Raw genomic sequence first — 576716 nt, 5'->3', positions numbered from 1 at the left:
TAGGAATTCCAATCTGTATTGGGTCGACATCGGCTTAGGCGGACGCGCTGGCAGGCCTTCAACCGGGGATCTTGAGGAGACGTCCCTTGCCCCCACCTGGAGGACGGGGTCCTCATCTGTAAGGAGGATGAGGTCCTCATCTGTAAGGGGGACGGAGGTCCTCATCTGTAAGGAGGACGAGGTCCTCATCTGTAAGGGGGACGGGGTCCTCATCTGTACGGGGGACGGAGGTCCTCATCTGTAAGGAGGGCAGGGTCCTCATCTGTAAGGGGGACGAGGTCCTCATCTGTAAGGAGGGCAGGGTCCTCATCTGTAAGGGGGACGAGGTCCTCATCTGTAAGGAGGACGAGGTCCTCATCTGTAAGGAGGACGAGGTCCTCATCTGTAAGGGGGACGGGGTCCTCATCTGTATGGGGGACGGAGGTCCTCATCTGTAAGGAGGGCAGGGTCCTCATCTGTAAGGAGGACGAGGTCCTCATCTGTAAGGAGGGCGGGGTCCTCATCTGTAAGGGGGACGGAGGTCCTCATCTGTAAGGAGGACGGGGTCCTCATCTGTAAGGGGGACGGAGGTCCTCATCTGTAAGGAGGGCGGGGTCCTCATCTGTAAGGGGGACGGGGTCCTCATCTGTAAGGGGGACGAGGTCCTCATCTGTAAGGAGGGCGGGGTCCTCATCTGTAAGGGGGACGGAGGTCCTCATCTGTAAGGAGGGCAGGGTCCTCATCTGTAAGGAGGACGAGGTCCTCATCTGTAAGGAGGGCGGGGTCCTCATCTGTAAGGAGGGCGGGGTCCTCATCTGTAAGGGGGACGGAGGTCCTCATCTGTAAGGAGGACGGGGTCCTCATCTGTAAGGGGGACGGAGGTCCTCATCTGTAAGGAGGGCGGGGTCCTCATCTGTAAGGGGGACGGGGTCCTCATCTGTAAGGGGGACGAGGTCCTCATCTGTAAGGAGGGCGGGGTCCTCATCTGTAAGGGGGACGGAGGTCCTCATCTGTAAGGAGGGCGGGGTCCTCATCTGTAAGGAGGATGAGGTCCTCATCTGTAAGGAGGGCGGGGTCCTCATCTGTAAGGGGGACGAGGTCCTCATCTGTAAGGAGGACGAGGTCCTCATCTGTAAGGGGGACGGGGTCCTCATCTGTACGGGGGACGGAGGTCCTCATCTGTAAGGAGGGCGGGGTCCTCATCTGTAAGGGGGACAAGGTCCTCATCTGTAAGGGGGACGGAGGTCCTCATCTGTAAGGAGGACGGGGTCCTCATCTGTAAGGGGGATGGAGGTCCTCATCTGTAAGGGGGACGGAGGTCCTCATCTGTAGGGAGGACGGGGTCCTCATCTGTAGGGAGGACGGGGTCCTCATCTGTAGGGAGGACTGGTATACTTGGACCCAAGCTCGAGCTTGCTAATAAACCCTCGTGTGTTTGCATCAGTGTCGGCTCCTTGGTGGTTTCTCGCGATCTTGGGCACACTTCCAAGGCGGACCCGGCCCAGCCCGAACCCAGACCCCTTCCAGGCGGCCCCGGTCCTGGATCCCGCTGGGCAAGGGAGATGCTCCGGGAGAGCCCGGGGGCCCGACGAGAGGCGGAACGGGGCTCCCACGGGGGGACCAGGACCTCCGGCTGCGGCCAGAAGCGCGAGAAGCTGCGAGCCAGGGGCTGGGCAGGTGCTTCGTCCGGTCCCCCCCACCCCACCCCACCCTGCTCTTTGGGTTTCCTCTTGTGTCTCCAGAACCGTGGGAGGAGGCACTTGGGGCGCTCCGCAGTTCAAGGGGTTCGTTTGGACAAAATGGGGTCCAGTCGAGCCAGAGCCCCCCGGGCAGGTGGAACGGGGCGGAGAGCAGCTGCGCGGCGGGAAAGAGCGTCTCAGCCCGGGCGGGGAGCGGGAACAAAGGCGCAGGAGCAGGTGCGGGGGGGCGGGGCAGAGCAGGTCGCTCTGCTTTAGGGGAGGGCAGCGTCTCTCAGGCAGAGCCCCGGGCTCGGGCTGATCAGGGAGTCCTGAGATCAGGGAGTCCTGACTGGGCGGCTGAGGAGGCCATCTCCGGGAGAGCGGAACCCTAGGTCTTGGTTTGCTGCTCTGGGGTTTGCGTAAATGACCCTATTTTGGGTCTGTTGCCTTGCTTTTAACAGACCTATCAGAACGCATGTGGATTATTGTGTTCAGGTCTGGTGGTTGCATTTTATTTTTTTAAAAGATTTTATTTATTTATTCATGAAACAGAGGCGGGGAGGCAGAGGGAGAGGCAGGCTCCCTGCGGAGAAGGCAGCCTGATAGGGACTTCCAGGACCCTGGGATCAGGACCTGAGCTGAAGGCAGCCCCTCAACGGACTGAGCCATCCAGGCGTCCCTGGTGGTTACATTTTAAAAGACATATTTGCAAATGGAAGTATCTTTAGAAGACAGAGACTACCAGGATTAATAAGAATTTGAAATTTTGTCCTCCAATAAATGCTTGAAAGAAGTAGGAAAATTTGGTCTGAAGAAAGGAAAATCCTTAAGTATCTGGTAGGTCTTTTCACACCATTTAAGAGAGAGTTAACACCATAAAAACAGCAGAATCTTCCTTTTTCATTGTTGTATTATAAGCTGGAGGACCGTAACATCTAGGAGGTGCTCAATTAATATTCTTTTTGTTACATAAAAGAAAAGTTATAAACATGTTCTGGTTGCCCTAAAAGGAGAATTTAGACTAAATGAGGATTAAAGGAAGCTGATTTGGGCTCAGCAGGAAAGCATATAGTAGGATGGTTAAGATGGGATCCTTTGTTTTCTGGTGCTTGGGCTGGCATCCAGTTTTCCCACCATATAACCACATGCCCTAGGAGAAGCCAGAACATTCCCTCATCTCTAATATGGGATGAATAATAATAGTTTCCCAACAATTAGCACCATATCTGCCACACAGTAAGTGCTTAAGAATTATCAGCTGTTTATTATTGTTATTATTATTATTATTCATCTTGTGACCCTTTGAACTCACTAAAAAGGTCTCTTGGTGCATTAACATTTCCCTGATAGGAGGAATTTTGCTTCTTCGTGTAACAGTTCATTGCATTATTGAATTATCAGTGGTTTTATGGAAGAGATTCCTCTGCTGGGTACAAGATCGCACTAAAATCTCTCTGCTTTTAACTATAAAAAATTCTTAGAATTATAAATGACACCCCTCCAAATAGGAACATGACTGACAACAGGTTTTATGGATGGAGTTTTATGGATGGGTTTGTGGTCCCTGCTGTGAGATCTCCATCCCAGGATAAACCTAAGAACTGTGGCCCTCATTAAAAGCAGAAACACAACTACAGGTAAACTCTAAGAATGCATGGTCACAGGGCCAATAGATTTCTGAACAGTTTCCTTTACGGTGAAGCTAGCAGAAGGGAATAGTATATAAAAAATATTTTTGTCTCATTAGAGAAGTACACTTGAAATGAAACATTAAAAAAAATCGTATGAACCTCCTAAGAAAGAACCTCCTCCTTTCTTAGGAGGTTCATTCCAAGTTAAAATGGAAATTGTAACTTTATTTCCATTTCTTTGACCCAATTTATCCCCTATAAACCATACTTTAACCCAAAGAGGTAAAAATATAGTTGATTTGCATAATACAGGAGGGAATTACATAAAAAGATAAAGGCTCTTACTTTTCAATGCCTTAGCACTGCCAACAATTTCCTTTGTTTTTTTTTTTTTTCCCATTGTTTAAGCGGTAGCTAACTTTGAGCTCAAAATGTGGAATATATAGAAAATAAAATGATATTTAGGAAAAAGGAATAACATAAATCTGCTTTTCAACAAATCAGTATTTACTAAAAAGTCACAAATAACAAACAAATAAGGCTGGTTGGATATCAAAGCAAAAGACATTTAGTTGAGTGGCATGCTGTTTGCACTCTTGCCTTTTTCAGGCACCCGGGATCATGCCCTGAGTCAAAGGCAGATGCTCAACTGCTGATCCACCCAGGCATCCCATAAAATAAAATAAATACAATTTGGGGGGGGGGGGCTTTTCATTATTCCCGGCTGACAAGCAAAAGAAATAAGAGAAAGTTGGGGATTAGGAGTCACCAGGGGAAGACTTGTGTTAGAAACAGAAAAGTAAACACAAAAAGAAAACAGCAGGAAAAGTGAGAAAAACACATACCTGTGGAAGTTAGAGGGGAAAAAAGTAGCAAGAGCCATGCATACTATAAAAAAAATTTAGACATAAGCGCCTGCATAGAAAAAGAATGAGAAATAGAAGAATAGAGAAAATTTAGTAAGTGTATGTGTAATTTTGGGTTTTTTTTAATTGTTTTTTTAAAGATTTTATTTATTTATTCATGAGAGACATGGAGACAGAGAGAGAGGCAGAGACACAGGCAATAGGAGAAGCAGGCTCCATGTAGGCAGCCCCACGTGGGACTCGATCCTGGGTCTCCAGGATCACACCCCTGGCTGAAGGTGGCACTAAACCGCTAAGCCACAGGGGCTGCCCTGAATGTGTAATTTTGTAGTGAATGTGGATCTTGAAGGCCAGAGCCTTATTATATTTTGAACTGTTCATGTTGAATTTCAGCCTTTTGAAGCTCCTTTATTTACTGAAATGAATTATATGTGTTTTTCTTTAAAACTTACAGCTGTTTGAAATAAAAATTTGGGGGGGTCTGGAGACCTTTAAAACCTTCAAAAAATGACAATAGAAATTAACCCTCAAACCTTAAAGATGTTGCATCAAGAGAAAGTTAATAAAGAATAATAAAGATGGGACGCCTGGGTGGCTTAGCAGTTGGGCGTCTGCCTTCCAGCCCAGGGCGTGATCCTGGAGTCCCGGGATCGAGTCCCACATCGGGCTCGCTGCATGGAGCCTGCTCCTCCCTCTGCCTGTGTCTCTGCCTCTCTCTGTGTCTCTCATGAATAAATAAATAAAAATCTTTAAAAATAGTAATAAAGATAATAAGAGCTAGCCTGTATTGAGTAATTCTACATGCCAATGCCCACACAAAATGCTTCCCATGAATTCATTCTCCTGTTGAATCCTCACTATGAACTCTTAGATCCACATTTTAGGAGTGAGAAAAGGAAGATTCTCACTGACTCAGGGTAAGAATTACTCAAAATGCACAGCTTCTTGGCTTCTCTGTCAGGTGTACCTGTCTATCCATCTCTCACTACTTGCTGCCCACTGTGTCTTCTGTAACAGCAGCTATAGCTTTTCCTTCTTTAAAAATTACTACTCCAGGCTTTCTGAACCTGCCATTCTCTCTGGCCTCTGCATTACTTATCTGACAGAGTTGTTCTCATTGTTTTACCTCTCCGTGATTCACACACACACACACACACACACACACACACACACAAACCATTCCCACACTCCATTTGTCTAATTTTTTCAGGGCTTATCAGAATGCAAGTATCACCTCCTCTGAGGACTCGTTCTTAAATTCCTATAACTCCTATTTTGTGGCCTGGCTTTTTGCTCCTTTTATGTGCTTGCCAATTTCTGAAATGTCTAAGAACTCTTCTGCTGCAGAAGCCCTGGACTCCCCAGAGTTTTCTAACTTCTCCTTTTTTGGCTTCCTAGGCATCCCAAACACTCTTAGGTATTGAAGGGGGTCACTAAATATGTGTCAGAGCTAAACACTATTTCCCCTTCCCCAGTCCATGCTCACCAGAAAACCTCTGGTATCTAGCTGAGCTACAAAGTGAGGGCCAACAAAATTTTTCATGGAACTTGGACAATGGAATACCTCCTAAAGCACACTATCTCTCAAATCCAGCCTCTTAGGAATTGCCATCACCTGGCCCAGCATTACTTCTAATATGGTTTAATGTACTTGACTAGATGCTCTATCTATCCAGAGTTTTTCAGCCTGTCTCCCCTCCAACATGCCTTGCAGTCTGTCCACTATAAAATGCTAAGCCTTCTTGAACCAGTGATTGCCTCCAAACCACAAAAACAGTTACACTTCAATGAAAAAGCTGAAGTGGCTACACCTTGTCTACTAAAGAAAGTTCTGCTTTAGCTTAGTGGTTACAAGCCCTGGGAATATAAAACCACATGTGTTTTTGCCTTCATTCTAGACATTTTCCTCACTAAATTGCCTTTCTGCCCCCTTTTTTTTTAAACCTGTCACTTTTACCTGCTTAATAAACATCACACACAAATGCTATCACTTAAGCGAGTGGTTCTCAAACTTAAGATCCTTTCAAGTCTTCCTGGAGAACTTTTTTACAATTTCAGTGGCCAAGCCTCACTTTTCAGATATTTGATATCAGCTGACTTGGGATGGAGCCCCATGACTTGTCATCTAATTCAGTTGTTAAGTCTCAATTAAATGTTTCTCAAAGTGTTCTCTATTTTTTTGTAAGATGTTATTTTTAAAGTAATCTCTACACCCATCATGAAGCTCCAACTCACTACCTCGAGATCCAGAGTCACACACTTCACTGACTGAGCCAGCTAGACACTCCTCAAAATGTTCTCTTCTAAATTCCTATAATAATGTTTTGGCTCCTCTCTTACTGTAACTGCAGTTAACCTTGAAATATAAGAAAGTGTGTTCATGCTTTGTTTGTTTTTTAAAGATTTTATTTATTTATTCATGAAGGACACACACACAGAGAGACAGTGAGAGAGAGGGAGAGGCAGAGACACAGGCGGAGGGAGAAGCAGGCTCCATGCAGGGAGCCTGATGTGGGACTCCATCCCAGGTCTCCAGGATCATGCCCTGGGCTGAAGGCGGTGCTAAACCACTGAGCCACCCAGGCTACCCCTGTTTGCTTGTTTATTTGAGAAAAAGAGAGAGTATGCCCATGTGTGCACCCATGTGCATGCATGAGCAGGAAGAAGGGCAGAGGGAGGGGGAGAGAGAGAGAACCTTAAGTAGGCTCCATGCCCAGTGCACCCAACTGGTGGCTCAATCTCACAACCCTCAGGTCTCATGACCTGAGCTGAAAGCAAGAGGTTGACACTTAACCTACTAAGCCACCTAGGCACCCTTCCTTCTATTTTTATTGACTTTCAAATGCCTTCAACTGAAGATATTTATCATACCAACTCTGGAATTCCTAGTGGAATTCCCTAAAATCAAACCACATGTTTAAAGAATTTAATTAGGGACGCCTGGGTGGCTCAGCGGTTTGGTGCCGGCCTTCGGCCCAGGGCATGATCCTGGAGTCCTGGGATCGAGTCCCACATGGGGCTCCCTGCATGGAGCCTGCTTCTCCCTCTACTTGTGTCTCTGCCTCTCTCTCTTTCTCTCTCTCTCTCTCTGTGTGCTCTCACGAATAAATAAATAAAATCTTTAAAAAGTTTTAATTAAATGTTTGATTAAATGGGATTGTAATGAAATTTTGAATAGTAGAAACCTAAGAAGTAAGACATCCATAAAGGAAAAATAATGCCTATGTTAATTAGGTGGTTAACTTTTTATTTTCTACTTGATTGAATATTGTGTATTTATATATTTGTGACCTTCAAAACCCAATCTAGGTTTTGTTTTAAATTACATACACAATATCCAATATTGATTCTGCAGTTGCAACTATAGTTTTACTGTGCTACAATAATGAACTATTTTTTTTTTTTTGCTTCTGTTAAGGACCCTAAAAAAACCCCAGTATCCCTCCCCCCCCACCATGTTCATTGCTATATTATTTACAACAGCCAAGATATGGAAATAACAGGTGTCCACTGATGGGTGAATGGATAAAGAAAAGGTGGTACACATGCTAGAGTACTATGTAGCCATAAAAAATGACGTTTTGCCATTTGTGACAACATGGATGGAACTTGAGAGCATTATGCTGAGTGAAATAAGTCAGATAGAGAAAGACAAATACTATATGACCTCACTTATATGTGGAATCTAAAAAACAAAAGAAAATACAACAAAATACAAGCTCATAGATACAGAGACTAGACTGATGCTTTGCCCAGGATAGGGAGTTAAGGAGATGGGCTGAGTTTCCCAGGAATTATCTGTTCATGGAGTTGTTTCCTAGGTATTTCTAGGAGTTAAGACTAACTAGAAACTTTTTCTGATTAGTTACATGTGGAATAAAGGATATTCATCACTATAATGTGATTAGGCAAAGATGTAAAATTTTCTCCAGTCTACTTCCTTAAACTGAATGGGACTTTGGTATTGTCTTCCCAACACCTCTTACCTTCATAAGCCTCAGGTGAATAACGTATGTGCTTTTTGCCTCTGCTCTCAGCGAAGGAAAGACAAGAGAGGAAAAAGGCAAGGGCTGGGGATCCCTGGGTGGCTCAGTGGTTTGGTGCTTACCTTCAGCCCAGGTTGTGATCCTGGAGTCCCGGGATCGAGTCCCACATCGGGCTCCCTGCATGGAGCCTGCTTGTCCTCCTGCTTGTCTCTCTGCTTTTCTCTCATGAATAAATCTTAAAAAAAAAAAAAAAAAAAAGGCAAGGGGTAGTTAGTAGCTGAAGAGATACGAGTATTTTGTAGAAGGATCTTTCTTAACCTCCATAACACCAGGAAGTTGGTATTGATGAGAAAATGGGACTTATGGGCAGTCCGGGTGGCTCAGCAGTTTAGCGCTGCCTTCAGTCCAGGGCCTGATCCTGGAGGCCTGGGATTGAATCCCATGTCGGGCTCCCTGCATGGAGCCTGCTTCTCCCTCTGCCCCTTTCTCTCTCTCTCTCTCTCTCTCTCTCTCTCTGTGTGTGTGTCTCTCATGAATAAATAAATAAAATCTTAAAAAAAAAAAAAAAAGAAAATGGGACTTAAAATGGAGCCCATTTCTTTGCCTCATATTATGACATGTGACTGGTAATACCAATGAAACCTTCAACATTTTAATATATTGTCAAAATGCTCTGATTTTGTCAGTGTTTTGTTGTTGTTGTTGTTGATAAAGTATATGGTATTGACAGTAATGTTCGGGCACTATTTTTACATTGTCTTCCTTCATTCTTCCTCTTTTGGAACTTAGAAAATAGGCCTTCCTACTCATATCTCTACTCTTATTATGCTCTAACTTGCTAAGTAGATCAAATTCATTTTTGATCGGGAGTAGGTATTCACTGTCATCCCTAATAAGTGGCCCACTCTTCCCAACCCCTTGGGGTCCAGCCCATTCCTTTCATTCTCTTTCAGTGACTCAACCATCCCCTTGTCATCATCTTATAACCTGGGATTCACACTGCCTTGTCCTGTAGTAGTATGTCCCTCTTATAAGGACACTCTTTCTTCCGAATCTCTCCCTCCCCCTTATATCATTAGGTCATAGGTTATACCTACACCTTTAAAAATCTTACCTACGTAAGACCTTTTGGTCCATATTTCAGGTGAGGATAAATTTCCTAATGCCGAAGGATAGCAGAATGAGAATGCCTAACTATTTGACTCCCATGACACCATGCTTACTTCCTCCAAACATTAAATATTATCTCTTAATGTGCACTACGGTAAAAGAGATCAGTTAATCTCTACATGTACCATGCATTTTTGGTAGACAGGAAATAGCTCCCACATATTGGTAGCAAAAGTGTTCATATGTATTTATTTGAAGTTTAGATTCGTAAAAAAATAATTTGAAAGCACTATTAATTATTTTTATTTTAAAAACAAAGTTTTTGTCTCTGAGTTTTCTCAGTTAACGGACAATAAACATTCCAGTTTTGACATTAAAAAGAATTCCCTCTGAGCAGCCCCGGTGGCGCAGCGGTTTAGCGCCGCCTGCAGCCCAGGGTGTGATCCTGGAGACCCCGGATCGAGTCCCACGTTGGGCTCCCTGCATGGAGCCTGCTTCTCCCTCTGCCTGTGTCTCTGCCTCTCTCTCTCTCTCTGTGTGTGACTATCGTAGATAAATTTAAAAAAAAAATAAAAATAATAAAAAGAAAAAGAATTCCTTCAAATTCAAAGATGGTAGGAACCAGTGGCCTTCAGGACAAAATGAGAGCTTTTACTTTCTCATATACCTGCTGGGATTCAACCTTTGCCTAAGTGCTAATTTAAACTGCAGTAACCCTGCCCTTTCTCCCTCATACCTTAAATCTACTTCTATTTACTTGGAAAACGTTTTTCTTCTGCTCATTCACTACACCTCTTCCCTCCATCAGTACTTTATTATTGTATGGATGGAGGAAGTGGGTCAGTACCCTTTTGTTATACTCTGGTGGCCTTGTGTGCACACCACTTCTACAGCATGCCTCGTGTTTTAATTATCTGTTTGTATGATCTGTATCTCTCATTATATTAAAGTTCCTTAAGAACAGAGAACATGTCTTATCCATATCTTTGTCTTCAGGATGCTCAATAAATGCCTATTAACCTGAGCTTCCCTAAGTAACTCTTACTATTATAGTCTCCTCAGACCTACAAATCTGTAAATTGAAATGAAATCTTATTTTTTTAGACTGAAAACAAATTCCAGTTAAATGCAAGGGATAGACGGATTCTGTTATTCCAGATATATTGTGGTGATAAAATATGCACATAAAATTTATTAATTAAAAATCATGTTTTATATTTTCTTGGTTCCTTCCTAAAATGATGTGAACTTATTTTAAGTTGACAGTAACTCGGGATCCCTGGGTGGCGCAGCGGTTTGGCGCCTGCCTTTGGCCCAGGGCGCGATCCTGGAGACCCCGGATTGAATCCCACGTCGGGCTGCCGGTGCATGGAGCCCGCTTCTCCCTCTGCCTGTGTCTCTGCCTCTCTCTCTCTCTCTCTGTGACTATCATAAATTAAAAAAAAAAAAAAAAAAAAAAAAAAAAAAAAAAAAGTTGACAGTAACTCTGTAGTCAGGTTAAAGCTGCCTCTGGCTGTAGGAATGAAAATTACACCTTGGCTCAACATGGTGGATTTCACCAGGCATGATCTTGCTAACTCTACTGTTGAAAATCCACTCCCCTGTAGAAGTTGATGCTGAGTCCCTGTAATAACATTATTCCAGAGGGGAACAGTCTGCTACTTGGTGGCAAGTTGGTCTCATTTAACCCCTTCTCTAAGAGAAGGGGAAATGATTTGTCCTCATTAGAAGACGTAGATATTCTGAGACCAGATTTCTCATACCTGCATGAAGTGTGCCTCTATAGGTACCACTTTTAATGCTTTATTTGGCATCTTAATATTACACGTAACATTGCTGCTGTATTTGTTTCTTATTGTTGCTGTAATACATTACCACACACTAAAGGCTTAAAACAGCACACATGTATTCTCTTACCATTCTGGAGGTCTTGGTTGGATTGGTCCCTTCTGGAGTCTTCGAAAGGAGAATCTGTTAACTTTGCCTTTTTCAACATTTAGTGGCCCATTTGCATTATTTGCTTTATGACTACGTTTTCCATTTTTGAAGTATATCACTCCAATCTTTTCTTCCATCATTACATCACCTCTCCTCTCCTATACTAGTATGTCCCTTTTATAAGGATACCTGTGGTCACATCATTAGAACCACCCAGAAAACCTAGGATAAGCACCCTATTTTAAGATCTGTTACTTAATTACACGAGTAAAATTCCTTTTGCCATATAATGTAAGACATTAATAAGTTCCAGGGATTAGTATGTACACATCTTGGGGTACCATTATTTAGCCTACTACAGCTACCAATAAATTTATCCATGGGAAATAAAGTGTGTCATTGGGGCCACATTCATGAAATTCATGTATTCTTCTGACATATTTCATTACCTAGAAAACACTCAGTCCTGTAGATAATCACAGGACTTTCTGAGGACTTAGTTATGGTACTTCCTAATAGATAATTCCCTCCAAAGGTATGATGCTTTCCTTAAAGATATGATATATACTTTGAACCAGCAGTCAAAATATGTTGTTTCAATCATAACCAGAATAGTCACCTTTGGAAAGTAAGGGACAAAAGTATGTTAATGACCAACTTAGATAATTTTGGTTTTTCTCTCCCAATGAATTTAAACTGTGATTTTATTTTTTAAAGTTTTAATTTCCAAGGGACAGTATTTCTACCACATGACATAATGGTTTCACTGAACTGGAAGATTAGACTGTCACCTGGCCATTTGAGGATTGTCATGTCACCGAGACAACAAACAGGGTCATTGTTCTCTGTTATTAGGGGAAAGCAGGATGCTACTACGCATTGAGGACAGGGCGGATTATGTCTAGACCCCAAGGGATTCCCCAGGGTGCCTCTCATTTCTTCTAAGTTCAGTAACACAGTTAATGGAAAACTTCAGCAACCCAACAAAAAGGATGACCAAGAACTTCAAGAACTGAGGTTTGAATTATCCCACCGGGTAAAGAATCAGCCTCCCTAGGCTCCTTCATGAGACTGCTGCTGATCACAGGCATAATCCAACGAAATGTCCTGAGCCTGGAGGATTCCTGGATGAGCTACTCCTTCTGTTCAATAGATAAAATGCTGAACATCCTAGGACAGGAGAAAAGGCCACTGTCCACAGAAAAAGAAACCACAGCCATCAAAGAAAACAAGGTCTAGGGATGGAGGATTGATGCCAATAAACCCCCTGCCTTCTAGGTAGACAACAGTGAGGACAAGGCTTCTTAGACATCGGAGGAGAGAAAGCTATAAGGCATGAGGAAACATACCTAGGCCTCAGGGCAAGCTGTCTGCAAGGAAAAGATTGTCACTGTTCTCAAAGATATCCCTGTGCTAGATTTCTCACTTGTTTCATGCCCCTACTAACAAATCCTACCCCAATGTAACTGATGCCCTTCTCTCATTTCTACCTTCCTCTGATTGTGCCTTTGTTTTTACTATGTGTAGCTAGAGTTCTCTTGCAAGACAGTGAAGCAAATCATCCCTACCAATTGTATCTATGAGAATTGAAAGGGGTATTTTGCTCTCCTAGTGAGGAAGGAGGCTTATTAATTATTTCAGAAAGCTAGACAGAGTTTTCCTCTCAGACATTCAAATAGTCAATGGCCAGAGGTTATTTACCTGATATAAAATACTTTCACCCAAGCGTAACTGAGATGGTATCAGTGATATAAGTTTTAAAAGAGAGAAGAGGTACAATCTGGCCTATTTTGAGGAATTTGTGTGAAATACTCTGAGTGTCACTGAAGCAGGCAGAGACCAAGTCTGGGACAGAGAACAAGGTTCCCTAACACTCAGACAGCATCTGCTTTCTTAAGACAACACTGTCTGAAAGTCATTTTCAGGTGGTAGACAAGGAAGTAAGGAAAAATTTGACACTGTAACAGGGTCCTTTCAGCAAGGAGAAAGTCTGTGCTTTGGTCCTAGAAAAGGAAATTGTGAGCTTCCCTAGAATGGAAGGAAAGAGAAAGCAGGAGCAGATAACCCTACCCTCTCCACTCTGACCTGCACATCCTTGAGACTCTGGTATTGTCTGACATGAAGTCTCTCTTAAAACCCAGAAAACCCATGTGGGAAGACTTGGTGCTTTTTATGATGCCCACCATGGCCCTGATGCCAGGCATTGAGGTTACATATAATTATCCACCCATCCTTTCAGAATGAAGTATATTTCAGAGGTCACTTGTTTTTCATTCCCTGAAAAGGAAAACAAAGGGTTAGGCGACAGATAGAAATATTTGCCTGTATCTTCCTGGACTTCTGATTTCTCCTCTTTGAGAATCACCAAATCACCACCTGTCTAATTCCCCTTGGAAATGAAGGAGTAGAGAGGTGTGTATACTTTAGTTTCTCCCCCTGATGCCTCTACATTCCAGAAACCCGGTAAACATACTTCAAGATAATCATTTGAAATTAGCTTTGAGTGGGCAAAGTTTGCTAGGATGAGTTGTTCCTCCTGAATGGGGAAGGAACACTTCACATGTGAGAGAAGGAAAACCACAGGTGTAAGGGGTGTTGAGGACGAGACTGGCCATAGAGTGTAAGGTAAGGGACAGGCAAAACTAAGTCAAACATTAGGGTAAGATTTCTCAGGGCTCAGATCATATCAATATTATACCTATAAGACGGTCCATTTTAGTGTTCCCCTCCCTCCATTCCAACTAAACTCTCTAATTCTCTTTGCCAAGTCTCTGGTTAACCTTGGCACTCACCTGACCCAGCTTGTACATCTTATCTTACCTGTTTAACCTGCTGTTTTCTCAGCGTTTCTGGCTGGACATATCTTTTGCCCCAGGCAGGCTAGGTGTAGAGCAAGTTCATCTGTCTCCCCAGATCAGCTTAATTTAAATGGGTACATCCTCTTTGCTGCAAACAAGAGGATTTTTTATTGATGTTTCAGGAAAACAGGAATGGAGTCACTTCCCCTAAGGTAGACTGCTGCATTTCTTTACTCAAAGCCCCAGGTTTGCATTTCACCATATCTAATCAAAGGAATCTATATTCAATATGTGCTATGTCTCTCAGTATGGAGTCAATGGAAAATATTTTTTTTAGCTTTTTTATTTTGGAAATTATATTGCCTGAAATAAGAAAGAGCTATTTAACTGGCCTCTTTTATTTTCATATTAATACTAGCCTGCAAATGAATCAATTTTCAATATAAAAACTGGTATTTTAAAAAGTCATTAGATAGGAGTGCCTGGGTGACTCAATTGGTTGAGCATCTGCCTTTGGCTCCAGTCATAATCCCAGGGTCCTGGGATGGAGCTTCACACCAGGCTCTCTGCTCAGCTGGGAGCCTGCTTCTCTCTCTCTCTCTCTCTCTCTCTCTCCCTGTCAAATAACTAAAATATATATATATTTTTTTTTAAGTCATTAGGTAAATAAAAAATCACTAACTTTCAGCACTTACACCAAGAGTGATTCATATATTGAAGCATATGAGAAGTTTTAAAATCAGAAATACTGATTCTCAGGCCTAAAAGACTATTATAAATATGAGCAGGAGATTCTAACTAAAAGATTTCTTTCTAGGGGTGCCTGGGTGGCTCAGTCACTTACATGTCTGCCTTTAGTTCCGGTCATGATCCCAGGGTCCTGGAATGGAGCCCACATCAGGTTCCCTGCACAGCGAGGAACTTGCTTCTCCCTCTCCCTCTGATTCTCCCCGCAACTTATGTGCTTGCCCCCTCTCACTCTTTCTCTCTCTAATAAATAAATAAAATATTTTTTTAAAAAGACTTCTTTCTACACGTAAAAAACACAGCATGTTCTATATGATTATCTGGATCTTGCAGGAAACCTGCCCACATGGTTACCTTGTTTTTGCTATGTCTGCTTACCTTGACTTTCTGATTGGTCTTACTCTCACTGTCCTTTTTATGGAGGCTACTTTCCTAAATGCCTAATTTCAGGGAACTCTCTCCCATTCCAGAGAACGTACTCCTGATGCTCTTTACTATGCCATACCTGAGGTATTATTTCCTTTTAGCAAGGATGGGCAGCAATGCCCAAGCAGTGAGATTTGTGAAGGGAAGGATAGAAAAGGCCGAGTCTGGCTGTTTTTAAACTCCCCTACAAAAATAAAAATAAAAAATAAATAAATTCCCCTACATAAGCAATCTCTATAGGACATTCGAAATGTACTTCTTTGAAGAATAATTACCTCATAGAATTGATCAACAATGAAAATTGTTACTGGACCAGGTACAGCGCTAAGAAAATCACCCAGCCATTCAGCTCAATTGAGCCTTCATGTCCTGTAAGAACCATGGAGCAGGACCTCAGGAGTCCAACGGAGGAGACAGAAGATTGTATTTCATTTCCTACCTAATCTAGTTCCTGGTTTACTCCTTTCCTCTAAGCGAAGTGTGCATTTTCTTTATTCAGTCTTTTACTGACTGGCTGTATTTTGGGAGAGTCAACACATTAGAAGAAAGAAACTCTGAAGGAGAACAGACTTTTCATTAATATTTAGCGCTCTCTTTATTCCAGAGTCTTAGAAGGTAGACTAAAGAGATCTCTCCTGATGATACCAAAACCTGGGCTGATTTAAGCAAGATAAATAGTCAGATGTAAAGCTTTCAAGCACCAAAGTCCAGTCTTCGGACAGAGGAGGGGATAACAGATGCCTGTAAAGACAACTACTGATTAAACATTTTGGGATTTTAGTGTAGTTAGAGTATATCCCTGAGCACAACCAAGAAGTCTAATAGAAATTCTTGCAGAAATAGGAACTCAACTCAGGGAACAGAGTCAAATATAAATATTCCATTGGGGATTGAGATAGGAATAAGGTTTACAATGCATCTCAAAGCTTAAGAAAATATGAGCTAGAATACTAAGGGCCAGAGAAAAGGAGAGAAAGGATAAGGAATATATTGTCATGTCATGATAGAAATTAAGTTAATTATAAATATCTGGAAGAGACATATTGTGAAATGTTAGTTTTCTAAGAGGAAGAATAGAAAGAAATGAAGCTTAAACATGTTTTCAGTGTCAGTGTCTCAGGGCTTCTTAATGCAGCAAACCTATTCAGGGCAGCTCTACAGAGGGGATATTTGATTGATCCAGAAGGATGCTGGGAGGCAGGGGCCCAGAGGACTGTTATAAATCACCTAGGAGGAGAACCCTTAACTCCAGTCTCTAGTGCAAGTGATGCTTCAAGGAGTTTAGCTGTGAAGACTGAGAGGAAAAAAGAAAGCCAGTAATGGCAACCAATTCTAGGGATCCAGCTTCAATTTTAGGTGTATATTGATTGTTTTGTTTTACATCTCACTTACCGGACAAATAGTAAGCCCTTCCTAAGTTAATGAAGAAATAACTAGAAGGGGGAGCCTGACTAGGTCAGTCCATGGAGCATGCAACGCTTGATCTTGGGTTCATGAGTTCAAGCCCCATGGTGGGTGTAGAGCTTACAGGAAGGAAGGAAGGAAGGAAGGAAGGAAGGAAGGAAGGAAGGAAGGAAGGAAGAAGGAAGGAAGGAAAGGACAGACTAGAAGTTTCATTTCTTGACGAGGCACCAGGGACATAAGTGAGAGGGGGTGTAGAAATGATTGTCCCACTGGACTCAAAACCCACCCACCACTCTGGTTTCTCAGGTATGCTCTGGGTCTCACAGACAATACCCAGTAGTGCTAAGGAGCTCCTAAGTGGCCTTATGAGGATTCCTCTTTCCTTGTTCTCTTAGGCCGATCTATATCAGATCTCTACCACAAAGGCAGGGCAGAAATAACAGAGTAAAAGTAAAACAGAACCCAGCCTTCTGGGTGAATGCAGAATAGTTTAGGATATAGAGTAGGAGTCTTCATTTCTCTGACGTTCAGGTAATCTCTTCCCATCACTCTGACTGTTAAAGTATTTCGAAGGTTTTCATCAGAAAAGACTTGGGGTTCATTCTGAGGAGTTAAATTTAGCCCATCGGGAAGGAAGAGGTAGAATTAGATAATCTCTTAGGGTCCCTCTCTAACTTGGGAGACTCTGACTTGGCATGGCTACCCACAGCCCAAAGATGAAGCCTAAATGAAAACTTAGCAGATAACAGCAACCACAATGAGGGGGTATGAGGCTCAGATTCTGACAGGATAATCTGATGTCTTTTAATTGAGCGGCAGAAAACCTGGACATACATAATTTCTTAAAGTATTCTTCACAGACTGTCTCTCATGCTAAGAACTGGGTCTGAAGACCCCGCCTAGACAGATCTGATAGGCTTCGCAGGTAGCAAGAAGCAATCCCTTCCCCTGAGGTGTCCTGACTACACTTCTCTGCCATTAAGCATGACTGTAAAGTAGATGAAAATCTCAAAGAATAAGGACATTCCTTGAGGCACAGAATCCTGATCTTTCTTGCCAGTATTTTCTACAAGTCAGGGCTTGAGACAATGAGGAAAAATCCTTGGGGAATTAGGGAGAACAGTAGAAGATGCAATATGAAACTTTATTTCTCCCAATTCTGTATTGAATTTGCTCTCAAACTAGATCTATAAAAGCCAAACCACACAGTTTCTTGATTTTTTAAATACTTTATTTATTTATTTATGAGAGAGAGAGAGAGAGAGAGAGAGAGAATGAGAGGCAGAGACACAGGCAGAGGGAGAAGCAGGCTCCATGCAGGGAGCCTGATGCGAGATTCGATCCCGGGACTCCAGGATCATGCGCTGGGCCAAAGGCAGGTGTTAAACCGCTGAGCCACCTGGGCTGCCCCAGTTTGCTGATTTTTAACTTGATGATATTCTTCCAGAAGTCATCACCTATTTAAAATAGTGATAATAATAAATAAAAAACATCCCAGTCCTGAAGGTCAAATTTAGAGAGATTTGGTTATGCCATTGGGAGGGAGAGACACTCACTATGCAATGGAAGGATCTTACATTTAATAAATTCTGGAGGAAAGAGGTAGATGATTTCTAAACAGTCTTCCCTGGAGAAGGAGCTTGTAATACTTGATTCTCAAGTAAAGTCCCAACACCGGTGCTGTGAAAAACTTGCTGAGAATTTTATAGAAACTTCTCACTATGAGAATAAAGCATACAGCTCACTTCCTATGGATGAAAGTGTCCTTTTTAAGAAATGACACTAGGAATTCTGAGCGCTTAGAGATCAGAGTTCTGGATACTGAATAAGCAACATGAAACTCCCCCACCAAGGCTGAGTCTCTTATACTGGAGTATAAATCATGAAGACACCTCCCACAAAGCTCTGAGAGTTTAAGAGAATGGAAACACGTCTTTCACACCTTGTCTTCACCCTTCAATACTCTGATTTGTGATATTAGGGTTGGGACTATGCAAATCCCATTGCTGCTTGAGCAATCAGCCAACTCTGCCAATTGGGGAGTGTTAGAGGGAGACTAGGAGACTGTAGGAGGGAGAAGGGACTTGTTCTTTTCCATTTGTATCCTGTACTTGAGGTTCTGGTGAGCATCACTCCAACAACACTGGAAGAAGAGAAGGGGAAGGGGAGAAGAGTAGAAAGAATCAGAGGAAAAAGATGGGGAGGAAAAAGAGAAAACTTACAGAGTCAAATTCCAGACATCATGTTCTTTCTCCTAAATACTTCTGTGCATATTTTCTAAAAATAAGGACAATTTCTTTTCATAACAAGAGCTCAATTATCAAAATCAGGAAATTAACATTAATATAATTCTCTCTAATCTATATAGCTCATTCGGATACTGCCAGTTATTCCACTAATGTCCTTTATGGCAAATTGTTTTATTTTGTTTTGGTTCCCCAGGATCCAGTCCAAAATTCCACAGCATTTAATAATAATCATGTCTCTGGTCTTTAATCTATAAGGTTTTCTCAGTTCTCTTACCTTGTCTATTATTACCTTGACATTTTTGAAGAGTGTAAGTCAGTTATTTTGTAGACTGTCTCTCAGTTGGATTTGTCTACTGTTTTCTCATGGATTAGAATTGATATATATAATGCATCTGGGCAGAAATACCTTCAGAAGTGATGCTGAGTTCTTATTGGTGCGTCATGTTAAAGAGGCACGAGGTTTCTATTTGTCCTCTTCTTGGAGCTTTTAACTGTAATCACTTGATTAAAGAGATGTGAACCAGCTTAGCTTTCTTTATTGCAAAATTAGTATTTTGCCTTTTGTAATTAATAGGGACCTTGTGGGGAGATAGTTTGAGACTCTGTAAATAGCCTCTTCCTCTTCAAACTTGCACTTACTAGTTTTAGGATCCGTTGACAGTTCATACCTAAACATATTTGTTATGATATTTGCTAAATGACTATTTGCCAAATGATGGATCTATCGTTCTTTGTATAGTTACTAGTTGACATTCTACTGTAAGAAAGAGCTTTCCCTTCTCCCCTGTTTATTCTATGTTATTTATCTGTTTATAACAGTATGGACTCATGGATTCTAATTTTATTTTATGAATTGTGTTCCATTACTACCATTATTCATTTTTATGCTCCAACTTTCCCATATTTTGCTAATGGCAGTCCTTTCAAATTATCTCCTTTGACTTTTTTTTAAAGATTTTATTTATTTATTCATGAGAGACACACAGAGAGAGAAAGAGAGAGAGGCAGAGACACAGGCAGAGGGAGAAGCAGGCTCCACGCAGCAGGGAGCCTGATATGGGACTCGATCCCAGGACTCCAGGATCATGCCTGGGCTGAAGGCAGGCACTAAACCGCTGAGCCACCCAGAGATCTCCCTGTCTCCTTTGACTTTTAAAGTGCCCCATCATTCTTTGAGTACTTCCTTATTTTCTGGTATGGCAAGATATTCTAGCTCTTCTTGTACTTTACTGCCCCAGCCCCAGAATCAGCCATTTCCCCAGGGATCCTTGGCTTCTTTTCTTTTAATGAAGCATGGTATTTAGGAATCATGATTTGGATACTGGTGTGCCATTAATGCTAGGCCCTTTCAGTGGACAGAGCTAGTGTACCTCTCTCTCTCTCTCTCTCTCTCTCTTTCTCCCCCGCCCCTCCTCTGCATCTCATTATCCATTTGCATTCACACAACCAATCTATGAGAGTGTCTGTTTCACCACAATATCATCAACAGAAGTTGTTTTTATAATAATCTGTTTTTATAAGACAATTTCCAATGGTCTGTTCTAGTCATAAAGGCCAGACTCACATAGATCGAGGAAGGGGCAATGGTCATTATGCCACTTGAAAGTATGTGCTGTGGGGACCTGGGTGGCCATTTGGTGGATCATGTGCCTCTTGATCTTGGGGTTGTGAATTCAGGACCTATGTTGGGTGTAGAGATTACCTAAAAATAAAAATCTTTTTTAAAAGGGTGTATGCTCTGTCCTAATCTTGAGGCACAGGTGGTTGGTTAGATGTCTCCAAAGGACTCCCCTCATTGTGGCTGTGGGTGTGAAGTTCTGCCTTCAGCTTTCAGAGTAACCTCTGAAATAGGGAGTCTACCTACTCCCTTGTATATGGGAAACATAAGAAGGGCCAACCTAAATCAGCACAAATTAGAGGAGGTTTATGAAGCCCTGTCTGAAAGGCTTTTCTTGATAGTAGACTTAGGTTTTTAGGACTCCCACTGATTCTGGAGTCCTCAGGAGTAACTTGGTGGAAAAAAATCCTCTCTTTTGGCTTTAAAGACTACACATAAAAAAAGACAATTAAGTGTAAAAAGGAATATTGGGAAGATGAGTATATGATATAAAGCAAAGGATTATATTACTCCTCTCTGTCTGCCCTCAGTGCTAAGATTCTTGACCAGAGTACAAAGTGACTGAAAGGAGAAACAGAGTAAGACAGAGCTCTCTTTCACTTGATTCTGCTGTGGCACATTTGTTCACAAGAATGTATGTGTGAAAACCAACCCCAGATTGTTTAATGGCTTAAGATGCAGGATAGATGCACTGCCCCATTGTTCATATGAGGTCCTGCCAGAAGGCATGACTTAAAAGATCCTGTTTTTTTTTTGGGGGGGGGGGTGTTTAGATCCTGGTCTTTATGGTTAGACTGCACAAGTTCTGGGGATCCATCCTGGGGCAGGGTGAGATTCAGTATTTTATTGATAAATTTCTAATCAAGCCAAGACTGGAGGAAGAGTTAAGAAAGATGTGTTTCATTGAAGAAGGCTTTTCACTGAAGAAGGATAGGAACACTCTGGTTTCCAATTGCAGCAGCCATGCAAAGCTAAAAAGACTGAGGGTCTTACAGAAACCTTGATAACAGTTATGGAGTCACTTCTCTACTGAGCCGTCAAGGTAGAGAGGTGATGCACTTACTACCAGGACACTAGGAATGTGGGTGGCTCGTGGCTCCAATATGTCTTGGGGGGAAAAAAGGGAGAGAAATAGCATCAGGATTCCTCTCCAAGTTTAGTCTCCCAGACCAAGCTCTAGATTGAAAAATTGCCATCACATACTCGGAATTGTCGGTCTCAACCATTTTCTCATCCTCCAAATTATACATGAATCTGTCTGGCCTGAGAATAGGTCTCAGAATGAAGGATTGGAAGAGGATTGAGGACAATGGATGAAACAATTATTTGGTGCTATATTAGCTAAAACTGAGATTAAAGAAATCGGGCAGCCCGGGTGGCTGGCGGTTTGGCGCCGCCTTCAGCCCAGGGCCTGATCCTGGAGACCCGGGATCAGTCCCATGTCGGGCTTCCTACGTGGAGCCTGCTTCTCCCTGTGTCTGTGTCTCTGCCTCTCTCTCTGTCTGTGTCTCATGAATAAATAAATAAAATCTTAAAAAAAAAAAAAAAGAAATCTGGGGAGCCCAGGAAAGATGTTTATAGCCAAAGTATGAAGCTTTTTTTTTCTTGGTCTCATACCACTTGCTTCTAAAATCCTGATTATAGAGATGTAACCAGGTTAATCTGAGGAACTGAGGCTTAAAAATTAATATTCATTCCAGCCTTTGGTTCAAGAGATAACAAAGATTGTCATGATGACCTATAAAAGGCCAGGCCCTTGACTTAGTCTAGTTTAGGTCACAGGGGTCACAGTTAGGCATAAAATATCCTTCCTGGCATGATATCCCCTACTGAGGTCTGTAAAATGAAGATTCTTCAAGGAGAATATATGAAACAAACCTATACTGTTCTACAATATCTCCATACAGATCTTCTGTGTAAAGTCAGACCCAGGTTATTTTCCAGAAAATTCTGGGAAATTAGTATTATTGCATGACATAAAACACTTTTCTCTTCCTCTTTGACATCCTCATACTATTATATCTTAGGGCCAAGATAAAAATGGTTGGGAAAATGAAGAAAATATTAGGAGCCTCATCACCTCTGATTCACAGTAGGCATTTTAATTTGAAGTAATTAGGCACTAAAACCAGATTGTCATTAGTCATTCCACCATATCAGAGAAAGAAGATCTACTCTCAACTATAAAGCCTAATCTTAAGAGTCACAAGGGAATTTGTATGAAGCTCAGTATACCACAACTCCTTTTGCTCTTGTATTTAAAAAATTGTCCCATGTTTTAAAGGCAGATTACAGCTTGCTGGGAAGCTAGGGAAAAGAATCATGAAGCAATGTAATCTATTCCTCCTGTCTGGGTCTCCACTTACTCAGTGACTATGGATAAAATAAAGAAGGCTTGGAAACTGAGCTGTTTGGAGATGTAAAAAGAAGGGAAATTTTTCTCTCTCAGTGTTAATTTTTCTCCTTATGTAATGAGTTTTAAAGCCTCATCTTGGACCATACAGTAGCCTGAAAGGGGATGTTAATATCCACTATTCATGGCATTCTTATGCATAAGCCCTTACACAAGATAGGAGGATAGGCTAATAGTAGCACAGTCTTGAATTCTACCTCTGATTCTCTGCCCTCATATTGAAGGCCAAACACTCAAAACTTGGGAAAAGGATCTGGCCCTATTTTCCATAATATTAATGTAAAATCTAAATCTACCTGGAGTTCTGATGATGTGAGTGACCACCAAGGGGACCTCTGAGGTGTAAAAACCATGGACTGACTGCAGTGCCCACAAGCATAGCTTATAGAACTCTATAGGGAACTGTGGCTGTGTTGTGTTAGGCTAAGAGGAGCTTTCATTTGAAGGGGCGCTAGAGAAGTAGGGTCCATTGAATTTACAGTTCTACTGAATAGGAGAGGCATGATGTTGTTTCTCTAGACTTGGTTTCTCACCCTGACTTTGGGCTATGGAGGCTTCTGCTAGACCACACTAGACAAATCAACGGAAACTTGATTCTTCTCTTCTTCCTGGGCCTTCAAGAATTCTATTTTTATGGAGACAAACAGGGAAATTAACAGGCAGTTTGGGCATGAGCAGCAACGTCTACAAGTAAGAACCTGTATTCTTCTATCCCTGTCCTACTGCACTATAATGTGGAAATGAGGAATCATGAAAAAATCAGACAAATGATAAGGATGTAGCATGATGCTGCACTGCATGTCTGTAGCTCAGTCTCCATTTACTTGACTGCAAGGAAAATATGAGGTGTTGGGAGATGAAATCTAAAAATAACTACTTGTTGTATAACCAAGATATCCTGAACCCTGACTTGCCCAGGCGAATGAATGAGCCCTGACCTATTCACACTGAAAGGTCACATTCCTGCCAATATACTCCCTAAGCCCTCCACATCTTCTGTTTCAATATTTCTAAGTCATCAAGAAGATTATTATGTGAGCTCAAGAATCAGCACAGCAACCTCTGGTCTTGGCTGCTCACAACCAGGTCTTCATCGGTGTCATTAAACATACAGACTCTGCTGTTTCTGGATGCTTCTAACATGTGGTCCACTGTGCTTCCACCACTCTGCACAAGTCCAAATCTCCTCCTTGGTGCAGTGGTGGACCACTTCATCCTGTCCACCGATGCCCTCCCTCCTTATCAGGCAGACATGCTTAGCAGTCCCTTTCAAAGTAGGGAGAGTTCACTCACACTTCTGCTTTATGCTCTTTTAGAAAAGGAGAAAGCTCTTTTCTCTCCATGTAAAGTTCTTTCAGTGAGGTTAGAGCAATTTTCTCTGACTTCTTTTAGAAGAGTTGGCAAAGCAAGACTACTTGGGCCCCAGTGTGTGGAAGCAAAAAGGAGGATGAGTCTTTCAGTTTCTACACAAAATACAGAAGAGCTGACACCACCACCCCCAACCCTAATCCACTCCCAATGCGATGAGGTCCAGACTGATGTAAGGCCCAGGGCCACATTTCATCTGGAAACATTGTCTTCACACCTTCTCCTTTCTTATCATATACTTTTAGTTGTTTATCTCTCTGCCATAAATATAGTTGTAAAATGGGAGGATTTTGTGAAAGATGAAGACATTGCATAAAATGAGAACCCCCAAATTTAACTTTGCCAGGAGGAGGCAGTGGGCAGACACAAGCCATCTCAAAGATTTCCTTAAAAGGTTTTGTTGTCCTTGGCTTGTTGTGATCCAGAAAATGAGGTTAAAAAATAATCTGGCAAGACCTAGAAAGGTTAGAGGAAAGGGTATGAAATTCTATTTCTTTGACTTCAGTATCAGACCACTGTGCCCTTAACATCCTGTATGAGGTCTCTCCCAGGGACAAGAGAAGAGATTAATATTCATTTCATCTGTTGATTCAGGTGTTACAAGGGCTGGCTAGTATGACCTACAAAAGATCAACCAGAAGCATAGTTTATTCAGGGTCATAAAGATTAATCCTGTGCATAAATTTGTTATCCCAAGGCTTGAAGCTCATATGAGACTGCATAAGTAAAGCCACTCTTGTCCTCTCATTTCTATTTTACCTGTAAAAATCAGGCTTTTTAAATGCTCTTTGGGCATTTGTAGCATCTCATAGATCCTTTGATTAATTAATTAAAGTAAAATCATTGATTTGTACATTTTGCAATTGCCTGAGGATCCTGATTTTATCATTTTTGAAAGCTAGACTTCAAAAGAATTAAGAGACTTATAGATTTATTCGAGAGATGATTTGGGGTTTTGTTAAAGACAGAAATTTATTATAAGGAGAAACAGATGCTGAGGAAAGTGAAGGAATTTGGAATTAAGATAAAAGAAAAGAGGCTTAGAAGAGTTAAAAGGAAGAAAGTTTCTTTCTCAAAATTGAGCTCTCTCTCTCTCTGGGTTTAGCCAAATCTTTCCTCCATCATTCCCATTCTAGAATCAAGCCCACATGGTCCACAATGGGAGTCCCTGGTTCCTCAGCTTTGAAAGGCCCCTTAGCTTGTACCAGAGGCTAGAGCTAGGGACATGGTAAGCAAGAGTGCCAGGAGGAGGCAGTGGGCAGACACAGACATCTTGAAGATTTCCTCACAAGGTTTTGTTGTCCTTGGTGTGGGAGTGGGGGGAACCCACAGAACTCAAATTCCTTCACTGTACATTTTCTTAACATGATAGTGTTAGCAAGCTCCAGCTCCCAATTTCACACTTCAGATCAACTGTAAGAAAAAAATCGAATAGTAATAAAATGTAAATACAGGATGTAAATATTTAAAGAAATTTGACTCATAAATATGAGACAGACCAGGCAGCCAGTCTGTAAGTTCCACTTAGAGAAAACCCTTTTCCCCTTTCAGTCCCTCTGCACCTGGCATACCTGTCAGACAAAAATAAGTACTCAGCTGTTTGAGGTTATCTAAAAGAAAATTTGGTGGGTGAGGTGGGAGGAAACATTTTTTAAAATTTGGGAAGTGGGCAGCCTGGGTGGCTCAGCGGTTTAGTGCTGCCTTCAGCCCAGGGCCTGATCCTGGAGACCCAGGATTGAGTCCCACGTCGGGCTCCCTGTGTGGAGCCTGCTTCTCCCTCTGCCTGTGTCTCTGCCTCTCTCTCTCTCTCTCTCTCTCTCTCTCTCTCTATCTCATGAATAAATGAATAAAAACTTAAAAAAAATTGGGATGTGTAAGGAAATGTTTGGGTTTCATAAGAAAGGTTCAGATGTGGGGGGTGGGTATATCAGAAGAGCTAAAGCTCACAGAGACCTGTCTACATACAGGCGTGTGCTAAGCTTTTTATAAACATAATTTATTTAGATCTCTATTTGGTAGGCAAAGGCAATTTCTACCCTGGCCTCATAGAGGAGGACATTGAGGCTGAGGGATGATATGGTTACAGGACCTCACAGTTGGACTATAACCCAGTAAGAAGCCAAATTCGTTGTGGTTGAGAATATGGTTTAGATGTTCAGGAGGCTCAGAGTAAAGGAAGGCCATTTCTTTTTTTTCTTTTTTTTAAGATTTTATTTATTCATTCATGACAGACAGAGAGAGAGACAGAGACACAGGCGCAGGGATAAGCAGGCTCCATGCAGGGGAGCCCGACTTGGGACTCAATCCCAGGTCTCCAGGATCATGCCCTGGGTTGAAGGCCACACTAAACTGCTGGGCCACCGGGGCTGCCCAGGAAGGCCACTTCTTGATGGCATTCTACTCCAGATTTGGAGGATGATCTGAGTCATAATTATGACATTCTTCCAGGCCTCATCTACCCTACTCAGCCAAATTGCTTCATTGCCGTGAGCTCATTGGTGACTTATCCAGCACACCGGGTGGTCGTTAATGCCTAGTTCTCCAGCGTGCTGTGCCTGGGGAGGGAGGGAAAAAAGGCCTCTGAGAGTGAGATACTTAGAACCCCTTCAGGTTTCCCCACCCTTTCCCAGAGCCAGAGCCTGGCAGTCTTTCCTCCCTAAAGAAGGGACCAGTGTGACCTTAGAAATGGAAGAGTTGGCTATCAGCTTAGAAATGATCTTGGTGTCTCCCTCTGCTTCAGCCCCAGCATCCAATCCACCAGCAAGTCCTCACAGTGCCACCTTTAAAATGTATTCATTCAAAATAGTCCAGTTCTTTCTATATCCACTACTACCACCTCATTTAACCAATATCACCTCAAGCCTCGATGTCCATAGCACCCTAATGGCATCCACTTTTGCTCACTACCAATACCTTCCCCATAATACTTTAAACCAAATTTAAACTCTTCAATGGGCCTTCACTAGGTTTCCAACAAAACCCCCAATTGCCTGACAGTGGGTTGCAAGGCGCTGCATAATTTGGCTCCTGCCCATCTTCCCAACTTCTCTTCTTGCCACTTTCCACCATGCTCACCATTTCCAGCTCTACTGACCTTCAAAATTATTTCTTATTCCTGGCTTTCTGTGTCCTCAGGGCTCATCCTTCCATGTAAACCTCTCTTTTCTCAGCTCCTACATGACTGCCATAATCCATACTTCATTTCTCAGTTTAAATGCCGCCTCCATAGTGAGTCATTCCCATTCTCCCTACCCCTATTACTTATCTTCCTTTCTGGTTCATTGCTTCAGAGCACTTGTGAAATTTTGCCATCTTTTAAAAAAGATTTTATTTATTTATTTTGAGAGAGAGAGAGAGAAGGAGAGGGTGTGCTCATGAGAAGGGAAAGGGCAGAGGCAGAGGGAAAGAGACTCTCAAGCAGATACCATACTGAGGGAGGAACCTTGGGTGGGACTTGATTCCAGGACCATGAAATTATGACCTGAGCCAAAATCAAGAGTTGGATGCTTAACCACCTGAGTCACCCAGGTACCACATGAAAATTTGCTATATTTTAGTGGTTTGTTTTCTTGTTCTCTGATCTCCCCATTAGCCTCTAAACTCCTTAGTGACAGTTCACTCTGGGATGCATGTGCTTTTTGTATTACATGGCTCATGTTCTCTACTCTTAGTGCTATATGTAATAAGATGTTTGAGTTACGAGGCACTGTAAGAATTATGAAAATCATGGTACCTCCCATAGACAACTAAAAGTAAAACCTATACTAAAATTAAAATGAAACTTGTATATATTCTGAAATCAAACCAGCTCATTTATAGATTTTCTGGTTGCAAAATTTTGGAAAAGCTCACTGAAAGGAAATTTTCTCATTTCTTTGATGTCCCTGACTTGCTGGTAACCTAAGCCCATGTGCTGTCTGCCAGTGGGTAATATACAACTGCCCTAGACCTGAAAGGGAAAAAGTGTTTCACATTTTTATATCAGAGCAAAAGTTTATATTATCATGTAAATCTTACTTAATAAATCTGTAATGGAACAGTGGTCAGTGTTAGCATTATACCTCTTTTCCTCCTCTTTTCCTACTGTAAGAACAGTTAATCTTTCAGCCTCCCTTCATTCCTTCCAATCCCACACAGTCTGTCAGCTCCTTACCTATTGACAAACTCTAACTCCTCAAATAAATTAACAGAAAAAAAAACATGGAAGAAAGAAATTGTGTGCTTATGTGTGTGAGGGGTTGGGGGGAAGGAAGCAAATTCTTTCAATAAACATGTAAGTGCACATAATATGCATATATATATGGTGCTAGGTACCAGCCCTAAGTAAAATATGAGTAACATGCATATTCCTGCATATCTCAGCACCTGTACATATCCTTCCCTTTGTCAGAAACCAACTGCCCCTACCCTACCCTGTAATCCCTCCAGTAATATCTCCCTTGGGCTCCTAAACTCAGTTATATCCTCCCTTTATGTGCTATTAGAGCTTCCAATGGTTCTCTGTTGTAGCCCTCAAAATAATTTAATTATGTTTAATTATGTAGTCTTGTCTTTCCTTTTAGATTATAAACTCCATGAAGAGAGTTTTCATGTTTTCTTATTCATAGCTGTATCCCTAGCACCTAGAACAGCACTCAGTAGCAGCTAGCAGTAAATATTTGTTAGATTAGTATAGCAATAAATAAATGAATGAATAGTATATTCCTGACCTCAAAGTGCTTATAGTCAAATAGGAAAGAAAGACACAGAAAAAACTATTTGCCATTTAACATCATGAGGGCAGCAATAAAGATGTGACAGGGGACAATAGGAACAACACTTCTAATGCTAATTCTGGTAACCCTTGAAGACTCCTCAAAGGAGGTGATGGATAAATCATCAAGGTTGAAGAATTGGGGCAGGGAAGGCATTGCTAGAAAAAACAAGGTGAGCTAAGGCCAATGTGTCCACCTACTATGCATGCAGTCGTTCTCAAAATGGTTCACTGTAGGAGTATGGAGTTCATGGGAGAGTTCCAATATTTTGCTTACTGGTAGTATTTTTTTTTTTTTAAAGATTTTACTTTCTTTTAAGTAATCTCTACACCCCTTGTGAGGCTGGAATTTACAGCCCTGAGATCAAAAGTCACATACTCTACCAAATGAGCCAGCCGAAGGCCCCATTATTGATAGTGTTGATAAAGGATATGCAGTGAAGTCCGAATGATGCTTTCCTCTTAATGAACTCAGAAAGATTCTGACAGCTTACATTGAATGTTCTCTGTAAGTAAGTAATATATTAACAACCTCTTACAGAGTAGACAAAGAATAAACATTCACATCTGACTATCACTTCTTCCCTTTTTGACCCTTTTTTGGAGGAAATCAAGATATTGGACTATCTCTGAGATAAACATCTCCAGAAATCCTCATGGTCTGCTGAAAGCTGCAGTCTTAACAAGTTTTTAGAATACCCCTGAGTGATCTGAGTGTTTTGGAAACATCCAGAAAAAATATGCTATGTGTAACCATGGTTTTTAAAAATGATACTTACAGTGATATGAACTAAATATTATTTACTGCTTATTACAAACCAGGTACTTGTTAGTTTTTTGCAACAATAACTTTGATCTTTAAAACAAACTAATGAAATCGATACTGCTATCATGTCATACAATGAAGAAACTAAGGCACACAGAAATTAAGCAACTTGCCCAAGGTCACTAAGAAAACAAATGGTGAAGCATGAACTCAATCCAAAAAGTCTGTCTTCAGAGCCTATACTTTGCAGCTTCCTCCCATTATGCTGTGGCTTCTCCTGCAAATTTAATGCCGCTTTTGGAGCCAAGACCCACACCCTGTACTTTTTCAGACATCTCATAGCATCCAGAAGTCAAAATTGGAAAGGTCCCAGAGGAGGTAGACAGTCTGCCCCCTGTTAGTACTACTGAAGAAGACATTCTTAGAACAGAATCGGTATTTCTCAAACAAGACCATGCATACTACTAGCAGTATGCTAGATAATTTTGAATATGCATGAGCAAACATTTCCATTTTCATAACTATATTTAAAATATGTATCAGCTATTATGCTAATAAGATAATTTGTGTGATTATTTTAGTTTTTAATTTTGAGAAAAAATATATAACTGGACAGATAATATTATAAAGTAGCCTATAGAGCCATGATTCAATGCAGAAGTTGTTGATATTTTATTTATTTCCTGGTTTATTCATTCAACAGATATTTATGGAGCACCTAAAATAGTTCAGGGACTGTTCACAAACAGACAAGCAAACAAAAATCCCTGCCCTTTCGTAGCTTACATTCTAATGGAGAGAAACAGATAACAAAAATTATAGAAGCACAAGTAAATAATATAGTATATTAGAAGATGACAAATACCATGGGAAAATAGAGCATGATTAGAGAGGAGATGGCAATAGAGAGAAGGATTGAAATTTTAAAATTACAAAAAATTATTACAAATAAAGCTAGTGTCTGTGTTAGCCCCTCAAAATATATGACTTTGCTTTAAGTTCCTTTCTCTGAGGACGCTCTCTTTACCATGCTTGTTTTTATATATATTCTACTTAAGCCAGAGACAAATTTCATTTTTTTTTAAGATTTTATTTATTTATTCATGAGAAACACAGAGAGAGGCAGGGACATCAGTAGAGGGAGAAGCAGGCCCTGCAGTGAGCCTTATGTGGGACTCGGTCCCAGGACCCCGGGATCATGCCCTGAGCCAAATGTAGATGTTTAACTACTGAGCCACCCAGGTGTCCCTAGACAAATTCCATTTTAAGATAAATAAAAAAGTAGATAAAATAAATAGAAAATAATTAAAAGTGATTATTAAAGAAAGCTGTTATTAAATAATGATAATAATGCTACATGGATATGGCAAAAGGTGGGAGAGCATTTGAACGACTAAATTGTTCGAAGAGGGAGCACCAAAACACTTTTTTCTCCCCTAGTTGATTCTACCTATGTTGATAGGAGGAGAGAAAACTGTAATCACCCACCCCAACCAAGTCAGAAAGGCTTGAAAGATGAGATGCCCCCTCATGAGGCCAATGGGGAGGATTCTGTTACCCAAACATGTCTGAGCTTCTACAACCCATAGCTTTTCTTTCTGCTTACTTACATGACCAGCTTTGTGGAGACAGCAGAAGGTGAGATACAGAGAAGAATACAAAAAAAGAGCAAGACAACCCATTCCTTTCTGTTACACGAGTCCACTTCCATGATGCTGGTGTGGAAGTATGTGCAGACTACGTGGTTGCTCAGTCTCTAGTGGGAGGCAGGAGCCACCAGCCACACAGAGTGAAGACCAAGAGATAAGGCCAAGGATGGTAATGAGGATGAGGTGTAGCCCTTTCCTTAACCAGCTAATCATCTTCAAGTTAGTTTTGTTAGAACAGGGTACTGGCATCAAGAGGGACTCCATCTAGGGAAAAAAATCTTACATTTTAATATTAATTACTTAAGACCAGGTAATCATAACTAACATTCATTGAACAGTTACTTTGTGCTAGACATTATTAATGCTCTACATACATCATTCCATTCAGTTCTCACAATGACCCCAGGATAGTCATTTGCTATGATAATTGCCAAAATGATAGGTTCAGGGAAGTTAATTATTGTGTGTCAAGTCATATCTATAGTAAGTACTGGCACCAGAAATGGATCCCAGGCTGTCTGACTCTGAAACTTACACTAATCCTATTTGAATTTATAAATAAATGACCCTATGGGTTAAGAACAAAGGGTACCTGCATTCCATATAGGGGTGGCAAAAAACTACTGGTTAGGGGGAAGCAAATGTTAGTATTAGAAGGGTCAGAGATTTCATTGTTGGCCCTATTGTTAATTAGCTGTGCGAGTTTGGGAGATTTATCTAACTCCTTTAAGACTTAGAATATCCTTGACTGTTACATTTTAGAGAACTTTTATTCTTTCAGGCTCTCTCTGTCTTTGCCATCATCATCACCATCATATTGCTTTTGATGAAAAAACATCACCAGTACATCACCATGTATTGTTTTCTCACCTTAATTTTTTGCCTTGTGTGAACTTGCCATGCTATTCCCTTGATCCCTTGGATTAAGAGGCAGCTATAAATGTACTACTGCTACTACTACTATTAGTAAACATTTGCATTCTCACTACATTCCAAGTGCTATTAGTGCATTATTTCATTTAATCTTTACAACTGCTGCACGAGATAAATACTAGTATCATCTATAATTTATAGTTAGAAACAGAACTCACAAAGAACTCAGAACATTGCTGATTTTCACTTCCTTTTTTTCTACCCACCACCCTGACTATCAGCTGGCTTGGGAACTCCAAAAGAACATCCATGAAAATGGCATCCATGATAATGGTACAGAATTCTCTGCAGGAACATTTCCTACTCCAGTAGTTTGACGTTATATAAAGCTTTAGAACTGTCCACCAACTGGTTGGTGTTCCTGAGAACGGTGTGGTTGCTCAAGAAATCTCTGTTCCCTCTGTTCCAAAATCCTTTTTAACAGGGGAGTGCCAAATACCTCCAAGCCCCATTCTGAAAGAGAACTGGAAAAACAGTGAGACCAAGTGACTCACTTGGGAAGAACAAGCAGAAAGTAGTGCTAAGGAATCAGACTTGCATCTTATTGCAAAGTCCGGCCACTCAACTTTGCTTTTTAACAACCTTGAGTGACATTGAGTGAAAGATACTATTAAGGACAAACATTTGGGGTAATCATAATCTCCTATTACACGATATGATTTTCTCCATTTGTTATTATTTTTTCTGATAGCAAATTTCAATACATTTTGTTGGAAAACCATGGAAAGTGCAGAACATAGTTATGATGTATGTTTCAGCCTTGATTTCGATTACATTTAAGTTATTCTCTTCCTGTGCCTGTACACCCTTGCCCCATTTTTAAAGACCCAGAGTCCAGGTAGGAGAGACCAAGAGCATCCCAGAGGGCAGCAGCACCACCCCCCTCCCCTCCAGCCCCTGCAGTTCATTTCTCCCGTCTCCCCTCCCCCTTAGGCTGGTGGCTCGCCATTGGTCGTTGCCATGACAACCAGCAGCTGCCTGCACAGGCCGCCTCTACCGCAGCAGGGGTGGGGTCTGGGGGAGGGGGCAGGAGAGGCGGAGCCAGAGGAGGTGTCTGCTGCAAGTTCCTGGCTGCCTCTGAGCTCACCCCATCCTCGGCGCGGGAGGAGGCGAAGTGCCGATGCCGCTGCCGCCGCCGCCTCGGCTGCTGGTGCCCTAGCGGGGCTGGAAGGGTGGTTCCTCTCCGCACCGTCGCCAGCCGGAGAGCGAGGGAACAAAATCCCAGCAGCGGCTGCTGATGTTGGGTTCGGAGGCTGCATCCGACTCGGTCGCAAGGAAAATGGATTCAGTTTGCATCTTTCCCTCCTTTCGACAGCTTCTCCGAGTCTCAGCATGGTAAGCAGGAGACGATGGGGCTGTCTTCTGGGTTTAGCCGCCGGGTCAAGGACCTGTGGGTACATTTGTGGCCGGCACTTGAACAATGACTCCGTCGGAGTAGGAGAGGGAGATGTGCAGACAGAGCTGGGGATGGAGAGAGGAAGGGTGCCGGGAAGAGGGAAGTAAGAAAGCATCCGCTGTGTTTAAAAAAAAAAAAAATGGTGTTCTGATTTTATCTTGAACGGGCTCAGATTGCAGACTGAGCCACTTGGTTCCTTTCCTTCCCAGCTTAGCAGCAGAATCAGGGGGTGGAAGAAGAGCTAACAAGACATGGGTGTTATTGAAAGGATTCATTTAATTTGCAGCTCTCACATACAGGGTCGGGCCTTCCTAAAACCCGATTGGTGCCTCCTAAGCTTCCCGGCCTAATTATAAGGTGATTTTGCTTATTTCCTTCATCGCTAAGAAAAAGTAGCCCCAGAATTTAGCATTCTATTTCATATTCTAATGTACTCTTGTTGAGAAACCATTTGCTGGATAGAGTTTGATTTTTAGTGGGTAGATGTGATTATGAACATACAAATGTATATCCTATGGTTATGCGTATCATGCATACACATGTTTCCTAGCATAAGTAGTGCATTAATGAAACATATTTATATGCATACTGTGCTCTGCAATCATATTTATGGGTTATAAATGCCCTTGCACACTTGGAGGTAATTGCATATTTTTGAAACTGTGCTTCTGGTTTGTATTATTCATTGGCTTCATTTGGATTAATGTGAGATTTATTCTTGTTATTGTCCCTTAGTTTCATTGTGACCAATTAGGACAGATGCCTATCATTTAGTCTGTATCTTAGCCCTAGATGCGAATTCATAGCCTGCCTCTTTTCTTTATTTTTAATTGGTTTTGTGGGGGGTGACTTGAGAGCTCTGAATTTACAATGATGGGAAAGGGAGGTGGCTTGAGGTATTATTTTGTGTCCAGCATCTTGCTAAGTGAATGTTGAAACAAATCAGTTTTCTCGAAATTCTACTCCATCCTTTTCATGTTTGTGTCTTGTGTCCCAGGAAGCACAGACGAGCTGGAAGGTGAAATGCATTCATTTTATTTGATAGTGCTGCTTGCTCTTTGGTCTTCATTCCTTCACTATCCAGGCACCATTTTACAGTTCTCTCAAATGTTGTATTATGGGTCACTTCTTTAGGTGGTTAAGTAGGAAAGTGGGATTGTTTTGGAAATCTAGGTGTTCCCAAGTGCCCTAGCCATTTCCAAATTAGTCTGCTTATACAATGAAATGAAAGAAGAGAGAGGAAAGCTTAGCAAGAGAATGTAAAGCAGGTTGCCCGAAATGGGGGGCTGTTATAGTTTACAAATGCTTACTAGGCTCTGCTTGACCTTTTATTATGTCAAGGCTTTATGGCAGCTCAGGACACTGAAGATGCCTGAGATGAGTAGGATACAGGGCTCCATTAATAATGCAGGGGATTGGATTTCACTGAATTAAAGCCAGAAAAATCCTTGCAGGTAAAAGTGTATTACATTCATCATATGGACTAGTTTTATCCATCAGTCTCTTCCCAAACAGTATCATTGTCAGTGCTGACATTTTTTATAATGTAAAGTAACATTATTTTTTATGTTAATCTTGCATTTTATTTTATACTGCTCCTTCTTCATTTAAAAATTTTCCAGGTATTTGAATGAAGTTTATAGTTTAATTTCTCAGAGAGTAAATGTTCCATTTGGTTTCTATATAGGAAGACTTAATGGGAAGAATGGATTTAGTATGCTTATGGCATGTTGTATATTATATAGATCCACAACTCTGTAAAGTCATGGTATTGTGTGCCCAATTATAACTAAATAAAGTAGAGCAAGGAAAGAAGTACTTGGCTTATATGTCATATAAAATTTTTGTAACACACTGCATTCTAATCTTTTAATGATAACTTTTGACTTCCAAAAATTAAAATTTTAGATATATCTTAAAAGCTTACTAGCTTTAAAAAATGTAAGACACATTTAGTTGACCCTGTTTCATGCAATGAAAACAGCTATCTTGGGGCTTTGTTTTATTTCCTTTGTGTTGAATTTTCATTAGGCTGTGGTTTTATAGGTGAAGTTGGTACAGTTTAGGCAGAGGCCAGTGACCATAGGCCATGGGCACAGAACTGACTATCAATAGTAGCCTGTTTTATTTGTGTGGTCAGACCCTGATGGGAATCACAGACATAGTTTTTGATCCCACAGCTTGAGACAGTTATATGGCCTTTGCTGAGAGCCACACAAAAGTGAAGTGTGTTTAAAGGACTACAAGATGTGCTCTCAAACAAAAGATAAGTAAACTAGGATTATTTCATTTGGAGAAGAGAAAATTGAGACATGACAGTCATTTGCTTTAGAAGATCTGGGAGTTGTTTGGAACCTAAAATATAGTCAGTCAATGTGCTTCAACTTCATTAGGAAAAATGAAGATTAGAAATACAGAATGTAGAACTTGCTGATAGCAAAGTTGAATTGTCCACTGGACAACAGATAAGGTAGCACTTTCTTTCATCAAAACCTCTGAAAGTATGACTTAGACATGCATTTATTTGGGATGGCGTAGGCTAGATTCTCTCTCAAGAAGTTCTCTAGCTTTTTCTAGAGCAGAGTGTCCATTTTATAGTGTGCTTTAGCTGTTTAATATCTGGTACTTCTAGATTTGTAATAGTAAGACTCCATTTTGGAGTCTTTGGGCTTGTAAATTACAGAATTTGGATATTTTTAAAGAAGTCAATTGACCATCTGCTTGGAAAATATTATGTGTCATCCTGTCAGGATGCAGGGAACTGAATATTGGCCTCTTCATAAGAGTCCTTTCTCAGCAACTTTGTGGAATGTACTACCTAACAGCCATATTAAAATTTTTCTCTTTCGTATGGCTACTTTTGAAAACTAAAATGGGGTTGAGTGGGGTACGGATACAAAATAATTCAAGGGTCATCAAGGGATGTCAGAAAGAACAAAGTATGTGAGAGATACTTGCAAGTTATTGTTTAAATGTGCTGTTTAGCAGTATTCAAATTTAATTCTCTGTTTCTCAAACACTGTCTTGAAAATGCCACTCTTGTTGGAATAGTAAATATTTTGACAGGCATTTAAACTTTAGTAAAACTTGTTTTAATTGGAGTAAAACCATTAATTCCTCACTTTGTGGTAGGATATTCCTTGTTTCTTCAACATATATCAATTTTATGTACATGCTTCTAGTCTCCATCAGGATGACTTAGAAAATATCTGAAAAGTCAAAACCATTTTCTATATTTCTGATAGGTTTATTAAAGGATTAATGCTTTGTTTTCCATGATTGCAGCCTAAAAGGGAACTGAATTTATCATGGACGTTTCAACATAACTCAACAATCTGTTTTTTTCTGAAATAAATGAACCAGATTTATATACTTGGCTGTTACTTGAGAGGTCAGTTGCAACTCTTCCTATTTGTATATCCCAAGTATTATTCTATCAATTAAAAATGTTTTTACACAAGAGGAATAAATCATATAATCAAACTTTTTGTAGAGAGCTCTTATATGACTAGAACAATTGGCATATTGTAGCAATGTAGAATTTCCTTGGGATATATAAGATATACAGATGTGAAAATACAGTTGTAATAATTGCCATCACTACACCTTACATTATTAATATAATCTTTTGTTCTCAAAGTCATTTTACATTCTCTAGTTTTCATCTAATGTTCCCCCAAATTCTCCTGTGCCAGTAAAATTGTGTTATCATAAGTGGAAACAGGCTCAGAGAAGTTAGGCTTGTCCGAGTTTGGGTTTGGTAAATGGTCTAATTGGGCCTGGATTCCAAATTCCTCAAGCCCAAATCTACTGTGTCAGAACATTTAATATATTATCTTGCTAATTAAAATTTTAAAATAAAATTAATTTTAAATATCAAATACAGTAAATCTGCATTGAATGTGACTCATTTTATTTGAAATTTTATTTGAATATTTTGGGTGCCATTATTTGCTCTTTGATCATATCGAATTGCTAAGTAGACTAAATGTATGCTTAGGGTATCAGCCTCCCTCCACAAATAATGGTGCACACAAAATTTATTTTGGAGAAAACCTGAGATTCTTGATATCTTAGAAAAGCATAGAAGCATTTGTCTGGGAAAAATCAGAAGTTTGTTGGATTGATGTGCCCCTTTTTTATGGCTAAGTATTGTTTTTATGTTTAGTGACACCCAGGTTAGGAGGAAACAATTTTTATTTCTGTGCTTAGGACCAAATTAAGATTCCTATAGATCCTGGACCTTGAAAAAAAACCTGGCCATGCCTATGTTCTAAGCATTTTTTCACCTACATGTTCTTAAAATTAAAAATGATATTACATCCTTAAAAAAGTATACATCAGGGGTGCCTAAGATGGCTCAGTTGGTCGGGCATATGGTTTGGTTTCGGCTCATGATCTCAGTGTGGTGAGATCGAGCCATGCATTGGGGCATTGGGCACTGTGCTTTTCTCCTTCACCCTTTGCCCCTCCCCCTGCTCCCATGTCCTACTTGCTCTGTCTAAAATAAATAAATAAATAAATAAATAAATAAATAAATAAATAAATCTTTAAAAGCAAAAAAAAAAGTACATCAGTTCAGCAAGTTACTAATATTTTCCCTAGACAAATACTTTTATACTTTTCTGAAATTTCAAAAATTTAATACTTTTCTCCAAAAATATTCTATTTTGGCAGCGGGGGAGGGAGTCTTCCTTTCTCTGCTAATGCCCTAGGCACACTATTTGTGTCTATTTGGCAATTCAGCACTGGCCAAAGAACAACTTATGCCATCTGAACTATCATTCCACATTTGGGAAGCATCCTTTATAATTAATTAGCTTGCAGTACAAGTGAGATCTGTCACACTAAAGACATTCTGCTTTAAATCAATATTCACCGATACAATTAAATTTTATCTTTTAAAAGTTTTTTTTTACATTTAAAAAATACATCATTGTGAGAAATAAATAAAAGGTAATACAGAAATGTATAAAAAGGAAAAAAAAAAAAAAGGAAATCACCCAGAAACCTACCTCAAGAAATAATTACTGTTAGCATTTTGGGAAAATTTCCTTCTAGATTTTTTTTACATACTCTAGGTATTGTTTTGTAGTTCTTTTACTTTATATAAGGTGACTGTCTTTCCGTGTCAATGAAATATGTCTCTACTAAATTTTTAATCTCTGACGTTTTTCCTGATTCAAGATGCTTTTTCCATGAAAGTATAAAGACCTGCAAGTCTTTATACTTTGTTTTAAATACTTGTCATGATACAGGTAGATCCTGCTTGATTTACAGCAGCTGTGAGTCAAGCATTGTTTTCAGGAAATCTGAGATCTGTTACTCTGACCTGCCACTGCATCTCACAATGGGTATTAAATTAATCTTGGTTATCTCTTGTCTGCTCATAATGAGTGAATTTTAAGCCCAAGTCAATGAAATCTTTGTCTGAATCACTAGAAATGTCACCAGATGCATGCATAAGCAAACAAGCAAAAAAACAAAAATAAATTTCTTTCAGATTTTTGTCATTTTTCCTCAGTATGGTAGTGGCATCCTACAGTCTTAACCACTGTGTCCAAGTCAAATCCTCTATGTAAGCTTTTTTTTTTTTTTTTTTTTTTTTTTTAGAGAGAGAGAGAAAGTACGTAAGCACAGGATGCAGAGGGGCAGAAGAAAAAGGAGAGAATCCCAAGCAGACTCCACATTCGGTGCAGAGCCCAATGTGGGGCTCTCTCATAAACCTGAGATCATGATCTGAGCTGAAACTAAGAGTCAGATGTATAACCAACTGAGAACCTAGGTGCCCCAGCATATTTAAGCAACATACATTAGCTGTCACATGATTTCCTAGAGTAAACTAAGCTTTATGTTTGGCATCTGTCTATTCCTTAAACCTGTATGTAGTTTTAAAATGAAAGCCCAGGGGTGCCTGGGTGGCTCATTTGGTTAAGTGTCCAACTCTTGATTTCGGCTCAGGTCATGATCTCAGGGAGTTGAGATAGAGTCCTGTGTCAGCTCCCTGCCTGGTGTGGAGCCTGCTTGAGATTCTCTGTCTTTCCCTCTGCCCTTCCCCCTACCTCCTCTCCAGCTTACTCTCAAGTCCAATCTCTCTGGGGGGAGGGGGGAGGAATGAAATGCCAGTGATCTGACTCTTCTCTTTTATAATATGAATGGTTGCAATCTCCTTATACTTTAAGTTTGAGCTTTAAATATAACTCTTTAGAGAGAGGTTTCCTTAATTATATCTCCACTATTATCCTCTACACCCTGTGGATTTCCTTCATAGCATTTACCAAAGTCATAATTATAGAGCTATTTATTTGCATGCTTGATCTTCCCTACCCTTCAGTAGATTGTAAGCTCTTTGAGGGCAGAAAATGAAACATTAATGAAACCATTAATGACAAATGTCATGGCACAACGTATGTGCATGATAATTATTGGCTGGCTGGCTGGCTGTAGATGGATGGATGGATGGATGGATGGATGGATGGATGGATGGATGATCTCCTGCAGGCCCTCTGGTTTAAGATTGTGGAATATTTTTCCCACTAGTAGTTCTTTGGACTGTGATTATTCATCCTTTTATTTTGGCAGTAAAAACAAGTGGATTGTATTTGTATTTGTGACATTCTCTGTATTCTAAGATTTGGGTAAAGGGAAATCAAATTCTTAAAGGCAATAAATCTCAACGCTTTAAAAATCAATAATTGAAAGTTGTTCACTATGTACTATGACATAAATAAGAAAAGCTGTGAACATTTCTTGCTTCCTCTATTCCCTTTCAAAATTGAATTGTAAGTCAGAAATAGTGATGCCACCAGTAAGGCAATTTCTTTGGATTCATTGAATTTATTAAAATAAATTAGTAATTTAATTATTATTAGCATCAAATCACATATCCACACTTACAGTTCTTTTGCTATTCTGGAAATCCACTCTCGTAAATTCGCTAATAACCAAATCATCCCTTTGTATCTGTATCCAGAAAGTAAGACTAAACAGAAATGGCGGTAATAATCTCACTCAAAAGATAAATTAAGGCAGCATCTTGCTTTCACGGAAGTTGGGAAACCGAAGTATGAGGTAGAAGTCTTTGTTCCCTTTCTTTGACATCTGAATCAAGATCATTTACTGCAATGCTTGAAATTCTGGAGTCTAACTGCAGCAAAAATATACATAGAAAACCAAGTCTGACTAATTTTAGTTGACACTCTCTGGTCAGAAAACAATTCGCTGGTGTTATTTTCAAGAAGGAAATTTGCTGAGATCATTGGGACTCTAAAAAAGCTTTGTGAGCATGTGCTCAAGTAAAAAGGGTGATATTTTCTCATGACTTCTGTTCCAAACTGGAAACATTCCCTTGGAAAATGCTACCAGTACAACGACAATGAAAATGTAAACCAAGCAAATGTTTCTTACCCACATTCCTTATCTGGTTTTTCCCTGTGCAGCATTTCATAGAGAGAGGTATCTTCCAAAAATAAGCTGAGCTCATACTCTGTAGTCATTACTGATCCATATTATGTTCCCATAAACTCTTCTTAGGTCAGATATATCTACTTCGAACGTATTTTCCGGAACAAAAGCCATCTTTTTCTATGCAAGGATGCTGATGAAAACAACTAGACTAGAATACTTTAAAGGAGTACCATTCTGTAAAATCCATGATATGGTGCCATTCTACCAACAAGCCATTAAAAGAATAGCAAGACAGTTGGCAATTTTTTAAATGACAGTCACCAATCTGGAGGTGGCACAAAAAAAAATTAACACTCTGATTTCTTATGAGAATTCTCAAAATTCTGCTAATTGGCACTGATAGGACAGAGAGAAGGATTTTGGTGTTTTGAAGATATTATAGATCCCAAATTTGCTTTCTTATGAATTTCCTAGATAATTCCTATTATGAAGATGGGGGAACTCGAATTACTGGAGTTTCTCCATCATCTGCTCTGCTCTGGTTACCTAGACCCAGAGGAAAGAACTAACTCCCACTTTGCTGGTTCTGTCTCTGTCTCCTACATCTCTTAAGGAGGAATTTATTTTTTATTTTTATTTTTTTAAAGATTTATTTATTTATTTATTCAGAGAGAGCGAGAGAAAGGCAGAGACACAGGCAGAGGGAGAAGCAAGCTCCATGCAGAAAGCTTAAGGAGGAATTTAAATGGCAATTAGTTAACCATAAAATGAGTTTTGTATTTTAGAAAATATACGATTTTGATTTCTTAAGGAATACATTTGACTTATGATTTACTTTTATTTTTAAAACACTTCATTAAATAAAAGCACCTACAAAGTTTTGAGTGTTTTGAACTAGATACCTAAAACACCAGCAATCATTAAAAATAAACCCTAGCTTTTAAAAAATGAAGTAACGAGGAACGCCTTACCCTAGTTAGTTTTACACAGAAGGAACATTTTAGTCATCTTGCTCTCTTCTTGGCTAGATGGTCCACATTTTAGGATCTACAGGGTACAGTGCTATACTCTGAAACAAGAGAAAGGAAAATAGCCTGTATAAGGGAAATTTTTTTTCTTTCACTATTGTGTGACCATTAGGTTTTATCCCCCATGAATTTACTTATTTATTTTTTAGCTTTTATTTATTTATGATAGTCACACACACACACAGAGAGAGAGAGAGAGAGAGAGAGAGAGAGAGGCAGAGACATAGGCAGAGGGAGAAGCAGGCTCCACGCACCGGGAGCCCGACATGGGATTCGATCCGGGGTCTCCAGAATCGCGCCCTGGGCCAAAGGCAGGCGCCAAACCGCTGCGCCACCCAGGGATCCCTCCCCCATGGATTTAAATGAGCCCTATCTCTAAATGCATGCTTAAACATGTCTGATTCATACTAATACTCTTGTTTGGACAAGTTTGACTGCATATATTGTCCAGTCTCTTTTAACTATATGATTTTATATTTTTCTCTTTTCACTTTATTTACACTTTTTGAAATCAGACCTAAATGGCTCAGCCAGAGCTCCTGGAAGGTAGTAAAGAAGCAAGATTAATATTTCTAGTCAGTCACTGATCATTTGCATACTGAACTTTCACTAACATTCATGTAGTTGGAAAACATTAACTGTCTACATTTATTTAATGTAATCACCTTGCTTTGAAACATCCATCTTTGGCTGTATAGTTAACTGTAATCTAAGCAGAATTGATCCATTCATAGTTCATATGGTGCCATCACTTACACATTCTTGATGTCCTTAAATGCTGTTTGACTAACAAAAGGATCCTTATGACTGAGAGGACAAGACGAAATAGTGGAAAAGCATTCTGTTCAGGAGACCGTCATTTTGCAAAGAAGCACTCTCCCTTGAGTCAGTCTGAAAAAATGTTCAGACTTGATGCTGACCCATCTCTACTCTTTAGAATTGGGGACATCCATCATTTAAAATTTTCTTTATAATTCAAATAAAACAGTTTATTCCAACAATGAATGAGATAACCCTGACCTTCTTAATAACAAGGATATCTGAGGTTCTCTGAGTGTAACAAGTATGAAAAGGAGAAAACAACGTATTTTTTCTAAGTCATCCACAGAAAGAGAAAAGAACTATACTGAGTACCTATTCTGTATCTATTAGACTGTTTTCATCCATGTCTGTTTTTGCAATCCTCACAACAGAGGCATTGTTCTTCCCACTTTTCAAGAGGAAAATAAAGCTTAGATAGGTTAAATATCTTAGCTGAAATAATTCAGTTAGTGAGTTTAGAAATGAGATTGAAGTAAGATCCGTGCTGATTTTATGGCACAGTAGTTCAAAGCTGGAGCCTGTGGACTGGACCCAGCTCAGGAAGGAGTTTGTAAACATGTGTAAAGTGTTTGTAAACAACAGTCTGTGCTTCCAGCACAGCAAGAATGACCCAGCAGATAAGCATTTAATAAAAAAGAACTATCTCTGTGAACTTTAATAATGCTGTTGATCTGGTTTTTAGGGAATCATAATGACACAATGATAATTTGCAACTTCAAGTGTTTCCTTTTATGCTCCATCAGTTATTCATCTTTTTTTATAATTAGTAAGCTTAGTACTTAGTACTTAGTGTTTCCTTTTATGCTCCATCAGTTATTCATCTTTTTTTATAATTAGTAAGCTTAGTACTTTTTTTATAATTAGTAAGCTTAGTACTTCTTGGTAGTTTTTTTTTTTTAAGTTTAAAAGTAATGTTTTCACAGTATGTGTTTAAAACTTTATTTTACAAAGAATACAATTTAAGTTACAAAGAACTTTTGATACTTTAAATTCTCCCAAATATACAGGTAGAGAAGATGTTGTATATTATGTTATGTTATATTATCTATAATCATCCGCAGAGTAAATAAAGTTCAGTGTCTACTTGTGCTTAGCATTACCTAATGACTGAGAAGTATGGAACTCAAATCCAGATTTCTTCAGAAATTTTTTTTCTGTAGGATCCAGCCCCAAACAACCAAATGATACATCAGTGATGTGAATCAAGACCAAAGAATTATGACATGATCTGACCTGGCCTCTAAGCCCTAACTCAGGTGCTAAGGTAACTTAAGTTCTTTTGATTCTTCCTCCCAGGTCCTTCTTTTCACATATAATCTAGGTGTGTGTGTCTGTATCTAGAAACAACTAAATAAACCAAGAGCTGTGGATAAATAGTTCCTGCATGTGTATCATCATCATCATCACTAACACCACAAAAGCGTTGGTGAAGTTCCTCTAAATAGAGAGCATTCAGAGACTCCAATAATTGGCCCTGGTCCCTGTCCAAAAGGAACTTACATTTTTACAAGGAAAAGGGGTCAAATTTAGTAGCATGTTACTTACACATAATGTATAATTAGCCCAACCGTTGCCAGCAGACGTCTTCTCTGTTTTTGTGAAGTGACCACTATAGCATCTAGCTAATAAGCCTGAACTATTGATGCACATGCTAATGAGGGTGGTTTTGAATCAGTATTTTAATCCTACCTTTCTCCTTCTAAGGTGTATCTTTCATTTGATGAGCCAAATGTAATAATGTTCCCATTAACTCTTAAATAGAGATTATTGAGGCATATCAATCTACTTTTTAGACTAAATTTGGGTTTAAAAAGTCTTAAAAATTACTTTCAAAACATATTTTTTAATGTCAGTCGTCACTGTGTTGGTTTTTGTGTTTTACTACTTTGCCTAGATGCCAAGCATTGCACTTAAAGTCATTGCATACCCTGCACCAACATGCTTTGAAGAAAGTAATAGTATTCCCATTTTATACAGAATGAAATTAAGGTTTATTGAGGTAAATCAATGTAATACTTTCTCAAGATTATCTAACTAATGACTGATGGAAACAGACTCTGAACTCCAGTATGTCTGACTCCCATCCCCAGTGCCTCTTAACTAATATGCTAATTAGTTCCCTTTTGTAATGAAAATTTGATTGTGCTCCTGAAAATTAGAGTAAATGAAGAGAAAGGCAAATATATATTTTTAATGTTATTGTTGTTGTTAAATATTAATCAAGGCCTAATTTTTGCTAAGTAAAAGATAGCAACACTGCAGAAATGTACATTCAAGAACAAGGTCCATATAACCAGTTTCCTCAGTGAAGAAAGAAAACAAGGGAGAGATGAAATGAGCCCCAGTCTTATTATAAACCATGTGGATATTTTGTGTTTAAGTAACTATTTGATCATGCATGAGTTGTATTTGTACAATATAATCTGGGATTCTCTTTTTAAAGCAAAATTTTAAATAGGCATTAAATGTATTTTAATAAGAGAAAATTACCTGGTTTTCCTATCTACTTTTTTCAAGTAATTAAGGAGCTGTGTTTTGTGCTGTTTTCCACAGTTTTGTAAACTATGAACATTTTGTTTTTCTCTAAAGACATTCAGAAAGCAATTTTACAGGAATTTCATCTCTGGAAAAAAATCCCCAAGTGCAAAATAGACTGAGCAGCATAAATCCCAGAACTTAATGTTATGAACAGTACAGTTTCTGTGCTCTTATAATTTCTATGATGCTATATACATAAGACTTTTTTGTTTCAATTTTTGCTTATAGTGAATAGCAGGAGTTTTGACAACAGTAGATTTGGGTGAGAAAACACTGAAACCTTGATTTATCTGTCTCTCTATAGATCAGATATATGATAAAGTAACTGTGGCCTATCCCAACTATGGAATGCAGTGAGGCCCTTCAAACAGTATATTGTAGAAAAATGTAGTATAACATAGGACAATATGTAGAATATGTCTTTTAAGTTAAAAGCTCAAAAATCAAAAGAATTTGGTGCCAATTTTATGAAAAGAGAAAAAATATACAAACACAGACATATGTTTTTAAAGATCAAAATATTAACAAGAATTAATTCTGGATGATAGCTTTATGAAAAATTTCTTCATTGAGTTTTGTATGATTTCCAAATTTACCAAAATGTATTTTACTTATTTAATTAGCAAAATGCAAATATTTTTAAATGACAGACTTTGTCATCAAGATCAGTAAATCATCCATAAACCCAAATATTTTTACCTACCTGAAGTGACTCTGCAGGGCTCCTGAAGATGGAAAGTTTGCTCTCTCTGCTCAGAAGTTCCAAATTGGTGTCCACCTACAACCAGTGTTCCTGGTGAACCACAAAGGAAAGGGAGTGGCTAAGAGAAGAGGATATAGGCTCTCTCTACACAAAATACCCATTGGGGGTGTCCCCCTCCTAAAGTTTCGAGAACAAGATCCTGTCATGAAATAGCTTGAAAACCCGATAGAATTGATAAAATTAATATTCTATATACCAAATATCTAATTTCTAAAACTAAAATTTCCAATTTTCCCTTGAATATTCATCATCTTGTTGTCATAGTCTTGAGTGGTTTTAGTTCACAGTAGTTTAATTAGATTCAATATTAATAGGACAAAACTCCAAGCTAACTCCATGTGATTTGGTCATAATTCATTTTTATTGGAAACCTTAAACAAGGATTTTTATAGCTTTCTTTCTTTTTTTTTTTTTTAAAGATTTAGTTATTTATTTGAGAGAGAGAACATGTGAGCTTGGGGAGGGGGCAGAAGGAGAGAGAGAATCCTTAAACAGACTGCCCCCTGAGCTCAGAGCTGAAGTGGGGTGGGGGAAGCTGGGGCTGATCCCAGGACACTGAGATCATGACCTGAGCCAAAATCAAGACTCGGACTCTCAACCGACTGAGCCATCTAGTTGACCCTAGATTGTGTATTTTAACAAACCTATCTCAGTGATGAATCTTAAGTTACCTCAAATATCTTGTTTCCTATGTGAATTACTAACCAAATTAAAGTACCTATTATTCTTCATTTTGTGACTTGGTAAGCTGTTCATTTTAAAACTTGGGATATATTTAAATATTTTGAATTAAAATGGAACTTTAATATTTTTTAAACTGAACGCGAATGAATGTTCTTTAGATTTGTGGTCTGGATTTTAATACAAAGAAATATTTAAGTTTAAAAATAATTCTAACACCTACGAAGTATTCTCTAAGGTGTATGTGTGGAGGAGTAGAGAATGGGAAATACATAATGGGTAATACTCATTCTTAAAAGTATAGTAAAGCAGTAAGAGCTTAGACACTAAAATCATGCCAAGAAACACAGTGACCTTTATCGAAACACAAGAACATTTGCAAATTGGGAATCAAACGTGAACATCTTTATAAGAAAACTTGGTTAAGGATACCAATTAAGGGGATGCCTGGGTGGCTCACTGGTTTAGCGTCTGCCTTTGGCTCAGGTCCTGATCCCAGGGTCCTGTTAGTACCACATCGGGCTCCCCTGCCTATGTCTCTGCCTCTCTCTGTGTGTCTCTATGAAGGAACAAAAAAGTAATAATAATAAAAAAAAAATAAAAAGAATAAAAAAATAAAAAAAAGAATACCAGTTAAGGAGCACGAATAAAGAAAGACAATAAATTCGCAAAATTGGGTTTATGAACCCGGAAGTGCAGGAGGGGCATTGTTCTCTGCCTTTTCCTTGAAGTTAATAAAGAATGTTTCAGCTAATGGAATCAAGCCAATGCTGGCCTTCTTTATCAGAGAATAATGCAGAATACAGATTTTCAAAATGAAGCAGAACAAAATCACATAAACAAAGCACTTTGCAGCAAATATTTTCTTGCTGAACTCTGAATTCCAGAGTACCTGAAGCTTTATCACTTGAGATGTATTAGGAAAAAAAACAAAACTACAGGACAAGTATGGAATGACTGTTAAATCCTGAAAATTATGAATGGCTTTATAAAGTTGTTTTTTTTTTCCCTGTTTGAACCCTTCCTGGCATGTGAATCTAATGAGGCAATGTGCACAGGAAGTATTGGAAAACATGTTAGATACATTGATCCCAGTTACAGTCAAGGGACTCTTGCATTATTATTTTTTTCTGTATTTAATGAAAAAAATGCATCCCAGAAAATGAGGAAAAATATAAACCAGAGGGGAAAGGTCACTGAGTATTTGATGAGAGTATTGATCCTGATTTGCCTGCCATCACTTTGGTGTTTTCCCTTTTTGAGCTATGATTATTACTACTCCATCCTCCATACTAAATAATCTCTAAATTCTCTCCCTCTCTGGGTGTAGTCAAATGCCACTGAGACAGAAACCTATAAATCCCTGTCAATTCTCTTAAACTCCTTATTGTCATTCTCTTAAACTCCTTATTGTCATTCTCTTAAACTCCTTATTTCCCCTTAAGTAAAAGGAAAGTCTTGGGGTTTGGGGGTTATGTATAAGAAGGACTATTGTAGCCAGAAGTGTGATGGCCCATCATTTCTGTCAGTCCTATATTGCTTCTCAAGATAATATAGCCAATATTGGCTTTTGATCATTTTCCTCTTTTACTGTGTGTGTGTGTGTGTGTAAGAAGGAGAGAGATGACATTCAATTTAGCAAACAACTCATTAAATCCAAGCCATACAGCTTTAAAGACATGTAATTTGGTATGATGCCGGACTCACTAGTCAGTCCAGTGCATAAAGATATCGTGTTTACTGTTTCTTGATTTCAGCCCAGATCTTGGATCCATTAATTTCCAATGTTCAAGCACAAGGTGAATGATTGACAGAGATGTTATTGAGAAGGTTTCTAGTTTATTTAAAGGGTTATATTAGATTATATTTAAGGTCTCTTTCCACACAACATTATGAATGTGTGGTAAGTAGACCCTTAGGGCAGGAACATTCTCTGGTGCATAAAATATTTGCTCTTGCACATTCAGAAAGTCACTTTCTAAATTTTTCTTTTTTAGAGGCCATACTGGAAGCCAGTTTGTGTTTGTGTGATATTTCAATCAAGGTATGAATATAGCTCTACTTGAAAGAAAAAAATCTAGTAGAAGGATACAGGATTATCCTTTATATTCCTGCCCATTTCTCAGAACATGTTTTGCTGTTATAAAGAAAATTAGAGAATTCCTTGACTTGACAAGGATTCTTTTCCCACAGTCTTGGTATTGGAGTATTGTTTAGTTTTTTTTTTTAGGGTGCACCATTGCACCATTGTGAAAACACAAACCTGGGATTCAGAAATCCTGAGTCTAATCTCTGTTCAGCTACAAACTAGCTGGGTGACATGAACAGGCATCCCGTCCATTAGTGATTTTTGGTTTTCCGACTGTGAAAAAAGAGAGAAAGGGTATCAACTCCTTTTTTTATACTGTTGCTCCCCTTGAAAAGAGAAAAAATAAGTAAAGAACAGAAAGGTTTTCTTAATTCCTTTGCCATTGGGTGTATAAATCTGTTTTCAGACTGATTGAAGAAATTTTCCTCTGAAATTGGAAATCCTTCTATTTGCCCTTTTTTTGCCTCTGGTAGTGATTACAAGTATTTATGGACTTGAATTACTTCCCCCATTAGCCGACAATCTCCTTGAGGGAAGTAATATAGGAGAGAGAGGAAAAAAGAAGGGGGAAACATAATCCTAAGGAGTAAATCAGAATCCAGGAAGGGGTGAGGGAATTGCAGATGACACAAAAACACCTCTTCATTTCACCTTTATTTTTTTTTCATTTCACCTTTAAGTTTGTAATATCTAACTACAAAATGTAAAACTCTGTAAAAACTGCCTTGACTGGTTGGAATATAGTGAAGATCTGGGGAAAGAACATTGCAGGTGTGTGTCATCAGTTTTAAATAACTGCAGATTAAACAATTTTTTAAATGACATGGAAAATGTTCAGAGTACATTTAGTAAAAATGTAGACCTAACAGCCTATGTTTGTTAAAAATATGTTCATATATGCATGGAGAAAAAAGACCTGCAGGAAATACAAAAAGTATTCAGTAGTACAAATATTGGTGAATTTAATTTTTAATTTTTTTTTTTTAAACTGAGGCTGGTCTCAGATTTTTTTTTTTAATTTTTATTTACTTATGGTAGTCACACACAGAGAGACAGAGAGGCAGAGACACAGGCAGAGGGAGAAGCAGGCTCCATGCACCGGGAGCCCGACGTGGGACTCGATCCCGGGTCTCCAGGATCGAGCCCTGGGCCAAAGGCAGGCGCCAAACCGCTGCGCCACCCAGGGATCCCCTAATTTTTAATTTTTGTTGATCAAAGTCTCTAAGTTTTTCCCCAAAGAGCATTTATTACTTGGTTAATAAGAAAGGAAGCAAACTAAAAAAGAGCTTTTAAAGTTGCCATTGTCTGAATGTTTTTAGAAAGTTCCTGATGAATGGCAGCCCGGGTGGCTCAGCGGTTTAGCTCCACCTTCAGCCCAGGGTGTGATCCTGTAGACCTGGGATTGAGTCCCACGTCAGGCTCCCTGCATGGAGCCTGCTTCTGCCTCTGCCTGTATCTCTGCCTCTCTCTCCCTCTCTGTGTCTCTCATGAATAAATAAATAAAATCTTAAAAAAAAAAAGGGAAAATTCCTGATGGATATTAGGTAGGTGAAGGGCAGAGCTCATATTCTTTCATATTAAGGTGAATGATTTCATTGTTCCTTTTTTAAAAATGTGAGTTAAAATAATTATCAACCAGGGTTCCAGGTGGCTCATTCGGTTAAGTGACCAATTCTTGGTTTCTGCTGAGGTCATGATCTCCCATCCTGAGATTGAGCCCTGTTTTGGGCTGTATGCTTAGCTTAGAATCTGCTTGAGATTCTCTGCCTCTCCTTCTTCCTTTCACTGCCACCCCCCTCCCTCACACGTGTATGCTCTCTCCCCCTATAAAATAAATAAATAAAATTTAAAAAAAATAACTATCAACTATATGAAAATGCAAGGAATGAAAACCCTAGGAATTAGACAAGCCAAATGAAGACCAGCAGCACTGTCCTGTCAGTATTAAAGTGTAGTGATGCTGAAGGAAAATCCCCAAGATCACGTCAAGCAAAGCAAAGTGACTATGTCATCACCATCAATTAAAACAAACAAAAAAAGGCTTTCTTGATGTTCTATGTACTTACAGTTATGCAGATTAATATTGGGGTCATTTCTTTTTTTGAAAATATGACCAATTGATTTATATTCACAGATCTTTTTCTTAATTTCCAAAATGAATTCTGATAAACCATTATGTCATCCATTAATATTTATTCAGTACCTACTCAGACTGTAATTCTTCTTACTCATTCTAGCTATTTTTTAAATGTACCCACTATGAGCATTGCTCTTTCCATAAATTGTAGATCAGTTGCATAGTTTCATTGGTCACTTTTGCTTAATTTTATTCAGTTTCCCTACCATTTATTTGTGTCCTTGCTTCTGCATCCCTCATCCCTCCCACCACTTTCTGTGGTAGGTCACTTATTATAATTTTATTTAATTTTCTGCCTTTCCATACTTTTGCTTTGTTTGACATACATGAGGTAAAATGTAATGGTAGAAACATTAAATATAGTCAACTTCCGGCTTCAATGTCCTGTTTCCTCCATTTGCTTCTCTTACTTATTCCAGTCACCCAGTATGTAAGACCCAATAATTAGGCAAATCTTTCAGTGAGAGAGTAGTCTGGTGCACTCAGATCTCCCCTTGTCTGAATTCCTATCATACTTGTGATCACTACCACAGTGTTTAGCACATAATTGTTCTCCTTGTTTCAAACGTTCACATTTCATCTCCACATCTAGATTGAAAGGCTGCTGAAGGATTTATAGTCCTCCTCCTTCTGTCAGAAGCGGAGGGAAACCTCTGTTTAATGAGTGAATCCTGTATGGCATGTACCATACCATCCTAGGTATTTTGCATGTTTTATCATTAATGCCTGATAACTACTCTGTTAAGTTGGTGTTATCCTCTTATGTCATGGGATGAGAATGAAACTGAGAGAGCTTTACTTTACTGAGGCCACACAGCTGGTTACAGCTGTCTGCCTCTGCAACTCTAAATATTTTACATTCCACCATATTGTCTGACTGATAACAAGTCACTTTCTGTGGTAGGTCACTTATTATAATTTTATTTAATTTTCTGCCTTTCCATACTTTTGCTTTGTTTGACATACATGAGGTAAAATGTAATGGTAGAAACATTAAATATAGTCAACTTCCGGCTATTTGCTTTTAAATGACTTTTCCTTCTTACTGCCAAATTTTTCTTACCCACTTCCGTGATATTTTTTCCACTCACCAAGATGACCTTCAACCTCAAAGTGCCCAATTCATTAACTGCTCCTCTAGCCCAGGAACCATGTTAAAGACATGGATACATGGATAAGCTCTCTCTATTCCCTGTATGCAAGAATGTACCTTCTCTATTTCATTTTGAGATTCCTTTCTGCCTCTAAATTAAAATATTCCCTCAGTTGTCGAGGCTACAGACTCCCAGAGACAAAAGGCAAGGAAGAGGAAGCAGTGATACCAAACTCAATTCCCTGCAGTGGCTCTCCTATAGTCAGAATCCTGTTGTAACCTGACCCTGGCAGGAGACAGCAAGCAGAATGGAGTACTTGCAGAGAGAATGCTGAGTAGGAAAAGGCTCCCCTTCAACGGTGTTAGCTTAGCAGGAGGCTAGACCAGACGGCCTCCAAGCCCATCCCAAATTAACCAGCACATTCCCACACTTCTTCTGCCCCGCTGTGTTCCTCTTTGTCAGCGAGATAAACTGGGTTTCCTCTTCCCATTAATGCAATGTGAACAACAGAAAGGGGTAATTTAAAACAAGCAACAAAGATACTAAAGGAAGCTGTCCGAATGCATCAGTCCAGGCCATTCTGTTTCTTTGTCTTCACGAAGTTCTCCTTCACTCCCCAGAATTCAGATGAGACTACAGGACGAACAAATGGCTGTGGGTAGCAGTCTGGGGTCACTTGCCTCTCGTCACAGATAATGAAGAGATGATGGATAGAGCTAAGATTTAGTTCAGGGTGAGAGATTTTCACACATGCATATTATTCTTCAAAATGATTGTGTTATCATCCTGATAGTGTACTGGCAAGAGTTCACAGGGAACACATTTCCAGAAGACAACTTGCAATTAATATCAAAAGCCTTAAATGACATACCCTCTGACGAAGCAGTTAGGCTGTTAAGACCACTTTGTCGTTTGTCATCAGCATGACTTATACTACCAAAAAATTGGAAACAACCTGTTATGGGCTGGCTTGTGTTCGCCTTATATCCATATGTTGAAGCCTTAACCCCTAATATGACGTATAATGTGACATATATGGAGTTAAGGCTGTTAGGGAGGTAATTAGGGTTATAAAGTCATAAGAGTGGGACCTTAATCCAATATGAGTGGTGTCTTAAAAGAAGAAGGGACAAAGAAGAAAGGCCATGTGAGGATACAGGGAGAAGACAAAGATTCTGGCATCAGAGTGCCTTGGTTTGAGTCTTAGCTCTCTGACTTAGCTGTGTGGCTCTAGATAAGTTACTTAACCTCCTGTGTCTCAGTCCTTATATGTGAAATGGGAATAATGATGTTACCTATATAATCTGTCTCATTTTTGGAGTTAAATGTGTTAATATTTATAAAATTATAATATATTATTATATATTTATATTATAAATCATATAATACTATAATATATAATAATACTTGATGTATTATTATATTGTTATATAATATATTATATAATATAATTAAAATTATAATACAACTGACACATAACAAGACCAAATAGGCATTTATTAACTCTACAGAGAATTAATACAGTGGCTGGTATATAGTGTTTATCATCAAGAGCACCACGCTGTCAAAATATTGCAGTCCAGGTGTTCTGTATATATTGGAAACAACTGTATATTTGTCAGCTCTTGCTGCATAACTGACAAGAACACCTTGATTTAGGAGCTTTTTTGAGAACCTCTTACATTATTACTTTTAAGGTTTTATTTATTTATTTGAGAGGAGAACAAGAGCAGGGGGAGGGGCAGAGGGAGAGGGAGAAGCAGACTCCTCGCTGAACGGGGAGCCCAACGCAGGGCTCCATCCCAGGACCCTGGGATCTGAAGGCAGACACTTAACCAACTGAGCCACCCAGATACCTACCCTGAGAACATCTTACTTTAAAAATTCTATTTATTATAAAGACAGATACTGAGGGACACTAGAGGAAGATTCCCCCCAGTACCCTTACTTAATTCTTCAATTACTATTTCCTTCCAGCCTGCCTAATAAACACCAGAGGTCATAGTTGTATCATGTGTGTGGGCCTCATACCTTTCACAGGGGGGCGTGCTTGTGCCTGTTGAGCCAGAGCAGGAGCTCCTCTCCCTTTCTCAAGGTCTTGACTTCTGCAGATATGTTCTCTTTCTCCTGAATCATCCATTTCCTGCTCTCAACTATATTACTCACGTCAGCATATAATTGCATTTACTCTTTTGACCTCAACATCCCCTTTAATCACTGCCTCATTTGTATCCTATTGAGAAAGTTTCTCAAAGCTGCCTACACCTACTCACTCCACACCTTCTCCTTAACCAATTCTAGAAGGGCTTCCAATCCCATCATTCCTCTGGGACTGTGTTTGTCAAATTCCAGTGACCACTGAGTTGCCAAATTCTAGTCCTTTTTTCACTTGACTGTTTTGTATTTTGATGTCTCAGATAAGGCCGTTGACCTCTCAGATGAGACTGACCACTCCCTTATGAATTTTCCCTTTTCGGTTTCTATTACTATACACTTGTTGGTTATTTCTCCTGTTCCCTGGCTCCCTCTTTGTTCTTGTGGCTGGTCCCTTTTCTACTTCACACCTCTGAGTATTTGAGTTCAGGTTCCGTCCCAGATCTCCTCAAGTTGTCTAGCTACATTCCTCCAGGTTGGTTCACCAATTCTCATCTGGAGGATCCAATCCTATTTCCTACAAGTCTAGTATCATTCATCTATTCACGTCTTCAACTAATGTGTTTACTAGCTTTTGTACTTAGCAGGGATAAAGGAGAACTCTTGACTTACGTGCCTGTCACACTGAGCATAAACTCCTCCTTCCCTGGTCTCCGTTGTAGTAAATGACAGTTAATATCCTCTAGATTTTTCAAGCCAGTTTATGGAGCTGCTTTTTATATCTTTCTCTCTCTGACACTGCACATGCAACCTATTAACAAGTCTATTATTTTACCTCAACGCATTCTCTAAGTTGGCCTACTTCTCCATCTCTCTTCCTGGTTGAAGCTACTGCCTTCCTCTGGAGCCACCTCACTAACCAGCTAGTAGGACTGCTTCTTTCTCTCCCCACCTCACAGAAAATAGAGCAATCCTTTTAAACATAAATCAGATCACAACTCTCACTTTAGAATCATCGAATAAAGACAGCCTCCTTGTCAAAGTTTATATAGTCCTACAAATTGACCTCGCACATCTCTCCAATGTCACATTCTATTTGTTTCTTCCTCATGTGCTCCCCTTTCTGTTGCTCAGACACACATTTGGAATACTCTTCTTTCTTCCTTTAAGGAGGGGCTCAGGGAGGCCTGGGAGGTTCAGTGGTTGAGTGTCTGCCTTTGGCTCAGGGCATGATCCCAGATCCGGGGATCGGGTCCCCCACTTGGCTCCTTGTGGGGAGCCTGCTTCTTCCTCTGCCTGTGTCTCTGCCTCTCTCTGTGTGTCTCTCATGAATAAATAAATAAAATCTTGTTTTAAAAATAAGAAGGGACTCAAATATATGCTAGATGAATGCCCTAGACTGGGGTTCACAGGAACGTTTCTCCATATGACTGTATGGTCCACAAAACTGTCTTTAAAACTAATCATTAATTTCTTTGATATACTATCTTACGATTTTTGGACATTCAGATCATTTCCTTTTTTTCTCCTTTCCTCCTCCCTTGATATCCTTCTTCTTTTGCTCCCTATCTTTCTTTCCTTTTTATATTCCCTTGCACCTCCCTTTCTTCATTTTCCTTTGTTTTGTTTTCATTATTAGATAACACTGATGTGAACATCCTTATTTTATTTAGTTTTTATTTTAATTCTGGTATAGTTAACCTAAAGTGTTATGTTAGTTTCAGGAGTACAATATAGTGATTCATCAATTCTATGCACTACTCAGTGCTCATCAAGACAAATGCACTCCTTAATCCCCATCTTCTATTTCACCCATTCCCCTCAACCACCTCCACTCTGGCAACCATCAGTTTGTTCTCCAAAGATAAGAGTTTTGGGTTTTTTTTTCTTTGTTCATTTGTTTTGTTTCTTAAATTCCCATATAAGTGAAATCATATGGTGTTTGTCTTTCTTGGACTAACTTCTCTTGGCATTTTTTTTCTTTTTCTTTTTTTCCTTTTTTTTTTCTTGCTTTCTTTCTTTTTTTTTTCCTTTTTCTTTTTCTTTTCTTTTTTTTTTTCTTCTTTTTTCTCTCGGCATTAAACCTGTAGGCCTATCCATGTATGGCAAAAGGCAAGATTTCGTTCTTTTTAATTGCTGAGTAATATATTCCTGTGTGTGTGTGTGTGTGTGTGTGTGTGTGTGTGTATCATACCTTCTTTATCCATTCACCTATGGATGGACACTTGAGTTGCTTCCATATCTTAGCTATTGCAAATAATGCTGCAATAAACAGAAGGATGCATGTCTTTTCGAATTAGTGTTTTTGTATCCTTTGGGTGAAATACCCAGGAGCAGAATTACTAGATCATAGGGAAATTCTACTTTTAATTTTTTGGGGAACCTCCATATTGTTTTCCACATTGGCTCTGCCAGTTTGCATTCCCACTAACAGTATACAAGAATTCCTTTTCTCCATGTCTTTGCTAATATTTGTTGTTTTATATACTTTTGATTTTAGCAATTCTGAACATCTTTATACATGCACTTTTCCTCTTTTTTTAAAAAAGATTTTATTTATTTATTTAAGATTTATTTTATTTATTTATTCATGAGAGACACAGAGACAAAGAGGAGGCAGAGACACAGGCAAAGGGAAAAGTAGGCTCCATGCAGGGAACCTGACGGGGGACTTGATCCGAGGTCTCCAGGATCACGCCCTGAGCTAAAAGTGGTGCTAAACCACTGAGCCACCCGGGCTGCTCTACCCTTCCTCTTAATTATTTTGGGTGTAATTTACCTAGTAATAAAAATCAGACCCAAAGTTGTTGCCTTTCTCTTTATCCCTTGAGTCTTTTATTACAAAAACGGGGAGAAGGCACAAAAGTATGATCAGATACAAAGATTTCCAAGAGTAATAAAGTGGATGGTAAACACTTCCCAATAAGTGGCATTAGTCAATATGTGTGAAATACTTTACTGATGCACCTGGACTACACGGGGCCTTATAAATTGCAGTTAGGACCTTTGTTTTTCTTTTTTCCTATCTGTGTGTTCCACTGGGATTTATACATTATATAAAATTCTAAAGCTTTTATAATAGATTCTGTTGAACCTTTTCCTTGTGGACTTTTTCTTTGTAATTTATAGTTCCTATTTTTTCAAATTTTAAAAAGTTATTGCACCTTGAACATCTGATAGTCCATTTTTACCTAATTTTTCTATGATTTGAAAGTCCTAGTTAACCCATTAAACAAGCTGATTTTGATATATAGTATAAGTTATAGGATACCTAAGATTTTTCAAAATAATTTTCTTTGTTCTGCTTAATATTAAATCCTATTTTCAAGAAAGTTACTTTTACCTTTCCTAAAATTAGCTTTCATTTGCATTTTAGTAATTACTGTCTTTCCGTTCCTGACAGCAATTCTTTAAATTATTTAATTGTTGCATTGCCATGTACTTTTCTATAACTGTTTCGATAATAGTTGTAGGTTTGAGAAAAAGTGGACACTATTTTGATTACCCCAGTACTTCTGTATTTTCATAATTGGTTTAGTAGCATTTTAATTGGAGGAATCAAACTTCACAGGCTCATTTTCTGAATCTTTACTAAACTGTTCATTACTCCCTCTATTTTACCTAAAATAAAGTCTATGATGAATAACATTTAAAAAAATTTTTTTTCAGAGAGAGAGAGTGCATGAGCAAGGGGAAAGGGAGAAGAGAGAATCTTAACTAGGCTCCATGCTCAGTGCAGAGCCTGATTCAGGGCTCCATCTCATCACCCTGAGATCATAACCCAAGCTAAAACCAAAGAGTCAGATGTTTAACTGACTGAGGCACCTAGGAACTCCTGAATAACATTTTAATAGATAAATTTGTCTTTAAAAGTTAAGTAAACATGATATAGCTTATGCATGAGTTAAAAATAATTCATGGCTTGTATTTTGAAATGAAAAACCAGTTAATCACTATTAGTATTTGATACATTCCAGAAAAGAAAAAGAAGGAGTAGATCCTGTGGGTTATAGGTCAATATGTGTACATAAACTTTTATATTGGTTGATATATATAAATCAAGTATGTGTGTGTATATATATATATATATATATATATATATATATATAAAAATCATATCTACATTTATCTAAAGTCTTAGGAATGTTTCAAAATGGTGTGGATGGATACTAAGCCTCACAGTAAGTGCATTATCATCCCAGGATTTTTAGAAATTGCTACCAGCATAAACTATGTTGAATTCTTACTGCTTGATAGACACTTTGCTAAATGTCCACATGCCTTATCTCATTTCATTATGACACCTGGGGGTAGATATTATAGATATTATTATTACTCATGTCTTAAAAAAGGAAACTGAGTCTAGAGAATACATAATAGATTACATTCAGAGATTACAGGACTAGGCCCAGGTTAAGTGTCAAGGGCTGGATTCATACCCAGGCCCATCTGACAACGGAGCCACTGGGATACTATATCTGACTTTGTTGATTTCAATAGTTCTCTTGTCTTGTGAAAGGAATAATTTATCAAAAGTCTTCTTCAGATTTTTATAAAGATCTAAGAACAAGTTTAATCTTGTGGGTAGAGAGAATAAGATGTCTCCCTAATGCCACATAACAGTCTCTGCTCTGCTATCAAAATCAAGAACTAGGGTAATGACTTCATTTATAAGAGTTTTCCTACCCTGAATAGTCCACTCCACTAGAGAAGAGATTTGTGGATAATTGGTATTTTTTGTCTCAGTGGCTACTTCTGTTCCTTATCCTTTAAGTTCTTCGTTTTTGATAGTGATATCTTCTGTACATGGAATGGGTCTTTCCTGTAATCACTGTACACAGCTAGACCCAGCATATAAGCCGACCTTGACTCCACACTGTGCCTCCCTCTTTTCTTCATGCCTCCAAGTACTGATAAACAAATTAGCTTCTTTGGTGATCAGCAGTTGTAATTCACAGGGACTCTCTTCTTTTTCTCTGCAAAAACCAGTTTCCTTAATCAAAAAGAATAAATTATAACATTTATGTCAAATCTGCCAGTTTCTTCCTTATGTTCATTGAACATAGCATAAATTAGGGATGAGAGTAAGTATTTACTGAGTACCTACTATAAAGATGACAGCATTTTGCACAGTTTCCTGAACACAGGAAGCTCTCTGTCATTGTTCCATTTTCTTGTCTTCCTTGTTCTACTCCCCTACCTTTGCATTTCTGGTGTTTTGTTCACTGTTGCTCACCTGTGTTAACAGATGGCAAAATGGGAAGGGTAGAGCACTGATTGTTTATATTGACAAGTCCTATTGCAGGGACAAATGTGTGCAGCCCTGGGCTGCTTTGGTGACTTTAGATAACAGTGGATGCCTGTCCACCCTCCTTGTCTTCTCTCCATCTCTGTTTTCCCTTTACCTGTCCCCAGCCTCTATTCAGGGGCGAAGAGTTCCCACAAACAACTGCCTTAAAGAGATTTATTAGGTCTTGTTTGTAAAGCTTTTTCAAATCCTCAAACAAAAAGAAATATAAATACAACATATCATGTTGGACAAGTTTTTTTTGTTTCATGTTTTATAACCATGAGAACTTTTCATGAACAGAGCCTTTCTGAATAGCTCAGAAGGTAAAGTATGCAGTAATTCTAAAGCTAAGTGGTTAGAATGTTTAATCTCTGCACGTACCAGGGTAAGGAGTGAGGACAAGAGCCTCCCTGTTGTTTTTTATTGACCTTTACTGACAAATGATTTCTCCTGTAAAGACAACACAAATGCAGATGGTCTTCAATAGAATTCTTCTGTAACATGCTTTAAAAAGTAATTCTTTCAAAGCATTGTACTTCCATTTAAGTCACTGTAGTTGAAATACTAGTAATCACAGTTCCTTTTTCCAAAGACATTTAAATATTCATAATGGACCCTTCCCTTTGCAGTGATATACTCACCCGCTTATGATACTTTCATATGGACATTTGTAGGTAATATGTGTTCTCTTCTGTTAAAGTAATATAGATATATACACATACGTAGATTAATTAAATGATCTATATTCTCACTGTAGGTCCCCAATTGAAATATGTTCAATATACTGATTACACTGATATTGGGGTATCAGTGATGCTCAGATCTGCCAGCCATTAAGTACTTATACAAGGACTAGTTGTAAAACAAAAGTTACTCAGCCTTGATTAATTTCAGACAATTAACAAAGGCAGATTACAGAGGCACTGAGAAGAATCATGTTTATTGTCAGGTTAAACCTAACTGTGAACATTCATGTATGAGTATAACTGCTGATGTTGCTACTGTGTCTTACATCCTAATTTTCCTCTCACTGTCACACTTTGCCTGAGTGTAGGCGATCTCCCCCTTTTTTATGTCTCCTAAATCTATGTTTTCAAGAAAAGTTTTCATATTACCAATTATTTCTTTGACTTACCAACTTGAATGTCCACGGATCTGCCCCTTATGTCCCAAATTTCACGTCAACACCTGTCCAGTTATCAAACCAGAATCCCTAGTGTCACCTATAGTAGCTCTCCTTCATCCCTCCACCTAGCCACTCTGAAATCATGTTGATTCTCTCTCCACAACATCTTAATGTGCCCTTGTCATCTTCTTTGTCCTCACTGCCAGTACCTGAGTTTAGACCGTCATCATCTTTTGTCTGGACTATTTCAATAAACTTTTAATAGATTTTCTGGTATTTGGCTTCTCCAAAACTGCTCCAAGAGCTCCTGGATTTATCCAATGAGCTTATTCTTGATCACATTATTCTGATTCTTTCAAGCATACAGAGTCCTTGCTTGCCTATAGAGTAAAGCTTCAACTCTGTAGTCTTAAAGTCTGGACTCAGTTTATAAAGTCTTAAATCGAAATTTTCCCAGGTGCTCCTTACCTGCACCTTCCACTCCAACACACATGAAAGCAAACTATCTTCTTTTTTTTAAATAATAAATTTATTTTTTATTGGTGTTCAATTTGCCAACATACAGAATAACACCCAGTGCTCATCCTGTCAAGTGCCCCCCTCAGTGCCTGTCACCCATTCACCTCCACCCCCCGCCCTTCTCCCCAGTGAGCTATCTTCTATTAAAATGGACTAATTGCTAATCCTCAAACAATTTTGTTTTTTGTCTACAGGCTACTTATCCGAACTGGTGATAGATTTTAATATTTAGAGGCCCAGGATTTCAGGCCATACAGACAAGAAACAGAGTACAAGTTTTGTTGATAACTAGCTATGAGGCTACATTATTTTACCTTTCTGGGCCTCAGTGTTTTAGCCTGAAAAATGGGAATGTAAAACAAGTTTAACTGTTGGGTAGTTGTGAAGAATGAGGTTTAAGTACTCAGTATGGTACTTTACTTATGGTAAATCTTTGATAGATATTTCTTGTATTACCCAGACTGCATCAGTGAACTGCCAGCCATCAAAGTTAGAGTTCAGTTGTAACCTTTCTGATGCGTAGCTTCCCTTGACCTAGACTTCTCTCAGCTCTGCCCCAGTGAGGTCATTATTAATCATCCTTTTATTTAAGTTCCCAGAGCATTTTGTAATCCTGTTACAGCATGTGGCTCGATCTATTATTATTTATGAATCTGTTTCCCCCAGTGGAACATGAGTGCTCATGGGCAGGGGCAATGGCTTGTTCATTTTGTATCCTGGTCCCTGCACAGATTCTGGCATATAATTGGCATTCAGTAACTGTTCACCAAACTGAATTTATTTGATGTTTTAAACATCCTGTTTCCCTCCTTGTTACATTATGTAGAGGTAGTTGTGCTAAAATTGAAGTGATAAGCCAGTGATGGTATTTTTTAATCTCCCACTTTTATGAAATTAAATTAAGTCTGAACCATCAATATGATATCCAGTCTCCAAAAACCAGACTTAGTAACAAGAAATGAATCTAAGAAGAAGAAGAAGAAGAAGAAGAAGAAGAAGAAGAAGAAGAAAGCATTTGATATCTTCAGTTCTAAGATTTCAGGGCTTGTTGGCAAGTGAGGTCAGCATTGTTACATCATCACATCAGGAAGGCTGCATGAATTCATTAGCCACTTGCACAATATGATTTGGGCTTTCACTCTAGTCATCAGTCAGATGTTCAAACACCAGAGAATGGCTACAGTGTTCCAGACACAAAAAGCAAGTGCCTAGTGCAACCCTCTGCTATCATAAGAAACATCTTCAACAAAAAATACATTTGGCTGAGCACAAGGGACAGTGTGTTACACCAGATTCCCCAGTAATACTTACTAAAGAGTAGCTTAGCTTTTTCTCCCCACTAGAGAGACAGTGCATAAAGGAAAGTGTAAAGGTGCCTGCTAGGACTGATTTTTTAATGCTTGCTCTAAGACTGTTTTTTTTTTTCTTTAACTGAGAGATTTTATATTTATAAAATAAGCCAGATTTCCAGCTTCTCTTGGGATATCAGACCTAGCAATATTGGGTGGCTGTTTTTTCAAAGAGCAGGTCATAGTGGAAGCTAATAAGCAGTGGGACAGATGACATAAGGAAGGATGTCATTATACTAGCTCCCAGTAGTCAATTTATGGTTCCTTGCACCCATTTTTATCTCCTAACTCAACTCTGTAGGACAGGTCTTTTTGTTTGTGATCCCTTGCTTTAAGCCTTAGATTCTAATTCTGTAGAATTGGTGTATCAGCAACAAGCTTGTGGGATTTTTTTTTTTAAGATTTTATTCATTGATTAGAGAGAAAGAGAAAAAATACGAGTGGGGAAAGGGGCAGAGGGACAAACAGACTCCCTGCTGAACAGGGAGCCTGACATGAGGCTTGATCACAGGACCCTGAGATGATGACCTGAGCTGAAGACCAGGCATCCTTAGCTTGTAAGATTTTTGTAAATATCACATAATGCAATTTTTGTGAAATACTTCATCAAGTTGCTGATGTTATAGTAAGTTCTCAGTAAATGGTTGCTAATTATTTCTTCAGTTCACTTTCAAAACCTGTATTTAGCGAACTCCTACTATGCGGCAGGTACTGAGCTAGGCATGGAGATGCAGGGGTGAGCAATACAGGCATGGTCCCTGCCTGCAGAATGGTTATAGTTTAGAATTCAAGAAAGTGTCAGTTATCATTGTTCTGGCCATGTGGCTTTTGTTTGTGTTATGGAACATGGAAGGAGAAGAAGACACTGGGTTATTTTTAGAATCACTGCACTGGACTGAAAAAAAAAAAGTAACAGACAGGCCTTATAAAAAAGCATTTCAAACTGAGCGTTCCCCAGTAGCTCCTTATTCGCACTTGCCGCACGAAGCTACTCCCTGTCCAGAACTCCCCAACACAGCATATGACCTTCTTATCCACTTGGTTGCTCATGCCAAAAGCTAAGAATGTTTTGATTCCCCTCTATCCTCTGCCTCACACTATGTTTAATCCTTTAACAAATTTTGATAGCTCTTCTTGCAAAAGCATGCCCTGGGTTTACCTCCCTAACTAACCCTGCACTGCTACCAACCAGTCTGGTCCAAGCCACCATTACTTCTCCAGTGGATGACACACAGGCTCTAGACTGCTCCCCCTGCTTCCACTAGGCCAAACTTTTTTTCTGTAAGGGGTAGATAGTAAGTGTATTTTAGGTGTTATGGGCCATACAGTCTCTATCACAACCACTGAGTTCTGTTCTTTGTGCACAAAAGCAGCCGTAGACAATACTTAAGCCACTGGGCTTGGCTCTGCCCCAGACAAACTTGATTTACCGAAACAGGCTGGAGGTTCCTTTTGGCCTATGGGCCATTGTTTGTAGTTAGACTCACTTAACTTAATCCCTGCTGTGGTTTCTCAAAGCAGTAAGAATACCTCCTCAACTTTCTTGATCAGGGACTGCCTGGCCCTTTTGATCTAGCGCCCCTTTGTACTCCAGCCCAGCCGTGTCATCCTTGCCTTTGATTTCTAAACACACCAAGCTGATTCCTTCCCCAGGGCCTCGGTACCATTTGCCCTGGATTTTCCTCCCCTATCTTTGTGTGACCATAATTCAAACTCATTCAAATGACAACTTAAAATCACTCTTTACTATTTTTTATGATCTTTTCAGCACTGAACCATCATCGGAGAATACCTTATTTATTCATTTGGTTAATTTCATATGGTAGTCTGTGTTTATTTATTTTTTATTTTATCTATCTATCTATCTATCTATCTATCTATCTATCTATCTGTCTGTGTTTACATAGTAGTTTGTAAGCTGGTGGCAGACCAAGACTGTATGTATCCCCAGAGCCTTGCCCAGTACCACAGAGGAGGCTTCAAAAGGTACTTTTCAGAAGAATGAATGAATGAATGAATGAATGCTCTCAGTCAGTATAAACCGTAGTGCCTCTTTAAGCTTGCAATCCTAGGTCAGCAGGGCCCCATCAGGCTGTGCAGGCCCTGGCTTTATTCTGGCTTTATTCCAAAATTGCCAAGTGTAGCTAGCTTAAAAAGACAAAATTGCAAAATTTCTTCCAAAGAGAAAGAATTTGAATTTCAAAAGAACAAAGGGTAAACCCATGTAACAAAGAGCCTGTATCATTGCTAAGTTTATGCTTATTTCTGCTGTGTGACTGCTCTTTGTCTCCCCGTGGAACTTTGCCCACGCTTAATGTCTGGAGGGAGGTACTTAGGGAAGAGATTCCTAATAAAGAGATACTTTATAAAACAAGTGTTATGTGTGGGGGTGTTAATATTTTTTTCTTTTTGTCTGAAGTGTGAAAGCTAGAAGATCCAAGCTACAGTTCCCAAATGGACTCCTTGACTTGAAAAAGGCACAAAAGTCCTTTATCTAGGACGCCATCCTGACTCTTCATTGGAAAAAATATAACCATTATTTCTATAGGAGGACAGGAAATTGTTTAATGCTAATATTAGTATATGAGTCTGCTTGTGCTATCATAACGGAATACTACAGACTGGGTGGCTTTAACAACAGAAAATTCACTTTCTCATGCTTCTGGAGGCCTGAGATCAAGGTGCCAGCACTGTTGGTCGCTGTGAGACCTTTCTTCCTGATTTATAAAAGGCTGCCTCTCACTTTGTCCCACGTGTTCTTCCCCCTATGCACGTGGAGAAAGATCTCTGGTATCTTCCTCTCCATGTAAGGACACCAGCCCTATCAGATTAAGGTCCCATCCTTATGACCTCATTTAACCTTAATTACCTCTTCAAAGGCCCTATCTCTAAGTACAGTCACACTGGGGAGTAGGACTTTAACATGCGAATTTGGGGAAAACACAATTCAGTTCATAACAGTTAGGAATCTTTAAAAACTGTAACTTCATGTAGTACAGACTTCTATGTTGCTTAAAGGAATATATCTATATATGTATTTGTATTTGCTGGCAGTATGAGTGATATCTTCCTTAGGAAATCTGTGTTTACTTTTTTTTCTGATTGGCTCTAATACTTTTCACCCAGTCTCAAATTTAAAACTCTTAGTAGGGCAGCCCGGGTGGCTCAGCGGTTTAGCACCGCCTTCAGCCCAGGGCGTGATCCTGGGGACCCAGGGTCAAGTCCCACGTCGGGCTCCCTGCATGGAGCCTGCTTCTCCCTCTGCCTGTGTCTCTCATGAATAAATAAATAAATAAAATCTTTTTTAAGAATAATAAAAAAATAAAAAATAAAAAAATAATAATAAAAAAGTAAAACTCTTAGTCAATTAGTGATCAGAGTTTACAAATAAATGAGTACTACAGTGCCATTCACTCTCTCAGTCAGACTGGAGAACAAAGGGAAGCCCTTACCGTGGGGCCTTCAGTGACACATCTTAACAACACAAAGGTACCCTCTAGAGATTGTGTCTCTTGGGTTAAGAATGAAGCTGTTTACCACAAAATGGTCTGCTTTCCTGCCATTTCTCACATGTTTGGCCCTTTTAGGGCACCTTTTCCTGGAGAGTTATTTATTTTCTCTTCTTACACCTTCACTTAAGTTTATTTCATAATATTTGTGATCTTCCTTCAGGAAGATTTTAGATCTGAACAAGAGCAATTGCTGGGATGATCAAGGAGCTATTCTTTAGTTATTTGACTTTTAAAATATAGTTTTATTTATCATGCAAACTTGGCTGAGTGCTTATCATATATGAGTCAAAATGCTAAGTAGCTTTCATGACTATTTTCATTTTATCATATCAAAAACCCCAAGAGGGAGATATTATCCTTCTATTCAAAGATTAGGAAACTGATGCTTGGAATGGATAAGTAAAAGCAAAATGTTAATAATCTTGGGTCTTGAGTCCAGTGCAATCCAATTTCAAGGCTGAGCCTCTTAACTAATGTGAAAGTTGTATCTCATTCATTCGTCATTCTTAGAGGAGCTGGATTCAAGCCCTTTGTCATTATAATCTAAAGTGTCAGCATATATGCAAAATATTTTCTATGCAACATTTGATTCTTTATGATCCAAGTTCCAACATGAAGTTCAATTCAGTCCAAGATTTCTTAGGCTTCTACTACTTGGAAGACACTGTTAGGCAGGCAATGTGAATGGGACAGGGTCCAGCTTTTCAGGTGATTGACAGCTGGGCAGTGGTGTCAGACATAAGCACAACTAACAAAGTGCCCAGTGACAGAGAAATAGTTTCTGCCAAGAGAACTGGAACAGAGAAGTAAGGGAATAGTTTCCTTACTTTCCTTACTTCCCTAAAAGGAAGGCAGAGTATCATTTCACTAAGAGTCTAAGTTTGAGTCCTAGCTCTGTCACTTACAGGCTATGTGACTGAACAAGTTTCTCTAAAGCACAGTTTCATCGTGTCTAAAATAAGGATAAGGATGGTCTCCAGTTAAGTCTGCTGTGAGAGTTAATGACCTCATGTAAGAAGCGTTGAGTACTGTACCTGACACATACTCCATAGTGAGTACTCAGTAAATGTCAGCAAACATGGTTGTTGTTTAGCTTCCAGTCAGGAAAATCACTGGATTGAAAACAAAGACAGCTCGTCTACCTGCATCACAGAAAAGATCAAGCTTTACCATAGCCAGATCTGTGTGTATGTTCTGGATCTGTCACCTGTTACACTTATGTAACTTTGAGCAGGTTTTCAACATTAGTGAACCTCAGTTTCTTCATCTCATAAATGGGAATAATGACAACACCTACTTCGTAGCATATTGTAAGGTATAATAATAGCAGGCTCAGATACTTATATTGTAATTACAGTCTGCTAGGAATTGTTCTAAGGGCTTCATATGTATCATTTCACATAATCCTATAATAACTTTATTTGGATTGGCTCTATTATAATTATCTCCATTTGATACATTAAGGGGACACAGAAAGTAAAGCAATTCCCAAGTTCATCAGCAAATAAGATGTAGAGCTAAGATTTGAACCCTGGCATTCTCCACTCTTGAACACTACGTTATACTTGTCTCGTTTGTTACCTAAGTCTGTCTATAAAACCTTTAGTAGAGTGCCTAGTGCAATGAAAACACTCAGTAAATTTTCCCAGTTTTTGTTATAAATGATAATGTATGGGAAGATGGCTCCTCAGAAAAGGTAGTATATATAAGAATATATGTCAGCAAGTAAACAGTTAAGCAAACCCAGGCTTTGAGGGGCTCTTCGCATTTAGACATTCTAGACAGAGTAAATAGCTCACGCAAAGTACAAGGGTGGGAAGACACAGGGCATATATGGAGAATAGCGAGAGCCCAATTTGGATGGAACAAAGAATGAGGGAGGAATCTGGGACAATAAGCCTGAAAAAGATCATCTGAGGTTGAACTTTAGAATAGTTTAAATAAAATGAAGAGATCGGATAAGGGGCAGTCACTTATTGCGAGCAGAAAGAGACACTGTCAGGCAATAACTTCCATGGCCCTTTGAAGAGGAGCTGCAGGAAGCAGATGCTAGAAAAGGGGAGACAAGGGGAAGTGCACTGAATTAGTTCACATGACATATGATAGGGTAGACCAAGTGGCTGTGGAACCACATCAGAGCAGAAAGTCAGCCTCTGTCTATTTACATTTTTGGTAATGACTAGTTTTTATTGCTAGTGTCATCATATTTTCAGACTGGCTTTGTTCATTGTTACATTTTTTGTTTTTCAACTTGTTTTATCTACTCCCAGAACAGAACCTCTTGGTGGCTGGGTAGAAGTGATATTTACAGTAGCTTTTCTGACTGTGATGTTTATATATGCCATGATTTTAATGCTTTATCCCCAACCAAGAAATAGGGAGTGGTTCGTTTTCCTGTGCTTGATTACACAGTTTTCTCTGGTTGCACCATGGCACCACCAAAATTGATACGGACCTTATTTTTTAAAAAATAACTCCTAATGACTCTACTGGGTAAAAAAAAAAATGCCAGCTTTATGGCATGTGGGCAAGTAGGAGGGCATTTGTACTTAGATGGAATCTTTTTCACATCCTTGGAATCCTAACGCTGCCTCATTGTTAATGAACATTGAACACGTAAGACAGCTTTTTCTGCATGGAGTGCTGGTCCTGGGAAAAGCTATTATGAGAAAAATTCAGTCTTCTGCCTTAAAGCACGAATTTATGGGCACTGGCCTATTCAATGACTTCATTTTTTTATTAGCCGAATAATTGGCTTATGAATGTTTAAAGACATAGAAATCAGGAAACGAGCTATGTTGAAGCAGACCAACAGAATGCTGGGTTACCCATTATAAAGTCGAATATGTGAACAGCAGTAATGCCTCAAATGTATGTGAGTGAGAATTTCTGAGTAATAATCATTTGTACAAAAACAAAAGTGTATATCTTTATACTAATGAATGAATGAATAAAGATGCATGTATAAAAATGGAGGAAAATACAGAGTTGTATAATTGGTTGATATTTTGGCAGATTTCTGCAACAATGGGACTCGCTAATTTTTTATCAGTTATTTTACATGTTTCAGGCTCTATGATAAATGGTTTGCATATATGTATACACATATATAATATAAATTTATAAATAATGTATTTTGATTTTATATATTTATTATTTATTTTCTATATGTTATATTTACATATACCTATATGTGAATAATAGTTTATAAAGCATAGGAGCCTCTAAAGTTTCAGATGAGCAGTTGGCTTCATAAAATGGTTCTTCTGACAGATTAGAGGTCTACCTCCCGATTTATTCTTATTTTTAATCCATGTATAGAACTTAGGTCATCAAGCTTTTTCTAGGGAAAATTAGATGAGAAAATGCCTCTACCCGACGCCTTTGAATGAAAGGCCATTAAGCAGGGTTTGAAGTTTGTTGAAGCCCTGTTATGCTAGGGTAGCTTGGGTGCTCCGAAGAATCCTGAGAAGGTACACCTATTTCCTCTGACTGAGTCTGATAAATGCAAATGTCCACTTCTTTCTAACCATATATCGACTTTGGATTTTCTCAACTGAATTGTATACCCTCAGAGTTTCAATATCCAGTATCACCTCCCCAAAATTCAGCTCTCTGGAAACCTCATCTGTCTTTAACACAACTACTGATCAGAAACATTAATACCTATAAATGCTGTCTGTACTACTATAAGGACATGCCATCATCTATCTCTATTACACTGCACAACTGTATTAATATTTATCTAAATTGTGTGGACAATTTTATGGGTAATGAATCTGAGGCTCACAGAGCTTCTGAATAGGTAAAAGAACAAAAATAGGGCAGCCTGGGTGGCTCAGTGGTTTAGCGCCACCTTCAGCCCAGGGTGTGATCCTGGAGACCTGGGATTGAGTCCCAGGTAGGGCTTCCTGCATGGAGCCTGGTTCTCCCTCTGCCTGTGTCTCTGCCCCTCTCTTTCTCTGTGTCTCTCATGAGTAAATAAATAAAATCTTTAAAAAAGAACAAAAATAAATTCACAAAAGTTCAGGTAGTAAGGTTAATGTCCTGTATTTGGAATTCATAAGATCATCACCCCAGACTGTGTTTTTGTTGTTTTTAAAACACAGACTTCAAAGTTGGTTCTTTAGTCTTAAGCTCTTAGGGACAAAAAACAAAAGGACAGGTCAGAGGAGAGTCTGTTATTTGCAGGTTAAATAGCAAATGTGAGAAATACAGTTGTTAACAGTAAAGGAGGGAGTACAGAATCAAATATAAGAGCTGTAACCTCCATGTGGGTCTGTAGTAATAGGGGAAAAGTGAACATTTTTATCCTCCTGGTGTGGATTCTAAGGCCACACACAGCAAAGATAGTCACTAGTCATTATAGAGATGCACAGAGACTGCAAGCCAAGATTGCTGCTCTTGGTAATTTCTGTTTAATAAAGCAAAGAATGGTCAATCAAGCAGAATATTAACAAATACAAAAGTTTGGGGATCTAAAAGAAGAGGTCTTGAGTGATACAAATCAATGCTATAAAGCTCAAATTAGTTAGGAATGACTTATACATTTTTTTGTTTTGAACACCTAAGAGATGCTTTTCAGATATTTATATTGCCATATTCTTAATTGAATGCTTTGAATGACGACATCCAATTCTGCACCTATACCCTCTGGTATTGCTTTTTAACCTTCCTGGAATCCATTTTCTAAAAAATAAAGACATTTTCAGATCTGAAAAACAACAACAACAACAACAACAACAAAAAACAAATCATTTCAAGATAGTTTTAGTGTTCATTTTCCTGCACTGGCAAACATTTTTGCTAATGTGCTATCCTCAGGTCATTGGTGTTTGTTAGTATACATCAAAGTTATACCCCCCCAAGGTTTGTCTGTCTGTGTTTTCCCAATGGACCTGTTGTTTAGGGAGTGGTCCGTGGGCCTCTAGTGGGCCTCTAATAGGGGCTGAAGGCAGACCTTATTTCCAAAGAGAGTCTCCCATTTAAATTTTGATACTGTGTCCAAGTAAGGATCCATGTATAGTGAGAAAGATACCTTGACAGGATGGAAATACATCCATCATGAAATCTAAAAGTTTTGTCCCATTGCAAGATCTTAAGGTCTTCAGTGAACTATGATTCATTTTATAAAATAAATACTGTAATTATTTTTGTAAGTAGCACAGTTATTTTGCTTTGCATCTTTTACTTTTAAACGGTATTGATGAGTTTAATAGTTTTAAAACATATAACAAATTTTGGACAGCTGTTTTGGACTTTTATTTCTTTTTTTAAAACAACTGGTCTTTCAATGTCTTTGGCAGTTTATTTATAAATGTTACAGAATGTTTCTTCAGTAAATGTTTAAGAATCTGAGCAGATTTATAATAATGTCATACAGAGGGTCAAGTTGGAAATTGGTGATTCCTTATCATAGGCATAGTGTCCCCTGTCATCATGATATAGGACATGACAGGGCTGGGGATGACTTGGTTTACTTTGCCCAGCGTGGCTAGGAATAAATTTCAATAGCTGTCCTGAGTTGTGATATCTCCAGCCTCCCTTTGGAGACAGGACAACTCTCTGTGTTGGCTCTTTTGTTTGTCTGTTTCCTTTGAGAAACAAATGAGGCAACTTGCTTGGAAGGAAGGGAGGAGGGGGAGAGAGAAAGAGAGAGAAACAGCTGGGTGCTGCAGGAAAGGGCTGTTGAATTCAGGCTTTAATTAACTTTGGAAAAAGCCTTCAGAGAAGAGCATGATTTTCAGTGCTGTTTTTCAAGACTGAACCTTTTGGAGAAGAACATTACTACACGGTTAAGCACGTTAGGCACCTTCTGGTAGCTCTGGAGAGTTTACAAGGAAACCAGAGCCAACTAGAATGTAATACCAAAAACAAGAAAAGGTAGACCAATCCCCAAGACAGATTGTTTGCATCCATGAGGATATTTGGTGCTTTGTAATATTCTCAAATAAAAACTGAATAGCACTAGACTGTTCAATCAGGTAGTTCATTCATGAATTATTTTCTAGGATAGTGAAGAGACAATAAGAGTAGTGTCCTAATTTGGGTTTCTGTCTTGCCCAACTTCAACTTTATTTTATTAGTGAACAGAAGAGATTTTTAAAATATCTGGACTCTTAGTTTCCTTTGAGATCAAAGTCTAACGTTTGCATTTTATTTATTTTTTTAACATTTGCATTTTATTATGAGGAATACACAGATTCCAGGTAGAAGAGAGCATTTCCCCTCCACATACATACCCACTGAAGTACTACTATTTAAGTACCATGAGCAATTTTTGTGCCTTTGAGAGGTTAAACAGCCTTCTTTCTACAAAAAAGCTGTTTTAAACTGAATGGATAACATAAAGTTTAGTTAGACCATGTGTGACAGTGATGATGAACACTAGCTCAGCTCAAGTCAGATAGCTTTGGGTCCAAAACTTTCATACTTCATACAAGCTGTGTGATACACCTAACCTCTCTGAGCGTGTTTTCTTATCCATAGAAAAAAATGAGTGCTTTCTTCATAGTATTAGTATGAGGATTCATAAGATGATGATCGAAAGAGTTAACATGGCAAGTCATTTATTTATCACAGAAGAAACTCAATAAGGTCAATTATGGTAACAATTATTATGTGAAAGGTTTTTCAGAGAGAGAAAGAATTGGGATTGTGTGTGGAATTCTAGAAGGAGAGTCAAAATTCAGTCCCATTTCAGAATTTTCAGTGCTGTAAGTCAACCAGCCTTGTAATATATCTACTATATGCCAAGCATTGTGCTAGATATTTTTCTAAGCCATTAATATTTATATTTCAATAATTAATTTGTCCCTAGTGTAAAAGTAGTATAGGGATGATAACTGAAAAAGTTAAGATGGAAACATGTGGGAGAGAGGATAATAGAGTTAGTTAAGCACCAGACCTCATTTCTTGAAGGACTGATGAACTGAACAAATGTAAGACAGTGTATAGTTGCAGTCACTCTCTTATGCAGCAGGCACATATTGAGCACCAGGAACACACATTCTTCCCCGTGCTGCATAAAGTCCCATCTCTCCCTCCCTCACCCTGCTTTACTTTTTCTACTTAGCACTTATCACCACCTGCCATACTGCATACATATTTTCGTTTTGTTACTGTGTCTGCCCTTACAAGACTGGAAGTTCCATGCAAGCCCTGCTTCATTTGTTGTCCACCCTCACGCTCTGCCGCCTCTTCCCCCAGCCCCCATACCCAGTAAATACTTAATAGGTACTTTTTTTTTTTCTTGTTGGAGTGCAGTTGACATATAACAGTATATTAGTTTCTGGTGTACAACATAATGATTCAACATTTGTATACATTACTAAGTGAATACCATAATAAGTCTAGCTGCCATCTGTCTCCATACAGTTGTTAGAATATTATGGACAGCATTCCCTTTGCTGTACTTTACATTTCCATGATTTATTTATTTTGTAACTGGAAGTTTGTTCCATTTAATCCCTTTCACCTATTTCACCCATTCTCCTCTCCCCTCTGGCAACCATCAGATTGTTCTCTGTAACTATGCGTCTGTTTCTGTTTTATTTTGTTTGTTCATTTGTTTTGTTTTTCAGATTCCACATATAAGTGAAATCATATGGTGTTTGTCTTTCTCTGACTTATTTTACTTAGCATTTTACTTAGCTTTACTTATTTTACTTCCATCCATTTGGTTGCAAATGGCAAGATCTCATTTTTTATGACTGAGTAATATTCCATTTTATATATATATATATATATATATATATATATATATATATATATGCCATCTTCTTTATCCATTCATCTATTGATGGAACACTTAGGTTCCTTCCATATCTTGGCTGTTGTAAACAATGCTGCAGTGACTACAGGGCTGCATTATAGTTTTTCAAATTAGTGTTTTTATTTCTTTGAATAGATATCCAGAAGTATAATTGGTGGATTGTATGGTAGTTCTATTTTTAATTTTTTGAGGAAACTGCACTCTGTTTTCCATAGTGGTTGCACCAGTTTTCATTCCCACCAACAGTACACACAGGTTCACGCTTCTCTACTTCCTTTCCAACACTTGCTATTTCTTATCTTTTTTGGTAATACCCATTCTGACACGTGTGAGGTGATATCTCATTGTAGTTTTGATTTGCATTTCCCTGGTGATTGTATTAGTGAGCCTTTTTCCATGTGTCTGTTGGGCCATCTGTATTTCTTCTTTGGAGAAATGTGTATTCAGATCCTCTGCCATTTTTTAATTGAATGTGTTTTTTTTTTTTATTGAGTTATGTGTGTTCCTTATGTATTTTGGATATTAACCCCTTATCAGATATATAATTTGCAAATATATTCTCCTGTTTGGTCTCTTGCTTTTTCATTTTTTTGATGGTTTCCTTCACTGTGCAAAAGCTTTTTAGTTTGATGTAGTCTCATCTTTTCTTTTTGCTTTTATTGCCCTTGTCTGAAGAGGCAGATCCAAAAAATAATGTTGCTGAGACTGATATCAAAGATTTTACTGCCTGTGTTTTCTTCTAGGGCTTTTACGGTTTCCGTTCTTGCATTTAAACCTTTAATCCATTTTGAGTTTATTTTTGTGTGTGGTATAAGATAGTGAGTGGTCTAGTTTCATTCTTTTGCTATATAGCTGGCCAGTTTTCCCAAAACCATTTATTGAGGAGACTGTCTTTTTCCCTTTGTGTATTCTATATTTTTGCCTCCTTTGCTATAGATCAATTGGCCATAGATGTGTGGTTTTATTTCTGTGCTCTCTATTCTGTCTCATTGATCTATGCTGTTTTTGTGCCAGTACCATACTGTTTTGATTACTACAGTTTTATGGTGTATTTGAAATGAGAGAGTATGGTACCTCCATCTTTGTTCCTTTTTTCTCCAGATTGCTTTGGCCATTTGGGGTCTTTTGTGATTCCATATGGATTTTGGGATTTCAATAAATATTCCTTGAATAATAAATGAAGGAATGAAGGAATGAAAATAAACTTGCTTCTTGCCACAGAAGAGCTCAAGAATGAGTTAAGAAGAGGGCAGGATCTCAGAGGCCATGATCCTGAGAGGCCAGGGTTGAGAGGGAGCTGCTCTGCATCTTGATTGCATTATATAAACAAGCATCAGGGTAAAATATGCACATTGAGCTGCAGCTGCTTTTGTGACAGCTCAGAGTGTCTTTATTTATCTTAATAAACCTGCTATAATCCCACTAAAGTTCCACAAAATATTACCAAAAAATACAACACAGTAAAATATATATGATCCGCGTGGCTTGGGGTAGAGACAAGGTTACAGATAATGCAATATCAAAGTAACAATATGCTGTTTGGCAGTATGGTTTGATAATGATAATTAACTGTTTTTTAATATTGTGTGTGTGTACGTGTGCATGCACATATGTGTTCAAATGAAATCTTGAGCTGAATCTTTTTAAATTGGCCAACATTAATACTGTCATCACCTCAATTGCTAAGGTTAGGTAACCTGGAACAGCAAATAGAAGTTATCTTGAGTGCTATTTCTTTTCAGTAGTTTTGCTGCTGCCCATACTCACATTTCATTCAGGCTCAGGTACTGATTGTACTATTAATTCTAAACTAATAGTGTTAATTTCAGTACTTAATTATAGCTCACAAGCTTTCCCTGAAGAAAGCTAAAAAGCTAAAAAGAAAACACTTTCTTGTGTATTGTGGAAGATTATTTTCCTTTAAGTTAAAATCTAAAATGGATATTGCCCATTTCTATCAGTTTTCTTTATAAGTACTTTCTTTCACCAAATGACAAATATATTATGAATAGTTACAAAATAAAACAGAATTCTTAATTTTCTGGTGAATAAATTAAGAAAGTGAGCAAAATTCTTTGCTTCTAGGAAAAAGTATATACTTAGAACTCTGACCTTTTTATATATTAAACAAGTTATATGGGTTCATTTTAGAAACCAAAGTAAAGTAATAAAATTTAAAGAAGAGATACATAATAAATGCTACCAAAATTCTATTCTCTAAGAGATAGCATTTTGACATTTGCATTCAAAAGCTTGAAAAGGTATATATTTCTGGGAAATTATATATCGAAGCTTTTTGCAATGTAGTTATCAGAAGTACTTAAAATATAGTTTGTTTAATTTAATTTTAAATGTTTTTAATTTACATTTGGAGAGGAACTATGATTTTAGTATTTAGGTATAGTAAAAAAAAAAAATCATGTAGTCATATCCCTACACCTAATTTAGTTTAACATGTTTGTATTTTAGTTAATTGGGTTTTCTTTTTTTTGCAACAGGATGTATCTGTAATGTACTTCCAGGCCTGAATGGACAAAGCACTGTGTGCTGATCAACACCATCCTAAGAAGTGCGGCCCATAGTTGTGTAGGATACCATGAGGTGCTGCAGCAGAACACCTCATTAGGCCTTCCAGCTCTAGAGATTTATGATTGTATTACAATAAAAGGAACCCACATAAAAGGAACCCAAGCTCATTTTGGCTACAGTGTTCTTCACCAACCCTGTAGGTGAGGCTTACTCTTTGAGATGGGTTGCAATAATGTTAATGACACACTTTTTTCCCCCAACTGTCATTTATCAAGCAGGTGCACCGTGCTAATCCCTGTGCTGAGTTCTGGTAGTAGAGGTGATACCTGATATTGGAGCTGCAGCTGCTTTTAGTAGTAGTAGTAGTAGAGGTGATACCTGATATTGGAGCTTTACTTTAGCCTGTTTATTATGCCAGGGGTTCCTGAAAGAGGAGAGAAGAACCTGCAAAACAATGATTTCAGAATTATTGTGACCATCCCATACTACTTCTAAGATGTCCAGATGTTTTTGCAAACGCAGGCATGCTGAGCATCAGTGGAGAAAGACTTGGCATTGCAGAGAAGGTTTACTGAGACAACTACCAGGTTCCAGCATGGGAAAAGCTCAAAGTCAACCGCAGAAAAAAAGGAATTTCATGGAAGTGACTTATTGCTTAGAAACAAGTGTGTGATGAAACCTGTTCGAGCTGCCATGGTTCCCAGCTCCCTAACCTTTCCCCTCCTCCAGCAATATTCAGTCAGGCTTCAGGATACACTGACAATAAATGGGTATTTTTTATGTGTGTAATGCCAATCAGTCCCTAATTTTTTCTTTATATCTAAGAGATTCATGTGTTTCTTGCATTCTGAATCTATAATTAGGCATTAGATCTTCGTGCTACCTACATTCCCACTTTACCCTTACACATAAATTTGTGCTTCACTGTGTATATAAGCACACCTTATCCATAGTGGCATCTAGAGCGCAACTTATGAAAAACAACCATATAATTGTATGGATAAGAGTCTAGTGTGCAATAAATAATCCACTTTTTCAGTGGATTAAAAGAAGAGCGCTATTTATACCTATAATCAGTTGTACTTTGAATAAATATAATTCATAGAACAATAATCAAAATGCTTTATTTTTTATTCCTTTGAAATTTACCTACTAAACATAGTTTTTCTATGAATCCATCAGAAAATGGACAGAGGTGTTACCTTTCTGGTCAGTTTCAGTTTATAGAAAGCCCTGCAGTCTTTTGAAATCACAGATCATCTCATTTTAGGAATTAGGCTAAATCAAGTCCCGGAGGATGATCACGACTCTGAAGTTGATTTAATGTTTGGCTTTTCTCCCACCAATAGTGAATGCTAGCCTCTTGGTGTGTGTGTGTGTGTGTGTGTGTGTGTGTGTGTGTGTTAGGGGTATTCTTGTCTTCTGCTCACCCACCACCTCTTTTGTGCTTGGAGCTTTGGAAAAGAGAAGGGCAAAGGAGGATATGGAAATTGATTTCACTTAAACTGATACTGTTTCAAAATGGTCTCATGCTCTCTTTTCTTGACCTCTTCTCTTTTTTCCACAAAAGAGTTCAAAGCTGACTCTTTTGCCTTGTGGACATTTTTAAGTCTTCTTCAGAGGCTCTTATTTGGGCCCCTAGAGCTGTTACTTTATGAACCAAGCAATTTCACTCCTTTGGCTGGCCACTCCATCAGCTCCACTAGTGGTTATCTGGGAGGACTCTCCATGGGGACTCTCACAGTTGGAGTTCCATTGCTCCTTCCAGATGGTCCTTCTGTGTATAAGTAAAAACAACCCTTGGCCAACTTTTCCTCTTATGTGACTTAAACTTGGGTATAAACTCACATCTTCTTTGATCTGCTATTAGAGGGGTAGTCTAGTATAGCAGGAACTCTTTCCCTTGTTCTAGAAAAGCAGCTCACCAGCCTTTGCTTCCCTCCAGATTTCTTTGGTGGGAGTTAGACTCAAGTCCATTGCCTCTAAAGTTCTGGGAGACCCATATCAAGCTCTCTCAGTGGTTATGTAAAGGCCCCGATGGGCTTCAGTGGAGAAGAAAGGCACTCCCGAACCCCTTCTCCTTGGGGAGGGTTAAGAAGCAGGTGTGACGTACCATCCTCCAAAGCCTGTTTTCCAAAATCAACTAAACAAAACCCTCCTTTTCTCTACCTTCAGACATTTTCTATCCTACCTCTTGTTTTAACATCCTTGGATGAAGACCCAAGGGTCATAAAACTGGTTCTTAGGACACGCTGAACACTTATGTTTTGATTTGGAATCTCTTTTTGGTTTATAGCATCTATTCTATCTTTGAAATTAGGTAAAAGATTAACATTAACATTCTTCTACTTAAAATCACCTCATGGTCTTATTCACTCCTAATAACAGTTATGGAAGGTAGCTGGCACTCTTTTTCTGATGTGAAGAATTAAAACTTAGAAAAGTAACTGGCTCAAGTTCACACATCTATAAGTGGCAGAGCCAGTGTTTGATCCTAAGTCTTTCTTACTCCAGTACCCAAGTTCTTAGTCATCAACTTCACATTTACTAACACACTTATCATTATTAGCCTAACAGTTCTAACACTTCTAGAAAGGAAATTCAACACTAGCATTCAGTACTAAGGAATTGCCTAACCTATCCATTGAATTTCCATACCTTAAATTTTCTTACAAACTGCACAGCTTAAATTTCTCTTGTCTTTAAGGCATTGCTTCTTAAACCCATTATATTAACGTTTTGGGAGGGAAAAATATATGCATGTGCTCAGTAAGACACTTGTATTAACTGAGACATGTAAGTCACTCACAATTAATCCAGGTTCTGGCTCCTTTTAATGTGAATGTTATTTTCCAAAAGAAGAATGAACATGTTTTATGAACAAAATCTTAAAATCAGTCAGTTGCTGTTGGAACCAATCCCTGTATAATACTTTAGATAGAAAAATCTAAAGTCCATCACAGGTTAAATGTATTCTTGGTCACAATGCACCTTAAAGATTACAAAAGTAAGAGAATTGTGGGAATATTCTGCTCTGTGTAACATTTCCCACCTTTGAGGACTTCAATTCTAAATTTATATCATTACCATCTCAGTTAAGGGAAATTAACTCTCAGTGCTATTTGTTAGTGAGCTCTTTCTTCTTAATCTTTCCCTGTCTCTAGAAAAAGTACTTGGATATCTTGGTCTAAAAATGACAAAATAAAAAGTTGTATCCTTCTTTATTTATAGTTCTGATTTATAACCCTGCAAGAGCAGAGTTACAGCAAGGCTAGAATAGGGCACAAAGAAAAAACTTAGTGATAATCATATGCTTCAGCTCCGTACTTAATTTCATTAGGAGATGTTTTGACAGTAAAGTGGGAAGTATTTTCACTCAGAAATGTCAGGCAATACTTAAACATAAGAAATTAAAATTAAATACAGCATCCAAAATTTCTATTACAATAAATATTTCCAGAAATATTCTGGCTTTTTTTTCTCTAAATTTATGTTCTTTAGTGCAGATTACTGAGCTTAACATCAGGTAGATAGTCAGCAAATACCCTACCTAAAAAGACAGATGCTTATCCCTGTAGGAAGAGAGGTAAGTGAACCCTTAGCCAGTCTTACAAATCACTTATCTCATGCAATAATAGTGACTAGGGACACCACAAATCTCCTATCAGGTGCAGTGTCTCTTCTAGTAAACTTTTCTCTTCCTTTGGGAACTCAGCTGGGCAGCAGTAATACTCAGTATCGAGTACATGTGAAGTATTGACCTTAAGTTTCTTAAATTAATAGTAGTAACCTGAGTATTTCCAGTATTTTAACATTGAAACAATATAAGAATTACATAAAATATATGTAGAAGATACCTATAAATATTGGTGTTCAAAATCCAGAGTTTTGATAAATGAACTCTAAGATACCCTTTCATAGCTAATGCTTTATAAAACAAGTGGGTTAATATTCCTAGAATGTTCTTGGCAATGATTGAAACAAAATTTACTTTTAATTAATCAGGAAATTTTTTTTTAAGATTTTATTTCTTTATTCATGAGAGACACACAGAGAGAGGCAGAGACATAGGCAGAGGGAGACGCAGGCTCCCTGCAGGGAGCCCGACATGGGACTCAATCCCAGGCCCCTGGGATCATGCCCTGAGCCAAAGGCAGATTCAACTACTAAACCACCCAGGCATCCCTAATCAGGAAATTAAATGAACTAGAAAACCCAATTCTTTTTTCCCCCTCAGATTATTTTATTATTTAATTTTTTATTTCTAATTGAGTATAGTTGACACACAATGTTACATTAGTTTCAGGTATACAATTTAGAGATTTGACAAGTTTGTACATTATGCTGAGTTCACCAGAAGCATAGCTACTATCTGTCCCATGACATGTATATTATAACATCATTGACTGTATTCCTTATGCTCTGCTTTTTATTCCCATAAATTACTCATTCTGTAACTGGAGGCCTGTATTTCTCTTTCCCTTTCTCCCATTTTGCCCAAACCCCGTGGCCTACCCTCTGGCAACCATCAGTGTGCTCTCTATATTTACAGTTCCAATTCTGCTTTTTGCTTGTTTATTTATTTTTTTAGATCCCATTTATGAGTGGGATTCCATGTTTGTCTCTCTCCATCTGACTTATTTCCCTTAGCAAAATACCCTCTTGATCCACCTGTGTTGTCCCACATAGCACAATCTCATGCTTTTTTTATGGCTATGTAATATTTCATTATCTCTTCCTCTCTGTCTCTCTCTGTCTCTCTCTCTCCCTCTCTCTCTCTCTCTATATATATATATATATGCCTACATCTTTGTTATTCATCTATCTGTTGATGGACAATTACATCATTCACATATCTTAGCTATTGTAAATAATGCTACAGTAAACATGGGGGCACATATATCTTTTTGAGTTAGTGTTTTCATTTTTCCTGGGTATATATCCAATAGTGGAATTATTAGGTCTTATGGTATTTCTATTTTTTTAATTTTTGAGGAACTGCTATACTCTTTTCCACAATGGAGGTGTTTTCCACAATTTTTTTCTACCTTCTCATTAACAGTGCACAAGGGTTCCTTTTTCTCCACATCCTCACCAACATTTATTGTTTCTTGTCTTCTTGATTTTAGCCAATCAGAGAGCTGTGAGATGATATCTCATTGTGGTTTTGGTTTGCATTTTCCTGATGATAAGTGATGCTAAGCATCTTCATGTGTCCATTGGCCATCTGTATGACTTCTTTGGAAAAATATCTGTTTAGGTCCTCTGCTCATTTTTTAATTGGATTGTTTGGGTTTTTTGGTGTTGAGTTGTATAAGTTCTTTATATGTTTTGAATATTAACCCCTTATCAGATATATCATTTGCAGATTTCTTCTCCCATTAAGCAGGTTATCTTTTGTTTTTTTGTGATGGTTTCCTTCACTGCGCAAAAGCTATTTATTTTGATGTTGTAGTTTATTTTTGTTTTTGTTTCCCTTGCCTTAAGAGATGTATCTAGAAAAACGTTACTATGACTGATGTTAGAGAAATTACTGCATGTGTTCTTTTCTGGGATTTTTATGGTTTCAGGACTCATGTTTAAGATCTTTTATCCACTTGGAGCTTACTTTTGCATATGGGTTAAAAAGCAATCAAGTTTCATTCTTTGACATGTAGCTGTCCAATTTTCCCAACACCATTTATTGTAAAGACTGTCTTTACCCTATTGTATATTCTTGCCTCCTTTTCACAGATTAATTGACCATATACATGCGGGTATATATCTTGGGTCTTTGTTCTGTCCATTGATCTATGTGTCTTGAAAATTGTAGGTGAAAAACTGTTACTATGTTCCTTTCTTAACCTCAGTTACAGAATGAGGGATGGGAAAGGACCTTTGTTTATAGGCATTGCCTCATTTAATCTGCCCACAGGTTTAGAAAGGAAAATAACTTGCCTAGAGCATAGTAAGTTGGACTCCAAACTGAGACCAGAACTATCAACTTCCAGTTTCTAAACCAGTGCTCATTCTAGTCCACTGTGCTGACTGTATGATTTCATGGAAGTGATACTTAACTGAATTACCAATAGCAATGTTTGCTAGAAAGTACAACTAAAAACATTTAGTCCATAACAAACAGTTTCGAGCTGGCCACTTATTAACTAAGGCTGATCATTAGCAAATACGAGAATTAAGTTGGTGGAAACATTTAGAAGATGATGCCTGTAATAACAAGCAACATTTGAAGTGGGCTTTATCATTTTAAAGACAAATTCGTATTCTGAAAGTTGTTGATTTGAGTTTTGCACCATGCATTTTTTTTGGACAAGGGAACTAAGGCAGTTACAGTAATTTGGCTGAGATAACATTGTTGACAGAAGCTGTACTTAAACAAGTCTGGCCGGAGAGAGACACAATGAAATAGGGACACCTAAATACCAAGGATCTTCTGGGTGCTGACTCTAGCATATGCAGACTCACAAGAATCTATTTTCAGGGGGCTCCCACTCTTACCCTCTGCATGGAACCTTGCAAAACTAGTAGAAAATCTGCCTGGGGGCAGCCCCGGTGGCTCAGTGGTTTAGTGCCGCTTTCGGCCCCGCGAGTGATTCTGGAGACCCCGGATCCAGTCCCACGTCAGGCTCCCTGCATGGAGCCTGCTTCTCCCTCTGCCTGTGTCTCTGCCTCTCTTTTTGTCTCTGTGTCTCTCATGAATAAATAAATAAAATCTTAAAAAAAAGAAAAAGAAAAAGAAAATCTGCCTGGAAGGAGGCAGTTAGCTCTTTCTTGTAGTAGAGCATTTCCTTCTCCTATAAGATGTCTGCAAGGCCTCGGGGTGCCTCCCTACACCTCCTCCCTTTATACAGTGGATAAATCATGCTCTGTGTTTGCACTCATTATATAGAGAAAGCAGTTTATTAGCAGTTTGTTATGATCTGCATGTAGTTTGTAAATCTTGCCTCCAAATCAATTTCTGTTGTTCTTCTTGGAAAGCAATCTGTTTTGTCAATAACCTTACCTACAAAGATGCTGAAACAGCAGCGGCAAATGCAAGGATGGAAAGTTCTATCAAGAACAAGCAGGAAAACAAAGGGCATGGGGAGCAACATGGAAAATAACAGCACAAACAGATAATAATTTAAAAAGGCAAAAATGAGTTAGTGCAGTAACAGCACAAGTGTCAAAACACACATTCTCCTCTGTTCCTTCCTCCGCAAACACAGAGCCCGGTTTGGGCTGACAGTGCCCTTTCAGATTTTCTGTGTCTGTCTGAACTGCTCTCACAACTAAAGTGAATGATGTTATCATGAATAAAGTTTTTTTTTCCTTTTTATACGCATGTATTCAATAAACATTTCTTAGTGACAACTCCCTGTTGACTGTTGTGTTCATCAAGGGGAATAAAATGATTGATACTATCTCTCCCCTTAAGAGCCTCAGAGTTTAACGGATTAAAAATATCCTCACCTAGACCATGATTTAATTATGAGTAACAGTTTTGTACAGGTATTCTCTGTCAATTTTAAATTCTTAAGCATCATAAAGATTTTAATTTTAGATATTTCCTTGAGGGTGCAGGGGAAATAGAAGATTTCTAATGGAGCACTGTAAGATCATATGGCAGGATGGTGTTAGGTAGTTAGAACTTTATGCTGAGAAAAAGAAGTATCATAGCATGAGATTAAGAGCAAATTCGAAGGTCAGACAGATCTGAGCTAAAATCCCAATCTCATGAAAAAGTACTAGTTATGTGACACTGGGCAAGCTGTTAAACCTCTGTAAGCCTATTTCCTGACTCACACAATAGAAATGACAGTACTTACTGCATCAGGTTTATAAGAATTAGTGACATGATGCAGGTAAGGACTTTAGCACCTAAAAAAGTGCTCCATATAAACTTATCATTATTGTAGTAGTATCCCTTATTATTATCATCTGAAGGACCACAATAAGCCCTCTTTTTTTCTAATATCCACTATCAAGGCAGATGGGGAGAAATTGCCATGTTTAAATTCTAGCACACTCTACTTCTTCCAGGAGATGGAGCCTTCTCTTTTTTTCTGTTTTGATAATAGCAGCTGTGAATAGAACACTGGAGACCCCCCAAACACAGGCAAAAGAGAAGAACATTGAGAAATGTTCCAACAGGGTGGGGGAAGGGCCCCCTAAACAGCAGCAATTCCAAATGAATCTACTAATCTTTTTTATAGTTATGCTGAGTGTTATGGGAGATACATAGAGTCACATGACCTGCTTTCTTAGATGCCGTTTAATCAAAGCTTTATATAGAGTCAATTATGGGCTGAGAATAATTCACTAAACATGGACTAGAAATCTAAGGTGGTAGGAATTTGGAGATGGAAATCAGGAGTTTATATTACCATCTTTCTCAGAATGACTACTCTGGGACAGAGGAAGAGATCACCCCTGCGGAATATAATTTCACTTACAAAGCTCAGCAATATTTAGTTTTAAGAACCCATGTATTACATGTTCCGAGATTTTTCTATGGCGATGCTTTGTATGCACAACACACTGATCCTAATTGAAATGCTGAGTAGTTTGTTTCTCCAAGGTTCAAATTCTTGATACATCTTCTGAATATCAAACACCCAGAACAATGCTGCAGCACTGGCAGATGTGCAAATAAATGTGTTATGTCGGATTTCTGCCCTGCTACCAGGAACAGTTCATCTCAAAATCTTCCTCAGTCCCAGATGGCTTGAAACAAAATAGTTTTCAAATCTAGGTGACCTATTTTCCTGAACTATTGTTGCGATTATCTTGAAGGAAAATAATCTAGATGAAAGGAAGAGGTGAGCACTGCTGTGTTCTGTGGGACTCTCAATCTGAGGCTTTTTCCTGGTAAACATAGCCATGAATTTAAGAGACAGTGCGGAACCTCTGAGGCATTCAGCACATGATTTGAGGATCTGCTGCTTCCGCTTCTGTGAAAACCTCACCCAGAATCCCTCCAAGGAGTCCCTCTTTGTTGTCAGCCCTCATAAGTAGTGGACTATGTATAATTGTCTGGTCTTGACACTTTAAGAGCACTGTTAATGGTCACACTAGGAGAACAGGTTTAATGAAATCTGTCCTGAGCAAAATGGAATATTACCTATTACCATTGCTTGACTCAGAAACTTAAGTTGTCTTACATCCCCAAAAGGATCTCCTTCATCTTAATGATTTCTTTTTCCTAAAAATTGCAAGCAGTGTGTTTTATTGTCAAACTAGATCCTCATTGTCCTCTTTGACCTCTCTCCCCTAGTCCATTCAAAATGGAATAAATGATTTGTGTTTCTACATCACATGGCCTCTGTGCTTCTGGCCTGGGACACTCACCCTCATTCCCTGCTCATTCACTCTGTTCCAGTCTAACAAACTTGCCATGGTTCCTCTAGCCTCTCTGTCTGCTTGCCTTCTTGATTAAGCTAAAACAGCCTGAAGTTACTCAGTTAAAAAAAACCAACCAAACAAAAAACAGTATGAATGTATTGGTAAGAAATCATCCAATGTATCACTCTGCCAAGACCCATTTATTGAGTATTTTCTTTTTGTTTGTTCATTCATTCATTCATTCATTCATTCATGAGAGACACAGAGAATGAGAGGCAGAGACACAGGCGGAGGGAGAAGCAGGCTCCATGCAGGGAGCCTGACGTGGGGCTCGATTCTGGATCCCAGGATCACGCCCTGAGCCGAAGGCAGATGCTCAACCGCTGAGCCACCCGGGCGTCCCATATTGAGCATTTTCTGTGTGCCAGACCTAGTGCCCAACACAGTACCAAGCCCTTGCATACATTACTTTTATTTAGTTTTTGCAACCTTATTTTCAGGTACTTACAGTTCCTGTTTTATAGATATAATAGAGAGGCTTAAAGAACTTTTACAACCTCTGCAGTCTTGCAGATAATGAAACGGCCAAACCCATTTCAAGCCAGACACAGCTGACCTAACCACCACACTGCATTGCTTCCTCTTTAGAGACAAAATCTTGCATTTACTCGGCTGGGAAAAGTTTTCAGGGAATAAATATTTCACAGAACAAAGCTTTTTATTTGACAGCATCTAACCTTGCCTTAGCCTTTTGAAATTATAACACTTCGGAGATATCAGGCATGACAATTTTTCTGTCCTTCATTTTCCTCACTCTACCCAGATTTTATTGACGATACTTGAGCATCTTCTTCCAGTCTCCAGAGTGCTGGCTCAAGCAGCTTCATTTAATTCTCTTGAAAGTGAGTGGGTAAACTAGGCAAGGATGGAATTAAGACTTTATAGATGGGAAAACTAACATGGAGGGGTCAAATGTGTTGGACAAGGTCCTGCATCTGTGACTAAAATTGACATTGGCCAATTCTTAATTCAGGGACATCCTGACTTAGTGTGTGGGAGTGCAGCATATATCTATCTGTCTGTCATCTATCGGTCATCTATCTAATCTGTCTCTACTTTATCTATTATCTATCCATCAATCCATCTGGATAGTGATTAAAAAGGAAAAGAGAACTACTGATCCAACTCTTTAAAAAATCAATTCAAAGTCCCCTGACTTGGGAAGACTTCATATAGAAAGTGTGGATATGGAAAGATCTTCCCGTTGTATCGCTATCCCATGTAACAGATCTGAGTTTGAGTTTGGGTTGAACCCCTTATTAGCCTGGTTAACTCAAGGGATTTAATAAATTGAACCTCAATTTCTTCTCATTACATTAAAATGATAATAGTTCTTACCTGATAGAGTTTTTAGATGAAAATCAAGATGCAAAGCCTATAAAGCACTTAGCCCAATGCATGGCACACAATAAGCACACAGGACATTAGATGTTTCTCTTTTCCTTTTTTTTAATTATTATTGAAGAGCAAGGAAGATATAAAAACATACTGCCGTAGAACACCTTGTCTCATTATATGAACCTGCAGGTGTGATAACAAGTAAAAGAAAGGTAACAAAAAATGTTGTTAGAAAATGTATGTTTGGCATATTTACCTGGGCCTTCACTTATAAGCATGTGCCACATCAGCTGGTAAAAGAAAACTGCTATGTGTTTTGTTGTGTGTTTTTTTTTTTAAAGATTTTTATTTATTTATTCGTGAGAGACACAGAGAAAGAGAGAGGCAGAGACACAGGCAGAGGGAGAAGGAGGCTCCATGCAGGTAGCCTGATGTGGGACCATACCCTCGGTCCCAGACAGGGATGTGAGACCAGGACTCCAGGACCATACCCTGGGCCGAAGGCAGACGCTAAACTGCTGAGCTGCCCAGGGATCCCCTGCTATGTGTTTTAAGTACTCTAGAATAAAATACTGAGTTGAGGTCAGGTGTCATGGATTGAGCTATTGACATAGCTCAATGCGTGGTAATAATAAGGGTTAAAAAAAAAGTTTAAAATTTGCATAATGGAATAGTTTATTTAATTGACTTTTTATTTGTTTTTGTAACCCTGTTACCTTACAGTGTGCCTGCCACAAAATAAGTCCTCAATTAGGTATCTGGCGATGTGAATTGTTCTTCTTTATAACAGATAGCATTTTCTAGACATTGAATTACGTTTGATTAAAACTGCTTTGGAGGCATGAAAAGGCCTTCCCACAGGTAGTGGGAAATTATAAAATCATTTTACCACTGTATCTCCCAGATATGTTATGTTTCTCTTTTCTTGGGCTTTGGTCCATTCGTTGTATTTTTTTCAAAGAGTTACTGTGTTTGGGATTATTATCCCCAGGCTACTATCAAGAGACAACTAAGTAGTGATAACTAATAGATAAAATAGAATGAGTACTTTTTAAGCCGCCTACTGTTCTTTCCTGTAATGTGTAATGATGCCTTATACAGACTGCATGATGAATGAGACACAGGCAGAGCTATAATTACTAAAAATAACTGTCAAAGGCACAGAAGAGTAGAGAGAATCATCTTGTGAATATTAAGGAGAGATATTAGTTTTTTACTATATTTGGATCAGTGATTACTTGTTTTTAAAAATTGTCTGTGACAGAACAGCCAGCAGTGAGAGAAGAGTTCTTTTTTTGAAAGAAAGTGGCCAAACCTCATCCCATGACATTGCCCACAATTAATGCTAATAACCCAAGTGGGGAACTGTAATAGAATGTACCACATAGAATGTACTGTGTCATTGTATTAAACTTTTTTCCTACCCTGTTTGAATAATAATTTTTTAATCACACAAAAGTTTCTTATTTTTTTATTCTACATGGTCTCCATATTTTATTTTATTTTAAGATTTTATTTATTTATTCATTAGAGACACACAGAGGGAGAGAGAGAGAGAGACAGAGACACAGGCAGAGGGAGAAGCAGGCTCCATGCAGGGAGCCTGACATGGGACTCGATCCCGGGTCTCCAAGATCAAGGCCCTGGGCTGAAGGCAGCACTAAACCACTAAGCCACCCGGGCTGCCCTGGTCCCCATATTTTAGTTAACATATGTGGGAGGCTGTGAATTTGTTGACTTCAATTCATTTCATTCTCTAAACATGAAATCTTCTCTCATAGTGCCAAAATGGAACCTCTTTGTTTTCTAAAGATTTATGTGAGCCAAAGAATGTGTATTAAAATCACAGTATTTGGGGATCCCTGGGTGGTTCAGCAGTTTAGCGCCTGCCTTTGGCCCAGGGTGTGATCCTGGAGTCCCGGGATGGAGTCCCACGTCGGGCTCCCGGCATGGAGTCTGCTTCTCCCTCCTCCTGTGTCTCTGCCTCTCTCTCTCTCTCTCTCTCTCTCTCTCTCTCTCTCTCTCTCCCTCTCTATGTCTATCATGAATAAATAAATCTTAAAAAAAAAATAAAATAAAATCACAGTCTTTTATGCTGGTTTTTAAAATGTTTAGCTAGGATACTAAATACCATGTAAATCAGCATGTTTACAAAAGACACATGTATCTGCGTTTTGTGTGTCTGATTACATGGGATGTATGATACTGCTTTTTCTGGGTCTGATATTAAAATGAAAATAACAAGGCCTAAAAGGCCAACTAGCTTAGAAAGACCAACCCTACTGAAATGCAGAAGATAGAGTGGCTCAGCAGTTTAGCGCCGCCTTCAGCTCGGGGCGTGATCCTGGAGACCCCGATCAAGTCCCACATCAGGCTCCCTGCATGGAGCCTGCTTCTCCCTCTGCCTCTGTCTCTGACTCTCTCTCTGTGTCTCTCATGAATAAATAAATAAAGTCTTTTTTTTTTTGAACACATTTTATTTTATTTTATTTATTTTTTTTAATTAATTTTTATTGGTGTTCAATTTACCAACATACAGAATAACACCCAGTGCTCATCCTGTCAAGTGTCCACCTCAGTGCCCGTCACCCATTCCCCTCCAACACCCGCCCTCCTCCCCTTCCACCACCCCTAGTTCGTTTCCCCGAGTTAGGAGTCTTTATGTTCTGTCTCCCTTCCTGGTATTTCCCAACATTTCTTTTCCCTTCCCTTATAATCCCTTTCACTATTATTTATATTCCCCAAATGAATGAGAACATACACTGTTTGTCCTTCTCGGATTAACTTATTTCACTCAGCATAATACCCTCCAGTTCCATCCACGTTGAAGCAAATGGTGGGTATTTGTCGTTTCTAATGGCTGAGTAATATTCCATTGTATACATAAACCACATCTTCTTTATCCATTCATCTTTCGATGGACACCGAGGCTCCTTCCACAGTTTGGCTATTGTGGCCATTGCTGATAGAAACATCGGGGTGCAGGTGTCCCGACGTTTCATTGCATCTGTATCTTTGGGGTAAATCCCCAACAGTGCAATTGCTGGGTCGTAGGGCAGGTCTATTTTTAACTCTTTGAGGAACCTCCACACAGTTTTCCAGAGTGGCTGCACCAGTTCACATTCCCACCAACAGTGTAAGAGGCTTCCCTTTTCTCCGCATCCTCTCCAACATTTGTTGTTTCCTGCCTTGTTAATTTTCCCCATTCTCACTGGTGTGAGGTGGTATCTCATTGTGGTTTTGATTTGTATTTCCCTGATGGCCAGTGATGCGGAGCATTTTCTCATGTGCATGTTGGCCATGTCCATGTCTTCCTCTGTGAGATTTCTCTTCATGTCTTTTGCCCATTTCATGATTGGATTGTTTGTTTCTTTGGTGTTGAGTTTAATAAATTCTTTATAGATTTTGGAAACTAGCCCTTTATCTGATATGTCGTTTGCAAATATCTTCTCCCATTCTGTAGGTTGTCTTTTAGTTTTGCTGACTGTATCCTTTGCTGTGCAAAAGCTTCTTATCTTGATGAAGTCCCAATAGTTCATTTTTGCTTTTGTTTCTTTTGCCTTTGTGGATGTATCTTGCAAGAAGTTACTGTGGCCGAGTTCAAAAAGGGTGTTGCCTGTGTTCTCCTCTAGGATTTTGATGGACTCTTGTCTCACATTTAGATCTCTCATCCATTTTGAGTTTATCTTTGTGTATGGTGAAAGAGAGTGGTCCAGTTTCATTCTTCTGCATGTGGATGTCCAATTTTCCCAACACCATTTATTGAAGAGACTGTTTTTCTTCCAATGGATAGTCTTTCCTCCTTTATCGAATATTAGATGACCATACATTTCAGGGTCCACTTCTGGGTTCTCTATTCTGTTCCATTGATCTATGTGTCTGTTTTTGTGCCAGTACCACACTGTCTTGATGACCACAGCTTTGTAGTACAACCTGAAATCTGGCATTGTGATGCCCCCAGCTATGGTTTTCTTTTTTAAAATTCCCCTGGCTATTCGGGGTCTTTTCTGAAATAAATAAAATCTTAAAAAAAAAAAGATATGGATTACCTTGTGGGATTTTCACTGCTAAATAAAATGGAATTCCCACTATTTCCTTTATATTCAATACCGTACTGATAATTTGTGGTTAAAATTCCCCAAATCAAAATGTAATTAATCACATACTGTTTTTCCTGTCCTAGAAGTGCTTTGCTCATGCTGTGTAACTGTAAGCACTGTAAAAGTCATGCAGTCTCTCCTGCAGTACAACATGAGAGGGGCTGCAAGGGGAAAGAGAATGGATGGGTGGGAATGAAAAGGAACTGTAGCTATTTTCCCTTTTAATTTTTTAAAAGCAGACAATTCTTTGAGAATATTAGGTATTGTGGTATAAAGAGGACAGCGAATTAGTTTTGTTTTTATCAATCAGAACACCAGACTTGACATCTTTAACATCAGATGGGTTAGTTTCTTCATTTTGTTGTCAAAAATAGACCTCTGTGCCCCGGAGCCGAAATATGTAAGGCAAAGACTGAGTTTGGGTATAAAGAGGAACCGTAGCTCTTTACTTGCTTGGTGGAGCAGAGGAGGCTCAGGCTTTTAAAATCTGCAAGTCTCTCCGCTCCCCCTGGAAAGGGTTGGGGCGGGGGGCTTTAGAGGGAAATACAGGATCCAGCCGGTTTTGACAGGAATTGTATATGTGCTGTCAGCCTGGTTTGTCATGTGTTGGGGGGAGGTACTGGGTTCCCGGAACAAAAGGCTAAGAAGGGAGGAGGGGAGGTTTGCAGAAGAGAGGAAAAAGGTTACTTCAAGCTTGGCTGAAGCATTAGTGCAGGTCATTTTGATTCTGTTCAACTTTATGCTTTTAAGAGGTTTTAGTTGCATATCTGATGTAACTCAAATATTGTCACCATCTTTCCATGAATAACATTGCCCCGTGTTATGCTTCGATTGACTGTACTTTGCTGGAGCTGGTCTTGTACTTTAAGAGTCTCAAGTCAAATGCCCTTTATTCTATAAGAAAAAAAAGAAATAAGAGATTTCAGTTGATAATATTCTGGGGCCTGCTTGTGCAAATTCTCAAAGATCTAGAAAGTTGGGGAAATCATAAAGAGGAATTTTTAGGAAACAGCAACTCCTTACACAAGGAACCTTCCGTGAGCAAAAGGCATAATCAAAAACAAAGAAAAAATTAAAGAGGTGGAGGTAGGGGGGAGAGGTGAAGGGAAGGGTAAGAAAGACTAGGGAAAGGAAGAGGGGAGTCACTAAAAAGAGCAAGGAGACAAACCTGAAATCTGTGATAGCAAGTTATAACAGCATCCCTGAAAAAGCACACAGGTATTTATAAAACAGCCAGGGTGAGAATTGCAACCAGAAGCAAAATCCTTAGATTAGTCATTTGCAGCAAAGTTGCATAGCGAGCGCAAAGAACAGTGAGTTGATTTTTAAAATGTTATAGATTTGGAGGACCCTTTAGAAATCATTCAGTTCACTGGCTTTAAAAGGTACCTTCAAATACTTTCTGTATTATAAACTATTTGTGAATACCCATGATAACAAAGACTAATACCTGTTGACAGGTAGTAGAGAGTTCAATACTTAACCTTCAATACTTATCATTTTTTTTAAAGATTTTATTTATTTATTCATGAGAGACACAGAGAGAGAGGCAGAGACATAGGCAGAGACATAGGCAGAGGGAGAAGCCAACTCCACATGGGGAGCCGGATGTGGGACTTGATCCCAGGACCCTAGGATCACGCCCTGGGCCAAAGGCAGACACTCCACCACTGAGCCACCCAGGTGCCCCAATACTTATCATTTCTAAGGGGAAACCTTCCTAAGAGGTCATAGCCCTGGGAAAAATAAAGAAGGTTACACCCATTCCCTCCTCACCTGAGTATGGAAGAAATAGGATTGAAAAGCAATGACATCATTAGATGATCAGGGCCATCTTTTCCTTTTTTCTTTTTTTAAGGATTTTATTTTTAAAAATAATTACTGTACCAGCGTGGGGCTTAAACTTACAACTCTGAGATAAAGGGTTGCAATATCCACCAACTAAGCCAGCCAGGTACCCCTTGAAGGTGCCATTTTTCACTCAGAGAGGAGTGTTTAAAAAAATAAATAAAAAGTCCCCCTATGGTTATGGATTATAATTTAGTCAACTTTGCTTTATGTTCTTTGAGGCTGTGTTATTAGATACACATTTAGAATTTTTATATCTTTCTGGGGAAATTGAATTTTATCATTATGAATTTAATCTACTTCTAGTAAATTTTTTTTGTTATTAATGCAGGCAACGCTTTCTTCAGTTTTGTTTTATTTGTAACTATTTTCTGTCTTTGTAATATAGATAGAGCTCTTTAAAAAGCACGTAATTTTGTGTTTTTTGCTTGCTTTTTCCCAGTGGGCTAATTTTATCTTTTAACTGATGTATTTAATTTAATTTAATTTAATTTAATTTGATGTAACATAATGTCATTACTGATATTTGAATTTATATCTACTACCTCATCATATAGTTTTATGTTTGCCTCAAGAGTTCCATATTAGTTTTTTTCTTCTCCTTCCTTAATTTCTTTTGGATTAATAGGAAAATTTTTAATTATTTAAATTTTTTTTTATTTTTTTAAAAGATTATATTTATTTATTCATCAGAGACACAGAGGGAGAGAGAGAGGCAGAGACACAGGCAGAGGAAGAAACAGGCTCCACACAGGGAGCTGGACATGGGACTTGATCCCCGGTCTCCAGGATCACGCCCTGAGCTGAAGGCAGGCGCCAAACCGCCAAGCCACCCAGGGATCCCCTAAAAATTTATTTATTTATTTTAGAGAGAGAGCACTTGAGTGGGGAGAAGGAGAGGGAGCGGGGGGTAGACCAGGAGACTCCTTACCAGGCGGGGACCCAGACATGGGGCTTGATCCCAGGACCCTGAGATCATGACGTAAGCCAAAATCAAGAGTTGGATTCAACCAAATGAGCCACCCAGGCACCTCAATAGGAAATTTTAAAATCATTTAGTTTCTTTTCTCTGTTAACTTAGCAGTTACAAGCTCTTTATTCTTTTAGTGCTAACCTAGTTGTAACATAGTCTTGAGTTATCAAAGTCTGATTTTACTACATCTATCTTCCTCCTAGTTCTTAAAATCATATTTATCCCTCTGAAATTCTCGAAAGATGTGCTATTATTTTTGTGAATAATTATGCGAAAAATTTTTTGGACCATTATATTTTAAAAGAGTTACTGGGGATCCCTGGGTGGCGCAGCGGTTTGGCGCCTGCCTTTGGCCCAGGGCGCGATCCTGGAGACCTGGGATCGAATCCCACATCGGGCTCCTGGTGCATGGAGCCTGCTTCTCCCTCTGCCTGTGTCTCTGCCTCTCTCTCTCTCTGTGACTATCATAAGTAAATAAAAATTTAAAAAAATAAATAAATAAAAGAGTTACTGGGTTTGAGATTATTAATCCCAGACTACTTTGATAGCTAATAGATAGAACAGAATGAGTATGTTTGACGCCATGTGCTGTTCTTTCCTATAATGTGTAATGATGGCTCACATAGTCTGCATATTCAAATTTTAAAATAGTCTGTGTTCATTTAGATTTGCCTAGATTTTTATCACTTTCCTGTTCCTTATTTCTCCCCACATACCATTTTCTTTCTGCCTGAAGAATATTCTTCAGAATTTTCTTTAGCATCCATCTGAAAGGTCTTTATTTTACCTTCATTTTTTAAAAGATTTTATTTATTTATTAATTCATGAGAGACAGAGAGAGAGAGAGAGGCAGAATCATAGGCAGAGGAAGAAGCAGGCTCCCTGCAGGGAACCTGATGCAGGACTCAATCCCAGCACCCTGGGATCACAACCTGAGCTGAAGGCAGACCCTCAACCACTGAGTCACCCCACTGTCCTTTTACCTTCATTCTTAAAGGATACTTTCAGTAGATACAGGACTCTCATTTGACCGTTACTCTCTTTTAATGTACTGCAAGTATCATTCCCCTGTCTTCTGCTTCTCAAGTTGCTGTTGAGAGTCAAGCTATCAGTATAATTGCTGTTCTTCTGTAGCCTGGCCATCTATTCTGCTCTTTAAGATTTTCTCTTTATTTTTGATTCTTGCTGGTACTTATTGGACTTCTTGAATCTATGGGTTGGTGGGCTTTGTCAATTCTGGAAAAATTTAGCCATTATCTCTTTAAACCCTGCCTCTGCCCCATTCTGTCTCTTGGATTCTTCTGTGGCTCCACTAAACATACACCAGACTTCCATGCAGAATCCTCGATGTCTTCTGCATTTTGCATCATTTTCCATCTCTTAATCTCTCCATGATTTTGACCTTTCACTCTCTGATTCTCTTTGTTGTACCTAGACTACAGGTGAGCTCATCTATTGATTTCATAATTTTACTTGCTATTCCTTCTCAGTTCTACAATTTATATGTCACTTTTTATATTTTTAAGGTTGCCTTTCAAAACTTTCCAGTTCAGTTTTTATCTCCTGGAGTTAGGTAACCGTAGTTGCTTTATAGGACCTTTCTGGTGATTATAATACTTGAAGTCTTTGTTTCTGTTGTCTCTTGGTTCTGCTGGTTTTTCAGAAATGCTGTCTTGTCTCCTCATATCATCATTGATTGGTGCCGAGCATGGTAGTTCAGTAATTGTTAGTAGAAATTGAGCGTCCTACATCAATTTTCTTTTGCCTTTCCCACTGTTCTGTGAGTAATAGCAATCTGGGATTACCTTAATCTAAATTTGGAGTTTGAGATTTTCTGGGTCATGTAGATGACTCACTGCCAGGCTGGAGTCTTTATAAATATTCATGTACTTGTGCTTCATCTTTTCTTTAAGTATGCAGCACTCTGAGGTCCTAGCCCAGAGCAAGGACAGTTACCCAGATCCCAGCTTTGTCCCCTCTAGCCTCATTAGTCTATCAAAAACTCACTTCAGCCTCTTGGCCAACTCTCCTGGATTAGTGAATATCATCAGACCAAAAGCCCCTGACTGCTACGTGTTCTTGGCTCTGGGTTCCTATTTTTCCCCAAATCTCAGCCTAGGAATTCTTTAGAGATCATTTTTATTCTTTAGTGCCTTTTAAACCTTGGGATTTTTTTCCCGGCCTTTTAAGTTGCCTTTATTGGTTGAAGGTTGGTCAGAATTATCTGGTCTGCTGTTAATTAATGAGAATCCCCAATGTACTTAAACATTTACTATTTTTTCCTCCTATTAGTTTCTTTATAACTAAAAAAGGGATTACTTGCTTCTTTAGACTGTTTCAAGTGAATTGATGCATCCAGAGCCCCGAGGATAGTATCTGGTACTTAGTGAATGTTCAATATAAATATATTGTTTTTCCTAATATTATTGCTGTTTGTTAAAAATATCTCCCAAAAAATGGGGTTGCCTGGGTGGCTCAGTCAGTTAAGTGTCCAACTCTTGATTTTGCCTCAGGTCATGAATCTTTAAAATGTGAAAAAAATACCTCCTAAAAAATGGATCTTTGACATTAATGAAGGTTCACAATTGCAAAGAGGCGTAGTTCTTAAAATATCAAGAAGTTAAATGTTAAACAATTTTGTAGTAGTATAATAAAGATATGCTAATTCTACAGTCCTTAAATTGAAAACAAAGCTGAACCAGCTGCATTAAATCACTCCTGACTAGAAATATTTTAAATATAAAATGTCATAAATTTACCTAATATATTATCAATATTCAGGATGGTGTGGTTTATTTTTGGAGACAGCCAGTTTTTATAGTTCCCTATATTCTCACTTTGTTTTTTTTGTTTGTTTGTTTGTTTGTTTGTTTGTTTTTTATATATTCTCACTTTGTACACATATTCTCAAGTTGCTGTTGAGAGTCAACTATCAGTATAATTGCTGTTCTTCTGTAGGCTGGCCATCTTTGTACACATATTTCTGAATTGTTATCCATATTACTTAAGAAGCCCTGTCTAGGGATCCCTGGGTGGCGCAGCGGTTTGGCGCCTGCCTTTGGCCCAGGGCGCGATCCTGGAGACCCGGGATCGAATCCCACATCGGGTTCCCAGTGCATGGAGCCTGCTTCTCCCTCTGCCTGTGTCTCTGCCTCTCTCTCTCTCTCTCTCTCTCTCTCTGTGACTATCATAAATAAATAAAAATTAAAAAAAAAAAAAAGAAGCCCTGTCTAACTAGAACTACTTGGGTTTATGATTTCAGCATAAGAAAGAGTATTTATTTCAACATTTAGAATTTTCAAAAGGGTTACTGCTTAAGCTTTTTACTTGAGAAAGAAAATTGGAAGTGCCTACATTTGAAGCTGAAATGTGTGCCCTTCCATTTTTGCTTTTAAACATTCATAGACATGGCCATTATTTCCATCAGAGTAGGAGGAGTGGGTGCTAGGTGCTGTGTGGTTAAGGTGTCTAAATTAAGATGGATGAAGGAGCAACCGAGTGAAACATCCAATTCCCAGTTTTAAAATATCTCCTCTCCCCTCCACTAACTGATATTGGCAAAGCAATTTTATAATGTGAGAAAGCCACACAAATAAATGTATGTGAAGCTTTGCGTAAGTATTATTATCAGGACTTTCAAATTTTTTTCTCTTCTTGCATGTTCCTACTGTTTCAGCAGATTCATCTGATTTTACAAGGGATGATACATAAAATATGATCTTTTTCATACCAAAATTAAAAAGAAAGAGAAACAGGACTTTATGAAATGATGGATAAAAGGGCACTATCTAATCAAATCTAGTCATTTAACAGATGCAGGAACTGAGACCTAGGGAACATAAATTGCTTTAACACAAATAAATTTGACCAAATCCCTTCCCTGGGCTGAGGCAAACCCAGTGGGAAGCTTGATCCTATGGGCCTTCCAGTTATTTCCTGGATAACTGCAAAGCATGACTTCTGCAGGTAAGTGTGGAGTATAGCCAAAAAGGTCAGCCCAGAAAATGAGGAGAGTTTCAGAACAGGGCTGATGGTATGTGTGCAGTAGAAGAGCTGAGACAAGCCAGAGGTTCTTAGAACAGAGAGGATTTGGACCAGAAAACAAAGTTCAGAGTGAAAACATGGCATACATTTTTGAAATCTAAATAAAGCAAGGTTCCTTATAGAATGTTCTAAATGATGTAAAGTCTGTGCAACTAGTTTAAAGTTGTATAGCTGGTAAAGGCCTCTTTATCAACATCTTAAAATCTACCATTTCATAAAAATTTACAGTGTGTTTATACTGTAATTTACATTCATTGTTGTGTTTAATCTTCTAAAATACTCATGAGGTTAGTGATAGTACTATTCAACTTTTATTCACAAGGAAACTGAATCTTAATAAAATTAGGTTGTCCCCAATTCCCATAGCATCTGTCTCTAAGCTGTCTGCATTGTCACTAATGTTGTCACCTTGTTTCCATGTTCCTTAACATTTGTTTCTCCTGCCTAATTGAAAAGTCCAGGAAGAAAGAAACCCTTACCTTTTATTCACTACTGAGTCTCCACTTCCAAGCATAGTACCCAATGCCAAATAAATACTTGTTGAATAAACTAATAAATGTAAATGTATAGAATCCACTATTTTGTCATCACTCCTATGGACCAGCAACCACCTCATCCTGGCCCTAGAAAACCCTAGGCTCTGGGTTTGATGGCATGTTTCCCCTCCTATTAGACACAGGCATCTATTTCTTGGCAGTCATGGTTCTATTGTCTTTTCCATGGAGCCCATGTTCTCAAAGTCCCTATGAACATGAAAATAAGGACAATTGTTTTTTTTTAAGGTGGATCCATTCATGTCTCTATCATTATAAAATGCTGTCATTTAGCATTTTACCTTTTCAACAAAGTGAATAATTTTCAGAAAGATCAGCCTAAGACTTTGGCTTTATGAAATACTGTGAATATTTTTATTCCTCTCTTTTCAGAAACAGTCATTTCTTACCTAGACATTTCATTCCTTGGAATGTGTCCTTACAACTGATTCAGAAATCTGCACCAAGATAAAAAAATAATAGTAGTACCTTGCATTTGCATAATGTAATTAAGTTTTCAGAGCTGTATCCCATCACATCTATCATTTTATTTTATGTTTCTCTTCAGCAGAACCTTGGTGCATTTTGAGTTCATTGTGCCATAACAATATATAGTTGAATACCATTAAACCATTGGTATTGAAGGATAGAACTACAACCTTCATTTGTATAGCACTATATAAACTGCTTTCACATATATTATTTTAATGGACCTCACAACAACTCTGAAAAGGAGATAAAGCAAGTATTATCATCTTTATTTTACAGACCAGGAAATGGCATCTCAAAACGTAATTGACTTGTTTCTGAAGGTCACCCACCTAGTAGGTGGCAAAGCTCAGACTGGATTCTACAATTTCTGACTTTTAAGTGAAATAAGCCCATTGCAAAAGATCCTATATTGTGTTTTTCACTTCTTGACACTTTGCTGTACATATAATACATACCTGTTGGTTTTAGATATCTTATTTGACTTTTCTTTTTTGATAGCTAATATATTTGATAGAAGAGATATAAAATTGTGTCACTGCAGAATATATGTATCTCTTTAATATTATAAAGCACTGGCAATATATTTTGAAAAAATTTTGGAGGGGTGCCTGGGTGGCTCAGTCAGTTAAGCATCTAACTCTTGATTTGGGCCCAGGCTATGATTTTAGGATTGTGGGTTGGAGCCCCATATTGCATTGGAGTCTCTGCTCAGTGGGGTATCTACTGCTCCCTCTCCCTCTGCCCCTCCCCTACCTTCCGCTTGTGCTTTCTTTCTTTTTTTCTCTCTCTAAACATAAATAAATAAGTCTTTAAAAAAAAAACAAAGCAGGAGAACAAGAAGACAAAGAGTAGAATATTTTCCTCTCATTTACTTTATATTGATTTCGGCATAAGTCATTAATATGTGACTTTGTTAGTAGGATACACCACAGAAGCCATTTAGTTGCATTTTTTAAATAACTTAAAGGGCATACTTGTACACATCAATACATGTGTACATATTTAAATAGAGATGCTTATATAAATCCATGTACGTGTGCATAAAAATAATTACATGTGTGTAATTTTAGGCATGGGTGCATATATAAGTAATTACAGATATGTACATAAACATTTTAAGGGGATGTGTGCATGTATATTTACTTTTTTCTTATACAACTAATTTTTTTTCACTTTTGTTGAAATATAGTTGGCATATTACATTGTATTTATTGTATTAGTTTTACATGTACAGCCTAACAATTCCGTATATGTATTCATAGCAAAATAATTACCATGAGTTTAGTTAACATTTATTACTATACATAGTGACAGATTTTTTTATTTTGATGGGAATTTTTAAGCTCTACTCTCTTAGCAACTATCAAATATGCAGTACAGTATAGTCATCTTGTTGTGCATTATAGCGCTAGAACTTAATTATCCTATACCTGGAAATTTGTACCTTTTGACCACCTTCACCCATTTCCCTTATACTCCAATCCACACCTCTGTCAACCACAAATCTGATCTCTATTTCTATGAATTTGGCTTTTTAAGATTCCACATATAAATGAGATCATTCAGTATTTGTCCTCCTCTGACTTATTTTACGTCTGTGTGTATGTCTTTATACACAAGTACATTCAAGTGTATGTGATAGTTGCATAATGTAGATCCTTAACATTCTCAGCAGATGTGTAAGATCTTCTCAATTCCCCTAATGTAATGAAGTTTTCATAACACAATTACAAAATATCATTTAGGGCACGTGGGTGACTCAGTGGTTGAGCATCTCTGCCTTTGGCTCAGGTCATGGTCCCAGGATCCAGGGATCAAGTCCTGTATTGGGATCCCTGCAGGGAGCCTGCTTCTCCCTCTACCTATGTCTCTGCCTCTCTCTCTTTTTATTTAAAGATAAATAAAATCTTTAAAAAATATATCTTTTAAACATAAGACAGCTCCACAGATCTAAAATATGTATATGAATCATTTGATAGACTTTACTTGCTGCCACAGCTCTCAACTTCTTAATTTTTTCAAGACCTCTTTTTATTTATTTATTTATTTGTTTGTTTGTTTGTTTATTTATCACTGTCAGGTTTTTTCACACCCACACCAGGACCAACTATTGGCTGTATCGGGAGGATGATTTTCACCAGGAGACAAATTGTGCTATTGGTGAGGTGATAATGTTGCTTCACTTTTAGGAAAGTCATAGTGCTTACTTCAACAGCACATACACTTAGAAAAGTCACTGCATTTCTAAAGAGCAAGCCTGCTTTGGATATTGGCAGTTGCCTAGGATCACTCACTAGCAGTAACCTAGGCTGCCCACTAGTTTTAGAGTACCCATAGTTCGAACCTGGGAAACCACAATATTAACAATGGCCTCATGCCATGGACCTTCGAGGTCACTCACAAATGCTGTATTTCTTTGGTTAAGACATAATTCATTGTATTTTATTACAGTGATTTACTAACATGTTTTCAGGAAAAGAAAATATGTCAGTTGTAAGCAGTGTCTCAATTTCTGGAATATTGAAGTATGTGGGGGGATCATATTAGAAGGGAAGGAACAGAAGTTAAAATTGTGGATGAAAAATAAGTTTAAAGAGTTGTTTACTCTTAAATTAATGATTAAACTAATCATAATTAAACTATAAGTGTTGGTAGTTCTAATTCCAATTTATTCCTCCTCCCACCAGACTAGCTGTCAGTTAAGTCTTTAAGTATTTTGCACATCAGAATCACCTGGGAACTTCTAAAAATGAAGATTCCGTGTCCTCACCTTAGAGTTAATTCAGAATGTGTAGAGATAGTTTTAACTAACTCCTCCTTAAATCTCTTCAAAGCTTGAGAATCAATATCTGAAACCCATGGCTGAGAGAAATATGGATCTTTCTTTGGCCTGCTTTCCTTTTTAAATTTTATTTTGATTTTCATTTGTCTTTTATTTTTTTTTTAAATTGATATTATGCTTCCATTGTCACTTGGACCCTAGTTAGAATTTCATCTTATGTATCTAAATGTGTAGAATATCTTCATACTCAATAACACTTCCAAGAATATCTCCTAAGAAAATCTTTTAGAAAGTAAATATTTGTTGGTAGTATATAATATAAATTCAAATCTCTCTTCTCTCTGACTTGTACTCTTAGGAGAAAGTGCTCAGAAATCATCCCCAGCTGGGGTGCCTGGGTGTCTCAGTCAGTTAAGCACCTGCCTGTTTCAGCTCTGGTCATGACCGGGGTCCTGGGATCTAGTCCAGCATTGGGCTCCCTGCTCAGTTGAGAGCCTGCTTCTCCCTCTCTCTTTCCGTCTGCCTTCCGTTCTCCTTCTGCCCCTGCCTGTGCTCTGTCAAATAAATAAATAAAATCTTTTTTTAAAAAAATCACCCCCAACTTAAGCTTTTTCATAGCTGACCTTTCTCAGACTGGTCAATGTTTAACCTTCTTCAAAACAGCCACAAGTTCTGTCCTGTGGAAACATCAATTCAGATCATGGCTCTTTTCCCACCTCTTATTTCAATTCCTTTTTGCTAGGAAGACTCTTTACTTGCTATTTTGGACCTGATTTATGTAGCAGACATTGACTCACCAAATTCGGTGTCACAAACCCGCTGTTACATATCACATCGACAGTCTTACTCAAATATTTGGAAGGAGAATGCATGGCGGAAAATATGTATATCTGTCAAATTCGGAGTGGGATATGTCACCAGGGAGGATGTACCAATGCTAGCAAAATTGGTGGCTACACATTGAATTTCTGTGAGCAATAGCATCATAAAAGTTGAATAAGAGAATCTCATGGGTCATGGGAGGGGACGCTATCACTCTACCACAATTTAGCAGTAATCCAGTATTTCCTAAAGTGTGATGTTAAATGGGACACGGATGGATTTTTTTCCCTATAGTTATATATTTATTGTAGCATTTAATTGAAAAATATTACATACCAGAACTTTGGTCTTATAGATATGTCTGCTTAGATGAAGGCCAAAATAGACTTTAACGAAAAAATGAGTTGAATGAAAGAAAAATTATTAGATAATATTATAGGTAACATGTAACTGGAGTGAAAATTGTGTGGGTTGTATGAAAATGTCTGATGTTTGGGAAACAGTGTATTTATCAGTATTGGCTGTACATCTATCATGGGCATCCAGCACCCTTGGGAGCACATGTTCATTTCTGTCCTTTCTGGGATTCTACAGCTTGGCTGCACATGCCAGGTACTCTGCACAATGCCTGACACATAGAATTAATTACTATGTATTAAATTACAATGTCTGTTTAAACTGTTCAACTTCCTGTATAAAAAAAAATGTTCACGTGTCCTCAAAAAAGGCCTTGGAGGACAACACAAAGATAAAAACACATATGCTCTGACAACAGAAAGAACCCTTTACTGACTGTCATTTGCTGAGTAGATTATTAAGCTTCTCAGAGTCTCTGTTTTCCCATCTGATGATGGAGGTGATATTTAGGTAGATTGTCACTTTAAGGATAAATGGCAGAATTTTCATCAACTTCTAGTCATACTGCATGGCGCATTGTAGGTTTTCAGTACTATAACTGTTCTTTTTGTTTTTTTAGTTTTTTAGAGAGATGTCCATTATATTAGGTGGCCATTAAAGGTGTTAAGAAAAAGAATTTTGAATATTTATGACAGAAGACATTAATTCACAGGCATCATTGGGAAGAGGGACAAGACAGAGGAAGAGATCATGAATAGAGTACCTCAGCCAGAGTCTCCCTCCCCATCCTTACCAGTGCTGACTGCAAAGGGTTTCTGGTCAATTCTCTGTTAGAACCCACTTACTGACCTTGAACCTATTCCTGATACTCAAGACTTGGGGAAGATGAAAACAGCCAGCATCCCTTTTAAGCCTTTCTTTAATCAGGTAGCTAAAGTGATCCGTTTCTCCAAGAGTGTTTCCTTATTAACAACATTTTAAAACTCTTCTGTCCATTCTACTCTTTGTCTCAGCTGCATGATATTCCACTGTAGAACTATTCCATTGTAGAGGGTGATATTTAAATTGTTTCCAGTGTCTTGCTACTACAAACAATGCTATAGTGACTAGCCTTACACATTTATTTCACACATGTGCAACTATACCTATGGTAGAAATTCCTAGAAGTAGAATGTCTAAGTCAAAGGGTGTGTGCATTTTCAATTGTCAAAGATGTTGCCACATACCTCTGCAGGAAGATTGTGCAACTTTACTTTTCCACTACAGTACAGGACAGTTTCCCCACATCCATGCCAAAAAAGCACTTTAAAAAATGTTTTTCCTGATACATAAAAAACAGAATTATAGCTTTAAATTGCAAGTCTTTAGTTGTGCATGAGATTGAACTACTGTCTTTCACTGCACTGTATTAAACTGAGAGACCAACTCCCCACCCACACACTTTATCCTTAGGATAGATGGTCAGAGCATTTCTGCCCTGAAATTGACCTTAGATTTCACTTAGCCCAACTCTCACTTTGCAGGTCTGGAAGCTGAAGCCCAAAGTGTAGAGAGTTTTGCCAAGAGTCACATAGCACCTCAAACATATCTTTTACTTAACAAGTGACCATTCACTGTCTCTGAATTAAGTGCTCTTCCAATTCCCTTCTGATGCCAATAATCTACCACTTAAGATGCAGAAAAGATAAATGATTGTACTAGAATTCTGGGGTTCAAACCCAGTTTGAGCAAGACAGGTTTTTCTGCACATTCACAATGGGCTTGGCTTGTCTGATTCAAAAGGCATTCCAAGGAATCAAGTAATCAGAGGATAATTATCCTTAAGAGCAAGGAATATTCTCCCTTGTAGCACCAATAAGCAGATTCCAAAGTGATTTCGCTCATGCATCCTGGGTATAACAGATGATGAGATAAAATTATCCCGGCTGATTTGTGTTCAGATGTTTGCTTGTACCTTGTTATTCACACTCTGCTATGCTGTGAGTGCTATTTTCTCTCTCCGGCTTCACCCAGTAAATGCTGCATCCATCAGAAAAGTGAACAAACACAGCTCCATTGGGCCTCTGACCGTCTTTACACACAGCCACACTGTAATGATTCTGCTTCTGAGAAGCTTCCTAACTCCACCTCAGATCCTTTCTTCAAAGTCAGAATAATCAGTCTTACCAACTACAAAAAATTACTGACAGTCAAAAATCTGTAAGAAGTTAAAGAATCCAAACCTGTCAGACTTCACCATAATGGTCGTGCTGATTGATTATCAAAGAGGATCCATTTGATATTCTATGGAGAAACTGAATGATTTTTAATAGATAATTTAGCCGTGCAGGAGAGTGCATCATCCCTCCCTGGTTGGCTTTCCTCTTTGTACTGATGTTAGTACCAAAGACCTCAGTGGGGGAAGGCAGGGGGACAAAGGGAGAGCACAAAACCATCTCTTGACAAAAGAAAGTATGAGAGATCTGGATTTTATCACTAGATCTACCATTAACTAGCTCTAAGACTCGAAACAAGTCAAAACATACTCTTTACCTGAAGTTCTTTACTGCTTTGAAATTCTAGATTGGCTTTTTTATGCCTTGGGAAATTCCCATTCTGTTGCAAGCAAATAACATCCATTTCAAATTTTTTCAAGTGTATTTGTCAGGAGTTGTTTTACAAGTGACATCAAACTGATGTAAACAGGAAGGGTAACTTACGCCATGTAAATGGAAAGTCTAGAGATAGAGCTGTCCTCAAGCATATTTGGATCATCAATGTACTCTCAGTCTTTCTTTGTTTTGGGTTCTACTGCCCTCTGTATTAGCTCTACTTTAATGTTGGCAAGGTAGCCACTACCAGATGTAGACCAATATTCCATCAACTTGAGCAAAATAGTTCCATAAAAAGTCCTGGAATTGAGTTTCACCAGACAAAATCACATCCATCCTAGAACCAGCTGCTAGGACCATCTATGGATCGTTTATCAATCCTTTGCCACGCAAGTAGGAGAGAGGTAGAGGAAGAAGCAGTTAGCTCTACTGAAATCATATGGAGTGAGGATGGAAGAGGGGTGGTTCCCTGAAGGAGGTTCTATATGTAGAGATGATGGGAATGTAAGATTAGGGGGCAATCATTTTTGGTATCATTGAAGCTTAACTTTTGCCAACAAGATTCTCAAGGTTCCTACGTCTCTCTCTACTTATCATCTTACTTGTACCAATTGTGAGGGGAAGGAGAAGGGATTTGCATTCATCTTTAAAATATCCTGCCTCTACCACCCAACTACAAACCAGTATCTGGTGGCAGCATGATTCACTTATTATCTTTGGATCGAAGCTTCCTTCGTGTAATCCCAAGATACTCACTACCCTTTAACCAGAATCTGTATTACTTCTCTATATCTTATGTCTCTCCTTAGAGACTTTTTTATTCATGGCATTGGTCCTGATGATATTTTGATGGTACAGGTCTGGGTAAACAAAATCCTTACTATATCCTACAAGGTTCTATATATTCTTACTCCTAGCTACCACTATTTCCCTCTGTCACTTTCCCCTCTTCACAAATGGTGCAACCAATTGAATATGCTCAAATATCAAAACATCCTTAAATTTCTTCTTGCTAGAATGAAGCAATTCATGATAGGTCCATGTTCCCACTGCAAATACCTAGAAAAGCCATAATATGTTACACAAGTTGTATTTTAAAGGCATTTAGAAAGCTGAGGAAGCAAGGAAGACCAGAGGGACTAAAATTTTAGAAAGGAAAGAAACTTTGGGAAGTGATCTGAAGATCTGCAGTTGCTTTTTTTTCCTTGGTGATTTGCTAGTTCTTAGTTCTGGCTGCAGGCTGAGAATCGGGCTTGGTCCTGATTCAGAACATTTAGTAGTGACACAATGAAGGAAATTCAAACATACAGCTGGATTTCCCTCATAAGACACTTGCTAAACTCTGAAACTGTCATTATCTCGTCAAATATTACTTCTCCCCAAGTTTGCCTATTTTCTCCTCCTGGAGATACCATAAGATATATATTAGACTTTCTTGCTCTCATTTACATTTGTGTCAACCTCGTATGCCTTTTTTTCAATCTCATTTTGTTTGTACTATTGAATCATTTCTTCAGCTCTGTCTTCCAGCTCATTAAGTGTTTCTTCATTTGTATCTAAGTTGATAGTCACCATTCATTTAATTTTCAACTATGATTATTTTTTTCCTTCATAAACTTTCAGTTATTGTTATAAAGATTCAATTTTGGTTATTTTAGAAATTCTATTTGTGTGATTACTTTCATAATTTTTATTAAAATTGTCTATTTTATAATTAGTGCTTGTATTCAAAATCTCTTTATGTTTTAATATTTTTAGCATACATGACTTACATTCTGTGCCTGATAATTTCAATATTTGAATCTCTGTAAGTCTGATTTTATTGTCTGCTCCTCTCTCCCAGTAAAATTTTCTACCTTGGAACTTTATCTAGGAGAATTTCTTGAGATCTATTTTGACAGTATGCTTCTCCAAATAGGTTTTCAGTTTGCTTCCTTCTATTCACTTAGATCACTGGTTTTTCATCCAACATGTTTTCAAATAACATAGGTAGTATACTTTCAGATCACACACCAACATAAAGGATGGATGACTTGTGGCAATTTGCCTTGGTATTCTTCTGGTAGAGTTGGCTGATATTTAATTCTCTTTGGAAACCCAATTATATGCAGGCTCCTTCATAAAATAAAAGGTCATATTCTTGATAGGTACTAGGGTTTATTTCCTATCCCTAATGTCCAAGAATCATCACATTTTGGCTGATCCCCCTAGGATCGAATCACCTGTGATTTTTTTTTTTTTTTTACATTCCTGGAATCTTGTTGTTGGTCTATTACTGGTTGTTGCTATTCTTGTTAACCTGTAAATTCAGGTGTTTAAGTGGGCAAAATGTTTAAGAAAACTAGATCAGTGTATGGCTGAAAAAGAAATTCTTTTTTTTTTTTTGAAAAGAAATTCTTTTTAATTAATCTCAATGTCCTATGCCACTCAGCCTAACCACCTCACTTTCCTGTCTTCCTACCTTCTTTCTTCATAGTCTTATCCTTATTTACTCTTATAAAAGACTCCTTTAATTATTTTCTCACCAATGTAGATAACTTTCAGATCTGTTTGTCAATTCCCTTTTCTTACCCTGGAAATCTTTCTACATCTGTCTTCTGTATATCCAACCAGGTTAAAGCCAAATTCTGTCTTGTTTAACAATTGCAGTAATTTTTTTTACTGTAACCTATTTTGACTCACTAATGCACAACTTTATTCATATCACACACCTATTCAAACCATCAGTAATCCATTTGACCTACTAAACAAGGCTTTTAGCTGGCCTAAATTACCTTTCCAGCTCTATTTCTCTCAATTTCCTTTACAGCACATAATTGGTGTGTGTTAGTGTTTTCCTACCATATATTATATGTTTTATATACATATATTTGTATATATTTATTTATTTATTAAATTGGGGTTACAACATGAGCAAAGACAAGAAGGGGTAGAAGAGTATAGACCAATTACGGGAAAAGGTGGGTAGCAAATAGATTCTTTATAGACAAATGTTAGACTACATATTGTGATAAATGAGATTTGGGCCAGATTGTAAAGAGCTTTCAATGCCAGAAAGGTTGTCTTCATTCTATGGGCCAGAGGGCACAAATGAAAGACTATATTGTATTTATTTTTGTATAACCACTTTGCACAATTCTAGAGAGCATACATGAATGACATCACTCAAAATTGTGCAGTCATTGGTCTCAGTAAACCTCATACCATATAAAACAAAATCTTAAGCATGACTGGCATTTGATATCTGCTTACAAAATTTCATCCAGCCTCCACTGGGATATGTCTTAACATTATTTTTGTAGTTACCCAACCTTGTTGGATTGGAGAGAGTTGAGACAGGTGACACTCTGTAATACTGAAAAGATCTCATAGAATATAGTTTTGTTTTTTTTTTCTCCTTTACAACAGAAGCAATATTCTAATATTATATTCAGATTTTAATTTTTTTAAATTTATTTATGATAGTCACAGAGAGAGAGAGAGGCAGAGACACAGGCAGAGGGAGAAGCAGGCTCCATGCACCGGGAGCCCGACGTGGGATTCGATCCCGGATCTCCAGGATCGTGCCCTGGGCCAAAGGCAGGCGCTAAACCACTGCGCCACCCAGGGATCCCTATATTCAGATTTTAGATACTGGATGTGTTGTGGCTTTAAAGTATAATAGAAATATGTATTATTCCGTATAACCTTACCAGAAGAAAATGTTTTGATTTATTTAACTTCTATCTTTGATTTATTTAACTTATGATATATCAAGAAGATATGTGAAACATTTATTCTCAACTACTATAAATCACTGTGTAATAAATGAGTATAAATGAGGGAGAAAATTTTCTGAGCTAGCTAGCTTTCTGATTTTCTCTGTTTCTCTGTCTCTGTCACACACACACACACACACACACACACACACACACACACACACGGATACACCTTTGTTTCCATAACTATAGGAGAAGAAAAGAGAAGCTTTTTTTTGCTGGCCAGAAGCTAAGGAAGAACAAAAATGTCTGGGCCAAGGGCACAAACTAGGCTTGCTTCAATTGGAGCGCTGCTATCACTGTTAGATAATGCCATAAGAAGGAATCCTACTCATCTGGCTCTCCTTAGAGAGGAAATACAGGAACTGGTTTAGCCAAGCTGCAGATTAAGAGAAGCCATCATAAATTTTACCTGTTTTGAGTCTTAGGGAAAGAAAGCCTGGATCCTTGAGGGTTTTATACCTTATAAAGTGGATATGGGAAGAAACCCGGCAAATGGTGCCATTTTGCTTTTCATTTTTATCCTTGACTGTCAACCAATGAATAGGCTTTTGTTTAAGCTTGTGCTAAAGAGCCCTTAATTCAGTTGGATTGGTAACTATCTATTAACTGCCAGATTTGGAATAAAAATCACTCCATAGGAGTCCTGAGTGTTAATACTTACCATATTTTTAATTTGTTTTGATTCTAACTTGATCGTGAATACTCATCTATAATCTGATTTTGAGAATGAGGGGGTTCTTCTAGTCCTATGTCCAAAAATGATCACAAACAAAACAAATTGACTTGCTTGCATGTGCTTCTACTATTCTGTCCCTTCAGTTTATTCAGCCTCCAATTTAGAACATCAAACACAGAATTTGTCCCAATTTTATAAGCTTTGAGCCACATATATTCATTACTTTGGTCAAAAGGACGAGACATAAGGGGCACCTGGGTGATGCGTCTGACTCCTGGTTTTGGCACAGGTCATGATCTCAGAGATTGTGGGATCGAGCCCCATGTTGGGATCTGAGTGCAAAGTTTACTTAAGATTTTCTCTCCTCCTCCATCTGCCCCTCCCACACCCCCACTCATTCTCTCTCTCTCTCTTTCTATCTTTCAAATAAATTTTTTAAAAAGGACAAGAGATATAAAATTTGATTTCTGTGCCTATAAAAACAACTTTGTTTTCTGTGTTTCATTTTCTTCACTTGACATCTTTACTGTATTATTTGCAAAGATGAACTCTAACTTTTCTAACAGCAAAGAATGAATCTGAATAGTGGTAAGAGATCAGAAAAGTTTGCGAAATACACAGGCTCAAAAGGATAAGTAACACACAGGCAAAATTCAGAGAAGCAGAAGAGGCCAAATTATATACCAGACTGTAAAAGCTGCAGATGGAAATTGCCAGCCACAAACACGGAGGGAGTCCGGGAGAATGACAAATAGCAGCTTTGACAAGCATAGCCTATCAATTTCACTAGACAATTACAGGACCTGTAGGAATCTTGTTGGAGTAGCTCATTTTCCTGCATGGCCTCTCTGTCAGGAAGTTCTGGCCTGGGGTAATGACTGTTTGTGGTGTAGACAGCCCACTGAGGAGTCCTGTTTCTATTTTCGCTGCCCGTAATAGCATTATGATCCTCAAATTAGCCATAAAGACAAGATAGGAAACACCCAAAAAGATAACGAGCTGGTGGCATCCCCTTGGCAAATGAACTTTATCTTCTCTAGCTGAAACAGAACCTTAAAGGGATTTTTTAAACCTCAGCAGTTTTCCAGTGTAGGCAGTAGCACCTGCCAACTAACCAGTCAACATTAAATCTCAGATTGAATGAAAGTGACTCTATTTGACACCAAGAGAAGAGCTAAGTTTAAATATATTAAATGATTGTCCATAAAATTCATTAACAAGTAATTGAAAATGTTAGTAGAAGAAAGTATTTCTTTGGGAAGGAAGAAACATCATAGATATGCTTAAAAGATTTGACTTTATACTGAAATGTGGCATGTCTAATCAGAAGTTCAACCACAAAATTAATTGGGATTCTGAGTCTTTAAACCGCTTAAGCCATTAAACCTGAGTTTTTAACAGTCCTTTGAAATTGTGGCTTGACAAGACTGAGACTAAAGACAAAAACTTGAACTTAAAAAATTACCATAAAAATAAGTTAATTCTTCCACTGGAATGGAAATAAGGTCTTATAATTTCATGTTTTGGATGTGTTGTCTTATGCCCTCCACTCCCTGTTGCCCCTCGAAAGATTAATTTTCAGCATTTTTTTATTACAAAGAAAGGTGTTTTAAAATCCCTTTGCCATTCCTAACCCCACGCACCACTCACCAGTCTATTTATCATCACTCATCACTTTTTAATTCTGAAAGATGAAAAAAGAAAATGATTTGTAATTTATAGTTATGACATAAATGGATGAGATTATCTCAATGACTACTCACCATGGTCTCATCAAATGTCAGATGTCTAATAGTAATAATAATGCTAAAATGTACTGAGTTTTACTGTGTACCATTACTCTTGTATATATTTGCATATATTAGGTTATTTCATCCACACCACAACTCTATAAGGCAGAAATTAAAAGGTGGGCAAAGACAAGTTAAGTACTGTGTCCAAGTCCAACATAACTACTATACTATAGGTGGTTAAAGCTGGTCTTTGCATCTAGGGTCTGACTCCAGAGCTCTTGCCCTTAACCATTGTGCAACATCATTTCTCTGTAATTTTTAAGATAGATGAGTATGTGACTATATTTATAAATAGCTAACTCTAAAGATAGAAAAATAGGTATGATTTTTACTGTTTTTGTCAAATAAGAATTGTCTGCTGTTTTAGATTGTATACAAAATTAATGGTACAGATAATTACTGTTGTGCTGTTCAATAAGAGAAAAAAATGATAGAGTATCCCCTTTCTCTAACTTCTAGAAAGAAATCATTTGTTTTCATTTTCCACAGTTTTACAGTGTTTATCATCAGTGTTGGAGTTGACAGTTCTCCCTGATAATATTAACTGTCTTGTCAATCTTATCATTCCGCACAGATTTTTAAAAAGACAAATGTTCTGAATCTAACTTGGCAAAAGCAAGAGAGACAGAGAATGAGAGAAGAAGAGACAGTTCTGAGACAGAGAGAGATGGAGAGATTTTTTTGTTTTGCTTTCAGGTGAACGCTTTTCCCACACTCTCAGGCCAAAATTGTAAGTGCTCTGCTCTCTTCTTGCATTTGCATCAAGCTAATTATTCATTCATTCTTTGTTTTATTTAAAAATATTTATTGCATACTGTATTGTTTTTACAATAGTCACTATAGAGAACAAAGCCCGACATCATCTGTTTTCACAGGGCATCCATTTTAGTTGGGCGATAAATATTGATAAAAAAAAAAATCAATGCTGTGACACACGCTATTTAGAAAAAAATAGCCAATGCTGTGAAAATGTGCAGTAGGAGAACCTGGCCTGATCTGGGAAAAACAGGAAGACTTCCTAGGGCTGCCATGGGAAATTACCAAAAAGTGGGTGGCACAAACAACAGAGATGTATTCTCTCTCAGTTCTGGAGGCCAGAAATCTAAACCCAGGTGTCAGCAGAGTTGTTTCTTTCTGGAAGCTCCGAGATCTCTTGTGTGCGTTTCTCCAAGCTTCTGGTGGTTGCTGCCACAGCAAGGAACACACATCCCTGGTGTTCCTTGACTTGTCGGTGTATGACTCCAGTCTCTGCCTCCTTCATCCAGGCGTTGTTCCCTGTGTGTATTTGTATGTGTGTTTGCGTGCAAATTTTCCTTTTCTTAAAAGCACAGTATTCACTGGATTAAGACCCACCCTATGGTGGAAGGGGAGGAGGGCGGGGGGTGGGGGTGAGTGGGTGACGGGCACTGAGGGGGGGCACTTGACGGGATGAGCACTGGGTGTTATTCTGTATGTTGGCAAATTGAACACCAATAAAAAATAAATTTATTATTAAAAAAAGGAAGTATAGACAACTGGAAAAAAAAAAGACCCACCCTAATCCAGGAAGACCTCCTTTTAATTGATGACATTTTCAAAGACCCTATTTTCAAATAAGGTCACATTCAATGGTACTGGGACTTTGAACTTGACCATAATTTTTTAGGGAACATGACTCAACCTACAACAGTTTCCTTGAGTCAATTACATTCAAGCTGAGATCATTAGAATTTAAGGAAGAGAGGACCGTGCAAGGGAGATGCAATGTGTGAAGGAACGTTCTATTTGATGACTTGAAGGAGGATCAAGAAACAGATACCGATGCAGGGAAACACAGGAGCCAAGAAATTCAAGAGCCTCCACCTGCAGGTGCAGCCCATGAGCTTCCATCCCGACATCCTTTCATGAGGTGTGGACAATCACAAACCATGTAGTCTTCACTCTAGATCCAGGGCACCTTCTTCTGTATCCTCCTAATCAACCTCAGGTGTTCTTGAGTAGAAAGAGGGGAAACACTCCCCTATTCTGGACAAGGCTATAGGAGAAAAAGTCTATGTGGCAAAACTTCCTTTGGGGTCAAAGCTTGGGTTATGATATGTGAACCTGACATTTAGAAGAAGGCAAGTTAGAAGAAGGCAAGTTTTCTCATCTACAAAATGGGAACGCTAGAGTCTGCCTCAGTCTCACTGTGAATATGGATGAGATAAAGCATGTTCTAATACCTTGTAAGCTTCTAAAGAGAAAGACTATTAGGCAACACTAGGAATAGGGAAGATTAAAATCCTTGGCCTTTAAACCTAGCACAATTTCTGTGAGTGCTTTCCCAGGGACAGAAGGAGCAGGGCTGGAGGAGGGGTTTAGCAATAGCATTTCCCAACGTGTATACCGCGGAGGAGGTGAGAAGGTTAATAATAATCATAACATTTAATGTGTGTACCGTGGAGAGGGTGGGAGAGTTAATAATCATTTTAATAACTCAATTTAAGTACAGTGGTTTATGGGTAACAGCTAGTTTCCTCATACACAATCTCATGCAACGCTTGTGCCTCCTAAATCCCTTTTTAAAATAAAACTCATATATGGGGGGATGGGAGAGTTTGTGAACACAAACCTTACCTGTTAGCACATTGGCGGGAGTGGTTTGTCACACTTAGTGATCCAGGTTGGAGTGATCTGAGATGAATTGAGGCACTGCTCAAGGAGACGATGGCAGAGGAGAAAGGAGGCCAGGAGGGGCTCTTGTCACCTCCTGAGTCCCAGAGAAGGCCTTGGGAGACAGGAGGAAAACTGAAGAAATCCTGTTCTCACCTGGGACCAACTCTGCCCTCTTTAAGGTTCTCAGCTTTTTCAGAGTAAATCAAAGTACCTAATTGTCGGAGCTGTCATCAAGGTGGGGCAGAGGACTATCCAGTGTATTGTGCAGGGCCACAAAGCCACACAGCTGTGGAGGATTGCCTGTGGACTGGCCCACAGCTGAGAAGGGAAGGGTTGCAGCTACGTTCCCCATAGGGTTGGAAGCTCATGAGGTGAAGCATCTAGGAAACCTTTTTGATCCCTACATGAAATTCACCTTGTCATCTGTCGTTCCAGAGTATATGGTGGCATTCCATACATATACGTGCACATAGAGGTGTGTGTGTATAACATCAGGACTTTTCCTTCACTCGTTATCTTGCTTTTTGTTGTCTGTCTGGAAGTAAGGTGAGTCTCATCGATCCATTAGATTTACTTACGTGTTTGTAAACTGCTGCATACTGATTTGTAGACTGGACATATCACCTTATTAAGCCAGTTACTTTTACACGGACATTACATTGTTGATCATTTTTCAGCATTAAGAGTGTTGCACAGGTATGGGTTGGAGCTTTTTGAAGTCCCTCATTACTCCCTTTTAATATGCTATGTAATTTCTATTTCTTGCTAATTTTTTTTTGTCTCACTCCACTAGAATATAAACCCCATGAGAGCAAGGACCTTTTGTCCATCTATCTCCAACACCTCAAACTGCACCCAACATATCTATTGGAGGAATGCATATGGCCACAAAATGCTCTGCTTATAGTTAAGGTGGACTGTCCTCTTAATAGAGTTAAGTTTTTAAAGGGGCAGGGACAGTCACCCTCATCTCTTGCATCTGCAGTGCTTGGCATGATGCCTTTCTTAGACTGGGAGCTTAATACATTTCAGAGACAAAGAGCGTAACACATTGTATAAAACCTCAGTCAGGCCTATGTGGCTTTGCATCTCAGCTCAACAATTGACTGGTCATAATTTTGGCCAGGTGCCAATATAAGAAGGATTAACGGCAGCTTATATCTGATCCTTCTTAACTGCCTCCATAGCTCCCATCCCTGCCTCAGCCACCACCATCTCTAAGCTAGATTTTTGCAACAGCCTCCAGAACTCTCTCTCAAGCAAATTCTTCTACTCTTAATCTTATGTTGGCAGTCACTGAAATGCTAAAGCCTAATAAGTCACATCAGGGCATCCTCCTGTCAGACCCTCCTGTGGGCCATCACTTCGAGTAAAAACCCAAGCTGATATAAAGTAGCCTAAAAAGCACAGCATGGTCTGCACACACTGCCCTTCCATTAATGTGTGCCCTCAACTTGGCTGCTGTCCTAGCTTGCTCATTCCCTCCAGCCTCCCTGGCTGCCTGCAGTTCCTGGAACTTGGATGTCCGTACCAACTGTGGAGCTCTTGTGCTTGTCCTGCGTTCCACCTGGAAAACTACCCCCACCCCACCCCACCCCACCCTCCGCTACCCAGGCATCTGCATGGCTCATTCCCTTTCAGCCTTTATCCAAATAGCACCTATTTGGTTAGACTTTTCCTTATCTAAAATTACAATCCCATCTGGACACTTCCTATCACTTCTGTGCTTTGTTATTTTTTTTCCCAGAGCACTTTATCATAATCTAGCATAGTACTTATTTATTTGTCATGCTTATTGTGTGCCTTTCCCATCTAACATATTAGCTCCATGAGCCAGAAGTGTATGTTCTATATTTTATTTTATTTATTCATGGCCAAGAAATAGTGATTAGCAGCGATTGATTAAGTTTTCACATGTATTTGTCAAACTGATGTTAAAGAGAGTGCTTATTTGACACCTACTCTGCTAAACCCTTTACCTGCATTATTCCATGTAATTTTCTCCAGCTCCCTGTGAAGGAGGTACTATAGTGATAGAGCGAAGACAAGAGGCTCTCCGGTCAAACAGCTTGGATGACAACCTCACCCCATTGCTTACCAGCTCTGGGCCGCAAGCCAATCATGTGTCTTCACTAAGTTTCCGTTACCCCATCTGAATGAATACAAGGGAAATATTAATGATTCCCATTTACCACTTTCGGTTGTATTTTGTCAGTCTCTGTATGAAGCCCTAGATTTTCCACCACAGCCCTAGACTTAGGCTTCAAATCTCATCTTATCTAATTATTTCTCTCATGTGATCATTTAAGACTTAATAGCTATTTTGTGTATATTATTTTGCCAGAGTAAAGTACTCCCTTGTCTTACCCTGTTTCACGCAGGAAAATGTTAACTGCTAGATTATAAGTGCCCTGAAAAATGGGATGTATCAGCGAAACAGCCTAAGTGATGAACTTAGTCGGCACTCAGCATCAGTAAAGTAATGATACACAACTTTGTGTTAAATCTCTGTGTCATGCTCTGGACAAAAAAATGTGTTTAGTAGCCTCACACTTTGACTTCTATTGAATATGACTTGTTTTTTAGTCATCTGAGAGTTTTAAAGATAATAATAAATGTGAGGGGGACCCAGGTGGCTTAGCCAGTTGAGAGTCTGCGTTGGGCTCAGGTCATGATCTCACTGTCCTAGGATCCAGCCCCACATTGGCTCCCTGCTCACTGGGGAGCCTGCTTCTCCCTCTCCCTCTGCCCCTCCTCCTGCTCATGCTCTGTCTCTCCCTCTCAAATAAAATTTTTTTAAGTCTTTTAAAAAATAATGTGAAAAAGAAAAAATATAGATTCTCTTTCTGATACTAAATGAGGGACTGGTGGTATGTAGTGGTTAAAACAAGCATTTTTGAATCAGGCTGACTGACTTTTAAATTTTGACAGACACATCAGAGGCTCTCAAGAAACAATTGAACGAATGAGTGGCTCATAAGACATATGGGCTGTGTAATTTGGGCAAATCTTAAATTTTCATTTCTTCTCTTGTATAATGGGAAAATGATATCTATCTCATGAATTTGATTTTGTGAAATAATATGTATGCAATGGTAAGTACTGTGCTGGACATACAGCCAGATTTTAATAGTTATTATTAAACTATTTTTCACTGTCCAGTTCAGAATGTGGAACCCTTCACCTCAAATTGAAACTATTACCTGAAGAGTAAGAATTCAGATGAGCTTAGTATCAGATGCAAAAATGGGCTTTTTCCACATTCCTCCTCCTCCCCCATCCTCACAACTCTGGTTAATCAATCGTCTTGGTACATCTGTGGTTCTTACCAAATCTTATATTTATTCAATTCTTCCTTATTCCTTCAACCATATGACAAGTACTCTCTCATCTTTCAAGACTCAGCTCAACCATGCCTTCTGTTAGAAGCAGCCTGAGTCCTCCCCAGGGAATTGGATCTCCTCTGTGCTCTAGTAGTGTCTGCTTTGCTTCTCTGTTCCAACACTCATCACATCTTCAGGCCTGCAGTTCATTATTTGAGTGTCGGATGTCTCCCAGTGGGGAGTTGTAGAGAGGATTCATAAATCATACATTCAGGGTTGGACTAGATGACTTTTAACACCCACCTCAGAGCACTGAAAAGATAATGCTTTAAATAGCTTAGCACAGCGGCCAGCTTTAGTAAATAGCCAATAATAATAATGATGATGATGATGATGATGATTAGCAGTAGCAGTAGCATTCATCTGTCACAGTATGAGGTGAGTAAGCAGATGAAGTTTAATAATTGTCTATACAAATGCTATTATGAATGTCATAGGCCAGGGCCCCAGAGTTTTGGAAATATCAAAGAATACTTACAGTACAAAGAGGAAATTTGGCTCTCAGAATCTTCCTGTAAGGGTCCATGTGGGGAAAAATTTTGAGCCTTTGAGACTGCTTTTCCTAATAAGACTGTCTTTAGAAATAGTTTCAAACCTTAAATGAGAAACTGTAATTCCTACTTTTTATTTGGGAAGTAATAAGCCAAGGAAAGTACTGGCGGGAAATGTGTTTCTCAGATGTAAGTTGCTTACATTTGAAAGTATATTGCTTAAATTTCTGAATAATTAGATACTATTATTATACTCCAGAATTTAATGGGATAAAATAACACTATGATTAAGTCAATCGTGAATTACACTTCCCTCTATAATCGTCCTTATTCGGGAGAACAGCATTAATATTTTGTGGGTTGAAGGAGTTCTTCACTCCTGCCATTGAAAATTCTGTTTTGGCCTAATTTATTTAACTCAATAAACATTTTTATATCTGAGTACGTACTGCTGGGTTCTGTGCTAAGCAGTGAGGTTAAAAGTGGTAAACAGACCCAGGAAAATCTCTGCCTCTGTGAAACAAAAGCAGATAGAGATATTGAAGGAAGAAAAGTTAATTTCATAGGTTTATGAAATTAGGTCATATAGTTTATTTCCCTGAGTGATTTGTACTCTCGAGTCTGTGAGATATACACAGGAGAGCCTGGCAGGCAGTGAATAAAGAAAAGAGTAGGTTTGATTTAAAAAAAAAAAAAAAAAAAAAAACAAAAAAACTGTGTTCCTAGTGATTTCCAAAAATTGATTTATTCAAGGTCCAATCTAATTGACTGTATAGTCCTTTCCTGAGAAGGGGCCCAGCATCCATTTAGAAGGAGTTTATTCTGATTTTGTTGATTTCAGCCGTCCATCTTATGGTGTGAACACTGTGCTGTGACTAATGGCTGGTTCACTCTATAGCAGAGAGAAGGGGCATTTTAGAGTCCAAAGCATTTCAGATTTAGGAATGAATTTCTAGGGGCGCCTGGGTGGCTCAGCGGTTGAGCTTCTGCCTTTGGCTCAGGGTGTGATCCCAGAGTCCCGGGATCGAGTCCCACATCAGGCTCCCTGCATGGAGCTTCTCTCACTGCCTGTGTCTCTGCCTCTCTCTCTGTGTCTTTCATGAATAAATAAATACAATCTTTTTTAAAAGCCTTACTCCTGGCTTTAGCTAGCTATCTAGTCTCACTTTTTGTCCTCTTTCCTCACAGAATGCTTCTTCATTTTCCCCCTAGAAAAACTATTTCATTCCGATTGTAGAAGTTATATAACAATTATTATAGAAGTCTTGGAAGGGGAGAAGAAAAGCCTTAAGACATTTAAATTAAGATGTCCTGTCATTTACTACTCAAAACTATTGCGATTTAAACACCTATCTTTATATGTGTGTGTACACATTACTGCCTACTTCATGCTAAATGTCTTAAATCTTATTATGTTGAAGTGCATTAATTTGATTGAGGCCCTGGAAATTGTTTTTGAATAGATATGGAGAGTGGGATGCCTGGGTGGCTCGGGGGTTGAGTGTTTTTGCCTTTGGTCCAGGATGTCCTGGAGTCCCGGGATTGAGTCCCACATTGGGCTCCCTGCATGGAGCCTGCTCTCTTTCTCTGCCTGTGTCTCTGCCTCTCTCTCTGTGTCTCTCATGAATTAAAAAAAAAATGAGATATGGAGAAAAAAATTTTAAGTGAGTAAATAATTAAAAGATGCTACTGTGCACCCTGAAACGTGATTTCTCTGTGAACAAACTGGAGTATTTCTGGTATAGCATAGTCATTGGGCAAACAGGCTCTGAAGTGAGACCGTCCATGTTATGTCTTGACTTTAATATTTACCACCAACATGCTTTTGCACAATCCATATTTCTTTTTGGGGCTTTTACCCTCTCATCCATAATATTTATAATGTTATGGATTAAATGAGAAAATGAATATATGGTATGTAGTATACTGCCTGGCTTATATTAAGCACCCTGAAAATATTAGGTCTTGTTATTTCTAAGCACATATGTGACTCCTTTCATCTTTGCAAATTTGTGGATGTGCATAAGTGCTGCATTGTGCAGTGCTCAGCACATACAAAGTGCTCAGTAAAGAGAAGACGTGTTGAGTGATGATGAAGAAAATGATGAAGAAAGTGGTAAGTGGAATAAGAGTTCTTTTAGCTTAGAGAAGAAAAAGTCCTTCTACCCTCCATCCTAATCCAAATGACCTCTCTTTCTGTCTGAACACTGGCAGTGGATTCCTATCTGGACCTCTAACCTCTAGTTCTTTTCTGTTCCATTCTGTCCTGCACACAATTTCAAGATTAATCTTCCTTTAAAAAATTGGATCGTTCCTCTCCTCTTAAAAATGTTTATCAGATTCTTAGTAATTCTTAAACAAGACATAAATTCAGTATCTAGGCAGTGAACACACACAAAATTTACTCTATTTTTCCAGTTGTCCATCCCCATTGGTTCCCCACAATGAACTTTGTGCACCAGACACTGTGATTTATAATTTATTTCTCACACTTATCTTATACTTGTCCTAGCTTCCAGTCTTTTTTTGCTTCTTCCTGTTTGTCCTTCATGTCCCAGCCTTAACCATGAGGGACCTCCCTTTTGGTGAAGTCATTTAATTATTCAGAAATTTTTATTCAGAATCAACTTTGTGCCTGGCACTGTGCTAGGCACTGAAATTCAGCAAGGAGTCAGACAGGGCTGTTTCTTGCCTTCCTGCTGCGCTTCCCCTTGTTTGTGCGTGTGTGTTTTCCCCACTCCTTTGGCATATAGTATATGCAGCTTTGTTTGGTACATACAGAGTGCATCATCTTCAATTCTAACATTGTAACTGTGGTTCAAGACAGAGTTGTTGATCTGTTTTTTAAATTATTTTCCTACAGAATATAACGTACGTTAAGGTTAGGTTGACTACTTTCCACTAGTCCTCCTTATGGTCTTGCTTTCAAGATCCCATCAAACGAAAAAAAAATGTAGTTATACATTGGCCTCTGGGATAAAACTCAAAACGGAATCCTAAATGTCAAAAAAGGAATTATTTATATAGTTCTGTAATATACTACCTCATACCGTATTATAACGTAGGGGAAATAGTGATAGCCAGAGTCTCGTCATTAGAATGTAGAAAATTAAATAAATTCTAATCAAACCATACAGCATATGTGGAAGTTATTTTATTCAAACTTGGTGTCCTCCTAAGTCATACTAATCAGTGTAAGTTTTTAAAGAATACGTTATTTATTTGAAAGAGAGAGTGAGAGAGCACAGCAGGGGTGGGGTTGGGGGGCATGTCTGCTCAGCAGACCCCCTGCTGAGCAAGGAGGCCAAGGCAGGGCTCAATCGCAGGACCCTGGGATCATGACCTGAGTCAAAGGCAGACACTTAACTAACTGAGCCACCTAGGTGGCCCCAGTGTGAATCTTAATACAGATACTGTCCTGCCTTTTTTTTTTTTAATAGCGGGTACACCTTATTCTCCTCCTATATATAGAAATTTCTACTTATGTGTGACATTTTGCAAAAGTGCCTTAATGATAGTTTTTTTTTTAATTCAAAGTCTTTGAAAACAAGGAAACAACAGAATAGGTTACGCATGTTTCACTTATACCTAAAATAGGAAAACTTGCTGTCACTTATAAATATAATTATCTGAAGACCACTTCCTTCAGTGATTTGGGTATTTTTCTTTAATTTAATGTATCACTTTGTTTTTAATAAGAGTGTACATACAGAGAGAATGCCTGCCTTGGGTAGGGGCTCTGAGGCATTTTTCTTTCTGTCTGACCTTGAATACATAGTAATTTCCTACTGTGTTTTAGATTTCTCCCCCATGTCCAGGGAAGTTGGTACTTCTCATTCTAACAGCTGTGGAATACTTTGAATCCAGGACAAAAGGACAATACAAATAAGACAACATACACTGAGAGAGTTACTTTGCTAAACTAGTCCTTATGAAAGCCTTCTAAACCCAGACAAAAGAGCGCAGTGCAAGATGACTTATTGTTGAGTGAAATTGAGCTTAGGAGTATGGTAGATGGCAGCAAGGATTATGAAATCTCAGCATATGACTTAAATAAAAATTCTTTTAATTTTTATTGTTTATTTAACTGTTACGCCAGCTTTAACTTTTGCCTGAAATCAAAACAGTCATTCAAGGGCCCTTGCAAAGTAAAAGAAATTTCCCATAATAAATCTTGTTATAAATGATCTTTGGGCAGCCCAGGTGGCTCAGCGGTTTAGCACTGCCTTCTGCCCAGGGCCTGATCCTGGAGACCCGGGATCAAGTCCCACGTTGGACTCTCTGCATGGAGCCTGCTTCTCCCTCTGCCTGTGTCTCTGCCCCTCTCTCTTTCTCTCTCTGTGTCTCTCATGAATAGATAAATAAAATATATTTTTAATGATCTTTGTAGAAATTGTGAAAGATCCTCAATCTCAGTATTTTCCGTGAATTCCAATCAATATTAATTCAATTGAACTTCGTGGTGGTCACTGTGACAGGTACTATGAGTACAAAGATGAATTAGAAAATACAGTTTTACCCTTAAGTGGAACTCAGCCATCTAAAAAATACCTACAATGTAAATGAATTATGGTCACAGCTTCCAAACTTTTCTTTCTGCATTTCTGTTTACCCATTTAGTCTGTTCCATCTTCAGTTGCCAGAGGATTGTTGCTAAATTCAAAATGTGATCAAGTCACTCCCCTGTATGAACGTTTGGTGACTACCCATTGCTGTGGGCGTGAAGTCCGAAGCTGAGACTGTTCTCCATCAGCCACTCTCTGCCTGCCTCTCTGAGCTCATGCCTCTCTGCTTCTAACAGATCATAACCTTAACACAACTCTGAGCTCTTGCCTGTATGTTTCTCCATAGCATCATTCAAATCCTCTTTTACCTGTAGATCTTCATACTCAGTGCTCTGTCCACCCTGAACATTCTTCTTTCCCCCTCCAACCTTTGCTGGCTGATTCCTTCTCATGTTACATGTCTTTTTTTTTTTTTTTTTTTTTTTTGTAGCACTTTCCCTAAACAGTCCTTTCTGGCCCACCAAGACTCTTATGATTCCTATCTCCTATCATATATGCAACTACTACACTGTATAAAACTGCTGATTCCTCCTCTGCAAAGGCCAAGGACCCTGTGTCTCCTGTTTAGCACAGACATCCCCAGCTCATGATGCTTCATCAATTTATGTGAATTGAAGAATAAATAAGTTGAGGAATGAATGACAAATACTATAAGAAATATCTTCAAAGTGAAAATGAAATCCAGATGAGGGGAAAAAGTTATTCCATCGGACCTAGGCCCTAAAGGATGTGTGGGAAGGGGGCATCTGGGTGGCACAGTTAAGTGACCGACTCTTGGTTTCCACTTGGGTTGTGATCTTTGGGTCATGAGATCGAGCCCTGTGTTAGGCTCTGTGCTCAATGCAGTCTGCTTGAGACTCTCCTTCCCTCTCTCTCTGCCCCCCCCCAATAAATCTTTTTTAAAAAAGGATGCATGGAAAGGAGTTCAACAGGATATTAAGAAAGGAAAAGGCATGCATGAGCAAAGCCAAGGGTTTGCAGAATAGAGCAGTACAGGCTGAATCCTACCTGCTTCAGAACCCAAATTCGACATCACTTCTACCAACCCTTCCTAAGAAGCCTCCCTAAAGAGGTTAGATGTTTCTGGTATGTGTGCTAAGAGCTCTCTCTTGTTTTACACTTTATGAAGTATATTTTTTTTGAAGTATATTTCTGATGTAGTCTTAAATCTGAGGTCAAAAAAACATATCTATTAGGAATAATAAGTTTTGGATTTTTTTTTTCCAGAGAGAGAGCATGAGCCAGGGTGGAGGTGGGGGAGAGGAGAGAGAGAAGCAGAGGGAGAGGGAGAAGCGGATTCTCCACTGAACAGGGAGCCCAGTTCGGGGCTCGATCCCAGGACTCTGGGATCCTACCTAAGCCAAAGGCAGACACTTAACCGACTAAGCCACCAAGGTGGCCCAGGTTTGGAGTTTTATTTAGCATTCTTTCATATGAAAAACTTAACATGTTAACTTTAAATAATTAATAATAAAAATAAAAATAATAATTGCTATTATAATCAGGTGATAAAGAAGGCATTACAGTGGAAGATGAGGAAAGAAAAACAAACATAAAAAGACATACATGCCAGGCACCCTACAATCCTGAAGATACATAATCTCTACCATAATGAATGTCAGCCTTTCAGATTCGTTTTCTTCTAACAGATGTTTAATGGATAAAAAATCTTTTGACCCCATAGCCACACCACCACATTCCCTTTACATAGGGAAACTAGGACTCTAGTACTGCAGTGGCTTAAACAGCAGCCCCCTGTCCTTTATATCAATTTGCTGTGTCAGATTCATGAATGCACAGTGAGACTGTTATTGTATACAGAGAAAGGTTTAAGAAGTGATAATATGTCTTTGCCAGATCACCAGGAATCAGGTAAGCAGTTCAATTCATTCATTTTAAACACTAACAATATTTAACTTAAAGCATCATCTTTAAAAAAAAAAAAAAAGCAGGGGAGATGGCTGAAACAAACTCCCAGGGCTTCGGTAGAGTAGAACACCCAAATATTAATCACAGAGAAGTGGTGAAGCGTTTAGCTTCACACATATGAACTTTAGCCCTTTGGTATTATAGTTGCCTTGCAAATCATGACTCAGAGGCAACAGCCTTATTGGAACCTCCAAGATTAATAATGACTTTATTCAGCTTATAGCTTAGGGCAGAACCAGCTGCAAAGCCAAGACTCCTGGGCATTCTGATCCTGTCAATGCAGGTCCCATTTCCCCAAAAGCATAAATACGAATTCCATTAGTCTTTCCAGGGATCTCTGTGCTTTTCCTAGCCTCTTTTTTTTTTTTTAACATGAACAGGTGATAAATGTGTTTCTTCTTCTCTTAAAATCTAAGCTAGCTTTTAGTAGTTAGAAAAATAATAGAAAAATAATAACCATGGTAATGATGATGATAACTTACTAATCATTTAACACTTTAGCTCATTTATTCCTTATAAAAGCTCACTGCAGTAAATATATCTCTTTCTGCCTGCCTCTCCCCCTTCTTGTGTGAGTACTCTGTCAAATAAATAAATAAAATCTGTTTTTAAAAAGCCAGTTCTTCTGATTTCAGAGTCCAGTCTCTTAACCACTACATTCTACCATTCTATCTTCTAAGCCCCCAGCTGGCATTTGCACACCTTTGCCATCTCTTTAGCCTACTTACACCTAGAGCTGGCCTGTCCATCTTGTAAGAAATTGTTAATGTAAGTGTTAAGCTTTAGAAAGGGGCATCCTACTTGACCTTGTCTTGGGTCATAATCTCAGGTGGTGAGATCGAGCCCACCATTGGACTCATGTTGGGTTTGGAGACTGCCTGGGATTCTCTTTCTCTCTTTCCCTCTATCTCTCCCCTTTCACCACGCCCATGCTAGCTCTCTCTCTCTCTCTTTCTCTCTTTTTCTGTCTTTAAAAAAAAAAGAAGCAGCAGCTCTGAAGACTGACAGATGTGTATTTGAATTGCAGCCCTGCCATTTCTTAGCTGTGTAATTTTTTCAATCTCTGATCCTCAATTCCCTAAGAAATTATAGGAGTCAATATCTGAAAGGGTGAATTGGAACAGTTCAGTGAGTTAATGTACCTAACATTAATCTACCTTAGCATCATGCCTGGCACAGAGTAAGAGCCCAGTAAGGTACACAGCCTCATTCAGGCTCAGCTCACATGACACCTTCTCTAACAAGCCTTCATCTTCCTCAGTTCAAACTAAGCCACTGACTGCTCCAGCATTTACCAACTCCATCATTTATTGCTTTCTAGAATTTGTTTTCTCTTTACACATATCTCTCTTCTTTTATAGGCTTTTTTTAGCCAATAAAGGGTAGGAATGATGCTTAGGTTTTTTAACATCTATGAAAAGGTAAGAACAGTGCTCAGTAAAGTGACCACATTCTTGACCAAATACGTGACCATACTTCTGACAAAGAATTGTGTGGTATTCTAGGATGTGAGAGCCAGTAGTCCATGTAGTTGGACATCAGTATATTAGAATATCTAGGATGTTTTTACTTTCTTGGACAGACTATACAACCAGGATTATATCCTATGATCAATAGCATATTCATCATATTTAAATATTTATAAATTAATTTAATGTTTCCAATTTCTTTTTTTTTATGTTTCCAATTTCTTGATTTAAAAAAATTCCGGTATAGTCAATATACAGTGTTATATTAGTTTCAGGTATACAATATAGTGATTCAACAATTCTATATATTACTCAGTGGTCCTCATGATAAGTGTGCCCTTAATCTTCTTCACCTATTTCACTCATGCCCTCACCCATCTCCCTTCTGGCAACCATCAGTTTTGTTCTCTATAGTTAAGAGTTGTTTTTTTCGTTAGTCTCTTTTATTCCTTGTTTGTTTTGTTTCGTAAATTCTACATATGAGTGAAATCATATAGTATTTGTCTTTCTCTGACTAACTTCATTTGCCATTATACCCTCTAGATCCATCCACGTTGCAAATGACAAGATTTTAGTCTGTTTTAAGGCCAAGTAATATTCTATTGCATATATATGTGTGTGTATATATGTATATACATATATACACATATACATATACACACACACACACACATATATATACACACATGTCAATCTTTTTTTTTTATTTTAATTAATTTTTATTGGTGTTCAATTTACCAACATACAGAAAAACACCCAGTGCTCATCCCATCAAGTGTCCACCTCAGTGCCCGTCACCCATTCCCCTCCAACACCCGCCCTCCTCACCTTCCACCACCCTTAGTTCGTTTCCCCGAGTTAGGAGTCTTTATGTTCTGTCTCCCTTCCTGATATTTCCCAACATTTCTTTTCCCTTCATTTATATTCCCTTTCACTATTATTTATATTCCCCAAATGAATGAGAACATACACTGTTTGTCCTTCTCCGATTGACTTATTTCACTCAGCATAATACCCTCCAGTTCCATCCACGTAGAAGCAAATGGTGGGTATTTGTCGTTTCTAATTGCTGAGTAATATTCCATTGTATACATAAACCACATCTTCTTTATCCATTCATCTTTCGATGGACACCGAGGCTCCTTCCACAGTTTGGCTATTGCGGCCATTGCTGACAGAAACATCGGGGTGCAGGTGTCCCGACGTTTCATTGCATCTGAATCTTTGGGGTAAATCCCCAACAGTGCAATTGCTGGGTCGTAGGGCAGGTCTACTTTTAACTCTTTGAGGAACCTCCACACAGTTTTCCAGAGTGGCTGCACCAGTTCACATTCCCACCAACAGTGTAAGAGGGTTCCCTTTTCTCCGCATCCTCTCCAACATTTGTGGTTTCCTGCCTTGTTAATTTTCCCCATTCTCACTGGTGTGAGGTGGTATCTCATTGTGGTTTTGATTTGTATTTCCCTGAGGGCAAGTGATGCAGAGCATTTTCTCATGTGCATGTTGGCCATGTCCATGTCTTCCTCTGTGAGATTTCTCTTCATGTCTTTTGCCCATTTCATGATTGGATTGTTTGCTTCTTTGGTGTTGAGTTTAATAAGTTCTTTATAGATTTTGGAAACTAGCCCTTTATCTGATATGTCATTTGCAAATATCTTCTCCCATTCTGTAGGTTGTCTTTGAGTTTTGTTGACTGTATCCTTTGCTGTGCAAAAGCTTCTTATCTTGATGAAGTCCCAATAGTTCATTTTTGCTTTTGTTTCTTTTGCCTTTGTGGATGTATCTTGCAAGAAGTTACTGTGGCCGAGCTCAAAAAGGGTGTTGCCTGTGTTCTCTTCTATGATTTTGATGGACTCTTGTCTCACATTTAGATCTTTCATCCATTTTGAGTTTATCTTTGTGTATGGTGAAAGAGAGTGGTCCAGTTTCATTCTTCTGCATGTGGATGTCCAATTTTCCCAGCACCATTTATTGAAGAGACTGTCTTTCTTCCAATGGATAGTCTTTCCTCCTTTATCAAATATTAGTTGACCATACATTTCAGGGTCCACTTCTGGGTTCTCTATTCTGTTCCATTGATCTATGTGTCTGTTTTTGTGCCAGTACCACACTGTCTTGATGACCACAGCTTTGTAGTACAACCTGAAATCTGGCATTGTGATGCCCCCAGATACGGTTTTCTTTTTTAAAATTCCCCTGGCTATTCGGGGTCTTTTCTGATTCCACACAAATCTTAAAATAATTTGTTCTAGCTCTCTGAAGAAAGTCCATGGTATTTTGATAGGGATTGCATTAAATGTGTAAATTGCCCTGGGTAACATTGACATTTTTACAATATTAATTCTGCCAATCCATGAGCATGGAATATTTTTCCATCTCTTTGTGTCTTCCTCAATTTCTTTCAGAAGTGTTCTATAGTTTTTAGGGTATAGATCTTTTACCTCTTTGATTAGGTTTATTCCTAGGTATCTTATGCTTTTGGGTGCAATTGTAAATGGGATTGACTCCTTAATTTCTCTTTCTTCAGTCTCATTGTTAGTGTATAGAAATGCCATTGATTTCTGGGCATTGATTTTGTATCCTGCCACGCTACCAATTGCTGTATGAGTTCTAGCAATCTTGGGGTGGAGGCTTTTGGGTTTTCTATGTAGAGTATCATGTCATCGGCGAAGAGGGAGAGTTTGATTTCTTCTTTGCCAATTTGAATGCCTTTAATGTCTTTTTGTTGTCTGATTGCTGAGGCGAGGACTTCCAGACTATGTTGAACAGCAGTGGTGAGAGTGGACATCCCTGTCTTGTTCCTGATCTTAGGGGAAAGGCTCCCAGTGCTTCCCCATTGAGAATGATATTTGCTGTGGGCTTTTCGTAAATGGCTTTTAAGATGTCGAGGAAAGTTCCCTCTATCCCAGCACTCTGAAGGGTTTTGATCAGGAATGGATGCTGTATTTTGTCAAATGCTTTCTCTGCATCTAATGAGAGTATCATATCGTTCTTGGTTTTTCTCTTGCTGATATGATGAATCACATTGATGGTTTTACGAGTGTTGAACCAGCCTTGTGTCCCAGGGATAAATCCTACTTGGTCATGGTGAATAATTTTCTTAATGTGTTGTTGGATCCTATTAGCTAGTATCTTGTTGAGAATTTTTGCATCCATGTTCATCAGGGATATTGGTCTGTAATTCTCCTTTTTGGTGGGGTCTTTGTCTGGTTTCGGAATTAAGGTGATGCTGGCCTCATAGAACGAATTTGGAAGTACTCCATCTCTTTCTATCTTTCCAAACAGCTTTAGTAGAATAGGTATGATTTCTTCTTTAAACGTTTGATAGAATTCCCCTGGGAAGCCATCTGGCCCTGGACTCTTGTGTCTTGGGAGGTTTCTGATGACTGCTTCAATTTCCTCCCTGGTTATTGGCCTGTTCAGGTTTTCTATTTCTTTCTGCTTCAGTTTTGGTAGTTTGTGGCTTTCCAGGAATGCATCCATTTCTTCTAGATTTCCTAATTTATTGGCGTACAGCTGTTCATAATATGTTTTTAAAATCGTTTGTATTTCCTTGGTGTTGGTAGTGATCTCTCCTTTCTCATTCATGATTTTATTAATTTGAGTCTTCTCTCTCTTCTTTTTAATAAGGTTGGCTAATGGTTTATCTATCTTATTAATTCTTTCAAAGAACCAACTCCTGGTTCTGTTGATCTGTTCCACAGTTCTTTTGGTCTCGATATCATTTAGTTCTGCTCGAATTTTAATTAACTGTCTTCTTCTGCTGGGGGTGGGGTCTATTTGTTGCTTTTTCTCTAGTTCCTTTATGTGTAAGGTGAGCTTTTGAATTTGAGATCTTTCCAGTTTTTGAATGGATGCTTGTATTGCGATGTATTTCCCCCTCAGGACTGCTTTTGCTGCATCCCAAAGATTTGAACGGTTGTATCTTCATTCTCATTAGTTTCCATGAATCTTTTTAATTCTTCCTTAATTTCCTGGTTGACCTTTTCATCTTTTAGCAGGATGGTCCTTAACCTCCACATGTTTGTGGTCCTTCCAAACTTCTTGTTGTGATTGAGTTCTAATTTCAAGGCATTATGGTCGGAGAATATACAGGGGACTATCCCGATCTTTTGGTATCGGTTCGGACCCGATTTGTGACCCAGTATGTGGTCTATTCTGGAGAAAGTTCCATGTGCACTTGAGAAGAATGTGTATTCAGTTGAGTTTGGATGTAAAGTTCTGGAGATATCTGTGAAATCCATCTGGTCCAGTGTATCATTTAAAGCTCTCGTTTCTTTGGATATGTTGTGCTTGGAAGACCTATCTAGTATAGAGAGAGTTAGATTGAAGTCACCAAGTATAAGTGTATTATTATCAAAGTATTTCTTCAGTTTGGTTATTAATTGGTTTAAATATTTGGCAGCTCCCACATTTGGGGCATATATATTGAGGATTGTTAAGTCCTCTTGCTGGATAGATCCTTTGAGTATGAGATAGTGTCCCTCTTCATCTCTCACTATAGTCTTCGGGGTAAATTTTAATTTATCTGATATAAGGATGGCAACCCCTGCTTTCTTTTGAGGACCATTTGAATGGTAAATGGTTCTCCAACCTTTTGTTTTCAGGTTGTAGGTGTCCTTCTGTCTAAAATGAGTCTCTTGTAGACAGCAAATAGATGGGTCCTGCTTTTTTATCCAGTCTGAAACCCTGCGCCTTTTGATGGGGTCATTAAGCCCGTTCACATTCAGAGTTACTATTGATAGATATGAGTTTAGTGTCATCATATCTATTCAGTCCTTGTTTTTGTGGATTGTTCCACTGAACTTCTTCTTAAAGGGGAATTTTAAGAGTCCCCCTTAAAATTTCTTGCAGAGCTGGTTTGGAGGTCACATATTCTTTCAGTTCCTGCCTGTCTTGGAAGCTCTTTATCTCTCCTTCCATTTTGAATGAAAGCCTTGCTGGATAAAGTATTCTTGGTTGCATGTTTTTTTCATTTAGGACCCTGAATATATCCTGCCAGCCCTTTCTGGCCTGCCAGGTCTCTGTGGAGAGGTCTGCTGTTACCCTAATATTCCTCCCCATAAAAGTCAGGGACTTTTTTTCTCTTGCTGCTTTAAGGATCTTCTCCTTATCTTTGGAATTTGCAAGCTTCACTATTAAGTGTCGAGGTGTTGAACGGTTTTTGTTGATTTTAGGGGGGGATCTCTCTATTTCCTGGATCTGAATGCCTGTTTCCCTTCCCAGATTCGGAAAGTTTTCGGCTAGGATTTGTTCAAATACGTATTCTGGCCCTCTGTCCCTTTCGGCGCCCTCGGGAACCCCAATTAAACGTAGGTTTTTCTTCCTCAGGCTGTCATTTATTTCCCTTAATCTATCCTCATGGTCTTTTAATTGGCTGTCTCTTTTTTCCTCAGTTTCCCTCTTTGCCATCAACTTGTCTTCTATGTCACTCACTCGTTCTTCCACCTCGTTAACCCTCGTCGTTAGGACTTCTAGCTTGGATTGCATCTCATTTAATTGATTTTTAATTTCTGCCTGATTGGATCTAAATTCTGCAGTCATGAAGTCTCTTGAGTCCTTTATGCTTTTTTCTAGAGCCACCAGTAGCTGTATAATAGTGCTTCTGAATTGGCTTTCTGACATTGAATTGTAATCCAGATTTTGTAACCCTGTGGGAGAGAGGGCTGTTCCTGATTCTTTTTCTTGAGGTGAGGTTTTCCTTCTAGTCATTTTGCTCAGTGCAGAGTGGCCAAAAACAAGTTGTATTGGGAAAAGGAGAAAAAGAGAGAGAAGGAAAGAAAAGAGAAAAAGAAAAAAGAGAAATAAGAAAAAAAGGGGGGGGAAAGAGAAGAAAAAAAGAAAGAGAAAGAAAGGAGAAAAAGAAAAAAAAAGGGGGGTGGGGTGGGGGAAGCAATCAGAAATCAAGAAGAAAGAAAGAAAAAAAAGCACAAAACAAAACAAAAGAAAACAAAACAAAACAAAAAAAAACCACGGGGGAGTATCTTCCGATTCTGTATACTTTAAGTCCCTTGACTTCCCTTGGAACTGGTCCGTCTCTCTGGTCTTCTGGGGGAGGGGCCTGCTGTGCTGATTCTCAGGTGTTAGCACTTGGGGGAGCTGCTCTGCCCCTGCCTGGTGCAGGGCTCGGTGGGGGTTGTTCACCCCGTGAGGCCCCGGGAGGAAGCCACAGTGGCGGGGGCAGCTCTGGGACCCTGGAGTCAGCTCCCGCAGTAGCTCCGGGGCTCTCCGTCTGCAGGGCCTGGGGGCTCCCGGGCGGGGCCGCTGATTTGCTCAGCTCCAGGCAGGAGCGTCCTTGATGTCCTGGGCCCTCCCGGCCTCTGCCTGTCCCCGGGGGAGGCCGGATCCTGGGCTGTGTCCCGGCGCCCTGTGCTCCGGGGCCTGCGCTGTTGGATTCGCGCTCCCGCCCCGCAGCCCCCTCCGCGGAGCCGCCGCCCGAGCCCCTCCGAGCTGTTCCCGGGGCCGCGCCGCCCCCTCCGCGGAGCTTCTTCCTCCGCCCGAGCCGCCGCCGCTGAGCTGTTCCCGGAGCCGCGCAGCCCCCTCCGTGGAGCCGCCGCCCGAGCCCCTCCGAGCTGCTCCGGGTCCAGCCGAGCGCTGCAGCCCTTAGGGAGCTCGGCGCACTCTCCGGGGCGCAGTTCCTGTTACTGTCCCAGGGAGCCCGAGGGCATCCCCGCCTTTCTGGGGATCCTGCTCCAATTCCCCGGGAGGCCTTTCCCCCGGGAAGGTTGGTGCAGCTCCTGCTCCTCCGGGACGGGGCTCTCCTGTCCTGGGGACACTCGCCCCGGCCTCAGCCCGGCTCCTCGCGGGGCCCCTCCCCCTTGGAGGCCTTTTGTGTCTTTATTTCTTTTTCCCCGTCTTCCTACCTTGATAGAAGCGCGAACTCTTCTCTCCGTAGCCTTCCAGCTGGTCTCTCTTTGAATCTCAGGCCGAATTCGTAGATTTTCAGGATGATTGAATGGTTTTGTAGGTAATTTGTTGAGGACAGGTGACTTGGAGACCCTACTCTTCCGCCGTCTTGCCCCTCCCCCTCACACGTCAATCTTTTTTTAAGATTTATTCATTTATTTGAGAGAGTGCACAGGCAGGGGGAGGGGCAGAGGGAAAGAGAGAGGGGAAGCAGGCTCCCTGCTAAGCATGGAATCCTGACTCAGGGCTCCATCCTAGGACCCTGTCATCACAACCTGAGCCAAAACCAAGAGTTGCATGCTTAAACAACTGAAGCTACCCAGGCACCCCCTACATATTCTTGTATCCCTGCATTTCCCTGCACCTATCATTGGGCATTTGGGCAGCTTCCATAATTTGGCTAGCATAAATAATGCTACAATAAACATAAGGGTGCATATATCTTTTCAAATTAGTGTTTTCAAATTCTTCAGGTAAATATCCAGTGGAATTACTGGATCATATGGTAATTCTATTTTTAATTTTTTGAGGAAACTCCATAATATTTTCCACAGTAGCTGTACCCAGTTTGCATTCCCACCAATTGTGCACAAGTGTTCCTTTTTTAATTTCTTGATTTTTTAATCTTGAAGTGTGTATGTCTTAAATAGAGAATAATGCTGAATGGGAATTTTAAAACCTGGACATTTTGTTATAAAAAATAGCTGCTTGATGTTCCTAAACACTAAAACACATAAAAGGGCTAAAGCTGAGAGTAGATGATCTCAAGATTATTCCGAAGTCAGCATTTTACTTACAGTCTCCAGAAGTGATATGCAAGGAGAAACCATGGGGAAGAAGCAAAGAGGCCTTATCTGCTCATGTTAATGTCACCCACCTCTCTCTTTGGTTTCCCTGTCTCAATTTTGTGTCAGTGTTTAAATGAGTCTATAGAGAACCACAAATAAGAATAGCTTTGTTCTTATTTGAGGCCTTCCATAACTGTGGCACTTGAATTATTATTTTTTGCATATCTTCTATCATTCTTATTCATTTTTTTAAAGATTTTATTTATTTATTCATGACAGACACAGAGAGAGACTGAGACAGAGGTGGAGGGAGAAGCAGGCTCCAAGCAGGGAGCCGTCATGGGACTCGATCCCGGGTCTCCAGGATCACGCCCTGGGCTGAAGGCTGCACTAAACTGCTGAGCCACCCAGTTGCCCTTTCTTATTCAATTTAAATATCTTAGGGACAGCACTTATAGGCTGTATCCCAGGACCCTGGGATCATGAACTGAGCCAAAGGCAGACGCTTAAGTGACTGAGCCACCTAGGCACCACTAATTACCTGATATCTTTAAGGGGATTGACCCTTAGTTGAACAATGCTTCTGTTCCTCCTCCAAATCATCTGCTGTGTCAGACATTGTCATTGACACAGGCTCTTAGGGTGGTCCAGACATTCCACCTGCTTGCAGTGATAACTTCATGCCTTCCTTTATACTCTCCAGCATACTTCAGGGGTGGTGTCCCTCTTCATGGCTGGCAACCTCTTCTCTGGAAGGCTAACCTCAGGCCATTTAAGCAAAGGTAGCATAAGTATCTGTCAGCTGATGACTGGATAAATAAGATGCAGTTTTAGGGCAGCCCGGGAGGCTTAGCGGTTTAGTGCCGCCTTCGGCCCAGGGCCTGATCCTGGAGACCCGCATTGGGCTCCCTGCATGGAGCCTGCTTCTCCATCTGCTTGTGTCTCTGCCTCTCTCTCTCTCTCTCTCTCTCTCTGTGTGTGTGTGTGTCTCTCATGAATAAATAAATAAAAACCTTTTAAAAAAAGAAATGCAGTTTTAACCATGCAACAGAATATTATTCAGCCACGAAAAGATATGAAATGTCTGTACAACATTATAATATGAATGAACCTTGAGAATATGCTACAGTGGAAGAAGCCAGTCACATATTGTATGATTCCATCTGATACAAAATGTTCAGAATAGGAAAATCTACAGAAACAAGAAATAGATTAGTGATTGCCTAGGGCTGGGAGAGTTTGGTGAGGGATAAGAAACAACCGCTAACAGGTATAGGGTTTCTTTTTAAGAGTGATAAAAAGTTCTGAAATTCATTGTGGTGATGATAATACAATATTGTGAATATGCTAAAACCACTGAATTAATACACTTTCAAAGTGTAAATTTTATATGTGAATTATATCAGTAAAGCTGTCCAAAGAGGGATGGAGGGGAAGTAGCACAGCATGACAGACAATCATGAGATTACCAGACACCCATCACAACTGGAAAAGACTTCACAAAATTTCCCATCACCAGGAGGATGTATGGAATCATCCTTGTGAAAGGATGCTTATTTATGGTATCCATAACAGTAACTTTCTGTGATGCTTTGTTTGTCTTGAACATGTTTCTAGCTTTTTAACCCTCTTCTTTTCCCTAGCCTTTATGGGACTAAGCTCAAAATAATTCCCAGACAAAAAAAAAAAAAATGAAGTCAGGTACATAGTATTAATAATTTTTGGGAAAGGATTATGAATTAAAATATAAAATATGACTATGGCATTGCACATTTTTGCTGCAAACAGTACAAGAAAGCTGGTATTCATTATTTACCATGGCAGAGAAGAATGTTCAAACCAGTAATAATGTTTAAAAGGAAGACACGATTCCATCAAAGTCTCCATGTGTCAGAGTTGCCACATCCTTTTTCATTCTCATGGCCATGGTAGGTTCAGGGCTGTATTCTGTCTTGCCCCAACCAGTGAAGCATCCTGATTTCCTACCTCCAGTCTAACCCTCCCTGGGAATTCACCGTCCATCACACTGCCTGAGCTACCTGTCTAAAATGCAAAAATGGGGCAATGTGTAACCCAGGGCATTACAGTCTAGATCCCAGTCTTGCATGAAGGCCTCACCGCCTATGAACTCAGTCATTTTAAGCAAGTTACTTCATCTCTCTGTGAATCATTTTTCCCTATATTTAGGGAGGATGAAATGAGAGCAGTATGTTAAGTGCTTGGTCCAATGTCGAGCTCATAGCAGCCAGCCAGTCACTATGAGTTTTTATGATTACACTTATATTCAAATGCTTCATTTCTACCTCATGAAATCTAACCATTATCAATGAAATCTAACCATCGGTCATGCGGGAACCTGTGCAGTCTAACCCAGATTATCTGCTCCCTGTTCACAACCTTCTCTAATGCATCTGGCATATTTGTGACTCCCAGTACTTCTCAAGCAGTTTCTCTGCCATTCCTGTGTCTCTAATCCGAAAAGCCCTTTCTTCATCCAGGAAAACTGTAAGGCTAAATGCATCTGGCATATTTGTGACTCCCAGTACTTCTCAAGCAGTTTCTCTGCCATTCCTGTATCTCTAATCCGAAAAGCCCTTTCTTCATCCAGGAAAACTGTAAGGCTATGAAGTGACTGTGAAGCTTTTTTTTTTTTAAGATTTTATTTATTTATTCATGAGAGACACACAGAGAGAGGCAGAGACATAGGCAGAGGGAGAAGCAGGCTCCATGCAGGGAGCCCTATGTGGGACTCGATCATGCCCTGAGCCAAAGGCAGATGCTCAACCACTGAGCCACCCAGGTGTTCCGACTGTGAAGTTTTTCTCAAATTCTTTCTTTCTCTGTTGTGAGAGCACTATAGGGGTTTGAGAGAGAGTTGGGAGTTATATTTTATAGGAAAAACAAACAGGACCCCCAATGGACTACAGGAAAGGAATGATGGATACCAGAAGAAAGGATGGCTTCTGAGCTTAGATCTGGAATGACTGGACCCATGGTGGTGCATTTATTAATATGGGAAAGCCTGGAGAGAATGAGACTGTGAAGGACTAGTAGTAAAGATATCCATGTTAGTTAGGTTAGGTTTGATACACCAGTGGATTTGGTAAGTAAGATTTTGAATATGTGACTCGGGGTTTGGGGAATGGTTAGGGTTATGGGGAGTCAGTCATAACCCTATAAGTGGGGCCAGTGGAGATAACTTTGGGGAACCCAGAGGACCGGCAACATCTAAAGATCAGCTAGAGGAAGAGAAACCTGCTAAACAAAAACAGGTGATTTCACTCCCCTAACACTAGCTTTAAATTAAACACTGTCTCATTTATCTTTGTGCCTAATAGTGTTCATCATAAAAATCCAATAAATTCTTGTTAATTCATTTCAGTTTTATTTTTTTTAAAGATTTTACTTATTTATTCATGAGAGAGAGAGAGAGAGAGACAGGCAGAGGGAGAAGCAGACTCCATGTTCAGGAGCCTGACGTGGGACTCGATCCCGGGACTCTAGGATCGCGCCCTGGGCCGAAGGCAGGCGCTAAACCGCTGAGCCACCCAGGGATCCCTCATTTCAGTTTTAAAGGCAAAGAATGGTAGTCCCTTCATCTCCCAGCTATACACTTCAATGGTCTAACAACATTTGCAAAATAATCATGAAGAATGACTCTAGAATCCAGCTTAGGGAAGAGTGTGGTGGACATTTCCATTACTTTTGGAGACAGAATGGCCCTCCCTACCTCCTAACGTCTTCCTATCCCTTTCCTTAGGGTCACACTTCAGAGGGCATGGCCCTGCTCATGTGGTGATGGCAGAAAGCCCAGGATCTCAGCATGGTCCTGCAGGCTAAATACCAGGGGGCTTGAGAGAACAGCAGCTGCTGAAACATATGGGTGACCAGTAGGAATTCCCTTTAGTTTTGGACTGAAGTACCTCCATGTACACAATACCCCGTTTTCTGAAAGATTGTGTGAGAAACTTCCTCTAGTATCTTGTTTATGTTTTTCCCATTGACTAACAATTAGTATCCAAATTTTTCTGATCTCCTTATTCCTGTGAAGCACTTAAGAATTTGTAAATCAAGACACGTCCCTCGTTTTGTCTCTTTTCTTGCTACTGTTCTGTTTAGGACTGCATCAGCTTTCACCTTGGTAAGATCAGTAGCCTTCTTTTTTTTTTTTTTTTTTTATCAGTAGCCTTCTTTCTCTGTAGTCTCCCCACCTCCAGTTTCTCCCAACTCCACTACCAGAATAACTACACCAAAGCATTTCCCTGTTAAGGTATCCACCTGCCAGGAACTTCAACAGCGTACCCACTGCTTACTGGAAGAAAAAAAAAAAGATTACAAAATTTTAAGGTTGGCATTCCAGGTCCTCTGCAGTCTATCATTTCCAGGCAACCTCTCAGCAGTAGTGCCCATCAACCATACTCGTGGGTTAATTGATTGGGCTCCCATTTTCCCTACAAAATACTTGCTGTGCCTTTTCTTTCCTGTATCTTAGCACCTACCATTTCGTTCACCCAGGATGCCTCAACTGTTTCTACATCCGTTGACCAATGCTGCCTTCTTCAAGAAGACTCCTTACTCACCTCATTGGGAGGAGTCATTGTCTATACTTCTGAAACAACTAGTGTTTATTTTTTAAAGGCAGTAATCAGATAGGTGATAATGATGATGATGATGATGATGATGATGATAATGATGAAGAAAGATAGATCGAGATAAAAGGTTTTTTGTTTGGTTTTTGTCTTGAGACTCATTTTCAATTTCAACGTAGTGTACCTACCACACTATAAAGAAGGAACGCAAACAATATTGACTGAATAAATGAGTTGCTCAATTCACCCAGTATAATTAATCCTCACCTCTCACAGTTTATCCTTGTATGATTTGAGGTCTTTGTATATAGGATTTTCTTAAACTGTAAACTCTCTATGGGACATGAAGTCATCACATAGGTGAGTTCTGTTCACAAATACCAATTAAGGACCTGGTACATCCCAGATCTTATGATGGATTCTGAGAAGCAAGTTGTGAATAAGAAAATGCATTCCTGCCCTCACAAAGTTTACAGATTCGTGGAGGTGTAACCACCATTAAATAATGAGGGCATATAATAATCTAGAGGTACTTCCAGGAGGAACTGATGTGGAAGCTGAGATTCGGAGGAAGCCATGAAAGCTAGCCAAACTAAACTCTAAGTGTGTGAGGCTGTGAGGATGAGGACCCAAGGGAGGACTTGTGAGGAGGCTGGGCAAAGCATGGAGAAAAACGAACAGGGTAGGGAAAGCCTTTATGGAAAGAGAGCAAGAATCAGAAAATTAAAGGGCATCTCTTGGACACCTGGGTGGCTTAGTCAGTTAAGCCACTGACTTTTTTTTTTTTAATTTCCTTTATTTATTCATGAGAGACACAGATAGAGAGAGGTAGAGACACAGGCAGAGGGAGAAACAGGCTCCATGCAGGGCAGGGCACCTGATATAGGACTCAATCCCTGGTCTCCAGGACCATGACCTGGGCCGAAGGCAGTGCTAAACCACTGAGCCACCCGGGTTGCTCAAGTCACTGACTCTTGATCTCAGCTCTGGTCTTCATCTCGGGGTTGTGAGTTCAAGCCGCACATCGGGCTCCAAATTGGGCATGGAGCTTACTTAAAATAAAGGCATTCCTTTTTTTTTCTTTTCGTTTCTTTTTTTTTTTTTTTTTAAGAGAGAGAGTTGATGGGGAGGAGAAGAGGTGGATGAAGAAATAGAATCTTAAACAAGCTCCATGCTCAGCACAGAGTCCAGTTCAGGGTGGCTCAATCTCACGACCCTGAGATCATGACCTGTGTGGAAATCCAGAATCGGCTGCTTAACTGACTGAGCCACCCAGGCACTCCATAAAGGGGATTTCTTATGGCTGAGGAGTAATTGGGTAAATTGGAAGAGATAAGTCTAGGGCAGGTTTAGGCATAAAAAGCACTCCGAGATGTGAAAGTTTATTCTAATACTCATAGATCTTTGGAGGATTTCGAGCAGGGCATTGACATGACCAGACCGTATCTTCGGAAAGATGGCTCTAAATTCACATGCCAAGTGGATGGGGGGATCTGGGGCCAGGAGCTGTCAGGTGCAGGGTCATACAGGCAGTTGGGGCTGAGGGACACAGCCTGGCCCTTGGCCCAGGTCCCTGCCACAGCAGTAACCACCATCTCTGCCTCTCCCCAGGGCTTCCAGGGCAGCGGCTGAGGACACCTTACCACGGAGCACCACGCAGTAGACGCTGAAACATCACACCCATGATAAGAAGCAGTAACATGGCAGCACCTGTTTGAAAGGCACTACAACACAAGATTCCCTTTAGAAAGGAACAATGTCCAAGAAAGGGCGAAATAAGGGCGAGAAGCCCGAAGCGCTCATCGTCGCCCTTCAAGCTGCCAATGAAGACCTCAGGACCAAGCTCACAGACATCCAGATCGAGCTGCATCAAGAGAAGTCCAAGGTGAGTGAGACCACATCCTTGAGAACGGCTCCAGCCCCCCTCTGCCCACTGGCCCACCCAGGGGCTCCTCTCCCCAGGTGCCGGAGAGAACAACCCCTGTCCTTACGGAAATTCTCTTGTGTGTGGCAGAGGGACTCAGGCACAGGATCACAGAAGGTGAGGATAACATGCTTGTGAGACACGCCCGCCTCCTCTGGAAGCCTGGTTCAGGAAGCCAGGTCGAAACCCAGATGACCCGCACCCCCACTGCCTCCCAGCGCTTCATAGCAGTATGACCCTGAGCAAGTTCCACTCTGCCCTCTGTGCGAGCTCCCCACTATGGTACAGAGCAGTCTTTCTTAAGTATATCACATCAGGTCACCCTCCTGCTCAAACCCTTCAGTGGCTTCCTACCTTTCTCAAAGTCCAAGGATTTGGGCAGCCTGGGTGGCTCAGCGGTTTAGCGTCCCCTTCGGCCCAGGACGTGATCTTGGAGTCCCAGGATCGAGTCCCACGTTGGGCTCCCTGCATGGAGCCTGCTTCTCCCTCACCTCTCTCTCTCTCTCTCTCTCTCTCATGAATAAATAAGTAAAAATCTTAAAAAATAAAAAATAAAGAAAACAAAGTGGTCTCTACCACTACAGGATGTTTCTTTCACCTCTCCTTGACTCATCTCCCACAGCTTTCCCCCTCCATCCAGGTGACTCTGTTCCACCCTCTTTGCTGGATCAAGAGATACGCTGATCACTTTTCGGGGCCTTGCCTGACTTCTCCCAGGCAGCTCTATGCCTCTTTTCAGGCATCTGCTCCACTACCTTTCACCTACCACAGTGACTAAGACACAAGACTTGCTCTATCCAGTTACTCCCACAGTCTGATTATTTTGATTCATTTCATAGCGATTTATGTATTTATTCATTTATTCATTTAGTGCTTATTTCTGCTGTCCAGTGTAATCTCCATGAAAGCAGAGTCTTACCTGACCTCTCTATCCCTAGAGCTTATATAAATGTCTAGAACTAAAAAGCATAGTTAGCATGGGTTAGCTGAATGAGTAGAGGAATGAATGATAGGTGATTCATTTCTCCTTCATCAGTAACATGTTACTGTCTCATAGTATATAGAGCAGTTATGATGATTAAATGAGAAAATTCATATCAAATGCTCTGAGAGATGCCTGACACACAGTAAACTGAACAGTCATTCATAGTAATATTCTTTCTAATATGCTCTACACATGAATCAGTTACTAACTAGACTTAGGAAATCCATCTTTACTTCTCTGAATCTTATCTCATAGTTGGATATGCTAACACTTATCTCTCACTGAAAGCATTTTCAAATACTCAACACACATAAGATATTTTTGCTCCCTCCAAACCAGAAACAGCCATGTCAGCATAAAGTTGCCCTATTTAGATAACTCTGTATTAACAAAAATAAATGTTCCTGGTCAAGCTATTGATCAAAAACCAAACCAATAAACATCCTTATTACTTTTTTTATCTATCTCTTCTTCCTTGGCATAACCATTAGATTTTAATCATTTATTTTCCCAAAAATCTGTTTCTCCTGATTTCAGCAATAATAAAGCTTGGCTCTGCTATAAAGTCCCTTGCCTCCTGTCGCAGCTAAGCCTTATAAAGGCTTGGAAGACCAGACCCCAGTGTAAAATTTGTAAATGAAGTCTTTTTCCATGAAGCTAAAAGGAATCTGATATCATAAAAACAAGCCAAAAGAACAAAACAAAAACATTTGTGTGAGAGTCAGAAGACCAGGGCATTGTGTTTATCCCTCCTCAGGGACAAGTTTAAGTGTCTCAGTATCTTGATCTGTAATTCAGATGACTGAGTCTGTTTCTCCATATCTGTATCTCTCCAGCATCACTGTGCATTAGAATAACCTGGGGGAACTTATTAAAAATTGAGACCTTTGGACCCACAATCCAAGAATTTTGATAAAGCAGGTGTGGTGAAGGCTAGGACTTGCAATACTAGCAGATGGTTCAGGCAATCCCAATGGAGTTTCAGGCAATCCCTCTGCCTTTGTGTTGGCAAACACACCACTCTAAGATTCCTTCCAGGTCTGACGGTCTAAGAACATTCCATTGCTTTTAACTTTCCCAGGAGCAACGTAACATTTCAAGGGAGGCAGACTCCTTTAATTGTAGTAATGACAGGATGACAAACTACGTTCATAGGGAGAAGCCTGGTAACCATAAACTGACACTGATTTAGAGAGCAGACTCATGAGGTTTCAGAAAGGCAGAGGTCCTGCAGACCCTACCACTGCCCATTTCCCACACATTCAAGCCTTTTAAAAGGAGTAAGTAACTCTTGAGCGTGGACAGGGCTGCCTGTTTATCCAGGGCCCGGCACTGGTATCTAAGCCAGCAGGTAAAGCGTCATCTCCTCTTCCTCTGACAAGAGCCTGAAAGTCAGCCTTGTGTCCTTAACCTTCTCTCTGCTGGCTGCCCCTTGTCCCCCTCTCCGTGGCAGTTAATTACAGTCCCAGCACAGGGACTAAAAGGCCCACTGCCTGTCAGCCGACTTCCCCAGAGAGCAAAGGGAATTTAGAGGGCAAGCAAGTCAGAAAGCAATTTTATTAAAATAAATATGATTGTGTTTCCAAAGGCCCAGGCTTCAAGAGAGAGAATATAAACAATGCCAAGATGTGAATTCATATTCTCAGTCTGGCTTCTAGGCTATAATGATAAAATAACAATTCGACTACTGGGAAATGGGCTAGTTAAAGAATGGAAACCTTTGAAGCGATGGAGCATTACTCATTTTTCCAGAAAGACACATCACCCCTTGACATTTACAGAACACACTGCAGACAGAGCAGTCATAAATGCTTTAACCTGACTATATAAATAGCCACACTGTATTGAATGTTTACTATCTGTCACACACTGTAATAAGCACATTTCATCCTGACATAATCACACCTCTTTCACAGAGCACCTGAGTGACCCTGAGCAGGTTATAAAAATCCCTCCATATTTTCCTTTTCTCATCCATCAAATGGGACAATAGCATCGTCTGCTTCATACGGATATATGTGTGCATGTTGGTCTTGAGCGATTACTTTGTGTCAAGCATGTTAAGTGTAATCATGTTAAGTGATTCAAGGGGCGCCTGGGTGGCTCATTTGGTTTAGTGTCCAATTCTTGGTTTCGGCTCAGGTCCTGATCTCAGGGTCCTGGGATCGAGCCTTGTGGTGGAATCTGTGCTCACAGCAGAGACTGCTTGTCCCCATACTTCCCCCTTTGCCCCTCCTTCCACTCGTGCTCTCTCTCTCAAATAAATAAATAAAATCTTTTTTTTTTTGTAAGTATTATGATTTAGGGCAGCCCGGGTGGCTCAGCGGTTTAGTGCCGCCTTCAGCCCGGGGTGTGATCCTGGAGACCCGGGATCGAGTCCCATGTTGGGCTCCCTGCATGGGGCCTGCTTCTCCCTCTGCCTGTGTCTCTGCCTCTCTCTCTCTCTCTCTCTCTCTGTGTCTCTCATGAATGAATAAATAAAATCTTTAAAAAAAAGTATTATGATTTCATTATAAGTGGATGTTGTTTTCCCCATTTTACAGATGAGGAAACTGAGATTCAATGAAGTAAAGTAACTCACCCAGTGTCGCCTGTTAGGAGGTGGGAGAGCTAGTTCTTCAACTCCCTTTGCCTCTCTTCCAGAGTCTCTGCTCATGTTTTCTTTTTTGATATATTTTCCCTAATTATATTGAGATTTAATCAATATATAATATTGTATTCATTTTAGGTGTACAATGTAGTGATTTGACCTATGTATACATTATAAAATGATGACAAGTCTACTCAACATCCATCATCTCATAGTTGTAATTCTTTTTTCTTGTGATAAGAACTCGTAAGATCTCTCTTCACAACTTCCAGATATACAATAAAGTATTGTTGACGATGGTCACTATGGTGACCATTACTCTCCAGAACAAATTTATCTTGTAACTAGAAGTTTTTCCCTTTTGGCCCCCTTCCCCCATTTTCCCCACACCTAGCCCCCTGCCTCTGACAGCCATCCTCATCTCTGTATTTGTAGGTTCAAATTTTTTAGATTCCACATATAAGTGAGATCACACAGTATTTGTTTTTCTGTCTCTGACTTATTTCACTTAGCAAAATACTCTCAAGGCTCATCTATGTTGTTGCTACTGGCAGGATTTCTTCCTTTTTAATGGCTTAATGACGTTCCATTGTGCATGTGTGTATATATTATATACATATATGTATTATATGTATATAGTATGCATGCATTTTCTTTATCCATTCATCCATTGATGGACTTCGGTTGTTTCCATGTCTTGCAGAACCTATCCTCTTAAAAAAATGTGAAGGTCTGGAAAAAACTGGAAACCTTAGCAAAGGAAGAGAGAATATCAGAAGTTTACTCTCCACTATTAAGCAAATTTCAAATGAAGAAACAAAGTGCTGGGGGTGGGGGTAGGAACATACTTGAATCCTTCTCTCATAGACCTCTGCATTTCCACTGCAGGGAAATGAAACAAAAATAGGAGACATAATAAACATCTACTGAATAGAAATTTGTCTAAAAGATTTACTAAGCACTGATAGGAATAAACAGGTAAATAGGTCATTTTGACTGAACTCCAAGCATAATGCCTGAGAAGGTGGAACTATGGGGCCCCGTGGTGAAGAGAGAACACACAGTGGGGCCACTGTGCCGTGTCTCCTTGCATTTCTGAGCCTGCATTTTCCCATCTATGAAATGAGTGGATTGTGGAGAGCATAGAGGTGCTATAGTCCTTCCAAAATGGTAGGGATTATATATATGTATATATATATATATATATATATATATATATATATATATATATATATATTCTTCTTTATTTATATATTATATATATATAATCTTCTTTATCCATTCATCTGTCAAGGTTACACCTGAGACCATGCATCTTCTTAAGCTATCCCCTAAGTAAAGTGTGCTTAGTGCTTTGAATGCTGCCTGGCATATAGGAGACGTTCAATACTATTTGTTGAATATATTTTCATGTTCCCTTTTTAAAACTTTCCCAACAACCCATGGCATAAATACTATGGCAGTATTTATTTAGATTGAAAACCCAGGGCTTGGGCAAGGAAAGAATTTCCACCCAGTTCTGGTTTGGGTTTTTTTTTGTTTTTGTTTTTGGGGATTTTTTTTTTTTTTTGGACCAGCACCCTGAGCCAGGAGCCTTTGGTGTTTTCTTCTGTTTGTCTCTCCTATGGACAGCATGAGGCCATGATCTGCTTCCCAGGGGTATGTGCTCACTAGGATTGCTGAGAAACGTGGAATCCACCCACCAATTCCCTAGAGCTTCCTACTTTCCCTCAGAGTCAGGCTGCAGCTTCCCTGAACCCCATGGGCACAGTGCCAGAGGGCTTGGAGGCCCAGGAGCAGCAAAGCAACAGGCCTGGGTTGCAAGTCTGGAGGAATGTGCTCCAGACAGGAGTTTGCGCTTCTAGAACAGCCCTCAGACTGCAGAGCACTTTTAGTCCTCCCAGCAAGCCTGAGAGAAAGGCACCGTGTGATTACTATTCTAATTTCACTGAGAAAGAAAATGAGTTCTGTTTAACTGATGTGCTCCCAATGACACAGCAAGTAGAGGAGCCAAAATGGGAGTTCCCAAATGACTTGGGTAAAGCTGAATATCTTGTTGCCTCTAGAACTCCCAGAAAATCAGCCAACCTTTGTCCTCAAGGGGTCTGCTCCAGAGCCTCCATGTTCAGGGCCCCAGTTTGGGATGCAGTATTTCTTTATGCACTTTTAGTTGTGTGTTCAGGAAGCGTTGTGCCTATAAGTAAGAAATGAAATAAATAAATAAATAAATAAATAAATAAATAAATAAATAAATGCCATTGTACCTCTGCAGGTTGTATAAAATTTCTACAAATGACCTTTGTATGGTGGCAGCTTTTCCCTCCTTCACATCTCCTGGCTGCGAGTTACTTAGTGCCCGTGAGACTCCCTGCTGGCCTACTGTGAGTTTAGATGTCTTGGAACTTCCAACGCAGATAATCCACACCAAAGCTTATGTTAGCTTGTCTTGCCTAGATAACCTCTCAACTTCCTCACCTTGGACAAGGCCATCCAATTTTTTAATCCTAGATTTCTAAGGTCACATTCAAGCTCAAACATCACCATCTTTATTTTGGCAGAATTTACACTGGCTTTCGAAGGCCAGACTAGAAAGCAAAATACAATGTGAGGCCAGAATGGGGTAGGCGTGAATGTTCTCCTTCTGACACAGTGTAAGCTCTCCCTAGTAGGATTACATTTTCCTAGTGATTTTTTTTCTTCCATAAAACTTCCAGGGCAGAAGGGATTCTTCTGTATCATTCAAAGCCCTGTTTGATGCTCACCCCCTTGCCCTGTCCCACCCCACATCGCACTCCTGTGCACACATCATTTGAATTTCTTCCTAGTTAAGATTAGATGCCACCAATGCCAGGGAACTCAAAATATCCTCAGGAAACCCAATTTTGCCTTTGTTTTCAAGGTTTCTGTTAGGGAAATAGTTATTATGGTCTTAAAATATAGTAATAGTCACGTTAGTCTTATCATGATAATATGGATTCTTGTTATTTCTGTTGTTAGTATTAATATAGCATTGCATGATATAATAGTATCGGTATGCACAATGTATTCATCAAAATTTATATTGTACTATTTAACCATGTATTAATAATTACTCATCTCTCAGGTATTCCAGCCTCTCCAAAGTACTTTTGATAGGGCAGCCCGGGTGGCTCAGTGGTTTAGCGCCGCCTTCAGCCCAGGGCGTAATCCTGGAGACCCAGGATCAAGTCCCATGTCGGGCTCCCTGCATGGAGCCTGCTGCTCCCTCTGCCTGTGTCTCTGCCTCTCTTTCTCTGTGTATCTCATGAATAAATATATAAAATCTTTATAAAAGGAAAAAGAAAAAACAAAATACTTTTGATATATTATCTAAGTCAGCCTTCATCATGACCATATTGGGAATGAGACCCCAAAACCCACTTTACACATAAGAAAACAGAGGCCTGGGGGAGGTAAACAGCTTGCTAGACGTTTCAGAGTGAACAAGGAGCTGGTGCCTATGTGGCTCAGTCTGTTGAGCCGGACTCTTGGTTTCGGCTCTGGTCACGATCTCAGGGTCATGAGATTGATCTTTGTAAGAACCCTGCATTGGGCTCCGGGCTCATCCTAGAGTTTGCTTCTCCCTCCCCTTCTGCCCCTCCCCCAGCTGATGCGTGCACATGCACTCTCTTAATAGGTACGTACATACATGCATACATACATACATACATAATTTTTTTAAGAGAGCGCACAGGGAGTCTTGGACCTGACCCAGACCTGGCTCCTGGCCCACGCTGGGCACTAAGCAGCCTTCTTCATGCTCTGCTTGTGCAGAGACTTGTCCTCATCTTTCTCCTCTGACATTCGGATGACACAGATACTACCTACATCACAAAGCTGTCAAGGTTAATGTGGTGATGTGTGTGAAGCCTTTAGAAAGGTGCCTAACTCACAGTAAGCCCTCAATAAATGCTATTATGTGATCCAGTGGAAATGTTTCAGAGAAAATGTTTCAGAGAAACATTTCCACTTATCAAAATTGATTCTTTCTTCTACTATGTATTTTTTTTCCACCTCAAGCATTATCTTCAAATTTTTCATTGTCAGGAGCAGTTCTTTGTCTTTTTGTGTATGATTTATGTTAAGATAGTAAAGTCTATTATCTTACTGATACAATCTAAGCTGCAAATAATTTTCAGAAAACAATTTTACTACCAAAATTTTAATTGGGTTTTTTTCCTTCCCAAATGTCAGTCACATCCTTTGTGTCTCCCTCGTAGTAAAACACTTCTCCCAAGCTTAAAAAACAAGTCATACCTAGAAATCCTGCAAAAATGCCAGTTTCCATGGCAACCAAAATAAGCAGACATGAAAAATGCCAAATGTAATCAATCAATGCCTTTGAATTTTCTTTGGGTTCTCTAGATTCCTTTAAGTGATGGACAAGAAGGCCAGTGTTTGTTTGTGTTTGTTTCTATCTTCAGACTGAAATATATTTTCCATACACCTGTATTTTCATTTTTTTTATTCATCTCCAGTCTACACACAAAATATCAGTGTTTATAACTTGAGAGAAATGACAGGATTACAGAGTGAAGCAATCTAATGCACCTGCCAAGAATTTGACAAAAATAACTTTATGTCATGAATATCTCCTCTTACATCTAGTAATGATATTACCTTACATTTCATAATACTTTACAGTTCAAGGTACTTTCCCATGCATTATCTAATTTAAACCTAAAAATAATCCTATTATGGCTAATTTTTAAGCATAATGAGAGATCCTCAAAAATTAGATAAAGCAATATTCTTAGATACAGCAGACTGTGAAATCAGAATGCAAACCTAGACTTCCGTATCCTTTGTCCATTTTTACTAGTTTTTTATTGTTCTCTGAAGAACTGCTAAAACTTCTCTTAGTAAGTTGCTACCTGACAGCCCTCTAGTCATGATACTGTTCCAAATACCTAATGTAAATAGATCCTGCTGAAACTGAGGATGACTAATATCCTATTACTGGAGCTAAAGTTAACTTTCCCAAGGTCCCAGATGCAAGGTAAATTATCAGAGTTCCAAAATCAGTGAAAAAGAAGGTCTCTTTTTTCACAAAAACTGCATTATTAGAAGAGAAATCAGCACATTTTTTCTTTAGAGGGCAAAATAGTACATATTTTTGGCTTTGTGGGCCGGGCCCTCTGAGACTGCTTAATTATATTGTTGCATAAAAGCAGCTGTAGGCAATATGTAAATAGAAGAGCATTGGTATGTTTCAATAAAGCTTTATTCACAAAAATGGAGGCAGGAAATTATCTGTTCCATGGGCTATAGTTTGCCCACCCATGCTAGAAGATACTCACTTGACTTTATTCTAGAAAAATGGGGAGTAAGATTTATGTTGTCCTTACTGAGGCACTTAGAGAAATATCAAGCAGAGGACAGGCATTCTTAGATGTGAGGGGTATTTTTGTTTTATTGTTGTTTTACACAAGGAAGGGATGGATGCTCTATAAAACAGGGTTGCTCCAGGAAACCCTACAAGTCTGTGTTCTCTAAACTATACGACAGGACATATTATTCTTGCCTCTGATTAGAGGGCTAGATATGGAAACACATACCTTCTTTAACTGCACACACACTCTCAGGCTCCTTATTATGTATTGTGCTAGCAACTACTGAGTAGACAAAGATGAACAAGGTTCATTGGCAGCCTTCTAGCAGTTTGTAGTGTGGAATAGGAGCAGGAGAAGAGATAGTGAAGACAGACAAGCATGCAAAAAAAGCCAAACCATAGCATAAAGAAAAATGTGATAAGGGGCAGTAAGGCAGTATTAACAACGTACACAGAAAAGACATAGGCAGGAGAAACAAGGTTTGTCCTGGGTGCTCAGGGGTGGTATGACTGAAGAGGGTGACATCCAGCTGGCCATGAGGAATGAGAGAATCCCAAAGGAAGCTAAGGGAAGGAAGGTCAGGAAGAAGAAAACAGCCATATAGATACAGAGATTCAGGGCATGTACAGGGTAAAACATAATCCCCAGTGCCAGCTGTGTGAGACAGATGAGAAGTACAGTGAGAAGCAGAAATGGGAGCTGTAAGTCCATCCAAATCTGAGAGCCTGAAAGGTGGAGCTGAGGTGTTGGGACTTCATTCCACAACCTAAAGGAGGCCTGGGTGGTTTTTTAGCAAGGTGCATAAATCAGATCAGAACTAGGCTTTACTGGGGTGCCTTGCTGGTGCCCTTGGTTAAGCACCCAACTATTGGTTTCAGCTCAGGTAGTGATCTTGGCATGGTGAGATCCAGCCTAGAGTTGGGCTCAACAGTCTGTGTGGAAATGCTTGGGACTCTCTCTCTTTGCCCCTCCCCACCATGCTTGTGCTCTCTCTCTCTCTCTCTCTCTCTCTCTCAAATAACTACATAAATCTTTAAAAAAAAATAGAACTGTGTTTTACTAAGAGAAATATCACTATCAATGTAGGGAAAGCCTGCTTCATTCAACACACCAACAACCCTAGAGGAAAGCTGTCCATGTTATATTTATAATATTATATTTATAATATTTATAATATGATCCACAAATGCAAGCCATGTGTGTGATTTTTAAATTTCTTGTAACCACAATTATAAAATGTGAAGAAGTCATTGGTTTTAATAATATACTTTATTTAATCTAATTTATCTAAAGTATTATAATTTCCACATGTAATCAATATAAAAATCATTAATGAGATTTCTTACATTCTTTATCTTATACTAAGACTTCAAAATCTGGTGTGTATTTTCATTTAGAGCAAGTCTCAATTCAGGCTTGGGATATTCCAAATGCTCAGTGTAGCTAGTGATCATTGTATTGGGCCACACAGCTCTAGAGCATATGTAATAATAAGCATCCAGGAAGGGACCTTGGCCTGCACTATAGGCAAGATTAAAAGACAGTCATTTAAGGATGCTTGGCTATTTATTTTGCCAAGTTTCCTTGTGCCCTGAGTTCTTTTAGGATAACCAACGTGGTGCTAATTGTTGTGCCTTTAAGATAAAATTCATAAATTGCCATGTGGACTTAGAAAATCCTGTTCTAGCCAAAGGTAGGTACTGTTAAGGTAAGTAAAACCTCATATGCTTTACATTTTAATTATAATAGTCTCAATAAGGAGTTTGAATCTTAATAATTTACAGCTGGAGAGGCTCTTCACCATTATTTCATGAAACCTTCCAATTTTACAAATGGCAGAGACCCAATTTCACTGAACCAGATATAACTCACAGGGCTGCCTAATTCTTCCCTTTTTCCAGGTTATTGTGTGTGTGTGTGTGTGAGAGAGAGAGAGAGAGAGAGAGAGAGGAGAGAGAGAGAGAGCCAGAGTGAGTGTGTGATTCTCTGGGTACAGGACAGGATCCGAGAAACAAAGACAGGCAGCAGAGACAAGGAGAGGGGTGGGAGACAGTAGTAAAGAACATTTGCTAAGAGGCTTTTCCAAGCTACAGATGCCAGGACCCCACCCTGATCTACTGAATCAGAGCCAGACTCACAACCAGATTAAGGTAGTGCCATGACTAAGCTATAAGGAGACCTGCATTATCATTGGGAATGAAACAAAACAGAGATTTTGTTTAACCAAAATATCTAAAACGTTTAAGAGTTAGAAGGAATACTTTATTAAACTGCTTGGAGGGTTAGTTGCAGGGGTGGGGGAACAGGAGAGGGAGCTGAGTGGGACAGGGAAGGGACATTGTGGAGCATGCAGAACTTAACAGCCACCAGACCCCTTTAATAGAAAGATGGCCCAGTGAACTGCGGTGTTTTGGGCTGATACGTGTGTACGCATCATGTCTGGGAGTACAACTAAGTTGCCATAGAAAGAAAGGTGAGGTTGAAGATGTATCAACCGGCTTCATTTCCCCCATTATAGCAGCCAAAAAAGAAGGGGGGAAAGGAGGGCAATATTTTATAATATCTCTTTGGGCCCCATTTATCAGCTTGCACCTAGCCAGGGATGTGTAGTCTAAAAAGCTCTGCAGGTGATCTGTTTGAACTTCTCCCCACCAAGGTGAAAACCGTTATAGCACTGTGTCCTCATTTTAATGTGCGTACGATCACCTGGGGACTTGTTAAAATGCGCGTCCTGATTGTAGGCCTGGGAAGGAGCCCCGGATTGTGCATTGCTGACAAGCTTCCGGGCCATGCCTGTGATGGTTGTCTGCAGACCGCAAATGGAATAGTAAGGCCCCAGACATCAGATCCCGTGTGCACCAAGCAGTAGGAGCACCCCCACGTATGTCCTCCTTTCCCACACTGCCAGCTGAGAGGCTCGTGGCTCTCTTCCCTCCGAGCACACAGTGCTGAGTTGGAAGACGTGAGGAAGTGGGGGAGCCCAGGGCTCTGAGCTAGACACCCTGCTTAGGAGCACACCTGGCCTTGGAGGCTCATCGCGTTCATGCTTTTGCCTCTCTGCCTTTAGGTGTCTAAGCTTGAAAGAGAGAAGACTCAAGAAGCCAAGAGGATCCGGGAGCTGGAGCAGCGCAAGCACACGGTCCTGGTGACAGAACTCAAAGCCAAGCTCCATGAGGAGAAGATGAAGGAGCTGCAGGCCGTGAGGGAGAATCTCATCAAGCAGCATGAGCAAGAAATGTCCAGGACGGTGAAGCTGCGGGATGGAGAGATCCAGAGGCTCAAGTCGGCTCTGTGTGCCCTCCGGGACGGCAGCAGTGACAAAGTAAGGACAGCGCTCACCATTGAGGCCCGGGAGGAGGCCCGGAAACTGTTTGACGCCGAGCGCCTTAAGCTCCTACAGGAGATCGCGGACCTGAAAACTGCCAAGAAGCAGGTGGACGAGGCTCTAAGCAATATGATCCAAGCGGACAAAATCAAGGCTGGGGACCTTAGGAGCGAGCATCAGTCCCACCAGGAAGCCATCTCGAAGATCAAGTGGGAGTCCGAGCGGGATATTCGGAGGCTGGTTAGTAACCCAGGGCGGCCGGCGGCCTACAGCCATTCTCTTTCCAGGTTTCAGGGCGCCACGGGTGTGCCTCTTCTGGGGTCTCTCACGAGTGGATTATAAACGGTGCCCACCTCCTGGCTAGCCCTCCGTCCAAAATACACGGTCGGTCCACAGGTAGACGGGTAGATGGGTAAGCAGGTAGATACGCTCCAGCCAAAATCGAAATTGTTAAGCGTAGAAGACATTGGAATCACCTTTCTTCTTAAAAACGGTTTATTCCAGCCTCACATTTATATGGAGAGTATCTATTCAGTGACTCCTGTTTACTTGAATGTCTATAAGAATATTCTAAATTATGAACTCTTCTAAAATCAACATGTTTTGTGGGCTTTCCAATTATAAAATGTTCCTGGCATTTCACAGGGATGGGGAAGCTTCTGTGGCTTTCAAGGTATCTGGAAGTGGCGGCCGCTGAGAGCATCCTGAATGATTCACCTGTCTGCTTTCCAGGAACTGTGTCTGAAAGCAAGAAATAGAGCTATAAGATCCCTAGTCATTTTAAAAATAGATTGGCTTTCTCAAAATAAACAAGGGCCATTCAAAACAGTGGCCGTTATAAATTTTAAACTAAACGTCATTCCTAAGTAGTTTATTTGCTATTGCCAATTTCCAAGACTTAACTTCAGTCCTGTAGAGTTGGATCTCTCTTTTTAATACGTATGACCAAAAGCCACATTGGTCTCTAACCATACCTACCAGTGAAACAAATACAATTATTGTGTGAAAGCCATATTGTCCTAGATTGACCATTTAAGAAGAAACATTTACGTGCATTTATACTCATTTGTTATATTTTATCAAATCGTTATGTCTTATCAAATTACTCTTCACCTGTTAGAAAGCACTTTATGCTTCTCTAACAATAATATTTTCTGGGCACCTGGCTGGCTCAGTTGGTGGAGCATGTGACTCTCAATCTCAGGGTTGTGAGTTCAAGCCCCACATCGGGGGCAGAGAATACTTCAAAATAAAATATTTAAAAATAATAAGAATAGTAACAATATTTTCTTAGGAAAACTACTTTCCTTTTGCGTCTGCCTATCCTAAGCAATTATTTTTTAAGAACTCCAATTATATTCCTTGAACCATATCTCTGAGATTTTGATTTTAAGTAAAAGTGGTTACCATAGAACATTTTAAAAAGCTAAACGTGTCGTTTTCTTTGTACTGCAATACAGTGTGACCGTAAAATGTTGCCTTTTCCACACTTTCCAAAATCTTTGTCTGCAATTCATTCTATTGCCCTGGTTGACAATAAAAACCAAACACAGTGCAGAAATATTGGTCTCTGCCCTGCCTTTGGTTTTTGAAATGACAACAGCTGATGAAGAAAGAACCAGGACCACCAACTCTGGAGTCAGCAGGTGGGTAAATGAAAAGGATGTTGTATGTCAAATATTTGTGTTTGTTGATGGTTTTCGATACAAAATCTGCAAGTATATCCCCTTCTTGATCTGTAGTTTCTTTCTGTGACTTGCTTTTACCAGCATACTGCTGAAGGAGACATGCAGTCTCTCTTAGTAACAATGTAAAATCTGAGCTACACTAAGAGTGGTTAAAAAACTAGGTGCAAACAGAATGACATAGGAAGTTTTTTCAGTAGTACAGATGCACTTGTCTTCAGTTTTTTTCTTCTCGTCCTGTCACTACCCCCACACCCAAGCTCCATTTTTGAAACTGGAAGGGAGAGAAGTGAAAGCCATTCTGTTTAGAAAATTTCCCCAGGGAATTCTAGTAAGGCACCCCTTCCCATCTAAGGATTAGAACTTTGGAAGATTTTCAGTATTCTGAAACCAGAGTCCATGCTTACAACCACTACACAACAGAAAATCGTCAATACTGATTACTGGATATTCTACAGAAAACTAGTTTGGAAGATGCTGGAGATATAAGTATAATGTTGGGAACAGTATTGCGGAGTCTATTAGAATGGGCTCTGGAGTCAAAAGATTGAATTTAAAATCTGGCTTCATCACCTATTTGCCATAAGATTATGACAAAGTTTTCAACCCCTTAGGTCCTCGGTTATGGTCTGTAAAGTGGTGATAACAGAACTTGTGTAATAGGATTGTTATCAAAGGAGATAAAGATGTAAAGCTCTGAGGATAGTGCCTTGACTGTAAAAAAAAAATTAATAACTTTTAGTTATGATGATGGTGATGATGAAGATGATTATATGGACAGTAACAGAGTAATTTCCAACCAGTTCATTTAGGTGGGGTACGTCAGAACCCCTAGGAGCATGGAGGTAACCCACTAGGAGCCACGGTAAACTGTGAATGACATCGTAGATGACAGCTCTAACATATGAATGTACTACCTGGTTAGGAATAACACTGGGTTCAAATCTTCTACAAGGAGGTAAAAAGTAAAGACAGTGCTTTCATTCCTAAATTGACAGGACAGTGTTTGACTACTCACCATGTTATCAGATGATATCTCAGAACCATGCAGAATTTAGCCCCACATCCTTCCAAAATTGATGTAATCCTGTGTAATGTAATCCTGTAATCAAGAAGCAGTAGCTCGCAGATACTTACCTGGGGAAAAATGGGACTATGCGGCAATTTTTGTTATAAATATATACATAGGTATATTTATATAAGGAACACAGCAAAGAAAGATTTACACAAAGTAAATTTGTTATAAATAACGAGACATTTTTGTTAAAAGAACTCTAGAATATCATTTGTATTAAATGTCTCTGTCCTGTCGCCATTTTGAATATTCTTATGAACTATAATGAAATGAGAAGAAAGATTTTGCCTCATCGTTATGCTCTCCTCAGAAATTGTTTACAGACATTAAGTTCACTAGCCTTCACCAGGGATGGCAAAATTTTTTCAGCCCCAGTGAAACTGATCAGTTGGTATTCAATGCTTATGGCCTTTAGTTAACAGATAATTCTGAGACCATGCCAAGGTTTAACAGAGGTGAATGTTGAGACCAAGAAATATGTCCCACAGATGAAGGCAGGAAACAGTGGCTAATAATACCAGGTGTTTCACATTCCTCTTCTTGTTCCATCCAACCAGTTTTCTGACAATGATGATAAAATGGTTGCCTTAGCTTTTTGCTCTGAAATATGGAAAGGAATGGGAAGATCCACATAACATGAACCATGTTCCAAGTTCACTCCTGAATTCACTCCACATTCACACCTGAATGCAAACATATTGGCCTTAATAACTGACAAGGCTTCTGAAAAGTCTGCAGCTTTGTCAGTAAAAAGTGACCAATTCATAGTGGCTTCTGCTGTTTAAAGTGATCTTAAAGGCTACTCCTCCAAACAGGAGGAAACATGAAAAATTGTCCCAGGAAACACTGTCATGGAATATCAAGTATGTCTTTATTAACTCGAATGATCCATTTTATTTTATTTTTAAAATGACCCATTTTAAAGTTAAATTTACCTTTCTAAATCCAACCAACCTAGACCACTTCAAACAATATATTGAACTAAAGTTTCTACCCAAGGTGTACCAGAGAGAAAAGGTTATTCTCCTTGATACCTGATGATCCTAGGATAGCCTTTCATTGCACAATGTTGCCTTGTCATAAATTCAGCATACCTGTCATGGTCATAATTTTTTTCCATAACAGTCAGCGGAAAGAAATTAAACTCATACCATTGTAAAAATGCGTTTTTTTACAGCATTGTTAAATAAAATGTCCTGGGTGTCATTTAATTCAGATGGATGAGATTAAAGCCAAGGACAGGATCATCTTTTCCCTGGAAAAGGAACTGGAGACTCAAACTGGCTATGTACAGAAACTCCAGCTGCAGAAGGAAGCTTTGGATGAACAGCTCTTTCTGGTCAAGGAGGCCGAGTGTAACATGAGCAGCCCGAAACGAGAAATTCCAGGAAGAGCAGGAGACGGCTCTGAGCACTGCGGCAGTCCTGTAAGTCTGTCCGAGCTGAAGTGAAGAACTCAAGAGTCATCTTTTATTTAGCTCCCAAGTTTTACTTTTCACTTAAGCTCTTTTCCTGTTTACTGCAGAGAAATCAATTGTACCTCCTACTATAAAACCAGCTAGTATCTTGGGAACAGGGTTTTCTAAACTCATAGACAACAAAGTGGTCTGCACTGCATTAGCTGATCACAAGAGAATTACAGGTCTTTTTAAATCTTTCATAGAATTTTTCTACCCATGTGATACCTATCCAAACTTCAGCCTATTATAAGAGTCATAAATTAGATGAAACTACTTTGCCTCTTGCCAAGACTAGCGATTTTCCCTTGTGTGAACCATTGGTTTTGAAACTGGCAAAGACAGTTGTCATCTACAGGGGTCAAAATGTATAACTATATAAAAAACCAAACCACTTAAATCATCATCTGAAAGCTTCTAGTCTGATTGAACTTGCCACTTATTACCTTGGATTTTCATTATTTTATATGAGAAATTATTTTCAGAACTGCAACCATAGAAATCAGCTTGTATGTAGTTGACTTTCATAACATACCTTTCAAATTATGTAGCTGCTAAAAAGATGAAAATGTATTATTTAGCAACAGAGATAGGTTCCAAAGTAGTACTTAGAACCGAGTAATGAATAATTTATGAATTGGTATTCAGGATATATATATCCCCGTAGGTGGCAGAACCAGGATTTAGCAGATGTATGTTTTAGTTCTATCACTGACATTTACCTGCAATGCAGCAAAATTATCAAGAGAATGAGCTCTAGGGTCAGACTACTTAGTTCAAATTCTGGACTGCCACTTACTGTATGACCTTAAGCAAATCCTTTTACTGCTCAGAGTTTCCTCATCTGTAAAAGAGAGGCAGTATAGATACTCTGTAAGGCTGTTCGAGGTCTACAAGAGATGGTCTGTAAAATATTGAGCACAGTGTCTGGTTCATAGTTACCATTCAATAGATATTAATTAAGGATCTATTGAAAGTAGCCACAAGACCTTGAACGAGTTATGACCTCCCTGAATCTTCCCCTGAATCCTGCCTCTAGGATTTTATGAATCGGGAGATAAAATGTGTGGGGAACTGCTTTGTCAACAGTACAGCACTATAAATAAATAAATAAATAAATAAATAAATAAATAAATAAATAAATAAATATTTTAAAAAACAGTACAGCACTATCAAAATGTAAGATGATAATGGAATGCAAGTGTATAATGGTCCTGTGGACTCTAGAGCATAGAATTAATCCATGAGTCCCAAGTGTAAAGTGACCCATGGTAATTATGCCAGTGGGGAAGCCAGTAGCTCTGGGCAAAATGTACCAGCAATGGCTATCTTATAAGCTACTGCCTTTTATGCATGAAGGTAATGCACCAACCTTCTCACACTGACTTTTTTCTCCAGGAGTATGCAGGAATTTTCAAAACCCAGCCCTACCTTCTACTCTTTGGCTAAGCGTGATAGGACATCTGTCTTAGCTGTGGAAAGCAATGTGCAGCCTTGACTTAAGAGATGCTCCCCGAACCTATTGTAATCATGACATGCATGACCTTGATCTCATAGCTCACAGATCTGATAGGCCCATCCAGCCATCTACCACTCTACCTGCCAAGAGTCAGGGCTCCAGAGAGTATCTGCCACATGGAATTCATTTGCATTTTCAACCAGGCCTGGTCTTCAACCCAAGTAGCGAATATTAAGGGTTAGAAGAGGGTTAATATTTACTTTCATCTGAATATGGAACATTTTACTCTCACCTTATAAGTCAGATGAAAGGAACCAAGTCTCTTACTTTTATGAGTGGAATTCCAAAACTTTGTAAGAAGTGTTAATTGAAGAAATACCCATTTTACTTTTCATGTGTAGGATTTGAGAAGAAATCAAAAGAGAATAGCTGAATTGAATGCCACTATAAGAAAATTAGAAGACAGGAACACCCTGCTTGGAGATGAACGAAACGAACTGGTGAGTTTGGACCAGAATTATTTATTTTTTTGTTTTGTTAAGGGTTTTCTTTTAAAAAGTAGATATGATGTTGTAGAAGTATAATAAAGAAAAGTGCTTTTACAAATAATAAAAGTCCAGTTTAATAAATACACCCAAAGTGATACACCCAATAACCACCACCCAGATGAGTACCTGGAAGATTACCAGCACCTCAGAGCCTCCCATTCTTGTGATGACTGCCAGTCACATACTTCTAGTTTTAATCACTGTACTGAATTCTATCACTATAGATGTCTGTCACCATTTTTAAAATGTTTTATAAATGGCATCATACACTAATTACTCTTCTGTGTCTGGCTTTTTTGCCCAGCATTACATTTTGTGAAAGTCATTCATTGTATTATAATTATCATTCATTCATTTCCTTACTCTGTTTGTATTCACTTAATACACCTCAGTATTCTTCGGTTATTAATGGACATTTATATTGTTTTTTAATGGTTTTGTTTGTTTGTTTTTTAATGGTTTTAATGTTAGTGGTACTGACACTGTCATTCTGCTGAGAACCTACCATGGAGCAGAATGATTGAGTTGTGGTGTATGTGTGTGGTCAGCTTCAGTAGTGGTTGCCGGGTTTCCAGTTGTTAGAATTGTTACATTCCCACCACCAGCATGTGAGACTTGCTGTTTCTCCACATCTTTGCCAACATGCACTGATCGTTGATCATATTAGTTATTATGGTGGGTGTGAGTGATATTCTTATTGTAGGATTTAATTTTTACTTTCCTTAATAATGAGGTTGAGTGGCTTTTCAAATATCTTTTGACTTTTTGGGTGTCCTTATATGATTTGCTCTTTGTCTTTGTAAAATTTTCCTTTGTGCTGCCTTTATTATTTTTATTAATATTAGGAATTCTTTATATCATTTTTGGGCATTTGTATTTAAAATATTCTGTTCTGGGGATCCCTGGGTGGCTCAGCGGTTTAACGCCTGTCTTTGGCCTAAGGCGTGATCCTGGAGTCCTGGGATCAAGTCCCGCATCGGGCTCCCTGCATGGAGCCTACTTCTCCCTCTGCCTGTGTCTCTGCCTCTCTCTCTGTCTCTCATGAATAAATAAAGTTTAAAAAATAAAATTAATTAATTAAAATAAAATAAAATAAAATAAAAAATATTCTGTTCTGGGGGCCGCCTGAGTGGTGCAGTTATGAAACTGACTCTTGGTTTCCACTCAGGTCATGATCTCAGGGTCCTGGGATGGAGCCCCCCTGTTGGACTCCATGCTCAATGAGGAATCTGCTTAAGTTTCACTCTCCCTCTCCCATTGCTCTTCCTCCCTCCTTGTTTGCACATGCTCTCTCTCTCTCTCTCACTAAAATAAACAAATCTTTAAAAAAAAATCCTGCTCTGTGCCTTACATTTTACCTTCTTACTGGTGGCTCTTGGTACAAAAAAGTTATTTTCAGCCTTTCCTGTTTTCCAAATATATGCATTTTAGATCATGAATGTCTCTAAACATGACTAGTTTCATCCCATATGTTTTTTTAAGTCATAATGTATTGTTCTTTAGTTCAAAATCTTTTATAATGTATGATTTCTTGTTTAACCGTTGGGTACCTTAGCACTGTAAGGCTTAACTTCCAAACATTTGAAGATTTTTGAGTTAACTTTCTGTTACTGATTTCTACCTTAATTCCACTATATTCAGGGAATATACTTTGTATTATTTTTTTTTAAGTTGAAGTGCCCTTGACACACAATGTTACATTACTCAGGCATACTTTATATCATTTTATTCTTTAAAATATGTTGAGATTTGCTTTATGATGGTAGCATATTGTCAATTTTAGAAATGGTCCATGTTCCCATGAAAAGGAGGTATACTCTGTAATCATAGCGTGTATTTTGAGTCAATTTCATTAATAGTCTTGTTTATTTTTTTTTAATAGTCTTGTTTAAAATCTCCTATATCTTTATAATGTTTTTGTGTGCTTCTCCTAACAGATTTGTCCATATCTATTCTTAGTTCAGTCGAGTTTGCTTTATATATATTTGAAGTTATGTTACTAGGTACATCTAAATTAAGATTTGTTAAGTGTTTGCATCATTAGTTTTTTTTAATCTTTAGTAATACTTCTTGACTTAAAATCTTGGTCTGATGTTAGTTGCACCATATTTTTTTCTTTTGGTGGTTCCATGAATGTCTATATTGACCTTCACACTTTCTCAATAGTATTTAAGCTATATCTTTTAAAAGGAACAGTTTTTTTGTACTTTGGATCTATGGCTACTAATGTATAATAGAATTACCGATATTTGCTTTTAGTTGTGTTTTCCTGTGTCTTTCATAAATAGCATCTACTAAGTAAATTTAACTGTTTAAAACTCTTGTCATTGACCTTCAGAAAAGAGACAAAGTTTAGGGGCGCCTGGGTGGCTCAGTCAGTTAAGTGTCTGCCTTCAGCTCAGGTCATGATCCCAGGATCTTAGGATAGAGCCCTGTGTGTGTCGGGCTCCCTGCTCAGCAGAGACTCTGCTTCTCCATTTCCCTCTTCCCCAACTTGTGCTCTCTCTTCTCTCTCAAATAAATGAATAAATAAAATCTTTAAAAAGGAGAGAGACAAAGTTTAAAATAATGAACCTAGTGGAATAATTTGTCCTTGTATGTGCTTAATATCTAATATGATTTCTTCAGATACTGAAACTCAAATCTGAGGATTAAATGAGGTTATGAAAAATTTTGGCCTTTGATATAAAATGAGTTTTCAAACGACAGTTAAGATACAGTTGGGGAGGGACGCCTGGGTGGCTCAGAGCACCTGCCTTTGTCTCAGGTCGTGATCCTGGGATCCGGGATCAGTCCTGCATCGGCCTCTGTGCAGGTCTGCTTCTCCCTCTGCCTGTGTCTCTGCCTCTCTCTCTTAGTCTGTGTCTCTCATGAATAAATAAATAAATCTTTTTTTAAAAAAAGAGTATATTTTTAAAAAAAAGATACAGTTGGGGAGTACTGTTTTAGAATCTCACAAGCAGCTGTTTCAAATATTTATAGGTAGCTAAGTCTCCTACCCCAGCACTTCCTAAAACATTAGATTCTCAAAAATAGGAATGAGTACTTTAAACAGTCTTGTCAGATGGTTCTGTAACACCCCACCACTTCCCTTGCTTCAGTACCCCTCCCCCAATACATACTCATTCAGAAATATTAGTATAAAATCACTGAAATAAGCATGGGAACTTTAACATGGAAATCCATTGTGTATAGAGGGACCATAAGATACGTCATCCAAATGAGAGTTTTGAGAGTAAAAGAGGGGATTATTAACGATTACCCGGCATTCTTATGAAGACGGCATTCATAAAATTAGACCAATGGTTCTCAGGTAGAGGCAATTTTGGCAGTGATTGTCACAACTACGAGAATGTTACCAGCATCTAGTGGGTAGAGACCAGGGATGCTGCTAAACATTCTATAATACCCAGGACATCTTCTTTTTTTTTTAAATAATAAATTTATTTTTTATTGGTGTTCAATTTGCCAACATACAGAATAACACCCAGTGCTCATCCCATCAAGTGCCCCCCTCAGTGCCCATCACCCATTCACCCCCACCCCCCGCCCTCCTCCCCTTCCACCACCCCTAGTTCATTTCCCAGAGTCAGGAGTCTTTATGTTCTGTCTCCCTTCCTGATATTTCCTACCCATTTCTTCTCCCTTCCCTTCTAATCCTTTTCACTATTATTTATATTCCCCAAATGAATGAGAACATATAATGTTTGTCCTTCTCCGATTGACTTATTTCACTCAGCATAATACCCTCCAGTTCCATCCACGTTGAAGCAAATGGTGGTTATTTGTCGTTTCTAATGGCTGAGTAATATTCCATTGTATACATAAACCACATCTTCTTTATCCATTCATCTTTCGATGGACACCGAGACTCCTTCCACAGTTTGGCTATTGTGGACATTGCTGCTAGAAACATCGGGGTGCAGGTGTCCCGGCGTTTCATTGCATCTGTATCTTTGGGGTAAATCCCCAACAATGCAACTCAAAGAGTTAAAAATAGACCTGCCCTATGACCCAGGACATCTTCTCATGACAAAAAATATGTAGTCCAAGGGCACCTAGGTGGCTCAGTGGTTGAGTGTCTGCTTTTGGCTCAGATTGTGATCCAGGGTCCTGGAATCAAGTCTCACATACAACCCCCCACAGGGAGCCTGCTGCTCCCTCTGCCTGTGTTTTTGCCTCTCTGTCTGTGTCTCTCATGAATAAATGAATAAAATCTTTAAGAAAAAAACAATCTAGCCCAAAATGCCTAGAGTGTAGAGGTTGAGAACCCTGCCTTAATCTAACTGGCAAACCAGAGTATGGTCATTCTTAATTATGGGTGGATAAGAATGTAATCATACTTTTCCTAGGCTCAGTGAGAATTAAGTGTTCTTAAACACAAATGTCAGTAGAGTTTTGAGAGTATATTAATTTTCTCAATCACATTTTCTTAAAAATAAACATCCTTGGGACCCTTGGCTGGCTTAGTCAGAAGAGGATGGGACTCTTGCTCTCAGAGTTGTGGGTTTGAGCCCCATGTTAGATGTAGAGATTACCAAAAAACAAAAAAAATCTTAAATAAATAAAAATAAGCAGGCTTAGTATGGTATCAGGAGTCTTAGCAACATCTCTCACAAGAAGAACAGGCTTTGATGACAACCAGGCTTGGCTTTCGGTCCTGGTCATACTCTCTAGTGACTTGTGATTCTTATGAGTTACTTTATCTCTCTGAGCCAGTGAGGGGTCATTGCAGGCCTGGGGAGAGGGATGAGCAGCATGAGATTGGGACTGAGCATAGCAGGGTACCTGAGCCGGGGGAATAATGAGCAAGCAAGGCATATGATTGCTCTTCCCCAGCATTTCCAAATGCAGAACCTTAGCAGCACCTCCTTGAATGTAATACTTGATACAGAGTTGTGAATGCTATGATGAAAAACAATTAGGGGAAACCGAAAACAAAGCAGTCAGGTTGTTAAATGAAGAGTGGAAATGGTCAGTTCTGAGGTACCTGGGTGGCTCAGCGGTTGAGTGTCTGCCTTTGGCTCAGGTCATGATCCCAAGGTCCTGGGATGGAGTCACGCATCAGGCTCCCTGCATGGAGCCTGCTTCTCCCTCTGCCTGTGTCTCTGCCTCTCTCTCTCTCTCTCTCTCTCTCTCTCTCACTCACTCTCTCTCTGTCTTCCATGAATAAATAAAATCTTAAAAAAAAAAAAAGAAAAGAAAAAGAGTCAGTTCTGAGACACATAGTGAAGCAGACCACGGTGACTTCCAATGGGCTTTCACCCCTTCTGCCCCCACATCCACTCCAGCACAAGAGACAAATTATAACTTGTGTCTTCCCAGTTAAAACGTGTGCGGGAAACCGAGAAACAATGTAAGCCTCTTCTGGAAAGGAACAAGTGCCTCGCCAAGAGAAACGATGAACTGATGGTGTCTTTGCAGCGCATGGAAGAGAAGCTAAAAGCCGTTACCAAGGAAAATTCAGAAATGGTGTGTATCACAGACTCTGCAAAGCTGCAGCTTCCTTCTTTATATTACTCCAATAACCTGATTTGTTGTTCTTTCTCAGTTTGTTTTTAAAATACAATGCTATTCTTGAAAGTTTGGTTTTTTTCCTGTGTAAGCAAGGAATCTTAAAGGAAAAAAAGCAAGAGAAGGTTGCTGCCTCTGAATTTTAAGGGGTTTCTAAATTTGCAGAATGGTAGGAGTGCTTCCAGGAATCTGCACACTTTCTAAAATCTCCCCAGTAGAGAAGGCAAACTTTCAACATAGCTCCTGAGCCACAGAAACTTCCTTCCAAGAATGTCACTAACATGCTCTTTATAGAACTGTACAATGGGCATCTCTCATCTTCTGAAACATTGCATAACAGTCGAGAAATAGATGCCATCATATGTATGGTACAAGCAATAAGGTCATATGCTCCTTAACAGAGATCTTCAGACATCCCCAATGAATTTGACTTATAGCAAATAAAATATATTTGAGGGTTTTGGTTGGTGTGTATGTGAAGCTGAGCAATTTTCAAATTTAGCTGGAGCCTTATAAAGTTTCTATAAGTATTTTATGTTAACTGCTCAAGTTTGGGATTTTTAAATTCTGTACCTATACTTTCTTCTTTTCCAATCCAGAGAGAAAAAATAACATCCCACCCACCCCTAAAGAAATTAAAATCTCTGAATGACCTCGATCAAGCTAATGAAGAACAAGAGACAGAGTTTTTAAAACTTCAAGTCATTGAGCAGCAGAACATTATTGATGAGCTCACAAGGGTAGGTCTTGATCAATCTATAAACTCTAAGCCGTTCCCAAGCACAAGTAGCCAAGAAATCAACATACACTGGAAGCACTTAATAATTTCAATTTGGCCTCAAAGGCCCAAGTTTATATATTCAATATATAAGTTGAAGAGTCTCTGTTTTATACATTTTCAATTATAATCCTTTGTTAACTAATTTAATAACAAATAGTGGCTATACAGTACCCTACAAGAACTTTCAAATGCATCATTAGGTGAATAGGTAGGTAATATGGGTATACCTTATAATTGCCTTCCAGTATCAAGATTCTGAGGCTCAGAAATTAAATATTTGGCCAATAAAAACAGGACCATATGCCTCTTATTTCCCACCATTTATTTAAGTTTTTTATTTCCCACCATTTAATTTAGTGTCTAGCACATTGGTTCAGTTTAATGAACAGTATCATCATAATTATATGACAGAGTGGAAATTTCAGGCTCAATCTTCTGACCATGACTTCAGTACCTGTAGAGCAGTTATTACTCACATTTGCATCAGTTAAGGCCTGTTTTATCAACTGCAGTGGCCTAAGATCTTCAGATGCTTTTGGGTTTCTTCTTTGCCTCTGTCTTTTTTCCATGACTATTATCTCTGGTTGTTTTCACTTTAGGACCAAACCAAATGCTGGAGAGTTGAGGAGCTAGCAATGGGGGTAGGGGGTTGGGTTGGTTAGACAATGTCTCCAGAGTAGAGTAATAAGCAAGATGATTTACTGCTATTGAGGAGAGAAAAGATGATAACTTCTGTTTATAACTATTTGTGGTTTATCCTTTTAAAATCGTTTATGTTGAGTATATGTTATAATGCATATACTGTATTAGGAGAGCAATCTAAGTATCGATTTTTCAAGTTTCAGCTATATTGAGGTTATATGATCAAAATATTTTTACAAGGTGAGACATCCTAAAGGTTAACATCATTGGCTTAAAACAGACATCTTATTAAACATGGCCTTCTGAAGCAATGTGCCTCTTACTTCACATCCACATCCTTAATAACTAGTAAATCCCAGATTCACTTGGCCAAGACTTTTCTTGACTTTGAGTATTTGAGCTTAAGCTCAAAAGTTCCTTTTATGAATTTGACATATTGAGGCATGTCATCCATACTTACAGGGAAACTAAATGTCACTTACTTAATCTACCTTTGAATTTGTACAGTCAGTACATGGAGTACTTAGTGGATGAACACCAAATTCCCAGGATATCTCCATCCATAACAAGAATGAATCAAGAAATCACTTGTGATTTCTAGATTTTTTTTTATTTTTCCCAGAACATTCCAACAAGAACACCCCTCTCCCCTGCAAAAAAACACCCACTAGATGATTCCAACCCAGTAGACACACGTTTCCCATTTTCAGAGGCTGCAGGTGAGAACAAGGGTCTGAGAATAGTCAAAGACAGTTTGCTATGCCTTTCAAGTGATTAAATGAAAAGAATAAGGTTTGGGGGAGTAGTATTTTTTAATACTTAAATATAAAGTAATTTGGAGTTTGGGAAAACAAAAAAGTGTGTTTTGGGAGAATATGAGTATTTTCAGAGCCACTTAATCTTCAAGTGTAAAAAAAGGATTCTAATGAGGAAGACAATATATTTCCTGATTGGAAAGCTCTCTGATCCACATAGATTATCAGGAAAAGTTGTAGGATATTTTTACTTTAAAAACATGTTAAGTAGCAGGGTGCCTGGGTGGCTCAATTGGTTAAGCGGCCAACTCTTGGTTTCCATTCAGTTCATGATCTCAGGCTCGTGAAATCGAGTCCCGCACCCAGTGCAAAGTCTGTTTGAGATTCTTTCCTCTCCCTCTTTCTCCCCCTCTGCGGCTCCCCCTGCCCTGTCTTTCTCTCTCTCTCTGTCTCTCTCTCTCTCTCCCCCTCTCAAATAAATAAAATCTTTTTTAAAATATGTAAGTAGCAAACCTAAAAATTACCAATATTACAAAACACAAACTTATTTTAAATAAAAATGTGTAATGTTCAGGGGAAAGTCAACTCTGTCATTGAGAGGGAAAAAAATAACTATAAAGAAACATGTACCTATTCAACATCTGAAAAGTTCTTCATTTGTTTTCCAGGACCGAGAAAAGCTCATCCGAAGGAGAAAACATAGAAGAAGTTCTAAGCCAATTAAGGTAATGGGAAAACTAGGTTATCAGGCTTTTGCCACAAATTCAGCCAGAGAGGTGAGGCTTGCCAAGGAATCTTCCTGCAAAGATGTGATAAATCAGATGTTCCCAAAGTGCAGCAAACCATGGGATTTATTTGCTAGAAGAAAATCTCTTCTCTTGACAGTTCTTAGAAGTCCAAAAATGATTGTGTTATGGATTTTAACCTTTAATATTTGCTTTAATATGACCTTATCTGAGTGAATAAGGCACTAGGCTTGATGTAGAGGCATTATCTGACAAGCTGGAGAGTCACACTCTAAGAACATTCAGGAGATACACATTATTTAATGCCTCCCAGTGAACAATGTTAGTGTCTTATATCCACCCTATAATTATTAGTATATTTTTATTATTCACTTTGACAGTATTATTGATAGTGGTTTGATTTTATTATTCCATTATTCACTTTGATACTACTACTGATAATGATTGTTAATAGTCCTCTTATAATCCAATTAATTTGCCAGTTTGGGTTTTTTTTTTCAAGTACATTTTTTAATTTGGATATGGGATTGGATGATGAGACTTAGAATTTGATAATCCCAGATAGGTGACTGGACTTTAAGTATTTTGATTATATTTTAAATAGTGGAAAGAGCAAATAACATAAACTCATCATGGCATAAAATGTAATATAAAAGAGGCTTCAGGGATGCCTGGGTGGCTCAGCGGTTGAGCATCTGCCTTTGGCTCAGGGCATGATCCTGGGGTCCTAGAATCGAGTCCCACATGGGGCTCCCCAGCAGGGAGCCTACTTCTCCCTCTGCCTATGTCTCTGCCTCTGTGTGTGTATATCTCTCATGAATGAATGAATGAATGAATGAATGAATAAATAAATAAATAAATAAATAAATAAATAAATAAATAAATCTTTTAAAAAGATAAATAAATAAAAATAAAAGAGGCTCCAGTGTTTTCTATGATGAGACTCAAATGTTAATGAATATTCCTAAAAACATCAGAGGTGAAATAATGTGGGACACACTTTTATTGGAATTATTGTTTCATGCCCAGGGTTTTTATTTCATCCAAGAAACACTAAAGGATCCCTCTCTTCTGTGTCCATTTGTACATGTGCCAGTTGATGGTGCCTTGATGGTATGTTGACTTTCGTCACTTATGGTTGTGTCAGTAAATATGTGCTTTCTCTCCCCTAGAGGCCTGTTCTGGACCCATTTATCGGCTATGATGAGGACTCCATGGACTCAGAGACATCATCCATGGCCTCATTTAGAACAGACCGAACACCAGCTACTCCTGATGATGACTTGGATGAAGTAAGCTTTTCCACTTCACTAGTCTTTTGTGATATCATCACCAAGCCTTTTCTTTAAGGTGGAGGAAAAGCATTGCACTTCTTATATCCTTTGTGAACTACACAAAATGATCACATCATTGTGATCCATTTTGACTTTGGAAAACAGCTTCACTTGCATCACATAACCCTTTTAGTAACTTATCTAAAGTGCTGTTCTGTAACTTAAAAACTTTTTTCAGCCTAAAAAGTCGCTCTCCCAAATTCTTCATCTAGGGAAGGTGTGAACCAGGGAATAAGCTTAAAAAAACAAGCTTCTAGATACAGTTGAGGACAGGGTTTGGCGAAGTGTGCTCTGTAGACTGCCGTTATCAGAATCAGCTACAGAGTGGTTCAATCACCATAGGAATTCCTTGCTCTACCACACAACTCTTGAATAAGGATCTTAAGGGTAGATCTGCATTTTTCACAAAACTCCCTCTGAAGTTTGAGACCTAAAGCTGTAAAACTATGTTTTTACAGTTTATCTCTGGAAGAGATTGTTGGATATGGATGTATTGAAATAATTGAGACTAAAACTATCATTTCCTCCTATTTGAATCCAAAAGCTGGTTCTAAGTTCTTCTCATGTGGATCCAAAATAGACTGTAATCCAAGCCCAAAAGAGCAATCATCAGAAATGTATAAATAAGCAAATGCTTCTTCTTAAGAAATATTAAGTATTCCTGCAATGTTTGTCTTGAAGGTACAACAGTATTTGTGTCTATATACATACTTCAAAATTAAGAATAAAATCAGGGGGCACCTGGGTGGCTCAGTTGGTTAGGCCTCCGCCTCTTGATTTCGGCTCAGGTCCCAATTTCAGTGTCTTGAGATTAAGCTCTATCTCAGGCCCTGGGCTGGGCCTGAAGCCTTTTCTCTCCCTCCCTCTCCTTTTGCCCTTCCCCCCACACTAAAGGAATAAAATCACACCGAATCCAAAATCAAACAGACATTTACTTCTCTTTATAAAGTGGGCAAATGTTAGTATTTCATGATGAACACAGGGCCTGAACATAATTATTTTTTGGCTTTTTTTGTAACCTCAAGAGTTTAGCAGCTGAAGAATCTGAGCTACGATTTCGACAATTAACAAAAGAATACCAGGCCCTCCAAAGAGCATATGCCCTCCTGCAGGAGCAGACTGGAGGTATCATCGATGCTGAAAGAGAAGCCAAGGTCAGTATACATCTGGGGAGAGTGCTCTGAATTGGCTTGCAGCAGTCACAACATAAAAGTATCATGGACATGAAAATATCAACAGGATAGCTTTCCCTGCATCCTTCTCTCCGCTGTGGCTTTTGAACTGTTTTATCTTTTATGTCAACAAACCTTGGATCTAGAGACATTAGAACCAACTTAGATTGATGCTTTTGTTCCTTTAAAGATAGTAGTTCTTGTTCTTGTTATTTGAAAACTTATATTTTCAAAGCTAGACAATATTGAATTTTGATAATCCTTTTTTTTAGATTCTTGTTTAAAAAAAATACTTTCGTGGTTAGCCACTTTCTTTTCTTAGTTAATAAGTGCACAGCATCACACTGACAACTTCCAAAGAATTTTCATTGACAATATCTCATTTAATTTTTATGGCAGTACCTAAGGCAAGTGTTTTATCAAAGAGGAATTTGAGGCTCTGAAAGGCTAATTGAGTTGCCCAAGATCACACAGCTAATAAATGGAAAACTTGGATTCCATCTAAAATCTTAGTGGATCACATATGCTTTTCCATTACATCAAAATTGCCTCTCATAAGCTTATTTAAAAAAAAAATGCATACACAAACAATAGTAATACTTGAAATTTATTGACTACTTGATGTGTTGCAGGCATGTTGTAAGCACTTTATATACATCATCTCTTGCAATCCTAAACAACTCTATGAGTTAGATGCTATTATTAGCTATGTCCTTTTTATAGGAGAGGAGATAATAGCTTAGTAGGAGTTAAATGTAGATGAGCTAAGTTGAAACCAGGATATGTAGCTCAGTTAAATAAAAGCAAGAATATGAACCTAGTGTTTCTGAATTCTCAGTCATAACCACCATACCATAGCTGCCTCATAGATTAATTTATGTAAAGCAGGAAGGGGTGTGCCCACCCAGTGATTTTATCCTACTTCGAGTTGAGAGGGTTTGTGGCATGCTGAGGAATGTTGTAGGGACTATTGTTAGTTGTTTAGTGGGACAGGATAGATATTATAGTTATGTATTTTAAAATGGTAACATATACATACATACACATGTTTATACATAAATGAATAAACGTTTCTTAAAAAACACTGTGATTTAGAATAGATAGGCAGGCAATCATTAGAAAGGGATGCATGTATGTTCCTTCGTGGTTATGCCCTAATATGTAATAGTTGTGGTTTTCATGATCAGTGTGTCCTAAGCATTCTCACGAAGATAGGATTGGCTAATTAAGATAATGGCATGCATCTTGTTTTTTGAAGAGGTGATGATGTAGAAACCAGTTTTTTTTTTTAATTTTTATTTATTTATTATAGTCACAGAGAGAGAGAGAGGCAGAGACATAGGCAGAGGGAGAGAAGCAGGCTCCATGCACCGGGAGCCCGACGTGGGATTCGATCCCGGGTCTCCAGGATCGCGCCCTGGGCCAAAGGCAGGCGCCAAACCGCTGCGCCACCCAGGGATCCCCAGTTTTTTTTTTAAACCAGTTCTTTCTCTCATCTCATCCTCTCTAAATAAAGGTTTAGCATAATTTCTAGCCATGAAAGTAAAAAAAAAGAAATAAAACACCTTATCGATTCTCAGCAAAATAGGCTAAAATAAATCAAGATGTTAGAAAAAGAACAATAGAGTAAATTCAGAGGAAGTAGAATACAAAAATAAGTGTGCCTGGGTGGCTTTTGAACTGTTTTATCTTTTATGTCAACATAAAAGATAAGCATCTGACTCTTGATTTCACCTTAGGTCTTGATCTCAGGGGTACGAGATCGAGCCCTGCATTGGGCTCTGCACTCAGTACAGAGTCTGCTTAAGATTCTCTCTCTCCCTCTCCTTCTGACCCCATCCTCACTCACTTGAGCTCTCTAAATAAATAAATAAAATATTTTTTTAAAAAAGAAATGTAAACCTAGGTAATATAGATGAAAGAGCATCAATGAATACAAAAGATATAATCATTTTGACACGAGAAAAATAGATTATACTTAATGCTCATTTAAGGTTAAAATAATTCTTAGCAAAATTAAGCTTGGAATTTTTTTTGACCTGATAAAGGTAAATATAATCTTCAATAGTCCAAAGATATATTCTCCTCCTGGTGAAGAATAAGAAAAGGAGGGACACCTGGCTGGCTCAGTCAGAGCATGCAACTCTTGATCTCGGGGTCGTGAATTCAAGCCCCACATTGGGTATAGAGATTACTTTTAAGAAAGGAAGAAACAGGGGGCAGGGGGCACCTCGGTGACTCAGCTGTTTAAGCATCCAACTCTTGATTTCAGCTCAGATCATGTTGGCAGGATTCTGAGATCAAGCTCCACGTCGGGCTTCTCAGAAGGGAGTCTGCTTGAGGTCCAATCTCTCCCTCTCCCTCCGCCCCCCCCTCCAAAAGGGGGGGGGAAGGAAAGAATGCCAGCCATTGCTGACTTTATTTCACATTATACTAAAGAACCTGTCCAGATCATACAACAAGAAAAAAAGTATGTGTTTGGGCAAAAAACAAACAAACAAAAACCAGTAATTTTTCACAGAAAATAAGGTCTTATGTAGGGAGAATACAAGAGAATCTGAGAACAAACAAAGTAAGGTCGCTCCACAGAAGATCAGCATCCAAAAATGCTGATATACAGACGCACACGCACACATCATATACATACATACATAGGTACATACGTACATCTAGATCTAGATTTAGATTTAGGGCACCAAGTTGGGTCTGAAAGAATGGCGGGTTTGGGGAGAGGCAAAATGAGAGAAGGCTTTCCAGAAGAGGAATTTGTTCAAATAAAGCAAGAAGTGAAGGGTTACAAAGCATATTTAGGAAATAAGGAGATCACCAGCAGATCAGGGGTGAACTTTGTTGATAAGTAATGGGGTAAAGTTTGCAAATATAATGGGAGTTCTCATATCTTACTTAAAGAGTTTGAATTTTAACCTGATGGTAAAGGAAACCACTGAAAGTTTTAAGCAAGAATTCAAATGCAAACAATAGTTTTAAAAGCTTCTTCGATCATAGAAAAAAGGTTTTTTTCTCACTTGTTGAGTTCTAATCAAGGTACATGAGGGGAGGAAAAATACTGAGTTACCTTTTACTTACTGAGTTCTGGAATTTTGATTTCACTAGGCTCAAGAACAGCTCCAAGCCGAGGTGCTAAGGTATAAAGCCAAAATTGAAGATCTGGAAGCGACTCTGGCTCAGAAAGGGCAGGTAGGCATTTGGTTGCTAGCACTTCTGCAGATGCAGATGATTCAATCTATCCTTCCTCTAGACCACCCTGTGCATGGGCCGCACCCAGGACACGGCTTGGCTCTCCACAGTGACCTTTCTCAAACTGTGTCAGAGTGTTCAACTGTGTGTTTCTGTCCCTGGTGTTTTTCTGGCCAGAGTGTGAACCCAGCTATAGCACGAATGAGGTTGGCAAGAGAGACAATGCCAGAGGAAGAGGAGCCCTGTACAAATAGCTAGAGTGGTCATAAGCTGCTGAGACAAAGGCCCACCCCTCAAGCTGCGTTCTTTGCCTCTATGCTACATTTATGGTTCTGCATTTTAATGTTTTCCATCCATATGTATCTAGCCTGTGTGCATTCTGACCCTTTTCACTTTTTGCCTGTGTGGTCACTTCTGAGTCCCCGGAAGGCTGGTCCTGGATTATTCAGACTGAAAAAGTTAGGGATAGCGAGTGTCAATGAAAAGGGGGTGAAATTTTCCTGGCAACTTTGGCCCCGATGTCTCTGAATAAAGGAGCTGACGGGTGGGTGTCATTTACCAGCCATTGGCAGGCCAACAAACTGGGTGAGAGAAGACAGCTCTGGCCAAGCGGTTTGAGGACACATGCTCTTTCGTGCCACTCTGAAATGCTGACTGCGCGATATTCTTTGTCAAACAGGACTCACACTGGGTAGAAGATAAACAACTTTTCATTAAGAGAAACCAGGAGCTTTTAGAAAAGGTATGTTGGGCGCAACACCCTAGTGGGGCAGAGGAGAAAATGATGAGAGATCCAGGAGCAGCAGGGGGGCCTCTCAGGAGTGGCACAGGGGCTCGGGGAAGGGGAGGCTTTTCCGGCACCGCGCTGTCCTCTGCTGCGTGCTCAACCGCATCCCTGTCACCCCCATCACCATCAGTGGCACGTGTGCATGGCTCTGCGCTGGCGTTGTGCCGACTTGAGAGGATGTGATCCCTGAAGCCTATTGATACGTTAACCATATATATATATACTGTGTATGTACTGTACATATATATATATATACACACCCACACGTGCACACATCCTATGTGGTTGTCCATCTACAAAAAGCACACTATGAATAGGACTTGTTATTTTGTGTAAGTCAGTGACAGTACGATTCCAAGACCACGCTGCAAACTAGCATAGACTGTGTTCTCACTTTTAATCATTTTGCTAATCGTGGTTATTTATATACATACATATACATATATATATATATTCTTTTTTAATGGGAGGACTTTTTAAAAAATTCATCCAGGGCACAAAGCAGCATGTCCACGAGGTCGTTCACCAACTCAGGAGGTAAAAGCATGGTTTAGGCCCAATAGATATAATTATTTTGGTTATCTGAACATAGGCTTTTGAAATACAACAGAGATCATTTTAAGTTTAAAGGTGGTTCTCCAAAAAAATACAAATAAATAAAATAAATAAAGGTGGCTTTCCCTTTAGTATTTACCTTCCATAAATGTAGTGAAAAGATTACAAAATAAATTATTCTTGAATAAAAGACTTTGAAGGCCCATTAGAATAAGGGAAACAAGTTTGTAAGTTCATCCAGAGCTTGTGTTGAAATTATTTTAGGATTATTTCTACCAATATTCACTAGCCTTGGCAAATCAGAAATTAACCACAACCCTCCTGTAAGCACGAGAAGGGAAAGAAGATGCTGGTCTTCTTTCCCCTCTGGTCTAACAAAGTCCTTTTCCTACCTCACTTCTGAATGACCAGAGACAGAGCAGATGTATGGAAGGTGTGTGGGTTTTCCAGGATTGAGGACTGGTCCTCTCAGAGAGGTGAGGGGTCCCTATAAGGAAACTTCATCACACACTGGTCCTGGTCAGTGAATTGCAACCTTTGAGCCACTGGTCTAAATACCAGTGTTAACTGCCAGAACCGAAATCTCCCCAAATATCTCATCTCTGATCCGAATTCAGAGGGTAGGTAGTAGAACCTCTTTTGTGATCGAAGTCAACTTCTAAAAACTTATGAAAGTTTGCTTGACCACAAATAATCTAAATCTAAGTGTAAAAAAAGCTTGACTACATTCATTAATGCTATTGATATTTCACTATTTCCCCATTTTTATTTTCCTATAATTTTTCTATATCATAAGGCTATGAGAAAAAGAGGTTTTTAGTAGTCTTAGAGATGACCAGCAATAATTATTACTACCTTTCTTTATCACCTAAAAACTAATTCCCATTACTTCGTCTGTCTGATTTCATTTGGTCTTGATTTCTAAAGGGGAATTTAGGGTCTCAGGCTTTTATGAGTTAAAGAAAACCGCAGCAACAATAAGGCTTAACATCCTACTTCAAGTGGATATTCAAGTATACCCAGACTTGGGAAAGTAAGATTCATCCTATGATGAAAAGTCCCTGGGTTTGTTTCTAAATTCAAGATTTTAAATAGTTCCTGCGCATATGGCCCACCCACACAGCTAATATCCCAAGGCAACCCCAAACCTATTACAGATCATGAAAATTTTCTGATCTCTTGTAGACATGGGCCTGTCTTATAGGGTGAGGCATGCTTTACATGTTATTCTATGTTTCATCAGGGTATAGGAAAAATTTTATAGGAAAATAAAGGGAAAAGGTGTCATTTCTCAATGGATAGACAAAGAAAGCCTCTTCTGGTAGGGGTTATAAGAGTTCTGTGTTCAAGGAAAAGTAGGAGTTCCTCACATAGAAAAGGAAATAAGGGAGCCCCTTTTAGGCAGAGAGATGAACAAAGACACAGCTCCTGGCAGTAAGTTCACAGGATAGATGTGGGGTTCTAGATTCTTGTGTGCATATTATCACATGTGAGTGTGTGTATGTGTGTGTGTGTAGAGATGACCATGAGAATATTTTAGGCTGGAAAACTAGGTACTGACCAGAGTATTAAGGTTTTTGAATTCTATATTGATGAGCTTGGCTTTATTCTGTGGGTAACTGAAACTCAGGGAAGTCTTGTATATGATCAGAATTGTTTATTTAAAATTTTTCTGACCATTTTTAACTCCAGAAACAAGAGGTGCTATCTCCTCTATGTACACCATTAAATGTAGTTGCCAGGACACTGTCTCTGATCCCCAGCAAGGGCCTAATGAGTACTCTCAGATTCACTACTCAGAGGGTCCCAGACGTTATCTCAATGAATGCAAGTGTCTTGTAGAATTTTCCTCTATGACACAAAAAAGTCAACCAAAGAAAAACTAGAAGGAAAGCCTAGGATTTACTTTATTCACATCTACTTGGGATTTTTTTCATGGTCTAGATGATTTATTCACCAGCTAAATGAGTGTTCTCCGTGCTTGCTTTGCTAAATTTTAGATGGTTTTTGCAATGTTCACCTAACTTGAGGATTTACTTTATTAGATAGAAAAACAGGAGGCAGAAAATCACCGGTTACAACAGGAACTGCAAGATGCCCGAGACCAGAATGAGCTGCTGGAGTTTCGAAACCTAGAGCTAGAAGTAAGGAGATGATGATAATAATGACAATAAAAATAATCATAACAATTAACGTGCACTGAACACATCCTATGTGTGAGTTGCTGAGTTAAGCATTTCAGATGCATACTCTCATTCAACCTCACAACCATAATCAAGATATTATAGATAAGGCAACTGAGATTGAATAAATTGTCCAAGACCTGGGACCATAAGTGGTAAAGCACTGATGAAAGTCAGAATTGTCTACTCATATACTATATTTTTCAACACTATTGCCTTTAAGAACAAGACTAATGAGTAATTTTTAAATAATTTTAATTATAGATTTTTTTTTAATTATAGATTTTAAACTTCAGTATTTCATAGCTTTTAAATAATCATTTCCATCCTTCATTGAATTCTGACTCATAAAAATGTTACCTGAAGGATTACATGCAAAAATGTTTTGTTAGACACTTGAATTTGTGAGTAAACTTTTTAACCTATAATGCATTTATGCCAAAAAAATAGGAAGCAGGGTAATTTGTTTTAGGAAATACCTTGGCTAACCTGGCCAAATTTCAGTCTTTTTTTTTTTTTTTTAAGTAAAACATATCAATCAAATCAGATTTTGATTATGATACAGAATCTGGCTTGGGGGGGGCTCCTGGCTGGCTCAGTCAATAGACCATGTGACTCTTGATCTCAGGATCATGAGTCCAAGCCCCATGCTGGGTGTAGAGATTACTTAAAAGAATTTTTTTTTTTTAAAGGGTGCCTAGGTGGCTCAGTTCATTAAGCATTGACTTGATTTAAACTCAGGTCATGATCTCAGGTTTGTAAAATCAAGCCCCATGTTCAGCTCTGTGCTAGAGGTGGAGCCTGCTTAAGATGCTCTCTCTGCCCACCCCCTACACTTCCCTCTCTAAGAAAATTAAAATTAAAAAGCCTGACTTCTTTGTGGCACCTGGCAGGCTCGGTCAGAAGAGTGTGTGATTCTTGATATGTGGGTCGTGAGTTCTAGCCCCACTTCGGGGGTAGAGATTACTTAAATAAATACATTTTTAAAAAGAATCTGGCTTAGGGTCTGCTTGAAAGTATGTTGATAAGTAAAGACAAGAAAATTTCCTATTTGAGAGCTCTGTTATTTTGCCAGGAGTTTCTTTTTGAGGGTTTTTTCAAATTAGATATGGATAGAGTTAGCAGTTGGTATTCCTCAATGAGGAAGAGTGAAGTCTTTTTTAGTGGTCCACATATCTTCATCATAAAGCTTAAGTAGATTGAATATGCAAAAGGCTGTTAGCTGTCATGAAACTTCATGGCCAAAAGACCATTCTCTATGACACCTGAAAGCTCTAAATATTCATATAGTTTAAATGGGAACTTCACTTCCTCCATTTCTCTGATCAAAAAATTTACACGACTGAATGACACCATCTATAAATTCTTCTACTAAACCTCTTAATCAGTCAGTTGTTTTCCATTAAATTTAAGCATGAACATCTTGAGTTTGATTTTTTTTTTTTTTTGCCACATGACATTGATAAACTACTGCAATAGTATAAAGAGAGAATGCAGACAACTGGTTTAGTGTTTAGTCAGTTGTTGCTTTTTTTTTTTAATTCCCATATATTCTTCACTGTATTTCAAGGAAAGAGAGAGACGATCCCCTCCATTTAATCTACAAATTCACCCATTCTCAGATGGTGTGAGTGCTCTACAGATCTACTGTATGAAAGAAGGTGTAAAGGTAGGCAGATATTCAATTTTTTATGTTTGTACAAAGTACAAAAACTGGGAAATGGAAAAGGGGAGGTTGTTCATCACTTTTGTCTTTCAATCACCAGATGTCATTTTGATGCATCTATGTAGAAACTGAAAATAGTCAAATCTGGAGGCCTGGGTGGCTCAGTCAGTAGAATGTGCCACTCTTGATCTCAGGGTCATGAGTTTGAGCCCCATGTTGGGCGTTGGGGACTAGTTAAAGATTTTTATTTTTTAATTTATAAAAAAAAGATGTGTGACAGATGTATGAATGGTAACAGCAGAGAACACAGGAAATCATGATTATTTAGAATAGAATAGGGTAAAGAATGAGACAGATTCAAAATACTAAAATAATTACCCTAATTATCTAAGGGAAATATTAAATAAATTCAGTACTTTGAGAAACACATTTCAAGTATACTAGATAAAAAAGTATTTGTCGAGTCCCTTTGTTTGGGTGTCCTAAGTGCTCTGGGATTCATAATCTTGGAATTTTGGTGTTAGAAGAGACCTTGAAATCATCTGATCCACCATCTCTTTTGATATGTTTAATTTAGAGATTTCTCTTTTGGAAGGACTGATGATTTATAACATGTTCATTTAGATAAAACTGTAACTATCTTTAGGGATATTAGGATACATTTTAAACATTAAGGTAAAAAAAAAATAAACATTAAGGTCAAATGGAGGTGGCTCCATCTCCTGGAAAATACACTGTCCTTCCATGTAATGAAATCAGGTGGTGAATATCTATCCCAGAGGGAAAGCTGGGAAGCCTCCTGCTATTCCTGGTCTCTCCTTGACCTTGTGCATGGCCCTTCCTGCTCCCACTCTGAGCTGCCAGATGATACCTGCTTTCGTTGCCTTCTCTCTACCTATGAAACTGAGCTAGACCTCCCCCTTCCTGATGGCAGGGGTACCATGTACTGCTATCTGGATGTAAGTAAGAGGAGAGAGTCATACTAATGAAGTAAAATGGGAGGAGAGGTAGTAAAATTGTGCTTCCTTGTTTTCCATCCTAAACCTCTTTCATGGTATTCAAACTTCTGTCCTTCCTAAGCTGCACAAAAATTTGTAAACCAGAGCAGTTTGTTGGGGCTTTTTATTCAGCTCTAATTAAATGAAAAGAACTGTACTTTGTCTTTTCCTTTTTCTTAGATCACAAACAACCTACTCTGGTGGATGAAATTTATCTGCAGGGGAACTTTTTCAAATGGAGTTCAGTTGCTTCAGACTGACTCAAGAAATATAGTTAAAATGAGCTGTTTTCCCATAGCATGAAATAAATGCAAAAAAAAAAAAAAAGGAATACATTAAAGTTTTCTGTGTGGCAGTCAAAATCTCAACCAGGTCAAAATTCCATTAATTAGAATGAAATTGGTTGATTATATTTATTACCTGTTACTTTTCTTTATACCTAAAATTTATCCTAATTTAAAAAAAAGCAATTATAAGAAACAAATTTAATGAAAGAATTCCAGGTCCTTACTATATCCTAGACTCTTTTACATACAATCTCCTTATCCTCAAGATAAGCCTATGAAGGAGGTATTTTTAAATAATTTTTTATTTAAATTCAATTTGCCAACATATAGTATAACATCCAGTGCTCATCCCATCATGAAGGAGGTATTTTGCAACTAGTGAAATTGAGAATGAACTGGTAAGTAGTTTTCCCAAATTCATGCCACTTGGAAGAAGCAGAGTGAAAACATAAAACCACATGTGCCTGATTGAAAAGTAAAGCTCTTAAAATCTCTTCTCAAAGTTAAGGTCAAGCTCTGACAGCAATGGTAAGGCACATTTGTGTCTTTGACTTGAGTATATCTCCTTGATATTGCAGGATGTGAACATCCCGGATCTCATAAAGCAGCTTGATATCTTGGGTGATAATGGGGTAAGTAATGAATTGATTAAGGGCAATAAGTATATGAATTTGCCCAAAGAGAAGCAAGAAATACTTGCCAAGTCTCGTGTGTAAAATAATAGCAAGTGAGATGCCATATTCACTTAAGGATGTAACTCCTTGAAGAGAATCAGTCATTCATCAAACAAGTTGGTTGAGGGATTATAAGGATCTCTGGAAGGCAGTGACAGAAATAGGAACTGATGAAGTGCTTCTTGTAGGCTGGTTTCACGTTTGAATGCCGACCACATCTGCAGTGATTAAAGCTAATTACCTTCTCACTGTTGCTTGGAGCCATCCAGCGTGAAATTAATCAGTCATGCAGTTGCAAATGCTGCTAAATAGTAGGGTTGGAGGCAGCCCCATAAAAATGGATCAGGAAGCCATAATCTCTTTTCTTTCTAAAAACACCTTCTAGGCAGGGTCAAGGCATATTAATTCAGTGGGAGGACCGTTCATTGAAATACTATATGAATGATGCATATAGGTTGAAGGAGTCACACCATTTTTTTGCCTTGAAAAATTATCAGAGGAGAGAACAGAATCAATTAAATCGCATCAAACCACTATGAAAAGATTACTTGTTATTTCATTTTGGTTTCTGCTTTTTTAATAACATGATTATTAACAAAGTATGCTTAGAGAAACACAAAATCAAATCAGTATTAGAGATTTAGAAATCACATTTAATGTACTTTTTACACATTTTGAACAAACTTTTTGTTAAGAATTGTTACTAAGTAGAATTAGAATGTTATGTTTTATACACATATATGCAGTAGTATCCTATGGCGAGCAATGAGGCAGTATTTTCTGATAGTGAAAATATCAGAAGTCTCTTCAACTTATTTTCTTTCTTCTCTCTCTCTCTCTCCTTTTTTCTTTTTTTTTTTTTTTTTTTTTTTTTTTTTGCAGAACTTAAGAAATGAAGAACAAGTGGCCATAATTCAGGCCAGCACTGTGCTGTCCCTGGCAGAAAAGGTAATACATCAAACTAACGTTCAGATCCTCTCAATACCTGGCTTAACACCTAAAGAGCAGAGTAAGGTTGAAGGACATTCTCTTTGCATGTGACTTTGTGTTACTGAAAACCCAATTTTTTTTCAAGGTAATACAACCCCAATAGAATGAGAACACAAAAAAGAAAAGTCTACACACTGATCTGGGGTGGGTGGAGAATTCTTACTTTATAGTCTCTTAAAAAAATGGAAAACTTTCTGGACTACATTATCCAAATAATCCCTGCAAAGCTGGGACAGCAATAAAAAAAAAAGGGTTTTTTTTTTTTGAGAGGTGGTAAACTAGCGCCTGGCTCTTTATGGGCTCTTACCTGGGTATGTACATACCAGTTGTTCCCAACTGATTCTGTAATTTGGTGGTGGCTCACTGCAGTCTCATTCAGAAAGCCCAACGGGGAGACTGTCAGAAGAGCAACACTGAATGTGCTCTGGCCCCCTTGTGTCTAAACCTGGTAAATGGTAGGAAGAGAGACAAAGAAAAGAGCCAAGTGGAGAAGCTTGATAAGTGGCTATGTTCAGGGTGCCTTTGAGAATCAGCACATACTTGAGAGCCTTGTATACATGGTTGGATAAATGACAGCTATAAATTCCTTAAGATGCTTTCTTAATTCCTAATGCAAAAAGAGTTTGTTATAAATTAAATGAAACCATAAGCAAGCAAGTGATTTGGTTTCTCCAGTCTGAAATGAGGGAATCCTGTAGGTCAAATGACCTTCTGAGTTACTCAAACAATAAATACCATGACATAAAGGGGAAAAAATGAAGGAAGAGAGAAAGACTGCTATAAAATAAGAAGTTGCTTAAGAAATAATAAAATGGGGCAGCCTGGGTGGCTCAGTGGTTTAGTGGCTGCCTTCAACCCAGGCTGTGATCCTGGAGACCTGATATTGAGTCCCACATTGGGCTCCCTGCACGAAGCCTGCTTCTCCCTCTGCCTGTGTCTCTCCTCTCTGTGTGTGTCTCTTATGAATAAATAAATAAAATATTTTAAAAAAAGAAATATTAAAATGGGAGCACCTGGGTGGCTCAGTGGTTGAGTGTCTGCCTTTGGCTCAGGTAGTGATCCCAGGGTCCTGGGATCACATCCCACATCAAGCTCCCTGTAGGGAGCCTGCTTCTCCCTCCACCTATGCCTCTGCCACTCTCTGTCTGTCTCTCATGAATAAATAAAGAAAATGTTTTTAATAAATAAAATTTTTTATAAATATTAAAATGATCCCCTTTTGGATCCTGATTCAAGGAAACCAAGTGAGGGAAAAAGGACATTTTGCTCACAGCTGGGGAGATTTTAATATGGACCAGGTATGAGATAACAAAAGGCATTCATGTTAATTTTGCAAGATCTAAAAATGGTCTTTGGGTTATGGATTTTTTTAAAAAGGCCTTATCTGTTAGGGATACATATTAGGTATTTACATGTGAAATGATATCTGACATATGCTTTTTAAAAAAACTTACTTCCTTTATGATTTAATCACAACCTATCACTTTCCATGTCCACAACAAATTAATAGCCCCACATTATTCCACATTATTTAATAAGATCCAGAATCCAGAGCTTGTCATGGGGGTCTCTAGTGTCTGGCCCTTACCTGCTTCTCTGGGATCCCCCTTATTTCTTTGGTCCATAGCTAAGATCTAGCCATATACAAATCCTTCTGGGGCCCCAATCTTCTGTCTCTATCTCTGTCTCTTCCCATATCTATTACTGTTTCCATTCCTTGGTCCTTTACACTATTCTCTTTGCCTAGAAGATATTCCCGTCTTCCTTTTCTACCTTTGTCTGGCTAACTCAGAACCATTAGACATTCCCCTACATAGGGAAACCTCCTTATTCACCCAAGCCCAGTTAGGTATTTTTCCTCTGTGTTTCCACAGTGATCTATGCATCTGCTACTATGGCTTTTAACAAATATAATGTGGCTGCTCATTTTTTGCTGTTGTTATATGCCCCCCAACCACCTGCCACTAGACTAAGCTCCATGAGAGCAAATAGGTATCTGTTTACTCCACTTTGTTTCCCTAATTTTTCACAACAGTCCAGTACATTTAACAGGTAGTCAACAAAAATTTACTGAAGGAGCAAACAAATAACTCTGTGAATGTCCACAGGACAGTGTTCCAGTGACACACAGTTGGACAAAGAACACAGTCTGTATTCGCAGGTCTGCTACATTTATTTGGCAGTGATAGCCAGAATGTCTCATTCAACTGGACTCGTAAAGGGCTACAATTCTTCATTGCAAGAAAAGTCACCTTAGTTTAGGAATACCCAGAAAACTTGCTTTTCTGTGAAAGGCAAGGACTCAGGACATAAGGAAAGGAAAATACAAATAGGAAAAACAGGTCTATGTGCCTCGCATTTACTTAGATTGATGAAAGGAAATCTTCCATTCCCTTCCCTGAGTGATATGTGATACAACTTGAACTTAGCCATAATTAACACTTGCATAGTGCTTCTTATGCACTTGACACTGTTCTAATTGCCAAAGTCTTGGTACTACTATTACACGTGAGGAATTTCACATATGCGGAATCCATAGCACAGAGAAGGTATGTAACTTCCCAAGTCATACAGCTAGAAAATGATGGGAGTCAGGATTCACACTCAAGTAGTCTGTTTCCAGAGTCCATTGTCTTCTTAACCATGGCACCCAAATTCCCCACAAGCATCCTATTAAAAGCAGGAAGAATCCTATGTGGAGCCCATAGGACCTGATCTTTTACAGCTTTGGTGAATTAATTCATGCCTCCACTTACATCCTTTGCAAAACAGGTATGAAGGGTTTCAGTTGAACATTTACAGAGTGATGAAAGTGTGCTTAGCACTGAAGATACAAGTGCACAGATGCATAAGACACAAGTCTTTCCTTAAAGTGCTCAGAGTTGTACAATTAGGTTTTGTGCAGATCTTTACAATTCACAAGTTTTAAAGTCACCTCCTGCCTTTGGGATTTACAGATGAACATTTCCATCTCCGAGTAATTCTAAATGTCAACCGTGGTTTTTCTGAACCTACAACTTTGAGTAACATTCTGCTGTCTAGGGTGGCCCTGGTGGCTTAGCGGTTTAGCGCCACCTTTGGCCCAGGGTGTGATCCTGGAGATCTGGGATCGAGTCCCATGTCGGACTCCCTGCATGGAGCCTGCTTCTCCCTCTGCCGTTGTCTCTCTCTATGTTTCTCATGCATAAATAAATAAAATCTTAAAAAAAAAAACATTCTGCTGTCTAGGAGTATAATCTATAGCTAGAGATTGAACTTAGACAAATTTCCAACAAGTAAATCCTCTTGTGACTTTGTCTTAAAAATAGTAAGGGGCACCCTGGTGGCTCAGCTGGTTGAGGGTCTGACTCTTGATTTAGGCTCAAGTTGTGATCTCAGGTTTGTGGAATTGAGCCCCTTGTCACACTCCACACGCAGCAGGGAGTCGACTTGAAATCTTTCTCTCCCTCTCCCTCTGTCCCTTCCCTCCCCCTGCTTATGCTTTCTGTCTTTCTGTCTGTCTTTGTCTTTAAAAAACAAAAAAACAAAAAAACAGTAAGAGCAGTGACCCTAAAAAAGAACATATTGTGGACCAGGTACTGCACAAATTTCATTGTTCTTTACAACCGTCCTATATTCATCCACTATTTACATTCCACACATGAGGAAACTGAGATGTGGGCTGCAGTAACTTGTCCTGCATCACACAAGTAATAAGGCCTTCGAGTCAACACACAAATCTGTATCAGAAGCCCATGACTGAACTGTACTCTTAAAATTACTGTACTCAATTTACTGTACTCTTCAAAACACTGTTTACAAGAGAATTTGTCAATGATGAATGTGCAGCAGTGAAAGGAAGCATTTTAATAAAGCTTGATGGTATGCAGTTGCATTATGAGGTTACTTACCAATGACTTTTTTTTTAAGATTTTATTTATTTATTCATGATAGACATAGAGAGAGAGAGAGAGGCAGAGACACAGGCAGAGGGAGAAGCAGGCTCCATGCCGGGAGCCTGACGTAGGACTCGATCCTGGGACTCCAGGATCGGGCCCTGGGCCAAAGGCAGGCGCTAAACGGCTGAGCCACCCAGGGATCCCTACCGATGACTTTTTTTTTTTTTAAGATTTTATTTATTTATTCATAGAGACACACAGAGAGAGGCAGAGACACAGGCAGAGGGAGAAGCAGGCTCCACGCAGGGAGCCCGACGTGGGACCCGATCCAGGGTCCCCAGGATCACGCCCTGGGCTGCAGGCGGCGCCAAACCGCTGCGCCACCGGGGCTGCCCCCTACCGGTGACTTTTGATGGAGATTTGCTTCAAGGAGAAGCACGTGTATGCGCAAGAACTGAGAGAATCGCCCCTCTGATGTCCCCGTGCATTTCTTCTTTACCCTAAGAGGCTGTTGGACATGGCGTCACCTTGTGAATGTCAGGGCCTTAGTATAGAGAAAAAATGCTCAGCACAATGCATAATTTATCACAGATAAACTAAAAAAGAAATCTTTAGTAGTGAGGCAAATTTCTAACAATGTAGAAATAGAAAAATAAATGTTAACCAAAAGCTAGAATTTATTGGGTACCCAGGACATGCAATAAATACACTGTGAATAGGGCCTTACATTAAATCCATCCTTTAATCTTCAAATTATTGACCCTGTTTCATAGAAAAGAAAGTTGAGGCTTAGAAAAATCAGATTACCTTTCAAGGCCACACAACCATGAAAAGGTAGAATTGGGATTAGACCCAAGGTAGCGAGCCTTTAAAACCCCCACAATTGGGATGCCTGGGTGGCTCAGCAGTTAACACCTGCCTTCAGCCCAGGGAGTGATCCCAGAGTCCTGGGATCAAGTTGCACATCAGGCTCCCTGCATGGAGCCTGCTTCTCTCTCTGCCTATGTCTCTGCCTCTCTCTCTGTGTCTCTCATGAATTCAAAAAAAAAAAAAATCTTAAAAAAACAAAAACAAAACACAGTTGTTACGCCAAGCTCCCTCCCTAAGGGATAAGCTGATGTTTAATCTGGGAGAGACCCATTATAATAATTTGTGCTATTAAACCATATATGTAGTAAGCTTATGCCATATTATTCAAAATCTAATTTTACTCAGGGTGTTGAACAACGTTAACAGCAGTGCCATGTCACAAGATGATATATTCTAAGTGTTAGGAAAGGTAGGGGTTGGGTTGTTTTTTTTTTTATGTGATTTAAAATGTCTCCACTCAACAAAAATGATTCTTTAACATTTAACATTAGCCGTAGCCAATTTCATACACGGAAAAACTACCATTTCTCCAGTCTCACCTGGCCTTCTTTCTTTTATCATGTTTCCCCCAACTCTGGAAAACTAGATGTCTCTTCAGCTTGGAACCTTCCCATCATTTTTGCCTCATCATCTCTGACTCAAATTCATCAGACTCAGTTGCAGTTGTCACTTCCGAGAAAGCCTCCTGTGGTGTTCTCTAACGAGGGCAACAAAGCATGTTGGTCTTATTCACCATCAAAGCCCTAGTATCTAGTGCAGTGCCTGGCACATGGTAGACCTAAATGAATGTGTTTGTTGAATGAATGAATGAATGAATATATTTCCTGAACTAAGATAAAATACACCAAGTTTTCACTTCACTTCTCATCTGTTTCCTGAGATATGAGGAAGAAACAAAGCAACTCAGTAGACTGCACCATATACACCATATCACACAATCATGTCAGACTTTTTTGTCTTGTTTACTCCTTAGTGGATCCAGCAAATTGAAGGAGCAGAGGCTGCCCTGCACCAGAAAATGATGGAATTAGAAAGTGACATGGTGAGTACAAAGAGGAGGTATCATAGACATGAAGAAAAATTGGCAAGGCAAGTGGAAAACAACTATTTTCTAGCTGTTTTATCTGGCACTGATGAAAATTTGCAGCTTCCCATTATTTTGTATACAGACTGTGGATCAAAATTCCTGGAAGTATCCCACAATTGCAAGTTATATTCTTCAAAAATATGTTGTATTTTTATAGTATTTCTAAAACTAATGCTAAAGAAAATTCCACTATGTGTTTTTTTCCTTAGGCTAAATAATTTTTCCACCATATATAGTCATAGTAAAAATTACAGAAGTGATGAGTGTAACTCTGATTTTAAAAATCTCCAAGCCACCTCATGCCCATTAGGATGGCCACTATCAAAAAACCAGAAAATAGCAAATGTTGGTGGGGATGTGGAAAAATTGGAGCCTGTGCACTGCTGATGGGAATATCAAATAGTGTGTAGCTGCTAAGGAAAATAGTATAGTGGTTGCTAAAAAAATTCAAAATAGAATTACCATCCAATCCAGCAATACCACGTTTGGGTATATGCCCATAATAATTGAAGGTAGGTTCTCAAAAAGATAATTTGTACATCTGTGTTCAAAGCAGCATTATTCCCAATAGCTTAAATGTGGAAGCAACCCCAATGTCTATCAGTGGATGAATGGATAGCAAAATGTGGTCTGTACATACAATGAATATTATTCAAGCTTTAAAAAGGAAGGAAATTCTAATGTATGATATAACATGGTTGAACCTCAAGGGCATTATGCTAAGTGAAATAAGTCAGTCATAAAAAGACAAATACTGGGTGATTCCACTTACATAAGTATCTAGAGTAATCAAACTGCTAGAAAGTAGGAACAATGGCTGTCAAGGCCTAAGAGGAAGAGAAGATGGGCTGTTGTTGTTCCATGGGCATAGTTTCAGTTTTGCAAGATGAAAAGCATTCCGAAGATTAGCTGCCTAACCATGTAAATATCTTTAATACTACTGAACTGTAAAATTGGTTAAGAGAGTAAAATTGGTTAAGAAAGTAAATTTTATGTTATATGTATTTTACCACACTTAAGATTTTCTTAAAATCCCCAAGCGTAGGAATTGTTGATTGTAACTTACAGGAATATATAGAACTTTAAAATTGGTTAAGAGAGTAAATTTTATGTTATATGTATTTTACCACACTTAAGATTTTCTTAAAATCCCCAAGCGTAGGAATTGTTGATTGTAACTTACAGGAATATATAGAACTTTAAAATTGGTTAAGAGAGTAAATTTTATGTTATATGTATTTTACCACACTTAAGATTTTCTTAAAATCCCCAAGTGTAGGAATTGTTGATTGTAACTTACAGGAATATATAGAACTTTATAACTGTAATGTCATTAGTGTTATTGCTACTAAAAAAGGTAGTGATTCCTATCAGGTTAAGGAATCTTATAATAAGAACTTGCATTTATACAGTATGTGACAGCTTACATCATTTGGTTATATTTTACACAGTTTCTATTTTACAAAAAGGTTAGACTCTAAAGTCAAAGCATGTGAAAACTCTTCAAATGTACAACTATTAATTATACAATCAGCTTGTCCCAGGCACTGTTCTAGGCACCAGAGCTGAGAGGCAATCAGGAAAAATCACTAGCACAATTACTGCATACAGACAGTCTCTCAAAAGTAGATGAAGTCAAGTGTTCCTCCAGAGTTGGAAGAGGTCCTTATTCCTTCAGTTAAGCATACAAAGAAATCATTGACACAGCTACATTGTACACAAAGATATATTTTTAAATGCTAATGGCAAGATGCTTGCAACGTGAGAGCATGCATGCAGAGACTGGGAACAAGCAGGGGAACTTGAGATCGAAGTCCCAGCTCGTACCAGTTTTGTGGCAGGAGCAGAAGCTCTTTCAGTAAGTGTCGTTGTGGGTGGAATGGCCCCATTCTCTAAAAGAATGATTGTTTTATTATACAACTGTGCAAATTGCATTTCTAAATATTCTTTCAAAAAATAGATTATCATAATATGTTTGCACAGATATACTTACTAGTTACTAACTTACCTTGTCAAAATCAAATCTGTCCTTAACCACATACTCTTGGACTGGCATAAAAATCCTTTAAAGTATTCCATGTGGACTGATCATTATATCTTTTATACTTCTTTCCATTGATTTTCACATTCCCTGTGTGAGCCTATGAAAGTTGAATTTCTTTCCCTCACAGACAAAATCTGACGCTGCAAATGCTAGTGACTTGGCTTGTGGTGGAATTAGAGAAAACATTAATCAGTATGATATATATATATCACTTCCTAATAAGCTAAATTGACTCTATTTATCATTATGGCCTCCTTTTTATAGGAACAGTTCTGCAAAATAAAAGGCTATCTAGAGGAAGAACTAGACTACAGAAAACAAGCTCTTGACCAAGCATATATGGTAGGTACAGCAAGCACTAAAGATACCCAGAGTGTTCACAATTCTCTCTTGTGGAGTAAAGCATCCTGGTTCATTTGTCATGCCATATGCTTGAAAAGACCACAACATGCAGCTCCTTTTTCAGTGGTTTCCAGTTCTGGTTTTAAAACAAATACATCCCTACCTCTTTCCTGTTATAATAACCTTATAATACTTCGTAACTAATTATACTTCAGTTAACAAAAATTAAGTGTATGTTATAAAATACTTCAATGAAAGTCAGATCAGCTGGTACTGCGGATTAAAGAAAAATTTTATTAAATCAAATCTAATTGTTTGGGAGCCTAATGTAGTGATAGAATGATGGAAGTTTTAATGTCTGTTTTGTACATTTTTACTTCACATATTTCTTCCAACAACCCTGTGGGGTATAGGTAATATGATTATTCCTGTATTACGTATGAGGGAGTGAAGGCTTGAAGAGTGAAAGCACTTTCCCTGACAAAGCAAGCAGGTAGTGCTCTGGTCTGACTCCAGACCTTGTGGCCTTAACTACCATAATCCAGCCATGGTAAGGACTCTTCGGTAAATGGGTGTGCCTTTTTCTCTCCCATGGAATGTTATGCTGAATTTGATTCATTCCCTTTACCAAATTCATAATACACAATTCCTAATACTGGACTACAACCTGTGTTTCTTCTCTCTATATGCTGCAGCCCCCCAAGAGAAAAAGACCAAAGAGGAACATTTCAAGGAGTTGCTAGTAGAGGTTTTTATAATGCTTTCCTGGAAGCAGCCTGAGTCACTTCAGGGATAAGACTGAAGCACTTAGCCCCTGCTTGTAACAAAGATGAATTAGTCTTCCCTTCCAAAATGAGTAAGAGTTTCTGAGTACCACTTGATGGGGAAAGGAGAAAATGAGAGTTTGGTCCCCAGAGAATCAAGAAAGAAGCACTTTCCCCCTTCCCTCCTACCCTTTTATCCTTGCCTCCTCCACCTATACATGATAGGGCTGAGCTGTGCATTCACATGTCCCATGACTGCGTACTCAGACAGCCACATTTAATGTTAAAAAGATGAGATCTGCTTAGTCCAGCACAAGAACTAGAAAAACATCCCTTACCAAGGCATGACTATCCACCTCTGTCAAAGTCACAGGAGGTAAAATTGCAGGTTTGGGCTGCTATATCTGAAGTATGTTAAAAAAAAAAAAAAACAAGGGACGCCTGGGTGGCTCAGCAGTTGAGCATCTTCTGCCTGTGTCTCTGCCTCTCTCTCTGTGTCTCGCACAAATAAATAAAATTTAAAACAAACAAACAAAAAAACAAAAACAAAAAACAAAACAAGGGACGGCTGGGTGGCTCAGCGGTTGAGCATCTGCCTTCAGCTCAGGGCATGATCCCGGGGTCCTGGGATCGAGTCCCACATCAGGCTCTCTGCATGGAGCCTGCTTCTCCTTCTGTCGATGTCTTTGCCTCTCTCTGTGTGTCTCTCATGAATAAATAAATAGCATCTTAAAAAAACACACACACACAACTGGGATATAAGGAGCAGTAGCATCTTCATCTAAAACAGAGAAGTCTCAAGGAGGCATTTTATAGCTAAAGCAGCTGTAAATCTCAGAGTTTTAAAAACAGACCAATTCTGAAGACTGAGGCCATTTTTAGATCATATCTCCCAATTTGTATTTTAAGATGTGGAGACCATAAAGTTCATAGTTGTGTCATGTGGAAGAGAGGTGGCATTTTGTGCGTGAAATATATCTTCACCTTCAAGTATTCCAACTTAGACCCCTTTTCAATGCTTATTTCTAAAAGTATGGCCACCATGATAGATGTATAAATATCTGAAGGGCTGTCAAATGAAAGAGAACACATTTGGAAATAGAAGGATATATAGTTCTTATAACAAAGTAAGGACTTCCTAAAAATGAAATGTATAGGAAACCAAGAAAAAGAACATAATCTCCATCACCAGAGAAATTCATATATTGTTAGCTGGATGACTCATAGGGAATCTTGCAAAGGGGATTATCAAAATGGTAATTAGGCTGGATAAGCTTTGAAATTTATTGTATTGCCATGATCCTGTACGACTACAATAATACATGACTCCCCCCATACACATAAATGCTTCCTTTCACATACAACACATAAATGATAAGTTCCAAAGTTAGACTTGTCTAATTCTGTTTGCCAGAGAATCCAGGAACTAGAAGCTACTTTGTACAATGCTCTGCAGCAAGAAACTGTTATCAAGTTTGGTGAATTATTAAGTGAAAAACAGCAAGAGGAGCTGAGGACAGCAGTAGAAAAGTTACGGCGGCAGATGCTGAGGAAGAGCAGAGAGTATGACTGTCAGATTCTTCAGGAGAGAATGGAGCTCTTACAGCAAGCCCATCAGGTGAGGACTGAGTCATACATCTGTGTAGGTTTGGTACTAGCAAATGGGACTTAGTACTAAGTTCATGGTACTAAGTATGGGTGTGGAGGATCCCAGGAGCTATAAACTATTTTCAGAAACTAAAATAACTGTTGCTTTCCACCTAGACTCAGAGACAGGACAGTTTTGTAATGATTCAGTCTTAAGAAAATTGGCAGTTCGGGAGCATTTCATACTGCTACTATTTTGGGAACTACTTTTGTCATGAAATAGCCTTTGAATCTCCTGGAGCATGATTAGCTCCCTTATGCAGAGAAGCAAGACTCTCCCCCCAGGACAGAAACAATGCCTCCGTCCTGTTACTCATCCCAGTCCATAACCTAGCCTGATCCAATAATCGGAATAGGGTGAAAGAGAAGAGGAGCCTCCTTTTTTATTCCCAGAACAAACAGCAATACCAATAAAGCCTGGAAGCTGCTGCTTAAGCTGACATTTGCTATGTCAGGAACTAAACTTACATCATTGCATTTAATCTGCACAATAGTCCACTGAGGTAAGTACTCTTATGATCGAAATTAAGGAGATAATGATACTGAAGATAAGAGTGCTTAAATTTGTCCAAGGGACACAAATAGCTTGCTCCAGAGCCAGCATGCCAGCTCAGGTGGGCATGACTCTACGCCAGTGCATATAACCACTGCACTACACTGTTATATGCAGCTTGACATATCCATGGTTTATGGGACTCATCGATCAGCAAGGCTTAAGAGACCCTCAATTTATAGCCAAAATTCTTAATTCCAACTCTTAGTTCATGTCTTAGCTTGACAGGTGAGGACTAGGGTCCTGGTCAAAAAGCAGATTTCAAAAGAATTCCAAAATTGATAGTGCCAGGCTGTAGTATTTGGTACTCAGAAGCTGAGACAGGTAACTGCTATGAAATCGAGATGGACTGTAGAAGTAAGAATCCTGTGGTTTTCGCAGATCAAGGTGAGTAGAAAAGGAACAGGTTATTTTATGACACCAATCAGAACAGTTTATGGGGAACATGATACTCAGCATGCTTCCTGTGTAGCCAGGAGTTTTGTGAATCTTTACAGTTAGATTATCCAAGCTAACAGGGGACCCGAAGCCATGAGTCCTGGAGATGGTGAAGACATGCGTGTTTGTTTCAGTGCCCCCTTCACATTCTGTCATAAAATTCAGGATTTTGACCCTGGAAAGCGTTTTTAAATCCTTTAATCATAGATTCACTGGCACCATTAGCTGGGGAATCAAAGTGTTCTCTGCATAAATTTCTTCTGCTACAACAGCATTTAATTAATATCAACAAATCAGGAGTTGTGCTATGGAAATGCAGCAGTATTTATTTTTAAGATGTACAAATAAGTACCTAAATTTATTTATGATGAAAACCTTGTCATCCCTTTTGAGTCTTTAACCAGCTAAGGGGATTCACCCCTAAGAGACATGGTTTTGTTTGCTTTGTTCTAACTTACGAGTCTGAACTGATAGGTACATTACATATTTTTAAGCCTCAGAGATTCACATTGAAAGTCTGTATCTCCCAAACAAATGGTCACTAGAAAATGCCTTTTCTAGTTATTTCTTACTCTTTTTCTGCTGTTATTGTCAAATAGTAATTGATCAGTAGTTTTGATTTAAGTGGTTTATTCCAGAAGGTGTTGGCAAGAAGTTGTCATATATCAGCATTAAATCCAGTTAAATCCTAGAGCATATCACTAACTATTCATTGGACATTTTTGTTTGAATGTTTCACAGTGAACCCATATGAAACAGATCTAAATATGCGTTCTTATCCTAATTACTTCACCCTTCTTCCCATCTGCCTGCCTTGGTCAGTAGAATTACCATACCCCAAAGCATTCAGGCTGGAAACCCTGGAGTCCTCTTTGTCCTTTATCTCCAATAGTTAAGAGAGCACTACATCCAACTAGCATTTCTCCTGAAATGTTTTTGAAGCTGTTACATTTTGTCCACACTTGTAACCACAGGCATATGCAGGGCCCTTCAGTGCTGCAGCAGGCCCAGGTCCTGCCAGGTGTCCTCTGATGTAACCCACCTCTATCATCTCTGCATTTAGCCAGTCCGATGCTTAAGTGCACTTCCTAGACTTTGAATACCATGCCAGACATAGAGAATTCACATGGACTCTGCCTTTACAAAGTTTAGGATCCACTCATGAAGTCACAGGAGACTAATAGAAAGAAAAATCATTAAAATTGGTATCTTTTGACAAGTGGCATAAAAAATCATAGGCAGTATACCACAGGGACGCAGTTGTGAGGAAGAGTCCCAGCTCTCCTCTCTTTAGTTCATTGTGTGTATCACTGCACATTCTTTCCCCTTTTGTGATGGTACATTCTTCCTCAGAAACCTCCATGATCCCAATTTCCAGTGGAGTCTGGTGCTATGCAAGTCTCTCCAGGTCCTTCATTATCTGGCTACCCCTTCCCTAAAAACCTGATCTGATGGGACACCTGGGTGGCTCAGTGGTTGAGCATCTGCCTTTGGCTCAGGGTGTGATCCTGGGGTCTAATGCTCGAGTCCCACGTTGGGTTTCCTGCGGAGAGCCTACTTCTCCCTCTGCCTGTGTCTCTGCATCTCTCTCTGTGTGTGCCTCATGAATAAATAAATTAAATATTTTTAAAAATTTTAAAAAGGGCAGCCCTGGTGGCTCAGCGGGTTTGGCGCTGCCTCCAGTCCAGGGCGTGATCCCAGAGACCCGGGATCGAGTCCCACATCGGACTCCCTGCATGGAGCCTGCTTCTCCCTCTGCCTGTGTCTCTGCCTCTCTCTCTGTATCTATGAATAAATAAATAAAATGTTTTAAAAATAATAAAATAATAAAAATTTAAAAAAACCACCCTGATCTGAGATGATCTCCAGAGCATACATTACTCTACTCACGCAGAACTCTTCCTGGTACCACTTGAGCCATGACTCCCACCTCCAAGCCTTCACCTTAAAATCCCCTTCAGTGTCTGTTTCATTTATCCAAATGTTTTCATTTTTCCAGTCCCAGTTTAAGATCTACTTCAAGATCTTCTCCCTGCTAATAATGGACTGCATATGACTAAAAATAAAAAATCTGTACTCCATACCCTGTTACACAGTCTTTCAACACCATATTGAGGGTCTGCTTGGGCCAGATACTAGAAATGTGATGGTGGACAAAGACATAAAGGTAGTCACTGCTCTCATCTATCCTATAGATGAAAAGAGTCAAAGCAACAACACAAAAAACAATGACCAAGGCAATTAAGAGAGTATCAATAAGTGCTGTGAAGAAAAGTATACAAAGTTTGTGTGATTTGGGGATTGGGATTCACCACTTTAGACTGTCTCCTCAAATTAGGCCTCTCTGAAGCTGTCTAAAATCAGAGAGACCAGCCACACAAAGATTTTGGCAAAGTGTCCCAGAAGATAGGGACAAGAGTCTAAGTCTCTATTGTGGGAACATTTGGAATTTTTAAGGAACAGAGAGAAGGCCATAAAAATGGAGTATATAGGGACACCTGGGTGGCTCAGTGGTTTAGCTTCTGCCTTTGGCTCAGGGCATGATCCTGGAGTCCAGGGATCAAGTCCTGCATCTGGCTCCGTGCGGGAAGCCTGCTTCTCCCACTTCCTGTGTCTCTGCCTTCCTCTCTGTATCTCTCATGAATAAATAAATAAATAAAACCTTAAAAAAATGGAGCATATAAAGCCAAGAGGAAGTGGATGTGAGGTGAAGTTGGAGTGGTAAGACAAGGCTAAATCATGTTGGCCTTGAAGGAATTTGGTGAGTACAGCTTAGCTACATCCCATTTATTCTTATTCCTCTTCCTCTCCCCCATAAATTCAGGGACTGCCCTGATTATTTCACGTCAGGAGTGCACAAAGCTGCTGTAGATGGATGTGCTAAAATAGAAACAAGAAGAGCTGGCAGGAAGCTGTCACACCAGGGCTGATGCAGACAACAGTGACTTGGTGCACTTTATAGCAATACAGATAAGATAGGTAGAAAAGGGATCTGTTTTGGACCTGACAGGGTTCCCTCTTGGGTTGGATGGCAAGTGGATGGGAAGGGGAAAAAAAAATAAAGCATGCAGCACACTATGCTCTATAGCATAAATAACTCATGCAATCAACACATATAGGCAGCTTCTTTATGCTCAACACTGTACTAGTCACTAGAGATTGGTGGTAAAGTTAAACCAGGTTGTGCCACTGTTTACCTTTTCTACTTGAAAAGGTAATTATAGGGCAGCTCCGGTGGCACAGCGGTTTAGCGCCGCCTGCAGCCCGGGGTGTGATCCTGCGGACCTGGGATTGAGTCCCACGTCGGGCTCCCTGTGTGGAGCCTGCTTCTTCCTCTGCCTGTGTCTCTGCCTCTCTCTCTCTCTCTCTGAGTAAATAAATAAAAAATATTTTTTTAAAAAAAGGTAATTATATTATATCCCCTGGTTTTCCTTGTGTTTTAAACTTTGTCTCCCCATCTGATGGAATGACTCTTCAAGGTCAAGAACTATCGTCCGTACTCTCCATTACATCCAGCAAAGTCCTGTCCTCTGTAGGAGGCTGCCCAAAAAGCACACACTTAACGGCAGAATAGACACTGCAGTAATCTCACAGGTCCATGAATTTATTGATATAATACTTGCCTCCACATCCAGTAGACGTAGCAAGGAATTACATGCATACTCAAGATGGAAATGTCTAAAAAATTATTCTCTTATTGTGTATCTTTAATGCCTGGAAATATACACAAGCATACACATCACTCCCAAGCACACACACCATTAGCTTCTAGGCCCATTCTCTTACCAAGCATTCATTGTCCAATTTCAAGGTCAGCCTTGATAATCTGTCTGATGGAAACTCCCCATCTTCTCCTACACAAACCTCAGCCCTTCCCTTCATTTTATTTATTTATTTTTTTAAGCCCCTTCCCTTTAAAGCAGACTACTCAGTCTCTTCATTCCCTGCATTTGGTCAGATGATTCTTCATGGTAGAGAGCTGTCCTATGTATCCTCCTGGGCTCTACCCATTCGATGCTAGTTGCAACCTCCATCCCAGTGTGATTAGTGACCACATGTGATTCAAAAATGTCTAGACAGTCAGATAGTGAAGATGGTTGCACCACTTTATGAATATTCTAAAACCACTGAATTATATACTTCCTATTAAATTGACTAACTTTAAAAGATGGCCAGACATAGCCAAATGGCCCCTGAAGGCAGAGTCAGCCTCAATTGAGAACTACTGTGTCAGAGAAAAGGGAGATAAGATTTCCAAGTTCAAGTATTCTTTGTACTAGCTTCCCCTTTTTCTCCCCACATTGCATTATAAAAACCTCTCTTTATATATTACCACCTCATTTAGCTTCTACTGCTTTCTTCTCAGACTCCAATTTCCCATTTTCTGATTATTCCCAAAAGAGGCATTCAATAACAAGCCTACACTCTATACCCATGTGCCTTGAATATAAAAAGCCTTTAGATTGCTGGATCGAAATTTGAAGACTGCTTTTCACTTGCAAATAATTGTCTATGTAATGTTGACTTCAAATCTGTGCTATTTAAATCACTGCAATTTTGTTAAATAGTTGACAAGTAAGTTCAGAAACAGTTCTGGAACTAACATTTTTGTCTTTAGGATTACTTGTACTATTTTTGCTATTTGGCTTTCCCCTAATTTAATCAATTCCCTCCTTGGAATTTTTGGTGAGTGTAAGCTGTTCTGTTTTCTGAGAACTGGCAAATCCTGTTTTGTGATGAAATTCCACCCTGAGGCAGAGTTGAAATGAGGTTGGAAAGAAAGAGTAGCAAAAAGCAACAGGATTGTCTGCATTTGTGTGCAGCACCTTCAGCCCTGTTCACTGTGGTAATAAACAACCAAAAATCCCAGTCCAAATGGCTAATGACAAAGTTAGCTTTTGCTTATTAGTTCTGGAACGTACTGCTGTCTCTACGAGGAAATGGCATTCCCACTTCTTTCTCCTACTTATATTCCACTGGGCAAACAGGTCTTCTGGCCAAGCCCAAAAGCAGTGGGGTGAGAACTACCCTACCTCACAGGGATGGAATCTGCAGGGATGGGCACAATAGACAGGGGCAGCAAATTAAAAAATATATGTATAATCAATGCAGTGCTTTTGCACCACAAGTGTGGATCATTTTTGAAACAACAATCTCCTGGATATGGAAAAACGTATTTGTGATGTTCCCAGCTATGAGTACTAGTGTTAATTTTTTCATAGCAAGTTCTGTGTTTTAGGTTGGTGAATAGTCCTCTTGTTAATCCCCACTAACTCTTTGGTTTGTTTTATTTTTTTCCTTCTTCAGCGAATTCGTGACTTAGAAGATAAAACAGATATTCAGAAACGACAGATAAAGGACTTAGAAGAAAAGGTATGTGTTAAATTCAATATGAATTTCAGTCTTTAAGTTTTAGGTCTGAAAATACTATGAGTCTCACTCACTTTGTTCTGTTTCTTCTCAGTTAGCGTGTATCGTGCACAGGCAGGTGTAGTCACGGTCAGTATGACCTTCACGACCAGGCAGGCACCCACATTCTAGCAAAGCTTCTGCTTTCAGCAGCCTCACCTGGACATGTTTGCCTTTTGTGTTAATTCCTATTCTTTTCTGAAATGTTTTCTTTCCTGTTTCCTCTTTCTTACTTCGTTTTCTTTCCAAAACTTTCTTTTGAGTTTTGTGACTATACTTTGGTTTTTCTTTTAAAAGCCTTTGAAAGCCCTTTTGAAAAAAAAAAAAATCACTCTTATCATTCTTCATAAAAAGCCCTTTCTTCTTCCTTATGCTGCTGTGTCCCCTTGACAGTAAGCCCAGAAACTTAGGTTGGTGGGTGATAATTATGCCTTCATGTCACTTCCCCCAGTGGCCTGAAAGAGCCCTCCAAGTCAACCAACAGTTTCAGGGGTAAAGTATAGTAGTTCTGAAAGAGGACATTTGTGGATGTGCAGGACAGGAGAAGGGAGAGGACTCCCACAGGGCTGCTAAACAAGCTGCAGTGAGGTAAACAGTCCTACACAACAGAGTTCTCCTACCGGTGATGCCAGGAGCACTGTGTTAGGAACACAGCAGCGATGGCGACAGGCTTTCTCCAGAGTTCCAGTCTGAATTCCTGTGTTGCAAAAGATCGTGGCTATTTTGTAGCATATCCCGTGGGTACCCAAGAAGAAAACAGCAAACCATCTGCCATTTTTGAGACAATGAGCAGGATTTTATTCATCCCGGTTGCTTCTGTCGTTCTCCGTATGTATGAAATCACAGGGAGTCGGTAGGGGCCAGTAGTAGCCAGACCATCAGCAGCTGGATTATTACATAGGCTGGGTCTTCCCATATCTACTTGACCTTGGGTATGTGACTTAGACTTGTATCTAAGCCTTACCGATAAAATAGGGATGATAAAGCTTGCCCTCACCTCCTTTCATGGGTTTCACGGAGAGCCACTGAAGTCACTTAAGTGAAAATGATGAAACTGAGGGTGTTCCACTAAAAAGTGTGATCTTTTTAAATTTCCAAACAAAGTACACATCCTCTGCAATTTTAAATTTGAATGGTCCTCATTTCCAGACTGTGCTGTGCAGCCCTGTGGAACTGAATGAGGCAAAGGTAAAGTGCCATCAGCCAAGGTCTGAGTCTCACTTCCCAGCATTTGGCAGGAAGACCCATAGGAGGCAGAGATTGTTCCCAGCTTCCCTGGTTCTCAAAGCACATGACTCAGGTCTTCCATTTTCCACATTTTTGATTGGCTAGCTCTTGGTCCTAGTCATTTTCCGTGCCGACAGAAGGAGGAAGTCAGAGTTCAAACCAGAAAACTTTAGTTTGGTTCAGTCCTCTTGGTCCTAGTCATTTTCCGTGCCGACAGAAGGAGGAAGTCAGAGTTCAAACCAGAAAACTTTAGTTTGGTTCAGTCCCTATTCGTCTAAGGAAAAAGAAACTAAAAGGGGGGGGGGGGGATTTTTTAAATATCTGTTAATGTCATTACCCTAGGCATTTTCTTAATAAACCTCCTGGAAATTTTAGGAGGAGGGATATTATGTTCCCTGTCAGAATTCCCTGACCTTGTCACGTCACAGATCTGAACTTAAACATTTATAAAAATGAGGTTATGTACCTACTAGTAAACAGGATTCTTTAGCTATCAAAACAGTATAATCCACATATAGTAGTAAATTAAGCCACTTCAAAACAATCCAGTTGGTTTCTGACTGGAGATTTGATTGAGAAATGAGGTGTGTGACACAATTCTACTCCCTTGACCCCCATTCTCACACACAAGCCTGGACAAAATGCTAAAGATCACTTACATCAAAAATACTCTTCTTTCTTTTCCCTGTGGTGTTTGAACACCTACTGAGAGTACCTTGAATACCATTCTTCATTCCTAATTTCCATGTACACAGTATAGGTATCTGTCACATGATAGCCACAGACAGCAGGACTGCCTCAGGCTTGCAGCTTTCCCTCATCCCAAGCACCTCCATGTTCATCGGCTTCACTGACTCCCATGCAGAGTCACTCTGTGAGACAGGCACAGTGGATGTCAGGATCTCCTTTCATGCAGATAATATAACAACAGCTTCAAAGAGATTAAACAACTTGACTGGGACCGCATAACCATTCTGTGGCCAATCAAGCGCAGAGGTCTAGGTGCTGCATTGGGCTCATCACATTGCCTGGACAAAGAATCTCATTGCCAGTGACACAGTGATGAGCATTTCCTGATACTCAGAAAGGTAGCACTGACATCTGACCTCCTCAGAGGAGCAGTGGAAGCCTCCCATCCCCTTCATCTTCTTTTGCTACGGGCCTCATTTTACCACTCTCCATCTTCAAGGAGTGAAAACAAGGGACAAAGTTTCTGCTTTCCTGACTAAAGAACAGTCACCAATACATGGCTCCTAGCACCATGTTTATAACTTGTCCATACAATTTTGCTACAGTAAAACAAGGGTCCTATAAATAGTGGCACTACAGGACACATGCAAATAACACGCTCAACATGAGAACGCCATAGATAACTCTTATTCAAAAATGTTATGTCCAACAGAATGCCCCTGAAGTGTGGTAAAAAGGTTAAAGAGTGACTCTGATTCACCAAGGAAATTGATATTTGAAATAAAAGCTGATTTGACTTGTGACTTTTAATAATTAGTTGGTTATGTAGGGCTGCCCTGATGTAATTACTAATAGCGTCCCCGTTTCTCTACCTCAGAAGTCTCCCACTGTGGATGATTTAGTATATGGTTACCTTACATATTAATATTTTTCCTGCTATGCCTTACTCCTAAAACCTGTCACATTAACCGAGCAGTGATAGCATTAAGTGATTAAATGTATGCTTTGATCATATTTTTGTATTTTTAGCAGATCCTGCCACACATTAACAAACTGACAATAATATGGAACGAAGTAGGACTTGGCAGGGCTAAATTCCAGGCTTTATTATGCCGTAAAATTACAAGCAGTTAGACTCTTGACTAACTGGTGCTTATTTTTTTCATTGATAGAATTAGGGGCTTATATCTACTATCTATTAGACCCCCTCCGAATTCCAAAATGTATGAGCTGATGTTAGTCGACACCAATTATTCATTTCATTACTTTGCCAATGGATAAGTAAAACATACAGTTTTTTTAAACAAGAGGTTCTTGGGGTATATGTGACAATGGTCAGACTTGAACAAAGTGGAAAAGCTTGAGGTTTTGTACGACATGAATGACACTACAGAAATTCAGATTTACATAATCTTCTTCTTTTTCTTCTGCAGTTTCTGTTTCTATTCTTGTTCTTCTCTCTTGCCTTTATTCTATGGCCTTGATGTCAAGGTGCCTCTTACAGGTAAGATTTCATTTAATTCTCAAAATGTGGTTCTAAAAGGTATGTGATCAGAAGGATGCTGCATATGGTTACTATGCCCATTTTTGTTTGTTTTTTTAAAAAAGTAAATCCATGAGGTTTGGTTAGCTCAAATGCCATAAAATGAGGAAAAGGTCACCTGAAACTAATGTAACATTGTGTGTTGACTGTGCTTCAATTAAAAAAATTAAAATTAAAAAAGTGAGAAACAGATCCAGTCCACTTGGGTGATTATTAAGGAAATAAAGGAACCATCAAGTATTGTGGAAATCGAGAATTTTGTTCTAGGTAACTGTATTGCTTTGGGAGGTCATGATGTCTGTGGAGGTCAGTGTTCTTATCAGTCTTTCATTGTGTGGAAAAAGTTGCTTCCCTATCTGCAAATGAAGAAATATGCGTATGTGTTTAGTATCCCTTCCAGCTTGAAAATTCTGATTCTTTAAGTCTAACAAGCTAAAAATGACTGATTACTTTTAACCCCTTCTCCCAGTCTGACTTGATTAGAACTCTGAAAAGCAGATTATTCAGTGAAATTCGATCTTCTTTTCATATAAGACCACTTTCAGTGCCAATTTAGAAAAATAAGAGTTTTATTATTACTAAGTGATCAAGTCTGTGTCTCACGAATACATGCATAAGTAATCTTGACACTGATTCCCAATGTTATGAAAAATACAGATTCCAAGTCCTTACCTCTAACTTAACGGACCAGGTTACTGGAGATGGAGGTGAGTAGGAAGGTGGGAGAGGTGGAGAGCAAGGAATAATCTGTTTTGTTTTGTTTTGTTTTGTTTTGTTCATAATCTGTGTTTTGAATAACCATAGCAGGTGTCTCTGACATCTACAGAAACCATAACTCATGTTATCATCATTTAAAAACAAGGAAAGGCCATGTGTTCTTCCAAATCTGTGTATCATGGTCTGCGTCAACTTTGGTGTTTCTATAGTATCACACGGGGATCTTTCCTGGACCTCATGTTATTCAGCATTTTCTATAGCAAGTTGAAAAATAGAGAAGAGATACTTTCTCTCTCCATGAGTATCATCTCTTGCCTAGATGGGGAACTGACAAGCAAAAGTGTTTTAGAATGACCTGATACAAGGAAGGAGTTGAGCAAATATGCCGAGGAAGTTTACATCCATATATAACCAACACTCTGGCTTTATTCCATCTTCCAAAAGAGTTTCTATTCCAACTGACAGCCATCCTTTGTCTGGCAATTAGGATAGTAGCCTTGCAGAACATTAGGAGGAGGACTGAGTCTCTTAAATTGAATGAGAATAAGGACACCCAGGTGGCTCAGTTGGTTAAGTGTCCAACTCTTGATTTCGGCCCAGGTCATGATCTCAGAGGCCTGAGATCGAGCCCCATGTGGATCCTGCTTAAGAGTCTCTCTCCTCTCTCCCTCTACTCCTCCCCCTTCCTGCTCGCTCACTCCCTTAAAAAAAATTTTTTTTTGATTGAAAATATATAAACAAAATGGGTAAGATTTTCTAGGAAAGTTTAGGAATGGCTAGAATGTCAGAAAATGAATAGCCCTCCCCAAACAAGAATAATAAAGAAATAAACAGGACAAAGTTTAGTGAAACACAAGTACTATGTGATAGTTGAGGGAAGAATCAAAACTCATAAATACTAGTTAGAAAATGAGTAGGTTTGAATATTCTCATCAGTGATGGCTAACACTTACATGCCAGGGGCTATCCTAACAATCAATAAAATAGTCCTCACATGACCTCCTCTAAAGCCGGCGCTGATTTTATTCCTTTCTTTACAGTTGGAGAAACACCAACACAGGACTTACCCAAGGCTGTAGAGCTACAATTGGCAGGACTGGCATTTGTACCCAGACAGCCTCGCTGTAGAGGCTTTTAGCCACTTACAAACCACCATCCTGCCTCACAAAGGAAAGGTGGCATTTCTCTCACATTGTGAGCACCATTTACATTCATATGTATCAGCAGTCAGGGGTGTCTTTTGCAGTGTGGGTAGTACTGCTTGGCTATGAGGTTTTGAAATTACAATGCGCTCATCTCTATACCTTTTTCCTTTTTTTTGTGACTCTTTGAGGGTTGTACGAGATTTACTTTGCTTTTCTTCCAGAGTAGCACATAACTGACACTTAGTAATTGTTGAGTGAAGTCATGATTATAATTAATAATAATATAGCAAATTAAGGTAACAATCTGGGGAATCTAAAATATGTATAGGAAGATGGCTGAGTAGTTTAGAGTTACAACTTTGAAGTTAGATACCCTGTTAAGTTTGGATCCTTTCATTTACAAGCTATGTCATGGTAAATTAATCCACCTTAGATGAGGTTTCCTATTCTGTAAAATAGTTATATTACCTCAACGTGGTATATTACATTGAGAGAACTAAATGAGATCATACATATAAAGGACTTACCACAACGCTTGAAACATAGTTCAATAATCAGCAACTCTTAGCTATTATTATTTTTAAAAGTTAGCTTTCACATTTTCTGAATTTGTCTATATAAAAAATTCAAAATTATAACTTCTAGAAGTGCCTGGGTGGCTTAGTCAGTTAAGCTTCCAATTTAGCATTCTGGGATCAGGCTCCGCCTTGGGTTCTACACTCAGCAGGGAATCTGCTTCTCTGCCTCTGTCTCTCTCTCTCCCTGTCTCTCTCTCTGCCTGCAAGTACTCTCTCTCTAAAACAAAGAAATAAATCTTAAAAAAAAAGAAAAAGAAATTATAATCTCTAGCATTACCAAGTGGTTTACCGCCTAAACCAGAACAAGTATTTGCCTTTTCGTCTCCTCTTTTCAGGGAGTAATCTCTATTTAAAGAAGACATGACTGGAAATAGATCAATGCCACTTTTATCTCCAAAGCAGATAAGAGAGAGATAGGAAGAAGTAAGGGAGATAAACATTTGGCTTGTCGGCACCGAGTAAGGCTTACTACACATAACCATAAAAATCTTTTTCCTACTAAATTAAGGATTTATGTTCTGCTCTTAAACCCAAGACTAACTTAAATTATCTGTAAAATGGCTCCTTAAAGTGGAGCCACTCATGCTTTTTTTTCTTTTAGCAATTATAACACCTAAGTCATTTTTATCAGTGATCTAGAAGATACTGAAGGCTCCCAAGGCACCCTTACTGCTCTCAGTGGTTGCTAAATGGTGCAGCTCCACAGATTACACTGGGACTTTTATCTTAAGCAAGGGAACCCCAGTTAGGAGGGTTTTTAGGAGATATCATCTGCCTATGCATTCTGTATATTTATTCTAAATAAATAGTGTACCACAAATTCTTTCATGTCAGTTATACAGGGAGACAAAGGAAAGAAGAAAATGAGAGGAATACAGAAATAGCTATCACCAGGTTATTGTTATATCCATCATAATGACCCATTGAAAATCCTCTTCTTCTGAAGAGGGACGTGTTAATGAAGAACATAATGGAACCAGCTCTGTTCATTATGAAGTTTGGAAGACCAGACAGAGAACAGGTGATCATGATTCTTCATCTATATACTCAAGTTCACTGTGGTTTTTTAAAGGTTTTATTTATTTATTTGAGACAGAGAGAGAGAGAGAGAGCGCACAAGCATGAGGGCGAGGAAGAAGCAGACTCCTTGTGAAACAGGGAGCCCAATGTGGGGCTCGATCCCAGGATCCTGGGATCATGACTAGAGCCAAAGGCAGACACTTAACTGACTGAGCCACCCAGGTACCCCTCTAGTTCATTTTTCTTCATCCTTATTGTTTTTTTGAGATTTTATTTGTTAATTCATGAGAGACACAGACAGAGAGAGAGAGAGAGAGGCAGAGACAGAGGCAGGCTCCACACAGGGAGCCCGATGTGGGACTCGATCCCAGGGCTCCAGGATCACACCTGAGCCGAAGGCAAAGGCTCAACCACTGAGCCACCCAGTCGTCCCCCCTAGCTTATTTTTAATGATTCTAGTGTCAACCATGGACGCTTGAACTATCTTGATAGCTCAGTATTTTCACTTCCTGTCTAATAACATAAAACATGTTAAAAGACACATAATACTGTATTATTGTTCTGATTTTTAAAAGCTAAAAAAATATATACTGTACTATAAAAACAGCCAGTCAATTATTTACAAATTCTCCGTTAAAATATGCAAATAGGGCAACCCAGGTGGCTCAGTGGTTTAGCGCTGCCTTCAGCCCAGGGCGTGATCCTGGAGACCCGGAATCGAGTCCCACATCAGGCTCCCTGCATGGGGCCTGTTTCTCCCTCTGCCTGTGTCTCTGCCTCTCTGTGTGTGTGTCTTTCATGAATAAATAAATAAAATTTTAAAAAATAATAATAAAATAAAGTAAAATATGCAAATATTTACTTCTTATTACATTTATATTTTTTCAATCCCTCCTCCTGCCAAGGCCTATAGGCGGCCTATGGAAAACAAATGGCAATATGACTCTACTATATTTATTGTTTAAAATGAAGAATTTTGTCCCTTATTCTTTTATATTGGTAAGAGAAAGAGATAAGATGAATCATTTATATGCCAGTTAATCAGTCTTTCTTTATGTAGATTATCTACTAGTCTTCATCTAGTCATATTAAGACTGTTTCCCTTTCTGTCTTATACATTAGACTATTAAGAAAGCATAGAATAGGGCTTGTGCTTTATCTTTGTATTTTCAAGTCCACAACAGTGTCTTATATATACTAGGCACTGAATACATTTTGACAGATGGACTGATGGGAAGACAGATGAATGAGTAAATGGTTGGGTAAATGAATGGGAAAGGTTAGATCAGAGCCTTGGATAGCATGGTAGTGTTATCTGATGATTATCCATTTTGTTCTTTATGTGCCATTGGAGAATAACTTTAAGAACAAGTGAACAAAGGAAAGAATACATGAACAAATATATTCTCCCCCAACTCCCTGTGGGGATGCCCTACTCACCTGGCTCAGTGCTTCTCCACTGTACACTCTTATAACTCACTCTCCACACCCAAATCTAATCATGCCCCCTTCCTGAGAAAACATCATCATTAGAGTGAAAATCCCATTCCCTTAACATGGCCAACAGAGCCTGGTGTGGTCTAACTGCAGACAATCCCTTGGGCTTTCTCTTGATCTAAGAGCTTCCTTAACGAGCCTTAGTCCCTTCTACTTACCACAGGGGTTTGCCCATGCAGTCCTTGTGTGCACAGTACTTTCAGCACTGCTTTGTCTAGAAAACACCTACTCACTTCTTCAGATCTCAGCTCACTTGTGATTCCTGCAGGGAGGTCTTCCTTGATTTCACTCCCAGCCAAATTTTACATGCATTTGGGTTGTTTTGGTTTTTGTTGTTAATTGATGCCTCTGTTCCTCATTGTATATAGGTTCATGAGGGCCAGGATCATCATGTAGTCTTCATATGATAACCCCAATACCCAGATAGTGCCTAGCTTGTAGTTGTAGCTTGTAGACAATCCATAAATATTTCTTAATGATAGTGATGATATTACGGTAAAGAAGGGGAAGAAGACATCTGTTCTGTGGTTGAACGAATGCATTTCATATCTATTATTTAATAGTTAGAGAGATCCTACAAAATAGATACTATTATACCTCTCTAATATATATTTCTAATATTAATTTCTTAATTAATAGGCACCTAGGTGGCTCTGTCAGTTAAGCATCTGCCTTCAGCTCAAGTCATGATCCCAGGGTCCTGGGATCAAGCCCCATTTTGGACTCCCTGCTCAGCCGGGAGCCTGCTGCATCTCCCTCTCTCTGCCTGCCAGTCCCCCTGGTTATGTTCTCTCTCTGTCAAATAAATAAATAAAATCTTAAAAAATAAATATCAATTTCTTAATATAAAAAATTATCAAGTAATAGCATCTACTGCTTTTGGAAGGATTAAGTGACCTTATATAAGTGAAGCAACCACTATAGTACTTGGCACATAGAAAGACTCATAAAAAGCCAAGTTGCTAAGACATACTAAGCATTCTGTCTTGGATCCTGCATTATGAGATGTGCTTCTGTCTACTTTGACCACATTTCCCACACAATCATCAATTAGTGAATATCCATTTGTCCTACCCATCTCAATGTAAAATCAGGGACTCAGGGAAGCCTTCTCTGATCCTCTGACTTCACTTACATTTCATTCAGTGTTATCTGTCCTTCTCACTAAGACTCTTATAGGCCACCTACCTAACAGGGTCAGTTTCCGCATCTGTAAGCTGGAGATAATAGTAAGAGCTACCCTTTACTGAATATTTTGCTGTATGATAAATTGTATATGAGGGCTGATAGAATGAAAGGTTCAGGAGGCCCTTGAGGGTCTGGCTGGTACAGTCGGTTGGGTGGTGGCACCCTTGACAGAGACCTCCGAAGCAGGAAGAGGGAGTGACTACTGTCCCGGATTTGGGGTTATTTATAACTTGAGATCAGGAGGTAGCTACAGTTTGTATTTAGAGGCAATCAATATGCCTCTAAATATGTGTTCTATAAAGGATCTAAACTAGCTTCCAGCAGGTAGAAAACCCTAAAGAATGGTGAACATAAGTAGCCTGTCAACTGAACCCCACTAATATTTGCTGTCATCTGTGAACCAGGCAGTGTGGTGGATACTTGGATACTGGAGTCACAAGTCAGAAATGACATAATTGTTCTCATTCACTTATAGTCTGGTGGCATGTAGTAAACTCTCAGAAATGAAAGCTGCAATCCCTGTTTTACAGAAGAGGAAGCTAAAGCTCAATGATGTTAAGCAACCCATTATTAGGAATCCCCGAGGCTCTGTCATATCTGAAGGGCCTTCTCAGTCAAAGGTGAATTCATATTCTGTACAGCTTTAGTTACAGTGTACTGACCTTTGGTTTACTGAGAATGGGTCATCAGTGGTGGGCCCACTGGGTACCCCTTCAGTTATTTGGAATGCTCATTTGAATAAATGTGGCTCTGCTCCGAGTTCCTTTACTGATACTCAATGTACAGAAATGTAATATTCTAGGAGGCTGCCTATACGTCCATTTATTTTTTTAAAGAAACCAATGTGGTTTTACTCAAAGGATGGGCTTTACTTCAGTTGTGACAGGCAGAAATGATGCCTATGTACTTGGAAACAATTGAACTCTGAGAATGTATAAATTGAAAGTTTGTAAGTAAAAGACTTTCTATGTTCACATATTTAATTTATACATACAAACATACATATACTGTATATATTTTATATATGTATTATATACACACACACCTTAAAGTATCTGGCTATTACTGACCAGTTCTTGACATCCTGTCTATGAGAGGTGATGAAAGACTGACCATTAGGGGAACATATATGTGAGTTCTCCAGAAGCTGTGCAGGGCATGCCCACAGCAGTATTCCCTGACCGGCTGAGACCCAGCTCTTCCTCAGCCATTCTGAGTCTCAACATTGGTGCTGCCAGCCACAGCATCTTGCTAGAAAGAAAGCTACTGCCCCTGTCTCTGCCCTGTCATCCCTCTCAAGTTCTTTGCCCAGCTAGACAAAGGAAGATGTGCAATAGATGAGCATTGCTCTGTGTTTGAGCAGCAGAACTTGAGTCCTATTTGTACAAGCACCACCAATCTCTGTTTATGCCATTCGCTACCCATCCCTCCCTCCTGCATCTCAACCACTGCACTTCCTTCCTACTAGTTCCCCCTCTGTGACTCTGTCACTCCTTCTTTCATGTCTAGTCTTTAGGAGCAAAGTGGGCCTGCAAATAGGAACTCCAAATATTTCTGACTTGCTCTGATTGCAGGAATTCTTTTGAATCTTTAGTTTGTCTCTGGTTGTTGGACTAGAAGCCTTCCTGGTACTAAGTGCCTCCCACCACTTTGGATCTTGATTACTATTTCTGGGCACCAGTAAAATCCTGCTACAGAATTAGTATTTTTGTTTTATAAGTGGAGAAATTAAGGCTTAGAGAATTTAAATAACTTATCCTTGGATGTGCAGTGAAAAAATGGAAATCCTATTTTTTTCCATCCATGTTTTTCAGGCTCTGAAGGCCATGTCTTTAGCAGCACATGATAGAATGTTCTGTATACCAACTCTGGCTTTTTGGGGGAAGAGAGTAGTAAAGCCTTAACTTATAACCAAGCGAACACCCAGACACTAAAAGAGAAATAGGGCGAGGAGTCCTAACTGGTATAGTCCAGGGAAGTACCTTGTCAGGAATATCTGGAGCCAATTAAGAAACCTGTATGGCATAACTCCCAGGGAATCCCCAGGTCAGGACCTCAGGGTGGAGACCACCTGCCACTGGATACAATTGTTGAGGAGGAAATATGACATAAAAGTAAGTCACTGAAGGGCATAGACAGACATGCTTTTTTCAATATTATATTTATATTTGGGAGTATGATAATTCATTTGAGTTTCTTAAGGTATTGTCTTGGAAGGCCTCAGAAGAAAAGGCCACAGTGATCATTGCTGATACATCAGGCCGTTTATTATGAACCAAGACCTGTCCATCACTTTATGTATATATATAACCCTTGAAATCAATCATTCTCTTTTCTCATTTAAGATTAATTAAGCTTAGAGCCATCATTTACGTAACTTGCATTAAATCCTAGAGCTCCAAGAGGTGGTAAAGAATAATTTTTTGTGTGGGAAAAAAAAAAAGAATTTTTTTTTCCTGTTTCAGCTAATGACAGAAATGATGATTTAAGAATTTTCCCTCTATTTTACAGAGTAACCGAAAACACGGATAAGACCCCAGAAAGGCAGATGCTTCTAGACCTTCCAAGATGGCAGAAATGTTTACAGCAGTGAGAGGGAGATCAAAAAAGCTAAGAACTACCCTGTAGCCAGGACTACAACTGTGTATTTTAAAGCCATTATCCAAGGTTTCTTACTTGACAGTTCCCACATGACCCTGTTGAAAATCTACAATATATGCTGCATTTAATGAAACATGTATATGTCAAACCAGAAGAAAAGACCAATAGACGTAAAATGTGTGAAGGAAAAAAAAAATTCAGCAATGGCAACAGTTTCAGCAGATCAAGGAAAGATGTGTCTTGGGCATGGAACCAAAGTTACAAAGAAACACTGTACCCCTGCCATGCAGGGGGATCCATCCTTTTAATGTAACCACACCCCTTGGAAACACTAGTCCTGAAATCAACATTTTAAAAAAAATCAAAACAAACAAACAAACAAGGGTGGGCGGGGAACGAAGCCCGAGGAATACCTATGAGGAGCTATTTACAATAAAATGTTTCATTTGAAAAGTCTGGTTTCTTACTACAGGGATTTGCTTTTTGTCTTTATTAGTCTCAAACTCAGGAACAGCGAATGCGAATGGGAAGGAACCTGGTCTCCCCGTTTGTTTTTCTGCAAGAGGTGCAGCTTGTGGGGGGCATCCCTCCACGGTGATGAGAAGCGGACCCCGGGGGCCAGCCCTTCCAACACTGGCAGCAAGGCCAGGGAGTGCAGGAGTGGAGCTGAGATCAAAGAAGATTCCGTGCGGCCTTGGCCTGGTCACATGTGCCCCCTGGACAGACAGACGTCGTTCCCACCGACACCCTGAGCCACAGGCTCCCTGACTCCTGTTGAGGACGCCGATGCCAGAGAGCAGCTCTCGATCAGCCTCCAAAACACTGGTCTTCGTATGGCCTGCAGACAAATATGTTCTGTGATTCAAGTAAGAACATGCTAGAGGTGAAAAGTAAACTCTGAGTTTGCTACAGAGATGTGACTATAAAACAGGATTAGGATTTTTTTTTTAAGTCACCTGATATGCCTAGAGCATTCTGACCTCTTGTCCTTTAGACTGATGACATTTTTTTTTTTCCCAGAGAGCTGACAGCAACAAGATAGCTCTACCTTTTTTATACAGAAGTAACATATGTTACGGATAAGGTCGTTTTGTACCAGAGACGAGTAGAAGACCAGTACTTCTTCCTAAGTTACGTAATACTGAGTCTTGGATTCAGCTCTGAGAGCCAATAAGTGTTCCTGAAAAGCGAATTTTACACCTCATTTACTGTAGATAACAAAACAGCCTCAATTTTTCAAGTTGTCAAGGTTTTATTTACAGGGCTAGATTTCCCATGCATAAGGAGTGTGTGTAGGGAGCCAGAAACCCTGTCTATGAAACACTACACAAATCCTTCCACACGCCAGTTCCGTATTTTATTCTTTGGTTTTCAGCCCTGGCGTTTTCCAAGCCAGACCAGTAACTGAAGAATACGCAAGAAAGGCTACAATGCTGGGGTCCCACGATTTATCCTTCTATTTACTGCTGACCCAGGTGTCTTCAGCCCAGTCACTTAACCTCTCTGTGCCTCAGTCTCCTCATCTGCAAAATGAGGTTAAATGCTTTTTCATAAAGTTTTGGTTTTTTTGCAATTCTGGAACAAGAGGTGCTTAAAGTAGCACAAAGTGCTTTGTAAAAATATGACTGCTATCTTATTCGACTTTCTTGTATTGTTGAGAAAGAGTCCCCCATGTAATAAAATAGTGCTTCAGTTTGGTTAAATCTAAGCACTGCAGCACTGAAGCTTTCCCATCAAATAACCTGGGATATTGCTAGCAATAAAGGTTGGGAGATCTAGAGCCGAGATCTCTAATAACCCATAGTAAATAGATCACCTCATGCTTTTGAACAAGATAGAAGAACGTCATTTCACTGATAAGCATCTCCTAGCTCTCCTTATTGCATATGCATGCCATGATACCAAAACTCCACTTTTAACGTAGGAAAGCCAACTATGAAATCAAGGCGTGGAGTAAAGTGATGGTATCACATAATTAGTCTGATCATCCCTTTCATTTTGGGGGAGATCTACAGAAATAGGTCCTACTGGGAATATACAAAATAATTATCCTGCTGGATTCTTTATTCAACGGGATAGTTTCTTCACTAATTAGGAACAGCACATTCGTTGTGCAGACAATGTGAAAGAAGGTGCCACTACAGTGTGTGACTCAACCCTTTCAAATCTCCGCATATAGGGAACAGGATAAATTACTCTTCCTTTGACTTTTTCTCTTCTGCTCTTTATTGGTCATTCTAGGATCCATCTGAGCAAATTCATACTCCATCTGCTATATCAAACCTACTTTCCTTCTCCTCATCTTGCTTTTTTTCACCAAAACTTGTATGTTAAATTTTATATACAAATGCTGACTTTGATTTAAATGATTAGAAACATTTGCAAAAATAGTACAGCTTGATCATGGGCCTTATCTGCTATAAATCTGATTGTATCACACACAAAAAATCATACAAGACCAATACAGGTAGGATGACCATCTAAGCAGCTTTACAAGTGTTTAGGGCAAATGGAGATAGGAGGGATTCTTACTTTTTAACATTCAGGACATAAGCAATGTTCTCTAGATTTAGGCTAAAAGGTGATATTTTTGCCAAGTCTTACTCCTGACACACCATTGGATGAGGCCAAATATTTTGATAAGTACATCTCTGTTATTCATTTCAAAAATTATAAAAACATTAACAAAATTGTAAAGCTGTGCTTCACTCATGGACCCATAGGAGTAAATCATATTTCAATTAATACTTCCCTTGCATATGATGTTCAGCAATAGTACAAAGTGTCTCATTAGTAATGGAAAGGCTGAATGTGGCTCCACTTCTTACAGAGAGTACATAATCCCCACTCTGATTTTTAATTGCTGCATCTGAGCTATTCTGACACATTTGGCCAATGAATTAATAGAACAGCATTCTTCAGGGTTCATTTACTTACTTTTTCTTAACCAAGTATTCATCTCTTGGAAAATAAACATAACTGACGATATTAAAGAATCGTTTGACGTAAACGAAAGCCCCGATTGGACAGTTATTCAGGACAGGAAAATTTCTATGAGGAAATAAAAAATTGAAAACTATATTTGGCTATCATACTAAAAAGCCTCTATTATTAAATTGACTGTCTAGCCATTTTACTCTAATGCCACTCAAATTTTGTTTTAGGAAACACTAGAATGTGCTGAAAATAAGAGTCAGATCCCCTTTTTAAAGAATTTTATTTAAATTCAATTTGCCGGGCAGCCCCGGTGGCGCAGCAGTTTGGCGCCGCCTGCAGCCTGGGGTGTGATCCTGGAGACCTTGGATCGAGTCCGACGTCGGGCTCCCTGCATGGAGCCTGCTTCTCCCTCTGCCTGTGTCTCTGCCTCTCTCTCTCTGTGTCTATGAATAAATAAATAAAATCTTTTTTAAAAAAAATAAATTCAATTTGCCAAATTATAGCCCTTTTAACCTATGTCATATAAAGGAAATTATTGCCAGTGGTGAAGTTTTAGGTGTGTAAAAATAAATTTTGCTTTGACTTTTCTTCCATTCACAAGTAACTATCACATAGGTGGCCTGGTTCTTCAGTAGGATAGAGATGATGTAGAGGGCTCATGGGTCATCACTGGAGGTAGAAAGGGGACATTTGTTTCTCTGCTAGTATGGAAGAAATAAAGTTTTGCCAAATAATTTTTGCTACAGTATTTTATTTCAATTAAATTTTTGTTTAAAATAAATCTTTGATAAACTTGTTCCTTTTTTGCCTATTTATTGTCAACTTTTTCTGTAAATCCATTGTGTAATTCACATGTTTAATGTCTTCAATGTAACCCGTAAATTCATTGTTTCAAAATGAAGTGTTTTTGAAAAACTGCCTAGGTTTTCATGGGAACTGTAAAAACGATATTTATCAGTTTTGTGTTAATGTTTAAAATAATTGGATTGTGTGTGTTATGTTACATCAAAATGAATGGGCAGCATAGGCATTTTATTTTCTAAATATTTAATTGCATTTTTTGATCTGTCAAAGAGTGGCACTATATATGTATGTATATATGCATATGTATACAAATATATGTGTATATACATATATATATACACACATTTATCTACTATATTGAAAAAGTTCAATATAACTTCTGAGAGATTAATCAAAGCAAATCTTTGATGACTTTATGTCATGAGCTAATACTCCCAGGATGGACCCAAGCTTCTCCTTAAGTGGACTTCTTACTTTTGAAAGGGAAAAAAGTAGGTCACAAGGTCTTAAAGAACAAAAGCTTCCATTCTGCTCAATTGCCTTGTCATTTCTGTACAATATATTACCTTGAGACTGAATTTCAGGTGTATTGGTGAGAGGATTCAGACATAATAGAAGGTTGGAGTTGATCCTCTAATTCCATTTCAGTACTGGGCAGGGCAGGTTTCACATTCCTTTGCTGCCTTTAATTTGGTAGTTCAGTTCTTCCTATATAAACCTTCTGTTGTTGAAAGTCCAAGTCCTGTGTTTAATCAAGTTACTAAAGATATACTTTGATGAATAATGTGGCAGAAATAGAATGATTATAATTTGCTATATTCATCCTAGTGTAGCATGCGCAGAGGTGGCAGTGATTGACTGGGTGAAGTTCCCTGTTTTTGCATTTGTGTTTTTGCTTTGAGGTCTTTGCACCCATGCTTGTATTTCCATCCTTGTTATATCTAAGCTCTGTAGGATGGAAGTGGTGTAGACAAACAATTTTGAGTCCAACTTTGCCTACAACCCAGACTCTACAAACTTGCTTAAGTGTGGGTAATGCAATTTCCCAAAAGCACATCCCCAGCATCCATTAATATCATCAATCACTTAGATTTGACTGACATCTCACAAAATGTGCCTATTTTCCCCCACTCACTATAGTAACTTCCTACAACGAGACAGATCAAAATCCAAACACTTTTATAAATATGTGATGTACATATATACACATATATATTCTGTACATAGATGATGATGTGAGCGCTTAATGTGTACTTCCGTCCTAGGATTAAGGACTTGAGGAAGGGGTTTTTCTATGCTGCTAGGTAACTCATATTTTCAGTTAACATCTGGTGTCTGTGCTTTTCTCCTTCCCTGCCTCTTCTCCCTCCTCCTCCTCCACCTTCTGTTCACTACCACGATTCCCTGATGTTGACTGAGGCGAAGAACTACTCATTGGCTTTCCAGTCACCTAGACCCATAAACCAGCCTGGTAGTGATGCCAGTGGTTTTCTAGGAAGAGCAACAGAAAGTCTGGTACAATCTACAGTATTAATATCACCCAAATGTCCCATAATTTTATCAGCTAGAAATCTCATTCCAACAAGGGTTCATGCATGTTTTAACCTTCAAGATCCAATTCTATGGGGACTCCAGAAGAGAGCCAATGTATTTGAATACATAATTCCCCAGATGCCTACTGCGTTCATGTAGCCAGGGGACCAGTTTCTCAGAGCTGTCATCCAATCAACTGCCTCATTTGGGGCTCTTTATCTCCATCTCATTAGCATGACTCCATATATCGGTTCAGTGCTTGTTTATTAATGGGAGAAAAATATAAATGGACTGAATTTCACCAGGATGATCCCCTGAAGTACACTGAACATGTACATGTACTGTATGTATTACCGTAGAGATTGGAATCAATTTATTGTATGTAAAGTTTTATGAATGGTTATTTTATAATTTATGTATTTAATATAGGAATCAATGAGCTCTGGTGTTTTAGTTTATATAAAAATAAAACAAGCTGCATTTTTTAAAACTTTATCTTGCATTGTTCACAGGTTCTTGGTTTTGCTTGGTTTAACAGTACTCTTACCTACTTTTGGAAAACAAGGTAAAGCAAATCAGAGCTATCGGTATAATATCAGTGATCAGATTCTACATCAAGGATAGTAAATAGGATTTTCCTCATCTATTTACTCTGAATTTTTTATTGTACCTGCCAGGGGGCACTGTGGTGAAGAGTCCAAGGCAGAATTTACATTTTTGAGGAAAGAACTATGATCATTTAGCCTGCCTGCTCTGAGTATAATTTGGGAAAGAATCTTGCCAGGTATTTGCCATCCTTAATCTAGATACTATTTCTTTTCCTTTATTCACCTACCTTTTTTGCCCTACCATATAGAGCCACTAGACGGAGCTAGTTAACAAAGATTATTTTGTGAGCATCCATTATGTACCAGTCCTTATGGCCTGGCATGCATGGGTCTACCCTCAAAGAGCTTCCGGATTAATGTGGGAAACAATCCACGTATGCATGAAACAAAGAACCGAGATGGCACACTATGAGGTAAAGTTTTGTGGGTCATTGTTCAGAACTACTATAAATAATATTGCTGTTTGGGGGTGGGATTAAAAACCCCATGCTGAGACAGTCTCTTCTTTGAGTTGCACCCATTTATCTTTAATGTCAGCAAATTTTAGTTGCCTTAAGTGCTTTAGCAACAAGTATTGCTCATCAGTTGATTACAACCTTCTGTTACTCATTTATAGGAGCCATCTGTGTGCCATGTCAGACCCTTAAACAGAGAAGAATAAAACATAACCCCAGTCCTCAAGACATCACAATCTACGTTATCTGATGAAGACTTACAACTGACTGAGCCTCCTTGAAAAAGGTGCCAAGTATATCAACATGCCAAGCAATAGCCAGTTACTATTATGGATTTTATCTAATATTTTTAATGAAAAGCTCTGTTTTGATGAACTCTAGTTCTGATACATAAATATGCCACCATGTCAACAACTTAACTGGCTTATCCTAGCTCAAGAAGGTACGCTTGTGTCTCCTGGAGACACAGAAGGGGATGGGAGACACTTCCTACCACAATGGCAGGGAGATGAGTAAACATCCACTGGGCCCAAGTGAAGGGACTCCTCCTACCTCTCAGGATACAGTTCTTCGTCTTCCCTCCAGGTGAGCAAGTCCAACTACAGAAGTGCAGATATGGGGCACCTGGGTGGCTCAGTCGGTTAAGCATCTGCCTTCAGCTCAGCTCATGGTCCCAGGGTCCCGTGAATAGAGCCCATTGTCTGGCTCCCTGCTCAGCAAGGAGTCTGCTTCTCCCACTCTCTTCCCTCCTCATGCTTGCATGCTTCTCACTCTCTCTCAAATAAATAAATCAAAATCTTTTTTTTTTTTTTAAGATTTTATTTATTTATGAGCGACACAGAGAGAGAGAGATGCAGAGACACAGGCAGAGGGAGAACCAGGCTCCATGCAGGGAGCCCGACATGGGACTCGATCCCCAGTCTCCAGGATCATGCCCTGGGCTGAAGGCGGTGCTAAACCGCTGAGCCACCCGGGCTGCCCAATAAATCAACATCTTAAAAAAAAAAAAAAAAAAAAAGTTCAGATATGCAGTCAAATGAATACCTACCACATGGCTAAAGATTTGTGTCAAGTGGCTGATGAATCATGCTTATTTTATTTAAGCAACTCAGTAGTTGCATATGGAACATGAGGTTGAATTGTTGTTTTCTTCTCACTGAAAATGCTCCAGATAAAAATCCGTTTTGAACAAATACATTTCTTTTGCATGCAGACACACTTATACGTATAAAGTCGTTGGTTTTGATCAAAAGCATCTATAACAAATTATCACTGAAAAAAAAAAACAAAAAAAATTATCACTGGTAACCTGTGCCTGTAATTACTATAAAACTTTGAGAACATAGGCCACTACATCTATGTCATTTATGTGAAGTTCCGTATGACACTTCTTTTTTAGAATTTCAGAAGATGGGGGCACGTGGGTGGGCTCAGTGGTTGAGCATCTGCCTTTGGCTCAGGGCGTGATCCCGGGGTCCTGGGATCGAGTCCCACATCAGGCTCCTCGCAGGGAGCCTGCTTCTCCCTCTGCCTGTATCTGACTCTCTCCATGTATCTCATGATTAAATAAATAAAATCTTAAAAAAAAAAATTTTTTTTGGAGGAGGAAGAAACACAGAACTACTTAAAACCATCTCAGGAACAGGATTTTTATTCCATTATGAGACAATGTACTCTGTAAATTATTTTGTCCTAACTAGAAATGCACAAACAAATCTAAAATTTAATTATGGCATCTGATCAATTCTGTCTACTTTCTCTTTACTTCACTGATTTTATTGTCTTGCTTTTAATTTAATTTTGCCTTTAATTTATACCACCATCTACTTTCATACAGCACAGGATATAAACTGAAAATTGTCAAAATGCACATTAAGGATTTTTAGTGCTACTACAGGAAAGTGCGTAGAAAAAGACCCTAAATAAAAATAAGATAAAACTATGAGTGTGTATCTTGACAATTTCACTTCTGAAGGGGTTTCTCACATGCCAGCTGGAAAGTTATTGACCCAGGGCAAAGGCAACAGTCAATGAGAGCCCCAATGTTTCACAGCCCTGGACAGTTAAAGACCAACTTACAGAGTTTGTAAGGTGTGACTTGTCTTTTTTTTTTTTTTTTTTTTTTTTTCTGCTTGATAGTAAAAGAAAAACCCAAAGATTGGGACTTTGTCCTGCATACAAATGAACCCATCTGATTTCTAACCTACAAACTTCAGTCCATTCTACCTTGTCCCAACCTTTCTTGAATCAGCTTAGTTGTTCTTCTCCTGTTTTAATTAATGAGGTATGGAACACTTTGACATATGTTCATTTATTTGTGTGACATTTTTAACAATTTGATAAGAGTACTTTTTCAAAAGTCCTTTTAAGGGACATTGAGACAAGACAGGGTCCTTGCTCTCAATGAACTTACAGTAAAGTAAGACAGATCAGTCCTGGGAACAATGAAATAGAAATCAATCCAGGCAGGCGACTGAGCAGCTCAGTGATTAAGTGGCTGACTTTGGCTCAGGTCATGATCTCAGGGTCCTGGGATGGAGCTGCGCAATGGGCTCCCCTCTCAGCAGGCAGTTTGCTTTTCCCTTTCTCTCTGTCCCTCCCCCATTTATTCTCTCTCAAATAAATAAAATCATAAAAAAAAAAGAAATCAATCCAGGATGACTAAAAGCCATGAGGATGCCACAAACCATAAATATCTTGAGTTAATGTCTCATTCCAGACCTGCTCCTTCTCTGGTTCCCCTCAGTGAGAGATGCTAGATGAAATTATCATCTAGATAATTTCTGGATTCATAGCCTTCATTCTCTCCTGCTCTTCCCTTCCCCTCCCCATCCAATCCTTCACAAGTTCCAGGGACTTCAGGAGTCCCACCTGTCGGTCTTCTATTGTTCCTCACGTCTACTAAGAGCTTCTCACCTGAATTCTTGCAGCAGCTTCCTGGTAAAATGAATTGCTTCCAGTTGTGCCCTCTTTGAATATGCTCTACAGGGGCACCTGGCTGGATTAGTCAGGGAAGCTTTCACTCTTGATCTTGGGGTCATGGGTTCAAACCCCATGTTGGGCGTAGAGCTAAAAAAAAATTCTAATAGAAAGATAATGAAAATACCTTACTTGTTTCCCTCTTGATTTAATGTGCAGATCAGACCAGGTTGTTCTGATTGTTAAAATCCCTTCCTGGTTTCCCATGACTACCTGGGGTTAACTCTCAAATGCTTATTGAGCTTAACATGCTTATTGAGCTTAAACATGGGAGTGGGAACTGAGGTAAGACACTGCCGCCAATACAAGGCTGCTATTTTATCTAACTGAACTCTAGAAAACAAGGCTTACGTTTTCTCCTTAACATGGCCACTTATGTCCAGGATAAATCTTATGTTTACAGATTCAACTTAGGCATCATCTTCAAGAGTTGAGCAAAATACCCATTTTGTTCTCCCAAAGCATGTATGTGTACCTAGCTTGTCATTTACCATGTGTATTAAAATCACTTGCTCTGTTCAACCCCACCATACCCCCAGTGAAATCAGAGTTTTTTTGAGGGCACAGAAGAGGCCTTTTTCAGCTTGTCACATAGTTCCGACTACTAGCCCAGTCTTACTATATTATTCTAATTCTGTGGGAATTATGTATGGGACTGTGGACGGAGAAATCCCTTCTTGTTTAGATGATGAAAGAAGACTCCCTGAAGGTGGAAATAGGTAAATTGGGCCATTTTGGGGAAAGTTATTTTGTTGTTGTTTCTGGGTTTTTGTTTTCTTATTTCCTTGTGTTTCCCCCCCCCTTTTTTTTCCTTTTCCCTCTTTTCTTTTTATTTATTTATGATAGTCACACAGAGAGAGAGAGAGAGGCAGAGACATAGGCAGAGGGAGAAGCAGGCTCCATGCACCGGGAGCCTGACGTGGGACTCGATCCCGGGTCTCCAGGATCGCGCCCTGGGCCAAAGGCAGGCGCTAAACCACTGCGCCACCCAGGGATCCCCCTCTTTTCCTTTTGGAAGGAGAGTTTTATTCCGTAAACCAAAAGCTCTTCAGAAAACAAATGCAAAAAATACCTTCCTTGCTTGCCTCAGCTTATCCTCCTGGCTGAAGCTCTCTATCCTCCTGCATTTTACTGGCTGACCACAGGAGGGGAGCATTGTCCAAAAGTCCAGGAAAAAGTGTTAACTCCAGGAAAATCCGAAGCTGATGTTAGGCGGTATTTTGTGTCCCTTGGTTTCGTGTTGCTCTTCTGCACACCCATGTGAAAGCAATAATCTAAAGAGAAGCACCGCCTCTTCTACTCTCCTACTATGGTTTCTCACTGTCCTGAGTTTTGCAGCCTTCCCTTTACTTCTGGGAGGCTGAGTTGTCCTTACCCAGGCAGCAAATTCATTTGCAAACACAAAGGCTCAGAGAAACTTAGGGACCAATTACACAGCCTCCAAATATTCCAAACTCGCTCAGACGCCAGACAGAAGGGGTCAAGGCAGTTCATCAGATTCACTCCCTAATTCTCCACCTCTGAAGCAAGCTCTCCCCAGGGAACAGACAAGAGAAGGTATGTTATTGTGTCTAGAGTTTCTCTATGTGAGTGCACTTGAAATTTTTTTTAATAACAATATTATGTTTTAAATATCTTAGCCAAAACATATTATGTTTCTTAAAGGAATTTTTGGAGGGAAAAAAGAGGGATTTTGTCCTTAAAAAACATTTACCTCCCAAGAAGCATGAAAAACGGCAACAATTTCTTGTTGTTTGCACAAAACATTGGCTAATTGAGCTTTTATTCCACTAGTGGGCCATTCTTAACCATAAAGAGCATTTTGTAAGTCACTGTGTAATCGACCAAGAATCCCTGCTGCTTAGCACTAGGGTCTCCATAGTTGTGTAGGGGCTGCTAAGGGAAAGCGCGGCCTAAAGTAAGCCGGGTGCTCTGATTTTCTTTTATTTATTTATTTATTTATTTATTTATTTATTTATTTATTTAGATTTTATTTATTTATTCATGAGAGACAGAGAGAAACAGAGATACAGGCAGAGAAGCAGGCTCCATGCAGGGAGCCCGATGCGGGACTTGATCCAGGACTCCAGGATCACACCCTGGGCCAAAGGCAGGCGCTAAACCCCTGAGCCACCCAGGAATTCCCCTGATTTTCTTTTAATTACCGATGAAAGTAAAGCAGAGTCACAATCATGTTGGTCTTTTCTCTTTATGACCTATTTATCTTTTTTTCTTGCTGCAAAAGGCATTATGTGTCTGGAAGCCCAACAGACTGGGACCCAGTCCGGTCTCTGCCGCCGGGTATGTGGTATTCAGTAAGTAACGGAACCATTCCAAGCCTCCCTTTTTTATAAAATGGGATAATCAAATCATTTGTCCTGTTGGGCTGTTGTCAGAATTACATGACACCTGTAGCAAGATTAACACAACAAGTTTTAATGCACGACTGCTATGTAAGGGCTCAGTCATTGGCAAGCTCCATAAATCACATTTTTATTATTTGTTACGTTTGAAGTTCATTTGTGAGTGTGGAAGGAAAAAGTACAAGGGATAATACAAGTGCATAAAATATGAAAGAACGGTAGTAGTATGACATGCCAGCCTTCACAGTACTCTGACTCCCGCCAAGGTGACAAAAAAAGGAAAACATATGCAGCCAGAATATTGCAATGTTCAGTCAATAAGTAGTGATTTATGTATAGGATCAAGCAGAAGTCTTCCTGCCTGACAAGAGTTAATAGGCTGTGGAGGGGGAGCAAGCAAGTAGCTGGGCAAATCCCTGGCAACATACCAAGAATCAGGCCCTGTGGGGAAGCCTGTGCGATGCTCGTGCAGTACCTCCTTGGCACCACAGGGAGGCACTGAAAGGACCCTCAGGGGCCTGATGCATCTCTAGCTCTGCTATCCCTGACCATTTTTCTTTGTGTACATCACAAAAAGAGTTTTTTTTAAGATCTAGAAGACATCTTAAACATTTATTCATCTATTTATTCTTTTATTTTTCAACATTTATTGAATAGCTACCATGTAGCAGGCATGCCTGTGTGTAAATGAGAATACTTGCATGACTTGACTATTGGCAGAAGTAATGCATAGCAGGGCCAAGACACGGCTCAGATCATCTGATTCCAAGTTTAGTGAACTTTCCCCCTCAAATATTTATATAATTAATTCATGTAATTAAGGCATTGTATTATACATTATTTAATCCTATATAGTATGTACTTAAATTAATACAGTTATCAATATAGCTAACATGTAATTATCAATTAAATGAATAGTAATATACAATGGCTGAGCCCCTGCTATGTGTCAGGAATTTTTATGCACTTTTTCATATGTTATATGGCCTCTAGAGTGATCTTATGAATCCCAACACTGTTCCCCATTAGCTCTATGACCTTAACCAAGTTAATGAATGTTTCTAAAGCTCAATTTTCTCATTCATAAAATGGAAATAATGCAACTTACCTGGCAAGGTTATGATTAGGATTAAAGTGAAATAAAATAAAACATTATTAAGCTACATAAAACACCCCATACACAGAGTGCCTGGCAGGCTCAGTAGCTAGAGCATGCTACTCTTGATCTCAGGATTTTAAGTTTGAGCCCCACACTGCGTGTAGAGATTATGTGAAAAAAAATTAAATCTTAAAAAAAAAAAAAAGAGAGAGAGAGAGGACAGCCCTGGTGGCTCAGTGGTTTAGTGCCGCCTTCAGTCCTGGGCCTGATCCTGGAGACCTGAGATCGAGTCCCATGTCGGGCTCCCTGCATGGAGCCTGCTTCTCCCTCTGCCTGTGTCTCTGCCCCTCTCTCTCTCTCTCTCTCTCTGTCTCTCATGAATAAATAAATAAAATATTTTTTAAAAAGAGAGAGAGAGAAAAAAAAAAAGAGAGAGAGAGAGAGAGAGACACCTGGGTGGCTCAGCGGTTGAGCCTTGAGCTCAGGGCGTGATCCCGCAGTCCTGGGATCAAGTCCCACAACAGGTTCCCTGAGTGGAGCCTGCTTCTCCCTCTGCCTGTGTCTCTGCCCCTCTCCCTGTGTGTCTCTCATGAATAAATAAATAAAATCTTTAAAAAAAAATTAGTGAGAGGGGCATCATAAGAATAGGAAGCCCCATAGGCATTCGACTAATTGGGGTTTATACGCCCTCCAGAACTAAGAAGAGGATGGAGGTCTGGGACTTCAAAAGCAAGGAAGACAATTCACAGAAAGATGGAAAAGAGTAAAGGTTCAGTAAACAAATGTTTGCTAGGCCATATAAAAACAGTGGGACATAGAAATAAATGTTAACAAATGTACTTTGTCAAGTCCTCCTCAGTCTACCACTCCTAGTTCATATTGTACTGAACTTATCTGTGATGATTGTTCCCTTTTGGAAAGAGGAAACTATCTAAACTCTTGTAGGCAGTTAGAAGGAAAGTCAAGGTTTCTTCCTGAGTCTTCTGTTTCTTAAAAATAATTAGTCCCGGGATCCCTGGGTGGCGCAGCGGTTTGGCGCCTGCCTTTGGCCCAGGGCGCGATCCTGGAGACCCGGGATCGAATCCCACGTCGGGCTCCCGGTGCATGGAGCCTGCTTCTCCCTCTGCCTGTGTCTCTGCCTCTCTCTCTCTGTGACTATCATAAAAAATAATAATAATAATAATAATAATAATAATAATAATAATTAGTCCCAGGGGGATCCCTGGGTGGCTCAGCGGTTTAGCGCCTGCCTTTGGCCCAGGGCGTAATCCTGGAATCCCGGGATCGAGTCCCACATCGAGTCCCACAACGAGTCCCACATCGAGTCCCACATCGAGTCCCACATCGAGCTCCCTGCACGGAGCCTGCTTCTCTCTCTGCCTCTCTCTCTCTTTCTCTCTGTGTGTGTGTGTGTGTGTCTCTCATGAATAAATAAATAAAATATTAAAAAAAATAATTAGTCCCAAATAATCCACATGCTGAAGAGACACATTTGAGGTGGGAAATTTTGCTCCCCTCTAACAGTGAGTCTGCAAATGTCTGTTATATGAGTGACATATATAGACAAGGGGAGAATAAGAATAGAAAGTTAAATTCTTGTTTTTACTCTCTTTTTTTGCCTACAATTAATATACTATTAAAAAAAAAAAAAAAAAACGCAGACCCAAGATGGAGTCACTTATGCTAGTCCAGATCACCAAACAGGGGCTTACTACCTACCTAACTACAGTTTCAACCTCTCCCCAGAAGTATAGTCTTAATGCATCAGTCAGGAATTTCCTGGTCAGCAGCACCAATGAGGCAATCTGCCATGTGGGCCTTCTCCATCCCCACCTCCACCCAACAAAGAAAGATGAGGTAATCTGCATGATAAGACTCCCTGCTCTTCCCCCTAAGAGAAAGTGACCTTGCCTGAAACAACCCTTCCTTTCTTTTTGCCAACAACTTCCTTGCCCCACCCTCTTCCCTATTAAAAAAAAAAAAAAAAAAAAAAAACCTTCCTTTTAAAAAAAAAAAGATTTTATTTATTTATTCATGAAAGACAGAGAGAGAGAGAGAGAGAGAGAGAGAGAGAGGCAGAGACATAGGCAGAGGGAGAAGCAGGCTCCATGCAGGGAGCCCGATGTGGGACTCCAGGCATCTCAAACCTTCCTTTTTTTTTTTTTTTAAATAAAGATTTTATTTATTCATGAGACACACAGAGAGAGGCAGAGACATAGGCAGAGGGAGAAGCAGGCTCCGTGCAGGGAGCCTGACGTGGGACTCGATCCCGGGTCTCCAGGATCACGCCCTGGGCTGAAGGCAGGTGCTCAACCACTGAGCCACCCAGGCATCCCCAAACCTTCCATTTTATACAACTTTTCAGTACTGCCTGCTACTGGCATGGTGGGATGGTGCCCCATTCATGATTTGCCTTATAAAGCCAATTAGATCTTCAAATTTTCTCACTCGAATTGTTCTTCTTTAGCAATACTAAGAATTAAGAGGAAACAGACCTAACATATTAATTAAAGGTGATAGGATATGGCCCTTCACTATATAAAAGCTTGTATATTCACATTGTTACCTGCAAAGAATCTGGCTTTCTGCTTCTTTTGAAATATAAAACAAGGTTCTCTTCCCCATTCCCATGATCTCCCTTAACAGAGAGGGCCCAATGACTCCCGGCAGCTCTAGAGATAGAAGGATGGGACTGGGGGAGCGAAGACAGTGCTGGCTGGCCCTGTGTGTGGGTAAAACCCACAGCTGCCTGCCCTATTTTTTTTTTTTAAGATTTTATTTATTTATTCATAAGAGACACAGAGGCAGAGACAGAGGCAGAGGGAGAAGCAGGCTCCATGCAGGGAATCTGACATGGGACTCGATCCCGGGACTCCAGGATCAGGCCCTGGACTGCAGGCCGCGCTAAACCGCTGAGCCACCAGGGCTGCCCAGCTGCCTGCCCTATTACTCCTTCAAACCTCAAACACCTTTTCTGCTGCTTATTTTTCACATGACCTCAAATATTCTCCTGGAGTTAAAAATAAATATTTATTCAAGAAAGTCTCTGGGCATAATGGAAGTGAGTTATCCAGAAAGGCCATATGTTAAAGTATTAGAATCCATTAACAAAAAACCTTTTCATTGGATTATCTAGCTGCCCTGTTTTACAACCCTGAGAGGAAAAAAAAAACCATCATGAATAATAAAGGAATGTCTCACGAGGGAATAAAGTTTTACAGAGAGATGCAGATGAGAAGAGGTATATGGGGAACTAGGATTAGCCAAGACAACTGCACATGACATAAATGCCACGTGAACAATGGTATGCTGGTAAGCAGGCTCTCGGAAGAGAGGTGAAGCCCTCTTTTATACTCTTTACAGATTTCTCAAAGATCAACATTTCTACCATGGCTGATTTCAAGCTACCAATGATAAAATTCCTGAATATTTAACAGTTGGCCTTCAGAGTTGGTACAAGCCAACTCAAGCACATCATTACCAGTAATTTTGCAGGTAACCTCTTGCCAATTTGTTTCCATATGACTGATAAGTGATGTGATTTTTCTTTTTTTTTTTTTTTAAGATTTTATTTATTTATTCATGAGAGACACAGAGAGAGACAGGCAGAGACAGGCAGAGGGAGAAGCAGGCCCCATGCAGGGAGCCCGATGTGAGACTCGATCCTGGGGCTCCAGGATCACACCATGGGCCTAAGGCAGCGCTAAACCACTGAGCCACCTAGGCTGCCCTGATATGATTTTTCAAAGTAGGTATGTGTTTATTCCTATAAAGTACAATGTGCTCTGTACTCTACCCAAGTAGCAGTGCTTGATGAGGAATTAACAGAGTTATGATAGACAGTTACCACAAAACAGTACATGTAAAAACTGGTGACCTTGGAATCATCAAGTCTGTAGTTTGTACTATACCAATGGTAATTTCCTGGTTTCGCCATGGTATTGTAGTTTTAGAAGTTGTTACCATAGGGGTGACTAGGTGGCTCAGTCGGTTGGGTGGCTGGCTCCTGGTTTTGGCTCAGGTCATGATCTCTGGGTCCTGGGATCGAACCCTGCATTGCGCTCCATGCTCAGTGGAGCTTAAGGATTCTCTGCTTAAGGATTCTCTCTCACCCTCTCCCATATCCCCTCTCACTGCTCATGTACTCTCATTCTCTCTCTCTCTCAAATAAATAAATAAGTCTTTTAAAAAAAAAAAGTGTTTACCATAGGAAGAAGCTGCATGGGACTCTGAACAATTTTCAAACTTCAAATTTATAATTTTTTTAAAGATGTTTATTTATTTATTCATAGAGACAGAGAGAGAGAGAGACAGAGACACAGGCAGAGGGAGAAGCAGGCTCCATGCAGGAAGCCTGACGTGGGACTCGATCCAGGGTCTCCAGGATCACACCCCAGGCTTCAGGTGGCACTAAACCGCTGTGCCATCGGGGCTGCCCAAATTTATAATTTTTTTAAGTTGGGGGAAAAAACCCTCAAACAATATAGGAAAATAGAAAAATGACAGTAAAAAAAAAAAAAAAAAAAAGAAAAATGACAGTAAAATTTAACCCCAAATTGTACCACATAGAAATTATCATCATTATCAGTAGGTAGACATCATGTTAGACATCTTTCTGTGTAGATATATAGGTGTATGGGTAAAGGTTGAGTTTATTTTTAGGGAAATCGAGTTCTATCATAGATCCTATTTTTAGATACCTGTAAATAATTATATTTGAATTTAACAAAAAAACCTGATGTTAAACAGTAAGAATTAGTGAACTTGACTTAACATGATGAACACTTAGTAATGTATCAAATTGTTGAATCACTGTATTGTACACTTAAAACTAATGTAACACTGTATATTAAATATACTGAAATGTTATTTATTTATTTTTTAAAGATTTTACCTATTCGTTTGAGAGTTAGAGAGAGCACAAGCAGGGGGAGGGGCAGAGGGAGAGGGAGACAAAGACTCCCCACTGAGCAGGGAGCCCAATATGGGGCTTGATTCCAAGACTCTGGGATCATGACCTGAGCCAAAGGCAGACACTTAACTAAGCCACCCAGGTGCCCCAAGTGTACTGAAATTTTAAAAACAAATTTTTAAAAATCAGTAAACTTGAAATAAGTTTGCTGTTCATACACACACACACACACACACACACACACACAGAATGTAGTATCATATTTCTTAAATGACCAAAGCCTGCGGGACCATTTCTTAGGCCTTAAAATTAAGGCCCCTAAAATTACAAGTTAAGTTCTATTTCCTGTTCTCAAAGATAATACCACTAAGAAAGGAAGCATCAGGAGAGCCAGCCCACTAAGGTTTCAGAAAAGAATGCAAAAAAACACTGAGCGTTAATTCATCCTTTAAAACATCTTAGAATCTTGACTGACAACTTTTTTTTTTCTGTATTTAACTCTTTGCTTTCTTTCATAGCTAAAGGTTTTTGTTTGTTTGCTTACTTATTTGTGAGAGAGAGCACAAGGGAGGAGAGCAGAGAGAGGGAGAAGCAGACACCCCACTGAGCAGGGAGCCTCAGCTCTATCCCAGGACCCTGAGATCATGACCTGAACTAAAGGTAGACACTTACACTGAGCCACCCAGGCACCCCTCATAGTTAAAGCTTTTAACTGTACTATCCACTATATAGCTCCTAAGGCTACCAGTGCTGTAATACAATATTAATGAAAAATAACGAAAAATATTTAGTATTCGTGGTTTGTCACAGAATTCACTTTGCTTCATATTTCAATGAAATAATAAAATCAGGGACGCCCGAGTGGCTCAGTGGTTAAACGCCTGCCTTTGGCCCAGGGTGTGATCCTGGAGTCCTGGGATCAAGTCCCACGTCAGGCTCCCTGCATCGAGCCTGCTTCTCCCTCTGCCTGTGTCTCTGCTTCTCTCTGTGTGTCTCTCATAAATAAAATAAAATCTTAAAATAAATAAATAAATAAAATAAAATAATAAAAAAATAAAATCATCTTACAGATGGAGCAACCTTTATCATTTTAAAAGCTCTGTACACTTTTTTTCTTTAAAGTAGACTCCATGCCCAGCATGGAGCCCAACACAGGGCTTGAACTCATGACCCTGAGATTGAGACCTGAACTGAGATTAAGAATTGAATGTTTAACCAACTGAGCCACCCAGGTACCCCAGTTCTGCATACTGTTTACCTCCTCAGAATGTCATAGCTACACCATACAGGAGTCCAGCCTGATATTTCACCACCATTTTACAAGTAGTAAGAATGAAGCTCACAGAAGGTGAGCAACTTGCCTATAATCATAGGAGTAAGTGGAAGGGCCATAGAGTTTTACAGATTTTTGGACTTTCGCCCTTTCTATCACATGTTAATAGAGGCTTAGTATGGGGGTACCTGGGTGGCACAGTTGGTTTAAGCTGCTGACCCTTGGTTTTGGCCCAGGTTGTGATCCCAGGGTCATAAGATTGAGTCTTGGGTTGGGCTCTGCACTCAGTGAGTAGTCTGCTTAGAAGTCTTTCTCTCTCTCCCTCTGCCCCCTACTAAAATAAATAAATTTTTACAATAAAAGAGAGACTTAATATGACTTTAGGACCTTTTAAGACCCCAAAATGGGTTTAATACAGCTTGTAATATATCAAGAAATTAAACAACAACAAAAAAGAAATTAAACATAAACCGAATTGAAATCTTTTAACTCCCCCAAAAGAAAAATATTTCAAATTTACTAAAAGGCAGTAGAGGGCAGCCCTGGTGGCCCAGCAGTTTAGTGCCACCTTCAGCCCAGGGCATGATCCTGGAGACCCAGGCTCGAGTCCCATGTCAGGCTCCCTACATGAAGCCTGTTTCTCTCTCTGCCTGTGTCTCTGCCTCTCTCTCTGTGTCTCTCATGAATAAATAAATAAAATCTTTTTAAAAAGGCAGTAGGGGGGGATCCCTGGGTGGCGCAGTGGTTTCGCGCCTGCCTTTGGCCCAGGGCGCGATCCTGGAGACCAGGGATCAAATCTCACGTAGGGCTCCGAGTGCATGGAGCCTGCTTCTCCCTCTGCCTATGTCTCTGCCTCTCTCTCTCTCTCTCTCTCTCTCTCTCTGTGACTATCATAAATAAATAAAAATTTTTAAAAAGGCAGTAGGATAAAAAATCATATTAGTATATAAAAATCATATCAGTATATAAGAAATCATATAAGATCCTGTCTTATAGAGCAGGATCCAAGGAAATGGAACAGGGGACAAATAGGTTTTTTAAATTTTGCATAAGGAAAATAATAATAATGGATAATATTTTAGAGATATCATGGCACTGTGCTAAGTATTTATTTGTACTCTCTAGTACTTACTGATCCACTGATGTAGATATGATTATTATCCCAGTTTTGCTAACAAATAAACTAAGGTTTGAAGAGATCAAACAAGTAGGCAGTAACAAAAGAGAAGCAAAATAAAGGATCTGGGATTTGAGCCCATGTTTGTCTGATGCAAAATCCTGCATTTTTAACCAGAATGGGACTATATTATACTCTGTGGAGAATAGAGGGAGACTAAACAAACAATCAAAACCCAAGACTAATTAGAGTACAAGTGAAAAAGAAGGAAAGTTGACCTCTGAGATTGTCTTATATTCTCTGCCTCTTTCTCCTATTCCTTCCCCTCTCCAGTGACCCAAAGCCACTGGACTCTATTTTTTCTCATCCCTATCTAAAGTTGCCATCTAAAAAGTGTCTGGATCTCGTTTAAGAGAAAGGATGAGTGACTCTTGACAGCTTTGAAAATTGTTGCTTCTGGAGCTTTAGGTCAAACATTTAGTTCATTCTTTGGAGGCTTAAATTGCTTAGATTTGGGACCTAGAGATTTGGGATAGAAAAGAACAATTCTAAAAAATATAGTATCTAGTCAGTTTATTTTTTATGAATCCCAGGACAATTAAATGGAGGAGCAACAGTCTTTTAAACAACGGTGCTAGGACAACTGGGTATGTATATATAAAAGAATTAATGGGGGAGCACCTGGATGACTCAGTCAGTTAAATGTCTAACTCTTGCTTTTGGCTCAGGTCATGATCTCAGGGTTGTGAGACTGAGCACCGTGCTGGGCTCTGTGCTGGGCATGGAGTTTGCTTCAGATTCTCTCTCTCCATCCCCCTCTACCTGCCCTTTCTCTCACTCTCTCTCTCTCTACATCTCCCCTGGCCCCCCAAAAAAGAATGAATGCTCTTACTTCACACCATAAATAAAAATTAATTCAGAATGTATCATTGACCTAAAATTAATTCAGAATATATCATTGACCTAATTCAGAATGTATCACTGTAAGAACTAAAACTATGAAACTCTAAGCAGAAAGGTTTAAATCTTCATACTTTTGGGTTAGGCACTGAAATATGGCACCAATATGGGTATGGCACCAAAAGCATAAGCAACAACAGCAAAAAATAGTTAAACTGGAGATGATCAAAATTTTAAAATTTTGTGCCTCAAAAGACACTCACAAGAAAGTGAAGAGACAACCCATAGAATAAAAGGAAATTTGGAAACTCATATATCTGATAAGGGACATGTATCTAAAATACATAAAGAAATTGTCCAACTCAGTAATAAAAAGCAATAACTCAATTAAAAAGTTCGCAAAAGATCTAAATAGTTCACTAACGAAGATATATACATAGCCAATAAGAACACAAAAAGATGCTCATCATCATTAGACGTCTGGGAAATGTAAATCAAAATGAGATGCCACTTTTTACCTAGTATGATAATTTTGATCAAAAAGAAAGATAACAAGAACTATTGGCAAGAATGTGAAGAAATTGGAGCTTTTATATACTCCTGGTGGAAATGTAAATTGGTATAGCCATTTTGGAAAACAGTGTGCAGTTCCTCAAATGGTTAAACATACAGTTACCATATTACCTAATGATTGGCATATACCCAAGAGAATAGATAACTGGCTCACACAAATATATGCATATGAATATTTATAGTAGGATTATTAATAATAGCCAAAAGTAGATCTACCCAAATATCTAGCAACTGATGAATAGATAAATAAAATGTGGTATAACTATACACGGGAGTACTATTTGGCAATAATGAAGTAGTAAATACATGCTAAAATGTGGATGGACCTTGTGAACATTAAGCTAAGTGAAAGAAGCCCATCATAAAGGGCTAAATATTTTATAATTCCATTTTATAAGAAGTCCAGAATAGGCAAATCTATAGAGATGATAAATAGATTAGTGGTCGGTCACCTAGGACTGGGTGGGATGGAAGTTTGGAGGATGAATGGCTAAGAGACAATGAGTTCTTTCTTTTTTTTTTTTAAGATTTTATTTATTTGTTCATGGGAGACACACACACACACACACACACACACACACAGAAATGCAGAGACACAGGCAGAGGGACAAGCAGGCTCCATGCAGGGAGCCTGATGTGGGACTCGATCCAGGGTCTCCAGGATCACACCCTGGGCTGCAGGCAGTGCTAAACCGCTGCACCACCGGGGCTGCCCTGAGTTCTTTCTTTTTTCTTATAATTTATTTACTTATTTGAGAGAGAGAGAGAGAAAACAAGTAGAGGAGGGGCAAAGAGAAAGGGAGAGAGAGAGAGAGAGCATCCCAAGCACCTGAGATCACAACCTGAGCTGAAATCAAGAGTCAGACTTTTTTTTTTTAAGATTTTATTTATTTATTCATGAAAGACAGAGAGAGAGGCACAGACATAGGCAGAGGGAGAAGCAGGCTCCATGTAGGGTGCAGGGAGCCTGACATGGGACTCGATCGGGGTCTCCAGGATCACGACCTGGACTGAAGGCAGCACTAAACCGCTGAGCCACCCGAGCTACCCAAGAGTCAGACTCTTAACTAACTGAGACACCCAGGCACCCTGAGGCAAAGAGTTTCTTTTGGGGTAATAAAAATACTCTAAAATTGTTATGGTAATGGATGCAGTACTCTGTGAATAAACTAAGAACCATTGAGTTGTACATTTCAAAAGTGTGAATTATATCTCAATAAGGCTATGTAAATATGGCAATGCAGCTGGTAGAAATATAAATTAAGACCATGATAAGATGTCATTATGTACCTATTAGGTCAGTTAAAGTGAAAAATAGTGATAATACCAAATACCATAAGGATATGAAGAAATGGGATCTTCATCTGATGCTAATAAGTATGTAAAGTGCATAGCCACTCTGGAAAAGAGTTTGGCACTTTCTTAAAAATGTACATGCACTTACCATACAACCAACAGCCACCTTCCTGGGCATTTACCCCAGAGAAAGGAAAACTTATATCCACATGAATTTTGTACCTTATTGTTCATAGCAGCTTTATCTATAATTTCCCAAAACTGAAAGTCCTTTCAAAAGGACAATTTGCGTACACAAACTGTGGTACAACTATACTATAGCATATTGCTCAACCATGAAGAGGGGATCTCAAGGGCATTGAGCTGACTGAAAATGGCCAATCTCAAAAGGCACCTACGATATGAGTCTTTTTAAAGATTTTATTTATTCATGAGAGACACAGAGAGGCAGAGACATAGGCAGAGGGAGAAGCAGGCTCCCTGCGGGGAGCCCAATGTGGGACTTAATCCCAGGACCCCGGTTTCACAACCTGAGCCAAAGGCAAATGCTCAACCACTGAGCCACCCAGGTGTTACTATATGAATCTATTCTCAAAATGTCAAAATTACAGAGATGGGGAACAGATTAATAGTTGCCAGGGATTAGAAATGGTGGATCGAGAAGGATGAATGTGAAAATGAAAGAATAGCATGAGGAAAACCTTTGTGGTGATGGGATGGTTCTGTATCTTGAGTTGGGGAGTCATTACACCAACCCATATAGGTAACAAATTACATAGAGCTGTACTTTGTGCTTATGTCATTTTTGTGATTTTGATATTATGCTATAGTTAGACAAGATAAAAATCACTGGAGAGGGGATCCCTGGGTGGTTCAGCGGTTTAGCACCTGCCTTGGGCCCAGGGCATGATCCTGGAGTCCCAGGATCAAGTCCCACATCGGGCTCCCTGCATGGAGCCTGCTTCTCCCTCTGCCTCTGTCTCTGCCTCTCTCTCTCCCTCTTCCTCTCTCTCTCTCTCTCTGTCTCTCTCTCTCTCTGTGTCCTCATGAATAAATTTTTTACAAAAATCATTGGAGAAAACTGGATAAGGTATACACAGGAACCTGTCTATACTATCTTTGCAACTTACTGTGGATCTCTAATTATTACAGAATAAGAAGTTAAATATAGGATTCCCTGGGTGGCTCAACAGTTGAGCTTCTGCCTTCGGCTCAGGGCATGATCCCGGAGTCCTGGGATCAAGTCCCACATCGGGCTCCCTGCATGGAGCCTGCTTCTCCCTTTGCCTATGTCTCTGCCTCTCTCTCTGTGTCTCTCATAAATAAATGAATAAAATCTTTAAAAAAAAAAAGAAGTTAAATATATACATGTATGTATGCCTGTGTGTGCATATATCTTGCAATATACATAAATGCATTGCCATAGATACATATATTTATATATGATGATGGTGGACACTCAAAACTCATAACCAATTTATTTAGGGTGTATGTATAAATGTATAAAAATACAAGAAAATTCATTAAAATTAAACATATTGCTCCTCACTCCTCTCAGATAACACTCAAGATAAGAACCAAGAGGAATGAGTTATCCTCTGAAGAAGTTTTAGGATCTAACATGCCTGGTCTGCACTGAAGATGTGTGCAAATAAATAGTAAACATGACTATGCTTCCTAAATTTTGCCAGCTTCTAAATACTCATCATAGTCTACGGCCATACCACCCTGAACGCGCCCGATCTCATCTAAATATTCATCATAATTGTGGATTTTAGTTTCAAAGGATATCTAAATCATAGCTCCAGTCTCCTAGTCTAGAGGAAATGCTATGTTGCTGGAGCCATGACCTCATTTCCTTCCATAGCAGTTTCTGCCTTACGGCTCTTGTCCATGTGAAATCCCCTCCTCATACACACTATCGAGTAGCTGGTTCCCAGCCTTGGAGTAAATTCAAAACTTGTGGTTCAGAACATGCCAGCAACTGCCAGAAGGGTCCTAATCTTTCAGTTCTTGGACCATTGTGAGAAAGGGTTTGTAGCCAAGATAATCAGAGACTGACTGCACTTCTCAACACAAATCAGACAGCCAGGATGAAGGGCGTCCCCTTGGGCCTGGCTCGGGTTTTCCTCCATACAGACTGCTTTCACTAGGTCTCAGCTGCATGAACCTCATCCCTCATTGGTCATTTCCCTCCCCAGCAGGAGTGGGACAAAACCGTGCAAACATGGTGGTCAGAGACAAACCAGTACTGTCTCTCAGGCCCTGGGGCCCACCAGTCCAGGATGGACTCAAGAGGGAAGCCCTCACTGGACTGGAACCCACCTACCCACACTTTGAACCCACCACCCAGACTTCCTGTTTCACTTCACACTGTCTAGGTATTTTCTCGTTTCCCGGAAGGACTCAGACAATGCACAGCACAATCCAGTTACTAATGTTAGCATTACTACTGACATCACCTTTTCACAAAACCTTACTATGTTCCACAAATTTATATACAGCATTAAATTTAATCATGACAACCATAAATCAATCATTGTCCCCATTTTCCAAACAAACTAAAACATCAGCAACAACAACAGAGATCTATATATTTCCGAAGCCCTTGTTTTTAACGTTGCCACCATATGATCTCCCCACTGTATTGAAGAGCTTGCTTTTCCCTGGTCCATGTTGTGACCACAAGACACCTGGGCTTGAACCCAGCTAAGTGACTCTCTTGCTAAATAGCGCTTGCATGGCACATAGCCATCTGAGCTTCATTTGCTGATTTGTGAAAATGGAGAATGAAAATAAGGCCTGTTTCACTAAACTGTTGTGCGAATTAAAGAAGATAATGAAGCATTCAAAATATTCAGCATGATACCTGACAAACAATGGACCCCAATGAATGTCTGTTAAATGAATTAAGAAATAAGCCTGTAGAAATTACCGCATGAATAGGGGACAGAAGAGACTCAGAAAATGCCAAGGACTAACAGGAGATCAGGAGTATTTGGCTGTGTGGTGCAGCTGGAGACATTTGGAAAAGAAAGCCCCATGGCTGTCTCCCAATTCGGCTGGCTGTTCTGTCTGTAGGAGTTCAGTGCTAATGAGGCCACACCTTGTGAGCAGTTCACTTGATTTGATTCCATAGGCCCCAATAACATCTTTAAGGCAGCCATTCAAAACATTGTTTTTGAGAGGGACTAATCCAAAATACTCAGATCTGAAAAGCTCTCTCTCTACTGTAGGAAAGGGATAATTTCCTACAGAAAGCAAAAATTATAGGAGCACTCTGAGCTCCTATGGCCAGTGCTGGGCCCAGTGTTTCCTTAGCAGGTCTGGGACTTTGAGATTTCACCTACTAATAAAGATTTTTTTTTTTTAATTTTTAAGGAATCTCTACACTCTCCATAAGGCTTGATCTCACAGCCCCAAGATCAAGTCATATGGTCCACTAACTGAGCCAGCCAAGCACCCTGAGATTTTAACTACTAATACAAGAGGGGTGAAAATAGGGAGAAACTTCACAAGAGCATTTTATAAAGTAAAGGATATTTTAAGCCAAAGAATAGAAAGAACTTATCTCCATTTTTTAAGTCATACAAAATTTGATTAACATGCATCACACTGATCTTATTTTTCTTATTTCACCTGTTATGGAACTAACCCCAATATATGGTCTGGTGTTTGGGAATGTCTGCAGTATATTATTTTGTTTCATAAAAACCCAGAAACAAAGTTATTATTTTCAGTTTATAGATGAAGAAACCAAGGTATACATAAAAAATTTCCCAAGACCTAATACGTTAGACTGAGTGGGTGGGCTCAGACCCAAAACATTCAGAAATAAGAAGTTCTCATGACGTAGTGCCAGCAACCTATGAGGTGCTAAATAATTTGTAAAAACCTGGGTGCCTGGGGGACTCAGTGGTTGAGCTTCTGCTTTTGGCTTGGGTTGAGGTCCCAGGGTCCTGGGATGGGGTCCTGCATTCCCACAGGAAGTCTGCTTCTCTCTCTGTCTATGTCTCTACCTCTCTATGTATCTCTCATAAATAAAATCTTTTTAAAAATTTTTAAAATGTGTAAAAGCTTAGTCATAGCAAATTTTAATCTCCAGTGATATAACTATAGATACATTTTAAAAATTGAAATTTTCATCCGTTATATTTAGGGTTTTCCACTCCCCCAAAACCCAAATTACATATCTAGATACACCTGAAAGTATGGCTACTGATTTGTTATAAGGATAATATTTTATTTTATTTTATTTTATTTTATTTTATTTTATTTTATTTTATTTATTTTATTTTAAGATTTTATTTATTCATGATAGACAGAGAGAGAGAGGCAGAGACACAGGCAGAGGGAGAAGCAGGCTCCATGCAGGGAGCCTGATGTGGAACTCGATCCCGGGTCCCCAGGATCACACCTCAAGCCAAAGGTGGCGCTAAACCGCTGAGCCACTAGGGCTGCCCAAGGATAATATTTTAATCTATATATATGGTACATGTGTATATCTATTCTCTCAAATTCTCTTGAATATATAAATACATATATATATATATATTCTCTAAAATTAAGAGACCACAGTTTACCATTCTTTCTCTGGTTTCCTTCATTGCTCCTCCTTCTTTTCTCATGTCTAATACATACTCCACGACATTTCTTAGTTCTACCCAATGCCCTGAACTTCCACACACTCTGTATACTACAGGAGAAAGAGCTGGAGGAGGTGAAGTTTCTGTATGTTTTTAGAAGCAAGTTGATAATGAAAATATCTTGGAGACTCAGCTAATTGAAAGTCATACTTTACTGTAAGGTCCCAATATCATGATGAGAGTACTTCCTCCTGCTGGCTCTACCCACTCAGACTTCTTAGCTCCTGAGCCTTCAGAATTATTGCCCTTTGGAGCCACCACTTTATTTTTTTTTAAGATTTTATTTATTTATTTATTTATTTATTTATTTATTTATTTAAGACAAAGAGAGAGAGAGAAGCAGAGACACAGGCAGAGGGAGAAACAGGCTCCATGCAGGGAGCCTGATGCAGGACTCGATCCTGGGACTCCAGGTCACACCCTGGGCTAAATAAACCAATGAGCACTAAACCAATGAGCCACTCAGGGATCCCCTGGAGCCACCACTTTAGAGCAATGCCTGATGTTACCATAATTACTGCAAAGAATTTTTTTTTTTTTTGAGAGACAGAGCACCAGTGGGTGAGAGGAGGAGCAGAGACAGGGAGAGAGAATCCCAAGCAGGCTCTGAGCTCACTGTGGAGCACAATGTGGGGGTCGAGTTCACAAACTCAAGACCATGACCCCAGCCAAAATCAAGAGTTGGACGCTTAACCAACTGAGCCACCCAGAAGCCCTGTAGAGATTATTTTTTGATGGATTAGATGCCCTGCATGCAAACCCTTGTTCTCACAGCACACATCTGGGTGAACCAGCTTACAGTCAACCCCACTCTTGGGAATAACCAGGGGTAGAATTTGCAAATGCAAGTCCCACAGAACTCTGTTCTTCAGGGTGTCAGTATGATATGGGAAACAAAGGCAAAGGAAAGAATTAAATTCCCTTACTATTTACAGCCCACTGACAAGTCTTTGAAATAGGCAGTGACTTTCCCCTGGGCATTCAGCTGCCTCAATGTTAACACGTTGTTAAGGGCAAAAGGCTATCTTAGCCTGACCACCCAGGATCCTGTAAGTCTACTTTAACATGTAAATCCCTGGGCAGCCCCAGTGGCTCAGTGGTTGGTACCACCTTCAGCCCAGGGTGTGATCCTGGAGACCGGGGATCGAGTCCCACGAGCTCCCTGCATGGAGCCTGCTTCTCCCTCTGCCTGTGTCTCCGCCTCTCTCTCTATGTGTCTCTCATGAATAAATAAATAAAATCTTTAAAAAAAATAATAACATATAAATTTCTTTGGAAACTTCCTTTATCTCTACCCTGCCCACCCCAAGATCCATGTTAGCAATCATCCTCCAAACAAATGGCCCAGTGATAAACATCTGAGGGGGCTCCTGACTGAGGGTTTACTAAACAATAATAAATGACCTGGGATCCCTGGGTGGCGCAGCGGTTTGGCGCCTGCCTTTGGCCCAGGGCGCGATCCTGGAGACCCAGGATCGAATCCCACGTCAGGCTCCCGGTGCATGGAGCCTGCTTCTCCCTCTGCCTGTGTCTCTGCCTCTCTCTCTCTCTCTCTGTGACTATCATAAATAAATAAAAATTTAAAAAAAAATAAATGACCTTTTTCTAACAATAGCTAGACTCCTCAGGATCCTGAAAGCCTTGTTTCCAAAATACCTTGGGAGGCTTGTTCTCTCCCTAAACCCCTCCCAACTTGAGTGTAAATAATGGGCCACTCCTCAGGACTCCAGTGCAGCTCTTTCTGCCCACAGATCCTGTCCACACGCTTTAATAAACCCACCTTTTTGCACTGAAGACATCTCAAGAATTCTTTCTTGGCTGTCAGCTCCAAACCCCAACATCTTTCCTACAACAAGTATGTGCACCCTTCTGCTTCCTGACACCAAACAACAGTTACAGCAGTAGAAGCAGCAGCAAACACTTTATATTCCAATTCATTAGATGTTTCTTTTTTTTTTTTTAAGATTTTATTTATTTATTCATGAGAGACCCACAGAGAGAGGCAGAGACACAGGGAGAGGGAGAAGCAGGCTCCCTGCAGGGAGACCAATGTGGGACTCAAGGACCATGCCCCAGGCCAAAGGCAGGCACTAAACCGTGGAGCCACCCAGGGAGCCCCCCAACTTAATAGGTTACTGCGGATTATGTTTTCATATAGGCATGTTCTGAACCTTTATCTTACTGTTGATTAGGAATATGCCAGATATACTGAATATATTCAGTGAAAGAACCCCCCCCCCCTTTTTTTATAGGGCTCAGGGAGGGAACTAAATAAAAAATATTCTATACTCTTCTGGGAGAATGTGGCTTGGGCAATCATGCTCAAGGATCGATGTGCTAAACCATTATAGTTTATTTTTCAATGAGTAAAATTCTTACTAACTTTGTACCTAGAGTAAAAAAGATAAATTGCAGATGTCTTTATTCTCCCAAGCTTATGATTTCAGGACTTGGGCCTGAAATATTGTATAATTTTTCTCCTTTCCAGGACCCAAAGCCACCTCCCTCCATAAATCTATCCTCAGCTTGTTGTGCCCAAGATTGTGAATCCGAGAAACCACCAAGGAGCCGACACCGATGCAAGCACACGAGGGTTTATTATTAGCAAGCTGGAGCTTGGGTCCAAGTGTACCCGACACAGCAGAGCAAGGACTCGGACCCCAAGGGGGGCTTCAGCTGGGTTTTATGGGCTGGTCTAGGGGACCTCCAGAAGGGGGGATGGAATTTCTCAAGCTCTGTTTACATTCTGATATGGGGCTTTCAAGGGCGTTGAGCTCTGTTCTCATTCTAATATGGGGCAGGTTTTTTTTCCTGTAACTGAAGTGAGGTAAAGTTCAGCTCTTATTCACAGGGGCCTGGGATGGCTGTACTTGTGCTAACGCTGAACTTAAGGTGGAATGGCCTTAATTTTCTCGGCCTCCACAAGCTCTAATTATAAAAGTAAGAGGTTTTGGTTTGTTTGTTTGTTTTTTAGGACTTTATTATTCACAAGAGACAGAGTGAGAGAGCCATCGACACAGGTAGAGGAAGAAGCAGGCTCCATGCAGGGAGCCGGAGGTGGGACTTGATCCCAGGACTCCGGGATCATGACCTGAGCCACCCAGGCGTCCCAAAAGTGAGAGTGTAATAAAAGCTAAAAATGTGCCAATAAGCAAGCTACATACGATATTTCATTTAATCCTCTAGTCAAACAAATAAATATAATTATTGTCCCCATTCACAGACAAAGGATCTAAATCCTACTAGGTTAACGCATTTTTCAAGATCACTTGGATAATTATTGGAAGCAAGGTACACTGTCTACAGAGCCAGTGTCTTTTGGCAGCTGCTGCTTCTCTGTTGTGTCAGTCTGAGCACCTCCACGGATGTACCTCCTGATACCTTATCAAACCTGACCTTGTAAAAAACCTGCACATTAAAAAAAATAATAAAATAAAATAAAATAAAATATATATATATAAAAAAAAAAAACCTGCACATTACTCTCCATTTCTGCAGCCCCCAGTGCCTGAAAATTGTGTTGGATGTTTCATTCACTTTTTTTTTTTTTTGAAGAGACAGAAAATTGTCAGAAGGATCAAGACCTCCACAAAGAGGCAAAGGGGACTGACTGGACGTCCCACTCCAGACAAAAGCTGTGTCCATCTCATTCCTTTGTGAACTGCTCCACACTTGAGGGATCTTCAGGGAACACAAAAGACTTGTGAAAAGAGAAGAGAAGTCCAGCTGACTGATAAAAAAGCCTTCTCTGTGTCCCTTCCCTTGCACTTGGACCCTAGTGAATACCATTTGTTTAAATAATGATCAGAACATAATAGATATGATGAGGTTGCCAAGAGCCTGTCCATTCAACTCTGCTTGACTAAGGGGTAAAAAAAGAAAGAAAAAGAAAGAATGAAAAAAACCCACTCTGACGTGGCCATGACATGCTTCATTGGGCTCACATTTCTCCAAAATGAAGTTTAAACTGGAATCCCAAGAGCTATCAGTTCTAAGGAATAAAGAAGCTGGCAGACAGACAGGACCTCCTCCCCCTCTCCAAACAAAACAAAACAACCCGAGTGGGTTGGAGAGGACTGGTGACTACTTAGGAGCAATTACCGGAGCAGTAGACCTTTGTGACATTCCCTTCCCATTACTCCCTGCAGCTGGGAGTCTGGTAGTAATGGGTGATGGGTTCTGCACTGGAAGAAGGTACCTTAACCTTCCAAGGGTAAGGAATAGGACCTTTGCTGTCCTTGAACTGAAGTTTAAAGCCTAGCTCTTGTTTGCTAAATTATGTGCTCTTGATCAAGTTAATACTGTTTCTTTGAGACCTGGTTTCTGTAGTTGATTAAGTGGAAGAGAAATGCAGCCACTAAGTTCTATGAAAATTAAATGATTGGGCCGCCTGGGTGCCTCAGTGGTTGAGCACCTGCCTTTGGCTCAGGGCGTGATCCTGGAGTCCTGGGATCGAGTCCTACATTGCATGGAGCCTGCTTCTCCCTCTGCCTGTGTCTCTGCGCCTCTCTCTCTCTCTCTCTCTCTCTCATGAATAAATAAATTAAATCTTTTAAAAAAATTTTTTTAAAAGAAAATTAAATGACCTGCTATACCTAAGGACTGTGGAATGGACAAATTTTGTTTGTTAAAGGAAGCAGAATAGCTACCATCAAAATCATGGATGGGGGCAGCCCCGGTGGCGCAGCGGTTTAGCGTCGCCTGCAGCCTGGGGTGTGATCCTGGAGACCCAGGATCGAGTCCCATATTGGGCTCCTGGCATGGAACCTGCTTCTCCCTCTGCCTGTGTCTCTGCCTCTCTCTGTGTGTGTCTCTTACGAATAAATAAATAAAATATTAAAAAAAAAAAAACATGGATGGTGGGGCAGCCCGGCTGGCTCAGCGGTCTCACACTGCCTTCAGTCCAGGGCGTGATCCTGGAGACCCAAGATCAAGTCCTACCTACATCAGGCTCCCTGCATGGAGCCTGCTTCTCCCTCTTCCTGTCTCTCTCTCTTTCTCTCTCTCTCTTTCTCTGTCTCATGAGTAAATAAATAAATCTTAAAAAAAGAAAAGAAAAAAGCCATGGATGATGCATGATTTTCTTCCAATCCCACTCTAACCCAAGAGTCCCAAACTCTCCTCCTTGGTTTTACCATAGGCCACCTACAAATTTTTAAAAGGAGCAGATAGTGCTTAGATAGTAAATTAAGATGCTGGTTGAGTCATTATATCTTGAGCTATTCGTGACAATTACAATCATTTCCAGGGAAGAGAAGGGGGGGCGGGGATTGTTGCAACTCATTATATACCAAAATTTACAAGTGTCCTGGCACACCCTGAAGTCTGACCTTTTAACTTATGGAGGCATAAATGGAGCTCCCTGGCTTCCAGGAGAGGGAACTCAGAACTGCCCATTAAAGATTGGCCACGGACTACTATTCCTGCAGGTGGACTTTGTTGAGGTCCACATTTCCCTGGGCAGGAATGCCAGTAGCCCAACTAGCAAAACCTGTGTCTCATAGTGTTACCAGTTGTACTTCCCTCACCCAATTCTGTGTAACCACAGGTAGGTACCAGATGGTGGTAATAAACTTACCCTGCACACCTAAGAAAGGAAACATTACTATCTGCGTAGCAAGTATGCAATAAATAGAAGCCACTTTATCAATATTAGATGTGGCCAGTGGGGTGAGAAGCTTCTTTCCAAGATGGGAACAACTTATAACAATATGCAGAGTATCATCAAGGTGAGTCCAAGATATTATCTTACATTCCCAAAAATGTCATGTAACCTTTATCCGTTTTGCTCAGACTTTCATTTTCTTTAAATTCAATCTCCTTGATCTGGTTCCTAATTAACTTGTTATTCTCTGGGTGGCTCAGGGGTTTAGTGCCGCCTTTGGCCCGGGGTGTGATCCTGGAGTCCCAGGATCGAGTCCCATGTCAGGTTCCCTACATGGAGCCTGCTTCTCCCTCTGCCTGTGTCTCTGCCTCTCTCTCTCGCTCTCTGTGTCTCTTGTGAATCAATAAATAAAATCTTAAAAAAAAAACTTGTTATTCTCCAAAATATATAAAAATATCTTCATGGTCAGCTTCCCCCTATTGTTCCTGCTTCAGGGAGGGGAAATTTTTTCCCTCTACCATTCTAGGTTTTTGGCTGAGATCTCACCCCTACTCCCTCTCATAATAAAAGACAGATTAACAGATGAAAAACACTTTAGTTACATGTGTACCTTATATATATATGAGAGATACCAACAAAACTGAGTAACTCACTAGAATTAAATACCACCAGCTAAACATAAAAGAAAGATGTTTTGCACTGGGGCTGGGTGGGTGGGGAGACCAGTTATGGGAGGTTTTCAACTAAAGCCCAGCAAACTAGGGTACGGTTATTATGCAGATTTAAGTCCATGCTTTCGCCACTAATGAGAGTTTCTAGAGATTTGGTCATCCCCCTCTTCCAGGTATAGAGCGGGAAATACCCTTACAAGTAGATTTTTCCTTATAAAGGTAAATGTCTCAAAGATAACTTCTATGTGGTTTTCATATTCTTCTGCATCTGTAGCCTATCAAATATAATCAGCTCAAAATAATATGCCAGAAAGACATGTTTTGAGGTGGTATATTTTGCTTCCCTTCATTCTCTTTTCACTCTTACATTACTTCCCTTCTATAAAACTGGACTCTATATCAGCAATATATCCAATATTCTAAAAAGGATTTGAGGAATCTCATGTATTTAAATTAGCCCTAACTGCCCCCACCTCTCACCACCACCACAACACACACTTAACATATAAGCACAAAATGTAGAATCAAGAATCTGTAAAAAAATAAAATAAAAAATGACCAGGTCACACCAAAGAAGGTGTCCTTCCTCTGCCCTGCCCCATCCTGCTCTGGGTTTGCAGACCCTCCTGCTAAGAAGCCTGAGAGTATGTTAAGCTCCATGGGAATAAACAAGGAAATTGCAACAGAGCAAATTAGATGCAGCTACTTAAATTCAACCAAAGGACAGCATTTGCTTATTAAGAGCTGGACATGTAAGCCTCAGAAATTTTATCTTGGCCTGATTTGGCCAATTAATAAAACTATTTTAGTTCACTCTTTCTCTTCATCTGGCTCTATCCACAAACTGAGCCCACCCAGGGTGGAATTTTCAAGAGAACCTAACTCCCCAATTTTCATCTCAGTGGGAGGCCTTCAGAATTTCATCATAAGAGTCCAGAAGCAAACAGCACCTAAGAATTAGCTCTTTCAGTTTTCATAAAAAGAAATTCCTGGGATACAGACAGAAACCAGACCTACTCAGCCTGGTATCAACTCCCCCTCACAAAGCTAGATGACTCCATGGATGACCCTTCAAGTGGCTCCCCTCGCAGTTTGAACAAATCCCTTCTCTCAGGACAGACCTGGCTCCCTCTGTTCCTATTTTTGTGTGGGAGGCCACGGTCTGTCCTTGTGTTTAAAAAAAGGGGGGGGGGGGTCAGGAATTAGAAAATGATACAGCTGGAAAATTCCATAGTTGAAAAGACATAGAATCTAATTCTATATTCTTCTATTTTTAAAGAGTGAAAAAAAAATCAAATACAATGATTATGACAAGAAAAACATAGGTCCCACTGGACTCATGGAGAGGCACCATTTATTGAGCAGAGAAATGCATATGAAGATAAAAAATGAGAGGAGCCAAGAACTTCATAAAGAAAAGGATATGGAGGGTCCAGAGGGGAAGATCTTGGAGGGAAAAGAAGTTGAAGTCAGCAAGATGGGGAGGGCCATGGAAAAGGAGACTTGGGGAAGAGGAAGAGCATGGCTGGCACCTGAACAGAAAACATAGACAAAGAATAAATAGGAAAAGTGGATTTTATGCAGTTTGCACATTTACTTGTGATGTTAGTGTGTTTGTAAGAGAAACGAATGAACCTGCAAGCTGCTGATGGGTGAGCAGAGGTTGTGCTGGGGCATCTGGTCATGTTGGATTATAGATCGAGTTTTTATTGAGCGCTTTAAAAAGGTCAAAGGGGATCAATTCCTCCCTCTAAATTTGGTGTCTTGGACATTCTGTAAGCACAAGAAGCCCATTTAATGAGCACTCTTTTTTATTTTGATAGCAGATTTTGCTCTTTGGGTGCAGTGGGAGGCAGGGCACAGGGGATAGGAGGAAGAGTTGGGTTTCTCCTTCAAGTAGCTTTTCTTTGATGACCTGAGTCTGATTCAACTCTACTTTCGTTTAACTATACACACATATAACTAATCTGTACAACTAAATCCATATTTTGTGCTAAGCATTTTCAGATTGTTGTGAAATGAGAACTTTATAGGAGAACTGAAGTTAAGAGGTTTAGAAACTTATCCAAAATTCCTGACCAACATTTGGACACATGTTTTTGATTCCTAGATTGGAGTATTTTCCAGCACACCTGTGTGTTTCTCAAAGTACAGACCACAGACAACTACATCATGTGTCACCAGGGAGCCTATTAGAAATGCAGAACCTCAAGTCCTACCCAGAATCAGAATATGCATTTGAACAGGATCCCCAGGTGAGTTATACACATACTTCAGTGTGAAAAGCTGGCATTTCACCCTATCACTTACTCCCAACTAGAGCAAATTCGTTTCTAGCTATAGCATTCTCTGGTTATAGCTGAGAAAAGTTCTGTATGAAATTTGAAAATTTTATGTCTTTAAGACACCATATGGGATTAAAAAGTAAGCTGCAAAGCAGTGTGTATAGAATAATTCCATTTTAAAATAAATTGTATATAAATAGGCATGTATATCCACACAGAAAATAAAGACTAGAAGGATTTAGATGAAAAATGTTCTCTCTGGTGATGGGATTATAAAGTTTTGCCTTTTGTTTTTTGAGTTTTCTTGAAGAAACACCTATTAATTTTTAGAAGTTAAGTTTTTTTGGTAATTTTCACTGAATCTGGCTAGCCATGGAGTAAGAAAAGTAATGCACAGGAAAACCATGAATTGGTATCAAAGAGAATAGAATGTCACTACAGAAGTTTTCTGGGGTACCAACCAAACACATGGGGCTCGCGGTTATCTTAGCCCATCAGGTGCTCTGCTCCCTGCAGGGAAGGGGCTCCTTCTTCCAGCCCTCCAGGGGGCAGCCCTGTGGACGGTTACAAGCACCAGCTCTTCTCGGCGTGAATAATCAGGCATCCTGTTAGCCATAACTCATCCACACAGAGGGTCTGAAAGATTCTGGGCACTTTAACAACAACAAATACTATAAACAGAGAGGTAATATTTTATAAATAGAGGCAAAATCCCCAAATAGGAACAACACAAACTACTCACAATGTTCAACCACAGCACCAAAGAATTTCTAGATTCATTGATATCTTGTGTTTGTGGAAAGTGGGAAGGTGGGAAACATGAATATCAAAGACACCAAAGTTCAGATCCTTAAGCAAAGGGCTAGCTCTACTTCTTACAAGCTGTGCAAGTTTGGGCCAAAGATTTAAGTGCTCTGTTCCTGTTTCATCCCATTGTCAGCTTCTCAGTTCTTGGCTTTGTGATTTTTGTCTTTTTTTTTTTTTTTTTTTTTTTATTTATGATAGGCACACAGTGAGAGAGAGAGAGGCAGAGACATAGGCAGAGGGAGAAGCAGGCTCCATGCACTGGGAGCCCGACGTGGGATTCGATCCCGGGTCTCCAGGATCGTGCCCTGGGCCAAAGGCAGGCGCCAAACTGCTGCGCCACCCAGGGATCCCTTTTGTCTTGTTTTTTAAAGATTTTATTTATTTATTCATGAGAGCCAGAGAGAGAGAGAGGCAGAGACATAGGTAGAGAGAGAAGCAGGCTCCGTACAGGGAGCCCAATGAGGGACTCGATCCTATGACTCCAGGATCACACCCTGGGCCAAAGGCAGGCGCTCAACTACTGAGCCACAAGCGAGGCATTGTCCCTTGGCTTTGTGGATTTAATGAGTGTTTTGAAAGCCATGGAGTATACAAATGCACCCATTTCCTGGTTGGTTGGGCTAGTCCAAGGAAAAACACTTCTAGGTGTCTTCTCTACTCTCAATTCTCTACTGTAACACTATTTTGCTTCTGACATCAGATGTGTGAATTTTTCACACATCAGACCATTCTGCAATATCAGCTAGGTGTGCCATGATTTGATTCAGTTCTGGTACTATCTACCTAGATGAAAATCAGATCATACAGGTTAAGGGCCCAACCCAGAGAGGCAGTCTGACTGGCCTGCTATAAATTGGAGGTTCCTACTACTGCGTCCTCAAGTTCTATTAATTTGCTAGAGAGGCTCACAGAACTCAGGAAACATTAACTTACTAGATTACTAGTTTAGTATAAAAGGATATAACTCAGGAATTGTAACCATATAAGTATAATAGAATATAATTCTCTTGGCCAGAGGGCCAAGTCTGCAGAAGAGGTATGGAGCTTCTCCATGTGCACTGGGCAAGCCACTCTTCAGTGCCTCTGTGTGTTCCTCTACTCAAAAGCACATCAAAACTTGCTGTTGAAGAGTTTTTCTGGAACATTAATATCCTTTAATCTTCTTCTAATTTACTTGGTCTTTTTTTTTTTTTTTTTAAGATTTTATTTGTTTATTCATGAGAGACACAGAGAGAGAGGCAGAGACACAGGCAGAGGGAGAAGTAGGCTCCATGCAGGCAACCTGACATGGGACTCAATCCCAGGGCTCCAGAATCACACCCTGGGCCGAAGGCAGAGCATAAACCACTGAGTCACCTGGGCTGCCCTTACTTGGTATTTCTGAGCCCATCCTGAGCCTATCTGGGGCCCTATTCTGAGTCACATAGGCACAAAATCAGGTATAATTGAAAGGGCTTGTTACAAATCACAAAAGATACTCTCACTTTGGAAATTACCAGGGTTTGAAGAGCTTTGTGCCAGGAAACCAGGACAAAAACCAAATGTATTTCTTGTTTTACCACAGCTGGTTATCCCACATTTGACCCCTTAAATCCAATCTAGGTCTCCTTCTCCAAGCCAGACTGTGCCTTGAGATGCTGTGTCTGTCTTCCTCTCTCTTGCTGTTCTCTTTTGCTGTTCTATCTTTGGGTGTTCACAAGCTGTTCAGTTGGCCCTCAGTTCTTCTTCAGGAGGAATTGTTCTAAAAATAGGTATAATTTGGTGTGTTTTGTGGAGGCAGTGAGTTCAAGATCTTCCTACATCACCATCTTGGATGAGAACCCCTGAGATGCTGATGTCTTTAGACTGTATTTTCCAGACCCCCTTGCCCATTGGGGTTGGCCAACAGGAAGCAACAACAAAAAACTAGAGGACAGGAAGAGACAGAGGTAGAGGTGAGGGTATTTCCTCCCTCACTCCTGCTTCCTTTTTTTTCTTTTTCCTTTTTTAAATTTTTATTATTAAAGATTTTTATTTATTTATTCATAGAGACACAGAGAGAGAATGAGAGGCAGAGACACAGGCAGAGGGAGAAGCAGCCTCCATGCAGGGAGCCTGATGGGACTCGATCCAGGGTCTCCAGGATCACGCCTTCGGCTACAGGCGGCGCTAAACCACTGTGCCACCGGGGCTGCCGTTTTTCCTTCTTTAAAAAAGATTTTAATTATTTATTTGAGACAGACAGAGAGAGAGAGTGAGCACAAGCAGGGGGTAGGAGCAGAGGGAGAAGGAGAAGCAGGTTCCCCACTGAGCAGGGAGCCCCATGCAGGACTTGATCCCAGGGTCCCGAGGTCATGACCTGAGCTGAAGGCAGATGCCCAACCAACTGAATACCCAGGCGCCCCTTCTGCTTCCTTCTTAACAGATACCTGTGTTACTGAAAAGAAATCTCAGAAGTGTACATGCCATCATCTTTACTGTGCAACACTGAAGGCTGGAAAGACATTCTTGAGATTTTGAAGGGCTAATTTTTAAGGATGAGATCTCCTTGTTCACTTTATTGCCAAACACCGAGCTTACAAACCTCAGACTTTTACAATTTGGGGGTATGATTCAGCAGCCTAGTGAATCTCAGATTGTGGGTGACACTTCCCTGGTTTTCAAGGAGCTGTGGAAAAAACACCAAATGTGTACGCTTGACTGTAGTGTTCTCTGCAGATGGAATGAATCAAGTGTCACATACAAAAACTCTCTATTATTTTCCAAGTGTATGTAGATAGAATCACAACAAAATACAAAACCTTATAAAGGCATGACTGAATCCACAAGGGCTTGTATATCATTACATACTTTCTCAATATAATTAAAAGTAGGGATCCCTGGGTGGCACAGCGGTTTGGCGCCTGCCTTTGGCCTGGGGCGCGATCCTGGAGACCCGGGATCGAATCCCACGTCGGGCTCCAGGTGCATGGAGCCTGCTTCTCCCTCTGCCCATTTCTCTGCCTCTCTCTCTCTCTCTGTGTGTGTGACTATCATAAATAAATAAAAATTTAAAAAAGTTTTTTTTCAATATAATTAAAAGTACAAGCCCTGTTATGCTGGACCAGTCTTTTAATATCAAAATTTTGGAATGAACTCATCTTAGCTCATTTTCATTGAATTCACTTTTTTTTTAAATGTGTGTCAAACTGAGGGGTTTTTCCTCCTGTTTATTGCCTGAATTCACTCTTTTTATTATTTTGATTTATCATTTTGAGAAAACTTTTCCCTTTGATTCATTCAACAAAATGAATCAAACTCCTATAAATTAATCAATATAAATTCAATATTGAAATAAACATTTGGATTCCTTCAAAAAGTGGTAGGACAAACACCATCTAATGGACTTTATGTTTTAATGAGGAAGGCATTCATTATTACCCAAATATTTGTTTAAATTGCATTTTTGACAAATACTATTGACGAAAGTCATAGGGTCAGAGTAGGAATATACCAAGGAATGTGTTCTGGACTAAAGTATCAGGGAAATCCTCCCCAAAGAAGACAGATTTAATATTGTTAATCTTTTGTTAATATTCTTGAAGTCTGCTCTCGGGTATGTCAGTGAACAACACTCAGGACTTTGTCATCAAGTCCTTTTTACATCTGGTGTGATGGAAATTTTGCAAACACTCTCCAGTGTCTTGTACTTAGGGAGAAAAGAACTATAAAATGAACATTTGAAAATGTTCAGCATATTACTTTACACTCTTGTTATAAATGAGGATTCTCCTTCTTGCCTTGCATATATTTTTGAAGATGTTCATTTTAAGGCTCCTCATGCTAGATTGTAAGGGAGGGCAGTCGAGTAGTTCTTTTAATTGTGATTTGCAACATTCTTCTTTACTATTGGAAAATTAACCTGGAGCGGGTAGTGTGAATATATTTGTTTATTTTAAAAAATATTCTGTGTTAGGGGCCCTTGGGTGGCTCAGTCAGTTGATTGTTTGCCTTCGGCTCAGGTCATATTCCAGAGGTCCTGGGATTGAGCTCTGCATCGGGCTCCCTGCTCCGCTTTTCCCTCTCTTCTCTGCTGCTCCCCCTGCTTGTGCTCTCTGTCTCTGTCAAATAAATAAATAAAATCTTAAAAAAACATTCTGTGTTATATTGAAGTTTATTAGTCTTTGCTCATCAGAGTAGTTTCTTTGGATTTTAAATGTATATACATCATGTTGATTTAGAATCTGGTTCTAGCATGTGCTAGATATAATAGATATTGTGATTTTATGAGATCATCACAGACCAGGAGCAAGGGAGCTCTTATTCTGTTAAATACAAAGTTATCAAGGCTATGAGGTTTGAACTTAACCTACTTTGTACTGAACTTGGAATAATTCTCGAAATCCTCTAATGTTATGGGAAAAGAACACTTTATGCATATCAAATAAAATAAATCAATATTAGCAAGGAGCTTGACAATACCATAATGAGCCTGAGTGAATGCAATCACAAAAGAAAGAGTAAGGCATTGAAACAAGACTCAGCCAGGGCAAAACCTGGCAGTTGTTGAAATTGTGAGATAAATATAAAGTTTTAGGGATCCCTTGGTGGCGCAGCGGTTTAGCACCTGCCTTGGGCCCATGGTGCAATCCTGGAGACCCGGGATCGAATCCCACGTCAGGCTCCTGGTGCATGGAGCCTGCTTCTCCCTCTGCCTATGTCTCTGCCTCTCTCTCTCTCTCTGTGTGTGACTATCATAATTTTTTTTAAAAAATTAAAGGTTTAAAAATTTTATTTAAGGGGCAGCCCAGGTGGCTCAGTGGTTTAGTGCCACCTTCAGTCCAGGACATGATCCTGGTGACCCAGGATGGAGTCCCACGTCCGGCTCCCTGCATGGAGCCTGCTTCTCCCTCTGCCTGTGTCTCTCTGCCTCTCTCTTTTTCTGTGTCTCTCAGGAATAAACAAATAAAATCTTTAAAAAAATAAAATAAAAATAAAATTTTACTTAAGTAATCTCTATACCCCTTATGGGGCTCAAACTCATGACCCTGAGATCAAGAGTCGTGCACTTCTCTGACTAAAGCAGCCAGGTGCCCCAAGACAGGGTTGTTGTTGTTGTTTTTTTAATAAAACAAAGAATGAGGATAGACTGTCCAGGTGAGAGATTGAAGGGGACCTGTGAGGGAAAGAAAAACTCTTCCTCTCCCCTCAAGTTCTTCCAGTTGGATGAAGAATTAAATTCACAGGAGACAGATTAATAGGGAAAAAAATTCAACTTTTTATTACCAGTACCTGGAGGCCCAACAATGACATGAAGACCTAAAGAAATGCTCAAGGCAGGCAGTTCTTTTTACACAAGGAGACAATAAATTTGTGAGGAATTGACAGGGCAAAGAGAATTTAACTTTGGGAGCTTCAGTTAATAAAGAATTCTCAACAGACATTGGCCTGGGCTAGTAAATTAGTCAAAGTAACAAAGGTTTTTGTTTTTTTTATATTTTTTGTCTTTTTGTTTTAGAGAGAGTGGGGAGAGGGAGGGGGAGAGAGCATCTGAAGCAGACTCCAGGCTCAGCGTGGAGCCCAAGGTAGGGCTCCATCCCAACACATTGAGATCATGACTCAAGCCGAAATCAAGAAATTAAGAATCAGGCACTTAACCCAGGTATCCCACAAAGGTTGTTTACATAGACTTCTCTGCTCTAAATTTCCCATCTCCTGCGATAAGGTTGCCTCTTTACCTCCCATCATAAGGTGAGCACCTTTCACGTGGGGGATCTGTTTCCTGCTTTCCAGGAGACAGAGGAGGGTCTGAGTGTTTTTCTTGCACAGGCTGTCTCATATAGAACTTTTATTTAAAATAATATACCCCCCATTTAAAATAAAATAATATCCAAAGTGTCCCTTCTTGGGCCCACCTGCCTTTGGCCCTTATTCTTGTTCCATTCTCAGAAGGAATGGTTCTCAGCTTCCTGCCCTGCTGATATAGGGCTTCTGGTACTAATTCCAATGTGGGGACAGGGTTACCCACACCATGTACAACACCCTGGATACCAGCTTGGTGTCCCAACAATTGAACTCAATTCTGACACTGTCTATCTGGAGATAGCTTCTGACCCTCCTGATTAAGGGTCCAGTCCTATAAAACACCCTCACACATATACTCGAGATGCCAGTCACAAGCCCCAGGCTGACAACTCTGCTTTTGACTGGTCAGAGGTCACACACCCTCTCCTCGGGCTTGGTTGATTTGCTATAGCAGCTCACAGAATTCAAAAAATGCTCTTACCCACTAAATCGCTGGCTTATTATGAAAGGAAATTAATTCAAGAACAGGCAGATGGAAGAGAGACATAGGGAATGCATGGGAGAGTGGGGAGCTTCCATGCTCTTGAAAGCGTGGCTTGCTCTCAATGTGCCACTCTCCATGTATTTCCACTTGTTCATCAACCCAGAAACTCTCCACAGCCATCCTTTTGGGTTTTCATGGAGGCCTCATTACACAGGGATGATTGATTATATCATTGGCCATTGTCAGTTGAGCTCAACATCCATCTCCTCATCCCCCTCCCAGAGGTCAGAGAGTTGGACTGAAATTTCCAACCCTAATCAGAAGCATGGCTCCACCAGCAACCAGCCCCCATTCTTAGGCTCTTTCCAAGAGTTGCCTCATTAACATAACAAGACGCATTGATTCTCTCAGCACTTAGGAAATTCCAAGGGTGTGGGGAGCTGTGAGCTAGGAACCCTGGAGCAAAACCAAATATATATTTTTCTTATAAATCACAACATCCCAGCTGGGAAGGATTTTAGAGAGCTATTTGGTTGAAGGTATAAAGGATTAAAAATGTTCATCACACCTTTAACCCTATGGAACACGGTGTCTAGCCTCTTTCAGAGCGCTCACGGCCCTTCTTTCAACTTAAATCACACCACACATCACACCATGATAATCGGTGCGTTTCCATGCCAAGCAATGAAGCTGCAGCTTCTTCACTTATGCAATTAGGATAATACTAATACTTACTTTGCACATTGCTGGGAGGTTTAAGGGAGGCAGTGCATGTAACAGACTGACCACGATGGCATGAGTGTGGCAAAGATGAAAAAGTACTGACAAGGGCCTCTGGGTTGCTCAGTGGTTGAGCATCTGCCTTTGGCTCAGGGTCCTGGGATCAAGTTCCGCATCAAGCTCCTGGCGGGGATCCTGCTTCTCCCTCTGCCTATGTCTCTGCCTCTCTCTCTGTGTCTCTCATGAATAAATAAAATCTTAAAAAAGAAAGAAAGAAAGAAAGAAAGAAAGAAAGAAAGAAAGAAAGAAAGAAAGAAAAAGTACTGACCGTCTTTATCAGCACCACTATGATGGCAGTTAGAAGAGGGGCCCTGTACTCATTACTGTATTCTGAGCGCCTCCTACACTGTCAGGCATGTGAAAACTGCTCGAAAGTTGTGAAATGAGTAAAAATCTTATCAAAAATCTAGAATGCAAAAAAAAAAAAAATCTAGAATGTGCAGGGTTTAGAATTCAGAATGACAAGAGGTCTCCTTTAGGTGTTTTGTTTTGAGTTTTGGTTTTGACTGCCCACATCAAAAAATCCAGTTATAGAAACCTAACTTTCACTTTACAGTGACACCAAAGAAAGTGAAAAATTCTTGGTCTTATCTTAAACAACAGAAAGAATGTGTTTCTAATTAGGGAAAAAAAAATACCTTGACCACCAGCTTCCAAACACTGACTTCCTGAAAGAAAGTGGAAACATGCAAATCTAAAGAGTAATCTGCAGCTTCTGCAAGAATCCCCCCCCATTTCCTTGGGGTTTTTATTTCACTTTGTGGGCTGCTTGCAAAGTTCTGGTTTGAGAGAGCAATGGAGAGAGGGGGGTCAGAATGCAGGATGAGTTCCTCCAAATGTCAGGCTGGGTAGTGCCAGGACAGCTGGGCCTGAAACCCGGCACCCAAGGAGGGGTACTGGTGTGGCCTGGCAGGAGGTTTGCTCAGCCTCATCTGGTTTCTCTTACTGCTCGCTGCAAAGGGCCTGAGTTATTGCATTCTTTCTCGATGTCTTACATAAAATCAGATTATTAAGTGCAGAGACAGTCGACTGTTCTGTGTCCTTCTGGCTAGCATTTTACATCACCATAGCAACATCAATAAACAGAGAAGTAAATTAACCTCCAAAGAAGTCTACTGGCTTCATACTGTCCAAATTGCTCTCACCTTCTCTGCTTTAACAGACACACTTGCGCACACACACATGCACACACACACACACAGTTGTGGTGATTGTTATCTCTGTGCATTATTTGACCCAACAATGACAAGGCCTAAGAGCACAGCGTGGTTCTTGTTACCCTTTCCTTTATAAAAACCCTTTAATTCCTTCCTGTTGCCTATAGAATGAAGGCTGATTTCCATGCCTGGAGTTCAGAGTCCTTGATCTTTTCCAAAGCCACATCTACACCATTATTTACAATACCCCTTATAAGCCATTCAAGGAGAAAGAGGTCTAAATTCTTTATCAGACTTTTTCTTGCCTGACCTTGTTATTTCTGTCTGCTGTCCCCATTGTCATCTGAGCACAACCAAGGCAACCTTTAAGTCCACCCCCAACACTGAATCCCAGACCTAGCTTTCTCTCTGTTTCTCCTGCTACCACCTAGGACTGAGCAGTCCCCAAGTCCATCCTGGATGACCCAATAAGAGTCTCTGAACTGGGTGTGGTGCTTCTACTCTTGTCCTGCATGATCTGTTTTTGACATAGCAGTCAGAATGATCTTCGAAAAATATAAATCAAGGGACACCTAGGTGGCTTAATGGTTAAGTGTCTGCCTTTGGCTCAGGTTGTGATCCCAGGGTCCTGGGATCGAGGCCCGCATTGGGCTCCCTGAAGGGAGTCTGCTTCTCCCTCTCCCTGTGCCTCTGCCTCTCTTTCTGTGTCTCTCATGAATAAATAAATAAAATCTTAAAAAAGAAAGAAATATAAATGAGGGACCCCTGGGTGGCTCAGTGGTTGAGCGTCTGCCTTTGACTCAAGGCATGATCCCGGCATCTGGGGATCGAGTCCCACATCAGGCTCTCAGCGAGGAGCCTGCCTCTCTCTCTGCCTGTGTCTCTGCCTCTCTCTCTCTCTTATGAATAAATAAATAAATCTTAAAATATATATATATATAAATGAAATTAGTGCATTCTCTGGCTTAATATTCTCCTGTGATTTTTCTAGCACATAGATTTGGTCCAAAGGTCTTATGCTGTCTGCTGGGTCCTGCGTGACCTGGCTGTTGCTCATCCATCTGACTTCATTTTATCCCCTTCTATACCTTGGCTCTTACTCTCTTGAATCACTGACATTTCCATTCTGAAACATGCTGAGTTATTCCCTGTTTCTGGCCTTTGCCATTTTCTCTTATTCTGGAATAGTTACCTCTAATTGTTTGGGAGCTGACACCTCCCCAACATCATTTAAGTCTCAGTTTAGATGTTTTCTCCATAGAGAATGTCTTGACCACCCCTGTCTGCGGTTAACCCCATCCTATCTCAACACCCTATCCAATTGTCCTGTTTTGTTTTTTTGATTGCACTTAACACTCTCCGACAATATCTCACCTATTGAATTGATAAATTAATCCATAACTCACCATCCTTGTCTCTCTGCTAGAGTGCAAGTGGAGGAGGGACTATTTCAGTTTGCTTGCCACAGAAGCCCTAGCACCTAGTAAAATGCCTGGCACACAGAAGACTATCAAAAAATATATTTTGAATGAATAAATGAACATCACTTTTCAGGATCCATTTATATGCAATATTCTCATGAAGCCTTTATTACCCATTACTAGAAACTTCCTTTCCCTCCTAGACCCATCTCCTACACAGCACCGACACCGATCATTTCCTCCTTTCTTTTAGATGAGTGATTTGTATAGCTGCTATATCTATTAAATCTTACTTTCTTAAGGATCATCGTGTTCATTTTCATAACTTCCTTGAACATAGCCTTATGTATCAGAGGTGCTTGATAAAAGAATGTAAATGTTTTCTTCTTACCCTGCAGTCACCCGCAGACATAGACCTAGGCTCCGGTAGATGTTGAGGCAGACATTGTTTATTTCTTGGTTACTAACTATAACCGACACTTTTGGTGGCTCAGATCCCATTCCTTGGCCCACATCTGATGTGTGAGCTGTTGTGCACAGGTCTTTGCAAGCTGAAGCTTACTAGCCAATATCTCCCAGAGGGTACTACACATAAGAGCTTCTTCAAAGTCCAGCAAGCCATGCCACCCACATGGCATATAGGAGCCTTTGGAGCTGCGAGAAGACAGTCTCCCGTCTACCCAGAGGTGACCCTCAGACAGTAGAGACAAAAACCAGGGGTACATGTCTCATTTTCCTGTTTCTTTTTTAGAGGGATCGTGTTTTGGAAGACATTCCAGACAGCTTTCAGATGTCCTGATAAAAATGAGCCTCTGGCAATAATGGCAGCAATCTCCACGATATGCTTTTTTTTTTTAAGATTTAAAAAATTTATTTAATCATGAGAGACACACAGAGAGAGACAGAGACATAGGCAGAGTGAGAGGCAGGCTCTCTGCGGGGGCCTGATGCAGGACTCAGTCCCAGGACCCAGGGATCATGGCCTGAGGACCTGGGCTGAAGGCCAGATGCTCAACCACTGAGCCACCCAGGTGCTCTACAATATACCTTTTTACTAAATTTTATGCTTTTCTGTGTCATTTGCCCTTTCCCTCATTCCTACTTCCTGAAATCACCTTTTTTTTTTTTTAAAAAAAAGATTTTATTTATTTATTCATGAGAGACAAAGAGAGAAAGAGGCAGAGACATAGGCAGAGGGAGGAGTAGGCTCCATGCAGGGAGCTCTATGTGGGACTTGATCCAGGAACTCCAGGATCACACCCTGAGCCAAAGGCAGGTGCTAAACCACTGAGCCACCCAGATATCTGCTGAAATCACCTTCTAAATAAGTTGTCAATAAGTTATTGTCACAGGCTCTGCTTCAGAGGAATCCAAAATAAAACATTAACTTTTCCTTTAAGAAATTCCTTTGCTTTCAACAAATGGTGTTAATAAAACTGGATCTCCCCTTTTATTTTTTTATTTTTAAAGATTTTATTTATTTATTCATAGAGACAGAGAGAGGCAGAGACACAGGCAGAGGGAGAAGCAGGCATCATACAGAGAGCCTGACGTGGGACTTGATCCAGGGTCTCCAGGATCACACCCCAGGCTGCAGGCGGCGCCAAACCACTGCGCCACCGGGGCTGCCCCTGGATCTCCCCTTTTAAAAAATGAAGTTGGATCCCTATTGTACACTATATATAACAATCAACTGAAAATGGATCAAAGACCTAATCATAAGAGCTACAACTATAACACTCTTGAAGAAAACACGGAGGAAAATCTTCATGACATTGTATCCAGTAATGATTTCTCAGATGTGACACCAAAGCACCAGAAATGAAAGAAAAAATAGATAGAAGTCTGTAAATAGACTATATTATAATTTAAAACATTTAAATTATTTTTTAAAGATTTTATTCATTAGGCACCTGGCTGGCTCAGTCAATTAAGCATCTGCCTTCTGCTCAGGTCATGACCCCAGGGTCCTGGGATCAGCCCCAGTTGTTGGCTACCTGTTTCTTTCTCTCCATCTGCCCCTCCCCCACCCTGCTTTTGCTCACTTCCTCTCTCTCTCAAATAAGTGAATAAAAAAATTGAGAGAGAGAATGAGAGAACATGAACAAGGGGAGTAGTAGGGGGAGAGGGACGAGACTCCCCCCCGAGCAAAGAACCCAATCTGGGGCTTGATGCTAGGACCCTGAGATTATGACCTGAACCATAGCCAGATGCTTAATGGACTGAGCCACCCAGGTGCCCCTAAAACACATTTATTATTTTAATTTGAGTATAGTTAACATACTGTATTATATTAGTTTCAGGTGTACAATATAGTGATTTGACAATTCTATGTGAGTCGGGGCTCATCATGATAAATGTACTCTTTATCCGCATCACTTATTTCACCCATCCCCCCACCATCCACTTCTTCTCTGGTGACCATCAGCTTCTTCTCTAAAGTTAAGAATCTGTTTCTTGGTTTGTCTCTTTTTCTTGTTGTTCATTTGTTTTGTTTCTTAAATTCCACATATGAGTGAAATCATATGGTATTTGCCTTTATCTGACTGACTCATTTTACTTAGCATTATACTCTCTAGGTCCAACCATGTTGTTGCAAATGGTAAGATCTCATTCATTTTTATGACTGAGTAAGATAGATAGATAGATAGATAGATAGATAGATAGATAGATAGATAGATCTCACATCTTCTTATCTCTTCATCTATGATGGACACTTGGGCTGCTTCCATAATTTAGCTATTGTAAATAGTACTGCAATAAACGTAGGGGTTCATGTGTCTTTTTGAATTAGTGGTTTCATATTCTTTGGGTAAATACCAGTAGTAGAATTACTGGATCATGTGGCAATTCTATGTTTGATTTCAAAATTTAGAACTTTAATGCATTAAACAACTCTATGAGCAGAATAAAAAGGCAACCTATGAAATGGGAGAAAATATTTGCAAATCATATGTCTATTAAGGTGTTAATATCTACAATATATAAAGAATTCCTACCCAACAACAGCAAAAAACAGTATCATTCAAATATGGGTAAAAGAGCTTTGCACAGTGGCAGTATCATAGTCAATGAGGTTTATCCAAGGTACAATTATTGCTTATCAAATATGGGTAAAGGAAAAAAACAAAAACCAAATATGGGTAAAAGGACCTTAATAGCCATTTCTCCAGAGAAGATATACAGATGGCTAATAAGCCCATGGAAATATCACTAATCATTATGGAGATGCAAATCAAAACCATAATGAGATACTATTCTACAACTGTTAGGATGGCTAATAAAAAAAGAAACAAAATGTAACAACTGCTAGCAAAGGTATAGAGAAATTGAAACCCTTTTGCATTATTGGTAGGAATGTAAGATAGTACAACCACTGTGAAAAACAATATGGCAGTTCCTAAAAAAAACTAAACATAGAATTATCATATTCTCCAGCAATTCCATTTCTGGGTACCTGCACCAAAGAATTGAAAGTAGGATCTCAGGGGGGCCTGGGTGACTTAAGTCAATTAAGCATCTGCCTTTGGCTCAGGTCATGATCTCAGGTTCCTAGGTTCAAATCCCGTATCAGGCTCCCTGCTCAGCAAGGGGTCTGCTGCTCCCACTGCCTCTGCCCCTTCCCCAGCTTGTGCTGTCTCACACTCTCTCAAATATTAAATAAAATCTTTTAAAAAATAACAAAAAATTTAAAGAAAGCGGGATCTCAAATAGATATTTGAACACCCCTGTTCTTAGCAGCACTATTCATAGTAGCCAAAAGATGGAAGCAATCCAAATGTCTATTGACAGATGAATGGATAAACAAAATGTGGTCTATATATACAATGGAATATTATCCAACCTTAAAAAGGAGAAAAATTCTGATACATGCCATAACATACTGAAGACAGTATGCTAAGTGAAATAAGCCAGTTACAGGAGAACAAACACTGTATGATTCCACTTATATGATGTACCTAGAATAGTCAAATTCTTAGAGAAAAAGTAGAATAATAGTCACAGGGGTTAGGGGGGCAGGGGAATAGGGAATTATTGTTTAATGGGTACAGAATATCAGTTTTGCAAGATAAGGTTCTGAAGATGAATGGCGATGATGGTTGTAAAACCACATTAGTGAATGTGCTAATGCTACTCAACTGTACACTTAGAATTGGCGAAAGTGGTAAAAACGTAACAAAAAACACCTTCCTTTGCTACAAATCTATAGCATTAGAAAGTCAGTGATTGTCTAAGGCTGGAGGGGGTTGGGGGAAATGGGGAGTAAATGCTATTAGGTAAAATGTTGCTAGAAGGGGTTGATGAAAATGTTCTCAAATTTATTGTGGTGATAGTTGTACAACTCTGAGTTAGAAATACTAAAAACCTTAGGCCTGTATACTTTAAATAGGTGATTTATAAGGTATATAAATTATATCTCAATTGTTGGTTATATTTAAAAAAAGGAAAACAAAAGCAAAAAAGAAATTTCTCTTGCCATTTGACAATCCCTTTACTTAGGCAATTAATCAATGATTTGACTCTGCAGGACATTCCTTCTCAGATCCCCAAATTCAAATTCCTTCCTTCTTCTCCATCAAAAATTATCTTCTGCCCCATTTTTTTCTCAACCTTGTACCTAAAAGTTAATATGATATACATCTATGTTCTTAAAAAGGCCTTGGGACACCTGGGTGGCTCAGTTGGTTAAGTGTCCAACTTTTGATCTTGGTTCAGGTCTTCATCTCAGGGTCAAGACATATGCTGGGGTCCAGTGGAATCTACTTTAAAAAAAATCACAATGAAAAGGCCTAATGATTACCTATGAATAAAGACATTTGGTAAAGAGCTGCTGATTAAGAAGTTCCAAAGATTAAACTGTTGTGGAAAGTCCAGGAAACCTGGCCGACCAAGGAGGATAGATTTAGATGGGTGTCACAGTGAGCACACTAAAGGCTGCCCATAATCTTTTCTTTTTATGCTGCCAAGAGGAAGAGAAACCGTCAGTCACAGGGTTAAACTTTCACTTTCCAGAAGGAAAAAAAGAGAAAATGGAGCAGAACTTCCCAGCAGACTGAGCCACTGGACTCAGCAACACAGCCGTGTTCCAGATTGCTTTCGGTACACCCCCCACACCACACACCCTGAAAAAATATCCTGGGATTAGTTGAATAGCTCAAGATTAGAAAGGGCTATCTGGATTCAAGAGGAGCCCTGTTTTGTGTCAAAGAGAAAGAAAACCAGACACTCGTGAAAGTGGTAAGAGATTCTAATCATAATACCCTATTGCAGTAGGAGTCCAGAATGAAGTGAACTCAATCTTGGTTTGTACAGGAGTGACTGGGTGTTTTAAAGGGAGAATGAGAGAGTAGGGACAGAGGTGAGCAAGGGGCTCAGCAGAGTTGGTCCATGTGAAATCTATTTGGTTTGTTAGCCAGCACTTAGGGAAGTTGTGCTCCTGCCCACCCGCAGAGGCTGGGTGGCAGGGGCCCTATCTTCAGGTACCAGCTGGAACCAATTAAATTCTTTTGGCAACCTTGAGTTTTCTCAGACAGCCACTTTAAGGGGTTGGGGGTCATCCGAGGGATGTCACCTTGAGCTGCTAGAAGCTATGTTAGTGCTTTGTTCAAGTGTTTGTAAAGTTGAGGTCTAGTCCTGATGAAAACTCAGAGGACCCTGGCTAGGGTTTAGTCAGGGAGAGGGTGTCATCTGTCACCAGCTGTGAGGTCCTGGGTGACTCATTTATTATGAACAACCCCTAGTTTCTGAGACCAAAATCAAATTCTTCCAACCCAGTACTTTTACCAATACTTCACCTCTACCAAAGATACTACTGAAAGTCAGAGGATTTGGGTTTGAATCTCATTTCAGTATTTACTAGGTATATGACCTTGAACAAGTCATGTTGTGGCAAAGCCTTTTAAAATAACAACACATGATCTTCACAGAGCTTGGAATCTATGACTCCTGCTTCATTACATTTCCTTGAATATTTCAAAGGTGGACTTAATCTTAATTGGGACTTTTACTATTCTGTCTGACTGGTAAAGTAAAAATTTTATTTTATTTATTTATTTTTTATTTTAAAGTGAAAATTTTATTTTTTTAATTTTTTTTAATGATAGTCACACACACACAGAGAGAGAGAGAGAGAGAGGCAGAGACATAGGCAGAGGGAGAAGCAGGCTCCATGCAGCGGGAGCCGACGTGGGATTCCATCCCGGGTCTCCAGGATCGTGCCGTGGGCCAAAGGCAGGCGCCAAACCGCTATGCCACCCAGGGAACCCTAAAGTGAAAATTTTAAAAGAATCCAAATGTCCTTCAGTAGAAGACTAGTTAAGTAAACAGCACATTCATACAGTGGAATCCTAAACCTAAATAAATAAATAAATAAATAATCTGAAAGGTCATTTATTATTATTAATTACTATTATTTCTTTTTCTTTTAAAGATTTTATTTATTTATTCATGAGAGACAGAGAGAGAGAGACAGAGACACAGGCAGAGGGAGAAGCAGGCTCCATGCAGGGAGCCTGATGTGGGACTTGATCCCAGGTCTCCAGGATCATGCCCTGGGCCGAAGGCAGAGCTAAGCCGCTGAGCCACCTATGCTGCCCCTCTTATTTCTTTTTAAAGATGAGAAAAGTAAGGCACAGAAAGGTCAAGTAACTTGCTTGATGTCACACTACCATAAAGTGTCAGAACCAAGGTTCTCTTTAACCAATCTTTAGTTTCTTAGCTAATTGCTTTTAATATAAAAATAAAAAATAAATATCTATCAAAAATAAGTACTTATCAGCAGAGTAATCTCTAACTCTAAGATGGTTGTCCTTTCTTCATCACAAAGATACCACGCACAGATTTCCCACTGTTATTTAATATGTAGAAATAGGGATCCCTGGGTGGCACAGTGGTTTGGCGCTTGCCTTTGGCCCAGGGTGCGATCCTGGAGACCCGGGATCGAATCCCACATCAGGCTCCCGGTGCATGGAGCCTGTTTCTCCCTCTGCCTATGTCTCTGCCTCTCTCTCTGTCTCTCTGTGACTATCATAAATAAATAAAAATTAAAAAAAATAATATGTAGAAATATTTCCCACTTAAGAATGTATGTAGGAAAGAAATACCTGTCTATATTGTATTGATATTATTAATAATATTTGTTCTTATTAACATGTCGTTAAAAATCTTCAAACTATCCCTTTGTGTAGTCCCTGGCTGGCTTAGTTGGTAGAGCATGAAATTCTTTCTTTTTTTTTTTTTTAAGATTTTATTTATTTACTCATCAGAGAGAGAGAGGGAGAGAGAGAGAGAGGCAGAGACACAGGCAGAGGAAGAAGCAGGCTCCATGCAGGGAGCCTGACGTGGGACTTGACCTTGGGTCCCCAGGATCACACCCTGGGCTGAATGTGGCACTAAACCGCTGAGCCACCTGGGGCTGCCCTAGAGCATGCAATTCTTGAACTTGGAATTGTGAGTTCACCTAAAAAGAAAGAAATCTTCAAACTATCCCTTTTGGTAGGAAAAACTACCTTTTTATAAATAGTCAAAAAATTGAATGTGGGGAAAATCTCAGCATCCAAAAGTCAAAAACCTATCAATCCCCATTTGTGTCTGCTTCTTGCTCCTGCCTCTAAGAATCTGAGGAAGAGTGAACACCTATAAATTCCTGCAGATACATCCATAAACCAGAGAACTCACTTCCTGAGAGTAGAAATTGGAATGAGAAAGACCAAAAGGTTCTCAACCATTTGAAGACAGAAAGAATAATTTAATTGGAACACAATTTGCTAGTTTTTCACCATCTTCCAAACGAAAATGGTTTTGGAAGATGATGGGAAAATGTCGGTTCTGGACCAGAGCAACCAGATTTCTTGACAAAGAGCATGGAGGTGAGGTTAAGTGATGGAGAGGAAAGAGAGAGGTAGGGGATCAAGCATAACACCCCCCTACACACACACACACACACACACACAGAGAGAGAGAGAGAGAGAGAGAGAGAGACATGGTGTTTAGCAATTACATGAATTGAACAAGGAAGTCCACATTCTTGCCCATAATTCCATATTGGGTGACTTTGGCCTCTGAAATTCTCATTTCCCCCATCTACAAAATCATATCCTTCCTATTTTATCTCTCACAGGAAACAATCTCCAAGTACCCATTTATTGTTGAGTGCTTTGAACATGGAGGCTTTATAAATGAAAGACATGATCAAGGCAAAGAAATACCCTGGGACTGGTTTCTCTTTTCCTTCTTTTCCTGTCTCTGATCCATATGAAACTTGACTTCTTGCTTCTCCTTTCCTGGTCCCACTGCATCTGAAGCTACTCAAAACCCATTTCATAAGCACATTCCCTGTTCTGTGTTTAAATGGACACATTTACAAACATGTCAAGATAACAGAAACTATTTTTGTTGTGATCATTACGGTGTAGGAGGGGTGGGAGAGATGGCACAATCATAACAGAAGAGAACAGAGTTCCATACTGGTCAGGTACAGAGACTATACCAGCCTGTCACCAGACCCATTGACTCTTCTTCTGGGCCCCACAGCCACAACATGTGTCTCAGATTTCCTAGTGGTTAGAGGAGGTTCATACTCAGCTCCCAACTTTGGTCCTCCATGCTCATTCTCCTTCCCGACTTGATATGAAAGAAGGAAAGAAATCTGAGAAGCTGTGAGTTGAAGGAAGCAGAGCCACGGAATGGAAGGAACCGAGACACCTGCATCACCCTGTGGAGGAGAAAAGCTCACTGATCCAGAACACCTAGTATGGGTTTTATATGAACAAGAAAGAAACTTCTCTTGTATGTGAGCCATGATGCATTTTGACATGGGTTTGTTATAGCACCTATTTTCACCTAACAGATACAAGTTCTTTTTTTACCAAAAGAGACTGGGATGAAAAGGCCATAGCTAAGAATTTGATCGGGTTGGTAGAAAAGGCTACAGGGCAAAATACCACATCATCCTTTTTTTTGAGAAAACAGAGACCCCAGGAGAGTAACTGAAAGGCCAAAAAATCAGATCAGAAGAACTCGAGAGTTCTACATAACAGAGCCAGAAAGTTCAAAAGTTTTCCAGAGCAATCCAAGAGGCTCTAAAAAGCACATTTTGGGGTTGAATTTATACTTTGGAGAGATGAAAAGAAATATCAAAGAGAGAACAAAGTGGAACAACAAAATGGTATCAGTGAGAGGACCTGCAGAGATACTGGCTGGTGGCAAATTGTTCAGTAGGCTGGCTGGCAGGAGGATTTTAAGAACATGAAAACCTTACATGAAATTTTATATCATTTGCTTTGTTATGATGTGACACAACAGTCTTCAACTAATGTCATGCATTTCCTTGTATTGAGAAATTTTAAGGAAATTGAGGAAGATATATTGCATGTCACACCCAGCCTTCAGGAGATTAGGACAGATAAATAAGAGTCACAGTAATTTCTTATCAAAAGCTAGCAATATGGGGAAAAAAGGAATAAGACGAAAATGGAAGCTTCCCAGAGCCTAGGGGATAATGGTAGGATGCTGGATGAATACATAATGACATAAACTGTTTTTACACACTGGCTCTGAGGTTGGACTGCTTATGACCTAAACCAATTGTCCCTAGTTACTAAGTGTGTGACTTTGGACAGGTCAGTGTATTTCAGATCCTTTAAAAAGAAGATAGTACTAGAACCTATCTCCTAGTGGTGTTATAAAGGGATGAATTAATTTTTTATAAGATTTTATTTATTTATTCATGAGAGTCAGAGAGAGAGAGAGAGAGAGAGAAAAGGAGGGAGCAGAGACACAGGCAGAGGGAGAAGCAGGCTGCATTCAAGGAGCCCAACGTGGGACTCAATCCTGGAACTCCAGGATAATGACCTGAGCCAAAGGCAGACACTCAACCGCTGAGCCACCCAGGCATCCTGAAGGGATGAATTAATTAAATGATATTAACATAAATAAATATATCATCTGGAATATCATAAGCCTTTAACAGATTTTATCTATTATTTTATCATTATTATTATTCCATGTGGAAGTTAATGTATTCAACTCAAAAACTAGTAAAGACTAAAGCTTTTCAAGTATGTAGTTTTACGAGATGATTTATGATGAAGTGACATTTATATACAGCTATAAGTGAATGTGAAATTAGCTGACAGAGCAAAAATGTCTGCCTGAAGAAACATTATTAAAATTAGGTTATTTCCTGCCAACATGGCTAAAATTAAAAAGATTGATAATTCTCAAATTCAAACTGGAATTCTTTTTTTTTTTTTTTTAAGATTCTATTTATTTATTCATGAGAGAGAGAAAGAGAGGCAGAGGAAGAAGCAGGCTCCCTGTAGGGAGCGACACGGGACTCAATCCCAGGACTCCAGGATCACACCCTGGGCCAAAGGCAGGTGCTAAACCGCTGAGCCACCCAGGGATCCTCAAACTGGAATTCTTATATTTTGTCAGTAGGATTAAAAATGGGAATAGTCACTTTGGAGAAATGTTTCACATTATCCGTTAATAGCCCAGCAATTTCACTCCTAGATGTATACTCAATAGAAATACATATATTTGCTCACTAAAAATCTTTAGAAGGATGTTTATTCCAGTAATATTCTTGATATCTTCAAATTGGATACAACCCCAATGTCTATCAAGAGAAGAACAGATGAATAAATTCATACCATGGAATATCACATAACAATAATAATAAAAAATAAACTGCTACATACAAAAGCATGGACAAATCTTATCAAAATAAGACTGATATAAATAAAGCCAGACACAATAGATTATATACCAATGGATTTATTTATATACAATGAATACATAAAATTATGGATATCTAATGAAAATACTGAGTTGAGTACTATATAGTGAGGTGAAAGTATGGTGTTATAGGTCAGGGTAGTAATGATCTTGGAGAGGCAGGAATAATGATTTGGATGGGACATGAGCAAGATTTGTGGCAATGTTCTAGTTCTTTCCCTGGGAAGTGGTTGCACAGGTATACTTACTTTGCCCTGTTATACTTCAGGAAGAAGTTTTGTAAAGAGGATCCTTTATAAGGGTTAAATTTAGTGTTAGCCCTAACTGGATCCAAGATGATGCTTTTTCTTTGCTCCCGGATCACAAACTTTCAGTCTCCATCATTTGCTCAGACAGGGAACTAAAACCATGCAAGCCCCACAGACCCCACAGACCCCACAGTTGAGATGCACGGCTCCTAGCTGCCCCTGGCCAGTTATGTGGTCTTTAGTTAATGTTAAAGAAATATGCCAAATTGTCTCAGGAAATAACAGAATTGCTGCCTCAGAAGTCTATGGGATGGTCTTCTTTTGAGATAACAAACACAATGTGTTGTTTGCAAGAGAAAATGATAATAATTTGCAGCTTGTAATATTCACAGGATGTAGAACTTCTGCCTTTGTGTGCTAGACATGGCACCAGTCTTGGCAGTCTGCCCAGAATGTTTTACATTCCAGGGTCCTGTAGAGAATGACCACCTTATTACCAACACCAAAAGCAGACAAGGAAGTTGCCAGAAGGGACAAGATGACTGAGAAAGGAAACATTATATCTGACCTAATTCATAATCAATCAGCATGAGTTTTCACCATTTAAAAACCCCTGCTTTTAAGCCATCGGGGAGTTGGGGACTTTTACCATCAGCTCCTCTTTCTCCTGGAAGGTGCACACCAATAAACAGCCTGTTTTCCCTCACTGTAAAAGCTTGATATTAGTTTTTACTGGCATGCTGCACATTGTGTGGATGAACTCATTTGATTTAATTACAGAACCATAGAAAAGACTCCATCCTTACCACAAAATCACCTAAAATCCAGGAACTCAGGAAGTGAGCAACCAAACCACACATTCCAGTCAGTTTCACACAAGCTAATAATTCCGTTCAAAAGTGCTCTCAAGCTTAAAAAAATGAAGAAAGACCTATTTCTTTTTTTTTTTAATTATTTATGATAGAGAGAGAGAGAGAGAGAGAGAGAGGCAGAGACACAGGCAGAGGGAGAAGCAGGCTCCATGCACCGGGAGCCCGACGTGGGATTCAATCCCGGGTCTCCAGGATCGCGCCCCGGGCCAAAGGCAGGCGCCAAACCGCTGCACCACCCAGGGATCCCGAAAGACCTATTTCCACAGACCTATTTGTCTTACCATTTCCATTGCTCTACACAGCAGGAATTTTTAAATATATATATATATATATTATTAATTAGCTATTTTAGATTCAATGTTGAAATGCATTTTAGTAAGATGCTTGCAAAAAAACAGTCATCTGTGAGTCTTTCAGTAGAAAAGATTCAAGTTCACTTACCCTGCCCTGTCATTTCTATATCTGGTGATGCCATTTTGCACCCCTCCCAATACTTCATCATAAATTCAATAATCAGAAATCCCAACAATAAAAAACCTTATCTTCATCACTCCTTATACTTGCAGTTACTTATTGTGCATTGTTTTCTTTCATTTGTGTCTTACCCTCGTGGCTATAAACTTCATGAGGGCTGGGATTAAATCTTTGCTGATTCCTTTGTTAGGTATTTGGTGCCTAGAAGATAGATTAATAAATAAATGACAGAATAGGTTTTTTTTTCAGAATAGTTTTATACTCTACCAAAGTCAGTATGTTGTCAACATTTTTAGGGAAGCAGCAATCAGTTAAATCTTGTGCAGATCCTTGATACATCAAGTATATAAAAGCAAAGCCATGGTGCAGGATTGTCTTCAGGCATCTCTATATAGTCCGAAGGGGACTCATAAAAGAATATGAAAACCACGTGACCACCTAGATAAACAATTGTATAATTTCTGTGAACTGGGTAGAACTAGTCATCTGTTTAGCTGCAGAAAAGTCTCTGGATTCTTCAGCAGACCTGCAAATAAGCAAAAGCAAGGCAGAGCAGAATTGGACCACTTGGAAACCACCATCATCACCCTTGGTACTTCTTCCAACTCTCTTATTTTGTATGGGCTCTCCCTTCACATCCTTCAGTACTTTGTTTAGACCTGTGAAGCTGTCGAGAAGAATAGTAAAAAAAAAAGATCCTATTTATTGAGAACTCTGTACTTGTGCCATTGTAAGCACTTTATGCACATTATTTTATGTGATGCTACTTACTACCATTTTGTAACTGAAGGAAGTAGAGAGTGGAAGAGATTAAAAATTGTGCACAAATCAAACATCTGCTAAATTGGGAGTTGAATACAAATCATTGATTTGCTCATTGATTCAGCAAATCTGAGTTGTTTTTCTTATCTATTTCTATTATTTATTTTATTTTATTTTATTTTATTTTATTTTATTTTATTTTATTTTATTTTAATTATTCTGGTTTATTCATTTAGTTATTTATGATTTTTCAGTGCCTACCTAGTTAGATCTAACTCCTATTTATACCTAAACAACTTTACTATTATCACTATGCCTTGTGTTGGTCTGTCTTGGCAACGTATTTCATTGTATTTCCATATCCATTCGTTCTTTTTTCTGCTTATCACTAGGGAGAAGTCTTTTAGGTTACTATTTTTAAAAATATTTTATTTATTTATTCATGAGAGGCAGAGACACAGGCAGAGGGAAAAGCAGGCCCCATGCAGGGAGACTGATGGGGGACTTGATCTGGGACTCCAGGATCATGACCTGAGCCAAAAGTAGACACTCAACCACTGAGCCACCCAGGCATCCCTTAGCTTACTATTTTATTTTTATTTTTATTTTTTTAAAATTTTTTAAAATTTTTATTTATTTATGATAGTCACACACACACAGAGAGAGAGGCAGAGATACAGGCAGAGGGAGAAGCAGGCTCCATGCACCGGGAGCCTGACGTGGGATTCGATCCCGGGTCTCCAGGATCGCGCCCTGGGCCAAAGGCAGGCACTAAACCACTGTGCCACCCAGGGATCCCTTAGCTTACTATTTTAAAAATTATTACTAATATTTTTGAGAGACACTCAGTATAAGTCATAGTCATGTTTGCCTTATATGCCATGCATCCTGATTCTTTTCTCAAGAAGGTCTATAAAGAAACTAGCATCATTCCCCCAGGATAGAACAAGAATGATGGTCACCCTATGGCCTTGACCATGAAACTTGATGGAACAGAGATTAAGCACTGGATAGAACCATATAAGAGAAGTGAAACACATTGGGCTTCCAGGCATCCATCTGTAGTTCACTCTTTGGTTCCCATAGATGTTTTCCAACCATCTAGATGTTTTTTTTTTTTCTGATCTCAGATTGTACTTACATTCCTATTTAGGATTCCATTTAATCTGAAAATCTCTAAGGCCTTTTCCCCAGAATCAAGTGTTTTCAAATGGACCAAAAAAAAAAAAAAAAAGACAATATAAAAAGTAGAGGTCATATCATTCAACTCTGCAAGAAATAATTTAGAACCGTCCTCCAAACCATGGTTTCTTTCTTTGCTGGGCCGTATGTTAATTAGGAAGCATGATGTTTCTGTTATTTTATTTGTTGACTTGGAGAATTCATAGACATACACAGAGTTGACTTGGGATTGAGTTTGGGACATACACTATATTGCAGGGTAAAATTAACCTGGGGAGATATTTCATGGCTACTGAAGACTATGTCAGAATGGAGATGTAGCTAGGGGGATTGGCTTCTCCAGGAAATACAGCTCCAATCTCAAAGGAACTAGGTGACTTCTGAGAATTGAGACCATATAGGAGACCCAGGTTAGCTCCCAATAAACTCTAATTCCACACAAAGACATCATTGGTTGTGTGCAACTTTGTTCTCCTTGTGGTTCAAATAAAATGTGTAATGTAAAATGCACACATTTTTTTGTATGTGATATTTTATTTGCAAGAAACTATTCAACAGCTATTCAACATTGTGAAATATCTACTGAGAATCAGTACAAGTGAAAAGTACCATGTAAAACATCAATATGAAAGGCAGGCAGGGTGACTTCACTGTAAAAGTAGTTAATTCTATCTATGCTCCCTTGTGTAAATTCATTCATTCATCACATGATAAATTCAACAAACATTTTATTGGGTCACCACACATGTGTCTGGCACTTTTTAAGGCACCAGGGTTATATAAGTAAAAAAAAAAAAATAGTCAAGACCTTTATGTCCTGAGGAAGACAGATAAAAAATGAGTAAATATGTTAAAATTATGAGAAAAACTCTTAGTACTACAGAGTAAAATAAATACAGGAATAGAGAGTGAAGTGGAAAGGGTATAATTTTTTTAAAAGATTTTATTTATTTATTCATGAGAGACATAAAGAGAGAGGCGGAGACACAGGCAGAGGGAGAAGCAGGCTCCATGCAGAGAGCTCGACGTGGAACTCAATCCCGGGTCTCCAGGATCACACCCTGGGCTGAAGGCTGTGCTAAACCGTTGAGCTACCTGGGCTGCCTGGAAAGGGTATAATTTTATTTTATTTTATTATTTTTTTTATTTAAAGATTTTATTTATTTATTCATGAGAATACACAGAGAGGAGAGAGAGAGAGGCAGAGACACAGGCAGAGGGAGAAGCAGGCTCCATCAGGCTCCCTGCATGGAGCGTGATGCAGGACTCGATCCCAGATCTCCAGGATCAGGACCTGGGCTGAAGGCAGCACTAAACCACTGAGCCACCCGGGCTGCCCAAAAAGGGTATAATTTTAAATGGGAAGGTCAGAGAAGGCCTCACTAAGAAAGTGGCTGGAAAAAAAAAAAAGAGAAAGAAAGAAGAAAAGAAAGAAAGAAAGAAAGAAAGAAAGAAAGAAAGAAGAAAGAAAGAAAGAAAGAAAGAAAGAAAGAAAGAAAGAAAGAGGCTGTAAGGATTTACCAGGGAAACAGAACAAAGAAAAGATGATAGATGATAGATAGATGATACATAGATAGATAATACATACATACATATATACATATAGATTATATATATATATATACATATATATATATGTATACATATATACATATAGAGGTTGATTAACATCATTATGGAAGTGAAGAAGTCCTACAATCTGCTGTCTGCAAGCTGGAGGTCCAGGAAAGCTGGTGATGTAGTTCCCATCTGAGCTTGAAAGCCTTAAACCAGGGAAATCAGTGCTGTGAGTCTTGAGAGCCATAAATTGTCAATGTCCAAGGGCAAGAGAAGATAGATGTTCCAGCTCAAGCATCAGATTTAGTCTTTCTCTGCCTTTTTGTTGTATCCAGGCCCTTAATAGATTGGATTTTGCCCACTCACATTTATTTGGTATACTGATTCAAACACTAATCTCTTTCAGAAATATGCCCACAGACAGCCAGAAATAAAATGTATTAGCAACTGTCTAGGCATCCCTGAGTCAAGTTGACATGTAAAATTAACCATTACAATTACATTTGCAAAGACTTGAGTTCAAAAGAAGTTGAATGAGAAACCAGGAATACAAATATAAAAAGAGTTCTTCAGGCTCAATATCCAGTTCAAAGGTCCTGAGATAGCAGAGTGCTTGTGCTTTGGAGGAACAGGAAGGAGGCCAGCATGGATAGAACAGAGGGAGCGAAAGGGAGAGTTGTAAGAAATAAAGAAAGAAAAGTAATAAGGGGCCACATTATTTATTGATACTTGGAGCAGAAATAGATTCAAATAATCAGAACTCAGCAGTGGACACATCCAAGGCTTTTTACTAGGATCAATTATCAGAACATAGGAAGAGATATTATTATATGAATAAATAAATAGTAAAACAATGAAAAGATCTACTCTTTGCAAAAACATTCATGATCCAAGAAAAGTTGATGGACAGAATATGTTTGAGTCAGTTTATGACAACAGAGAACATTATGAACTCAGAAAACGAAATGTTAAAACTTTTGAAAAGATCATCTTAGATAACCCTAGAGGTATCTCTGTACTGTAGAACCAAGATCTTGCTGAAAGGATGTCTCAGAGAATATTCTATATAGTAGGTTATCAAAACACAATTCAAATTGCCTGCCATAACTAGAAGATTCAGAGTTAGCAAAGGCTTCAGGATTGGTTTGATTCAGCAACTCAGCAGTGTCACCAAAGAGCCGTCTTTCCATCACTCTACTCTGGCCCCACACTGACATCTTATTCTGAAGAAAGCTACCCCCATGACAGGGTGGTTACAGCAGCTCCACATTTCATATCCTCATACTACGTCATCCAGAAGGTGAGAAAAGATGGGTTATTTATTTATTTATTTATTTATTTATTTATTTTTAAAGATTTTATTTATTTATTCATGAGTGACAGAGAGAGAGAGAGAGAGAGAGAGAGAGAGAGAGGCAGAGACACAGGCAGAGGGAGAAGCGGGCTCCATGCAGGGAGCCTGATGCGGGACTCGATCCCAGGACTCCAGGATCACGCTCTGGGCCAAAGGCTAAACCGCTGAGCCACCCAGGGATCCCCGAGAAGATGTTTTTTAGAAGCTGTCTCAGAAAAGTGAGCACCTTCCAAAATTACTTAGCAAAGATTTTCTTCCCATTGACCTTAACTTAGTAACAGGTACTTTCATGATCTAAACTCTCAGCTGGGTGAAGTCCATGTGCTGATGGCAAAGGACTATTCTATGATGATTCGTTCATTCATTCATTCAATAAATATTTGAGTGTCTCAGATGTGTCAAGCATTGTTCTAAGCATTTGGAACACAGCAGTAAACAAAATAAAGATCCATATCATAGTTGGGGCAGGGGAGAGACAGACATTGACACAATATGTAAGTGAATTATATAATGTAGAAGGTAATAAATGCTGTGGAACAAAAAAAAAGGGAAAGAGGGAATTGAAGTGTTATAAGTTGATATAGACAGTTTCAATTTTAAATTAGATGTTTAATATAGGACTCATTAGGAAGACAACATTTGAACAAAACCTTCAAGTAAAGAATGGAGTTATCCTTTAGACTATCTTCACAAAAAGTACTCCAAGCAGAGCACATGGCCAATGCAATGGTTCTAAGGTATGAGCAAGCATGGCACATTCAAAGAGCAGGGGTGAAGCCAAAGTGCTGTGAGGGAAGGAACAAAAAACAAGATAAGGTCAGAGACATAATGGAACCAGATTTTATAAGTCTTATGAGTACTTGAAACGGCTTGACTATTGCATGGAATGAGAGGGGGAGCCACTACTGTTTTTTTAGCTGAGAAATTTTATGATCTTACTTGTTTTAAAAGGAACTACCTAGAGGCACCTGGGTAGCTCAGTGGGTTGAGCTTCTGACTCTTGATTTTGCCTGGGGTCATGATCTTTCTTTCCTCTCTGTAGAGAAATCTTTTCCCTCATCTTAAAAGGGGAGCCTAACACTCCTCAGTTTGAATTTTTGTTTGGCTTTTCATCTTTTGTCACCTGTGTCATCAAGTTCCTGAATTAAATTCCCTCTGTTCAAATACAAAGATGAGTTTCTGTTTTCCTGATTAAATCCTGATTGATTAGGTCCTAGAAGCTAAGTGAAGAAAGTGTATCAAGGAGGAAAGAGTAAATTAACTATGCTAGCTGCTGTTGAGAGATCAAGAAGGTGAGGGCAGAGGGCAGCCCGGGTGGCTCAGCAGTTTAGCGCCACCTCAATCCTGGAGACCTGGAATCAAGTCCCATGTCAGGCTCCCTGCATGGAGCCTGCTTCTCCCTCTAACTGTGTCTCTGCCTCTCTGTCTCTGTGTTTCTCATGAATGAATAATAAAATCTTAAAAAAAAAAGAAGGTGAGGGCAGAGAATTGATTAGTGAATTTTAAAAAATGAAGGTGACATGATCAGAGCAGTTTCATTGGAGCAGTGGGCAAGTGAAAGATCAATCATGTGAAATCAGGGACCACGGCTGCAGCTGTGGTCGGGTCAGTTTCCCAAAGTATTGACACACAGAACACCTAGAATGGGTGTGGGAAAGTAACCACAGTATCCAGCCTCACTAGCAGAAAGGAGGAAGACTGAGGTCACAAGAGGGAATTCATCTAGTTGGGAAGAGCCAGTGGTCAAAGGCAAAGTCTTCCAGTGAATAAACTCTAAGACTTGGGGTTCATGGAAGAAACACAATGCTGTAGCAGGAAAGCAAAGTCACATACAGAAAATTTAGAAACTTTGTGTACAGGATCTCCCTTTAGGGAACAGTGACTTTTTGCTTTCCAAACTTCATTTTTGAAATGGGACAAACTTATTTCAAGAAGTTAGTAAAAGCCGCTAAAATATGTCTATTTGCAATAAACTTCAGAATACAACATTATAAGTAGTTATTCCACTTGAGGAATGCTAACCCAAAGAAATAATCCTAAAAAGGAAAGTGTCTGGGCATGAAGATGAATATCAAATTATTATTTATTAGAATAGAAAAATTGGAAACATATTAGTTGTTCATGAACCTAGAAAAATGTAGTTAACTACAGAGCATCCACACAGAAGATTGTTATGAAAGCTAGTAAAACTCATGGTTCCTTAAAGAAAATACACCAAGAAAATACAGACAGTTTTATGTTCAGCTTTTATTTTTTTTTTCTATTATAAAGATTTTATTTATTTATGAGAGACACAGAGAGGCAGAGACACAGGCAGAGGGAGAAGCAGGCTCCATGCAAGGAGCCCGATGTGGGACTTGATCCCAGGTCTCCAGGATCAAGCCCTGGGCTGAAGGCAGGCGCTAAACTGCTGAGCCACCTGGGCTGCCCTTTGTTCAGCTTTTAAAATCAAGGATCGAATCCCAGGTCGGGCTCCTGGTGCATGGAGCCTGCTTCTCCCTCTGCCTATGTCTCTGCCTCTCTCTCTCTCTCTCTCTCTCTCTCTCTGTGTGTGTGACTATAATGAATAAATAAAAATTAAAAAGAATAAATAAAATCAAGGATGTAGCATTTCTATGCAAAGCATAGTTATAACTAAATAGATGTGTGCCAACATTTAAGCAGCAGAATGATTTGTAAGATAGAGAGCCTTGGTAATCTTTCTACTTTTCTATCCTTTATTCATTGATAATGTATATTTTTTAATAGTAGAAAAAAATAAACTCCTTAAAAGGAAAAAAAAAATTTAAGTGAAAGGAAACAGATTCCCTGTTGGAGAAATTATGTTTAGTAAGAGGCAGTCGAGATGGTTTCTTTTATTATTAGGACAGACGATATCTTAGCTAATCAAAGTCTTAATTGGAGTTTTAATTTTTTCCATTGCTGGTGATCAGCACAATATTTATACTTGTGTCAAAGCTGCCTCCTTTTCTTAACCCATTACTAAAGCTCTTAATTCACATGTCATATCACAATGCTTGAACTCATAAAATTGCATATATGCAGATGTCACAGCCAACTGCTGCAAGTTTCTAGGATCCTAATTATATAAATGAAAGCTTGTGTTGCATGCAAATGGACTGAAAATCTTCACAGAGAGAGGAATGAAAAAATATGCGGTATTAAAAATATCTTTAACACAATCCTTAGAAGAAAAAAAAAGAGGGTTGAGTCTGAGATAAAATTATGCCACTCAAATATATTATGTGTTCTCAGTCTCAGATTTAAAAAGATTTGTCCACAATCTCCCCATACAGAACCAACCCCTTTTTCAAACCACTCTGTTATTTCAAAATCTAAGTGGATAGCATAAATGTTATGCTTTCTTTATATTGTTGGAGAATATTTGCTGACAAAATATAAAGGAGCTCTCAGACCTGAAGTTAAGCTTAGAAGAATGTCAATGTCAACCAGTATAGTAATTCTAACAAACCCCAACAACAAAGAAATATTTGGGATTCCATTGTGAATGAGGAGAATTCAACAGTTCTTATTGCTTCTTCTTAAGGTTAACCAAGAAGCATCAACCAACATTATCTGCTTGGCTTTGATCAGAGCAACAAAACATTCCAGATATTTTATGCAGACAAGGAGGAGATATCTAAATTTCAGTTCCTGTTACATTCCTCAACTTATTTTAAAAGATGAATAAACAGTAGATATGTTGTTTTGGTAACCCAAGAGATTTTTAATCAGGTGTATGAATGTTTTCTCCAAAATTTAGCATTCTTTTTTCCTTTAAATCAGGTACTATGTTTTTTCTACTCATGGAATTTCAAATTCCTATTTACTTGTTGATAGATTAGAGATGAGCCTAGTATGTTCAAGTTTTAACAACACATTTGGTCAAAACCAGAATTAATTATATAGGGCAATGAGTATAGCATACTTTTAAAAGCATAGGCACAGGGGACAAAGTTCTTGGATTCAAATCCTGCCCTTACCATTTCCTAGAGAGTGACCTCAGGTGAGCCACCTCACTTCTTCAAGACCCATGATTTCATTTATGAAATAAGGAAAACAATAGTACTTTCCTCTAAAGAGTGGTGTGTGACCATATGAATTATCCATGTGAAGGCCCTTAGAGTGGCGCCTGTATATTGTGTGTATTTAATAAAGTATTAGCTGTGATTACAATTGGCAACTTTTGTGTCCGGCTCCAGGAAATTCTTTGGAAATGATTATACCCACCCTCCCAGATAATATGGTAGGTCTGATAATGAATCTCTCTAGTTCATTTAAGTGAACATCTGGTCAAGTTTTCATTCCAAACAATATCAGTTGGAATGACTCGGCCAGACCATGACTATATAAGGCAAGCATTCTCTCATTCTACTGTACTGCTGACCAAGAATGTCTTTCCTCTCTGTGTAGAGCCAGAGACAATGTTAAAGTAGAGTGGTTACAGACAAGGGAATGTTGAAGCTAAATACATGGATTCCAACTACAGATATCTGGATAAAATATTTTTTTAAAAGCAGACACTTACCACACCATGCATATTTTCTAAGAATGTCTCCACCAACTCTTGGTTGTTTTGTGTGATAATTTCTCTCCCATAGGGAGAAAAGATGGAGCCAGGATAACAGATTTACAAATGGCAGTCTTCACCAAAGCTGCATGCTGTAAAACATAACACCTTCTTGTCCACCAAACCCTGATGCCCTGTGGATTCTAAAATTAGCACATACTTCTTTATTCCATAAGGATAGAATAAGAGAAAGAGAGATCTTTAAGGTTGTCTCTTTTTCAACTACTCCATTTTAAACAGGAGGGAGATCATTTAAGAGAGAAGCAGAAAAGTGGCTTATTCAAGGTCACAAGGCAAGGTTAGGACACAACTAGGACAGGAGATGGATCCCCTAACTCCTAAGGCAATGCTTTCTCCTATTGTCATGAATTTCCAAACGCCACACCTGTGATGACAAAAAAGAGGGCGTTAGCTCTGAAGCAAATAATACACTATATGTTAATAATTGATTTTATTTTAATCTTTTAAAGATTTTATTTATTTATTTGAGAGACAGAGAGAGAGAGAGCATGAGCCGGGTGAGGGGCAGAGGGAGAAGCTGACTCCCACTGAGCAGAGAGCCTGATGTGGGGCTCGATCCTGGAACTACAGGATCATGACCTGAGCAGAAGGCAGACCCTCAACTGACTGAGCCCACCCATGGGCCCTAACTAATTGATTTTAAATAAAATTAAATTAAATTTAAAAATAAAAAAAAGAGGGTGTTAGCACATTAATTTCCAAAGAGATATGGTGTGGATTTCCTTCCTCTGCTGTCTCTTTGCAAACAGAAATCAAAGTTCTTTTCCATCCTGACCATCTGGACACCTTATGTAGCATATTTGGTAGTTTAGAAAATAAAGCAAGTTGCAGGGGTGCCAAAAAGTTGCAGTAAGTGATCAACCATACAGTGTACCTGGGATGATTCTAGCTATTTAGTATTGAAGACTCGGGATGGGCCACATCCTGGGCTAAATACTCTAGAGGGATTACTTCATGTACTGCTCATGAGAACCTTGTAATTTAGTTAGTGTTACCACCGCTCTTTGCCAGATGAGAAAATCAAGATGTAGGGAAGTTAAGTCAATTGCCTAAAGTCATACAGATATGCAGTATGAATCTAGGATTTGGAAATCTAACCCCCAGGCCTATGGGCAAGGCTTTTTCCAAGTTGGGGCCAGTGCTGCCATTCACAGATCTAACACTGTCTGATTATTCTATTTCTTTGTTTAAAGTTCACAAGAATGTGTTCTAGGTTTGTTGCTCTGATACAGTTTTTTCCTAGTTTTTTATTTTACTTACTTAACAAACATTTGTACAGCACTTAGGTGCCAGCCATTGTTCTACACAATCTGTATATATCACATGTATATTTATTTAATCTTTACCACGATCAAATGAGTTAGATAAACTTAACATCCTCAAAAAAAAAAAAGATTTTATTTTTATTTTGAGAGATAGAAAGAGAGCATGCATGGACGGAGAAGGAGAGAGTGAAGCAGACTCCCCACTGAGTAGGGAGCCTGATGGGGGGCTTGATCCCAGGATCCTGAGATCATGACCTGAGCAAAGGACAGACACTAAATCCCCTGAACCATCCAGGTGCCCCATGACAATTCTATATGTCATGGTATGCTCACTGCAAGTGTAGCTGCTATCTATCACCGTACAATCCCATTATAATACAATTGACTATATCCCCTATACTGTACCTTTCTCTTGTGTAACTTACTCATTCCATAACTGGAAATTACTACTCTGATTTCATAGATAAGGAAACTCAGGCATTGGTGTAATTTGCCCAAAGTGATAAAGCTAGTAAATTATGGAATCTACCACAATGTTGCATCATTTAATGTTATAGTTTTCTTTCTTTCTTTCTTTCTTTCTTTCTTTCTTTCTTTCTTTCTTTCTTTCTTTCTTTCTTCCTTCCTTCCTTCCTTTCTTTCTTTCTTTCTTTCTTTCTTTTTTTTAGGATTTTATTTATTTATTCATGAGAGACACAGAGAGAGAGGCAAAGACACAGGCAGAAGGAGAAGCAGGCTCCATGCAGGGAGCCTGAGGCAGGACTCTATCCCAGTATTCCAGGGCCATGCTCTGGGCCAAAGGCAGGCACTAAGCCACCTAGGCATCCCTTATTTGAGGATTCTAAGAGCAGCAGAAGTTGTTCAGAGTTCCATTTCCCATCTCTCCCTCTGTGGGACATGGGAGACCGAAGGGAATGGAAAATCCTCCAGTGAATATCCTCTGATCTAATGGTAGTGTCCAGATTTTTCAAAACCACATGATAGTTTTTGCTTTAATCCCTGGGATTTTGGACAAAGTCAAGTTTCAAAAAAGTATGCACCTTGTGGAATTATAAAATTGCAGCAAGATCTGGGCATCTGTATGGCTCAGTTGGGTTAAGTGCCTGACTCTTGATTTCGGCTCAGGCCATGATCTCATGGTCCTGGGATGGGACCCCACACGGAGCTCCATGCTCAGCATGGAATCTGCTTGTCCCTCTCTCTGCTTCTCCACCCAAGTTCTCTCTCTCTCTCTCTCTTCTCTTTCTCTCAAATAAACAGTAAAATCTTAAAAACAATAAAATTATAGCAGGCTCTCTTCTCAAAGAAGCTGTTTGTTTTGTTTTAAACAGTTCAACTTCAAAGATATTTAAAAATTAGAAAAAAAGAAAGTAGTGTATCCGTTGCATTTTCCATTTGACAGCAATAGAAACAATTCCATTTAGGAACTACCTACACCACCTCAGGAACTGCCAAACCTGGCTGGTTATCAGAACAATATGGGAAGGTTTTAAAAATAATAGGTGCCAGGGTATGCAGGATATTAGGCCTCCGCACGCAGGCAATGAGGGTCCTTCTAGTTTTTTTAAACAAAGATCTGTAACTTGGCCAAAAAATACCATCCTACAGTGACCAATTGTTCAGATTTTCCCAGGCCTGTTTTGATTTTAGCATTTAGCTCTGAACGTCCTGCATCTCAGGAAACTCCTGAGTCCTGGGCATACAGGGATAGCTGGTCACCCTCCATTACCTTTCCAGACACCTCACGAATATGCTTGAATCACTTTTAGTCCTGATGTAAACACAGAGAAATGCAAACCAGAAAGAATGGGTGAGATCTTGGAAATGCATAAGTCATCTCTTTGTGGAGCACTGAGACCATGAAAAGGATCATATTTGAAAAAGGAAAAACCACTTAGATTTTTAATCTTCTAACTTCCTGAGTGTTTTTCTTTCCCAAGGAGATTTTAAGAGAACATGATACAGATTTCTAGCTGTTATGACTGCATTATAAAAATGCCTCTTAGGAAAAGGCCCAAGAATGACCCTTCAATCCAAAATGTGGGTCCAGTCCTCAGCCATCATGGATAAACATGCCTCTGTTTTTGTTTTTTCATTTGACTTTCCAATGGTAAGATAAACTCAAACATTAACAAGAGGGCTTTCTTTCAAAGTTTGGACTGGAATTAGAGTGTTTGGCTCCCCTGTTTCATCTGTTGAAGCTGGCGTGGGCTTGGGGAGAACTCTGGCATCATCTTCCCTTCACCCTTTATTCAGTAGCAAGACAGTTGGACGTATGGAATATGAACTCCTGCGTGTTAACAATGGGGGAGTGATGTTTGTTATTACTAGACATTTCTTCTCTCAGGAGGAGCACACACTGAATCCTGAGAAGTTACACAGAGTTAAGCGAGCCTCTTATAAATGTAGCTAAGAGAGACTTTCTGTCCTTTCTGCATCAAATCCTAGTGTGGGGGAGAAAACTGACCAAACAGTGGATTTTTCGGTCACTGTCCCAAATAAAGCTATACTATTTTCCCAGTAAAAATAAACCAGTGTTATTTTTACCTTTCTCAACTCCCTGTTAAAGAGAAAGAAATTATATGGAAGTTTTAAAAGATGTGATTTCATAACAAGTCCTTTTGACATTTATCCACAGTGCAGGATCTCGGGTAAAGTTGACTTATAAAATTTTCATAGCTTTGGCTAGGCTTTCAAGTGTCTTATTTATGTTAACAACCGGCTTCCTGACCAGGATCACAGAGCAAGTAATCTATGGCTAAATCCTCCTGTCATCCTGGCTGTGGCCAAGCAAAATCGAGGGATGGCAAAGCTCCAAGAAGCAGAGGTGGCTAGTGGGCAGTCAGCAGCCAGTCTGGTGTCGTGGTCAGCATACTGGCTCCAGAGGCCAACAGTTGTGTTCAAATCCAGGCTTTCCCTCTTACTAGCTCTGAAAGCACAGGCGAAGCCCCAGTGGAGTGAGAGTACCCCCCCCCCCAGCCTTCCTGTGGCTTAAATGAGAAAAGCAAATCACCTAGCATAGTGTGGGAAGGGAGGTGTGTGCTTGGTAAGCATCGGTGTCTTATGCAAGTCTCTCTTCTTCATTCTCTGTGTTTCAACCACATGGGATATATGAGTTTGTAAAATAAGCTACATGTTCGATTTTAACCCTAGGCCTTCACAGCTGCTGTTTCACCTGCAGGAAGCCCGCCGGGCCCTTACCTGACTAACCCTGGACACCCACCCCCTTCTCAGTTCTCCAGGGAGGCCTGCCCCCATCACCTAAACCATTGGCTGCCATGCGTGGCCTACAATAAGCACTTAACAGATGGTAATCATTTACTAGCATCATTCTCATTTAGAAACTTAATGTCATAAATCCAATACATGGGGGAAGATAGCTTTATGAAATAATCGTGCTCATAGCCAGTAGCTTCTGTCCCCAATCTTGCTGCAAGTAATCAGATTATAGCTGAACCTATCATGTAGCATTTGCCGGATTTCAATAATTCTTATTTTAACATCACGGTTTTTGCCATATCTATGCCACATCTGTACCATATGGCATATGCCATATTGTTTGCCCAGGATTTTCTTTATATCACTTCCCTTTTTCTGTTAGGTTAATTCATTTTGAGGAAATATTAAATCACAACCCTTAATGAGAAACTCATGTTTGCTCCACTGATCTGCTTCATCACTATCCTTTTCCTCTTTTTTTTTTTTACATTTTCTTTTTTTAATACTTTATTTAAATTCAATTTGCCAACATAGAGTATAACACCCAGTGCTCATCCCATCAAGTGCCCTCCTCACCCAGTTACCCAAGCCTCCCTTCCTCCTCCCCTTCTGCAACCCTTTGTTTGTTTCCCAGAGTTAGGAGTCTCTCATGGTTTGTCTCCCTCTCTAATTTTTCCCCACTCAGTTTCCCCCCTTCCCTTATGGTCCCTTTCTCTATTTCTTATATTCCACATATGAGTGAATCCATATGAGGCCTAGAGAAAGGAAGAAACTTGTCTACAGTCTTATATCAGGTATATATACATCAATGGCAATAATCCACATCTCCCCTCAGCCTGTCCCTTACAGTAGTCTGCACTGTCTCGTGTAACTCTCATTCCAGACAGGACCTGTTTGGATTTGGTTGACACACGTGGAACAGACTGACAGAATAATACATACTGATTTTGAATAACTTATAAAGCTAACTAAAGATCCACACTGCTGGTAGCCTGTTTCTACCAGAAAGTTATGCCTTAATCCAAGGGCATAATTCACACTTCCAAAAACCATGACAGACCAGTGATCTTCCTTCTGTCTCTTAAGGTCCACTGCAGTAGCTTCTACTTCATTTACCAACAAGTAAACATAATAAAGTTAATTAGAACGAATTTCATCCTTGCAGTGATGGTATTGCAATGGAAAAGCTGCCTCTTCTTTCTAAAAAGCTTTATTAAGATGAATTCTCATATTGTACAATTACGGTAAATTCTCCAATGTTTTTAGTATATTCACGGGGTTGTGCAACCATCACCACGATATAATTTTAAAACCGTTCTTCCCCCTCGAAGAAACCAGTATTCATTACCAGACAATCCCCTTCTCTCCTCCTTCCTACTCCCCTGTTCCCTCAGCACTAAGTAATCACTAATCTATTTAATCCACTTTCTGCCTCCACGGCTTGGCCTCTCCTGGACATTCCATGTAAGTGGAATCATACAATATGTGGTCTTTTGTGTTGTATGAGGTCTTTTGTGACTACTTCGTTCACTTAACATCATGTTCTCAAGGTTAATCGTGTTGGAACATGTATCAGTACTTTATCCCTTTTTTTTTTAAAGATTTATTTATTTATTTATGATAGACAGAGAGAGAGAGAGAGAGAGAGAAAGAGGCAGAGACACAGGAGGAGGGAGAAGCAGGCTCCATGCCAGAAGCCTGACGTGGGACTCGATCGCGGGACTCCAGGATCGCGCCCTGGACCAAAGGCAGGTGCTAAACCGCTGAGCCACCCAGGGTTCCCCTAGTACTTTATCCCTTTTTATAGCTGGATGATATGGCACCGTATGAATATACACTCATGAGTTGATGGACATTTGGGTTGTTTTCATGTTTTGTGTATTATAAATAATGCCATTAGAAATATTCAGGTACAGGGATCCCTGGGTGGCTCAGTGGTGGACGTATGCATATATATATATACATATATATATGAGTGGAACAACCGGTACATGTGGTAATTCTACATAGAGCTCCTGTTTTTGCCTGCCTAAAATCCTTGGCTCCCCCTTCTAGTAGCAGTCCTTCCTTCCTCCTTTCCAATTTGCTGTACAATTTCTCCCTGCAGCTCCCAAGGCTTCAGTCTTGGCAAAACTGTCAATCAGCTCATCAGGACCTCCTCTGCTCAGGAGTAAGCATATGATCCAAGTCCTACCAATCACCTGCCCTCTCCCTGAAATTCAGTTCTCTGGCAGAGAGTGAGGCTGAAGGGAGCAGGAACTCATCCATCACTGCCCATTCATTTTCTAACATCTGCATCTCAGAGTTGCACATACATGTCAACTTTTCCAAGTATTGGGTTGTACCACATCCTTCCAATAAATTCTTTGATTTTGTTTTTCCTTGAGCAGGTCAAAGGTGGCTTTGCCGCTTGCACCTGCCTTTAGCCTCATGTGCAATACTTTCTTTGGATCAATAAAAATGCATGCACATTTATCATCACAAAGTGGTCTTTCTGTTGATAGTATCTGTAATGTAGTCAGCTCAAATCTTCTCTCCCATCCGGGTCTATCACCCAAGAGGGACAGGAGAAACAAGCTCCACTATATGCCCTGATCCCGAAAATGTGGAATGGAAACAAGCCCCTGAGTTCACCCTGTGTCCCAAAGACAAAGATGCAGATGACCCAGGAGATGGTTCTCCATCCTTGGTCAAGTTGTAATCTGAGGCTTTCAATGAGCATGAACCCTGCTTCATGTATATAAAAAGGGTACAGTTAAAACAAATGAAAAGTTTGCATGCCTTCATCCTGTATTAACCTACAGACCCATAGAAGTGTTCTTTAAATCCAGAGATTAGGTCCTGAACCCTCTTCTTTCCAACTGTGAAGGATACAGTATACAGGACAATTAAAGAGCTGATCTGATTCAGGCTAATGCAGCAAGGAAAATGTTCATTAATGAAGAGCATCTCAAAGAAAAGGATGGGGACCTGTGGTTTTATAGAGGGAAGTAAACAAGGGAATCATGAGGCAGAGTGGAAGTGGGTCTTAACTGAGTCATATGGAAAGAATGGTCCTTTGTGGTTAGCTCTTTCCTGAAACAGTAAAGCCAGGGGAGTTCCTTTTTTGGTAGAAGAACTACTTTTTTTTGGAGCGGAGTGCTTAGGTAAAGTTCAATGTCCTTCCCTTCCTTCTTTCTTCCTCATACTTTTTTTGTTCATTCTGGAAATACATATTAAGTATCTCTTTTAATGCTGGCACCAGGGCTGTGGCCTTAGGAGAGGAGTCTGCTGTCAGGGTCCCTACGAAAGGAAACAGAGCTTAGGAGATGTTAGACCCGCACAGGCTGAGGGAACACTGGGTTTTGAGGCAGACTCTTAACAGCCTCTTTCCTATCATTCCCATTCTCCTCCCTTAGTATCTGTACCTTGGATCAAGATGCCCCTCTCCATAGCACTTCTACGTTTTCCTACTTCCTCCCTAGTCAATCCAAGTACTTTTTCCCGAAATCAATTTTTCTAGATTTCCAAGGAAGTACATGAGATGGCTTTGGGAGGCTTCCATAGTCTAATAGGCCCCATGACATTCTTTTTTTCATTTTTAAAAGATTTATTTATCTATTTCAGAGAGAAAAAAACCTCGTATGAGTGGAGTGGGAGGAGGGGCAGGGGAGAAGCAGACTCCCCTCTGAGCACCAAGCCAGAGGCAGGACTTGATCTCAGGACCCTGAGATCATGACCTGAGTGGCAACTAAGAGCCAGATGCTCACCTAGACGGCTCGCCCCATGGCATCCTTAATAGAGATGGCCTGGTTTTTCTTAGTTTTATGTAAAGTGGCTTCTAAAAGCTGCTTCATGATAGCTTCCAGTCCTCTCCTCCGACTCGACTGTCTCCTGTAAAGGCCTCATATAGAAATTATGATAGGCTCCCAGGGCTGCATACGTCTCTCCTTGCCTTATTTATATTCTTTAATAATCTGCCATATTAAAATAATTTATAAATGTCTGTCCTGATAGTTTGTACAAACACTTTGTATTCATTGACTATCTCCCAGAATACCTTCTACACCTCTCAGGTGTTAAGTCTGAGTCTGAGGAGAAAGGTGAATCATAAGTATTACACAGAAAAACTAGTCCTTTAGCAGAAAACTGCATTGTCTGGAGCACATCCTTCTGGTGTTATCTTACTCTGATTACATGGAGCTACAATTCTATAAACTGTAAATGACTGATAGCAATGTAAAATAATTCTTGATTCCAGATGTGCAAACTCTGTTCCGTGGACTTCTGTCTCCCACTATGGAGAAGTTCAGTTTTGCCTCCACTTTATATTCACTTCAGTATTCCTGATCTATAAATGTGTCTCTTTTGCATATGTGTGATTTTAATTTTAACACATCTCTAGTTTCCTCATTAATGAGTTAATAACAACTTTGACACATGGTCATATTTATAGCTATACAGGAGTTAGGATTTTACTTATTTTTGGAAATCAAAAAAAAAAAACCCCACAAGATTGAAAGCATTAGGGCAGCCCCAGTGGCTCAGCAGTTTAGCGCTGCCTTCAGCCCAGGGCATGATCTTGGGGACCCAGGATCCAGTCCTGCGTCAGGCTCCCTGCATGGAGCCTGCTTCTCCCTCTGCCTATGTCTCTGCCTCTCTCTCTCTCTCTCTCTCTCTCTCTGTGTGTGTCTCTCATGAATAAATAAATAAAATCTTAAAAAAAAAAGATTGAATGCATTAAATTGCTTGGATCATCAAGATAGAGGTGAGGATATGCCCAGTAGGCATGAGCTCAGGGGTAATAGAGTGTAGTATTTGTCAGTACAGGATTTGCAGTTAGGCTCCTTAGGTCAAGACCTACCCAGATCTACCAGTTTCATTTTGTTGTTGTTGTTGTTGTTGTTTTCCCCTAAGCTCTCTGACCTTGCTCATACTGCTCTTTCAGTGCTTCCGGTAGAGGTAACACTACTTATTTAATAGGGCTGTTGTAAGGATTACATGAGGTCATCAAACAATGTGTGACATATAATAAGAGCTCAATAAATATAGTAATAGCTCAACACCAGCTCTTAATATTATTTAATAAGGGGACATGTAGGTAAATCCTGGCCCCATTGAATTTAGCGGGTTAAAGACAAAAAGAACAATTTTGCCAATCATATGTCTTAAGTATTCACAGCCATGGTTCCATTTATATTTTTATTTTTTAGATTTAAGTTTATTTATTTATTTATTTATTTATTTATTTATTTATTTATTTGAGAGACAGAGACAAAGCATGAGTCCGGGAGGAGGAGGCGGCAGAAGGAAAGGGAGAAACAGGCTCCCTGCTGAGCAGGGAGCCAGACAATGTGAGGCTCTATCCCAGCACCCTGGGATCATGACCTGAGCAGAAGGCAGATGTTTGAGCCACACAGGCGCCCCCCATGGTTCCATTTATAGAAGGACAAGTTGAGATAATAGGAAGAGGTAGACCAAGCCCGCTTGAGATACTATCCCACAGTCTTGTTCCATTTTACAAACAAAGCACTAAAATGTTAGCCCTGGAATTTTTAAAACAAGGCCACTTAATTGACAGACAACAGACCTTTTCTGTTTCTCTGTCTCACTTTGAGACACAGTCTCCTGCAGCCTCCCTCTCCCAGGATTTCTTACACATCTCCCCTCTGGTTCAAAATGGAAAATGGGGCTGAGGCACAGTTATCAGGGTTATGTGTGTCTCAGGAGACTCATTTTCATGGTACCCATTTAGAATCCTTTTCCAGCCAATTCCCGTTAAAGTATTTTCTGGGGCATTATTATGCCCTTTGTGACCTCACATTTTATCATCTCCCTTTTTGGTGAGATGATAGCAAAGCTCCTTCATGGGGGTCTCTGACTGGGTGTCTGGAAGATAAAGATAAAAAAGAGGATGAAGAACCCAGAAATGGTAGAAGTAGGGAAAGGGAGTGACTGACCTGAGAAGCCAGACTTATCTGCATGCGTGCGTACACATGTGCACACACACACACACACACACAGAGCAGTTTGTGCAGTACACTCAGAAGGAGGAAATTATATCCCAGGGAAACAATCACAGTGCTTGGGTTTTGTGTGTGTGTGTGTGTGTGTGTGTGTGTGTATTTGTTTTATTTTGTGTTTTTTTTTTCTATAGAGAAGGTGTGGTTTTTATAGCTGCTTTTGTTTTGTCTGTATCAGAACAAATTTTTAAAAGATTTTGATGCATAGCTTTGCTTTGCATTGTCTTGTTTTCAAAGCTGTGCCTATCTCCCTGGCTAATAGATGAAGACCATATTTGTTTTTTTTCCCATAATATTGAGTTTCTTAATTATGAATGTAGAAATTAGACCCTTAAGAGGTCAAGACAGGTAAACATTTTGAAGCATATATATCATAATAAATTCTCCCAGGGACCTTAGGTTTGTTAGCTACTTAAAAGGGCTCCGGATTGACCCAAATTGAAGACTCACTGCTTTAGAGGATTTTTAAAAAATGGAATAATTTTTAAAATTTCTTCTAGTTATTAGGCAATAGGGACATGCAAGTGAAGAAGGGATTTTGACTCAGCCTTTGTTCCATTTCTCCTCCAAGGCCAGCACTTGACGTGAGTGTAATTCAGAGAGGGAGAGAGTGATTGCCAGGAGCCAGAGAGTATGTGATCATTGCAATTTCACAAAATAACAAGAGACCACTTTTCAAAATTCTTGTCTATTCAGTATCATAAAAAAACAAAAAAAGAAAAATGGGTTCATCTTTCTTTTGGGGAAGTAAGCCTTCAAGTTCGACTGGTTAAAGGATGTGGACCAAGTTCATTCAACTGTTAGATAATGTTCTGATTATTTAGAATGTTTGGAGAGATTTGTTCTCTGATGAGGCTGAAAAGGCACCACATTAAGGCTATCAATGACTCATCAAAAAGGTCAGGAGGGAAAAATACTATTCCCTCCCCCACCTCCCTCCAACTACAGCATAAATGTTTGAATTCATTCTCCCAGCTTTCAACCTGCTTCTGAAATGCTCTGAACTGGGTAAAACAGAGGGGGATAAGCAGAGGGGGCAGTCCATGTACTGTCTAGTTGGATTCCTCAGTAGACAGCACAGACGTATTCAACATTTTTTTTTAAATCGTGTATTTAGCAAACCTAAAAAAGGAGGTTGCTTTTGACCAAGGAATTTATATTTAAGAATTGCTTGCCCTTGAACCACTCAATAGAATCTCTAGGGGTGGGCCCTGGTCATCATTAGTTTTAAAAAGTCCTCCAAATGATTTAAAGTCCAGCAATTGTTAGAGTCAGAAAAGTCTGGATTTTTAATTTAAACTCCATCTCACTTTGAAACTCAAAGCCTATTTCCTTATCTGTAAAGTGGAGACATGCAACAAATATTATCCTAAGCTTTAATAAATATGGAAAAAGAAAAAAAGAAGGGCACACTCTTAAAATTATATGTTAATCCTTTCCCATCCTACAATAGACACTCTCCCCCACAAAGAGTTATAAAAGTGACAAATGTCTCATTACCATATTCAAATGTAATGAATCTAAAATAACTGGGTTTTTAGAGATGATTAATTCTGACCAAGCATCTTTTCCTCTTTGCTGAGTGCATAATAATAATTAATTTACAGTAAGCAGGTGATTCACATTCTACTCACACTTAGACATTTCTTGGCTAGAACCAATGCAGAGGATCAAGCCATCTTGGCTGACTGCCTATTCATCCGTGGGATTATTCTTTGCAAATAGACCCAGCCACAGCAAGACGAATTCATGCCCAGCTGAGACAATTGTCCTTATCGCCATGCATCTTCTGGGAATGTTCCCCAATCCCTGCCACATGTCCTATGTCTCCTTTTGTAACGAGACAAGCAGCCATTTTTTAGTGCTTTCTCTGTGCCAGTCAATTTGTGCTAATTATTTTCCCTATATTATTGCATTTAACCCTCACAACAGCTTGTGAATGAAGCACATTATCTCCATTTTACAGATGATGAAATAGGAGTAGAAAGGTTAAAAATTTGCCCATGGGCACAAAGCTAGTATGTAATATCTGGATTTGAATTCAAATCTGTCTGGCTCTTAACCATGACACTAAATTCCTTCTCGACCCACCAAGATTCTGCCCTTTGTTCTGGCTCCAAACAGAGAGCAAATAAAGTATCCATCTCAGAAGACCTAAACTTAGCATTTCTATTACTATAATAGCTAACATTTGTGGAGAGCTTACCAGGCACCAGATCTGTTATATGTCTTTTTCTTTCCTTTGAACCACATCCTCTAGAGTTTCCACATGTATTTTTAATTTTTGTTTATTTTTAAAAATTGTTTATACATGTTTTGTTATTTAAAAAAAATTAAAAATAGGCTCCATGCCCAGTGTGGAGCCCAAAGCAAAGCTTAAATTCACAACTCTGAGATCAAGCAAGAGTAGGAAGCTTAATTGACTGAGCCACCCAGGCGCCTCTATATTTTTTATTTTTAAACTAATGAAATGGGCAGCCCTGGTGGCTCAGCAGTTTAGCGCTGCCTTCAGCCCAGGGCCTGATCCTGGAGACCTGGGATTGAGTCCCATTTCGGGCTCCCTGCATGGAGCCTACTTCTCCCTCTGCTTCTCTCTCTCTCTCTGTGTCTCTCATGAATAAATAAATAAAATCTTTAAAAAAATAATAAGCTAATGAAATAGTTTACATATTCAAAATTATGTGCATGTACTTACAAACATATATCACATCTGGCCACTTTACTTTTCCCTCTCTGCCCCTAAAAAGCTTGCCAAGAACCAGCCAAGCTCTCTCCTACCTGTGATCCTTTGCATATACTGTTGGCCCTTGAACAACACTGGCTTGAAATGCACAGGTCCATTTACACATGGGTTTCTTTTTTGATAAATACAGCACTGTCAATGTAACTTCTCTTCCTTCTGATTTTCTTAACATCTTTTCTCTAGCTACTTTTTCAAAAATATAGTATATAATATTTATAAAAAACATGTTAATGGACCGTTACTGGTAAGGCTTCCAGTTAACAGGAAGCTATTAGTAGTTATGTTTTGAGGAAGTCAAAAGTTATACACAGATTTTTGACTGTGTAGGGGAGGAGAGGGTCAGTGTCCTTAAACCCCTGCTTTAAAAAAAAACAAAACAAAAAAAAACCCTGCTTTGTTCAAGGGTCACCTGTAATCTTTTGTAGCATGCTCTGTCAACACCACTTTCCTTCTCCCTGTTCATTGTTTAGAACTAACCTGGATTCCCTTACCTTCCAAAGATGGCTGGGGATCCCTGGGTGGCTCAGCGGTGTAGCGCCACCTTCACCCCAGGGCGTGATCCTGGAGTCCCTGGATCGAGTCCCACATCGGGCTCCCTGCATGGAGCCTGCTTCTCCCTCTGCCTGTGTCTCTGCCTCTCGCTCTCTGTCTCTCTCTCTTGGTGTCTCTCATGAATAAATAAATAAAATCTTAAAAAAAAAAACAAAGATGGCTGTATGTGCCCATAACTGAGCTGATCCTTTTGATAGCACTTATGTTTTATTTTCAGTTGCAATTTACTTTTCATCTCCCCTGTGATGTTGGTTGTCCTATACCACAATAACTGATGAATCACTTTGGAGAACAAAGTGTCTGCAGATAGTAGATTCAGGTAATTTTTTTTAGGAAAGGAATTACATAATTCCAATTTTTGTGATCCACACTAAACCACCTTGGCTGCTCCTGCACCTCATGTCATATTTCAAATCTCTGTATTACCAGTCTTCTTAAAGTGGAACCAAGAGCTATTTGGTACAAAATAGCAGAAATGTTTAGAACTGCTTTACATGATCACTGACTTCCTCTTTCTTCTTTTTTTTGGGGGGGAGGTTCAATTATTGGCTTTTTCTGGGCCATTCTCAAATTTTGCTTTTTGACAGACATAAAAACATTAGCTAGAATGTCAATTAGTTTCAGATGTAAAAATGGGAATAGGGAATAGCTGTATTAATTACATTGCTAACCTCAGTCCAGATTTTTTTCTTCTTGATATGCAGCACACAACTTCAACTCTTTGAAATGGATGTCAAAATTTAAAGTAGAGTGTTTCAGCTTAAACAGGGTGTCATGTTGTGGGGACTATGAGCAGAACATATTTCCTGACTATAAGACTGTTAATGTTTGCTTCCCAAAAGAGAGGCAAAGTACACTCTTCAAAGAAAAAAAACCAGTCAGAGCATTCCAGTGTGTTAAGGAAGAACACAAATTGTGTGACTTGCAGGCAGTATGAGGCTGTTACCATTTAGCATGGAGAATTCTGAGATTTGTGAGAGTTGCTCTTTGAATAGGGACCCCTCAGGTCCCCATCTGCATTCAGGTGAGTGAAGGGCACTTAAAAGGACCTGTGGGGCGTGGTGCTGAAAGAACAGTTCCCACAGAAGCATTTTCACCTACACCAGCAGCACATTCAAGGAAGTGAGACCTGGGGATCTTCCCCAGGTTAGGAAGCATCCACACCATGTAACAGGAAAAGAGTTTCAATAGAAGTGGTCTCAGATGGGGCAGCCCGGGTGGCTCAGTGGTTTAGCGCCACCTTCAGCTCAGGGTGTGATTCTGGGGACCTGGGATCGAGTCCCACATCGGGCTCCCTGTATGGAGCCTGCTTCTCCCTCTGCCTGTGTCTCTGCCACTCTCTCTGTGTCTCTCATGAATAAATACATAAAATCTTTAAAAAAAAGAAGTGGTCTCAGAGACACAAGAGAACACTATTTAGAACCACTTGCAACAGAAATACCCAGCAGATGCACCTTAACATGCAGATTTCTTGAATATGTTCAGACTCTTGATATCCGTTGTCAAACTGTCCTTTAAAATCACTGCACTTAAAAAAATCACTGCACTTTAGGGGCACCTAGGTGGCTCAGTTGGTTAAACATCTGCCTTTGGCTCAGGCTGTGAACTCAGAGTTCCCAGTCCCTGTCCCTGTCCCTCGTCAGTGGGGAGTCTGCTTCTCCCTTTCCCTCTGCCCCTCCCTCTGTTCATGCACACATTGAAAATCATGTCCTATGATTGTCACAAGTCATGAAATATTTTGATTTTTCTCAACTACTTAAGAGTATAAAAAAACACACACACTCTCTCTCTCTCTCACTCAAATAAATAAAATCTTTAAAAAAAAATCACTGCACTGGGGATCCCTGGGTGGCGCAGCAGTTTGGCGCCTGCCTTTGGCCCAGGGCGCAATCCTGGAGACCCGGGATTGAATCCCACATCGGGTTCCCGGTGCATGGAGCCTGCTTCTCCCTCTGCCTGTGTCTCTGCCTCTCTCTCTCTCTGTGACTATCATAAATAATAAAAAATAAAAAAAAAATTAAAAAAAATCACTGCACTTTATAAACATTCCTGGAAGTGATGGGAGCCTATTTTGCAACACATTTGCCAACCTCAACATGGTACAGATCAAGGGTTGGCAAACTTTTCCTATAAAGGGCCAGATAGCAAATATTTTCAATTTTGTGGGCAGTGCAGTCCTTGTTGCCTTTATTCTTCCCTGTCATTGCAGTGCAAAAGCAGCCACAGGCAGTATATAAACGAAAAAGTATCACTGGTCTCCTGTGACACTTTATGGACATTGAAAATCATGTCCTATGATTGTCACAAGTCATGAAATATTTTGATTTTTCTCAACTACTTAAGAGTATAAAAACATTCTTAGGTTGTATGTCACAGAAAAACAGGCATTGGGCTGGATACGGACCATGGGCTGTCATTTGCTGACCCCTGGGATAGATGCCATTCAATCAGTTGTAGTAGGAATTACAGAAATTACTTTTGGACTAGCACTTAACTTTCACAACATGTATAAAGGATAAAACTGGGATGCCTGGATGGCTCAGCAGTTGGACTCCTGCCCTAGGCTCAGGTGGTGATCCCAGATCCTGACTGAGTCCCACATTGGTTTCCCTGCGGGGAGCCTGCTTCTCCCTCTGCCTCTGTCTCTGCCTCTCTCTCTGTCTGTGTCTCTCATGAATAAATAAACAAAATCTTAAAAAAAAAAAGGTTAAAACTCCTTCATCTTCCCCAATGCAATGTTATCATTCCCTTTTAACAAGATGAAGAGAAAATGCTTCTCTTTCAATTCAAAGGAAAATGCCTTGCAAAGGTAGCTCCTACAGAAGCGCCTGGAGACTTACCCACATGCACTGAAATTATGTTCTCAAGGCTCCAACTAGAGACCACTTCCGAGCCTTACCGTGAAAACATCTGAGGCCACCTCAACTGAGGCTGCATATGAAGGTTGCATTGCTGCCAGAACTATTTTATGATGTAGGAGCCTGCCTCTGTTCTGGCTCACAATATTTACTTCTCTAGCTTAAATATTTGGGAGGGCCTTGCCCAAGTAATAACTCATTAAGATTTTGCCTAGGGGCTTCTCCCTAAATTTTATATGAATTTCTACATTATATGCATTTCTACAACTGTTACCACTTCATCCTTACAACAATCTTGCTCAATCCTTATAGCAACATGGCAAAATAGGTAAGTCTGTTAGGTTTATTGTCCCACTGTACAAATTAATTTTTTAAAAAAATTTTATTCATTTATTTATGAGACAGACAGAGAGAGAGAGAGAGGCAGAGACACAGGCAGAGGGAGAAGCAGGCTCCATGCAGGGAGCCCAACGTGGGACTCGGTCCCGGGACTCCAGGATCATGCCCAGGCCAAAGGCAGGTGCTGAACCGTGGAGCCACCCAGGGATCCCCCCACTGTACAAATTATAAAGATTCAGAGGACTGGAATGGGCTGCCTAAGAGCTCTCTGCTAGTAATTGTTGCTGCCTAAACCGAGATCTAGATCCTGTAATGTGCTCTTCCACTGTTCCACAAGGACTCTCAAAAAAAGACAAAGCATTTACTTTAATTCGATATATGTATTATTACACATTACTAGGCACTGTAACATCGATATAATATCGTGCATTTGTATTGGTACTCTGAATAGCTTATAGTAAAATTCTCCTATTAAAATATAATTTTGAATCCTATGACCATAACCATATCCACATAGCCATTCTCAAATATTACAATGTAGTTATTTTAATACTTTAATACTTTTAATACTTAAATTTTAAGCCTTAAGTGCTGAACAGTAGAGGGAGCGGTATAGACATATAAGAAATGGCTGGGCTGGCTCTCTTTTCCACAACATTCCCCATGGAATAAGAGCATCAATAGAGGATTGTCACCTGTCTAAGATCTGGCATGACACTGTGACAAACAGAGTTCTGAGATGGCCTCCAACAGTCCTGCAACCCTGGTTATATCTACCTCCTCCTAATTACTCAATCAAACATGAGTCTGGGTGCTGCCATGATGCTGCAGGTATAATTAAGGTCCTTAATCCACTGATTTTAAGATAAGGAGGTAATCCTGAGTGAGCCTAAAATCAGATTAGACTTGAAGATGCAAACATCCATGTGGTGAAGTACCTATGAAGAGGGTCTCATGGCAAGGACAGGAGGGTACCTCCTAGAAGCTGGGAGTCACCCTGGGCTGACAGTCCGCAAGACAATGCCTGGCAATCTTGTAACTGCAAAGAACTGAATGCTGCCGCCAACCAATGAGTCTGGAAGAGGACCCCAAAGTGGAGATCAGACACCTTCATTTCAGCTTGGCGAGACCTGAACAGATGACCCCAGTTAGCCTGTACCCAGATTCCTGATCCATGGAAACTGTGAGATAACAAATCTGTGTTGTTTTAAACTATGGAATTTGTTATACAACAATGGAGAACTAGTACATTCTCCTACAGGGAGAATGAAAAACTTTCTTCAGTGTCTCTTATTTAATCTTACATTTCATACCTCAGTCCCAGTCAAGCAGACATCTGCTCGTCTCATCAGTCACGTCTCTGAACTTTCTGCACTGCTGTTCAATCTTTGGTTTCCTGCAACTGCTCTCCACCTGCAGCCCTGGACAAAAAGAGATCAACTCTCATCCTGAACACACTGCAGACTCATGTAGAAACTTGTCCCTTTTGCGGCGCATGGGTGGCTCAGTTGGTTAAGCACTGGATTTTTGGCTTTGGCTCAGGTCTGATCTCTGGATTTTGAGATGGAGCCCACGTTGGGCTCTACACTCAGTACAGAGTGTTTAAAAGTCTCTCTCCTCTCCCTCTGCCCCTCCTGCTTATGCACTCTCTCTCTAAAATAAATAAATAAATCTTTAAAAAACCCCAACAAAACAAACAAACAAACAAAAAACCTAGGGACACCTGGTGGCTCAGTCAGTTGAGCATCTGCCTTTGGCTCAGGTCTTGATCTCAGGGTCCTGGGATGGAGCCCTGAATTGGGCTCCCTGCTCATGGGGAATCTGCTTCTCCCCTCCCTTTGCCCCTCCTCCTGCTCCCATGTGCTCTCTCTCTTGCTCTCTATCTCAAATAAATAAAATGTTAAAAACAACCAAAAAAACTCGTCTCTTTCCATGGTGAAAATTTACCTCTCGATTCTAACCCTTTCTCCAAATACTCCTTGCACTGCACATCAAGATTTCACCGTCTGCCATTTTCTGTATCTCCTGAACCCACTTGGGAAGGGACCGGAAATGTCACAGCTGCAGAAGGCCTCACTGTCAGGAGAATTTATATCTACAAAAGGGCATTAAAGGGGCACTTGGGTGGCTCAGTGGTTGAGAATCTGCCTTTGGCTCAGATTGTGATCCTGGGGTCCTGGGATCAAGTCCTGCATCAGGCTCCCCACCTGATGCTCTCCCTGCCTATGTCTCTGCCTTTCTCTCTCTCTGTCTCTCATGAATAGATAAATAAAATCTTTTTTTAAGAAGGTGTTAAGGGCAGCCTGGGTGGCTCAGCAGCTTAGCACCACCTTTGGCCCAGGGCCTGATCCTGGGGACCTGGGATTGAGTCCCATATCGGGGTCCCTGTGTGGAGCCTGCTTCTCCCTCTGCCTATGTCTCTGCCTCTGTGTGTGTATGTGTGTGTGTCTCTCATGAATAAATAAATAAAATCTTAAAAAAATTTTTTTTTTAAATTAAAAGGCGTTAAAGTTTTTAGTAGTAGGACAGAGGGCCTACAGATGATTTCAGAGAACCGAGAAGGCAGAGAAATTTGGGCAGAGGGCAGATGCTGACATGACTGCTGCATCTGAAATCAAAGCCATGGACTTGTGGTTGTGGGTGAGAAAAGTACTGCAAAGCAGGGATGGCCCCGCATAGAACTACTTTCCTAATCGAAACGTTCCTCGCTTTTCCTTCAGGGTACCCCTACATTTGAGCCCTCTCCAGTCTTCCTGGACTTATCCCTTCCTCCCCTGCAAGCACTGTGCTGTCCAGCCAAGCAGGCCCGCTCACTGTTTCCCATTTCCAACTCTGCCAGCAATGACCTCACCCATCTTCCTCTGTCAAAGCCCAACTCCCCCTTTGTGACTTGTGGTTTGCTTTTCAGAAGGCCTTTGCTGATCTGGGGTTCCTTTATCCTCTTGCAATACTTAGTACAGGCTAAGCAGCATGAAAATTCCCTAGGTGTCTTATCACCTATATTGCAAACTCCCGCAACACCTTGACTATTTCTTGGCAGGAAAATCAGTACTCAATAAATATATAATGAATTGAATTGATGAGGCAGGTCGTTTCCCTTTTGTTACTCCAGCGGAATTCTGCTCTCCCCTTGGCTGAGGGACAATGGACTTGGCTCCGATTTTGTCTCTTCTGCATTTGGATTATTTTAGGACAACAAACAGAACTGATCTTTGCATTAGAAAAACAAAATGAATAAGGCAATTTCAAAAATTCATAGCTTTTTTTTTTTTTTTTTACAAAGACAAATTACAAAGTGGTTTCTGAGACATTATTCACTGTCTTCAAAGGTAAACAAAACCAAACCAGTAAACTTGATTTCTGTATCATAATATCCTAGAGCTTTGGGAAGAGTGCTTAACGATCTACAGGAATAGTTATATTTCTAATAAGATTGGATCTGCCTTCCCCACGGGGAGTTTTTATTTATGCCTTGTCCTGAATTAAAGACTTCTCAGGATCCAGAAGTAAAAAGTACTGGTAAGTATCTAAATGGTAAAAGTAATCATCATGATCTGATTTAAGATTATATTTCAATTACTGATTATTGAATTTTTAAATAATTATGGCCTTGCCAGCCAATGTCAAATATTATACCCATAACAATGAATAATATTACAGCTAGCTAACAATATTACATCTGTACTGTGTTTTGTTAAAGGGGTAATTCCCAAGCTCTACACCTACCAGACTTACCATGGTACTGTAGACATTTTATAAATCCTATTCATGTCTTAAGTCACTCAAACTTTTTAGTTTCATAATTAATTTTTGGCTAAAAATAAGCCATAAAAATAAATCAGTATATTAAAAATAAAGTACTTCAGGGCACCTGGGTGGCTCGGTTGGTTAAGTGTCTGCCTTTGGCTGAGGTCATGATCCCAGGGTCCTGGGATGGAACCCCACATCGAGCTCCCTGCTCAGTGGAGGGTCTGCTTCTCCCCTTTCTTCTGCCCTTTAACCTGCCCTCTCTCTCGCTCACTCTCTTTCTCAAATAAATAAATAAAATCTTAAAAAAATAAAAATGAAGTACTTCATCAGATAATTAATCTATAATTTTTGCATAGTATTTAACCTTAGATTTTCTTTTGAAAATCTTCCTAACTTATGTGTTTGATAAACTTATGGTTTTGAGAAGTTTAGGTTAGTTCACCCTGATACACTCCAGTTATTCCTAGAACTGCTCAGTTCATTTAATTGCAGATCAGCAATATACATTTTTGCAGGTATAAATTTTATAGCCAAAAAATCCATTTTGGTACAGCTAATAATTTTGTAGTATATTATTTTTGTATAAATATTTTTTTATTTTTGGTAAGAAATACTTCAGCAAGTTAACATTGAACTTTAAATGCTATACTTCCTAGTGACTAGCTGACATTAAGAATTATTGTTGGACATCATATAGTCAAAACTGAATAAATTTTCATGTGGGCTCAGCTTTAAATCATCAGTCATGGGAGACACCTGGGTGGCTCAGTGGTTGAGGGTCTGCCTTCAGCTCAGGTCATGATCCTGGGGTCCTGGGATCGAGTGCTACATCAGACTTCCAGTGGGGAGCCTATTTCTCCCTCTGCCTATGTCTCTGCCTCTCTCTCTGTGTCTCTCATGAATAAATAAATAAAAATATTTTATAAAATAAAACACAATCTTTAAAAATATTTACATCTTATTATGTTTAGTGTATTTTTATTTTTTATTTTATTTTATTTTTTTGTTTAGTGTATTTTTATACAGTAAGTTTCACATATCTGTCTGACTCTATCTTTGGTCTAGGACGTTTTTAGGGGACAAATGTCTAAAACTTTTATGTCCAAATTAGAAGGTAATCTGGCTTGGTTTCCCAAAATATATTTTTCTCTTTGGTCACACTTAAGTTTGATTAGTAATCATAAGCTACATCTATATACAGTTTTATCTGTCATTGACAAACCAAAATTCCTGATAGCGTTAATTCAAGACCTGTTTATGGTTTACATACAGAGTCAAAGAAATCGCAGCCAAGCACTGAAGGGAAGGAAGGTTAACATTTGTAGAAAGCATTTATAAGTTGGTATGCAGCAACTCACTTTTTTTTTCTCTCAACACCACCGCTTTTTATCTGCATTTTATGGATGAGGGAACAGAAAAGAAAGAATGTATGTAATCCTCAAAAAGTCACTCAGCTAGGGATGGACCCCTAATTGTAGTCCAGATTTTGTGACTTCAAAACCCAGACGTTTCTCAAACTTATCACACAGCTTGTAAATATCCTGATATTTTGTAACAAGGAAAGGAAATCAAGCCTTATATGCTTGAACTAATTGTCTCCTTATTTTCTTCTTCATGTTTCCAATATAAATCACTATAAAAGCTTGAAACATTGACAGGATCCTATTTCCTATCCATTCATCTTAATTTTGAAGGATCTGGAGGAAAAAGACGTTCCAAGGAGCTGCTTGGACAAGGAGTTATTTATTAACAGAAAAATGGACTCAGACAAAAGCGCTGGGGTAAGAAGGCATTACCAATGCATTTCTGTGTCTGAATCTATACCCAGCCATAACATTCTCAATGAAAGAGTTATTCACCACCATTTCCATTTTTCATTTTGTATCTCTTAATATCTGTCATTTATACTCTGGCCTGTTAGCTATTTAGTTGGAGCTGGGAAGTGGCCTAGTATTGTGCAACGAGCAAATTTGTGTCTGGAATGAAAGGAGCTTCTCTTTTCAGATTGTCATTTTGTTTGACTACCTTTCTTTGTCCATTATTTAGTTTATGCTCAAGAGAATTCTAAAATAAAAGTTATCTTTTTAAATGTTAAGTGCAAGTTTTATGTTCAGTTTCCTGGAGCCACTTGAATCATGATGATAATAAAAAATATCCCCTTCAAGAGGAAATGGTTGGGGACACCTGGGTGGCTCAGCAGTTGAGCATCTGCCTTCCCCTCAGGGCATGATCCCCCATGATCCCCCCCCCCCCCCCCCCCCCCCCCCCCCCCCCCCCCCCGTACTGGGTACTGGTATCAAGTCCCGCATCAGGCTTCCTGCATGGAGCCTGCTTCTCCCTCTGCCTAGGTCTCTGCCTCTTTCTCTGTGTCCTTCATGAATAAATAAATAAAGTCTTTAAAAAAAGAACAAAAAGAAAAGAAACAGCCCATCTCTAACAGAGCTAGCTAGTATTGGTTGATTCAGAAATCCAGTGATCTAAAGACAATCCACTTACTCTTAGAGTGTGAGTGCCCTGATAAGTGAGTTAGATGATTACCTTTATTTAACAGCAGAAATCCTACTGGTATTGCTTCGAGCCTTACCTTTCTAGAAGTGAGGGGCTTCTGTATATCAACCACGTCATGGTTATTCTTAAAAAGCAAATAATTAAACAAGGACAGCAGTTTATTTGGCAGGGGAAAAAAAAGGTTTAAAAATCTCAAAGGATCAAAAAAAATAAAAAAAAATTAAAAATCTCAAAGGATCAAATTAGGATAGATAGCAATCTCTATGAGAATTTGAGAGATTTATACAGGTTGGTGGTTCTTTTTCAAAGGGAAAAAGAGTAGAACAGGTAGGGGGCACTTGAACTCTATTTCTTTGCTTGAAAATATATGAAGAATATGATGAAAAGTTAACATTTTCCAATTCTAAAGAGTGCGAACATGGGAGTTTGTTAAATTACCATCTGCTTTTCTGTAGTTTTGAAATTTTCACTGAAAACAAAGGAAGAGAAGGAGAAACAGACAAAGGATTCATTACTACTTTTTTTTTTTTAAGATTTTATTCATTTATTCATGAGAGATACAGAGAGAGGCAGAGGCACAGGCAGAGGGACGAGAAGCAGGCTCCATGTAGGAGCCGGATATGGGACTCAATTCCGGGACTCTGGGATCACCTCCCAAGCCAAAGGCAGATGCTCAACCACTGAGCCACCCAGGCGTTCCCCATTACTGCTTTTTTTTTTAAATCTTTAGATGGCAAAAGGTAAGAAAATCATTTTAATTTTCAGTAATAAGAATGAGATTATTATAACAATAATGGAAAACCAATGAGAGTTTTTTTAAGTGGACAAGAATTAGAGAAAATAGCTGGAAAAATAACAAAATAAGCACATTTTTTAAAACCTTGCAAACAGGGGTGCCTGGGTGGCTCAGTCGGTTAGGTATCTGTCTTCAGGTCTGGCCATGATCTCAAGGTCCTGGGATCAAGCCTCTTGTCCAGCTCCATGCTCAGCTGGGAATGTGCTTCTCCCTCTGCCCCGCCCCCTGCTCATGCTCTAAATAAAAAATAAATAAAACAAACAAACAAACCTTGGAAACAGATTGTGAACCATTGTGGCTAAGAGGTTGGACAGATTATAGCTATGTCTTTTGTTGTTGTTATTATTTTGTTATAGCCTATAGTTACATTTATTGTCTGGCCCTTCCTTAGAGATTTTTCACTTAGGAGATTAGGTTGCACCTGTGAACCTGCACCAACGAAAATAGAGCAGCATTAGAGCGTTTGAAGTCAGTATCTGTTTTATCACATGGGTCAGCAACTACCTAAGGATTGTCTCCTTCCCACTTAAGGCAAAAGGAAATTCTGTGATTGGAGTTGGCTTTTGAACATTTGAGAATAGTAACATCCAAGAGAGATGGTCAGCGTATAAAAATTGGGAAGGAAATGCCAACAACTCCTCAGTAGGAAGGTGATCATGTTGAGTCTTATTAACTAATCCTTTGGTGGAAAGGATTTGCCTGAGGACATTTATTAAGCTCTCATTTCATGTTCTTGTCATAATCATCATCTTCTTATTCAGTTGTCCAACTGCTGATATGCATTCCATGACATGACAACTTGACTCTGATGAGGAGTCTAATTTTTTTTTTCATTTTAGATAATTGATCTTCATAACAGAGTAGGGAACTAACAGCTTGGCTCAATAATTCTCAATCAGCAATTTTCAATATGTTCAATAAATGTGTTTCTATCTAAAATAATATCCTGGACACATATTTAAAAATAAAATTCTGGGGGCACCTGGGTGGCTCAGTCAATTAAGCAGCCAACTCTTGATTTCAACTCAGGTCATAATCTCAGGATGTGAGATCAAACCTCGTTTCTAGTACACCTAGCACAGAGCTGGCCCAAGATTCTCTCTCTCTCTCTCCCTCTCTCTCTGTTCTTCCCCCAACTTGCACAACCCATACACTGTCTCTCTCTCAAATAAATAATTAAATTAAAAAAAAAAACCATTCTGGGCGCCTGGGTGGTGCAGTCAGTTGAACATTCAGCTGGCGTCATGATCTTGGGGTCAAGGAATCAAGCCCTGTATGGGGCTCTGAGCTCAGACGGGTGTCTGCTGGAGATTCTCTCTCCCTCTCCCTCTGTCATCCAGCTCATGCTGTCTCTCTCTCCCAAATAAATAAATAAATATTTATGTTTATAAAAGCAACACATTTATAAAGAATTTGGAAAACTTAGAAATGCATGGAAGAAGATACCAGAAGATACTCATAATCCTACAACTCACCATTTATGAATATTTTGATGTATACTCTTGTTGATTTTTCTTCCTACATATATATATTTATGAAGCAGCAGGAATTTTGCTGCATGCACAACTATGATTAATCAAGATATGTTAACAAACTGGTTTTGGCATTGTGTATGTATTTGAAAAATGACCTGTTGTTTTGTCTCTAATGAACAATTTGGTCACCAAATACTGAGCTGAAATTCACTAGTAGCCTGTCAGAGTTCTTTTAAAAAAATATTTTTAAAAGATTTTATTTATTTGAGACAGAGGAAGAGAGAGAGAGAGAGAGAGAACAAGCAGGGGGAGTGGCAGGCAAAGGGAGAAGGAGAAGCAGCCTCCCTGCAGAGCAAGGAGCCGGATGATGCAGGGTTGGGTTCCAGGACCCTTGAGATCATGACCAGAACTGAAGGCAGGCGTCCTGGCCTGTCAGAATTCTTAAAATGTGATGAAGGAATATTGAAAATAGTAGTCACTTTTTAACATGTATACCAAACATTAAGGTCAAGCTCATTACAAACTCTGTGATATTAATTATATATCTAAATATACTCTGAGGAAATGTGGGGCTAAACTTTATTGAGCATCTACTATGTGTCAGGCAGAGTGCTGGATAGTTTGCAAAATTGCCTCATCCATATATGATATATGTAGGATGAAAAATGACCTTTCCAATCTCTGTACCCATAAAGTGGGGTTCAAATTCCTGCAATTCAAGGATGGAAAAGACAGGGTGGACACTGAGCTGTGAGGTGCTGCAAGGGTGTCTTGAGAGTCAGCACCATGGTGGAAGACATCAAGACCAAAATCAAGAACTACCAGGCTGCCCCTTTTGACAGCTGCTTCCTCAACCAGAACCAGACCAGGAACTGCTGGTGGAACTACCTGGACTTCCACCACTGTGAAAAGGCAATGTCTGATGCTAAAGGGGGTGATGTCTCCGTGCGTAAAGGACACCGGCATGTGTACAATTCCCTCTGCCCCATAACCTGGTTGTCAGCCTGGAATGACCACCAAGCAGAAGGCATGTTTCTTGGGAACATCTGAACTGGTTCCACCACCTCTCCTCTGTCCTCCATCCTTCCCCTAGGGTGGTGAAGGGGGATCTGGGTACATGGTGATCCCCACCTTGGGATCCTGAATCATGGCTTAACTCATAATAAATACTTGTTGGAAAAGTGTAAAAAAAAAAGAAAGAAAGAAAAGACAGGGTGAATTTTGATCAGAAATATTTAAATTCACTGTTGAATCAAGGAAAAGTGCATGACTCCTTTATTCTCTCCTTATTTTGTGTATGGAGGCCCAGCCACAGTGAGTATTAAAATTGTATCTTCTGTTGGGTAGATTTTTGCTTTATAAGAATTCAGTGCAATTTATTTTGCATAAAAGATATTCCGTGTGCTGCTGTATCAGGATTGCTCAAGGATGCATTGCTTACTATAGAGGAGACTCTGCCTTCCGCTGATCTATAGGTAATAGAATATGCCTCCGGAATACATTTTCCTGAAGTTAAAATCAGATATGCCGTGGGCTCACGTAACAAGCCATGTCAATGCAAAGTTGCAAGTCATTTACTGCAGAGTTACAGGAAATGCAAATTTGATCCGGTGTTAGACAAGTTGAAAGCTCTATTTTGCTGCCTGCCTTATAGAAATAGCTTGCTTGTTTACATGTTGTTTTAGATAAACCCCACACTGGGAAGCGTGACTTAGGTGACCATAGGCATGATGCTGCCCTCATGCTCATGGTTGTCGTCAGTAATGTATCCTCTACCTTACGAGGGACAGACATGGTAAAATTGGCACGTGTTCAGGCGACCAAAGCCTTTGTTAGGAGAATTGGGTAGGATATTTCTTTATGTGAGTGTTTGTCTTAAAGTTTACCTTTGCCTCCAAACAGGTGGGGCCCTTAGCATTTTTTAATGTGTTAGCACCTTGCTTCTGGTCTTCCCATGATCATTTCTCTGAATCCTTACAACAGAACTCTGTCTTGGGGTGGTTTTTAGGAGCACAGGCTCTAGACTAGCTAGTAGGGTTTGAATCCTAGCTTGAAGTGCTAGTGTGATACTTTGCACTACAGAAAATTTAACTTGCCTAGGCTTCATTTTCTCCCCTGGTAAAATGAGGCTAGTAATCTCACCACACTTATGGGGTGGTTGTGAAGGAGAAGGCAATGTGCAGCGCAATGTCTTAGTCAAGGAATGAAATCCTTCTAATCCTGTTAGATGGGTGAGGCAAATATAAAGCAGAAAGACATCAAGAAGTTAAGTAAGACCCTTGGCCTAGGGCCACATAATTGCAGAATTGGAGTCAGATCAGCCGTTCCCATCTCAGCCTTCTTCTAATGGCTGCTTTGCTTTCTTAATTGAACACATATGTGTATATGCAGCTGTTGACTTTTAGATGTGATGTTTCTGGTGTTGCGTCAACAAATGTAATTATGGAGCTTATACATTGCAACAGACACAGTGGTGAGGCAATGTAGCTCTAACACTGGGACTTATCTACACCCAAATGCCCACACGCACAAGCACATGCAAGCGCATCTACAGTCAGAATGCTCCCCTCTCAAAGGAAACCTCAGACTCTGCACATATTTTACTTCTAGTTATGGTCCTGCCACAACTTGGGCATTTACTCAGAGCCTCAGCCTTCCCGCTTGAAAAAAGAAATAATAGTACATGACTTGTATTGTTAATTATTACTAATCAAAATTAATCAAGATAATGTATGAAGAGTCCTTAGCATTAAATTAAGCCCAGCACAGAATAAATTCCTTATAGGGACGCCTGGGTGGCTCAGTGGTTCAGCGTCTATCTTCAGCCCAGGGTGTGATCCCGGGATCCGGGATCGAGTCCCACATCGGGCTCCTTGCAGGGAGCCTGCTTCTCCCTCTGCCTGTGTCTCTGCCTCTCTCTCATGAATAAATGACAACCGATTGGAAAGTTGAATATTTCGTTTGCTCCTCTCTCTTTTTTGATTTTATTTATTTGAGAGAGAGAGAGCAAACAAGTGATGGAGTGTGGGGGAGAGAGAGAGAGGAGAGAGAGAGAGAGAGATAGCAATAGAGATCCCAATAGCAGGGAGCCCAATATGGGACTCGATCCTAGGACCTGGAGATCATGACCTGAGCTGAAGGTGGGTGCTTAATCAACTGAGCCACCCAGGTGCCCCAGGTGTCTTGTTTTCTTTTTCTTTTTAAAAATATTTTATTTATTTATTTGAGAGAGAGAGAGAGAGAGAGAGAGAGAGCACAAACCAAGGATAGAGGCAGAGAGAGAAGCAGGTTCCACGCTGAACAGGGAGCCCAATGTGGGACTTGATCCCAGAAAAATGAGATCGTGACCCAAGCCAAAGGCAGATGCTCAACCAACTGAGCCACCCAGGCACCAATCTTATTTATCATCTCTTTCCTCCCATTAGAATTATGTTCTACAGAAGAGGGACTCCAGGACAGTGCTGGACACATAGCAAGTGTCCCCCTAAAAGTCTGTATATAAATTAATGAGTGGAGAAGAGTTTGAGAGCAATGGGAAAGAGGAAGGGAATCACCTGTGTGAGCAAAGAGGGAGGGACCAGCCTGTAATTACTAATTTCTCACGTGAACTTCTGGGTCTATCACAACCAGCATTTGTTAAAAAGGAGCAATGTCCCAAAGGAAGTTCACTTAAGAAATCATGAATAGAAAAAAAAAAAAAAAAAAAGAAATCATGAATAGGGCAGCCCGGGTGGCTCAGTGGGTTAGCGCCTGCCTTCAGCCCAGGGCGTGATCCTGGAGACCTGGGATCGAGTCCTACATCAGGCTCCCTGCATGGAGCCTGCTTCTCCCTCTGCCTGTGTCTCTGCCTCTCGCTCTCTCTCTCTGTTTCTCATGAATAAACAAATAAAATCTTAAAAAAAAATCATGAGTAATCTGATAGAGCACGGGCGGTTCAGCAAGTATCTTTCTCCTCATGGGGACAGTGGTGGGGTGGGCAAGTACAACTTGTGTAAACATACTTGTCTTTGATTCGAGTTCACATCAACTTCCATCCCCAACCTTTCACGGCTGTCACAATCCTGCTATCGAAATTCTGTTTTCCAATATCCTGGTTCCTCTCCAAAATTGGACTTGTGAGTTTCAGTTGATCAGACTGCAGATGCCTTCAAAGATGGTGCGTGCACAAAGAAGCCTGCCATATGCTTATTAGCACTGATTCCCTGCATGTGACACAATTATAGTAGTGACTGGCACACAGCAACAGCTCCACGAATGCTCCCTGTTGTTGCTGTATTCCAAAAGGATTCCTGGAGTTCTTCTTATGTGCCTGCAGATGTTCTGGGTTTAAGATATTTTTTTAAATAAAGTTCTCTTTTATTTTAAAGATTTTATTTATTTATTCACGAGGCACACAGAGAGAGAGGCAGAGACCCAGGCAGAGGGAAAAGCAGGCTCCCTATGGGGAGCCGGATGTGGGACTCCATCCCAGGACCCCAGGGTCACCACCTGAGCTAAAGGCAGATGCTCAACCACTGAGCTACCCAGGTGTCCCTGGGCTCAAGATATTTAGTGGCAAACTAAGCAGACCCAGAGCTCTGATATCATGAAGCTTATGATGTAGTGGGGAGGTTCACAAGAGAAAGTCTAGTATGTCACGTGGAACAGTGAATGATTGTGCTACTTGGGTGGGTGGCTGCAGACTACACTCTAGCTGAGGGTGGGCCCCCATCCGCCTTGTTTTAACACTGTCACTCCAGTATCTTGTGAAGAGCATAGCAGGCATTCAGTTCACCTTGGATGAATAAACTAAGGAGTCGCCTGGGTGCCTGAGTGTTTGAGCACCAACCTTTGGCCCAGGGGTGATCTTGGGGTCCTGGGATCGAGTCCCACATCGGGCTCCCTGCATGGAGCCTGCTCCTCCCTCTGCCTGGGTCTCTGCCTCTCTCTGTGTCTCTCATGAATAAATACATAAAAATCTATAGAAAGAATAAATTAAGGAATTTAATGAGTGAATTCCCGAAAGGAGGCCTGGTCTAACGTGGGCACCGAGAGTTCCGGACGTCGGCTGTGTGCGCGGAGGCCGTGCCGGCTCTGCCGATCGCCAGCTCTGTGTTGACTGGCTAAGTGTGGGTTAGGGGGTGTGTGGGTGGACACCGGGAGGAGAGCGAGCGGTGAGGGCAGGCATCCGCGTAGGTAACTTCTGTGTGGAACTGAGGCAGCACGGCGGGCCGCAGGGTGTGTATTTCTGAGGTAAATCCGAGCTTACGTGTGAGCCCCGTGGAGGGTTCTGACTGAGGCAAAGCTGAGCTCGAGTGCGTGTGTGAGGGATTCGCCTCGGGTTTGTTGTGTGATGGGGAATCGCACACAATCTAGGGACGTGCGTGCGTGTCTGTGACAGGCAAACGAATTGTGAGGCGAATTCTGGGGCAGAAAGCATGGTCCTAAAGGTGAGGTGGGAATAGTTGAAGCGTCGATTTGCCTGTGAGGCGATGACGGGCTTCTGTCACTGTCAGCGAAGCAAGAGGGTCTCTTTCAACAGCCCGGGAGGGAGTTCGCCGTTTGAGGGTGCGGGTGTGAGGCACGCGCCGCAACTGGGGACCACCGTGAGACCGTCCTAAGAGGAGGATGAGGCAAATCTGGGGTTGCGGGTAAGCAAAGTGTAGGACTGAGTCGGCTAAGCCCGTGTGCGTGTGCGTGCGCGTGTGCGTGCGAGGGGTGTTGCTGCACCGCAGAGTGCGGCTCTGAGGCGCGCCCGCCCAGGCCTCCGGGAGTGGCGGGTCCCGGGAGCCGACAGGCCTGCGCGGGGGAGGCGACCCCGCAAGCCCGCGAGGGGGCGAGGGTCAGGGCGCGTGGGCCGGGGCCGCGGGGTCCTCGGCGAGCCGGGGCTAGCGTGGCGCTGGGGCAGGGCGGCCGGGCGCGACCCGGAGGCGGCGCTGGGGCCGGGGGCGCGCCGGGGGCGGCGGGGGCGGCGGGGGCGGCGCGGGCGGCGGGGCGGGCGGCGGCAGGTCCCCGGCGGAGCGCGCGGCTGGCTGGCGGCGGCCCGGCAGGAACCGGAGCTGCACTGCCGCCTCTGGCGCGAACGCTCAGGCGCCTCCCCCCGCCCCAGTCACTGTGGCTCGGCGCACGCTGCCGCCGGCTGCCCTTTCCGCCTGCGGGGGAGCCGAGCCGCGGGGCCGCCGCGCGCCGAGCCATGGCCTCGGGCCGCAGGGGCTGGGACAGCGCCCACGAGGACGACCTGCCCGTGTACCTGGCCCGGCCCGGCACCACGGACCAGGTCCCGCGGCAGAAGTACGGCGGCATGTTCTGCAGCGTGGAGGGCGCCTTCGAGAGCAAGACGCTGGATTTCGATGCGCTGAGCGTGGGGCAGCGGGGCGCGAAGACCCCCCGGAGCAGCCAGGGCGGCGGCCGGGGCGCGGGGAGCCGGCCGGGGCTCGAGGCCGACAGCCCGCGCCGGGGCCAGGGCCAGGGCCAGGGCCAGGGCCAGGGCCAGGGCCAGGGCCGCGAGGACGCCAGGGAGCCCGCGCCCGCCGCGCCCGCCGCGCCCGCCGGGGTGGAGATCCGGAGCGCCACGGGCAAGGAGGTGCTGCAGAACCTCGGCCCCAAGGACCAGGTAGGGGGGCCCGGGGCCGGCCGCCCCTGCCCGCGTCCCCGGACCCCGGCACAACTTTTCTCCCGCTCACTTCGCCCGGGGGGCGGGGGCCCGGCGGGAGGAGGAGGAGGAGGAGGAGGAGGAGGAGGAGGAGGAGGAGGAGAGCATCCTCTCGGAGCGTACCGCGCGACCTGCGAGCGGGGACCCGGAGTCGCGCGGGTCCCCGGGAGCAGCATCCTCGTGCGCGCGGGACCGGGGCGCGCCCCCCCCGCCCCCCGCGCCTCCCCCCCCCCCCCCCCGGCCCGCGCCTCCCTGCCGCACCCCTGGGCCTGCGGGTCTGGGTGGGTGTGTCGGCCCGCACGGCCCGGAAGGCTCGCTGATGCCCAGCCCTCCTCTCCGCCCGGGTAGCCGCCAGCACAATGGGCTTCGCCCCACGCTGGCCCTAGGTTAATCTCAACCCGGGTCACCAGGGCAGAGGGCAAACTCCATAGGCCCCGGATGAACACACGGGACGGGCGGTCTCCCCTCTCACTCTTCCAACATCCTCTGTGTCCCTGAAACTTTCGGGTGTGGAGCCACTAGACTAAACAGCCCGGTCTGAATGCCTCCCTCCTGTCCTGGATGGACATTTCACATCTGTGTTGGTAACGTGTGCATTTGTGTACGTAGCTGGCTGCTGCAAGACTGGGTGCTGCACAGGGATCCAGCTGTCTCTGGGAGACTATCGCTTATTTTTGAAAACGGGCCAGAGTACTAAGGGTGCACTTTAAACTTAGCACAAGCCGCAGAGTCTCTGCCGCTCCTACATGTGCCAAAGCCAGTTTCTTCTGTATGTGTATTTTTGAGAAACTCATGCCACTTTGAACCGACTGGAGACACGGCCTTGAGATCCAGCTTGCTCTCATCTATTTGTTTATTTCGTAGAAAATCAGAACCACCGTTCAGAAAATTCAGGCTCTGGGCAGGGCTGGAGTATTCAAAGTTCAAACTGAGGCTTTTGAGTTGGGGAACAATAGTAATCAGATACGTCACTCTTGTGTAGATAACGGCAGCAAAATCCATCCACGGATAGTATTCTGTGCAAATACTGATATGAATAATAACCCAAAATGGAAATGTCTGCCCCAGAGCAATTACAGTTAATGCTTAACCGAGATTTGCAAGGTTTTCCATTCAAATGCAGCGAGCCCCTCAAAGGAAAGCATATCTCTGCACTGCTGGGTTTTCGAAAGTTTGAAAAAACAAACAAAGCTTTAATACCACTAGGGGAAAAAGAGTGCCCTTGGGAAACAATGTCCATGTCCCTTGGAATCACTCTCTAAGTGTGTGATTTTCATATCATCCTTAGAATGTGGGATTCCTCTAGGCTCTGCTCAAATAACCCTTTCACGAGAAACTTCTGATATTTTGGAAAAGCTGTGGCTGATTTCTAAACTTAAGAATGGTGTTACAGGAAGATTATTGCCTCTCTTCAGGTCTTAGCTGATGGGGATTGAAATGTTCCTTCCCTTCCTGACCCTAAGGGGTGGGAGAAGTGATGGAAAAGGTCGGTAACAATTGCTGTGAGTCAGTGCTATTCCCTTTGCTGGAACACCCCTGATGTAAGCCAGATAATATGCCTGGTTTGCAGGATTTAAGAATGGTAACTAGAGAAAGGGAAAATGTTCCTCCTGTAAACCCAGAAATTCTCTCGTTTTCCTTCCTTTTGCAAACCCTGTACTTTTGGCTGCTAATTGAAAAATAATGCTACAACTTAAGCATCAGCAGGATTTCTTGTGCTACGTGGTTATTTGTAAGTTCGGGCTTACTGTCAGCTTCATACAGGCCATGTTATTATCTCTAATTTGGTTGAATCACGTTGCTAGAAGAGTCAGCAGACCTTATCTACTTCTGTACTTAATGGCTATTTCCTTGAGGGTAGGGATTGGGTGTTTGGGTTTATCGCTGTAGCAGAAATGCCTGGCACATTGGAGGTGTTCCATAAATGTTTGGTACATTAAACCTCCTTCATTAAGCCATATATTTTTTTGCTACGTAGATCCACAATAACTAGCCTTTATTTATTTATTTCTTGTATATTAAAAAATATATTTTTAAAGTAAACTCTAGGCCCATTGTGAGGCTTGAACTCATGACCCTGAGATCAAGAGAAACAAGAGAAACTGAGCCAGACAGATGTCCCTTCTGGCCACTCTTTTAAATACCACATTTTCGGGCAGCCAGGGTGGCTCAGCGGTTTATAACGCCGCCTTTGGCCCAAGGTGTCATCCTGGAGACCTGGGATCGAGTCTCACGTCGGGCTCCCTGCATGGAGCCTGCTTCTCCCTCTGCCTGTGTCTCTGCCTCTCTCTCTCTCTCTCTCTCTCTCTCTCTGTGTGTGTCTCATGAATGAATAAAATAAAATATTTAAAAATAAATAAATAAATACCACATTTTCAGGGAGCATGCTACCTCATGAAGCAACTTTGGAAAACTTCACTTTAAAAAAATTTGAATTAAGCCCAAATCTGCCTACTTTTAGTTTCTATAAACTATTCTTAGTTCTGACCTTTTAAAATATAAGAATAAAGTTTTTTAAAAAAACTCTGAGATATTTTAATGACTTAAGCGTGTGGGTTTGTTTATCTGTCAGAAAAGGGTGGGTATTGCCACAGTAACAAGCACTCCCCACATCTCAGTGGCTTCATCAAACAACAATTTATTTCTTGCTCCTGCTACTGTCCAGTAAGGGTCACCAGGGCGGCTGTGTTCATCATTTCCCCTCCGGGACCTAGGCTGATAGACTGATGGAAGTTTCATGTCGATGCACTCATGCTGGGAAGAACATGTGGTGAGTTGCTCACAGACTCTTGAACTCCCACGCTGAAGTCGCAAACATGACTTATATGCACATTTCACTGGCCAGAGCAGATCATTAATCCGTGTCCAACTTCAAAAGAACGAGGAGGGCGCAGTCTTAAAGTGATCCTGTTAGATGAGATTAGAAATATTTGGAATATAGCTTTAATATCTCTTCTTCATTTGGGGCGGGACCGCGGGGATGGGACCTGACTCCATCCATCCAAATTATGTGACTGTAAGCATCTCACTCTGCCCCTGTGCCCCTACTTTCTCATCTGCAAGTGTGGGTAACAGTGACTACTTTGCCAGACGCCTGGGTGGCTCAGTGGTTGAGCATCTGCCTTTGGCTCAGGGCGTGATGCCGGAGACCCGGGATCAAGTCCCACATCGGGCTTCCTGTAGGGGGCTTGCTTCTCTCCCTCTGCCCGTGTCTCTGCCTGTCTTGTGTGTCTCTCATGAATAAATAAATAAAATCTTAAAAAACAAAACAGTGACTACTTTGTACATAAGAAGTACTCAATACATATTAATTACTATTCCTCTTTGATTTTTACTGCCCTTTGTATGTTTGAGGGCAATCTCCCTAAAATTCTCTTTATTAGCCTTATCGTTGCTAGTTTCTTTAGCCTTCCCATATGTAATAAGTCTTTTATCCTTCTGATTTTTTTTTCAGGTGATGCTATATTTTATAAGTATTCTTTCAAAAATACAGTGCCTAGAACTGAACACAGTGCTCCAGATGGGACATGGCTTTGGCAAAATGTATTGTATTATAGATAATAATTAGGTTGTCTATAAATCAAATTCATTGTTTTGTCTATAGATCAAATCAATGATTTATAGACAACATATGCTTCCGTAGTACGAGATTACACCTAATAATTCAGTATCCATGTCCTGCTGTTGTCTGCATAGTACATTCTCTGTCATTTAAGCATTCAGAAAGTTTTTCACATAAGCTGCTAACTAATAAGCCAGTATGTCTCCATTCTATACTGGTACAACTGACCTTAAAACTAACCAACAAACAAAGAAACCCAAAACCTTTAACTAGGGAATTTTATTTTTATTCTTTCTATAATATTTATCATCACCTTTGCCCATCTTTCTGTCATCATAATTTTGAACCTTAATTCTGTGATATAGCATCCCTATCCCCAGCTTTGAATATCTGCAGATTTGATAATAAGTACCCTTTCTGAACACTTTCTATGTACCTGATATATCACAGAACATGATTTTACAGATAAGGAAATTGAAACTGGAAGACTCTTAAGTGTTTAGCCCCAAATCACATGGGTAACACATAGGGAGCCAGAGTTCAAACTGATTTTCTGAGTCCAGAGTCCATTTTTCTGAGTTCTGAGTCACTCTTTCCAGACAAGGAGGCTACTGGCTTACTTTAATTCAGTGAACCTGACCATTGTGTCTGCTCCTGACATGTTACTGTCATGCAGGGCAAGGACAGAGCTTTCCGCCACACCTCTAGAGCCTTCCTCCTTCTTTGCCGCTAGCCCATTATTCAGGACACCTGGAGAACAGTTGCTCAGCCTATGAAAAACAGTTGCTGCAAAATCCTTATTTTTCCAAGCTAAATGCAAGGTTATCAAAAGAGATTTTTATAGAACGTCTCGATAAACTCACAATATGCTTTGTCTATGGCATCCCTACTGGCTAATCCCCCCCCCCCTTAAGGGAATGAGTTTAGTTAATTAAATGAATAAATTACGAAGAAATTTCACAACAAAAGTTTGTGGCAGAATAAAAGTAAAAAAAAAAATGCAACTCTGAATTTTACTTTGAGTGCCAAGTGCCAAGTTTGAAGTGTGATTGGGTATTTATATTGTGGTTCTGGACCTACCTCTAAACACCTTGTTAAATTATGCAGCTCGATTTTCCTTATGATAGGCACTTATACTGCCAAAATCCTCCATGGCTGGCTCACACAACGTTTTGTTTATCACTTTTGACAGTAAGTGCATAAAAAAAAAAAAGCAATTTTAAAAGAAAAGGAACTATTTTTCACCATTTCTTAAGATGGTTTCCAGAGTTTTTCTTGCAGTGAAGAAATTACTAACGGGAGAAGAATGATGATGGTATATGATATATGGTCTGCCAAGAGCAAATGATACTGCAAAGACTCTGTCATCCAGTGAAAACAGAGTAATGGCATTATGATTATATGGTCTATCGATAACTCCCTTTTGGGAGCCATGGGGCATTTCTAGTTCCCTGCTTCCCACGTGGGCCACTTTTGTGCAAGATGTTTCCTTTGTGCAGTCAGTAGAGGTTCTGGGTGGAGGAGGAGAGTATTTGAAACAAGTGACATGTGGTGCTTACCTTTTTATCATTTGTCATGTGCTTTTTTTTTTTTTTTTTTTGGTCCTGGGTGAAAAGTTTACAGAACCAATCCAGCAAAATTGAAGTTTTCCCTATCCTGCATCAGGGAAGAAATAGAATTCTCTAAATCGTCAGAGTTCCTGGAGAGTACGTGAGTTCTACAAAGCTGCTCTGGCAAAGAAAGTTGGGCTTAGGCTGGGGAAAAAGGTCCTTGCTTACCTGGCCCCCAGGCCACACTCAAATCCGGGACTATGTTTACTTACCCAAACTTGGAAATGTCTGAAGCCTTTCAGAACTTTGGTTTAGTTTGAGGGTAGGCATTTGAGGAACATAAAAAAAAAAAAAAAAAAAAAAAAAAAGGTGCCTTCCAAGTAATGCTGCGATTGGCAGTGTTCCCTCAAAGTAATGGTCCACGGAGACAGGGTTTTGCTGACTGCTCTTGTAAGTAATCACTCACGGCCAGGGGACTGTCCGGGATGCTTTTCTGTCAGTGATGTCTATAGCTGATTCTCTTTACGATTAATTTCCGCTGGGCATTATTCCTGCAGATAATGGTCCTGGGAGGCAGCGGATAAAGCTTGCTAGCAATAGGCAGTCTGGCTGCGGAGCACGCAGGCTGTGACTGGCTGCTCAGCCCTCCGTTTTTGAGAAGACGCCGAAGTCCGTTTAGGCGAGTAAGCACTTTGTAAGAACTGAGACTTCTAGGAAAATAGAATGTTAAAATTGATCTGTACTCTTAACCTGGCCTTATGTGGCATTCAGAAAACAGTTCTCTATCCAAAAAGCAAGGAGATGAGGCAAACAGTAAACAAAGCCACAAACAAAAACTTAACCAACAGGATAAAGCACTAGCAGGCTCAGCTTGGAAACCCAACCTTTTTAACCAGCTGTACAACTTTGGCAAGTTACCCCCCCTTCTCTCTCAGCCTGAGCTTTTCTCTTTTTTCTTTTTCTTTTCTCTTCTTTTCTCTTCTTTTCTTTTCTTTTCTTTTCTTTTCTTTCTTTTCTTTTTCTTTTCTTTTCTTTTTCTTTTTTTTTCTTTTCTTTTCTTTTCATTTTCCTTTCTTCTTTCTTTCTTTCTTTCGATTTCATTTATTCATTAGAGATAGAGAGAGCATGAGCAAGGGGAAGGGGAGAGGTAGAGGGAGAAGCAGGCTCCCCGATGAGCAGGGTGTGTGACATGGGGCTTGATCCTAGGACTCTGAGATCATGACCTCAGCTGCAAAGGCAGATGCTCAACTGACTGAGCCACCCAGGTGCCCCAAGCTTCCTCCTTTCTAAAATGAAGGGGAGGGGGGATCCCTGGGTGGCTCAGCGGTTTGGCGCCTGCCTTTGGCCCAGGGCGCGATCCTGGAGTCCCGGGATCGAGTCCCACGTCGGGCTCCCGGCATGGAGCCTGCTTCTCCCTCTGCCTGTGTCTCTGCCTCTCTCTGTCTCTCTCTGATTGAATAAATAAATAAAAATTAAAAAAAAATAAAATGAAGGGGATAGGGGATCCCTGGGTGGCTCAGTGGTTTAGCCCAGGGTATGATCCCGGAGTCCTGGGATTGAGACCCGCATTAGGCTTCTGGCATGGAGCCTGCTTCTCTCTCTCTGCCTGTGTCTCTGTCTCTCTCTCTCTCTCATGAATAAATAAATAAAATCTTAAAGGAAAATAAAATGAAGGGGATGGACCAGTGGTCACCACAACCACGGTCTATAAGCTTTTTTGATTGTGCACCTCTATGCAAAAGTTCTTTGAGCCTTATCTCTCTGTGTGTATGTACACACATGTGCATATATATAAATTAAATGCACAACTTATGTACAGTTGACCCTTGAAAAACACAAGGGTTACAGTGCCAACTCCGTGCAGTCAAAACACCATGTATAAATCTTGACCCCCGCCGAACCTTTTTTTTAAATTTTTAAAAAATTTTTAATTATTTATTCATGAGAGACACACACACAGAGAGAGAGAGAGGCAGAGACACAGGCAGAGGGGGAAGCAGACTCTATGCAGGGAGCCTGACGTGGGACTCGATTCCGGGTCTCCAGGATCACACCCCTGGCTGAAGGTGACACTAAACCGCTGGGCCACTGGGGCTGCCTGACTCCCCTGAACCTTAACTACTCATAGCCTACTGTTGATCAGAAGCCTTACTGGTAATGTAAAGTCACTGAACACATATTTTGTTGTGTTATATGTATTATGTACTGTATTCTTTTTTTTTTAAATTTTATTTATTTATGATAGTCACACAGAGAGAAAGAGAGAGAGGCAGAGACACAGGCAGAGGGAGAAGCAGGCTCCATGCACCGGGAGCCCGACGTGGGATTCGATCCCGGGTCTCCAGGATCGCATCCTGGGCCAAAGGCAGGCGCCAAACCGCTGCGCCACCCAGGGATCCCTATGTACTGTATTCTTATGATAAAGTAAGCTAGAGAAAGAAAATGTTATTAATAAAAGTGTAAGGGAGAGAAGTGAAAAGTGTAAGGGATAGAGTACTGCACTGCTATTTATTAAAGAAATCCACATAAATGGACCAGTAAAGTTCAAACCCGTGTTGTTCAACAGTCAACTATATTAATATCTTATGAAACATTTTACAATATGAAAGAAGTACAAAGTAAAATATTATGTATACAATTATGAATCCTTGTACCTTAGTGGCTTTTCTTGCCTACCCAATGGAGTAAGTGCTGGTTAGTCCATAATCTTTAGATCCAACCATTAAGAGTCAGTAATTCTGATATTATAGTCATTAATGAATTCACTGTTTGAGTTCTTCAGCAATATATGCTCTTTTCTTAAAAAAGATTTTATATATTTATTTATTTATGAATGAATGAAACAGAGAGACAGAGACACAGGCAGAGGGAAGCTCCTCCATGCAGGGAGCCAGATGCGGGACTCAATCCTGGGACTCCAGGTTCATGCCCTGGGCTGAAGGCAGGCACTAAACTGCTGAGCCACCCAGGGATCCCCAATAAATAAAATCTTATAAAAAAAGGGGAGAGAATTGCAAGCAGACTCCCCATTGAGTGTGGAACCTGATCTAGGTCTAATCTCATGACCCTGAGATAATGACCTGAGCCAGAATTGAAAGTCAAATGCTTAACCAACTGAGCCTGATATATACTCTTTCATGGTCCAGTTTCTAAGAGAAAGTTCAAAACTGTCGAAGACTTGCTCTAAGGCTATAGACCAAGTGCTGGGTAGTGCTCAGTATATCCTCTTATATATGTGGGTTTGGGCCAGTGTGTGGATAATGAAGGTCACCATAAATATGATTCGTCCCTACATTTCCCTTTAACCTCTATTTTTTTCTCTCATTTATTCAAAAAATACTTAATAAGCACTATGTAGGCACACAATCAAAAACTAATTTTCAAGAAACAGAGATGAAGCACAGATAACAGGAAAACATAAACTACATTTCCCTATAGTCTTCCACAGAAAATCACCATTAGTGCAATGGTGTATTCTTCCCATTTCTGTGGATATGACAATGTATTTTTCATTCCAAAATAAAAGTGGAAATATACGGTGTTATTAAAACTTTTTACCACTTTAATACATTTTCATCGACTTTATTTCTGAAAGCAGTTTTGGGTTCAGAGCAAAAATGAGTGGAAAGTACAGAGATTTCCCTTATTTCTCCTGCCCCACACTTTTGTAGTTTCCTCTCCTATCCACGTCTTCCACCTGAGTGGTCATTTGTTATACTTGAGAAACCCTCACTGACATACCTTTATCACCCACAGGTCATACCTTAGGGCTTACTCTTGGTGTTACACATTCTGTGGATTTTTTAAAAAAGATTTTATTTACTTATTCATGAGAGACAGAGAGAGAGGCAGAGACACAGGCAGAGGGAGGAAGCAGCTCCCTGCAGGGAGCCTGATGCGGACTGGATTCGGTCTTCCAGGATCACGCCCTGAGCTAAAGGCAGGCTTTCAACCACTGAGCCACCCAGGTGCCCCACATTCTGTGAATTTTGACAAATGCAAATGATATACATCCACATTCATATGCTGCTTGCCATCTGTGTATCTTCTTCGGTGAGGTGTGTCTGTTCAGGTCTCTGGCTCATTTTTTAATAGGGTTATTCATTTTCTTATTGTTGAGTTTTAAGAGTTCTTTGTACATTTTGGATAGCAATTCTGTATCAGGTGTGTCTCTTGCAAATATTTTCTTTTGGTCTGTGGTTTGTCCTCTCATTCTGTTGACTTTTTTTTTTTTTTTTTTTTGTAAAACAAAGTTTTTAGTTTTTTTTTTTTTTGAAAGTTTTTAGTTTTAATAAAGTTCAGCTTATCCATTATTTCTTTCATGAGTTATGCCACTGGTGTTGTAAGTCATTGCTATACCCAAGGTCATCTGGTTTTTCTCTGTCTTATCTTCTAGGAGTTTTATGGTTTTGCATTTTACATTTAGATCTGTGATCCATTTTGAGTTAATTTTTGTGAAGGGTTTAAAGTCTGTATCTACATTCTTTTATTGTATATGGATGTTGAATTGTTCCAGCACTATTTGTTGAAAAAGACTACTACATCTGCCCCATTCTATTGCTTTTGCTCTTTTGTCAAAGATCAATTGTCTGTATTTATATGGATCTATTTCTATGCTCTCTTTTCTGATCATTAATCTGCTTGTCTTTTCTTTTGCCATTACCACATTGTCTTATTTTTTATTTATTTGTTATTTGGTAGTCTCCATGTCCAATGTGAGGCTCAAACTCATAACCCCAAGATTGAGAGTCACATGCTCTTCTTTAAAATTTTTTTTTAAATTGATTGATTGATTGATTGATTTAGAGAGCACCTGAGTGGGGAGAGGGCAAAGGGAGAGGGAGCAAGAGAATCTCACATCGAATCCATGCTTATCATGGAGCTAGACGTGGGTCTTGCTTTCATGACCCCGAGATCATGACCTGAACCAAAATCAAGAGTCAAATGCTTAACTGAGTAAGCCACCCAGGTGCCCTGAGTTGCATGCTCTTCTGACTGATCCAGCCAGGCACCCGTAATACCATATTGTCTTGATTACTGTAAGTTCATAGTAAGTCTTGAAGTTGAGTGGTGTTCTTTTGAGTTTCTAATCGTTACGTATGATGTTAGCTGTAGGGTGGTTTTTTTTTTTTTTTTTTAAGATTTATTTATGGGATGCCTGGGTGGCTCAGCGGTTGAGCGACTGCCTTTGGCTCAGGGCATGATTCCGGAGTTTCAGGATCGAGTCCCACATCGGGCTCCCTGCATGGAGCCTGCTTCTCCCTCTGCCTGTGTCTCTGCCTCTCTCTATCATGAATAAATAAACAAAATCTTTTTAAAAAAAAGATTTATTTATTTATTTTAAGAGAGAGCATGCATGAGCAGGGGTAGGAGAGGCAGAAGGAGAGGGAGAGAGTGTCAAGCTGACTCCCTGCTGAATGCGGAGCCTTCCATGGGGCTTGATACCATGATCTGGAGATCACGACCTGAGCTGAAACCAAGAGTCTGAGGCTTCACCGACTCTACTACCCAAGTGGTGATATGATAGATTACATTAATTTTCCAGTATTGTATCAGCTTTGCATACCTTGGGTAAATCCCACCTGGTCATGAATATAATTCTTTCTATACATTGTTGTATTTCATCTGCTGATATTTTGTTAAGAAATTTTACAACTATGTTCATGAGAGATGTTCGTGTCTCATTTTCTTTTCTTATAATGTCTATCTGGTTTTGGTATTAGAGTAGTGGTGTCCTCCTAGAATTGGTTAAGTATTCCCTTTGCTTCCTTTTGCTGGAAGAGATTATGGAGAATTGGCTTAATTTCTTCTTCAAATGTTTGGCAGAGTTCAATAGCGAACCCATCTGAGCCTACCGCTGTTTAGGAAGTTAATTAATTATTGATTCAATTTCTTTAATAGATATAGACCTATACAGACTGTCTATTTCTTCTTGTGTGAGTTATACTAGATTGTGTCTTTCAAGGAAATAGTCCATTTTGTCTAGATTATCAAATTTGTGGGTGTTGATATTTTTTCATAATATTCTTTGTTATCCTTTTAATGTCAATGGGATCTGTAGTAATGTCCCCACTTTCGTTTCTAATATAGTTTGGGTTTTCTCTCTTTTTTCTTAGTTATCCTGGCTAGATGCTTATCAGTTTTACTGATCTTGTCAAAGAAATAGCTTTTGATTTAGTTAATTTCCTTTATTGATTTCTTTTTTCAATGTTATTGATTTATGTTCTTTTATTCTTTCTCTTCTTCTATTAGCTTTGGATCTAATTTTTTTTCTAGTTTCCTAAGATGGAAGCTTAGATTATTGATGTTAAGTCTTTTTTTTCTTTTTTATTATATGCATTCAATGTTATAAATTTCCTCTTAAGTTCTGCTTTAATTGCATCCCACAAATTTTGTTATGCTGTATTTCACTTTTATTTAGCCCAGAATTTCTTTTGAGATTTCTTCAATGACCCATGTATTATTTGAAAGGTGTTGTTTAATCAAATATTTTGTGATTTTCCTGCTATATTTTTGTTACTGACTTGTGGTTTAATTCTATTGTGTGAGAGTAGACATTATATGATTTCTTTTAAATTTGTTAAGATGTGTTTTATAGTTCAGAATGTGTCTGTCTTGGTGGATGTTCTACATGAGCTTAAGAAGAATGTGTGTTCGCCTGTTGTTAGTTGAAGTAGTCTGTGGATATAAGTTATATCTAGCTAATTTATAGTGATATTGAGTTCAACTATGCCCTTATTGATTTTGTCTGCTGGATCTGTCCATTTTCCATAAAGGTAAAAGTCTCCAAATATACTAGTGGATTCATCTGTTTCTCCTTGTAGTTCTATTAGTTTTTCCTCACATACTTTGATGCTCTTTTTGTAGGTGCATATGTGTTAGGAATTATTATGACTTCTTGGAGAACTTACCTTTTATAATTATAGTAATGTCCATTTGATACCTGATAACTTCTCTACTTTGTTTTTGTTGTTGTTGTTGTTGTTGTTTTCATCTTTTTAAAAGATTTTATATATTCATGAGAGACACAGAGAGAGAGAGAGAGAGGCAGAGACATAGGCAGAGGCAGAAGCAGGCTCCATGCAGGGACCCCAATGTGGGATTTGATGCCGGGACTCCAGAATCACGTCCTGAGCTGAAGGCAGACGCTCAACCAATGAACCACCGTCCCGTAACTTTCCTACTTTGAAGTCTACTCTGGGTGAAATTAATGTAGCTATTCCTGTTTTCTTTTGACTAATGTTAGCACAGTATGTTTTTTTTCTACCCATTTACTTTTGGTTCATATATATTTTTATATTTTCTTTCTTTCTTTTTAAAGTATCTTATTTATTTATTTGAGAGAGAGAGCATGAGTGGTGTGAGGAGGGGCAGAAGGAGAGGGAGAAGCCAACTCCCCACTGAGCAGGGAGCCCGATGGAGGGCTCAATCCCAGGACCCTGAAATCATGACCTGAATCAAAGGCAGATTGAGCCACCCAGGTACCTCATGTGTGTTCTTATATTTAAAGTTGGTTTCTTGTAGACAGTGTATAGTGGGGTTGTATGTGTGTGTGTTTTGAAAATACTTATTTATTATTTTAGAGAGAGAGAGACAGAGAGACAGAGGAAAGAGGCAGAGGGAGAGGGAGAGTGAGAATCTCAAGCTGACTCCCTGCTGAGATGGACCCCAAGGTGGGGCTTGATCCCAGGACCCTGAGATCATGACCTGAGCTGAAACCAAGAGTCTGACACTTCACTGATGGAGCCACCCATGGGCCTGTGTTTTTGATTCACTCTGACCATCTCTGTCTTCTAATTTGTGCATATAGACTGTTGACATTCAAAGTGATTATTAATACAGTTGGACTCATTTTGACTGTATTTGCTTATGTTTTCTATCTGTTCCTTTCTCTTCTTATTTTGTCCTCCTTTCTTTTCTACCTTTTGTGGTTTTTTAATTTTTAATTTTTTTAAGATTTTATTTTATTTATTCATGAGAGACACAGAGAGAGAAAGGGAGAGAGAGAGGCCGAGACACAGGCTAAGGGAGAAGTAGGCTCCATGCAGGGAGCCCAATTTGGGACTCCATCCTGGGACTCCGGGATCACGCCCTGGGCTGAAGGTGGCACCATACCGCTGAGCCACCCAGGGATCCCCGTTTTGGGTTTAAATGAGCATTTTATATGATTCCATTTTTTCTCCTTTCTTAGCATATTAGTTATACTTCTTTATTTTTTCTAGTGGTTGTCCTAGAGTTTGCAATATGCATTTATATTTATTACTAATCCGAGGCGCCTTCAAATAACACTATACTACTTTTGAGTAGTCAAGTACCATATAATAACAAAATAGTCCCAATTCTTCCCTGCCTTGTCCCTTGTATTATTGCTGTTTTTCATTTTGTTTATACCTAAGCATATATAAACATATATAATTGAATGCCTTGTAGCTATTATTATTTTGAACAAACTGTTATCTGGTAGATCAATTAAAAATAAGAAAAATTTAAGTTTTTATATTCACTTGTTCCTTCTCCAGTGCTTTCTTTTTTAATGTACATTCAAGTTTCTGACTCATATCATTTTTCTTCTCTCTGAAGAACTTCTTTTAACATTTTTTGCAAGGCAGATGTACTGCCAACAAATTCCCTCAAGTTTTATTTGTCTGAGAAAGTTTTTATAGTTGACATACAATATTATATCAGTTTCAAGGGTACAACAAAGTGATTCCACAAGACTATGTGTTACGCTATGCTCACCAAAAGTATAGCTACCATCTGTCACTATCTAGCACTATTACAGTACCACTGACTGTATTCCCTATACTGTACCTTTTATCTGCATGATTTATTCATTCCATAACTGGAAGCCTATGTCTCTCACTCCTCCTCACTCATTTTGCCCCATCTCTGATGCCTTTCCTCTCTGGCAGCCTCATTTTTTTCTGTATTTATGGATCTGTTTCTGCTTTCTGTTTGTTTCTTTGTTTACTTGCTTTTTTTAGATTCCACATGTAAGCAAAATCATATGGCATTTATTTTTCTCTGACATATTTTACTAGTATTACATCCCCTAGGTCCCTCCATGCTGATGCAAATGGCAAGATCTCATTCTTTTTTGTGGCTGGATAATATTCTGTATATATATCACATCTTCCTTATTCATTCATCTATAGATGAACATGGGTTGCATCCATATCTTGGCTATTGTAAGTAGTGTTGCAATTAACATAGGGGTGCATATATCTTTTCAAATTAGTGTTTTGTTTTCTTTGGGTAAATAAGCATTAGTGGAATTCCTGGATCATCTGGTATTTCTATTTTTAATTTTTTGAGTAACTTCCATGTTGTCTTCCAGTATGTTTTCCACCGGTGTTGGTTGGCTGCACCAATTTACATTCTGCCAACAGCGCATAAAGATTCCCTTTTCTCCACATCTTCACCAATGCTTGTTCTTTCTTTTTGATTCTAGCCATTCTAACAGGTATAAGTGATATCTCACTGTAGTTTGGATTTGCATTTCCTTGATGATTAGTAATATTGAGTGTCTTTTCATGATTCTCTTTCACTTTTGAAGGATATTTTGCAAGGTCAGAATTGTACATTGTTTTTTTTTTCTCTCAGCACTTTAAATATTTCAGTCTATTCTCTTCTTGCTTCTATGGTTTCTGAGAAGAAATCAGATGTAACGTTTATCTTTGCCTCTCTATAGGTAAGGTGTTTGTTTTTCTTCCTTTGTCATCTTTCAAGATTCTGTCTTTATCTCTGATTATCTGAAATATGAATATGGTAGATAAGTCTAGGTGTAGTTTTTTGGGGGGAGTGCTTGATGTTCCTTGACCTTGACCTTCCTTGAACTTCTGTGATGTATGGTATGTGACATTAATTTAGGGGAAACTCAGTTATTATTGCTTTAAATATTGCTTTTATTGCCTTTTCTCCTTCTGGTAGTCCAATTACATGTGCGTTAGACTTTTTGTAGTTGTCTTGCAGTTCTTTGAGATTGTGTTCTATTTTTTTCCATTCTTTTTTTTTTTTTGCTCAGTTTTGAAAGTTTCCATTATTATATTCCAATTCAGAAATTCCTTCTTCATCTGTGTCTAGACTACTAATGAGCCCATCCAAGGCGTTATTTCTATTACAATGTTTTTGATTTCTAGTATTTTTAACAATTCTTTGCTAAAATTTCCATCTCTCTTCTTACATTATTGATTTGGTCTTGTGTGTCATCTCCTTTTTTCATTGAAGCAATTTAAAAAAAAAGATTTTATTTATTTATTTGAGAGAGAAAGAGCAAGGATGAGCTGGGGTAGAGGCAGAGGGAGAAGCAGATTCCTTGCTAAGCAGGGAGCCTGGCATGGGACTAGATCTCAGGACTGGAGATCATGACCTGAGCTGAAGGTAGATGCTTAACCCACCGAGCTACTCAGGTACCCCTCATTGAAGCAAATCAATAATTTTTTTTTTTCTAAATCTCTCATCTGATCATTCCAGCATTTCTGCTATATCTGACTCTGGTCTTGATGTTTGTTAAGTCTCTTAAAACTGTCTTTTTTGCCTTTTAGTATACCTTCTCATATTTTCTTGAAAGGTGGATGTAATGTACTTGGTAATAGAAACTCCAATAAATAGACTTTTACTACTGTAGTAATAAAGTTGTAGGGTAGCCCCGGTGGCTCAGCGGTTTAGCGCCGCCTGCAGCCCAGGGCATGATCTTGGAGACCCTGGTTTGAGTCCCACGTCAGGCTCTCTGTATGGTGCCTGCTTCTCCCTCTGCCTGTGTCTCTGCCTCTCTCTCTCTCTGTCTCTATGAATAAATAAAAAAAATAAAATCTTAAAAAAAATTAAGTTGTAGGTGAAGGGGAAGCACTCTGTAGCCCTATGGTTAGGTCTCAGTCTTTTGGCAAGCCTGTGCTCTTGGACTGTGAGCTTCACCATGCTTCTCATTCTTTCTCTGCAACCCCTTAGATGGGAATAGTTATCTGGATGGGGATGAAGATGTGTGTTTCCCTTCTCCTATGTGGAAAGCTTGATGGACCTGTAGCTAGCAAATCCATCATTTTTTCCCTAAATATCTCTTCTGATATTTAGAAATATCAGATCTGACAGCATGCATGTAGTTAGGTATTTTCCTTCACTTGTGTGGAAGGCCAGCTGTGCAGCATTGAGTATTTCCCCCTTTCCCTCAGGTCGGTTAGGCTCTGATAGCAGATTAGGCTCTGGTAAAATAGTTTTTCCGGGAGTCAGGCCCTGTTAAGAAGAATGGAGCGTTCTGGTGTATCTCAAAAATGGTTCCTTCTCTCCTCTCTAATCCATAACCAGGAGGGGATCTTTTTCTGATAGTCACTGTGAAGACCTAGGAGAGCTCCTGGAGGTAACAGTCATAAAACTGGGAGGGCCTCCAATAACTGGATCCTCTTGGAGTTTTGAACTCTTGGGGTTGTCCACACTGAGTCTCCATCAATTCCTCCATCACCGTTTGGGTTTTTCTATCCTGGCAGTGGCTCCTATGGAATTGTTTGCTGTGGGGTAATGTTCACATGAGTCATAACCCACTGTATCTGCCTCTCTGTCTCTTTGATTCTGAGGACAACAGTTTTCCCTGTGACTTTACCTTTCTGCTGAGTCTAAGGGGAATTGTTGATTTGTCAGTTTGCTCAGCTTTTTTCTTGTTTTTAGAGTGGAGTGGCAACTTCTTAGCTCTTTACATGCTGACCTGGAAACACTAAACTTGTTTTTTAAACTTAAGTTATTAGGGCATCTTTACAGAGCATCAAAGATTTTCCAAAATGTAATTTACAATTCCTATGTGGTACTCCGTTGTGATTACATATTTAATTACTAATTTCCTTTTTTTTTTAATTTTATTTTTTAAAGTAATTTCTGTACCCCACCTAGGGCTTGAACTCACAACCCCCAGGTCAAGAGTTGCATGCTCTATCACCTGAGCCAGCCAGGCACCCCAAATTACTAATTTCTTTTAATTGGACATTTATATTTTAGCTTTCAGTTTTGGTTTCACTTTTACTTCTCTTCTTTTGCCATTGTAAATAAGGAGGTGATAAACCTCCTTCTAGCCAAATCTTCATGTATTTTCATTTCTTTATCATTTGTCAGTGGAAACTTCCTAGAAATGGTGGATGTGGTGTAGTCATTTTCATGCTACAGGATTGCTGAGCCTGAGATGGTTGCTTGCCATGTGGGACTTCAGGGGCAGGACTCTGGGTAAACCATGGAACACTTTTGTGTGAATTCTGTAAGAAGGAGGCGCACAGCCTGGACTGTTGCTCAACAGCAGATGAGATTACGGGGGCCATGGGAGTCAGGTACGTGGGGACAAAGTAAGAGACATGGGAAGAAGAAGATTTTAAATCTTAGCTGGAGATAAAAATGTAGAAAGAGAAGAGTGTCTTCTCTTTCTTTACTGAAGTTCTCACCACAATTTATTGGAATTTTACTTTTCCTTGGCTTTAGGGGCACAGATGATGAGGTTCACAGTGCATTCTAATGCAAAGCTCCTTTTATGGAAGTAGCTTACTTCTGCAAGTAACATTCCAATCCTTACCATAATTCTACAAAATAGCTAATAATATCTACACTGTCTGGAAAAGAAACTGAGTCCCGGAGAGGTGTCTTGACCTCCTGCCATCATACAACGGGGAAATGGACAAAGTCCAGATTTCAGCATAAGGACTGTCTGATTTATTTTTATATACCATTTTGCTGTTTTTTTTTTTTTAATAGGGTGGGAGCTAAGCATTGGTACTGAATGGGGTCTAGGCTACAACTGACCTGGTTAAGAGGATTAGCCAAAATAAAACGTCTACTAGGAAACTTTCTGGAGATTGAGTGGATGGGGTTCACAGAATCAAAATAAGGAACCTGAATTTGATCAAGTCCAAAAAGACTTAGACATAGAGCAGAAGCAGAAGACGTTAGAAGCTAGGAGGCCTAGAAGGAGTCCAGGTGATGGAGCAAAGCAAGGAACAGGAGAGGTTCAGACAGTTTTCATGATATGCCCTGAGTACCTAGTGATCATTTTTCTTTGATGCTGTGGCTTGCTGGTAGGCTGACTTAATTTAAAGGCACCTTTAGTATCTGCTAAGGGCAGATCATATTCAAAGGTTGGTGGCAGGTCGAGCTCAAATTGAGGTCTGCAAGAGGCCTGGAGCTCACACACTACTTTTCTAGTCAGACTCCACTGAGGGCTGAACAATTTGGTTTATTTCCAAGAAGCTAACCTATGTCCAAAGAGAAAAGATGTAGTGTTTATGTTGAGTTGGAAGTGAGCTAGAGAGGGGCTGTTTTCTTACAAATAACTTAACATCCCGTCACTTGGATAGAAAAAATAAAACCACCGAAATGAGAAGTTGTGGACTAAATACACACTAAGTGATAAGGAATAAAATGACAATTGATCAATAATAATATCTCACAATTGGAAAACCTTTTCAGAGATACAGTTTTCTTCTACATACAGAGCAAGAGTCAGGAAGCCAGCCAGTGGTACCCTTAGGGAATATTTTAGTGAGACTATAGAGTGGGGAGCAGGGAGTTTGAAATGGGTTTGGGGGATTTGAAATGCAGTATCTGGCAACGCATGCTGTCAGCTAAGAGTTTGTAAATAAAGGATGAAATATCTCAGTTGTCTACAACAGGAATCTATAAAGGTCCAAATAATAAATGTCTCAGGCTTTATGGGGTATAAGGTGTCCATTGCAGCTACCAAAGTCTGTACAATAAAGTCATCCATAGACAATATGTGAATGAATGGGTGTGACAATATAACTTTATTTACAGAAATCAGGTGGTGGTCTGGATTTGCCTTGAGGGCAATTGTTTGCCACCTCCTGGTCTTGAATATAAGAGGGACACAGGGGAGTGTGGGATGTGTGTGTTGTATGTGCAAATACATATGAGTGTGTGATTGTGTGTGTGTACGTGGACTGGAGTGGCAGAGAGGGTCCCAGCAACTTTTCTTTTCTTTTTTTTTAAGAGAGTGAGGAGAGGGGTGGGGGCAGAGGGAGATGGAGAGAGAGAATCTCAAGCAGACTCCACACTGAGTGTGGAGCCCATTGTGGGGTTCGATCTCACAATCCTGAGATCATGACCTGAGTGGAAATCAAGAGTCAGAGCCATAGCCTTCTGAGCCACTCAAGCACACCCCTCCTCGCCCTCCCAGCAACTTCACAATATGAAAAGATTTGGGAATTTGAAGTGGATCTGATAACCAGGCAAGGCAGGTTGAAAGGCCTAGAACCAACCGTCCTCCTTTCAGGATGTCTGAGGTTGGAGGAGGAAATTAAAAATAAATACACACCTGACAATGAAAAGGAGAAAGAACACTGCAAGATATTTTAGAGGATGCAGATTTATGAAGTGGAGGCAAGGTTTTATAAAAAGAACAAAGACAGGGCCAAAGTGGGAGGTTGTCGGGGGTCACCTGGAAATGACAGTGAGAAAGAAGCAAGTACTGGAAATCCGAACGATTAGAAGGACGAGGTCAGGCTGGAAAGACAGCTTCGGGGCCGTGGGAGGAAAGGGAGAGGTGTGAAGCAGCCGAGAGCTGGGAGCTGCCAAGCGGAGGGGAAGTGGTGCAGAACAGGGTCTTTTGCAGTTCACTGGCGTGACTTTGTTAAGTGAAGGGCTGAATGCGAGGCTTGCTTGCCTGCAAGACACGTCAACTGATTAAAAATGGGGAGTTTTAGAGAGCTGCAAGAATGGATTTGTAAGTGCTTGGGAGTTTTGAGAGCAAGGGTGTGCCTGGGAGGGTGTGCACTGCCTTTCTGGAAGGTGTGCGCTCACTGCTCAGGAATTCCGGGGCCTGCGGTGAGGGCTGGCGCGTGTCCACTTGAGCGGCCCCTCATGTCTGTATTGCTGCACCCCATCCTGGGTGTGGCATTGCTCGCCTCTTCAGGGTCACTGGCAGGCAGAGATCTGTCAGTTTTTTTAAGGATTTTATTTATTTATTCATGAGAGACAAAGAGAGACAGGCAGAGGCACAGGCAGAGGGAGGAGCAGGCTCCATGCAGGGAGATGTGGGACTCGATCCCAGGACCCCAGGATCACACCCTGGGCTGAAGGGAGGCGCTCAACCACTGAGCCACCCGGGTGTTCAGGTGTTTGAAGGGGTTTGCAGAAGAGGTGAGGGCAACTTCAGAATGAGCCTGCAGAAGAAGGGCACCCGGCCTCCCTCCCACCGGAGGAGGGCGAAGCAAGGAGATGGATGGTTATGCACCAAAGAGAGATCTCCTTCACGAGGCAGATTCATCTAGACTAGACGGTAGAATCTTGAAGCTAGGGTCAATTTCAGAGATCATCGTTCCCTTTCACTTTAGAAATAAGAAAACTAAAAAAAAAAAAAAAAAAAAAAGAAATAGGAAAACTGAGACCCCCCCCATAATGAGAATGAGGATGAAAAATAAAAATTTTTGAGTGCTTTTAAATATCATTTTTTAAAAGATTTTATTTATTGATTCAAAGATTTTATTTATTTATTCAGGCTCCACTCAGGACTCGATCTCGGGACTCCAGGATCACGCCCTGGGCCGGAGGCAGACGCTTAACCTCTGAGCCACCCAGATGTCCCTTTGTGTGCTTTTTATGTTCCAGGTGCCATTTTTTTTAACTGTGGTAAAATATACATAACATAAAATTGACCATTTTAACCATTTTTAATTTAATTTTTTAAATTGAAGTAATTTGATTAAATTAAAAATTGTTTTATTTATTTATTTATTTATTTATTTTTTAAATTTTTTAAAAAATTGTTTTAAAATTAACTTTCTTTTATTGGAGTATAGTTGATATTAACCATTTTAAAATACAATTCCATTTACAGTATTATACAGACATTACCACTATCATGTTCCAGAACTTTTCCATGATCCCAAATGGAAACTGTACTTGTTAGCAGTCACTCCCCATTTCTGCCTCCCTCCAGTCCCTGGCCACCACTAATCTGCTTTCTATCTCTATAGATTTGCCTCTTCTGGACATTCCATATAAATGGGATCATACAGTATGTGGCCTTTTTTTGTCTGGCTTCTTTCACTGAGTGTAATGTTTGCAAGGTTCATCATGTTGTAGCATGTGTTGGTATTTTATTCTTTTCTATGACTGGATAATGTTCCATTGTATGGCTCTGCCGCTTTTTTCCCAAGTCCCTTCTGAACAGTTTTTTTTTTTTTTTAATTAATAGACTTTATTTTTATGTGCAGTTTTAGTTTCCAGAGGAAATGAACAGAAGGCACAGATTTCCAACATACCGTCCTTAGCCTCACCCTCCAATTTCCTGTATTATTACCATCTTGCCTTAGTGTGAAATGTTGTCACAGTTTTGGGGCTGGTATTGATGCTTTGTTACTAAGTCCACAGCTTATATTAGGGTTCAGTCTTGGTTTTGAATATTCTGTGGTTGTTTTTTTTTAAAGATTTTATTTATTTACTCATAAGAGACACACAGAGAGAGGCACAGACATAGGTAGAGGAAAAGCAGGCTCCCTATGAGGAGCCTAATGTAGGACTCAATCCCAGGACCCTGAGTTCATGACCCAAGCCAAAGGCAGAGGCTCAACCACTGAGCCACCCAGGCGTCCCTACTCTGTGGATTTTGACAAAAGTATGGTAACACATATCCACTACTACAGTGTCATATAGAATAGTTTCACTGCCATAGTTGAGTAATATTTAAAAAAATTTTTATTATGGAAGTATAGTTGACATACAATGTTATTTTAGTTTGAGGCCTGGGATATACCTCATTTGTATTTCCATTCATCAGCTAATGGACATTTCAGTTGTTTCTACTTTTTGGCTGTTGTGAATACTGCTGTGGCAGGCATTTTTTAAAGCAATTTACATTTATTAATTTAGTTTGTTCATAAAAACCCTTGGAGGGGGCTTCTAAAATTATACTCATTTTATTATAAGAAAAGAGAGATTAGGTCATTTGCCCAAGTGCCACAGTTCCTAGGAGGGAGCTGTGATCCAGATACCCTGTTCCCCAGCCCAGCACCCCTCGTGTGCTCCCCACCAGCTCAGCTCTAAGGGTAGGACACGCCACTCGCTCTGTCTCTTTTTCCTCATTGTCCACCACAGTCCGTGTGCTCAGTGTGTTTGGTGTGAATTAGATGAATGAAACTCTCCTCTGAATAATACATAGGAAACAAAAGGAAAACCAGAAGTTATTTATAAGAAGTCACTCTCTAGGGATCCCTGGGTGGCGCAGCGGTTTGGCGCCTTCCTTTGGCCCAGGGCGCTATCCTGGAGACCCGGGATCGAATCCCACGTCGGGCTCCCAGTGCATGGAGCCTGCTTCTCCCTCTGCCTGTGTCTCTGCCTCTCTCTCTCTCTCTCTCTCTCTCTCTCTGTGACTATCATAAATAAATTTAAATAAAATAAAATTCTTAAAAAAAAAAAGAAGTCACTCTCTAGTAGTAGTAGATGTATAAAACAACCGACCCAGTCACAGGATTTGTCAAATAATTTAGGAAATAGTCACGTAACATAATGTTATAGAGCCATTAAAAATGATGCTGTAGAAAAATAGTGTGAGGAACATGTTCCTGGTTTATTTATTTTATTTCTTTAAATATTTTACTTTTTTTCATGAGAGACACCTAGAGAGAGGCAGAGACACAGGCAGAGGGAGAAGTAGGTTCCCTACAAGGAGCCCGATGTGGAACTGGACACCAGTACCCTGGGATCATGCCCTGAGCCAAAGGCAGAGACGCTCAACTGCTGAGCCACCCAGGTGCTCCCCCATATTCCTGGTTGATTTAGTCCTTCAGCCTCAGCAAGTCCCTGGGCAGAAAAAGGAAGCTTAGGGGCTCCCCTATACTCCTGGTTTATTTACTCCTTCAGCCTCAGCAAGTCCCTGGGCAGGAAAAATGAGGCTTAGGGAGCTTAAGTAATCTGCACAAGCTCAGACAGCTTGCAGAGCCAGAATTCTGTCTAAACCTCCAAACCACGCTCTCGGCTGCAGTAAAAACCACACAGAAATTTAACAAAATCTTAGCAGTGGTATATTCCTGAGCAGAGAGATAATACTTTAGGTTTTTTTCTATTCCTTCAACAACATTTTCCATACTTTCTGCAGTGACCTCGCATTGCTTTGGAAGTTGGGTAAAAGCATTACATTTTCCTTTATGAAGAAGAGAAGCCTGTTCAAATTAACCTCAAAATGTGGTTTCCTTAAAAAAAGAGACAGAGAGGGACGCCTAGGCGGTTGAGCGGCTGCCTTCAGCTCAGGGCGTGATGATCCCCGGGTCCCAGGATCGAGTCCCGCATCAGGCTCTTTACAGGGAGCCTGCATTGCCCTCTGCCTGTGTCTCTGCCTCTCTCTCTCTCTGTTTCTCATGAATAAATAAAGTCTTTAAAAAAGAAAGAAAGAAAGAAACTTAAACAAAAAAATAAATAAATAAACGAGACAGAAAGAGAGAGCTTTTAAACCTGTTGTGGAAGAAAATAGGAGCCACAGCAAAATCAGGAGCCGTGCTGGCCAGAGATCCTACGTGGAAGTAGAGTTCTGAGGCTACTTTCTTCTTTGCTGTCTCCACATTTGGGAACTGTTAATGGCTGCTGACCCCTCCTTTTCCCTAAATAAGCATTGCTATTTCCCAATTTTGGACAAAATTCTCATGATAGTTTAAGAGAGTGGTCACGGAACCACGTGGAATCCTGGGCTGTGGCAGCCTGGCTGCTGGAGGCTTGGTGGTAGAGATGTGCAGCCTGCAGGTGCTGCAGTTAGGCCCCTCCGTCTCTAACCCCGCCTGAAGGTTTCCCTCACTCTCAGGGCTGACTCCTGCCAGGGAGCCTTTGCTTGGGGCCCAACTTTTATCTTCTGGGTAGTCTCCAGGAGAAATAAGCCTTCCTCATATTGTTCGTACAAGGACGATATTCGTGTGTTATTGTTTGTTACTGTTGATAGGAACATTACCAAAGCTGGTCATTGTCCCCGAGGACTTAAGTTGTTGATATTTAATTCCAAATTTCCCCTTTCAGTTCCCGTCCCCTCATTCAATCAGCACCGGAGTCCTTCCACAATAGCCGTAATATTGTCATCATTTCCATAGAAACCGTGCGCCGAGCTGCCAACACAGGATTACACCCTCCCTGCAGGCCGAGGCAGGAAGGCCAGATGGGCTACGGAGGGGAAAAGGCGCTCTTCGAGGCTTCAGTCACTTGGCGTGGGGGCTGGGGGAGGGGGAGTGGTTTGGGGGACTGGGGGAGGCGGCAGGAGGAAACCACTCTAGGAGGAAATCTGTGTTTGGTACAGTCTTTGCCACAGGGTGAAATTCCCAAACGCAGTGGCCTGCAGAGCAGGCTCCTTTCCAGGGCCCATATCTGGGCCTGGTTACTTGCTTGGACTCTGACACTAATGAGGCGGGAGACCAAGATTTCTTCCTGCGTGGGCTCTCAACGTATTGAACGTTAACCACAGACAGATACTTGGTCCCGATCAGCACTTGTGCACCTGAAGAGACAGAATGTGAACATTTCTTTGGCCGTTCACAGCACCCAGAGAGCCGGGGGGATGCTATTATTCCCATTTTACAGATGAGGCAACTGGCTTACTCTCACTTGCTTTCTGCCCTATGTCAGCTTCACCTTGAGTGTTTTCAGGGACTTTTCCCTGGGTCCTTGAAGTCAGGTGAGGTGCTCTTGTGTGCTACCTAACGTACTTGTATCTGATACTTAGTCTGTTTTATAAATTCTCCTTTGCCTCTTTCCCACTAGCCTGGGAGCTTTTTGAAGGCAATGCCCTTAGTTGCTAACACTGGGGTTGACTCACATTAGTGCTCAATACATATTTTTGAAGGAATAAATGGATGAATAGGAAAGTTTCATTATTTATTCAAACTCTGTTTTTCTCACAATTAGATCCTGGCACTTAGCACATTCCCTGGCATATAATAGACCCTCAATAAATATTTGAATGAAAGAATTAATGGAATGAACATCAATTAGCTCATCTCATAGGATATCAGGGAGTCATGCCAAGCTTTTCTGACTCCCGACACTGTGTTGAATTAGCTGGTAAGAGATATCATTCTCGTGTCTGGCCAGGCAATTTAAAGTGTGGCTTCCTGATACTGGCATGGCACTGTCTGCTTTTAGAAATACATCTTATTGTATAAGAGCTTTTATACTTATCTGAGGCCACTTCCGCCCTGCTGGACAGAACATGTGTCTGAAAGCCATGAGAGCAAGGGAGAGACATGGTTCTGTTACTCACAATAAATCTGGCCAGATCCCTTCACCTTCTGGGCCTTAGCTTCTCCATCTTAAAACAAAATTTCATAATTGTTGAAGTTGCGTCATTAACACATGGGGTTTGTTATGCTTTCCTTTGTATGTTTATGTAAGTTTGGAATTTTTTGTCGAATAAAGTTTTTAAAATGTTGAATTCTAAAAAGCAAACAAACAAAAAAACCCTGAATCCCTGAAGTTTTATTTAAATTTGAGGTTTTCTAGGAACATACCTCACCTCCACCTTTTTTTAATGGAAATATAGCTGACACCCAGTGTTACATTAGTTTTGGGGGTACAGTATAGTGATTCAACAAGTCTGTACTATGCTATGCTATGTTATGTTACACAGTGCTCACTACAAGTGTAGCCACTACCCGTTACTATATAATGGGGCTACAGTATCACTGACCATATTCCCTATGTTGTGCCTTTATCCCTGTGATTTATTCATTCCATAACTAGAAGCCTATATCTCCCACTTCCCTTCACCCATTTTGCCCACTCTCCTCCTGCCTGGCAACCACTAGTTTCTTCTCTGGTATACTTTCTCATTAAAAGAAAATCTTATGCATAACCCCAATAAAAGTAGATCTTCTTGGATAGAGGTCTTTCCCCATCTTCCCTTCAAGTGCCTTCTCCCCTTCCCCACTCTTGATAGCCTCTGAGAAAGCTCAGTGGACAACTGGCTCCTTGGTAAATACAGTTCAGAACCTACTAGAATAGGGATCCCTGGGTGGTGCAGCGGTTTAGCACCTGCCTTTGGCCCAGGGCACGATCCTGGAGACCCGGGATCGAGTCCCACATCGGGCTCCTGGTGCATGGAGCCTGCTTCTCCCTCTGCCTGTGTCTCTGCCTCTCTCTCTCTCTGTGTGTGTGACTATCATAAAAAAACAAACAAACAAAAAGACCCTACTAGAATAGATTACATTTGGGCCCCTCTCATTTTAAAGTTTAAGAATTTTAGAAATATGGGTACTGAACCCTGCAAACTATATGGCCACTTTCGGACTAGTGGTATGTGTGACCTATCTTTACAAACAGGCATCTTGATGGAAATGATTGGGCAGGGGATTTGGGGTCATGGTTTCTGATTGTTGAATCCAGAACCACCACTTCCCCAAAGGTTATTACCATTGAGCAAGTCATTTCACTTCTCTGCGCCAGTTTCCTCCTCTATAAATTGAGGTAAGTATTCTTTTGTGGTTGGGTTTTATGAGACTCATAGTGATAACTAACCACTTATTGTGTCATTACTCAGTATTTAGTAAATTTTTTGGGAGAGGCCACCTACCATGAGCTTTGAGTTTCCCTGCATTTTCCCATGGTCATCCCCAAAATGCAAGGCCCTGACTACTCTTTACCTGGATCATTTCTCGTGGTTATGTTTTCACTGAGGAAGCTTGAAAAATGAGGTAATGTTTCCCCCAGACAAAGAGTAGTCTTTGTCTTATTTCAGCTTCCCCCAAAATGAGTGAGTCCCCCACGCACAGTGTTCTCCTGTAACACAATGCACCGTATGTGCAGGTGGCCACGGCAGGCCCTTTGTGTCACCCGTGAGACTCAAGTGGCATGAACAATCACAGAAAACCAACAAGCAGCTGTGGCTAGTAGTTTTGTCATGAGTAACGGAGTTGTTGGTCTCTGAGCCAGGAGTTTCCTGTCTTCTGCCACCAGCCATGAAATAGCAATAAGCTAACGTGTTAGGTCGTAAGTACGATGAAATTCAGGCTCTGCGCAGTTCTTGACATGCTACATACATTACATTACAGGCAGGTAATAGTTCTAGTAACTAGATTCCACAGGTAACGAAAGAAAGTTTCAACACGGTTTGACAACTTGCCAAAGGTCACACAGATGTTATGAAGATAATCTTTTTTTTAAAAAAAGATTTTATTTATTTATTTGAGAGAGAGAGATAGTGAGAGAGAGCACAAGCAGGGTGGGTGGGGGAGAAGGAGAGGGAGAGCCCGACATGAGGCTGGATCGCAGGACCCTGATCCCTAGCTGATGCGTAACCAGCTGAGCTACCCAGGTGCCCCGAAGTTAATCTTTAACCAAGAATTAAACTAATGTCTGTCTTACTCTAAAGTTTATACCCTTAACTATAATAGATTTCTTTTCTGAATCATATGAAGTAATGGCTATGAAATCCCTTCCAAATTCTAAAGCATTACACATACATATTATTATTAACAAAACTGTAATTGTCATGTGTGCACTACGAAATCAGTTCAGTTCAACACATCCGTATTGAAGATCCGTGGTGATCCCAGCTCCTCACAGCAGATAAAGCTGCCCATTACAACTTTTGTGGAAAATCTGAAGTTAGTAATGGCCATGCTGCTTACTAACTGTGTGACACTGGATAAGATACTGTATCAGTTAAGGCTGAGTCATTAAAACAGACCTGGTACTAGGTATTTCAGAGTGAAGGGGATTTAGTACAGAGACCGGAGTATACACGTGTTAGAAACTGAAAGAACATAAAGGAACATAGATGTAAATCCAGAGAGAGCAGCTAGCAGATGCACCATCCACCCAAGGCTGAGTGAATAGAGAGATAAGGTGGCCAGAAGGGAGGTGTTTGGAGGGGCTGCCCTGCAGGGGTGTGCTCAGGTTTCGGAGAGACTCCAGCTGGCTGCTCCTGGTGCTGTTGACAGAGTGTGGCAAAACTGGGGGTAGCAGGGCTCAAAGAAGCTGGGGATTACTGTCCTCCAGGAGGGATGTTGCAGGAGCAGGGAAACAGGAAGGAAGGTCTCTTTCCCTTTCTTTTCTTTTTTTTTTTCTCTTTCCCTTTCTTTGGACTTTCTCAGCAAGTCCATTTGCTGCCTTTTATTTACCAAATTTAATGGGAAACTAGCTGGTTAGGGGTTCTGGGTCATGTAGTGTGCAGAGTCCCAGCCAAGTAGAGATTAGAGAGTAGGGATGTGGTGGGATGGATTTGGAGGTGAGGAACAGCAAGCAAGTAACAGGCACAATTGCTATCCCCTGGTTCCATGTCTGTAAAATGGGGATAATCTCCTATCTCAATATACCCTTTCTGGAGGATTAATGAAATAACCACTCAGTTGCTTGAGACTGACTGCAAGTGCCCCATAAATGTAAGCTTTTATCATTCTTATTATGCTAAGCTTGCTTTCTATATAATCTGCTGCCTTTGCCTGTTTTCCAGTGGGGCTTGGGTATTATGCTTGCTTCAGGGATTATCAGGCCATCTGGGAAGCTGGCTTTGCTAAGCCCCATGTGGAGAACAGGCTTCAGAACTCAGCACTTGCCCTTATGAGTCAAGTTGGGAACCCTCTCCCCAGGGATATTTAATTAGCTGGTTGTCAGGATGGTGTTGATGAAATGCTTGTCTTAGATTGGATCTGTGGCTGCTCTGATGTGGGATTCTCGGTTTACTTCATTTGTCATCCTGCTTCCTCTCTTTCCTAAAATAAAGCGCCCCCCCCCCCCCCACCATGGCCTTTCACTTCTCTCTCTCTCTTCATTCTCTTGTCAGACAAGATAAAATGGCCTTCAGTGAGTCAGCAAGATTTGTACTACCAAACAGCTGTTCAGTGCTCTGGAGCTTTGTGCTACAGTGCCTTCTCAGAATGTACTGCTAGCTTGAGTTTCAGCAATGTAGCCTGGTAATTATAAGGATGTAGATTGTGGAGTAGAAATAGTCAGGGTTCGGATCCCGGCTCAGCATTTTATTAGCTGTATGACAGGCAAATAACCTCCCTTAGTCTCAATTTCCTCATCTGTAAAATGAGCCTGGCAGTTGTATGTGTATCATAGGGTTGTTGGGAAAATGAAAGAGGATAATTTATGTAAAGCCCTAAATCCAGCATGCCTCAGATTTTATAAACCCTTAATACATGATAACTATTATTACTGCTCATCTGCACTATTTTTTAAATGAACTCCTGAAATACTCAAAGTTGAATTTATTAATTACTTTTTTGGGGTCACCTATTAGGTGCCAGATACTGTGAAAATAATTGGTGAACCAAAAATGAGCAAAATGCAAACCGAACCAGTACAATTATTGTTATTTTTTAAAGATTTTATTTATTCATGAGAGACACACAGAGAGAGGCAGAGACATAGGCAGAGGGAGAAGCAGGCTCTCTGCAGGGAACCTGATGTGGGACTCAATCCCAGGACCCCGGGATCATGACCTGAGCCAAAGGCAGATGCTCAACCACTGAGCCACCCAGGTGCCCCCCAATCAGGGCAACTAGAATAGAGTTGCTGCCTTTGAGGTGCTAACAATTTGGGAAATGTAGGGAAGGTAGGTTGGCCATGATTGCAAACACACTTATCATCATGCAGTGTGATGGGTAGTACGATAGGGGTATGGACAAAGGGCCAGAGGAGCTAAGAGACAGATGGGGAACTGAACCAAGACTCAGGGGACAGGGGAAGCATCCCATGGCCTCAACGCACATTTGAATTACTCTGGCAAAATATGCATGTATGGTATGCTGTTAGAAATGTATGCTTGTGTGTGGGGGTGGGGGTGGCACTAGCTGTGGTGTGGGGTGGGATAGATGTGTTCCAAGTAAAGTATCTATAAAAGAGAAAGCATGGCATGCTTAAGAACCTGAAATCCTATAGACAGTGATGGCATAAGTCGGGTAAAAGTCAAAGTCAGAGAGGTCAGCCAGGGCCAAATTATGCAGAACCTTACAGAGCATGTGCAGGACCCTGGGAGCCACTGTGGGCTGTCTTGCTCTCTTGGCTGCCTCCTCCTTTCCAGAGGTCCCTTCTGGATCTCAGACCATTCCTCCTGAATATTACAATGTTTGTCTAACCAATAATTATTTGTCTCCTTTTTTACTAAGACAGTGCTCATTTTGTTGAGGGAAGCAGTGTGCTTAGCTTCCCATTTTCCAGCTTCCCTTACAAACAGAGTTGTGCATGCCTGAATGCCAGTCCTAACTGACACTGATGTGTACAGACTGGAAGTGCAATGAAAATTAAAAAGTCAGAGTGTATATTAAGATCTGTAAGCCTCCTCTAACAGACCAGTAAATACAAAGGGAATGTTTGAAGCTTTGGGAAATGTGTCATCCTACACAGTGGATAACCCAGGATAAAATCCTTTATCAAATAACATTTTTATAAGAGCCATAATTGAAGAGAGAGCTCAAAATGTTAGGACACAGGAGGTAGGAATTCTGATCCTAGGTATTTTTTTTCTTTAAAGATTTTATTCATTTATTCATGAGAGACACAGAGAGAGAGGCAGAGACACAGGCAGAGAAGAATCAGGCTCCCTGAAGGGAGCCTGATGTGAGACTGGATCACAGGACCCTGGGATCACGACCTGAGCCAGAGGCAGACGCTCAATCCCTGAGCCACCCAGGTATCCTCTGATCCTAGTTCTAAGCAGCATAATTGTGATCTTAAGTGAGCCATTAACTATCAAATAATAGAATTCCCCAGGAAGATGGAAACAAATAACCTCTACTGCAGTGCTATTTTGAAATAAAATGAAATATGGTAATAATAGTAACAGTAGCTAATGCTCATTGAGTGTTGCCTATACCCCAGGCACTGTTTTGAGCATTTTATATCATTTCACTTAAAGCACAAGGTATTCAGATCATCTATGAGTGCTACCGTTCTATAGATACCTATAGATACATGAAATGAGACGGATGAAATCACTGGCAGAAAGCTTCTAGTGGATGTCAGAGTTAGGATCTTTGCTATCTGCTCTAGAGCCAGAGATCACATTCTTTTTTTTTTTTTTTTTTAAAGATTTATTTATTTGTTTGAGAGATAGCATGAGTGCACAAGAGCAGAGAGAGGGGCAGAGGAGGAGGGAGAGAGAATCCTGGAGCAGATTCCCTGCTAAGCTTGGAGCCCAACACAGGGTGTGATGCGAGGACCCGGAGATCATGACCTGAGCTGCAATCAAGAGTCAGGCACTTGACTGACTGAGCCACCCAGGTCCCCATCACTTTCTTAAGATCAAAGTCATCATGTAGTAGAGATTTTGAAAAACTATACTACATACAAAGGGAAGATTCTTATCATGGCCACATGTGACTTGATAGATTACCAAGAATTAAATAAAATATGCTAAATGCTAACCTTTATTTGGTATTTGATAATTCTTTAAAGAGGCCAAGGGTCTCTCAAAAACTGATAAGATTTCAGAATCAAAATTCCTTTCTCTCTGATTGCCTTTAGCGTCTTTTCTTTGTCTCTGAGTTCTGTAATTTTAGTAGACTTAGATGTTTTTCTTTTCCCTGTTCTGAACTCAAAATACTTTCTGAATCTGAGGATTCATATCATTCTGGAACTATCTTAGCCATGAGTATTGTCTTTCTCCATGTCCTGTGCTTTCCTGTCTACAATTCCTATTAACTTAGGGTGAACTATCTCACTGATGTTTGGGTTTCTCAACCTCTCTATCCTATTTTCCATTTCTGTTCATTCTTTGCCACGATTAAAGTTATTTCATTATACTTACATTCTAGTTCGCAAATTCTCTTTTCAGATGTATTTAATCTCACCTTACCTGGTCATTGTTTGTTTTCATTGAATATTTTTTGTTTTTGATTTCCAGAAAATAAAAATTTATTTTCAATTCAATGATTATTTAAATCTGCATGTTCTGGTTTGATTGTGTCTTATTCTATTCCTGTACTTAAGTTTTATCTGTACTGGGAACTTCATTAACTTAAACATAACTGGTTTTATCTATCTGATTGTTTTATTCTGTGAAGCTTTGAGAGGTCTTTTTTTTTTTAAGATTATTTATTTATTTATTTATTTGAGAGAGAGAGAGAGAGTGAGTGAGCACAGAGGGAGAGAGAAGGAGAAGCAGGCTCTCCGCTGAACAGGGAGCCTGATATGGGGCTCAGTCCCAGGACTCTGAGATCATGACCTGAGCCAAAGGCAGACACTTAACCAAATGAGCCATCCAGGTGCCCCAGAGAGTTCTCAGTATACTTTTTATGTCAACTAAATCTTGTTCATAGTAGATTATTATCTTATGTGTTTTATACTTTTTGATTTGAACTCATGTTAGGTGGTGCGTTTTTGAAAGAATCTCATAAACTTGGGTCTAAGGTATCTTTTGAGTGGTTTTGCTTTTGCCAGGTACCCTAGAGGTATCCTTGCCATAGCCATGTTTTCTTTTTTCTTTTTTTTTTTTTTTAAGATTTATTTATTTATTTGAGAAAGAGGGAGTATGCACAGGGAAGGACAGAGGGAGAGGGAGAGAGATCATCTCAAGCAGATGCCATGCTGAGTGCAGAGTCCGACATAGGGCTCAATCTCAAAACCCAGAGATCAGGGCAGCCTGGTGGCTCAGCGGTTTAGTGCTGCCTTCAGCCCAGGGCGTGATCCTGGAGACCTGGGATGGAGTCCCACGGCGGGCTCCCTGCATGCAACCTGTTTCTCCCTCTGCCTGTGTCTCTGCCTGTCTCCTCTCTCTCGGGTGTCTCTCGTGAATAAATAAATAAAATCTTAAAAAAAAAAAAAAGAACCCAGAGATCATGACCTGAGCCAAAATCAAGAGTTGATCACTCAAACAACTGAGCCACCCGGGTACCCCAGCTATGACTGTTTTTTAAGGTCTTTAAAAAATATATTTTATTTATTCACTTATCCATGAGAGAGAGAGAGAGAGAGAGAGAGAGAGAGGCAGAAACACAGGCAGAGGGAGAAGTAAGCAGGGAGCCCGATGTGGGACTTGATCCTGGGACTCCAGGATCCCACCTTGGGGCAAAGGCAGGCGCCCAACCGCTGAGCCACCCAGGGATACCCTGTTTTTTAATGTTAATATCTCACTTTAGGAATTTCTAGTGGTTTAAAATGAAATCCAAACCTACCTTTAAGAGTGTTTTCAAGAGTTTGAGTCGTCTTCGTCATTATGATGATGTGTTAAGACAATCCTTTTCGTGGGATTACTTGTATAGTTTCTGATTACTTTCCTCTTTCCACCTTTACTACAGTGTCTTTTACTTCTTTAATGTAGTTTGTGTTTATAAAGTACTCTTGAAGCTCTGCTTTTATTGTTCTCTCCAGATGTTCCATTCTCTTGAATAATTTTCCATTTTGAGTGATCTGTGTTGTGATTTTGATCTTTCCATCAGATTTCTAGCAGTGAGGATCACGTAATGTCAATTATAAGAACATTCTGAAAAGTCATATACATGTCGGCTTTTGGGTCCGGGTAACTTCAAAATTCATCTTGGCTTGCTTTTTCAAATGCTACCATTTTAACTTTTTTATTCTGAAATGATTACAGGTTCCCACGAAGTTGCAAAAATAATACATGAATTTCTTTGAATACTTCCCTCAGCTTTTGCCAGTGGTCACACATATATAAGATATATCAGCAATATAATATCAAAACCAGGAAATTAACATTGGTACAATGATGTTAATTGGGCGCCAGGGCCTAATTCAGGTTTCACTGGTTTTTGCTTGCATATTATGTGCATGTGTGTAGTTCTATGCAGTTTTATTCCACGCATATCCATATAACCACTATTGTGATCAAAATAACAGAATTGCTCCATCACTACAAAGGAACTCTCTCACGCTATCACTTTGTCACACCTACTCCATTTCTGTCCCCTGGCAAACACTAATCTGTTTTCCATCTCTATAGTTTTGTCACTTTGAGGATGTTGTATATATGAAATCACACAGTGTATCAGTTTGGGAATTGGTTGTTGTTCATTAAGCATAATGCCCTTAAGATCCAGTCTAATTTTTCACCTATCCATGGTTTGACCCTTCTTGCTGAGTAGTTATTGCCCTGTGTGGCCGGCCGTACACGGACTTTATTTACCCATTCACCTATTAAAAGACATTTGGGTTGTTTCCACTTTTTGTTTATTAGGAATGGAACTGCTATGAACAGGTGTGTACAAGTATTTGAAAGAATACAAGTTTTCATTTTTTTGGGATAAATGCCCAAGGGGTGCTTAGGTGGTTCATTTGGTTAAGTGTCCGACTCTTGATTTTGGCCCAGGTAGTGATCTCAGCATTGTGAGATCAAACCCTGCATCCAGCTCCTTGCTCAGTGAGGAATCTGCTTGTCCCTCAACTTCTCCTCTGCCCCCTGACCAAATGAGTAGATAGATAGATAGATAGATAAATAAATAAATAAATAAATAAATAAAATCTTTAAAAAAAAAAAGTGCCCAGAAGTGCAAATGCTAAGTTGAATACTTATTGCATGTTTAGTCTTACAGGAAACTGCCAAATTATTTTTTGGAGAGGCTGTGCCATTTTATATTCTAACCAACAGTATCGGGGAAGTACCACTTTTGGCACAGTAGTATTTTCTCCTTTAAGAAAGCTATGAAAACCCAGATTTTAAAAAATAAAGGACTAAAAAAATAAATAAAGGACTTTTCTAGTGACAAAAAATTGTTCTGGGGCACCTGGCTGGCTCAGTGGTTGAGCATCTGCCTTTGGCTCAGAATGTGATCTTAGGTTCTTGGGATCGAGTCTTGTGTTGGGCTCCCCGTTGGGAGCCTGTTTCTCCCTCTGCCTATGTCTCTGCCTCTTTCTCTCTGTCTCTCATGAATAATAAAATATTTAAAAGAAAATTGTTCTATACTTTAGGTTGTGGTGATGGTTGTACAACCCTGTGAATATACTAAACAACATTGAATTGGACACTTTAAATGGTGAATTTTATATAAGTTATATCAATAAATATGTAGAAAGAAAAGTATTACAAAGGGGGTTCTAATTATATTACAAAAGATCATATTCTTTCACCAAATTTCTGATATTTATTAAGAATTTATTGTGTGGCAGGCGGGGATCCCTGGGTGGCTCAGCGGTTTGGCACCTGCCTTTGGCCCAGGGCACGATCCTGGAGACCCGGGATCGAATCCCACGTCGAGCTGCCGGTGCATGGAGCCTGCTTCTCCCTCTGCCTATGTCTCTGCCTCTCTCTCTCTCTCTCTGTGTGTGACTATCATAAATAAATTAAAAAAAAATTAAAAAAAAATACTGTGTGGCAGGCATTACATGTGATTATTTTGTACACATTGAATCCTTCCCCATTTACTGACTAAGATGTCATTTAACCATTCTGAACTTCCGCGTCCTTTTCTGTAAATGGGAAAAGGAATATTATCTCTCTTTGTGAGGCTTAAATGAAATAATGCATATAAAAGCATTTAGAGTGCTGCCTGCATAGTATCATTATCCTTGTTATTAAATTCGGGAAAGGACATTTTCCTTTTAGCAGTTCATAACTGCCTGGTAATAGTGTTATGAGAAAGTGAGCCATGTGTATTAATAAAAGATGACAGAGTCTGCCATTGTGTATATGGGGGTACAAGGGAAGCAGCTGACATTTACCGATCACCTACTATGCGCCAGATGCCGTATTTATGAGCCACCATTTTGCACATTTCTTCCAAACATTGCTTCACAAAAGAAAGTAGTATTATCCCCATTTGGCAGAAAAGCAAGCAAACTCAGAAAGGTTAATAAAATTGCCCACTTTCATAAAGCAAGTATTTGATGTAGCCAGGATGGAAATCCATGTCTGTGTCCCAGGTTCATGCTTTTCCACTTTCTTTTTTTTGTTTGTTTGTTTGTTTGTTTGTTTGTTTTCTTTTCCACTTTCACACATAAATTGATGTCAGTGAGACTATTCTTCATACACTGCAGTTAACTTCTGGTATTTAGATACTTGCAGCTTTTCATTTTATTTTCTCTCTTTATTTGGAAACTGAAACTTAGCATTTCCATGGTTGTGGTATTAAAAATATTTTAAATGTATTTTTAAAAGAAATTTGGACATCTTCAGGATAGTTGAGAAAGAACACCACAGTTTTATCCAACCTGAATGTCCACCTGTTGAAAACTTGAATGAAAATTGACCTGTAAAAAGCAAAACTGCTGCCAGGAAAGCCCATGGCCACAAGTGCTCAGGAAGAAGCAGAGATGTGTTTTAGAAATTGGGAGACCAAGCTTCTCCCCAACCCCACCCCGCCACATCCGTGCTGAACTCAATTAAAAAACAGAACAAGATATGCTTGAGTGGCTCAGTCGGTTAAGTGTCCGACTCTTGATTTCAGCCTAGATCAGGATTGTGAGATTGAGCCCCACATTAGGCTCTGCACTCAGCGAGGAGTCTGCTTGAGATTCTCTCCTCCCTTTGCCCCTCCCCGCCATTTGCACTTTTTCTCTCACTCTCTCTAAAATAAATAAATAAATCTTAAAAAGAACAAAAAACATAAAACCAAAAGAAAACCAAAGGAAAACCAAAAACTAAATCCAAGCTCAGAAGAAAAGAAAATTGTTTGCAATAATGTCATCAAAACCATTTCTCAAGTTTATTCACCCATAGATTAGTCTTTGTGTTCTTTCTCTTTCTTCAGGCTCCATTCTCTTTAGTAACTGCCAAGTGTTGTAATGGAAGCAAAGACAGGACTCTAATGTCAGCCAATTTACTGAGAAAAACAACAAAGAGAAGTCATTTCCTTTGTAGAGAGCCTCAAAGATTATGCATCCCATTCCTCAGGTTTATGGAGGAACTTGGCTACAGGTTTCTACTGGAAAGAAACACAAGGATTTGGAATTCCACTCGGAAAACTTAGGTCTTCTTGATTTCTGGATCAACACACAGAGAGAATCCCAGTGAGCATTCTCATATTGATGTGAGACAGGGGATCTTTGGCGAGGAACCCACTAATTTATTCTCTGGTCTTTAAGCTCCCTGCTTCATGTGTTGGCATGTTATAATTTATTTTATTGTACTTTGTTTATTTTCTTATGGGCAGGAGAAATAAGATCTGGTTCCCATATGATTAACAAAACAAAACAAGTTTTGGGTTGGGTTAGGAGTTCTCTGAACCATGTGAAATGACCTCGAAACTGGCTGAAAACCCCACCGAGAATGAAAAATGGCATGCAACAAGTTCCAGGAGGATGCTGCAGAGCTCAGCTTCAGGCACATCTCATCTTGCGTTGTTATGAATGGCTTGGAAGGAAGTTGTAAACCTATTCTGATAATTAGATCTGCAGATGAGGGTAGATATGGTGGTGTCACAGACACTAGTGAGGAAGAGACATAGTACAGAGCAACCTAGAGAGTAGAAAGATGGACAGGAAATGAACAAATGAGATCAGCCTGGAAAAGTGAAAATGTGCATCTGGAGAAATACATAATTTGAAAAACAGAGATACTTAAAGGAAGGTCAGGCTTGGAAAGCAACAGTGGTAAATAGGGCTTTGCGTGGATCTCAGTCCCGGATACGTTTGTAACCTGGCGGAAACATAATGCTAAAGCTTGGTGTTCATATAGCCTTTGGAGTGCATTTTCTTTCAAACAGGGGCATTTCCATGATCTCATTTGATCATCAGCCCAAAGAAGTTGGAAGCAAGTAATATATTATCTATTAAACAGATGAAGTGAGGGTAAATGAATTGTGTGAGGTCAAGCAGTTTGTTAATAAAGTAGACACGGCTAAAACTTGGGTCTCACGACTCCTGATTTCTTTTTTCTTTTCACGATACCTTGTCGTTATGTCTTGGATCTCAGGATAGTAATTGTGTGTGGCTCAGCACTTAGCTGTTTCTAATACTGTGCACTGTCTTATTTCATTTGACACTCAGTTTGGTGTTGCTAAAGCTTTGGCCAGGGCATGAGCCCCGCCCAGCCCACCCCTGTATAACTAGGATGAAGCCAGGTAGCTTGTGACAACGGATGGCGCATCTCTGGATGAAGGATCAGAGCCCTACACTGATGGTCTCATTAACTATGGGCTCAGGGGTGCGCAAACCATAGGCCTTTTCCAGTATCATGTACTTCAGCTGTAGGACTGAGCTGATAGCTCCGGTCTCATGGAGTGATCGCTTTGAAGATCTAAAAGAAGAATGAAGCTACTGCCATAACAGAGAGATGGAGACTGAGAAGCTTGAGAAAGAGGTGGAAGGGGAGGAGAGATATGGATACACATAGACACTAAATGTGTCTCCAAATGTTAGGAGAAAACATGTAGCTAATGTCAAGAGAATGGTGTGCAGGACCCTGAGGCCTCAGAAGGTAAGCGACTGTGGTCAACAGATCTTGATTCCCACCAGCCCGGATACTGGTACTTGAACCCTATTAATCCATTCCCTGTTTATTTAAAAAATCGTTTTCCTGCAGTTGTTATCTTTAACATTTTAACAAGGTGTTTTTACTAAGAGTCAATCTAAGTGATAGGTCCTTAACATGCAAATGAGTCTACCCAGAATGTTCGGCTACCCTCAGCAGTCCAATCCTTCAGGATTCCGCTCTCACTTGGGGTTTATAGTTGGTGTGAGTTTGTTTATGCAGCCATGGGTGTATGTGTGCTTCGTGCATAGAGGTATATATGCATGTTAGCATGTATTCATCCAAGGCAATCTTTTTCGTTTTTTTTTTTTTTCGTTTTTTTTTTTTTAAATATCCTTTTATTTTAGAGAGAGAGTGTGCCTGGGTTGCTCCATTGACTAAGCATCTGCCTTTGGCTCATGTCATGATCCCAGAGTGCTCCTAGGATCGAGCCCCACATTGGGCTCCCTGCTCTGTGGGGAGCCTACTTCTCCCTATCTCTCCGCCTTCCACTCCTCCTTCTCATGCTGGCTCTTTTTCTGTGTCAAATAAGCAAATAAATAAATAAAATCTTTAAAAAGTGGGAGGGACAACTGCTTCTGGCAAAAGGTCTGACATGGTCAAGTGCTTGGAGACAAGGAACAGCATGGTGGATGTGAGAGAGTTGCTCCTGGTTCCTAGGGTTACTGGGACCGAACATTGCAAGTCAGGAGTGAAGAAAGGTGAAGCCACAGAGGTGGGAAGAGGCCACGTGGTGGTGGTGGAGGGATTGGGTGGGGAGGTTGTGCATGACATTTAGAATCTTAGACATCAGCCGGAGAGTACTGGGGAATGATTGGAAACCTGCAGGTATGTGAGGAGGTGACATTCAATATGACACTTGAATGATAAGGACTCAGACTGGTTGAGTTTGATCCAGGCAGAGGGAGCAGACAGGACAAAAGCACCCAAGATGGAGGCCTAGGCTTCTGGGTAAGATGACCAGGTAAGGTGAGGTATCATCAGCTGAGCTACAAAGCACTGGAGAAGGTACAGAAGGTTCTGGAACCTATCTGGGACATGCTGAATATTCCAGTTTCCCTAGAAAACAGATCATAAGGCATAAATGAACATTCCAAAAGTTTATTAGGGGATGGTCTTGAGATCAACACCAGTGTAAGGGACGGAAGCAGAATTGGGTCAAAGAGGTTACAGCCTTAGTTGAAACCTCAGTCAGCCCTGCAGGGAGTTCTGAAGAGAGGATGAACCCTTAGTTCTAATCCAAGCTGGGATAAGAGGGTCAAGCCTTAACTCTCCATTGGTACCCGTGCTCCCCACCCCACCCCCGTGCCAGGGGCAGTGTCACCGTGGGCAAGGTGGATCTGCTTAGCTGAAGGAGTGTTTAAAGGTGGTTGACAACTGAGAGCATCTGCCAAAGGCATTTTGCAGCATCTGGGATCATAGGCACTTTTTCCCAAATGGGATGTGGGCAGGGCACCGCAGGGAGTGAGGGGGAGCGAGGTGCCCGTGGATCACTCGGACTAAGGCTTGCCACGTGCAGTGAGATGTCTGAACCCGAAGCTGAGGGCCAAGGGCTGGCTAAGAGGTAAGGTTTGGGAGGCAGTAGTTAATCTATGGTGTGAATGCATGAATTTGGGGGGTCGTGCACACTTGAGAACCTGAAGGAAACTAGAGACAGCCTCCCCCAAAAAATATTTGTTTGGCTCTCTTTGGACTGGGTTCAACTTAATGATTTAAATCACTTAACAACACTCTATACCCTGAGCAACAATGTTTTAAATACACTGATTAATCAGTTTCTGGAGCATTCACAGACTATCATGTATTCACCATTATCTCACCAGATGCTCCTACCATATAAGTTAACCGTGTTATCCCCATTTTGCAGAGGGGGAAACAGAGTTTGTTGAGGGCCACAGTCAGTATTGGCAGAACTAGAATCGAAATACTTGTCGGTGTGACTAGCAGAGTTGAATTCCAGAATTCCATTCCTGAGCTCTGTGGTGGGCTCTCTATGCTCCTTCCTTGGCAGGGTAACAGTGAATTCTTGCCAGGTAGGGAGGAGAGCAAGCCACCCAGGGACTGGTCAAGCAGGTTGATTGGTATCACCTCTGACAGCCATCAGTGCTGTGGAGACGGGCATTGCTGGGGAAGGAGGATACTGCTGCACCCTCCAGCCCTGGGGTGGCTCTGGCCAAGCCTCCCCGGTGCTGTGTTAGCTTGAGGGTGCCCCAGTGGTCATGGGAGATTTGTCAGGGGAAGAGGAGCAGCCAATCCCCCACTCTGTTCTTAACTGTGGATGATTGGCTGTCTCAGGTATGTTTCTCAAGTGTGGATGTCATCATGGAAAATAGGTGGCCTACCTTGTGTTCTTAAGTTAATTAGCTTGTTATTGTCTATTTTACTTGGGAAAAATGTCATAGAAGTATCATTAGCTCTCTCTGTACATCAAGAATTTTTTTTTAATTTCCTGATCCCCTTCAACCGTTTTGCCCATCTCTCCCACTCCTCTCTCCTCTGGCAACGATCAGTTTGTTCCCTGTATTTATGAATCTTATTTCTGCTTTTTGTCTGTTTATTCATTTGTTTTGTTTTTTTAGATTCCACTTATAAGTGAAATCAAGCGTTATTTGTCTTTCTCTGTCTGACTCATTTCACTTAGTATAATACCCTCTAGGTCCATCCATGTTGTCCAAATAGTGAAATCCCATTCTTTTTTTATGGCTGAGTAATATTTCATTGTATATGTATGCCATATCTTCTTTATTCATTCATTTATAGATAGACAAGTGGGTTGCTTTCATATCCTGGCTTTTGTAAATAGTGCTGCAGTAAAGATAGAGGAGCATATATTTTTTCAAATTAGTGTTTTTGTTTTCTTTGCAAAAATAACCAATAATGGAATCAATTCTTTATTAAATTTCTTCTTTTATTTATTTATTTTTAAAGATTTTATTTATTCATGAGAGAGACAGTGTTCCAGCTGTATGCTGGGTCTTATTTATTTTTTATTTATTTAAATTTTTAAAGACTTTATTTATTTATTCATGAGAGACACGGAGAGGCAGAGACATAGGCAGAGGGAGAAGCAGGCTTCCTATGGGGAGCCTGATGTAGGACTCGACCCCAGGACCCTGGACCGTGACCTGAACCAAAGGCAACTGGCCTTCCACAGTGGCTTCACCAATTTACATTTCCACCAATAGGGCACAAGCATTCTTTTTTATCCATATTCTTGCAACACTTGTTATTTCTTTTCTTTTTGAGTCTAGCAATTGTGACAGGTATAAGGTGACATCTCATTGTGGTTTTGATTTGCATTTCCCTGATGATTAGTGACTGATGTTGAGCATATATCTGTTGGCCATCTGTATGTCTTCTTTGGAAAAATGTCTATTCAGGTCCTTTGCCCATTTTTTAATCAGGTAATTTGTTTTTTTTTTTTTTTTTTGGTGTTGAGTTGTATACATTCTTTATATATTTTAGGTATTAATCCCTTATTGATATATCATTGCAAATATCTCCTGCCATTTATTAGGTTGTCTTTTTATTTTATCAATGATTTCCTTTGTTGTGCAAGAGCTTTTTTTTTTGTATAGTCCCAGGAGTTTATTTTTGCTTTTTTATTCTGTTCTTGAGGAGACATATCTAGAAAAATGTTGCTAAGGCTGGTGTCAGAAGTTACTGCCTATGTTTTCTTTTAGTTTTATGGGGTCAGGTCTCACCTTTAGGTCTTTAATCCATTTTGAGTTTATTTTTGTTATGGTGTAAGAAAGTGGTCCAGTTTCGTTCTTTGCATGTTGCTGTCAAGTTTTCCCAACACCATTTATTGAAGAGAGTGTCTTCCCATTGCATATTCTCGCCTCTTTTGTCATAGATTAATTGACCATATCCGGGTCTCAAGGATCACACCCCGGGCTGCAGGCGGCGCCAAACCGCTGCGCCACCAGGGCTGCCCTATGTCTCTGCTTCTCTCTCTGTCTCTGGGTCTCTCATGAATAAATAAATAAAATCTTTAAAAAACATGGTGAGAGTGAATGTCTTGTCTTGTTTCTGATCTTAGAGGAAAAGTTCGTATTTTTTTTTTAAAGATTTATTTATTTATTTATGATAGACATGGAGAGAGAGAGATAGAGAGAGAGAGAGAGGCAGAGACACAGGAGGAGGGAGAAGCAGGCTCCATGCAGGGAGCCCGACGTGGGACTCGATCCCGGGACTCCAGGATTGCACCCTGGGCCAAAGGCAGGCGCTAAACCGCTGAGCCACCCAGGGATCTCCCGTATTTTTTCATCATTGAATGTGATGTGAGGTTTTGTTCTTGTTTTTAAGATTTTATTTATTTTATTCATGAGAGACACACAGAGAGGCAGAGACACAGGCAGAGGGAGAAGCAGGCTCCTTATGGGGAGCCCAATGTGGGACTCTGTCCCAGAACGCAGGGATCATGACCTGAGCCAAAGGCAAGATGCTTAACCACTGAGCCACCCAGGTGCCTTATGAGGTTTTCATATATAGCCTTTTTTATATTGAGCTTTGTTCCCTCTAAACCCGCTTTGTTGAGAAAGTTTATATGAATAGAGGTTGAATTTTGTCAAATGTTTTTTTTTGCTTTTTGTTGAAAGATCATATGATTTTTGTCTTTTGTTTTGTTAATGTGGTGGATCACATTGATTGATTTACAGTTATTCAATATACTTCCAAGAGTCTTTACCATCTTTTTATACTAGTTAATGAAAAGTCAATTAGCAAGATTACAAATTTGTCATCACAATGTTAATGAGTCAAATCAGACTTCTGTGACAAAAACAGTTTCTACCTTTATCTGAATAGAAATTTTTACAAGAAGCTTTGTGATAAAGTAGTTTTCTGTGAGAACCTTTCACAGTCCCTCCTTTTAAATGAGAGACCTTGGATCCTATTAAAACAATCTTTCAATATGACAAAAACTTAGGAGACTTAAGGAAAAACTAAATGTTAGGGTGACAAAATAGTTGATAAACAAATTCTTAGATGTACTTTAAATTCTATGGTAAATACATGAATTCACTTTAAATTCTATAGTAAATATATGAAATTTCAGTAACCATTTCCCTTAAAACTAACTACCCCTACAAGTGATTTCTGGAGCTCCTGCTTGGAAACAAGATGACTCCTTATTTTAACTTTAATTTTAATTAAGGTTGTGTCAGAGATATGTGGATTGTTATGATAATTATTTGCCACCAGTGGCATTAAGCGTTAAGCCCTCATTATAACAGAACCATTGTTCTACTAACATGTCTTAGACATTACTTTGATTCATGCTGTAGAGGATCAGGAAATATATAAATTTGGTTAGTGTCAATAACAAACTGTGTTCATCTCTGTTGTCAGCAGTGCGTTGGGATTTTTAAAATGGAAGTCATTGTAAATTATTTGTGGCTATGAAATAGTGAAAATAGGACTTAGTTACTATATATGCATTAGTTAATTATGCATACCTTTTAGGAAGATGCCCAATACACTGTGCTGTAAGTCCAGGAAGTCCTTATCTAATTTGGTACATGATTTCAGCAAGGAGGCAAGATTAGGAACATGCATGGGCTGGCTTGGGCAAGGGTTCTCCATTTTCCATCCTCTCACTTTTACATGAACTCCAGAACCTATTCTTTTAATCAGTCCATGGCATAATGATATGCCAGCAACTCCTTTTATTTTTTATTATTTAAAAAAAGATTTATTACTTATTTATGTCACAGAGAGAGAGAGCACAAGCAAGAGGAGTGGGAAAGGGAGAAGCAGGACCCCCATGGGGCAGGGAGTCCAATGTGAGGCTCCATCCTAGGACCCTGGGATCATGACCTCAGCTGAAGTCAGATGCTTACCAACTGAGCCACCCTGGTGCCCCAACTGCCCCAACTGCAACTCCTTTTATTTTATTTATTTTATTTTTTTGCTTTTTTTTGCTTTTTTTTTGCAACTCCTTTTAAATGAATCATTCATCTTTCTGTTTCATAAGATCTATTCTTTCATGTTTGCATTAGTAGATCCACTTAATTATCCTACTGACCCATTTTATAGATGAGGCAAGTAAAGCTCAGAAGGCTTTTCAGGCTGTTAATTCTTTTATTTTTTTTAAAGATTTTATTTATTTATTTGACGAGAGAGAGAGAGAGAGAGAGAGAGAACACACAAGCAGGGAGAGTGGCAGGCAGAGGAAGAGGGAGGATCAGGCTCCCCGCTGAGCAGGGAGCCCAGTGCTTACCTGACACAGCTGCCTAGGTACCCCAAGCTGTTAATTTTAAAGTCAGCCCATCTGAAAAAAATGCATAAATAAAATAAAGTCAACCAATCTGAAATGAATTTGAAAAATCTAACAGTATTTCTCTATTTCAGTCTCTGGTTCTTGCTGTTTATGTTCACTGTGTTCAGTGAAAAATTGAGTACTTGGACCCTCAGAACCGACCAAACGCAAGGCCCAGGACACCAACTGGTACCGAGTTGTCCTGAGGTCAGAAATCCAGGGTTTCACTTGGGATCAGAGTGTCGTGGTGACTGGTCAAACAAAGAGGTACACCTTGTTGACATACCAGTGATATGGAAGAAGAACCTCTTTTTCCTTCCACAGCTCCTTGGGGAATTTGCTCAGAGAAACCTGTGACTAGACCCTCAAGCTTATGTTTCTGCTGTGCCTCCTTCTCTGCAAAGATGGGGACCCAGAGGCTCCTGAGTCCCCGTATTCCTGGGACATTTGCTATGACTAAATACAGGAAACCAGAGGAAAAAAACCCCACAAGACAAGCAGCCAAAGTCCCTTCCTGGAGAGATTGGGGAAACCTGGAACATATAAACTGGGGTGGCCTCTTGCGTTTGGGGGCTGGCCTGCTCTTGTGAGCCTCCATCCAAGAATGAATCTCAAATCCCTGTTCTGGGAGGGAGCTTTGGTGCTCCTCAGGAAGAGGTCTGAATCCAATCACGTGTGTTTCCGCTCAGCCCAAGGGTGGAACTGACTGCACTTAGCCGGAGACTCTGCAGCTCCAGTCATGTTCTCACACAGGCTTTTAACACACAGGCGGATAGTTCCGGGATGCAATCTTGTGGTTTAGGGCACAGTGGGGGTGGGGTAGGGGTGGGCTGGGGAAGGAGGCGGTTTCCTGGAGATAACTCTCTGCTCCCTCAATTCTGAACAGGCACCAAAGACTACTTTGGAAAAAACAAAAAACAAAAAACAACCCTTGCCTTTGAGACACAGAGCCCCCTACTCTCTAATGCCTAGATAACTCAAGACTCTCCAGATGATCTCATGGCAGAAATTCACATGACTCTACACCAGGCAGGTAGCATAAATAAATGGAAGCCAACCCTCCTTCAAGGAAAAGGAAGCAGCAGACGTTAATGGGAGAGTACATGTTCTATCCAAAAGGCAGGCAGTATTTAACTCTAGCTGATGGGCACCAATCTGTATCTGGGAGCCCAGAATTCCCACATTTTATAATTTAAAAAAAAAGATTTATTTATTTATTTGAGAGAGAAAGAGCATGAGAGGGAGAGAAGGGGCAGAGGGAGAAGGAGAGAATCCTCAAGTAGACTCCCTACCCAGGGTGGAGCCCCATATGGGGCTCAATCCCAGGACTCTGAGGTCATGACCTGAGCTGAAACCAAGAGTCAGACAGTCGACTGACTGAGCCATCCAGGCACCCTCCAAGTTTTCCAATTTTTAAAGATATCTAAATTTGAGTGTGAAATCTGTACCTTTAAAAATAGTGGCTAAGTAAAAAAAAAAAAAAAATCATTCCATATATATATTCCATATAACCATATATTCATTTAATACCAGCCTCACTTTTCATATTGGGTTTCCTGGGACTCAGATTGTGGAAAAATAACATGCAGGAAGTTTATTAGTGATCAAAATCTGTGCAAGGGGAGGGGAGGGGACAGTTGGGCAGAGTGGGAAGTTGAGCTGTGATGTGGTCTAAAAGGCTTTGGCTGACCTGACAGCCTTTGGAGTTGTTACCCTCTCACCTTATATGCTCACTTTAAGCACTTACTGGATCAGGCTGCCTTGGGGGGCGGAGGGGGGGTTACCTGAGACAAGGTCAGTTTCCAGAAGGGCTGATGGCTGAAGGTTGAGAGCACTTGGAGGACAGAGTCCTTCCATCCTGAACCGGGAGGCGGCTGGGGGGCGGCTGGGTAGAGCTTCATAGCGTCTGCTACAGACCTCTCCTTACACTCTTCACATTCACTTCTTTATGTAAGTCCTGGGATCACCAGCTCTAAAATCTGTACGTGTCTCTTCTTTTGGGGGTGTCAGGGCCTCTTTCCCCAAAGTTGGTCTTAGGGCCACAATAATACCATTATGGTCTTCTACTAATTAGTCTAGATTCTCCTCATTCTTAGCTAACTTCTTCACTGGTCCTGATGGTTTACTTGGCATTGGGACATGGACCCCGGTCACCATGCCCTTGTCAGGTTGTGGCTAATGTGTTTGTCTATTTACTATCAAGACTGGGCAAGGTAGTACCTAAAAGAACTGTGTAGATTGCATGGGTGTCATACATACTTCTCCCTTCCCCCATTGTGTAACAGCAGCCCTGCCACCTCTCAATAATCTGGGTCCTATAAGGTTGCCAATTCTCTTCCTTGCTTGTTTGGTCCCTGGGCCCAGAAGCCTGAGTGCCCCAGAGCAGCAGGAACTTAAGAGTTCAGTAGGACTCTTGCTATGCCCCCTGGTGGAAAGCACGTTCCCTTTGGTGAAAAGACAGGAAACAACCTGGAGGTGCAGGGATGTGAAATATGTATTTCCCACTTGGTGCCTGGGAGTGATGGTCAAAGGGGTCACTCTTGCTTCTTTCCCTTGGTTCTTGGATTCATATATTCTTCTCTTTGGGACAGTACATACTTTATAAAGGACACTGATTTAAAATGTACAGTGCATCCTGGAGGATGGGGCCCGATCCTTGCAAGGAATCATCTCTGAATTAGTGCTTCATTTGTGCCTTCCATAGATCATTCCTCTACATTTAGGATGGCAGCTTCTAGGCGGGGCAGTATGTGATGGAACTACTGGATCCTGTATCCACATGACCTTTCATGTATCTTACTTGATATTAAGTAGACCTCTTAGTCTGATGTGATGTTATGGGACCCAGGCCAGTGCATTAAACACTCCTTATGTTGAACTGAGGCTCTAGCAGCAGCAAAGGCAAATCCATACCTAGAATATGTGTTCATCCCTTTTCTTCTTTGAAAGATTGATTTATTTATTTTGGTAGGGGTGGCCTTTTCCTCCCCCGTCTCCGAAGTTCATGTGTCCTTCACAAAACACTCTGTAGCTCATGTGTCTTACCACTTCTTGCTCATCTGTCAGTTTTGCATGATGTCATCCAGAGAGTGTACCAGTAGGATGTTCTTCAAGATGTCCAGACTAGATCTTTTCGGACTGTATTATAATGGAGGAAGGACAGTTGTAGCCCTGGTCAAGACACTTCATGGGTACTGTCGTCTGTTTCAAGTACATGCAAACTGCTTTGCTTTGCTTTTCTGGCAGGGATGGAAAAGAACTCCTTTGGTAGTTCAGTGGTGGTGTACCATGTACTTGAGACTGTGACAATATGCTCTAGGAAAATATCACCACACTTTTGATTTGGGCTCTTAAATGATTGAGTTACGCATTGGGATTGGTCTGGCTTTTGTACTATCCAGAGTAATGAACTAAATGACCATATAATGGGGATTACTAGCCGCATAACTTTTGGTCTTTAAGGCCATTCTCTTAGGATGCAAATTTTAAATTTGCTCTCTTGATTTTATGTTTGGGGTAAAGGTAGGGGACAGTTTTAGAGCTTTCTACTTGATCTTCCCACCTTAATTGCTGTTACCCTACAGGCCAAGAAACCAACATTGAAGTGTGCTAATTGCCATATTTATCCACTCCAATTAATCAATACAGGTTTGTGCAAATGACCAGTAGGTATATCTGTAAAGCTAGTGGGCCAAAGGTAAGCCAGAGAGCCAGAGCTAGACCAGGAGCCTGCTTATCAATTGGCCTTAGCATGCTTTCACACTAACAGAGGAGCTCTGCTGATGCCTCAAGTTTCTGGGTATCTGTGTCAACTGGAAACTTATATCCATCTGCCCCCTGGTGTTTAGGTAGCCCTCTTTTTCAGTTTCCAGTGGCATTAGTTGTTGGCCCTAGGACCCCCTTGAGGAAAGACTAGAGGAATCATGACCTCTAGTCTTGGTGTTGGAGGATCTTTCCTCATGATGACCCGGCTTCTCCTTTAGTTACTGTTTTGCAAGCTTTAAAACTAGATCAGATCGAGAAATTGGGCACAGGATTATGACTTTCTTTGTCTTAAAGATTTATTTATTTGTTTGAGACAGAGTGGGTGTACAAGCTGGGGGGGGGGGACCAGAGGGAGAGGGAGAGAGAATCCTCAAGCAGGCTCCTTGCTGAGCATGAAGCATGACGTGGGGCTCTATCGCAGGACCCTGAGGTCACATGCTGAGCCAAAATCAAGAGTCAGCCACTTAACCAACTGAGCCACTCAGATGCCCCATGAGATTATGACTTTTTAGTGGAGTACTACCTTCAGCCTTCTAATCATCAATCCTTGATTTATTTTGATTACTATCTATTTTAGTTTCCAACTGCTGTTTTAACAAATATAACCTCACCTGTGTGTCTAACATGTGTTGACCCAGAGATGGAGATGCACACACAGTAATTTATCTCTCCCTCCCAACCTTATCCTATAATTCTAGACAGTGTGCCTGCCTATGGCTTTGAAATGAATTACCATCAAATCTGAAGGCCAGAGGCCTTCAGAACCATCCTCTATTAAAGAAATGAATGAGAAAATCTATCCAGGGAGAAGTAGGTCTGTACACCTTGCTCAGGCTGGTATAAGTATGATTTGGGAATCAGCCCATGGGAATATTTTGTGTCTATAATATTTTTATTTTCTTTTTTGCCTTATGTGTATCAAAGATAAAATTGATTGTGTATTTAATGTATAAACATCTAATAATAACAGGTTAATCACCACCTTGATTTTCATTCTGTGATACTGGAAGTATATGACTAAGATTTCCCCTGTTTGAACTGTGGATAAAATTTACAGATCCAAGTGACTTAATGGGCGATTCTGCGATTAAATGCATATTTGCTAACATTAGAATAGCCTATATGTTTCACAAAGGCCTGGTATGTGTTTTTTGCCTCTTCAGAATTCTTTCTGCATTTATTTTGAAACCGTTTCCCCCCCCCCCCCCATCTTAAACATCAGGACCAAGGGAAATGTTTCTGTGTGTTCATATAGCAAAATATAAATTGGTTTTTGAAAAAGTAGAAAATATTTTCGATGATTGAAACCATGGAAATGGCTAGTCACTTATTATAGATATTTTGGATATTAAAAAGGAAGGCAGAGGATATTCTTGATTTTTCCCCTCTATTCAGTTTATATCATAGTGTATTAATTCCACTCTATTTCAAGCATTGTGAAAGAGCTGGGGACTGAAAAGATAAATAAGACATAGTCCCGGATGTAAACGAGTTTGAAAAATCAGAACAGTAAAAGTAATGGCAGGAATAGTTGCTAATTAACTTGCTTTGGGCTAAGAGTTTTGCATGAATAATCTTATTTAATCTTTAATATGTTCACTGTCCTTTATCTCCCTGTACGCCTGAACCGTCTCTTCTTGTTTAAGGAGCCAAGATCCCATGCTCCATCCTCACTTCCCTGTGGATGAACCTTCTTTGCTCTTTGCTATGGGCAAGCCCTCTATCTGAACACTAGATGTCACCTGTGTTGCCCATTCAAGAATGTTAGGCCTCTTGTCCCCGGTCTCTTACAGAGAGAGCGCCCATGACCATGCTCTTATTTCTCTCATATGAGATTCCACTTTCTCTGGCTGTTACGGCACCATTTCCTTGTCTTCATTTACAGTAAAATCCCTTGAAAGAGATGTCTACATCAGATGTCTCCAATTCACTTTGATTGTATCTTGGAAACACTCCAATCAGTTTTCATCCCCATGACTTCATTAGGACCAGTACACACACACACACACACACACACACACACACACACACACACACGGTAGGTACTCAGGAAATATGACTTGAATAATTTAATATACGCTCCCCAGAAGACCATTATGAGGTGGCTATTAAGATACTCATAGGTGCTCAGGGGAAGGCCCTCAGTGATTCTGATGGTGTTTTCATGCACTAATTATTATTATTGTTTTATTTTTTATTTTTCAAAAGATTTTATTTATTTATTTATGAGAATCACACAGGGAGAGGCAGAGACACAGGCAGAGGGAGAAGCAGGCTCCATGCAAGGAGCCTGATGTGGGACTCCATCCGGGACCCTGGGATCACGCCCTGAGCCAAAGGCAGACGCTCATCCACTGAACCACCCAGGTGTCTCTATTATTATTATTTTAAAGATTTTATTTGTTTATTAGAGAGAAAGAGAGAGCGAGCGCACAGGCAGGGGGAGCAGCAGAGGGAGGAGCAGGCTCCCCGCTGAGCAGGGAGCCCTAGGTGGGGCTCAATCCCAGGACCCCAGGATCATGGCCTTAGCTGAAGGCAGACGCTTCACCAACAGCCACAGAGGCACCCTTCATGCACTAATTAATTCTCACTTCTCATCTTCCTTGAACTTTCAGCAGCATTTAACAAAGTGAACATGTTCTCCTCTGAAATATTGTGGTTTCTTGACCTTCAGAACACCATGCTCCCATGGTGTACCCTCTGTCTCACTGACCACTGTCTCCAGTCGTTTTCCTGGGTGCTCATTTCCCCGCAGGACGCTTACATACCTCAGACCTTTCTGCCCTCTATCTCCACTCACTTCCTTGTTCCTCTCCTCCAGCATTGTTAAATAATACCTAGAGGCTGCCGAATCCCAAGTTTTGTGTCTCTGGCCCAGGTCATCCCTTAGATTTCTAATCTCAGACATCTGCCTGCCTGCTTAACATTTCACTTCAACATATTTTTTTTAAAGGATCATTATTTGAGAGAGAGGGAGAGCGTGAGAGCATGAGTGGGGAGGAAGAGCAGAGGAAGAGGGAGAAGCAGATTCCCTGCTGAGCAGGGAGCCAGATGCTTACACGGGGGCTCCATCCCAGGACCCTGAGATCCTGACCCGAGCTGAAGGCAGATGCTTAACTGACTGAGCCACCCAGACACTCTTTCACTTGAACATTTATTATTATTTTAATTTTTAAAAAAGATTTTATTTATTCATGAGAGACAGAGAGAGAGAGAGAGAGAGAGAGAGAGAGAAGCAGAGACACAGGCAGGGGGAGAAGCAGGCTCCATTGAGGGAGCCCAACGTGGGACTCGATTTCGGGTCTCCAGGATCACTCCCTGGGCTGAAGGCAGGCACTAAACTACTGCACCACCCAGGGATCCCTCAGTTCAGCATTTAATAGGAATGTCCACAGATGTATTCCTGATCTTTCCCTCAATACCATTCCTCCCACATTTTTCCCCCGTGGCCGTGAGGCACACCATTACCTTTTGAGTTGCTCTGGCCAACAGATTTAATGTAATTCTCAGTTCCTCTTTTTCTCACACCCTGGTCGAGTCCATCAGCAAATACTGTTGGTTTAACCTTGAAACATATCTAATATGTGACCATTTCTCACTGCTTGTACTGTTACCGTTTGGTCTAAGCTACCATTATCTCACCTGACCTTCTGTGACTCTGTATGTAAAATTCCAGCCCAATCTCAAGACACTGGAGTGACTTTCACCTTCCCAACTCCTGGTTTATTTGTCCTCAGTGCACCTCCTACCATTATAAACACCATATATTTTCATTTTTAACCCTAGACTTGTCCCTTTCCTAAAACATAAGCTTTAAGAGGGCATGCATTTTGTCTATTTGATTCACCTATTTTATTCCTACTGTCTAGGTGCCTATACTACGTACTCAATAAATAAAAGTAAGTCAATAAATAAATATGCACCAAGGTTCCCCCTATTTCTAAATCCAGATCCTTAAACAACACACCATTCTTGATTCCTACTTTTTTCTTGAAACCCAATTATCAATTGTTTTTTAATTCTTTAAATTAAGACAAGGCTCTTGATGTTCTCGTACACTTTGATGACAATTCCTTTCAAAGTTTACAGCTCTCTAATCAGTGCTCAGGTAACAAATCTATTCTACTGAGCTGTTCTTTGGCCCATGTGTTGCCCTAGAATTTTGTGACCGTATCCTATTAGCTAAGGAATATCCTCACCAGCCTGAATTCACCTGTTGTGAATTCTAGAATCAGGAAACTCTAAGAAGCCTTAGAGAAGCAAAAATAAATATTCTTTTTCTTTTTTAAAAGATTTTATTTATTTGATAGAGAGACTGCAAGTGAGCACTAGCAAGGTGAAGGGTAGAGGGAAAAGGAGAAACAGACTCCCTGCTGAGTAGGGAGCCCTGATCCCTAGATTCCAGGATTATGACCTGAGCAGAGGCTTAACTGACTGAGCCATCCAGGTGCCCTCAAAATAGATATTCTTAAATCTAGCTTCTAATCACATGCCCTTAGTTACAGGAACATTCTTTTTTTTTTTTTTACAGGAACATTCTTATTCCATCTATTTACTCTTTCTTCAGACACAATTTTAAAACTCATACAGTTACTCACCTAATAATTATTGAGCAATTTCTATGGGCAGAGTCCTGTTTCACACACTAAGGATACAGCCGTAAATAAAACCAACAGATTCCCTGCCCTCAAGAAGCTTATATTCCAATGATGGAGAGAAGGATAATACTCAGTGACAAATTACTATCATATATACATATGGTGAAGAGTACCATGAAGATAAAGTAGGCGTGGAAGGGCACCAACTTGGGGCACCTGGGTGGTTCAGCCGTTGAGCGTCTGCCCTCGGCTCAGGAAGTGATCCTGGAGTTCTGGGATCGAATCCCACATAGGGCTCCTGTGTGGAGCCTGCTTCTCCCTCTGCCTGTGTCTCTGCCTCTCTCTCTGTGTCTCTCATGAATAAATAAAATCTTAAAAAAAAAAAAAGGAAGGGCACCAATAAGTGCCTTATTTTTGAGTAAGGCTATAAGGTAAGCTTCCTGAGATCTGGGACATTGTCATTGTTATTCACCTCTATAACAGTAGCATCTGGAAAAGTAGTGCGTAGCAAGCATGAGATAAATTTTGTGTGAGTACTGTTAAGAATGAATGAATGATGGAAGAGACCCCATGCAGAGGTTCGTGCAGCAGTCCATGTGACACGTGGTGGCCGCGAGCCACAGGGAGAAGCCCTGCAGATTAAGAGAGTCCTATTACTTTTTTAAAAAAGAAAAAGTCACATTGTGAAATGACACGCAGAGTAAAACCTTGTAACTAGTTCGATGTCCTTTATTCAAAGGAAAACAATGCACAGTTTGGGGGAGTACAGTGCCTCATGAGTAGTGGAGCACACTTTCTGGGGGATTTGGGGCAAGAGCAAGTTTTACAGAGAGTTAGAAGAAGCAACGTGGAAACAGCGTGGTTGGCTGGGGATTTCCTTATAATACTAGCAGGTCCTATTTTTCAGGGTAAAGGAAGCTACTAGCTAAGTTGAGTTGGAGGATCGTGATGTTTGTCAATGTTTGTTAGGTTTCGGGTAAGTGGAGGCTGACTGTGTGTGCTGTCACACACTAGATGTGTGACAAGGTCCCAGCGACTGGAGCAGCCTCCACTTTTTGGGTCTCAGTATATGAATTAATGTCCTCAGTCTGAATGTAGTTAAGGGACAGAACCAATAGCATTTCCTGAAAGATTGGCTATGGAGTGCAAAGTGGATGGACTGAAGGAGTCAAGGTTGATGCCACGCCTTTGGCCTGAGCAACTAGAATAAAGTAGCTTTGATGGAGGAGTGGAAGTCTACCAACGTGGTAGGTTTGGTGGCCAAAATTAAGTTTCTTTGGGACGATAAATTAAGTCTCTCTATGTCTTCTTTTCCCTCTCTCATAGTTTCCTGAGATACCTAAAGCCAAGCACTGCTGTGTATCCAAGGAAAACCATTCAGAGTCATTCTACTGTGGAAAACATCCATGCTGGTTTCACTCCTCATTCTCTTGGCCAGACACAGAGGCTTCCTGTGTTGATGGCTGTCTTTCTTACTCAAAGAGAGGCCCAGCCAAGGAAGGCCTTTTCCTTCAAACTCATCTTGGACACTTTCTTTTGATTTAAGAAAGAAAAAAGATGATTGGGGGGACAAAAGAGGGAAAAAATAGTGTTTGTTGTACATTTCTGATTGTGGCAACAGCTTGAACCGATTAGCTGGTTATTATGCATTCCTTTGCATGGCTTGTCGCTGGAGTCCGATCCGGAGAAACACATCACAAGTCCTATAACATGTCAACCTGACCTCAGAGAGATTAACCCTAAGTCTTCTAATTTGAAATAAGACACACACACACACACACATACACACGCACACAATCAAGTGATCAAAAACATGGTATAAGTCTATTTAGTAGAGAGTGTTCTGGGTTATAATGACAGGAACAGGGGACATAAATAGGATGCAAGAAAGGGAAAGAAACCCATAATATTAAAAAAAGAAAAAGAGGCAGTGGTATTTCTTGAGGATTGTAAATATCCTTTACATATTTTTACTTTTCTTAAGAACTTGCAAGATCCCTTCCAGCAAGTTTGGGATACATCTTGGGGAAAGATACTGAGAGAGCTCTTCAGGGTTTCATAGTATGTAGTTAATTCTCTTTTTACCCTGTTCTAAATATAATCCTGCTCATTTGCATGCCAATCCCCAGAATGCTTTGTAATTTCACAACTCTTGGCTAGTGGTCTCAGTATAAGAACAAAGCAAAATGTTTTGGGTGTGACTTTGGCCTTAAACCTTGCTCAGGCTTTGCAAAAGACTACAGGGAGGTGACTTTGCCTGGCATTCATCCTTCTAGCCAGAGTATCACAGAAATAAAGTGGAGAGGGCTGTAGACTTTTCTACAGTGAAGACTGCATTCAGTCCAGTTACCCATGAATGACCAGCAGCTTGGATTAACTCACTTGAGAGGAGGGAGCGTTTCAGGGAGTTTAGTCTCCCCTTCGATTATATGACCAGGCTGATTCACTTTAGGATTTTGGAAAGCCCAAGCTGGAGGATTCTGTTCCTATTCTGGTGGATGCTTTATATAGCTCCTCCACTGCAGAAAAGGCCTGCAATTTAATGAAAAGATGGCCAGAAGCGTGGTCAGTGAGTGGCCTGCCTTATAGAAATGTGAGTTTAAGATTCCTAAGACAGACCTAGTTGTGCTTAGTGACCTCTGCAGAATATTTAGTGGGCCATTAGCAATGACAACTGAGTGGGGATGGTAGAGACTTCTCCTGAAAGGGTTTTTACAGTTTTTGCATAGCAAGCCATTTTTGTTATTTACATGATACGTCTGGCTTCATTTTCCAGGAGAGTTGAGGGAGCTCCTGCTGCCGGATCACCCCTTAGCTCCCACCCATAAGGGTCCCTCCAAATACTGGGCCATTTAATTGTAGCAAGTAGCTGAAGGACAATATAGTCCAGCGCTCAAAGGCCGTGTTTTTGCTCCCAGGGACATACCGACTCTGGTCCACCGGCTCTGCCTACCGCACACTCGGGATGCTCAGCCGTGCACACGGCTCTCTGTCCGGGGGAAGCAACAGTCGCGCCCCGCACCCCCACAGGGCTGCACCCCAGTAACGGGACGGGGCCTCTCAACCACAGGTGTTTTCTCCTCTCTACCCACGGAGCCGCCTTACCGCGCTTCCACCCGTTCCGAGAGCCGGGCAGCAGAGTTCCTTGCAGCGTGTTATTTTGAGAATGTTTTTTAAAATACGGAGAACAGTTGCTGCTAACTGACAGCGCAGCGCCCCGCCGCCCAGCGAGGTTGGTGGTTGCTTTACACGCGCCCCGATGCGATGCGATGCGATGCGATGCGCAGCGCCGGGGCCGGGAAGGCAGGGGCGGGCCGGGGCGGGCAGGGGCCGGCGGGCGCACAGGTGCGGGCCCGCTACACCGCAGCGGAGGCGGCGCGCGGCCCTCGGCCCGAACAAAGGCGCCGTCGCCGCCTGCAGCCCGCGGCCCGCGCGGAGCGGACCACAGCGGCCCCGGCGGGCGGCCGGGAGCCCTCCCGGGCCCGGGAGGAGGGTGGGGAGGGTGCGACACCGGCCAGGGGCTCGGCCCGCGGGGCCGGGCGGGGGCGGGGGGCGGGGGGGCGGCCCCCGGGACTGCAGCATCCCCGCCCCGAAAAGTCCCTCGCGCCCCCTGGTGGCCGTGAGCGGGCTGGCGCCGCCGCACTCCTCTAAGTCACACACACGCACACACACACACAAAAAGGAAGAAAAAGAAAAAGTGGGTGAGGCAGATGCAAAGAGGAAAATCAATAGGGATAAGAGAGAAGAGGGAGGAGTCGCGGAGCAGCCATTCTGGTCTTACGGGGTCCCAGCTGGCGCGGCCAGAGAGGGAAAGAAAAAAAAAAAAAAAGCCCGGGCGTGAACGCGAGCGGAGGAGGGTGTGTGTGGCGGGGGGGTCGGGGTGAAGGGGGGCCGGGGAGATTTACTATTGTCTCCGGCAGCCGCCGCGGGAGCCGCGAGGGGGGCGGAGGCGCGGGGGGCGGCGGCCGCGGCCAGCGCACCACTCGCTCCACCTGATCTCGGGCGCTGCGCGCTGCCGACGGGCGCGGGCGCGGGCGCGGGCGCCGGAGCCGAGCGGGAGCCGCAGCCGAGCGGGAGCCGCCGCCGCAGCCGCAGCCGGAGCCGGAGCGGGCGCCCAGCAGCCAGGGAGGCCGCCGCCGCCGCCGCCGCCACCATGTCCTACCAAGGCAAGAAGAACATCCCGCGGATCACGGTGAGTGGGGCGCCCCGCACGCGGGACCCCGGCCTTCGGGGGAAGCGAGACAAAGAGGAAACCCAAGAGCGGCGCCGGGAACCCCGGGTTAGGTGTCCCCCCGCCCCCGCCCCCGCCGGTAGTTTCCAAATAGCCCCGGGCCCTGCCCGGACCCCGCGCCGCCGGGGGAGCCCCCGTGCGCCGCCCCAGGCGGCCTCGGCTTTTTGTTTCAGGCTCGCTGGCCGAGGCGGCGTGTGCGGGGGTGACAGCTTCCCCGGGGCCCGGTGGCCCGGCCGCGCCCCTCTCCCAGCTGCACCCGGACCCTCGCGCTGCATTCGCCCCCGTGCATGTTTCGGGACGTCAGGTTGCGGACCGGACCACTAACGTGGCTGTGGCGGGAATGAGCAACTTTTTTTTTTTGTTTTGCCCTCGGTGCATTTTACATCTTTCATGTCATCCCCCCCCCCCCCCATCTCCTCCCAAGAAAAGGCTGAGTTGTAAGAGCAGATCTTGGTTCGGGGTCGCAGGCGCACGCTGTGTGCAGGACACGTCCTAATGCCATTGTGTGCAAGAGCGAGCGCCCGCCGGCGGCCGGCGTCCAATGCCCGGGATCCCGGACAGAAGCCGCACCTTCACCCCGGCAGCTCGCGGCTGCAAAACACCGCGCCCCCGCTCGGGGTGTCTCCGGGATGCGCAGAAACCATGCCCCTGAGTGGAAGGGCACGCGGCAGGCTGGGATGGGCATGCCCCCCAGAAAGGGGTGGCGGTGGTAGGGGGCAAAACAGCAGTGACGATAAACCTTGACATTTGGTAGTTTGGCATGAAGCAGTATGGTTGTGCTTTGTCTGTAGTGAATGGGGGTGTGTGTGTAGTGTGTGTGTGTAGTGTGTGTGTCTGTGTGCGCGTGTGTAGCGGGGGGAATGGGTGGCTACTCCATCTTTGCAAGGCGAACAAAGGAAGTGATCAGCTGGCCCCTGGGAGGCTCTGCAGCTGCCCTAGGGCAGAGCTGTACCTGCTCCTATAGTTAATTTACCAGGGATCCACCAGGTTTTGCTGTGGGCGTGCGTGTGTTTGCACTTGCTCCGCTATGTGTGGAACGCCCTGTGTGCTCCAGATCACCAATGCAGGACCTTACCCCTGTAGGCAGGACCAAGCTGTTTTTGCCTCTACTGCACTTTATTCTCAAGTGGTTTATTTCTATTGACGCACGCTGTGTTTTCATGCACCTGACCTTCACCCCACACAAGGGCACCCCACCCCTTCCTGCTGTCCACCTGGTCTTAGGGAATGAATACTGGGAGAAAGGGTAGTGGGGATGGGTAGGGATCCTTTTGCCAGGTAAAGGTGTCAGGTGTAAACATATCCTCCTTTATCACTTTGTGATATCATCGACTTCACGTTATTGAAGATACATAGTGGATCTTTTACAATGCACAGTAGTCTCGGAGCACCAGCTGTCTTTGCAGAGAGCTGTGGAAGGTATTGTTAAAAAAAAAAAAAAGACTGAGACAAAAGCTCAATTTTTATACTATTTCTCTAACGGGGGAGGGATGAACCCCGCGCTCATGCTATTACATGTGTGAAGTATGCTGCACTTATGCCACTTGCCTTACCTCGAGGATACATTTGCCAGTGCCCCTGTTTGGGATAAGCAGAGAAAAGCTTGTTTTTTTTTTCTTTCTAGTCTGAGCACTGCAAGGTTCTTCTTATGGACTCAGGCTGTGATATGGCACTGAGGGCCACGCCCATTCTTATAGGTATCACTTAGGCCACCTTTCAGGAAAGCCAGAGAAATCTGGCCCTGATTGATCACTTGCCTTCGAAGCCCCCATAAATGTGGCTGTGCCCTGATCCTAGAGCCAGGTTTGCCAGGGGTTCCCTTTTGTTCCTGTTTGGATGCTCTTCCCTGGGGTGCCTCCTTCATGCTCCGTGCTGCTTGCATCCTTTCTCTCTGTGCATGGGGCGTGGTGCTGCATAGCCGCCTCTGCCTTGAAGCCGGGGCTGTGTGTCTCCAGCAACTGTGACAAGAATGGACAGTGGTTGTGAATTTCTTCCTCGTATTCACCTTGTTGAAAGGGGTCTGGGGTAGCGGGGAGCAGAGGAGCATGGCAGGAGGGTGGGTATTGGTCTTTGGGGGCAAGGACTCCATTTGTAGATTTTCCTCAGGCTTTGTGTTTGTATTTCTGTGAACGAGAGTTCTATTCTTGGTTCAATTAGTTTTGCATGTTTGCATGTCTATAGATGATTGTAGTTACCTACATACTATAAGGGTTCAAATACTCTTCCTCGATACAATTAAAAACATTAAAATATGGACACAGATATACCTACATAGAAAATGTCATTAAAGATTTAAATGGAACAGATATGCCCTACTCTTAGTTCTAGCATATTCTTTTAAATGATAAGATTATGGAATTTGAATTAAGTTTTCTAGCCTCTCTGTATTCCTTTCTGTGAAGGCTGCCCCACCCAGTAGCTAAAATGTCACTAGAATCTGAGGATCGATGGGGGCAGTCTTTCTTGCTGGATACCTTTTGCCTCCCCAGACACCACCCTCTGCCACAATTTGGGGACCCCAGTGAGGCTTTCTTTGTTTTTGTTTTTCTTGCCACCTCGTTTTGCCTCCCTCCTGAGATCAAAGCCTTCTTACTAACCTATGTTTATTGGTTTCTTGGAGAAAGGGATTTCTCTGTCATGGGTAGAATTGGCCAGGGCTTTCTCTGTGAGTGTCTCGGGCCTCACATCTTATTGTTCTTTCTCAGGTGCATGGCCGGTCTGGTCCACCTCCATACCTGCCCTTGCTTCTAAACGTCGGGCTGGCAGTTCAGGGTGGTTCAGCAGATCAGAGCAGGGACCCTGTGCTGCCGTTCACCTCTGTCTCCACTGTCTAGCATAGCTTCTAGAATGCAGATGTCTCATGATTGTCGGTTAAATCAATACATGAATAAAAAATTGTTCCAAATAAGAATAGCTCACACCTACTGAGTGTTTATTTTGTATCAGGTATTGTGCTATGTGCGTTACACGTATTGTCTCGTTTTGACCCTTGATTCAATGCTCTCTGAAAGGTACTATAGTTATCCCCAGTTTATAGATCCAGAAAAAAAAATAACCCAAGCCCTCCCACCCGAAATCCATAGAAAATCAAATGCATTTGCCCAGGATCAGAGGTTGAGTAAGTGTTGGAGGCAGGACCCAAACCTACACACCTGATTGAAATTAAAATGGATGTCCCTCGCCACCACACTCTTTTTTTGGTGTTTCTGCTTCTGCCATCACTCTAAGGTGGTGTTAGTAAGGCAGACGGTGTAGAGGAAAGACTGCACTCTCCAAGCAGTTCTGGTAGGATCTGGGAAGCCTGTTTTTCCCGCCACTGTCAACAGATCCCTTAACATGGTGTCTCGTACTTTTTTTATTAAATAGATATAAATAGCATTTTGGGGGATGGCAGCTAGCATATCAGTTCTGCAGGCAGAAAGTTAGGGGAGTTACAGTCCTTGTGGTCCTCTGGCATGCTACCACCTGAAGCTGAGTGGTGGGGAGCTAACAGTTAGGTTGCAGTGCTTTATGTGTATTCTCTTGTCAGAGTCTCTGCAAAAAACCATTGTAAGGAAACCGAAGCACAGATAGGTGAGGTTAGTTATCCAGCATTACCCAGCGAGAATTTTGGGGCAAAGCTGGAAATAAACCCAGACTTCTCTGGCTTCCCAGCTTCAGCTGTCCTGGTACAGCTGCTGCCTCCCAGAGGCGCATGCAGCAGAGATTTGGAAGGTGTGGATAAAGAGTTCCAGAATTCCCTCTGGGAGATACATCACAAAAAAATTGGCTTTATGCAAACGGTAATTGGATTTCCGTAAATATTATCTTGCAGATGGTGCATCTCGGCTGCATTGGAGGTTGGGCTATACATGTGTGATGTTTGGGAATTCCCAGAATACACATCCTCAGGCAGGAACCCAACCTGGGGAGTTCTTTTCTAGGGCGCATCATCAGGGTGCCGTGGTCCCATTTGAAGGGTGTGAGCGTTGTGGGTGCCATGGGAAGTTTTTATTCCCGAGGGGAAGGGATGGGGCCTTATGAAGTGCAGTGGCTGGGCAGGGGGCCTAGAGGTGGCCAAGAAGCAGGAGAGGGCGTGAGTGTAATCCTACCCCAGCCTCTGTGTCTTCTCGCTTCCAGAGGTGTCACTTTAGTCCAGGAGCTAGCATTAGGGGTTGGAGGACTAGTGTTTAGGAGACCAAAAGAGATGGAGTTGTCCACAGTCACTTCTATCCGTGTAAGGCATCTTGGTAGGGAAATTCCAGAGTAAAAGTTAGGAATGGGAAGCATCTTAGATATCTGATCATGGAAATCTCAGCCCAGGCACTGCCCAGGGTGTTCATTTTTTACTTGTATTTTGAGCAGCTATGTGGTGATCCTCAGCCAGGTTATTCCTTTCTTTCTTTTTTGCTTTCTTTCTTTCTTTCTTTCTTTTTTTTTAATTAGATTTATTTTTTATTTTTTTAAGGATTTTATTTATTTATTCATGAGAGACACCCACAGAGAGAGAGAAAGAGAGGCAGAGACACAGGAGGAGGGAGAAGCAGGCTCCATGCAGGAAGCCCGGTGGGACTCGATCTTGGGGCTCTAGGATCATGCCCTGGGCCGAAAGCAGGTGCTAAACCGCTGAGCCACCCAGGGATCCCCCTTTGCTTTCTTTCTTTCTTTCTTTCTTTCTTTCTTTCTTTCTTTCTTTCTTGATTTATTTATTTATTTATTTATTTATTTATTTATTTATTTTGGGGGGGGCGTGTGCAGAGGGAGAGAGAGAATCCCAAGCAGATTTGAGCTGCCCATGGAGCCCCACACAAGGCTCAATCTCATGACGCTGAGATCATGAGCTGAGCCAAATGAAGAGTCATGGGCTTAACCCACCCTGGCACCCCTGGCTTGTTACTCTTCTTTCTGAAGCATAAGCAAAGTGCCTCAGGTGTCTAGACAGCTCTGCCTGTTAGTAGCTATGATGGAGCTGGCTGGACATTTGGGGGAATTCTAGAGGAATAGATTTCCTCAGAGAATTCCAATTTATGGGGTAGAACTGTCAGCTTATAGATGAAAATCTCCCTGCTTATCTCATTGTGGGAGGGCTGTTGAAAGGCCTCCATGAAGATAGTGACCCTGTAGTGGTGTGTGAGCCCTGATCTCTTCAAAATGGTAAACACTCATTTTTTTTTTTTGGTAAGATTTTACGTATTTATTCATGAGAGAGAGAGAGACAGAGACAGAGACATAGGCAGAGGGAGAAGCAGGCTCTCTACTGAGCAAAGGACCCAGATGTGGGGCTCGATCCTAGGACCCCGGAATCACACTCTGAGCCAAAGGCAGATGCTCAACCACTGAGCACCCCCAGGTGCTGCAACACTAATTTATTTATAAAATACCAACCACTCTGGAATGTGGAAATTAATGAGGAGGAAGACATGATAAGGGTCTGGGGTAGGAAAAAGCTACTTAGGAAGCTATTTTTTGAACACAAGTTCTCAAAAACAAAAATTAATGCAATGTTATATAAGAGCTCTTCTTATTTTTTTTTTTCTTGCTTCAGTTATATTGCAGTGTTCTTCAAAAGTAGGCTTCTCATTCATTTCTCACAATCTAATAGGACTTTGGACTTTGATGTAGAGATTTTCTTTTAACTTAAATAAAGGGCATTTTTCTTACACTGGGTCATTTTTTCAATCCTTATTAGCTTGAAGGCTAAAGTGACCCAGGTTAGGATTACCCTTTCTAGCAATTTCTTCATGACTCCCTGTTTAGTAGCTTTTTCTCTGCCCTTTCTCCTCAGGAAAAAAAAATAGCATTGAATTTGAAAAAGAACAAAAAAACCCTTCATATCCTAATGGGCCCTCTGTTCTTTACCTGTTGACATATTTTATAGAACTATTTGCTTTTGCTTATTACATTTGAAAAGTCACAAATTGTTTATGCCAGTAGGAATGTCTCCCTAGGATATAAATCTGTGTCTTTTTGATTAAATCAGTGCTCCTAATCATAAGGGAACTGGAAATTTGAATATGTCATCACCTCCTGTGATGAATGTTAATAGGAAGCCTGACCGGCTCCCCAGTTACTCCCTTCTCAAATCAGTGTTCCATTTTACCTTTGCTTCCATTTTCTATGGGCCCTTCGGAAACAAATGTGAAAGACCCTGGACAACCCAGAGAAATCAGCTATTTTCTATTTGCACACTCTTTTGTTGTGAAATTTCTTTCATCAAACTGAGTATACGTGTGTATTTCAATATATGAGATAGACCAAAAAAACTGTGTGGTGGGATAGGATGGGCTCCTCAGTTTGGCCTCTTTGGTCCTAGTCTCCATGTGGAGTCTACTTATAAAAACAACTTCTCTTGGGGCACCTGGATGGCTCAGTGGTTGAGGGTCTGTCTTTGGCTCAGGTCGTGATGCCAGGGTCCCGAGATCGAGTCCTGCCTCAGGCTCCCTGAACAGAGCCTGTTTCTCCCTCTGCCTATGTCTCTGCCTCTCTCTCTCTGTCTTTAATGAATAAATAAATAAAATCTTAAAACAAAACAAAACATTCTCTGGGGCTCCAACTGGCTTCATCCGTTCAGTGTCTGACCCTTGATTTCTGGCTCAGGTCATGATCTCAGGGCCTCAGTGAGATCGAGCCCTACTTCTGGTTCCATTCTCAGCATGGAGTCTGCTTGTCCTTCTCCCTCTGCTCCTTTTCCTGCTCATGTGTGCGCTCTCTCTCTTTCTCTCTCTCAAATAAATAAATGAAATCTTTGAAAAAAATCCAACTTCTCTTGAGGAACTCTCTTCTGTTAATTAGATTGTAGGGATCTCAGTGGTTAGAAAGATGGAACGAAGCATAGTGGAGCTGTTAATAGCTACCACGTATTGAGTGGCTTAGCACAAACTACATGGATTGCCTCACTTGACTTGTAGCATCTCCTGGAGCTGCAACGATTAACTACCATTTTGGTGCTCTGGATAGAGGCTGCAAGAGTTTTACTAACTTGACTTAAAGGTACACAGTTGAGAAAGCAAGATCCTGGGACTGAATCCTCCAGAGGAGAGTTAGTTTTGAAGGCAGGAAGGCAGCCTGTCCTTCCATACCCACCGGTGGTTTTCCCCACCCCCATCACCTCCAGCCGCCCACACCTGTTAGCGCACAAATGCGGGCTTCTCAGGGTGGAAGGCGTGGGGATGATCTGGCCAAAATGATCACGTCATCACTGCAGCAACAACTGAGTGCCTCCCCTCCTCACAGTGGTTCATGCATTGCTTTGCCAGCTGTCTGACTTAGCTTCTGGCTTTTGCCCAGATGCATGTATGAGTGCAGTGTGGAAACACAGATGCTGTTTTCCTGCCCTGTGTAAGTACAGATCTGGGCCCAAGGCCCCTTCACGCTCGCTGTCCCTGTCCGCTTCCCAGACCTAGAAGGAGCCAAGCTCTCTGTTCCCGTTGGGCCCCAGAAGCACAGGACACACCCAGCACTCTAAGCCAGATGGGGGAGCTCCGCTTTAGAAATGGTTGAGGAGGAGCCTACTGGGGACATCTGGATTTCAAGGACACATTTTTCCTGGCTTAATGAGTCTCTCTCTCTCTCTCTCTCTCTTTTTTTCCTGGGAAGCACTGAACAATGAGATATGCAGGTTAAAGTGAGATTCGACTTTTTAAGAGAGGAGTTCTGCTGGTTCCTAGAGCAAAGGAGCCCTCTTGTTCTTTGACACAGGGGAAGACAGACCTGCACGGAGTGTCAGCATGCTGTGGTTCAGGCCTGCCCTTGCCTCTAAATTATGGGTGACTTTGGGCAAACCCTTATTTTCCTTCTCCATTCTGCATCAGTCAAATGAGGGCATCAAAGGAAGAGAACTCCATGTGAAGAAAGTCGGAGCAGAGCGGTTCCTTGTTGGCTTAAACTCAGTGGAACCAGCCCACATCTGTGTTGGGTCTAAGGGTCTTTGGCTGCCTTTTACACTTGAAATCCCAGCCTTTTTTTCTCATTCAGAGGGTAGACTTGGCTAATAGACTCCGTACAGGAGAGAAATGTAATAATGTCCTTTCCTCAGCAGCACGTTGGTATTAATTCAAATGAGTTTATTAAAATAAGACCATGATTTCTTTGCTTGGCACATATAGCCCCTCTTTTGGACAAGGCTATCAACGATAAGGGCACAAAGGGAACAAATGGCCCCAAGTCTATACTGGTCAGGTAAACAGGCACCCAGCAGAAAACAGCCCCTAGTCTGTATATGCTCCACCAAACTCTTTTCAGGTGCTCATGCCAATATTTTAGGTGTGGCAGCTTCCATCCCATGGAAATAACCCTTCCCCCGAGGCCAGATAATGCCATGGATACCCCATGAGGTAGGTATGGTTTGGATTTTGTTACCACTGAATCTCCAGTACTTTGTCTTTGGCTGGCATATATTAAGCCTTCTGTAAATATTTGTTGAATGAATGGGTGCAAGACTTACTTTGCAGGAATAGTTTCAAGGCAGAAGACGATCAGAACATGTGCGTGCATTTGTGCTTGTACATTGTCCTTTCACTGACAGCTGTCTTGAATATTAAATTTCCTTTTTTTAAAAAAAGATTTTATCTATTCATGAGAGACGCAGAGAGAGAGAGAGAGGGTGTCAGAGACACAGGCAGGGGAGAAGCAGGTTTCCCACAGGGAGCTTGATGTGAGACTCACTCCCAAGACCCCAGGATCATACCTTGAGCTGAAGGCAGATGCTCAACCACTGAGCCACCCAGGTGCCCTAGCTGTCTTGAATATTAACTTTTAAGAAAGAAGGCCTGGCTCTAAGAAGCCAGCACAGGATCCCTGAGCCAAGAGAAAAAGGACAGCACATTAGCAGAACAAGCAGGGTCAGCTGTACTCTAGGACCTGACTGGGGCAAAGGGAGCCTGGCCCTCACTTGCACTTCTCTCGTCTTAGACCTCCCCTCCACCCCCTTTTCCAAATCCTGCATCTGACCCCATTCTCAGCCTTTCTCAGGGCTTGCCTGGGTACTTCTTGCTTGCAAACAGACCCGTTGTTTCTCTTCCAGCAAATGATTTACAGGAAAGAGATCTTTATGCTTCCTTTCAAATAGAGAAAATTGTCACCATGACTTTTTGAACCAGGATCCAACATAGATGTGAATTGAGGCCTTTCTGCCTTTGCATAGAAACCACAAGCCATTGGAGTTAATAGCAGCAGCTAGATAGGACAGTCTGCATTTGTACAGAAAACCCTACTTTTTAGAAAGCTTGGTGAAGGAGCAACCCATAGGTCTTTCTTGCTTCCCTATTAGGGTCGGTCATTTAGATGGAATCTTTTTATGCTTGTGTGTGTGTTTACTCAAATATTTCTAGTCTCTCACTCCACTGCATCTGTCAGCTTTCTCTGGGCATATATTTGGAGCTCTTCCTGTTATTAGCATTTATTCTGAAGTTCATTTTTTTGCTTTGATGGGTGAGGGCAGTTAAACTTCAAGCACATTTTGCCAAGTTTCATCCCTGGCTGTAAACCATATGGTTTATGGTCTCAATAATCTTTGGGTAATAATAGTCACTAGGTCCTTTGAAGAGAACATTTATAAGGGCAGGCAAAATGAAGAACTAAAATATATTCATGGAACCTAAAACCTCAGATCAGAAAGCACTTGAAATAAAGTATTATTAGAAAATGTCATGTATAACATAATCAAGTATAATAACAGCATTTGGCTCTTTTTTGATTGTATGGCAAGTATTGACCATTGGCTCTGGATCGAGCAATGCTTGTCCCTGGAGCATCTTGTCTGGAACACAGCAGGGAGATTAGTTTATAATGAAACTACTACTTATTAGTAGTAGTAACTAGTAATAGTAATTACTAATTAGTAGTAATTAGTAATTAGTAATACTAATACTATTAGTAGCTACTACTACAACTAATAACAATAACAGATATTTATCATATCTTGTGATAAGTGCTTTTTATTTGTTATCTCATGTAATCCTCAAAACTGTTTAGTAGGTAGATGGATTCCCGACTCGGTCCTGCCGTTTTATTGTGGAGAGAACCTAGATCAAAATACTTGCCTAGGATCACACAAGCCTTCTGAGGTGGGACCAAAATTCGGACCGACTCCCCTCACTTGCTTAACTGCTATGGGAGCTACCTTAAATTCTGTCTTCTTTTATCTTCTTCCACTTCCAGGGTCATGAGACACTCTTTCAGATTGGAGTTCACTTAGCTCAGGTCCAGGGTTAAGGCCTTCCCTGCGCCTGTTTCCTATGAAGCATGAGTAGTTGGGGTTATGAGAGGTGCAGAAAACAGCCATTTGGTGCTCTCCTCTGCATGAGCTGTGACTGTGGTCCCGGAGGCTCTCCAGCCTTCCCATTACAGGCAGCCTCACTTCCCAGCAGGGCCAGAGCAGCTCCACACAATTGTACTTGCAGGTCCAACTTGCTAGGGAGGAAGCCACCACTCTTAGCCACGGAGGCTATTTTGCATCAATAAATAGAAATACCAATGAGGGCTTTTTCTTCTGCTTCTTCCTTTTTTTTATTTTTAAGGTTTTTTATTTATTGACAGAGAGAGGGAGAGAACAAGCAGGGGGAGCAGGAGGCAAAGAGGGAGAAGCAGGCTCTCTACTGAGCAAAGACCCCAGCGCTGGGATTGTGACCTGAGCAGAAGGCAGACACTTAACCAACTGAGCCACTCAGGCACCCCCAGGGTTTCTTCTTAACATGGATTTGATGCGTCCTTCTCATTGCATACCCCACAGGACCCTCCCTGGCTTCTCAATAAATCCAAAGCAAGATTCTGCTGAGGTTTTGTTTAACTGTAGCTCTGTGAGATTGATAGAGATAGAATCCCCTTACAGAGTGCTTTAGTCTAGACAGGCAAGGAAAGAGAGATGCAAGTGGGGCTGAATGAATTAGGGCTTCTTCTATCTGGTTTATTGTAGGGCACTGAGAATTTAAAATTAAGTAGGAATTTTTCCTCCCAAATACAAAAAACAGCATGAGGGTTGTAGAAAAATTTACCAAAATAAAATGAGGACAATACAAATAAGCTATGCTGAAATTAACCAGAGACAGCCGTTTGAAATTTTATGAATATACCCATTTAGAACTTTTTCTTAAGACGGTATATGCCATTTATTAAAATGGTACCACATAGCGTTCGTGTTGTTTTATGTCCTACTCTCTGTTCCACAATATATTATGACATCTTTCCATGTTTCAAATATCCTTCCCTAACGCAATTTGAAAAACCTACATATTTCAGTGCTTGGGGATCTGGTTAAATGAATCCCATTTTGTTTGAGTTTTTGTTTGTTTCTGAGGTCTTGGTATTAATGACAAAAATGAAATGATGTATTTGTTTTCAGTTGCTGTTCTCTAAGTGAAGTTATATTAAAAGCTATCACAGGGTGAGAGGCTAACTTGCCCCAAGTTGCTCAGCTCAAGATTGCCAGACTATAGATTTGAAACCCACTGTTTTTCATCTTCATCCTATATTCTTATCATCGCTTTGGCACTTGTGCCATTTTCCGTGGAGATCTTTGCTTTTCCTCTCTCTTCTTTTGCTCTTGAGTGAGCATGTTGGTTTTCTCAGGTCCACCCTTGCTTGCCTGTCTGACTCGCTGAGGCTGTTGACATTTGCAGAGGTACACAGTGTCCTGGGACCTGAGCTACACAGCTGGAGAGGAAACATGCCCAGCTCTTTCTCCCATCTCCTTAATGGCTTAACCTATGAGCTTGGAAGCTGGTTTTAATTTTACGTTCTCTCTGTGTATGTATGTTTGTTTTTAAAACTTTTTCCCCTTAATTCTTTCAAGGAGACCTTTATTTGAAATCATACACTCTTTCCCTCAAAGCCAATTTGTGTCCCAAATCTTGATGAGATTACTTTGTTTGGGGATATTGATAAATTCAGCTTGGGGTTTCTGGTTTATCCAACTAAATTGGTTTAAATTATGGCCTTACAGAGAGAGAGGGCATAAACAACTTAGAAGGTCTTAGAGCAATTGGATGTAATCTTCTGCTTCTAGAGACTTCATCCTGGGTTGATTCCACAAAGAAGGTATGTTTCATTTTGTTTTTATTTCAGTTCCTTCATGGCGTGGTCCATCTCAGACCCTTTCTGATGTGAGAAATTCTGGGAAATACTTCACTTTGCTCAGTTGAGGGCAGGAAGAGAAATAAGGGATCCATTATTCCAACCCCCTCAATTTTAATGATTAAGAAAACGTGGGCCAAAGAGGGAAAATAATTTGCCAAAGGTCACACAGCAAAATAATTAAGGAAAAAAAGAAGCATAGAACTTGTTTTCCTTGCTCTAGTTCGATGTTTTTCTTACCCCCACATCCCCCTTTTTTTTTTTGAGGTGGGGGAGCTTGAGGGTCTCTTATTGGCTGAATTTGTCCCCTCAGAGTTCACGTGCTGAGGTTCTAACCCCTAATACTTCTGAATGTGTCTGGATTTGGCAATAGGGCCTTTACAGACCTGATTGAGGTAAATGAGGTAATTGGAATGGGCCCTAATCCATTATGATTGGCTCTATAAGAAGAGATTAGGATGGAGTCACGGAACAAGCCCATCTGCGGACACAGGGAGGAGTAGGCCATCTGCAAGTCAAGGAGAGAGGCCCCAGGGATCCCTGGGTGGCTTGGCCGTTTGGCGCCCGCCTTCAGCCCAGGGCGTGATCCTGAAGTCCCGGGATTGAGTCCCACGTCGGGCTCCCTGCATGGAGCCTGCTTCTCCCTCTGCCTGTGTCTCTGCCTCTCTCTCCCTCTCTCTGTGTCTCTCATGAATAAATAAATAAAATGTAAAAAAAAAAAAAAAAAAAAAAAAAGGAGAGAGGCCCCAGGGGAAACCAACCCTGCCAACACCTTGATCTAGAACTTCCAGTTTCCCCGACTATGAGAAAACAAATATCTGCTGTTTAAGATACTCAGTCTATGGTACTTTGTTTATGGTTGCCCTAGTACACCAGTCCAGGGAGAAGTTAAGGACAAAGGCATTTAAAAATTCAAATCTTCAAATTTGGGAAGTTCTCAGTGAACAGAAAAGGGAAACCCAAATAAATAATATAAGACATAAGGCCATGTCAGAGCTCATACTGGCTGATTTTTAGTCGTAATTTTATATATGACATCTCAATCCACCCTTACATCCAGATTATAATTATTTATAGCTCCACTTTACAGATGAAGAAACAGAGTCACGAGGTTAGCTTATCTAAAGTTCCGTAGTAACTAGCTGGTGGAGTGAGCTCCCAGTTCTCCTTGTCTGACAAGAAGTTAATCAGATCTGTGTCACCACCAGTGTGATTGTGTGACACTGAAACAATCTTTAGTTGTTTAAAGTTAGAAAGAAGAAAACATGTTCTCCAGAGTCAATGACTTGACATTAAGAATCCACTTAATGGATTGAACAGAAAATATTTGGCCCCTGATTTTAGGAAAAATACAGAGATCAGGGAAATTTTATTTTATTTTATTTATTTTATTTTATTTTATTTTATTTTATTTTATTTTATTTTATTTTATTTTATTTTATTTTTAAATAATAAATTTATTTTTTATTGGTGTTCAATTTGCCAACATACAGAATAACACCCAGTGCTCATCCCATCAGGTGCCCACCTCAGTGCCCACCCCCCAGTTCAGGGAAATTTTAAAAGATAATCAAGCTATTTGAATGTCACTACAAAGTCTTCCCAGTGACTTAGACCTTCATGTGTTGAAATGAACAGCTATCCATAGTGAAGAATTACGGTTTGGAATGATGGACTTACCCACACTGGGTGACATTTGCTAGAACAGGAATCCAGACGTATACATCTGTAACATGAGCAGATTTGGAAACTACCTATGCCAGGGTTTTATAAGGACATATTTTTGAAGTGTTTGCAATAGGAAGCCTTTCTGTTTGGTGCAATCTATCAGTGCCTAGATGTAGAGGTTAAAGTTGCTTGGGCTTTATTACTAAGAAGGCTCAATCAAGTTAAGCTGTGGTTAGGGTTTGTTTTCAGTGGATATTGGAGTTAAGGCTCAGCTCAGCCACAGACTAGCTGTGCACCTTTGTTGGTTCTGCCTTTAGAGTCAAATCTCAATCCAACCACTTGTCACTCTTTCTCATCACTCTCCCCCGCCCTAGCTCAAGCCTCCCTTGTCTTATTGCAACCCCCTAATTAATATTTGTGCTTCCACTTTGCCTACACATAGGTCATCCTCTTTGTACACGGCCCGGGGGATCCTTTAAAAATGTAAATCAGATCAAGCTGCTCCCCTGCTCAAACATCTGTTGCACTTGGAATGAAATGGACGATGGCTCTCAAGAGTCCACGTGGCCTGGCCCCGACTGTCCTTTTCTCTGGACTCCCAGCCCTGCCACTGCTCCTCAGTGATTTGCATCAGCCATCCTCTTTTCCCGTGTGCCCTTGGATGTGCCTGTCTCCAGCTCAGAGCTGCAGTGCTTACTGCTTGCTGCTAGCTGCTCCCTGGGAGTGGGGAGCAATCTTTCCTAAGAGCCGTTCTTTATTTGGCTTGCCCCCTCAGATCATCCAGAGTTCTGTCCAGCTGAAAGCTTCTTAGACATGCCTTCTTTAGAAACCTCATCAGAAGCAGTTTCAGGCTCTTCTAAGCCTCTGCTATCCCCTTGCCCTCTATCTGAATTCCACTCATCACTGTTGCCATTACCCTACTAATTTAGTTAGCTTACTTAGTCTTTGTTTTGCCAACCACTACAGTACAATGGCAGGGAATGTATTTTGTTCATGTTGTATGCCTAGTGCTGTGAACAGGAGGCATTTATAAACATTAAATGACAGAATGAATGGGTAAATGAATCTGTGAATGAAAAGGCTCACTGCTCCTTTACTCGATGTGCTTTCCTTGGGGTCAGTGGCTTGGAGAGAACAGGTGTCAAGGAAACCGGGTTCTCAGAAAGCTCCTGAACTGTCTGCTTCATGGCGATAGGGACCATGTCTGTGTCCTTCCCCACTGCATCACCCAGGCCTGGCTCAGTCTAACTATGGATGAATGGAGCAGTGAATGAAAGTGAAAAGATTTGAGAACAGGGACAAAAGTGGTAACATAGGGATGGACATTTGCTCCCTCTGAGCCCACTGGGAGGGGCTTGCAAAGGTTGTAACTTGTTTGCTGGGTTTTTAGACACAATTGAATACATGTCACAAAGCACATCTTGCTTGGGTATGCATCAAACACCTGCAACTCTAAACGTCAGTCCTCATAGCACTTTTTGAAACATTTCTGAGCAGAGAAAGGCCATAAAAGAAAGGGCTGCTTGGGGATTATTTCAAAATATTGTTCTGCTGGTGTTACAATCATAGGATGTGAAGCAGTGCGTAGGAGTATGAAGCAGAGAAGGGATGTCAAGGCTTTGCAGGTAGGGATGGAGTCTGCAGGCCTTCAGGCATGAGGAGGGAATCCAGTCCTGTGATTTCAGTGTGATACTTGCAAATTGAAGATAGTCTTAAATATATTCTGGGAGGTATCTATTGTGTGAAGAGACCTTTTGTTATAGAATTAACAGCCTGCTGATCTCATTTTTGAGTTCTGATAATTTTTAAATGGAGGCCCAGCTGCATTTATTTATTAAAGATTTTATTTATTTATTCATGAGAGACACAGAGAGAGGCAGAGACCTAGGCAGAGAGAGAAGTAGGCTCCATGCAGGGAGCCCGATGCAGGACTCGATCCCAGGACCCAAGGATCACACCCTGAGCTGAAGGCAAACGCTCAACCATTGAGCCATCCAGGCATTCTGGCTCACTTGTATTTATTTCAAGGGATCATTTCATTCAACATCCACCTGACCTCTCAAAGTCCTTGTTCTCAGAGCATCTGCACTTTTCCCTGTCAGTATAACTTAGAGAAGTTTGAGGTCCAAGAGTAAAAAAAATGGCCACTTCTTTCATAACCACTTGTCTGTCAAATGAAAACAGAGCTGTGGGTTTGCAGGTTTCTAGGCAGATAGAAGACTGAGCAAGAGATTCAGTTATTACCACTCTATGCTAAATTGTGTCTAGAAAGAGCCAGAAAAAAAAGAGTGAACTGGTCCGTCGTCTCAGCTCGCCATATTCTTTGAAAAGTGTTTGGGTAGGAAGGTAGTTTGTATACACACACACACACACACACACACACACACATACACACTAAAAAGAAATGCAGTGTCAAGCTACTTTTCAGGGATAGAGGAGAGTGGGCCTGCATCCAAGTGAGAAATACTGACCTGAGACCTGTGTCCTAGTCTGTAAAGAAACCTGCATTTATTGAGCACCTACTATGTACCAGAATTTGGGCTCACTCCTCACTTTAGTCCTTTGGGGTGGATGTCATTTTCTTCATCTTGCCCTTCCCCTTCCCACCATTCCTCTGGCACTCATTCACCGTCTGAGTTCTTGAGCTACAGAACAAATGATGAGGCCCCTCTTTGTGCTACCATACAGACCTAGTCTCTGATGTCTGGGCTCCAAGGCGAGACAAACGGGGGGGTGTCTGTGGTCTTGGAGATGGTCCCTCCCTCCTCCGATCTCTCTCCAGGGGCCCTTTCTGCAGCGATTTGGTGTGAGCTGGAACATCACAGCTGTACGCTCTCCTAATGCATCCACCACAGAACCGGTTTGGGGAAGTTGCATAAGCCAGTGGTTATGTGCCTAGAACCACAATCCCCAGGCAGCCCCGCCCATCTTAAAAGTATAAGGTCAGATTTGGAGAAAAATCCTTGTGGCCTCCACAAATAGATGGGGACCAGTTGCCTGTCATTTGAAGGTGCCGCTCACACATTTTGAGGCCTGAGCCCGCACTCCTCCCCTGGGAATTGCATTTGGCTGCCTTTCATATTCGGTGAAAGAGTTTCTTGTTCCTGACAGGCAGTAGGCTGGGAATTCACTAGGCTTCCCTGTCACTCTAAAGGCCCCGTCAAAGCCACCTGCCAGTCAGAAATGATCAAAGAGGAGTCTACTTCTAAAAGAGGAAGTGAGTACGACTTATTGGATGGCGGCTCAGAGAGGCCAAGGGCTTTGCTCAGGGTCACAGGGCTAAGACCAGAATCCAGGGCTCCTGACCCCCGTTCCAGGAGTCTCTCTGTTATCCATTGTTGCCTTTTAGGTTGGCATTAACTCAAGTCCGATCGTTGATCCCTGCCTATCCTCCTAAATCACAGGCCCACATATCCAGCTGTTTGCCTCAGGGCTGTGCGGTTGACCAGCATCTCAAAATTATTATTTTTAAAAATTTTTATTTAAATTCAATTTGCCAACATAGAGTATAACACCCGGTGCTCATCCCAAGTGCCCTCCTCAGTGCCCGTCACCCAGTTACCCCACCCCCCACCCACGTTCACTTCTGCAACTCTTTGTTTCCCAGAGTTAGGAGTCTCTCATGGTTTGTCTTCCTCCCTAATTTTCCCCCACTCAGTTTCCCTCCTTTCCCTTTTGGTCCCTTTCACTATTTCTTATATTCTGCATATGAGTGAAATCATATGACGATTGTCTTTCTTCGATTGACGTGTTTCACTCAGCATAATACCTTCCAGTTCCATCCATGTTGAAGTAAATGGTGGGTATTCGTCTTTTCTGATGGCTGAGTAATATTCCGTTGTCTATACAGCCCACATCTTTATCCATTCATCTATCGAAGGACATCGTGGCTCCTCCCACAGTTTGGCTACTGGGGACATTGCTGCTGTGAACATTGGGGTGCAGGTGTCCTGTCGTTTCACTACATCTGTATCTTTGGGGTAAATACCCAGTAGTGCGATTGCTGGGTCATTGGGTCAGAATTATTATTTATACTCTGTGCCTCAACTTTGTTACTCTCTTTTCTGTTCTCCATTTTTATTCACAAGTCTTTCCTGGCCACCTTGCCCTGAAACTTTAGTCTGCTTAGACACATCATTTTCCCTTCACCTTTCATTGCTGAGTTGATTCTAACTTTCTTCCACAGCATGCCCTGCAGTTTCTGCCGCATATTCTTGCTGTCACCTGGACCACATCTGTCACCTTATTCTTTTTCCACTATAATTTTCTTTATTAAACTCCTAGTAGAAGTTATAAAATGTCATATACTTTGTGCAACTAGTGGAGTGATATAAATAAATAGTAGAGAAAGAGAAAGGGAGAAGTTACCAAGTTTTCCATACCTCTTCAATCTGCATCCTTTCCCCCTGCCATTTCCAATGTGAATAATTTGGTGTATACCCTTCTAGACCTTTCTCTTGCTCACACAAGAACATAATAATAAATGTATTACATATAGTATTCTTTTTTTGCTTTTGCAACAATAGAATCGTTTTGCACTTGGACCTGTGAATTATTTTAAAGTCAAGGTACAGATTTAACTTGTTTTAAAAAAAAACAAAACTGAATGACAACCCATTGTACTGCTGTATTGCAGTGTATTACATCATGTCCCATGGTTGGATATTCAGGGACTGGGTGGGATATTTTCAGCTTGCCTCTCCAGTTACCCTCTCCACTTTTTCTGCCCTCCTTCATGCTGTGAGGCAATCTGGGCCTGCATCTGGAGGCCCTTTGCCCTTAGGCTCCGACTTGGATTCAGTTCCTTCAGCACACCTAGGAGATTGGAAGGAAGGTACACAAGTGAGGTCAGGGTATCTTGCCCTCCTGATTCCTTCCTTCTGGATCACTGAGGAGTGGCTTGCATGCCTGTCCTGAAGGTCACAGCTCCTGTCAGGCAGAGCTGTCCATACAGCTGCCCCCCCCCCAACTATTCCCTCCTCTTGTCTTCAGGCCTGGGGATGATGTGGCTCCCTGCTCCCTGGGGATGGTGTGACTCCCTGTTGGTTGGCCCTGGAGTCTACACATCCGATTAATTTCCCAAACCCTGCCCATACTTTGTTAGAGAATCACTTTGCTAAACTCTCTTTAATAATCCATTTTGAATATTTTCTCTCTCCTTGTACCCTGAATGGTATAGGCTTCTTCCCTTTCCCTTTCCCTTTCCCTTTCCCTTTCCCTTTCCCTTTCCCTTTCCCTTTCCCTTTCCCTTTCCCTTTCCCTTTCCCTTTCCCTTTCCCTTCCCCTTCCCCTTCCCCTTTCCCTTTCCCTTTCCCTTCCCCTTCCCCTTCCCCTTTCCTTCTTTCTCCTGTCACTTGCTATTCATTCCTTTATCTCCAGCATGGTTATTTTGTCAGCTTAATTTTCTTTTCTTTTTTTAAGATTTTATTTATTTATTTATGAGAGACACAGAGAGAGGCAGAGACATAAGCAGAAGGAGAAGCAGGCTCCCTGTGGGAGCCGATGTGGGACTCGATCCCAGGACACTGGGATCACGACCTGAGCCGAAGGCAGATGCTCAACCCCTGAGCCACCCAGGTGCCCCTTATTTTTTTTCTTTTCTACTCTGAGATTGTATTTCATTCATTTTCTCAAAATCCTTCTAGAGCTCCCCAGCATCCACAGAATGAAGGCCAAATCATTAGCCAGCTATCTCTTGAGCCCCCCATTCTGGGATTCTAGGCATCAGGGACTCTGCCCAACACCATCGTTGCCCACTGAAATGCATTCCTTGCATTGATACAGTTGGTTTTCCTACTGAATGGTTATGTGATGTTGGACCACGAGCCAACCTCTGTAAGCTTTCATGTCTTCATCAGTGCAATGAGGAGAATATCAGCATTTCACTGATGGTTCATTGAACTCTTTGAAGACTTTCTAGCGCATAAGAAGGTTTCAGTAAATGCTAGTGATAAATTATCATTCCTCAGGGCACGTGGGTGACTCAGTCAGTTGAGCATCTGACTCTTGGTTTTGGCTTAGGTTGTTACTTTAGGGTCGTGAGATCGAGCCCCCTGTCAGGCTCCGTGCTCAGCAGGGAGGGGAGTCTGCCCAAGATGGTCTCTCTCCCTCTGCCCGTCCCCCATTCTCTCTCTCTCTCGAATAAAATAAATAAATCTTAAAAAAAATTAAATCTTAAAAAAAATATTATTCTCTCACTCTGGTCAGAATTATCTCTTTGGCTGTACCCTGGTGTCCAGATGAGTCATTTTCCCAAGACCTACTTCTATAAGGTCTCTGTGGACTCTTACTTGATTTCTACTGGACAGAAGATTTTTCTCTTTATCTTTCTCTCTCTTAGTTGACAGACTTTGCTTTTTGGTTTATGGAAAAACTGAGCAGAAAGCATGGAGCACGCTCATAAACTCCCTCTGTTCCCTCTACCCCAAAGTTTTCCATTATTAGCATATTGCTTTGGTGTGGTATATCTGTTACAATTGATGGACTGGTGTTGATATGTTATTAACAAAAGTCGATAGTTTTACATGAAGGTTCACTCTTGTGCAGTTCTGTGGTTTTGACAAATGTGAAACATCCCGTATCCACAATTAAAGTATCTTATGGCATAGTTTCAGTGCCCCTCAAATCTTCAGGGCACCCCCTTCACTTCCTATCTCCCTAAACTACTGGCATCCACTGATCATTTTATGTAGATAGTTTGACTCTTTCTCTTGACGTCGTATTGCTCTTTGTGCTCATAGCTTACTTCTACATGCTCCTAACCTACAACTTCACAGGCAGTAGTCACAGAAGTGTGTGTTTCAGTAATGAATTATTAAGCCCATTTATCCCTAGAATCAAGGCCTGGGTTGAAATTTCATGCACTCCTTCCTGATGAAGTAGGCATTTGGCTTTTGCACAGGCTGTTGAGCTCAAGGGACATGGGATACTGTTTGAACAAAGCTGGATCCCAGTTATCCAGTCTGCCTATGTACAGAGCACTTTTACTGTAGCTGCATAGATTTGAGGACTAAAAAGGAACAAACAAAAGCAAACAAGTAATAAAGCACAAAACCATCACCTAAATTCACACCAAAGATGGTCATCAATTAGCTCTTAAAAGTACTGACTTTTCTTTAGTCTGTATCCTACTTTACATTCTGGTCCTGAGCAACATAGTTTATATATAATAGTGATACCTACTTTACACTTTTCCTGTGATTTGGATTTGCCTTTAAGTTGTATATCTGTATGGGCAGAGCAGTAAACTTGAGATGGTGGCACAGTGGTTGTAGTGGCAGCAGTAGCATTATGCCTACCACTTATGGAGAGTTTTCCAAGTGTCTGACCCTGCGTGATAGTTAATTCTCATGTTAGGGATCTGTACTTTATAGATACGTAAGCAGACCTTTTTAGAGAACTAAAGCTAAGGAAGCTGAGGATTAATTGAACTCCACTAAGACAAAGAAACTGGGGTTCAGAATTAGATCAGGTCACCTGCCAATACCACACCGTACTTAGTAGCAGAGATGCAAATACAGGTCAGTTCCACACTGTCTTAGTCTCTCCCTAAACTCTTGAATGGCTGTGCAAACTGTTGTTGCTTTCCATCCCAGACAGCAGCCTTTCTATTTTTCTCTCTCAGCATCCAGCTAAAGATGTGCTAGTTTCTTTTTTTCTCCAGATCTGGTGCTTCCTATTTTCTGATAAGGCATGTGTGTTCCCATACCACATCTACCCTACTCTGCCTCTTTCTCTCATCCCCCCCAACCCCCCCTAACCTTCTGGTACAGTGATCCTTTATGATCCCCAGTAATCTCCTTCCTCCGATGTGCTGCCTGGAATTTGAGACGTCCTTGTGACTGCGTGTGGACTCACATTGGCCCACGTCGGCCCACGGTGGTCCATGTTTAAAGAGCAGGGGTGGAATTCCTGCTGTTTCGTGAGATCATTTTAGGTTGTTCCATAAGAGGGCATTAAATAACGTTGAATCCCACATTGGGACATCTTGTCCCCTTTCTTTTTCTAACCTGCTGAGCGGTTCAAGGAAGAAGTCTCAGTGTCTTGCTCATCTGAATTGGACACCTCGCTGACACTTGATAACTTTGTTTTTTAAAGAAGGCAGCAGATCTGAGTTCCTCCTTCAAAACCCTTTCGAAGGCAGCAGTGTCGCCAAAATATAGTGATGTTTTTATAGTACTCATTCCTAGGTTTGCTGTCTATTTTTGGTAAGTGATACTGGCTTAGAATTTATAGGAGTAAGACAGTGTTTACTTTGAAAATATACTTATTAAGAATACATTACATTTATTAAGATGGAGTAAATGACAGTGCAGTTTCTACCAGGTTAGGCCAAATATCATGAAAATGGTGCACAAGTGTCTGAGATTTGGGCTTCATAGGCCCAGCTGACCTTCCTGCTTGTGACCAGAATGGCTCTGTGGCTTCTGTCCACCTCCCCTCCCCAACGTCTCGTTCCTAACCTGGTTATCCACTTGTGCTGATGGGTGGCTGGAACCCTGCTGAAGATTGGGAGACTGTTATCAGGGGGCTGGGATTAATATGCCATCCACAGTTCATCCCCCACTCCATTCTGACCCAGGGCAGGCTACATAACTTGTCTGGCCCTCTGATAATCACATCTCTGAAGTGGTTAACATGGTCCTGGGGCGGGAAGAATGCACATAGCTGGCTTTGTTCTAGTTCAGAGGAGCGAGTGTCCACCCTGCCCTGGTTCATACTGCTCGTGGCTACTGATTCCTCTGGGTTAGCGTCTCTCCTGCCTCTCTTGCCTCTCCTGCCTTGGGTTCCACCCCTCCAGGGCCAAAATAAACCTAATAAAGTGAACATGGTACTTCCCGTTGTTAGGAACTCTGCTTTGAAGGCAGTGCCCCTGGTGATCCTCCGTCTAGCACACCTGGGATTACGTATATTTTGATGACGAGAGAAAGAATGTCTTTGAGACTCATCTGTGGCATCTGCTGTGAAACTGCTCAGTTTCAATACAGACTCAGAGCCAAGAAACTGCATTTCTCTTCCAGGTGTCTCTTTTCTCCCAGGTCTTTCTCTTTCTGTCTCAATGGTAAATTCGTTGTGAGGGTCTTAGAGACAGATCCATACATTGCCCAGGGAGAGTGGGTTTGGGGACAGGTTTAAGAATGCCACCCACTCTCCATTCCTGCTGTAAGAGAGCAAGTGGATTGTTACCTCCTCGTGGAGGCTTATTTCCAGAGGAAGAATGACCTGGAGGGACCAGGAGAACTTGCCCTCTGGGGGTGGGTTTGAGAGGAGAAGTCTTGGCTGAGCTTGGCTGCTGGTGGCAGGAGCTGAGAACAGTTGCCGAGGGTTGAGTGGGGACTGGCGTCTCTGGCATTCCCTTTATGGCCAGGTCTGTTCTGTTTTGATTAATAAAGTGCTAGTTCACTTCCTCCTGAGTATTTGTGAGCGGGCAGTTTTACAGTGGCCAGTTCTAAAAAAGATGTAGCTCCCACGTATTAAGCATTTATACAGTGCTACACAGAGCTCAGCCCTTTCCATCTAGCATCCCCATAATCCTGAGCAGCACCCTCAGAGAAAGATGTCATTGTCCCCTTTGAGGTAGCTGAAGCCTGGAGAAGCGAAGTCACTTGTCCAAGCACAGGTAGCGGCAGCGTGGGGATGTTTTCTAGGGAGTTCCGTGTAATTACTCAGATGGGGATTTGTTTTAAATAACCACCTGCGCCTTCATCTGGACTTTAAAAGGATCTTGAGTCCCCACTGAGGGTCAGAGTCTGGGTGTTGTGATTTGAACGCAGGTAACAAAATATTTGATTTTGGGAGATGTTCTTCATTTTATATCCTCCTTTTCTGTTGCTAGGATTATAGTTTTTATTCTGAGCTGCTGGAATGTCGGCAGAGTATAGAACAGATGTGTCTTAAGTACTGTTCTCAGACTGACTTTATTCACTGGGAAGGAGTCCACAGAGGGCTCTGGTTTCTCTGGGAGGCATATTCTCATTACCTCAGACAGACAGAAGTGGTGATTTAAGTTCTTTTAAGTTCAAGACTTGACGAGGAAAACTAAAATGGGAACCCACATCTCCAGTAGGCTTGAGTTCAAGATTCTGTTTTTTCATTCTCTGTTCTGGTTTGAATCCAGCCTTTCTTCTTTCTTTCTTTCTTTCTTCTTTCTTTTTCTTTCTTTCTTTCTTTCTTTCTTTCTTTCTTTCTTTCTTTCTTTCTTTCTTTCTTCTTTCTTTCTTTCTTCTTCTTCTTCTTCTTCTTCTTCTTCTTCTTCTTCTTCTTCTTCTTCTTCTTCTTCTCTCTCTCTCTCTCTCTCTTTCTCTTTCTCTCTCTCTCTCCACCCAGCATGAAGCACAACACAGGGCTCAAACTCATGACCCTGAGATCAAGACCTGAGCTGAGATCAAGAGTTGGACTCTAAACTGACTGAGCCACCCAGAATGCAGCTGTTTTTAACCACACACCTCCTTACAGAGTTTATTTTCTCCTTCCTCTCTCCCCCTTCCTCTCCTTCCCTCCCTCTCACTCTCTCCTCTCTTCTTTTTCTGTCTCTCTTCTCTCCCTTTTTCTAACAAACTCCACAAATTTTTTATGTTTTTTTTTCTGATCATTACCATACATTAGTGAGGAAAAAAGATTGGACTCTGTCAGACTTGAAGGGCTGGTGCTACCCTGGATTGTATGTTACATCCTTTTATAAGCTGCATGAACCCACTCTGGCCATAAGGGGCAGGTTTAATGCAGTGCTTTTATAAGTCGTGGCTTCAGAGTTGTTGGATTCCTAAAGTTACCTGCTATAACCAACTGGTCATCAGTTTGAGCCCTGGAACAGTCAGATTTAATAGCAAACAGTAAGGAGAGCCCTGTCAGAAAGAGCCCCTTGTCATAAGGTTTAAGGATAAGTGGTTCAGTGGCCTCAGGTGGAAATCTGTCCAGTGCCCAGAAGTAGAGACCTGGATTTGCTTCCCAGTGGAACTAATCAACTCTGTTGCTTAGAGAAAGTCGCTCGCCTTTGTGCCTATCTCTCCATTTGGAAAATGGGGACCATCTCTCTCTAATATACTTTGTAATTTAAATCTTTTAAAAAATATTTTCAAGTGCTGTAAATAATATGAATGGAATCAATATAACTAATATATAAAAGTGTTTACTATGTGCTAGTTATTTGACATGTGCATGTGCGTGTGAGCTCACACACACTCTCCCTCCCTCGTTTATTCCTGGCCGCCCCATTGTGAGGTGAGCTAGGTATTATTATCCACTCTGAGCTAATAAAAACTGAAGCTCTGAGGGGTTAAGTCCTAATTCAAGATGACACAGTTCGTTAAGTGGTCGACCTGATTCTCCCATCCAGGGAAGAAGCCAGCTAGACCCAACCTGGCCTGCTGGTATGCCTGGGCACCCCACTAGCCTTCCAGACCTCCCATCCTCAACCCTGGGCAACAGGGCAGGGCCCAAGGCAGTCAGAGTCCTTGGTTATTTTAGGCTCTCTATATCTTTATTTTGGGTTCTAGATAATCCCAGTGTGCTCTAGAAATATCATCATTCTTTGTCTATATCATCCCATGAGAAGCCTTGGTAGATGTCCAAACTAGACCATTTCACCTCTTTGGGCATCAGCTCATAGATGCTCGACACCATCAGCTGCTGGGAACAGAAAGTGAAGAGCCCTGCTGGGCCACCACATTCACCGGTCCTTTGTAACATCATGCAGGATAACTTTTAATCATAGATGGCAGATTTGTTTGTCTTGCTGGTTTTCAACCCTCGCATGTGTTCATCTGGTCTGTGAACTCACAGACAAGCATGTTTGGTAACCATTAAGGTTTGGTTTTATGTAACCTGAGGGTGGTCAGTGGTTCTGCTGTTTGTCAAGGCCAAATTCAAGGCTTGCCTTTCAGACTTTCCTGTGTCCAATGACAGTTTGCCTAGGCTACCCTTTGTTAGTGGATCCCACATCCATGAAAAGAGTTAAAATTAACGAAGTCATTTGATGAATCGCTTTAACAGAAGGTAGGGAATAGGCTGGGGAGCTCCAGGGGCAGCATGTGTTTGAGCTCTGTGAATTGAGGTTTGGATATCTCTGGTCTGCATGATGAAAAGAAATAATATTGATACCATAGCAGTCCAAAGAGCAGGAGTCTTGTTGCTCCCATCTCTGAAACTTCCACCGGCCTGTATTTCATCGCTGTGCTCTATCTATTTTGATTCCTGATTATTGAGCCAGAGAAGATATATCGAATTAGCATTTGAAGAGTTTCCAATGATGCCATCACAATGGTGTTAATTCCACTTGGATCACTCGTTAGTATTCCCTGAGGCACCATGGGCCTGAGATAGCTTTTGCCCCTCTGCTGATATTTGATGCTTGTTGAAGGAAGTAATGATCATGTCAGTTGGTTCCCTAGGCTAGATGTTCCCTAGACAGGAGGGTGGTCATATTTCATACCAGGGCTCACTACAGGTGCTAGCTGGCCCCTTTCCAAAAAGTTTACTTCAGTTCTTTGCTAGGAAGATAAAGAATGTCAGAAGAGCACTGAGCTATTAGAGGCAAACCTTAGAGTTACCAAGACTATTACTACAAAGCTTCTTTTAGAGATGCTTCTGCTATCTCTCTAGACACACAGAACTGTGCCTTTGACACACAGCACCATGAGTTCCAATGCTGGTCTCTGACTTGGTGCTGGGCTGGCTGATGATCTGCATGAGAACCATTTGTGGGGTTTATAAAATTCAGATTTAGTGGCCTAGAGCAGGGCCTGGGACTCTATATTCTTTTAATGTGCACACCCTAGTTTGGGAAGCACAGTCCTGGGACTGCCTTATATAATTTTGCAATTACTCATAAAACAGTAGTCCAACTTTCTGGCCACATCACATAATTTTGTGACTCAAATGGCCTTTCCGTCATAATGACATGATGCAACCTATGTCCCACCCTTCACCCATTCGGCTTACCAGTATTCAGTAGCTGTCTAGGATGAGCTCCAGGAACAAAGGTGCAAAGGTCAAAGAGATGTATAGTCCCAAGACCGAAGGAGTCTTTGGTCTAGTCAGGAGACAGTGGAACAGTGGAACCCCTGAAGCACCAGGTTCTGGTGAACAGCAGTTATTGTAGACAATGGGGTTGTTTGAGCAAAATTGCAAGCAAACTTGCTGGCAAGTCAGGTAATGCGTCCTGCAGGAGAAACACTTTGATTCGAGGCTTGACAGAGGAGAGGGTGGTTGTCAGAAGCCACGTGAACATGGCAAGAAGGCAGAGGGAACTTTTTTGCAAAGGCTTAGTGGTCAGAGAGCCTGCTGCATGTTTCTGAATTTGCCATGGAATGACACACGAGGCTATATGTGATGGAAATGAGGGTGGACATAGAGACGAGCGCCAGATCAGGGAGGCCTTGTGGATCATGCGTGGTGGGAATTTACATTTGATCTCATTTGTACATTTTCCTTGTGGCAGAGGTGGGTGTTTTCCTGGGTGCCTCCTTGATCTGTGTGTCTTTCAGGTCCTCTCCCCCGATAGTATGACACGATGCAATTTCCTGCTCTCCTGTAGTACCTTGAACGTGGGAGCAGCCAAGTGGCACTAAGCCATATCCCATGTGGATGCCTAGCCTCAAATCTCATTTTCTGGCCTGGTTCACACCCTTTTATTTCCGAGGCCAGAAGTCAGCCTATTTATTCATAGACTTCCTTCCCCATTAAACTGATGTTCTTTGTGAAAGCCAGTTCAACTGCCTTGCCAGCTTCATCTCTGCCACTTTCCTCCTTGATCCCTAAGCTCCCCATCTCGACACTGATCTTTTTCCGGTTTTCAAAGAAACAAAACTTTCTACCACAGGGCCTCTGCACATGCTATCCCCTCTTCCTGCAGCTCTCCATTCCCACCCCATCTCTTTGATCATCCCTGCAAAGGCCTCTTTTCACCTCGGTTTAAACAAGCCCACTCACTTATGTTTTGTGACACTTGATACAATTTTACGTTGTTTTATTTATTTTTGTTGATTTTCTTTATTGCCAGATATCCCCTTAGGTTTCATAAAAGCAGTGACATGGTATGACTCATTAACTACTGGATCCTCTCTATGTATTTAGTCATACATATTAAATAATTACTTGCTGGATGAGTGGATAGATGAACAATGGATGGATGGGGGGGGGGGTGGGTGGATAGAATTGAAGTCTGTAAGTTGAATTCATAACAAAATGTAACGTACCATTCTCTCTTCAAGCTTTTCCATTCAGCCAGGCTCCTGAGATTTCTCTTCGCCGTCAGGACCCCAGCAAAGCTACCTATCTGTCTCTATCTATCTATCTATCTATCTATCTATCTATCTATCTATCTGAAAGAGAGGAAGTGAGAGAGAGAGTTCACAAGCAGGGAGGAGGGGTAGAGGGAGAAGCACGCTCCCCATTGAGCAGGGAGCCTGATGCGGGGCTTGATCCCAGGACTCTGAGATCATGACCTGAGCTGAAGGCAGAAGCTTAACCGACTGAGCCAGCCAAGGGCCCTCCATTCATTCTTTTAATGAAATCTGTGATATTGAAAGCTGACACTGGTTGGTTCGTCTACTGACATATAGGAGCTATATGTCTATATTTCCTTAATTACCTTGGACTGTATGTGCATTGTTTCCAGTTGGCTCACTTATCCAAATTTCTTCTAAGTTATAACTTTTAAAAAAGACTTTAATTATAAAAAAACATTTTTTCATAATAGGCAACAGACACATCTCAGAAAATGTGAGAGTTTAATGAAGCAAATGTGAATCTTGCATAATTTCTCCACCTGGGTTAAAGACTAGAGATCTATAGAATACTATAGCTATTTTGTCTTTTTTCCATTCAGCGCTTTTCCTGTACATTCTATAAACTTGTGTGCAATGTTTGCATACCTGTGTAAGAATCCTGAATTTTAAATATAGCATGATCCTCATGTCATTATAAAGACTTTCAGAGGCTATTTCATTGTATGTCTGATCCCAGGTTCTATTTTTGAGAATCACTGTTGAGTGCCAACAGGATACAAGACACTGAGGTATAAGTTATATACTACTTTCAATATTTACTGCTTAGTGAGCCAGAAAAGATAACACAAGAGTGTCTTCCCTCAAGTAGCTATATTTCTGAGTGGCTAGGTAGGTTGCAGATGCAAGAGGTGAAGCTCTAATTTGAATCTGGGGCAAATGTCAAAGACTGGATCCCTGACAAATATACCCAATTCAAACACTGAGTGCGTTGAGCACACAGATGTCTTAAGTCACTGTGTTCCTACTAGACCTCTAGACCGGTGAACTGGGAAAACTTTTGCAGACCCCCTCTTCTCTGAATTCCTAGCTCTGAGAATGACTTATGTTTGCCTTCTTTTCTAGAGTGACCGTCTCCTTATCAAGGGCGGTAGAATCGTCAATGATGATCAATCCTTTTATGCTGATATTTACATGGAAGATGGTTTAATAAAGTAAGTATATAGAACCGTATCTTTATTTTTTTGTACTTCCTTTCTTCCTGAGAGGCTCAGAAAGAAGCTTGCCTAGACCTTTGGTTCCCTGTGTTTTATTTCTTCTCCTCACTAAAAAAATGAGTCTTTTTAAAAAAAGATTTATAATTATTTTAGAGAGAGTGAGTGAGTGAGGAAAGGGGCAGAGGAAGGGGGAGAGAATCTTCAGACAAACATCTTGCAGAGTGTGGAGACTGATGTGGGGCTCCATCTCAGGCCCCTGAGATCATGACCTGAGCTGAAACCAAGAGTTGGATGCTCAACCGCCTGAGCCACCCAGGAGCCCCAAAGTGAATCTTTATTTTAACCCTTCGTTCTGGTTGCACATAATCCCTTAAAATGGGAGCTAGCCTTAATTTATTCTCATCTTGTGAATGAAGTGAAAAATCTAAATTCAGTCAACCAAATGATGCCGCAGGCCTCTTTGTGCAAAGGACACTGATGGGGCACCCTATGCATCTTAGAGAAGTGGAAGATGTGACTATTGTCCTTAAGTTTATTGAAAAGGTGTGCACACAGTTACAGCTCCATATAAACATAAGGCTCGTGCATTTGGTATCACAGGAGTTCAAGTGAGGATAAGTGATGTAGAAGTGCACAGAAAGGAGAAATCCCATCAGAGGATGGTTTGGGGCTGGAGAGGCCATTTGAACTGATCCTTAACTTACGTGGAGTTTAGTTGGGCAGAACACAGAGAAGCATACATCTCAGATCACATTTTCAAACAGGTACTTTAGAGATGTATACCTGCCTTTTAAAATGATTTGCTTTTGGGGATCCCTGGGTGGCGCAGCGGTTTGGCCCAGGGCGCGATCCTGGAGACCCGGGATCGAATCCCACGTCAGGCTCCCGGTGCATGGAGCCTGCTTCTCCCTCTGCCTGTGTCTCTGCCTCTCTCTCTCTCTCTGTGTGACTATCATAAATAAATAAAAATTTTAAAAAAAAATTAAAATGATTTGCTTTTGGGAGCCTGGAAACTGTGCAATCAGGTTACGTTTTTGTGCAGGTTCCCTACATAGTGACCTGTAAAAGAGGATTTGGTCTACACATAACTTTTCATCACATAGAATGAGTTATGTCTCTGCACTGAACAGATATTGTAGAAGATTGATGTATCCAGTTCATCCTGTTAGCCATCCCTGGCCTTGTTCAATTTTATTATTACATTATTTAAGCTCACTGGATATAGTGGATCTCTTCCTTATCTTTGAAGACTTGGCTTAGATATAACTCTGTAGGTGGGTGTTCCTTGTCAGTCCCCAAATCTAGGCTGGTTTCCCTTCTATGAGCCTCCAAACCCCTTGTGCTTTTATGAGTCAACAGCCATTCTGACCCTGTTAGGCTCTCTGAAGGCAAGGACCCTACCTTGTTCATCTCCATATCCAAGTACTTAACCCAGTACTTAGCATGGAGAGACTTTTAAGAAGAACTACCTTTCATTGACTGTGCAGTATGTGCCAGGCCCTGTTAAATGTTTTACATGCGTAATTTTATTTACTTCATGGGCAATTCCATGAAGTAAGTACTATTACTACCCTTTTCTCAGATGAGGTCAAAAAGGAACACAGAGAGGAAGTAACTTGATAATGATCAACACATAAATCAAATACATTGAATGAATGAACAAATAAACATGCATGAATGAACATCTTCTAGTTTAGTTGTCTTACCTACATAAACACCTTTTCATATTAGAAATAGGCAAAATGGAAATAGTGGCAAACTAACCAATAATTAACAATTAATTAATTAGAAACAATAATTTCTTCAAATATAAGCCCCAAGTAATCTTATATTTTTCTTGTACTAAAAAAATTATTGTATATAGTCAGCTCTCTTTGGAGATGGCAAGTTCCCTCATTTAGAGATTTTCAGAGATGGTGGAAGAGAGTAGTACCTAATGCTTCTTCCTCATTTCAGAACTCATGATGGGCATCACTAATTGATCACAGCCCTTTTCACAATTGAGTCTTAAATACAGGCTCAGAATCCATCCTCACATAGTGAGTCAGGCATCTACTACCAGAGTTAACTGTGTAAATCCTTTTTGCCATCTCTATTAGAATAGACGAGAAGGCCGCTTGCCAAGGATGCTATAGAAGGGATGTAACCATCAGTTGTGTGCATTGGTGGTGGAGAAAAGGGTATATTAAAATGATCTTCATCTAATCCTGACATTTTATATATCTTCAAAAACATCCTGAATTAACAGAGCATAAACACAGAAATAATTTCCCCTGATTGTCAGATTGCTGTTTGAATATCTGTGAATATTTATGGAGTGCCTGCTGTGTGCAAGGTGATTGTTTAAGGCATGGGACCCATGCTATGCCACATGCTATGGTGGCTATCACTGGGACCCACATCTTCCCCCAGGGACCTTACAGTCTTGGTTTAAAGATTTATTTATTTATTCATGAGAGACACAGAGAGAGGCAGAGACATAAGCTGAGGGAGAAGCAGGCTCCCTGTGGGGAGCCTGATGTGGGACTCGATCCCAGGACCCCGGGGTCACGACCTGAACCGAAGGCAGACACTCAACCACTGAGCCACCCAGATGTCTGGGACCTTACAGTTTTTTAGGGGAACTGAGATATCTGTGTTTATCAAAGGGTATAACATTACCAGATAATATCAGTATCTAGTATTAAAGTAGGAGAATAGATGAGATTCATAGGGAAGGCGGGTGCCATGTGGGGTTAGTATGGTTATTAATTATCATAGCTGATGCTTTTCGGATTCTCCTGTGCTGTGCCTAACAGCCTTCTGTGGGCCTGACATACTAAAACTTAATCTATATGACAAACCTATGGAGGAAACATTTTTATTACATTCTACAGTTGAAGGAATTAAGACATGATGAGGTAAAGTAACTTGGCCAAGGTCATGAAGCTAATAACTAGCAGAGACTGTGAACTCAGTCTGCCTCCAGGGTAGATCTGTACTCTTAATTATTAGACCTGGCTGTCAGTAGGGATTTCACCAAGGAAGGGAGGTGGGAACCAAACCTTTAAGGATTAATGTGATCTTGAGTGGCTCAGTGGAGAAAAATTAGGAAGGCATTTCTGTTTAAGACATGGTATTCCACTAGTTTTCAAAACTGGTGGAAACACACAGCATATACACATGCGTGGGGAGGGCTACTAACTCTTCTTACCCTTGGTTCTCAATTTGCCTCAGATGAAGAGGAGGGAGGGAGAAAAATGAGAACATAGTGGCCAGTATCTGGACTATAATGGAGGTATCGTCAGAGGCTACATTTTTTTCCACAGCGTGTTTTGAATTGTGGTGACTCTGGAATGGCCCAGTGGGGATGTGGTGAGGTTGAATTCTTAGAGATGTCAAGAATACTTTATTTGAGTTGCAAGACTTAAGATTTTGGAGGACCAGTGGTAGACTTATTGTCCCCAGAGGGTGTCTGTCTTGGCTGGCTGTGAACAAAAGGGGAACGTGTTCACGCCCCTGGTCGTGGGGTACATGTCTCCCCAACCAGGACATGATGCTTGTGCATCTTGTCTATCCAGAATTAACTGGCCATTTAGATCGAGGGTGTGAAGTCACATAGAAGCCAAGCAACATCAGACAGTCTCGAAGGTAACATTTTGCCAGGAGTAGTTGTCTTCGTCACTTGACTTGTGTAGGTAGTGTGTCTCTGGAGTACTCGTCAGCTTCCTCCTCACCTGAGTCCCCCTTTCTTCCTTCTGGGGATGCGCTGAAGCTTCTTGGGCGCAGGTGTGTCTGGTAGAGGTTGTCACCATCCTCTTCCTTGGCTTGATACTTCTGCTGAGGTGCCTGCCAGCTGGGCATCTGCCTCTTTGGCTTCCTCCTTCGAATCTGCCTTTGGCTGTGATTGACAGATCAATTATCAGGGAAGGGTGCAACTGGGAGTGAAGACTGAGGTGCAAAGTGACCCATGCAGATGCCTCTTGTTAGGAACACAGATGGACTCACTTAGGGGATAGCTAAGTTCCCATACGTGTTCTTTAAAGGATTCATTACCTCCTTCGGTCTCTTCTGATGGTTCATTATTTTACACTCTCTGAATCCTTTCCCAAATGTTACTCTTCAGCCTTTACTAAGATAAAGAACAAAATAAAGCCATAACTAGAGCACCTATTTTTGAAAAAGTATTTCTTACACACCCTATATTGTAGACCCTGTCCGACCCCGGAGGTTGTAGTACCAAGCCAGGACACACGGTTCCGCCAAACAGCAGACCAGCACGTTTTGTGTCTATATAAGTTGTTTTCTGGATGTATACCTGTCTGTATTTGCTTCTAGATTGTTAAGCTTGTGAATCACTTGCAAAGACCACGCTGATAAATATGAGTTGCAATGTCTGAAACTATGTCTTCAAAGTTGTTCTCTGTCTCACCAGGCAAATTGGAGACAATCTGATTGTCCCTGGAGGAGTGAAGACCATCGAAGCCAACGGGAAGATGGTGATCCCGGGAGGCATTGATGTCCACACCCATTTCCAGATGCCACACAAGGGGATGACCACAGTGGATGACTTCTTCCAAGGGACGAAGGCCGCCTTAGCGGGAGGCACCACCATGATCCGTGAGTCGCCTGCCCTTCCACACTCCTGGCCCCAACAAGTGACTTTCTCGCTCACATGTCAACCCCTGTGCTCTCTGGTGACAGCTTGTACACATCTCTCTCTTGAGTGTACAGACGTGCTGCCTGCCAGGACCTGAGGAGAGCAGGTGTGGTGAGCACCCTGGCAGCTCGCTGCAAGTGCCTAGGGAAGATTCATGAGGCTCGGGCCAGGAAAACAGCTGGCCTCGCTTGTCCTATGATAGCTGGGGCTGGGGGTGCAGTGGGTGGGGAATCTCTGGGCCAGAACCTGGGATATGTGTGGACATGGGCCGGACGTTATTTCAGAAATTCTAACTGGGGCTCGAGGCAGGAGCAGGAAGAGAGTGAGGCAGAGCAGTGGGAATGGGGCCCAGCATCCCCGAGAGGGAGAGATAATGGGACCTGCAGTTCTTGAGAAACTCGTGGGCTTCAGTGGTATTTACTGTTAGCTGGTCTGTGCTGCATCTTGACCAAGTCCTATCTTAAGATGAGGCAAGCTGTGGGGGTGGTTTCCTTTGTTTGTTGGTCTCTGTTTTCTTTCTGTCTTTCTTTTTCTTTTTTTTTTTCCCTTTTATTCTGGGAACTATTGTGATTCCAGAGAAACCTAGGGAGTTGCATGCCATTGGATTACTGAACAGATAGCATTCCAAGGCAGTCCTTCCTGTCCCAAAGGAATCCCAGGGAATTGGGTCCCATCCCAGCACTGGGCCTAAACTTGGTCGGCCAGGGCACTGTTTATTTTACCACCATATACACCCATCCACAGAACAGCCTGAGCTGTGGAGTTGCTCATTGTCTTTTGCCTCCTTTTGACGGGAGCACCAGCAGGGCTGAGCTTCTGCAAGTTGGGTGTGGAAGCCCAGGAAAATTGCATCAGGGCCATAAAAGGCACAATTCAGGGAGACCAAAGCTTTTCTAACCTCAGGGAGGAAGCCAGCTGACTTCTCAGTAGCTGCTTGTCCACAGAGGCCCTGGTGTAGGCCCATGCATCAGTGATGCAGTTCCTTGCGTTTTGCTTTATGATAAGCACACGTGGGCTGCTTGTGGTAGGAAGCTGAGAAAGTGAGTGATCTTGGTTTGCCTCTTGCCTTCGGGCAGGGAGATGGACCTGTTCAGTGTCCTGGGAGTGTGTACCATGCTTGGTCTTCTAGGCTGGGAAGGAGCCGGAGGAAAGTCAGAGTTGCAGGTGATGAGAGAAAACCATACAAAGAAACACAAAGCTGTACATGTCCTTTGTAGATAATTTGAAACCCTGGAAATGCAGCGAGAAAAGAAAACCCATAAAGCCTGCGTGACTGTTAACAGTGTGGCTGTCGCTTCCCTCCAGTTAAACAGAAATAGGGTCATAACAGATGGACTGTGGGTCAGTGGTGTTCTAGTGTACTATTTCACTAAATAATAATGTCATGGATGTCTTTCCATTTGTTTATTTTTATTCCATCACAGCATTAAAAATGGGTGCCTAAATGTCCATTTTATGAAGGTATTATATTTATTATTTAGCCAAACGTCTCTATTGTTCAGGATTTTGATGGTTTCCAGTTTTCACTTAACACATTATAAATAATGTTTTCAGGGGCACACATCTTTGGCACCCACATTTTGCAAACAGCCATGTGTATTGTCTTAGGAATAATTCTTAGGCACAGGAATAATCATTGAGCTAAGGTATGAAAACAATCAAGAAATTTGATGTGTATTTCAAAATTGTTCTTAGGAAAGGTGTACCGAATTGTGCTTTCCCTCAACTGCCCAAGGGGAGATATGGGAGTGGCACTTTTGCCTTATTTTCACTAACTGTAAATGTCTTTATTTTAAACAGTGCTGTCCATGGTTGCGGGTACTGCAGGAGTAGAGTTGGGCTTGAAGAGAAAATATGTTCTTTTTTTTTAAGATCTTATTTATTTATTCTAGAGAGAAAGCGAGAGAGAGAGCATAGGGGGTAAAGCAGAGGCGGAGGGACAAGCAGACTCCATGCTAAGCCCACTGTAGGGCTCCATCTCAGGATCCTAAGATCATGACCTGAGCCAAAACCAAGAGTTGGACAGTTAACCAACTGAGTCACCCAGGTGCCCCCAAAAAACATATTCTTGACAAAAAGTTTATGTGGATATAAGATCTGTGGGCTGAGTGTCAGGTTCATTCCACTGGCTCTTTCCAATGGTAGTAAGCACATGGATGCCATTGTCCTGTTACCTGACATAACTTTAAAACCCCTCTTTCACACCCTTAGGAGGGAGTCTGACTTTTTCCATTAGCAGTGACTTCCCATGATACTGGTAATAATGGCACATAGGAGGTGCTCATTGACATTTACCAAGTACTCGCTGTGTGCCAGGCATCAGGTGAGATCCTTTTCATGCATTTAATCATATAACAGAATTAGAAGGAAGGTACCATGACATTCCACCCTCTACCTCACTGAGCACAGATTTCAAGGATAAGAAAACTGGGCTTTAGAGAAGCTAGTGATTTGTCCAAGAGCAACATGGGTATGTGACAGTTAAATGATGAGCAATCTGGAAACTGCCAGGGAGCACTTTCTAAGGTTTATTCCATGCTCAGGAAACAGACTTTGCAGCCCTGGCTAAGCAAGTAGGGGCAGGCTTATTCAAAGGGGAGCAGAGACTGGGTCAGTGACTTACCCATGTGGGGCCTGTGTCGTTCAGTTGACCACGTGGTACCTGAGCCGGAGGCCAGCCTGACGGAGGCCTATGAGAAGTGGAGAGAGTGGGCAGATGGGAAGAGCTGCTGCGACTATGCCTTGCACGTGGACATCACCCACTGGAATGACAGCGTCAAGCAGGAGGTGCAAAACCTCATCAAGGACAAAGGTGAGAAAAAAAAAAAAAAGACAAAGGTGTGCCCTCCTCCCCTCTCCTGGCTTGGAGCCTGGAACCTTGAGCATGAATGGTCGGTGCAGGGGGACCACTGCATTCCAGGCACATTGTCTTCGTGTATGCCATCTTACTCTTTACAGGATCCCCATGATAGGGATAGTCATGCATGGTTCATGCATGGAGAGCCTGAGGCTCAGAGTAAGTGTGGCCTGGGATCACAGAGCTAGTAAGCAGTAGTTGTTTGCAAAGTCTGTGCTCTTCACCTCCATGTGACCCTGCCCATTTGATAGAGGAAGAAACTGAGGCCAGGAGAGGTTAACATCTTATAGAAGGTCACACAGCTCCTAAAAACGAGATTAGGAATTTTTCACCTTCATTACTTGAAGATCAAATCATGACTGCTTTCAAACAGTGGCGTCCTCAGAAAAGGCTACGACAGTTGTGGGAGCAAAGAGGGGTTCATATTCAGACTAGGAGCTTAGGACATGGAAATGGGCATGGGTCCCCTCTGAGTACATAATTTAGGTTTCCCTTGTCATCTTGGATCCTTCTGTTCTCCGCTTCCTTCTACCTTTTGATGGTCAGATATTTTATGAACACACACTACCTCCCTCTATACACGCACACACAGACACGCTGTGTGCTCGGGGTTTTAGGGAAATATAAGGAATGGTCTCTGCTGAGCGTGCAAGGCAACAGGAAGCAGGCCAGTGAAGAGCAATGGGGTAAATGCCACGAGGTGCAGAATATTGTAATAGTAATAGCATTATACTCATTACAATCCCAGTACTAATACGAACATAAGTAACCTGCACTGTTATAACAGTAACTTAATAATAGATGCAGATGCCAGAGTGCAGTGGAAGAGCGTGTGCTCTGGGTTGCAGGGGAGAGGGTGGCCTCTCAGAGGATGAGCTTTCCTTTCCATGTTCCTCCTCATCCCACCAGCTCTGCCCAGACCTTCCTGATGTCAGATATGAGATTAACCCCCTCCTTTCTTGTGACACTTTTCACGCCGGGCATCTCATGGACCGGCTTTAACACCCACTTCCCTTACAAAGGGCCTGGGTCATTCCGCAGATGACGCACAGGCTTATGGGAAGGGTAGTGTTGGGAAAAGCTGCCCCGAGCTGAACCACTCTGGGTAGGCAAGTTCTCAAGTTACAACCGGCTTTTGGCCTGAAACACTGTGGGCTGAGATGGCCCTAATGGTTGGAGACCAAAATTGTCCTCTTTTCCCCAAAATGACTCTCTGTTCCCCAGCCCCACCTATTTATATAAATACTACATTAATAGTCTATTTTGGGGTGAAAAAATAAATAGCTCTTTCCTCATAGCCTGGAAGGGCTAGCTTAGATATGTAAGCACAGGGTACACCTTGACTTCTGCCCATTAGCTCTCGGTTCCTTGAGGATCTGGTCTCCACCTTAGATGCACCCCCCACCCCCCACCACCCAGGCCCCGGGTAGAACCAGCATTCCTTACGGAGTGAAATAAACCATTCCCAGCAGCCCCATCAATGGAGCTCAGATACGTGCCAGGTCTGGTGCAGAGACCTCCGTGTGTGTTGTCTTCTTTAACGTTTCCAGCTGCCTAATGAAACGGGCTCTTGTCATTTTTCCATTTTACAGGTGAGGAAACCAAGAGGTGTGAGGTATGGCAAGCTCACTGAACTAGTACGCGGTGCCACCCCCAGTACGTGAACATGACTCGGGTGCTGCAGTGATTCTCCAGGATGTATACTGCCTGGAGCAATATCAAAGCTTACCCCTCTGGGCTGGGGAATGGGGGGGGGCAGGCAAGACAGGTGCAGCAGAGCCCGTTCTGCAGTGACACCACGTCGGCGTTGCTGCTTTAGCACGTGAAGAGAGGACGAGAATGGGGAGCATCTGATTTATTTCAGACAGGTCCCCATAATGCACTCAGGCCCCATGGCGATGGGAGCAGGGGAAGGAGAGCAGTCGTGCTAATGTTGTCTTCCTCCTCTTTTCCCTCCCTTCCCTCTCTTGCAGGGGTTAACTCCTTCATGGTTTACATGGCCTATAAGGATTTGTATCAAGTGTCCAACACAGAGGTAACAAGCCATTGCTGTGTGGTTTGAGGTATCTGGATGGGTTTCCTATTGTTGTTGGTGACCTTGGCTCTTTGAGCATGAGTCACTGTGGTCACTGTGGGTGACTGCTGGGCCAGAGTGCTTCGTAAAGCCCTTGCGGTCCATGCTGCATTTTAAATAAGGTAACAGGCAGGGTGCCCACGCAAGGCAGACCAGGAGCTAGAATTTCCACTGGCAGCAGCTTTCTCAGAAGGACAAGAGGAAGGGCATGCCGAAGTCTCCATCTACCAAACGAGCCCTAAACCCTGCATGAGCTCATTGGAAGTACGAGCTGCTCTGGTTTTGCAGGTTTAGGGAGGGCCTTCTGCTGTTTGGGGTTGTAGCTATCTCTGACTCTCCCGGACATATGCTCAGGGCATGCGTTGGTTTTACATGAATCTCATGTTTTCAGAGGAAATACAAGGAATGAATTCCCATCGCTCCTGGTTACGAGGTGACAGGAGGTCTACCTTGAAGGGTTAGGGAATAGGGATGTTAGCTGTCCCTCAAGCTTCTGGCCCTGCTGTAGCAGCCCTCAGGGGCACTTGCTGAGAAGGATTGTGAAGGTCTGTCCCAGCAAAACAGGAAATAATACCATTAAACGTGTGCTGGAGGCAGAGTAGAAGGTTCAATGGCACTATGTGTACATTTGCTCTGTCCGCCAAGGAGACATGATCTGTTCTTTACAGAGACGGTTTCCTAGAGTTCCTTTGGATTTGGAACTCTTTGGTCGTGCATGATTTAGTCTGTGTTTCTTGCCCTAATCACCGGTTTCCTCTGGTTTTCCTCATTTGTTTTATCTACGGCCCTACTAATCGACCCCTGTGTGATGTTGCGGAAAGCCTCAGTGGCTTGTGAAGGTGACAGCCACCCTTTCTCTTTCAGCTCTACGAGATCTTCACCTGTCTAGGCGAGCTGGGAGCCATCGCGCAAGTTCACGCTGAGAATGGGGATATCATTGCTCAGGTAATGCCGCGCAGCTCCCCAGAATGTGCTCCCTGCACGGGCTCGGGTCTCCAGCCCTCCTCTTTCCTTCTTCAGTATTGCATGAGCTCTTCATGTGCATGAGGCACGGTCCTAAACACTGTACTGAAAACAGAACCTGCCCTAAAGCACATGCCAGGCTAGGAGGAGGGAATGAAGATAAGCGAGGGAGAAAGGTGAGAACACTGAAATAAAGAGCCATCCTGGGGGATGAGAACAGGCGTCCCAGAAGAGGTTTTCGAATTGGGCCATGTAGTGGGACTGCATTGCTGATTCTCTTTGAAAAGGGAGTCTAAGCTCCATGACGTTCTCTGTCCTAGAGAAAAACCCTAAGACAGCACTTCTCAGAAATCCGATCCAGGACTATAGAACTCATGGCTTTAGATGATAAAGAATGTAGGTCTTGGGGTGATCAGATACCCGCTGGTTTCCTAGAAGTTATACTGAGAAACTGAAGGCAGGAGTGAAGAAATCAGGCCCCAAGGCCCAAAGTGATCGTTAATAAGGAAGCAGAAGGCACTCTCCATCTCCTGAGTCGCTTAATGGGCTCGTTGCACAGATGTGTCGTAGCCAGGGTCTTGTTTATCTCAGAAGCATTCAAGATTGGCCTCCACTAGGAGGAGGCAGCTAGAGGAGTGAGAGCTCTCTTGGTCCATTTAATAACGTCCATAGCAAAATCCATTATTCATTCTTTTCAAAGAGTATGTCCCGAGCATTTTGTGCCAGGCACGAGGCTATTGAGGTGAGCCCAAACAGACGCATTCCACAGCTCACTCGTCCTTGGGCTGTGCCTTCATTTTAGAGGTTGTCCGGGATTTGGTGAATGTGGTCCACAGGGATGTGGGAACCGTGGGGCCCACCCTGTCTCAGACCCGTTAGCTTCTAACGGCAGGGACCATATGGCGAACGCTTGTTTCTGTGTACCTGGCACTGGTAAGCGCTCCAGTGTATTCTCAGTCAATCTTCACCTGGTCCTTCAAGGATGGCTACTGTCTGCTCTGTTCAGTAGAGGAGCATGCTGGGCTCAGAAGGATTAGGCCACCGGCCCGAGGAGCACAGCCAGTAACTGGGAGAAGAAAATCTTAGCCCTAAGGCCTTGTGGCTGAGTGGGCATCTTCTCTGAGTTGGTGTGTCCTGGGCCTGTTGCTCCATGAGCCCAGGTGTAGGTCCCCCAGGGAGACAGTGCCTCCCAGCAGGACACGTCTCTAGCTGTTAGGGTTTCACACTCTGGATGTTCACACTCTCACCAGCGGAGGAAGTGAGCTAAACGTGTAGTTTCCTCTTGCTGACCAAGGAGCTTAATGAGTCAGACCCCTGACAGCCCTTCCCCTCGTCCCCCACACACCCAGAGATAATGGAATCATTTTCCAGAGAGGGTCCAGTGCTTACGGGAGGCGTATCCTGGTGGCATTAGGGCCACATTCCTCCACTTGCTTGGCATTTTCAGGGCAGCAGCCAGAGGATCCAGCCCTCCCTCCAAGATGCCCTAGGAACCAAACTCCCTGCTGTTTCCTTCTAGACCCTGTAGAGGCAAACAGGCTCCATTACGAAGCCCCCTTTCCAGCTTGCTCTAGTGGCTCCTTAGCCCAGAACTGTTTCTGCTTCCGCCCTGCCCCATCCTCTCTCTTCCCTACCTTGTGAAGGATTTGTTTGTTCTCAGGGAAAGAAAGAACGTTTTTCCATTTGGATGAGTTTCTTGTGTGTGTTTATTATATTCAGACTGAGCCGAAAGATTTTATCACAGTGTCTAAATGAAGGCAGCTGGTGTACTCAGAGCTGAAAAAGAAGTCACCAAAGAGCAAGAAGAAATCTCTTTCGCGCGAATGTATTCCCAAGGTTTTAAGTGGGCAGGGCAATCTGAGAGTGTAGCACCTTTAGCCATTTGTCTGTTGGTATTTATTGAGCACCTACTGTGTGCTGAGCCTTGGAGGGGGAAGATGAAAAAGACAGGGTTTCTTTCCTCATGGTGCAAACCAGAATCATGTCATGGCCCACACTGTGGTGTGATCACAGCAACGGGCAATGCCTCAAAGTGCTCATGTGCTCACTGCTCCCCCACCCAGGTACGGCTTCCGTAGGCCTTTGCACACCCTCCTTAATCTTCCAGCTATAGGGACACCATGGCTTTTAATGGGACTTCCCAGCAGGAGCAGTGCATTGAAATCACCTGTGGAGCTTAGGGATTCCTGGGATTCTCCTAGTCCTGGAGATTCTAATTTAGGAGGTTGATAGTGAACTTGAGGCAAGTGTCGTTTGAAAACGTTCCCTCTGTGATTTGAACGGGCTGGGCCGGGCCAGTGTCACTTGAGCGAGCTTCCTCCTATGCCCCCTGCCAGTGCTGTTTGAATAAGATCAAAGTGAATGTGTCAGGCGACACAGAAGAGGCTGGGGCTGGACACTTCTGCCTTGGTGTGACTTCAGGAGGCAGCGCGGAGCGGAGACTTACCGAGGTTGAGAAGTCAGTGTGTTCGGCCCAAGTTTTGACAAATGAACCCGTGAGAATGAAAAGTGAAGAAGAAACAGTAAGAATGAAAAGTGGGGGTAGTGAGAATGAAACAGTAAGAATGAAGTGAAAAGAATGAAAAGTGAAAAAATATTTTGCTGCAAAAATCCGCCTTGGCCCCTTTCTCTAATCCCATAGAGTGGGAGACAGTGATCATTTCTCACAACTGCTTAGAGTGTTTGCATCTTTCTTTTTGCCCCTGAAAAAAAAAAACTGATATGATTCAAAACAAAACAAAAGACAACAAAAAATATTTCTTTGTTGGCAGGGAGAAGGGCTCCCTTCCTTTCTAGACCTCTCCTAGTTCCAAAGGGCTCTGTTCGGGTTCCTCCTTCTCCCTCGTTTCACCCACCGCAGTGCAGAGGTTCATGGGATCTGGCCCTTAGGACTTGGAGAGCAGAGCCCAGCAGAACTGCCGAGACGGTGGCTTAGGGTTTGTGCCAGTTCCAATTAGCCCACGGGTGTGTTCGCCGCCCAGCCACCTGCTTCTTCCAGAAAGCTGGCCAGAAGTCTGAGGAATGTAGCCCTCAGCCCTGAGGGGTAGGCCGTCTGTCACCAAACAGCCTAACTGAATAGAATCTGACCAAAAGACGAACTCAGGTAATGCTGTTCAGAGGCATTATTTCACCTGGCTAAATTCTGAGGCCATTTATTTCAGCCAGAAATTTAAGCCACAGGAAAGCCTGAGGGGTTTGTTAGAGCGCAGATTCCTAGAATTTCAACTCTGTGTTCTGATTTAAGAGAGGGCCAGACAGCCGCATGGCCACAGAAGCAAGCCAGGTGATTCTGGTGGAGGTGGTAGGTGTCCAGACCTTGGGAAACACAGCACAAGAGGCATAAGCGAGCTGGTCTGACTTTTGATGCGTAATGGCAAAAACATTTTTGATTTTCTAACAGACAGCTGTCCTTTTAATTAAGAAAAGCCACCCTGAACTTTTTTTTTCTTCTCTTAGTTAAGACTTGACCCGATTTGACAATTCCAGATGGAGCATTAACAAATGTATTAAACACACACATTTTATTCCTTTAGTTCCCTTGAACACTTCTTCAGATTAAAATACACCAGCACCGGATTTCCACACCTCACTTGAGCTTATCTCAGAACTGGTCTGTGTTCTTTTCTCATTGTAGGAGCAAACCCGGATGTTGGAAATGGGGATCACTGGCCCAGAAGGCCACGTGCTGAGCAGACCAGAGGAGGTGAGTTGCTGGGGGCTGGGGAATGGAGGAGAGGACAGGACAGCAGTGGAGGTGCTCTGTCTTCCCAGCATCTTCTGGGAGACTCCCCAGCAGCCTGGCTGATGGCCCTGCTGGACACTGGACACCTAGAGAGTTTGTGTTCAGCCTGCCTTCACCAGACACGTGCACACAAGGTGTAGGAGCAACATTCAGGAACGGTGGGGAGAGTCTGTGAGTACCAGACAGCAACATTGGAACATTTCTTCCAAAGGCCACATGTCCGTGTGACCAACTCAAGGGACTCAGAGAAAAGTAGAAAAGAATGTAAGGGAAATGCTAATCTCTCCAAAGAGAGCATGAGGTGGAGGGCACTCCACACCTGTTCAGTTGGAGAGGTAAATACCTAAACCCTTTCTTCGTCGGCGTGCATCTCAAAGACATTTGCGCTTCCTTCCTTATTCCATATTATATTCTCAGCCCTGCAAAAGGAAGTATCAGCCACATGTGTAGTAGGTGGAGTGGGTGTTTCGTAGACATTATGTCTATCGATTTGTGTAAGGTGATGACTAAGTCTGGGTCGGGGAGTTTCCCATGTGTAAAATGAATGATGAACAGGGACTGCTTAGCAGCTGACGAGTGAATAAAAACTAACTAGTGGCCGATTGCATGTGTTTGGGACGTCGGCAGCTTCAGCTGCTGGCACAGGGTACAGAGCTGGGCCTTGGCTGCCCCAGGGCTGTGAGCATATTGGCTTTGGGAGGCCAGCCCAGGAGTAGCGCCCAGAGTACATTCAGGACCTGGTGCATGAGCGAGGTGACCCCGGATCCTGCTCTGTCACCCCCCGCTCTACACCCCCCCCCCAGGAGGTAGAAGGACGAGTCAGAGCCAGAAACCAGTGGTATTCCTTTGGTCCATCGCTTTTAGAGCTTTTAAAAAACTAAACGGTAACACGCACTCCGAAGAGTGTTCCTGGCCTAAAGATCAAGGAATTCTCACGAGCTGAGGACACTTGTGTCACTAGTGCCCCACTGGAGAAGCAGAGCACTGTCAGCACTCCAGAAACTCCTCTGCGTCTAATGAAGTTGTTCCCAGTTGAAATGATTCATAAATATTTCACAGCATTCCAGAAAGGTCTGTCTCCTAACAGACCTAGTCTAGTGTCCTTTCTGTGGGACACTAGCCCATACCTGGAGCTGTGCTGATTGCCTTAGTTGTCCTTGCCACTGTTCTTCTGGGTGGTTGGCATTACTGTTGCATGAAGGAGCCCAAGCTTGAGAGGTTAACAGGCTCCTGGCTACTACTGCGTGAAGGCTAGGAAAGCTGTTGATGGCGTGTGAGGGGGCCAGGGTGATCAGCACTGTTTGTGAAACTTTTCCTAAATGCTGGTCACTGTAGAGATTTGCTGGCAAGATTGATTTCTGTAGCAGCAGCCAGGGGATTTCTGAGCAAAGTCTATTTTTGTTCCTTGGTTTGTTTTTCCAGCCCCCCCGCCCCACTCCTCCTGTTCCCGTCTCCTTTTTAGTAAAAAGCTTCTAGCAGTAGATCTGGACAACCCTGGAAGCCCTTTTGGGTGAAGCTGGAGGGTGATGTAACCTTCCAAAGATAGTCATGTTGTCAAGGTGCTGAGAAACCTGCAGGGCTGGGAGGGAGTGGTATCAGAGGGGCCAGGGCCGAGGCCATGGGGAGCAGAGTGGGGAGCACAGGTGTGATGGAGGAGGGATGGGTGGAGGAGGAGCCAGCCACTCTTCAGCTCAGAGCACGCCCAGCTACTGTCCCCGGGGATGCTGGGCAGAGAGCTGAACCTGAGCTTTGCTCCAGAAGTCGGGTGCTTCGGGAAGGTGGCTGTATTCACCTGTGGTTGGGGGCTCCGGGGGCTTGTCCCCTGGGACCAAGAACAGGGTGGGGGGGCACCAGGACCCACGTCCTAGAGTCTCTCTGTTGAGCCACATCCACTGAGGGCAGTGGCTGGTTTGTGTTATGCAAACACTGGGCATCTGCAAGCTATTTTTGGTACTTTTTAAAGTGTTGGGCTGCATAGGCTGACCAGAATGTCCTATCCATCCAAAACGGAACTGTTGCCGATTGGCTGAGGGAATGGTAGCAGCAGCTGCTTCAGGCTGAACCGTACTGCCATGGGCCTGGGGCAGTGGCACGGGCTCCCCCACGCTGGTCAGAAGCTGCCATCAGCGATGAGACCAATAGCCAGCGTGCCAGGCACGCTTGCCTTGTCCCAGGAATGGGCCAGTTGCCTTAAAGGATGAACTCAGAATCCTCACAACAGCCCTATGGGCCGGGTCCTATTACTGTTCCCATCTTACAGACAGGAAACTGAGGCTCTGGGAGGTGGTGTACAGTACATGAGGTCACCCATCTTCTCTGTGGCAGAACCAGAACTCAGACCCAGGCCATTTGAAAGAGCCTGAGCTCTAAATACCCTGCTTTGTTAATACAGTAAGGGAAACTCATTATTTCTTACTAAATAAATTCAACACAGTTGGTTAGCGTATTTGAACACGTAGATTCTACTTTTGAGTGGGATGGAAGAAATTGAGAAGAGGAGAAGTCTCTGCTGAGAAGCCTGGGAATTTTTTTTTTGGAAAGACTTTATGTATTTATTTTAGGGAGGGAGAGAAAGAGCACAAGTAGGGGGAGGGACAGAGGGAGAGGAGAAGGAGAATTTCAAGCAGACTCCCTGCTGAGGTGCAGAGCCTGATGCAGGGCTTGATCCCACAACCCTGAGATCATGGCCTGAGCTGAAATCAGGAGTCACCTGCTTAACTGACTGAGCCACCCAGGGGCCCCAGAAGTCTGGGAATGATTAGTGTAAGAAATGCCTGCTGGAACTGCCACCACTAACCATCCATTGCTGCAGGGAAGGATTGGATGTTTAATTACCTTTACTGGTTATTGTTTCCCTGTTGGTGCTGGGATGCTGTTTTGCCAGAGAATCTGTCTGGGAAGACTGGGGAGCAAAGGCTTCCATTGCATGCAGCCTTTGGGATAATCATGGGGAGAGGAGGGAAGCAACCAAGGAAGGCGAGGGCAAGACTGTGAGAAGCCAAGTGAAGTGCCACAGTGGGGACCTGGTGGATTGGGGGCGTCTAACTGCAGATCCTGTAGGCTTTTAAGCTCCGCGCTGTGCTACATTCTCAGTTTGCAGAGGCAGGGGAGTGGCACTCTGAGAGGCTCATGCTTCTCTTGACTCCTGTGACTTCTTTTTGCAGCTGGAAGCTGAGGCTGTGTTCCGTGCCATCACCATTGCAAGCCAAACCAACTGTCCGCTCTACGTCACGAAGGTCATGAGCAAGAGCGCGGCCGACCTGATCTCGCAAGCCAGGAAAAAAGGTGATTGGTGCTTCCAAGAGCTCAGTCCCAGCCATGTGGCTCCTCCCCTGCTCTGGCTGTCCTGTAGAAACGGTGCCAATTTTGCCTTGCTCTCTGGGAAGCCCTTCCTCCATGTTAGCCCAGGGGATCCTCTCAGTGTCCTGTGTGGATGGCAGGACCCTGGCATTTCTCCCACTTGGCAGGTTGATTAACTAGGCTCAGGAGGGTGAGTGGTTTGTCCAAGATGGCTCAGCTTCAGTCAGCTCTTAGAGGCATCTTTCTTCCTCCCTTTGATCCTTCATGGTCAGCTCACGTTATCTGAGCTTTATAAATGGACATACTAGTCAAAATGAAACTGGATGTAGAAGTCCAAGATCCAAGTCAAATGGATTTAAACAAACAAAAGTAAATTATTGCTTGAAGGTTTTTCAGGCAGAGCCAGATCAAGGGGTTCCAACAGTGATGTTGGGGCTCTATCATTCTTCATCCTTTCTTGTCTCTGCTTTCCTCTCTGTTGGCTTTATTTTCAGTGTGAACAATGATAAGAATGAATGCTGAGAGGCACCTGTTGTCCTCAGTAGTTGTTGAGGGGACTTGGTGAGGAAGTAGAGTACGTTGTTTCCAATGGCTCAAGCAGAAGTGCCCGGGAGGGCTCTGATTGCCTTGGCTTTGGGTCTTGGGCCTAACCCTGATCCAGTGTCTGCTCTGGGGTTTGTGTAATCGATCGGCCAGGGTTGAGGGCAGAGTGCAGGGGCAGGGTCTCCCTACCTGAGCCACACAAATTAGCCCAGGTAATTTTGAGAAGGGGGTTGAATGGGTCTCTGAAGCTTGTCTGGTGGCATGGCCTTCATGCCCTGGGGCTCTGTCACCACCGCCTTGTGACTTGTGCTACTTTCCTCCATTGCTGTTAACTTGGCCTTGTTTGCTCATCTGGTGTTGAGCGCAAGTTTACTCTCACTTCAGAGCTTTCTTTTCTGCTTTTAGTTCTTGTCTCCAGTGGCACACAAATGGGCTCACTTGTGATCAGAGTGTGGTTGAGAGCCTGGAGGTGTGGGGCCCTGTGTTTGGTTGGGAGAGAGGATTTATTAGCTCCCCCCCCCCCCCCCCCGCCCCACCGTGTGTCATGTTAGCACTAGGTGCCAGTAGCCATTCTGGTCATGGGGAGCCAAGATAAGGGACTCACCTACCAAACTCTGAGCTGGTCTGTAAAGCCCCACATGTGAATGGCTCAGGTGGCTAAAAATAGGCCCCCTGACTCTGATGGCTGAGTATTCAGCTGCCTGCCCTTCTGGCAAAGGGTACTCTTTTCTTCTGGGAGGGAGATCTTCCTAATTGTCTAGACAGACTTTGTAGCTCCCACATTCTCAGGGCATCTCCTGCCTTATGCTGCTCACAGTAAGCCTGCTGTTTTCTTTCTCTGCTTTTAAATGTCTCAACATGACATGGTGTGGTTGCTCTACTGGATGTGAGTCATCGGGCAAGAACCAGGAAAGCAGCCCAATCTTCCTTACCCATTCTTGGAGAAAAGCAAAAAGAAAAAAAAAAAAAAAAAAGGAAATGTATAGGGAACCCTCTCCCCCTCTCCCCAAGACCACCTGCCATACTTGCTCTCAGGCCTTTTGCTCATGGCTACAGCCTCCCTCAGAACCATTCTCAGGATAACTTGAGGGTCTCAAGGACACAGTGTTCCAGCTACATGCTGGGCCTTATTTTATTTTATTTATTTTAAAATCTTATTTATTCATGAGAGAGAGACACAGAGAGGCAGAGACATAGGGAGAGGGAGAAGCAGGCTCCCCACAGGGAGTCCTATGTGGGACTCTATCCCATGACCCTGGGATCACAACCTAAGCCAAAGGCACACGTTCAACCACTGAGCCACCCAGGGGCCTTGCTGGGTCTTATTTTAAACTCATGGAGAAAGATCCCCATCCTTCACCTTCTGGCTCATGATCGTTTGGCCAAAAGAGCTAGGATAGCTGTGTCTCCAAGGTGGCAGGGAGGCAGGGAGGGCTTGTTTCAGGGCCGAAGCACTGATTCCTGATATGGAGGACAGGAAACATCTCGGGACCTGTCATTCTCAGGGCAGGAGCGGGGAGTACTCAGAGCAGGGAGGCAATGTAGCAGGGCTCATTCTTCCCTCCTGAGCCGATGTCCAGTGTGTGCGCCACCAAGTGTCCTTGAGCAGCTCTGCATGACTGCTCAGAATTAATATTAGGGATCCACAGTTTAATGAGGACCAGCTGTATGCCCCACACTGGGATAAATACTTCAGACTTATTATTATGTAGAATTGGCAAAGAACCCCGAGAAATAGCCATTCTTATTCCCATTTTTCAGATGAGGAAATTGAAGCACAGTGTGTCAGGATCTCCCAGCTGGGACAGCTGGTATTCAAACCCAACTGTAATTACAATATTTATTATACTCTTCCCATCTAAAGACAGTCCAAAGGGAGAGTTATTCTACTTTTTTTAAAGAAAAATATTACTTATTTATTTGAGAGAGAGAGAGAGAGAGAGAGAGCATAAGCAGGGGGAAGAGGCAGAGGGAGAGGGAGAAGCAGACTCCCTGCTGAGTAGGGAGCCTGATGCAGGGGCTCCATCCCAGGACCCTGGGATCATGACCTGAGCTGAAGGCAGACGCTTAACCAACTGAGCCACCCTGGCGCCCCAGAGTTCTTCCACTTTTAAGATCATATTTCTCTTAATAGTGCCTGAGGGCTTGTCTTGACCTCCATTTCTCTTTGTGGTCCTACATGATTTAGTTGGGTAAATTGTTTTAGAGAGCCCTTGAAATTCTCATTAGGCTTGTGTGGATCCTTTTTCCTGTTATCCCAAAGAGCAGGGCTGTCCTGTAGGAATCATTGCCATTGATTCCTTCTTCAGCCCATGGCAGACATCACAAATCAATCTTGACTCTTGAAGTGAAACCGGAAACATATTTAGAGTTCTTTTGACAAAGAATTCCAGGCAACCAAAACCAATAGATTGGAGTTGAAGGAAGTCAAGACCTATTTATAATTTTGTCCATAGAGCTTTCCTCCTAATCTTTGACATTACGGGGAACTTGAATGTAGAAGATAGAGGACTGAAGCTGAGAAGTCCAGGACTTTATGAGGCATCCTTTGCCCAAGATTCTAGTGTAGAGAAACTTGGTACCAATCAACCTTCTGTGAGACAGCCTTCTTTTACTCTGTCCCTTCTTCTTTAAGAAATTCAGCTTAGATCAGTTTATTTCCTAGCATCCCTCCTCCCCACTGCTTGGTGTAAGTGTATAAACCCTAAATTCCAGACATGGGATCCAAGAAGTGAGCCTCATCTTTGATTTTTGGGTGCCTTTGAGCAGATCACTCCCTGCTTTAGGTTACTGAGTAACAAGCATGGTGGAAAGACCATGATGAGAGCCTTTTATCCAAGGGAAAGGACTTACTTAGTGGAACCAAAGCATGTCCTTGCAACAAGCAGGATCTAGTAGTTTCCAGTGATGGAACACAGGGGGCTTTGGGCCCCTACCCTGGGAAGGAGTGGCAGTAGCCTAGGAAATCACATTCACTGAGCATCTCCTGTGTGCCAGACACTTGGTGCCTATTCTTTTCATTTTCAGAATTCTGAGAAGCAGACGTGATTGTGTTTCATCTACTCCAGGACAGACCTAATCCACATTTTAATATTTAGTATTTCTGAAATGTCCATGAATCTTAGAATCCGTATACATTTTTTGGTTTTGCCTCAAATATCAATTTGTCGCAAAATTTAAGACTTAAAGCTGCATCTTATAACCAATGGCTTCTTGAGGACTAGGGGTACAACATTGTTGACATTTAGTAGATAGAAAGACAGAGGCTTAGAAAAGGCGGACACGTAGACGTGACCCCAGGCTTGCATGACTTCAGATCCACAGCCCTGGCGAGGGCTGGGGGCCATGATTATCTGAGCCAGGTCTGGAGCAGCACAGACATTATACAAATCTATTGTCTACTTCCTACCCTTGCAGGAAATGTGGTTTTTGGTGAGCCCATCACTGCCAGCCTCGGCACAGATGGAACCCATTACTGGAGCAAGAACTGGGCTAAGGCAGCTGCGTTTGTGACATCCCCACCTCTGAGCCCTGACCCGACCACTCCTGACTACATCAACTCCTTGCTGGCCAGGTTGGTGCAGGATGACGAGCAGCATGTGTCCCGTGGAAACATCGTGGGACCAGGGGGATGAGGACTAGAGCAGCCCACTCATCAGCTAGATTAGAGTCTGCAGTGAGGAGAACACATGGAAAACAATGGGCTCTTCCCCATTATATTTTACAAATCACTAACAGTAATGATATTAATAATGAGAGGAGCAGTTAATGCATATCATGTGCTAAGACTGGCGAGACTACACAGATGATCTCATTGATCCTCATGACAACTGGCAACTTTACAGGTTAAGCTACTGAGGGTCAGATCATTTGCCTAATTTTAAACAGGACCTAACTGAACTTAAAGGGAGACTCATTTGTGCCCTCCCCCTGAGGACATGTAGGGTCATCCCTATCCTTCATTTGGGTCCCTTTTATTTTGTTACACAGAGATGAGCTAACCCCCTCATTTTCCAGATGGGCTAACTGTAAGGCCCAGGGAGGGGAAGAGCTCACTTATGCTCAAGTATCTGGTAAGAAGTACAGAAAGGATCCTAAACTCAAGTCTTGGCATTCCGAATGCTGATGGTAGACACTCAGTGCTTGTCCCCGGCGGTGCCTCTAAGCCACCTCTCCAGTTTACATGGAGCTTTTTTTCTTTGCTAGTGGAGACCTGCAGCTCTCTGGGAGTGCCCACTGTACCTTCAGTACTGCTCAGAAGGCAATTGGGAAGGACAATTTCACAGCCATCCCCGAGGGCACCAACGGTGTGGAAGAGCGGATGTCTGTCATCTGGGACAAGGCTGTGGTAAGCATCAAGGTCATGGGACAGGGGCCAGGGCCAGATCAGAGCCTCCTGCCACTGCTTTTTGGTAGGTGAGCCCTCATACCTGCTGAGATGTTTCTGGAACCATGTGATTTAGGAATGTTACCTACAGAGGGATGAATCTTGACATTTTGAGGAGACTTCCTCCTCTAGACTGTTAAAACAACTAGGAGCCACACATACGGACCCTACATCTATCTGATGGCATGAATGATCTGTATTTAAGAGTGAATTAAATTATTTTTGGGGGGAGTATTATCACTTCTTTTGAAGGGGCTGGATATAACCCATTGAAATGGTAAGCAAGGGGTATATGCCTAAGAGACTGAAGTCAGCTTGCTCATCAAGGATGCCCTTCATTGAGTGTGTAGTCATCCAGGCTGTACAAAGGACTGTTGACCAGAGGTCTTCTGACAGTAAGCCTGGTTGTATTTTCCTTAATAACATGACCGAGGCTGACAAAAGAAATAGCCATGCCAATGAAGGCTGTCCCAAAGGTTTTAGTAAAAATAATAATTAACTCATTATTAAGTTGATCACTTCCTTTTATTTTTTTATTTTCTTATTTTTTTAAAAGATTTTATTTTTAAGTAATCTCTATACCCAACATGGGGCTCGAACTCACATCCTCAAGATCAGGAGTTGCATGCTCCACCGATTGAGCCAGCCAGGCACCCTCCTTCTCTTTTTATTTTAAAAACTCTAAAGACATTTATTTCTGAGCCGTATATATATATATATATATATATATATATATATATATATAGCATATGAATTAATGCCTCATTCATCTGCACAGAGTAAGCCACCAAATTTCCCTTCTCATCATGGTTCCCAGGAAGCCCAAAGTTAGATTTGAAACTAAATTCTTTTTTCCTTATCCAGCCTTTTTGTTTTGTAAAGAAGGAAAGTATAAATATTTTTCTCTTCTCTTACATACTTAGGTTTTGTTCTTTCCTAAACACTGTTGTGCATTTATGAATATATAAATATATATAGTTAACTTGGCACAATCTAGAATTGTTAAAAATAATATATATATATTTTAATTACCCACATGATACATTCTCATTAAAAGAGCACTTGGAAAGCATAGAAAAGCACACACAAGAAAGAAAACAAAAATCAGCCATAATTCCACAACCCAGGGTTAACCATTATTATTATTGGGTGAGGCTCTTCCATATTTATCTTGTGACCATGCAAATACAAACAGATATCTAAAAAATGGGCTCATAACCACATTTGTTTTTACTGGGAATTCTATAATTCTTTTTGGAATTAAGAGGGCAAAGAAGGAAGTATATACACAAACCAGAAAAAGGCACCCCCTCCAAGAGTGGTGACTGCTTTCTGAAGCCATGTGTTCCCCATCGTCCCTGGCTGCCGTGATGGCGCAGCCAGCCAGGTGGACAGCTTGTGGGTGGGGGTCCGTGTTCATCTCCTCAGACGCCGTCTGGGCGTTTCTGGCCCTGGTGGTCACGTTGCTCTGAGCTCAGATGTCCTGAGCTGAGTTTCTTTGGTATCCCAATAGGCCACTGGGAAAATGGATGAAAACCAGTTTGTGGCTGTGACAAGCACAAATGCCGCCAAGATCTTCAACCTCTATCCCCGCAAGGGGAGAATATCTGTGGGTTCTGACAGCGACCTGGTGATTTGGGACCCAGATGCGGTGAAGATCGTCTCAGCCAAGAGCCACCAGTCGGTAAGGCACTTGCTGGCGGGAGAAGAGTGGCATGGAGAAGGCGCGTGTGGAACTCTGTCGGGAGAGAGGTGTGGATGTGCGTCGCCCCAGGCCTGCTAGACCAGGATGGGTCGCTGTCACAGACCTCACCAAATTCTCAGTGATGTAATACCTCAGCAGGTTGTTTCTCACTCCTGGTCTCCCAGATGGGTCAGTGGGGGGCTACTCCCAGCAGGTACTCAGACACGGAGGTGCTGTGTCTACACAGGCTGAGGCCGGGGACCAGTTCATGGTCACTGGAGTAGCGACTCTTGAGAGCTTTCCTGAGAGAAGTGGTATATGGCACTTCCTCTCACACTGTATGGGCCCGAGCCTGTCCTGAGCTTGGCCTCCCCCCAGGAGGGCAGGGAGCCAGTGATGCCCCCTGTACCCAGAAGGAGAGAGAACATGAAAAAAATTGATGAACAGCCCAGACAACTTTCTCCTGAGGAGTTTTATGTGGAGGATAATAATTAACGCCCAGTGCCCAAGGGAAAAGGCTTAATCCGTGTTGGTAAAAAGAGTTTTGTTTTGTTTTTTTTAAAGATTTTATTCCTGAGAGACACAGAGAGGGGGAGAGACACAGGCAGAGGGAGAAGCAGGCTCCATGCAGGGAGCCTGATGCGGAACTCGATCCCGGGTCTCTAGGATCATGCCCTGGGCTGAAGGCAGGCTCTAAACTGTTCAGTCACCCAGGGATCCCCAAGAGTTCATATGTTAAAGCATTTATGTTTCAGGCAGAGTGCTTTTTGTTCACCGGATCTCCGTAACAGTCCGCCGCAGGTACGCACTGTTAGCTGCCGCATTTTATCACCAAGGAAATGGAGATGCAAGGAGATTCAGTAAATGGTGAAGTTAGGGTTTAAACCCACACAACTGGACTCTGAACTGATGTCCTTAACCTTGTGTAGTACTGCCTTGCGCTTGGTGAATAAATGAAGGCAGTAGAGAGACATCCCATTTTTGGAGAGGATGGCCTTTGTTTTATTTTATTCTTAAAGATTTTACTTATTTATTCATGAGAGACACACACAGAGAGGCAGAGACACAGGCAGAGGGAGATGCAGGCTCCGTGCAGGGAGCCCGAGGTAGGACTCGATCCCGGCACTCTGGGACCACGCCCTGAGCCAGAGACAGACGCTCACTCCCTGAGACACCCAGGTGCTCCACATCTCATCATTTAATTTGGGGCTCGTGGAGACCATCTCCCAGCACCCCAAGCTTCTCTGTGACACTGCCAGTGACAGAATGTGCTTCCAGACCAGGGCCTTACTGAGGATTGATGTTTCTCTTTGCTGGGAAGTCCGGTCTCTGCTTAGCCGCTTTCTCTCTCCCCTGGGACTTCTATTCCCCTAGAGCTACCGGGTGGCACTGGAAGCTTTTCCTGGCTTCCCTGGTACCTCGGCTGCAGCGAGGCCGGAGGCAGGGCCCCCCGCCCAGGAACACTGTTCCTCTCCGCCTCGTCCTCCGCCTGCACTCATGGCTTTGCCCCTCTCCATCTCTAGGCTGCGGAGTATAACATCTTTGAGGGACTGGAGCTGCGCGGGGCCCCTCTGGTGGTCATCTGCCAGGGCAAGATCATGCTGGAGGATGGCAACCTGCACGTGACCCAGGGGGCAGGCCGCTTCATCCCCTGCAGCCCGTTCTCTGACTATGTCTACAAGCGCATTAAAGCCCGGAGGAAGGTGAGAAGCTGGCGGGACCTCAGGTGGGGGAAGGGGCTTGTGTCCCATCGGGCCCAGGGACGGTACCCACGAGGTCAGGAGGGGACCGTGTGCCCCCGACCCTCCCGAAGACATGCCCTGCAGAGACCTCTTCCCAGGGGACAACTGCACAGATTTGATGTCCTATAGCAAGGGGTTTCTGAACCTTTTTTGGCCCAAGAAACCTTTTTGTTAAATGACTTTCATCCATTTTTATGGTACTTTTAATTGAAATAATTTAAAATTTTAATAATTCCAGATAGTCTATGTTTTTTAAAAAAGAATCCCTCTTGGAGGAAGGCACGCAGTGAGAGTCAGCCGCCCGCACCTGCCCCTCGGGGTCTCCTCTCTTCTGTCCAGCATTGCTCCCGAGGGCAAGTGTTCATGACTCTTCTGGCTAGTTCTGTGGTTCGCATAAAATCTTGTTTCTGCCCCCGATTTCATAGACAGACAGGTAGAAAGACAGATACACAGACATATATCTGTGTGTGTCTACTTAAGGATCTCCCCGCATGTCCCATGTGGAGTGGCTCTCCTTGACATCTGGCGAGGCCCACAGCTCTGTTTCCTCAGCGCCGCTGCGACCCCCACACCGATCGCAGGGTCGCCTTCCTGTAAGGGCTGGGGACCCCCAGAGCAGGGTTAGACCGGCCCTGGGATGGGGTGCAATTTGACCCCCCAGTCCCGACCTGGTCGGTTGGAAGGCACGCGGTCCCCCGTGCACATGGGACGGGCCGGCACCCCGCCGCCAGGAGAGTGAGTCCTCAGTCGTGCTGCTGGCGTGGTGGGAGCGCGTGGGAGCGCGGTGGGAGCGCGGTGGGAGCGCAGTGGGGGCGCTGGGCCACTGCGGTGGCCATTAGAGGGAGGCTCAGAGGAACTCCATACCCGCTCCCGGCACCCCAGGGTGTCTTTGGAGGCACCTGGCTGCTCTGTGCGTGAGAGCTGCTGCTTCCTGCTGCTGCAGGCCTCCCTCCCCAAGGCCGCAGGCCAGGTCCGATCTGCTCCCGGCCCCCTCCCGGGATGAGGCGCAGCGTCTCTTGGCCGTGCATGCATTTCCAGAGGCATCTGTCATTTAGTCTGAATGTCCCTGCAACCCGCACTGTTTATTTTATGACAGCGTTTCCTCCCTCTCTATTAGCGATGGTTTAAGGTTAGCCAGTGTGGTGGGAAATCCCACGCCCCAGGTTTGGCCTGATAGAGAAGAGAATGGAACCCAAACCTCTCGTGTACATCAGCTCTGTGTTCCTGTTGAGGTGACTTAAGATAACGTACCCAAAGGAATGTTGATCTAGAGTTACTGGCCAAGGGCTTTCTCTCTTTTTAAAGATTTTATTTCTTTCCTCATGAGAGACACAGAGAGAGAGGCAGAGACACAAGCAGAGGGAGAAGCAGGCCCCCTGTGGGGAGCCCGATGTATGACTCGATCCTGGCACCCCGGGATCATGCCCTGAGCTGAAGGCAGATGCTCAACCACTGAGCCTCCCAGCGCCCCCTGGCCAAGGTTTTTGGGGACCATGGAGAGGGACGTGGTCCCGCCTAGATCATCAGCATCTGCGAACACTTGGAACATGTCGAGCTTCACCTCTGTGCTTGCACCTGAGTCACCCACAGAGGAGAGGGGAGGCTCCGTGCAGACAGGCTGGGAGTCTTGCCATGAGCTACCCTGTCCCCCTGACGCCCCCAAGCAGCCTGTGATGGGATGTGGGCAAGGCAGGTGCTGGTTGCACCGCTGCCCTGTGCCGTCTGCCCTGCGCCGTCTGCCGAGAGCCACTCGGGGGAGCCACCATGTTTCGTATGACCCTGAGCCACCCCCACCCCTCCACCCGCTCCTGGCAGGGGGTGGGCCAACCGGCCCCACAGGCCCATGAGGGCTCACGGCCACAGCGTGAGGCCAGGGGCCGGACTGCAGGACGCCATCCAGCTTTGCCAGCTCTGCTCTGTGCCAAGGAGCGGGCCTGGAGCCCCCATGGGATGTCACCCCCAGCACTGCGACCTTGTCCCAAACCGCTGCCCTTCCTGTGTCCTCTGCTCCGGGCCAGCCGGCGGTCCTTCTATCTGTCCCGTTTCCCCCACCTGCTTCCTCTGCTGGGGACACTGCTTCCGCCACCACCCCTGCCCCTGTCCTTGACTTTGCAGCCTCTCCTCCTCCTTCCTCAATGTCCCCCCACAACAGGTCCCTTTGCTCCTGAAGAGCGAAGCTCACCTATTTAGAGAGGTCCTCGCCAACCTCTGTACCGTCGCTCTGTCTCCACACTCTCTATTTTCTCCTTCTCCTTCCCTTAGGGCACCCTACTGTTTGTCTTATTTCCTGGCTCCCACTGCATCCTGGATTCCCCGACTTAGCTAGAAGGGACCTTACGCGTTGACAGACTCTGGGGTGACCCCTTTCTCTGTTGCAGATGGCAGACCTGCACGCGGTCCCCAGGGGCCTGTACGACGGGCCCGTGTTTGACCTGACCACCACACCCAAAGGGGGCACCCCCGCGGGCTCCACCCGGGGCTCCCCCACGCGGCCCAACCCGCCTGTGAGGAACCTCCATCAGTCGGGATTCAGCCTGTCTGGTGAGTGGGCGAAGCACCAGGTGCCCTTCTGTGAGAAGGGCCTGGTGGAGGGGTGAGGGGGGTGCGGGGGAGGGAGGGGGTAGGTGGGGAGGAGCCGGGAGTGCTCCGAGCTGGCTGGCCACCTGGGAACGAGCCCCCCCCCCCCCCCCCCCCCCCCCCCGCCCCCAACACCTTCTGGAAGGTGGTGACTGGGGTCAGCAGGAAACGTTGCCGACTCAAAAAGGAGTCCCGTTGAGAAAGCAAGATAAGTTTCGAAGAGGTTAAAGATCAGGTTTTGGTTTTTTTTTTTCTTTAAGATTTTATTTATTTGAGAAAGAGAGAGAGAGAGAGAGAGCGCACAAGCAGAGGGAGAAGGAGAAGCAGGATCCCCGCTGAGCAGGGAGCCCAGGGCGGGACTGGATCCCAAGACCCCAGCCAAAGGCAGATGCTCAACCAACCGGCAGAGCCACAGGTGCCCCAAAGATCAGGCTTAAATGATGACCATTTCTGCTTAGAGGTCACACCTGGTGGGGTGGGGTGCAATGACTCCCATGATGAATTGGTGGTGATTCTCCGTGGGCGACTGTGGGAGCTGTGCGTGGTGTTGTGCACCTCTGTTGGAGCCGCTGTTGAGTAAATGCTCCACTGTGCTAGCCTGGTTGATGCTTTAAGAACTAATATTCATAGAAAACAATTGTCTAGTTGCCCCATAGCCTGTAGTCTTATGATGGGGAAAAGTAACTGTAGGTTTGCATTTCTGTGGTCCTCGGTTTTTTTTTTTTTTTTTTTTTCTCTGCTGGAGATAGGCGTTCAGGAGGATGGATATGAAACACCTAGAATGTTTGATAGACTGGAATGGAAATTTCTCGGGAGATGAGGCCAGGAGGGTGCCTGCCGTCTGACACTCTGAAAACTAATCCAATTTCTCTCTTTTCTACACCCCCCTTTCCCTTTTTTCCTTCCTGGGGATGTGTTGCCAACCGAAGGCACCCAAGTGGATGAGGGGGTCCGCTCAGCCAGCAAGCGCATCGTGGCACCCCCTGGAGGCCGCTCTAACATCACGTCCCTGAGTTAAGCGACCCCTCCCCAAAGAGAGGGGCAGAAGCAAGAAGAGATTTTCTTGAAGCCAAAATGGTACACCAATATTTAAGAAGGAAAGCGAATCCAAACAGTTGCGATCTAAAGAATCAATAAGCCTCAAGCCTTATGTTTCTCCAATGCTACACTCGCTTGCCTAGCTTTACGAATATTGCTTTGTTTTCTGTTTATGCATAGCCTTGATTTGTTTGACCCCCTCCCCCCATTTCCATGCATGCAATCAGACAGGCTACTAAGGTAAAAGCGTCTGCTATATAGTGTTGAGCGCGTGTGTAGTGCTGCATTTTATGACAAGGGGACAGACAAAGCTGGGATGTCAGGAAAATCAACAAAAGGGACGTGGGTATTGGTGGTGAGGGGGTGGTGGGAGCCCAGAGCAAGGCAGAAGGCTCCGAGGGGCTGGGGTAGGGTGTGTACGGGGAGGCGGGCGGGTGGGTGAGCATAAGGGGGCTTGTGTGTTGTGTTGAAGCACGTTTATTTCCATGGATGATGGCTACTTGGGGCTGCCGTCCTTTTTTCACAGTCTCCAGGGGTCTGTGGAGAAGGCAGGCAGTCTTCAGGTTCCAGACTTTGTCACATCCCCTCCTAGATTTTATTCCTTTGAACATTTTATTAAAACACCAAAACCCAAACCATCACCTTCACCTGCTCGATCATGCCGGTGTTTCGTAGGGCCTCTTTCTCAGTGTTGCTTTCAAATTCTCCTCTTTCCTGGGCCGGGAAGGAAGAGAGGAGGAAACCCTCCTCCCTCTCTGTCCTGCCTGCCTCTCTGGTGCTCTTTAAAAGGCAGCAGCTGGGAGCACACACAGGCCCTCGGGGCGGGGCAGCCGCGCTCACATGCCTTCCTCTAAACGCGTGTTGGAGATCATCACCTCACGTGCTCGTGGCCTTGCCCACCCGGGAGAGCAGCGTGCGTCAGGCATCCTGAGTTAGGACAAGCCAAGGGGGACCCCCAGAAAGGGCTGCTCTTGCTGGCGGTGAGTGGCCGAGTCTTTCCATCTCGAGTTCCAGGCACATCTGTGATTGGATAGGATTTGGGGTTTGAAAATGTATGTGCTTAGGTGTTCTAGGAGTTTTGCTGCGAACAGGTGGTCTCGGTTGAGGTGGGAGCCAAGCAAGGATTTGGGAAAGCCAGTCTGTGGGGTTGGGGGGGGGGCACATTCTGGGACCATGGGTCTGCTTTTCAGCCCTCAACTAACTGTCTGCCCTTCCTTCAGCACATCCTCTGGGGGAGCTTTTGGTATCTTCCTGCAGCCCCCCAGGGTGGTGGAAGTGACGTGCAGCCTTGTGGGATGTGGCACATAACAAAGTGGAGCTCAGTGTCCATTTCCCCATCCTGCCGCTTCTGAAAGTTCAATGTGAGCCAGATGAGGATCTGTAGAACTAGGGGGCCCAGGGGCAGAGAGAGCATAGTCGCCCTGGGATCAGATACCTGTGCTTGTGGGATGCAGCTGGCAGGACCCCCTATGCCTGCGTACTAGGGACTTGAAAGAAAAAGAGCGGGCCTCGGACACCTTTCAGGTGCTCAGGAGAAGCTGCTTCTCTGATGGCACTTCTCTAGCTGAAGACCAGAGAGAGGGGAACAGTGTGGCTAAAAAGGGATTTGGAAAGAGCCAGCGAGGAGGATGTCCCCCAGCCAGCTAAGCACTGTTCTGGTCGTGAGAATGATCGCTTCTCCTCATAGAAGGAAGCTTGCTGTTCTAAGGCTTGTTCATGGTGCCTTTATTTTAAAGGAGACTTAAGGGGGGGAGCACGTAGCTCTTGATTTGTGACTCATAGATTTGCTGGCCTGTCGCAGAACTCAGAATGAATGATGGGTTTGCAGGCAGAGGGAGATTGTCCGACCCGAAGCAAGTACACGAAATACCTCCGGGCCTCCGGGCCTCCGGGCCGGGCTGTTCTGCGGGACATGTTGCAGTACCAGCCACAGCCACCAGGTGGAGGGAAGAAATCAACTAGAGGGTGCGTCCTCTTGTGGACCCTGGGCTCCTGGTACCCAGAGTCCAGCTCCTCCCTCCATGACCTCTCTGTGCCATGACAATAAATCTTTCGTGGCCAGGCTGGTCAGCTGCACTGCACCGGGGCTGCTGAACGAAGCGTTCATTCCCCCCGAACTTGATAGCCTACACAAGCTCTCCACGCTAACGCCCTCATGATGGGCAACAAGGTTTGGGAAAGCCTCCCTTTCTTCACTGACTAGAAGTAATTACACAAGCACAGAGATTCCTAAGAATTTCAAGAAAAATCCCTCTCTTTCCTTGACTTTGGTTTCTCGTACCTTGTTACTGGAGTTAAAGTTTATATTCGAATGTGTCCTGTTCCACAAGGCACACATCAAAGAGCCCTCCCTATACACGGGGTTTAGGAAGAGAACCATGATGCAAGCCACAGCTCTCGGGATTCACGGCATCTAATCCAAGTGTGGGAGGGCATGCTGGACCTTCATCTCCTGCCCAAGCTTTCTTTGGCCCTCTCGTCTCTTGGCCTGGCCCTCCTCTGAGGGTCCCCCAGCTGCCCCCCACCTTCTCACATTATTCCTTACCCAGATAGCAGTCCACTGGGGTTCGCTCTGGGAGGGCCATAATCTTGGGTAGTTGAGAAGGTATTCGTGGAATTGTTAGACCAGCCAACCTCACCCCGTAGAGGTATTTCTCCTATTTCTATGTTTTCTAAAAACGGCAGTGTTGGAGTCCTCCCAAAAATGGGGTTTCTTCAGAGACCGGTCACCCTTTGGCCTTTTTCTTCACACCTACACCCAGAGAGTCATGCTCTGTTGCAAAGGCCTTACTTGCACTCACCCTGAGAAGCCCTTCCCCACAGGGTGGATGAGCCCCGACTTTGGTTCTAGCCACAAGCTTCCCGGGCCTTCCCCCGCCTGGAAAAATCCAGCTGGAGTCCCAGATATATACCCATGGGCTGTCCCAGGCAGCCAGCATTCATTGTAAAAGTTCCCTCTTTGGAAAACGGTGTGTGGGTGTTCCGTTCTGTGTCTGGTGAATATGAACAGACCGTAAATCTCCCTGTGATCTGTGGTAGCTGTGAGGCAGCTCTGGAACGTGAAGAGCTGTTTGGTTTGAACCGTGAAGAAAACTGTGTTTTGAGTTTAGCTGAGATTAAGGAAAAGTTCATCAAGTGACTGTTAATGTACACCTGGTTATTAAAATAACTATGAAATTACAGATGTTGTCACTAGCCTTCTTCTGTGCGCGGCATGCCATTTCACCTGCGGTATTAAAATTGCACAATAAGATGGACATGGTTAATGTGGGGGGCAGATATGATGAGAACAAGAGGTTTCCTGACGACATTTGGGGGATTTCTGTCGTCTTGGTTGAGGTGGAGTTTTTGTCTGGGCCATAGAGTTAGATGATCATTATTGGAACTTAGCATGACCAAAGTTTTTCCTGGGGATCCTCTCATGTAAAACATGTCACTGTTTGAGGTAGAGTCTGGGTGAGTCCAGTATAGATCCTGAAAGGGTTTCTTTCTTTTGTTTGTTTTTTTTGTCATCACTGACCAAGGCAGCAGCTGCGCACTGCTTAGGATTAGAGTGGGTTTAAAGGGCCTGGGCAAAGTTTAGGCTCAACTGAATTCATGTTGCAGTATTTAGAAGAGATGAAGCAGTTTTTTTTAAGATTTTATTTATTTATTCATGAGAGACACAGAGGCAAAGACACAGGCAGAGGGAGAAGCAGGCTCCATGCAGGGAGCCCGACGTGGGACTCGATCCCGGGTCTCCAGGATCACATTCTGGGCTGTAGGCGGCACCAAACCGCTGAGCCACCCGGGCTTCCCGAGATGAAGCAGTTTTTAAAAAATGTTAGGGGCAGCCTGGGTAGCTTAGCGGTTTGGTGCTGCCTGCAGCCCAGGATGTGATCCTGGAGACCTGGGATTGAGTCCCACGTCGGGCTCCCTGCATGGAGCCTGCTTCTCCCTCTGCCTGTGTCTGTGCACCTCTCTCTCTCTCTCTCTGTGCATGTCTCACATGAATAAATAAATAAAATCTTAAAAAAAAATGTTAGGGAAGGGGATCCCTGGGTGACTCAGTGGTTTAGCACCGCCTTCAGCCCAGGGCGTGATCCTGGGGTCCCGGGATCGAGTCCCATGTCGGGCTCCCTGCGTGGAGCCTGCTTCTCCCTCTGCTTGTGTCTGTCTGTCTCTCTCTCTGTCTCTCATGAATAAATAAATAAATAATCTTTTAAAAAATGTTAGGGAAATAGACATAGTGATTTTCACACCTCTGTGGGCTAGAGCTGTTCAGGGCTGAGTCACATCTGACCAGTGGGGGGTTGAGAGTACTGCACAGGCATGAAAAGGTCTCTCTGGTATCAAAGAACTTTCTGGAATCAGCTGTGCTACCATCAAGCCATCATAAAATGGATACCAGCTACCAGCAGGAAGGGGGCGATGGAAGGGCCAAAGCAATCCACAAAAAAATGAGGTCACGTACTTAAGGCTGGCGCTCTTCAGAATCAGGAGTTGTAGGTCTTACCGTGTGCTCAGTTGGCTACAGAGAACAAAACAGGGCACTTGACATGGCCTGGACAACAGGGCACTCGGCATGCAGGGCTTGAGAGCCCGCATGATTTCCAAGAGCCTGTGGATTTCACAAGCCTGGGGAACCAGCTGGTCTACTGGCTGCTAAGCTTCTGTGGGCCTAAGAGGAAGCTGCTTCCAGCGACAAGGATCCAGAGCTGCCTGTGACCCTCGTGTCCCAGGTTTGAAACATCCACCTGCTGTTCTGGTGTATGGAGTGGGACAGGACGGAGATGCTGCAGGGTAGTAAGTCACAGTGCTGAAGAAAAGAGGTGCATGGGCTGTCATGGACAAGGTCAGAGTGAAGGGCAAAATCTGGAATTCTGGGCTGTGCTCCATTAGGTGTGTGCTACAGGGGTCAGGCTTCTAGTTTTTGTATTTGTGGATCATTTAAAGTGTGCTGCACTCCACTGTTCTAGAACATCATCTCTAATACCAGCTTGTCACTGGTCCAGGGCGGTCCCCACAGAGGGAAATGGAAAGAGGAACAGGTGACTTTGGGCACCCACAACCCAACCTCTAGGAAAAACAGTTACACCCACAGTGGACAAAGGAGGATCAGTGGCTCACTGTCTGCAGAAGACATTTTAATACACCGAGGCACATTTACATCAACAGAAGCACGCGTTTCCCACCCAAGGGCTGCCTGTGCGCAACAGCACAGAGGACTGAAGTTTGGATTTTGAACATCAGTGTTTAACCTCAGTCAGACACGCTGAGCTTAGAAGAGAGAGCGATCATGGGCAGACAGTAGGAAACAAGATGTGTAGACAACGCAGGCACCACTGGCTACCGACACAACCACCGTGTTCTGCATGCCTTTTCGTTCAGCCGGTGAGTTTAAGCCTTAGCGTTGCTGCGTCATCAAAAGCAGCAGCGCTGGCTCCTGCTAGCTATATTAGCATTCCTTTTCTCCCTAGCTGTTTGTCCAGTCTAGAAAAGCTATGATGAGCTCAAGTCTAGTCCTTTCTGGTTAAAACTTGCCTATCACAAGAAGCTGAACTACTAATTAATGACCGTAAATTAATTTAGCAGTGCTTCGAGCTGCCTGACATTCGTCCCTGGCCTAGCAATGACCTCCGGCCAAACCAGTGCTGCCATCGGGATGTGTTAGCTATTAGCAGAGTATTTACTTCCATGGAGTTTGGGTTGTGGGCAGGGTTTCAGGGCTTGGTTCTTCCCACACACAGCCCACCGCCACCACTAGAGGTCACTGAATGCAAGGGGGTGGGTGGCCCTTGCTGCAGAGTAAGAGTGTTATAACCAGAGGCTTTTGGTCTTCAACACCTGCTCTGATTTCTCAGATGCTGCCCCCAGGTAAGGGAGGAAGCAGTTAGAAGATGGTGGGAATACCACACAAAGGGCTACAGTAGTCAGCTTGTTTTCTTAAATTCTTAGCCTTGGTTGTCACAAATCCAGATGAGACATGGTCCAGCTGGTTAGGGTAGTAACATTTGACCCAGTTATGTTAGTAACATTTTATTCCAGTTATGGAATAAAACCAAAGACTCTGATACCAACATCTAGCAATCATGGTACAGATTTAGGTGTCCTGGTTTTTGGAAAACTGTCCTAATGTTTAAAACGTGTGGCAGTGGGAGATACTTATAATCTGTTGTTCCATATTCTAGATGCAATGCTTTTTCGTTTCTAACTGGAAACACATTGTGGGTCTGTAACCTGATTAGGACTGACAATCCATCTTACTGCTCTGAGGCTGTGCTCTCTAGTTGGTGTGTCCACTGCTCTTGAATGTCCACAGAGGTGCTTCAGGCACAACAGCAACTCACTGGAAATATGAACTAGGGGTTCAAACTACAGAGCTGGTATTGGGTTCCTATCCTGTTACAAATTGTACAGATGTGCAATGGTTGGCTCCCTTCCCAATGGAGAGCCTACTGATCCTGTTGCTCTGCAGTGTTTCCCGAAGTCTTTCCTCTGGAATGATACATACAAGGTCACAGCAAGAGGAGGAACCAGGCGACTGATGATCTGATCTCAGCAGGTGAACTATGTCCACAGGACAGAAGACTTGAGTCAAGACACATGAAGGAATGCAAGTTGGTAAACATGCCAGTGGCCCCTGACACTCTGCGATTACCAACTGGAAAAGAACCTGGTCACCTTCCACTTGCTCTTTTCATATATAATTAGAAATTGAGTCAGGCCCAGTGCGTAGTTTATAGCATCTGGAGAAAAGCAAAATAGCACAGGCAAGTAATATGTGGGAAATGTAGAAAAAAGAGAATCAAACAGAACAGAAGAGCTGGCTTTAATTCTTAACAAAAATATGGTTGCTCTTAAAGTAGAGAGGCACTGTTCACAGCTCTGCCAGAAATTCTGGGCCTGCTAACTCACTGAGGAGGAAATCCTGAATTCCAAGTTAAAAGCCAGCATTGGCTTCCTACCCATGTGTAATTGCCTGAGTGTGGCTTCCCTCCTGGATGTCTGGTGCAGCAGATGCAGGATCTGTTACTTCTGCCCATTTTTCTCTGTCTGGTCTTCTCTGTTGCCTGCTTACTGCCATCCTGGCAAGGCCCTCACTATAAGTAAGGACAAGGTTTAGATGATCTGAGGAGCCAAGAGGTTAAAACAGCCCCCCACCCCCAGCCTGTTCGCTTGTTGACTCTACTCCGTGGCATCTGTGAGTTGCCGGAGCTCGTTCCTCTGCAAGGATCTTCTGTGTATCAGGAGAGTGGAGTTAAGTCATATGCGTATCTCCCTTAAGTGAATTTAACTTTGTGTTAGGCAAATAAAAATATACAAAGCAAAAGACTGAGACATCAATAATATTGTAAATAGGCAATTTCTCCCACCATTCTTGTAGTTGAGTGGTGCCTTCAGTTCATTTCCGTGACCTTAGACTTCTCAAATGTGGGAGCATCCCACAGCTATGTTATTCCAGGCTACAAAGGCATGTATAATTGGTTCCACGTTTTGGTTCATCTGATACTGGCTGAAAATGGGACCAAAAACAAAAGACAAAACCAAAACAAACCCCCAAATGGTGATCTGTTTCATTCCTGAAAGGTGGCTCACTGCACTGGGCTTCACTAAGAGAAGATAGCTACCACAGTGTGGGTAATTTAAGGGATTTTCCAAGTGTAAATTTTACTATCTTCCAAATTCACCTCCCATTCTATTTAGACTGTAACCTCTGCATAGAAAAGGTGTAGCAGTACTGTACTACGAAGTGGACATGGTCTCAATGTGACCGTGATAGTATTATTTTCTGATCCTCTCCAGACACAGGTCTCTGATAAGAGGACAATTAGCCTCAAGGAACGTACTTCCTAGAAGAACGTGAACAGTATGCTAATAACTGCTTCACAACTGACTTTTCGGGGAGGGGGAAACCCTGATTTGAAGCAATTGTCCATTTCCATGGTGTAAATATTGCCAATATTTACTGCTCATCACCAATCTCAGCTGCCCAGCTTCACATCACTGTCTGGGGTGATGGGAAAGACGTGCACCCAAGGCTCTTGCTAGCTGACGCACGCTGATACGGTGTGCTGACTCCAGAATACCACTGGAAGGCCTCATAAATCTGTGTCACCCCTAATCTCCCGTTCATTTCTCCCTGATTGAATTCCTTCTCTCTCTTCAATAAGATGTGAGGATCCTGACCTCTCTGTGAACTTCCCTGGCTCTGAAGAGCCTCACTCAATCACCCACCTACCAGTGTCCATTTGCCCACGTGTCACAGTGTAGTTAGGAGGGGTAGAAAAAGAAATCTGCATCTAAATATTCCTTTTAAAATCAAGATAAAGGCTGTGTCGAATAACAGAATGGTAGCAGGAAAAAGGTAGCACAGAGCTCCTCTAGTATAACCCTCTCATTTTAGATGAATAAACTGTGAAGCAGCAACCGTGGGGAAGTGACTTGCTGGAGGCCACGCGGTTAATTAGTGGTGAAAGTAGGTCCCAGGTGCCTGGGACTCTGTCTCCATCCTGCTGCCTCCTCCCAAAGGCATTCATACACATTTTCTAAGGTGTGTGTGGTGTGGAGAGGTGAGAACTACTGTCAGCAATTCCTGGCTGAAGTGGCAGGAAGTGTCCAAGCAGAAGAAGGGGAGGACTTCACTCATTATTCTGGCCGTTCTCTTCTTGTGGGTCTTTGGTTTGTTCCAGAGCTAGGTTAGCTGGTCTTTTAGTAAAGTCCCTTTTTACTCTAAAAAGAAAAAAAAAGGAAAGAAAAAACAACACCAGGGCTTATTGTTAAAAAGACAGATGATTTTAAGCTTTGAAGTGATAGAATTAAGCCCAACAACTGAGAAAGGGGCGGGAGTCAAGGAAACCATCTTTAATGTGTCACTGATTTTAAGTGTTTGAGTCTCCTTCCTCTGTCCTTCCCTGAAACGGAAACTTGATGCTAAGCTAATTCACGTATTGCAGGTTTTGAAATCTCATACAGAAAAAGAAAAAAAAAAGGGCTGAATTTTCCAATTTTCCCCATTACGGATATGTATATATCATTTTTGATATTAGAAAAAATTTAAAAATGTTAATCTCTGAAGGCTCTGCCAGTAAAGTCTGGCTCAAACATTCCATCGTTTGCTGGGCTACTGTTGAACCAGGGCTTACTTACTTTTCTCTGTTGAAAATGATGAACTCCTTCTGGACAGACTCCAGATGCTCTTGGAGAAGGCACGTCTTCCAGGGGAACAGGTGGGGGTGGGGGTGGGGGAGAGAGAGAGAGATGCGGTTAGCAGACCGGTGGGGACCCTCGGACATCCAGCAACCTACTGTCTGTTCACTGATGGGCTCAGATCTAAGAAGCACCAGTGGATCTTCACAATGGACACTGGAAATGTGTGGCAGGAGACCCCAATTAGAGTAAGAGGGGAACAAATAAGAAACCACAAGAGGATAAAATATGTCACCTCTGCTCCCCACAGCGAGGAAGGCTTGGGTTATGATGTCTTCCAGCCACTCAGCCCATGAAGAAACAACGGCCTAAAGGTGTGTGGGGGTGAGGGTTTACTGAGCTGGTTACCTATTGGGCAGTCATCTGGCCCTCCTGTGAATGGTTTGGGGGCTCTCCTTGGGCCTAACTGGGGCCTCTCCTTGGGCCTAATTCGGGGCTCTCCTTGGGCCTTGAGCTCTGGTGGAACATTCCCCTCAATGACTGGGGTTGATTAACTGTACCTCAGGCGCAGTGAGCAGGATCTTCTGCATTTGTGGCTTTCTCACAGACCCTGCTTTGACTCTACTATCCAGCTTTCACCATCTCTCTTGACTCCCCCATCATAATGGGAAAATTTAACCTCAAAGCGGTGATAATCACCAGGCCTGGGCCAGTGTCAGACCCAGGTCATGTTTTACAAGTCTGCGACTTGTGTAATACTTCCAAATGACTTCTGATGAAAAAGTATGGCCCGAGGAAAAGATATTTATTCATTTGTTAAAAAAAAAAAATCTAGGAATTGGGAAATAGTAGGTCTTCAAGTACTGAAGAGATTTCTTTCCTGAGGGAATGTTTAGGTGATACAAGAGGCAAATAAAAAGGAGAGGACATTTCAGAGGAGCGGGGAGGGAGCAAAACAAAAGAGAGAAACAGGACTCTGCTACACTTACTCTTATTCTCAGAATGGGGTATTTGTAACCCTCAGGGTTTCTAGTATCAGTCACGGGGGACATGAAACTATGGGATAAATATAATCCAATTGAGCTTCTTGATAGCAGCTTTACCAAGATTTTTATTTAAAAAATTTATGTATTTATATAGATAAAAAATATAATATATATAAAATATATAGCTTATACTTTGGGTTCTTAGAAACATCCTTATCAGAAGTGTTGTTTTCCCCCTAGTTTTACTGAGATATAATTGGTATTCAGCCCTGTATAAGTTCAAGGTGTACAGCATAATGACTTGATTTTCATATATTGCAAAATAATTACCATGAGAGGGTCAGTTAACACCTATTGTCATATGGATTAAAAAAGAAAAAAGAAAAAATGGTTTTTCCTTTTGGTGAGAACTCCTAGGATTTACTGTCTCAACACCTTTCTGTAGGTCATACAGCCATCATGTTGGACTTACATCCCTGGTACTTATTTATCTCTGAAAGTTTGTACCTTTTGACCATCTGCCTCCAATTACTCAAATCCCACCCAACCCCACCCCCCGCCTCTGGTTACCCCAAATGTGATCCCTTTTTCTATGGGTTTGTTGCTTGGTTTGATTCCACACATAATTGAGATCCCACAGTATTTGTCATTCTGTCGGACTTATTTCACTTAGCATGACACCCTCACTGTCCATCCATGTTGTTGCAAATGGCAAGATTTCCTTCTTTTTAAAGGAATATTAGTTATTCCTCTGTGTGTGTGTGTGTGTGTGTGTGTGTGTGTAAGCTAGCAAACCACAACTTCATCCATCCATCAATGTTTCCATGCCTTGGCTATTGTAAATAAATTTTGTTTTTGTTTTGTTTTGCTTTTGAGTTGTATGAGTTTCATACATTTTGGATAACAACACCTTATCAGATACATGATTTGCAAATATTTTTTTCCATTTTATAAGTTGTCTTTTTATTGAAGCAGTCCTACTTGTTTTTTTTTTTCTTTTAAATTTTGTTCATAGTGTTTTAGGTGTTATATCCAAAAAGTCATTGCCAAGGACATTGTCAAGGAGCTTTGTTCCTACTTTTTCTTCTAGGAGTTTTATGGTTTCTAGCATTACGTGTAAGTCTTTAATCCATTTTGAGTTAATTTGAGGGAGTTAATTTTTGTAAGATATAGGGGGCTAGTTTCATTTTTTTTTTACACATGAATGTCCAATTTTCCCAGCACCATTTATTGAGGAGACTGTCTTTTCTCCATTGAATATTCTTGGCTTCCTTGTCAAGTATTGGTTGATGATACTTGTATGGGTTTATTTCTGGACCCTTCATTCTATTCCCTTGATCTATGTGTCTGTTTCTTTGCAAGTACCATATTGTTTTGATTACTATAGCTTTGTAGTATAGCTTGAAAAAAGGACATATGATGCTTCCTGCTTTGTCCTTGTTTCTCAAGATTGCTTTGCCTATTTGGGGTCTTTGGTGGTGCCATAAAGATATTACGACTTCTTTTGTTCTTCTTCTGTAAAAATCTCATTGGAATTTTGATAGGGATTGCACTGAATCTATAGATAGATGGCTTTGAGTAATACAGACATTTTAGCAATATTAATTCTTCCATTCCATGAATACAGGATTTATTTCCATTTATATATGTTGTCTTTCATTTCTTTCATCATTGTTTTGTCTTTCATCCTGTTTTTCAGGACAAATGTCTTTTACTTCCTTGGTTAAATTCATTCCTAAGTATTTTATTGTTTTTTGATGCTTTTGTAAGTGGGATTTTTTTTCAGATAACTCATTGTTAGAATATAGAAATGCTACTATATGATAATTTTGTATCCTGCAATTTTACTGACTTCATTGATTAGATCCAACAGTTTTTTAGTGAAGTCTTTACAATTTTCTATATATAAAATCATGTCATCTTCAAATAGGCAATTTTACTTCTTCCTTTCCAATTTTGATGCCTTTTATATCTTTTTTGTTGCTTGATTGCTCTGACTAGGACTTCAGTGCTATGCTGAATAGAAGTGATGAGAATGGGGACCCACGACTTGTTCCTGATCTTAGAAGAAAAGCTTTCAGTATTTCATCACTCAGTATGATATTAGCTGTGGGCTTGATATATATGGACTTTATTAAGTTGAGATATGTTCCTTCTATATCTAATTTCTTATGACTTCTTTTCATGCTGGATGTTGAATTTTGTCAAATGCTTTTTCTATGTCTTTTGAGATGATATGATTTTTCTCTTTCACTTCTGTCAATGTGATATATCGTGTTCATTGATTTGCATATGTTGAGCCATCTCCATATACATTCCAGGGATATATCCTACTTGACCATAGTGAATGATCCTTTTAATGTACTGCTGAATTTGGTTTGCTAGTATTTTATTGAGAGTTTTTGCATCTGAATCCCTTGGATATTGACCTGGAGTTTCCTTTGCTTTTCCTGTCTTTTTCTGGCATTGGTATCAGGGTAATGCTAAGCTCATAAAATGAGTTTGGGGGTGTCCCCTCCTCTTTGATTTTTTGGAAGAGTTTGAGAAGAAATAGTGTTTATTCTTCTCTAAATGTTTGGTAAAACTCACTATGGTTTCACTGGTGGACTTTTCTTCATTGGGAGATTTTTGACTACTGAATCAAATTCCTTACTAGTAATTGGTCTCTTCAGATCTTTAATTTTTTTCCTAGTTCAGAATTGGTAGGTTGTATGTTACTAAGAATTTTTCTTAGTAAAAAAACACCCCATCTTTTCTAGGTTGTCCAGTTTGTTTGTATATAGTTGTTCACAGTGGTTTCTTAAGCTCCTTAGCATTTCTGTGCTATCAGCTGTAATGTCATTTATATTTTATTGATTTGGGTCCTCTCTCTTTTTTCCTTGGTTAATTGAACTAAAGGTTTTTTGTTTTTTTTAGTATAGTTCACAAGGTGCTTTTATTTTAACATTTGATGTATTATATAAAATATAAATACATATACATAAAATATTATACAATATTTTTACATATACAATATTTTATGTTTATATATGTATATATGTTTATGTATTATATATCATATATTAACAAAACATATAAACATACACAAAATTTTGTATTATAAAATATATGTAAAATACTGTGTAATATATTTATATACATGTTTATATATGTTATAAACATATATGTATGTTTATATAAAATATATATAAACACACATAAACACATATAAAGCTATAGATACATATATGGACATTTGAAATGTTACTTAAAACATAACATGAGAAATATTTAAAATATTAACACTTAAAATATGTTTAACATTAAAAATCAAGATTATAATCAACTAAAATACAGAAATGCATGTGAATTTGTTTCTCTATCACCTAATCCTGTGTTACCTAAAGATATCAAATAAACACTCAGGGAGGAGTTTGTGATATGGCACTGTCGACCCCATGAGTTCCACCCCTGGTCCTTGAAGTGTTCACATTCAACATGTTTTCTTTCCTTTACTTTAGATGAAAAAGTTTTAAGAAGTTTAGTGACATGGATAAGTCAACAACAGTAGCCAAAAAGAAAAGATGAAGGAAAGGAGCAGGAGGCAAGGAGTATGGAGGGATGAATGGGTCTTATCTGACTGAGAAGGAAAGGATTGGTTAGAACTCTTTGAACCTAATTCTCAGGGATGAGCAGAGCAAACAGCTATTGCTATTCCTATTTTTTTTATATATAAAGGAATAAATGCTTACAAAGGATACATGAGTTAATGTTTAAATCATTACGTTTATGGTACCTGGGTGGCTCCACGGTTGACCATCTGCTTTTGGCCCAGCGTGTGATCCTGGGGTGCCGGGATTGAGTCCCACATCGGGCTTCCTGCAGGGAGCCTACTTCTCCCTCTGCCTCTCTCTCTCTCTGTATCTCTCATGAATAAATAAATAAATAAAATCTTTAAAAAAAATCATTACATTTAAAAGAATCATATAGCTATTTGGTAAGTAACCAGAACACACACTGCCTCATTTGGTCATGACAGGAAGTATTCACAAGAGATGATAGATCTCACTGGAGAGAGAGGACATGTACTCTCTAATAGATTTTTTTCTTAAAGATTTTACTTATTTATTCATGGGAGACACTGAGAGGCAGAGACACAGGCAGAGGGAGAAGCAGGCTCCCTGCAGGGAGCCCGATAGGGCACTCAATCCCAGGACTCCGGGATCACGCCCCGAACCAAGGGCAGACCTTCAATCACTAAGCTACCCTAGTGCCCCTCTTTAACAGATTTTAAACACTCTATCAAAGATCAACTTACCAGTATGCTAGTTGTATTAGCGTTGACTGTTCAACATGTAGAAACCATCATGCAGATAGTTACACACCCCACATTCCATCTTCTTAACAAGATAATTCTACCTCTTTCTTATCTTTATTATAAGTTTAGAGCATTTCAAGCATGCCCCTTTCTGCTCAGTACTCACTAATGCAATTCGTTTCTTAGTCTAGAAACACACAGACCTTCTTAACAGTGGGTTAAAAAGAGTCTACATGATTACAAGATGAAAAGAAGAGAATGTTCCCTCTCTCTTACAGCTACAGATAAGAAATCTTCATCATTAAGACAAAACAAAAACAACATAAAAAACTGATTCTGGCAGATATTCCTAAGAAAGTCTCTTGGAGGACTTTTGGACTTCAGAGGTTGTTAATAAGCCCTGTGAAAATAAATTCTGTCCTCTAGTGTGTCTATGATATCGAGTGGATCTCTTCCTTAATAAGCTATGGGCCTGGTGATAGGGCCACATTTATATCCCTTCCCCTTAAGATGTAAATATCTACATAGATTACCTTTACAAGTTGAGAAGGCACCTAAGGCATGACTCCCCTCACCTCTTTTCCTGCACGAAAAAGTTAAAAAACAAAAACAAAGCATCTCTACTAGAGCTACACATATTTATGCAAGTATATGCAGAAATATGTGTATGTGCCAAATATATTTTATATAAATATCAAATATATAAAATAAGATATATGAAAAATATTATAAGAGGCTTTATTTTTCCATACACAAAATTGGCACTGTAGAGCTTTCCCCATTAATAAAGCTTTTTAGTATATACTTATATTCCCACAGAATAAATATATATTGCAAATTATCTTTCTTGCCCTAGTATCTCTTAAAACAATTTTTTTAGGAGAGTAAGTGAGGAGTGGGTGGGGCAGAGGGAGAAGGAAAGAGAGAATCTAAAGCAGACTTCACATCCAGAGTGGAGCCTGATGTGGGGCTTGATCTCTCAACCCTGAGATCATGACCTGAGCTGAAATCAAGAGTTGAATGCTTAATTGACTGAACCTCCAGACACCCCTTTTAAAACAATTTAACCAAAACAAACTGACCAGATAAAACACAGGTAAGTAGGTTTGTAGGATATTTAAAGTACATCTTTAAATGAAAATGATGGCTCTATTAATACAATTAATTGGGCTAAAAAATTATATTGAAAACTGCCATTTTAATGAAATGCAAAATAAGAAAGGAGATGAAATGTGGAGAAGGAGAAGATAAGCCAATGGGTTTATCTTGCACAAAAAAATTTGTGCAAATTTTTTTCCAAGCGGGAAACAGGGTTTAAAGATTGAGGGAGTCGTAGGAGACTATGCATTATCACTAAAATGATTACACTTGGATTATTGATATCTTTTCCAAGTTTGTGGCTCAATTAGAATTTTCTTGTCAATACTTGCATCTTTTCTAATATGGTGCCTAAGCAGTGATGAATCAGATCCCAGAGCAGCATGGTGACTCTTAGCTACAGTGGGACAGAACTAGAGGCTAAGATATAACTAACAACATATCTTAGTTGTAACTAAGATACAGCTAACATCAATAATAGTGGCTATTATTGATACTCTTGTTAGAGTTGGCTAGAAGAATAGGATGCCTTGGGGTGTGTCTCTGGATGAAGGGGCAGAGGATGGGTAGTGGAACAGGCCTCTTGAACACAGCATGGGTGGGTATTTCCTACTATTGGCAACCATCTGCCATTTAATTTCTTTTGAAATAATGAAGGCATTTCTATACTCTCCGGATATACCACTCCTGAAATGGCCTCATCCTTTGTTTTCTGCATGGCCACCTCTATTCAATCTAGAGGAACCAGATCAAATGTTTCCTCTTCTGGAAATCCTGTCCTGGACCCTCTCTCAGGACCAACGAATAATTCCCAGAGCACTTTGTACTCTAAGGGCAGCAATGACTAGCAAGTTGGAGACATTTCCTGACATAGCCACCACTTTATAATCGAGTATTGAATAAATGAACAATAAATGAATGAACATGGTAATACCATAATGAGTTGCCAAGATTGATCCTCACATTTTAAAAACCTTGATGTCAAAGAGTAGATAAGAGTACCGTTTTGAGGTTCACGAGCTTCCTAATTCTTCTTTGGGGGAATACTAACCTTTATTTTGAAGCAAAATAATTTTTATTTTTAAACCTAGGGTACCAGATTTAGAGGAACTAGAACAGAATTATTAGAGCAGGCAGTTCCAGGCTCTCATCAACAGAAACAAAAAACAAGCAGAAACTGTCGGAGCTAACTTTGTCAGAATTCTGGAAAGCAGTCAAAGGTTTTTTAACAACCAAGGAAACACTAAATCAAGAAAAAAAGCAACTTAAAAAATGCTCCTGGGGTTCAAGGAAATCTCTGTCAAAATATTAGCTAAACACAAGCTAACATAACAGGAACTGCAGGGATGACACATGACAAGGAATACAGTGTTTGTAAAAGTAGTTTGTCAAAGTTACTTTAAAAAAGACAAATACTGCCTTCAACAATTAAAAAAGAGCAAACCCTACAAAAGGAGAGAATCTGATTTCTAGATTTACTGCATTATAATATTCAAATGTCAAGTTTTCAACAACAAAATCACAAGGCCCATTCAAAGGAATTACCCCTAAGGATGCCCAAACATTGGATTTACTAAACAGAGACTTTATTATTATTTTTAAAGATTCTATTTATTTATTCACGATAGACAGAGAGAGAGAGAGAGAGAGGCAGAGACACAGGCAGAGGGAGAAGCAGGCTCCATGCCGGGAGCCCGAAGTGGGACTCGATCCCAGGACTCCAGGATCGCTCCCTTGGCCAAAGGCAGGGGCCAAACCGCCGAGCCACCCAGGGATCCCCTATTTTTTTTTAAAGATTTATTTATTTACCTTAGAGTGAGAGAGCTGAGCAGGAGGGGCAGAGGGAGAGGGAGAATCTCCAGCAGACCCCAATGCAGAGCTCAATCTCACAACCCTGAGATCACGACCTGAGCGGAAACCAAGAGTTGGACGCTTAACTGATTGAGCCACCCTGAAACAGAGACATTAAAACAACTATCCTAAATATGCTAAAAAATGTAAAAGAAACCGTGGAAGGAAACCATATGTTAGGGTATAAAACAGTCTCAATACATTGTGAAAGATTAAAACCATGCAAATTATCTTCTCTGACCACAACAGAATGAAGCTAGAAATCAACAACAGAAGGAAAATTGGAAAATTCACAAATATGTGAAAATTAAATAACAAACTCTTCACCATCGTGTCAAAACTATCACCAGAACTTCAAGATAAATAAACAAAAAAACCCAACCTACTAAAAGTTAGGGGATGCAGGGAAGGCAGTAATCAGAGAGAATTTTAGCTGTAAACGTCTACCTTAGAAAGGAATATCCCAAATCAATAACCTAACTTCATACCTTGACGACTTAGAAAAAGAAAAGCAGACTAAACCCAAAGCTAGCAGAAGGAAGAGAATAATAAAGATGAGAGCAGAGACAAATGAAATAGAGAAGAGAAAAACAACAGACATAATCGCACCAAAAGCTGGTTCTTTGAAAAGATGAACAAGACTGACAAATGTTTAGCCATATGTAAGGAAAAAAAAGAAAACATGCAAATAACTAAAATCATAAATCAAAGTGGAGACATGACTTTCAACCTTACCTTATAGAAATAGAAAGACAGGGTGAACAACTGTATATCAACAATAAGATCTAGATGCAATTAACAACTTTCTAGAAAAAGAAATGATTACGCTGACTTCAGAAGAAATATAAAATCTCAATAGACTTGTAACAAGTAAAGAGTAATCTACAAGTAAAAATCTGTAAGAAGAAACATTCCAACAAAGGAAAGTCCAGGACCAGATGACTTCAGCAGTAAATTCTACCAAACGTTTAAGAAAGAGATAACACCAATCTTTCTCAAACTCATTCGGGGAAAAAAAAATAACAGAAGAGGAGGGAACACTTTCTAACTCATTCTATGAGCCCAGCTTCACCCCAATACCAAAACACCTAAAGACATCAAAAGAGAAGAAAATTACAGGACAAAGCTCATTATGAATGTAGAAGAATCTTCGACAACATCCTAGCAAACCAAGTCCAACAGCATATTAAAAGATTATACACAATGAAAAAGTGGGATTTATCCCAGGAGTGTGAGAATGATTCAACGTAAGAAAACCAGCCAACATCACACATCACATTAATAGAACTAAGAAAAGGAAAATGTGCAAGATTATCTCATTTGACTCAGAAAAGGCATTTGGCAAAATTCAAAACCCTTCATGATGAAAACACTAAAAAGCCGAGAAATATAAATGGTACTTTTTCAATAAGATAAAAGGCTTTTATAAAAAAACTCACAGTTAAAAAAACTCACAGCTAACACAATACTTAATGGGAAAAGGTATTTCCCCTAAGATAGGAAAAAAGGCAAAGATGTTTGCTTTTACTATTGTTATCAACAGTGTACTGGAATTTCTAGCCAGAGCAGTCACGGAAAGAAACAAATTAAAGGCATCTACAATGTAAAGATAGGAGTAAAATTATATGCAGATGACATGGTCTTATATATAGAAAAATCCCAGAGAATCCACAAGGAAGCTGTAGAGCTAATAGAGCTAATAGATGAGCTCAGCAAAGTTGCAGCATACAGAATCAGCAGAGAAAAATTGGTTCTGTTTCTACACACCAGGTCTTAACAATCCACTAAAAAGAAAAATAACAATTCCATTTTCATAGTTTCCGAAAGAATAAAATACATAAGAATAAGTTAAACCAAGGAGGTGAAAAATGTGTACTCTCAAAAGAACAGAACATTGCTGAAAGAAAGTAAAGATAAATGGGGTTTGGGGTAACAAATAATTTTGGAATTGAATAGCGGGGGTGGCTGTATAACATCATGAATATACTTCATGCCACTGAATTGTACGCTTAAAAATGGTTAAAGTGGGAAATTTCATGTTCTATATATTTTACCTCAATAAAATTTTTTTTTACCTCAATAAAATTTTAAAAACAAAACAAAAAGGTCAAGCAATGTACATTTCCCTGATTAGAGATGGAAGGGCCTGTTTTTATCATGGGCAAAGCCACTTCCTGGTAAATGATCCTGAGGTTGATAGGAGGCCTGGAAGAAAGGGGGAAGCAGTGGGTGATGGTAGAAAATGCTAGAGTCTGTACTGCTGGTAAGTGGTTCGTGGCCTTTCACATCAGGAGAGATGCTTCGTGGGGCCCGGTGTTGGGAAAGAAGTAGGGCAGGAGTGGACCCCAGGAAGATGCTGGTGGGGCAACATGACTTTGTAACTCTCGGCAGAGCGATGCCTAATTTTCCCTGTCTGGTTACAAGATTTCATTTCCTTCCAATATGCTGAACCTCTTGTTTATGAGCCTCTACTGTATTCAGGCACTTGTTGGGGTTCCATGAAGATACTGGTGGGTAAGACCTGGTCTTCCCCCACAAGGAGCCTTCGTTTTAGTGGGATAGGAAAAGAAGTGCAAACACATAAATATTGTGTAAATTATGTTAATATCATGAAGGCATTAAAAATTGAGGCTGAGAAAGTACACAGGAGCGAAGGGACCTTCTCTTCAGCAAATTGCATTTAAGGTGTAAAGGATGACAGGAAAGCCCCTGTGTGAAGACCTGAGAGTGGAACATAGAAGAAAAAGGGAAAAGCCAGGGTCCTAAAGAAAAGTGAAACCTATAGGCCTTGAGGGTCAGATGGTTAGAGGATTTTGAGTGAGGGCAAGGATGAGCCAGCACGAGGATGGCTGGGGAGGGGACACGGACCAGGTAGAGGGTGGTGGGCCCCGTAGGAAGTCATTCACAAATCACCGTCATCACCGAAACTTTAGAACATTTATAATAAAGATGAGCTCTTGGTCTTGGCTACGTTCTGGGGCCTGTTCGCCGAGGAGCCCGTGCAGGCAAGCGCTACAGGTGCAAAGCAAGAGCAAGTCTGGAGGAGCCAGTGGGTTCTGATGCGCAGAACTGACCTTTAGGAGGCTGAAGGGAGAAGCCACAGGCGCGGCGGGGGTGGGGGGGGTGTCTGTGCCACAGCGCAGCACCCCTTGGAAGGCGGTAGAAAGTACTCGACAGGCCGCTGGCAAGGGGCCCCTTCTATGACCAACGTGGGGAAACTGTGAAAGTACACAGTGTCCCTGGAGGACTAGAGAAATTAGGGATATCGAGCATGTTTGTTTGCAGAGCTACCAGTTGGCGTGTCTTCCGGGAAATTGTACAATTTGAAGTGAGAGCTGGAGGGGGGCACTAGCTGCATGGAGTTGGCGGCAGAGCGAGGGGTCCGCAGTGAAGGGTCACGGCTCTGCTGTGACCCCAGAGCTGCCTGGGTGCTCAGCGACTGTGCACACACAGAAGGGCGAGGGGTGCTGAGGGGTCCTCCCCCCAGAAGCTCCCAGGCCTGGGCCTGGGCCTGCCGTCAGGAGGAGGCCCACGCCCGCTCACCTGAGAGGAATCACATTTCCTCATCTCCTTCTCCTTCTTCGCCAGACGCTTCTTTTTCTTGTGAAGAGGCTTGGACTCCAGAATCATTTCTTCGAGTTCAAAGGTGGGGTCGCAATTCAGCCTGCCTTTCTGCAAGAAAGACGGGTTGGCTCAGTCCTCGCATGCAGGGTCACTCTACAAACGCCCCGGAATCCCACCTATTTGGACGGAGCGGCCGGCACAGGGGCTGCGCTTCCTCCCCTGAGAGGATTGGCGGCCGTGCTGGCTTTCAGGCTCATTTTATTTCATTTTATTTTATTTTATTTTATTTTATTTTATTTTATTTTATTTATTACTTTTTTAAAGTTGGAATTCAATTTACCAACATATAGCATATCACCCAGTGCTCATCCTGTCAAGTGCCCCCCTCAGGGCCCGTCACCCAGTCACCCTGTCCCCCCACCCACCCCCCTTTCCACTACCCCTTGTGCATTTCCCAGAGTTAGGAGTCTCTCATGTTCTGTCTCCCTCCCTGATATTTCCCACTCATTTTTTCTCCTTTCCCCTTTATTCCCCTTCACTGTTTTTTATATTCCCCAAATGAATGAGACCATATAATGTTTGTCCTTCTCCTATTGACTTACTTCACTCAGCATCATACCCTCCAGTTCCATCCACGTCAAAGCAGATGGTGGGTATTTGTCATATCTAATGTCTGAGTAAAGCCATCAGTGTGATAGATCACATCAACAAGAGAAAAAACAAGAACTATATGATCCTCTCAATAGATGCAGAGAAAGCATTTGACAAAACACAGCATCCATTCCTGATCAAAACTCTTCAGAGTGTCGGGATAGAGGGAACATTCCTCAGCATCTTAAAAGCCATCTACGAAAAGCCCACAGCAAATATCATTCTCAATGGGGAAGCACCAGGAGCCTTTCCCCTGAGATCAGGAACACGACAGGGATGTCCACTCTCACCACTGCTATTCAACATAGTACTAGAAGTCCTAGCCTCAGCAATTGGGCAGCAAAAAGAAATAAAAGGCATTCAGATTGGCAAAGAAGAAGTCAAACTCTCCCTCCTCGCAGATGACATGATACTCTACATAGACAACCCAAAAGCCTCCACCCCAAGATTGCTAGAACTCATACAGCAATTTGGTAGCGTGGCAGGATACAAAATCAATGCCCAGAAGTCAGTGGCATTTCTATACACTAACAATGAGACTGAAGAAAGAGAAATTAAGGAGTCAATCCCATTTACAATTGCACCCAAAAGCATAAGAGACCTAGGAATAAACCTGACCAAAGAGGTAAAGGATCTATACCCTAAAAACTACAGGACACTTCCAAAATAAATTGGGGAAGACACAAAGAGTTGGCTCCTCGATTTTAAATGTCGTTTCCTTCCTAAAGGCCCCGTGAGCCCTCTGAGGGAAAGGAAATCGCGTTCTAGTTACTCTTCTAAGGCAGGAACTGGCGCTCTGTTTCCCAGGTAGTTCTCAGGTGCGTCTGGCGGACAGGTAGAGGGAATCCCCCAGCCCCGCACCTCCCGGCCCACCTCTGAGGAACCTGCGTCTGCCACAGGCTCCTGGAGCATCCGGAGGAGCCCTGGAGCCCAGCGTCCGCCAGGCGTCTCCCTCCGTTTGCACGGGCAGGATCACACCCCTCACGCCCCCAGCAGGCCTGCGCCGCCGTCCCCTGAGGCCTACATTACTCTGCCAGTCCTGCTGACGCTGAACACGGGCTAGAGTTCTCGCTGGCGCCCCTTGGCCAAAGCTTCTGGGCTCCGGCTTTCACCAGGAGGCCACAGACGTCCCTCAGCCAGGCACTCACCAGGTGGGAATCATTTCCCTTTGGCTGCTTGTCCTCACGAAGAGAGCTCCGTGGCAGCAACCCCCAAAGGAAGAGGGGTGAATGGTAAAAAGAACCCCAACGTTTTCAACGCGGTGACTCACAGAACTCCACGGATACCAATTTCTGTGTCTTTGAAGTCAGAGAAAATACGGTTTCCTCAATGAGCAGATTCCTGGGGATGACTCTGGAAGGCTAGGGCTTCCTTCCAGTAGAAGCACACCGCAAAACAGGATTAGGAGCTAGCACCCCAGATGCAGACAGCCCTGGATGAGAAGGCCACCTGGCCACTTGTTAGCCCCACGGCCCTTGGTGGCCCCTGTGCCCTGTGCGGGCCTCCCTCTCCTAATCTGTACGACAGGATTTTGGCTGTCTGACAACATAGGTGTGGTTACCTAGGGAGACCGTGCGTGTACCTGAATGAGAGTGATTATGGGTTTGTTAGGATTGACTCACGTTAGGAATAAAGCCCGGAACGAGCCTCTTCTGCAAAACTGCATCCCAGTTCATGTCGTTCATATATGGGAAGTTCTGGACATCAGACAAGTGAGAAAATCGTTGGTCTGGATTGGGCTCAAGTAGCTGCCAATGGAACACAAACAGCAAGATCATGATGGGTCAAAGTGGGGCAAAAAAAAAAAAAATTATACAAATTCCCTGTAAAAGTTCTCAAGGATAGGTCTGAAGGAAATGAGGCAGTGTTCCCCTTCTCTAATCCTATCAAATAATACAGATAATAGGTACATGAACAATGTGATCATGCATGGATAGAATGAGCTGTAAGCAGGTTTTTGCAGTGTGGTGAGTGAAAACAGATTGTCCTAGTGAGTCAAACATACTTTTGATTCCTGACTCTTACTACTTAATTAACTATGGGCAAGTTTGTCCTCTAAACCTTAGTCTACCATCTGTAAAAAGGAGATAACTTACATGGTTATGAGTAGGAATAACCCATAACCATGTAGCCTAACTTACATAACTTATCTAACTTAAGCCTAACTTAGATAACTTACATGGTTATGGGTAGGAATAACCCATAACCATGTAGCCTAACTTACATGGTTATGGGTAGGAACAAATGAGGTCAAGTATATAAAGTACCTAAGACAAGGTCAGCCCTTCTTAGGTGGTGAATGCTCATGTGTTTTCACAAATGAAATTGACTTCCTACTAGAAGTTTTATCTGTTCATACAATTAATCAAAATATATTGGGTGTGACACAGATAAGATGTAACGAAGCTTACTGTTACAGTTTGGGTTTTGGAAACTGTGATTAAAGATTTTTCTCCCTGTAACCGTGCCACAGCTAATATCATATCAGTCCTGTGGCTCAAATGGAAATGTCACTTCTGCTTGAGAATGCCCCTGGAGACCATAGTCATGGATTATGGGGGTGTAATTCTGGGGGTGAGGGCTGTCTGGGAACTGAGGAAAGTTTGCTTACGGAAAATGACCCCTCTCTTCATCTTTGACATTATCAATATCCCTATTCCAAATCAGGGAACTTGACCCCAAAGACGGGAGGCACAGGTGTGAACCCCAGGCCCTCAAAGCCCTTGTCCTTAACTGGCCACAACTTTGTGATTTTCCCTCTTGGGAGAAAGCCAAGTGCATCCTCTGGGGCTCCTCATTCTTTCCTCCGTATAATCATTCAGTGCATACTACTTAGCTGTTACTACTATTGCTAGTAATCCTTTTCATGAATATGGCACCTGAAAATCTGACGGACACTATGGACCTCATTTATTGAAACACCAGACCTTACCACCTGTCAGGCTCTGTAATCGATGCCGAGGTGGCACGGCGAAGAAGCCTGCCACGGTCTGTCCTCATAGGGCTTAGAATACAATATTCAGTGACCCAAGAATCGCACACATATAATGCATAATTTCAAATAAAAAATGGTATGAAGGAAAGATAGTGCTATGTGACCTTACGGCAGAAGAAAGCTCTCTGAGGAAGTGACATTTCAGCTGAGATCTAAAGCTGTGCTTCTCTATCTATGTAGAAGTGTCATTTTTTTTCTGCTTGTTTTAATTTCCTACACAGTTAGATCAATATGTGATCTTATTGTGCATGGCTTATATGCAGTGCCACACCATGTGTAGCTTGTGATTTGAGTTAACACCCTGTTCAGTGACATGAGTCCACTGACCATGTATTTAGAGGCATCAGCAGTATCAAATTGCAGTAACAGTTTCTAAATGCTTCTCTCAATTTCTATACTTCTCATGGGCCTGAAGGAAACAGTTCATGGACTTGAACAGTCAGTGAATCCCACTGAGTAGTGTTGATCTAATGGAGGGAGCTGGAAGAGCTGTGGGTGGGGCATTGTTCCAGGCAGGAGTAGCATGTGCAAAGGCCCTGTGGTAAGAGACTGGCATATGATAGTAAGAAGGGAGAGGAAAAGGAGAAGAGAAAAAGAAGTCTAAAGTAGTTTATGTGTAGTCAAAAGGGGAACAAAAGTCCAAAATGGGGCTTGATTGGTAGTGAGAACCTTTATACCATACAAATTATCTTGATCTTAATTCTTTTTTTGTAAAAAAAAAAAAAAGAGATTTTATTTATTTATTTCATGAGAGACAGAGAGAGAGAGGCAGAGACACAGGCAGAGGGAGAAGCAGGCTCCATGCAGGGAGCCCAACATGGGACTTGATCCCAGGACTCAATTCCGGGACTCTTGGACCATGCCCTGGGCCGAAGGCAGGTGCTAAACCGCTAAGCCACCAGGGATCCCCTCTTGATCTTAATTCTAAGAACCATGAGAAGACAATGAATTTTACTTTGAAAAGATCGGTATGTGGCAGAGGAGAGAACTGAATGCAGTATGTAAAAGTGTACAGGACAAACCAGTTATAAGGCAAGACCTGATGGCAGTGGGACTGGGGAGATGGCAGTAGAGATAGAGAGAGGGTTCAAGAGATATTTACAAAATCAGGTTACAGAACTTGGCAATGAACTGGATATGGGGATGATGGGTGACTTCTGGTTTCTGGTTTCCCTAACTGGATGGATGGAGGGGCCAGTCGCTGAGAAAGGGAACATCACAGGAAGTCCAGGAAACAGAGACCAGGAACTCCATTTTGGACACCCTGAGTTTGACAGTACTGAGCAAGAGGACACGTGCTGCCTTATTGAAGCCACATGCTTGAAAGCTGTTAGGTGCGAAGCCCACTCTCGAAATGTGTATTCTCGTGGCTGCCTCCACTATTATAGACAACCTCTCACCTCAAACCAGAGAGCATGCTTCTTTTTCCCACTTGCATTGCTCATGCAGTCCTCTTTCTTACCTTCTTAAGTAGTGACACCATTTCCTGTGACCAGGCAGAGGGGTAAGCCACAATAGCCGTGTCAAACATGTGTGCGATTTCCTTGCTGGAAGTGCTGGAGCGAATATGGTACGGTCTCTTGGGGAGAGAAAAAATAAGAGTCTTCGTATTTAAAGGGTAAAGAAAAAAATTTTGTTTCGCACGTGTTCCCGAAGCTAAATTTTCTACCAGTAAAATCTCAGTATCATTTTCTAACCCCTTCCAGCTGACTGTTTTTTCATATGCAAATGTGGTCTACTGTTCCCAGATCTTTTATTTATTTATTTATTTTAAAAGACACCAGAAATCTGTAGTTTCCTGTGAAATCTTAGAATTGTTAAAAACTTGTTAAAAACCCGTTGGGCCAAATGAAACATTTCTGTGCACTCAATCCACCTGAGATGCCAGTTTGGGATGTTTTGTAAGGCAGCTTACCTAAGTATTTGCCTAAAACATGGGACAAGTGTTCAGTAAAAGGAACTTGAAAAAAATTGTTACTTAAATGTTAATTATTAAGAGGCCCAGAGTTGTACTCTACACCTCGTTGTGCTTCTTGAATCAGTAGTGAGCTCAGGATAGAGTGCGGCCCAGGAAACTTTAACTCCAGTCCCAAATCCTATGAGCTGCTAGTTATGTGGAGTAGGGTGGAGAACTTTATCAGGAGACAAAATATTTTTACTTCTGAGAGAAGCAAGTTCTTCTCTGGTTTTAATTTTGGGGATAAGAAATCAAACAAAGCAGTGGTTTTGTTATATTTTTCACCGCTGTCCACTAGAGAGCAGCCTTTACCTATATTAATTTCTCTAGTTCACAAAACGGATTTATGGGATTTTATCTTTTGTGTGAACTGTGAGCTACTTAGGGCCAGAGATCATGTCCTATTCATATTTGTGTCCACTGAACCCAGCACCCAGTAGGTGGTCATTACATGTTTGTTGAATGAACAAAATTTCCATATTAGGTTAACAAACAATGGGACAGTTAATATGGCTATGTACATTTATCAAGTGCCTGACCCTTTCAAGATATGTAATAAATGACTGTGGATTGATGGAGAAAACTGAAGGAAATGGAAGAGTTTCATATTCTTCCTGCTGTAAATCAGTATTAAAAAGTAATGTGATTATAGACGGCTAATAGACACATAAAAATATGCTCAACATCACTCATTGTCAGGGAAATACAAATCAAAACCACAATGTGATATTCCCTCACACCTGTCAGAATGGCTAAAATCAACAGCACAAGAAACAACAGGTGTTGACGAGGAACTGGAGACAGGGGAACCCTCTTACACTGTTGGTGGAATGCAAACTGATATAGCCCCTCTGGAAAATACTATGGAAGTTCCCCCAAAAGCTAAAAATAGAACAGCTCTACAATCCAGCAATTTCATTACCAGGTATTTATTTACCCAAAGGATACAAAAATACTAATTCAAAGAGATACATGAACCCTGATGTTTGTAGCAGCCTTATTAACAAGAGCCAAATTATGGAAACTGCCCACGTGTCCATTGACTGATGAATGGATAGGTATCTCTCTCTATATATGTACATATATTCCATTTTCTATATAATGGAATGTTAGCCATCAAGAGGAATGAAATCTTGCCATTTGCATTGATGTGGATGGAGCTGGAGAATGTTATGCTAAGTGAAAGAAGTCAGAGAAAGACAAATACCATGTGATTTACCCATATGTGGAATTTAAGAAACAGAACAAATGAACATGTGGGTGGGAAGGAAAGAGGCAAACTGAGAAAGAGATTCTTAATTACAGAGAACAAAGTGATGGTTACCAGAGCGGGGAGGGGCAGGGGTATAGGCTAAGTGAGTGATGAGCAACAAGGAGGTCATTTGTGATGAGCCCTGGGTGTTGAATGTAAGTGATGAATCACTGAATTCTACACCTGAAACTGATATTACATTGTTACCCAATGGAATCTAAATAAAAGCTTGGGGGTGGGGGTGGGAAAGGTAATGTAGTTAAGATCTTGAGCTATGAAGGCAAAGAAGGATTTGAGTGTTAAATTGAGGCACTCAATTTGTTCCTTTATCTGTGTGACGGAGCCCCTTTATCTGTAAAATAAACCACCACATGAGTTTGTTGGAAAAATTAAATGACATGATGCATGTAAAGTTCTCCGTAGAGCAGCTAACACATACCCAGTGCAGGAGAGAGATTTGTGTTATTCTTGAACACAACATAGACAGACACATCATACAAATGTGAATAGTGAACAGCGAGAGTCATCAATAAAGGTGATGTGAAGAAAGGCTTAACTCTACACCTGGTATGTCAACGTCAAGTTGGTTGGGGAAGCACAAAGTGCTAGGAGTTGACTCCCCAAAAAGGAGACTGGCCAAACTTTAATTTTTTTATGCAAGGTATGCACACATACCTGCCACCTATTTTCTTTCCACAAGACTGAATAAAGGATTCATTTGTCCCAGTAACCAAACAGTGGAGATAACTCATGTAACTCAGCCTTAGAAAGATGTGCTCGCTACCTTATCACCGTGATCAGTGCTTACTGACGGTCTACTAGCCAAGGCCTGTGGGCCACACTACACGGGATGCACTCTATACCTTTAAGAGTCGGGGCAGGTTTGGCACACTTCAGCTTCCAGGTTTATATGGGCAGGTGCGTACGTTTTTTTTCTTTTTTCTAATTTCATTGCTGCTTGTAAACTTACTGTTTCTCAGCTAAAAACATAAAATGATTTGATAAATGAATAAGTTAACTGATGAATGCTGCAGGCAACTCGTTTATTATTTATTTATTTATCTATCTATTTATTTATTTATTTATAAAAGATTTTATTTATGAGAGAGAGAGACACACACACAGAGACACAGGCTGATGGAGAAGCAGACTCTCTGCAGGGAGCCTGACGTGGGACTCGATCTCGAATCTCTAGGATCAGGCCCTAGGCTGAAGGCAGCGCTAAACTGCTGAGCCTCGTTTATTTATTTATTTATTTATTTATTTATTGCCCTCGTTTATTTTTTAAATTTTTAAAAAAGATTTAAAAAAATTATTTATTCGTGAGACACAAACACAGGCGGAAGGAGAAGTGGGCTCCCCACAGGGAGTCCCCTATGTGGGACTCGATCCCAGGACCCCGGGATCACAACCTGAGCCAAAGGCAGACACTCAAGCACTGAGTTACTCAGGGGCCCTAGAGGCAACTGATTTAAATGTGCTTTTTTCAATACTTTAGAAGGCCATGTGACTGAACTTATAATTTTTAAAAAATCCTCATGATCTGTCAACCTATGAAAAATAGTCAAATTGCCTTTGTCTTATACAAGAACTTATCTTTCTAGTTTTAAAATTTAAAATCCATGTTAATTCATCCATTATCACAGTTGTATATTTATTCATTTGCCAAATATTTATTGAATGTCCATGATGTTCCAGCACCTCTGTTGGGTGTTGGGAAACCGAGAACAAGAGGGACATGATTTCTACACTGGTGGAGCTTATAGTCTACTCACAGAAACCATAAATATTTATATAGACTGCACACACTAATATACACACACCCCTAAATCAATGGAATGCACGCTATAAAGAAATTACAGTGTGCAGTGACAGGATCTATCAAACAATTCCTAGGCAGCATATACAATAAGAGCAAGAATATAAAGAATGAATGAGGTGGAAAAAGTAAAACATTAGATCGGAGAAAATGAGGTGTTGTGATCATAGTCTTATTTCAGGAGCATGAGAGCAAAAGAGTTGCAGCTATATACAGGATGTACAATTAGGACAAAACTATGTATATACCTACTAGAAGCTAATATTTTAGAATAACCCAAAGCTAGAAAAGACAGACCTTGCCCTTACAGTGGCAGACAAAGCAGGTCAATAGCTAAGGGACCCATTCATCAAGACTGCAGTGAAGGTCAGAAACCACAGAGATGTCAAGGTCAGGCATATTTGTCCTTGAGCCAATATATATTTTTCTATAAATGAGAATTTGTAAATGTGGAGGAAATCAATGTTTAGCCCCCATCCTCTGTGGTCTGGTTGTGTTCATAGTTGTAATTAAATGTGATTAGCTAGATTTTGAAACCTAATTACCTACAGCCTACTTGGTGATTCTTTGCTAGACTGTGGCTGGGCTGATATGTCGTGCCTTGTGCCCCCCTTCATTCAATACTTGCTTGTTATGTGTCTATTTAAAGTTAAATTCTGGGGATAATACTAAACTGTATAAGGTACATGTTTCACCTTTAATGAATTTATAGTCTAATGACGTAGAAGAGATAAAAACATAACAATGGATAAACCTCAAAAAACTCATAAGGGCAATACTTCACAAAATGGATTTAAATTCAATAACCTGTTAGTAACTTTTCTTTACCTTCCCCCCTGCCCAAAGAAAAGAAAAGAAAAATCAATCTTACAAATGTTAATACAGAGAACTACCACAGAGGTAAAATAATATGGAGGGGGAAACATTTTGTTGGCGAAATTCTTTCTAGGCATTTTCTTAGTTTAGGAAATGTCTTCTTTAAAACATATGACGCTCATTTGCCCCTACACTCAGAACCCAGGAGGCAAGTGACAGAGAGGAATCTGACAAGACAGGGCATGAATTGTGTCATATTAATAATTCACTTCCACCTTGGGGAAGTATGTCGAAGTTAGAGTCCCATACTGTGAGTGCAAAATGATTTTCTTTAAACAAACAAATATATTTACACAAGATATTTAGTGAGGTGCACTGATTTTCCCTCTCTGGGAGTTTGTAATACCCTTATTATTCATTTAATTTTATCTGCATTTGATGTTAGCTCACATGCTAGGATCCAAAGGTAGGAGAGTGAATATGTGCAGAATTCCCAAGCATCCCATGGCATAGTGCTTTCAAACCTGGCTAACAAACTGCTTGATTTTTAGCAAAAACAAAATAACAACAACGAAAATCTATTCTTTCATCCTAAAAATAAAACTTGCTGGAAGAGTAATCAAGGAGAAGTGCATACCCGGCCTCTCAAGAGCTCATACGCCGTCACTCCCAGGGACCACCAGTCCACGGCAAAGGAATAGCCTGCTTCTCTCCTGGAGTTGAACATCTCAGGTGCTGAAAACACAGAAAAGTTAGGTCAGTTTTACTCCCTGAGACATTAACGAATCTCTGCTCCAGAAATATTCCTCCAAAGGCACATTACCAGGGTAAATAAAAGGAAGAAACACTGCTAGGGATGTTTATCACCCCTTGCTAGATTGCTCACAGCAGGCAAAAATGGCTAATTTTCTTGTCTCAGTGGCCTCATTCATCAGCCAACACACGGGCCTGCGCAGGCCTTGATGGGCAAATTCTTCTCTTATTTATATCACGTAACTATTAAAAACTGGATCCCGTAAGGTGTCAAAAGTTCAGCTGACCCTAAAGTCAAATGTGGGGGAAGTTGTTATTTGTTGTCTTGATTTGGAAGATTTATGCTAAAGGACTAAAATGTAGATTACTGCTGCAAACACTTAGAATTTGGTGCGAGGTACACTGGATTGGCTCTCCATCTCAGAGTCCCCTAGAAGACCCAAGAGCAGCATTTACAGCCCGCTCTTGGTGGTGAGAGAGAGAGAAGAGGAGAGAGTGGGCACTCTGAGAAAGGTGTCACAGCAGGTGGAGAAACTTACGCTTTGTAAGAGTTATTTGAAAGGACTCCAAGGGAAAGCAAAGCTACAGTCCATTTTGCCCCTGGAGGTGACCTCATAGTTATGTATTCTCCAAGCACTTTGATGCTTGGTGAACCTTCTTCATACTCTTCCAAAAATATACCTAACTCGTGAGGGGTAAGGCACAAAGCAAGGGCTGCACGCTCACCATTACAGTTCTAGTGTTTAATATTGAACCTGGCATTTAGAGTCACTCAGCAGAAATATGTTGAATAAATAAACAATGAGGAGTCAAGTAAACAAGCAGCGGTGACAATTATTAGCTCTGGAGCCACGCTGTCTGGGGGAAAATCCTGCCTTTACAGCTTATTCTGACCTTGAAAAAGTCAGCTGCTCGACTTGAGAATCTTCATCAGCAAGGTCAAAATAATAAGGCGATCTTTATAGAGGTGAGAAATTAAATGAGACAATGCATGCCAAAATCTCAGCTCCGTGCCTGGCACCTAGAAAGTGCTCCAAAAATTAGTCTCTGTTCTGGAGAAGCCAACACTCATAGGAAATTCTGTGTACAGCTTTTACTTGTCAAAAGCTATACACAGTTGACCCAAGCTTCTGACAGTAAGGTGTTGGCTCTGGAAAGGAAATTGGTGTGATGTGAGGCCTGCATGCAGGCTTACTACCTAGGATACTCAAGTCCCAAGTAAAATCCTGCTGACGACATCCAATCAGAGGTAGAATGTTGATAGCCCAAGGCCCAGGACTGACCCTGACCGCAAAAGCCTCATTCCCTAGTGATTTCATCTCTCGTGCATCACTGTGTCCTTTCTTTACATCATGGCTCCCCATGCAGTTTGGGAGATAATGGCCCTGACCCCATGGTACCCCCTAGACTGGATAGAAATGGGTTTTATTTCCACTTTCCCTTACCAGTACCCTGGGTGACAGGTGACAGGCAGCAGAGGATACCTAACATCTGGGTATTTTCAGTTTGAGAGTATTGTGAACAGTACAGTCATGAACACTTCTTAAAGTCCACACATCCACAGGGTGTGTTCCTGGAGGGGAGCTGCTGGGAAAAGGACGTGTGTCTAAACATATTCTGGGTAATGGCCAACTATTAATCCAAGTGGTAGTACCGATTAACACTGTGACCATAGTGTAACGGAGTTTCTTTTGCTCAGCCTCCTTACCCACACTTGGTGTTACCTGACCTTTTGAATTCTCCCAATATTGCAAATGTGCATTGATCTTTTATTGTGGTTTAAATTGGCATTCTCTTGATTACTAATAAGCTTGACTCCATTTTAATATGTCTATTGGCTATTTTGATTTTTTCCATCATTTGGTTTTCAGGTTTTTCTTTTTCTTTTTTTTTTTTATTTTTTATTTTTTTAATTTATGATAGTCACAGAGAGAGAGAGAGGCAGAGACACAGGCAGAGGGAGAAGCAGGCTCCATGCACCAGGAGCCCGATGTGGGATTCGATCCCGGGTCTCCAGGATTGCGCCCTGGGCCAAAGGCAGGTGCCGAACCGCTGCGCCACCCAGGGATCCCAGGTTTTTCTTTTTAAAAACGATTGTATTTATTTACTTATATGAGTTAGAGAGAGATCATGAGCAGGGTGAGGATGGGTAGAGGGAGAGGGAGAAGAAGACCCCCAGCTGAGCAGGGAGCCTGAAGATACCGGGCTTGCCCCCAGGACCTTGGGACCACAACCTGAGCTGAAAGCAGATTAACTGACTGAGCCACCCAGATGCCCCCGGTTTTCAGTTTTTAAAACACCTAGATAGTAAATTTTGAAAAAAAGATTTTATTTATTCATTTTGATGGAGGGGAGAGCAGAGGGGGAGGGAGAGGGAAACGCAGTTTCCATGCTGAGCACGAGCCTGAAGTGGGGCTCAATCTCAGACCCTGAGATCATGACCTGAGATGAAATTAAGAATCAAAAGCTCAGGGATCCCTGGGTGGCTCAGCGGTTTAGCACCTGCCTTCCACCCAGGGCATGATCCTGGAGTCCCGGGATCAAGTCCTGGATCAGGCTCCCTGCATGGAACCTGCTTCTCCCTCTGCCTGTGTCTCCCATGAATAAATAAATAAAATCTTAAAAAAAAAAATCAGAAGCTCTTTGAGACTGAGCCCCCAGGTGCCCCTAGATAGTAGCTTCTTGGTCAAGAAATTTAAAAAGGGCCCCAAACCTAATCCACAAATGTAATGCAATAGAAATAATTAATGAAGTTTACAAAAAAATCATAAATTTTAGCCTCCAGAAAAAAAATCTATGAATAATAAAAGTTTTCTGAAAAAGAATAAAGACATGGACTTGCATCCTATGTATAGGATTAAGTAATATTATATTATATAGTTATAATAATTAAATTATATTATAAAATTATAATAATTAAGATTTGAAAACCACAGAATGTATGTGCTAGTATATAAGGATATTTAGTTTATGATGAACATATTATAAATCAACATGGAACAGGTCTTGTTTGGTATGTTATCTCAAAACATTTATTTAATGATATAACAAAAAATAAGGTCAGATCCTTATGTCATATCTTCATTCCAATTACGTATCTTATATGTAATTGGAATAAGAAGAAAATGAAACTATAACAGTAATAAAAATATTAGGTAACCATATCCAAAATCTGAGATAAGAAGGTCTTACTAAGAATAGCATCAAAGGTAGAAACTATAGGAGTGCCTAGGGGTGCAGTGGTTGAGCAACTGACTCTTGGTTACGGCTCAGGTCAGGATCTCAGGGTCATGGAATCGAGCACTGCATCGGGCTTTGTGCTCATTGTGGCGTCTGCCGGAAACTGTCTCTCCTTCTCCTTCTCCTCCAGCGCCCCCTCCAATGCTCTCTCTTCCTCTCTCAAATTAATTAATTAATTAATGAAAAAAATTAAAAAATAATGAAGAGGGTAGAAACTATAAAAAAGACTAATAGTGTGATGTTAGAAAAATAGTTCTTTATATTAAAAATGCCATAAGAACAACAGCAAACTAAAAGGTAGGAAATCAGGACGCCTGGGTGGCTCAGTGGTTGAGCGTCTGCCTTTGGCTCAGGGCGTGATCCCAGAGTCCTGGGATTGAGTCCCATGTCGGGCTCCCTGCATGGAGCCTGTTCCTCCCTCTGCCTGTGTCTCTGCCTCTCTCTCTCTCTCTCTCTCTCTGTCTCTCATGAATAAATCAATAGAATCTTTAAAAAAAAATAAGAGGTAGGAAATCATATTCTCATATTTATAACATATATGATACACTATCATATTCCAAATATATAAGGGTCTATAATTTTTTATATAATCAATAAGAAATATCAGGATAGGATAAAAATATTAACACCCTAATAGGAAATGAGCAAAGAACATGCACAATTTACCTAAAAAGTCAGGGAATTGCAGTATTAGTATCCTAATGAGGGACTGTTTTAAATGATCTTTTCAGGAAGATTAAAGATATTCATTGTGCAGCCCTGCTGAGAATGCAGGGAAGTAAATATTCTGACACTTCGAGAATGAATGAGCAGAAATCAATGCGGACATTCAGGAGGAGAACACATGAACACTTAAGTGTCCACCGACCAGGAATTCTTGGAATGGGAATTTATCTCAAAGATAAACAAGTCGCAGGACCTATTTCTGCTAACAGGAGTTTCATTACAGACTTATCTATATTTCAACGTGAGAAACAACCTAAGGTTCAATAATAAAGAACTGGTTAATTTGATGCAGTCCTCTAATTCTGTGGTGCATGGTCATCAAAAATGATAGTTACCTACACTGGCGTGGGAAAATTAGCAGAGTATCAGTTGCCAAGACCAAGGCTCTGGAGCCAGAGAGAAACGAGGTGCAATTCTGGCTGGATGAGCCTGTAGACTGGAGGCAGAGAGGAGCCACAGGACAGCAGAGTGTTCAGGAGCCGGGGCTCTGTATCCCTCGCTTCACCTGGGGCAAAGCGCTTCATTCCTCAGCTGGTGTGTTTCAAGTGGGACTAACAATAGTAACAGCCTCATGGAAGTTTTAGTCTCAATGATGTAATGCACACCCTCAGAACGATGCTTGGCACGTAGGAAGAGCTCAGTCAGTGTTAGCCATTGTCCCTTCATCATCCTCACCATCGACCTCACCATCATCCTCACCATCAGCACTATGGCTCGAGATTTAAAAAAAATTTTTTTTAATAAGATTGCATTTATTTTTGGGAGAGAGAGAGCATGACCAAGGGGGAGGGTCAGAGGGTGAGGGAGAAGTAGGCTCCCAGCTGAGCAGGAAGTCCCACATGGGGCTTGATCCCAATTAACTCCAAGATCATGACCTGAGCTGAAGGCAGATGCTTAACCGACTGAGCCACCCAGGCGCCCCTTGAGATGTTTTTAGACTTGGGTTTAACTTTGTGCTCTACCAATGTGATTATGATCTTGTCACGTTTTCCCTAGGCCTGATTCTTTTTTTTACTCTATGAAATCAGAATAATAGTAAAACCTCTTTCATAGGGTTGTTTTGAGAATTTAATGGTTTAATAAATGTCAAAAGCTTAGCAGAGTGTTTGGGCCGTAATAAATGCTCATTGTATGATGTCTATTGTTATTACATTATAAAGTGAAAATTTAGGTCATAAAAATTTAGTATGATCCAACTTTTTTTTTTTTTTAAGATTTTACTTATTTATTCATGAGAGACACAGAGGCAGAAACACAGGCAGGCAGAAGGAGAAGCAGGCTGCCTCCGAGGAGCCTGATGCAGGACTTGATCCCGGGACCCCAGGATCACACCCTGAGCCAAAGGCAGATGCTCAACCACTGAGCCACCCAGGTGTCCCAGTATGATCCAACTTAAAAAAAAAATGTATGTGTGTTTGTGTGTGCACAGAAAAAAAGGTCTGGAAGGAAACCATAAATATCTACAAGTGGAGGAATTAACTTAATTTCCTTTTGCTTATCAGCATTTTACACATTTTCCATAGTGAGTTTGCTTTGTTTTTAATTGGGAAGAGAAAACTGTTTTCATTGGTTAAGCTCTAAGTGATCTGGATTATATTCCCAGGGAGGCAGGAGTGAGGGGAGGGAGGAGGGAGCTGAAAGGAGATGGTTCAGAGGCTGCCGACTGCTCATCCCCACCTGTCCAGAGCCAAGAACCTGCTGTAGGACATGCTCAGCACCTCACCTTAGTAGATGTTGTATATTCCTGTCACCGTCAGTATTTCATCCTAGTTTTCCTTCTTTCTTCTTAAAATAATTTTTCTTTCCAGGGCACCCAGATGGCTCCCTCAGTTAAGCATCTGAGTCTTGTTTCTGGCTCAGGTCAGGACTCAGGGTCCTGAGATCAAGTCCTGTGTCTGGCTCGGTACCCAGTGGGGCATCTGCTTGGGACTCTTTCTCCCCCTCTGCCCCCACCCCCCAACTCACACATATGCATGCGCAGGTGCTCTCTCTCTCTCTCTCTCAAAATCTTTTTTAAAAAGAATATTTTTCTTTCTATAACTGCTAATTAGTATCCCACAGGAGCACTACAAAATGGGTGCTAGTGAATGTCTGTTACATAGATTTTGCCAAGTTATTTGGAACGTAATTTTTAAAAAGAAAAAAAACCAGACTTCTACCCATGACACCTCTTAGAAAGACTCTTACCGAAAAATCAAAGGCAAAGGCAACCTTTGGATACAGAGTTAAGGGATGACAGATACTCATACTGAAGCAAGAAACATTTCTAACAGGTTGGCTTTACCTAAATTGACTGACAATTTTTTAAGGACCACAAGTAATTTCTAAACAATTGCTCCCTTATCTCTCTTTCAGGAAAAAGCTGGACTTTCTGAAGTCAGACAGAATTTACTTTAAATTTAAGCTTTTTCAATTTTTAGCCATGTGATCTTGGGCAAATTACTTAGCTTCTTATTTCCTCATTGTAAAATGGTGCTAATTACAGTGTGCCTCATGGAGTTGCTGAGAAAAAACAAATGAGTAAGTGAGCGTTAAACATTTAACATGTTGTCTGGCCCATAGAAAGCTTTCAATAAATATTAGTAATTGTTAATTATAAGGGTGAAGGTGGAGAAACGTAGAGAACCTTGAACGCCTTCCAATTTCCTAGCTCCGTGTTGCGAAAGGACTCGAAATGCCAAATTTGAGGAGAATTAAATTCTACGGATATTGTATTTAAAAATCACTGGGGAGAGAAAAGAAGGGTAGCCTCCCTTTACTCCTCTCACCATGGAAACCAGGCCTAGAAAACCCAGATGCACATTCTGATTTGGCTCGGAGAAAATAGCCCTTAATATGGAAACCCAAGAAACCTGCAGAATAAATTCATCAGACCAGCAGGCTCAGACATTCCCTTTTATCATCTGAGTACTGTGAGTTTGAGGCAGAAAATAGGCTGAATTAGATGTGTCCATTATTTTAGAAGTGACAAAGGAGATTTCTTCCCCCGCACTGGTAATAGGAAGCCAGGAAATTTGTAGTTGTTCAAATATCATCTAAAATAAGACTCATTTTTTTTCCCATAGAGGATTTCTTCCTCTCAGAAAGTGGGGTGGCCCCACATGTAGGCGTTTTCTTTTCCTCTCTCTAGTTATATGAGGAAGAGAATGACATATTAAAAGAAGTGGCTTTGCTCTTACCCTTGATTTCAAGTTCGAGGATCTTGCTCATAAATTACTCTGACCATATCTAGTCAGAACCATTCATTGTGCCTCCCTAATTCCACTGGCTTAACCAGTGACATTATATGCTTCAAACATCTCAACTAATTAGGGTAGAGGCAGAAATAGGTTCTTTTCTTCCGTCATCTGCCAACAACTATTCAGTGTCTTGTTTCCCATTTGTGTTGGGTAGAGGACTCCCTTAATGATAGTTCATAGTCTCTTGCTTCATACATTTCAATCCTTTTTTGCCCATTAAAACGTCCACAGCAGATACTTTAAAATTCAGTTCTACAAATTTAAAGACTCCTATCTGATCCAGAGCTCTCCTATACCTCGCGGCTAGATTCACCACCCCGGTGTGGAGATAGCCAACCTGGTTGTCATATCCCTTCTCCCTTTTCCTAGAAAGTACCATCTGTTTTAGGACATGGAAGAGGGAGAGGGGAGGCAGAGGGATCCTAACAGAAACGCCCTGCCCCTGCCCCGGGGTGATCTCTCTTCAGTCGCTTATAGGAGCTGATGTAGCTCCTCATCTGTGGCAGAGCTTCTCAACCCCGGCCGCAGGGCCGAATTACCTGAAAAGCTTTTAAAGCACCTTATGCTTGGGATAGCAGAGGGATCACCTCTGGGATGCTGTTATAGTTGAGCTCAATTGTTGGAATGGGTGGTGTTTCCCGGAAGCCACGCTGAGAGGAATGACCCTCCCTCCAGGCTACCCCAGGGGTCCCTAATAAGCTGGACCGTACCCTCTGGCTAACCCACACCAGTCACCCCAACACATACACTCATACACTGCTGTCTCCTAATGGTACCATCCCCAGGAAGACTTCACTCCCAACTCATCAACCCCCCATGGACAACTCGGGCCCTGTGAGACCAGGACCAGTCGGCACGAGCCATGCCGAACCAGACATTGACCGAGCATGGAAAGCCAGGTCGCTCCTCTCACAGTCACCCACAGACGTTCCAGATAATTCTCTTGAGATCTGACTCACCTGTCCTGGCTGGGGAGCGCGCAGGAGTCCCTCTTGCTGAATACCTTTGGGGAAAGTGCAGCCGTTCTCTCTTTACATTTCTGGGGCAGGTGGGAGGCAAGGCTGGTCCTGCCTCCAACAAAAGCCCTTAGAATTTGCAGTAACTTGTGAGTGTCGTTAATGCAAGTAAATGTGAGACCTCCTTGACAGTTGTGGCACCTAGCCCTTATCTTTTTTTTTTTTTTCCTTTATCCTTTTAGTCACCCTCTGGGTGTCTTTTGAACCTTCAGGCACAATCCAGTTAGTTCCCCATCTTTAGCAGGGAGAACCACAGGGTTGTCCCGGTGCTAAGGCTAAGGGTAAGGGGGCATCTGGGAGGCGCTGCGGGAACTTTGCCGCCCGATGCGGGTGATGCGGGGTCACGGAAGTGATGGGGACGGTGATACTCGTGTCCCTTATCACCATCTGATGTATTACTGTGCCTTACTTCGATTCTATTCTGTAGGAAGATTTTATTTATTTATTTGAGAGCGAGCTTGCGAGGGGGAGGAGGTGCAGAGAGGGACGGAGAGGAGCGCGCAGGCTCCGCGCTGAAGGCGCCCGACGCGGGGCTCGATCTCCTGACCTGGGATCGGGACCTGAGCCTAGACCAAGGGCCGGACCCCCAAGGGACGGCGCCCCACCCCAGGGGCCCCGGGTTCCATTGCTTGGGGCGCCTGCCAGCGGAAGGTGCGCCCCCTGAGCTGCAGACCCTGGGCGTTCGCTCCCTCCCGGGGCGCCCCCCCACCCCCGGCCGGGGCGCCCCCCCACCCCCGGCCGGGGCGCGTGGCTCGGGGCGCCGGCGGGGACAGGGCCGCGCGCACGGAGGGGCAGCCGTACCCATGTAAGGCCGGGTGCCCGCCACGGTGGTGAGCCGCGCCTCCCGGGGCAGCGTCGCCGCGATGTTGAAGTCCGCGATGTGCACGTGCCCTGCGAGACAAAAGCACCACAGCCACGCTCAGTCCGGCCCAGCGCTCCAGTGCCCGGGCCGCGAGGCCCCCCGCCGGCAGCTCCGCAGCCCCCAGCCCCGGGGCACACCTGCCCAGCGGAGCGCGGGAGCCGTTGCACCCCCGCGGCTCAAGCTCAGAAAGCGGTGCCCGCCTGGTTAAGGACGCGCTGCCCTGGGAAGTCGGCTTACGATCTGCTGTTGGCCGCGTCTCGGGTGGTTAGCACCTGCGGGCATCAGGAGGGAGCCCCGAAGAGCTAGTCTAGGCGTCAGATTGCCAAGCGTTTTTCCAAGTGTCTCATATGGGATTTTTTTTTTTTCCCAGAGAGAAATACTGTTACTGTAACGCTGACACAAGTGTGGATACATGTATTTATTTCTTTGCCAAGCGAGAGTCCCTTTTCCTCCTGTTTCATCCAATTTCTCCCAAAATATCATTAGTATTTTTTGTCTGCTAGTTTAGGTTGTCCTCTATCTACCCCCAGCAAAATAATGTATTAGGGGAAGGCTGGGCCAAGTAAGTCAAGTTTTATTTATAAAGATGCTGTATAATGAGCCCTGGGCAGCAAGCCAAGAGATCTGAGCTCTGCCCTGAACTCTGCCCCTCATGTATCATAGACTGTCAGTCCCTTTTCTATGTTGAAACCAAGTTTCTTTTTGTAAAAAAAAAAAAAGAAGAAGAAGAAGAAAGAAAAAGAAAGAAAGAAAGAAAGAAAGAAGAAAGAAAGAGAAAGAGAAAGAAAGAAAAAGAAAAGAAAAGAAAGAAAGAGAAAGAAAGAAAGAAGAAAGAAAGAAAAGAAAAGAAAAAAGGAAAGAAAAAAAGAAAAGAAAAGAAAAAAGAGGTGGACTAGATCATCTCTAGGGTGCCTCTCAGCTCTGACACTCCTGACTACAGAGCGTGGGTCTAAGGCCTCATTTCTGCAAGGAGCACAGCCTCCGGTGTTAGGGTCCTTGCATTTCCATCTAGAAGGAGGAAGAGGGCAGCAGCAGCAGCTCAGGCTCACAGCCTATTACGCTGTTGGCACAAAATGCATACGCTTTCAGAAGACCTTGAAGCGCTGGCATTTCCATTTACATGCTCTGTGGTTTGGAGGAGACGCGGCTGTAATTGGAAGGGATGTCATCTGTTCCTTCCTCCGTGTCTCACAGTCCACACTCCCTCCACTGCCAAACCTCTCGATCTGCTCCCTGATAGCATCCAGCGTGCTGCTAAAGACAAACCTCGCTGCCTTTATTGCTGGGGTTTTGTTTTGTGCAAAAAAGTGTTTGGGGTCACTGATGTGTTGATATTTTAATAAAGAGTCCAGCTGAAAGTGAAGGTGTTCTTGCCTACATAATACCGACAGATGATTCTGAGAACTCTTCTATCATGTATATAGGTTGCCTCGGCTTTTTGTTTCTTTGTCCCCCTGAGTCATGCTCAAATGGTTCACTGAATCAAATTAGGTCAGCCTGGAGACTTTGTAGTTAAGAAGAGCTTGTTCTCTGGAGTCAGCCGGCCTGGCTTCAAGTCCAAGTTCGACCACTAACTGGCTGTGCTACCTTAAAAGGTAACACCTTCTCTGTAAAGTTGGGATGGTAACAGGAATTTTCTCATGAGTTTATTGGGAAGATCAAATAAAATAATACTGTGGAAGAACTCAGCATCTGGAAGGAAGAAGGTGTCCAACTGTTGCTGTTTCTCATGACTAGAGACCCCAGTGCCATTTTGCCCGACATACATGCCTCAACTTCACCCTGCTGAGACTCTGGTAGCAGTGGCATGGTGGGAGAGCCAGGTGTCTATGTTAGAGACAACCAGAAACTCCACAGGTGATTCAGATGAGCAGCCAGGCATGTGACCCACGACTTTAGTCTGAGTGGACACCTTGAGCCCACTCAGTCCTGAGATTATCCTTGCTCTTGTAGAAATAAAAGGTAGAGGATGTTTTAGAGTCACCAGGTTGAAAGCGTGCTCCTCCCACTGGCAGCACCAGCATCACCTAGGAACTTGTTAGAAACGCAAATATCTGAGAACGACCCCCAGCCTGCTGAATTAGAAGCTGAGGGTAGGGGGAGTCCCATGTTTAAATAAGCCTCCCAGGTGATTCTGATTCTCAGTAAATTTTGAGACTACTCTTAAAATAAGACCTGGGTTGGTAGGAAATCCTGACCCAGTAACTACTCATTATATTATCTTTTGAATTTGGTTGAAAGAATATTGAATTTTATCGTTCAGTGGTATTTAGATGTGTTTGATTAATCGCCATTTTCAAACAGGTGAGTCTAGTGAAACAGTCCCTTTAATAGAAAAGTTGTTTGTGGTTAATCTCACAGGGCTCAGAGGTAGCAGAGTAGGGATTAGAATTGAGAATTTGGTCTAGGACCCCTTTATTGAGTTACGAATTTCCTCCAAACTTTTTGTGCTTTATCACAAGACCAAAGAGCCAGATAAACTGAAACAAACACTTCCCGGTTGGCTCAGGGTTAGTCTCCCTGCCAGGGCGCACAGGATGGATGGGGAGAAATTGTTTGAGGGCCAGGATCTACTAGGGACCTTGAGTCCGGTGCTCTTGGCTGAACGACACAAGCAGGACTCCGCAGAGCTGGTCGGCACTGGCCCAAGATGCTACTGTACCTGGTGATCCCTCTGCCATGTTCTGTGCTGTGAAAATGAACCTCAGCGCTGGCTCACCAGGGACCTGCTGGTTCAGCCACCTGCTGGTTGAGGGACACGGGAACTGCGTTGGGAATGAGGGACCATCAGCCCAGGCCCTTACATAGAGTTTCTCAACCTCTTAGACTTGGTAATTCTTTGCCATGGGGGCTGTCCTATGCACTGTAGTAAGTTCAGTAGCAGCCCTAGCCTCTACCCGCTAGAGGCCAAAGGCACTTCCCACTCCTGGCTGGAATCCTTACCATGAAAAATGTCTCTAGACACTGCCAGATGTGCCCTCTGGGGACACGAAGTAGAGCAAAGCCATCCCCACTTAGAACCACTGCCTTAGCGTGGTTTAGTTTTTCAGGTACAAGGCTCAGAAGTTCCTGATTTAGTGCTTGGAAAAGCATTTTTGCCTTTTCACCTCTGTACCTTGAGAAACAGAAGCACATTAAAAATCTGAATTGATAGCACCGAGCCATTTAATTCAACTATCATTATTGTCATTACTTATACCGTTTTCTCACTATGTCTACACAGTACTCCAGGACGCCCTAACCAGTCAGTGGGTGTTGCCCCCAGCTTTCAAACATTTCTACTACCCAAAAATGTTGAGAGTGTGTGCCATATCTTCCTGAGACTCTTATTAAAGAGCGTAGACAGGTGTAGACTGGCACGGTCCCTCCGGCACATCCTTAGGTACTAGCCGAGACTTAGTGTATTTGGTTAATGGGGATAGGGTCCTGCTATTCTCATATATTCTCTCTCTCTCTCTCTCTCTCTCTCTCTCTCTCTCCATATATCTGTTATCTATATACCTATAGGTATTTAGGGATACATTAATCTTTAAAAAAAATTTATTTTGAGAGAGAGAGAGAGAGAGAGAGAGAAGAGAGTGTGGAGGGGAGGGGCAGAAGGAGAGAGAGTCTTAAGCAGACTCTGTGCTGCATGTTGAGCCTGATAGGGGCTCAATCCCCCGACCCTGAAATCATGACCTGAGCAGAAATCAAGAGCTGGACCCCCAACCAACTGTGCCATTCAGCACCCCTAGATAACTTTTTTCTTAAAGAAAAGATGCTTCCCACTTGATTTTTAGGCCGTTTTGGGACTCTGCAAGGAAGAAGCTGTTCGGGTAGCATGCTTAGTTCTTCCTCTTACCCCTAGACCGAGTTTTGCCTTTCTCTGTTTCCTGGGACCAGGGATGATATTAAGGAAACTAAATTATAGATGATGCCATAATTGTCATTTCCTCAGATATGCCAGGCAGACATTATTGTTCCTCTGGATGCAGCATTTATTTCCTGAATAATTTAAGACACAAAAATTTAGACACTATGGAATTGATAGAATTGGATGGGGGTACTTAAGTTGGTAGGATATGAAAATATCTATCAGGACGATTGATGAGCCATCCAAGAGCTAATGCCAGCTTGGGCTCTGAACTAGTGAATGAGACGTTTGGGGAGAACAGTAACAGGTATGGTCTAAATTAAAAACATTTTTTCAGTCAAGTTCTGAATGTTCATTGACACAGTGGAAAGATTCTCCACTTTACAAAGGGATTCAGTTCCTTTAAATATCAGTCTTTTCTGATGAATGCGAGGCAACATGAATCAGTAAGAATAAAACAAAGTTTCTTCCTGTAGCAGGATGGTGCTGAATTAAAATGTGAGCAGTGTGGTGTGATACACAGTTCACTTGGAGGAACAGGCGTAGGAGGCATGGCAAAGATAGGCAATTATCCTTCATGGTTGCTTAAAATCCCCGTGCAAAAGGCGCATGTGATGGCCCATCGGGGGTGAAACACTCTGAATGTGGACGGAGAGGACACATGAGGATTTCCAATAGGAGACATGGAAATCACACCAGAAGACATTCGAAAAGGCGTGCATTGATTTGGGGGTCAGTTGATTCTCACAGGAGCAGCTCTATAGAATGTGCTCCGGGCTGGAGGGTATCAGGAATGTATTCATTTAAGGGTGGTTCATCATGGTCCCTGCATAATGCCAGAAAGCCTTGGTTTCTCAGAATCTGAATAAACAGAGAGTAGATAACCTTAAAATATTTTCTTCAGAAGGGGGTTCCCAGGACAATGTTCAGAGAATACAGCTCTCTATCTTTTTTGGTTGTTTGCTTCTATCCCATTCATGTATCCATTCCTTTCCAAAACAATGCTTCTCTTATTTACTGCAGTGATTCTCAAGTAGAATGCAGGATGAAAAAATAATGCAAAAAAGACCTCTTAATTCATCATTGAAACCCAAAACCTTAAAGGGTTATTGTAAACATTTCACCAGGTGACAGGTGTAGATTGACACTGTCCCGACTGGGATGGTGGCTCACACAACCTAAGCAACAAAGCCTCAGCCCTTCCAAGACTAAAATGCCCCCAAAAGGGGGCTTAGCCCCCTGTGCATGGAGGGAAAAGCAGAACAGATTACTGAAGGCATAGGTGCCTAAGATTTAGTGCTACACAAAATTGCTCAGACACACTGACGTTTTGGCACATCCCTTCTGGAATCAAAATAATTCTTTAGAAAACACAGGTAAGGGCCCAGCTTTCACGGACCATCTGCTACAGACAGAGCCACATAGAACAAGATGCAGAAGCCTTAGCTTCCTTCTTGAAGGAAGAAAGCTACTGTACCTCATGGGATTATATGAATATTTAACTTTTGAGTGTGGCAGACACTGCGATCAGCATTTTTTAAATAGTATGCTAGTTCATTCTTAGAGTGACTCTAAGAATTAATTACTCTTTTGGTTCCTCAAAAAACTGAGATTCAGAGAAAGTTTAAACAGTCTGTGGAAACTCCCAGAGCTAGTGATGAGTGAGGGGGTGAACTGGGTTTTGAATTCAGATAATTAGACTCCGGAATCCATACTCTAACTACAATATTACACAATGATTCTTTCAAAAGAGTAGTTTCTAAGGGCAGGTAAACTTGAAGATTAATTGATTTCTGGACTATTCTCCTAATCTACAATCACCAAATTGACCAGAAAATGAGGAGGAGAAAGAAATCGAATGAGGGAGAATTGGATGACTTTATGGTAGAAATATGACTAAGCCAGGTTTGAGGCCCAAAATGAAAACACTGGTTTGAATGGGAAGTAAATCTTGAAAAGGTTGTGGTGAACAGGACCTACATGTCTCCATTCGGGGCCTCAACAGGTAGTAGTAGAGTGATATGCTGCACACAAAGGCAGCCAGAGAAGGGGGCAAGTGGGAACAGAACCCCAGATTGTGTTCTAGTGGACCAGTCATGTGCATTCATAAGGCTGGGCTGGGGAGACAGAGAACCTTTTTCTAAATTGTGCAGAGGTGGCCTCTGTGGATGAGGGGAGGCCCTCCCCACAACTGTGAAGCTCCACAGGGTTTATCTGTACCAGGCTGAGAGAGGCTCCTGCCTCTTATGTAAGGCAGGGACAGTCAGTGTTTTCATGAAAGTCACCTTCATGCCACATCTCACTATTGCTCACATTTTGGAGATTCCAAGAATCTGCTCCCAAAGGTCAGAAGCAGTAAAGGCAAGGAAGAAATGAAGCACTAGAAGAAAGTGGAAAAAATCTTTTAGACAGTCCATAAATAAATAATGACCCCAGGCTTCAAAATTAGAGGTCATACACAGAAGTGGTTTTTTTTTTGTTGTTGTTGTTTTGTTTTGTTTTTAGCCCTCTGAGCACAGGTGGGGTCTTGCACATCAGTTTTAAAATGCACGTAGGTAAATAAGTAATGAGCAGTGGCTGGTACTTGGAGTTGCAGTCCCACTGCAAGTTCCTTTTGTAAAAGTCAAATGAATAAGGAGCCCTGCTCATTTAGGACTCCCTCATCCAACAGCTTCTGAAACACAGAAGAAAGACCTTTGTGCCTATGGTCCACCCCGGTATACCAGTATATCCAAACATACATTAAAATAAACACTTGGAAAAAAAATAATAAACACTTGGAAGAGATGACACACATTAATCATTGCTGGCGAAAGCTGGCTCTCAGGATATCCTTAATCAGTGTCTCCTGGGCTTCGGGCATTCACGGATCACCTTCATGGTTCCTGCCAAATCCTTGTATCACTTCCCCACTTGGGTGCCTCATATACCATTGTCCACTCTCTCTTTTTCTTTAAAATGACTGGTTTTTTAAAATCTAAAAATCCTTGAGCAGAAAACTCGCTTGCTCTTCTGCAAATGTGAAACCAATTTTTCCCTCATAAGAAGAAAAGCATAAATGTAGGTGCAATGCGAACAAAATAGTGGCGCTCATCATTCAGTAGCTACTCTTGCCTGCCAAATGCTCTGAGCTTGAGGCCTTTTCTGTCTTTATAAAAAAAGAGATGATTTTTAGAAAGATATTAAGGCAAATTAGCACCAAAGAAACCTGTGATGGTTTTCTGGGAAAAAAATCAGAAGTGTAAGAAAATTGTAAAGGGAATGACTTTTCCATTATGTAAATGTTATCTAAGGGTTTTGGTGGGTACCATTCCCCTGATACAGTAATAATGTCCACCCACCCACCTTGTCCCTCCCACCCATCAAATCAAGTTTGAACATAGAACTCAACTGAATCAAGCAGGGCCTTTCCCGTGTGTAACACTCCTTTGCTGGGGATAATCCTTTTGTCCCACATCCTTTGTTTTATGTGCAAGTCACGTTGATTGTAAACAAATAATTTACTTACCATGTTCATCAAGCAAAATATTGTCAGGCTTCATATCCCTAGGGGAGTAAAAGGAAAAGAGAAAGTTGCTCATAATCAAACAAACAAGCAAACAGAGCTAAAGGATAAAAGTGGAAGCACACAAGAGCTCCAAGTTGGCTTGAAACAATGAGCTGGCCCTTCGTCATTCACGCTCTCATCCAGTTTCCATGGTGAATCTCTGACACGATTACAATTAAGATCCCCAATTTCTAGATCAGAAAATGGAGGCTTAAAGGGCCTCTGTTAGTAAAAGGAAGATCTGGGCTTTGAGATTGAGTCCTTGTCATCCAAAAGTTGACATTCTTTACTTCTGTAGCATCTGACATGTAAGCAGGTAACCTTAGCTTCTAGGGTCATAGGGGCAATTAAATTGCCATAGGTAGTAGTACTCAGTATCCTTTTCATCTTTGTCACTGGAATGAATGTCAAGACTCTAAAAAACAAGGAAAAAATGATCTAAGATAGGGTTATATTTTAAACTTGCAGAAATTAGAAGATGCTATAATGTCTCTCGTTACTTAATAAATATTATCGCTAGGGTAATTAAAGGAGTTGGACTCATCTTCCAGGCATTAGTGAGATCCTTAAATTCATAGGAGGAAACAGAACTCACCTTTTTCCAGTGAAGGGAGTAGTTTGATGGTAAATACTTAGAGGAGTGGCCCACGGTGTTTTCAAAGTCCTCATGACACAGTATTAGTGTAAGCCTCAATCAGAGAACAGCAGTGTAGTTTGTAAGGGCCCTTGCTCTTGCACTAGGGTTTTACTGCCTTTCCCTAATACACCATTATAGCCCTCCAACCTAAATTCACAAAAGCCATTAAAGATGAAATTCTGCAATAGGTTTTGAGGATGCATTTTCAGCCTAGTCAAGTGGCTTTTATGTCATTGAAATAAGACGACCTTGTCTTTGACAGACCAAGAATGTCAGGATCCTCTTTTCTTGACAATTTTAATGAATCATAAGCCCCTTAGTAACTACAAGCAGAACAAAGCATATGCCATACCAATGTGCAGGTGCATGTATGCATGAACTTTGAATATTTTCTTATTTCCTTTGTTAGGTTCCAAACATTAATTCTGGATTCAGAAGTCATCATCTGTATCTGTGACACATTTTTATCTGGTGCAGGGTACAACTGACTAAAAAGATGCATGTCATAGGGTTTCAAATTGCCTGTTTCTACGGCTAAACTCTCTTAGTATTGCAAACTCCACCCCAAACTCTTTTGAGATGGATTCTATTGTTTCAAGAATTATCAAGTCCAAACTCACTCATATGAAATAAAGTCCCTTTCATCATCTGGCTCCTGTGCTTCCTGCATCTCCTCACCTTCTGCTGATTCTTTGCCTCAATTAGAGCTCTTTTACCAAGGGACTCAGAAAAAGCAGATTCATCCCTCAACTCAAAGGTCTGAAACAACTTCCTGCAGGAAGCCTTCTCTGAATCTCCAGTTCTGAGTCCACGGCTCCTCCTATGTGCTTGGCATGGTATACTTCTTCCATCATAACATTTATCATGCTCATATTTCTTTTTCTCTAACTGGATCATAAACTCCTTGATGTCAGCGATGGTTTCTAGGTTAATGTCATATTCCATTACATAGGCTCACGGCGGCGCTTGGCAGGCAGTAAATGAATGACTAAATAATACCAGGAGAATGTCCAGTGCATTCAAGGAGGCTAATCCTAATGGTACATACCAGAGTACTAAGGACGCATCCTCAAATACTGTGCAATTCAAAGCTTAAGGTAAACCGGGTATTAGTTTCTTGCTACCTCTTTCACACCCTCACCCAGTGAGCAGCATCAGCAAAAAAGAGGCCCCATGGAGTTCTGTGGGGAGGGAAGACACTTGGGTATGACAAGATTAGCATAATGATTTCACTGCCTGAATTCATGAAGGCTTGGTGAGTAAGATGACTTGCTGTGGGTTTGACACTTTCAGACGTTTCTATGAAATCCTTGAGCATCATTTTTAAGTGTCAAAGCCACATCTCATTGTATCTACTACCTTTCCCAGAAACTACCTTGAAGCTTAAAGAATAATACAGAGATCAGAGATGTAACAGTTAGCTCATATGATTATTCCTACTTATATTCATTTATTCATTGAATACTTATCTATTTTGAGAAGCCACTGTGCTAGAATATAGGAAATAAAAAGATAAATGAGATCTAGTTGGCTCTGGGATGGAGAGGGTAGGAAAGGTTCATAAGGAACACTGCCAAAAGCTTTACAGTGTAAAAGGGGAGTGTTTACTACAAAATTCAGAGAAAACATATATGTGGAAAATGTAAGATAAGTATTTTAAAAGTTGGACTTTAAGAAAAAGATAAAGTGTATAGACACAGATTCTGAGTACATAGCTTCCCTGAAATGTGATGAGGTAACTTCTAAGTCACTACAGGGTAAACTTCAGCATGCTAACATTATTTATTCACATACCAGAAGACAGTGATAATAAACCCGGTGTACTATATTAAAATTCTGATAGGACAAGTTGATGTTTTCTAGTTTTGAAATTTAGCACCACTTCCTCAGCTCGGTAGCTTGGTCAACTAACACTAAGTATGAGGGAACTTATTCTAAGCTGTTTCTTTCATTTAAGGCGACCTCTACTATGGTTTAACTTGGTGGTTATGTTGAAAATCACCTAGGGGAGGGAGCTGTAAACAACCTTGGTTCCCTGACCTCATTCAGTCCTGTGGCAATCGGACTCTCTGTGGCCAGGCCTATGTGTCTGTCAAAACAAAACAAAACAAAACAAAAAAAAACCCCAGAAACTTCTAGGACTTTCTGATGTACAATCATGTTCAGAAATACCATCCAAGCATTGTCCACATCCAAAGATGTCAATCTGATTTTAAACTCTGAACCTCTTAAAAGCTTATCTATGAATGAAAAGGCATTGGAAAAGCACAACACTTAGCACTGTTGGCCAAGTTCTTTGGTTCAGATCTATATGGAGGACTCTAACAACTTCCTATCATCAGCGGGTCACTAATAAGTTCCTTCTCTCTTGTTATCCATAATTCGAGGCAATATAATGTCTGTGTGGTTGTTCCATCAAATCTCTTAGCCCGAATTAACCTCCAATCTTCTTTCCTTATATCTGATACCCGAAGAGTTTACTTGCTCCTATTTCCTAATCATTCCTTTGTTATTATAGCAGCCCACCCCTGACCAACCTGACCTTCTCTCCACTCCACTTCCCAAGCTGGTACACGTATCACCCTGAGACCATCAATTGTTGACTCTATCACTTTGTGTTTATGCATCAAAACCCTCACTAATATCCTTAATTCCCTTCCACAGCCACTGTTAACATCCCTTCTACAAATCTTTAATTTTCTTACTGCCTTCCATTGTTTTCGTCTATTAAAACCACACTATTGGTTAAACCCAACTCCCCAATTCTTCTCACCTACAGCCAAGCTCCTGAACTTTGTTGGAAACAGACATAGTAATATTAACCTCTCATTTGAATTCGTGGCCGCATATCTCAAGCCAGCACCAGTGTGCCAAGCCCTAGTGAGATACCTTCTCCAAGAGGAGCACATCACACTCTCCATTGCCCTCAGGCCTCTTTCACGTTCACTCTCACTTTCTCTCAGTTGATGACTGAACCTCCTTAGTTCACAAAGACAAGAGAACTATCTACCACTGAGTCTACAAACCATTTCACAAAGACAAGAGAGCTACCTACTATTAAGTCTACCAACCTCCCTATTTCTATATCCATACTCATAGCCTTACCACCAGTTATAATAAACGAAAAGTCCCCGCACCTACCTCCAGACAACTCTTCTCTTGCAGCTCTGGATCTCATCTTCTTTCACCTTCTCACAGATTTCTCTCAGCTAGGTATTCCTCCCTTCTCCTACACCTTTTTCTACCTCTCTTTAGGAAGTATGTTATGGTTGAGTCTCTTGGAAATACCTTCCTTGATGCATAACTACCTCCACTTATCATCCCATTTTCACTAATTTCCTTTGCAATAACAACTCTGGATTGAGTTGTTAATAGGTGAGAAATCAGAAACAGCATCTCCGTTCTCCTTTTCAGCCCATTCCAGCCAGGCTTCCATCTCTGCTACTTCCTGAAATTGCCCCTATTGGATACATCGATGACCTCCAGTTTGCCAAATCCCCTGGCTGCACTTTTATTTACCATGCTTTACTTCTCTGTGGATTGATCATTCCTTCTCTTCTGACATACTTTATTCTTGTGTTTTGCAAAAAGCCCCTTTCTACTGGTTTTCCTTCTGCCACAGAGATTCCTCCCCAGTCTTGTCTGCTGGTATCTTCTTGGTTCAACCTCTAAATGCTGATTCCCCAGAGCTTAGTCACATATACCGTTACTCTCACTTAAATTATTTCATTCAGTCCTGTGATTTAAAAAATTATATATATTTTAGAAATATAAATAAAAATATATACATATATGTATGTGTGTACACACCCACAGACACAGACACACACATATTTTGTCTCCATCCCTGACCCTGTAATTCTAGATTAATAATATGTCCAACTTCTTGCTTGATATTTCCATCCGTATGTCTAAGAGCCATGACAAATATGTTCTAAAGAGAAGCCTTGGCATTTATCCACCTCCCATACAGATACCCAAATCCTCTTCTTCCAGGATTCCTAGTACATAGCTTCATAATTCTCCCACTGTAAAAATTAAAATCTTGAGATTATTCTTTTTTATAAAAAAAGATTTTATTTATTTGACAGAGAAAGCAGAAGCAGGGAGAGTGGCAGAGGGAGAGGGAGAAGTAGGGAGAGGAAGAAGCAGGGAGCCTGGCCAAGGGCTGGATCCCAGGAGCCCGAGATGATGACCTGAGCCAAAGGTAGATCCTTCCCTGACTAAGCCACCCAGGTGCCCCTGAAAATCTCAAGATCATTCTTAATTCTTTTCTTTCTTTAATTCATAGTACTAGTCCTTCAACAACTCTTAATAGCTCCACCTTTGAAATAGAATTACTGAAAACAGTATGGTGGTCCCTCAAAAAAAATTGAACATGGAAATTAACACATGATTCCATGTTCTTTTTCTATGGGTATATACCCAAAACAATAGAAAAGCAAACATCTGAACAGATATTCATATATCCATGTTTATAGCAGCATTATTCACAGTGGTCAAGAAGTAGAAACAAACCAAATATCCAACAGTGGGGGAATGAATAAACAAAAGGTGGTGTATACATACAGTGGAATCCAGCTTTAAAAAGAAACAGGATTCTGATACAGCCTACACCATGGATACACCATTAGGACATTACACTAAGTGACATATGCTAGACTCCAAAGGACAAACATGATATACCACTTATATGAGGTATCAGTTGAAGTAATGCACTAGTACCTTCTTGCTTCTCCTACTGTCCCTCAACAATCCACTAGCCACATGGCCCTCAAAGTGGTGTTTTTCATTACACAATCTTCCCTGTCTAACATCCTTTGGCTCCCAATTCACATGAAATAAAAACCTAAATCATTTATTGCTGGCATCATATGCCCTTTACACTCTAGCCCTGCACAGCCCTGAGCTCCACACAATAGCACCCCGTCCCTGCCACACACCATGCTCCAGCCACACTGGTGTGCTTTCCCTCCTTTGCACAGATGGCTCCCTCAGACTGCAACCTCCTTTGCCTGCAATCCTGTTTTCTTAGACCTTTATTTGGCTCACTGCTTCCTATCATTTCAGATCTATGTTAAAACATCTCTTCCAAATTCTTTTCTGACCACTTGACCTAAAATAGCCTCCCCCACCATCCTTACCTCTTCACCTCCATCTTACATTCAGCACAGCTCTGAACGCTGTTTTCCTATTTATTTATTATTTTTCTACCCCACTGGAATATAAGTTCTCAGAGAAAGGAAATCTTTTCTGTATTGCTCAATGTTATAGCTCCTGGGCTCATAGAAGTGCCCAGAACAAAGCAAGGACTCAAGTAAATATTTGTCATAAAAATGAGTGAATCTGGTCCCTTGGCTTCTCAAACTTCTGGAATTAAAAGCCGTATATTTCTTTTTTCCTTAAGAAGAGCCAGGAAAAGGCAAAACAAAGAAAGTCCTCTCTCTATGCCTGATGCACTGTATTTACTGTTGGTCAACCAGAACATTGATCATCTTCATTAAACGTATGAGTGTATATTTAGAGCAAGAGTAAGAAAGAAGTGATTTCTGCACAATTAGAGCCTGTGACTTTGGAGAGGGGCTACAGAATTTGGGGTGTGGTAAATTGCAGTTCTAGGGACACACATTCTGTAGAAATTCTTCATTCCATCTTGACTTAATTAAACAGAAAAGGCTGAATCAGCTGATGCCTACGGTGGCAACTATAAATTGCACCGTGGAAATACAATGCTCCCTGGGGCAGGGTCCAAGGCAGAACTGATGTATCTGCTGTTCTCACTCGAATGACTTTACAAGATATTAGCAGAACTTAATAGGCTAATTACATCCCTTCACTGCACCTACCCTGGAATCAAGTTGTTCACCCTGCAACCCGATATGGGGTATTGTGAGAACAGGGAACAAGAAAATCAGTGTCTCCAAACCACAATCAACCCCTTCAGTGTCCATGGCTTTGTGATAGGTCTACAGTTGGGGTTTAATTCTTTCTTACATAATGTACTCTTGTATGGGGCTCGCTCCTATTTCTTGAGAGGGGAAATATATTATGCATATGATTCTATAATACATTATTTAAGATGTCACACAGAGGTCTTTGGTCACATAAAAATACATATGTTAAGAAAAAAGTGAGGTGGGGATGGCAGGGTATAAGGGGTATTTGTTTTATTTTTTAAGATTTTATTTATTGGGGTGCCTGGGTGGCTCAGGTGGTTAAGCATCTGCCTTCGGCTCAGGTCATGATCCCAGGATCCTGGGATCAAGCCCCACATCAGCTCCCCTCAGAGGGGAGTCTGCTTCTCCCTCTCCCTCTGCCCATCCCCCCACCACCTTGTTCATGCTTGCTCTGTCACTCTCTCAAATAAATAAATAAAATCTTTAAAAAAATTATTTATTTATTTATTCATGAGAGACACAGAGAGAGAGAGAGAGAGAGACAGAGACAGAGACAGAGACACAGGGAGAGAGAGAAGCAGGCTCCCTGCGGGGAGCCCAGTGTGGGGGCTCGATCCCAGGACCCCAGGATCACACCCTGAGCTGAAGGCAGACAATCGCAGAGCCATCCAGGCATCCCTCTGCCTGCCTACTGTTGTTGTTGTTCAAATTCAGCATTCCCCATAGTTTGTTCAAGGGAATATGAGTTAAAAATACATTCTGTAATAATATGTAATACATATTTTATACATGTAGTTATATATACATATAAAATGTTTACATATTCATTTTGAGTGTAATGGATTTTCATGGATAGCACTGCTTTTCATTTGTCACCCCACTACACAGGTCCAATGTCATTATATATTAATCGGGTGATGAAGGCAATGACTTTACCATCCTACCATCCGTGAAAATGTTATGCAGCATCCCTTTTTGAATTTGTGTTTCTTTTCTCAAGTATCACTGAAGACACTAGCCTACCTACCATGCCTTCCTTCTCTCTGATGTCTTCTCCATGACTTCTGAGTTTCTCCTCCATTGTCCATAATAATTTACCTTTTATGTTAAATCACCAAATACAAGCCAGAGCATTAGACCCCCAGCTTGGCATGTCATTCTCCTCCAAACCCCCCAACCCAAGCAACTTATGAAGGTATTCACAACCAGGATAGGTTTCTTTGGTAAAGGGGAAGAGTGGTAGGGACCAGATGTTAATGGCCCTTTGGCCAAAAAAAAAAAAAAAAAAAAAAAAGGCCAGTTCTTCAGTAGAGAGCACTGAGGCAGTTACAAATAAGCACTGAAGTCAGGATCTGAGAAAGAACCTCTTAATAGATAGATACTTCCAAAGTTGGTGTGAACTATCATGTAATCTTAAAATGTGATGTGGATGTTGTCACTGAGGCTGGATAAGCATTTGACAGCAATACAGTAAGTGGATAGTGCAGCAGAGGAACACTAACCTGCTCAGCTGACCTTTCAGAACCCTTTGAGCCCTGATCCTCATGAGTCACCCAAGGCTTCTCACAGAGGTTCCCTAAAAGTCACCTCCCCTGTTTGATTTACCACTTAGACACCAAAGGAAAGCAGTACTATCTACATATACAAAAGTGAGAGTGAGAGAGAGAGAGAATCTAAGGCCACTGACTTGTCCACAGTCTCACAGCTCATAAATGGCAGAGATGGAATTTAAATGTCATGGTCTTTCCACTATTGCTCACGTGGTTATTTTAGCTAGGATGGCAAGTAGGTTCCAAGCATGGGGGCCAACTCTTTAGTTAGTAGTGTCTGCCATGTTGAAAAGGAGGGCCTTTATGTTCGAGAGAAATGAGTGCCAAGGTTGATCAGCAATTCCTCACGTAGACACAGGAAAGAGGGGTTTCAGGAGAATTGATAAAAAATTGTCAAACTGCTGCACTTCCCATGAGTAATAGAATGGTTCTAGCTACCACTTACTGTCCATGCTACAACAGCTACTTGATAGACAACATATTTTTTATTGCTCACAGCAGCTCCCTCACTTAGAATATGACCCCCATTTTTGCAGGTGAAGAAAGGGTAGCTCAGAGAGTTTACATTACTCATCCAAGATTACATGATAAGTAACTGCTGGAGCTGGGGTACAACCAGAGATAGTGAGGTGCAATCTTAGTTTATATCTCAATGCTTATATTTTACTTCTCCACAGAAGAGAGAAGAATGTCCTCACGTACCTGGGGGTCTGGGATGTGGTTCATATTGGGCTGCAGCGAGTTTAATTTTTTTCCTATATTTGAAAATCATGTATATTTTCCTCCCAACTCTATAATATAGCCATGTCTCTTTTAAATGTAAAAGTAAAGTTCCACATGTGTTATATGGAATAAATCTGTTGTTCTAGTAAGGTGAGTCACACTTATCCTGATGGTACAGATCCATCAGTCAGATATTCCTGTTGAGAAGCATGGTTATATCCCACCATCCCACTCACTTGAGATTTTTAGCCAACTTGCACTCTTCGGAGGCAGAATGTTTAATGACAAGGCTTCCTGCCTTGCTGTTTAGCATTAGTCAATGCTCATTCACTGCCATTATTTCCTTTAATTTGGATTCACACAGATAGAAACCTAGGTCCCATTTATCCATTCTATAACCAAGGAAGCAAGGACATGGCATTAGGGACCTGAGCTAAATCCCCCAGCCACAAGGACTGGCTTAAACTCAAATCTCCTGGGTCTTTCTCTCAACCTGAAGAGAAATGTACAGGGAAAGAAATGTACTAGTTAGTGGAAGGGAAAGAGTCTACAAAGTAAGAGAGGCCAAAGAGTGGTCAGCTATTGATCGTAACAGATAAATTGTCATGAGAGGGTTTTGCTGTTGTTGTTGTTTTGTTTTGTTTTATAATTGCATAGAGGACAGGGGTATTCAATTTGAGGCAAAAAGCAGTTTGTTCCATTTCAGCTCTAGAACTGAAACTATCCTCTCTTGCCGGGGTCATACATGACCCAGCTGGAATTCAGTCCCAGGCCATTGGGTTTGATGCCAGCGTCTCTTCTCTCCCTCACCCAGTCCCAGACTGAGGGATGATCAGTGTACACCAATCATGAGAATCCGGTTCCCTTATCACGGTTTCTGTTAAGGTGGGGATGAGTCAGAATGGTCAGTGAGACCTAACGGGATCCTACTATCAGGGCCTTCAGAAAAATTTGCTTCCCTAGTAAAAGACTGTAAATACCCTTCAGAGACTCAGACCTCTGAATCTATATCCTGAGGACAGTAACAGGATCTATAGGGTTGCTGTGAAGGTTTAGTGAGTTGAGGCACACAAAACTCCAAGTACAGTGGTCTGGCACATAGTGATTATTGGACCGACTGTCAAAAAACATTGAACAAATGATTAGTAAGTGTCCAGTTGTAGGAAGGGCTAGAAGGGGAGAAACTGATGTTAAACAGAGGGTATTAAATGATGAATCGTTGTTTTCAACTACCATTAAACCATCGTGATGTACTGCTGATGGTCGATTCCACTTAAGGCAAAATGTGAGAAACCAGGATGAGCCTTTAAATGCTTTATTCTCTATTATTCTCAAGGAGCCTCCTGAAGTAGGTACAGTGATTCTCCCTATTGCATAGACGGGGCCCCCCAGAGCCACAGAGAGCTGATGTAGCTATCCTGTGGTCCCCGACTATGATGAGGAGCTAGAACTCCAGTTCACGTTTACCTGACCCCAGAAGTGATATTCAAAATACTTCAGGAGTGGATGCCTGGGTGGCTCAGCGGTTGAGCGTCTGCCCTTGGCTCAGGGCGTGATCCCAGTCCAGGGATCAAGTCCCACGTCAGGCTCCCTGCAGGGAGCCTGCTTCTCCCTCTGCCTGTGTCTCTGCCTCTCTCTGTGTGTCTCATGAATAAATAAATAAATAATAACTTTATAAAAAAAACTTCACGAGGAACAAATCTTGGCTAATCAGAACAGGGCATTGACCAGGAGGGATCCTGGAGGCCACTGATAAATGACCCAGTGCAGCAGTACCCATAGGTGACAACTAAGCAGAGGCCCTGTCTGACTCAAGGCTCCCGTGGGCAGCAGCAGAACCAACCGTGAGGCTGCCTGTGAGTCATTGGGAGGAAGAACATTTTGAAAATCAGGTCTGAACGTGAAATGAATCCTTTACGTGGCAACGGGTGTCCCATCTCTGAAGTATTGTGAGGCTAGGAAGACAATTTCTTGTTGGGGAGGTTGTGGAACAAATTCTGTCTTTGGGTGGAGGTAGGACTTGATTTCTAAGCTGCACTTTACCTTTACTATCCTACGCCTTGGTGATAAATAGCCTTTGGTTGTTTTTTTTTTTTTAAGACTTATTTATTTATTCATGAGACACACACACACACACACACACACACAGAGAGAGAGGCAGAGACACACAGGCAGAGGGAGAAGCAGGCTCCATGCAGGGAGCCCGACGAGGGACTTGATCCCGAGTCTCTATGATCAGGCCCTGGGCTGAAGGTGGCGCTAAACCACTGAGCCACCTGGGCTGCCCCTTTAGTTGTTTTACATGAATCTGGAAAATAGCAACAGGGCTTCCCTTCCTTGGCCGCCCCTGTCCTCCCAAGCATTGTAACAGGAGCTTTTCATAGTCGTTCAGCTGTATCACATATGATATTATTAAGTCCATTTTACAAATGAGAAAAATAAGTCTCAGAAAAAGTATGCCAATCCATTGTCTGCAGAGTGAGTACCGTGGACTCCTAATCTGTAGGCTCTTATTCTGATATCCAGAAGAGCTAGTGTGCCCCATTCTCTACCATTTCCAGCCTCATTTTCATACCACGCACTGTGCATGCTCTACTCTTATCTCCAAACTGATAACAAATTCAAGTATGTCCCCTTTGCTGGACTGGCTTTGTATTTTCACTCAACTACAAATAGGAAGTTAGGTTGAGCTGAAGTATTTGCTTGAACTTGATTTGCTGATCTGGCCTCGGCTCCCCTCTCTTACTGCTTCTTGAACTACTCTCCCCCTTTCTCGCATGTTCCAACTGCAAAGGCCACTGTGCTGCTTGGACAGAACAGACTTCGACCTTAGAGCTACTTGTCCGGCAAGTCTGGGTTCAGATGCTGCCTACCAGCTAGGTCTTCTCTGAGCACCATGCTAATGCATAAGGTAGCCTGCCTTCCCCCCAGATGCGTACTCTCTTAGGATCCCTGCTGATTGCCCAGGAAGCACTAAAGGCAATCTGTAACTAACATGGTTATTTAGGTGCTTGGTTCCTTGTTCACTGTCTGTCTCTTCAACTAAGCCGTGAGCTCTGCAAGTACAAAAAAAAACCCCATGTTTTTATTTTTCAAAGCTCTATTCAAGAACTGTGTGCCTGGCACACAAATAAGTGACTAAACCTGAAAGAATGAAGCTTCAGCTTTGTACTCAAATGTGTGTAGGTAAAGTAAAATTAAATTTGGACCAAGTCACAGGTTGCATAATTAATGAAGCTCTTCAACTTACAGAAATTACCAGAAGCACAACGCAGGCTAGTTAAATGTCAACCTGGAAACGAGCAGTTCTCTGCCTTTTTCACTGGGTTTTCACAAATAGGTGGTCTTGTGTAAGAAGCACAGTCACAAAGCTGCTTTCGAAACTGCCTGATGCCTAATACAAAGAAGGCAAATTCTCCTGTTTTCGCAATGTGTTATTCATGCTCATTCATTATTTGGTAGCTCGGGAGCAGGTGCTGAGTAGAACATATCAACCTAATACCCTCATTACTGCACTGCCGTTTTGTTTTTGAGGCTCAAGTGGCCCTTCTGCTGTGGGAGTGAGAGAAAGAGAACATTTACAAGGCTTATGATCTGCTGAAGAGAAGATTTACCCAAACAAAAAGTAAGGTCATTTTCTTAACCATTCTACAGAAAATGGTGGCCTGAAACCAAATTCTTGATCCCACTGCAACAGCAAAAATTATCAATAGGTTGAAAAGAAGAAAGCCAAGTGGAATGTACACAGTACAAGCAATCAGCTAATCTATCATTTTTTAGACTTACAATTTTCTCATACTGGACACACTGCTTTGGTAAACTGAAGAAGATTTAACTTCCCTTATAGATGCCTAAAAGCAAAACCAAACACCTTGGACCAGAGAAATGTTATAAGAAAGCCACAGATATGTGAAATATCTTACCAAATCTGAAACATAAAAGACCATCTGTGGACTACATAAAATAGTTTATTATATGCTAAAGCCAATGGATTTGACTTGTTGAATATTCTCTTGGGTTACACTAATTTTGCAGGCAATTTTAACAAGTTTTCTTTTCTTTTTTTTTTTTTTTTAATGCTGGCCTCCCATGCCATAATATATTCAAAGCAGCACGTCAATAGTGAGGACAGAAGCTGTTCTGAGTAGCACCTTCTACACATGAAGATTAAAGTCTTAGCAGCGAAGAAAACTATACAAGCATACTGTATTAGTTTACCGGGGCTGCTGTAACAAACTACTACAAACCAAGGGCCTTAAAAAAACCCAGAAATATGTTATCTCATAGTTCTGGAGAGTGCAAGTCCAAAATCAAGGTTTCAGTAGGACCATGCTTCCTCAAAACCTATAGGTGAGAACTCTTCCTTGCTTCTCCCTACCTTCTGTTGGTTTGCTGGCAACCTTGGGCCTTCCTTGGCTTAGAAATGCACCACTCCAGTCCTCTATCCTGACATGGTGTTTTCCCCTGTGTCCTTCACATCATCCTCTCTCTGTGCCCAAATATCCTCTTTTGATAAGAGTACCAGTTACATTGGACTAGGGCCACCATAATGAATCAGTTTTACTTGATTACCTCTGTGAAGACTCTTTCCTAATAAGGTCACATTCTGAGATATTTGGACTCAGGCTTTCAACATATCTTTTTGGGAAACATGCAATTTAGCCCGTACCAACTAAAAATACGTATCTATCTAAACCAGTGTTTGTTGCTGTTGGGTGAACAGCAGTAAATAGCTCATCTGATCTTGAGGGTACCTATTATTTTCATATGAGGAAAAATAAGGGAGCCTTTATTAAGAGCAGGGACTTTGAATCAGGTTATCCTACTTCTGAATCTGGCCTTAGTACACGAACTACATGATATTAGGCAAATTACTCAACCCTGTCATAGTACCATTGACTATCAAATTAGGCAGTGCATACAAAATGCTTATTACCACGGTGGCCACTGGCATATGCACAATAAATGATAGCTCTTCTTAAGTCATTAAAAAGATAATATATGTACTTTGTAGTATAAATTAAATGGTTAAAAAATGCTGGTGAACGGAAAGCAGTAGGCACCTTTAGGAATTAGAAAAACATCTCTCCAGATGACTCACTCCCACTCTCACAGGCTTCAGAAAGCTGGGGGTGTCACTGAGTTGGCAAGTTCATTCAACTGTCACTCAATGATCACTGACTAAACTGATTAGCTGCAGAAAGATCGTATTTTTTTCCTATGCATTATCATCTCAGGAAAATGAAATGTGACTTTCAAGACAGTATGGTGTATGTGAGTCAGACAGAAGGTGAAATGTCAGCCAGGAGAGCTCTGCCTGTAACAAACTAAAGACCTTGGTTGAAATGAATAATTTTGGTTCACAGCTCAACTGCAAATAAGACCTTAATTGGTCAGTGTGCTAACAGCTGTTTTTCACACCTCATGTCTCATGCTTTTTAGATAGTACATTTTGGTCACACAGCCTTCTTGGAGAGAAATGGGTGTGTGGTAGAGAGCAAAGAAACACTGAGATCACACTTTGAAGAACATCCTATCAGAGTTAAGGGGAAATCATTCTAGACTCTTAGGTGTAAAAAAAAAAAAATCTATCTTGGTCATTTAGTCAAACCTCCTTGAGGGAATTTTGAGGTTATGTTTTTTTTTTTAATTTTTTTTTTATTTACGATAGTCACACAGAGAGAGAGAGAGAGAGAGAGAGAGAGAGGCAGAGACTCAGGCCGAGGAAGAAGCAGGCTCCATGCACTGGGAGCCCGATGTGGGATTCGATCCCGGGTCTCCAGGATCGCGCCCTGGGCCAAAGGCAGGCGCTAAACCACTGCACCACCCAGGGATCCCCTGAGGTTATGTTTAAGGTCATAGAGGAAATTGGTGTCAACATCTGGTGTAGTACAACTTCTTTAGAGGAAGTATGGTGGACAGACTTATGGTGACCTACATGATCCCACTTCCTGGTGTCTTGTATCATCCCCAGTCCCTGAATGTGGGCTGGTTGTATAGCTTGCTTTTTTTTTTTTTTTTTTTTGGTTTTATTTACTTACTCATGAGAGACACAGAGAGAGAGGCAGACATAGGCAGAGGGAAAAGCTGGTTCCCTGCAAGGAGCCTGATGTGGGACTCGATCCCAGGAACCAGGGATCATGACCTGAGCCAAAGGCAGACACTCAACTATTGAGCCACCCAGGTGCCCCATATAGCTTGCTTCTAACCAACATTATGTAACAAAGCTGATGAGATGTCATTCCTGTGATTGTGTTCTATTATGTAATGGTTATTCAGTGATACATACTCTTGCCTGTCTAGCACAATCACTCTAGAATCTTGCTCTTGTCAGTGAATTTGAGAAAAGGAGCTAATATGAGTCCTATAGCCTCAAGGAAATTAATTCTGTCAATATCCTGCCTGACCTTGGAAGTTGACCTTTGCCCAGGCCAGCCTGCTGAAGAAAACCCAGTTCTGGCCAGCACCTTGAATGCAGCCTTGCAGAGAACCCAGTCAAAATGTGCCAAGACTCCCAACCCAAAGAAACTATGGGATAACTGTAACTATGTGTTATTTTAAGTCACTTTGTGGTCATTTCTTACACAGGATAAAAAACTAACAGCATGGAAGAAAGGCAGCACAGAGCTCCACACGCTTGTGGGCACACTATAGGAATGTATGGATTAAATTTATAAAGTTGCCGAAGACAACATTACCCACGGTAACCTTTGCCTTTACGTTCACCCAAGGATCACATGTCTATATTGTCCTCATTCATTTGTTCAGCTATTGATTTATTCAGCAACCACTCTGGGTTAGATTATATGCTGGGATTCAGAACCTAAGTGAGGTGTAGTCTCCATCTGTAAGGGCTTAAGTTTAGGAGGGAGAGATGGCACTTTATAAAGAATCTTGTAACCCAGGGGTTACAAATTCGAAGCATGATTATAACCATTGTGAAGATGCAGATGAGTGTGTACATGCATGTGGCAGGATAGACCCACAGCCACTTATTTTATTTATACTACATGCCACAGGATTAAGATCTTTCTGATATGAATGTTGAAATGTTTTACTTGGCTCCCTTTAATGCCATGATATCATTAATTCTGAACAGCAAGGCACTTGTCCGTCCTTTCACCACTGCAGTCCAGCATCGAGACACTGTCTGGCAAAGAGGTGCTCAAGAAACAATTTGTGAATGAATATTTATAGTAGAGGCATTATCTCTAAGATTATTCTTCACCATTGAAATGCTGATTTCTAGAAGAATGATAGCAGCTTCTCGCAAGTAGCTACTTCAGTCCAAAGGCAAGTGTGGGAAAACCAGTTCCTATGTGTCTCTTCCCGGAGGCTCCGAGATGAACCAGAGTGTCAGTTACTGGTTCCTGTGATCATAGCAAAGAAGTCAAAAGTGATGAGTAAAAACACTGGCCTGTCTATTTTGGGCAATCAGACATTTTCTTTTATTCCTGCTTCAATACATCTGTAATCTGCTGGAGATGAAATGTTTGCAACTCTGCTGTATTGCAGTTATCTCTACAAATTGCCTCATTAGAGTTTCATCTCATTCCTATAGGATTTGGAAAGCATGAGAGTGGGGGTAATTCTTATAAAGAGGAAAAAAAAACATCAACACTCCCTCACAAATGGTATTTTGATCCAGGATGACTTCCTCTTTCACTGTCCCATACAATTGGCTTCATTAGCGCAAATTTGTAATTGAGGCTTCTTTAACATCTGACTAGGGAGTGAATACAAATTTGTCTTTGGGCTCTAATCATTATTTTCCATCACATTAGTCACTGGAGAGACTGTGGCAATCAACAAATCAAACAGTACTATCCCCACAGGAAGGATTGTAACGAGTTTCATTTTCCTTGTTTTCTTAATAAAAACAAATAATCACTGTGTCTACATTTTAAAATCTTTGCTCACTGATTTAATGTAAGTTAAGGGGAATACTGAACCAGAATCTGGCCATAATTTGGAAGCTAATGCTGATTTTCAAGCTGTCCTCGTAGAAAAACGTTTTGACTTCTTGCTAATAAGAAAAGTGTCTAACTGCACAATTCAAAATTAATGGTTATTGTGCAATCCTGTGTCTTCCACAACAACTGCAGGAAAGGAAGTTTCTAAAAGTGAGGACATGTAGCTAAATACTCTACATATTGAGGAAAACTACCAAACACTAAAGTCTGTAGACTTAAAAAGAGTCCACAAAATAAAACAAAACTCTCTTCATATCTCACTTAGAATTTGTGAGAGAAACGGGATTTATGGTATTTAAAAAAAAAAAAACTGATAGCAGACGTGGCTGGCGGAAAGTCAACGTGAGGCAAAAATTCAAAACAGACCGTTCTATGGACTACGGGTTGATTAACGAGCGCTTCCTTCAGAATACGGTTCTTCTTACACAGACTGGACTCTTCGTTCTGCTCTGGTTCTTAAAATCCTTTTTAAATCCTCTGAACTCTCAAGAAACATTGTTTTTTGTCGCCCCAAACCATCATCTTGTCTGAAGTAGCTCAGGCGCTCTCCCACCCTGAGCTTTGAGTTGTTCCTGTCCTCAGTCGGCTGCCTATGGGCCACCTTCGTCTGTGGAGCCAGAGGACGTGCCCAAAGGCAATGGCCAGGCCTCACCTCGTCCCCTGCCCGCCCGGGAGCCACAGCCGTGCTGACCACCCCTCTGTGGAGGTGGTGACCTCTGCCCTGCCTTCAGTGACGCCTCCCCTACTCTCAGCCAGGCGACCCTGGGCCGGTTCCCTCACCTTCCCCAGCCAGCTTCCTTGGCTGTAGATGGAGAGCCGGCCCCGGGCTCCTGGGCGGGAGCAGACTGAATGAAAGAAAGCACCGGAGGGTGCTCCGCGGGCCCTGCTGCCCAGGAAGCCCTCGGTAGGTGGCAGCCCCCCAGGCTACGGCTCCACACGCATTTGCCGAGGCCTGTGGAGAATTCTGAATCTTCTACCAGGTCCAGAGACATAATGTTGTTTTTGGAACAACGTTTTCCTGAAATTAGGAAGTCGCATATTTGACCCAAGAGGATAGATGGTCTTTCCTTGTCTTCGGCAGCTACTGAATTTCGTAGACTCTGCTTTCTTCACTCACGACATAGTAATTCAGAACTAAGGATGTGTCTTATTATCCAATTTTCTAAGTAGCTAAAAGATGTTTTATCTTAGATTCCATCAAATCTAGCATGAGTTTTTGGATTTTCTTGAAGAAAGTTTTTATTTTTTATTTTTTATTTTTTGTTATTTTTTTTGAGAGAGAGAGAGAGAGAGCATGCACTAGTGGAGGGGCAGAGAGAGAGAGAGCCAGAGAGGGAGACTATTAAGCTAAGCGTGGAGCCTGATGCAGGGCTCGATCTCATCACTCTGAGATCACGACCTGAGCTGAAACCAAGAGTCAGACACTTATCTGACTGAGCCACCAAAGCGCCCCTGAAGAAAGATTTTTTAAAAAAGAGAATTACTCAAAAGCTTCCTCTTCTTCTATGTTGCTCTTCACCATTTTAACTCTGCCCCCTGAGCCCGAGCCTCCGAGTGCCATCATTATTATCCTTTTAACGCTGCAGACAAAAGAACACCACTTATTTTACTGTGTCCATGTGTTTTAAGCCACTTGACACTGTCTCAATTTGATATTGGGTACTCTGGAGGCAGAAAGCCATAATTATCAGAGCACTCTCCCAATCAACCTGTTTATTTGGTCAGTAGTATCTTGAAAAGCCTTAATGATGTTGATACAAGCCCTGTTTTTTTCCAGAACATTTATTTGCCTGTTGCCCAAGCATAATTATTAATAGCGACTTCTTTCATTCTCAGGAGTTCCCTGATTTGGATGATGAATTATATGGTTACTCCATGTGAACACCAAGGTAGGTCTGAAATTCTTGGCTTTCATGCCTTATATTTTAATTTTGTCTCATTTGTAAACCTGGCTTTTAGTCAATCATTTGTATGGTTCAGGCATGTGAGGTTGCTGCATCCTTGTTCTACGGTGAAAAGCAAAACACACAAGGCCCTAACTCATGAGGTTTCCATCGTGGTAGAGTGGCAGATAGTAATTAAGTAATTACACGTTAACAATGTCACAGGTCCTCAGGAGAGGTACAAAGAGCCACAGTCGCCTATACAATATAACACATGAGAGGCTCAGTGGGGCCTTATAGGCAACAGAAATACACCTGGGTTATTTTCTGACCCTGAGAGGAGCTCCTCTCATTTTTTAACAACATGGTCAGAATGTCACTGAGTTTGCCTTGCATTCACCTTACTGCAGTGAGGAGACACTTTGGTTCAAAGAGGCTCTTCTGAGGATGGGCATGGAGTAATGACTGAGTGTGTGAAGGCCCAGAGGGAGAAAGTTAATCATTGGTTTCTTGTACAAGTGGCAGAATGATGAGAGCAACAAAGAGCAAGGGAGGAAGTAATGAACAGCAACGTTTGGTGTTTGTAAGTTCCTTAGGGCACAAATTGTGTTGACTTTTCTGTTTTGTTTTGTTTTCAGGAATTCTCCTGAATTCCTTTTGGAATGCATTTCTAAACATAGGGCAGAAATGCTTAGAGTATCTTGACTTGTGATGACAGAGAAAATGAAGCTCAGAGAAAGACGACACAGACCCCAGATTCAAACAGGGAAAGAAGAAAGTTGAAAGGCCCTTGTAGCCATGCTGGCTTCTCATTGTACCTGTCTCCTTTCTAAGATCTAGGATGTTAGCAACCCAAGCAGGCTGTGGGTTGGCAATCTTGGGTAGGATGAATGAGCATGAATACCCCGAGAGAGACACCATAGACTACAAATAGGCAAGTTTTTCCTTAGAAAGAACTGGGGTTGGGATGGGGGCAGAACATTAGTATGGGAGAAAGACTGCTTGGGAACAGGGTTCTCAGTTACTGACAAAACACCAGGTGTGTTCATTTGCTTCCAAGCTCATACATGATGAACTGGTCTGCTTTCTATTCACCTGTTGCCTGAAGAGCACATTTCCAACACAAGTAGGTCCTCCAAAAGACAGGAAATTAAAAAATGACTGAAAGTATACAGGATCAAGATTACACACAGATTGTTCCATAGTACCTACACAGAGAATCTATAAATTATGATGCTACATCTTCATCCACAGGCTCTGTACTCATCTACATATATTTTAGATAAATGTCAACTTAGTGGTTGGAAAATATCTTATTTGGCCAGAATTTTACTACACTGTAAAGATGTAAACATACTTAAAAACCTAGCAAATTCTTCAAAGATTAGAAATAAGACAGCAGCAGAGTCATATGTGTTGATTTTCACTCAATGATGCATACTTAATGCATAAATTTCATATGTGTAATGAATGCAAGTTGTTGTAGTAGTCAGAGCTCTGACTTTGGGTTCAGAAAGACCTACGTTTAAATCCTGGCAATGCCATTTGTCAGTGATTTGTCCTTTCAAATCTTTGAGCCACAATTTCATCATCTGTATAATGGAGATCCTATAATGAAATGTGGTATCTTCCTTGAGTTCTGAGAATTTAATAAGATAGTATAGAATAGCACATAGTAATATCTGGCATATGTACAAAGTCATCAGTAAATTGTAGTTGCATTGATGGTGATTAGATTCAAAATTCTTATAAATGATCGATCATATAGCTGTGGGTTTATTTCTGGGTTTTCCATTCAGTTCCATTATATTTGTGTCTGTTTTTATGTCAGTACCATCCTGTTTTGATTATTACAGCTTTGCAATATAACTTGAAGTCTGGAATTCTGATAATTACAGTTTTGTTTTTCTTTTTTCAAAATTGCTTTGGCTATTCAGGATCTTTTCTGGTTTCATGCAAATTTTAGAATTATTTGTTATAGCTCTGTAAAAAATGCTGTTGGCATCTTGATAGAGATTGCATTAAATCTGTAGATTGCTCTGGGTAGCATAGACATTTTAATAATATTTGTTCTTCTGACCCATGAACATGGAATGTTTTTTCATTTCTTCGAATCATCTTCAATTTCTTTTATCAGTGTTTTGTAGTTTTCAGAGTATAGGTCTTTCACCTCTTTGGTTAACTTTATTCCTAGATATTTCATTGTTTTTGTCACAATTATAAATGGAACTTTTTTCTTAATTTCACTTTCTGCCTCCTCATTATTAGTGTACAGAAATGCAACAGATTTCTATATATCGATTCTATATCCTGTGACTTTACTGAATTCATTTATTGATTCTAGTAGTTTTTTGGTGGAGTCTTTAGGATTTTGTGTGTGTAGTACCATGTCATCTGCAAACAGTGAAAGTTTTACTTCTTCCTCACCAATTTGGATGCCTTTTATTTCTTTTTGTTGCCTGCTAGGTGAAGCTTGGACTTCTAGTACTATGAAAGAGATGGAGCTAGAGAGTATAATGCTAAGTAAAATAAGTCAGAGAAAGACAAATACCATATGATTTCTCTCATAGGCAGAATTTAAGAAACAAGACAACAAGCAAAGGGAAAAAAAGAGAGAAACAAACCAAGACATAGACTCTTAACCATAGAGAAATAAACAGATGGTTACCAGAGGAGAGGTGGGTGGGGGAATGTGTGAAATAAGTGAAAGGCATTAAGGAGGGTATTTGTTATAATGAGCACTGGGGAATATTTAGAATTGTTGAATCACTATCTCATACACCTGAAACTAATATAAGACTATATGTTAAGTATACTGGAATTAAAATAAAAATTTTAATAAATATTATCATGAATAACCTGGATGATAATTTAATACCTCCAAATCATGGTTTTCTCATATTTAATACGGTCCAAGTATACCTGCTCTGATCACTTATCACAAGTTATTATAGAGATCAAAGGAGATACTACATAGGAAATCATCAGTAAAACTACTGATATCTTTGTATTGCTAAATTCTGCTCTTGAAACCGAAATTACAATAGATGTTAAATGACTAGAATTAAAAAAAAACTTGAAACAAAAAAACCCTACCAATATCTCTTTTAAAAAATATTTTATTTATTTGAGAGAGAGAGAGTGTGTGTGTGTGAGTGGGAGGAAGAGGGAGAGAATCTGAAGCAGACTCCATGCTGAGTGCAGAGCCTGATGTGGGGCTTGATCTCACAACCCCAAGATCACAACCTGAGCTAAAATCAAGAGTCAGACACTCAACTGACTGAGGCACCCAGCTGCCCCACCTACCAATATCTTTACAAAGAAAAGTATTATCCTTTTCTGTTTAATGTCTATTTGAGTTTATACCTACTTGTGTTATTTGTCTCCATTTAACACAGATTCCCCAAGTGAAGGAGATACATTCCTGTATGTCACTTTTTCTTTGTCTAGTGCCAATACTCATTGATTCTGGTATTACTGTTCACTAACTGACCTTGAGCAAATTTAGCTCAATGTACTCATTTAAAAAAATATTCAGAAGAGGGACAATAAGACTATTTCAAGGGACTGTTGCAAGAGTTCAGTGCGGATTACCTGTCATGTTTAACAAGAACTTGTTGAATGTACCAGGTTATGAATTCTCTTCTGTAATTCAGTGCAAGGCTGTCCCCTTGGACCTAACTGACCTGTGGATGATGCGCTGGCTCTGTAGGTAGTCCAAGGCCATGGCCAGCTCACAGATGAAGAGCTTCACGGTGTCTTCCTGAAAGCGGACATTCTGCTGCAGGTGATAACGCAGGTCCCCACCCAGCAGGAGATCCACTACCATGAACATATCCTCCTCATCTTGGAAGGAGTACCTGGAATAGAATTAGAAATGAAAGAGTATTAAATACATTTACACACTATAGAGTCCCAGAGGCAAATGACCCCTCATAGATCAGAACAGAGTGTTCTCGAGCAAAGAGTTCAAGGTGTAGGAGCAGATGGTCTCTCCCTTGCTCTATGACCCTAGACCTTCAGTTTCCACATGTGTGAAGGGGAATAATATCTACCACATTTGATCATAGTAAAGAACAAGTACAACATTTAATATCTTGCCTGACATATACTAAGCACTCAATAACTATTAGCTTACAAAACTATAAAGCCCAGGAACAAAGAAAACCCCACTCATAAACTTACCATTAACAATCATATCCTAACCACACTATTGCAGGAGGTCCATAAAATGTGAATTACGAGGTGTCCTTGAACCATTCTCATTCCCATTTTTCCACACGATAAAACTTCATTGCCCAGCAACCTTATAACAAATCGTGTACCGCATTAATGATAAGAAAAAGATACAAAAGGGCAATAAAAAAGTAAGTGCATAGTACAAGGAAGTAATTCACTTTGGGATGGGGAGGTAAGGGAAAGCTTCTCAGCGGAAGTGAGACCTGAGTTATATTTTGAAGGGTGGTGACAATAACAGGCACAAAATAAAACTGGTGTCACCTATATCTCCATTGAGCCACTTCTCTGGGGCAGGCGCTGAAGCCCTCTACAAACAGCACCCCTAGCAACCCCCAAAGTGCTGCTCTTAAGCTCCCATTTTACAAATGAGGAAGTCAAGACCTGGTGAAGAATGTGCACAAGGTGAATGCCTAATACATGGTAGAGCTGAAGTGTTCTCCAGGTCCAAAAGTAAGATTTGATAGAGAAAAACAGCCTGCATTAAACCCAGACATGGGAAAGAACATAGTGTGAGTCGAAAAAGGAAAGTAGTTTGGGTTTGCTCTCCAACAGGTATGATGGGGAAGCTTGAGCTGAGAGAGGAACGCAGATGGCAGATCCCATGACAGGTGCCTGTTCACAAGTCTGTAGGCATTAGGGTGACAATGAAGAGTTTTAAGGAGGACCTACAATCAAGCATGGACTTCACACTTGAAGGAGCACAGTGTGGAGAGATTGGAAGAGGAAATGACATACAGGAGAGCAGAACTGGCCTGTGCTGTTTGCAAAGAATCTCTTGTAAAAATGCATTCCCGCTGCTAGGATTTATTTTGTTTCCTTCAAAGCAGAGACATGATTTCTAGGCACAATAATGCTCTCTGAATCAGCACTGTTTTGACATGTTTCTTTTGACATAATGTCACTGAGATCACATTTTAAATTTTTATTTGAATCAAATAATTCTTTGATTGTCTGCAAGCAGTGCCCAGGGATGCAAACTAATTCCTGGTGACAAATTCTTTGCTTGGAAAGAAATGTAGAATATCAATAACTGAGGAACCACACTTGGTATTTTTTTCTTCTTTATAATGATCATTGTGCTAAAGGAGAAGGTAGGGAATTGCAAGGAAAAGAAACAAGAGAAATTCAATGAAGCATTAATCTGAAGCAGTAACATTCTAATGAAGATCACCAGTTCCTGATGCTTACTTGTCCAAAGAATAACATTTTGTTTACCACTGAGACTGATTCACATAGAAGATGACAGAAATTAAGCCCTTGGAGAAGTTTAGACAGAAACACAGGAAACGCTTTGTAAAAATATGATGATGAATACATTTTTGGTATTGTCTTTTTGGAAATGATATTCTTCACTTCACTGTGATAACTGGCTGGTCATCCTTGCCACTGGTTCAGTGGGCACCAGAAAAGGTGCCTGAACCTGGGCTATTTGCTTCACAAACCTTCCCACTCCACTACTATTTTTATATTTTTTGTGTTATATTTGTTGTTTTTATTATATTTGTTGTGTTTTATAGGACTTTCAGTAAGCAACGATGTACTAATAAATGTAATCATGCCTGGGACCTCTGATACCTTCGGCTGCTCTCAGCTAATGAATCCGAAATGATGATCCCTCCTGGGATGTGTGTGAGGTTTGTTGGGATCGGTGGCAAGTGGGGTAGGGGTGGTGATATGGGTGAGGCCTGGGTATCAGAAAAAGGAGAAGAGATGCCAAGGGAAATAGCCTATGCAGACCAGGCTAGCTTACAGAGCAGTCGTTGACTGCGTTCAGCTCCCATGGGAGACAGTTAGAGGTCAGAAACCTGGCCACATACCAGAGGACTCCCTTTCCAGAGGACTCCACTCTACTTAACTCCAAGGAAGGGCAATGATATTATTAGATTTGCCCTGATGAGCAACCATTTTTCCTGAACAGATAAAGGTGTCAGTCATGGCAAGTTAGCAACAGTGTTCTACATGCAGGGGATTATTAATCAAAGAAAGAAGCGGCCCAGGCAAGAGGCAACATGCTTCACTGTCCAGTATGAATATAAATTTATTTAATCATAGAGCCAGGTTTGGCTGTTAAGAATCGTATTCCTCCTTCAGCACATCAGATCTGAAGCCCTTTACATAGATTTTAAAAACTCTCAGAGAAAGGGAAGATAAGTATTTGATTATATAGAACCATATTCAGTAAAATACATGGGCATAATATAGTTTGGTGATAACTAGAATATGCAAGTTCATATCATAGTCTGATATTTATTGATAAAAGAGCAAGAGCTTCCTTACACCTCGCCCATTTATCACAGAGACTCACCGTTGCATTTCCATGACTTTTATTTCTTAGCTGACAGCTCCAAAATGTTTAAGTCTGGTTCCAGTACATATGAAATACATTGCAGTGTGCTCAGTAGGATGAGAGATAAGCAACAAAAGACTACCACTACTTCATCTTGTCCCATCATGTTTGATGCAGACAATGGCAGTAGCTATTCATGGCTCTTTCTGTATAATCTTGGACCTCTCCAATCCTTTCTACACACTCTAGTTATATTTTTGCACTGTGAGCCTTCTATCATCCAGCTTCATAAAGCCCTTTCACCCCTTTTCATGGTCTGTAGGATCCTGTATGGTCTGTCTCTGTTTACTTTTTCAGACTTATCCTTAGATCTCTTCCTTCCATTCCTCATCTAGTAGTCCATGCTTTCTCTAGCCTTAGACTGTGATGTGGTGTGGCCTGTGCCTGTGCTCACGATGCTGTCCATTGCTGGGTCCTCATCATCTGTTGCCCTCAGCCCAAGTGACACTTCTCACAGAGGCATTTCTAACACTCCATATTAATATAGGTCACCCTGTCATATACAATGCCATATTCTTGTTCATAGAATTCAGCATAATTCAAAAATATTTTCTTGTGTGCTTTTGGCTTAATGGTTTTCATTCCACTATGCCACCAGGATGCATACCTGCTTTTTTTACTCATCCTTGACTCTTGAGCACTTGTACACTGCCTGAAATGTAGCCTCTATAAATAGTTGTAGAATAAAAGATTACAAATTAATAAATGAACTAAAGAAAAAGTTTAAAACACACGTTTTAGGTGTGTGTGTGATACACATTCCTTAAGTTCTGTTTTTAGAAATTAGCATGATTGCTAAGTTCGAAGAAGTCACTCATGTTTAAAGCTGTCTCACAGAAGCCATCTTGAGATAAATCTGAATCTGAGCATTGGAAGTGATCTAAAATATTCCTAATGCAGCATTTTTCAAATTGGGCTTATAACCCATTAATGGGTTGTGAAATCAGTTCAGCTCATTCTAACAAGCACTTCTTTTTTGAAGAAATAGAACAGATTAAATATCACAGAAAAAAATGTTATTAATATGTAAGACAAACCATTTATGAAATTTTTGGATTTGTGAATATGTTTCTATGAGAGTATATCTATTGGATTGTGATGAAAAATATATTTCTTCCTATGGGTTGCAGTCAAAAAAGCTTGAAAATCATGATACAGGAGAACCTGCTGCCTATTGCAGAATGCAGAACTAATGTGTCAAATCTTCATTCACACTCTACTTGAGCAAGGGTCAGTTCTAATATCATTATTTAGAAAAACAAGGGAAATGAATTACTTATATTAGCTACTGCTTCTAAAAGCTCTCAGGTTTTGGAGGAAAAAAATATGCTGATTGATTCATCAAAAATAGAATCAGTTAAAAACACACTTAAGAAAAATATAATTAGAAAATAAATTTGGGGGAAAAAAAAGAAAATAAATTTGGGGATGCCTGGTTGGTTTAGTTGGTTAGAGATATCCGACTCTTGATCTCATTCAGGTCTTGATCTCATGGTTGTGAGTACAAGCTCTGCGCTGGGCTTTACACTAGGCATGGAGCCTACTTAAAAAAATAAAAATAAGATAAAAAACAAGTGTCAGATAGGTTTGCGTTTATTTATTTGTTTTAAAGATTTTATTTATTTATTCATGAGAATACACAGAGAGGAGAGAGAGAGGCAGAGACATAGGCAGAGGGAGAAGCAGGCGCCATGCAGGGAGCCTGACGTGGGACTCGATCCCGGGTCTCCAGGATCACACCCTGGGTTGCAGGCGGTGCTAAACCGCTGAGCCACCAGGGCTGCCCTAGGTTTGGGTTTAAATATCACATGTGAATTTGCAGCAAATCTCTTACAAATTCAGAGGGGATATCTGCACATTGGTAGTCATTTTGTGCACATATGGCTAAGAATATATTAGATATAATGTTTGTAAAGCAATTAGCATAAACCATGGCACATAACATAGTGGTAAAGAATATGGTCTTGGGGCCAGACTGCTTGTGTCCAAATCCCAGTTCTTCTCCTTAGTGTCTTTATAATTGGATCAAATTGTATAAGGCCTCACCACCCCCATCTATAAGGGTACATACTTCATAGGGCTATTGGGAAGATTTGGTTAGTTAATCGATATTAAATACTTAAAACAGAGCCTGGAAGATAGTTTGCAATGGGTAAATGTTAGCTCTTATTTTAATTATCTCTCTCCTTCCATCCATGAATGTAATATAGTCCAGTATTAAGCAGAATAATTTTATACAGTTGTTTCCCATTATTTTATAAGAGGTAATTATATGAAGACATTTATTGCTGATGGTATAAATGACATAATGCCCATTAATTAAACTTTTACTATCTGTCAGATACCATGCTAGATACTTTATGTGTATTATTGTATTTAATTGTAACTGCAAAACTATGTGATAAGTAGAATCAATATCCCCATTTTTACTGATCATAAGAATTCAGGTTTAATCTTTAAAAAATTAGCAAGCCAAATACATCAACATATTAAAAATATTCTACACCATGGACAAATGAGATTAATACCTATAAATCAATTAATATAATAAATCATATTAATAAAATAAAGGACAAAACATATGATCATCCTAACAGATAGAGGAAAAAGCCTTTCACAAAATATAACATTCATGATAAAACTCTTAACAAACTTGGAATAAAACAGCTTCTTCAATCTTTTTTTATTATTATTTATGATAGTCACACATAGAGAGAGAGAGGCAGAGACACAGACAGAGGGAGAAGCAGGCTCCATGCACCGGGAGTCCGACATGGGATTCGATCCCAGGTCTCCAGGATCACGCCCTGGGCCAAAGGCAGGTGCTAAACCACTGCGCCACCCAGGGATCCCACAGCTTCTTCGACCTTAAAAAAAGGCATTTGTGATAAAACCTACAATGACCATTATACTTAATGGGGTAAGACTGAATGCTTTCCCTCTAAGATCAGAAGCAAAGCAAGATCATCTGCTTTCACTTCCATTCATTATAGTACTGGAGGTTCTAGCCAGTGTAGTTAGCCAAAATAAAAAAATCAGTAAAAGACTTCCACATTGGAAAGAAACAAAACTACCTTTAATCATACACAACATGATTCTGCACATAGAAAATCACAAGAAAAACCATAAAAAACCTCATTAGAATAAATAGAATAGCAAGGTTGCAGGATACTAGATCAATATGCAAAAACCAAAAAATTGCATTTTTCTAAATAAGCAATGAACAATGTGAAAATGAAATTAAGAATATGGTTGCATTTGCTAAAGTTTCAAAAAGAATAAAATGCTTAAGAATAAATTTAGGAAACTTGTGCAAGACTTCTACACAGAAAATCATAAAGAAAATTTTCTTTACTTAGGAAAATTAAAGAAGATCTAAATAACTAAAGAATACTCCATGTTCAAAAGACATGAACAGAAATCTCACAAAGGAAGACATAGACATGGCCAAGAAGCACATGAGAAAATGCTCCACATCACTCGCCATCAAGGAAATACAGATCAAAACCACAATGAGATACCACCTCACACCAGTGAGAATGGGGAAAATTAACAAGTCAGGAAGCAACAAATTTTGGAGAGGATGTGAGAAAGGGGAACCCTCTTGCACTGTTGGTGGGAATGTGAACTGGTGCAGACACTCTGGAAAACTGTGTGGAGGTTCCTCAGAGTTAAAAATAGATCTGCCCTGGGATCCCTGGGTGGCGCAGCGGTTTAGCGCCTGTCTTTGGCCCAGGGCGCGATCCTGGAGACCCGGGATCGAATCCCACATCGGGCTCCCGGTGCATGGAGCCTGCTTCTCCCTCTGCATGTGTCTCTGCCTCTCTCTCTCTCTGTGTGACTATCATAAATAATAAATAAAAAAAAAATAGATCTGCCCTATGACCCAGCAATTGCACTGTTGGGGATTTACCCCAAAGATTCAGATGCAGTGAAACACCGGAACACCTGCACCCCAATGTTTCTAGCAGCAATGTCCACAATAGCCAAACTGTAGAAGGAGCCTCAGTGTCCATCGAAAGATGAATGGATAAAGAAGATGTGGTCTATGTACACAATGGAATATTACTCAGCCATTAGAAACGACAAATACCCACCATTTGCTTCGACATGGATGGAACTGGAGTTTATTATGCTGAGTGAAATAAGTCAATTGGAGAAGGATAAACATTATATGGTCTCATTCATTTGGGGAATATAAAAAATAGTGAAAGGGAATAAAGGGGAAAGGAGAGAAAATGAATGGGAAGTATCAGTGAGGTTGACACAACATGAGAGACTCCTAACTCTGGGAAATGAACAAGGGGTGGTGGAAAGGGAGTTGGGCGGGGATTGGGGGTGACTGGGTGATGGGCACTGAGGGGGGCACTTGATGGGATGAGCACTGGGTGTTATGCTATATGTTGGCAAACTGAACTCCAATTAAAAAAATATGTAAAAATAAAAAAAATTTTAAAAAAGAATACTCCATGTTCATGGATTGGAAGACTCAAATATTGTTAAGATGCCATTTATGCCTAAATTGATCTACAGAATCAGTACAATCACTATTAAATTCCCAACAGGCTTTTTGTTTTTGCATATATTGACAAGTAACTCCTAAAATTTATAAGGAAGTGCAAAACATCTAGAATAACCAAAAAAATTTTGAAGAGGAAAAAAATGAGAAGACTTTAACTTTCCAATTTCTAAATGTCCTATAAAGCATATTGACCTACATATCAATGGAACAGAATTAAGAGTCCAAAGATGAAGCTTCATAGTCACTTGATTTTTTTTTCACTTTGAAAAATGATGAACTTAGACCACACCATATACAACAATTAACTCAAATGGGTCCTAGACATAAATGTAAGCACAAACACAGTAAAACTTTTAGAGTAAGACATAGGATAAAATCTTTGAGACATCGAAAGGCAAAAGTTTTCTAGATACAATATGAAAGAAAGTCCGTTAAATGCTGAACTAGACATTATCAAAATTCAAAACTTTTGCACTTCAAAAGTCATCAGTAAAAAAAAAAAAATGCAAGCAGCAGAGTAGGGGAAAATATTTGCAAAATATATAGTCAATAAAGAATTATATCCAGAATTTACAAAGGACTATTACAGCTCAATAATAAAAGAACCCAATCAAAACATGGACAGAGACACAAATAGATATTTCACTAAGGAAAATACACATGAAAAGATGGTCAGCATCATTAGGAATTAGAAAAGTGGAAATTAAAATCACAAATGTCAAATCTATCTGAGTAGCTATAATAGATAAGAGGTAAGAAGTGTTGGTTTGGGATGCTAAAAAAGGGAACTCTGATATATTGTTGGTGAAAATATAAATTGTACAATCACTTTGGAAAACAGTTTGTGAGTCTTTCAAAAAGTCAAACATATCAGGGGATCCCTGGGTGGCTCAGAGGTTTAGAGCCTGTCTTTGGCCCAGGGCGTGATCCTGGAGTCCCGGGATCGAGTCTCACGTCAGACAGCATGGAGCCTGCTTCTCCCTCCTCCTGTGCCTCTGCCTCTCTCTCTCTCTCTCAATATGTTTATAATAAATAAATAAATAAATAAATAAATAAATAAATAAATCTTAAAAAAAAAAGTCAAACATAATATTACTATTTCACTAGCAATTCCACTCCTGGGTATCTAGCCAAGAGAAATAAAAACATATTTCCATGGAAGGACTTGTACACAAATATTCACTGCAACATTATTCAGAATTGCCAAAAACCGGAGAAGGGCTAAATGTCTATTAACTGCTGAATGGACAAACAAAATGTGGTATATTCGTACAGTAAATACCACTGAGCACCAGAGAGGAATGAACTACTAGCACAGATTACAACATGGATGAAGCTTTTCAACATTACACTATGTGAAAAGAAATCAGACACAGGAGATGACTTATTTGTAATTTAATTGCCAGAAAGGGCAATTGTAGAGATATAGAAACTAGATTAATAGTTGCCTGGGGGTCAGGGTGGGAATGGGGATTAACTCTAAAGGAGTAAAAGCAATCTTATTGAGAGGATGAAAAGATCTATAAATTGATTTATAGGGATTAGTACACCACTCCATAAAATTAGTAAGGATCACTGAATTGTTTCCTTGAATTAAGTGATATGTAAAATATACGTCAATAAAGTTGTTATTGAAAAAAAGGACAATAAATAAATAAATAAATAAATACGAAAAGAAAAAAGAAAAAAAGGACAGTGAGGGGCGCCTCTGGCTCAGGTCATGATCTCTGGGTCCTGGGATGAAGCCCCACATGGGGCTCTCTGCTTGGCATGGAATCTGCTTCTCCCTCTCCCTCTGCCTCTCCCCTTGCTCATGCTCTCTCTCTCTAGCTCTCTGTCTCAAATGAATAAATAACAATTTAAAAAAAACATTTTTTAAAAAAGGACAGTGAGTAGGGGAAGAAAGGATTATGGTATAGAGAGGTTATATATTTGTTCAAGAACCACACGGTTAACACACATGCTGTGTGAACCATGACTAGTATAGTTTACAAAACAAAAGCATCCAAAACTTTAATAAAACCCTGCCAGGGAATAGAATAACTATTTAAATGCCCTTCAAGTCAACTCTTAAAATTCAATTTGTATGCCTCCATGGTATTCTCATTCCAATGGTGGGACATTTCCGATCACTGGCCAGGCACCTCCATAGAAGAATCTTTAAGAACCAATGTTGTCCTATGCACTCAAAGGATAGAAAATTTAATCTATGTTTTTCAGACTCTGAACAGGAAGTGCTCACAGCAGGCTTTTCACAGTTTAGGAAAAGCACTAGCTCTTGTGAGAAGAGATCCCTCTGGAATGGGTCAAGAGGAGGTTAGGGTATACTGTCCCAATTGTTAAGTACAGATCTGAATTTTAAAACCTGTCTTTGGAGCAGTGGCCCATCATGTTTCTCCTCTTGCGGCTCTGTAGTAATTTTCCAAAGTACAGCCAGTGTGAAATTCATAAAAAAAACCAAAAACATAAACAGTATTATTTCACCTAATTCATTTGCCATGACAACACAGAAAACCCAAGGTTTGCAAAAATCGGATTTCAATAATTTACAAAAACTATATCCAGCTATTGTGTGCGTGTGTGTTTAACTGAAATGCCACAGCATGAATGACAAGATGAGGTAAAGAAAGATTAATGGCTTGGATAACACTGGCACCAACTTGAGATAACTATCTAAATTCTCTCTTCTATAAATTTAGAGGGAGTGAATTTACCATCCAAATAAGCACGTATGACTTCTATTCATTAATGTATCAGAGTGAGAACACTTCCATCAAGGTTTGATGAGAGCCGCAGTTGGTGAGGACATGGAGAAATGGACACTCTCTGATTCCCTGATGAAGGGTAATTTGGTGAAAGTTCCTTTGAAGACAACTGAGAAATAGATATTCAAAAACAAAATGAAACAAAACAATCCACGTGGTTCTTAACCCTGTAATTTCATTGCCAAGAACTTCTGCTAAGGATACACTTGAAAAATCATAATAAGATGTACTTATGAGGATACTCATTATATCATATAAAATAAAAAACAGTTTGCATGCAATAGGGAAGCATGTGAATAAATTATGGTAAATTCATAGTACAACAATTAAAAAAATGAGGCAGATCTACATTCTGAAATAATAAAAGGTTTCTAAGATATTATATTCTGAAGACAAGGTGAGGGAAAGAACAGTGTTATAATATGCATTATAGGGTAGATGCTTAGGGTACATAAAAAGGATATATTTCAGGGGCACCTGGGTGGTTCAGTCAGTTAAGCATCTGACTGTTCGTTTTGGCTCAGGTCCTGATCTCAGGGTGGTGAGATGGAGCCCCACTAACAGGCTCTGTGCTTAGCAGGGAGTCTGCTTGAGATTCTCTCTCTCCCTCTCCCTCTTTCCCTCCCCTCCACCCCATGCTCTCTCTCTCTCTCTCTGAAATAAATCCAAATATATATATATATATATATTGTTTCAAAAGGATATATATACACATAACCACAAAAGGAAAATAAAGATATTACATGCATATGCTGGTATATGCATAACATTTCCTGAAAATATGATAACCAGCCATCTAAATGGTGATGTTATTTTATTTTCATTTATGCTTTATTTTACATTTACCTTACCTTTTGTTTTTAAATTATATTTTTATATTTGAAAGGCCTAACAAATATAACAAAAATATTTTTCTACCCTGATATGTCCAATATATATTGTTTCCTTGCAACAAGTAATAAAAAAGCCCTAGACATCTAGTGCAAGTGGATATAGACAACAATATTATAGTCATCAAATTTGCTAAGAGACTAGAAGGTAGTGATTCTAACCATGAAAAAGAAAGGATCATTACACAAGATAGAGGTGCTAATTATCGCTATAATGGTAATCATATTATTACCTAAAAATGTATCAAATTAACATGTTGTACACCTTAAAATTTGTACAATGTTATATGCCAAATACATTTCAATTAAAAAAGGGGAAAAAAAGGAAAAAATGATTGACGTCATCTCATCAGGAAAAAGACTAACCCATTTGCATCAGCTCCTATATAAAATGACTAGTAGTTTTTATCAAATATTCAAGGTTAACATTCTCTAATTGTTCTAGAAATGTTACTTAAAAAAACTTTTATAGAATTATTTAGGTCCTATAAATGGATTCAAGCAAGGTCCATACTTTGTCCTTAGTTTATGTGCCTTTCAAATCTATTCTATTGCTTCCCTGACTGGCTCCTAGTACTTTTTTATTGAAAAAAAAATTCATTTTTGCTGTAGCATTTCTGTAGTCTAAATTTTTCTGACTGCATTTCTGTTATGTCTTTCTACATGTTCTACAACTTTCTGTACTTCATGAAAATTGGTGGTTAGATCTCACAATTTGCTCAGGTTTGGTTTTTTTAATATTTTATTTATTTATGAGAGAGAGAGAGAGAGAGAGAGAGACAGAGAGAGAGAGAGAGAGGCAGAGACATAGGCAGAGGGAGAAGCAGGCTCCATGCAGGGACTCGATCCCGGGTCTCCAGGATCACACCCTGGGCTGAAGGAAGGCGCTAAACTGCCGAGCCACTCAGGGAATCCCTCAGGTTTGATTCTGAAGGGGCAAGACCTTTTTATAAATGGCGTCGTATACTCTGATCAGAGGGTATATAATTAAGAATTTTATGTTTTCAAGGTGTTATCAGCTATTAATCTCTGGAATGGCTATCTCCAAGAATTCCTTAGGGATTGTGATATATGAATTCTATCATCTCTTCTTTATAGTTTATCTGGAGTACTTTTACATAAAATAAAATTGCCTCTGACCAGTTATTTGGTTACTCTGAGGTAGAATTCACATTAGAAAGGTAAAACCAATGCTTACATCTTTCTTTTATTTATCATTTTTCAAAATGACTTGGTTTCACAGAAGCCTCCCAAAGCAAGCAACAAATTTTGTTTATTTTTTAGATGTAATAAGCTCACAGGTTTGATATTACCACACTTATTGATGTTTCATTCATTATGTCCATTCTTTGGCCAACAGAAACATAGTCAAGTTGGATCATGTGTTATTTTGATGTGACCCTAGTAGGCTTTGATAGCTTTTTGATCTTCTGATAAGAAAAAATACTCCTATCTTGTACAATTCCTCCTCCAAACTATTTGAATGATAGAAGTGTTCCTTGAAAATGGGTTGTCATTGTTACTAGGTCTTTTTAGTGGTGAACGCTGGGCACAGATGTAGATATTTGGTATAGGCATAGGTATAATATGTACAGGCGCATACAAATGTAATGTAAGGTAAGTCCATTGGAAGATCATAATGATACTTTCCTATTGACGCTCAAGACAACGGAAATTCTTAATTTTCTCATTATAATACCAGTAATTCCTCTCTCCCTTACTGAAAATCCTGGTTCTCAAGGATTTTGAGGTCTCTCAAGGAGGTTTCACCAAATAATCCTTCATTCTGTTTGCTTTATCCCATCATATATAAAAAACACTCTCAGAATAGCAACATGAACACTCACTGACAACACCATTACTACAAACATTTTAAGATATTTTAAAGATATTTTTGCTATCCTTTTTTGTCATTGAGGTATGTTTCACCAATGATGTACAGTAAAGTTACTGCTTGAAAGTTGCTTGGAATAGCACATTTCTGTGTGGTTATGCCACAAACCGGATATATACTGAGGCTAAAAGTGGAATCTGCAAAACAAGGTATACTGAGAAAAGTTGAGCTTCTATCTCTGTTTCTTGTAATCCCTCCATTTCACTTGTAACTTCTTTAAAAAGATTTTTATTGTGGTAAAATATATAGTATAAATTTTATTATTTTAACCACTTTAAGTGTACAATTCAGTGGCATTAAATGCATTGACAATGTTATGCAAACATCACCACTATGTACTTTCAGAACTTTTTCCTCATCCCAAACAGACACTGTACCTGTTAAATAACGCCTCATTCTTCCTTCTCCCCCCAATCTCTATTTTCTGTCTCTCTGAATTTGTGTATTCTAGGCACCTCATGTTAAGTGCGATCATATCATGTTTGTCCATTTGGTTTATCTCACTTAGCATAATGTTTTCTAGGTTCATTCATGCTGTAGCATGTGCCAGAATTTCATTCTGTTTTGGGCTAAATGAGATTGCAGTGTATGCATATGCCACATTTTGTTGATCCATTCATCCTTTGATGGACATATGACTTGTTTCTACCTTTTGATTGTTGTAATAATGCTGTTATGAACACTGGTGTACAAGTATCTGTTTCAGTCCCTGCTTTCAATTATTTTAGAATGTGCTTAGAAGTGGAATTCCTGGATCACATGGTAATTGTACATTTAACTTTCTGAGGAACCACCAGAATGTTTTCCACAGTGGCTTCACCATTTTACATTTCTACCAGCAATGCACAGTGCTTCCATTTTCTTCACAACCTTACCAATACCTTTTATTTTCCATTAAAAAAATAGTGGCCTTTCCAATCAGTGTGAAGCAGTATATCATTTTGGTTTTAATTTATGTTTCCTTAGTGCCTAGTGATGTTAAACACTCTTTCATGGGTTTATTGACCATTTGTTTATCTTCTTTGGAAAAATATCTCTTTAGACCCTTTGTCCATTTTTAAATTGAGTTATTTCTCTTTTTTATTATTGAATTGTAGGAGTCCTTTATATATTGTGGGGGGTGGGGGTGGGGTTAGAGTGTGAGAGGGTGCTAAGGAGGATGGGGGAGGGGCCAGAAAAGCCTCAGACAATGTAACACACATACCTGCCTGCTTCCAATCACTGACTACAGCCTCCAATAAAATGAGCAAAAATCTAAAATCTACACAATGAAAAAGATTGTGGGTGATTTTTAAAAATCACACATAACAGCTTGCAGACAATTTTCCTGATGTTCTGATGCAGTACTTGATTTTCCTCAAGCCCTGACCTTTCTCTGGACAGAGATTTGAATGCAATTTTGTGATCTGCCAGTACTGGCTCTGGAGATGTTATTTATGAAGCTTCTCTCGGGAAATTTTGACCATTATTATTTTCTACAGAATCTCCTGAGACAGTTATCTCAGGAGAATAACAGAGCCAGTAAGTAGACAAGGGGAATAACACCATCTTGCTACTTACATAAAAGGAAAAGCCAAGACACAAGCTCAGATGATAATGAGGAACAATTAAATCAAACTCTTACCCGATTTATCAGGGGTCCAGAGGAAAAAAGTGTTAGAAGTGAAAACTTTTTGCACATCATGGGAATTGGAGACCACCTGCAGAGAGACAGTCAAGTGGGATGACTTTGGGTTATTAAAGGGAGGGCAAGTGGCCACTTGTGATCCAGAAAGTGGCTGGGGAGGCCCCAAGGGTGCTGAGAGGGTCAGGAGGTGCTGAGTCACACAGTTTGATTGGCTGTTTCTCCAGAGGGGATGAAGTAGAGAGACAGGGTATGGTCTACCCTCTTCCTGTCTAGCCAGAAAATCAGTGTTTCATTACTGAGCAGGTTCCCTAAGTCTCAGAATTCCAGGGTAAGGGGAGCGCTTCCCAGCACTCCTACTCAGCAAAGAGTCTTCCCTGTGTCTTTCATCCCCCCCTTTTAACCTCTCCATCTGTAATGCTTCCCACTTCCTTCACCTGACTAGCATTTAGAGTCTAACCAGCCCAACTGCGTCTTCAGACATGTTTTGATCTTTCTGCCTTGACCCTGATCTCATGGGGCTCTTTTGTCCATATCTATTTCTGATATCCAGTGGTTGGAACTCTTCCAGGGAAGCAGGGAAGGACTTATGTTATTCTGTTATAATTAGCAATTTGGTTCCACTACAACACTATCATTGGTCAGATTGAATGGCTCTTTAAATTTTTAAATTGATTTGCAGGTGCACATAATTTTTAAAAGTTTTTGGTTTTAGAGCTTTAGAAGTAGTGATGCATATAGAAACAACATTCTAATAAAATATACATTAACACCGAAGGTCTTAGAGAATTCGGGGGATGGGATTTGGAACCCAGATTTACCATCACTTTCTGGTTTGTGGTTTGGGCAAGGACTCAAATCTCTCATCTTCAGCTTACTCATCTTTACAATGGGGCAAATATTAATTCCTATCTTCGAGCATCTAGTATTTAAAGATATATAAGATAATATATGTAATATTTTAGCATACCACCTTAAAAATAAGTCCTCAAAAAGATTAGCTGTCTAGAAAAATGACTCCACATATGCACGATTTTCTTAAGTTTCCCCCAGCAATCTATCTCTGGAGCCTACATCCCGAAAATCTACTTTTCAGTTCATTAAGCTGTGTTATAGTGAGGAAACCTCCCCCAACTACACCCCAATCCTGATTAAACAAACCTGTATCAAAACAGCAACAAATTAACATCTATAACGTGCACTTTCAGGAGAAAAAATGCAAAGCTGTGCTGATGGGATTCACTTTAAATTTATAACCACTGGTCTCACTTAGATACTTAGAAAATCCTGTTCTAATTCTCTATTAGTTTCACACATTCATTCACCCAGCAGCTTCTCTGCCCAGTTCCTCATTCTCAGTGGATGACCTCATGTATCACAGTGGGATTGAATGAGACTCCTTCATCTGCCCGCCAAGAGATCCACCACCTTACAAATCTGTGCACTTACATACGCTGCCTTCTCTCCCAGCACAGTGAAAGCAGTGCGCTGCTTCCACCTGAGGCCAGCTCATTATCTGAGCCCCCGTTCATAGCCATTTGCCATTTTTAGGGGCTCCCTCTGGCAATCCTTCCCATGCTATCCTACATTACTGATTCTTCCCAATGGGCTCCTACTCCTTGCACTCAAACTTGTGTATGCACATCTAAATATATATATATATTTCATAATTAAAAGTTAATAATATATTCAATAACAGTATCAATAAATAATATATAAATAAGAATATAAATTAAATAACAGTTTATAAATAAGAAAATACATAAAATAAATGTTCAAATTCTATATTATAGTATCTGATAATATGTACAAAAAGATAATAGAACATAATCAACCAGCATTTATTTTCAAAGAACATGACCAAGCAGGGTTGATTTTAAGAAGCTCATTATAAAATCTGCAAATCCATTAATTTACTTCACTACATAATAGAAATTATCTCAGTAAAAAAATGCATTTGACAAAATATAATACCCATTCATAATAAAAATTTCCAGCAAACCAGGGCTGAAAGAGAACTTCCTTATTACCACAATAATAAGGCCAACCAGTAGAATTAATCAGAGAGTTTGGCAGGTTCACTGGACACAAAGTCAATATTAAAAATCAACTGTATTTTCCTCAACAAGCAACAAACTACTGGAGAAAAAAATTTGGATAAGTAATTACCATTTGTCATCATATTAAAAACATTAAATACCTAGGAATAAATCTAAATACAGATATGCTAGATCTCTACGCTAAAAAGTGAAACCAGAGAGAGAAATTAGGTGATATCTAAATATACAGGAATATATATATATATATATATATATATATATATATATATATATAGGAAGGTTTCACAAATTGGAAGGTTGACAATTTTAAAAAGGCCTTAATTCTCCCTGAATTAGTTACACTGTAGGCCACTATAAATACCAGCAGCTTTAGGGCACCTAGGTGGCTTAGTAGGTTAAGCATCTGCCTTCAGTTCAGGTCATGATCTCTGGATCCTGGAATCGAGTCCCACATCAGGTCCCTCCCTGCTCAGAGGAGAGTCTGCTTCTCTCTCCCTCTGTCTCTCTTCCCTGCTCATGCACACGCTCTCTCTCATGCTCTCCCTCTTAAATAAATAAATCTTAAAAAAAAAAAAAAACAAATACCAGCAGCTTTAAAATATAAGTTGACAAGCTGATTGTGAAATTTGTATGGAATTGCAAAGGGCCCACTACAGTCAAGATAATCCAGAAGAATTATGTTACTGAATTCTGCTACCAGTAGAAAGCTGCAGTAAATTAAAGTAGCATGATACATGTGTAAATGCACACAAGTAGATCAACAGAACAAAGTCTGCAAATCACATGTATTTGGTGGCAAGACTATCAGCAAATGTGTTACTGCAGTGCAATAAGAAAAGGAGAAACTTTTCAGTGAATGGTGTTGGGCTAATTCAATTTCCATATGGGGAAAATGAATCTTGACCCTGGATTACAGCTCTCCATGTCAAAGCTAAAACAGCAATGCTACTAGGAAACAGGGTTGAATATCTTCACCTTGGTATGGGCTAAGATTTCCTAACCAGACACAGAAGGTGCTACCCATAAGGGAAAAGATGAATAAACTATACCACACTTAAATTCCAGCTTTTTGAGTGTTCCAAAAAAAATCATATCCTTCTGGAGTGTAGACATAAGTCACAGATCGGGCAAATTATTTATATTTAAAACTGGACCAGTGGGAAAGAAAAAGACAACCAATAGAAAGATGTGCAAGACTCAAGCACTTCATAAAAGAAGATTCCAAAGGGCCAGGAATCATATGAAAATGCGTCCCAACTCTTGAGTCACCAGGGAAATTCAAACTAAAACCCAAATGAGAAGCCATTATACATTTACTGGAATGCCTCTATGTAAAGAAACTGGCAATACCCAATGTTGGTGAGGTTTTCCAGTAACCTAAATTCTCAGACGTTGCTGATGTGAGCATAAACTGGCACAACTCCTGTGGAAAACTGTATGCCAGCTAAACCCACATAAATCCTAGGATCTAATGATTTAATTCCTAGGTTTGCATCCCGAGATATATGTGCTTCTGCTTCCCAGAAGATAGAAACAAGAATGTTAATAGCAGGACTCTTTGTAAAAGTCTCATGCTGGAAACAACCCAAATATCCACCAGTAGTAAGATGTGTAAATAACTCATGGGATATTCATACAATGGAATATGATAGAGAAATGACAATGTAGGATTTGCTACCTGTGACAATATGGCTGAGTCTCAAAACACAACAAAGCTGCTTTGCACACCACCCTCCAAAATAACACCACACACTTCCTGTGTTTTCATCAAGCCATTGCCTTTGATCCTTTGTCCTATCATTTGGACTTGGCCTTTTTTTTTTTTAAGATTTTATTTATTTATTCATAAGACACACACAGAGAGAGAGGCAGAGACACAGGCAGAGGGAGAAGCAGGTTCCCTGTGGGGAGCCTGAAGTGGGACCCCATCCCAGGACTCAGGGATCATGACCTGAGCTGAAAGCAGATGCTCAACCGCTGAGCCACCCAGGTGCCCCTGGACTTGGCTCTTATTAAGGTCATAGTGGGTGCATCTTTATAAGTCTGAAGTCAGTTGTCTTCTTATTCCTGACCTCTCCACAGCACTTGCCATGGTCTGCACTCTTTTCTTTGTGAAACAGCCTCTAGATTCTAGGCTCCCACTCTTGCCTGGCTCACCCCTAGCTTGTAGGCTGGCTTCCAGGCTGTTGCTGCTTTGTCGAGCATCCTGAATCTTCCTCCTCTATTAGAACTATAATGGTGCTCTAGGTCTTTAATCCTTGGTCCTTTTCTTCTATTTCACTTCTCTCCAGAGATGTTCCCTTCAAGCCCCTGGCTGAAATAGCACCTACAAGCCAACGTTTCCTGCATTTGTGTTTTGTGGACTTCTCCTTGGACCCTGGATTTCTCTTTTGAGCTTTAGACTTCCCACCTATGCAGCAGCTCTATTCGGATGACTAAGAGGCAGCTCACATGTTGTTACAGCTAAAAGAGATTTCTTGACTTTTACAGTGAGTCTGATCCTTCTCAGATCTCCCCATTTTAGTGAATGACACAATCATTCACCCTGTGGCTCAGGTCAACAGTCTGGGAGTCATTAGTTATTTTGCTGTTTCTTCTAGCCAAGAGGCAGGCATGTTTCTGAGCAAGGCCAGTTGGACTCTTTCCCAGGACTTTGAACCTTGAGTGGGTGACAAAAGGTTGGAAAATTGGTTGGAGCTGATTCATCCAGTGGAGACAGCCTTTGGTGCCCGTCCATTAGTTTCTGCTACCGAGATTCCCAGAACTGGCTTTGTCCCATGCTTTCTCGAGACCTGTTTCTTCAGCTTTAGGTCTGAGGCTCTAAGTTACTCTACATCCTCCCAAAGAAGTTCTTCTTTTTTTTATTAAGACTTTAAAAATTTATTTATTCATGAGAGACAGAGAGAGAGAGAGAGAGAGGCAGAGACACAGGCAGAGGGAGAAGCAAGCTCCATGCAGGGAGTCTGATATGGGACTTGATCCCTGGACTCCAGGATCAGGCCCTGGGCTGAAGGCAGCGCTAAACCACTGAGCCACCTGGGCTGCCCCAAAAGAAGTTCTTTTTTAATAGCGTCTTGTGTGGTTTGCCATAAAGGAATCCTTTGTAATATTGATGAGGAAATGAGTAAGGCAATGTCTGTGTTACAGACTCAGTTTCCTACTAGTCCATCAGTGAGTCAGTCAACAACCATGTATGCAGCCATTACTATGTACAGGACACACAATTAACACTGTCCTCTACTAAGTTCTTCAGGGACTGCTGTCCCTTATTCTCCACTTATCCAAGCTCATCAGGGTCATCCCCAAGGACATCTTCCAGTGATGGCACTGGATAATTCAGCATAACCTCCCTTCCAAAGATCCTTCACTTGATCATGTCTCTTCCTAAGATAACACAGTTGGACACTAAAGCAAGAAGAACAGAGTTTAGTCAGTGCTATACTATTACAATAGGACTTCCAGTGTGAACTGGGCTCCAGCTTGATGTGCACAGAAGTGATTGGCAGGGGGGATGAGAGGATGGAGAGGGGAAAGCAGCAGAGTGGAAGTTACAAAGAGCTGAGAACGTGGCTGGCCTACGTGAAACGTGTCTGGTTTGTTAACTGGCACTTTACCAAAGTTAGCCCCCTCCCCTCCCCGAGAGGCTGGGAGATGGGCCCTGTCTTCAAGTGTTGGCTGGAACAATCAGTAAATCCTTTTGGCAGCTGTGCACTTTCTCAGGCAGGCAGTTTAAGGGGAGCTGATGTCCTAGGGATGTGGCCCTGAGCTGTTAGACACGATGTTAGCATTTTGTTCAAGTCTTTGTAGACCAAGGTTAGGGTCTAGTCAAGAAGATGGTTCAGGGGGATCCCTGGATGGCTCAGCAGTTTAGTGCCTGCCTTTGGCCCAGGGCGCGGTCCTGGAGTCTCAGAATTGAGTCCCACATCGGGCTCCCTGAATGGAGCCTGCTTCTCTCTCTGCCTGTATCTCTGCCTCTCTCTCTCTGTGGCTCTCATGAATAAATAAATAAAATCTTAAAAAAAAAAAAAAGGAAAGAAAATGGTTCAGGAGAGCCTGGCAAGAATTTGTTCAAGAGGGAGGCCCAATGTAATCAGATGGGTCCTTCAAAGGTGGACAAGAGAGGCAGAGAGTCAGAGTGAGAGAGAGGTTGGAAGAAGCTGTGTGGCTGGCCTTGAAGGAAGGGAAAGGTGCCTTGAGCTCAGGAGTGCAGGCAGCCTCAAGAAGCAGGAGAAGGTCAGAGAACATTCTTCCCTAAACCTCCAGAAGGAACATCGCCCGGCAGACAGCTTCATTTCAGCCTAATGAGACTGACTTTGCCCTTCTGCCCCCCAGAATTGTATGATACTGAGTCGTGGTTTTTAAGTTGTTTCATATTTTTTCACTATGAAATAGGTAAAATGTATTTACAGTGAAATGCACAGATATTAAGCGTAGAACTAATGAACGTTTACAAATCTATGCCCTGATACAGGCAGCAACGGCAGTAAGGAGAGTATTTCAGGCGCTCCCAAAGTGTCCCGCATGCTGTGTTCTCAGGCAACTCTGCAGCCCACAGCTCATCATTGTTCTGATTCCTTCTGTCAGTGAACTTGCAGGACAAAGGGAAAGGCAGGGCAAAAGGACATAACATGTTAATTACATTATGAAAATAGCCTTAACCCCAAGTACTCCAGTTCGAATTGAGGCTCCTAAGCTTATGGTAATTTGATCCAGAAGCAATAGGAATCTAATACAGCAGCTATTTCTGCATAATGTAATATGAGTTATTTATCATTTTCCTTAGAATGTCTGCATTTCCATATTTTATCCCAAAATATATATTTTATATTTTTTTAAAAATTTACTTTTTAAAAATTTAGCACAAACCCGAAGACTTTCTAATAGCTGGGCCAGCTTACATGCAGGGGCACGTGTCTACTCAATAATCTGCTCTGGGGGTGGAGGGGACGTTCCATTTGGGGTGGGGCCTCACTAAGTTTTTGTTTCAAGTCCTCATTGATAAAGCACCTACTATGTGTGAGGTGCTTTATAAACATATCCTTAGTCATAGCCATGCCTTCTGCCCTGGATACTGCTAATATCTCCAGTTGTGGAGGAGGAAACCAAACAAAAGACACAATGTAACTTGGGTCAGTTCACACAGTTACCAAGTAGTGGAGCAAGGATTCAAACTCACATCCCTCTGACTCCAGGGCCTGCCAAGAACCTGAGGTGGGCCTGATGGAATGCGGGGATGTGTGTGAGTGTGCAGGAAGTGGCTGTGGTATAATGGGAAAAGAGCAAAAACCAGAAGCCTGGAGCCATCACTAACTCCATCATTCATTCATTCATTCATTCATTCATTCAGCAGAGATTTGTTGAACACTTACTGTGTGTGTGAGGCATTATTGTAGGAGCAGCGAACAAAATCCACAAACATACCTGCCTCAGGGAGTTTGTATTTTTGTGGGATGTGAGAGACACATAAATAAGAGACACATAATAAAGAAAATAAATTTCATTTCCTTTATATATGGACATCCTACGAGATGTCCATAGGGGATGGTATAGTGTAGCAGGAAATGCAGGGTTTTTGAAGCCAGAATTCCTGGGTTTGAGTCCTGGTGTGGCCAGTTCCTGGCTGTGGAGCTCTGGGAAAATCACTCAACCTCTCTGAGCCTCAGTTTCTCTGGTGTAAAATGGGACTAATTAATCCCTATCAACCTAAAGTTTTAGGATGTGTAAATGAGACAACATAGGTAAAACTCTTAAGTAACAAATTCCCATTGACAGGGAAGGCTCATTCTGATTCTGTGGCTCTGAAGGCTACCTTGAGTTCTCACAGCTTATGATTCTGTGATGAAACACTGGTGCTAAGTCAGAAATAATGGAGGTTGAGTCCAGGGGGCCTATTTGTTTGGCTGCGTTCAGCTATCTGACAGGACCCCCTTTTCACAGCCCCGATACAGGTGGTCCTTTCCACTTAAAACAGACGTTCTTGTCTCCTAACTTCCTGAAACCACACGTAGGCCCCTTCTGTGCCCAGAACAAGAGACAAGGGTGAGGGCAGAGAGGAGCCCCAGGAGCTGTGTGCAGCTGCAGGCCTAATCTCAATTAACAAAAGCCACCTGGGGAACCGGGCTCTGCTGGGCAGCACTGGGGCCCATTTGTTTGCAGGCTCTGGGTTGCCAGGGCTGTGTGAGCAGCCCTCAGGGAGGGACTCGCAGCGAGATTTTATTTGCTTTTCCTGGATGCCAGCCCCGTCAGGCAGCCTTCGCTTTATAACGTGGCCTACATCTGACGGCTGTGTTCCCAAGTGGGGTCAGGGCCATGGGGCTGGGAAGGTTGAATTTTAATTAAAAATGTGTTTTCACCCTTAACTCTGTTGCCCTAGACTAGGACACACACACAGACACACACACACACACACACACACACTCTTCTCTCAGTCATTTGTGCACTTTTCTCAGTTGATATATTTATGTGTCATTTGATTAATAGGAGCCTCCCATGGTTACTGGAAGGAAATGTGGAGTCAACCAGGGGCTCCATCCACTCTTGCCGCCACTACATCCCCCTACTCTGGGTCTATGTTGCGATTAGGGTTGCCAAATTTAATAAATACAAATACAAGATGCATCAGAAATTTGGAAAAATGAATGATTTGCAGGTAATGATTTGGGACATATACTAAAAATAATTGGTTATTTATCTGCAATTCAAATCTAACTGGGCATCCTGTATTTTATCTGGCAACCATAATTACAGTTTGTGTTACTCCATAAAGAAATCCATGAAGGAGGGCAATGAATGGGGCTAATGCATGATCAAAAGCAGAGAACCAAATGCAGACATTTTACTGGCATGTACACACCAATGGGTTAGAAGTGGTTGTTTCAAGGTAGGATTATTGGAGAATTTTCATTTTTCTGTGTGATTTTTCTGTTCTTCAAGTTGACCACAATGTGCACAGTTTTCACAGATCACATCTGTATGTATTTATACCTACACACACATACACACACACACACACACACACACACATACAGATTGACTTCTTAGCATTAGTGTAAAAGCTGCTTAAAAGAAACTGTGTTTTTCCTCAGCCTGAAAACCAGATCTGAACACATCCCTAGTGGTTAGAGGCATTTTCAGGATCCATGAGAAAATCACTGAAAGCAATACTGAGAGGCCTACATGGCTTACCAGTACCATAGAGTACACAAGAGGTACACAGAAATTACAAACTATTGCTGTTACATTATTAATCAGATGCTGCTTTCTTAAGAAAACTGGCTCCTGAAGCTTTGGGGATATAAAGATCCATCTAGTTAAACCCAGGACACAAAATCCTCATTAAATCCTTGGTAATGGGGGAACTTGGGAATTTTTATTCTTTGATTTGCAGAATGAGGGTGGAAAACAAAATGAACATACACTCTTACAGAGAATGGATTGAAGACCCATCCCTCTCCCATCACACACACAATGTGTTCCGTGATGTCCTGAGGCTGAGTGCCATCAGCATTCGTGTCTGGGATGTCCAGAGTGGCCCTGCAGTGACGGATTATTCGGAATGCTACCCCTTAGTGGAGTAAGGAAGGAAAAGAACTTCCATTTATACAATGCTGACTCTGTGCTGGGCATAGCACTTTAATGTTATCTTGTTCACAAAAACAACCCAAGTTACATGCATTACCCTGTCTTATAACCACGTGACTTAAAGATTATAAAGACTGGAGTGTCTGGGTGGCTCAGTCGGTTAAACATCTGCCTTCATCTCAGGTCATGATCTCTGGGTCCTGGGATCGAGCCCCATGTCGGGGGCTCCCTGCTCAGTGGGGAGCCTGCTTGTCCCTCTCCCTCTTCCCCACTGCTAGTGCTCTCTCTCAAATAAATAAATAAAATCTTTTTTAAAAATGATACAGTTTGTTCGCAGGTCACACCTCCAGAAGTACTGCAAGATGCTTAATAGTTGGAGAATCACTTACATTTCCCATGTTGCATTTACTAAGGCAGAAAGCCTCAGTAAGGAGGAATAAATCTGCTTTCTGATGATTTGTATCTCAAGATGTGAGAGATTGAAAGTTTTCTGCTATACTTGAAGGATGGCCCCCTCCCCCCCCAGTCTTCAGTTCTGAATGTGGTGCTAGAATTAAGGTGGGGGGGGGTTCTTCTTTCTCCTCTCACCACTAATGGTGCCCGCTGCCCTTTGAGGTTCAGTATGCAAAGAGGGGAAGACTAGGCTCTTTGTCATATTACCACGGAGTCTGCATGCGTGAAGAACAGACTGTTGCCTGCCGTGACACCAAGTTAGCAAATGGCAAAATCAGTAAACTTTGGCCAGCTTTGAGTCTCCTAACACCCACCTTATAAAAAAGATAGGAATGGACTGATCCATTTTGCTTATTCAGTGATGAGGGACTGGCCTGAAAGGGGGACATACTAAAACTTCTGAAGGGTTCCTGGTCCTAAAAGAAGAGAGTTGGATGAACTTTGGAAAAAGGAAAATATAACTTTGAACAAAAGGAGAATGTGAATTGAGAGCACCTTGTCATTGTCGGGGGGTGGGGCGGGGAGGCAATCTGGTGATTGCTAAAAATGGGAAAGAAAGAGCCATGTCCACAGAATGCTGTGTGGCAGTGCTGTGAATGGGCCACTCTGAGCTATTGATTATATACACTGAGAGTTATAAGAAATAGTGAAAGAGACCGTAAGGGGAAGGAGGGAAACTGACTGGGGAAAAATTAGGGAGGCAGACAAACCATGAGAGGATCCTAACTCTGGGAAACAAAGGGCTGCAGAAGGAGAGGAGGTTGGAGAGATGGGGTAAAACTGGGTGGTAGGCACAAAGGAGGGCACTTGATGGGATGGGCACCAGGTGTTATACTATATGTTGGCAAATTGGATTTAAATAAAATATTTTGAAAAATAAAAATAAATAAATACACTGAGCGTGGGCAGGATTAGACTCCACCATGTCTGAGTAGTGCATGAACCAAAGGGACCTATTTCCAAGTCACGCAGAACCATTTTTTCAACTATGATGTAGATAGAGTCTTGGAGCAAATGGTATATTAAGTGAACTCTATTAATTAAAGATGGAGCGAGACAGGTTTTATGCATTCATTCCTCCAGAGAAATGTCCCTAAACACACGGTGACATTTCAATTATTTTTCCATTAGTATTCTCTGAATAAAGACTTTTTTTTTGCCTTTGCTAGTAGAAACTGCTTGGTATGCATATTTAAATAACAGTCACACTGAATTAGCTTTAAGAACAGGCTCTTAATATAATGGATGCATTAAAATGTAGAAAAAAATGAGAGCTGCATACAGACCTTCACGCTTAAGAAAAGAGCAGGGAGTAATAGACACTTTCTAAACCTTGGATTATGATCCTGGCTTTGGGAAGAGATCACAGTTACCTCATGTCTAGCCACTGATCTAAGTTAGCTCCAGCTCTGTTAAAAGCTATTTGGTAAGAAAGGTAGCACCTGTTCTTTTCCAACTCAGATATATACATACGTGGCTGCTGGAGAAGGATGCTGCAAGGAATTGATATCTACTGCCAGTCATTGTAGAGAGAAAGTGCTTATTTGTACAAGTTCTAAAGATCAACCTGCCACCAGACATTGATGACTTACTTAGTATGCTACATCGCCACCCCACAATTAATGGGGGAAAAGTATCTACCGAATGACAAGACACCTGAACTTCTTTGTCAGCCTGTTTAGCTACAATGTTTTAAAAAAATAAATTGTCTTCAACGACAGGGGGAACCGTGACGTGACAAAACAAAACAAAACAAAACAAAAAAGCCAAGCAGTATTTATTGGTGACAATAAACCAATAATTTGTTTCATTTAAATTCAAAAAAATCAGGGGAAACCAAAGCTCTTGAGGAAGAGCCTACTGAAGATTTTGCAAATGCACACCCAGCAATCAAGATGGGTTTATGGAACAGTGTTTGGGGGTGAAAGCGGGAATGTCTCCATTCAGAGATCCCATAAAACCACTCACCACAAATTAACCAGGAAAGGATGCTCCAGACCCTGCATGATCTGGAGTTCCTTGAAGACATTTCTCACTTCGTTGCGCTCCACGCACTTTTGTTTGTTCATGTATTTCATTGCATACATCTTCTTCGTATCATTCTTCTGCACAATGCAGACCTAATGGCACAAACCAGAGTGAGAAAGCGGTCAGGAAGTTAACGGATCATGGCTGTGGGAGACAGAACAAGACCTATTCAACAGCCTGGCCTGGAGGCCTCACTGACACATTCTTTGATACTCAAATTGCCACTTAGCTCTGATTTCAGAGGAGAAAATTTAATTTTCTTCCCCTGTACCGGGTCACTTTGCAAATCTCTGCTTTCTCAAACAAGTCAGCCTGTTTTTTGCTCCTTGAGTTTTTTTTAGACAGCATTTTGGAGAAAATAGCTGCTTTCTTGTCAGGAATCTTCCAATAGCAAATGACATCCTTATTCTGCTTTGAGTGATTGGTATTGGCGCAGCTAAACTGCCTAGTAGAACGATATTGTGCGAATAATTTCTGTTTACACCAAAGTTGATAGGACCTAAAAGGACTTATAGCACTGAACATGATGTCCATGTTTTTGAAATTCTTTTAGAGGTTCTATATGTCTGATAAAATGGACAGCAGATGATTTTTTAATGCAAGTTCAATATGAAATAAGAAATGTTCTCAAAGTATGTCACTACCAAGAAACTAATGATTAGGATTTGAATCCAGAAGTTTCTTGCAAAAAAATGAGGCTGGATCTTTCATGGTAGATTTTTGAAAATAAAAACATAGCATAACTGATGGAAAAACAGATATCAGGAAGCTTCTTTTGCACATAAAAAGAGTTAACTGTTGGGGCGCCTGTGTGTCTCAGTCAGTTAAGTGTCTGCCTTTGACTCAGGTCATGATCCCAGGGTACTGGGATCCCTGCTCAGCAGGGAGTCTGCCTCTCCCTCTACCCCCTTCCTTGCTGTGCTCTATCTTTTTCTCTCTCAAATAAATAGTCTTTTTTTTTAAGAGCTAAGTCTTAAATTGACAGCATAACAGTTATTGAAGGTATGGGCACAATTGACAACTGAGTCCAAAATTCTAGAGTAGAGAGAAAGTCTTAAAATCTAGTGGGAATAAGTAGGCATGACATTGAAATAATTCTGAGAATAACAGGTGTTCATTACATCACACACCTCAAACTGTAGTGAAGATTTTACAAAATCCTCTCTGAATTATCATCATTCCTTGTGGTCCCAGGAACAGAATAATCTGAACATTATGATGCTGTTCCCTGAGCTACATAACCCTGCTAGTGATTAATCATTTTGGTTCTCACCTTCCCAAAACTGCCTTTCCCAATGGCTCGCAAAATTTCGAAGTGGTCAAAGTTGACTGCAAAACAAACAAAGAACAATGTGAAGGATTATCAGTTGCTTTTTAGTTGCTAATGAATTAATAAAGATTGGGTGAAACCAGAGTGCCTTGTTTAAAACAACATTCCAGATGACTTTAAGATGTCCATTCATTCAAAAAAGAAAAAATAAATAAATAAAATTTTCTGATTGAAAAAAAAGATATTCATTCATTCATTCATTCATTCATTCAAAAAAATATTTCTTAAACACTTCTTATTCATTAATCATAGTGCTTAGTACTGGGGAATATAGTAATAGTAAAGTAAAAATAGAATCTCTGCCTTTATGGAGACTGTAATCTAGTACAGGATTCATATATAGAGAGACACTTATAAATAATCATAAATTAATGGACAATTAAAACTCACTGAATGTTAAAGTGAGAAGTCGTGGGGCTCTAAGAGCATGTAACGATGGATTTCTCGCAGGTGACAGTCAGGAGGAGCATCACTGAACACCGATGATTATAGAGAGATCTGGTCCCACAGAAACAAGACTGACCCTCCTAGATAAGAAAAACATACCTTCTACCCAGAAAGTGCTAATAAAGTTGTTTATTTAGTAAACGAAGTCAAGTGAATGACTTATTTTCCAAAATTCTTGCAGTTGGAGTTTCTTTAATCTATTAGATTATAAACTCAATGAGGGCAGAGATAATAGGTCCTTTTGTTCATCCTGGTTTCCCTCGCAACTCAGAAAATTCCTGGTTTGAGGTAGTGGAAAGCAAAACTCTTACCACTTCCCACAGAGCCTCATACAGTGATTTCCACATAGTTGCTTCTCAGCAAATAAATCAAACAAAGCTGTAAAGATACACAGGAACCTCAAAACAGTTGCTTCTTGTAAATATGAGCAGTGTGAACATGAGGATCTTCTAAGAAATTGTTGTCCAAATGGGGTCAACTATAACTCCCCATTAAGGAGTTATAAAAGTAATTGGGAGGTATGAGAAGTATCCAAAATTTAAACAAAGTAGAAAAGGTTAGAAAATTAGTCAGAAATGTCTCAAACGTAGAGTAAGAGTAGTATTGCTTTGAAACCCTGTGTTAGTTTTACATATGTGTGCAGGTAGATATGGATTGGATCATGATAAGAAGTTTTTGGTATCTTTTTTCACAGGTTGTAGTCAAAATAACTTGAAAGACACTTCTATCAATTTTCTCTTAACATTCAAACTGATATAACCTAACCAATGATTTCCTCACACTTATTACAGGAGGCACAGTTCTACATTATGCACCATAAAGGTGTCAAAAAATTGACCAGGATTTATTTGCAAGTCCAAGATTTAATCTTGAGCAGACCTGGTAACATTAACAGTGATTTCTCCACTAGTAGCCTAGCCTAGAACGCTGTGACGACATTTTGAATCTTCAAGCATACAGCAAGTACCTAGAAAGCATGAAGCTCCTTTGTGATATTAATCCATTTCATGATTAATCTCTCTTTATAAGCCATTTTAGGCTTTAATGAAAATGATAAAAGATTAGATGCCAGGTTGCTAGTTCTACTAGGATAACTGCCTTAATTAGTGTCTGGTCCCAGAAAAGCAATAGGACTAAAGCTTTAGAAAGAATGCATCTTACTTATGCCTTTATTTCTAGTCAGTCAAAAAAGAAAGCAGACTCCAGTTCAATAACAAACTGTCTAAAATCACTTCTGAATATAATAATCAGCATGGGGAGAAAGCCAATGACAGATTAAAAGTGGCTAGGAAAAAACCTCTCATTCCATCCTTTATTTATCTTTTAATTCCTGGGCAGTTAACATATAGGGTTATATTCATTTCAGGTGTACAATTTAGTGATTCAAAATTCCTACTTAATGCTCATCCCCTTCGCCTATTTCACCCATTTCCCCCATGGTAGCCATCAGTTTATTCACTAAAGTTAAGACTTTGTCTCTTGGTTTGTTTCTCTCCTTTTTCTCTTGTTCATTTGTTTTATTCCTAAAATTCCACATATGAGTGAAATCATATGGTATTTGTCTTTCTCTGACTGACTTATGTCACTTAACATTATGGTCTTTAGATCCATCTGTATTGTTGCAAAGGGCAATATTTCATTCTTTTTTTTTTCTTTTCAAGATTTTATTTATTCATGAGACATACACACAGAGAGGCAGAGATATAGGCAGAGGCAGAGGCTCCCTATGGGGAGCCCGATGTGGGACTCAATCCCAGGACCCCAGGATCGTGCCCTGCGTTGAAGGCAGACCCTCAACCATTGAGCCACCCAGGTGTCCCTTGCAATAATTCATTCCTTTATATGGCTGAGTAATAATCCATTGTATACATATACACCACATATTCTTTATCCATTCATCTATCATTGGGCTCTTGGGCTGCTTTCATAGTTTGGCTATCATAAATAATGCTGCAGTAAGCATAGGGGTGCATGTTATTCCTTTGAATTAGTGTCTTTCTCATCTCTGGTTAAGTTTATTCCTAGGTATTTTATTATTTTTTGTGCAATTGTAATGGGATTGTTTTTCAATATCTCTTTCTGCTGCTTCATTATAAATGTATAGAAATGCAATGGATTTCTGTACATTGATTTTGTATCCTGTGGCCTTACCAAATTTAATTATCAGTTCTAGTAGTTTTTATGGTGGAGTCCTCAGGGTTTTCTATATATAGCATCATGCCATCTGCAAATAATGAAAGTTTTACTTCTTGCTTACCTTGGATGCCTTTTATTTCTTATTCTTGTCTGATTGCTGTGGCTAGGATTTCTGGTACTGCATTGAGTAAGAGAGGTAAGAATGGACATCTTTGTCTTTCTCCTGATCTTAGAGGAGAAGCTCTCAGTTTTTCCCCATTGAGTATAATGTTAGCTGTGGGTTTTTCTTGATTATGTTCAGATATGTTGCCTATAAACTTACTTTGTTGAGGGTTTTTATCACGAATGGATATTATACTTTGTCAATATCATGTCAGTTTGTTCTGCAATTGTTGAAGCAATCATATGGTTCTTATCCTTTCTCTTATTGATGTGATATATCATATTGATTTGTTGAATATTGAGCCACCCTTGTATCCAGGGAATAAATCCTACTTGATTGTGGTGAATGAAATTTTAAAATATATCCTTGGATTCAGTTTGCTAATATTTTGTTGAGGATTTCTGCATCTATTTTCATCAGAGATACTGGCCTCACTTATTGGCCCTTCCTAAGTGTCCAGCAATAGGAGTAGTAGTTAGGAGGGAGGCTCATGGAAGAGGCAATGAGACTTCATGACTCAGATAAAAAGGAGAAAGAGGTGAAGTCAGAATTATGGATTATTTTATCAACAGAAACCCATTTGTATTATACGTGTATAGGATTTACCAAAGGGGCTGGGTATCAAATAGCATATCCTCTGTACACTTAAACCTATGATCAACATGTATAATATTAACCAGCAGATTATTTATGGCCACAGGTCAAAATGGGTCTGCAGCCATTGTTGTTTTGCCTATGAGCCAAGATAAAAAATATACAACCATATAAAAATCTGTAATATTTACCAGCTGGCTTTTTACAGAAAAGTGTGCCAGCCTCTGAGATGAGTCTTTGGAGACAGATCTCCTGAGTTCACATCCCAGCTCCTACAATTGATAGTTGTATAATCTTGGCAGTTTACTTCTATGCTTTGTTTCTTCATCTGTGAAGTGGGTATGGAAATAATAAATATCTCATCAGGTTTAGAGGAAGATGAAATGAGTTACCATACAGAAAGTACTTAGAATATGAACTGGAACTGACTACTTGTGGCTAGTATTCCTAATAGCACTTCTTAGGGGATAGCATAATTCAGAACCCCCCAGCCGATACCGCAGTTAAGTTGCTATCACAGCACACGGGTATTACCAGTCAGCATGGAAGAAAATGGCACTTGTCAGTGTCACTTCTACACATTTGCCGTTTTTGTAGTCAGTGGTGTGGTGTTCTTGCAGTGTTTCCTCCAATCTCTGAAGCAAAGTTAACCTTTGTTGTGTCTACATTTAAAAAAAATTATTTATTTATTCATGAGAGACACACAGAGAGAGGCAGAGACATAGGCAGAGGAGAAGCAGGCTCCCTGTGGGGAGCCCAATGTGGAACTCGATTCCAGGACCCTGGCATCATGACCTGAGCCAAAGGCAGATGCTCAACCACTGAGCCACCCAAGTGCCCTTTTAGATTTTTCTATTTAAAATACTATACAGCCTGGTTCTCACTTCCACTGACCGAGCTGGCCTACGCATGTGGCCTAAGGAAGGACAGACAAGTCGCAAAGCTGAAATCTTCAATATCTTTCTTATCTGCTGTGGAGTCTTGCCTTCACACATGGCTGCTCACCCCAGTCTTAGCAAACATCATGTCAGTACAGTGTCCCTAAGGTTGCCTAGAGGTGTATCAGGTTAATAGCCTGAGTTGAATGGCTCCTAATGTTATGATACTACTTCAGATAGTTTTAAAAATACTAAATATTGGGGCACCTGGGTGGCTCAATGATTGAGCATATGCCTTTGGCTCAGGTTGTGATCCTGAGGTTCCGGGATTGAGTCCTGCATCGGGCTCCCTCTGCCTATATCTCTGCCTCTCTCTGTGTGTCTCTCATGAATAAATCAATAAAATATTTTTTAAAAAATAAAAGTACTAGGAACACCTTAACATCAGTGGTTAAGTGTCTGCCTTTGGCTCAGGGTGTGATCTCAGGTCTGGGGATCAAGTCCCATGTCAGGCTCCCTGCATGGAGTCTGCTCCTCCCTCTGCCTGTGTCTCTGCCTGCTTCTCTCTCTCTCTGTGTCTCTCGTGAATAAATAAATAAAATCTTAAAAAAAATAAAAGTACTAAATATTATAAAAGGCTTATTTTTTAGTTTTTCTTTGGGGTAGGTCACATTCTCCACAAATCAACCAGACACAGAAATTCTATGCGCTTGAGGGATCTGTTTATGTGTGGCCTGGTGTGCATTTCATTTTTTAAAAGGCTACTTATGTGACATAGAGAATGAGAGAGAGAGAGAGAGAGAGAGAGAGAACATGAGCCAAGGGAAGGGCAGAGGGAGAGGGAGGGGGAGAAGCAGACTCCCTGCTGAGCAGGAAGCCGGATGCAGGGCTCAATCCCAGGACCCTGGCATCATGACCTAAACTGAAGGCAGACACTTAACCAACTGAGCCACCCAGGAGCCCAGTGTAGCTTTCATTTTTATGTCTCATTTTATCCTCACAACAACCTCACAGCCTGTGTAGCTAGGGATGCTCAGATCAGAGAGATTAAATAACTTGCTGTGGGTGTCACTAGTGGAGTGACTAAATGACCCTGGCGTTAGGTTCTGAAGTCAGAGAGTGGGATGGAACCTTGGTTAGTCAAAACTGCACGTGAAAGTCCTCCAGAAATGTACTGCTTTGGAAACCAAAGGAGTCTTTCAAAAAGTCCAACATAGTCATCTCTTGCGTGAGCACCAGATGAAGCACATGAATTGCATTTCGGTGTTTTTGTATAGGAAACATTTAGGCACTAAAACCACACTCAGCTCATTCGCAGACTCAAATTTATTAGTCACTTGGATAGTAAGACACCCGAGGGGACAGCTGGCTGACTGCTGTCACAAAACCACACCCGATGCTTGAGTGCAGAAGTGGGCGGAATCAGCCATCTGAGTCTGCTCAGTGGCTTCACGTACACTCAGTACACACCTCTCTGATTCTGGACCTAAGCTCTTAGCCACTATTTCTATAGTCGTTTTAATGTTATTACCATGTATACACCCATCCCATAGGCAGAAGCAGGGGAAGCAAGGAGGGATTTGTCTCTCCTTTTAGAATCACAGGGGTCAAGTCAGCTTTCCCCAAGTCTTTCCCAAAAATTAGGCATGCTGAGGATAGAATCCTGTGTTTGATGCTTTTTCTTTCCTTCGTTTTACTTCTCTTACCATCTCTCCTGTCTCAACGTTCTGCGCAGTAAACAGAAGGAAAGGTGAGACTCTTCCTTAGAGTTTCTTATACCATCCTGACACTAGGCATTTGAGAGAATAGAAGGTAAAGCAGAACTCCTCTCCTTTTTTTCTATGATTGAGGTCAAAATATTTGGAAAATATTTTATCTTTTTCCTAGTAAAAAAGATGATTCCAGCCTAAGTAAATACCAAATCATGACCCTATGCGCAACTATGGGGAACTGCACTTCTTGATGTTCATGTAAATCCTTCTATTGATGAGGAAACAAGGGCGTCAGCTGTGTGTCCCCATCTGCAAAATGGTGCTGATTAAACTGGAATCACAGGTGGTTTAGAGGCTGAGGTGTGATGCACCAGAAGTATAGTGGCCGGCTCACTCAAAACTAAAAATTACAAATGTTAAAGGACAATTATTCGAAGAAGGTTGAGACTTCTTGCCATTCTGAATTTTTAGCTGCATTCCCAGAAGGCAGCTTCTTTTTTTAACAAATTCTGTGTATCCTTTAAGATAATTTTTCTGTATTTCTGTATGTATTCCCTTTTGACAGCAGTTGCAGCATACCATCATTCCTATAGAAACAGAGATTATAAGCTCTTTCTATATAATTATATTCTCACTGTTCCTTCATACATCACATGCAGATCTAGATCTAATTATTTTAAACAACTCTTTTTCATTACATTGTGTAGAATGTCCCATAAAATATTTAGCTTTTTGATGGATTTCAGAGATGGTTTAATTATCTGGTGTTACCTACAATTCTGGCCCGAACATCCTTGATCAGCTTTTGTGCAGAGGCTTGTAAGCTACCTTCATAAAAGCAGAAATGCTGTTAACAAAGAGTATGTGAAATCTCTAGTTTAACAGACACTGTACACTAGCCCTTCAGAGATGTTGCACCAAATCTCCTCCAAGCCAATAGTGTGTACAAATAGATTCTGTCCACCGCTTTGCCAATACTCTCATGCCAACAGTCTTTGACCTGACAGGTAAAGAAAAACTTGAATTATTGATTTACTTTATATTTCTTTAATGATGAATAAGGCCTCATGTCATTGTATGTGTACTGTTTCCACAGAACTGCCTATTCATAGATTTTTGCCAGTTTTTAATAAGTTATTTGTCTTTTTGCTTAGTAAGTGTGCTTAAAATGTTATATATGTTAAGTCTCCCTTTAACAAATCTCAGGAATATTTTATCCAGGCTCTCCATCTGGCTTTTGACTTTAAAATATTTATAATAGTGTAGAAGCTGAAGTGTTAAGTTTGTATATTATGTAGTCAAATTTTATATGGTCAAATGTATCAATCTTTTCCTTTGTGTCCCTCTGGGTTTATGTCTTTACAAGAAAGGCATTTTTTTCTTCAAGACTGCTAAAGGCATATATTATATTTGGACCAAGCATTGCTGTCCTGCTGTTTTAGTTTTTGCAACGTTTTTTTTTTTTTTTTTTAGAATAAATAATGTTGTACTATTTAAGGTACATAGAATTTGAAGGTTCCCGAATAATGAAGTTTCCAAAAAGTACTTCTTAAATTGAAAGCTAAAACAATTGATAATTTCCTGTTTGCAGCCATGCCAGTGTGATTATTAAGAAGTGAATGCCTTTATTTTTATTTTTTTTAAAGATTTTATTTTATTTATTCATGGGAGACACAGAGAGAGAGGGAGGCAGATTCACAGGCAGAGGAAGAAGCAGGCTCCATGCAGAGAGCCTGACATGGGACTCAATCCTGGGTCTCCAGGATCACGCTCTGGGCCAAAGGCGGTGCTAAACCACTGAGCCATCCAGGGATCCCCCCAAGTGAATATCTTTAAAGGGATTTTGGAGAATATCCTCATAAAGCAGCCTCTCTATATTTTGCTTACATAGCACAATGTTAGATTCCAGTGCTGTTTGGCCCTAGCTGATAGCAAATTAAACCAGTACAGTCTCAATAAGTCCCAGAGTACCAAGAAAAATTCTTCAGAGAATAAGACTATATGTATCTAAAGAAAAAAAAAGTCAAGCCCAAATCAGGCCTGCTTTTTTGGTATGTTAATTTGATATATAAATTTGCTGCTTCAACATGTCACTGCTTCAGGCTCTGATTCTCTAAAAGCAAAGGTAATATGAAAGCAGTTACTGCGTAACTGGCTACCTGTCCCCCTTCTTCCCTCCAGTCCAGGAAGAACATATAGATTTGATTTTCTCCTCCAGTATAGCAGAAGCGACACTTAGGGGGAGTAAAGATGCAAACAGAAATTGCTCACTAACCTCAGCTCTGCGTTCACTGACATTTACTGATGGCTGACTCAATTGGAGCCAGGCATTGTACTAAGTGCTGGGGAGAGAAGCCAAGGCTGCCTTCCTTTATGGGGCCTATGGTCTAGTGACACAACTGAATCATTAATAAATACTAATCTCTAACATTTATGTAAGGAATATCAGGCATTATTCTAAGCATGTTGCCTACACTACCTCAATTTTCCAACAGTGCTATGAAACAGTAGTACTATTATTGCCATTTTTTAAAGATGAGCAAACTACAGTGCAGAACGATTACACAATTTTGCCAGGGCCACAGAGTAGGCAAGGGGAGCATGGTGGAAGTCCCACTCAATTGGACTCCGGAGCTGTCCTCAAACATTCTCCGTTACAGAGGCCCATGAAACATAAAAAAAAATTGTGCCCAAGAAAGGAGGATGGATAGCACACAGTTAGGTTCTCCACACCCCTACTTCTCTTTTTAGGTGAGATCTCTCTTTTTCACAGATTCCATCTCCCAACACTGGCCTCACCAAACACGTGGGTCACATTTCTGTCACCCATCCTGTGCCACACCCCTAGCCAGAAACTTCAGTCTGGGAGATGGGACGGGACCAGCATAGTTGTAATCTACATATTTACATTAATGTAGAACTTTCTGATGTGGAAAAGCATGCTTCGGCCTGTATCACAAGGCTTTCCCAACACAAGAACAAAATTTGCTGAATGTAAAAAAAAAAAAAAAAAAAAAAAAAGGCAGGTCAGTAGGCCTAAGGGAATAAAGAATAAAGCAGCTGACACAGAATAAAGTAGTCACACAGGATAAATGGGGAACCCTGGTGGCATTAAAGTGTGTGGTTCGGTATTTATACAGGTCCTACTTTGGTTACTGATTAGGCTTCCCAAATATATGGCCAATAATTCAATTTTTCATTTTTACTTTTTTAGCAAAACTTATAAAGTTCCAACTAAAACAAGTACTACTACTGTAGGGAGATCCTCGTGTCATGGGATGTGCAGCAGGAACAGCTAACTTAGTCCAGCCGATGAAGTGAGACATCCTAGAGGACATGATTAAAAAGAGAAAGGTGTTGCAAAAGGACTTGCTCTTAATACTTTTTTTCTTTTTTTTTTAAAGAGACTTCCAATTTATTTATTTAAGAGAGAGAATGCACATGGGCACAAGCAGGAGGATGGGCAGAGGGAGAGGGAGAAGCAGACTCCCTGCTGAGCAGGGAGCCCCATGTGGGGCTCAATCCCAGGACCCCGGGATCACACCCTGAGCCAAAGGCAGGTGCTCAACTGACCGAACCACCCAGGTGCCCCTTAGTATTCTTGCCTATAGATTTTCTTCGTGGTTATGCCTACATTGAATTGGAGTCTCAGAAAGATAATTTCCCAGGAAAAGAAATGAAATACACACATACATAATTGCAGTATAAAGAAATATATATGTATCGAGAGCCATGTATGGTTCCACAGCATTTCCCAGGTGCGTCTGCCCGTCAGGATCACATAAAACACACTTCTAAAAATGTAGATTCACTGGGTGTTATACTGTATGTTGGCAAATTGAATTTAAATAAAATATATAAGTTAAAAAATGCAAATTCAGGAGCCTCAGCTGAATCAGACTCTGGGGGCTGACCCCGGGAATTTGTATTTTGATGTGGCTTCCCTGGAAGTTTTTTTTTTTTTTTTTTTTTTAAATTTTTATTTATTCATGATAGTCACACAGAGAGAGAGAGAGGCAGAGACACAGGCGGAGGGAGAAGCAGGCTCCATGCACCGGGAGCCCGACGTGGGATTTGATCCCCGGGTCTCCAGGATCACGCCCCGGGCCAAAGACAGGCGCTAAACCGCTGCGCCACCCAGGGATCCCTTCCCTGGAAGTTTTGATGGAAACTGCCTGGAGCCAGGCTGTGGGTCCTTATTTAGAACTGCTACTCTGTACAATAAAAGCCACAGGAGTTCTAAGGGAGGGCGGGGAGCAGTATCTTCAAACAGTAAAAGATAAGAGACCTTCAGGGAGGGACAGCGTTTTAGCTGGGCCTTGCAGAGTGGGTAGGAGTTCAACAGCCCACCAAGCATTGGAGGACTGGGACACTGCACTTCCCAAGGAGGGTGAGGAGGCTCTCCATAGGTAGGTGTTGATTAGTTAATTTTGTTTTAGTGGCCTTAAACTTCCTTTGCCCCCAACCCCATGAATGTGAAGCAAATAAAAAATGGTGTCTCTAAATAATTAATAGGCCTTTGTTGCCTGCACTGTACCACATCTTAGGACAAAGTTGATAATTAAATGGATTATCTGTTCTGTGTATGCGTGTTCAGGCACAGTCCAGACACTTTACCACCAAAACCTGTGAAGTGGTAAAATTATTGCTACTTTGCGGATGAGTTACAGAGACCTGAGAAAGTGGTCTCCCAGGGTTGGGGCTTAGACTTGAACTTGTCTTTTTTGTGGATCCAAGTTTCATAATTTGAATCTTACAGGCAAGTCCTCAAAATTTTATGATCCTGTCCAGTGGTAAAGAGCATAAAACTGTGGGTTTGGGTTTGGGTGTACTACATACTAGCTATGAACTTGTTAGTAAATTAGTTTACCTCTCTGGTCTTTATTTCTCCTGTATAAAATTGTGATCATATATAGTACCCTTTCTAAGAGTCCTATGAGGACTAGGTGAAATAAGCCATATCAAAGGTGCTTATCAAGTACTTTAGTAGAGAGTATAAGTTCAATAAATGTAGCATTATTGTTGCTGGTTTTGTTACGGTTACTAGATAAGCTACTTTGATACCAGCCCAGAGCATTGGTTTTTTTTGCCACAACGATAGGCAAAATGATGTTGAGAATTCACATGGGACAAACAGTGCCAAGAATGTAACCTCTGTGAAAGCAGACACGTTTGTCATTATATGCACATTGCCTAGACCCATGCTGGGCCTGTAGCAGGTGTGTTATGAATATTTACTAAGTGGAAGAAGGGGGCAATGATGTGCCATCATCAATGTTTTATAAAATGTGGATGGCTTTAGAAGAAAAATTTTAAATATCTTTTCCTTTATGTTGATTTCCTAACACATCATCATTTACAGTAGGTAACTCCTAGAAATGTCTTACCAGCAACTTATTATCAAAATGCTTTTTAATGAGACAGGCAGTAAAGTCAGTCTCCACTTGAATGTTGAGATCGCTCTGCAGACATTGGATTTACATGTTAAACCTCAAGAACTGACTTCCTCAGTCTTTGAGCTCAGAAGTACTGAGACCTGCCATTCTTCACCTTGTCAACTTTACAACAACCGACTGTCCTAAGTGAGGACGTGGTTGGTAACCTCCCAGCAGCTAGAGGATAATTAACAGGAGGAGTCAGAGACTACCTGCGTGATCCTTGAACAGAAGTACAAGTGTCTCACTATGGTACCAGCAAGGGGCCCACACAAAACTACAGACTCCCACATCATCTTCAGAACACAGAAGGGACCAGTCCCTCTTCTAAATTCTGCTGTCACTATGCCCATTTTTTAGAGTGGACACTGCATGGTCTGCCAAGAAAGGAAGTAAAAAGACAGAAAAAAATGGAACCTCTGGGTAAAAATACAGTTCTTCCAGTTTATTTTTCAGTCTTCCATTAATCAGATGAATGTTTAGTCATCACGCTACGTTCCCAGATGGAGGCAGTCACAAAGAAAAGGTCACGTGTACCCTTTTCACCCAGGAGCAGCAAAGTGGGAAAGAAGCTAAAGTCACTTCTCCAGAAGCTGCAGCTGTTAGCAAGTCATATCAACAATGACCTGTTGAGCATCTACGTGCCCAGGACTCCGCTAGGTCCTTGGAAAAATTAAATCGTACCCTCAGGAACTGGAGTATGACTCACTCAGCAGCATTCGTGAGAACAGAAATCTGTGTAATCAAATACCCCTCATCTCATTTGCATTTTATTTTCCTATAGTACCTCAGGAATCCAGTCTTGCACCTTTCTGGAGTTAGATAGGCATAAATAAATAGATAGGCAAATAACGTACACAGATGAAAGTGATCCAGTGTTGATGTTCGGTGTGGAAAGAAGCTTGGTGGATCTTCAGAGAGGGAAGAGAATATTGCAGCATGGCAGTTTTGCTCCTTTCTATTTTTTTAAGATTTCATTTATTTATTTGAAAGAGAGAGGGCGAGCAAGAACGAGACAAGTAGGGGGGTGGGGGCAGGAGGCAGAGGGAGAAGCACACTGCTGAGCAGGGAGCCTAATGCCAGACTCTATCCCAGGACCTTGAGACCATGACCTGAGCCGGAGGCAGATGCTTAACCAACTGAGTGACCCAGGTGCCCCTGCTGCTTGGTTTTTAATGGATATTTTGATCAATGATAAAAAAACGATTTGAGTCAGAACTGCATTGGAATCCTAGCTCCACCACTTACAAGATGAACGGAATTTGGAAGTTCACCTGACATTTCTGAACTTGAGTTCTCTGTTCACAAAGAAAATTATTTTTATATAAAACTAATGTGATTTTGGTATTAAAAACACAGAACTAATCACAGAATCAAGTGGAAAGAAGAAAAAATAATTTAAAGATAATCATGAAGTAATATTTTTATTAATTTTTCTTTAAAAAACTTTTAATTTTATCAAAATTAGGAATTTCTCTCTCTCTCTCTCTCTCTCTCTCTCTCTCTCTCTCCATTTCTACAGTTTGGGGAGTCAATGAGTTCTAAAGGTTTATTATAAAACACTGATTTTAGTCCTCTGACACCCTTGTCTCACTCTACAATCTCTCCTGGCCAAGAGCTAACACTTATACCTCTTTGAGCTAATAAATTTGCAGTTCCTACCTTACCTTATAAATGGCATATTTTTTTTTTCCTTTTCAGTTTTAGGCATTGCTTATTAAATCTCCAAGATGGCAGGTGAGGATTAGCTCCCCTTCCAGCTCTTGGGGGTCTCACCCCAACATGAGCCCATCTTTCCAATGTAGCTATATTTGATAGAATAATTTCAATTAGATCACCATTCAGTATTTCCATTATCATGAGTATGGAAATGGTACCTAGCATCTAGATCATAAACTCCATGATTAATTTTCCTTTCTTACACAGTTTTTTCTTTCCCTGTAGTTAATAATAGTGTTGTTTACACACATACTCATTTTCCTATATCCTTTTCCCTAAATCAATTTCCAACTCTTCTCCAGTTGTTTAAATTCCCCTTCAAATGTGTTCACGAGCATTGATCCCATTGCCAGCGTCCTGAAATTGGCTCTCCCAGAGCCCTCTGACCTAACTGCATCTGGGCTGGTGATCTTACTGCATGGCTGTCATGGTGGGCTCCCCTTGACCATCATCTTAGGGATCTCCTTCGCTCCTCTACAGTGGTGGATTGCCTGCTTATTGCATGCACCATCTTCCACCTTCTTGTTTTACTCCATTGTTTTTGTGGAGTGAATCCTCTAATAGCTTTGTAAGAAAGACTGCATGGGAAGTTAATTTTTGAATACTCGCATATATGAAAAATATTTTATTCTACTCACACTGAATTGAGAACTCAGCTGACTATTGAATTCTAAGTTGGAAATCATCTTCCTTCAGAATTTTGAAGGCACTGCTCTCCTTAATTTCTAGCTTTTTGTGTCACTGCTGAGAAGTCTAAAGCTATTTTGATGCCAGATCCTTTGATGCAACAGTCTTCTTTCTGGAACCACACAGCATTGTATATTTGTATAGGATGCTTTGAAAGTTAATAACGATACAGCTTTTTTATTCATTTTGCTGGGCATTGAATTGGCTTATTCATTCTTGAAACATGTGTTCTTAAGTTCCAGGCTTTTCTTTTTTCCTTTAAATTAAGTGGTGATGGTTTCCTCATTTCTTTCCATCTTTTCGATCCTTCTATTATTTAGAAACTAGAACTCTTAGACTGGACTTTAAATTTTCTTTTATTTACCCTGCTTTTTTCTATCTCTGTTTACTCATTCTGGAAAATTTCCTTAAATTTATTTTCAAAACCTTTCAATCTTGTGTGCTATAATTTTTTCCCCTAATACTAATTTTGTTCTCTGAATGTTGCTTTCTTGATATCCTATTTTTTTTTCTATTAAAAAAAATCAGGGGATGCCTGGGTGGCTCAGTGGTTGAGCATCTGCCTTTGGCTCAGGGTGTGATCCTGGAGTCCCAGGATGGAGTCACACTTTGGGCTTCCTGCATGGAGCCTGCTTCTCCTTCTATTTCTCTGCCTCCCTTTCTCTGTGTCTCTCGTGAATAAATAAATAAAATATTTTTTAAAAATCCGTTGTTCTTTTTTTTTAGAGAGAGGGAGAGAGTGCACATGCACATGAGCAGGAGTGGGGTGGGGGAGGGGCAAAGGAAGAGGGAGAGAGAGAATCTTAAGCAGGCTCCTCACTCAGCACGGGGCCCCACACAGGCTTCAATCCCACCACCCTGAGATCATGGTCTAAGCCAAAATCAAGAGTTCAGATCCTCAACCGACGGATCCACTCAGGTACCTCAAGAGTTGTTATTTCTTAATATCCCTGACAGTTTTCCTTAAGTTGTGTTTTCTTCTGTTCAAAATTTAATCTTTATCTGTCCCATTAGAAGTCCTTCCCATGTGTCTGAAAACCCTCAGTTGTCTGCTCAATCCTAAAGTACTGTTGGGAAGGTCTGAGACTGTGGGTGAGTCTTGTCAATAGCAAGCTTCACTCTAGAGAGGGATGGCTAGGATGTTCAAAACCCTCCCATATCGATAACTGTAGATCTTCCTTCTTTGGTTGGCCAAAATCTCCAGAAAAAAACTTTCTATTACCCTCTTGTCAGAGGAGAGGAGACCCCAGCTGCCAGTGTTATCAGAGCCAAATTGGGAAAGAGGGTGGAAGTCCCAAGCAGCCAGCCTGCACCCATGTACCTCACTGATCCCTCCATTTCCATAAGGCACCCCTGCCTTTGGTGTGCCAGGTCTTCCCAGTTAGGAGACCCTCTTCTCCAGAGTATAAACCATGGTGCAGGGGTGGAGAGGACTAGTATCTTTCTTTCTTTCTTTCTTTCTTCTTTCTTTCTTTCTTTCTTTCTTTCTTTCTTTCTTTCTTTCTTTCTTTCTTCCTTTCTAGTGGTAGAAGGGACAGATCAGTTTTTATACAGCTATGCAAACAATCTTCCTTATTTTAGATATCCCCTTCACATGTCCTTCTAGAGGCACGTGACACTGCCAGTTCTTAGGGGATGGAAGTAGAGGAAAATGTTTGACTCATCATCTTCTCCTAGAGCCTTGCTAGCATTTTTCTCATCCTATTACATTGGGCTGTGGTTGGGATTAAATGAGATAATGTATACTGAGAATATATAAGAATATAATGGGCACTCAATAAAGAAGGGTTTGGGTTTTTTTTGTTTTATTTTGTTTTTTTTTCCAAAAAAAGAACCTAACACTAGGAACAAGAAACAGCCATCTCTTTACTACTTACTGGCTTGGTGACTTGGGCTAGTGTTTTTTAAAAACCATTTTAAGACATTCTTTTTTTTTTAAAGACTCATATTCTTATCCTAATAAGGGGATGATGATCACTTCCTTACTCGTATCTCAGAATCACTTTAAAAGTCACATTAGGAGAGGATGAGCAACTACACTGCAAATGTCAAATACTGTCCGTCGGATACAGGCAGAAGCGAGGTGATGCTTCAGGTCTGCCTCTTCCATGATGCGTGAACTTGGGCAAATTTTCTAACTTTGCTGAGTTTCAGGTCTCTGCTCTGTAAATAAGTGTGGTGATATTTTGGTCTCCATTTGTGATTAAGATGGATTGGGATAACCTAAGAGAAGTACCACACTGGAGAAGCACTCTGAAGCCCGGGTCTCTCTTACCCCACCTGGTAGCCCTATCTCTCTGACTTTGCTCTAAGTTTCCTATACTCAAAATTCCCTATAAACTTCCTTCCCCAAGAGCACCACGAATGCAACCACATTCTTAGATGTGAGGGGATGGCATGGACTGCTTTGGTGAATACATGGACCCTTTTACAGGAAAGAAAATAAAGCAAATACACAAACTAATGTTGGTATAAATTACAGAGTTCCTCAGAATCCTATTTGTGGATCCCATGTTAACAGGTCTCTTTTGGGGTGCCTGGGTGGCTCAGTTTGTTAGGCATCTGCATTCAGCTCAGGTCGTGATCCTGAGGTCCTGGGATTGAGCCCTGCATCGAGCTCCCTGTTGAGCAGGAAGTCTGCTTCTCCCTCTTCCTCTGCCTGCAGCTCCCCCTGCTTGTTCTCTCTCTCCCTCTGTGTGTGTGTCAAATAAATAAGCAAAGTCTTTAAAAACAACAACAACAACAGATCTCTTTTAAATGAAAGATGTTAACTTTAAACCAGAATCCTAACATACAGCCCTATGTAGAAATCCCCATCACAAATCTAATGATAATCTGTTAGCACTTTCCAATGCTTAGTATATGAAGCACTGTACTAGGTATTTTACTTGCATTATTTCATACAATCCTTATTAGCCCCAAAACACAAATAAAACCCTGAGACTTAGAGTGGATAATTTGCTCATGGTCATGGAGCTAGTAACAGATGGAGTTAGCAGACAAATCAAGGGTATTGGTTACAAGTTGAGAAACCCCAAAATGATTTGTTGAAGTCATTACCTTAGTACCTTAGAATGTGATCTTCCTTGGGAATGATGTTGTTGCAGATATAACTGGTTAAGTTAAGATGAGGTTATATTGAACCCAGTATGGAGTGAGCCCTTAATCCAATATGCCTGGTGTCTGGGTAGAAGAGAAGAGGGAAATTTGCACACACACAGAGATTGGAACGAGGCTACCAGAAGTACCTTCACCTAGAAGATTCAGTGGGCCATGGCCCTGCCAATAACTTGATTTAAGACTTCTAGCTTCTAGAACAATGGTAATTTCTATTGTTTGAAGCCATCCAGCTTGTGGTACTTGTTATAGTAGCCCTAGGAAAGTAATAATGGGAAACTAATTTGGAGCTTCTGATTCTAAAATCTAAGCTTGTTATCACTGGGCAGTAGCACGAGCTCTCCATGTCCATCTCCAAACTCAGGGAGAGAAAATGTGATGACGTGTTAAGACAGCAGAAAGACTGGCTTATTCTAACTCGATTTACATATTCCAAGAACTTGATGAATAGATGGAAGTATATTCCTACGGTTCAAGAAGTAAATATGAGAAGCTTAATTGAGGAGGGCAAAAGAACAGTTCTGAAGATCCTTGAAGAGAGAGTTCTGTAACTGTCTGGTATTCCCTGGTGCCAAGCACTCGAAACAGGAGACCAAGGGGAATGAGTTCAGCTGTGCAGAATCAGAATCTGCTGACTATTGAAATTACCTGTTGTCAGTACATTTTGAACGAAAATAAAATAATAGGTCCTGGTCTGCTAAGCTACCTCCTCCTTCAGTATGGATAAGCGAAAGCTCTAGTATGTCCAGCAGAGATATATGGGTTAAGGCCTCAGGTACGTAGTCCTGAGATGGCTACAGAGTTCGTTCTTGAAAAGTATTCTGGGGTAGCCCGGGTGGCTCAGCAGTTTCGCGCCGCCCTCAGCCCAGGGCGTGATCCTGGGGACCCGGGATGGAGTCTCACATCGGGCTCCATGCAAGGAGCCCGCTTCTCCCTCTGCCTGTGTCTCTGTGCGCCCTCCCCCCCATGAATAAATAAATAAAATCTTAAAAAAAAAAACATGAAATGTATTCTGAAGGGAATACTTCAGAAGGTTTATTTTCCACCATCACATAAGGGTAAGTGCAGCCCCATGTGGTAGATACCTGTAATGATTGAACTCAAAGATTTATATCTCTCAGCAAATCCACTCCTAGGAATATACACCAAAGAACCGAAGGCAGGGACTCAAACAGATATGTGTACACCAGTGTTCATGTAGCATTATCCACAAGAGCCCAGAGGTAGAAATAACCCAAGTGTTCATCAACAGATAAATGGATAAACAGAATATGGTGTACATGTACTGTGGAATAATATATGGCCACAAAAAGTGATGGATGATGTTCTAACACATGCTGCAACATGGATGAACCTCAAAGACCTCAAAGATGAACCTCAAGGAAATGAGCCAGGCTCAAAATGACAAATATTGTATGATTACAGTTACATGAGGTACTTTGAAGAGTCAACTTCATAAAGTCAGAAAGTAGAATAGAGTTACCAGGGGTGAGAAGGAGTAGAGACAGGGAAGTCAGTATTTCATGGGTACAGAGTTTATGTTTGGGATCATTAAAAAGTTCTGGAAATGACAGTGGTGATTGTGCTTCTTGTGAATGTACCTAATGCCACTGAGTTGTACGCTTAAAGGTGTTTAAAATGACACATTTTATGTAATATATATTTTCCACCATTAAAAAATGCTTTAAAAAAGTCAGCTTTCAGGAAATGCTGCATTTCATGCCTCATTCAAGTTTGTTTATTTATTATTTGTTTATTTATTAATTATTATTATTCAAGTTTACTTATTACATAATATTCATACTTAAACTTAATCCTGTCTAAATAGACCAACCAAGATGCTTTGAATATTATTTTATATAATAATGATTTAATACTCCAAAATAAGCAATACGTACCTTTACCCTATGACCGCCCAAATATATTTCAGGATTAAACAATGATTCAGCATCACAAAAAAGCAACTGCACTCTAAGATAATTCCTTTGAATTTTAGAACTTAGGTATATTTAAAACCATATATTTACATAAATTATAATATGTTCATGTTGCATGTCCATTTCATGGACACTAAATTATATTTTCAAGAAATCAACAAATTTTACAAAATCGGGATTAAACTACTTATGATATAAGAGAAAATGAAGATACAGAAGTGTATAGTGCATCATCCCAAATATATCAGAAACCTTTTATACATATAGGTAAGAAAGACAGGACTAGGACTATTCATGGATTCATTTATTCAATAAGGAAGTATTGAAGATAGAAAATGAACAAAAGAGAAAAAAAATCTCCTCATGGAGGTTTTTTTTTTTCCTAGTGAAAGGAAAAAACAATTAGCAAAGTAAATAAGTCAATTAAACAAGAAATAGGAAAACAAGTGCAGTGGGCAAGAGAGATGAGGAGTGCCAGAAAGGATGCAGCATGGAGATGGCAAAGGGAAATACCCCAAAATGTTATCAGTGGTAATCAATGGGTTGAAGCATTATAGGTAACTTTTTCTTCCTAATTTTATTTATAGTTATTTATAGTTATAAACCTTGCTTTTAAATACACATTTAAATATAAATGTCCTAAAAGCAGCATGTTCTAAAAGCAGCATGTCCTAAAAGAGTAGTAAAGTTCCTCCACCTTTATATTAGATACCCTCACAAAAGGTGAATCAGAGGGATCCCTGGGTGGTGCAGCGGTTTGGCGCCTGCCTTTGGCCCAGGGCGCGATCCTGGAGACCCGGGATCGAATCCCACATCGGGCTCCCGGTGCATGGAGCCTGCTTCTCCCTCTGCCTGTGTCTCTGCCTCTCTCTCTCTCTGTGACTATCATAAATAAATAAAAATTAAAAAAAATCTTTAAAAAAAAGGTGAATCAGAGAATATTGGCACCATAGTCTTCAATGGAAACCCACTGAGGGAAGCAAGCAAGCCAACTCCAGTTACCAATTAGGAGCATAAGAATTAAACACATTCTTGTTAATGCTTAACAACGCCTGAGTTTAGAATATTTTTCCTAGTTATTTACACATACCCTGGACAGAAAATGAAGAAGTTATCCAAGTGTCAATGACTTCAGTATTTTATGAAAGTAAATAAAAATTATCCCACCAGGTGTCAAACAAATTAGGTTCATATAAACAGGTTGAAAAATGAGTGATGATGATGGTATCACGAATTGGGAAAGACATGAATGTCACAGTAATTGCTATCTATGATGAATAAAGGAAGACAAGCAAAGATCAAGAGTAGTGATGAACTGCATAATTCATGCCAGACAAGGAAAGGTATACTGTATGGAACCCTTAACACTTCAGGAACCATGTGGTCTAAAGGATAAATGTGTGAGTTGAAGCAGGGGTGAAGACAGAGGTCACTGTGAAGTACAATGATTCAGCTCTCTGAAAGCAGGATTCAGTAGGAGACACATAATGGACATTTGCTGTTTTTGTTTTTTATGATTTTATTTATTTGAGGGAGAGAAGGAGAGTGAGTGAGAGCAAGCATGAATGGGAGGAAAGGCAGAGGAAGAGGGAGAAGCCAGCTCTCTATTTAGCAGGGAGCCTGACATGGAGCTTGATCCCAGGACTTCAAGATCATGACCTGAGCTGAAGGCAGTCGCTAACCAACCAAGCTATACAGGCATCTCTGAATATTGAATGTTTTTATTGAGAAGCAATCCTCTTATGTTTGTTCATTTAATTTTATACATTCATTCTGGCTGGCCATCCTAGGTGGATACCTATAACCGAAAGAAATGAGATTCATTTGACATCAAGATTCAAGATCTAGGGGTGCCTGGCTGACCCAGTCAGTAGAGGGTAGAGCATGTGACTCTTGATCTCGGGGTGATGATTCAGGCTCCACGGTGGGCCTAGAGCTTCCTTGAAAAGATTCAGGATCTAGCTGTGCGGCTAGGTGATTTCAGGTCAGTGCTTTCATCTTCTTGCGCCTCCCAATGATAAAGGTGTCGGTCTCTGCTGTTTCTCCTAACAAGAATGTTACGGGGTGGTGAGTGCCTTTCACATCACTTACTTCCAAATTGAACTCCGTGACATACTCAGTATCTTGATAGGAAGATGGGAGTGGGTGAGAGTCTAAGAGACAGTTTCTGCCCGCCTCCCAGACAAACTGCCAGCCTGGGGCAATGACAGCCACCACCATGCCCCATCTGGGTATGTCATGGGGATGCTCATCCCACCCATCTCTGCATCAGCACCCAGACTTCTGCCCTAGATGGAGGGTGGCTGGGGTGAAGGTGGCACCAGGATCAACTGACCTAGAACTATTCCTGGGGAGGGGGCAGCATGAGCGCCTAGCCCTCAAGCCCCTGTGGTATCACCCATGATCTCATCAGACCTCACAAATACAAATTCAAATATAAAATCAGCAAGAGTTCAGAGGCAGCAGCTGCAGGGCATTCCAGCCCAAGTGCAGGAGCTTCTGAAGGCAAGACCCTGTGTACCTGTACTGGTCCCACTTGGGTGCAGCCTGCCCTGGTTCCTGCTCACAGGATTTCCTAGTTTCTTCCCTTTATATTGGTAGGCAGCTTGGACTTGTAGTCTCAGATCAGGATCCCCTCTTAAAAAACAATTTCTGCCTTAATATCATATTCAGTTTCAGCTATTGGCTTATTTCTCTGCTCCCTTTATTTTTTTTTAAAGATTTTATTTATTTATTCATGAGACAGAGAGAGAGAGAGAGAGAGAGAGAGAGAGAGAGAGAGAAGGCACAGACACAGGCAGAGGGAGAAGCAGGCTCCGTGCAGGGAGCCTGACGTGGGACTCGATCCCGGGTCTCCAGGATCAGGCCCTGGACCCAAGGCGGCACTAAACTGCTGAGCCAGCCACCCGGGCTGCCCTCTCTACTCCCTTTAGACTAAACTTGTTGAAAGAGTTGATGGGGGTGCCTGGTTGGCTCAGTCAGTTAAGCATCTGCCTTTGGCTCATGTCATGATCCCAGGGTCCTGGGATCGAGTCCTGTGTGGGGCTCCCTTCTTCTGCCCCTTACCCTACTTGTGGTCTCACTCTTTCTCTCTCTCTGAAATAAATAAATAAATAAATAAATAAATAAATAAATAAATAAATAAATAAAAATTTTCTTTTTTGAAAAGAAAGAGTTGATGACACTTACTGTGTCTATAGCCTCACTTCTCCTGTGCCCCCAACTCCCCAGAATCTGCCTCATGCCTGCCCATCCCCACTGGACTGCTTTCATCCATGTCCCCAGTCTCTTCTTGGTTGCCTAATCCCATAGGTATTTCTCACTGGCTTCAACCCCATAGGAACATTCAATAAAAGTGACTACTCCCTCATTCTTTCTTGAAATACTCTTCTCTCTTAAATTTTAGGATAAATGGTTTTTCGTTCCTCACTGGCTGCTGCTTCTCACTTTTCTTAGCTTGATGGCTTTCCTCTGCTTGACTTCTCAATAATGGGGTTCCTCTCCTTTTCAGTTTCCACATACTCTCCCAGCCCAGACTCATCAATCCCCATAGAATTAAGAACCACATCTTCAGCTCACTAGCCCGAGCCTTCCCACTCACCTCTGAAGGCTTGGTCCCAATGTCCTGACACTATGATTTAGAGTTTTGGTCACTTTGTGCCCCCAAACAAGAACTCTCGGCAATGCCTAAATATGTCCCCAGCCTCTCAGTGCCCCACCTTCGTGTCAGCCAAGTGTCACAGCCATCTTCCTTCCTATTCAAGTAAACACCTAGAATTCACTCTTGATTTTGTTCTTTCCTTCTCATCCCACATTCACACCACCAGTGACTTTCAATTATTTTATACTGAAAATAAATGTTGAATAAATTCTCAGCTTCCCATCTCCCTTCCCACACTGCTAGCCCAGGCACCATCCTTCACTTAAGTAGCATTGTCCTGATGGAAATAGGTCATTTTTTTTTTTTATCTCAGCCACTTAAGTAAGTTATCTACATAGAACCCAATGAAAATTACAATTATGCATTTGAGTTTTACAGATCAGAAAATCCCATTGCCCTAAAAAAGGGCTAGAGGAGAAAAGGAAAACCAGCACTGGGTAGCTTTTGTTTGTTTACTTACCATGGTGTAAGAGCATTAAAAATTAAGGTGATTATGATAATGTGATAACGCTTTACTAACATTTATTGAGCAATTACTATGTGCCAGGCCCTATAGTATATACTTTTTATGGATAATCACTTTTTAAAAAAAGATTGATTGATTGATTGATTGATTGATTGATTGATTGGTTTGAGGGGCGGTGGAGTGAGAGTGAGCATGAGCCAGGGGGAGAGGGGCAGAGGGAGAGAGAGAGAGAATCCCAAGCAGATTTCCCACTGAGTGTGGAGCCTGACACAAGGCTCAATCTCATGACTCTGAGATCACAACCTGAGCCAAAACCAGGAGTTAGATGCTCAACTGACCTAGCCATCCAGGCACCCCTGGATAATCATTTTCTATTCCCACAAAAATTGTATGAAGCAGATACAATTATTAACCCCCATTTACAGACAAGAAAACTGGGGATCAGAGAGGCAAGTCACTTCACCAAGTTCTCTCTATGAAAATATATCTATTTCCACAATCCTTAAATACTAAACACACATATACACAAAAAAAGCATGCAATCTTAAGACTGAAAGTTTTAGTAGTATCAACTTTTTGAGAAGCTTATTGGATTGCCTTCATTTTTCTCCTTTCACCACAGACAAAGGAAAGCGTTGCCAGCCATAGGTTGGCATTTGTCCACAGAGGGTGTTTGGGAGGCACTGGTTTGCCCTATAACTGACACCATGATACTAGCTAAAGTTGAAGGTCAGCTCTAGAGCATATCACTTGATCCCCTGAAGAAAAATTATTTGGCTGGCTCACTAACCTTTAATCATTCCAAATGGTTGGCAGCAAATGGTGGCCACTAATACATGTAGAGCCTGGCAAGTCCTTTAAGGATGTATTTGGACCTTCTCCAGAGAAGCAGCCTCTGAGGCCAGTTGATGGCATCGGTTTGCATAGTCAGCACTTCCTTTTTATGAAACTCTGTGCCCCAGGGCGTCTGGGATTTACTGACACCCATTCCTGGTGCCAAGATCAAGTAATGGTCACCAACAGCTTCTTTTCCTGCTGCCTGAACCCCAATTCAGAAGTTAAAAATTCACTGGCTATTTCCTTAGAACAAATCAGAAAGTAGAACAGTGGGGTAGAACAGGGGTGATCAATACCTCCAATTGCTTGATGCCCCTTCTGTTGAATAAATGCCCCCACTAGGAAATAAATTCTGCCTCATGACAATTCAGATGAATCACAGGCTGATACCCATTTATTTGAACCCAATCTGTATGACAGTTAAATGATATATAAATATAATACATTTTATCCATTAAAACAGTAGATTTTTTTTGGTCCAAATCCTTCCATTGGCTCACACTGATCAACCAAAAGAGAGTCGGTAAAGAGTGACTTTAAGCCTCTATGGAGAACAGACACCAGTCTCCCTGCCTGGCCTCTCAGTTTAAGGCCTAGAGGGCTATGGATGGGTATCAGAGGGGTCCCCGAATATGTGAAGTAATGTCTGCAGGATGCTGTGGATTGAGGTTTAGCACAATATGCCCCGCAGGCCAAATCTATCCCACCATCTATTTTTACATGGCTTGTAAGCTAAGAATGGCTTTTGTATTTTTAATATGCATGGAAAACAATAAAAAGAATATTTCGTGACAAGTGAAAATGATGTGAAATTCAAATTACAGTGCCCATAAAGGAAATGTTACTGGAAGAGAGCCACCTTCATTTGTTTTCTCATTATCTGTGGCTACTTCCATGCTATGAAGGCAGAGTTGAGTAGCTGTGGCAGAGACTGAACTGCAAACCATAAGATACTTACTATTTGGCCCATCACACAAAAAGTATGCCAACCTCTATATGAAGTAATAATCAGAAATAAAAAATACAGGCTACTCGAGTATAAAGCAAGGTTAACATGACTTATTTTACTGGAAAAATGACTCCAGAAAGGGAAGAAGAGATAGTTTAAGAGAAAAAAATAAAGCAAGTGCTGGTCTATTGAATTCAAAATCTATAACCATATGTTTTTCAGTTTTTCACCATAGAAACAGGGCTCGCTGTCCCAATTTAACAAGAATATTATTCCATCATTGGCTTTTTGTGTCTGTTTCCAAATGAAATTTCCATGACGGGTCACATAGCAATGCGTAGTTGGAGCCCTTGTATAATGCATACAACCTGAATTAATGTCATTGAGCTGGATCCTCCTTCCCTGCCATTCTCATTGCAGAAAGTAGGCTTGGAGTACCAATCCCATGGTCTGAACACTGAAACCAGCTTACAGATCTATTTTTCAACCTAGTAGATTCAAAATGAAAACTGAAAAATATCTATAGCTTTGGACAAAATGAGAAATTAGTAGACCTTGAATGTTATTTGATACTAAACAACTCACCACAATTTCTTCATAAATTAGGAAAGAACTAAAATGTTCTTTGTTTAAAAAAGCAATAAAGAAGAAATAAACGGTCTCTAAATCTAATTCCTGGGGCAGCCCCGGTGGCGCAGCGGTTTAGTGCCGCCTGCAGCCCAGGGCGTGATCCTGGAGACCCTGGATCGAGTCCCACGTCAGGCTCTCTGTGTGATGCCTGCTTCAACCTCTGCCTGTGTCTCTGCCTCTCTCTCTCTCTCTCTGTGTCTCTATGAATAAATAAATAAAATCTTTAAAATAAATAAATAAATCTAATTCCTACTTGGACCAGTAACATCTAACATTTCAGAATTAAATAGAGATACCTAGTGTTTAACTCATTAACCTGAGTAAACATGAATTGTGCTCCAAGAAGAACTCATGGTTAAAAACCTTACAGAATATAATCACTCTTTAGCAGTAGAGATTTCACATGTCATAATCTGCTGCCATGAAACTAGAGGGGAAAAAACATCCATGGGAACAAACCATTTTTCCAACAGAGAAAGAAGAGATACAATCACGACTTTTCCTTTCCCAAGCTGAGATCTCCAGAATATTATGTGGTACAAAATATTAAAAGATTTCCTACAGAAAAGATTTCATTTTGAAGTAAGTCAGAAAAATCAGAATCCTGAGATTTCAATATTGTAGGACTTTTCAGAGTCTTTAACATGCTAATAAGCACTGTAAATCTCTGAAGGCAGGATGTAGCTTTATTACATTAGCATGAATAGATTCTCCTAAACATGTATCCGTAACTCACTGCTCAGGAAACCAGCAAATCAAAATCACTAGCTCTGCCTTTCGGTCTGTTTTTTTGGCTGTCTGAAATAAAGTCCTCATAAGTGCCTGTTCTTTGCCTGTTCTTATAAGCTGGCAGAGCTAAGGTTATTTATGACAAATGTGTTAACTCAATGTTAGACCGTCCAAGGTGCCTTAATTTTTTAAGAAGCCAATTCTCACTAGAGAAATTTTCCTTCTACCTTCCCAATCATTTTAATCCAAAATACTAAATGATATGAGACAACCTGATTCACATTTGAGGGGGGAAAGTCTGAAATTCATTTGCCTCTCCAAGTGGGTACAAAACGCAGTGCGTAGACATTAAAATAACAGGAGATTTTCAAAGTCCTTCCTTCTTGGAATCAATTCAGTAACTTCCCATTTCTTTTGGATTGCAAATCTGCGGTCAATTTTTTTGGCCCAACATTTTGAAGGACCCATTGCCTCTGCCACCAAAGAAGATGTAGGAAAACTGGAACCAGTCACAGAGCCTAGGACACAAGTGTTGCCAAATGAAAGTAGAACAGTAAGTTTTCAGCAACTCCAAAGAATAATGCAATAATTTGGCTCTCTCTGCAAACTCAGGGCATTGATGAACTTTTTTAGCAGCTTTTAACCTAAAGCCAATTTTTCTTAGCTTCAACACTCCAGAAGAAAATTGTCTCGGGTTTGACTAAACCAATTTTATCACCTCTACATTCTGTGTGTATGCTTAGAAACACATATTACTTACAATGATTGCACGACCCTCTCCTGTTGCCTAGACCCTGAATTACAAACAAGTCTACCTTCTTCTGTTATTCAAGAGTTTTTTTCTTTTTTTTTTTTTGAGTCTTTCTTTTCTAAATCACCTTGAAAACCTCAATGAGCAGGCTTTTCAAATGTTGATTTTTTTTTTTAAATAAAACAAGCCAAAAAAAAAAAAAAAGACCGAGCAAAACAAAACAAAAACACTTTGTTCAGAGGAAATAAAGCAGATTTAAAGAAAAAGTTACAAACATTAAAAAATATCACTTAACAAGCTTATTCTTTACTTTCAGAAAACTTACAATGTCTTTTCATATCCTTAATTATTTCTCAGAGTATCTATATGGTAGTTGGGTATGGGGGAGCGCATTTGTCACTGTGTCTGTTGATCAAATGGGTTTACTTAAATAGTCAGCTTTGGGCTTAAATCAGAAAAAGTACAGTTTATTGATTTTTCAGCCTACTGGGTTTTTGATTTTGCCTGAAATGAAAATACAGTCACCCCAGGGGAAGGATGAAAGAAGAAACCAGATGAGATTATGTTTTTGTGAAATCATTAACTTGGCTTCTTTTTAAAGGACTTTTATATAGGTTTTCACAGAATCCATACAATCTGCCATCCTGTCAGTTCAGTTTCATTGACAGAATTGTGAATAGGTCATATTAACTATGGCATCTACAAGAGCTGCATCTAATCAATTTTGTGTCTTTCGAGGTTGAAGTACAGCAAAGTTCCTGCTAAGTGACTTTCCTAGTAAATAATAGTGTAACTAGCATTAATTGGGCGATTACCTTATTTGAGACACCTCACTGTTTTACTTGTCTTGTTTTTACCGTAACCTCACAATGACCCAAGGAAGGACACCTGATTATCATTTGCATTTTATATAGGAAAAAACTGAGGCTTTACAGAGGTTTAGTAACTTGCAGAATAGAAAGTTGGGTGTTTTTTGTTTTTTGGTTTTTTGGTTTCATTCTGTTTTGTTTTGTTTTTCCACATTGATTCACTAGTAAATACTTAGGTTTGGGAACTTTTTTCTTCCATGGTGTATTTCAAGTTCCCTCAAAACACTTTATAATTAGTCAAGTTGACTCTTGTGTTTGATGATGGGCCATCAGAACATGTCTCCTTTGATTTACTTTTCTTGTAGAAACACCTAGATCGCTAGTCTGTGGTGCTGCTGAGATTTAAACCTGTGTATAGTGTGTCTACTAGCAGAGCCCATGGTTTTATCCACTCTGCTAAGTAGTCTTCCGTTATGAAACACAAAACCTGAATCTTTGGGGTAAATCCCCAACAGTGCAATTGCTGGGTCGTAGGGCAGGTCTATTTTTAACTCTTTGAGGAACCTCGGGACACCTGCACCCCAATGTTTCTATCAGCAATGGCCACAATAGCCAAACTGTGGAAGGAGGCTCGGTGTCCATCGAAAGATGAATGGATAAAGAAGATGTGGTTTATGTATACAATGGAATATTACTCAGCCATTAGAAACGACAAATACCCACCATTTGCTTCACCGTGGGTGGAACTGGAGGGTATTATGCTGAGTGAAGTAAGTCAATCGGAGAAGGACAAACAGTGTATGTACTCATTCATTTGGGGAATATAAATAATAGTGAAAGGGAATATAAAGGAAGGGAAAAGAAATGTTGGGAAATATCAGGAAGGGAGACAGAACATAAAGACTCCTAACTCGGGGAAACGAACTAGGGGTGGTGGAAGGGGAGGAGGGCGGGTGTTGGAGGGGAATGGGTGACGGGCACTGAGGTGGACACTTGACGGGATGAGCACTGGGTGTTTTTCTGTATGTTGGTAAATTGAACACCAATAAAAACTAATTTAAAAAAATAAAAATAAAAAAAATAAAAAAATAAAAACTCAAAAAAAAAAAAAAAAGAAAAAGAAACACAAAACCGTCTTCCCTAATTAGGTGGAAGACAGTGTAATGTTTCCTTAAAAAATTAAAGAATGACCATATGATCCAGTAATTTTACATTTAAGTATATACCTGAAAGAATGGAGAACAGGAAGTTGAACAGATATTTGTACACTTATGTTTATAGCAGTGTTATTTACAATAGTCGAAGGTAGAAACAACCAAATGTCCACTGATAAAAAAAGAATAAACAAAATGTGATATATACATGTAATGGAATATTATTCAACCTTAAAAAGGAATGGAATTCTGATAAATGCTATGATATGGATAAACCTTGGAAACATTATGCTAACTGAAATAAGCCAGACACAAAAGGACAAATATCACATGATCCCACTTATTAAGGTACCTGGAATAGTCAGATTCATAGAACCATAAAGTAGAAAGATTTTTGCCAAGGACTGGGTTGGTAGGGGGTCAGGGAAGAGGGAAAGGGGAGTTACTGTGTAATGGGTAACAGATTTCAGTTTGGGAAGATGAGAAAATTCTAGAGATACATGAGGGTAATCGTTGCCCAAAACGTGAATATACTTAATGCCACTGAACTGTATGAACGTACACTTAAAAATGATTAAAATGGTACATTTTATTATGCATATTTTATCAAAACAAAAAAAGTAGTTAGGACTTAGGTTTGCACTAAAATATAAAAGGTAGGCCACAAAGCAAAACAAAAATTGTATAATTCAAGATCTACTTTGTAAAAGGTAACAGTAATCAGATAAGTAGATCTTATTCTACTCAATAGGACTATAAATCTTTTTTACTTTGGTCTCATTATACAAAGATCACCATAGATAGCTAATAGAATGGTCCTTTCAAGATCACTATCAGATGGAACAACATGAAATACAAAGTGTTGGTGAATTCCACCACCAACAGCTTATTTTACTGGATGTTTGGTAACATCTTATTCCTTAATTACCTTTAAAGTAAATCAGACACTTTTCTAGAAGAAATCTTGAAATATTACTTGCGAAAATTGGTTCAGATTTCCTTCTCCAATCTATATACTGGGAACAGCAAACACTTTGAAGGAAATATTAAACATTTTTTCATCATATATTGGGATTCTTTTCAGCAATATTTTTAAAATAATGAAATTGGCTCACTTAAGTGTCCTAGATTCTGGCCCAGTGTGATTATTTAAATAAAAATGAGATAGAAAATGATGTAGGCATTAATGTTCTTTGATTAGTCAGTGCTTTTTGTTGTTTTTGTTTCTTGGTTGGAAGCTTTATAAGCAGTCAAATAAAATTATACCTTGTGATCAATCTAGAGCTATGAAAGGAGTTCTATCAACTTTATAGGATTTACTGATTAAAAAAAATGTAAATGCTCAGAATGTCATACTCTCTCTCCCAAAACTCAGTGATCTTATAAACAAACAAGTGAATATGGCAATTAAATACTGTCCCTTTTTATAAATTATAAACTCCAATCCATGAGAATGTTAAGAAACAGTCAATTATTCATTTCTGTTTTGTCATTATTTGGACATTGGATTTGGGTTCCCTGTGCTTGAACTGTTCTTCTCAAGTCATTGCATGAGTGGCTTCTTTTCACCTTTCAGGCTTCACCTCAGATGTCACCTCCTCAGAAAGGCCAGCCCTGACCACACTCTCTCTCAGGTGGTCTCTCTACCATCACCCTGTCCCTCTCCATAAGATCATGGAGTCATTCCCTTGGGGGCACTTTAACACTGTCTCAAGTTGTCTGGTTTATGTGTTTGTTTACTTGTTCATTGTTTGCCTTCCCCCATCAGAACATGAGCTCCACAGAGCCAGGGCCAATCTTTCCCTGTGCTTTTTTCATCCTGTCTAGCAGAGTGACAGGCTCGTAGTAGGTAGATTTGCCCTTTTCTTTCTGCCTCGCATCTCTTTGTGTAGACATTCTCTTTATGGGTGCTGTGGTAGGCTGATCTCAGCAGGCTGCAGGCTGGACAACTAAAAGGTGGTAACCTACCAGGGGTTACAAAGGATCTGCAGGGCATCTGGTTGGCTCAGATGGATGGGTGTCTGACTCTTGATTTTGGATCAAGTTATGATCTCAGGGTCATGTGAACGATCCCCGCATGGGGCTCCACGTTCAGCGCACAGTCTGTTTGAGATTCTCTCTCTGCCCCACCCCCAATCGTGTGTTTTTTTTCTCTCTCTCTCAAACAAACAAATAAATCTTATTAAAAGAAAAGAAAAAAAAAAAGGACCTGCTGGCTCCTCAGGCCTAACTTTACCTGAATTTAGTTACTCTAGAGTCCCCCAAAGGTACTCATAAATGGTACCTTATTTCCCTTTTGCCTCAGTCCTTTGGGTCTCTAGATTTCTTGTGCACCCCATGAGAAGAAAGGCTGGCTGAACTAAAGAACATTCAGATAGCTCTGTTTTTTTCTCATTATCACACTATCCTAATACCTTAAAGTGACACATATCCCTCCCAAGTTATGAACATGAATCTGGCCTCTCTTTTCTGCTCTCTTCTCTAGGGCCTTATGCACAACATTAGCTCTGAATCCCAGGGAGCACAGAGAACCAAACACATGAAACACAAGCCCACTTGTCTTTTCATTTGAGAGATGGAAAAATCATGTAACATCACTGGTCTTTAGATCTTTGCCTTTACTGTTGGATAAAGCGAAGCAAGGCGACTAAAATAAGGATGGGAAGAAGTTTACTAAGACTATTTTCTCAACGTGTAATTCAGAGTTCCCATGAGATACTATGTACAAGTAATAATGATGCACCTTTGAATTGATAGAGAATGACTGAGAGCAGGGCATTGTGAGCAGTCAAATATTTGTGTAAAAAGCGTCCATCCAGGGCATTTTGGTGGCTGAGGGGATCCCAGGTCCTGGGATCGAATTCTGCATCAGGCTCCCTGTAGGGAGCCTTCTCCCTCTGCCTGTGTCTCTGCCTCTTGCTGTGTCTCTCATGAATAAATAAATAAAATCTTTAAAGAAAAAAAAAAGGGGGTCTACCCAAAGAACCAAAAACTGAGATGGTGGTAAGCTTCCGGTTGCCCCTGACCATGGCAAACAGCTAGTTCTCCCCTTCTCTTGTAACCAAACAGAATTTCTTTTTAGATGGTTCACGGCCACATAAGAAAACAAACTCAATTTCCCAGTCTCCCTTGTAACCAAGCATGAGTGTGTACTCTGGAGTGATGAGCAACAGCCATTTCATATGCTTCAAGGCAGTGGGCTCCACCTCCCTACTCTACCCCTCCCCTGTGGCTGCAGGGTGGATGCGGTGGGGAGCATCCCGAGGCAGGAGGGGACAGTGACTCTAGTGAAAGGAAGAGAAGGCCAGAAGCAGGCTTGTGGGAGCCAGAGTTCCGAGCCCTCTGGAGCCACACATTTCCTGCATTACTCTGCCTATTTTGTTACACGAGAAAGTAAAACCTGTGCATCTTGTTAAGCCACCCCTAGTGGCTTATTTGTGGTTTCTGTTGCAGTAAACAAATTCACTTTCTGACATAGTAAGCTTTACTTGCTGATTTCGATGCTGCCTCATAAGTTTTGCAAAGTGGCTTTTGCAAAACTAAACTTTTTGAGTTGAAAACAACCTTTGAGGATGACCCTATCCCCTCACTTAATTAATGAGGAAATTGAAGATCAAGTGGGTGCATAAACTTCTTGAGCCCCACAGGTAGCTTGGAATAGGACCAGGGCTTAGAACTCCTGAATTTCAGTTCATTGTTCTTTTCCTTTGTGGTCTAATTAGCAGGACTCTCTCCCTCTGAGAGGCCTGGACAACTTATTAGCTGCACGGGACTGCCTTTTTCCCGTCGACCTATAAGTAGCTGGCCCCACATGTATACCAACAAGGCTGCTCTGGCTTCTACTCTAGGAAGGAGGGGTGATATGGGGTGGCACAGGCCCTCTTCTGGCAAGCCTCACTGTGGGATGGCAGGAGAATCGGGAAAACTCTTGCTTTTCATTCTTTTCTTGCTGAGCCTGACCTTGAAAGTTTCCCTTTCCTCCAATAACACTAATTCATTTTCCTATGACCTAGCATTGTGAAACTTGTCTAGGACCCTGATGCATGTCAGTTAGAAGCTCAGAAGGCACCTACTTGCATGATTCCACACCATGACATAATGAGTATTGATTATTTTTCAGATGCAGTTTGGTAATAGAAAAAATCTTCTATAACAACTAGCAACACGGGTAACTCCAGCTGTCAGGGAGACAGCACAGAGAACAACAAATCATTTAGTTTCAAGGTCTATCCACCAGGTGCCTGACCATAGCTCCCTTTGACAAAGGGTATTGGTATAGTCCTAATTAAGAAAACTGCCCAAGGTCCCCTGGAAGGTGCAAGGTAAAATCCATATAAGCGTATAAGATCCTCAGGCTTACTCTTGCAGTTTTCTTTTTTAAGTCTTGACCGCGATTTACTTATGAAACAAGGTATTTATATTTGAATTCTGCAAAATTTTGTATTTTACTTCCAGTTATCACATATTTCTTACCATCCTCATTTTCATCAAACACGGGTGGTTTGCTTGAGGTGTTGGCTCCCATGGTCAAGTCGGCCCAGACCCGGATCCTCCGGTTACAGTATCCTGGCATAAACATTCATTTTCACTCAAAAGAGATCTGGAAGCCTTAGGTCGATAGCTGGGAGAGAAAAAAGAAGTGGTATCCTTACAATACAGTCAGGAACTCGGAGCACAGAACTGTGGCTGCAGTATTAACCTAATCTGTATTCTGAGAGCAGAATTTTTTGTGATTGAAAATGAAAACTTCATAAATAACAGAGAACATTGGGCATCTGGGAGAACCACCACATGGCCTTGTTGGGAGTGGTCCTGGACTTAGGAAGAAGGAAGAGAGTAAAATATTTCTCTAAATATGAAAACAAGTTTAAAATGTGGTTCACCACATTTTGTTTAACACGTATATAATAAAAGTAATACTTTACTGTGACTGTATTTTTGAGAAAATGTATTTGTTTAAAAATTTTTTTTGATGTTTGACAAACAACTTTATTCCTTTTTGGTCATAAAAATACATTTCCCACCTCCTTCCTCCTACTCTGGAAGGTACTACAATGTAAAAAGAACAAGCTCTGAGTTTGGCTTTACCACACCAGCAAACTGCTAAATTTCACTGAACATGTTTCTTTTTTTCCCCTTCCCCTGAACTTGAAAATGATGATGGTCCTCTCTTCAAAGGCAAATTAAATGTGATTTGAGTTCAATACATAAAAGTATTTTCACAGTGTAAGTGTTCCATGATTTTTGGTCACTCTGAAGCTCAAATTAAAGGATGTAAGTAAGAGCTAAAAACCCCCTGAAAAAAAAAAAAAGTACATTTATGGCTTTGTTCATTTTAAATACTTTCCCTGAAATTGGTAAGGAGAGGCAGCATCCCGAGTTCTGGTTTTAAAAGTGACACTAATAATGGCTTTGGGCCAGTTACTTGAATCTTTGTGTCTAAAATGGAAGAAACAATAGTGCCTTCCTCAAGAATCACAAGCTCACATGCCTACAAGAGCCAGGCAGAAATGCAGGCGAATGCACTGGACCAATGCACTGGACATCAGTGCCTCGGGGAGACACTGGTGACCTGGAGAACCCAGGCTCCATCCAAAAGAAGTCATTGCTCTCAGATCTGGAAGTTTGTCACTATGGACCAGGGGCCAGATCTTCAAATCTGATTTAAAAAAAAAAAAAAAAAAAGTGTGTGTGTGTGTGTGTGTGTGTGTGTGTGTGTGTGGTAAAGATTCAGATTTTATACAAAGCAGTATTTAAAAATTCACTTCAGCTATATGGCCTATGCAGATCTCAAGCATGGGACAAATGTGGCTCGAGGGATATAGTTAATGAGATAATGTCTACAAGGCAATTAACACAATGCCTGGCACATAAATTGCAAAGAATAGAACACTAATTTTAATAGTGTCTATATTGCCTTACATATTATTTTGAACATCTGTTCATTGATTTCCTCTTGGAGTTTTTACACTTTTTACAGTTTAGAGATAGAATTGAAGAAAGTGTCCCAAGCAAACCTGGGGGAAGGATGAGTTATTAAAAAAGAACTTGAGAAGCTCCTAGGCAAGTCTAGAAGAAAAGCTCATTTTTCCATTAGGAAAATGTAAGTAAAGCCTTCATTTGGAAGGCAGACTCATTAAGGAAATGCTACTTTTCATACTAAAAGCCAATTGCTGGCAAAGTGCCTTATGGACTTTAAAAAGAATCATTAAATGGAGAGCAAAGAAAGAGTCAGCAATTAGGAAGCAACCAATTAAATGCTAGGGGGAGGCAGGTGGTAACAGGTGGCTGGAGCAAGCCCAAGGGGACTATTGACATCAGGAAGACAGAAAGCCTCAACTCTATATGCAGGCTCAAAGAACAAACGGCCTTTAATTTTAGTACAAAAGGGGGTGAGGAAGAAGCAAGTGGGATGCCCTCAGTGTTTCAATAGGGGCCAAGGAGAAGCGAATGAGGTGCTCTCTGTGTTTTATATTCCATTGAGAGCCGAGAATAAGTGGGGAATACTGGGAAGGCAGAACCACAGATCACATTAGAGAAGATTGGTCCTAAAGAGAACATTGATTTTAACGAGTTGAGATTTTTAACACCATAGACTGGGATCACATTCTCTTTTATTTTGTGCATAAAACCCCCAGGACACATAATTTTCACACCACGCCCTAATCCTGTCATTCTTATATTTTTCTTCACTCCTCAGGCTCTTCTCAAGTAGCCTGTGTTCCTGTAGCATAAGATGTACCAAGCATTGACCTTGCAAGTTGTCAAGACAGAGAAAGAAAAGAGAAATATAACAGTTTGCCACATTTCAGAGTTCCATCCTGATGTGCAGATGATTTTGTTCACCAAAGATCCAGTGATTTTTAGCAGGAAGAAAAGATGTCAATGGGAAACCACTTTTGTGTCTGTTTGTGGAAGGGGGGGAGGTGGATGTGATGGCTTCTCCATTGGACCTAAGACACCCTTTCTTGTTTAGAACAGTCTTTCCCTCTTTCTCCCCAAGAGGATAACCAACTTAGGTAAGTCTCCCTCCTATGCAGAAGAAACCATCTCTGGCAGGAAAATGGAGACATATCTTTCCCATTCTGCTGCAGAGGGCCCAGATGAGCTATAAGACTCTCCTCTGCCAAACCCCAAGCCACCCTGACCTCCTGGCACTAAAGTCTGCAGGGTTACAGGAGCATCATCTTAAGATGTCTAGAGGGCAGTGACTACGCATGCAAACGAACATCCTAAACATAGAAAATCTAAGGGAAAAAGAAATGTGCCATATAAGAACACCAAAAAATATTTAGCTTCTACTCTGACCTGGCCAGGTATCAGATTATTCACAGCAGACTCATTCTCTCATGCCAGTGTTTGACCTCTGGCCTACACTTTTGGGGGCTGTCCACAGGTGAGCTTTTTTCTTTTTTTCTTTCTTTTTTTTTTTTTTTTTCAGGTGAGCTTTTCTAAGCAGCTAAGGCCACCTAGGTAAAGAGGCATCGTCTTTAGGAACTGAAGAACCTACGTTGTCATGTGAGAAAGTTGCCCCTCTGAGGAACTGCTCAGGTTCATTGCCACAGCTTGTGCATAGAACTTAGTCGGCATTTGAAACACAGAACTTCTTAAACTGAGAAACACATAGAAACATGGCAAGAAAGAAAATGTCATGAAAAACACCACTCTGTTGCACTGTTTACATTTCACGCACCTCGCTTCCTCATCTTTATATATTAGGCATTACAGGTTAACATTATTTCCCCGTGAACCCTCAGGCCCAATTCATTCCCCTTTCATAGTTCCCAGGGACAAGACACAATCATGAGTCTAGTATATGTGTTACAGTCCCCTTTCTATGATTTTACACCACGACGTGTGTTTTAAATTAAGCCACCCAAAGGACAGGGATGGGTAGGGACACTGGGCACCCTTCTGGTGATCATTTACGGTTCCAAGTCTGCGAGCCAGGCACCCTGCTCTCTGAGGCTCCGGTGTCTGCTTGTTAAGCGCCGCATAGCAGTCCACGGAGTGAACACACCACGGTTTATTTTCCTGTGTAAAAATGTTCAAATCCTTCAGCTTTGGGGAAAACATCCTTGCGGAGACCAAGCCAACCATCCGAGGCAATTTTTGCAGGTTCGGAAGCCGGGGAAGAGCAACTGTCAGAACCACCTCGCGCGCTCACCTCCCCCAGCAGGTGACCCGAAGTCGGCGGGGTCTGCACCTGCGCCCGGAGGCGGGCGGGGCGGGGCGGGGGCGCCCGTACGGACAAGCGGGGTCCACCCCGGCCCTCCCCGGTCGCGGCGGGTCCTCCCGGCCGCCCGCCCGTTGCCTTCTCTCTCTTCCCCCTTTAACTTCCTGGCTTCCAGCGGCGCCCGGAGCAGGCGGGTTTATTGAAAAGAAATGCGGATGCAGACCCCACTCACCTCGATCCCCGTGGCCCGTCGTCTGCGCCGAGAGGTGGCCCCGGGGCTTCCGCCCGGGCCGGGCGCTCGCGAGGGACTCCCCGAGCCGCGGGGACCGCCACGCGGGGCGCCCACCTGTCCGGCGGCGGGCGCGGGGTGCGCGGGGTGCGCGGGGCGGGCGGGGCGGGCGGGGTGCGCGGGGTGCGCGGGGCGGGCGGGGTGCGCGGGGTGCGCGGGGTGCGCGGGGCGGGCGGGGTGCGCGGGGTGCGCGGGGTGCGCGGGGCGGGCGGGGCGGCGGCACCTGCGGCCGCCGGGGCTTCCGAGCCGAGCGCGCTGCCCCGGGAGGGGCGGGCAGCGGGCGTCCCCCGCCGCGCTCCCCAGAGGCCGCCGGGCAGTCGCCTGGGAGAGCGATGGGCCCCCGGGGTGGGCGCGTCGCCGGGGGAGGGCAGACGGCGCGGGGAGGACGGCGCGGCGGGCGCGGCTCCGGGCGGAGGGCGGGGATCCCGTGGCGCCAGGGCTCCGGCCGGAGCCGCCGCCCGCAGAGGCCGGGCTGCTCCGAGTGACCCCTCCCCGCCGAGGGGCCCCGCCTGCCCCGAGTGACCCCTTCCCGCCAAGGCCGGGCTGCCCCGAGTGACCCCTCCCGGCCGACGCCCCGCCTGCCCCGAGTGACCCCCTCCCCGCCGAGGCCCCGCCTGCCCCGAGTGACCCCCTCCCCGCCGAGGCCGTGGCGGGGCCTCCGGGGTAGGGGTCGCGGCCCGCAGGTGCGGCGCGGGGAGGCGAGACTTCGTGTCCGACCCACGCGGGCAGCGGGGACCCCGAGGCCGAGAAGCTCTCCGGAGCCCGAGGACGGATCTTTCCGTCCAGGGTGTCGCCGAGTTCCTCGTTTAGCTGCCGGGCAAACTGAGGCAGGGGCAGCGCGGATGCTCGCGGAGTTTAACGCGCAGTTAATGGAGAGAACTTTTTCCAGACCTAGGTTCGCCTCCCAGCCCCCCGTTTTGTTCCACGCACCTTAGTCACCCTGGATGTCTGCGTGTGGAGGTGGGGACAGGGGACGGGGCACAGACATGAAGGCAAGCCCACTGCAACCTCCTCCTCCTCCTCCTCCTCCTCCTCCGTCTTCTTAAAAGATTTTATTTATTTATTCGTGAGAGACAGGGGCAGAGGGAGAAGCAGGCCCCCTGCGGGGAGCCCCGTGCGGAACTCGATCCCGGGACCCCGGGATCATGATGGAAGCCAAAGGCAGACAGACGCTCAATCACTGAGCCCCCAGGTGCCCCTCCCTGGAACTCTTGTGTTCTTTTCCCTTGCTGCTCTCCGTACTTCCCCTTTGTAAAGATCCACACGGTCGAAATAACTGTCTTGTTTTCTCACCAACCCGAGTCACGCACGGAAGACACCAGAGAACTGGCACCTGGCGCCTTTCTGTCCTGGGGGTGGTGGTGGGAGTGGTGGGCAGTTGTGGAGCCCGCGGAGACCGAGTGTGTAGGTCCAGGCGGGGGTGGGATGGAGACAGCTGCTCTGCAGCTCCAGCATTTCCCTGCCATGTGGAAATGCCAGCTCAGTGTTGCCAAATATTCAGATTTTAAAAGAGAAGCTAGCAACGAGAACTTCTGTGTGAAATCTCCCATTATTTAAAAACATTGGCAAGTTTAGAAAATGTTAAAAGACTGTGTTGGTCAAACAAAATGCATCTGTGGCTGAAATGTCTCTTCCAGATTCCTGTTTTGGTCTATCTAGTTGTAGAGTAGCAGGGAGTGCCGGAAGCATATTGGCTTTGTTCACCGTTTTTGGTAGCAGCTCTTAGAATGGTGTCTGCTGCATCTTAAAATAGCTGCTGAAATTTTTGAACAAGTCAGTGGTCCCCTTATGGTCAAGAGCCCCATAATTTACTCATGAAACAAAGATTTCAGACTGGCTCTGTATCCTATTATGAGCCAGCCCCGTTTCTCTTCTTGTTCTTATCTCAGGCGTGGGCTACATCCTCCTTTGAAAATTGGAATAACCTTGAACTTCATCGAACCTGTTCTCTCATTTGCACTTGGAGTCTTGAGGAAGGGATTTGCCCAAAGCTGCACAGTGAGTTGGTGGCAGAGCCAGGTAGGAACTTACTTTTTGTTGTCAACACCTTTTGAAGAACCTGAGAGAGGAACAGATGCTTTAAATGCACATTTAATGTGGAATTGGAGTCAGGATCTGAAAGAGGGCAACCACATTCAGAAAAAAAAAAAAAAATCTTAAGGAATTCATTTCCTGGAGAGGGTATTCTCTTTAAGGAAAAAAAAAAAAATCAGGCACCCAGCTGAAAATACAATGTTGTTGTTTGGAATGTGGAAGTTTACAAAACACTTGAGTTATCTTCATGGCATGGAGATTCCCTACAAATTTGTTGGACTGTATTATTACCTCTTCCTGGGAGTTAATGATAGCCATTTTATTACCAAGAAAACTGACATTGCAAGAGTGTAGGCTGAGACTAGAACTGAAGTCTCTGGAAGCCTCTTCATTTTAGTGACCTGGTTAGTATAAAGGGCTTTGGAGTTGGGCAGTCTTTTATCCAAAAGCCATCTCCACCCCTTAATATTTCTGAGATCTAGACAAGTCACCGAGATATTAGACAAGCTCCCCTGAACCTCAGTCTCCCAATTTCAGTAAAGCGGGCAATGGGCATTCATATCAGCCATGACCCGTGGAGGATTAAATGAGATAATGTATAGGTTAATGCACTTACCATGGTGCTAGACAGCAAAGAGGAAACCCTTAGAGACTGATAACTTTTAAGATTGTCATTTTAATTAGCAAGCTAGCAGGTTCTGCCCCAGTACTTCTCAGATCTGTTCTAGAAATCTTTCTTCTGATGGTACAGTCACTTTTGCGTAAAATAAAAATGCTCATCAGTCCTAATGTATCTAGTCCTGTAGAGGCTGGGCATACCACAGGTTTTGTGGGAAAATAGCGATTCTCGTTACCATCTCATATGTGATCTATCAAATGCAGACCTGTTTCAAAGAGCCGACTGTGTTTTAATCCTTTATTTATTCAGTGATTTAGCCTCTCTTGCCCGAGTTCCTCTCTCAAACGTAGCTGTCAGCTGTCGGAGACACTAAGGAGGCTGCCACACAAAGAAGTTACTTGGGAGACAAAGCAGGCCGGACCCTTCTGACAATCTCTGGAGCCCCCCAGTGGAGAGGAGAATGAAGGGAAAAGTAAACCAGAGAGGAAGAGTTGCCCTTGAAGTTGTCCACTGGGTTCCAGGCATTTAGAATAAAGTGATGCTCTTTATCTGAGCAGACAAGCCCGTATACTGTCCATTCCCTGCCAGTTTGTCCAGCTTCATCTAGAATCGCTGTTTCCTTTGCTCACTCAAGTCTAGCCACCCTGGTTTTGTGCTCTTTGAAGCTCATGCTGAGCCTGTCCACATCCCAGGGCATGTGAGTGAGCCTTCTTCATGCATGAACTCCTCACCATTCAGACACCAGCTCATATTTTTTTACCTCAGACAGAACTTCCTTCAACTCTTCACTTCCAGTTGTTTCTTCCCCACTTCTCCCCTAAGCACCCTCACTTTTTCCATCTCATCACTCAACATGAGCTAGAATTAATTTGCTTTTGTAACTTCTTTGCTATGGTTTGCCCATTGAATGCAGGCTCTGTGAAGGTGGGAATGGCAATTGCTTTATCCACCATTATATATACAGTGTGAAACTGGTGTTTGGTATATAGTGAGTGTTCAATTATTTTTTTTTATTATTATTTATTTATGATAGTCACAGAGAGAGAGAGAGAGGCAGAGACACAGGCAGAGGGAGAAGCAGGCTCCATGCACCGGGAGCCCGATGCGGGATTCGATCCTGGGTCTCCAGGATCGCGCCCTGGGCCAAAGGCAGGCGCCAAACCGCTGCGCCACCCAGGGATCCCGTGAGTGTTCAATTAAATGAAGAAACATTTCTCTGTTCCCATCATTCTCTGCATTGCTTAGTACAGGAGGAAAATATGAAGAAGCTGCATTGTACCTCAAAGCAACTAACATTCCTGTGACATGATGGGCCTTTACTGGGATGTTTAAAGGGTAAGAAGACAGGTGACAAAGGATGGCTCGGCAGGTGGATTTTGTGGTTCGGGTGGAAGCATGACTACAGCCTGAGATTGATAGATGCCCAAATGGCAGCCATTGGAGAGCACTGGCTGACTCAGTTAGTTCTGCTAGAAGGTGCCAAAAGCTTCAGTAACATTTGATCTGTGTTTTGAAGGGTGAATGGAGGTTAGAGAGTGAGGCAGTCCAGATTTGGCGATTGGAGGCATACAAAAACATAATACTTGGGGAGAAACATTAAGTTTAGTGGGACTGGAGCATGAGGAGATAATGGGAGTGAGAGAGGATGGGGAAAAAGATCTGAAGAACCACATATACTGTGGAAAGTAGTTCAAAGTTTAAACACGGTGGCAATGGGAAGCCCTCGGATGTGTTAGGCAGGGAGGTGGATCTCATTAGAGTTGAAGGCTACTCTGTACTCTTCACATAAGACAAAACTTTATTTTCTAGTGATCCGATATGCAAATTATTCTGTTACTAGAAAGATAAGTTCTCTTGTGACAAGAAAATTCTTCTTAGTTATAATATAATCAGATCCAAATACAATGTCTCATATTTAGAAAGTTCCCAATTATTTGTTGAATTCAAGTCAGTGTCCAGTTTTACCTGGCTTGCACTTGTGCCAGCACAGTCACTTTTACTGTTTGCCACAGACTCCTGAAGCATTCTTCTAGATATTATCTTTAGAAAGAGCTTCTATTTTATTTTTCAATTTTATTGGATGGATGTTATTTAGGGTTTATAAACTGCCTTTACAAATTCTGTAAACTCAAGTCCATGATTTACTTAATAACCTGTTGCTGCAGTATTTGTCACTTGACTACATTGGGGATAGCACCATGCCGGGAGACACAAGGATAGACAAACCCATCCCTGCTCTTGAGGCGCAAGTGTTCTGATGCGTGTACAGTACATATCACACCGTCTTCGCCATTCAGCCTCTGACCATGACATAATGTAATTGAGAGGAAAACATCCTAAGATGTAACGGGAATATTTAATTTCTGGTGTCCAAAATAAAGGGTAGATCTAATATAAAATTACCCCTCTTACATACTCACTAGAAAATAATTAACTGAAGAAGAGAGAGAGAGGAAAAATGGGTATGAATTAAATCACAGAAGAGATGAACATTTATGGCTCCTACTGTGTATACACATCAATGTGCTAATTTATTCCACAACATTCAATGAGGTGTGAATAATATAATTGCTTTCCAGAAAACAGGCAGAGTAGAACATTGTCGTTGAGAAAAAAATCACCAGTTTCATACAGACCTGAGTTTGTTTCCTGACTCCACCACCTAGAGCTTCATGCCCTTGGGCAAGCCATGGAGACTCTGAGAGTTTTTTTCTTAGTCAGTACAATATGGATGATAGTAGTATCTGCTCCCAAAGAATGCTGCAATGATTAAATGAGATGATGCATGAAAGCGCTTAGTGCAATGCTCAGTACAGAGGAGTACCTAATAATCATATTATTGTTGTTATTACAATGAATATCTCTCTTTTGTACAAAAAAAGTGTGAAATATTCCCTCATCAGCACTGACTCTTGAAAGATCACTGCTGCAGGATATGGTTACAACACTGAACAAGGTAGATACTTATTTTAAGGAGCTCATCCTACTAAAGATGCAGTCAGGTTAGCTGGCAATTTGAATACAGGGTGATAGGGGTATGATATGAGAAGTTAGGATGCTCCATGAGCATATAAATGAAGTACACAGTCTAGTCTAGGGGTGTCAACAAACAGGTCACAGAAGAATAATAGCCAAGCTCCATCCTGAAGGTGGAGTATAAGTATGTTGTGCAAAGGGAAGGGGAAGAGAGTGTTCCAACCTGAGGGAACAGCATGTGCAAAGGTGAGAGAGAGCAAGTTCTATTAAAGGAAACCAGGAAGCTTTAGTATGGAAAGTTGTGGAAGAGGAAGACACTACACAGAGCAAATAGAAAGTGCCATATTCTGGATACAACAGAGACAATGCCATTTTATATCATCTGCATAACAAATCCATAAATTATGTGGTTTTATCCTCTGTTTTCAGAACAGAATGCAGAAACTCAAGTGATTTAGGTAAGTTTCCCAAACTTCCATCTCTGGTTTACTACAGAGTCAGTATCCTTTCCATTAAGCTATAGGCTTCCTCTCTGTATGGTGTGTGCATATGTGTGATGCAATTTTTAAATAGATTTTATTTATTTATTCTAGAGAGACAGAGAGTGGAGGAGGGGAGCAGGGGAAGCAAGACAAGCAGACTCCACTCTGAGCGTGGACCCTGATGTGGGGCTTGATTTCATGACCCTGAGATCATGTCCTAAGCCAAAACCAAGAGCTGAGCCATCCAGGTGCCCTGTATGATGCAACTTTAATCCCTTCTATATCATAATGATTAAAAATACAACTTCAAAGAAAGGACATTCCCATAAAGTTGTTTTGAAGCCACAAGATTCAAACCTGGCTTATCTAATATCAGCTCCTCAGATGATTTGAGAAAGCCATCTGTGAATGACAGCTCAAAATATACAAATCATTTGATTTCTTAAGTAGTTTCTGTGTATTATAAAAAAAGAAATCAGGGACACTTGGGTGGCTCAGTGGTTGAGCCTCTGCCATTGGCTCACACTGATCCTTGGGATCGAGTACCACATCGGGCTCCTTGCAGGGAGCCTCCTTCTCCCTCTGCCCGTGTCTCTGCCTCTCTCTCTCTGTCTCTCATGAATAAATAAAATAAAATCTTTAAAAAAATTTAAAAAAGCAATCAGACAGTCGCATCTTGACTTTGTTCTCTACATCATGAGTTTGCGCCTTATCCTTATGAGGGATCAGATAAAGTTGTGGCAGGGAGCGGAAGGAGTGATCTTATTCACCTATGAACAATTTAATTGGACCCCAACTTGCACATACACGGCACATGTGTTAGCAGCATAGCCCAGAGCAGGTGGGCGGAACAAGCAGCAGACTTGATATTTACTGAGAGAACAGAGCAAATGAACAAGTGCTTATGTGTCAATTCCTTCACCTTCCTTTCTGGTAGTGCTTTTCTAATAGGGTTGTCTTTGCAATGAGCTGCCCTTACATCTGACCGGGAAGCTAAGGGAAGGATATGAAACTGTGCTCTAACACTGGAAAATACGTCTGATGAAATTATATTTCTTTTTTTTTAATTGTCTAGGGCAATATTTAAAAATATATGAATGGGTAAATATACTTTTTCATCTTTAGGATGAATGTTACATTTCATTGGATTAATGTACGTATTTTGCCCTGAAATCTTGTACCTGAATTTGCAGAGTTTGGGGAATAGAGTTTTTCCCCTAGTGAGATTGACCTTTTTAGATGCAAACTGTTTCTCCATCTAGCCTAGCCACGCTGCAATTAGAGATATTTTCTCCTAGGATTTCACGAATTTTTATAGTTTGGAGGCTATTTCACTGAGAAGTTTAGAAAAGGCAAATATGAAACAATTCAGGATACTAGTCATAGTAGGAAATTATGAGGTATCTTTAAGTGTCTGTGAAATTAAGGGTAAACTGCCATCCTTTACTTCTCTCAAAGCACATCTCCTTTCAGCGCATACCCAAGAAAGGGTGCTGTGGTCCTCCATAGGCGCCTGCTTTGTTTTTCTAAAGTTATGTTTAATTCTTCATTCTGTACATTTCTAGGAGTGACTTGTAACAGATTACAACGTTAAACTATAAAAGAATAACAGAAGAAAGAGAAATTGGACATTTTGCTTTTGATAGATCCCAAAGTAGGCCACACCTTCTCAAAATTAGTTATATTCATGAAGCATTACTTCTAAATGAGAATTTTGCTTTGCAGACTCTTTCGTTGTATGGTTAGCAGTCATTTCAGATATACTTCATCTTTATTTTAGGGTGCCCAACCTGTGATGAGTGCTCTTAGTCATTTGGCTTCTCTGGAGAATGGTTCAGAACCTAGGGGGTGGTGGTAAAGATCCAGCATTTTGAAAGAAGCCTTTTAGAAGGACCAAATAGAATGTCCTGAAGTTGAATTACTAAAGCAATTTGAGTCTATTTGTTGTAGTCAAAGAGGTCTCTTTTCAAAAACTCTCTGTAAATTGTTCAGATCAGCATGACAGAGTTCACAATGACTTAAGAAAATTTCAAGTGTGAAACAGTGTACCCTGATGTACTTAAAGTCCACATGATTTTAGTGAAAATCATTGGTTGCTCTAAGTAGCAAACAATTAAAAATGATAGTAATAATAGTAGTGGAAAGAAGAACAAGAGACTAAAACTACCAATAATAATAACAGGTATTTATTTAGTGCTTTCTATGTGCCAGGCACTGAGCCCAACACTTTATTTGCACCCTCTCATTCAACACTTAAAAATGCTAATTTTTCAGTCCAGAGTAGTGGAACTTACAAAGATCAGACATTTGGCCCAGAGTCACAGGACAGAAGCCCAAGTAGTGTGGCATCAAGGTCTGGGCCTTAGCCACTACACAATTCTTGATCCTATAGGACAGTCACAAATATGGAATTAAGATAGTGGAGTTCATTTGTTATCTGACACACTCTCTGGGTTTAGCTCTGCACCTGTGAAGATGTCATTAGCTATTCCTGGGGATTGGACTTGCCAGCTGTTAGAGATGGGACAGGGTAGTTCCCGTGCTTCTGTCCAGTGCTGCTGTTCTATGACCATGGATACTGTTGTATGACGTATGGTAAGGGTGACCAACCATCTCTGTGTGTCGACAGTTGAAAGGGTTACTGAAATGGGGACTTTCAGTGCAAACATGGAGACAGTCCAAGGCCAAACCTGGACTGGGTCACCTACTATAATACCTGATACACTTACTTCATTACTGTGGGCATTTGTAGGAGAGTTCTTTGAATTCCTTTGACTGGGGCTTTCTGTTTCTTAGATAAAGTCTTGCAGAACTAGAGCATAGGATATAATATTTGAAGGGACTTGGGCATGCTTTTCCCTCCCCATGCATGTTATTCTCGACAAGATATGTTGGGATAGTTTCACCTACCTTTCCTTTCTCTTCAAAATAGTGGGCTAAAAAAAACAAAAACAAAAAACAAAAAACAAAACAAAATAGTGGGCTAGTTTGTTTTGTCGAACTTGCCTTTTCATCAATACTTGTGGAACGCATGCTGACAAGATGACAGCAGTTGTAATCCATTTGAAATTACCTCCACTGATTGAAGGGAATGGTTATGTAATAAAGATAACTTCTTTTTATTGAACAACTACTTGTGTAAAGGCACTGCGTATATGCTAACTGAATGTTGACAGGAGGGATTCTGGGTAGCTTTATTATCCACACTTTAAGGATCAGGAACCTGAACTATTTCCATCAATCTGAGCACTTGAGGCAGCAAGAAAGAACATTTCAATGAATTTCAGCATGTAACAAAATGTACATATGAAACCACAATTTTAAATAACATAAACTACAAAGTGCACCTGTTTATATCCAGTATATATTAGAAAATCTTTAACTCCAAGTAAAAACAATATGTGCAAAGCTTATTTTAAAAATGTAATGAGTAATTACATTTTAAGAGTGTAATGACACTGTTTCCACAATGTCTAAAAACAAAACTACAAAACTATGGAAATATGGCAAACATTTACTGTATGCTTACTATGTGAATTTAATCCTTGCAGAAACAATACAGAATCTAAAGTTTAGCCAGATTAAATTATGTGACTAAGAACCATGGGGGACCATTTCAGAGACCATATTGGAACTTTGGTCAATCTGATGCTACTTGGGTATGATATGCAATACTTAGGAGTTTGAAAACTGGATTATCAGTTCAATTTTCCTACCTTTATTTGAGTATTATGGTAAATACGATCTCTATTTCCAACTTCTTTGTCAGAAAGTCATCTTTCTTCCAACTACAGAGAGTTAGATAAACTTTTTCTTCTTAATTAATTATGTGATTTAATATTTTACTCTCACTAGACACTTATGTATCCTCTGCTGCCCAGTTATTCTCTCTTTCTATGTTGTTCTTTTGCATTAAAAGAACTGAGTGTCACGCAAACAGTAACGAGTGTTGAAGAAGTAGCACATTATATATCAGCTAATGAGGTCTGGTTTCTTCCACATATATGGAGTCATTGATAATTCTCAAATCCTTTTAAACAGGAAAAGAAACCAGTTCGGTTCTAGACTATTCAAATTATTGGTAGTTAATTTGCTGGTTAGTATTAAACAGTTTTTATTTTGCATAAATAAAAATTTAATCAGAAACATAATTATAGTTAAGTTTGCATAACTTATAGCAGATTCAAATACTTGTAAAAGCATGGGTATGCATACTATTACCATTTTAAAAGGATCATCATGCTAGCATAAACATAAATATCAATAATCGTACTTTGATCTAGAATATTTTCACTAATAATTCCTTCCACCATTCCTATGGGAGAAGGAGGGACTTATTCCAACTTCTGAGATAGAAGTTAGAGAGATTAAATTACTTGCTTTTTAATAACTGTAAAAAATTGTAATTAGTAAATTAAAAAATTGAAAAATAGTCTGGAGCACATCTTCCCAAGACACAGCATTCATTGAGCTTATTTCTCAGCTGAATTATGAAATATTGACAAATTTCATGTTATATTTATATTTCAGAGTGGCCTCTATCACAGAGACCCTACATTTAGGTCCAGTTCTTTATATCTCTCCATAAATTCTTGGTTCCTTTTTTATTTTTATATTTCTCACTACTTTTTTTATAATACATTTTTATGAGAATAATGATAATATACATTATATAATAGAATTCACCTTTTAAAAATATTTATTATTTTGATTCTAGTATAGTTAACACACATTGTGATATTAGTCTTGGTTATACGATGTAGTGATTCAACACTTCCATACATTACCTAGTGCTCATCATGACAAGTGCACATCTTAATCCCCATCACCTATTTCACCCAATCCCCCAATCTCAACCTCCCCTCTGGTAACCCTCAGTTTGTTCTCAAGTTAAGAATTTGTTTCTTGGGCAGCCCCAGTGGCGCAGCGGTTTAGCGCCGCCTACAGCCTGGGGTGTGATCCTGGGGACCCTGGATGGAGCCTGCTTCTCCCTCTGCCTGTGCCTCTGCCCTCCCCCCCCCCCCCCCCCCCCCCGGTGTCTCTATGAATAAATAAATAAAATCTTAAAAAAAAAGAATTTGTTTCTTGACCTGTCATTGTCTTTTATTTCCTCTGCTGCTTTGTTTTGTTTCTTAAATTCCACATGTGAGTGAAATCCTGTTAATTTGTCTTGCTCTAACTTACTTAGCATCATCCTCTCTAGTTCCATCTGTCATTGTAAATGGCCAGATTTCATTATTTTTTATGGCTGATTAATAATCCATTGCATATATCCATTATATCTATATCTATATCTATCTCCATATATACACACACACTCTTCTTCATTTATTCATCTATGGATGGACACTTAGATTTCTTCCACATTTGGCTATTGTAAATAATGCTGCTATAAACATAGGAGTGCATATATCCCTTTGAATTAGTGTTGTTGTTGGGTTTTTTTTTTTTTTTTGTATTTTTTAGCTTGATTACTGAATCATGAGGGTAGTTCTATTTTTAACTTTTTGAGGAATATCCATACTGTTTTCCAGAGTGGCTGCACCCATTCACTTTCCCACCAAGAGTGCAAAAGGGTTCCTTTTTCTCCATATCCTTGCTAACATTTATTGTTTCTTGTGTTTTTGGTTTTAAGCATTCTGACAGGTGTGAGGTGATATCTCATGGTGGTTTTAATTTGCATTTTTCTCATGATGACTGATGTTGAGTATCTTTTCATGTATTTGTTGGCCATCTGGACGTCTTCTTTGAAGAAATGTCTGTTCATATCTTCTGCCCATTTTTTAATTGGATTATTTGTATTTTGGGTATTGAGTTGTATCAGTTCTTTGTATGTTTTGGATAGTAACCCTTTATAAAATATATCATTTGCAAATATTTTCTACCATTCAGTAGGTTGCCTTTTAGTTTTATTGACTGTTTCCTTTGCTATGCAGAGCTATTTATTTTGATGTTGTCCCAATAGTTTATTTTTGCTTTTATTTCCTTTGTCTCAGAAGATGTATGTAGAAAAATGTTACTATGGTCAATGTTAGAAATCTTATTGCAGTGGTCTCTTCTAGGATTTTTTTGGTTTCAGGACTCATATTTAGATCTTTAATCCATTTTGAATTTATTTTTCTGTATGGTGTAAGAAAGTGGTCAAGTTTCATTCTTTTGCATGTACCTGTCCAGTTTTCCCAACACCATTTACAGAAGAATCTGTCTTTTTTGCATTGAATATTCTTTCCCCCCTTGTTGAAAATTAATTGACTATATGATTGTGGGTTTATTTCTGGGTTTCCTATTCTGTTCCATTGTTCTATGTCTATTTTTATGTTAGTATAAACTTTTATTCCATACTGTTTTAATTACTAAAGTTTTTTAATATAACTTGAGGTCTAGAATTGTGATATCTCCAGATTTGCTTTTCTTTTTCAAAATCGCTTTGGTAATTTGAGATTTTTTTTATGGTTTCATATAAATTTTAGGATTTTTTTGTTCTAGTTTGTGGAAAGTGCTATTGGTATTTTATAGGGATTGTGTTAAATATGTAGACTGTATTCAATAGTATAGACATTTTAGCAATATTTGCTCTTCCAATCCATGAACATGGAATGTCTTTCCATTCAGCTTTTTAAAATTTGTCATTTGATGAATTTTTGACAAATATATGAATTCATGTTCTGTTAGTTGTTTTTATCCTTTACACCTCTGTGGTAGATACCAGTTCTCTTGACCTGGCATTCAGTCTACAGTTTTTTCATCATTCTGTAGCCCATACTTTTTCTGTAAAAGGTCAACTAGTAAATATTTTAGACTTCATGGGGTGTATGGTCTCTGACACAACTATTCAACTCTATGTAGTATATAAATACCCACAGACATGTAAGTATATAAACAAATGAGTGAATATTTTCCAATAAAACTTTATTTATGGACAATAAAATTTAAATTTCTTTTTTTTTTGGTGAAATTTAAATTTCTTATAGTTTTTACATATCACAAAATATTTTTATTCTTTGAATTTTCCCAATGATTTAAAAATGTGAAATCCAGTTTTAGTTCACAGGCCATACCAAACAGGTGGTGAGGTGGATTTGGTCAGTTTGCTGACCCATACTGTCATCTGAAGAATCATGAAATTACAAAATTTCAGAATAAGATCTGGAGAGCATCTTATCTAATGCTTTCTTTCTTTAATTATATATAGAAATGAAGCCTAAAAATAGCAAAGAACCCTAAATGGTTTAAAGAAATTATATGGAATGTCAGAGAGTCTGCCCTGGTCAACTAATAGTGACTGACTGCAGTACTGTGTTGGGAAGGAATGTCAAGTCCAATTCAGACCTCTTGGGAGAAAAATCGTATTGTGATTGATTGATGTCTGCCTTGAATGCTACAGTGGAACCACAGTGAGTGGATATTCAACCTATGTAAATTCACTTATTTATGCTCTGCTAAAGGAGGGGGAATTAGTTAAAGGGAAGGTCAAGAAGCAGCAAGACTATATGAATGGGAGTTTGAGAATAAGAAAGTGAATAAGTGAATAAATAACTGCAATACTGCAAGCTTTTCTGATTGCCATTCCACTCTATGAGTATATTCCTTAAGTGTGAAGAGCTGGATAGGAGTATCTTGTTCCCTTAAACATAATTCCATATGGAGAGTGAGTCTAGGCTTTAAAATACCATTTTTTTTAATTGCAGCAAATCTCAGAGGCAAGACGCCCACTTAATGTAGTGTGTGTGTGTATGTGTGTGTGTGTGTGTGTGCGTGTGTGTGTCTGTTTAGATTTTATTTATTTATTTGAAAGAGGCTGTGGGGGATAATCTTAAGCAGACTCTGTGCTGAGTGCAGAGCCCAACACAGGGCTTGATCCCACAATCCTAAGCTCATGACCTGAGCTAAAACCAAGAATTGGTCATTTAACTGACTGAGCCACCCAGGTGCCCCCAAAGCAGTATGTTTTCATAAGGGAAAGAAATTTGGCTTTGTTGGATATTTTGAAACATATTATAATGGTTCTCATCTGGAGCTTTCGTAAGAGCAATTCGACTTGATGCATTTTTACCTTATGTGATGTACTTAAACCCCTCCCTGATGAAAGATGTGTCTCTACACTAGGTCACAAATTTGACATCCTCTAGCAAGCCCAAGGTAGCATTGGGCTTTAAAAACTCAGCTTCAACTTTACTTAGTAGCCTCACCCACAGGACACAAAGATTGAAGACTATGTCAAATGGTTAAGGAAGGATGCTTCATTTGTCACATCTAGAAGAAATTGAATCAATTTATT

General features: G+C 41.0%; 4 protein-coding genes across 14 annotated transcripts; 3 read left to right on the top strand and 1 right to left on the bottom strand.

The window, feature by feature from the left end:
• Positions 1-33289: 33289 nt before the first annotated feature.
• On the top strand, positions 33290-216393 carry JAKMIP2 (janus kinase and microtubule interacting protein 2). Of its 6 annotated transcripts, none has more exons than XM_072749924.1 (23): positions 33290-33648; positions 44127-44230; positions 140318-140591; positions 152624-153121; positions 156858-157067; positions 158958-159056; positions 164430-164576; positions 165218-165358; positions 167465-167521; positions 168715-168834; positions 169902-170030; positions 173163-173246; positions 173926-173988; positions 176634-176732; positions 178342-178440; positions 180301-180354; positions 181279-181344; positions 187108-187176; positions 189530-189607; positions 191786-191989; positions 198317-198382; positions 201769-201839; positions 211121-216393. In XM_072749924.1, the coding sequence occupies exons 3-22, from the start codon at positions 140463-140465 to the stop codon at positions 201817-201819; spliced, it is 2463 nt and encodes an 820-aa protein (XP_072606025.1). In that variant the 5' UTR covers positions 33290-33648; positions 44127-44230; positions 140318-140462; the 3' UTR covers positions 201820-201839; positions 211121-216393. The 6 variants fall into 6 exon arrangements, with proteins under 6 accessions (XP_072606025.1, XP_072606024.1, XP_025874449.1 ...); XM_072749923.1 differs by lacking the exon at positions 211121-216393 and adding an exon at positions 210535-211077; XM_026018664.2 differs by lacking the exon at positions 44127-44230 and having other exon boundaries at positions 33314-33648.
• An 88772-nt stretch (positions 216394-305165) lies between these two features.
• Positions 305166-305429, top strand: LOC112907642 (cytochrome c oxidase subunit 6B1-like). Its single transcript, XM_025982913.1, has one exon. It carries the CDS (start codon positions 305166-305168, stop codon positions 305427-305429), a length of 264 nt encoding a protein of 87 aa, XP_025838698.1.
• Positions 305430-309509: 4080 nt separating this feature from the next.
• On the top strand, positions 309510-430186 carry DPYSL3 (dihydropyrimidinase like 3). 4 transcript variants are annotated; one of them, XM_072749929.1, is made up of 14 exons: positions 309510-309611; positions 397367-397455; positions 401873-402057; positions 404745-404909; positions 406928-406989; positions 407893-407973; positions 411626-411694; positions 414898-415018; positions 418994-419150; positions 419783-419924; positions 421477-421647; positions 423171-423350; positions 425768-425930; positions 426896-430186. In XM_072749929.1, the coding sequence occupies exons 2-14, from the start codon at positions 397436-397438 to the stop codon at positions 426982-426984; spliced, it is 1605 nt and encodes a 534-aa protein (XP_072606030.1). In that variant the 5' UTR covers positions 309510-309611; positions 397367-397435; the 3' UTR covers positions 426985-430186. The 4 variants fall into 4 exon arrangements, with proteins under 4 accessions (XP_072606030.1, XP_072606027.1, XP_072606029.1 ...); XM_072749926.1 differs by lacking the exon at positions 309510-309611 and adding an exon at positions 310393-310971; XM_072749928.1 differs by lacking the exon at positions 309510-309611 and adding an exon at positions 366837-367301.
• Positions 430187-432109: 1923 nt separating this feature from the next.
• On the bottom strand, positions 432110-562439 carry STK32A (serine/threonine kinase 32A). Of its 3 annotated transcripts, none has more exons than XM_026018620.2 (13): positions 562271-562439; positions 558336-558483; positions 524995-525050; positions 523662-523813; positions 497005-497178; positions 474617-474654; positions 467195-467284; positions 458057-458154; positions 453038-453154; positions 450203-450328; positions 447909-448037; positions 436134-436198; positions 432110-435716 (listed from the first exon to the last, which is right to left on the bottom strand). In XM_026018620.2, exons 2-13 carry the CDS (start codon positions 558439-558441, stop codon positions 435626-435628), a joined length of 1242 nt encoding a protein of 413 aa, XP_025874405.1. In that variant the 5' UTR covers positions 558442-558483; positions 562271-562439; the 3' UTR covers positions 432110-435625. The 3 variants fall into 3 exon arrangements, with proteins under 3 accessions (XP_025874405.1, XP_025874413.1, XP_025874419.1); XM_026018628.2 differs by lacking the exon at positions 562271-562439 and adding an exon at positions 561373-561464; XM_026018634.2 differs by lacking the exon at positions 467195-467284.
• Between the last annotated feature and the right edge of the window lie 14277 nt (positions 562440-576716).

This window comes from Vulpes vulpes, chromosome 2, assembly GCF_048418805.1.
Source record: "Vulpes vulpes isolate BD-2025 chromosome 2, VulVul3, whole genome shotgun sequence".
NCBI classification, from domain to species: Eukaryota; Metazoa; Chordata; class Mammalia; order Carnivora; family Canidae; genus Vulpes; species Vulpes vulpes.
The sequence above is the reverse complement of the archived record's forward strand: the minus strand, read 5'-3'. Positions and strand labels throughout refer to the sequence as shown.

Bases quoted from the DNA above. Each gene is read 5' to 3' on its own strand.
- JAKMIP2 (XM_072749924.1), top strand. From the start codon at position 140,463: ATGTCCAAGAAAGGGCGAAATAAGGGCGAGAAGCCCGAAGCGCTCATC. The intron at 140,592-152,623 runs GTGAGTGAGACC...CTCTGCCTTTAG, and splicing joins TGCATCAAGAGAAGTCCAAG to GTGTCTAAGCTTGAAAGAGA. The intron at 189,608-191,785 runs GTAGGTACAGCA...TCTGTTTGCCAG, and splicing joins CTCTTGACCAAGCATATATG to AGAATCCAGGAACTAGAAGC.
- LOC112907642 (XM_025982913.1), top strand. From the start codon at position 305,166: ATGGTGGAAGACATCAAGACCAAAATCAAGAACTACCAGGCTGCCCCT.
- DPYSL3 (XM_072749926.1), top strand. From the start codon at position 310,552: ATGGCCTCGGGCCGCAGGGGCTGGGACAGCGCCCACGAGGACGACCTG. The intron at 310,972-397,366 runs GTAGGGGGGCCC...CTTCTTTTCTAG, and splicing joins ACCTCGGCCCCAAGGACCAG to AGTGACCGTCTCCTTATCAA. The intron at 415,019-418,993 runs GTGATTGGTGCT...CTACCCTTGCAG, and splicing joins CTCGCAAGCCAGGAAAAAAG to GAAATGTGGTTTTTGGTGAG.
- STK32A (XM_026018620.2), bottom strand. From the start codon at position 558,441: ATGTTTATGCCAGGATACTGTAACCGGAGGATCCGGGTCTGGGCCGAC. The intron at 474,655-497,004 runs GTCAGTTAGGTC...TTACTCCCCTAG, and splicing joins AGCCAGCGCATCATCCACAG to GGATATGAAGCCTGACAATA. The intron at 448,038-450,202 runs GTGAGTCAATCC...TCTTTCTTGCAG, and splicing joins TTCCGGGCTTTATTCCTAAC to AAAGGCAGGCTGAATTGCGA.